The sequence below is a fragment of the Pithys albifrons genome, chromosome 7 (genome assembly GCF_047495875.1).
Source record: "Pithys albifrons albifrons isolate INPA30051 chromosome 7, PitAlb_v1, whole genome shotgun sequence".
Taxonomy (NCBI): Eukaryota; Metazoa; Chordata; class Aves; order Passeriformes; family Thamnophilidae; genus Pithys; species Pithys albifrons.
The window spans coordinates 23,212,508-23,789,223 of record NC_092464.1 but is presented as its reverse complement, the minus strand read 5'-3'; the positions used below and the strand labels follow the sequence as shown (position 1 = coordinate 23,789,223).

At 38.6% G+C, this 576,716-nt stretch overlaps 9 protein-coding genes across 35 annotated transcripts; 1 reads left to right on the top strand and 8 right to left on the bottom strand.

Annotated features, from left to right (window-relative positions):
* Positions 1-62,353: 62,353 nt before the first annotated feature.
* Positions 62,354-66,339, bottom strand: FZD1 (frizzled class receptor 1). 4 transcript variants are annotated; one of them, XM_071560667.1, is made up of 2 exons: positions 64,494-66,339; positions 62,354-63,765 (listed from the first exon to the last, which is right to left on the bottom strand). In XM_071560667.1, exons 1-2 carry the CDS (start codon positions 65,892-65,894, stop codon positions 63,691-63,693), a joined length of 1,476 nt encoding a protein of 491 aa, XP_071416768.1. In that variant the 5' UTR covers positions 65,895-66,339; the 3' UTR covers positions 62,354-63,690. The 4 variants fall into 4 exon arrangements, with proteins under 4 accessions (XP_071416768.1, XP_071416769.1, XP_071416765.1 ...); XM_071560668.1 differs by having other exon boundaries at positions 62,354-63,699; XM_071560664.1 differs by having other exon boundaries at positions 62,354-63,699; positions 63,915-66,330.
* A 33,234-nt stretch (positions 66,340-99,573) lies between these two features.
* CDK14 (cyclin dependent kinase 14) lies at positions 99,574-398,293 on the bottom strand. 6 transcript variants are annotated; one of them, XM_071560658.1, is made up of 15 exons: positions 397,843-398,293; positions 392,166-392,197; positions 326,474-326,719; positions 315,231-315,325; positions 304,356-304,435; positions 279,080-279,174; positions 263,580-263,642; positions 251,291-251,414; positions 229,233-229,353; positions 218,247-218,340; positions 200,519-200,582; positions 187,795-187,843; positions 167,109-167,248; positions 162,911-163,057; positions 99,574-103,769 (listed from the first exon to the last, which is right to left on the bottom strand). In XM_071560658.1, exons 1-14 carry the CDS (start codon positions 397,922-397,924, stop codon positions 162,942-162,944), a joined length of 1,401 nt encoding a protein of 466 aa, XP_071416759.1. In that variant the 5' UTR covers positions 397,925-398,293; the 3' UTR covers positions 99,574-103,769; positions 162,911-162,941. The 6 variants fall into 6 exon arrangements, with proteins under 6 accessions (XP_071416759.1, XP_071416763.1, XP_071416762.1 ...); XM_071560659.1 differs by lacking the exon at positions 99,574-103,769 and adding an exon at positions 139,710-139,729; XM_071560660.1 differs by lacking the exon at positions 99,574-103,769 and adding an exon at positions 161,582-161,600.
* A 17,710-nt stretch (positions 398,294-416,003) lies between these two features.
* On the bottom strand, positions 416,004-441,919 carry PTTG1IP2 (PTTG1IP family member 2). Of its 3 annotated transcripts, none has more exons than XM_071559934.1 (7): positions 441,733-441,919; positions 437,818-437,870; positions 434,936-435,044; positions 431,885-431,993; positions 428,323-428,391; positions 423,446-423,492; positions 416,004-417,534 (listed from the first exon to the last, which is right to left on the bottom strand). In XM_071559934.1, the coding sequence occupies exons 1-7, from the start codon at positions 441,836-441,838 to the stop codon at positions 417,485-417,487; spliced, it is 543 nt and encodes a 180-aa protein (XP_071416035.1). In that variant the 5' UTR covers positions 441,839-441,919; the 3' UTR covers positions 416,004-417,484. The 3 variants fall into 3 exon arrangements, with proteins under 3 accessions (XP_071416035.1, XP_071416036.1, XP_071416037.1); XM_071559935.1 differs by having other exon boundaries at positions 428,323-428,388; XM_071559936.1 differs by lacking the exon at positions 431,885-431,993 and having other exon boundaries at positions 434,932-435,044.
* Positions 441,920-453,818: 11,899 nt separating this feature from the next.
* CLDN12 (claudin 12) lies at positions 453,819-462,551 on the bottom strand. Of its 3 annotated transcripts, none has more exons than XM_071560632.1 (3): positions 462,244-462,551; positions 459,868-459,935; positions 453,819-457,749 (listed from the first exon to the last, which is right to left on the bottom strand). In XM_071560632.1, exon 3 carries the CDS (start codon positions 457,725-457,727, stop codon positions 456,990-456,992), a length of 738 nt encoding a protein of 245 aa, XP_071416733.1. In that variant the 5' UTR covers positions 457,728-457,749; positions 459,868-459,935; positions 462,244-462,551; the 3' UTR covers positions 453,819-456,989. The 3 variants fall into 3 exon arrangements, with proteins under 3 accessions (XP_071416733.1, XP_071416732.1, XP_071416734.1); XM_071560631.1 differs by having other exon boundaries at positions 462,252-462,551; XM_071560633.1 differs by having other exon boundaries at positions 462,274-462,551.
* Positions 462,552-463,309: 758 nt separating this feature from the next.
* GTPBP10 (GTP binding protein 10) lies at positions 463,310-475,359 on the bottom strand. 2 transcript variants are annotated; one of them, XM_071560629.1, is made up of 10 exons: positions 475,204-475,359; positions 474,593-474,786; positions 474,408-474,499; positions 473,223-473,367; positions 470,745-470,818; positions 469,772-469,824; positions 466,910-467,017; positions 466,311-466,388; positions 465,229-465,352; positions 463,310-464,495 (listed from the first exon to the last, which is right to left on the bottom strand). In XM_071560629.1, exons 1-10 carry the CDS (start codon positions 475,234-475,236, stop codon positions 464,278-464,280), a joined length of 1,119 nt encoding a protein of 372 aa, XP_071416730.1. In that variant the 5' UTR covers positions 475,237-475,359; the 3' UTR covers positions 463,310-464,277. The 2 variants fall into 2 exon arrangements, with proteins under 2 accessions (XP_071416730.1, XP_071416729.1); XM_071560628.1 differs by lacking the exon at positions 466,910-467,017 and having other exon boundaries at positions 475,204-475,318.
* An 8,109-nt stretch (positions 475,360-483,468) lies between these two features.
* On the top strand, positions 483,469-483,831 carry FAM237B (family with sequence similarity 237 member B). Its single transcript, XM_071560808.1, has one exon. The coding sequence runs from the start codon at positions 483,469-483,471 to the stop codon at positions 483,829-483,831; it is 363 nt and encodes a 120-aa protein (XP_071416909.1).
* A 3,844-nt stretch (positions 483,832-487,675) lies between these two features.
* CFAP69 (cilia and flagella associated protein 69) lies at positions 487,676-516,376 on the bottom strand. Of its 7 annotated transcripts, none has more exons than XM_071560620.1 (23): positions 516,098-516,376; positions 515,776-515,838; positions 514,337-514,402; positions 513,203-513,312; positions 511,238-511,314; positions 509,775-509,873; positions 507,821-507,970; positions 507,520-507,697; positions 506,655-506,775; positions 504,828-504,876; positions 504,623-504,744; positions 503,968-504,184; positions 502,980-503,126; positions 501,611-501,723; positions 501,060-501,178; positions 499,899-499,980; positions 498,492-498,684; positions 497,817-497,954; positions 494,880-494,956; positions 493,745-493,939; positions 492,700-492,786; positions 490,982-491,086; positions 487,676-488,911 (listed from the first exon to the last, which is right to left on the bottom strand). In XM_071560620.1, the coding sequence occupies exons 1-23, from the start codon at positions 516,197-516,199 to the stop codon at positions 488,777-488,779; spliced, it is 2,745 nt and encodes a 914-aa protein (XP_071416721.1). In that variant the 5' UTR covers positions 516,200-516,376; the 3' UTR covers positions 487,676-488,776. The 7 variants fall into 7 exon arrangements, with proteins under 7 accessions (XP_071416721.1, XP_071416725.1, XP_071416724.1 ...); XM_071560624.1 differs by having other exon boundaries at positions 498,492-498,552; XM_071560623.1 differs by having other exon boundaries at positions 502,980-503,122; positions 504,042-504,184.
* Positions 516,377-519,364: 2,988 nt separating this feature from the next.
* Positions 519,365-540,092, bottom strand: STEAP2 (STEAP2 metalloreductase). Of its 6 annotated transcripts, none has more exons than XM_071560592.1 (6): positions 539,697-540,090; positions 535,190-535,714; positions 533,051-533,578; positions 531,140-531,304; positions 525,492-525,639; positions 519,365-519,572 (listed from the first exon to the last, which is right to left on the bottom strand). In XM_071560592.1, exons 2-6 carry the CDS (start codon positions 535,679-535,681, stop codon positions 519,535-519,537), a joined length of 1,371 nt encoding a protein of 456 aa, XP_071416693.1. In that variant the 5' UTR covers positions 535,682-535,714; positions 539,697-540,090; the 3' UTR covers positions 519,365-519,534. The 6 variants fall into 6 exon arrangements, with proteins under 6 accessions (XP_071416693.1, XP_071416690.1, XP_071416689.1 ...); XM_071560589.1 differs by lacking the exon at positions 519,365-519,572 and adding an exon at positions 519,800-524,523 and having other exon boundaries at positions 540,041-540,092; XM_071560588.1 differs by lacking the exon at positions 519,365-519,572 and adding an exon at positions 519,800-524,523.
* An 8,261-nt stretch (positions 540,093-548,353) lies between these two features.
* Positions 548,354-560,447, bottom strand: STEAP1 (STEAP family member 1). 3 transcript variants are annotated; one of them, XM_071560821.1, is made up of 5 exons: positions 560,354-560,447; positions 556,869-556,973; positions 554,425-554,937; positions 553,019-553,183; positions 548,354-551,429 (listed from the first exon to the last, which is right to left on the bottom strand). In XM_071560821.1, exons 1-5 carry the CDS (start codon positions 560,411-560,413, stop codon positions 551,172-551,174), a joined length of 1,101 nt encoding a protein of 366 aa, XP_071416922.1. In that variant the 5' UTR covers positions 560,414-560,447; the 3' UTR covers positions 548,354-551,171. The 3 variants fall into 3 exon arrangements, with proteins under 3 accessions (XP_071416922.1, XP_071416923.1, XP_071416921.1); XM_071560822.1 differs by lacking the exon at positions 560,354-560,447 and adding an exon at positions 559,882-560,156; XM_071560820.1 differs by lacking the exon at positions 560,354-560,447 and adding an exon at positions 559,206-559,504.
* Between the last annotated feature and the right edge of the window lie 16,269 nt (positions 560,448-576,716).

Sequence of the window (576,716 nt, the reverse complement as noted above, 5' to 3'; positions counted from 1 at the left end):
CTTAACTAATTGTTTTCTATGTGACATACTGTCAACTGCATTTTGAAAAGCAGTTAAATGAGCTCTACTACTATTCTTTTGTTAAAAACTTTTCTTTGCTTAAAACAAACCTATTACCTTGTCAAGGAAGGATATCGTGTTATTTCAGAGTGATTCATCTTCAGTAAACCTGTTTTGCACTTTATGTTGCTATTAGATCTCTACTATTTGCTAGCATTATTCTCATTATTTACTGCATTTATCATATTTGCTCCCATATTTCATAACTGAAAAGTTTTAATTCAGTCATTGAGCTAGTTACACTCCTTCACACTTTGTGCTGACCTGTTATTCCAGGAAAATGGATTAAAAGGAAGTACAATGAGACAGGATGCAAACATGAGAGCTTAACTCTCAAAGCTTCCAAATCTTGATTTGTAACATCAAAAACAGTTAAAGATCAATGACAACTCTGTTTTCAACCTGCTTGCATTTGCATTGCCACAATGAGTTATGTGGGGAAGGAAAGACTATAGCAGTCAAGCAGCATTGTTTTAACTGTCACAGTAATTTTACAATGTCTGTTGGACCGCTAAGGTAGTTTCCACCCTGCCCAAGCTCACACACCCTCTGCACCAGACCCTTCTTCCTAGGTGAAGACAACACAAGAAACTTCCACAGGACTTGCAGGCAGTGGTAGCCTATGATTAGGAGAGCTTGCTTTGTCCAAGTAGGATTCTTTCAGCCCTTGGTCTCTCCTACCTCACTAGCATGAGCAGGAGGCACAGGCTGCCATGACCCAGACTTGCAGCACCACCAGATTCCTAAGTTTTGTTCCCCATGGTGAAATAATGACATTTTCAAATGAGAAGAGAGGTAATTTGTGATGTGTGATCTGAAATGAACTAACATTTCAGATCGACCCTTCCAGAAAGATTTCTCTCTCTGTGCCACTATCTGGAGGATTAATGTGGTGAGTATGTGTGACTGCTAACTGCCAGTGCATGCCAGTGCAAGAATTAATAAATGTTTTGCAGTTTTTCAGTCACAATGAGGAAATTACAATCAATTGGGATTTTAATACAGAAATTAATTGTATGCTTCAGTGAGATGACACTGATAAGATAAGTGACTGCTTCAGTCACTTAACTGCTCATCTTTATTTATAGCTATATAACTGAGGACAGAAAGAAGGGAAGTGGATAGGAGAGAAAATAAATCCCGAACGCATCCCTATTAATTGCTTCTCAGTGTACTGACTCACCATACTCTTTACCAGAAGCTTTCAATTATTTCATTTTTTTAGGAAACATCTCTTTTAACTGAGTTCATCTACATTGCACTCCTGAGTTAGGCAGCCTGCCTTGCCTGGTGGCCAGCACAGAGAAGGGGGCACTACTGGGACCTGATGACCTGGCTAGTTTCTGACACCTGCTTTGGGCTGAGGTGGATTTGCTCCTTAGTCTAGCAAGGGAGCCCACAGTGATTAGCAAAGCCTTAGCCCTGACCTATTTTAGATGTTTGTATCTAAGCAAGTGAGTCACACATGGTACTTTCTGTTGCCTTAAATTCCCATAAAAAAGTTACCATCTCACATGATCAAAGACAATTTTCTATCAGACCTTCCAGTGTCAGAGGTGTGCCATAATGACTGACAAGATATAAGAAGTCATGAGTGCAAAAGAGCTAAAATTGTCTTTGTAAAGACAGGTGTTGCAGTGAACGTCAGACAGCTCAGGTTGACAAATTCAGTTCAGCTCACTCAAGAATCTATAAACACTGATATTGGCCCAAACTTCATCTGACTTTTACCGGCAGTAAAGTCTTGTAAAGGCATCAATGTGTTATTGGAAAACTCTTGGGAAGCATTTCAGTATTCTAATTCAATACCTAACCAGGAAATATAGGAGGAACAGGGAGAAAAAGAAAATAAATTAAAAAAAAATATGTTTTGAAACACATTAAAACATCAGCAACACCAGCATTGATGCTGCAGAACAGAAATAAACTGTGTCTGGAGGGAGTAAGCAGTCTTGGCTTGCCTGACACACTGGCACATGCAAGAGAGGCAAGAGGGATGGAGTGGATGCAGGGAATGAGGTGGTATTGCTGCCCCATTTGTAAATGCAGAAATGTTTCCACAAAGGTAGTGGGCTAATACTAGAGCTAATATAGAATTTTCTCCTGTTCCTTTTCTTCCCTTTGGCCTGTTGAACCTCAAAATCAGAAATCCTTGTAATATTCCATGATCCATGAGATGACAACTCAAGCTGGTGCAGAACATGACCAGAGCTATGTCATGGAAATCTGCAGCCACTGGAGCAGCAAGGGAAAGCAGGAGGAACACAGCAACAGGCTGCTTATGGGGGATTTCTTGTGGGTCATCTTGCTCGGGGCATCACCATTTTGGAGCTCACAGAATAACTGCCAGGTGGAGCCTAAGGACTGTGCTGCTGAACACAAGTCAATGAAGCTGCATAATAAAGCCTCTTTCTGACAATCAGCACAGAGATCACTGCTAGTAATAGGAAGGATTTCATAATAAAAATGAAACACTAAATTTGCAAAGTCTCCAGCAACAGGAATTTGACACATGCACTTAACATGTTTTGGGGGATGGCAAGGATGAAAGGTGGCTGAAGTGTTTCTTGAATTCACTTCTCACCCTGTGTAGCCACAATTTTAACAAAACCAATCTTTTTTTTTTTCTCCCTACATTTACGTAAATACTATCTGCACAAGAATACAAACAACAGTAAAAAAGTGGAATCTGGATGCAGGGTAGCTCTTTGAGGACTGCCTGAAGACATGCACGCAAACACAGTCCTGCAGCTTACAGCCTGTAGCTGTAAGATCACATCAGGCATGAGGAGTATAACCTCCTATGCCAGAGCAAAAAGCAAGCCAGTTTTATCTCCTGGTGATAGAAGTATAATACAATGCTTCACATGCCTTAAACTGCAATTTCTAGGTGTATCTATAATGCTTTCAATAAAATTCATTGTGTTTTTCTGCTATTGCTGGGAATTGTGGGTGTTGATAGTGTCCCATTCCTCTTGCCTTGTTGGTAATTTTCTTGCTCTAGCTTTTTCATTCATGTCAGGTTTGTACTAGGAGATGTTCCCCAGAGAAAGTTCACTGTTGAGCATCTGTGTTGTGCCTAATAAAATGTTGAGGTGTAAAATGTTTGTCACAGAACAACACTATGATGAAATACATGGAATATACCCTCCGAGCCCTCTTGTACAGCAGTAGGAAATGTATCTCCTAATGTCCTCTGAAACCTGTAAGCTCAGGTAAGGTACTGATTGCACAGGAAGGCAAATGAATGAGGATCACACCCAGGTTTCATCAAGCTCTGAAACAGCTTTTATTTTTATTTTATTTTTATTTTATTTTTATTTTATTTTTATTTTATTTTTATTTTATTTTTATTTTTAAGAGATTCTATAGTGCTCTGAAGTTGTAATTTTGAAAAATTAGGCCTATGAGGTAGGGCACTGTAGAATGGATCTGACTGGAAATCAAAACAAGATAAAAAAGAAAAAAAAACAGGGAACGATGGCATTAGTTTTCATTCAGGAGCCTTGATGACAAATGTAGGTTGGTGGCCACAAACCTGTGTTCAGCTCCTCATACAGTGCAACATCACCTTTCTCAGCAGTTACTTTAGCAATGGCTTTGTGTACCTTCTTATTCCTTTGTGAGGCACCTTGAGCTCTCCTATTTTCTCACAGTTGGAGGACCCAACTAGCTGCTTACAAAAATGATTTAATGCAAACAACGCTGCTCTTTAGAAGACAGCATATGTTCTTTCTAATCTCTGTTCCACCTGGAGTTCAGTTCCCTATACAGTGAAGGACAAAAAAAATCAACTATTTTTCAGAATATTTACAATGACCTGACATCAGATGTATTTATTCCAGATGCACTGCTAAGGGAAATCAGCCATGCTCCAGAGAGCTCATGAAGCTACACCTCTTTGTGATGGCAGAGGGTCCAGCTCACACTGCAAAACACTATTATGTGCAGACAGAATAGTAACTTCTCACCAGAAACACCATGAAAACTTAGAAACCCATATTCATCAACAGGTGGGAAAAGCATTTTTGACAGAACACGGTCAGACAGAATTTTTGGTACCATTTCAACCTCCACGAAGCTCTACAAGAGTGTGGAATGCATTCTTTGCTGCTGGCCTGTAGGAATCTGACATTTATTGTAAACAACAGAAAACATGTGGGAAAGAAGAAAGTGAAATCTTTCAATATTAACGACAGTTAAGACTTAGGAAAGTCCCATTGGTTATTATTTGTAGCAATGGTACTGGTCAAAGCTAGGACCTATTTTTCACTTTTTGAGGACAGTTGTTTTTAGTAACACAGATGTATGCAGTAATAAATAACTACTTAAAATCATTTAATGTAAAATCAGCCCTCGAAGAAACATACCTTGAAGTTTGCAAAGTCTACAAATAGGGAGTAGCCCACTGCATTTTTAAAATTAATTCATTTTTTCTTCATTAAGCTAACAGGCTGCCATGCAAGAACAAAATACAGTGCATGGTTTTGATTACAAAGTAGTCCTTTCCCTCGTGAACATATATAAACACTTAAATGACCTCTAAGTATTTAAACTTGTTGTATTCTGAATATACTTTTCTTAATATTACATATCTCACTCAGAGTTTAATTCTAGAAAAAATACTTTCTGTAAAAATATTTGTTTCATAGCCTGTTTGGCAGTAGGTAAAGTGCTGTCAGCATCAGCTGGAACAAAGGCAGAGGACTTGCAGCTCAGCATCCAGCACATCTGATGACAGCCTGGCAGGGAGAAAGGGCACATGCTCATAGTTCAGAATTTCCACTCCATGTCAAGCTCTTAATAATAAAATCCTTGGAATCCACCTGCTAAAGCCTTTGGTCTAAGAAGCATGCTTATAAAAGCCTCTGACTTTGAGGTCTCCTTTCTGGGACTAAATCACACTATTTCATCCTCTGAAGGAAAGCTGACATTAGTGGGACTTGGTGGGTACTTTAAAGAACAGAGTTTGACCCACTGGCTTAAGAAAAAAATAAAAGAAATAGGACTTGAAGGTTCACATCCATATCACTCATTGACAAACTGAAAGGAGTGAAATCATTGCCCTATGAAGAAAAATTAAAATTAGAACATTTTGGCTACAAGACCTATAAATCCACACCCACAAGTGTATGCTTTATATTGAGGACTTAAGTTTGTAGCAGTCTGGTAGTCAATCAATCCCTCAGTACCTGGTAGCTTGGACAGGTCAGGAGAGATGCACACTCATTCTCTCTAACTTTTTGTTAGAGATGGCAGAAGATCTTATATTCAACCACTTAGAATTTTTACTTTTAAACCATCTTTAAGCACTGAAGAAAATCATGCTGAGTGTCTGGCTCTAGATAATTTTCTAGGAGAAACTTTCAGCAGAAGTAATTCTCCTGGCTCCAAAAATGAGGTTAAGGGAGGCAAAAGCATTGTTTTGTCCATGTGGGCGCAGGAGGGACTAGTTCAGACTGAGGTCTGGGAGGCTCAGCAATGCAAACTGCTCCAACTGCCAGCTCTACAGCTTTAAAGCCCCAGCATGTGTGAGCATATCAATAAAAAAGTCCTCCCCACGACTCCAGCTGCTGGCTGTATCACTTCTGACTAATGAGTGGCAGAAGCAGAAGAGGAAGAAGACAAGTGGCAGGAGAAGGCAGCAGAAGTGCCATAGAAAAATGGGGGAAGGATGAAAGGGGAGTACTAGTCTGTAAGAGACTTCCACCAGCACAGGATCTGAGACCTGATCAACAGTCTGCTATCAGCAAATATCTGCAAAACCACTGATGGAAACAGCATGGCAGTCCTTTCAGGAGATGGCTCAAATGGCATGCTATTGCAATTGGATGCTTCAAGTCACCCACTACCAGAAACCTGGAGCTTTTACCCATCCTTAGATGGTCATGACAATGCCTTAGACATTTTCAGTTTTCCATTTTTAAAAACAGAGAAAATTAAATTAGACTACTATTAAAAGAACACCACGATTGCAAAGGCAGGTAATGAAGACATAAGAAATACCAGAGGCAGGTTGTGTGATGGACCTCCCTTTTGTCTCCTGCTACTTATGTGAGAAGATAGTGCTCCAAATGAATTCATTCTGATTCTATCAGAGCAGAGGATGGGCATTGTTCAGAATGTGAAAGCTGGTGGGTGGATGAGGGATTGCGAAGGACTGAAGGATGGAAAATGTGTCCTGGGTCACACAAGGCACTACAGGATGGTTTTCTATGGTTCTCATTTTGTTGTCATGAATTCAAAATGTTGCCCATTGCAAATGTAGTTACAAAGAGCTGGGTTTTGTCATATACAAAATTCTATTGTAATGTTAATGATCATATAAAATGCTTCCCAAGTTTTTAAAGGAGAGGTGATATTTTCATGAGATCAATGAAGAGAAGAGGAAAAAATCTCCCAAATTTTATGAATGCAAACACATGGGGCCTGGAACAGCAGCAGCAGTAAGTACAGTTCTAGACATAATAGGAAGAAAATAAACATAAAAATCATATTGTTAAAGACTGTCAGGAGAAATACTTTCAAAGAGGCCAGAGAATAAAGCCAAACCAAGCCAACTCTGGCATTATTTTGTAGTGTTGAATGTTTGACCCCAAAGGCTTGTAACTTAGAGATTGGCATGTAAAAGTCAGGTATGTGGAATACCATTCAATCACTTTTTTTTAATTCATGTCAGATTTTAATGATGAAAGCCCCAGAAATATTGATGATCTCCATCCAGTTTTGGTAGTCATACAGAAATCAGCTTCAGCTGAAATTATGTTTTATGGCTAAGAGACAAAAAGCAGTTGGAAACTGCAGATGCTTTTACCTAGCACTTGAAAGACAACTCTTTCTGTTGAAAATCAAAAAGTTTTGTTGAGGAAAGGAAAAAACAGCATAGCTATTTGTTCTACTGTTTGGTAAAATAAACAACATTTTCCAATGTTTTTCTTCCAGCATTGTGCTGAAGTTAATTTAGTATTTTGTTCTTGCAAAGGGAGTTCAAGAATCAGAATGAAAACATCAGTGAAGAGGAAACATACAGGAATGAGAATACCTTTCTTGTAAGTATCTCCAAAGTCTAGACCTACACAAAAGAAGGAGCTTACCAAATTGGTAAACCATATTGCTAAATTTGGAGAATCTGAACATTTTGCTGGTTCCTTATTATATAGTTATCAAAGGAGAGAGCTTAAACTGTTTCCCAAAGGCATGGATGTAACATGGAAACTACTGAATCATCTTCTAGAACTTCTTCACATCTTTCATATCTGGATCTAGAAAAACAAAGCATAGACTAAAAGAGGGGGAAATAAAATAAAACAAAATAAACATAACAACATTAGCAATAATAATGATAATAACAATGATCAGAACACCACCACAACCAATAATAATAATATTACCATGAGAAAACCTTCGCACAACACATGCTATATTTTTTTTATTCTTTATACTTTGCTTCTCTGATACAAATACTGTCAATATGCAGTAGGTATATGTAAGGTTTTCATTTAAATAAAAGAACACTTCAAGAAAAGCAGCCCTGGGTATTGTAGGTGCTCTCCTTGCTAGTGTTATCCCCATAACTGTAGAAGTTATCATTTTAGCATTAAAATTTTCTAGGCTTAGGATAATTTCATAAGCTCTCTACAGCATGACAAAGGAAACGTGACTTAAAATCAGAAAGCTATCAATCACTCTTTTCTAACACTTACATTAGAAAATTGTAATAAGGTGTGGTATTACATTTTTAATTGGAATTTTTCTGGAGGAAAATAAAACTAAAAAGAACACTCCCCTACATCCTCCCTACTATACCACTTAATATGCTTTGCCAGAAAACATGTTCATTTGTATGGCTTGGATTCTATCTGCAGCTGATATTCTCTTTAATCAAAAATGCTGAACAGAATCAAAGAAAAAAATGTTGATTTATATTTTATTGCTCATGCTTTATCTTTCTCACTTGCTTGAAAAACCTATTTTCTGCACTTTTAACAGATCTTAAGATGTTGACACAAACATTTGTATGCCTATTCTACATACAAATACCTTGTATAAGTAAATAACAATGCATGCACACATATGCAGGTATATAAGTATACAGATATACAAATTTCAATTATTTTTAAAAATACATCAAAGAAAGTTACTATTGTTATCCACCAGCTGTGACCAGAACTGTCTCTTCAACATGATGCATTTAATGAGACATTATGTTAGCATTTCTCGCTCTCTGTTTTGCTCTGAAAAAAAAAATCTAGTAAGCTGAAATCAGTAAGGGAATTATGTAAATAAAGTACCAACCCTGATGAAACAGCAATTAGATATCTCAGCAGCTGCGTACGTCCGTTTATGATAGATGATTAACTAGCAAATTGTTTGCATATTTGTTTTATGGAGCATTTGGCAATTTAACTATTAGCTATGAAGGTTTAACCAAAAGTAATTAAAATGCTTAGACTAGTATGGATCACAGCTGGTACTGTTTTAGAAGACTTATAAAGTGCCAGTATATAAGAACTACCTTAAAGCAAAGGGCTATATCCACAGACTGGTGTCCATGTGATGTGAGCAAGTACCATGCTGGGCACCTAATCTGCCCACTTGATGGTTAGTGGGCACTCAAAACACCCAAGTTCTTGGTTCTTCTCCAGTCTGAGGGTGATTTGAACCCTAACACCTATGCCAGTAAAGTCACCTTAACCTTTTGTCTTTTTAATAACCTATGAGGAAAGATAGATTTGCATGAGGCCAAATTTGAGAAAGCCTCTAGAGCTTCACAGGCAGTTCTTGGCTGTTTGAAACTTGGATTCCAGCTCCAGTTTAATGGATATCTAACATAAATAGCACAGTTACAATGCTGCACTGACACGGATCATTACAATACAGAATTCTCTCTCTTTTACCTAGTGAATGTGGAAATTTTAGAAGGAAGGAAGGCTCCCACTAAAAGAGTGGGAAATCTTTTGCAGTATGGTTTAAAATCTGCTCAAAAAGGAACTTGTGTCTTGTTTTCCTGCAGTTTGGGTAAATGCACTGACACCTGAGCTGTTGGAAAAAACAGGCAGGCTCTTCAAAGCATGACTGGGGTGGTTGAAGATGTCATCACCCAAAGATTACTTCTGATGTCATTGAGCCAGTAGAATATAATTGTTAGTTGCCCCTTTTTGTGTTCAGTGTAAAATGAATAGATTCAAGCTCTAAAATCACACTTAACACTAAAATAGATGAGGGTTTTTGTGTATTTTTATTCACCAGATGCTGTAGCACGGAGCATCTACCAGTGACAGCTACCTAAAAAGCACATGGATTGCTCTGAAGGTAGGTACCTTCAGGATCTGACTGAAGTGAGCATGGGGACTCATTCTGGGCTTTAAGACTTGTGAAGTAAGGTAGCATGCAAGCACCCTCAAAATGCCAGGCAGTGGAAGAATTTAATGAAAATTTATTCTAAAGTTGAGAACGCTAGACTTGAGGAAGAAAATCTTAACACTTTGAACACCAGGCCTGAGAAAGACACATCCCTCTGTTCTTCCTTGGCCTTTATCATCATTGCCTCTGTCTGGCCCTTCCCCAAACACTGAGGCCCTTAATGTCTATGAGGGTTTATCTCTCCTCATACCAGAGAGAGAGACTGAAAGCCTCTTCTGGAATGCAGGAGGAGAAGACATCCAACTATCTTTGAGAAAGGTGTTTCTTCTTAGGCAGGAAAGCTTTCTGAAGTGAAACAAGCTCTAATCTCCTCACTATAAATCTTCTGAAAAGGGTGTCTACACTTACAAGACTTCTCTGAAAGCCTTTTATTTTTTTATTGTTCAGAGGGTCAATATATATTTCAGTTCTGCTATTACTGTACTTCATTATTTAAATGAGAACAGGTACAGTGTGAAAGGAGGCAGTTTGTCCCTTTCTATTGTGACAGGCAGCACACAGCAAGGGAAAAGCTGCTCTGCATAAGACAATTTGCATCAGTGAGTCCCAGCATATACACCCTGTGTCCCTGTATTTTGCTGTAAGAGATGGGCTGATGATTCTCCATCCACCACGCAAGCCCGTCTTCTCTTTATCCCTGACTTCTTTCCACAGGCCCACTTTCACAATCACTTTCTCCAAGCACTACACTGCAGAGACAGCCCTTTTTTTCCAGACACAGCTCTGAGGCATGAGCAGATGCCAGGATGGAAGGGTTGCCCCATGTACCTCCCCTGCGTGACCACCCTGTATGCAGACAAACCCAGAGCAAACATTGATCTGCTGGTGCAGATATCCAAAGAGTTTACACAGCTCTAGCTGTTAATTACAGACACAAGGCTTATGTGCTCTTTAGTGGAGAACAAAAAACACAAGCATAAGCTCACGTGTAGCTGCAGCTGCACTGCTGTGGATATAGATGTGTATACTTTACAGATGCACCCTGCCTGCTTCTCCCTGCCTTCTGCCTTGCTCTCCCAGACCCTCCCTCACCTCTTCCCATCTGAAAGGAGCCATCTGAGCTCAGACTGCAAATGTTAAATTTATAAACATTATTTTTGAGGTTTGAGGCAAAACAGAAATGAGCTCATGTTCCCAAAACCATACTGATTCACCAAGCTGACATAAGTATATGAGCCCATACAAGCCTAATTTTGCTGTGAAAGTAAGCAGTGGAGTTTAAATAGCAAGTTGCACCTGGCCAAAACCCCACTGCTTTTACTTCCTTGAATTTCCAACCACAAAACACATTTTTCCAGTTAACTTGTTTCAGCAGCAATCTCACTAGCCTCAGAGTTAACCTGGAAGAGTCATGAGAAAATAGAGAAATATATTGTTTGCTCTGTTTGTGAAAAAATACTTTCCAGGAACAGTATTTCCTCCTCTTCCCTCCTCTCAAATTTTTCCAGCCTGTTGCTATGCTGGCGCTGTGTGTATTCACTTAGTTTACACCATAAGCTGCCTGTGGCAAGGAGCTATTATTTGTACTCCTCTATAATGCAGTCTTGTCACTATGGACATAGCAGCCCATGCAAATAATCATTGTTACAGAAAGCTAACAGGGTAGATGAGTAATTCATCAAGACAATCATTGACTCCCCAGTGAGGTGGGGGCAATGCTTTTAAACCAGCTATAATTTATTCCAGCAAACTTCATGATATCTGGCTATTGTTGAGGAAAAATGGAGAAAACTTGAGCACATCATACAGCCTGTGACAGAACTTTAAATTTTTTTCCATAGGTGAAAAGAATAATTTCCCCCTTTAACCTGTTGTGGGTCTTTCTGTGACAATCATCAGGTGAGATATCTGTCTTGCAACAGTGCTGGGGGACTGGAATGCACTGTGGGATACTCTGTTATGACAGATTCCTATAAAATATCAGATTAATCAAGTTTTGCCTTTCCCTCTTTCTCATTTTTCCTGGCTCAGTGCACAAGATGATGATGATTCCAGCAGGAAAAACAGAGGAGAAAAATATGCTTGAAGAGTTGCCTTCCTAAATTAAGCAAGATAAAGAGGTCACCTGAATTTGTTTGCTTATCTTTAAATAAAGAACTCATGAAATCTTAAAGAGCAGCTTTTGACTGTAAACAGTGACTTTGCCTATTTAATGCATCTTAAACATCTTACCCTGCCTCCCTCCACCTCTGGATGATGGGGTGGCTACCCAGGGAATATGTGCAGGGCCATTGCCTTCCTCAGGCTCTGAGCTTGCAGTGGCTGTGATAAACCAGCTTCTAGCCAGACTGGCTGGAAAAAACCCCCAAACAAACAAAAAAATGAAACCAAAAGAACCACAAATAAGCAAACAAAAAATCCAAACCAACAAACCCACCCCCCCCAAACCAAACCAACAAACACATCCTCCCCCCGCAAAAGCCCCCAATAAACCAAAAAAAACAAAAATAAAACATAAAAGTCTTCCTGATGCATGGAAGCAGTGTTGGGTGTCTCAGGGTTCTTTTGCTGGCTCCTCACCATGCACTGCTGGCCCCACTGCTCTCTCCCTCTAATCCATGCCTATGGTGCAGCTTTGACAAATGCTCAATCACTAGCACTAAAGATCCTGTGAAATGATTGTCTAAATTCAGGAGAGAGCCTTAAAGTCTTGTTGTTTCAAAATGGTTTATTTTGATGCTTTTTATTTGCCATCTGGGTATGAATTTCCAGTCATGCCAGCAATTGCAATCATGAAGCCTATATTTTTTTTTCCTAAAATGGGACCTCAGGCTGCCATTAACAGCTTCTTTACACAGATGAGACATTAAGAAAAATATCAAATATTTTAAGACATGTAATAAAATCTCAACAATTGCCAGCATTTTATGTCACTTGTTCCCTTGCTGTCCTCATCTCTTCCTGCCTCAAGAAACCAGTTCCTCCATGTTAGATAAGAAAGCCAGGACACATGATATCCATCCAAAATGAGAGTGCATAAACACATTCTGCAGCACAGGCCAATCTCATTTCATGATCTTTAATAACAGCTCCAATTTAGAACATTTGAAGTGTAGAAAATGAAGAGTAAACAGTAATATTATCTTCTGATTAAAAAATGCTCCAAATGTACTTTTATTTTGAAAGGTCCTTCTTTAATGTTCTAATGTTTAAGCTTTAGAAAATACTACATGGCAGTGTACAGTAGTCCTACTGAGTGAAGTGTAAGATATCAAATAAATAATTTTGGTTTGACTAGGAATAATGGTCCAGGTCTTTAACTATTGCCATAATAGACATAACAAATAATCTTGATGGTTTAGACAAATTTATTTGTTTGTTTTAACGAAAGATTACTTTTTCAATAACATATCAGCTTTAACCTGAAGTTGCCAAAAAAATTCATTTGAAAGAAAGTATCTGAATTTTCTTTGAAAGATCAAAATTCTGGAAACCAAAAATAATTCTTTGATTGAGTACATTTTTTTATGTGAAGAAGTCTTTTAAGCATTTCTGTTTGTATGTGTACCTGTACACAAATTGTTACTGTTTGCCAGTTTATTCATAAAATAAGAAAAATAAAGTAACTGTTTATGTATTGCTGTGATGGGAATACCACAGAGCTGCAATTAAAAATGGGAGTCCGACTGTAGTGAACGTCACAGTACAAGAAAAGTCTGTCTTCACTCCAGGACACACAAAAATGTAGATACCAGTTAGAGAGAGAGAAATAAGTTAGGGTGATGAGGTCACACTAAAACCCCCAGAGTTAAGCAGAAAAACAGGAGTCTCAGCTTGCCACAAATGTGTTTTTCAGGATGTATTTTCTAATAAATGGCTTGAATTTACATTTTTATCCAGTACTGCACATACCCCAAAACATGTATGATGTTATGCAATTTTCCCAATGAGAAGAAATATTTTAAAATAATTACGTTACCTCAAGATACTGTGACCTGCAACAGTGGATGCAAATGGTACAGTTTCCAAGATTTCAAACATTTGAAAGAACATTTGCAAACCTTTTGTGAAATGGCTGTCCTTGAGAACAGAAGGTAGCCCCCTGTTCTTACAATTAGCTGAATATTGTATGTACATCACCATAAAACTTTGAAAGGATTGGGATCAACTTATTGTTTGACAAAGCTAAAGCAAGAATAGTAATCAATCCCCTGGCAATGAAAATTTTAAATTTAAAATAAGCTTTACAAAGCCTTTGAACCTTCAAACACTTTATCCTTAAGAAATTAATGGGTCCCTGAAGAAGTCTTATTTCCCTTTCTGTTTCAGTTATATATACTTCAATTACATTAATCAACAATGCCGCAAAATAACTGATAGAGACCAACCTCCTAGAAAAAAATTCTTCCCAATGCATCTTTGCCACTTCTCCACTTCCCCCTCCTCCCCTCCTTCCCCCCCCCCCCCCCCCCCCGTTGATTTTAAAATGCTTGGGGTTCTACTGAAAAATTGTACTTTTTGGTTTTTAAGCTCTATTTATTCTGGCTTAGTTTTGCTGTTGCAGTAACACCTCCCTCCACTCCTGACCTATTCCTTCTCCACAATTTCTGTTGACTGTGGCAACACCTGCGGATAAAAGCTGCCCTATGTGAGAGGTTTTCTTCTGCTGAACCTGGAACAGCACCGAAGAGTCTTTCAAATATTTCTCTCTTTTAAAGGCAATTGGAACTTTATGGAACATTTTCTTTTTCCTCTTAGGAACAATTACTGTTGTGGTCCCCAAGCTGCCATGCCAACCTCTGCCTTTGGGCAAAAATGAATATAATTTTCAAGTTTCACTACATCAAAAACTCCTAGAAGTGACCTTCCTTGTTACAGGTATAGATAGCGAATGCCTTTATTGTGTCTACTCCTAAATCCCATCATAGTTATAGTTTCAGTCTAGCTCAGCTTCTCCCAAACATAAAAAAGCCAGTCTGTGTGAACTGTTGACACTGTTTTCCCCTCTCAGTTCCTTTGCTCTCCTTAAAAACCAAGAGTCTAAAAATAAATGTCTCCTAGCTTCAGTCCTCAGTGTGCTACTCCTCGCAGGGCTTTGTAAGGGGCTCATATTCACCATCTAGCATAATTTTGTCATTCTTGTGATACTTCTGCTACCATTACCTGGAAGCATCACTGCATAGAACCTGGATGCCTGTTTGTTAGTATTTGTATTATAAACGGCCTACTTAGGGGGTTTATATAACTCAGAGGTAAGAATTTGCTTTTGGCTGAAAGCTATTAACTCTCAGCCAAAAAGCAGAGTTTCGTTTAATTTGACGTAAATAAAACTGATCTGCTGTGACAGTTCTATTTATATCAAGGGACAGGCTTTTGTATTTAGATCAGCTTATCCAGATACCATGTATTATGGTGCTGGCAGACAGCCCTCCGTTCTAGGTCAAAATTCTTGCACTTTCTAGCACAGAAGAGTGAAGGGGTAACTCTAATGTACAGTGAGACAGACAGACACCAAACTGATTCTCTATGCTTCTCCATGGGATGCAAGAGGTTCCAAAAGTGTCATGATGTGCCCAAGGCAGTAAAGAAAAATTTGGCCTTTTCCTTGCCTTTCATGCAGAAATATGTCTTATTGACTTGGAAAAGCAGATAACTGCCTGATAAGGAGAACTGACCACTGCATAGCCACTGCAATTTAAATAGCAGCTTCAGTCCTGAGTTTCCTGGGTACTACTGCCTTGAAGCCGCAGTGGGGTGCAAAGGAGAGAAAGAAAGAGACATTCTTCTTGTACATTTGTGTCCCATACAGTCTTGACCATGTTGAAATGGCCTGATTTATCTGAATTTGATGACTTCATATTCAAATTTTGTATGCTGTTACCTTTTTGCTTTTTGCTTTCTTTTGCACTAATCTTGCATAATTTGCTTTGTACATACATTCAGATGTCACTGTGTCTTTACTGTATTTGCCTTATATAACGCATCATGCACATACATTTATCTTCTAAACCATGATGAAGAGAACTATTGATAAATGCCTTTAAGCTAATTCATTAACATCATCAAAAAGTAACATTAACAGACTGCTAGTGGAAAGAAACATTTGTTTGGGGTTTTTTTCCCCAGAAAGCAGCAAAAGCAGTTTTGTGGCTGGACATAATTATGGATATGGGTTTTATACAAGATGGATATTTAATTGCTGTATTAAAGGCAGTGAGTCTTTTTTTAAAGAGCTATTATTTAGAATAAACTTCTGCATGTCCAAAACTGGCTGCAGCCATCTTAAAAAACTGTAGATAAGAAGTGTAAGTCAAAGCCCTGAAATTCACACCACTTACAAAGTGTAGCCATCCTAAGATGACTGCTGATGACAGGTTATTTTAAATTTCTGTATCATTATAAAAGTTAAAGTCCTTCACCTCATTTTTCTGTTATGGTGTAGAATTTCTGACATTTTAGTGAGGAACCCTGTTTGATTTATAAGTGGAATTCAGTGGTTATCTGCTATGATGAACACATTTCTGGTTTCTGTACCGATTTCTGTCTGTAGAAAATAAGTTATCAAGTAAACAAATAAGAGAGAACTGCACAAGCAGCATAAACCCTAATGGCTGGAAGGTCAAGTGCTCAGAAGACCTAGACTTGCCTGGTGACAGTAAATTACTCCCTGATGTTTTCCAGAAGTCTACAGATAGAGGTATTCAAAGCAGGAAAAAAAGCATTTGGAGCAGGACTTGTGGCACTTATGGCACAGAGATGTTCTGAAACAATAACTTCACCACAGACTGTACAAACAGCAAGAAACAAGATCTGTTTATATCTCTGAACATAAGAATAAGCAGAGACCTGAAGGTGATGGCATAAAGGCTTGCAAGGTATTCACCAGTAATAAATCTGCCCAGTGCAGGACATACAAGGACAGATGCACAGCACCTGCATGAGACAGGCTTCTTGATCCAGTGAAGTCAGACTGCCTAGGGAAAGCTTTGGAGCAGTAGATAAGCCAAAATGTTCAATAAAAAATAGATATCTTTGATAGCAAGATCATGAGTGAGACAATGGGGCCCAAAAACCCTTTGGGAAGACCCACCAGAAGGCAGAGCAGTGCAGGCTGTTCCCGTGCCTTGCAACAAAGAGAAGACAACACAAGGTAAAGGAGAAATCTTTGTGCCTCTGGCCCTACCTGGGTTTAAAAAAGAAATAGTATTAACCTGTCCAGGAGCTGAAATATAGTCAATTCAAAAGCCCATAAAGCATTCATTTATCCTGGGCTTTACAGGGTGATTTGTAAGACCTTGCCACAGCCTTGAGACTAGATGCTGACCACTGCAACTTCCTGGGACTTTGATGCAATAATTTACAGGACAGATTTACAGGGCAGCCACAAGGACAATTTAACATCTTTTCTTTTCCCTCTGCTGCCTGACTGGCATTTCATGCAGCTCCCCCACTTCTCCAGTTCAATTGAGGCTCAATCCACCACTGATTTATGTGTGTATAAATCAAGAATGAGATCAGAGGCAGACCTTTTGTATAAAAGGAAAATCCATTTTTATAGCTTGAGCAATAACAGTAATTATTAATAGGCTTAACTCAAAACCTGATGTGCAGACCACAATAATACTGTGAAATACAGATTTTGGATCTAAATTTTGTGGGGGAAATGATCAAACCTAGCAGATAACTAATAGTCTTAAAAGAAAGGACAATGGTGGTTTAAGATACTCTGACAGTTCCTCTATCCCTGTAAAAGCACTGGAATTGGTCAAAGAATGGAATTCGACCTTCTGCTTTCATCTCTGTAAAAAATTTCTTTTAAAAAAGAACAAACTTTTCTTCCTTCTGCACCAAATCACCTGATTTTTCTGACACCGACAGTTATACTAGCATGTGCTTCCACTTTCTCCCATTTTTATTCCTAGACTACCTCCCACTCAGCAACTTTTCAACATGGACTCAGGTATGTGGCAGAGAGAAAAAGTAAGAACTCTAACTGCTTTGCAAAAATTGTGTTTGCTTTTTTGTTTTGTGTTTGGGTTTTGTTTTTTTTTAATGTTAAACCTGCATCAACCAATCAATCAGCTCTGAATTATATGGTCTTGGAAATAAGAAAGTATGTGAGAAAAAACCATGGAGGGGAAAAAAACACAGGATTGCCCAGAGAAGGCAGGCCTTATGATGTTTGGCTACATAATGTACAACACAGAGTTTACTCCTCTATAGCTTACCCTGCCATTCTTTTGGTGTTTCTCACCTCACCTGCTGCCCTTTGGAGCTCTTGCCCCACCTGTGCCCTTCGAGGGAACAGAGTGTTCAGCTTGTGATCAAGCATTTCATGTTAACTGCTGTGGAGATGGACAGTGCAACAATACATTTTCTCCCAGGATTTCACCAAAGAAGTGTGTTTAAGCAGCCTGCTGCTATAACCCATGGAAATTCAGTCAGTCCCTCTGCCTTTGGAGTACAAAGGTACTGTTTGCCTACAGCAGCTAGGGCCTGAAAGCAAATCCACTTACCTAGGAATAGGGCAGTTGAAGCCTAGTCAGAAGTTCATAATTTCCTTGAAACATTGTCCCACAGCAGAGAAGATGTTGCAAATGTTAAGGAATACATGGATGTTGAATGCATGCCAGTGGCCATTAGAGCCCTGTCATGCCATCCTCTATACTTGGTAATTACTAGCACCTTTCTTGCCAAATATCCCTCTCCAGAGGGATGTGCCTAATGCTTGGGCACATTAGGTTAGGGCTGTAAGAGAGGCCAAGGACTATTCCTAGCAGGTATAACAGAAAAGACCCTCCTGTTGAAATGAAAACAAGAGTTCAAGCATGTGGACCAAGCAGCACTAAGTCACCAGGTCTTGGACTCAGGTGCTTGATCCTCTTCCATTTCATTTACTAGTACAGATATAATCAAAATATTAGTAAGAGACGACTATCAAATGAACAAAAATAACCATCTTTTTTATCAATAGGATTACTATAGGAAACTTCTAGGTCATATCACACCATCATTGATAGTGCAACATTTATCTCCTCTTTGCATTTGCTTTTTTTCTTTTAAACATAGATGCAAGTTTAAAGTTTAGTAAAGAGATCCTGCTTAACAGATGATATCCTGTCATTTTTGTGCTCATGCTGCAGCCCAGTAAGAAAGTGATACAAAACACTAAGGGCACACGTGTGGTGATCTGCCAGCCTTCAGGTCACCAGCACTTGTTCATGGACCTCAATGGATTTTGACAGCTTTCAACTCTCTCCTATTCCAAATTTTACCCTACAGAAAGTTTGTAGGTCAGCTGTCTGCAATATATCTGGTATAGTAAAACAAGTGAAAAAACCTGGGGCTTGTGGCTTTCAGACTCTCAGCTGGTTCTGAGACAGCTGTGAAGAGGTTCACAGCGAACATGACACTTGCTCTGAACTGAAAGGATTTTATCCCAGGTTAGGACTGACACTGCTGACCGACAAAACAAATAATTAATTAATCTAAATAAAATATAGCCACTATTGAGTGAGCGAATAGCTATGAAGGTGACTAAAGGAAACCACAACCTTACTTGATCAGCACATGGATTTTGGGGGGAGAAAAAGCACAGCTCACATAGTCTACTTTCTGAGCAGAAAATCCAAACTATTGCAAAAAAACTTCTCCCACTAGTTTAAAATGTTACAGGACTGTTCTGGAAGGGCACATGTTATATAATTTGCACAGCAGAAGTAGAGCTAAGTCATCTTTAAATAGTAACCATTTTAAATAGTGTCTTCATGGACTGTTTTCGGTGTTATTTTCACAGCAATAATGTCTGCATTCATAATTACAGTAGCAAGTTCAAGGCTTCTGGAAAATGAGGGTGAAAAGATAGAATAAAAGATTGCATGTGGGGAAATGAGATTGAGGGAGTTACTCAAGCACTGAAGCAATAATATATTCTTATATTAATCTGAATAATTTCCTAGTTCCTATCTTAATATGTAGAATAGGGAATTCTGTGTCCCTAATGTACTGATTTGGTCAGAAAAATCACCCACACTGTCTTATACAAAACACTGAAACAGACAGAACTAATTTCCATTAGTACTAGCATTTTTCCCCCAAAGCATCTACTTACTATGCTCTACATTGTCCTCTTATTGTCCTGGATATGAATAAATCATTAGCCTTATTTTATTAATGAGGCCTAGCTAACAATATTCCCAAACTGGCTGTGCTCTCATATCTTGCAGTATTATAGAAAGGTGCATTCCATGCTTTTATTCCCATACAAGGAAAATCTGGAAGCTGCAGTGAGATGATTATGTAGTGTTCCTTGTCAAACGAGACCTGTTCCAGGCAAAGCTGGAAGGAAGAAGTCAAGTCTGGTTTCTCATTTATTTTTCTTAAGCCCTGCAAATTTTGCTGATTTCACAGTTTAGACTTCGCATTTACAGTAGGTAGCACTCTTTATCTTAAATATTATAACGAAAGCCTTAAGCATCCTTGAGCACTGATAGGTATTCCTGGTCCCTGTTACAGACCTGGTATTAGAAGCTGTTGTAACTTGACACATGGGGATCAGCAGCAGTATAAAAAGTTCTGTGCCAGTGTTGGGAGTGCTTATGTTTTCACATGAATGAAGGGAGAATGGCAGGGTCTTCCCATGCCCTCATTACCCCTTCTCCCATGCCAGTCATTTAAACACCTTTTGGTTGCACAGGACCAGGCAGATGTACATAACCGCCTCCTGTTTGCAGAGCTGGGCAAAGGTGAACTTGCTCTGGATCAGAAACTGCACAAATATACATTTGTATAACTAGGGCACAGTGCTGGACTTCTTTTACTTTATGAATCTGGAGCCACTGCTTTTTTCGGGCCACAGGCAGAGAACTTGCATCTGCCCATACTTGCCCACAGAGACAGAACAAGTGTGCCTAATAAAAGGGTCAACTTTATTCTCTTTCAGATCAGTCATAAGATGTAAGCAAAGGAACGTCAGGCACCAGTACTACAGCATCTGGATTTTCTTCTAAAACAATATTATTTCCTTCTTATGTTAACCACCATCCATGACTGATCAAGCTATGGACCAGTCCTACCAAGCAAGACATCAGTGTGTGTGGCTCCTCAGCTAGCCCAGTGCCAACTCAGTCCCAGTACCTGTGCACACAACTAGAGTACAAAAACTGAGTCAGCTGGCAACACACAAAAGATGTTAAAATGCCTCCCTTGGCCATGCTGCTTTGCAGGGCTAACAGGAGCAAAGAGCTCCAAAGAGCTAAGTCACCAATATGGCAATGAATACACCAATGAAGCAAATGTGCTGAGCAGAACTGCAGGTTTTGTACACTCTTTTTGCACCCCAACCTGCGCTTCATGGCATTTTCCTTCATTTTTGTTACCTGTTTGTTTAAGGAATCTCTTATAGTACAGGCTGTGAGGAAAGACTAATGAAACAATTAGAAGAGATTGAATGTGTGACAAAACAATTAGAAGAAGCTAATGTAAGGGAAGTGAGGGACGGAGAGAGATGGAAAAGTAGAGTAAAACATAAGAACTGTGTTGGGTAGAAGATAGAAACTGATGCAAAGAATACATTACTCAGGAAGCTGCTGCACAGACCACAAAACCCACATAGGTAGTATAAAACTAGAATTTGAGTTACACTTTAAGATGAAATGGAAAGCCAAAAGTCTTGTATCAACAGCTGACCTGCTGTCCTTGTCTCTGATGTTTCTCTACTTTAACTCAGCAACAGGCATACCCTGAGATATTTCATTCTGGCTTCTGACCTCCAAATTGATTTACCACAATATCTGCCCCACCTGAGTGGGTCACAGTTGCATGAATGAATTTCTCTCCAGCTATTACTCTCAGCTCTTTGCATATTTTTGTGTCAGTTTTTGACCTGAGAACAAAGGGTTTTCAGTATATGTATTTCTGCCTCTTCACTATGTTTTAGAAAATTATCATTGCTGCTATTTACTTGAGCTATGGTTACACACACTCACAGGGGATCTAAATTACATACCTTATTCCCACAACAAGCAAATGGTCCCTCTTGCCTTACTCACTCCTCAAATCCAGATACTGTTGAGAATGGTGCTATATAAATACCTAGATGGATAAATAAGAAAGATATTTCTTTTCTCCATATTCTGATAGGAAGGCATCTGGGGAGTGTGCATTCCTTAGTAGTTTCTCTTTGTTTTTATAATAAAGTATCTTTACCACTTCAACAAGAGAAGATGAGAGATATCTGGTGCCAATGAACTCTTGTACTTCCTTAGAATGCTGCAGCGCTATTGTTTTTAATATTTAAAGCTGCAACGTTGCCATGTAACTAAGGAAATAGCTTTTTGTGTTTAAATAGTTCATATCTTGTTGGAGTCCAAGTACAAGAAGAATTTCTTTAGTATGTTAGAGGCCTACCCTGACTTGAAAAGTTTTTTGTTAACCTTTGAATGTGTTTAAATTGCAGGATTTGATTCATTCAGGAATCATGAAGAACTGAAAAGTAATGTTTTTTTTTGTTTTACTTTTCTATAAACCTATGTTAATCTTTTTAATATATTTTTCTATGTTGGAGAAAACCTTCAATTTGATATTGGAACTCTAGTTTAGTATTTCATAATGATGGCTTCTAAAAATATGTGTTTCCTTATAAACCATTTCCTTCTGCAGTCCTGCAGACTTTCAAAACTAGTCAGTATCAGAAATAAAAGCTTTGTTTGTGGGTATCGGCTACTTGCTGCTACTTTAGAGTTGCTCATCTTGCTCTGAAGGGTGCTAGCAGTCTTGGAGATGACCTACAGCCTCTTTGCCTTCTGTGAGGTATTTTCAGGGTGCCTTTAGCTCCAGACACAAAAAATTAATTGACTGTTTCATTTCCATTCCTTTTTATTGTGCTTGAATGTATGTTTTGTTCACTTTCTAGAACAGGATTGTTCATATGATTTCCTAGGCAAAATTAACTCTGTTAGCCCAGTGTCTTGTCTTCAGAAAAAAATAACATACAAAAGTTTCTTCTGATTTCACCTGATAATACCTGAAACCTGTTATCTCCTGGAATTGTGTGATTGTACATTGATGGTTCTGATAGTGAGATCAAAATAAGACAGAGGTTGAAAAAATACATTTTTGGTGTCAATTATGAAATAAACTGATTTGAGTCAGTCACTGAATTACTGCAATTTTCTGCATGTCCTGGCCTCTCAATGATTTTTATTCCAAACACAATAAATACTGCTCTTATCTTGGAGAGGGATATTGCTATCTCCTTTGCACAGAGATCCCGAATGGTAGGCTTATTTTGAAATGGAGGAAGACAGTGGTATAGCGCAACATCTTGGGAACATTTGGGAATGGTGACAGCGCAGCAGGGTGCACATAAATATTTAGGTCTAACAAACACAAAATGTTCAGAAGTTTGGAAAATGATCACATGGTCCTTATGTTCTTTTCCAAGTTACAGAAATATTTGCTTAGAATGCTAACATTACTGAGTATTTTAGGGGAAGCCATAATTAACTTGTTCAGAGATGGAAAAATGTATGGAGGATAATCACCCTGCTGACAAACACATTTGTTTGCTCTTTACATTGAAAGTTAATGATGTGTGCTGGCAAGCAGAATGAAGTACAGATGATGGTTTGAAAGCTCCCATGCCAGATGTTCACTCAACATTTGGCCTAGTTTTATTTACATGCTCCATTATTCACATATCACTCCCAAATGCTGTCTGCAAGGTTGGCCTCAGGGCTACTGTTGCAGGACTTATGCTTCTTTGGTGCTCATGTCCTGCCTCACTGCTGCTGCTGGCAGAGGCACCCACCCTCCACTGGTTGCCCATTTCAAGGTGGAGCTTTGGCTATCTCAGCCCACTGTTCTAGGTAGACCTCAAAATTTGCAAGTGAAAATTAGGTTCTGTACTTGCTCACCCAACCCAAGTCATGAAGAACTAGTCACAAAGGGGATGTGGATATGACAAAACTTCTGAATTTAATGTTAGCACCTCCCTGGCACTGTGACTTTCAGCCCTGAACTGAGTACATTCACTGTCTCAGTGGCATGGGGACACTGACAGGCATCTCACAATGCAATTAATGTAAGACAATATAACAAGGAAACAGCCATGGTCCAAAAAACAGAGAGGCAAAACCTGTGTACTTTCAGCTTTGTAATCTACAATTTCTAGGCATATAATTTTTTCTTTCCTTAAATGTGCTGAGGATACCTGCTTTCAGTTCACAGCCACATGCTGACCTAGAATGTGGGAAATCATGTTCAATTTCCTTTTCTGCCCTAGGGGATGCGAATCAAGATCCGGACAAGCAACTTAGCCATTAGGTTCGTCTGGGATAAATGTATTGAAAATTGCTCTGGCTGCTTCACTGTGCATGGATAAATTAAAAAATGTTTTGATCTAGAAAGGAAGTGACTCTCACAATGACTTTATATTCCCATGCTTACAATGGAGAGGAAAGTCTGGAGTCAGCCATGTTCTACAAATATTTGTGGTAAGTTAAAATAAATTTAAATATGCATTGGAAGATGGAAAACTGAAATTTCTGTCTTTTTTTAATCCCAGATGAATGCCCCAGATCATAGACTTCAAAATCAGGCTTTGCTCTCTAACAATTAGGCATCACTGGGCTAGTACAGCAACAATGCAGATAGATTTAAAAATGGCAGTTGTGTCCGTGCAACTCACAGAGCAAACACAGGGACTCATGGACTAACTGGCGTCACCTGGTTGGAAAAGTGGTGTCTAGCCCTGCAAACAGAATTCCATGCAACCTCTGCAGGATGGGGATGCCCAGTATGGAAAGGTCAGTGGGATATTGGTCCTGCAAGCATTTGTCATGACACAGGTCCCCTGTGGTGCATGGCAGGACCGGGCAGACTTGCTCACTGCCCCAACAGAGGTTGATGGGGTAGGACACCCAAGGGCCTGATATCACCAGAATTGAACTATGGGATTTGATTACTAAAAGTGAAGCTTTCAGATAAAAAGATGAAAGGTGAGAGGGTGCGGAAAGTGCATAAATGAGAGTGAGCTGCTTTGGCAGAAGCTGAGACCTGTAAGCATGAGGCATTGTGGACTTGGGGCAGCAACTAAATACCCAAAAAAGATGGGTATTTAAGATCCATTCCTTTCTTCTGTTGGCCTCCTGCCTCTCTGGGAGGTGCATGTGAGCCCAGTGGTACCACTGGCACAGGGTTCTGCACATAGAGAGCACCCTCAAGGATATCGCAGCCCAGTGGAGAAGCAGCTCCTTGCTTTCACCAATTACAAAGTTCCTATGGAAGAGGCTGTGCCTCAAATTTCAGATGATCCTAGAAAAAGTGAGCCAAACATATACATCTGAGAGTAATATTTAGCCTGTTGTGCTTTGATCCTTCAGTGAATATTGAATTTTAACTATTAAAAATACATGAAAAGTACTCAACAGCAATCAAACATCACCTTCACCACGAAAAATAAACCTTCCTCAGTTTTGTTGCTTTCTTGAAGTCATAAATATATCAGACTACATGCAGTATTCCTCCCTGTAAAAAAGCTGAAATTCTGCTTCCTGCTAATAATCCTCTTCACTGCAGTCTCTACAGAAATTGATATATTTTAGCAACAGTTATCTGGAAGTCCAAGTCCAAAGGCATTAGTTATACTACATAAATGACAAGCATTATTAGCCTTTAGTTTTATTTATCAAGTAAAATGACAGTCTACAAAACAAGGAAGTAATGGCCTGTGGTTAAAAATGGTATGGACTGACAAGTTATGTAGAAGAAAAAACTTTATAAAGCAACAGTGACTGAGTAAAGAGTGACAGTGTACACAGCCAATTTTCGTTCCTAATTGAACTGCTTTAGTGGGGGTACCTGTCTGCACCTGACAACACTATTTTTGAGTAGTCCATTTGCCACATGTGGAGTTTTCCCTGTGGAAACCCCAAAATAAGTCACTTATGCAGGATGCAGAGAGTGCTGGATGTCCTAGTTCAGCAGGAGGGACCAGCTAACCCTGTGTGGGGGTGATCAAAGCTGTGTATTCTATCCCCTCTATTCATTCCCCAAGGTCAATGGGTCATTAGCAGCAGCTGCCCAGGGAGCCATTATCACATTCACACCCAGCCTGAGGGGGGCGGAGCTGCTAAGGGGCCATCAACAGCTCAATACCCCCTGGCTTCCAGAGTTAATCACCCATTGTGTGAGTCCCCGCCCAGGGGGAGAGACTGAGTGCTCCCTGAGGGTACATAAGTGGTGGGTAAGAAGACCTCGGGAACCTCTTGTCGGATCCAGAGCAGCAGCAGGACCTTGACAGGAGGAGATCACTGCTCTCACCCAGACCACAGCCCTCGCCTGCACCAACAGGTTTTTCTTTTCCTTTTGCTCTGGACTTGAGGGAACCACAGGGGTCTCAGCACAAGGGCAAACAAACCCCCTTGGGTTTGCGCCCCAGGACACTGGGTTATACTGCTGGGGTTTGGTGAGTTGAAAGCAATTTCCCTTGTGTGTCAGTGTTGTTATTGTAATATTATTATTAAATTTTAGTTCTGACTTATAATCTCTCTCGTGGTGAGTTCATTTCCCCTGCTGGTTCACCTTTAAACCAGCACAGTGGAAAATTTCAGTTTCACACATCTCCTCCTCCTGTTTAACTCATTTTGAAGGACCCAGCTGTTTTGCTCTTGACCATCCAAAAAAATACGTAGTAGGACCACCATGGCTGCTCCATGGGAGAAGTCAAGCTGGAAATTTGAAGAGCTTGGGTGAAAAGGACAAGTAGAATATGTAGGATACATTCATCATTATGCAACTCTAATTATTTGTAGATAATTCATTGGAGGAATAACTTTTCCTGATTTGAAAGTCATTAAGCAGTCTTTGAGTAGCAGAAACTGACTACATTAGAAACAAGAGAAAATAGCCTGTGGCACTTTTCCAGAAAAGACTTTGTCAAAATCCAACAATTTCACAGGAAAATTGAAGTTCGTTTCCAATATATTGATAACCTTCATGCAAAATATTAAACCAATTTGTTCATGTTTTTAAATATTCCTTTCCAAGATGAAACAAATGTTGAAACTGGAATTGTACTGGGGACAGAAGTTTCACTTTCCAAACAGTCATTTTAGAAATAAACTAAAGTGAAATTAGATAGTCCTCTTTTATGAAGACAGCCCCCAAGTAACACAATCCAAACAGACTCAGTGGTAGAGCTGGTCTGGAATGATCTGATGAAACATTTTTGATCTGAAAGTAATAGCTCAAACTAAGCTGAAAGGTTTTATGGAAAGTAGTCAGCTGAGAGGAATTTGCAATAAAACAAAGTCCAAGGTGCATCAGAAAACTACTAGGCTTCATACCAAATTGCCTCATGGTTTTCTTCAAGAACAAGCTTCAGTATGTGGCTTGGCTGCTTCATCATGAGGAATCCCTCATCCTAGGCACTTCAGGACTTTCAGAGATTTAATCCTACTGCAGTCCCACCGTAAGGCTGCTCATGAGGCATGAAATCTCCCAAAACTACATCTCCTGATCAAAACCATTGTGGCTCTGCTTTGTACCAATGAGGAGACTCAGGACAAGCAGGAAGAGTGTGGCCGTTTCTCCTCAGAGCCCTCAGTTCAATGAGGTGATAGTTTGTCCTGGGCTGAGGGTCTTTGTTTGCTGAAACACCAGCTTCATTTCTTGCTCGCCAGCTTACTCCAGCTCCTAAAAGGCTCCATTAGAGAACTCAGCAGTTGCATCTCTCTTTAATCTTAGAAAAACAGAGAAGTATTCACTTTTCCTCAAAACAACACAGTTTACAGAATGACCTTTACCTTAAGATTTTCTACTTTTCCTGCTGTATTGGAGGCTCATTTGACATTTAGGATTTAAAATGACATAGAAGTCCTGAGCTGAAAATAGCTTTACCTCATGATCTCAGGGAAGAAATCAAATCCTACATAAGGCTGCCTCACCCAGAGATGTTGTTACCTATCACACAGTCCTCTAGCCCAGGAGTTTCCATCTTTCCAGAGTCAGAAACTGAGATTTTTCATCTTTGAACTGAGAACCATAAATATCACCTATTGCTAGCAGCCTAATAGAGAAGAATGACAATAGATCACTGTTCCGCTACATATCTATTCAGGTCTGTGTTAATTATCTTATAGATTTATTAAAGCCTCATGGTGTTACAAGCATAGAATCAAAGTTGATTACAAAGACCACCAAACACTGTATGAGTTACATCACCAAGGTGACTCATCTGTATTTCAGGAAGTCAAATTTATGTTTTCTTTGCCATTATAATAGCAAAGATCGCTGGACAGCGATATAAGCAAGCTCAGGGAGTGTAGGACTGGATGCACATGTTTGTGGTGGGGAGTCTGCATGACCTGCAATTCTACCTTAACCAGATTAATCTTGCAATTGGATTTATTTTGATTTTGCATTAGATTTCCTTTCTCAAAATTATTGAGTAAACTAAAATGACTGTTGTCCTAGTTCAGCAGGAGGGACCAGCTAACACTGTGTGGGGGTGATCAAAGCTGTGTATTCTACCCCCTCTATTCATTCCCCAAGGACAATGGGCCATTAGCAGCAGCTGCCCAGGGAGTCATTATCACCTTCACACCCAGCCTGAGGGGGTGTGGCTGCTAATGGGCCATCAACAGTTCAACAATACCCCCTGGCTCTGGAGTTAATCACTCATTGTGTGAGTCCCCACCCTGGAGGAGGGACTGGGTGCTCCCTGAGGGTACATAAGGGGTGGGTAAGAAGACTTTGGTAACTTCTCGTTGGATCCAGAGGAGCAGCAGGACCTCGACAGGAGGAGATCACCGCTCTCACACAGACTACAGCCCACGCCTGCACCAACAGGTTTCTCACTTCTTTTGCTCTGGACTTGGGGGAGCCACAGGGGTCTCAGCACAAGGGCTAACAAACCCCTTTGGGTTTGTGCCCCAGGACACTGGGTTATACTGCTGGGTTTTTGTGAGTTGAAAGCAATTTTCCTTTTTGTGTCAGCGTATTTATTGTAATATTATTATTAAATTTTAGCTCTTATCAGTGGATTGTAAATAGCCCACCGATACGGTGGAGAGGTTTCTGCTTCCAGGAGCAAAGCTAGGAAAGCAGCAAGCAGGGCTCCCCTAGGATCAGGCCCCTTAGAAGCGAGGTCGGCTCCTCCCGCCCCTGGCCTGGCGACCGCCTCGAACGGAACAAGTCCGCACTTGCCAGGAGTCCACGAGGAAAAGCCAAGTTTAATGCCGCGCGCTAGCTTATAAGGGGAGCATGGGAATTCCCCGGATGTAGGCGGGGAAGAGGGGTGGAGATGGGGCGGAGTAATGCACTTCATTGGGTGCATGCAAACAAAGGGAAGGAGGGAGGGGAGGAGTGGCAAAAGGACCAATGGGAGAATGAGATGGGCGGGGAAAGTCTACCGTAGGGCTTCTGGCACTCCGAGGCAGGGTCAGCCCCTGCCCAGGCTCCAGCAGCGCCTTGTGGGCGGCCCCGCCGGCAACCGTCCCCATGGCCGGGTCGGGCCAGGACAGGGGTCTGCAACCCGGAGGGTTTTGTGGGAAGAGGCAACTTGGATAAGGAACGACCAAGGGAAAAATAACCAGGGTATCCACATTAAGGGTATAACATTTAGACTGGGGAAGCATCAATATAGGGTGTGAACTTATTAAAGTCCTTATAAATCTCTCGCAGAGCTTCCATATTCGGGGAGCCGGGTTCCTGGACTTCGGCGTCCTCGTCTATCCATCTCTTGTAGTATTTTTGCCACTGTGTAAACCCCGGGTCTCCTCCAACAAGCTCTGGCTTATAATCTCTCTTGTGGTGAGTTCATTTCCCCTTCTGGTTCGCCTCTAAACCAGCACAACTCTCTATTTGTGCAAAAACCAAGCAGCATTTGTGGGATCAACCATAATAACATAGCACAGGTTTTTGTTCTCCACTAACAACAAAACTTGTCTTTTCACCTTCACCACACACAGACGTCTACAGCTCCATTTGTAATTAACCATTGTTGTCCACGGAAATAAAGTATTTGCTATAGATAACTTTGACTTAACTTAGGGCTGGGCAAAATGAGATTTCCTGATAAATATACATAGATGTGAAAAAAAAACACCAGCAAAGAAAGCTTGTGACAGATGTTCAAGTGAAAGCTCATGAATCGTATTAGATTTACTTACAATTAAACCTGAAATTTGCATGTGGGTGGTAATTTATTTGGGGAGACAAAACCCAGAGCAGGTCTCTTACCACAACACCTGTCGGGAATATCCAGCCTAATATTCACAGTTTTCCATCTGGAGAGAATAAAAAGGGGTGGGAAGCAGGCTCTAGGCCTAGATAGCCCACGCAGACATATTTTAGAGAGACAAATGATACCAATCAAAGAACCTGGAGCTGAGACTCTGTTGAGGTCAAAGTCTTCTGCCGGTGATGTTTGGAAGCAGAGGAGTGTAGGGAGGAGCTGAGGTCTTTCAGCAGATGTATTGGCACACTCACCATAGCACTGCAGAATCACATCAACGGAAAAATATTTATCTCTGGCTCTCTGTCAGAGTTTTCAGTAGCTGAAACTTTCTGCTTGCGAAATATTTCCTTGGTGTGCAAATTGCCCTCTTGTGCTGCTCTTCTGAACTTCCATGCTTTGCCTGGTAGAGTCTGAAAGACTGTACAGAAGTCCCATGAAATGAGATCTGTGGTGCCAAACAATGATTTGCCAAACCTCATTTATATGAAAACTATATCAATATGGTTACTGCTCTGGTGATCCAAAGCAGAAAGTAATCTATTCATGAATACATGTATTCATCCACTCTGCTTGTCTTTGATGGCTATGTACCAATAACTTAGCAAGTGACATGTTCTGACATTCACTCCAGAAGTTCAGCCTGTCTCAATAGCATAGCAGCACCAGTAATATAAAGTACACTGACTTTCTCTCTAGAGCAACATTATTTATGCATGACATGGAATAATGCCTAACAGGAGCAATGAAAGGAAGAAAAGTGCAACGAGCTAGTGTGTATATGATATGACCTTGTTAACATTTCGCTGCAGCATAATCTTTTTGTACTTTCAAGCGTGATAAGTCAATGCATGCCACTGTGAGATGCATTGGAACTGACACACAGACATGCATTTTAAAAACCCAGTTCAGCAACTGTCACGTTATCATTAAGCAAAACGCATAAGGGACTGAAGAATGATGAGGAGAAACCTTATGGTAACAAGAAAAACCCTTCCTTGCATTCCTCAGAATATGTACATATACCCTGCAGCTGCCATCTGAAGGGTTTGATGAGAACAGTTGAAATGAGAAATGTACAGTGTGACAACCAATAGTTGAATTGGAATTATGAATGTTGGCATGAAAGGCTGCCAATTTCTTCTGAATCTGAGGACTTGGTACCCATATAGAAAACATCCAGACAGGGCTGTAGAAGCTGGTCTTGGAAAAGGTTATATAGCTCTATCTCTGTGTATATTTAATACAGGATCTCTCTTAGGAATGAACCTGGAAAGAATGGATGGCACATGAGTAGGACACTCTATCACTGTATAAGCTTGCTTAGATTGGAGCTTCTGAAACTGGCAAAGCATTTTGTTCACCAATTATGTGACAAAGGAACTTGACGAAGTGGGGTAATTGTGTCAAGGGGAGTTGCAGGACACAACACAAATGTCTGGTAATAGTTGCTTGATCCATAATATACCACTGTCAGTTCAAGATAAAAACCTGAGAAAAACAGACAAATCTTTCACATCAAATACTATACTGGCATGGAGCAACCCTGCTGCATACATTTGGAATTATTCTGATGGCTGTGAATCTTTGGCAAAACCACTTGACCTTTATGCAGTAGAAGCAAGATCGAGAGGTTGCTCTTTTTTTGTGAGGAGAAAAATACTGTCCTGTGGAACAAGCAGTGCCATCCTGAATGTATTTTTCCCTTGTAGAAGCACCTTTCACTTTCTCTCTCAACCAAAATGCGCTAATTGAAAAGTGATAAATGATTTTCATAAAATTCAAACTATACCTCAATTGTATAGACTGTATTTGCCAATGAAAACTTCCTCTGTGAAGACCACCCTGCTTGCATGTAAGTTTTAAATAGTTTGAAAATTTGTTCAATGACTTACTTCTATTCAACAGCAACTCTATTGCCAGAAGTCCCAGTTGTTCTGCCTATGTATTTGTATGGTTAGTCCTCTATGGGATGTTTCTTCTAGTCATTTTCTTGAGTTTCTCAGGCACTCTGTAACATAAAAAAATATTCTTCTTCTTCTTTGAATTATTAGAATGGTTATGGCTTGATCACATATGATATATTCGGTCTTGGCTGAAGCACTGAGGTAGAATTGGAATTTTTCCCCCAGATTATAGTATTTGGGTACTGGTGAAGGGAATTAGAAGTGAGATGGTATTTGAAGATAGCTATAAGACTCTTGAAAGATGAACAGCTAACTTTTCAAATAAACTACTGTGGCCCTGAGGGAGACTCAGAGGTTTTATGCATGCTAGGGATATGAAATACTAATTAAAAAAACCCAAACAAATTTTCTTCTTTTTTTTTTTTTTTTGAAAACAGAAGGCTTGAGGAGTAATTGAAATGCATGTAGTAGTAACTTTTTTTGCTTTAATGATGAGAAATGCACCCATTACTCCTACATTTGTGTAGAAAATACAAAAATATACTTTAAAAGGAAAGAGAAATAGGACACTGCTCTAAGAGGGAGGTTTGCCATCCATAAAAGAAAAAATAATTTTCCCTGACAGTTTCTCTATGAAATAGAGTGAGAAGAATAAACTTGAAAGTATTGCCTGTATTGTCTTGTAAACCAAAGGAAATGCTAACCATACAGGTCTGAACCAGTTTGTATCTTGGGCTCTAATTAAAAAAAAATCATATTTCTAGATGGAAAGCTTGAAATGGATGTGATATCCCTATGCATTCATTCATGGTAATGTAATACCTGCAGTGAAGTATTGTATGCTAACAATAAATTTGGCCCACAATATATTTTGGAAATTATAACTATTGGAATTACTGTTATCATAACATTGTAAAGCTTAGTTACAGAAGAAATGCACTGGAAATAACTAATCATTTCACTGGGAATACTGTTCATTATTTGAAAGTGGTTTAAATCACTGAAATGAAACAGCAAATGCAGCAATAAAGTAAATCGGTGATAACATAATTTTAGACATTATTCCATTCTTTTCTCTATTTTCATTCTAAAAGAAACAATTTCCTGTAATTTTTCTTATATTTTTCTCAAGGGTCTAGTTTTTCCATCCCAAGCCTTCCAAAAGGATTGAAGGAAGGACTAAAGAGGATGCCTTTCTGAAAGTCTTCAAATTTCTTTCCATGACCATAAATTATGGAGGAAAATTTGTTAAGAAGTCTGATGACATATACTGTTTCCATGGTAAGAACCAGATCTCTTTCAAGCCAGTCTTGGATTGAAAGAAAATAAGGGGGAAAGGAAAAAGAAAGGAAGAAGGTGTAATAGTGACCCCAGATCATCTATAAACAACACTTTTAACAGTAGTTCCTTTGTCAGGAGACCAGAAATGAGGCAAACATAAACTTCAGATCTGGATCTGAATCTTCCCTGTTGCTTTTGCATTCATGGTAATGTTTTCTCATGGTTTCATTACACAGAGAGGAACCTGCTGTAAAATGTAGATTACAAATGGAAAATTCCCAAACTCCATGGTGATGTCCTTCTGCGTTTGGCTTCCAGGTGCAAACCTGAACCCACATTTGACCTTTAAAAGAATTTGGGATAGTCTTTTCTTTAATTTTTGTTCTGCCTTTGGAGGCTGTGCCACTCCCCATTACAATCTCAGCTGTAACCACAGCACTTCATCTGATAGGTTTTTATACAGCGAGATGCGTCTTTCATGCAACCATGATGGTTATTACTTAGTAATAGCAAGGGGAAGGCTGGCTTCTTTTACAAGTATTCCTCAAGTAATCTCCAATCTTAATACAACCTAAAGATTTTTTCTATTTTATTTATTATATTAATCCCAAGGATATTACTGAAGTAAAAAATCCTATTTTCACAGAAATGGTGGTTCCTAAAAATGGCAGAGATACATTAAAGATTTTAGAATAAAAGAACGAAGTATTTGGCCTACATAAATCTTTTGAAGTTTCTCATCATCATCATTATTATTAATTCAGTGAAGTCAGTATACTAAAGGAGAGATAAATGTTAATAATTTTTTCCCATCAAGTTTTTTGTTTTAAGACTGTATACCATCAGTGATGGATAAAGCTCTAGAGGTTTGGACATGAGATTGTTCATATAAACAACTTGCAGTTCCTATCTCTATCTGGTTTTTTTCTGAGATTGGAACCAGACTAAAGAGGAAATTTATCTCTCTGGGGAGATTGAGAAGTGTCTGTGCTTTCAGAATAGAGCAACTTGGTTAAAAAATGACACTGATATCTGAATGATCCCTAGGACTTGTTTCTGCAAAATTAAAAGCAGAATTCATTTTCCCTATTTTCATCTTAGAGCAGTTCTGTGCCAAACCTGCCTTAATCACTTAAGCTGAGCAACATTTTCATGGCATATGAGATCCATCAGGAAACATAAGTTCCTTCCACTTTATTCATCCCCTCTCAGTTCTCCAAGTTTTTCTCTGCATCCAGTTCCCTTGAAAACAATCCCTGTTTTCAGCAGCTTCTTCTTAACTCCAGCACTATCCCTCTTGCCATCCTGAGTGTCTATTGCCATTTCATTTTTGCCTCTCATTGACTTCCCCACCACATGATGCTCTACCAACTCAAGGGAGTTGCACTTAATTTTAGACAGAGACCAAAGTGGTGAATTTTAAAACCAGATCCAAATCCACAGTTTCCTGTTTCTTTGGACATTTTTGATATAGCTTTCCAGCTTTGGCACTCCCATGCTTTATTTCAAACAAACATTCCCCAGTGTGTGGGAGTGCTGTTGTTTGGGTCAGAGAACTGGAATTCTGGAGTCAGGAACTCATATTCTCCTAAATTACTCCCTTCATGGCCTTTACGACTAGCTGTTAACTTGTTTATTTAAATGACACTGACATAGGGTGTTTCTCCTTTTTTATGCCAACTTGACACATAGTTGACATAATTTTTGGAAGCTCTGTTTATTTAATTTAGAAACCAGTATCACTTTGAAGCTATGAAAATTGGCACAGTTTCTTAGTTTGGCCTCTACAAAACTGAAGCACATTAAGTCAACAGCAACTTTTGAAAATTAGGTGTTAATACGTTCAAATTATCCATCATCTACCTCAATAAAAGGTATGTTTACTAACCTGTCAATGAGGTTAGGCTGCTTTTATTTGCAGACCCAGCTGTCTTCCCAACCTTCTTATCTTCCTGATATCCAGATGCTCTATTCTTTCAGTCACCAGGAGGGTTGTCAAAGGTCACAACCTGTGGATCACTGAATTAGATTAGCTTTGCAAATTACTATAGCCCTAAACCTTCTTGTCTTAGATAACAGCAAAATGCTACTAACTTGCTTAATGATTTTTTACCAGATTATTACTATCATCAAAAGTGCAGTTATCACTCCTTTCAGTGCACTTACCATGTCCTCCAGATTTTGCAAAGCACTGCATGATATTTTACGGTAGCTCAAGATTAAGCCTGCATTAAACACAGCATGTTCTCCACTTTTACTTATTTTATTTAAAGAACTTTGTCACAATGATTTTCCTTGTTTATAGGATGAACTATTGACTCAAACTGTCATGGTAAAGAAAAATTAATATTCTCTCAGAGAGTGCTGGAATTTGGCTCACAAAATGTACTGGAGAGGCAGAGATAAAATTTATATTCAAGGCAATTTCTGTGCTACACATAAGCCAAACATCCAAGTTTTCCTTTCAGAAACTCACAGAGATGTTATTGCCAAGTCTCACCATTAAACCAGGAGACATAATTTGGGGGTTTTAATTTTGTTTCTCTTATGGGTTTGCATTTTTTCCAGATCTAATTTACATTTTATTCTACATCTGCCTTCTTAGGAGATCAAAGTGTTCATACACTGTACAAATGTAGGTTCCCACACCCATTCCTATTTTTTTCAGTTTTAGGAGGCACATTATAACATGTGAAATCAGTTTTTCACAGAGCCAATAGTAACAGAAGCATATATTTCTGTAGATTAATAATTCTCTTTACTGTAGATCTCATAAATTCTTCTCCTCCCTTTTCCTTCTTCCCTCATGATTTTAAAGTCCACCCAGTGATTTCAGTCATCAAGTCACATTTATACAATTATCTGCTTCAAAGACATTTTTAAGGAGAAAATTTTAAAAAAGGGAATTGCAACATGAACAATTTCCTCTTCACTTTAATAATTACCATAACTGTTAAAAAAACAAAAACAAAACAAAACCCAAAATACACACACACAAAAAAAACCCAACAAAAACCCCCAACAAAACCAACAAAAAACCCACACCAAAAACCTGCAGAGCCAAAACCCGCAAAACTAAAAAAAAACCACCAAAACCCAAAACTGAAAACATTTCTGATTTAAAGTAGAAAACATATTTTTTAACTTGGTGGTGTTCACCATTACTATTATCACCACCACAAAAAAAAAAAAAAAGAATAGGAACCAGAAGTGGTGCATGAATCTTGATCAATCAGCTCCACAAAAGAGGATTCTTTTGGGAACACAGCTGGTTTGGGTTTCCTGTCCCTAACTTCAGCATTCTGAAAGTTATGTGTTTGCTCTGAATTAATCGTGTAGGCTTTCTCAGCAGGCAATTCATTTGTAATAGATGAGGATAGATTCCCTCTGGAACTGGCTGTGTCTCTCCACAGATTTCAGAGCGACCTACATGACTGACTTAAAGTAGATGTCAAATTTTTATGGGTAACTACAGGTGAGACTAATCCCAGTCTCCATGTTTTCATAATGATGGAGCTATATTATGACTGTGTATGTAATGCACATCTATTTGTGTGTGATCTTTGCTCTACGCATACCTTAATACACAAATAAGTATCTCTTAATATATTATGAACAAAGTTCACAGTCTAGGTATATCAAAGTTGGGGTAATGAAATATAAACACAGTTTAGAATGTTATCCTGCAACCAAAAATTTAAACTGATCTGAATTGCTGTGTCACTTAAATTGAAAACAAACATGCATGTGTTTGGTCCTTGCCATTCAACCCAATCTGGTCCAGTCAAGATGATTTACTACCAAAGGTCACCATGCCCATGTAACAATACAAACATGCCCAGGTAGCAGTTTTAACTATAGCACAACAAAGCCAAAGCAGGGCTGTGGCCAGAGAGAAGCAGCAAGCAAGCCCAGGAAGCACTAATCACAAATGTTCAAGCCAGTGATGGCATCTGAAAACTTACATAATACAGTTACTGGAGAAGTTCACAGATTTATCAGCATTTTGCTTTACAAATAAAAAAACTTGTGTCAAAGCACTTCTCCCCCTAGTCTTTTAAAGAAATGTAAGCAGAGAAAACCATAAACTGTATCAAGAATGGTGAAAATGCTCAGTTAAATATATTAGTAATTTATTGTAGCAAGAAACAATACCTTTATTATGATGTATTATATAGCACATACAGCAGCTGTGGAGTTGGCAACCATGATCCGATATATACATATTATACCTTAAGGTATGACAACTGACATATTTTGGTGAGATATGGATTATACAAAAGTTTCAGAACTGGTACAGCTAAAGCTTGGAGCCTAAGCAGAGCCGATAGAACAGTGTGGCATGCATTTGTTTTCCAGGCACCTGAACACAGATGGTAGCTCTAATTACAGGCTACTGGCCTCAGGAATTCCTCCTTCATGCTGTTTTTATTTTGGTCTGTTTTCAAAGGATAACTTTCTTCTTTGGTACCATAAGGACAACAAAACAACAGTCTTAGGCTGCTGTTATCATGATTTCTAAACAGCAACCAAAATAATATATAGGTGTGAAAAGAGTATTTTATTTTATTTTTCAGACACTTGGAAATGCAGATAATGACCTTGCTATGCTTACATTAGTGGAACAGCCTTTTCATTGCAGTAAGCAATATAATTGCACAGAGGCTGTCTTCTCTTATGAATGAAACATATTAACATGCAGAGTTGTATATGTATCATATAATCATTTTTATGGAATTCTAGTAGTGCTTGGTAGTAGTAAATGAGTGTACGGTTACCCCTACAGTTTTCTGGTCCTGCTTTTTCAGACCTCTTGCAGGCTCTCCAGTGAAAGGCACAGCGAGCAAGGTGGGCAATAAACACCTTTCCATGGTAATGTCCATCAGTGCTCAGCAGGACCAAAACCGGTCAATACAGTTGCAGAAGCTTTCCAACTCCTTCATTTTAGCAGATTTTCCTTTGAATTATTACACTTTGCCTATTTTCAGATAAAAAATACAGTAGAAAAAAATGGCTGTCTATTTTGCTCATTTGTACTTCAACACTATACCACATGGATGATCAAGGATGAAGGTAATTAAAAAGAATCAGCATGGTCATAATAATTATTTAGAAAAAGAAACAGCAGTGGCCCTCTTACAGGGCTGGTCATGTCAGAAAATGCTGTGTTCCAGGGACAGCATCTTTTCTGAATCACAGAATATTCTGAGTTGGAAGGGACTCACAAAGATCATCGAATCCAGCTCCTGTACAGGGATCAAATCCACATTCCGGATGTTATGAGCACCATGCTGTAACCAAATGAGATAGCACAAGTAAATCATTACTGCTATATACCACTTAGAATTTCTTTTAAAGGTGGGGAGCTGGAATGGGTGAGAAATGCTGGCAAAAGCACAATGATTTCTTAGATGGAGTCCACTCACTGAGATGTTTGTGAAAGCAGCTTTAAGCAGAAAAATTATGCAAGTGGGATCTGAAAACCATCCTCAGAATGAGTGAAACAACAGGAGCACTCAGTTAATTTCCACCTTTGCACTGCAACTAAAAGAAAAAAAGTAATGCTGCACTATTTCCAGCCAGAAAGTGTGTTGAGAAATCCTCAGTATTCCTCACCAATTTATTTTGGAAGACATTTTTAGTGTTAGGAATGCAGAGAAAGTAATTAAAAAAGGCATTTTCTTTTCTCTTTATAGTCATTTACCTGCTACTGTAGACAACCATATCATCACACTTTATAAATACAGTTATCAAAAATTAACTTCAAACTGTGGTTATAGGCCCCAGTAACTTCCCAAAAGTCCAGCTGAGACTCCCTCTCCTTTCACTGCCAGACAGACCTTTTTGTGTCCAAGATGAATGAATTCACATCGTTTTATATCCTTGTGTTGCATTGCCCTTCGGGAGAAAGGTCCTTTTCCTCCTGGACACATGCTTAGAGAAATAAACTGTGTCTTCTTTAAGATTTGCCTTTGCAACATAAAACTGGCAAAGTCCTTTTAAATTCTGTCGTGTGATGGGCTCTCTATTCTCTAGTTGTTGTCCTAGCCTTTGCTTTCACCTATTTCGGTCCAGGTTCACCTTTCAGTGATGGATGTAATTGAGACTGCTCTAACAGTGCCCTGTGCAATCAATAGCTCTTTGAACCACAAAACATAATGTAAATCTGTGTTAATACTTTTTAAAAAATGGCCCAAGAGAAGCACAAAAACATGTAATATTCCTATTTGGTTGAAATTCACATTCACTGGTAACTAAAGATTTAAACCTTATTTGATGGAAAAGTAACTTGCTCATTTTTCAGCCAAAGGACATGACTGATCTCAGCATGCAGCTAAGCATATCAGTTTCCTAATGATATTAAAGAGAAGAAAATTTGATAGGGGTGGGACTTGTGGGAGTGATTGTTTCAGGCTAAGAAATTGGATATTAGCTTTAATAATACTGTGATAAATCCGTAATAAAAGCTCAAATTATTATTTGTAATTTTTGTGCTCCCAAGTCCCTGAAGTCTTCAGACAAAGAAAGAAATCTGTGTCCCTGCCCATCCTGTTCTCCATAGATGTGGGATGGGTCCAGGATTCCTGCCAATCCTGTCCTCCTCTTCCTTTCTGGTTTTATAAAACACTTTATGTACATAAATTTTTGCTTAACCTTCTGTATTGTGCTATGTGTTTTTTTAATGTAAAAAATATCTACCCTGGAGTTGGAAGAGAAAGCTGTGAAACAGTTCAATATTTATCTCCATTCAAAGTGACTGTGACTGTCTGTTCTGGAGGATGCCAGGTGCTTCAAACATTGCCAAACATATGGCAAGGCTGCGGTGCAGCCGCCTTCGACGGGGAGCTGAGCAAATAGCCCCACATGCATTTCATTTAAAAATATGGACAACTATTCAATCAAAATGAATTTTGTCATCTTGGTCAGAACCACATTCAATCTGTGTTCAGAGACTTGAAAGGAGACTATGCTGCTCATATTTTATAACAATGACTCATTCAGCTGCTATAATCCCAGTCAGACACAGTACAGTGCTATTCCTTGACTCTTTATTTTCTTTCAGCTCTAACTTTTCCTCTGCTATGCATGAAACTCAGTGGTTGTCAAGAAGGTCTTGTTAGCACCTGCTTTAGGGGCTAGCTACTTACATCCAAGGCTTTGCACTTCCATACTATTTTTTCGCTCTGACTCTGACCCTTTTTCTCCAAGTATGAAAATATATCTCATCTTTATTGTGCAGCTACAGGACGGCAAAGCAGCTTCAGTTACAGATCTGTATGATACGAACTTTTTGCGTTATTTGTCTGCTGAAAAACATATAAGCAAGTAGAAAACCTTATTGTTCCAAAGAAATTCGTATACAAAAGCATAGCAACCCTACTAACCCCAGCAGACGCGGCAGATAACTGGGACATTGGGTCTGGGACATTGCCATTTTTCAGCCAAGAATTAAAGACAGATGAAGATTCCTTCCAGTGAAAAAGGTTCCAGGACACAAAGAGCTGGCACACATCTTTTAATTCTGACGTATCCCCAACCATTTACTGTCCTGACATTCTGGCTATGGTTAGGGTTAGGGTTAGGTTAGGATCAGGGTTAGGGTTAAGGTGAGGGTGAGGGTTAGGATTACGGTTAGCGTTAGAGTTACGCTCAGGGTGTCTTATACTCTTATTGGCGCTGCACTATTGGCACCTGACAGACCAAGGTTGCCACCTTTTCTCTTGGCACCAAGCTCAGTCCTTGCCTTGCACCAGTGGGTTTGGGAAATTGCCATTTTTCAGCCAAGAATTGAAGACGGACAAAGATTCCTCTTTGAAAAGGAATCGAAGAGGAAAGGTGCCAGCCCACAAGGGACTGCCCTGTTTCTCTGTATTCTGCCAGACCCCCTCCTCTCTCCACTCCTGACTCCCGGGTTAGGGTTACTGTTAGAGTTACGGTTAGGATTAGGGTTAGGGTTAGGGATAGGGTTAGGGTTAGGCTTCTCTTTTGTGTTAGGATTAGGGTTTGGGTGGGTTTTTAATGTTAATGTCGCGGCACCATTTTTTGTTTAAAAGGGATTTATCTTCTCTCATTTTTTCTAGACTGGTTCCACGCTCATTAAAAGAATTGGATCAAAAAAAGCCTCAGCAAAATCCTACTCTGAGTGAATAGTGAACCTCCTCCCCAAAATACTCAGGAAGAATAATTGGGAGAAATAAGCATATAAATTAATCTGTGGGGCTTGTTAGAAAGATATGCTTCATTTCAGGAACTAGACTAACTTAGATTAAAGGCATGAAGTTTAGAGGGAAATAATCTAATTTTAGAAGTAATAATCTAATGAGATGATAATAATTTTTTGTAGAAAGAAAAAAAATCATAATGAAATACTCAGGTTTCAGGCTGCATTCATATGAGGAAATGAAATTTTACCTAATTCAGCAGGAAGGACAAAAAAGAGTGTAAACAACGATTCTGTGTTGCACCCCCCCCCCCCCGCCCCCTTCCTCCCCCCAAACTATATATATAAAAATACCTCCCTCTGTTGCTCCCTCTCCTCCCACGTGCTAGGGTGTTGAGCTCAGACCTTAGATGCTGGGCTCCAAGGGGGATCACTCAGCTGAGCACTGATGAGTACCTCTCCTCACCCAGCGAAAAAACACTTATTTGCCGGTGACATTCCCCCTAACCCTTGGCCCCAGTGGATCTGAACACGCTGTGACAGCCACCCTTGTCACAGTCAGTCTAAACTTGCAGAAAAAAGTGAGGGGGAGGCTCAGGCTGGGTGTGACAGAGGTGCCTAGAGCCGGGTTTGGGTTTCTTTAAATGGCTCCGCATTTGGTTGTTTTTGGAGGGGAGGGAACTGAAGGAGGAGCTATGGGTAGTTTATTCCAGCTAAATAATCAGCAGACTGAAGTAAGAGGCTAGACCACAGGTATTTGGCGACAGTAACTGTAAACTTGGTGTATGCACTGACTAAAATAGCTTCTCAACAGCTGTAAGCTATTATATAGACACTGGGCTCTTACATCCTCTATTAACAGTCACTAAGGAAACTGCTCTAATTTGGTTTTGTCTTATGCACAGTATTATGAAAAAATATTCCTCTACAGATAGTTACAGCATTTCTAAAGACACAACATATTATAAAACCCCAACCTAATCACAGTGGGTTACAGCTCATCAAAAGCACATTTTTTTTTTCAAATCTATGAACTGTATTAGGGAGACCCAAAAGCACAAAATATTTTTATCTACATACATATACACAGCTCTTACCTACAACATTTGAATTAAAATTATTACACTTGTGGCCAACGAATGAGACTATTTCTCAACTTGCTCGTTTGCTGGGAAAATATACTCCTGATTAGGGACCGAAGGTCACTTGTGCTAAGGTCAGCAAACATCTTGTTCTGATTCAAAGGTGGGGAGAGAGAAGGTCCTGAGCATCACATCCAACTGTGTTCATTGTGTGTGTGAATAGTAACAGCGGTCATCCTTATGGGCACAGGCTATGTCTCAGCATCTAAGCAGCCTCTGAGGACTCCAGTGCGAATGTCTACATTTCTAGAAGCAGATGACTAAATAAAACAAGTGGCAATCTATTTCCATGTGATTAAACCAGCCAGGTATGTTCTCCCACTTGGGAACACAACATGTTTTAAAAAAAAAAGGATGAAGAAAGGAAAATTCTGCTAAAGGCATGAAAGTTATACAGTGTCTGTCCTGTAAAACGAATGAAAAAGACTTTCTTCTGCTGAAGATTAACAAATAAAATGAAAACCACACTCATAGGCTATAGGAACATATTTTCAAACTGATAAGCAGAGACTGAATTGACTGGCCAGGAGATGCAAAGAGTCTCATCAGCTGTAAAATGGAGTCTTACATTTTTTTGAATGGGACTGAGTGGTAGGCTAAGGAGAAGATCCTGGTATCAGAAGTTAAAATTTATGATGAGTCCTTTTGTGCTTTGTCTCCCTGTCCTAGTTCAGCAGGTGGGACCAGTTATCACTGTGTGGGGGTGATCAAAGCTGTGCATTCTACCCCCTCTATTCATTTCCTAAGGACAATGGACCATTTGCAGCAGCTGCCCAGGGAGTCATTATCACCTTCACACCCAGCCTGAGGGGGTGTGGCTGCTAATGGGCCATCAACAGTTCAACAATACCCCCTGGTTCCAGAGTTAATCACTCATTGTGTGAGTCCCCGCCCTGGGGGAGGGACTGGGTGCTCCCTGAGGGTACATAAGTGGTGGGTAAGAAGACCTCAGGAACCACTTGTCAGATCCAGAGGAGCAGCAGGACCTCAACAGGAGGAGACCACCACTCTCGACCAGACTACAACCATCACCTGCATCAACAGGTTTCTCACTTCCTTTTGCTTTGGACTTGGGGGGAACCACGCGGGTCTCAGCACAAGGGCTAACAAACTCCTTTGGGTTTGTGCCCCAGGATGCTGGGTTATACTGCTGGGTTTTGTGAATTGAATGCAATTTCTCTTTGTGTCAGTGTATTTATGGTAATATCCTTCATTAAACTGTAACTCTGACTTATAATCTCCCTTTTGGTGGGTCCAACTCTCCTGCTGGTTTACCTTTAAACCAGCACACTTCCCAAGAAGGAGGGGGATTTGTTCATTGCATTCATTTGCACCACAGCTACATAAGCTAATGCCTTGGATTTTTCCTTGGCCTTTATAAAGCCCTTTTATTTCCTTTCTTCCCATGAACTTCACTGCTGTGATTTTTTTGGCTCCCATCTGAAACATCAGAGATGAGTCTCAATTAGAGACAGGACAGGGTACATTGGTGATTCTACTGAAATATAAATATCTCAAATGCCTTTGAGATATACACAGAAGATTATAGCTGCCACCTGACAGATCTAGGGCTGCAAAGGAATTTTGCTCAAAATCAGATTGGTGGGAATGACCAAGTATTATTTATCTTTATAGAACAATGTGTTATAATTGCTAGGCTCATCTGACAATGGAAAAACAGCATAACTCTTAAGGAAAATTGAAATCAGCAGTGAAACCTTCGATCCCTCCATCTGTCTCTGTCATGTGTAATGGTGTGTTTCCACCTTTTGCTGTAGATCTGCAAGCTGGCAAGCTCCTTGTGGCTGAACAACTATTGAATGGTCAAACGCAGCAGCAAGTAGCTGAGCTCAGTGATCTAATCAGTCCTTTTCAGTTCACATTCATGTAATAATTTTAGTTTCTGCATAGGCTAAGCATCTAGGCAAAGAGAGAAAGGTAACTGATGCCCCACAGTAAGGGCATTGTGAAGTAGCAGATTTTTCAGCATCAGTTTCCAGGTGAATGGCCTGGTGGTGTTTCACTAGAATCTGAGGTCATGAGTGTGTGTATAACACCACCAGGAAAGATCTGCTGAATTATCAATAACAATCAGTTCTCTTGCACTAATGCTGTAAAATTCCTATGTATTTGTTTCACAAAAACTTCTATTTCAATATCTTATTGAAAGAATTATTCTGCTATTATCATTTAATCCAGTGTGTTATGCATATGACATTTGACAGACTATGCCTGAGAATTCTAGCTGCCTTTCTGGATTACGAATATGAAGTTTTACAATTGTATGTGGCAAGACAGTAGGGTCAGCAAAAAAGGAGCCTGAATTTTCTATGCAGATCAGTAAAGCTGCTGCTGAATTGTTATTCTTTCCCTTAGTGGGAGTATCAAGAGATCAAATGATCTGAATTATCTTCTAGTGGACTTATCTCTAAGGGGAAAGGTCAAAAATAAGACATCCCAGGGACTACAGGCAAAGAATTGAGTGTGCTTTGAAGTCTTCAGCCCAGTGTGGCAACCTAAAGTGCAGGTATGAGGAGCTGGTAGAAGTGCCATCCTGATTCCCACTCCAGAAAAATCCTCATGTAAATTTTCTCCCCATGGGAAGATGTTTTTTTAAGTTATCAGGCTGAAACAGGATGGTGCTCAGCAGTGGTGATGGCTTCTTTGGAAACTGTTGATGAGAAGGCAGGCAGACAAATATCAAGCAACCACTGGCCACTGCCCAGAGGTTGTCACTCTCCATACAAACAAGGATGTGAAGGGGTACTTCTTCTACAATCGAGGTCATGACACAGCAGGGTGCTCAAACCTTATCTATGATAAGCCAGAAAAAAACAAGAGTGAGAAAGCCAGAGAAGAAGAAGGTTACCCAGTGGGTAGAGAGCAGATTCAAAACACTAACATTTGCTAGTGATAGCTCTGGGCTTCAAAGTCCCCTGGATATGGTGGAGGACTTCATCTCGCTGTGTAAACTCCAAACAAAGAAACCATTGCAATGCCAAAGTTCTACTGAGTAGTAATTTAGTCTGAGTAATTGCATCCAAGCAATTTAAATCTTAATCTCAATAACTCAGACTAGTAAAATGTCAATAATATAGAAGGTACAGAGCTCATTTTATTTATTTATTTATTTTGAAAAGGTGCCAGAGCATCTGTTGAGGAAACAGACATTGGGCATCTTACGGTGTGGGTGAGAGATTTGTCACAAATTGGAAGACAGTTGATTCTGCTCTTTATTCTGCTTTCATGTTATTATACCAGTTGTCCATGGAATATACTAAATACTGTCCAAATAGTTAAAGTCCCTTAGAATTTTGAGTTAGGAAAACCACAGCTTGTGATGAGGAATGAAAAATATCAGATCAGGAAATTTAACTCTTCCTCTCAATATTTCAATAGCATTTTTTCTGAAAAGCCACCAGCAAAGCCACCTAAATGGCTTTCAAATTCTATATAGAAACACAAAAATGGTTGTCACACAAGAAAAATCATTCATCTCCAAAAAGGACAACTTTTGTTCCATTGTGATGAATATTTTAGTTAAAATGCATCAAAAGGCACCGCTCTTTTTCCTCAATTGTTTCCTGGGAACTACTAGGTGACACATGAAAGCTAGGCAAGAAGTAGATGGGGACAGTACAGAAGCAATAGGAAAGGTAGGAAAGAAGGGTTTCTGACTTCTGCACCCAGAAAGCAGCCTGCAGAAATTATTACAAGGTACTGCTGTGACTCATTACATCAATGACCATTTCCCCATGTATCTGAGCTGCCTTCTGGATATATCTATTTTCTCTTGTCTTATGTTTAGTCCATGAGACGTCTGTGAGTGAAACCATCTACTCTGTTTGGACAGGAGACATCAACTTCTGAGAGTGTTAATTGGTACAAAATAATGACTAAATATTGGGAATGGTGGCAGGGCATGCTGTTCCCTCCGGTAGCAACTGATGTTAAAGCAAAACTGGGTGATCATCATCTACTGCTGAATGGAGCAGAAAAGGCTATGTACTGTATTTATTCGTATTTATATTTTATATTTGTACGGTTGGGGTACTCTTCGGTTTATCATGCAGGCTTTTGAAATATAATTTGGGAGATAACTGGATCAGTTCTTCCCAGCGGATGTAAAGCAATGAAGGCTCTGATGAGAGACAAAGGGAGATGGATTTGGTTACTGAAGAACATAGGTTCCAAATTAAAGACAAGAAAATAAAAAGCTCAATGAAGGGTTTGAGGAAGGAAACAAGTAGAAAAGCAGAGATAAAATAAAGGGATATTGTAGAAGAAGCATAGTTGTATGTTGGAGTGCATGCTGTTGGGCATGGAAATGAGATGTCGTCATTCTACTTTCTGTGTACTGAATCTTTAAATGTAGATGAATGTTTTTTCCTGCTGTGGAGGCAGCTACAGGGCAGCTGCTGACTTGTGTTTAAGTGCAGATGTAGAATAGTACCAAAGCAAGATGGTTTCCTCCTCTTTGCTGACCTGCAACTTCTTTTAAAATTATTTGATTTTTAATTTTTTTCTCTTTATGTTCCCTTTCCACAAGAAATGAAAGCAAGCTGATCTGGAAGATAAAAGCAATATATTCTGCCAAATAGGAAAATTCAGCCTTGTGGGAATTGCTGGTAATATGACAGTGCTGGACACCTACTGCCAACTAGTTAAACTATTTTGACTCTCAGATGGTACCAGGGTTGTTTCCCCAGCCAGGGAGACAGGATCACATGATACATGGATACCCATGTTGTAGTACACTACACAGCCCCAATTTTCTTCTGCAGTTATGTGGATTATCTCCATCACTATCCAACCTTAAAATCCTCAAAATTAAAACATACCATTAGTAGTCAGTTCAGCAAATTATGCCCTGAAGTGCAGCCAGGATGACTCATAGTGCAGCTTTTCTTGTCCAGCTCTTGTTTTGAGAGCCATAAATCAGTGGGGTCACAGTCCTAGCTTTTGCCTTGGGGTCCCCATAGTATTTCTACCTGCATTCCCTATGCTTTAATCCACTGTACACATACATGCCCAGTCTCTGTCTGGAAGTCTCTGCCCTTTGTATAATTACATGCAAATGGGATCACCATACCATAGACCTTTAACTAGCATTAAACCCTTCAAATAACACTTGCAGTAGAAGATCCTAAGGGTTTTTCTCATTCCTCTGTGAACTTATTGCACAGTTAAAATTCATGCATTTTTTTCCCTAAATATGCAATAATAGCCAAAGTGCACACTTTCATCTGTTAACCTCATACCAATGAAAACAGGACAAAGCTCAGAGGGGTAAATTCCAGCCTGAGTTCAACATGCTCCATTCAGCGCAGATGAATGCGTAAAGCTGGGCACTAATTTTGACTCATTCATGAGTAATAGAAAGGATGTGTAAAAAATACTTGTGACTATGCAAGAATCACACACATGAAAAATTACAGTAGTGCATGTCTATTCATCAAGAAAATGACAGCCTATAGAAATTGTAACTTGCAATCCCTTATTTCCCCATCAGCGACACAAATTGTTTTGAAAACATTGTCTGACCACTCACTATATTGACTGCTTATAGAGCAGATTCATGCTCCAATTACAAGGCCTAAAAAATTTGTGGAGATAAGGAATGTACTTGACTACTGAATTACTTTGTCATGAAGGATGTCACTGTAACAAGGAATAGTCTTTTGTGCAAGACAGAGAGCTTTCTGGGAAGCAGAGTCCAATGCCGTGCACATAATTTGAGCAGTTTTGTTTGTTTTAATCCACTTACATTAGTAAAAATAAAAAATGCAAAATAAAACAAAGTGTAGAGGATCTACCCTTCTGGAAATGTCCATGTACAGGAAGAGAAGATCTGGGATTAGCTCAGTTGATTAGAGCATGGTGCTAATAGCACCAAGATCACGGGTTGGTCCTCACAGTGGGCCACTCAGTTAAAAGTTGGATGTGATGATCCTTGTGGGTCCCTTGCTACTCAGAATGTTCCATGAGTCTGTGAGAAAGGAAAACTGGAAATGACTGCATTGCAGGGATGGCAATCAGAAACAGCAAAGAAGAGTCAGAAGTCTGGCCCCACGATGAGGTTTCAAGATATGCTGTCTACATTCTGCACTCAACAAAGCGTCAAAGTGCTTTGCAAGAAACTCTGAGTCCTTTCAGCCACCCTGGAGGTGATATTATTAAGCTTCAGTGGGATAAATCCAATGAGAATCTGCTCAACAACATGAGTAAGGGCTCCACAATTCTGCCCTATATTTTTGTTTCTGGAAGCCATTTTATCATCTGTAGATGAGGAAATTAAATGCTATATTTCACCTCCTCCCCAATTCAGATTGCAAGGCTCATCTAATGCATGCTTATGTGAAGTCTGATTCCCCTCCACCCAATTTGGCATAGAGTGAACAGTGCACAGTATAAATTTAATTGATTTGTACACGTATTAAAACAGATTATCATCTACACATATTTCGAAGGCAGACAGTGTAGCCAAATAGATGATGCAAATTACAATGATTTACAAAGGGCTTCAGAGACCTGGGTATTAGCAGACAGTCGTTCATATTAGACAGCAGAAGAATTTCATGTTTATCCATCAAATGACAAAGAAGATCCAAACTTAATTGTGAGATGATTCATATATCCAGGAATGATGATTTAAAACATCATTGTGGATATTAAGAATTTTCACACAAAGGCTCTTGATTTACCTATTTCTGCAAACCATATGCATGATGAAATGCACCCATTTCCAGTGCAGACCAGAACTTTCTATCCAGGCACTAACTGCAAATAAACACCTCATCCAGAGCAGAGAACTGAGCATATATGTGCAGCACCACTAGATAATCTGCTGAAAATCCATGGCTGCTCAACCTCTGGAGGAAAATATTGACATACTGACATATAGCTGACAAATACCCAATGCAAAAATCACCAAATTGCCGCTACCAGCATGTAATTAACAAAGGAGAACTCTAGGAGAGCACATTAATAGTCATCCCCTCTCTTGTAAAGGTTGTTGTCTGGAATATTTGAGAACACCATTACCTCTCTGCTGCCTCTGCCTGTGGTCTAGTGTCACAGGGGGATGTCAGGATGCACATCAACTTGTGCCACCACTCTGACTCAGCCATAGCAATGGTCTGTCGTGGATGCCCAGGGATGACCATAAAACCAGGACACAAATACAACGATCTCTCAGTGCAATATCCACAGTGTCCATACTTTTGTAATAGAGGAAATTGTGGAATGAAAATAAAAAACCTTGCCTGAAGAAAAAGGAAGCAAGCTGTGAAGATGTCATGTAAAAGGCTCCCTTTTGTGCATGTAAGGAGAAGTTGTTTTTCCAAGGGCATGGGACACTTTTACACAATCAAGGCTATAGAAACGGCAAAAGAAATTGTATAGCAGGTTCTTTAATCAAACACCTATGACAGCTGAATTAAAACATTAGTTAATGGAGTTAGCTCTGAGATTTGAAATTTGTTTCTCTTTGTTCCACAACCCAGGAGACCACTCTTTTTTTATGCTTCCCTAATGTAAGAAATCACTGTAGTGTCCTTTACACTGCCTTAGGAATTACAAAGGTTGGAAAAATACTTTTCTTGGTTAATGAACTCATAGCTGACCTGATTTTTTTCTCTTCTACACTGAACACACAGTCAAACAGACTGCCTTATTCAGCAATGACCAGTGCACAGGTCTGACCAAAAACCCTGTTGTTTCAGCTGATTTTGAAAGGTGTTGTTTATGAAAAAGGTAAACTCCAAGGAAACTCTCCTGTGAATCTGATGCAATTCCACAATTACAGATATTGCAGGTCCTAGACTTTGATCCAAAATAATACTTATGTGTCTGACTTCAAGCAGGCTTTTCATACAATTAATGTTAGTTGCTTACACACTTGGTTGCACAGTATTCTGAGCACAATGTGTTAGAAATAATTATTTTTCTCTGAAAACATGCAGAAAGCATTCAGGAAACAGTGTGCTTAGTATTCAAAAGCTGAATGATATAAAAGATTATGACATCATATAATAAAAACAGAAAGCAAAAAAAGCAAACACTTCCTAGCAACACTGAAATATATTAACCAATTCTAGAAAGGTACAAGAATTTATTTCATAATTACAGAATGGATTTTATAGCTACATAGAATTTTCCATCACTGAAAACCTCAAAGGACTTTATTAACCAGGACTGAATTTTATCTCCTTTTTATAGGAAACATACAGCTACCATTTTCAAAACTCTGGCCCAGTTTATTGCAAGCACCTGTTTGGAACAAAAGTCAGTCACTGCTTTTGCAAAGTATCATCTGAAGTACTGTGTTCAGGTCCAGTATGGTCCTCTCCCATCATCTGGCCTAATCCTCTCACCTTCCTCTCTGCATGTTTTCTTCTTAGCTAGTGGAATAAAGGAAACCTGGTCAAATGTCAAAGGGTGAAATATTGAATGTATGAATAAAAAGAATAAAATGAAGATTGACTGTGGTGAGTGAGAACTTATCCAGAGATGTTCTTGGTTGTAGTTTTACTAATCAGTGAAGTAATAATGATTAAAAAATCCTGTCAATTAAATCTTACAAAGAAATGAAAATGAATTTTCCAATTTCCACTGCAACTGGAAGATAGCATATTATTATCTAGTACTTCAATTCTGAAAACAGTGTCATATAACAAATAGTCGCTTCAGTTTTAAAGGTGGCCTTAGCTTACCATAATTTTTTTAGGTAACAGTTACTCCCACAGTAGTGGTGTCTCTGTGGGTAGAGAGGTTTGTACTTTTATTTTGGCTAAAGAGCAAGTATAGCTTTGTTGGGAAAAGTAATTACATCAAATTCAGACCTTATCCAGCTTAATGATGACAAAGCTACATGACTGAAATGCACATTCCTTTCCTCCTGGGAAACCTAAAACCCACTGATGTGTTGCTGCAGGTAAATACGTCTCAGAGGCTTTTCTGTTTCATTGTTCACCCATCTATTTGCCATCATGGAAGAAGGATGTCATGGGAGAGAATTTAAAGTATTTTGGGGGTACTGGGCAATGCAGACTGGTCTAATTTTGTTTTTCTGAAGTTACTTAGCACTGCAGATCTCTAAATAAATATAAAGTCATTCACAATCAAACAGGCAAAAAAGAAATGACAAGTGTTTTGACAGTGCTCAAAATACTTCGAGGTATTTTTAGCATATTTCTGAGTCATATTAGCTTAACCTGTAATAGAATATAAATGAGCCCATATGGCAGAGATGTAATTATATTCCATGTGAGAAATCCCTGTGGTAGATTTGGGGAAAAAAAACCTCACTACATGTGCCTTCTGGAGGGCACGATTTACACATGATTACCTACTTATTTGCATTGAGAAGAATATGAAAGAACACAATGCTAACAACACAGTAATGAAAAGGGCAAGCAAAGACTCCAGATCCCTGGGGGTGTAGATCCCTCTGACTGACATCCAGTTAGGAGCAGGGAATTCGTCCCTTTAGGGAGTACATCTTATGAAGCGATCTTTGATTATGTAGGCACAGAAATCACAAGTCTTAATTATTATTACTGTGAGAGAATGGGCTACAAATCTGCAGGGAATGTCTCTGTCACAGATACATTGCTAGCAAATACTGAAAATTAGTGTTTTCCCAAGGATCATTTTCATTCCACCCTGATATTTAGCTGACGTTTCTTTGACTACTAGTCATGAAACATTAAATATAGATTAGAGGCAGAGAGATGTTGAAAGTTAAAATTCACCGGAGGTGCACACCCATGCACTTGAGAGGCAGCCCCAAATGTTGTCCAGATGTTGTAGCAACAAGGCTGAGGGTTCCCAAGCTGCAGCACAGCCACAACAGAGGAGAAAGTGGATGTTTAGCATTCCACCAGCCTTCTGTTTAGTTTACTTGTAGTGTATTAATTTAGCAGAAAGTCCTAACAGCCTGTTAGCAGTAGATGTTACCAAGTGCACACTATCCTGAAAGAATGAAGAAATTCTTTTATAGCAATAAAGGGAGTGATTCAAAGCATGTAATTGATTTTCCACATTTTCAAACTGTGATAAGACTAAGCTTTAGCAGCAGAAACATGTGTTTGCAGTTTTGTCAATGTTCTTCAATGAATAAAAAAAATAGGAACCCATAGCTTATTGGTTAGATCGTTAACATGCATTGGGCATTTCAGTGGCTATTGAAGCACTTGCCAAGAGCATGTCATCTTCTAAACACACTCAGAGGTGGTAGGGATTGGTTTTTGCCACAGAACATATTTTTGTGATTATCTAAAATCATTCTTCTCCATGAGGAACACAACAGAAAAACATCAAGGCTTTTTTAACCAACTATTGTCATGTTTGTGTGCTATTCTCCCTTACATCCTTTTCACTCTGGAGGTGCAGAGCAGCCGCAGGGTAGGGCTTAAGTCTCTGCTCACCCCTCGAGCATTCCCAACCACCTACTGAGCAGTGCGACTTCTGACCGTCACGCTGCCCCAGTCTTCACACCAGTTGTTAGGGTGCTCTCTGGGCCTCACCACGATCATCACTGATAGTGTCCGCTAGAGGAACTTGAAGCAGAACCATTCAAGCAAGTTTTCAGAAAGATTTTTGGGTTCTCCTGACACTAGAAAGAAGACAGCACAGAGTGCAAGGGCCGACATAAAGAGCACCAGGCACTTGACACCAGGCACTCGTCATGATGCTTTGAAAAGAAGTCACCTACTAATGCTTGGAAAACAGGTCACCTACCTACCTGTTCTCTGAAACTTTACAATTTCAGTCTTCTTCCTGACTTGCATTATGAGAAACCTCAGATACTTAGCAGTTTGTAAAAAAGAGAGAGGGCAAATCCTCAGAACAACCTATTTATCAGGATACACAAAGGAGATAAAAAAAAAAATTTAGTCCTATTCCTACTCTCTTGTCCTGAGAGCAGACATGGGGACTCAAAATTTAAGTTCAGTAGACATGCTAAGCACTGAACTGCAGACTCAGGGCTCAGCATGAATCTAAACATTTCAATGAATGCAGAGAGCAACACAGGCTGAGATGGTGACGCTCACTGGGACTCACTAGAGACCAGAAGAGTTACTGGAGACTGAGGTAGTTTTGGTGGAGAAAACAGCAGAGGTTCATGTCCCCACATGTCATTTGCCTCAATTCTTGTCTTGGAAGACTTGCCCAAGTGAGAAGGAAACAGCTTGGAGGGATGCCTGCCCACAGCTGGGAGGGAAGAGGGTGTTTACAGCACAGGGGTAAGGAAACCATCTTCTGGCACGGCGAAGAATTGGCAATGCTGCCTGCAAACAAACAGGGCAACAGCAGGACACGGGAAAAAATCCTCAAAGACTAGAAGCAAGCTCATTCATGTTTACTCCCTCAACACAGCACAGACCATCCCTCCCCCAGGATGACTTCACAGCTATGAAACTAGATAAGCAAGCTTCAGAGAATAGGAAATGGGGATACAAGACCCTTTAAAGCAAAGTCTAAAGGTCTGAATTTGGGAGAAAACAGGAGAAGCTATCTGAGTTTGTCACCATCTCATTTACCATTAGGGCGTCAGGTAGCAGTGGATGATGATCTTGCATGACTTTTTCATGGACTAACATGCAGCAGAGATCAGTATCTGAACTGTGGTTATGGCCAGGTGATGGAGGAAAAGGGACAATAGAGCCAAGGAGTCTCTCTGGGCCTCCATGGGAGGAAGGGTTCTTCTGGACCAGGAGCAACCAATGATGTACATCATTGTGCGGGATGAATTAGCAGTGCTGTGCAATTTGACTGCAAAGGAGGTTTTTAAAACGCATGAAATCGGTTGAATGGCTGAGCAATGTGTTTGCTGCTCCCTCTGTCAAAGTAACCAGTGTATTTGTAGAGTCACAAGGCTTTTCTTCTACAAAGCAATAAATTAAAAGGGCAAAATATGTGTGAACTCATTGTACAATTTATCTGACAGCCTGGAAAAAAGAGAAAACTGAATAAAATTCCCCATGGTTGCTCTATCCCATCCCTCCTCCTTATTTGTCTCCTTTTCAAAAACTATGCACAGGGAAACAAGGAACATGGTTACCTTTCTGGGGGCTTAGCAGAGCCGTTTGCAGTGATCATCGTAGGCACTGTGTTTACATGGATATGATATTGGTATCTGCACGCACAGGCTCGGCTCCAGTTCTTTGCAAATAGTTGTGTAAGGTGCAAATACCGTGGGCCATACAAGCCTCCCACTAGGGGGATAATGGGAATTGAGGATAGTCAGCTACAAGTATAACCAAACCCATCTCAGCTCTTTCTGGTCTCTTCTCTCAATTTGCACTTAAGAATTCCAAACAAACAGAGCTCTCATGGAACAACATGGCTCAACAGATAGCAGCTTTATTTTGACTGTTTTCTAGCCTTCTTTCTTTTTGCTTTGTTGGAGTTTGGAATTTTTTTTTTTAAAAAAGGAAGAAAAAGGGAAAAGATACAGGAACCACATGTGCTTCACTGCAAATGCTGCTCGTGTAATTCTCTTTGAAGTGCACAGCAGAACTCCTTTGGAGGTTAATTAGAACAGGATTAGGCCCTCCACACTGAACTTGGGCTGAGACCAGATAAGATCTCAAATCATTCAGAGCCAAACATGTTATTTGTGCAACAGGGGCAGGCTGAGTCAATCTCTGAATATTTTCAATGGGTGTCAACATGAAGTGTTAATTCCACAAGTTATGTTGTTTTGCACTTTGTCTGTGCCTGCTTTCCAGGCTGCCTTCTGGGGTGGTATACACATCCCCTCACTGGCTGAGACAGAAAAGCTATTTCCAGAACTAGTGCAAGAAAAAAAAACCACTTCTGAGAAAGTATAAAATGGGATTTTGATAAAGAATTGTAAACCCAAGAGATAGTAGAAATACCTGCTAGACATTCAGATTGTCAGCACACATAGAAGTAGCCCCATTTCAAGTAAGATATTGCTGCCTTTTTTTTAAGGACCCTAAAATCAAAACAAGCATACTGTAACTGATCATTTTCAAGAAACTAATCTTGATTTCTCTTTTTTTAACACAACAGAGAAGTACAGAAGTCTCAGATGCTTAGATAATGTCTACCACTAGATAATACCTATATAACCTTAATAAACAGGATCAGAAAAATAACAAAAACAATTTGAAGTCTGATGAAATGATCTAAGCACTATGAGCAGCTTTTGGATGAGAAATCTTTATTTTGGATTTTCCCTTTTTCTGTTCCCAGGATCTCCACACACTTCCTAATATATCTTGAAGCCAAGATGAAATTACAGCTCTCCTGAGACCAAGGGGAGGCTCACTATTGCCTGTTGCCTTCAGCAGATCTGGGATTTTACTTTTACTGTAAAGATATGTTAAGAAACACTGGGTCCAACTGCCCATTCCTATGGAAATAGTCAGCTGGAAACACAGAAAAGCCTACCACACAATTTTCTTTCCATTCTCCCCTGAGCAGAGATTTTTAATCTTGGAGTGGAAAATTGGATCTAGGGAAACCTGGTGGAAGCCCTGTGGTTGCCATCTAGAGAGAGATGGCTCTGTCTCAGCTCCTTGCCTTGCCCTACTCCCATCCCATTACCACCTCAGCCCCAGCTTTGCAGCCCACGCTGCTTGCCCCTCTTCTGTGACACAACAAAGAGGGTTTGCCTTGTTGGGATTCAGAAATACCCAGACAGAAGCTGTTTCCCTGCCTCCAGCTTCCATGACTCAGGGTCACATACTGGAGGACCCCCCATGGTTTCTGCATGCTCTGGAAAGCCTGCCCCTTCCCACATCTGAGTTATGGTGACCTTCAGCTACCCTTGGCCGGAGAGGCACAAATCCCACACTGCCATAGTTTCCAGTTCATCATATCAAACCTGGCCTGTGCAGGCAACCACCTCCTACTGCCTTCCCCCTTTGCAGTCCCTCCTCCTGCCTCTCTGACCCCTCCTTGCCTGCACACCACAATCCCTATCTTCCCAGGCCCTGATGTATGCTCCAGAACCACAAATCTGTGTCAGAAAGTGGAGACTGTGATCAGACATCATGTTAAGTCATCCCATTTGCAAGTCCCAACTGGAACTGGCCAAAATCCATTTTCTTACAACTGAGCTTTGACCATTTGCTTCTATTAATTTTGTTAACAGTGAAGTGCCCAATCATACAAAATACTACAACTTTGAGCAGGTTGCAAAATTTTGTTTCACTTCCCTCAGAACTAGAATAGTTATTTTCTTAATTAAGAAGTAAATAAATAAACTACTTGCAGTCTTTTGAGAGAGCTCTATGCTAACAAGTGACTAATTACTCTCCTTGTTCACAGAAAATAAAAGCAAAGCTTTCACCCGTATAGACAAAGAAGTACTGAGAAGTTAACAAGAGTCATAGCAAAGTCTGATTTTGTGATGAGCTGGTTTTCCTGCAATTTTTTAATTTATATAAATATTTTGAGAAACCCACCTTGAGGTTTTGTGTTGACTTTTTTATTTCCTCTTTAGATGCATTTGTAGATGAGCAGGCTATAAATGAAACGCTCATTTTCCTGAAGTCAGTCATGAAGGTGTGTTGCAGCCTTTTCTTCTCAATTTCACATAGAGTGAATTTACCACAGTGCACAGTAATATTTTAACTTGAACAAGTGGAAAATCCTTACTTGCCCACACTATATTCTCAGTATTAACTCAAGATCAGCTCCTTTGGGATAGTATTTGGGCATGTATTTTACAGTGAAATGTCATGAATAAAGAAGCTGTCAAATACCTTGAGAGTAAGTCACTTCTCTGTTTGGACAGCAATGATTTTGTGATGGATGCGATGAGCACTGCACAGTCAGTTTCAACAATAAATGGAGATCTGACAAAGTTATATTCTGGCAATGGCTGGAGCAAGGCAACTTTCAGATGAGTTACCTGAGAGTGCACAGGCAAGAGAGCAGTACAACAGGAGCCACAGAAGGTTGGCTGGGAATGTTGTAATGGCACATGCTGCCCATAACTTTCTCCATCAAGTTCAGGGATTAAGAGCAGCCATTATAGTATTTACTAGGCTAGATAGGTGGAGGAAAAACAAAAGAGCCAGCACACTGCTTGGGAAGCCAGGAAAAAGGGTCAATTCAGCACAGTCTCAGTAGCACTGCTGCCAGTAGGACACCCATGGAGTTTGCAGGAAAAGGCCAACATCACCTCTGAGGGGGAGTGACTGGTCAGAGCCCAGTGGAGCTGCAGGCATTGAATCAGGGGTGGGCAAGGTGCTGGGGGGGGGGGGAGGCTGACATGCTCTGGCCTTGCTCAAATGGACTGGACACTCCTGTGTCTGTAAGTCCTACCCTTAATGTCTGTAATGTTCTGAGCCTGGTAGTGGAGCTCACACAAGATACCAGTAACAAAGCAATAGCAGTTAACCTGACCAAGACAACACAAGTCATACAGCATCAGTGAGTCATACTGTTAGTCTCACATAAACACAGCCAATGAGACTACCATTGACAGTTATAAAGGATATGAATTATGCAAACAAATGTACAACAAAACAGCATCGAAATCCCACCCCAGGGATGCAGGCCATTTTAATTTTTCTTGAGATCTTCATCATTGCACTACCCCATGATGAATTACTTCTAAATTTGTGTTGCAGCAAGTAATTAATATTAGCCAAGTTATATCAGAATGAGACAAAATACTCTTCTCCCTCACCCAAAGCAATCCTGATGACACTCTAAGGTGGACAAGTTCCACCTCCTGTGCTGCACTATTGACATATGGTAGTATTATATGTTAGCCTAGGATAACTTCTTATTAACTGTTGCAGACCATTAATAATGCAACTGTTCAAATGACACCTAATTGCAACTACAAGTCCATCACTTCAGTATTTCTGAAGAAATTATTTCTAAGATAATCCATCAAACATACTCTACATGGTGGCTGACAGAATCATAGAAACACAGAATCGGGTTGGAAAAGACCTCCGAGATCATCAAGTCCAACACGTGGTCCAACTCCAGTCCATTTACTAGATCATGGCACTCAGTGCCATGTCCAATCTCAGTTTAAAAACCTCCAGGGATGGTGAATCCACCACCTCTCTGGGCAGGTCATTCCACTGCCTGATTACTCTCTCAACGTAGCATGTTTACATCAGTTTAATGGTTATTGTGAAGTTAGCACTTCAGTGAAGTACATCCAATAGTTTCACGCACTGCAACAAAGCCTTGGAATACAGGCAAAAGGCAAGGTTTTTGGGGTCTCAACCTAGCAGCATTTCACAAGAGGTCAGTGGCTGAATGTGGATCTACATTAAGTGTATGTGTGAGTAGAAAACTAGAGTTTATTTACTCAACCTCATGATAAGCTTAATGCTTAATGATGCCAATTTGAATGCAAACAAGGGCAAGACCTCATGCCTGGAAGACTCTGATGTGGTTACACTGGAAGTTTAGCAGAAACACAAGTTGAGATCTGAAACACAGTTGCCATGGCCTACAAAATCAACGTGTTTTCAAGTATTTAAATTTTTGAAAAGCATTGCCTACAACTGAACTATCAAAGCAGTATTGCTTTATCTGGGAAATGCTGCACTTGCAATTATATATTGCTTTATAAGGCCTATTTTTCTAATTCATTGAAATCTCTTCCTCTCTGACAGGAATTATATTTACTTCTCCTTTTAATGACAAAAGGTGTAGAGTGAATTTCAGTTGCCAAATAAATGAATTTTTTTTTCTCTTATAGGGCTTATCCAGTCTGCTTTAACACCATCACCGGGCTACTCTCAAATGAATATGGGGCTCATAATGCTTGCAACATGTCCAGGACCTAATCCTGGTGTACTTACTTTTTCCTTAAGAAGCTATTTCACATCTTACAATGCTTGTAGACTTCTAAAAACTAAAATGTGAAAAACAGAGCCTCAGCTGTAAGACAAGCCTTGCTTTCTAAACCTGCAAACCCATTTTTAAATTATGGTACTACTATTTCAAAATTGATTAGGAACTTCAGAATAAAGTGTTTGTCTGGTGACACTTGTATGCTTTAAATGTAGAAACAGTAAGGGGGTCAGTCCAAAGCAAGAAAACAAAGTTCTCCTTCTCCAAATGAGCATGAATCATTGCCTAAGCCTTCCAGCTCAACTGATGAAAAACAGAGGCAAGAGATTTACAAATACAAAAAACTCTCACAGCTATGAACACAAGAGCAACCACCTCTTCTATTGGGACCAAACAGATAACGCACTTGGATTTTTGAATCAGTATTTTAATTCAGAATCAGTATGATTAATTCACTCTAAGTTTGCATAATGTGCAGAGCAATGATGCTGTGAGTGCAGTAAGCATAAACAACTAATAAAAACCTAGAATTAAAAGGTGGGGGAGAGGCTGATATTCATAACTGATTTTGCACAGTATTGCCACAGTCTTAGAGTCTTGGAAACATCTATAAAATATAATGCAATTCCAGTGCTTGAACACTAGAGGGTAAATCCATGATGAAAACAGAGCCTTACCTCAGTTTCCTTATTTTTATAGGTAAGCATTTAAACTCTTACTTATCACCTCTTCAGCTGTCCTGAGTTTTGCTTGCTGAAGCTCTTTCTGAGACCATGCAGCACGGGAGTGGAAGAGTCATGCCACACAAATACAAACGTTTTGCAAAAGTACCCTCAGTAATTTAAAACGACACAAGTCCTGCCAAACCCATGATTACTTTGTCTGGTCAGCTGCAGAGTGCACAGCCTTTCAAAAGGATATGTCTGTCTGTAAGCTGTCTCTTATGATTGGGATTGGCAAAAGACTGGTAAGATACCAGTCCACTTCAAAAAATAATCATCCTGTAAAATATTCACCAGCCTCTTCTCATGTCTAATTATCATCCCTTTGAACAACAATTTTAAAAAAGTGCAACTACTGCCTCTTTTAATGGAAAGGATTCTAAGTACCACCCCCAAATATACTTGTGCTCAACAACAAGCAATGGGATGGTAGCAGAAGGGTGAGCACCATCCAGAGGGCCCACTACATTGCAGTCTTGCATCTCTATTTAAAAAAAACCCAACAAAACACAACAAAACCAAAATTAAATACAACACACACAAAAGTATATGCATATACCAGAAATTTGGGGCATTACTATAAGAACAAACCAGAAATTCTTCTCCTTCCCAATAGGATTTGTTATGGAAACAGCATATAATTTCATTTCAATACCACAAATTTGCCACTACATTGAAGAGCATTACTGTTACTGAAGGATGAACAGTAAATCAACATCCCCAGCTCTTTAGGCTACAGCCCTCTTCAGGGGCATGGTGATTCTGAGTGCCCCCTTCATCTCTGGCTATAAATATATCCCATGAGAGAAAGCAAACCTGCTGGCTATGGAATGCCTTAAGAAGAACTTCAGCCCAACAAACTTGGCTATACCAGTTTTGTTCTTACATTAACCTTCTTCTTGGGAACAGAAGTGGGCAAAACTGCTTCTCTGTATACAGCGATACTTTCTCTGGTAAACACAGCACATCAATTACCCAGACTATGTTGCAAAAAATCCTATCTAAACTCCCTGGAGCAATGGATAGATTTGTTTCTATCATTGAGAAAGTGAGGTAAAACATTAGTGATGACTGCTATATACCCATGCAAGACAACTTTGTATTATACTAATAAAGCTTCTGAAATACCATTATGTGTCTAGAAATGAAAAGTATAAAAAGGTAGGTGAGTCATACAGATGGCACCACAGCATTCAGTAACGACTGTGACCTTTGCAAATTACTGCCCTGTGAAGGGTCAGAAAAATTAGCAAATGAAAACCAGGGGTGCTCTTTCAAGTGATTTATGATTATATATTGTGTTCTCTAATATATTTATTAAATTAACCAAGATTGAATATGGAGCTTCAGCTCTGCAATCAATGAAAAAAAATTCCAAAGAACTGAAGGGGATCCATATCTGCTGCAAATAATGACATTTTACTTCTGGCAGAAGCAATTGCATAATTAATTTTTGAGAATTATTTTTTAAAAATTAGTTTTCGCATCCCTGCCATATATACAGGGTCTCTTGTTACAAATAACTATGTTCTCCCATGCATAAATAAATCATATATATTCTGTTGCAAGAAAACAGATCAGTCAAAATGGCTGAAATGTAAGTATACACTGACCAGAAAAAATTCCACTGCAACTGAAAGTGAATGGCTTGTACTTCAGGTCATTAGCAGAGTGATGAATAGCACAATTTTAAATGTTAAAATATCCGCCTGCCCAAAAAAACAGAAGGGAGAAAAATGCTTGAGAAAAATGTCCAAATATCTGAGAAAGCAAGAACTATGTTTAAGTAGAACAAATTTTAAAATAATAAAACCCTGCCCCCTTGCCTCACCTTAGAGAAATTGTTAGGCTTCCCTTACTTCTCTGTTTATGTGACATGATTTGAAAAAAGTAAACAAGCCAAAAATCATTTGCATCTGCCTCCAGATCTACAGAATTAAATGCTTTACTAGTTCATAACACTAAAAATCAAGTCTGGTAATGAACCAGACTTTCAGTCTTTCTTAACAAACCCATACTTACAAAATGGCACTTCAAACAATCAATTACAGAAGAAGAAAAAAACCCAGTGCTGTGTTGAAAGGTTAAAGAAATATGTGTACTTTTCATAAAGCTGAAACATTTCCATGAACATATCGTTTAACTCTGGATTAACCAAACATTCAAAATTCAAGAAAACAAACTATTTGACTCATTACAACATTCTGACAATACTGCAACATAGTCTGAGTGTCATTTTAAGCTGTGAGAATACCTTTGGTTTTGTATTTTGGTTTTGCATTTGTATTTTAATAGGAAAGGAAGGAGAAAGGATAAGTTGAGAATACCCTTTTCTGCAACAACAAAAAAAAAAGCCTTCACCAAAAAAAAGAATTGGTGAGCTTCTTTCTTCTCCTGCTGTATAGCAGATCTCTTCTTGGATTTCACACCACCAACCATAACCTGGTAGAGATCTTGAACAGTTTACATTACTTCCCTTGAAGGATTAATCTAGATCAGCCCAGAGATAAAAAATGAAATGCACAATGAATTCCTACACTGAATTCCAGCTTGTTACTGTGAATGCAATGTAAGAAAATAAAAAAGAAATCCCACACATCTTGTAGTACATACACTGCTTTCACACAGTATTTGAGTAAGTCAGAGGAATATGTAAAGGGACAAGATAGTTTTGTACAAAACCTCAATTTATTTCAGAGAAATTAAAAATATGGTATTTAATATATATAAATTTCTATTCCTCTATAAATATAGATGATCTTGTGATAATAAACAGAAATAAATGCATACCAAATTAAAATAATTTTGTATTTCAGGGTATGGTAGTCATAGATAATGTTTATGAACCTAAATACAGGCATTTGTAATATCAAAAAAAAGTTAAAAACAATACAATCAGGAGAGAGGCATTCTGCTGTTTTTCATACAGACGTCTACATATTCAAATGCATCTGTTTAAAGTTACAATTTAATCTTTAACTTTTTTATGTAGTAGAAGCATACACCCAGGGCATACAAGGTAGTAGATACACTACACACATGGTATCTTATCCTTGCAGTATGCAATGTTACTACTGTATTGAAAAAAGAGGGGAGAAAAGACAGCAGTCTCACATCTCACCAGAGAGCTTAAACATTCTGGTTTTCTGTTTTCCCTTCCATCGTTTTTACTACTGGCAAAAACTATCACACCCTCATAATGTTTAATGAAGTACATCTCAATGAATTACAATTCAGAGGAATGGCAATGGCTCCAATGATTCCCATATGAAGAGCCGGTGTTTCAATATAATTGTGGTGGAGAGGAGGGTGTACTAACAAAAGCCCCAGACTGAAGGCTGTGTTTTATTCCGATGAAGCTCTTTTCACCGAGCCCGCATTTCCTGATCCTGCTGACCCCAGCCAGCAGCCACCCGGCGGGGAGGGACGGGGCAGGCGGGGGCGGGAGCGCCTGCGGGACGCCCCCGCACTGCCAAGTGGGCTTAAAAAATACCAGAGCAGGAGGGCATTTCGGTGTATCTGTCCCCACCACCTCCTGAGCCATCGGACGTGCTACAGGTGCAAGCGGTGCTGAACCCCAACTCCCACAACGAACTGGGGCCAGCTCCTCCTGAGCTGTGCGCGGCCCCCGCAGCCGCCCCAGCCCCGGGCACTGCGAAGGGCTCTCCCCGCACCGAACGGCCGCGCTCCGGGCAGGGCTGGATGCTGTTCGTTCCCCTTCAGAAGAGCCCGCCGGGGTCGGCGGGGCCGGGGCTCGGTGGGGCCGGGGCTCGGTGCAGCGCCGTCCCTGCACCACGGCCGGGCGGCTCTCCGTCCTCCCCTTGCGGGGCCGGGGTTCGTTGCCCCCGCGACGCGGTCGGGCCGGGGTGGGAAGCGGCGCTCCTGTCCATCCCCACGTACCGCGGGCGGGAGGGGGCCGGGGCCGGGACCCAGCCCAGGGCAGGAGGCGATCCTGGCCGCGGCCGCAGCCCCGCTGCTCATGCTGCTGATATTCCAAGCAAAGCCATTACAAAACCTTTGTGGGGAAGAAGAAAGGGGTTTTGTTTTCGTTTCTCTTACCGGCAGCTCTTCCCATCCTGCCCTACAAAAAAAAAACAAAACAAACAAAAAAAGCGCCTTTTTTTAAATAAAAAAGAGGGGAGCAAGGAAGTAAAATCCGCAAACGGTTGAAAGTGTCCTAAATAATTAAAAAAGTGAGGTTTTTTGTAATTTAAATACAAATATACTTACAAAATCTTACAGAAGCTATTTACATCCCTCTCCCCCAACCTGACAGTGCGTTCAGCTCCTACAGGAGACAGCCCGAGCGGCGCGGGGAAGGCAGAGCCAGTCGGTCCCAGGCTCGTCCTCCACTCCCCGCCGCCTGTGGAAACCACTTGCGGTCCCAAAGTTTGCCCAAGCCGCTTAAGGAGCTGCTTCCCGAGGCAGAGCCTCGGTCCTTTGGCCGCCCATATGCCCCGGGTCTGGCAGGCAGGGGTCTCAGACGGTGGTCTCGCCCTGCTTGCTGTTGGTGAGCCTGGTGTAAAACTTCCTCCAGGAGTTCAGGGTTTTCCCAGACCAGATCCAGAAGCCCGAGGTGATGCCCACAATTAAGGTCATGAGATACTTGATCATGAAGACAGTGAAGTCAGGGCTCATGGGTGGGTGGTGGCTGCTGTGGTTGTTGGGGCAGGGAATGGCATAGCTCTTACAGCTTTGTGAGACCCAGCTCCTCTCCCACTGTTCCCTAAAAGCTTGCTCGTAAAAATAGCAGGCAATGACGATGGTGGCTGGCACCGTGTAGAGGACACTGAAGATGCCTATCCTCACCATAAGCTTCTCCAGCTTTTCTGTCTTGGTGCCGTCATGCTTCATGATGGTCCGGATCCTGAAGAGGGACACAAAGCCAGCCAGCAGAAAAGAGGTACCGATGAACAGGTAGACGAACAAGGGGGCCAGCACGAAGCCCCGCAGGGCATCAACATTGTTGATGCCCACAAAGCAGACACCGCTGAGGACGTCCCCATCCACTTGTCCCAGGGCTAGGATGGTGATGGTCTTGATGGCCGGCACGGCCCAAGCAGCCAGGTGAAAGTACTGGGAGTTGGCCTCAATGGCCTCATGGCCCCACTTCATGCCGGCAGCAAGGAACCAGGTGAGCGAGAGGATGACCCACCAGATGGAGCTGGCCATGCCAAAGAAGTAGAGCATCATGAAGAGGATAGTGCAGCCCTCCCGCTTCGTGCCCTGCGCCACGGTGCGGGAGCCATCCTCGGCGAATCGCTCGTTGCAGACCACCCTCTCCTCCAGGAGGAAGCCGGCGATGTAGGCCACGGCCACCGCCGTGTAGCAGCCCGAGAGGAAGATGATGGGCCGCTCGGGATAGCTGAACCGCTTCATGTCCACCAGGTAGGTGAGGACGGTGAAGAGGGTGGAGGCACAGCACAGCACCGACCAGATGCCGATCCAGGTGCGGGAGAAGCGCAGCTCCTCGGGCCCGAAGTACATGAGCCCGTAGAGGCGGCCGGGCTCACAGGGCGCCCCGCAGTCCTTCTCGCCCAGGAAGCGGTAGTTCAGGTAGGAGGGCACCTTCAGCGCCCGCGGACAGGTGAAGCGCCCGCGGGGCTCGCCGGGTCCCGGGCCCCCGGCGCCCCCGCGGTGGGGGTTGCTGGTCCAGCTCTCGGGGGGCAGGGCGGGCGTGGGGGTGCCGCGCTCGGAGGCGTTCTGCCCCACGCAGAGCTCGCCCGCCCCGTGCACCGGGAACTTTTCGCAGCGCAGCGTGTCGGGCCACTGGAAGCCGAACTTGTTCATGAGGGCCTCGCAGCCCTGGCGGGCGCGCTCGCAGAGGGAGCGGCAGGGCGGCAGGGCCTGCTCCAGCACGGTGCACACCGGCGCGTACATGGAGCAGAGGAAGAACTTGAGCTCGGCCGAGCACTGCACCTTCACCAGAGGGTAGAACTGGTGCACCTCCAGCCCCGCGTCCTCCTGGTTGGTGTGGCCAAGCAGGTTGGGCATGATGGTCTGGTTGTAGGCGATGTCAGTGCAGAGCGGGATGGAGATGGGCTGGCAGTAACCGTGGTCCGGGATGGAGATGCCCCGCTCGCCGTTGGACTGCCCGTCGGACGGCAGCACGGCCGCCCACAGCAGCACCAGCAGCAGAGGCAGCCGCGGGCACCGGCCGCCGCGAACTTCCCCGCCGCCGCTCGCCGCCAGCCCGCGCCGCTCAGCCATGCTCAGTCGGTGCCGCCCGCCCTGCCGGGCTCCCGACGCCCCGCCGCCGCCGCTGCTCCTCCCGGCCAGAACTTGCGACTCATGAAGGGAGCGGCGGGCAGGGACGGGCCAGCCCCGGCCTCCACTCGCGCGGCCGCGGCGCGCAGCTCTCCCCGCACCGGCGGCAGCGACCGCCGCGCCTCCAACTACCGCCGCTGCCTCCGCCGCCGCCGCCGCCGCCGCCTGACCATTTGTGCCGGCCCCTCGAGCCCGCGCCCCTCGCCTCGCCGCGCCGCGCTCCCTCCGACCGGTTTCCAGGCGCCCCGCAGTCTGCCTTCACCGGAGGGAGGAGCCTTGAAACCGACGCCGAACTTTCCTGCGTAAGGGACCGTCTCCCAACGCCTCACCCGGGGGCGGGCGCAGGCGGCGCGGGGCTGCCCCGCGCGGCGCACAAAGGCGGCGGGGGCGGCGCGGGGAAGGGGCCCCGCTGAGGGGGGAGGCCGGGCGGCTGCGCCGGGGCGGGCGGTGCCGGCTGTCCCAGGGATGTGCTGGGGTGCCCCGGTGATGACGATTGTTGAGGCTGTTGAGCGGCGCATCCGCCGGGGCCGGGGCCCGGCACCCTCCGGCGGGCAGGCGGCAGGGCTAATCCCGACCGGGAGGATCGATGTTTGGCACACAGCAAAGGGCAGGGCTGCCGAGGGGGGCCGCTCCCCTGTAAGCGCTCTGCTGCGGAGAGCAGGGAGCAGTCGGGGGCGTCTGTGCAGGGCTGAAATGTGGGAGACAGGTTTGTTGCGGTCACTTGGGGCGCGGGCAGCAGCGGCGGCGGCAGCGGGAGGGCACAGACCGCGATGCGCACATCGCACACGCACTACCGGGGATGTGCGAGTGGCCGAAACTAGCCTCCCCCCAGAGACACTGCAAGTGTCTCCCTACCGAGCTATTGCCAGTGTGTTATCTCTGCCTTCCATCGTGTCCACAGCAGCAGCCTGAGATACGAAAATAATCCCAGCAGGACTTTCCCATTCCCCTTCCTCTCTGCCTAGTCGGCAGCTGTATCAATGTAATCCTAGACGAGTGCTGCATGACTTGCAATACCCTCCCGTCAGGTTTTTGAAATTTTTCTATATCCTGGGGAGGGGGTGAATTGGGCATAGGGTGACTGCGAGCAGTGGCCATTTCTGCACCTCTGAAGCCTTTTGCAGAAAGAGAATGAAGGTCCTGCTGGCTCTCCCCAAAAGCTTAGAGAAACGATAGAGGCTGAATGGGGGGATTTACTGTACTTGCTGTAATTGAATAAACTGTGCTCCCTGGAGAAGAACCATTCAGTAACCAAGCCTCTGCATTGTGTACACAAATGTCCTCGTATTTGTCCGAAGGTTAATTCTGCCATTCAGAGCTGAACTAGGCATGGAACTTCTCTGGCCAGCTGTCTTCCTTCTCTGCAGTGTGCTCCCACCCTTTCTCCTTTACACACTAATAAGCTCCAAAAATCCATTAGGAGTAAGACATGGCCAGCAGTTATTTCTAGCTGTCACAGGTGGCAAGGGTTAATAAAAGACATCCATATTTCTTGGATAGCTACAGATAAAATTTGGACCACGCTATTTAGGCCACTGTCTTTCTCCCAGCAGTGCTGTCCCACATTCAAACTAATTAATAGCAAAATCTACGCTGTGTAACGACTACAGGAGTGGGATGGTGCTTAGAAATTGCACATCCTTAAATATGTGGAGTGCTGATGTCCTTGTTTCATTCACTGAGTTCTGTCAAAAACTTCTCAGAGGACAGTAGTTCAAGAATGATACACACAAATATCTTTTTCCATCTTCTGCTGAAAAAAGTTTGATTCCTTAAAAATCGGATTTACAGTTTTAACCTACATATTTTTCTCTTCAGATCTACATCAGTAATTAAAATTACTCTTTTCTAGCACAAATCCTAATTTATATCCAGCCCTAAATGACAGTATTGTTTTCCAATTCATCCTAAAATGATTGAACGTGATCTTTAGATAGGACCAAGTATTATACATGCTCTTTCTCATAGAAAATTAGTGTGAATTTCTCACTAGTCCTGGGAAGCCTCCTTGGCTTTGTGCCTCTCCTCTTCAGACCTGGGGACACATCACACAATCCAGGAAAGGTAATTAAGATGCATAAGTCCATCATCAGTTGGTTGAAATTCTGTCTATGGGGGTCTGCATTTGAAATATTTAGGACTAAAAAAACACTGAAAAGTCACTGCTCTAACTTGCCCTCTGCAACAAGCCAGAAGATTGTTCTAGTAGAAAGACCAGTGTTTGTACAAGTACATAACAGATTTTTTCTGACCACTTGGTATAGAAGGAAAAGCAGACACATTTCTGGATTAACAAGCTTTATTTTGTTGTTGTTGTTGTTGTTGTTGTTGTTCTGAAGCTGTAACTGTCTAAATGCACTAATTATCTAAAAGCTAAATGCAACTTGCAAACAACTGCTTCAAGTGCAGATGTATCAGTAAGAAAAAGTGGAAATGGAGCAGGTGTTGTGGGGGGAAGAATGAGGACTGGGAGCTGGTAAGTTCAGAAAAGTTCCTATAACTTGCTGGTTTTAACTGTTTAATGATTTTGCACATAACAGAAGAAAATCCTCTGTGGAAAAGAATCTTCCCAGAAGCACTTGTCCTACATTTCAAATACCCCAAACCACAAAACTCATCATTAGCGCTTAATCCTCTCTGGTCCAAAACAGCAGATCAGTTTGAACTGTGCCTGAGCAAGAAATCTAAGATGTGTTGATGCCCATCCACTACTACAGCAACAAACACCACCTGCCATCAAATCACCAGCACACTCTGGTCGTATATTTGATGTTCTAGGGCTATAATGTATTTGATCCTGTGCATGGCTGCATTCTTCATAGTTTTGCTGCTGAAAATGACCACTCAGCTCCATCATGAACTCCCAGAGACCATCTTCATAGACCAAATAAACCTCTGGTGGTGAGGGAATGTTTCTTACAAAACAGGACATTCTCCCTCTCCTCTTTCAGACCTGATCCTTAAGGGAAACTACAGAACTTGTCCCATAGAAGTGCACATGGGAACTAGGTTTCCTAACTCTGCCCAACACCCAAAACTGGGGACTCGGCAGAGATGCTGTCTGATAGTACATTATAATTTCCCTCCGCTTTCACACAACACTCCCTCTTCTGCTTCCCTCTCTCCAAATCAACAGACTGAAAGGTAATTGTCTATCCTTTTTACTTAGCTAATAAATGCCAGTCTTTCTCTCATCCTTACCATCATTAATGTTCTTTCTATTCTAAAGCTACCACCTTCTTCCTTTCAGAGCTGGCTTGGCTAAGAAGTATCTTAGTAAGTGGTAAACAATTTAGCTTAATTGAAATATGATTTGAACCCAAAGAAAAGTTTGTGTAACCAAAGTCTGTCTCATTTTTCCATCTGTATGTCTTGGTCTGCTAACATGCACTGCTCCTTCATGCAACCCCAGTACTGCACATCACATTCACAGGAGACTATTGCTGTGTGTCTGCTTTGTTCTTTTAATGATTCTTTAGGTATCCACCATGGGTGATAGCTGGAGAGAGGAGACTGGACTGGATGCCACCTTTGCTTGTGTCAATATGACAGTAATCACGTTCTTACAAACAGTATATTTCTTAGAGCACAGGCACTCTTCCACCTTGCCATGGAAATATAATCTTCCATTATAAAAGAAGCAAAAATTCGGATGTTAAATCATAACTAAAAGGAATTTCATCTTTTACGTCAAAACATTGTGCTGTGACATTACTTGGTACAGAGGCTGTTAAGGGAAATTAGGACTCTGGCAGGTAGGCAGAGTACTGAGATTTGCCCTCTTATATTCTTTATGCATCACTGGTATCCTCAGAGTGCTGGTTTATGCTGATTTTACTTGTTATGGGAGATGGGGTACACAAAGTTTTGTCTGAAAAAAGCATGGGGCTATATAATCTTTATTTTGGAAAGAGACAAAGCAAAAAGTCATTGCAGTATTTTCTTGTTTTCCTCTATGTGACTGGCAGAAATAGTGCTTCCCTTCCACAGCACATATGGGAAAACTTGTTTCCCTAGAGGACATTATTCAGCTTTATCTCACAGACCTATGTTACAAACAGAGAATCTGAATATACGCACAAATGTATATGTAGTAAGGCTAGTAAGCAACCAAAATAACCCCACACAGATGATAACATAAATGTATATTTTCCCATCAATTTAAAGCAAATTTATGCTCAAATAATTAGCTTTTTAGTTGACTCAAAGTTTTATTATTTAGATATCAAATAAGGGATTAAAAGTGGGATAAGTTAAAAGTTGATTTTTGTCTCACATTGAGCATGAATCTTGGAGGATTAGAACAGTTAATTTTGTTGGGTGGAAGGACTTTACTTCTGGATGTAAAGGAAGGATTTTTGAGATCTGGGTAGAGAGAAGAATTAAAATATGTAATGTATTATGGGCAGCAGCAATGTGTATACTAAATTCATGATGTCTCTTGGAGTTTCCAAATGAGACAGTACAGGTGCACAGCTCAGGTGGGTCTCATTTCAACTCAGTAGTGGCAGTACGTATCACATCAAGTCCTCATGATGCACAAACAGGGATACTTGCTGAAGAATCAGTATGAAGATTGTAAATGCAGTGAAATGAAGGAGAGATGATTACAGTGTCATACGTGTCAATTTGTAAGAAATAAGGTACACCCTTGCATTGCCACATTAAAACTACCATATATTTCTGGTGATAAAAATCCTCAATTCAGACAATACACACTCCTTAAACTAAGCAGTTTAACCCTAGAAGTTGAGAGAGAGGTCTGCAAAAGAACTTGAGACACAGAGGTCTACAAAACAAAATTCTAGAGAGAAAGTACCTGGACAGCAAGTAGCTTTTATGTTACATGGTAAGATGTTTTTCAATTTGCAACATGCCAATGAAATAGCCCTCTCTCCCAGGACCACAGGCCATAGCGTCTCACAGATCTAGTCTTGACAGAAAAACAAAATCCTTAAAATTTAAGAGCTTACCTTGGACATTGACTGTTTCTTGGAACATCTAGAAGACTCTTGAAGTATGCCTGTGCTGCCAAAAATAGCAAATACATGCAGTGATTGGCAAAGAAAATCAGTAGGAGCTGAACAAAAACCATAGGTAGGTGATGGTGCAGTCAGCAGCCAGAATACTTTGTGCAGTGAAGGGTCTCACAGAAGGGCCAAGTGTTTAGAAAGTCATCTCAGCACAGAGGCAGTTGTTACTAACAAGCATTTGACAAGGTAACCAAGTAATTCTCATACTATTGGGTGGCCCAGGTCACCTTACCCTCAAATTCATCCCAGATGCCTTTATATATGCCTTTTATTAATCAGTTATATTAGTTTGCAATTGTCAGTTTAGGTTAAAAACAGTCCTTTTATTTGTATTTGGGGGTTGTGGGAATAAGAGAAATAGAATGGAAATGCATCTCTAGCTGCTGAAGTCAGTGGTAATTTATTCCTGCTGAGTGATACCTGTTGTAAGGCAAATGTTCTACCAGGTAGCATGGGCTAGGAATAAAGAGCAATTTTTGACCAGCACTGGTGTAAGTCAGCCCCCCATTACAGTAATTCTATATGTTTTAAAGAGGCATGAGGAGAAGTGGTATGTGCTGTCAAAGCAAACTACAAAGAGTCTCTTCCTCCCAATACCCACAGCATTTTTGTGTTAATGCTGTTTATTCAAGATAGATGGAGTATGTGGAGATTTGATTTGGTTTTCTTTTCTGTTCAGAAGAAATGTAGATGATCCCTTGCAAATTAAAGCCGTATGTTGCCTGCCTTCCCTGACATGTTCTGTGCTATGGTGAGAGGCGCAGGGGCTGCAGCCTGATCGCTGCTGCCAGAAGTTTTCCGAACAAGAAAAAGTCACAACTCTTAAAAGGGCAATTGCAGATCACAGCTCATTTTGTTCAGAGAATGCGAACATTTTTACTCATTTTATTTCCCTTTCTTGAGCAAGTTCTTCTGCAGTTACATACAGTGCCCGAAAACACAGACTCTCTTGTTCTTTAAACACAGAGAGGCTGATTTAAGGGCCTGAGATGGCAATCCTTACTCCCAGGAGTAGACCTGCTGATTTCACAGATGCAAAGGAAGGGAGTAGAGCTTCACAAGGCTGTGATGCAAGGAAAAATTATGTGATGAGCTCTTACTTCTGGCCTCACACTGCTCTTGCTGTGCTTTAAGTACATTCCTTTTAAAGAAATGACTCCCCATTTCCACTGAGGTAAATGAGATTCAGATCATATTTTCTGCATTAGCAGTTCAAGATACACAAATTGAAAAGGTATGTGTATGAGGTGGGGAGATAGAGTGGAGGAAAGTTGTTTTTATGTGTCTTTTACATGTGTGTATTTTCCATTAGTACTATTTAGAGAGTGAGTAGAATGAGATCAGAGCAGGAGTAATTCCAAGCCTGCATCTTGCTTTTTTCAATGAAATGTGGATTGTTAGATGTTACAGGACAATCTCAAGTTTCCCTTTAGAAGAAATCTTTTGAGCTTTTGCTTTTCTTTATCAAGATAGCTTTAAATATTTAACCAGTGTAAACAGAGGCAAACTGCCCAGCAAGACTGAAAGGAATGCACCACAAGGATCTGCTGTAAGCACTTCTTCCCTAAATACATTCTTCTTCTTATAGGAGTGGTTGTGTGAAAGCAATTGTCTTAAGAATAGAAAGGATTAGTGTTCTCAACCTCCCTCTAGTTCTGCAGCTGACTTTTCTAGTTTGTATTTCCCAATTTTTGACCCTAGCTGCACAGCAACTGATCAACACTGTGGCACCTCTAGAAGTATATCAGATATCCCACATGAGCCCCTGATAAACCATCATTAGCCTGATCCCACCATCTTCAAAGAGAAAAAGAAGGACTTCATAAAAATCTCAAGAGTTCACCATTGGAAATGTTACCTTAAAGTCACAGAAATGTTACCTTAAGATTGATGAAATTTCATTCCCTGTTGTCACAGGTAGTCATTCTGTATAGCTCACAGAAGCAATCACAAAATTTAGCCCAACTGCAAATTGTTCAAGTCTCTCCTTCCCTAGTATCCCTGACAGAACATTAACTCGTTGCACATCAGTGTGTACATCTGGATTCTTTGCTTCTGGATCTCGTGACGTCTCTGTTTTTCTTGGTGACTAACAAGATTGCATAATTTTTACTGGATTTGGACTTATCTATGGAAAGCCACACAGTTACCATCTGCGGGAATGGTTGTTGTAATTCTGTGTATTTTTATATGGCATTGCTGACATTAAGAAAACTTTTGCAGAATTCCCAACACTGAAGACCAGGAGGACAAGCCACGTGTGTTCCAGGTCTTATGTCCCCTTCAGCTCTCCACATACTGAATACAGAGTCTGTCAAGGTTTGCTTCCGTATCTCAAAGGGTCATACTGGCCCGATCCCAGTCATGTCAGGGATGGCTGGTTTCAGCAACCACAGGCTGCTACAGCTGCATGCCACACCAGTAACACCCTCAGCCTCAAGCCTAAGCCTCAGAGGGAATGAGCCCATATGCAGGAGACACAACTAGTGCAACAGCTGGCTGACTGAACCTGTAGCATCCAGAAGATTCTGGCATGCTTATGTATTTCTATGTTTTCAGAGAAAAATGCCTCCTTTTCCCACTTTGACTCTCAGTGGTAGTCATACTATTGGAAGCAGGGTCCACTCGTGCCCCTCCTTACACACTTCACCAGGAAAGTGAGAAAGACAAGGGCTTCATGTTTAGTCTTCAATTTTTGGAGCTCTTTAATTCATGAGGAAGGATATACATAAAAATATGAACACTGAATAGAAGGCAATATAAAAGGACAGGAAGGGAAAAGATGGGCTATCTACCTTCTGGCTCTTAAAAGTTATTATCAATTAATGTTGAAATCATTGTTAAAATTCAGGAAGTACTTGGCTGATGGTGATTCTTTTGGATATTGTTGCTCTAACATTTATTATAGCTAAACAGATGGTCAAAGTTAGTATTTCCGCAAAGCCATTGAGATTTTGTATTTCTATTTATATACTTTTTTACAATTGTATGGCTTCTTTTTTTAATACATCATGGCATTTTGAAAAATGCAGACCAATTTAAATATTTCCTTAAAAGTCTGCACTGTGCCTACACTTAAATTCTTCCAAGTATGTATGTGATGGCAATTAAAAGTTGGACATCTGGGTCCTCCTTTTAGCAGAGAAGGGCTAGAGCAGCTTTTCCTAAACTTTTTCCACACCACTGCCACAGCAAGCAAAAGGGTTCACCAAACTGCTTTGGGAGGCACTTTTTCTTCCTTCTTACAAATGATGTATTTGTGACTTCATAGTTGCAGTTGATCTGCAGTAGAAATTAGGCCACCATAAAACCACAGCCTTGAACTCACATCTCTGGGATATGCCAGTCAGCATTGCTTGAGCATTAAGAAAATGTGACAAAACTATTCCCACATATTGTGTTAAACAGCAGCAGGCTTTAAGATGCTTCAAATCATAGCAAGCCTAATTGTGAGCCAATGCAGCACTCAGATTGCCAAGGACAAGCACTAATTGGTTTTGCCATGTCTGCTATGCCACTTCTATTACTTTTTTTTCTCTTTCATAAGGCACAGCACTAGGGATATGAGACTTAAAGGCTTGTCCTTTTTTGGGGGGGAAAATGCCAATATTAAAGTAATCCCTTGTGTAGACACTCATTTTAGTTTAAAAGTGCCTTTCATGGCATTAGCAAGTTGGTTCCTTGCTGACATAAGCTTAATCAATATGAGGCACTCAGCCTGATATAAATTTATCTCCGTGATGGGGTTGCACCAATTTCTCTATGTGTCTTTGAAAAACTATTTAGTTAAGTCAGTTGTTTCTTCAAATTGGCAGGTTCTCACTCATTGAAGATTTGCAGTAGAACTCTGCAGCCAGCTGAAAAATGAATACCTTCACTAAAATGTAAAGAACTCTTTGCCTTTGTATGGTGCTACCCATTTATAGCTCTGAAAGCCGCAAATATCAATAAACTTAGAGCAGCTTTGCATCTGTGTTCTTAATCCCCATTTTCTAAATTCAGGAACTTAAATCTAGAGAAATTAGGTGTGTTTCCAAGGTCAAAAAAAGAGTATGTGGTGAAGCTGGTTTCAGAAACAGACCAAGGACTTTGAATACCCCTGGTCCCAGTATCTTTCAGGAACCTTACATGTAAAAAGTGCTGATGCCTGCGCTTTCTGGTAATCGGCCCTTTAAAATCAGATTGCCAGAGTTGGACAGATGTATCTAAGAATAACTAGTCTTTAATCTCTCATCTGAGTTTTGTAGATACAAGACCTACCCTTGTAATTATATCACCACCTTACTAAATATTTATTTCTAGTTGTATCCTCCTTTAGCTATAAACATAGACATTCTAATCTCAAATTCTGAGGCAGAAAGGATATTCTACCACTTGTTATGGCTACACCAAGTAAAATTTTTTTCTAGGGATAAACATTTCAAAGATTACTCTGTGAACAGAGCTTTTTAGACTAGGAAAAGGACAACAATGACAGTATTGATGCAGTACTATCATCTGTTTCTGGAAAAATGGTTATGGTCCAAGCAACCACTCTGTCTGCTCTGTATTAAAAAAGGTATATTAGTCTGAAGCCCTGTAAATGATGGGTCTCGTCACAAGCAAACCATACATTAGCTCTATTGGAAAAAAAATGACAATGTCAGGTCTGAATTGATCTCCTCAGATGAGACTGAGGTTCAGATGGAGTGAATAATGCTTTGGTATGAATGATTGAAAGGTAACTGCATGTAAAATAGACCACAGCTGGGGTTTTCACCACGGAGTGCTTGCTCACTCTGTTGTTGAGTGATGCTACTAAAAGTTACTGAAACTTGAAACATGGTGAAAATGTTTTTTAAAGCCTGAGAAAACCCACTTCCATCCTTTGTCATATATCTCAGATTTATCCCTTTAATTCTACTATCTGGACTTCAGTTACACCAATGATTTGCCAAAAGCATGGATACTTAAAATATATTAAGCTACAAAGACCTTAGTTGTGCAGTACAGATGCTGTCTACAATTAAGGCAATTAAAAAGGGAAGCTTGAGGCAGAAGCACTTTAAAAATATTTGCAGACCTATCAAAAGTCTGTCTGTGCTCCTATTCCCAGAGTACCTGGGCACCTCAGCACCTCAAAATCTCTAATGTGTTTGTTCTGAAAGATAAAAGTTCTGCTCTGTCTTTGTTTTGGACAGGAAAATCTAACACAGAGAAAGATTAAAATGACCTGTTCAAAGTCAGGTGGGAAGTCTATGATAGAAAAGGGAATATAACCTAAAGCTGGCACTCATGCTTTTTCCTGAGGCCTATTTTTCCTACCTGGAAAGCTTTGGAGGGCTGTGAATCACAGTTGTTTTAAGCCCTGCGAGGGAGTTTGTCCCAGCCTTGTCTCTCGGCATTCCTCCCCCAGCAGCGCCCCCGGAGCAGTGTGGAGCAGTGGAGCAGTGTGCTGCCCCAGCTGAAATATTCCCAGCAAAACCCACTGCACTTCCAATTGCAGCAATTCCTTTCTTTAGCTGTTGGCATGGCTGCAGGGGTGCTCGTGCCAGCAGAGGGGACAGGGAAGGCATGAGCTGAAATACGGGAGAAGAGGGGATAGTTCCTGTCAGCAACAGCCCCAGATTTAATGGGCATCGGCTTGAACTGCAACTTTGAAAAAAAAATTTAATCATCAGTTATTCTGGCTTGAAATAAAAAAAATAGTCATGGCTGGACCAACTGCTGAGATGACAAATATTGGGAGAAATCGCTGTTGTTCTGTTCCTTATGGAAATTGAGGGACCCGGGAGTAGAAAAGACCTTGAGTCACCTTGGTGTTGACTCATTCCCTCAAGAGAGGGGCAGCAGGAGTTGAAGCCATCATTTAACACCTCCTCCCTGCTGTGTATGGCAGAACCCTTGACCACGGATTTGTTTAAAGTCACAGTATTAGTCCATGGCCAAGCTATCTTTCACCTTAAACTCTCTCATAGTAGCATACAAGCTTCTTAATATCTGTTTTTTTACCTGAAAGCAATCAAGATAGCAGATGAATTTTCTGACTAAGCATGTTTATATATATGTATTTACTTCCTCACCTCCCTTTCATGCTCCAGCTAATAGTCTCTCTCAGCATGCCATTGTCAATAGCAATTTAAATTACATATCAGACCATACAAGCAGCTCACACATTATCAGTTAATAGAAAGGGAAACCCCAAGGACAGTGGTCTTAGCAGTCTTGCCATGTCTACCAGTGTGGGTTGCAGAGCACCATTTTTGGAGGAGCTGTACCTCCCTGTTTCTGTGAGAACATCACTGTCTGCCACTGAAAAACTCCGAGCTGGGCATATGGACTTCATTTTATAGCCAGATAAGCTGTGGTACATGTACTGTGAGTGGATCTTACAGCGCCATGGAGCAGGTCTCTTCCTGGGAAAACAACCAACCCTTGAAATGAGGCTAGAGGATACAACTCTTTTATGTTGTGGGTAGGAGGTAGAGATTCCTAACTGCTTCTCAACAAGCCTAACCAATGAAGCTGAGAACATGTCACTGGAGGTGGGTATTTGTCATACTGTGCAGCAAATCCTCAGTGAATATATACATTGAAAAAAGGCCTTAATGAAATAAATTTGACCAGAGATGGATGGTTAGCAGTGATGATCACCAACATGAAAACTTACGTGTAGGCTGAGAATTTGAATTATCAGGATTCAAACCTAAACCACATTGTAAAATATTTGGAGTTACTGTTGGACAAAAACTTAGATATGGAATTGTTCAATTATAAATGATGTTGAAAACCTCCAACTTTTCTGATTAGTGTTGGGTGATTATTTATCTCAAGCCAGTCAGACAAGATTTGGCTGGCATTTGAAGTGGCGGTTTCATAGATATGTTTCATCTCCTCTTCCTTTGGCCTGTGTACAGGCAATGGCACTTTGACTGCCTCTGACCACACATGAAAATGAGATTTCCCTCAGTATATACTTTGCCTTTAAAAGGATTACCTCCCAAATTTTTCCAAGAGAATCAGATGATCATATGATTGTTTAGAAACAAGAGGACAAACCATAGGGAGTGTTATTTACTACAGTGCTTGTGATAACTGCCTTTTGGATGAGGTAATGGACATGATACTCAAAATCAGCAAGAATATTTTGTAGAAGTACCTACCAGCCTAATCCACCAATTCTCTTGACATGCATATAGTCATTATTTCACTAATCTTGTTTTTTCTTTAAAAATTCTCTCTCTTTTCTTAGAACAGTAAGGAGCCAAGGAACTCATAATCTCATACTTATGCTAAGAGCTTTTAACCCAAGGAATGTAATCTGCCTTTATATTTTATCAAGATAAATTCCAGACATAATTAGTTTTCCCAGACCCAACTCTTGGCCCATATTTCTTACAAGCTGATAATCACCCAACAAAAATAAATAAAATGTCACCCTTCCAAATTAATATCTGACGTTGCTCATAGCTGATATTGTTCAGAGACCCCCTTTGCATCCACAGGAGACAGCTGTGTCTTTCTCACTGCTGCTCCCTGACCAGTTCTATGCAGCCCATGTAGTGTCTGCCTCTGAGCTCATCATGCATAGCTTTCTCATGTTGCTGTAGACTAATGACAAAGAAATTGGGTGTGTATTTTGGGACATTTCCATTTTGTAACCAGACATCTACCCTATCATATAACAAGAGTCATTATAATACAGACTGTCAGTGCTACACAATTACAGTTTATTTCCATGCCATGCTGGAGGAGAAGGGAGATCTGAAGGTGAAGGTCAGAGCCTTTAAAGAGTGATGAGAAATGTCTCCTGCAGGTGCTGTGTTTATAATTGCCCAGGATAGAGCTGCTTTGCTAAGGTTTGTTCTCATAGTGAAGTTCCCAAGAAAAACCATTTTTTTTTGACTTTTTTAATGTCCTGGCATCTGTCAGTGTCAGTGGATGCCCACAGCCATAGCCAGGAGTATGCCCTCACTTCTGGCCTCTGATCTGAACAGCTATTGCTCTTGCCCTAGGGAGCTGCTGGGCAGGCAAAGCACTAGGGAGCAAGCAGCACCCCAGGTGATAAAATGCCCTGTTTCCATTCTGCTCTGTGGAAAATTTTTAAAGCTTTGATGTCTGAAGGCATATGCACTCCAGCAGAGAAAACTTCACATCTCATCCTCTCCCTAGCCAAGAGTAGACCTTTTCTATTATCTCACAAGATGCCTAACAACACAACATATATAAAAATTGGAGTTATTACCATATCTGATCATGGACCAGCTTTCCTGAATGTTGTTACTAAGGCAATTTTTAAGTGAGATAAAGATTGGTAGTTTAATAACTCTCCTTAGAAGGATGCTTAGTATACCCAAAATAAGGCTTAATGCAATGAATTTGACTAAACGATTCAGAAGAAAATATATTAATGTGAAAATTATAATGGAGGAATTACTACATGAATGCTCCAGTTGCCTAGATTCTAAAACACATAAGGGTATCAGGGACCTGGTAGACACCAGAATCCATAGTTTCCATTATGATACGTTTTTGCAACAGAAAGTAGAATTAAGTGAACATATTCTTTGCTATTTCATTAAAAGAATATACAGTTTTAAAGATAATAGCATTGATAGTGAACCAGAAAGCACAGCTCTGTTCACACACTCATAGCCAAGAAAGTGCTGCAACCATTTCATCCAGGGATATACTGTGGTAGTAGATCCCTTGGATACTGAGCAGGTAGAATATGCTCTCTCTTAACAGAGCCACTCTTCAGATCTATCCAGCAATGGATGACTTTAATTAAAAAGATTATAATGATGATGATACATCAGACTATGCCAATAACAAAAACAAAAACCAGAAATACATTCAAGGCCTAACAGCTGATATCAAATTCATGGCTAGCTATTGCATTACATTTCCCTGAACTAGAAAGACCAGCAATGGCATAGTTTTCCTCAGATTTGGAAGGACACTCTAGAAAGCCAGAAAAGGACCATTTATCTATTTTAGATGATAATTAAAATGCCTAAGTCTTCTACAGCCCTAAAATTTGGCTGTCTGGCTATAGAAACAGTCAATCATCACCACTAAAACCTTGTAAAAAACTCCCATGAATTCAGAAGTTTTTTCAAATGAAGATGTCACTGTAGATTCACTGACCTACATATTTAGCACACGTGCACATACAACACACACATTTGCATAGCAAGAAGAGAGAACAGACAAATCAAATACACAGAAACTACAGAAATACTATATGCTTGCCAAGACTCAGACACAAGTCTTCACAGGAGTCTGTAAGCCAATTTATATTTGAATAATTGAAATGACATCTAATGGAAATTAACTGTGTACAATAAAATATGTGTGTATATTCACCTTTATGACAAAAGTATTAATACAAAGGTACAATATTGAGATTGTCTAGGAAAACATCTTGTCCTAGAAAATGTAAGAGCTTCTTGTTCAAAGGATTTAGAAAATAAACTCCCTTTCTGTGGAGCCCTGCCCCTTGGGATTTGGCATAAGAAAGAAAAGAAAATTTCTAAGAAATATCAGGTTTTCTTTGCTGGTATTTTTTTACTTTGTTCTGAATGGAAACAACTTGAGCTCAAAAGGTAAATTTCATTGACTGTAGATTTTCCTAAGTGTGAGTTTGGCAGAGAAAGGATGTACTAAATATGACTGCATTTTACAACTCCTTTCTTCTTTGTCTTTTGATAAGCAGTTAACAGAAGTCTATTTAGTGAAAGCTGCCAATTCTTATTTTTACCATATGTACAGATCGAGAATGTCAGAGGAAATGTGTATGGTAAATTAGCATGAACTCTGTGGCCTGAATGTTAAATGAGAGGGCAAATTATGCAGGATTTGTCTACCATTTCAATGCTCTCATTTGTGATTTCTTTGGGCAGGGCACCTTTATAAGACTATCCTGAAGATATTATCATAATGGAATGTTTTGCATAATGGAAAACACAGTCACCTCAGATCTTCTTTTGCATGACAAACCCTTGATTAGAAAAATAATAGGATGGAAATGGAATTTGTATTTTTACAGGCAGGCGTCAGAGCCAAGGAGAATGGAAGCTGACCTCAATACTCTGGAGAATTGACATAGGCAGATACAAAACCAGCCTAGAAATAGACTGAGAAACAAGCAGGAGTCATGTGAAAGTCTTCCCATGGTGAAAAGTTCCTTGTTCATGAGAAAAGTATTGTGATATACAAAGAATATCACGCATTTTCAAATGACTTATAGGTGCCCTTACACTGTAAGGCCCACATTATACCCCTGTGAAAATAAGAATAATTTCATATTGCACAGAACAGTAAATGTTTAAAGTTTTCTATTACACATCTGATTCAACTTTGGCACCTTACAGTCTTTAGGTCCATTGATGTACAGTTAGAAAACAGAATAAATATACTGTCTTAAATCAGCATAGCCAACCATTTACATAATTTGGAGCTCGATTATTATTTTCACAATTGGATACAGCCATGCTCTTGTACTCAGCTGAATCAATGCACATGTCTGCATATGTGTTTAAAGGATTGCTGCTGATGCACACATGTTACTAGACATATAAACCCACTGGATTTAATTAGTAGTATTTAGAAAGTTTATTTTGCAAATGGAAACAAAAAAGTCTCAAAAGTGTAAAATAATTTGTAAGATTCTGTACTTTCAGAGAAATTGTAAAAACAAAAGGTAGATTTTACTAACTCTGTTTTTCTTACTAATGTAAGAACATAATGTGCTCCTACATGATGGACTCAACATTGGTCCAGCTTGGAAGACAGCATTATTTCATTACTGTCAGTGATCTTCAGAGCACAAAACAGTCTTGTTCTCTGCCAAGATCATATTATGCACTGGTCTGACATTGATTTTGGGTGATAAGGATTCCAACGCAGCTGGTTTACTGAAGACCCAAATAAAACTGCTTAAAAAGCCTAGCCTAAAATATGGTACCTGTGTTGAGAAGATAATGTGATAGTGGGAGTTCTACATGCAGGGAGAGTGTAAGTACAAATTACAAATGTGATTATACTTATTTCTACAGTTGTCCTGAACTAAAGAGCACTGGCCAGTCCTGATACTTGACATGGCCTGGGAAAAGAATCAGTATATTTCTCTGAGGCACCTCATCTCAGTTTTAAAAGGATAAAATCTTAACCTGTCTTTGGTTTTCTAATAGTCATTTCCTCTCTGTCTTCCTCACTGTGATTTGTTGAGATGGTTTTGGTCTGATACAAAGGCTCTTGAATGCCCAGAACTGCCATTAAATGTAGCAAGGATGGGTGTATTCAGCATCTTTCAGGATCAAGCTTGTAATTTTTAGCGGTAAATATCTGTATAACTAGAGTTACATGTGTCAGCTTTAAGATAGTGTCATGATTTCATTGTGGGCAAATATCTTGAAAAAGCAAAGCATGGCTGATCTCTGTACAGTGTCTGTTCATGTTTATTATCTTAACAGTAAACTCAGAGCTGATTGCAGTTTGGGCCTTACCAATTTTTCCTTCTAGCAATGGATAAAATAATTTCAGCTTGCTCAGGAACAGATCGATCTTAAGTAAGACACAGCTTTACAGAGATGTGACAGGTAATACTAACCTTTATTTTTTCAGTAAAAGTGCCTTTAAAAATGATACAAAAGTGGTCACAACATTTATTATACATATATGAATAATGGCTAATGAAATCTGGGAATTCAGCTTTTCAATGCCTGAAGAAGCAGATTTAATACCTGGGATTAGTACTGCAGATTGCTTCACCTGGCTTCTAGTGAGCTGTAAATAGACCAGTTGATTAGAAGAATAAAAACATAACCGAATTTAATGATCATGCATGATATGCCTACCAGAATACCCTATCTGAAGTGGTATAATTACTTTCTTTGAGGAATACTTTGCAATGTATCAGAGAATGAATCTCCCCTCTTCTTCCACAGCAAGACAGCCAGTCAGACAACCCCCTACTAGCAGTCTGAACCCAGAAGCACATCCATCCATGTTGCCAAATACTGCTTAATTCACCTTCTTTAAAGTGCTAGCAGTAAATCCCACACTGAAATCCCCCACTCTGCTTTCCATTAATTGATTACTGACTCAAAGTTGCACTTAATCCATTATGACAATAGGTTCATTTGTAAAAAAGAAAAAAAAAAGCATCTGTAAAAAAATGCTCTGAACTAAGAATCTGAGTTGTACTAGAATCTGTTCATTCCATTCTCAGAGGCAGCTAGAACATGCCCCCAGATTATTCCCATAAGCCAAACCAAAGCCAGACTGTAATGACATCACTTGCAAAGGCAGCAGTCTCTACTCTCCCCACTTCCAGTAAGCTCATGTGGAATGCCTTTTAGCCACCCTCAATTTTGGTGTCTCCTCTATCCAACCCAGCGAGAAGCACATAAACAAACAAATCCCATAAGGAAGGGCAGGAAGTTGTGAAAGCTGTTACGTGGTTATTGTTACTAGGGAAACCACTTCCTTAGTATTCATGTGTTCAGGAGATCTCTCTGGCTGGGTCTTGGAGTCCCAGGCAATGTTATCAAATGAATGGCGACTAGGAAAATAAACCTAAACCAGCACAAAATACACTACAAGTGTCTGTGACACTTAAAATGAAAATCTCATCTTAGTAAATCAAACTTAAGCAGAAAAATCTCCCATAATATGCTTTTATAACAGGACTGTGTGTGTTTGGAAGTGTGCTATACTCTATTCCTCTTTTCCTGAACATTAGTAAAATACATGTAAAAGCAATCAGTACTGATAGCCTAGAGTTAAAATGCTAAGCCCAAACAGCTACCTTTTTTGGCTGCTGATCCCAGCTCCAATTTCACAAGCAGTATCTTAATTCAAGTAAAGGATGGGTAGAGCTGGTATTTTGCTTTGAAAACCAGATTGTTGTGTTTGGACTCATCTTCTAACAACAGACCATCCATTTTCCTACTTTATGGGACAGCAGTTTCATTTGTTGATTTTTTTCAGATGCAGCTTGTTTCTGAGTTCAGTCAGAAAAGTGTGCGACTTACAAAACAATCAATAGAAGCATCTCAAGCAATGCCTCTTAATGGTCCCTGTATCCTTTCTTGTATGGTTTAAACAGGCAGCAGCTTTACCAGATTCAGTCACAGAAAACAGGGCTGGAAGGCCTCTCAAGAAATCAGCTGTGCTAATATATAATATGTCATATATCTTAGTTTATACACAGATGCTCACTACCAGTTCCTTAATCTCCTCGGTGTCTGGGATTCAACACATCTCATCCTCAATAGGAATTCCGCAGCTGATCAATTGATTTTGCCCCTTCTCCATCATGCTGAAAATCTCAACTGAGTGATAAAACCCGAAGAGAGTAACACCACACACTTTCTCTGAGCACTTGCAGCCTCAGTTTCAGTGCATTGCAAAGACAGCTCTGTGGTACTGCTCTCCTCAATGAACTCCAGGCACAGAACTGGTTTATTCATTCACCAGAGGTCTAGGTCTGGCATTTAAGGAAGTTATTGTTCCTGAGGATCTCAGTAACACCAAGTCCAGCCAGAAACAACTATCTCAGTAGGTTTGTTCCTGCTTTAGAGTGGATGAATTGCAGTAGGAAGATGCAGTGTGCAGCATAACTGAGTATCACAATGTTCACTTTATGCTAGAGAAGGACTTTGCTAACCAGACATTTCAGAAATCAACATACATGCACAAGGGTACTCCAAAGTTACAGGAAAGATAGTGGGGTCTGGTTTTCTGAAGAAATGGAGGGGGGGGGGGAGGGCAGCAGAGAATGAAGAGAAAATACCTTATTGTAGGGTAATCCTCTAATAGCAATGCTCAGATGATGAACAACTATTTGGGAGTTGCTGAAGTAAGCTCACAAACTGGGTAATGCAAAACTCAACCTATGAATTGAGACAAAAGCTAACACAGCAGATGGATAAAAAGGAAGGTCCTTTTGACTCCACAAAAATCGCTATTATTACAGATACACGTGAATGTTTAAAGGCTTTCTTTTTGTTTTCCAGTTTCATTTATACAGGTTGGGGCTAACTGTAGCAAAAATACTCTTCCTTTACAACAGATAGAGGAAAACAGAGAACCAGGACTGTGGGATTTAGAAATATTCCTTCCAGGAAGACCTACAATACAGGACAATGGGTATATCAAGATATAGAGTTCAAGTTCAAACACATGTAGATGGCAGCTCATTTTTCTCTCAACATGTCTGTGTCTTTGTATGATCTCCAGCCTACAGTCTGCAGTATGATACAGGTTTGTGTGATCTACAGGGTGACCGTATGAAAAAGATAATGAGGGAGCACTAACAAGGGCTTTGGGAATTAGAAATATCCAGCACAAACCAACACAAAGAATCTGCTCATAAATTATATGCACTGATACCACTAAACAAAGAGGCACATGTGTGCTGCAGCATGGAAATACAGGGAACTAGAGTTCATACACACAGATAGAAGCTTTTGAAGGAACACAAAAAACACATAAACTACCACTGATGTCCCAAATTAAAGATGATCTAGTAAATATGAAGTTCAGTTCCAGTTTTCTTTCAAAAGCACAGCACTACATTGCAAAGGATAGGCAGCTTCTGCTGTTCAGACATCTGGCTGTAAAGGACAACGAGGATACAGTGTTCAAGCCAAGCACTGTGTTCAGCAGGCTAGTCATGGCTTTGGCACTGAGGGACAGGCATGCTTTAGTTTGCTTTGGCTCCTCTTGGCATTTTGCCCAGGCTCCTATCTCCTGGGGCAGTAAAAATGCATTCACCATTCCCCACCAGGCTCCCAGCTTCTGCTCAGGACATATATTAGCTAGACACTATTGAAACTACTTAGGGGAGATACTGCTATGGGCTTTCCTCGTTCACATACCCTACCTCAGGCATTGGCAGCCAGGTGTGGGGGTGGAGGACTTGAGGACTTTTCTGCCAAGAATTAAGGCCATTTTGGTAAGCCAGGGCAAAGCCATGGTACACAGTAAGCCCTGGAAGATGTTTAGTGCTCCCAAGTCCCATAGCATAGACATGGGTTCAGTCTCCCAAGAGCCTCATGCAGTGGAAACTGAGTTCTTGGGGTCATTCCTGGGAGCAGATCTGCCCCACTGTGGGTTTCCATGTGGCAAAGCTACCCCACACTGGGAAGCTGCCACTTCGCTTCCAGAGGGACCTACAGTGACAGAGGAAGGACTAACAACAATTGCACAGTGTGGTCCCACAGGTGGTAATTCAGACAAAGAGGCAGCATCAGAAGTAAGGCAGAAAACCTGCTCATTTGTTGGATGAGGAGTGCAGGCAGCAGACCTGGAACACCTTCTGTAGTTCCCTGAAAGTATAGCTGTTGGAAGAGGGCCGGGTCCAAATCACCCATCTCTCTTGTGCTTTGAGATGTGTGGTCAATAGCAAGTTGGAAAAGGAGACAGATCCACTTCACTGCAGCTGAATTCACACTTTTAGCAGGAACTTTAATAAGAAGCCAGGTTTGTGGGAGAGAAGAGGAAGGGGAGCCACAGAGGAACCTAGATTTACACATAAAAATCCTTCAGCAAGGCATGACAGAGTGCCAGAGTGCAGGCAAGCAGTAGTTTCATTCCTTGGTGGCTGAAAATGTCCACAATGTGTGTACCCGTAAGCCATACATTTTAAAGATGAAGATCTGCCTCTGGCCCAGCTCTACTGTCAGTATGCTGAAGAGTAGTGCACACTAGCTAAGAATTCCAGTAATGGGTATTGATAGTTGTGGGCTGCCATTCAATCACTGGGTGGCTTGCCTGTGACAGTCCAGGAGGGAAATCAATGCTGGTGATAGTATTTTCAGCCAGGAGCTGCCCAGAAGTCAAATCTGCCAAAAAGTCATTTACACTCTCCAAGTGAAAACAAAGTGGTTGTGGCTTTTCACAACACTGCTCAGAGATCAATTGTTCCATTTCCCACAGATTATAGAACAAATGAAATGTTTGCCAGAGTAGAATATATATAGATAACAACTGTTTGATGATTTTGGAAGGGGAAGACTGAAGCCATTTTTCTTTAGATCCTCGGGTGTTTATCACAGAAACCAGTGTGCTGGAAAAGTCAATGCAACCGCAAGGCTGGCATATCTGCCCATCCCTACAGAGAAGGCAGCACCAAGGCAATGGAGCAGGTATCTTAAGTACTCCCAAAGCAGAATACAGGGAGGATCAACCAACAGCAAACCTCAAGATAGAGCTGAGCACAGAGTGTGTAAGGAATCACTTAGTCACAGAAAAATGCAAACATTTGTAACATCAAGTCAAATTTAGTCAACAGTTACACCTGAAATAAAATGTGGAAAGGATTATTTTGGTGTTTTTGCAATAGTATTTTGCTTTGACTTTTCAGGCAAGTCTTACAAGTTGTCTTGGAAACAACTCCTGAAACAATAGAAAACAGGCAAAGAGCACCCATGCCATACCAACTAAATTTTGTGAGACTGGAGGCAAATATCCACTCCTTTTTCTACCCTAATTAAAGCTAGGTCTTAGGATCATAGGCATCCTACCTCTTTCACAATGATACTGATTCTGGGTGAGACAACTTCAGTTTTTCCCTTTGAAGAGACTTAGAAGCAGAGACTGGAAAATTCAGATGAGTATCCTAGACACCAGCCCATACCTTAATCATCACCTGTTTTCTTACGGGATGAATGTTTATGAGTTACATGAGGTTGGGGACATACCAGCATTCAAGAGAGAGGCTCCTTTGTATCATAATTTGTATCATAATTTTCTTCACCATAAATACCAATGCCTTCATGTGGTCAGGAACTCCACATCTCTCAGAACAGAGGGAGCAGGGCTGGACTGGTGGCAGAGCAAGGACAGAAAGCAGCGCTCAGCACCACACCTTCTATTTTATTTGTCCTACCTCATTGCCGTGCAAGTTGCCCAGCAGCCTTGAATCCATCAGAGCTACTTTCTCAGGCAACATGCATCTCAAGATTTTCACTTGATCTGCCTATGTGGCATTGTTTGGGCAGCCAGCCCTACGGCCTGGCATTTAGGACATTGTTCTGAGAGGAAAACCTGAGGATTATGGAGCAATTGGAGCCTCCTACCTAAAGAGTCAAAGGTCACAGAGTCACAGCAGAAGGGGATATGCCCTCCTCATTTATTTTTACATTGCTTTCAAACCCTTTAGAAATGTCCCAAATCAATATGAAATACTTGATTTAATCTGAAAAAAAATCTTCCCTATCTGACACACCATCTGAAAAAATCTAGTTTCATGTAAATCCAAAAATATTTTCTCCTTTTACTTTAAAACATTGCCAGCACAGCTTTCCTCCAGATAGAACCAGTGATTAACTGGTGAAAAACAGCTCTACTTAAAGTATTGCTAGCTTTTTGCTGAGAACATTAGCCTGGCTGCTCAGCATTCTAGTTCCAAAGGCTGTTGTCCAGAGTAAATGGCCTGTTCTGAGTCTGGCTGAGATGGAGCTCATTTTCCCCTTAGCAGCCTTCATAGTGCTGTGCTTTGTACCAGTAGCTAGAGAGGTGTGGATAACATGCTGGTGCTTTGGCAACTGTGTTCTCACACAGCATCAGAGCTGTCTCTTCAACATTCTCCCCCTAACCCACAATGGGCTGGGGGTGTGCAAGGAGTCAGGAAGGAACACAACCAGAACAGCTGACCACAACTGACCAAAGGAATATTCCATAGCATTTGGTGTCTGCTAAGCAATAAAAACCAAGAGAAAGGAGGGGGAAGGGAGCATTTGTATTATTACATTTGTCTTTCAGAGCAACCGCTAGGTGTCCTGAAGCTCAGCTTCCTGGGAAGTGGCTGAACATTTCCTGCTGCTGGCAAGTAGAGAATAAATCTTTTGTTTTCCTTTGCTTCTGTGCACAGCCTTTGCTTTTGCTTTATTAAACTGCATATATCTTTACCCATGAGTTTTTTCCATCTTATTTTCTACCCCCCCCCCCCCCCCCCCCCCCCATGTTGCTGAGGAGGGAAGTGATAGAGCAGCTTGGTGGGCAACTGGTGTCCAGCTAAGGTAAACCCACCACAGTCCTTTTTGGCACCCAACATGGGGCACCTTGTCTGTAGTAAATACTGCGCCTTCACTACCTAAGGATCAAATTCTGATCCCACTCAATTAAGCTCCATTTCACTAGGATCAGAATTGGCCCAAACCATTTAATTTTATGTCTCAGGCTCCCATGGTGTCTGGTTTGAAGATGGAGGGAGGCACCCTGCAGACCTGCCTGTTTTTTTTCCCTTAGACCAGATGAAATCAGTCTTATCCATTTGTTACCAAGCTGAATACCATTTAGCCCACTGATGCTTTAAACTTTCCCAAAAGTTTGGAAGTGATGTCAACCTTTGAAAGATCCCACATCCCAGAGGACTGGAGCTGAGCTCAGGTACGGGTGTCTTTATAGAGGATTCTCAAGGACAAACATCACACTGAGGCTGCTGTTGTGACGGTTTCTTAGTAGGAGCAGAAGGCAACTCTGGAGCATCTGAAAAAACCCTCTTTTTCAATATAAAAATATAGGAAAATATATGTGCATAATTGTCTCATTCTCCAGAGTATTATGCACATAATCAGAAGAGAATCACTATGGACTTTGTGGCATGGAGGAATATAGTGCTCTTCCTTTATGAATGAAGTACATAGGGCTGAACAAGTAATATTTCCATGGGTAAAGGAAATAGTATGCTTTTAAGCAGAAAACAAATAGATGACATCTTCTCTCTAGCAAAATGAGGATACAAAGATCTGCCTATTTTCACAGTCATTGTTCAACATCACACTGAAGAGCAGTATTAGACTAAAAAGCACTTAATTTAACTTGAGCTGATTTAAAATTCATCTCGGTGCATCTCAGCTATTGTCTAATCCTTTTGTTTGAGATGTTCTACATTAGTGAGCCACTTCTGATTCATGTGCTAACAATCCCCCTTAAGGCAGGTAATTCATGATGTTCATGATGTGCAAAGTGGTACTTCAGTTCCCACAGACAAAAGTCAGTAAACTTTAAATCCCAGAGCCCCTAAACTTATTTTGCATAAATTGCCCTCACAGGAGGGGAGTGGAGATCTGTTTATATGCAGCTCCTGTATCAACTTAGAATTCAAATCAATTTTTCCAAACAGTGGGAATGCTGATTAGAGACAAATCACAGCAGAAAACAAAGGCTGCAACCAATTTTGAGTACAAATAAAATAAAATGTGAATTACTTCACTTTAACCTCTATGTCTTTTTCTTCAGTGTCTTCAATTAAAGGTTTCTTAGCAGACCAATTAACAGAATGGAGATATATTTTTGTTAAACAATGACCTTCTGCAGATAGCATTTTTTTCCCCTTGGGTACTGAGGTTACAATTGATAGCATTTATTGCTGCAACAAGAATAGGTTTTCAGCCAAGTAACTGTTGATTTTGCCAAGACAGCGAATGGGACCTTTATGTTAATGGAACTTAGGATTTCAATCTTTCCAATAGGATGCAGTTTCTGTCCTCAGAAAATCTTGTACAGTTTCAAAAGATGTAATGCCAGGCATAAGACAATTACATTCCTTTTTCCTAGAAATGCGTATATCTGACAAAAACCCCTGTCATCACCTCAAGGTGAGGATTGTGAAAAAAAGGGACCAGTAATATCTGTAAATATGATAAAACAGGACAAAATGTAAATTTCTCCACTGGTAAACCACACGACTGTTGCAACTTCTTATATAACAAATTGTAAGGCTATCCAGTTTGACTTCCTGCTTGCATAAGCCATTGTGCTGGTTTAAAGGTAAACCAGCAGGAGAAATCAGTGCAACTCAAGAGAGATTACAAGTCAGAGTTACAATTTACTTAAAAAGATTACAAAAATACAATGATACAGAGCAAAATTGGTTTTAACCCACAAAAACAGAGGTATAACCCAGCACCCTGGGGCATGAACAGAATCATGTTCGTTAGCCCCTGTGCTGAGCACCTCCTGGTCCCCCCCAGTACAAAGTAGAAGGAAAGGAAAACCTGTTGAGGATTATGGTTGCAGTCTTGCTGGGAGTGGCAGTCACAGTCCTGTTGAGGTTCTGGTACTCCTCTGGATCCTATGAATGGCACCAGAAATCCCAAAACCCAAAGATTATATATGCTCAGGTTCGGGTGGGAATGCCCAGTACCTCTTCCCAGGGTGGGAAGTTTCACAATGGGTGATTTAACTCTGTGAGTCATGGGGTACTTCTGAAATCTTTTATGGTCTCAGTCATTGCAACTGCCTATTGTGCCAGCCTCTAATGGCCCATTAGCAGAGATGACCCCTCAGGCTGGGTGTGAAGGTGCTAATGCCTCCCCCAGAGGGGAGTTATCACACATTGGTGTGAAAACAAAGAAACATTCCCCTGTCTCCCAGGGTTCACCAACACACAGCTTGTAGTCTCAGGTGTCAGGTGTGCCCTGAGCAGCTGCTGCAAATGATCCATTATTAACAGTTCAGAAGAAATGACAGAGTGTAGAACAGAGTTTTGGTTATACTCACATAGTTATAAACTGGTCCCAGCTGCTGTAACTAGGACAGCCATCGATATTCATCTAGTGGAATCTAGACACAGTTCCAATTTGTTTAAACTGCAGTGTCTATCTTAGCAAGCCATCTCAGACAACGTTTTAATGCTACTGAAATCAATGCAAAAAGACAAAACAAAATTACTTCAAGGTTGCCAGGCTTCCAACTGATTCCAAGCAACATTAAAACTAGACCTCCCCTGCATAAGTGGTAGGATGGTCTATTAAATCATTATTTCTTAGTTGTGTTTCAAATTTGCCCAGTGTCTCCTCCAGCCAGTGAAGCTTGTTATCCTCTCTTAATAAGTTTCATTGCTAAGGATGATCAATAATTCCTTCTTCCATGGGAAACATCTGAACATTGAAATACAGTGTCTTAAGTGAAGTACTGAAATATCTGGGGATAGCAGTTTGGAAAGTTCCATGACATAAGCCCGTGGAGTCTGAAAACAAAATAGTCAGTAATTTCTGGCATGTGCATTGCCCCATAGCTGCACACACTGGAGGATGGCATTGGCACCTGGCTCTATGGCCAAGAGACAAAAATCTGTGAAGTCTCCAGCCTCACAGTCATTCAAATGGAATCCTGTCACTGAGCTGGGAAACATGAGCTCCTGGCAACCCACAGGTGAAGGAAGTTAATTGAAAGATAAGTCCTTCTCTCCTGGTAAATCAGTGGTTTTCAAAGCTGATGAATAACCTTGCTTTGGAAAAATTTCCAATCAGCTCTAATTAAACAGTCCCAGATTAAGTTAAGAAAAGCAATTTAATTGAAAGAAGGTGTAGGGACAGCTTGGGGAGATTTGTGAAAGTGCTGAGAGACACCTCAAAAGAAAAGAAGTGTGTGGGCTGCTACAACCCAAATTTCTCTGTTGGGACAGGGTAGTACTGAGGCATGGAAGAAAAATAACCAGTGTGGATTTCTCCATTTTCTCCTCACATTGCATCCTGCAGCTAGGAACAGTGCAGGCTGATCCTTCATCTGTTAATCATTTGTTTAGGTGATCACTACCAGAGAACAAAAGATATCATATGTGTGGAAAATAAACCAGGTAGAGATGGAGTATCACACAGGAAGAGAGATTAAATAGCACCTTTTCTTCCTCTCTTTGTAGTAAATGTCCATGTTAAAAATAAAAAAATAATTAAAAAAAATATGCGCCTAAGGCCATTTTTCTAACACAGGCTCTGGAGATATCTTTAAAAGAACTTGGTTGCTTCTTTTTCTTCTCTGTATTGAAGAAATTAATAAAAGATCAGCATCTGGGGCAAGTGTGAGTTTGTGCTTTACTGATGGCATGAACTCCAATTCCATCTTCAGGTGTTCACACATCAGTCCAAACCCACTACTGCACCAGTTGCTGCAAGGATGTGACTGAGGGCAGATTAGGGATCTACGGCAATACAGTAAACAGGATTGAAGGTGCTGCACACCAACTGATGGGTCATGGCAAAGTGTGTTCAGATGTGCAAAGATGGTGGAACAGGTTGCCCAGAGAAGTTGTGGATGGACCATCCCTGAAGTGCTCAAGACCAGGTTGGAAAGGGCTTTGAGCTACCTAGTCTAGTGAAAGGTGTGCCTGTGCACAACAGTGGGGTTGGAACTGGATGATCTTTAAAGTGCCTTCCAACCCAGGCCATTCTGTGATTCTGTGAAACCCTGCAGGTGACAGTGTTTGGATGGATATAGGAAAGAGTATTGGGCTGGGGTCCCCAGTAGCCATCAGTGGGACGTTAGGATGTGGACTGGCAGGAGCAGGTGTTGACAGCCAGACTGTGCACAGCAGCTCAGGACACTGTGAAGGGAGTGAGGGGTCAGGCTTGTCCCAGCAACCCACACACAGCACCCACTCTGCCCAACTGCATGGAGCTGTGGCTGAGGGAGGAGAACCCTCCATTTCACAGTGCCATTTCATACAAGCTTCAGAAAAACTCACTGAGAATCCTTACCCTCGCTGATCCCACGTCTCACGGCAGCCCAGCTGCTCTGCCATGCCAAACTCAGTGTTGGGCCACACCTGGGCCAGCTCAGGACCCAAAGCTCCTCTTCCTGCTCTGCAGCAGACACTCTGGAGCTGTTTTTCCCTCACGTTAGTGCCAGAATTCCGTGTTTTGCAGCAGGTGCAGACCCATCCTGGCCCATCCTGGTCCGGTGCCTGGCCCTTCATGCTTTTGCACCTGGCAAGATGGAGCTTCCACCCTCTGTGGAGCTGCCTGTGAATGGCACTCCAGGCTCTTGTCCCTGCTCTCCCATCGGCTTCCTACCCACACCCCAAGAGCTGTCCCGTCCTTGTGGGGAATGAATGTGTTTCTGTGCAAACTGGGCATCTGAGTGGTGTCAGCATGGCCAGTGCACCTGAATGTGCTCCTTGTTCCTTCCTGGCACACTCTCCCACCAGACAGATTCCTGCAGTCTAAACATTTCAGTGCAAAGTCGCTCAGCAGCCGAAGTCATAGGTGTGGGAATCACTGGACCCAGTGCATAGAATGGCACTGCGGTTTCTCACCATGACATTCCCGTATAACTGGCACAGTGCATCAGGTGGATAGATGGGAGAACACCACCGAGTAAACCACAATGGTTTGGTGTTTTGTAGACAACAGCACTAACACAGCAAAGTCTGCCTCCAGTAAGAGCCGGTGTCATTCCCCGGCTACCGCTCCTTTCCTTCCCTTGTCTTTCCCTGTCTCCTCCAGCCCACTGGGCACTGCTGAAAAACCATTCTCTCTCAAAAACTGGGCATTGTTTACTTCAGCAGTGCTATCATAGTGAACTCTACTGGCTAATACAGCAGAAACACACTGGGGTGTTCAAAACTCTGTGTTATTACAGGTGCTGAATGTATAGCATACTTCCTAAAAGCATACTTAGGGGCTTGTAAGGGTTCATCTGAAACCCTGAGACTATTGCTGGCCTTTGATCAATCATTTTTCCTAAATCTAAACTGCAATTGTTTGGAGAAAGGAATATCCAAATGTCCCATTCTCATGTGGGGGTTATAAAAGAAGGGCCCAGCTAGCAGTTGGGTGAATGTGGGGGTGAGTGTGAGTGCATCCCTTAAGGAAAGCTGTTTGGAGTTCTACCTTAAAGAGAACAGAGCTACCTGGAGTATGTGTGGTGGCTGAGACCAATGAGAGGCTGTGGTGTATGCAAGGTGAATTGGTTAACCAATTATGTGATAGCTTGTTAGATGTGAGTGCATAAAAGGTGTGGTTATTACTGCGTGACAGTCAGAACTAGATCTACTAGGATGTGAGGTGATGTAATAGGAACTAATAGGAACTATCTACTTCTACTATGAGCTATGAGAACTGTCTGTTAACCTATCTTGAATAAACTCCCTAAGATGTGAGCCTTCTGATCAAGCCTTCTGATGACTGCTGTGCCTGAGCTCTTCTGACCGTCAGTCCATAACCCAGCTTGGTGTAGGGGGCTCCCCCTATAGGTGAACATTCAGGAGATTTCAAACAAAGGAACTTTCTAAAACAAGGGAACTTGCCTGTGACCATGTCCTAACCACTGCCAGGTTCATGGCCTTGCCCCCAAACTGCACACACGTCTGTCTCATGCCCTCTCTCCTGCTTCCTCCACCTCAAGTCCTGCTGCATCTGCAGGTATGTTTGAGCAGAGCTCAAAAGGCTGGTTGAAGCTACAGAGCAGCAAATCCTCACTCTTCCAAGCAGAGCTCTCACTCACTGCTGCAGCTGGAGTGGCAGAGCAGCCAGGTACCTCTGACCACGAAAGGAGCTGCTTCCAAAATTACAGGTTCCTGCTATTTCAGATTAGTCATTCTTGTGTGCACAAGTGCAAGCTGAACAGCCAGCACTGAAAACACGGATGTTGCCCAGATGCAAACAGGCATTTCTGGAGAGAACCTAGTGGATGTGGGAGACCAGAAGTGCAGCTCTTCCATGATTCACATCCTCACCAAGGAGGCAGTGGTACTTCAAAATACCCTACACTCGGCTGCTTTCAGAGTGACCAGCATTTGTTGCAGCCAGCAATGTACATAAAAAGGGCATGTGAAAGCTATAGTGTACTGGGCTAAAACAGCATGCTGAGAGAGAAGTATCTGTAAAATGTTAACCACCCATATAAAAGGGACTATTTCTTTAGAGCACAACCTTCCATGCAGAAAGTCACTTCTGCTTTGCTGTCTATATTGTGTATTATGAAAAACATTAAGATTACAGAAGGACATCTGAAATAGCCTCTGAAAGTTATATCTGTGTCTCCTGATGCAGCCATGCAGCAGTTCATGTTTACAGTATTTCCCAGTGAAGCTGACATGATGGTACACACAATTTATCCTGCTCCACACTACCATGATACCAGGCATTTGGTCAATGAACAACTCCTCACAGTCCTATTAGATGACAATACTCTGTCATGTAATATATTTATAACTTTCGAGCTGTCTCTACTATGAAACATGACTTGTTTTTAACACAGAAGTATATACTTCATTGTTGTGAGAAAATGTTCTAAAAAATATCTTGAATGCTCACTCTTCACCAAACATCAAGTGAAATACTCTCTTTGGGTGCTTTTACCCGTGCAAAGTTTAAAGAAAAAAAAATGAAGAACTGAACCCGTGCCTTGCATTTTGGGATGGGTTCTTTTTTCTTCTACAAAAATATACATTTCATAAACTTTTATAGAAAAATATGGATCTTTACATCTGTATGGTATATTGCAGAGCTGTGTCTACAGTTCATTTCATTGATGCATGAGTATCTCTGAGCTCTCAGGTGGGAGCTGGGGAAAAACATATAATTAGCTGGCTTGTAAGATGAACAGCTACCCTTCTGAAACCTATGCCATAGTTCTAATTCCAGTTGAAAGTTGAGGTTGAAATGTTTCTATAATATCATATATCTCCTTAGACTTCAAGACTTTCCTGGGGGACACAGTGCAGCGATATCTCATTGTATAGCATTTAGAGCTGTTAATGTGAATCACCATATGGGTCCTTGAAAAATTAATTTTAAAATGTTTGATTTTAATTTAGAAGTTCTTTCAAGGTAGTACAGCTCCAGCAATCACTACTGGGCCCTTTGGGAAATAAAAGGTAAAAAAAAACGAAGAACATATTTGGAATACCTTTCTTTTTCCCAACTTGATATCAGCCGGCAGAGACAATAACAAAGTGGCTGCAGGACTGCTCTCAGCTATTATTGTGCCTGGTTTGCTCTCAGCATGACTCAGTGCAGACAATATATCATACCACTCGCAAGGGAAATAAACAGTAAATACTTGGACCTGGATTATTTTTTTTAATCTCTTCAGTTGTGTTTTTTTTTCTTCTGATTTGTACCCCTTTATCCTTGCTCATGTGCCATATAAGCTTCTCAAATCTAATGTCCACAACACCACCCCCCACTGGTAGCAGCAAGCCCTTCTGCTGCTGTAGGGTTTAGTTTGTAGAGTTTTACAAGGAGAGGCATTATTGAGAAACTGTATGTGTTAAGGTCGAGGCACAGGGTTGCTCCAACACCTTCCCTCTTGTTTTTCTTTTCATGGCGAAGGGGTGGCTGCTATTCTTGTTAAGTGAATCTCTTGCTTTGCTGCAGCAGCCAGGCTAGTTTAGGAAGAAAACCTTGGGGCTAAACAGGCTAGGAGAGCAGCCAAGGGGGTCAGGAGACAGCTTTAAGGATTATACTACATAATTAAAAGCTCACTCTGAATATGCTTCCTGGTACCCAGTGTTCAAACATACAAACCTTTTTAGGTAATAATTCTTGGTCCTCATTTGTATCTGAGGGATTTGTAGGTTAAAGTTGCCATACAGGTAGTGAGTCAGGAATACCAATTATTCATCTAGACTATAAAAAGACAACACCTTCCTAAACCTGCCCTAGCCAGTGAGAACTGGGCGTAAAATATAAATAGATGAACATGCATGTTTTCTTGGCTTGTTTTAGTGCAATGCCCTCTGGGCACAGCTGATGTCATTCTGCAGCAGCTTTGTAGATTAAAAATTGGGGATTCCTCTCCTGAAGTTCTCTGCAATTAGAACTGGGCCAGAACATTATTCTAGCAGGTAAAACCTGGGACACAAGACTCACATTCAAGTTTATATTTTGCTAGCTCCAAGGAAGACCATTTTATCTTCAAATACTTGTAATCAGCTCTCCAGCCATTCCCCATCCCCAGACCAACATGATGTTAAGACCAACAGATTCCTATAGGCTCATGTGTTTGTGAAAAGAGCATATTCTGACATTTTAGTCAAATATTCTAACTAAGTCTGTGCAAGCTGCCTTGATTAAACTTTCATTGTCTAAAATTAGGTCCTAGCAAGATGTTGGTACCAAAAAATCTAGAAGCAAAGGAAAGTAGGCAGAAGTACAGAAGATATGCATTGATTATATTCAGTATGAGGGAGCACTTGCTTATCTAATGTTATAATGCACAAATAAACAGGCTAAGTACCCAGGCAGCACATGCTTATTGATTGAAATAAATAACCAAGTATGAACAGATAAAAATCACTCTTCCACATCAAAGTTGTAAAAAATCCATATAGCATGTTTTGACTGATTTTCCACCAGAATTATAAGTTTTCTATTTCAAGAGAGGCTGCAATAAGCCAGGGTTCATCTTCTGTACAACAATATATTTAAATCAGACCTACTGGCTTTTTTTCCAGAATATGGCCTTTCTACTACTTCAATTAAATGCCAGTGTACTGTAAATAGGTTCCTTGTCACATATATATGTCCTTTGTCACAGCTGGATAAACACATCATGGGCTGGGTGAGCAATTTGCTCATGGGTTGGGCACAGGGGATGAGTGGGGTAACATCAGACTGGCAACCTGTCACTGCTGGAGTTCCACAGGGCTCCATCTTAGGCCCTGTGCTCTTCAACATCTTCATAAATGACTTGGACACAGGACTAGAAGGGATACTAAGTAAGTTCACAGATGACACAAAACTGGGAGGAGCTGTTGAATTCGTCAGAGGCAGTGAGGCCCTCCAGAGAGACCTTGACAAATTAGAGGGCTGGGTAATCATATGAAGTTCAACAAGGGAAAATGTCAGATTCTGCACCTGGAATGGGGCAACCTGGGATGTTTATAGAGACTGGGGAATGAGATGCTGGAAAGCAGTGCCACAGAAAGGGACCTGGGAGTCCTGGTCAATGGGAAGTTGAATATGAGTCAGCAGTGCCCTGGCAGCCAGGAGGGCCAACCATGTCCTGGGGGGCATCGGGCACAGCATTGCCAGCTGTAGAGGGTGGGGATGCTCTGCTCTGCTCTGCACTGGGTTGGCCTTGCCTTGAATATTGTGTGCAATTTTGGGCACCACAATATAAGAAAGATATTAAGCTGTTAGTGTCCAGAGAAGAGCTGCAAAGATAGCTGCAGGGCCTTGAGGGGAAACCATATGAGATGCAGCTGAGGTCCCTTGGTCTGTTCAGCCTGGAGGAGACTGAGGGGAGACCTCATTGAAGTTACAACTTCCTTTTGAAAGGAAGGGGAGGTGCAGACACCAATGTCTTTTCTGTGGTGACCAGTGACAGGACCTGAGGGAGTTGTGTCAGGGAAGGTTTAGGTCGGATATTAGAAAAAGGTTCTTCATCTGAAGGGTGGTTGGGCACTGGAACAGGCTCCCAGGGAAGTGGTCGCAGCACCAAGCCTGCCAGAGTTCAAGAAGTGTTTGGATGACACTCTCAGGCACTTGGTGTGACTCTTGGTGATGGTCCTGTGCAGGGCTAAGGGTGATGATCCTTGTGGGCCCCTTCCAACTCAGCAAATTCCGTGATTCTGTGATATAAAAAAAATGGAAAGAGACACTGAAAAATTAACTTACTATTACAGACAGAAATGTGAAGAACCTTGCCCTATGTAGTCAGCACTGACTTGTAGTTTTGATGAAGCTCATGTTGGACTGAATCAGCGCCTAATCTTTTCAGCTCTTCACTCTCTAGTGCCTGTCTGCTTCCAAGTACTTTTCACTTGTTAAAAATCTCTTGTTTACAATCATTTCCTTGTTCAGTTTTTGGAGAACAAAAAGGAAAAGAAAGGCTTTATTCCCTAGGTTAAGTTTAGATCACATACATGAAGGAAAAGAGAGATTCTGCTACACTTTATTCAATATGATGTTACAAGAAAACAACAGTTACAGCTGACAAACCATTACATCTTTCATAATACAGACAAATTACAAGGTGTAACAAATAATGTGACATTTATTTAACTGTACTGCTTACTATGCTGTTCTTCTGAAGTATATATATATATTTAATTACATAACATTGTTTTCATGTACCAGCCCTCCCCTTTTTTATTTGTTAGAAAAAAGAACACCTCTTAGTGCACCATACAAAAATCCGTGTGGAAGCTGGCAAGCAGGGATTTTGTATGCAGCACCATTAAAATGCATTTTGGGGGATGGGAATTATTAGTGCATCCTTTACTTTTAGATTTTTTGCTTATGTGAAAAATGCAAGGCAGTAACATAGAGTCACTTCACCTAAATGCTGGTAGGGGAGAGTATTGTTATGCTCAGTAATGCAGCCTAATTCTGTTTATATGGGGTGTCTGCATTTTGCTCTCCAGTCTGTACAGTCTAAACTTTTTATATAACAAGGATTACAAATCAAATAATATTCACAGATGAATATTTCGTATAGGACCATATCAGAGCATTGACTACATATTTGGTTGTGTGCACTGATAAAGGGGTGTACTTCACCTACCAGCCCACAGGGTATTTATTACCTTACCGTTTCCCCCCAGGAGTGTGAAGCACAGAACCCCTGTTCATCAAAGATAAAGAAAAACCCTCTGTGCCTCTGTCTACTGCAGATTGGATTTTCACTGGTGATTTGTCCTAAGCCATGGTTCTAATTAAAAACAATAGTGGGAATTAAAAGGACCCAACCGATCCAGGACACCATACAGTAAAGTAATATTGGAACTACTGGAGTGTCCTGTCTGGTGTGGTGCCTGCTGGGTGTGGATTAGAGCTGATCTGAACTGACTAGGACAGATGAGCCATCTCCAGCTGGTTGACTTGTAAAGTTAGGTTCTGTGAACTTGAATGTGTAAGGACTCTGTATTGTGCAGACCATCTCTATCATCATGTTCCCTTCCCTGTTTACTCAGTATGAGATCCTACAGAGAGTTAGAACATGCCCTCCCACTTTTAACTGCCTGCTATACCTGTTGCTGCTCTCCCCCCTTGCAGCAAAGCCACATCCTCTCAAGTATCACCGGGAAGGATCTACTGGGGCTCAGTCAAGTGGTAGAAAAATGCAAGTTATGCTGCTACTGGCTGTTGACTCTGAGTGAATCCCAGAGTTTCTGAAGGACTGTGCCCCATGGAGTACTGGTCACTGAAGCCAAATTCTGCCTGTTGATGGCATGAAACATCATGTTCTGGGCACCCACAGCACATCTGGAAGGCTGGGCTACTTCATATCCCTCTGAAGATTCTGTGGGGAACTGATTTGAGAAGGATGAGAGAAAAGAAGGATAGCACTACTGACCTTTGCTGATCACTGATCTCAAGATCACTGATGGGGTTTAAGCAGTCCATTCTGCAATGCTGAGAAGAACTGTGGTGAAAACAGTTGGAGGGGTGAGCAGCTGTCAGGGGATCCTAACTGATAGGTGTCAGTCAGGCTAATCATGCAGTTAAGGGCTCTACTGAAAAGGGGAAGAGGGAAATAAGGCTATACTGTCAACTGTCAGTTCCCTGGCCAAAGGAGCTTCTACTTTCTCAAAAAACCTTGATATTTCCCAGCAGAGTTGATATTCCAGAAGATTAATTTGCAGTGCTTATATGAATGGCACCAGTGCGCTAAGCCTAGGTCCCTTGGTGCTAGGAGAACATCCTTAGGGCCAGAGCCTCCATGGGAGAGCAGCAAACCCAAGTCACCACAGCCAACCAGGGTGCCTGCAAAGTAGGTGTGTAAGAGATCCTGGTCACTCTTTATTGATCAGTAGCTGAGATAACCTCACTACTGCTAAAGACTAAGTTACTATTTAGAAGCCTAGATATTTATAAGCTTTCCTTCAGGCAATTGAGTTTGAAGATTTTTGGACCAGTTTTATTTCAGTAGTTGCTTAAAAGTGGGAATGGGGCAGAGAAGATAATCTGACACGCAGGTGTGTGTACACACACATACACAGATACATACCTACCTTAAGCAAACACTACGTGAGTCACTATGGATAGTAATATGCTGGACTTGTGGGAACAGTTGGGGAATTACTCTCTATATTAAACCTTCAGATGTTTAATTGAGCAGCACAATTGCTTGCCTCCCAATTTAAGCTGCCAAGTAGAAGCATCTATGAAACTACCCTTATATTCCTAATCGAAATCTTTGTTACATTGTCAAAAATTCTTCAGATTTTTGCAGCAAGTTTTTTTTCTAAAAATAGCTAATTTTAATAATCAAACTGCATACAATTTAAGTAGCAAAGATAATGTATAAAAGACTTTTCTCTTACAAAAAAAAAGAAACATGAAACCCAAACAAACCACATCTAAGGCAGTTTCAGTGTGTGATAAATTCAAAAGTTCAGTGGTCACTTTTCCCCTTATAAACACAGGGGGAAAACTAGTAAATTCTAAATAGGATTGTGACTGAAAGTGGCTTTCAGATGGCTTTTAGCAGATCCTGAAAGAGAGGTGTCATTGGGGAAAATTGTCTTTTAATGGCTGTACAAATATTGAGAATATTTCCATTGTTCAACTCTTTGAAAGTGTAGACTCCTGTCCTAGTTCATTAAGAGACCTTTTGTAGCTACTTGTGCATTCAAGGATTTGCCTTATTGGGTGATTTTTTTCTTATTAAACACTGTTGGAGTTTAATAAGATGGCAGTAGCACAAATCCTTTCCCCCTCCTTTTAAACACTGAAAGCTAACCAAAGCATTACCACACTTCTTAAAAATGTAATTCAATGCATCCAGCAGGCAAAGGATGTCAGATTTATGTGTAGAATAATATTGCCTAGCAAGCATTTCTGTCCAAGCAGGACTATAACTCAACAGTGATTTTTGCACCATACCCTGCCCTCTCTAAATGCAAAGGACTGCATACAGTCAGGGCAGTTTTTTCACACCCCTGAACACAATGTTCTTCCCAACCAAAATGTATCAGGGGCTTCCTTTTCTAAAAGCACACAACTTAAGTTTCTTGCAAAGTTTGCATTTGAATGATTCATTCAGAAAAGCTATCTAAAGACCAAGGATCATGTAGTACCTTCCAATCAGCTCAGCATACCTATGGAAAATAACTCGAAAGGTGCTTTGGTGTGGAACAGCAAACAGTTTGAGATGAGGAAAATTCTCCACCTTGCTTTGTACATGGCAGTAACAGCTTGATTTAATGGCTCGTTCAATGGAAGTTTTTATGTACCTTAGTATGTTCCTTGAATTACACAGAACACTTTCATCATCTCTGTTTTCAAGAAAACATTCCAAAAGGTACCAAGTGTGAGAAGAAACTTAGAGATGTTAGCCAAGACCCATAAAAGAAACGTATATTTTTTAAAGGAATAAAATCATAAAGAATTCACTCTATATCTGTAAGCTGCATACATCTCATCATTTTTGCTTTGTCTTTCTCACAGGCCTATTTTGAAAACTGGCATGCTGCATAGCCTAAGCAGAGTAACCAAATTCAGAGTACTGAAGTAAACATGCAATTATTGCCATGTTTTTTGAATAGATATGAATGGTCTCAGGGGATTATGAAAAAAGAAAAAACCCAACAACACTTCAGGAAGAGTGGCAGGGTGCTGCAATTGCCAGCCGATCAGACAAGTTGGGCTTGCCCTGGAAGAAACAGTTTTTTCCCAGTGGTTGCAAAATATGCACAACTCTCAAAGAAAACATACAGTCCTTTATGCCATCATTGGCTCTTTTAGTACAGTTGTTACTGAAGAAGTGTGAACACCAAATGTGTTGTCTGAAAGTATTTAAGACATTGCTGGTGCTTACAAAGATGCAGCCCTGCAGTGGAAAATCAAACAAAATCAAACACAAGAGTGAAAGAATACATGCCATGTATCAGTAAGCAAAAGCTTAATCTTCACATAGTTCTCTGAAATCACAAGGTATCCAAATGCGTGCAAGGTTTTAAATAAATTGCAGGGAGAAAACAGGGTCTTGCCAGCTTCAATTTTCTTTTGAATGAAATCCACCATAGAGAAAGAAAGGAAACAGGCCGTGGTTCCTTCCTGGTGTCGGCCTCCTCATTAGGTTTTTATTTCCCTCCTTCAACCTGGTAAATTTAATCCTGTAAGGAAACAATATAAATTACAATAAGCCTCATGAATTGCATTTTTTAATGTTTTTTTTTTTTACTTGGTAAAAGATAGGTTAGTCCAAAGTCAGTTATGAAGGCACCAGCTCAGCATGAAGGACGGACTTTCAAAGCATGTTTAGAGCTGGTATGTCAGGAAAATGAACTTAAAACACCAATGTTTTCGGGGTGGTTGCCTAAGTGAGATATATTAATCCATATTCATACATCTCTGCCCCAAGTGCTGATTTTCAGAGGTGCCATTAGCACTCATATTCTTAATGGAAATTATAGACAGCCATAAGCAGACAGTCGGCTCTTCTAAAGGTGCTTACATCCCCTGAATGCAAAAGAAAGTTGCTAAATGCTGGCACAGCTTCAGGAGTTTACAAGCTCTTTTTGGCCTTTTTCTCATGGAGTCCCTAATGATCAACTCCACAGCAATACTTGCAACTAGTTTATCAAAAGGTGTCCTCAGGTTTCCTTCCTAAGGGTTGTTTGAGTGCCCTGAGGCACATCACAAACATTTCTGCAAACACAACCAGGTTAAGGAGCAACTTGGTGTGCTATATTTAAATGTATTCACTTTTAGTTCAGTATATTTCTATTAATAGGCATATAACCAAAACCTTCCCTTTCAAATACAAAAATTAACACTGTATCAATAGCTTCACTTATGTCATCTTTCACTCTGCTGATGTATAAGCTTAAAGGAGGGACAGAACTTGCAAGCAAGTATGATGGTTTTGAGGTTTACATGAAACAGGAGGTAGGCTGAGAATCTGGGATACATTACTGTAACACAAAGCATCCAACAACTGCAAGAAGAGCCAGGTAAAGGCTAAATTAACTGAAGCCACTGAAAGTATTTTATAATTAACATATTTAATTAACAAATGTTCAGGTAGAATTCTATGCCAAGTAATAAAGTGAGACTTTCTGAGAAAGTCTGAAAATATATTTGTTAGGTTCTTCAAGACCAAGGATTGCAACTACAGTCCTGATATATTTTTAAAATGTAGTTGCAGGAAGAAAGTCAGATGGGAAGGAATTTCATCATTTAAGAAAAAGAATGCTGAAATATTCATTGAGCATGGAACTGGTTTGTATTAGCATGTCCTAAAACTATTTAAATTAGACTACGCAGTTGCCAGTGAACCTAGTCTAGCCCTCATCCCAAAAGCAGGAGGAAAACAAGGGATCATTTTTGAACTGCAGTTTCAGGCATAACATTTTATTGCATCTTTCAACAAAACAGTCCAATCTCTACACAATATCTTAACCTTCACAATTTGCAAGGCTTCTGTCATGATTTGAGAGCTTTTCTTCTGTTCTTTATGCACCAGGATACCTGAATTGAATTAACAGAAGCCTGTTCTTAAGCATCTTGGGCCCTCTTGGAGCTTGGTCTACCACCTCTAGCGTCCTGCTTGGGTTGTTTCCCAAATGCTTCTGGAGTTTGTGTCGACTGTCTATTCCACATGAAAATCCTACTTTCCCAAGGGTCTAGAGCTTGGCTGAAATGTCAATAAATCTTGTTTCAAGGAATATATTTGAGCTGATGCATTTAGTTTACCCTTCATAAACTTAAAAACAATATTTGGAACATGCAGAGATTCACAACTGCTCAGTGATGAAACACCAGTGATAATATTCCCCAAATTCCACATTTCCCTTCCTTCAAAAGCACTTCTTAGGGATGTCCTTTTTGGAGCCCCTCCATACAAAGAAGCAATTAAACTTCCAAACCTTCAAAAGCTGAGCTGGCATTTGCCCCCAATCATCACCCACACTACAGCTGAGAAAGGTCGTCTTGCAATTTGGAAGCCACATCTGCCCAGAACCAGAATAGCTGGCCTGATTTCAGGCTAAGGCCAAATTGCTGGAGTTCCAGACTGGCATAAGCAGCAGGGACATCCAAAGACAGGTAACAAAATTACAGGGATAGAAAAGCCTCTGGATGGAGGCTTTCCCCATACTTATCAAGTTGTTCAGATTTGAGAATAACTGCAATTACATTCGTTACACAGAGCTTTTCCTTTCTATCAATGGACCTCAGGACAATTTCTAGAGGAGATAAGCATCACGATTCTCTTAGGGCTATGCTACAATTTCACAGTAACAATACTATATTCTCTGGTTTCAAGTTTGCCTCTGTAGGTGAAGCTGATGACACATTCTCCAGGGCAGGACCTGAGCTTGTGAAATGGGGAATACCTTCATCAGAAGCTTAGCACTTCCAGAATCAAGCCCTCAAACATATAGAGCTTTCTGAGAAATGAAAAAAAAGACCAGAGCTGCTACCATGTAACACAGAGGGGAAAAAAATCTCTGCAGTCTGGCAACCACTGCCAGCACCAATGCAGAACAAGGGCAGAACACTGAAGGCTAAGAATGGGTAGCAAAGGTTACAGGTTGCCTGCTCTGGCTAACTATAAGGTAGCTGACAGTTTTATCATCGTAACTGCACCAGCTTCAGCTTTGCTGGGTCTTGCTGTGCTGGGCTTGCAACTCTGGTAACTGCTTTTGTATGAGGCTGAGAGCCTGTGTGACAGATGTTGGGCAACATCACCTCCCACGTTTGGCACAGGCTTAAGATGAAGATTAGATCAAACAGTACAATCACCAGAAAAGAACAAGATTTGATGCCACATTTCACCAATAGTTCTGGATGGGGAAAGCTAGAAGACATAGTGCAACTGGAACCAGGGAACAGTATGGTGGTCACGGTATCTCTGAAGACATGTTGAAATACACCACCTGCCCGGTTTGAAAAGCTGCTCTGCATGATGAACCCACTGCACACACCAGTGACCTAATGGCCAGGGTGCTCTGAGGCCAAACCCTCAGCTTTGGCTGCTGTAACATTTCCACCATGTATAAAAAAATCCTTACATGACACACCCATGGTGCTTAGGAACAGATAATGTTTCCATCCCTAATTCTCTGAATGTTTATTGTTGATTCAAAGTGGTGTCAACAGGTGGAACCCCTTCACTTTGCCTCCAGAGTGCCCTCATGGAGTGCCAACCTTTTCCTGTCCTGAGGAAGAGGAAGAAACTGAACACAGATGTTAGAAAAGCACTATAAGCACTGTGGTCCTTCTCTTCACATTTTTTTTGTTGAAGATGATACTCACATCAAATAGGCACCTCTCCTAAAGTGGAGAAAGAGGAGAGTGTCTCTTTATCCACAGCAGAACATCCACAATAAAACAAACAGACATTTTTAGACTGGTGTGAACCAATCTTTTTATTAAAATGTCATTGTCTCTTCCATGGGGCTCTTGAATTGAAACATCAGTTGTTCACATGACCAAGACCTGAGGCAGGGCCCCCCAGATGGTGCTGCAGCCCAGTTTCCAGATGGCTGCAGTGGGCTGACCTTGGCTGGATGCCAGGTGCCCACTGAGCCTCTCTATCACTCTCCTTCTCAGCCGGACAGAGGAGAGAGAGTAAGAGGGAAAACAACTCATAGGCTGAAATAAGGCAGTTTACTAAAGCAAAAACAAAAGTTTGTGCATGCACAAGTGAAGAGGAAAATAATGTTTACTCTCCGCTTCCCATCAGCAAGCAATGTCCAGCCACTTCCCTGAAAACAAGGCTTCAGCACATGAAGTGGTTGCCCAGAAGGCAAACATGGTAAACCCCCCTTCCTTTTTCTTTCCTTAGCTTTTATATCTGAGCTGACATCATATGGTATGGAACATCCCTTTAGTTACTTTGGGGAAGCTGGTCTGGTTGTATCCCCTTGCGGGATCTTGCCCTCTATGGGGCAGGGGGAAGGAATGTTGAGTGGCAGTGCTGGTGCTGTGCCAGCACTGCTCAGCAGTAACCAAAACACTGGTGTGTTATCGACACTCTTCTAGCTACCAATGCAATTCACAGCACGGTGAGGGCTGGTGCGGGGAAATGAACTCCATCTCAGCCAGACCCAATACAATGGCTCAGTAAATCCATATGTGCATTTTTAAAGATAAATTTTAGAAATATCCCTGCTTAGAATTTAATATGTTTCCCTGATCATACAAATCAAAGTTTTGCCTGGTGACTTGGCAGATTGTGTTTATGGCCTCTGGTCACAGCTTTGCATATAAAAGTGTAAATTGTTAAATGGAGTATTTACAACTTGTGATTTCCCAAGTGCAAAATAGGGTCCTTTCATATCTCCTTAAAAAGCAAAGCAAAACAAATCAAAACAAAAACAACAAACCCTCCAAACAAACATAACAACAAACTGAAATATAACAGACTGCCTTAAAAATGAACTTGTATTTTTTCACCATAGATCCAGGTACTTCTGGTTTTTGTGACATCTCTACAAAACCTAAATAACCTTCCACAAGCAAGTTAAGGATGTACTTGAAATATTAAGGGACCTGGACCTACAGCAAGTGACTTATTTCTAGGTTTGTTATCTAGAGGAATAATCTGCTGCATATATCCTGTTTGTTCCAAATCCCGAATTAAATAAAGTGTTAATCCACCTGAAAAATGGCAGTTGCCAACTTCAGAATGCAGTAGTTGTTGCTGTAACCGTGGTTCTAGAAAGGGATACCCAAGCTTGTAATTTAAACATTAATCATACTCTCAAGACATGAGGCAGAGGAGGATGATTAAATCCCAAATATTTTTCTTTATGTTAATTAGTGAAAGAATGTCGTTTCCTGTAACAATGCCAGTTCAATGCATGTTCCTTTTGGCAGCATCAGCATCCTTTTCTAGGTACTTTTAATTTCTGTATAAATTATCTCATAGGGTGGAGTTGTGCTCCCGCAGAGTCCTTAGCATGCAAAGCACACTCAGAGTGCAGGTCTATTTACATGACAGCTGATTTAGCATTATTATAAGAGTATTCCAGATTTAAAGTAAAAATATGAGCTGACAGCTGGAGATGCTGTATTCTCTATGAGCTGAAACATAGGGGTATTTAAGTTCCTCAACAATAATACTCTTTCTGCTTCTTTCTCCACCACACATGCCCACACCACAGATACTGTTCATCCTCTCTGAAAAAAAAGTACACTACTAACAGGTGATTTTTCCTGCATCTTTTATTCCTAGCTTTGTTAGAGAAGTAATTTTAAAAAGCCAATCAAACATTATCGATACTGTTTGCACTCAGTGCCTACATGCAACTTGTTGCTATAAATATTAAGTAATTGGATCACCAATACCCATAATGCAACTTTATTTTGACCTACATGCCCTATGAACTAGATATTTTTTGGCTTCAATTTCCTTAAAACCAACTGTCAGCATCATGTGATGGAAGAGATGAAAAATGAAAATGAGTGTTCCCACTGTGCAGGTGAGTGACCTGTGGGAGACAGCTCTGCCTGCTAGGATTTTTACACGTACCATCAGACACAGACCAATTGATTAGATCATCTTATACCTGCCACCAACTAGGCTCAAGAGACTAATTAGAGAGAGTACTGCCTGCGCAGGCACCCCATTGACACCTAATTTGCTCAGCCAAAGCCTTTGGGGAGAATGTATTATCTCTGCAGCTGTGCTTCATGCATTTCTGATTTGAGGCATAAGCAAGGAGTACTTCTTCACTCTTTTGCACAAACTGAGTATATAAGCCCTTAAGTGCTAAATACAAGCAGACAAATTAAATCTGGCCAGCCCCCACAAATTTTTTCCCCCCCTTCAAATATAAATACATACATACGTGTTTTACTTTATGTCTGTAATACATGTGCAAAAATGCAAACACACAAAAAAGGTATATGTAGGAGTCTGAATGTGTATGGAAAAGATGGATACATAAAGACATTTCCACAAATACATGCTTTAAAATATGCAATTGTCACACTGCATGCCTTCCTCTGCTGCAAAGTTTTACTTCTGTGAAATTTAAAAGAAATGTGCATTTGTTCTAATATATGAAAAATAAATACTCTGCAGTGTTGTTAGCTCAGGCTCAGAATTACTCCATGGACAAGCCTCAGTAGATTTCTGCCTATAGTTGCTCTGTGTATCTTCAGAGGTGTTAGTTCAAAGATTGTTTCAGTATATAATCTAGCTTTGTTGGAAGCTTTTCTTTGATGGACTATACCTTGTTTGTGGTTTCCTGAGGACTACTGTTCACTAAGGCTAAATATAAGGTTACTTAAGTTGCTTTCTGCTAGGCTTTGGTTTTACCTAGTTATCCATGCCCCAAAACACACAGAAGAGGCAAGACTTAAGGCTGTCATTAAAAATTTAGTAAAAAAAAAAAAAAAAAAGAGAGAGAAACACTAGAAAAACCATGATTTTTTTTTTTTGAAAACTGAGAAGGGTTTAGAAAAAAATGTTTTCAACTACAGGCAGGTTAGTGATTTCTGAACTCAAATACCTTGCAACACACAGGAACATGGTGGATTTGCATGACTTCTAAAATAGAACTGAAACCAAATATCTTCTTCGTGCTTTTGTGTCTTCAACGCAACTTTCAGGAGTTGAACAAGGCTGAATGATTACAATTGAATTTCAGTTTGTGTCAAAGTCTGTGTTGACATGGTCAGTTTATTGGTTCAACTCAGGATCCTGCACCGCTATAACTAAAGAAGCCTCAGCAAAATATGTGCAACTTCCCTGTGTGGCTAAAACATCAGATGTAACCTGCTTTGCCAAGCACACTAGTATTGTGACTTCCAGTCTTGCTCCTAGGATGGGGCATAACTCAATAAAAACCGAATATCCTCACCCTCCTCCCCTCACATAGGCCACACCTCTGCCAATTCATTTTATATTTCTTTAGCAATATTTAATATCATTTAATGTTTAAATGACCCCTCTAGATTTCTTGACAATTGTTGGCTACTACTTTTTCACAGATGCAGCACTGTATGAGATACTTACACATTGCAATAATAACTGCTATCACTATTTAGCAGTAAACTACATTCGACAAACAAGTAACAAAGGATTTACTGATTAATTTTTTTTCTGCTCTTTTCCCCTGTGTCTTAGTTACTACATTTGTATTCTTACACTGGATTTCCCAGACTCTTATCTACAGTGATGAAAATTTCTGTATGTTCTTGTCCACAGTTTTAACATATAAATCATAATACAGATTCATATGGACATATTTCTGGGTTACAAACTCCTCTTTCCGCAAAGAACTTTTCACTGATTGACTTTACCTTTGAGCAGAGCCCTGCAACTCTAAATAAAGGAATATGTGTGTGGAAGGTGAGTACAGTTTCAGGGTGTGTGAAAGGATGACTCTAAAAGAAGTGAGTGCTAGACAAGGACTGTAAACTAGTAAGAAATAAAGTAGTCGAAATAGTAACATAATTACCAACTAAATGATTTTAAGAGTATACATACTTTAAATAAATGACATAACCTTTGAAAGGTAAGATGTTTATGGCACAGTGGATATGAGGCTGCAAAACAGAAACCAAGATTTTGGCTTTTCTACTGAATGTGACTGTTGGCAAGTTACTTTATCTCACTGTAACCTGTTGTGTAACAAGGGCTCTGGGTTATATCCCAGCCTCTGGGTTTAGAGTGTCTTCCAAAATGAATCTTCAGTTTTATCTGGAGCCACCAATAGTTCAAATCACATAGATAAAGTTAAATTCAACAATATTAGAACAGCTGCAAAGTTTAGGAGTGGTTGAAATCCTTACTTGGACTGTGTGTTTTCCAAATTGCACCTTTCTGCCCAATTCAAAACGAAAGTCCTATTTCACCTAAGACTTTGTGAATGTGAACCCAATAGTCCAATATGGGAGGTTGATTCTGAAGGGCCAAGACTTGCCCTTAAATTATAAACCAGTTGCTAAGCAGCCTATATGCATATCAATAATTGCAAGCCAACCATGCATACTTTGCACACAGGTCTCTGAAAAATATTGTAATGAATTCCTTCATAGTGTGTCTTGTGAGGAAAAAAGGAATACAAGCCTATATACTTTATTCATAGTATATACTTCCAATGTTATTGGATAACATGTTTGGTTTCACAGTTGATTTGTAGGAATACCTTTAACTTTTGAGTGGCTGCACTAACTTCCAAATTAGTTTTCTGCAAGTCTTTCAGCAAAAATTCTTTCCTACCCTAGCTGCCCAAAGCTGAAGTTTTTTCTTTGAGCTGAGAACAAAGTCCACAAAGCCCTTCACAATTACCATTTGAATAAGGCTTCACATGAAAAATGGCCAGGACTGAATCTACTACATGTCTCCTAGTTTTTGAGAGTAAAGCACAACCCTCTGTGAGTGAGTTCTGGGAAAATTAGTACTTCAGCTGAAGGCACTACAAAAATAGCAGTGTTATTGAGCTTAATATAGTTTGCAAGCAAAGCCCTGGAAAACTTATTAAAAACAAAAAGCAAGCTGAGGATTTTGGTACACATCAAGACCAGAAAAATATTAGTGCTACTTGTTTGCAAGAACATACTTCTCAAACCTGAGAAACAGCCAAATCCCTACAACATTTTATAACCCTTTTTTTTAATCTGATTAATGTGACACGTCTAAATTGCTATGCTTCTCACCCTGATAACTTGCAAAAAACCCTGCCAAAGAGGAACTGACTGAATGTAAATTGGAGAAATGCTGTCTGCCTGTATGTGTAATGAGAGAACCTAAACCTACGATTTTTGCCAGTGTTTGACACAATGGGATCCTTAGCTGTAGCACCAGCTCTCTACTCTGAAACAGATAAGTAAATGCTATGCCTGAACACTATTTGTAGACAGCTTAATTAAAATACCTAAAAGTAAAAATAAAGAAAGAACAAACCTATCCATTATAGTTGTATATAACATAACTCGGAAAATGAAATACCTGTTGGAAGAGGATATAAAGTAATTAATGCTCTGGTTAACATGTTTGTTACTGGTCTGAACCCCATTCAGAAGAAAAGGAGCACCAGAAGAGCTGGTGAGAGATCTTCTCATTGTACTCTCTTGCTAAAGTCAAAGGACTACAAAGCACTCACCTGGGTGCAAGTGAGCTGAGCTGTGGTACCCTTCCATAATGTCTCATCTTTGGGGCAGAGCCAACTTAAATAATTCCCACTGCTGCAAACCTCACTCCTTCCTCCTGCCCTGCAACTTATGCCCTTCTCACTTCTTTTGTAAAATTTTCTGTGGGACTTCCTGGACACTGGACCACTAAAAACACCAGAAGTGACATTATTTTTATGTAGATCTTCTCAGTGAAAGCTTGCAAATAGCTGTAACATCACAACTTAGTGGGTTTGGAAACCAGAGGGAGCAGGAAGGAACTGCCTAGGTAGAGCCAAAGAGAAACTTGACTGTTCATGTCTGCAAAGAAAAAATCATGGAATAACATCCTTATTTTTCATCAACAGCAGTTCCCCAGTGCATTACTCATAAAAAAGCTTTCCTTTCTAATGTTCGAAGCCACCTTCCAACTCACAAATGGCTAACTATTTTCAGGTATCCAGAAACAGTGTGAAATCTGCCCTAGCTGGCCACTTAGGGGAGCAGACAAAAGTTGTTGCATAATGACCTACTAATTAAAAAGGAAGAAAATCATATTCGAAAGATCTAGGAATACCCATAAGATTGCCTAATAAGGATAATCTGTACGTTTCAAGGGAGCAGCAAACAGGAGATGGCTGAGAGCCCATGCCTCTGACTGGAAGTTCTTTGAATTTTTTTGGTTGGCTTTAATTTTTTTTAGCAGGAAAAATGTGTTGGCCTGTCAACATATCAAGGAGATGTTTGTGAAGCTTCAAGTCATATTTAACCAGAGTTCAGAGAATTCAGATGGGATAGAAAAGCATCTGATTCTTTATATGTCACTATCTAGCTGTAAATGAAGAATACAACCCTATAGTTCAGGGAGAGCAGATCAACTGTGCCCTAATCTACATACCATGAATAAACCTTACTGTCTTCCAGTGTTTGGAATGACGGCTGTTCTTATTTAGGAGTGCTATTTATCAACTCAAACCTAAGTGTATTTCTTCTATCTGAAACACAACAGCTGACCAACTCAAAACCCAAAAGAGATGATGTGCATGACTGTCTCCCTCCACTCACCCCCATCTAACATAGCAAAAAGCGCGTAACTTCAGAGAACTTAATCAGAAATTTATTCCTGCTTTTCCCCATTGTGGCTTTTATCCCCAAAGTCAAGTCTGTTGGACAAAATGACATATGAAACACTAAATGCCTTTCAGATGACTCATTAGCATTCACCTTCTCCCAAAAACTAAGGACTGCCTCATGCAAAGATTAAAGTATCCACAGGTACTTAAAAATAGGGCATTTTGTATACATGTGATTGTTAATATTAGCCAAGTTACTTGAAAGGTAAGTTCTCTTGGAACAAATTTTATGCCACTAGTGTAATAAGTGCAGAGTAGCTATGGGATAGTGTTGAGATGGGTGTGGACTATTTTGTTCTTACAAAGATTCCTTGGAATTTAAAGATACCTCTTCAAGGGATAACAACACTACCTCACTCCCCACAGATAAATGCTAAGCATTAAGAAAACAAAGTGTGAATGTTTATTATTACCAACATCATTGTAGTAGCCCACAAATACCTACAGGCAGCTTGGAATTAAATTATGTTTGGAGTTTTGGAGGTTTTTTTGTTTTGTAGTTTGTTTTGTTTTGTTTCGTTTTTGAAAAGACAGAATGAGTGTTCAGGTTCAGAAGAAAAAAAGAAAGACAGATGGGTAAACTAATAAAATTTGTAAAACTTTGATTTCTCATCTGTATTTTTATTTTCATTAGTGTTTTTCCTAGAAAGTACTTTTCAAACCAGCAAGGAATTCTTAATTTATCTGGAATGTGGAGTTATGGATGCCTATGTTTTAGCCTGACAGAAGAGACTTCATTGCAGTTGCATTCTGGATAGCAAAGATCCTTCTAGCTAAACACCATGTGGTTATACATTCTATTTGCTGCTGTGGCTTTTCAGAGGCTGAGCATCATGTCAAAGTGGTCATGTCAATTAAAATACATTTTTTAGGACAGCACTGCAGCCCTTATGCACACATAAATTAGACAGAAAGCAGTCCTCACATGCTGAATCAGAAGGATACTTCCCACAATTATAGTATAATACATTAATGGCAAGTGTAAGTAATAGATGTATTTAAATTTTGGAATATATTTCCAAACATCATTCTGTCCAAAGCTCTTAGTCCATGTGTCCACCCATACCATGAATGCCATGCAACGATATTGACTGAGGGGTCACAAAGTCTTTGGAGTTGATCTTTTCAAGCCTGAATTGTTTCCTAACCTGAGAGTTCTTAAGAGTAGAATAGAGTAGAGGAGAAAAAAATTCCCAGGTTAGGAAATGCAGTGGTGTTTTATGAGATATTGCTTGCCTCTCTGCTCATTATTCCCTAGAGGCTCCACTGATACTGAATACTGCTATGCAATCCTTTCACCTATACAGCTTCCACTTGGGATTCTTGCTGAAAATCTGTGACATTAGAAATAATTACTGGCAGCTTCAGGCCAGCTGCATTCTTTCCTGCCAGTTCCATTTTTAATTATAAAAACCTATGGAGCATTGAAACAGAAATATTTCCCCAGTGCGGTCTCTGTGGCATTAAATGGAAAAAATGTTCCCGAATTAGGATCTCTACAGAGCATCACTACAACAATGAGGATATCCTATCTAGTACATAAAGAGATCACAAAGCAGCTCAGTGATTTGATTTCTCAGAGTTCCCACTCTGGCTGAGGTTAAGAACCTTTTCCACATGTATGACTAAGATGTTCAAATATTACACATGGTTTGGGAAATCCAACATGAGGTACTTCTCAATGACACAACTTTTGGAAACCATGCAGGATCTACACCCTTTGAAAATCAGGCCTCCCTCAGTTACAGAGGATTCCCTTCTCCTGTCTGTTTTCTGAAAGATTTAAATGTTTTCAAAAAGTAGTCTCACACACTTCAGAGGCTTGACACATGTGGCAGAAATAGTAAATGTCAAATCAGGTGCAAGATACTGAACATTTCATGGTATGCTAAGACAGGGATCATGGTAAGAAGGGGTACTAAAGGCTTTTCTTTCGAAAGTGCCATAAGCACTGGTTTTCTTGTAACTGCCAGAAATACTTAATCTTTTTTCTTTTGAAGCTCCATTATAAAAGTAAGGTTTTGCATAGCTCGTTTAAATAGTTTAAATGACACAAGGTTAAGAACAGGAAAGCCTTTCACCAAAGGTGGTTAGTCCTTTTCAAAGATTTCATATGCAGCTTACTTTCACTGCATTCTTTTACCTTGGCTGCTTCCCAAGTGAGTAGAAGTTAATTAAATAGGATTTTGACCCTCTAACCTTCCCTATAAACTGCATCTTTACCTAGGTCTATTTAAATAAATCGGATAAAAAACCAATCATGTAGCAGAATATATATTTTTACAGCTGTGGAAAAAACAAACATGTCTATTAAGCTTATTTGTAAGTACTTAGTATTCAAAGCAACAGCCAAGACTCATGGATGATTTTAATTAAAGTAAATCTGGGTGGGCACATAAATTCATTTACGATGGCATTTCTCAAATTGAAATTTCTCTAGCATTACTGAACAGCAGTGCACTACGGTAAGTCCTCATTTATTCAAGGCAACTGAAGTTCAATCCCTGTGATAAGGTTGAATTAATTTTGTGTCATGAAAAGTATAAATTTTATCTATGAAAAATATCAAAGATATGAGGCTGAAAATCATTACAGGAAAGGAGAGAAAGAAAGAGCAGAACAGATGGGTAGATAACAATTATACAGAACGATACCCAGCACCTCTGTAACTGACATGCTCTGGATTTAATTATCAAAAGAAGGTGAAACAGATGCACCAGAAGAACACTGTGTTGCTCTCTACAGACGATAGTGTGACTTTCTGTATCTCGTTAGCCCTTTTCACTTTAAAATACAGGCTTCTCATTATTAAATCATTCCAAAACACAGTAGCACCTTTTAGTTTCATCCAGAAACAAAATATAATTTAGGTGTGAAGAATGATAGCAGTTATGTATGAAGAAACACATAACTAGCTCACACATAAAGAATGAACAAAGAACCAAGCTGCCTCTTTGTGCCTATGTGATGTGCTCAGCATAGGCAGTGACAAAGACGCTGCCACTGGAGCCTGAGCACTGATCACATCTCTCACCCCCAGCAGGGACTTCATAAATTGAGTTCATCACAGAATTAAATTCTTCCAAAATGTAGGCCTTTAGTTTGATACAGTGATAGCAATACCATCTAACCGCCTCACTGGTCCATCATGTTGCAATTTTGCAGCCATTTGGTGATAAATACACGCATAATCAAGAGTGTTAGGGTTTGATCCCTGATTGGGATATATTTGCCAGTTTCCTGACACTTCTCTAAACCCATCACTGCTGAATTAACAGCAGGAAGATGACGACAGTCATATCATGCCTAAGAAGCACCAACCACAGTGTGAGCAGAGGCAAGGGTAGGGAGGCAGACCAAGGTGCAACTCATCTCATTATAAGTGTCTGGGGTGTCTTAATGGCATCATGCATCATGTTTTGCCCATCTTTGTCAAACTACATTAGACCAGGCTTGTTACCACGTGCAGGCTGTGATGACAAGGATTAACAGGAAAAAGTTCTTCCATCTTTCACATTGCACAGAAGAGGATCATATATTCTCAACAACAAGGTTTCTCTGCTCCTCTTCACTGACCCTGAAACAAAGGCTTCTAAAGTAAGGTCTAGCATTACGGAGTGTACAAAGTGGAAAAAAAAATGTGATCAAAAAAGGCACTGGAAATTCTGGAAATTATAATAAATAGTTTAAAGACATGTCAACAGTCTGTAACTCTTCCTCCTCAAATATTTTTATCCCATCAAGTAATAACTGACAATAACAGTACTGTAAACTCAGAGAGATACATTCTTTATGGTTTGAAAGGGCTTTGCATAGAATTATTTTAATTATTTTCCTTATATAGTAAGTAGAGGATAAAAAAGATTTCTGAAATAAGAAATGTTATTGTTAACTCACTAATCACAGCTGAGGGACTTAGGGGCAGTCTGGTTTCTGAAATATCTTTGGGATTATTTTACAGAATTGACTAAGTTGGTGGTATCCCTGTCACATGGATTTCAATGCAAGGCACCAAAACTTCCTTTATGCAGAAGTACAATAGACAAAACTGGATGCTGAAATCATATCCTGGAAAATTCTAGAATGCTAATACTTGAAATGGGGGATTTTTATTAATTTCAAGAAGTTAATTTTTCATTTCTAAATGCCTGTTTATGAGGTGATTGAGTTTTGAGTTGACATATAAATTACACACTATGTTATTTATTTTTCAAACATAAAATACGTATCCTTGCTGTTTTGAGAAACTACTGACCCTTAAAAGTCAAACCAAGTGCTTGATTTCTCTCCTTTGATTCTTGGGGCCCCACAGACAAGGGGGTTATGAGCTTCCCTGTTTTGCTTCTTGACATTCAACACCTTTATGGCTTGGGACCAGTGGAGTAGCTGGGGACAACTCGGGTATCAACATGTAGGAAGAGCTACTAAGGGGACCTCAGAAAAATGCCAAGACAATGGCCAAGGAGCCCCTGTGACAGGGCAGACCAGGAAGACAGTCTGCAGCCAAAGCCAGGCAAGCACACAGCTACAAACTACGAGGTTTCACAGCAGAAGCTGCTCTAATATGGAAATAGATTCTTACCCTCCAGGCCCATATGTCATCACACCAAACTAAGTTGAAGCTGCCAACTAAAATGGGCAATTTCACATGAACTTGGCAGGGTGACTACCAACACAGAGCTTGTTTTCCACTGGTGCCACCCACTCTGCTAATCCAATTCTGTCTCCTGGTTTGCTTTTAAATAATAATGAATACAGCAGATGGGAGGGGAAAATGTTCCCAGCAGTTAAGCCAGAATGTGATCGAGGCTCTTTGCTTTTCACATTTCTTGTGCAAACTAGCTGTAAATGCAATGTCAAGTGATTAACAGTGGTTAAATGAGAAAGCCAGGATTTGCCATGTTCTCAGTCATTTAATCTTTGACCAGGACATGCAAGCAAACAAAACAGTCAGAAGGATAACATGTTGAAAGAACCAACTTTCATAATATTTAACTTTGATAAGGATAGGGATGGACTCTTCTTCCCATCCTTGTAAATATAATTTTGGGGGGATTCTTTGGGGGGTGGCAGAATGGAGGGTTGTTAAGCAACAGAGCAGTATTAAAAATACCTTTCCAGTCAAACACACAGTAATCAGGACAAATACTATTGAGTGAAATCCCGTATCTGACTCCTTTATACAAGGAGAGGGGAACCAGGCTGACGCACCAGGTTAGGGAACAGGAATGTGACTGTCAAGAAAAAGGGCAGAAGGAGACATGGAGAGGCAGTGGGCAGACAGCAAGGAGCATACAACCATGAGGCTACATGTCTTTTCAGCAGCGGCAGGAGGACCTATTATTCCTGGGTCACACAACATTATCTCTTGTCCGACAAACAGCAGGTAAGCTTGTTTGCACGGTGCACTGTGTTTTCTCTTGTGTCAGCCTGACACAGAGGATAATCACCTCCCACTGCTACCTACTGGCCTCACACTGAGGGTTGAAAGGTATGAATCCCACTGGCAACACATCTCGATGAAGGTGAAATAAGGCATCAGGATGATTCTATACAAAAAAACTTCTCACTTCCACTTTCTCAGTTTCTGAAAATTTGGGAAATTACAACTTTTGAAAGGAGTTAAAGATGCTTATGCAGTACATCTAATCCCTTGTAAATCTGTAGTAATCTTTTACATATGATCATTTTCTTGTCTCAGAAGAAACCGTTGCCACATTTGCTGCTCAAATTATATGCTGCTTTTGTAAGACAAAGAGTTTTATTGAAAATAAGACTCCTTTGACTCCTTTATTGTGGAAGCTGGAAGGTCTGAAGTAAGTTGAGCAGCAGACAAGATAATAAAGTTTCAGTAGCTGAATGCCAGGAAAGTTGCATTTGAGTCCTGCTTCTGCCACAGTTCCTACATGATGCTAGAAAACTATCAGAGTTCCTGTATGACACTAGAGAAGTTCTATTAACCTATTTTATTTTTACTTTTTTTCTAACAGAAATTCACTTGGCAGCTCTCATTTTCTTTATAATCCAAGATGGTTCCTGGCTGGGGCTGCTGATATGCTGAGCATTCACTGCTCCAACTGAGGTCAATGCAGAATGAAATCCAATCTGAACATATTAGGCACTAAAAGATGCTAGGAGCTCTGAAAAATCAGGCAAGGAAATTGGATTCATTTTTAACAATTGCCATTTTAATACCTGTGCCTCGGCTCCTAGGGCATAAAATGGACACCTCCACACCATCTCAGCTCACAGAGGTACTGTGAAGGTGACTTCACAATGTGGCAAAGAACTAAGACACAATGCATCACAAAAAGCCTCCATGGAAACCAATGATTCTGTATTTGGTGCAGATTATGGATGCCAAAGCCATAATGCACAGGATGAAACACTGAATGACGAAGATGAAAAGAAACATTAACTATATTGTTCACAATCCATTATCCTGTAAAAAAGTGACTTGAAGTCGCAAAGAAATAACAGTATATGATCCTGGCAAATGAAGACTGTAGATGAATGCGTAAACTATAGGTGGAGGAAATTACATTTGACACTTTAATTTTTATATTTCCTAAGTACTGTTTGAATTTGTCACTGAAATAAATTTTTAAGCGGACTTTAGAAGAAGACAGTATTGCTAAGAACTAATGATATATCTTCCAAGTTAGTCATATAGAGGATGAAGAGATTCCTAATACAAAATATAAGCTTGTCTCAAGTTTACTATCTGTTTCTATGTCTTTCAACTGAAATATTTTGTCTGGCTTAATGTTGCAAGACCACAGTAACATACTTTGAGACAGCAAACTTTGCTAATAGAGGATAATAGATATTTTATTATATAAATTTTACAATCTCTGTTTTTCCATCTAGATATAGGGAGTTTAGCATATGCCTTCTAAAAACTGAAAGAATTTCATACAGACATCTGTACTGGCCTGTTCTTTGTACTAATTAAATTAGTTTCCTGTTGAGTAAGTAAAGTACTGGCAGCCAGGAACAGTTGGGGAGACAGCTCAGAGGCTTAAGCACTGAACCGTGAACCTTTCTGTTTACTACAATATTAAACAAGTAGACACTCTTGCTGACATTATGGGGAATGAAAGAACATTCTGTTAAAGATATTAGTTTCATTACCTTTTGTGAACTACTGATCTTCTTAAAGAGAGATTTTTAAAGATACAAAAGGTATTTCATTTGATACAGTTAACTAAATAAACTCATTATTTGGTTTAAAAATACATGTGTCAAAGTTAAAGCTGAATTTGAACTTCAAATCTAAGGGGTCAAAACTCAGAAGGGATAAGTAAGTCAAATTGCTGCCCAGTAATGGAGCTGCATCTTGGGTTCTGCACCCCCACTCTAATGATCAGAAAACTGAAAACTTTATATGACACAGAGAATTTCGGCTCAAGCACATCATAAGTGGCATTGACACTTTAAAGGAGTAGGGCAAGAGACATCATGTCTCCGATCTTCTATACTAGTGGCTTTAAGCAACTGCTGGGGAGTTTGCTGTATGTTTGAATAAAGCATAACGAGAAAGAAGCGCAAGCAGTATGTGAATGAAAGACCAAAATAGCCATTCTTACTTACTTCGATTTCATTTTTCCTTGTAATGTAAGACCTCTCAAAATATTATAAATTGTTTACATTAAAATATACGTGTTTACCACACTAAATATACACTGAGACTTTGTGTGCATATATTTAGCTCAAAGCTAATCTCTGAATACAAGCCCTTTCTGAATATAGAGATTTATAAAAAGAAACACTGATAAACTTTCAACTATGGGGACTCTAGCAGTCACTGCAAAAACAGCATCACAACACAAAACCTGTGTGATTTTGTGGATCACCCCATAAATCTTCCTTTGTCTCATGAGTTTAAGTTTTCAGCCAAGAAAAACAACATTCTTCATAAAATTAATGAAAACAAGCTGCTCTGTGCCTACAGAAAAAGATTTTTTCTTAATTACTTTTTTGCTTTGAATCATATATCCTGTAGTTTGATTAAATTCCCTTAGAAGTCAACTAAAAATTAGAGCATTGCGGCGTTAACCTCAAACATGGTGTTTACTTGGAGAATATAAACCCACTGTGCCTTTGTGAGCTGACATTTAAAGCAAGAATACGAGCAATATGCAAGACAGTTTTTAGTATTTTCATTATGTCACTGCATAAATTTATTTTCAGGGCTTAAGAGTTTGCAGAGAAATATGATCTGGCCAATGTATTTATTAGAAATAAATGGGCTGTGTAAATGAAAGTAGATAAAGCAAGAATACTGGAATTCTGGTTAATCCCTTGATGCAGTAAATCAGGATTTCTAAAGCTCTTAATGCAAAATATCTGCATCAAGGGGTTAAATATATAAAATACGAAAAGTCAAAGACAAGAATTAGATTAAAAGGTTACGTGGAACTGGTGTTGAAAAAACTGGAGCCTGCTGCTAAATAGATATCCAACGGGCATTTATTTAGGTTCACTGGCTGCAGCAGCCGCTGGCACACTCTAAATGAACTCATACAACAAACAAAATCAAATTCCAGTGACAGTCTTTGATCATATTTTTATTACCAAAGCAGAAAATTTCCTCACAAGAACCGAGCTACATGGACATGATTAAGCTAATGCAAGTAATTGCCCTAACTGAAAAATAAGAAATGCCAGTTCTCTATACCCTTGTTGCATCCTCATGGCCTCAGTACTTTAGATGAGCCCTATATCTTTCCTGGCAGACAGTTGGGGCAGTAGACATTGAAAAGACATTACTCACTAATTTAAACACTAATTGAATCAGTTCCTACTCACCTGAAAATCTCCCTCCACTCCAGAGTGAAACTGGTCAGAAGGACTAAGATTTTGCCAGGCCTAAATCATAATTTAGACTGAAGAACAATTTTCTTTCACTCTGGCTCCCAGTGCTTTCATACAAACAAGATTTTAGAAGACTTTTTGTATATGTGTACTATATAAGATCAACTTAAAAAAAAAAAGCCAAAAATCCAAACCTCCCTAACCAACAAAAATGAATATATTGCTCATACAAACGGCATATTCCACTTAGGTTTTCTGTGCAGCAAATGTATTCCTATCACCACTGCAGCTATCACCCATGACCAATAAGTGTTGGCTCCAAAGTTCAGAGGTGCACTTTGTTGTAAGTTATAAAGCAACAACATATACCTTGAGATACATATCTATATATATTTCTGCTTTTAGGCACACACATGGATAAAACTGAACTTCTTTTTTTTACTACCACATGAAGACAGTAGCCCTGACCCTTTCAGGGACTCCATGCAAAGAGGCCGGTACCCACACAGAGGTTGTTTGAAGTCAATGTGGTTTTCCCAGTGGGAGACAGGAAGGGATGGGAATTACAGAGTTAAATTTGTGTATTGGTATTTTCAACAGAAATTAAATACTTGCAGCTAAAGCAATAAATACAGAAATCCTACTATGCGGTGATACCTTTTAGATCTCTGGGAAGGCAAGTGACCTTGATCCTGCCTTTCTCATTTTAAGCTTGAAAGTTTTAAATTTTAAAGGAAATTTAGTCCAGATTGAGACAAGGATTCCTATTCCCCACACTGGCACCTCCAGAAACTTAATTTGCTTCAGTAGGTCTTAATCACATCCCTAAAGTTAAGTATTTTTCAGCTATGTTCCTAAATTGAGTTTTGTATGAATAGTAGATGAAAAAAATGTTTTCTTTGTATGACAAATTACAGTGCTCATCACTTTTGTTCAGCACGGTCTTATCAAGTACTATTTCAAAATTCAAGCAATACATTCAAATTCCTGTTCAGAGATGTGCAGGATTAGCTTTTTAACAACATCTTTTACTGTTTGGGACAAGGCTGACAGAACCTATTAAAACTCTGGCCATGGGTGATAGTATGTTAGACCTTTTAACCTGTAACTGGTAGTAAAAACTAGGTGTTGTTAAATCTTAGTCCAGCTGAGCAAGCTTTAGGGCATTTTCTCACTTGTTATTTTGCCTCTTGATTATTGCTCATGCGCAGAAAGAAACTGCCAGAAACTGCCCAGGGAATGGCTAATAGTATCAAAGCTCCTATTTTTAAAGAGGATATAGATGTAATTAGCTAACATATAAAAAGTTTGTGCATAGCGAGCAAATTGAGCTCACTATGCACACACTTTATTTGTAGGAATTGGCTATTATGGTTACCATGTCAAAATTGATTGTAAAACGGCATTCTTTTTGCAACTCAGTTTTACAGTGACACAAATACTAAATGAAGACAACATAAAAGTACTTACTGGGAGAAGAAAGTCTTGGGAAAAGAAGGATGTTTTACATAATTATTTTTATTCATTTCACAAAGCTGATACCTTCACTCCAATGGGTCTGAACGAGTGTGTGAATGTACAGGGAACATGCTATCACAGCATTGCTAATTTGTCTGGATTTGACCTCTGAGGAACAGTTTGTGTCATTATGGAGCAAAAGCTCTGGTAAAACATTTGTCTAGATAAAAGACTTCAAGCAGTTAACCTGCTCAGCAGAGGCAATGCAACCGGGCACCAGGAGAGTGACCTCTACCCAAATGGGGAAGGTACATCAATGTAACACTATGACAGCAAGACAAAAGATGACGGTAGCTCAGCATGAAAACATTAGCAATGATATAATTCTTGGTACTGTATGTGATGAAATGCCTTAAGATGTACAATGCCAACCTGGTTTTACTTAATAATAATTTATAGTTTAACAAAAATGAAAAAGTCACACCTAACTTTGTTCTTTACTTTTACTGTAAACTCTTGCAATCCCTTTTATTTTTTCCTAAATAAAAATTCTGATAGAAGAAAATATACTGAATGGGCAAAAGTTACAATTCAGATGAAATAAACTTTTCCCATTTGATACATGAATTATTGATAGATGTTTTTCTGACTGCGGCTAGTTATGGCACTACTAATAACACAAACCAGAAGAACCTGATGAGCCTTGTTTAGCAAGCCAAACCTGTCCTGACAGATTAACCAGTGTCTTATGCAGATTACTTACACTTAGGATACACATTCGTTGTTTATACTGAAGTTTTCTTCTGTCTGTTTTTAAAAAGAGACACTGTGTCACATATCCATTATTTTTACCAGTCAGAATGCCTTGAATATTTAGCTACCACTCTTTTAGCACCACACAAAAAGTTCTGGGTTTTAACTATTTATTTTTAAAGCAGTAGCATGATCAGACCTGCATGCTTATCTAAAGATCTTTGCTTTATGAGGGAGATTTTAGTCTGTGAGGTTTCCTCTACACATGGTAGGCAGCTGTCAGCAGCAGTGAGCAGGGCGAGGGGTCACCGCAGCTGCTCTGTGAAATCACAGGGTTCCATCAACATCGCAAAAATCCTGCAGAGTGGGAGCTGGGAGACCATGGATTAGAGTACATTGGAGTGTGTATATAAGGTCACATCACGTCTATCAAAGTGATATCAAACTGGTATGCTGTACAATACATTTTACTGTGTTCTGTGTTCAAAGAAAATAAAAGGAGAATGGACATGTGTGTAGCAGACCACAGTTTAACACAGAATTTCACACTGTCCTTTCAAATAGATGGATTTACTAAGTTCACAAAGACAGCCTGAATATGTATACACAGTGGAGATGTGTTGACTTGAGAGAGAACTACATTTCACAAATTCTTCAGGTCAGACATGAATGAGATAAAAATAATTCTTATTAATAAAATAGTAGAAAAGACTATTAAGAGAAACCAGATGTACACATTTCCTGAATCCTACACACTAATGTACATAAATGTTTGTCTTTGTATACATATGTCAATAGTTTCCCATAAAACGCTTTTTGTTATCTCCTCATGAAACGTCACACTTGTGAAATCAGTAGCTGTATCATCTTAAGCCTAAAATAAGGATAGATAGGTATCAAATGCATAATTCTGACTTGTGAGTAGACACAAATCACCCCAAATCTGCCTGTTTCAGAGGACAATTACAGGTTACTGAATGCTACATCTGCGAGACTGTATACAATCCACAGAACCCAGATATTTATAATTCTCATTGTTAGGGTTCTTCAGCAGATGAACATTATGCTTCTCAACAACAACAAAAGGGCTGACATCTTGCATGAGGAAGGGAGGAAATGGGTAGAGCAACAGAGAATTTATTTTGGCTGAAATATGCAATTAATTAGATGACTAGACACTAAACAATGTCTTCTATTTCTAAAAATCTTGTGCAAGCTGAAAGCTGGTAGAGGTATTCAGGCAACAAGGTTTTATCAAACCACATCTGTCTACAATGCTAAGAAGCTGATGACACTATAACAATTTTTGCTGTTTCAAAATTGCTTCCACAATTTTACAATTACTAGTAATCACTTTCAGCAATAAAAAATATGAAATGTAGCTGCAAAGAATAGAAAAAGGAGAAAGCATCCTGATTACAAACTGTACTGTTGTGAAGAAGCTGCTGAAACAATCCAATTGTATGATTTAGACTAAAGCATCCCAAATATCTGAACCAACAAGACCCTGTGACCTTCAAGCTTTCTCTGAAAAGTTTTGAAGTTTTACTGTTTAATATGGTTCTATGAAGCATCGACCGTGGGGGCATGGGAATAACTTAAAAAATTGCTGACCCTGGCAAACCTGTCAAAAAAAAAAGTTACTACTTTTAAGCAGAAGTAAATTACAAATCTTCCTTTCTCGTTACCGTAAATACCAACACCCACTTGCACAGTAAGCCCTTTAATCTCTTCATCACAAAACGCTTCATGCCTGGCACTCACTCACACATGCATTTGCAGTTATTTTTCACAGCTGATTACCATCCTGCACTTGCCCAGTCATTACCCAATCTTCCTGGACACACACATTCACTTGAAGGCATCCTCCTCCACTTAGCCTCTTCCCACACTGAAGCCTTGTCTTCTTAACCACTGGCCTAAATACACCTGAGGTGCTGAGAGGTTTTTGAGCCACTGGAGCTCACTGGGAAGGGGTTTTCTGTCTTTGGTTTTCTCCGGTTTTCTTTTATTTTAGGCAGAAAATCTTTGATGCAGGACCGTTTCTTCTTGCTTTCCTGGGAAAGGCTTGCCCTTACACTGGACAGGCAAGCATTTCCATGACTGAACTGAAGAACAAATACAGATGAGTGCCCCTGGCATTTCCAAGGTCTCTCCTCAGCTTCACCACTGCTGATCCAGGCCTGGTCCCCTGCCTCTGGCCCCCTGCCTCTGCAGTTTTCTACAGGGATCATTACTGCCCAAGCACCAGTGGTGCCCTCCCACAAGTGGGAACACTAATGCACCCTCTGCCTTAAGGAATGTACTTAGGATCAGAAAGGATCACACAGGCACTGCCTATCTTAGTCTACCCATCAAATAATACTTCACCTGCTTTACAAATGATTTCTCAATCTTAAGTGAATTATCTTCGTACATCTCTGAATAAATGAAAAGGATTAAAGACAGTTGATGACAGAAATACAAAACAGTGGAAAGTTTCCCATGGCTTTCAGCCCTGTGATTGCTCTAAGCCACAGTCTTGGGGAAAAAAATGAATCTGCAAATTCAATCTTATTTTCCTGTAAGAATAGGAATTCATCTTTTTCCTTTAAAAAAACCCCCAAACTAATCCTAAGAAGTGATCTTTGGAACAGGCAAAGAGTAGTAAGACAAACATATCTGAAAAAAAGTTTTTCACCTGAATTGTAAGAAATTCTGTTACCCATTTCACTTTGAAATCCCACTGCCCAGATCCTCTGTTGCAAAAGCATAGTACGGCACATATTTTTCTCCCTTCAGTTCCTTCTTCTTGTGTTATTCTCAGACTAGAGATCAGCTTCTTACAGCTTGTAGAGCACAGCAGGAGCTGAGAAAAGTGACACACAGAAAACCCTAAGTCTGTGTACCTGAATTCCCAGTTTCCACAATTCCTTCTGCAATGTTACTGGGAACATGATAGATGACTATTTCACTTATTTTCTGTGGGGCATAGCAATTTTTCCACTGGAAGATCAGCCAACTAGATAATCAATACATGTAGACCAGTAAGCCCCAAGAGTCATCCCGTAAGCATCATAATGACATCTGAAACACTGTAATTAACAACAAGCAATACTACAAGCTCCACTGAACAAGTAACCAGAGGGATGAATCAGAGCACAGCCCTGTACAAGGCTCCCATTTTAGGCTACAGAGCTGGATAAAATTGAGAACTCTTCAATAATTCTATGTTTAAAACACCCTGGTTATAATCATTATGTTATGCTGGTAACATAATTTCATATATAATTATTGACCCTTATTAGAGGAGTAGAACAACCAGTAGCTATCTTAAAGTAGTTAGCTTGCAATTAGCTTATAATGATTTCATTACTTGGCACATTGTTTTCTTACACAAAGCTCCCATGATTTCTTTTCTAAAGTTACAGAGAGAATTGCTGAATAAGAATCTCCACGTGAGCCTGGAATTTATGCACTTCTTTCATTTAAAAATAAATAAAACTAAATTATATACTTATGTACATATAGGCCAGACCCACTGAGATCATTAGGACAAACATATTCAGGCTTTCAAAACAGAGATACAGCCATTAACAAAATAATCTCCATCTGCAAAACAGTCTTCCCTTTACAGTATTTACAATGATTTAGGCACGTAGCAGAATATTTTCACAGAAAACTTAATCTTTGTAACACATTTGGAAAGTTCTTTGTGCTCCTTACACGGTTTTAACAAAATGAATAGATACAGATTTGGCAAAAATTCTACATATATTTTTTGCACAAGAAATAAAGCTATACCTTTGATTTTATATTCCTTCTAAAGATGCTGATGATATTTGCACGCATGTACAAGTTTTTGGAAAAATCCTTAAACATTCCTAAACAATAACAAAGAACCACAGTCCTCATGTTTCCCTTCTGTTTTTGTTACCCTTTGCATTCTCATCTTCTGCTTCCCACTGGTTTCCCTGTCTACTCTTCTGCTTTGGTAAAAAGTCCTGCTTCACATCTGGGAAGGTCAGTAAGGAAAAGAAAGTCTTGCAATGACAGAGCTGCTCTGCAGGCTGACAGCTCAAGACATGGCTTCTAAATAATTCAGTCTGAGACCAGACATGGCAATTCCTTCTATGCAGAACATCCCAGAGTTGAGGTAAAACACTTCACAATGTAAAGAACAAGCAATTAGTAAGTGGAAATCCCACAGTTGGAAATGGGCTTATCATTTGTTTTCAACTGTATGGGTGGGGAATAGTAGTAGATGTGGAACTCAAGTCCCCATCCTCAAAAAACCCCCCTACTCTCAACAGTTGCTAATTTAGATTATTTGGGAGTTGTTTTATTTTCTTCTGCATTTGAGTTGATGTTGCCTGATCAGCATAGTGGAAGACTGAGAGCTAGAGGCGTTATCACCATAAACAGGGATGGTACTGTAATTCAGAAATGGCAAGGCAATGAAAAAAGGCATGTTACGCAAAGACAGCACTGAAATACCATGTGATCAAATGTCTCACATTCACGCTTCACTTATATAGTTAGCTTTTTCCTTAAATACACAAGCACAAGCACATTTCCATTTTCACCTACACACTTTAGGCAGACTAAATCATATAAATGCAAAAGATTATGTGAAGGCTGAGTTGTTCCTCTCAGTGCATGCATTCATCTCTGCACACAGGTTTCACACAAAGGTCAGCCCCCAGAGAAGAGGATTTCTTAGCACAGTTCACTGTCCTTTTGCACTGTTACAAAAAAAATGCTGATGACAGCAATAGGAATAGTACTCCCCAAAACAAGGGACTGTTTAATTTAAGTCTATAGAATGCAAATTCATATTTACGAAGACATGCAATTCAACATGCAAGTTCTTTTGAGCTAAAGTTTTTTTGTTATTATTTTCTAATTATTATTTTTGCAAACAAACTGAATGTCTTAGGTCTGCAACAAATCAAACTGGATCCGATTGTGAAGTATAGCTGTGAAAATGATTGCAGCTGCTGGCCTATTGCAGTGTTATTATAGTTCCAGTTTCTGTCAGAGCCATGGCCATGAAGCCATGCAGGAATCATTGAAGAATGATCATAAAATATTCTTTTCACCCACCATCCCTCAAGTAGCATGGATTAAAATAACTGCTGTTCAACTTCTGTCTTTTAATTAAAAATATTTTCTTCATCGAACATGTAGCAGTGGCAGGTTGAAGTAAGTTTTGCCTCGTTTTTGTTTTTCATGCACCTAGTCGTGGATCATCAAGCAGGACAACAGTGAGGAAGGTTCCGGTGTGTTTTACAAATTTTGTTTGTTTTCTTTTAGCACAAGAGAAAGAGTGCCCAGAGGAACTTCTTTTCTCTTGAGTAACACAGATGGAAAGCTTCAGAAAACAGTAATTATACAGATCCTACAGAAAAGCAGTGAAAACATGTCACTATTCCACATGAAAGTTCAGGTGTTTTCAGGGACATGCCCTATAGCTATGATAGCTATGAACACTCAGTACTGCTGGTTTATGCTACTATCCCAAGTATTTTTAGGAGGAAAAAAAATCTGTCATTAGTAATTAAACACTGTCCACTAGCGTTCAACAAATTTTAGATGTCCAGCTATTACCTTTTATTATCACAGATGCAATACAATCCTTTCAAATTCTTTCATTATTTATCTAACTGGCTTTCCAGTGCAGGGAGGTGTCTCAAACTGTTATCCACAGCATCTCCACTGCCAGGAATGCTGAAAGAGTACCACCACACACAGGTGCCTGCATGCTTAGCTATACTCTTAAGATGTGAAATATTGAAAGCTGAAGACAGGTCAAGACTTAGAAGTAATGTGCAAAGCTTAAGTCAATTCCTCTACTTATATGGCAAAGCTGGGAAAGAAGATTTTATACACATTTTTCCCATTATACCTCCTCTCCTCCCACACAAACAAATACTTTCACTTATGAGGACAGTAGGATGAGAGTGGTTGAGGCAAATGTTCCTATATATGGAAGAGTCTGTGTTAAAGATAACTCTGGATGACAGATCATGTTAAATTCTCATCTTGCCCATACTCCTCCCAGTTACTGTAGTAGAGACTAAGTGATGAAGGAAAAAATCCACTGTTTAATTCCAGGGGCTTCCTATCAGGGAAAAAATACTTGAGCAACTGCGAGAGATTCTCATCTATTTCCTCTCATGATAACATCCATAATATTAGTCTACATTTTTTAGTGAACCTGACACCTGAGTAAGCATTTTAGGTTTTCAGTTAACAGCAATGTGAAGTTGCCAGACAGTATTTGTCAAAAAATGCTGTTGTTTTTCATTTGAGAGAACTATCTCCATAGCCAAATGACTCTAAGATCACTGTTGCACTGTATCGTAATTCAAACCACAAGCCTTTAGTACTTGACTTCTACTGCCAACATATAATGTTTGCTGAATATTAAATAAAGTGTTCACAGAATTTAACACTATATATAAGCATTTTCCATAAATGAATAAGGACACAGATAAGTAATGTGATTGCCATTTTTACTGGCAATCCTGAAATATGAGTTTAAATTTTTATCTTTACAATCTGGTTCTACACAAACAGGTTTTATCCATATATTCTGTAACTTTTAAATTATATGTGTTTACTACAATAAATACTTGATTATGTGCCTTCTTCTGTTTTTAGGTTAAAACTTTATTCTCTCCTGAAAATTATATTTTATGAAATCTTTCTTTTTATCTTGAGGTCTTGCACCACTTAAAGATTTAATGAAGTCTTCTTTGCTCAAAATATTTTTTAACAGGAAAACTTCTAATAACAAATGGTAAGCCAAATAAAAAGCAACTGAGCCTACATAACCAGAAAAGATACAAGTCTGCTCTCACTCCCTCTGAGAAACACAGAAACAGGCACAGCTGAGAACGTCACTGTTCTGGAGACAAGTCTCCTCCTGCATTGCACCCTGTGGAAAATGAAGAATTGCTGGTTGGTTCACATAGCTGCAAACCATTGTTTCTCCCCACCTGCCACCTATCACCCAATCTGCCTCCAAGGCTCTGCAAAAGATGATCCCATGGAGCACAGCATCTTGGTATACAGGCAGACAACATTTGGCATAGACTCCTTTACCTTGTGGATTTGACTTCTCCTCTGACTTCAACAGCAGAAGGACAACTCTCTCTACCATACATTCTTTATCTGGCAGTAAAAACTTTCTCTGTAAATATACCTGCCTCTGTGTTCTGCTTAAGACACTGGGTTCAGCAATACTGCCATTCATTCCAGTGCAGAATGACACCTGCTTTCAATCAAGGTTTTCATCTGAAAGAGTAACAGAAGGATAGGTTTTGGCTCCTTCAGGGGCTTCATCGCAGCTCAAGTCCCCAAAATCAATGCCAAATGAGGGCTAAATCAGCATACACAGCCCCATCCCAGCCATCTCCTCTGCATCTAGCTCCTATGTTCATCTTTCTGTACGGGCCTGCAGTGGAGCTGTAAAAACACAGCATGGTAAATTCAGAATGAATATGTAAAGTATGTTTACACAGTCATGCATTCAAGACGTGCACTTCACAGCTGGATTTAAGAACTGGCAAAGACAGAGTGTAAAAGAAATTGAGCATAGTTTTAGACAAGGCAGTTTTAATCTTGATAAAGAAACATTATTTGAAGAGTGAAACAAAATTCAGGGATTCCTTTTGAAATTCCTGCAGTGTCTTGGTTTTAGCTGTTCTATCTGGCTCTCCATGAGAAATTTTAAGTATCCCATAAACACACATGGTAGGAATGAAGGGCAGGATTGAGGCAAAAAGTGGGATCAACTTCATTCTCATCCCACACAAATGAGGAACAAAATAAGCAGTCCAAATATCAAAGCAATTTACTATGTAGTGTAGCAGAAGACTGGCAGAGGCTGATGGCTTCTTAAACATTCTGTAAGCAGATATTAATAATTAATATTTAATAGGAAGCTGAGTATATTTTACCTGATTTGGTTACAAGCTGTACAGATTGCTACAAGCTGCACAGAGTTCTTAGCCTTTTTAGAGCGGATAAAATAAAAAATTACTATGTGCTAGAAGCTTCTTTCTTTGCTGACAGGAACCAACTACACTTTTGCCCTCTCTTAAACAAACCAGTGTACTTTTCACTCCATAAATCTCATATTACTTCCTTCCTTTTCATTTATTTTGAACGAGGAGGAGTTTTTAACAGAAGTGCTCTATGGCAGCAGAAGGAAAACAGCAAATCAAGGTGGAAGCTGCATAAGGAAAGTAAATCAAAAGTAATAAAACCATGGAGATCCAGCAAGCTTTGAGGGGGGAAATGAAGTCGAAGTTGACTGAATCCAGAGCTGGAGAAACATTACACATGAGAAAACATCATTAAAAATAGGCTACACTCTTAACAGATGAGATGGGAAATTAAGTAATAATTTATAACAAAGATAGGAAAAAACCTGCCAGGTTTGCAAATTTCAAATGAGATGCAAGTTGGAATAACAAGTGATAATGAAATGCAAGCACACAATCTTAAGAGTAGAACACCACGGAACAATTTAATTAGAAGGAAAACTGCAACACAGGATCAGAAATAACCTACTGCCTGATGTTTCTGTTCAGCTAACTAGGTAGTTATTTATCTGATAGGGTAAGCAATACATTCTAGTGCTTGAAAACTTTCACATAAAGGTTTGAACTAGACCTAAAAAACATCAGCAATGAGGCAGAACTTTCCAAGAAAGTGTTTTCTAAAAATTCTTTCAGCTGACTTTAATGACATGAGTATAAAACAAATGGAAATGTCTGTGGTTGTAAGAGCTTCCGCTGTGCATTTATACTTTTCAGAAGTAGCTTTGCTTTCAAAAGCAGAATATGGCAAGCATTTACTGTAATAAAATATGGCCATTCTTCCCTAAGAGTGGTCTTCAAAATATTCATAGAGTTTTGCAGGTCTTCAAAAAAGAAAAAAAAATCACACCCTAGAAATCTCATATGTGATATTAAGCAGTGCAATGAAAGAGTAGCTTAGTTTATGTTAAAGGATATTAACTACAGTATGGGATATTGCAGAAGAAAAAGGCCTGAAGATTTGCAAATGAATTTCATGCATTATTTATAAATGCAAACACGAATAGTAGGTGATAATGAAATAGCAGCACGCAAATACACATGATACATCAGATACCCTGGGGAGGTGGGGGAAGTGTGTTGCTCTAAATATACTTTTTCAAATGTCAGAATCGGACCCAAATGGCACAAGAAAGCAGCATCTTGATAGAGTGGAATTATAGGAAAACAGTATCTGGGTAACAACAAATAACATCTGGAAGGTAAAGGTAGAGTAAGTGTTAGCATTTGTGTGAGAAAATACAGTATCAAGGTGTATTAAAAATAAAGGCGTTAATCTTAAGTTCATCTTAGCTTGGCATCATTGCAGTAGCTGTCTGCTATTTTCCTACTGTTTTTTTAAAGCTGCAATGATTTTTTGGTTGGTATGCAGAGCCAGAGTTTGATGGTCTTCCGAATTTGTATTTACAATTTGAGAATTAGTCACACAGGGGTTTATTAAAAAGCAAATTAATAAAACAGAACACTAATAAAATAATAAAAGGATAAAGAGGCCAAGTATGTAAAATTATCTGCAACTTGCAGCTTGATGCCTCATGTAAAGCCTGTGAGTAGATGAAATGAAAGCTTGGAATTGCTAGGCAACTTTGACAACTGACTTTTTAGAACAGTATTCCACCAATTAAAATCAGAGACATGCCTGAAATTGAGCCATGTAAGGGTTACTTTCCTTTCATATATTCCACGATTTCTACCCTGAAGCAGCTGTACAACTCAGAAAATTTAGTATAATATTTCAGGTGACACATTGTAGATATATATTATAAACAATTAAGCATGAAATGTTAAGAACAAGTAAAAACAATCCTTAGAATGGATATATGAAATATTTAAAGTATTTATATAACAGATTGGCAGTAGTGCATGAAGACCTTGAGCACCCAAGATGTTCCCCGGATGTTACAAGGGAGGCATTCAGGAAAGGGTATACATCTTTCAAAAGAGCTAGCTGCAACACTGCCAGACATTCAAAGGGTTAATTACACAGCAGAGTGTCTGCTCCATTTACTGATAAGCAGAAAATGTTGTAATTTTTTGAATTTATAAATTGCTGGGGTCAGTCAGTATCTTGCACGCAACAGTGCCTGTGTAGCTCTATCCCTTACCTGCTTGGCAGAGGCAATCCCTCTCTTGCCTGGAACGTTGGAGCCCTCTAAGCTGCTTGCTCTGTAACCTTGGCAGCTGGGACTAACACAATCCTTCATTTTGTTTTTGCAACTGGGCCTCTCTAAAAACTACAGAGCCTTGTTAGTCAACAACTGAGCGTGAAATCATGACATTGCAATCCCCTACTCTAAGAGTGAATCAATTTTTTTCATTACAGATTTGTACACTAGGGTCAACAAGAAGAAAAATGCACATGGAGCAAAATAGATGAAACAGAGGAGAACTACAAAATCCATTCCAAGCTGGAAGACTGTTTTCAATATAATGATGTAAAAAACATGTTCTTAATATGGTTTTTTAACTGACCCGTCTTGGTAGTACAATCTGTTTGACATTCAAAAGGTTTACCATGCCTTAAAAAAAAAATAGATCATTTTACATTAAGCAGAGAGCAAATGTAAGTGACAGGTTAAAACTCCTAAATTTTCTGGATGACATTTTCATTGCATTAATTAGTAGGAAGGAGGATTAGATAAAGGCATGAGGCTAAGCTGGTATATTTCAGTTTGAGAATAAGGGCCAATTTGCTCCACAACACCGTTGCTACTCTAACCCATTTCCAAAAAGTTTTTAGCTTATGAGTATACACTGGACTACTCATTTTCCTGAACCATGTTGAAAAGTCTGAAGATAGATCCAAACATACCTTATATTATTGGTAATGCAACGGTGGTCACTGCAAACTTAAACCAGTTTTACTAGGCAAGCTTCACCCTCTGTTTTTGATGGCAGGGTGATAATCCCTAACATGAAGCCTGATAACAAATAAAGATAATCATTTAACAGAAATAAAGATCATATCTACCTATAAAAAACCTTATTTTTGCATAATCAAACTTTTGTCTGAAATAATATTTTTCTCCTGTATTGCAAGAGAAGCATCACTGTATACCATCAAATACTCTTGTTACCAGGAATTACAGCTGCAATAAGCCAAATAGCGTTAGATGTGAATCTATTTTAGAGCAGCTACGTTACAGTGTGAATTGAACCTCATACACCTGTACACCATTGTTGAAGAATCACTGTCACTTAGTAATACTAATATGAAACTATGGCCAGATCATCTGGAGGACAGCCATCACAAAGCAATTTAGAGGAATGCTGAATATAATCCTACTGACCATTTTACCCTAATCGAGTTTTGTGCTGAAAGCCCTAAGAAAAATTCTTCTTCTGACAGAAAACCCCTTGAAAAGGGTGACTTTACTATAAGACTATATCATTAAACTATTTATTCTACTGGAAGAGCAGCCACTCAGTTGTCCAAAGAAAGTCACCCATCTCATTGCTGGGCAAGAATCTGACTTTTCATATGTAACTTCAGTTCTCAGTCTAAATCTTTTCTAAATCCCAAGCAAACCCTCTGTCCTTCACCACTGCTCTCCAGAGTTCAGAAAGCCAAAATACTTTACCAAGACTGGAAAAAGTAACTTTTTAATGTACAGAGGACCAAAGTGTTTATATATTTAAAATGGCTTTTACATACTCAACTGTCCTTCATGTCTGCAGCAAACAGCAATTACTATGGAATTGCAGCAGGAACAGCCAAGGCTGGAAAGTCTTTCTTGACATCTAACAGTAAGGATGGAAAAGCGCTGGAACAGGCTACCTGGAGGAGGGGGTGGAATTGCTATTATTGGATGTTTTTAAAAACAGGTTAGTAAAACATCTGTCAGAATGACACAGATAGACCTGATTCTGCCTTGGGGTATGCAGGATAGACTAGATGACCTCTCCAGTCTCTTCCTGCCCTATTTTTTATGATTCAGTGATTCAGCACATAGCTTTGAAACACCCTGTGGCTTGATACTCTTCCCACCTCATGTTATTTTTAAACTGGTGCAACTTCATTGACTTCAGTAGAGCTTCTCCTGCCTGTCCTACAGTAAGTGTGAGAAGAATCAGAACTCACATTTCTTAAACAAAGAGAGACTGGATCTACTCTTCCACTGTGCACAGTTAATTTCCTGAGATGACATTTCTTACCGCTTTAAAGCAGGCAATACCAGTGACTTAATTCAAACTTTGTACAATTTTAGCAAATGTCTGAGTCCCATTTTATGCTCAAAAATGAAAAAAATGTTGAGTAGAAACATTCTTTGCAATTTTCAGTGAATGTCCACTTTTTCTCCCAGTGCATTTCTCTTTATGTACAGAGATGGAGCCTGAGACTGAAAAACAGTCCACCTCATCCACCAAAGGAAGTCACGATAGATAGCAAAGAAGAGGAAAGAAAACACAAAGTACTCAGCAGTACCTCAGAAACATGAACACAATACACTACAGTTGGCTGCAACACCTTGTAGACAGGGTGTTCTAAAAATGTTAAGAGACTGGGGGCAAGTGTGCTAGTAAGTGTGGGAGCTAATCACATTCCTGTCCATCAATCTCCAAATACAAAGAAATAGATAAAATATGTCAGAAGCCCTGGAGCTACACAGCATCTAGAATACTACTTATTTGAAAATGTCAAAGCTATCCACATACCACATGCAGTCAGCAGGTTTACACAGAGCTTCAAAGAACCAGAAAATCTGCAGTCTGTGCCACACCAGCTTCAAACCAAGGAATCACAGAAAATACAGTCCATACTGCTTAATTTTAATTTTGGTCCTCATCATCCATAGATATTACCTATCTAGGGACATCCCCATCTCTCTTGTGGCATTTCCATACAAATATAAAATATCTCAAAAGTATATTCTGCTCATTTTGTTTTCTTTTTATTGGATAAGAAAGTCTCTGCTTAATTTTTTGAGCGTGAATGACATTCAGCACCAAGTAGTAAACAATATTTAAGTAGTAATCATATATTTAATCTAATTCAAACTAAAAAAAATAGAAAAATGGTTCTTACAAATTCACTGTCTTCAAAAAAGATTATGGATATATATACATACTTTCAGGTTGATTTTCACATTCAGAAAATTCATATAAATGAAGATTTAAGAAACTGTCAGAATACATCTGAAACATGCTGCTCAGGACTCCAGCACCTTCTGGGAGATCCTTTCTTCTGATTGAAGTGGTCACTTTCTTTCTGTGCTCCCACATCCCAGGAACAGCTTATGCAGAACTTTATGGAAAAGATGGTGAAAATACAAATGGAAAAATCCTCATAGGCTAGTAATTCCAATGGTAATTGAACCTGGCATATTTCCTCTATTCTGCTCTAACTGGGATTTGAATATTTGTTTCCCTCAAGTAAAGGTTGTGAAATCCCCTGAAACACAAAACTATGATGTAAAGGTCCCTAGTGTGCATAAGAGATTTCATTTACTTGTGCAGTGCTTTGAGATTTGATTCTTCACTTAAGAGTACTAGATTTCCTTGGGATGATGAAAGATTGTATAAAACCCCAAGGAACATGGAAAGGCTTAACTCCCACTTCTGGATTCCTTTCAAAATGCAAATGATATCTGCAGATTTGGTGGGGGATGGCAGGAGGGGTGTGTGACAGTTTGTGGCTTGAGGAGCAGTGAAAAATTAGAGAAAGGCTTCAAGATGTGTTCAAGAACATAGTTTATCTATACTCAGAGAAACAATATTTCAAAGCCCTTTAATGCCAAATCACTCAGGAAAACCTGTACAAAGTTTCATGTAACAGCAAACTATGCAGCCTTGTCTTTTAAGAAGTCCTGTCAAGCACCCTCCATGGTACATCACGTACAAGCATTCTCTGCTTCTGAATTTGAGGGGCTATTTTGCCCTGTTCCTTAGAAAGACCTACCTTGCATCTAAGTTTATCGCAAGGTAATTTTCCTTTATACCCTCTTTACTGTCATTATAGTTGCTTATCTCTATTAGATTCTAACCCTCTGTGATGGGTGATAGCAATCAGAGATAGTTGCATGGTGCCATGTCAGTTACCTCATGCCAGCTCATTTTGAACTACCCAGCTCTTCCATAAATGAATATTAGTCATATAAATACTATCTCTCTTTAACCTTTTTATTTGTTTTAGTTTGGTTGCTTCCTTTCTTTGTTTTTTTGGTTTTGTTTTATTTTCTTTGCCAGCAATCCTCTGTGCATAACAGGCAAGGCTACTCATCAGTCTGAGTACCAGGCATTCTGGATATTTTCTGGGAGAACCCCCCCCCAAACTCATCTGAAGCATCCTGAATTTGAAATATTTTTGGGATTACCTTACTCATCAGCTGCCCATCAGATATATTCACAGGCAAAGACTGGAATATCTGCAATAATGAAGACTCAACACAATGGAGAGGATATCTTTCTAACTGTGAACCTTCATTAGTTAATCAGAAGCATGCTTGTGTATCCTGTTTTCACTCAAGCTTTGTGCACATCCTCCCTTTGGTACTGGTATATGGTTCTTGAACCTTTCTTAAATAGCATCACTGCTTACTGGTTCAGAGGATCAAATCCAATGCAGCTAAAACAATAAATACAGCCTGTTGAACATAGTTAAAACAGACTGGGCTATGCTGTCATTTATAGATACAAGGATATTTCTGACAGCATGCTCAAAAAAATCAGACAGAATTCTTCCCATCTGCCACGTCTCCTGTGCATCACAGCAGTTCTTCTGTGCATCAGTGTAGCATCTTGGACCTTGACTTCCTTCATTGAAACACATGATGAAGTGAGTTAAGTCGTTGCATTGGAAACATAGAAGCAATATTTTCTAGCAAAAAAGATATTTGGTTACATTTTTGTCACACTTGCCATATAATTAGAGTTAAGAAAGTTAATAAATGTAAGTTATTTACTTCTGTCTCAGTTTTAGTTCTGAAGAATAATAATAGGAATTCCAATAATAATATGCATTCCTAGAGTTGTCTGAAACTGTGCATTAACATCTCTCCTAAAGCAAAATCCTTTTTATTTACACGCTATTTTCCTATCTATCTGCATAAGGCCCCTAGAATTTCTTATAAGATAAAGCAATTCAATAATTACTCAAGCCTCCCATCCAGGAATTAGTATGACTGGAGCATTTAAATATTTTTCACCAGGCGGGGATGAATCCTGAATGGAAAGGCCAGTCAGTTATCTCAATAAAAGCAGCTTGTATGCAGAGGCTGCAAAGCTGTGCACATGGCCTGAGATCTCTGCATGAAGGAGTACTATTGAATATATGATTGCATGGTACTTATCACAACTGAACTTGTTCAGTTAGCCTTGTTCCAAACTAGAGGAGCCACATCTTAAGATAAATGTAAAATAATGACATTTCTCCTCCATAATACACAGAATCCTTAAAAAGACCAAAATTTCTAGAGGAAAAATGTAGCAAATTTTTAAACACTGCAATGTCAAAACTTATTCTCCACTTCAGGCAAGCGACTAGCCACATTCTGCAGATAATGAAGAACTTCCAAAAAAGAACAAGTAACGAAGTTGACAGCAAATACATGGACTAATAACCATGACATAGCAACTATAAAGAAAAGAAAACATGAGATTGAATTGGATCGAGTAGTAGTTGATAGGAAAAAGGTGACAACTGATTACCATGTAAGTGATGTGGCTGAAGGCAAGTTAATAATAGTCTTGGTATGTGTAAATCCTTAGGATTTCTTTGTAAATGATACACAAGCCTGCTTTTAGGGAATTCACCTTTTTGCACTCCTGTAGCTTTTATGCCAATAAAAAAAGCGCAAGGAAACCAGCAGAATTATTATTGCTTATGTAGTGATTTTGAGAAACATGAAGGAGTCACATAATTTGAAAAATAAAAGAATCACATTATGTCAAAATGAATTAATGCAGTCAAAAGTCATGATAGTCCAGTCTGTCCTCTTGCGCCTCAGAAGGTGAATTTTATCCAATGGCTACTGCAGGAGGGCTGGGAAGCTCCTTAATAAATACATTAACACACATTTTGGTGTTTGCCTGGAATTATCCATGTGCTTAAGAATCTCATTAAATTAAGACATCTGCAGGGATGATATGCATAGCTGTCAAAGTGCAGTACAGCCCATATTCAAAAATGCTAATGGGTATGAACCCATCTGAATTAATAAATAATTAACATGCAACAATCCCTTCACGTTTAAAGAAGACATTTTCAAATCTTTCAATCCACTCAGATTAGATTAAGATCTCTTGAGCAAGCAATTTTTCCAGCAACGCCAGCTAGATACCCTTTCTTATTTCCAGGATATCCAGTTTTTCCTATCTGATTCAAGATTATTATCATCATCTAAAAATAAACTATCCAGCGAAATTATTTTAATGTAACCAAGTATTAGATGATGACTTTTTTCAGTTAAGAGTTCAGGAAAGTCTGATTGACAAAAGTATGTGTGACAAGGCTACAAATCCAGCTTTAAAGCTCCTATGATTGAGTGAAAATCCTGCTGATCAAGTACAATCTAACTCTATTGTTTCATATCTGATTAAAAAAAAATAACCTGATAGGCTAACTTTGAACCAGCAGACTTTATGGTGTTTCCCTACTAACCAGCATGCTCCACAAATGAGATCAGGTGTCCATTTTCGATCCAGATAAGTTTGTGCTGCTGGGAAAGCAGGAGTGCAAAGACTACATCTCAATGACTGTGGAACCATGGCCTTATTGTAGTAAATGCTGGAAAATCTCTTCATGTAATTGATGCCGAAAGGGTTTTTTAATTTTTCAATTTTCATATTTTGTAGATTTTAGAGACACAGTAGATGTAATGCTGTAGATTTTAGTGAATTAATATTTAGCAGCTTGTAGCACAAAGTCCTTCTATCTCTACCCCTGCTCCAGAACAGGCAGCTGAGATCTGCCAGCTATTTAGTCTCTCTCTCAAGGTACCTGATTAAAGCATATCAGAAGAGAACATAAACATGGAGCAGTGTGACCCAAAGCCCTGGAGAGCGTCCAAGAGACCTTTGTGTGCTGAAGAAGAGGAGGTGGATGAAGACAGAGGGTCCCAACGACCCCAGCCCCAATTCAACAGGGGTGGGAACTGGGAGGGGACAGAGGTGGAACTGGACATGTAGACAGTAGTGATTGGATAGGTTATATTATAAAAACTATAGAACTTATAGCTTGCTTGGGCGCGCGTCGATGTATTCCTGGATGAGCGGGGTTGCTCATTAAAGTGCCTGCCCATTATCTTATCTCCTACAAAACTTGGCTCGGAGTCTTTTTTACAGACTTTTACGGCAACATAATAAATATACCTCTAACAGAGTGTTCATGTAAAATACATTAAAGCCCTTAAAAAATTCAGAATTCTATTGCTTAGAATAATAGAATTCCCATGCTTTGAAGGACAAAATGTAGCACAAAGGAACTTGCAGGAACAGAAAAATCAAGAGTGAGCAGTTCAGATCTATATAAGACCCTCTAAGACTGAAAGCAGCTGAGAATATACAAGGCCACAGCTGCTTGGAGGAGCTCACTCCCTGTGAGTTCTTAGCAACTCCCTAGAGGTTTCTCATGAGAACTCCTCAGGTTTCTCACAGCACACTGGAGATGTTTCTGAAAACATTTAGGATGAGCTCACCAAAACATTGGACTTGTGTGATATGGGTTATAACCAATGGGGATTTGTAGTTAAATGGTGTGAGATTCAATTTAGCCAATTGAACATAGCTTTAACCCTATATTAACCATGTGTAACGTGTAATAAAGGGGCATTCTCTTGGTCACAGTGATCTGTGTGTGGTGTCCGGTTCCTCTGCCGTTTATTTATTGTTTACTTTAGGAACTCAAGACAAATTAACAGTTCTTCCATATCTATGACAAATAAAAATAAATTTCACAAAATAGGAAAGATCTATTCAGAAAAAAAACCTAAAGGGGATGTCTGGTCTCACAGATGACCTAATTTAACATATTTCGGAGAGATTTCTAATGCCTCTCCTATTTTGTCAGCAGGGAAGTAGAATACATGAGAACAGGACTGATCTTATGCAGGCACACAAGGCAAGGCTAACACATAATGTTCCCCTTCTTCCAGACAGGTAGACTCACATACCTCAAGAAACAGAATAGAGCAAATCTTGACTTCAGTGTAAAGCCTAAATAAATGGCTGCACTTACAGAATCTTAAGACAGGTCAGCTGGAACACAAATTCTACTCCTTCATGACAAAGAGCATGAGCAACACATTTCTGTAGGTCTGACTACAGCTTCCCAGCAGACAATTCTCTGTCCAGTGGCTCTAAATAGCTCTGGATTCACTGGACGTGCACCAGCACACTACTGACTATCCCTCAAAAAGGAGGAAGAGCTACTAGTAAGTCCAACTCCACGGTTCAAGAGACTCTCTGCTCAGATTATTTTCTCCTCTGGCACAGATGTAACTCGCAGTCTTAAATTTTTTATTACCCAGTGAAATTCAGTGTAAGAGAAACAACTCACAGAATAATAAAAAAAGGGAAGCAAACACATTTTCCTCCCTTAAATCAAAACCAATATGCCAGCCTGGAATTCCCTCAGGACAATGTGAGCCCAAGACAGAACAACACCACAGTTTGCTTGTAATAAATTAGAGAAAGTGAAATTAATATTTCATAAATGGGAAAGTAGAAGTCTGTAAGGAAACCAAGGTTCTGCCAAGATGTCATTCCAAAACACAACAGAATGTGCAGCCAGAATACAAATAAAACTGTGAAACTCTTTCAATGACCTTTTGGTGGTCCATCTAAGACACCTGCAGTACTGTATGAAAAGGGAGTGGTAAACTTTTTCTTTTAAATGAACACCGATCCCTTTCCTACCTGCTGTGTTATTTCTCAATGAATGCACATGAATTTGCAACAGGAGCTTATACCTAAGAAGTGAAGGCCAAATCTACAGCCTTCCAACTGGAAAGACAAGTCCACAGCAACACAAGTGATATGGGTCTGCATGCATGCATACCTGGTCAGATGCTTCTCATTTGCTTTCAGTTGTACCCCATTGCTCTTACTCAAAATTTCACATGACTTCCAAGGATTTGTTTCTTCTATCGTATCACCAGTGCTGCAGTTTGCACTTCATACACAATTAAGCAGCTTTAGTAAGTTTACAATCTTGAGTATATTAACATTATGAGCCGTCACTGCTTCTTTCAACAATGTTTGCTCAGTGATCAGTTAGCCACTGTACATGGCATGGGGGAGTCACCATACCTGCCCTTCTGTTACTGTCATAAAAAGAAATGACCATTCCTTTATTAATATTCAGCACTTGACAAGGACAGCTTTTGCTTTATGCTTAAATTTTACTTTGTGTATTACTCTAAATGACTGGAATATAGATTTGTTTTGAAAATAATTTTTCCCTTCTAGTTATTAAAAATATTTTATTTAAAAATTTATTTTCAACTGCTCACTCCCAAAACCACTCTACTTAAAGCACATTAAAAGAGTGAATCTAATTTTCTAAATAAAATAAAAAATAAAAGAAAATGTAATAAAATGATAAAGCTTTCACAGAGAATTGCAGCAATTATATCTCCACAGCTACAATATAACCCAAAACTTTGCAAAGGCTTTGATTATTGAACCATGGCTGAAGTGAATAATTTGGCTTTCACTAAGAAAACAAGCACATTCATTCTCACCACAATGGAGAGAGGCAGTTTTAATTAAACCTTATCAAAAGATGAATAAAGAATAAACTCAATACCCATTCCACAGGATTCTATTTTCATCTGTTTAGTTTAAGCTTGCCATGTTCATGCAATAATTAACCACTGTCCAAGGAATGCTGGAGTTGTGTTAATGTTGGTAAAGATTTAATTAGTTCAATTATCTGGAGAGTACTGAAGGCTCAGCACAGTACCAATTTCTGCAGGCTTTATACATACCTCAGATCAAAATATATTAAACTGAAATATAAGCGAACAAAGAAAATGTACTATTTCACTTCAGCTACTGAATGAATGTGTGTTTAATGATTTTACTGCCCTCATTTTAAAATGAGGTTTCAGAAATAGAATATGTAAGCTGTGAGCTACCCAGTCTCCCAGATCAGCTGGTTTTTTTTCCTAAATCAGCTTATAAACATATTTTAAACAAAATTAAGTTTACTTTAGAAAAGGAAACCAAACACTTCTTTAAGCAGGAAAAAGTATAGTTCCTTTTACATTTTATCCCCCCACTGCCTACATATTTTACATCTTTCAAGGAAAGTGAGGCATTTAAAAAGCATTGAAAGCAGTGACACAGACAACTGTTTCAATCTGTCAGACAGCATGGACAGACAGTAGGGATCATTTCAGAAAATAGAGCGGACCCCCGGCGGCCTGACCTTCCTGGTGGGAAAGCGAACACAGCGCGGTGCTTGACAAGCTCACCAACAAAGGAGGATATTTAGTCCCCCCAAATTCTGACACGCTTCTCACAGGAAAAACGCAAATCGGGACGAGGCGTCGTTGACTAACGCGAACAAAGGGTAAGTTCTAATTGGAGATTGCACTGTTACTGTGAAACAAAAAGGAGGAGATGAAAAGTGAAAACATTACTTCACTACACACAGACTGTAAGCGATGGAGTGAGCCTGGTTCCTATTTTTTAAAACTGTTCAACTCCATATTAGACGCTATTCAAGTTCCAAGCCCTCTGGGTCTGTACGTGCAGCTCCTGCTGCCTTCGGTGGGAACAGAGCCCAGGAATGGGAGCAATAGATTTCCCTCTTTGTGTGACTAAAATATTATCATCAGCTATTCTTTAGAAGGCATGTTTGAATAAACCACACTCATTTTGCTGTAAGGTTTAAATGACATGTTTATTACTACCATGGTCTGTCCTTTGTTTTCCCAACAGTGTGTTTTGGAGCATGACTTCTTTATAACCAGTGAAGGCTGCACAAAGATGGCCAGCACGTGAGAAAGTCATAGGAGTTTATTTCCTGGAGGAGGTAAGAACTGTAGGAGTATCTTATAATTTTCCTATGAAGCAATAAAAACTTATGAGTTAATATAAAAGTAACTGTTTTGAAATTGCATACTACATTACCTAGGCTGGATTCAAGCTATTTGTCTCTGTAGGCAGCCAAAAACTACTTTACAGATAGCACTGCTATGCTTCCCAGCAGTAAATAGCATTTGGTAAACAATCCTTGTAAAATACTCTACCTTATTTTCTGCTTCTCATGTCAGCTGGAAAAAGGTAAACACTTTAAGGAATAAATTAAACTAATAAGAGAAGGTGTGAACTCCACACTGAATCCCAACTGATGCTTCAGTTCAGCTCCTGTTTTTACCAAATTTTATCTCCCATTCCAGTTTTCTCTAGGGTAGAAGAGAAAGGGAGATGCTGAAATCCATTCAGGCTTTTCTTGAGTCCAGATGGCAGATAATGCTCAGCAAGTAACAGGATAATAGCATACTTTCCATCAACCACCTCCCCTTTCTGACAGTGTATTTTTAAGTTGCACCAACAGTCTGAGGACTGGAGGTGCCCTATGGCCTATTGCTTGCAGACTCGCTTCTGCCTGGTGTTTCTGTGAGATTTTATGACAATCATGTGGGAGAAAATAAGGCTAATAGACGATTAAGTATTTAATGATACACGTTTTTCATAGCTGAAAAAAACTCAGCTGAAACATTAATGTCTGTCTCTGAATGAGCTTGAAGAAACATTAGAGGTTAAAAATACCCCAAACAAGTCACAGCATGTATAACTGAGAGCCAAATTTCATCATATCTGTACTCAATTATTAATATTAACAGATTGTAATTTTTTGTAACTATTTAGCAACTGCAGAGTACACACAAATACATCCATACAGATATATCCAACCTCATATTCTTTGGTATCTTAGAAATAGCTTCATCTTCTTTCCCAGAATTTGACCAAGCCTTAATGATAGTACTCATTTATATTAGAGAAAATTCAAACTATATTCAAGTGAGGATGTTGCTCACCCTAACACTCACAAAGCATTACAGGGAAACATATGTTGCTTTACAATGACTATTAGCTACAAAGCTAATGAGAAAATAAGCTAAATATGTATAGATACATTTATAGAAAAAATATATTCATAAACTATTTCCACAAGTAATGAGACCTTTATTGTCACCCACATAAATAATTAAACACTAGCTACAATCATTAAGACTATGGCAAGAACATAAAATATTACCACAAGACAAAGACAAAGACAAAGACAAAAGCCATCTATTTCAGGTGCTATGCTGTTAGATGACCTACTTGATCCTAAATATTAATCATATCCCAAGATCATGCACTTTCTCCCACGTGAAAACTTTGGAAGGTGGTAGTATACACTGTACGTGGATGATCATCTTAAGGAGAGTAATTTGCCTGACACCACCTTTAAATAGTTTGGGGTTTGAAAAATAAGTCACTTATTTTATCTGGAAAGGCTTTAAGGCATGGACTGGGTCTGCTACAGATTAAGTACCAAAGAGGTTTAGTTTGGGGCTTCTGACTCATGAATCAGGTGAGAAAAAAAAATCAGAAAGTACAGAAGAGATCCTAGTAGAGACACAATACTTTCCCCCAACTAAATTTCAAAACACTGTTTTTAGTTGGCATGAAACTATTTGTTTAACAAATAACTGTTTTGGAGAAGGCAGAAAGAATTTGTCTGCCTCAAGCCTGAAGAGTATCTGATTTTTGCAAGCTCTGCATTTTGAGAACATAATTCTCCCATTTTTCTTCTAGTCTGAAAATATTTTGTGATATATGAGTTCAGCTGAAAGGTATCAGGGAACTCTTTCTACACCAAAAAAACCAAATTCTAGAGTATTTTTTGAAGATAATGAAAAGAACTTTCGCAGTGTAAGTCATTTTTACCACACAAATTCCCTTCTTTTGTGTTAGCAAAGAGGAATACTTTGAGTATTTCAGTTTAGGAGATCTTCAAACAGACAATAGTGTGTAAACAATTCCAAAGTACAGAACTTTACTAGAACAACCTCCAGTCTGTGTGCAAGGGCTTCAGAAAGGCCCCTTCATCAGATTTCCTTCTGCTCTTCACACTGAACAAAGCCTTGGCTGACAATACTGAAATCTCCTCCTTTATTTGGATTAAACCCCCTTTGCAGAAGAAGTATGCAAATGCTATACGTGTTTCCCTTGCTGAGGCTACTCTAACCCAGCTATCTTTTCACTGTCTATTTTCCTCCAGCAGACCATCCTACCGGCTGACAGGGAGACCAGCCTTTTAATTCAATCTTTCTCAACACTGACAGTTGGATGCTGGAGCCTGCCATGAACTCTAAAAGGAGCTCATTTAGTCATAATTAACTATTCCCTGCATATTTCCTAAGGTATGGTAATTGTGCTAAAAGCCAACAAGTGAAGCATTCATTCTGGTTTTCTTTTAAACTTTTTTTTTTCCCAGTAGTCTCTTTCTCCCCTCCTCTCTCCCCCTCCCCTTCCCTCCCCCCTTTTTTAATCTTTTCTTTCTTTCTTTCTTTTCTTCCTCCTTAGAAACATTTAGAGTAAAGAAAAGGAATGACGGTGAAGATAGGGAGCTGCAGAAAACTCTGATGTGGGCAGTTCAAAAGGCAAAGTCTGCCATACGATACAGGACCCCATGGCAGCACTGAGCTATTCAGCTGGGTAAAACATAAAGAAAAATGAAATGAGTAGAATAGAGCTATGCCATTAATACAGAATGATGGACATCCTATTTGGGTAATAGGGAGTCATGAATATACATTTCTAATTCCTTAGATATGGTGATAAGTGATCTCTGTTTCCATTAGCACCAGAGTATACGTATTTGAACAACCTAAAATCTTCAAGTTATACAGACGTAAAGCACTTTACACACTACTCCTCCGTCCTCCCCACAACATAAACATATACCATGTCCCACTGCACACAGTAAGGTTCTCATAGGGATAAAGTATGCTGGATCCAGCCCTATACACAGCTCCTGTTTATCAGTGCTGAGATGGAAAGTATGGAGAAGCTGACTTGGATTATTTACCTTAAAAGGCAGAATGGGACCTTCAGTCTGCTCTTATCTGTTTTCTGGTTTAGTTTAAAATAAGGAAGGGCTGACAGCACTCTCAGTTTACTCACAGACTTTGTGTCTGCCGAAGTTCTCTGCCTTTCAGAAAGTTTGGGACTTATGGGACACCTACCCATCATAAATGTACATAGTGCATATGCAAGAGTGAGAGAACACAAAACCAAATCTCTTCACATTCCAATCTTGTTCCCATTTGGATGTGCACCAGAAGCAAAGAAATCACTGTCTTTTTATAAAAAAATCCACTACAGGGCCATGTAGCGTGTTTGTGTGTGGTGGGGGTGCGTGTGTGTGGTGGGGGTGCGTGTGTGTGCTAACACTGCAAATTCAGCAACTGTGCCAACAGGGCCAAACACAGCACTAAGGATCCTTATTATTGTACAGTATTTTTCCAGAGCCACAAAATGTGGTAGGACCTTTCAGGAACACTGGGAGTAAAATTCGAAAACTACAAAATTTACATTCCAGGTTTCAGGCATAGTGTAAGAAATAAAGTCAATAAATAAAAAGATAAAAAGAGAACAAAACTTCAGACAACAAGGTCATGCACAACTCATTTTACTGATGTTCACATTAATTATTCTGTTTTCACTTTTTAGTAGCATCCACCTACAAATATATTACATTTGCTTTAAATTTGTAAAATATTTTAGAATTAAAAGACTGCAATTTTTTTTAGTTTGAACACTAGAGTACAAACACTGTTTTGAAAAAAGAATCTCAGTGTTGAAGAGTAAGATGGGTAAAATGTTTCTAAAATCCTTTTCCCTTTCCTTTATTCCCAGACTACAACAAATTTGCGGATCAATGTGATTTGTCACGGCAGGCAAAAAAGCACCAAGAGCCAAGCTGACAAGCTGTTGCTGGAAATCTTAATGAACTATTTTATCATCACAGTCTGGGATTTTGTTTTCTTAGGGGAGGAGGTTTGGGGTTGGGGATTGTTTGTTTAACTTCTGTGCATTATCATGATCACAACACACAGAGGATTAACAACAGAAATATAAAACAGAGCATCTCTCAGTAGACATGAGCTGAAAATGTTGATGCTTGTTAGTGAGAAAGTGTGCTTGTTCTCATACAAATAAAATAGGTGAGAAACACCATATAAATAAGAAGCTTTGCAGATTTCACCTGGTGGAGCTCCTGCTTTTTTGCCCATAGTGTTCCAGCTGCTCTTGAGCAGCATTGCTTCTTTCAGTCCAGCAACTGGAGACCTTTTTTCTACCTCTAATGGTTCTACAGGACCCATGCATTAGACTGCACTGTGTTTACTCTCTTTCACAGTAACTCATAGAAAGAGAATTAGATTGCTGAAGTCACTCTGCTCCACTGAGGTACACTTCAATCATCTTTCTAAATCCCCAGGTGTGCTAAAGTTTCTCTGCCCTGCATTTAGGACTCTGACAGAAGGAGAGATGACCACATCCTGATGTCTGGTGACATAAGCAATGCTGTGACTTACTAGCAATCCTCCCACTTTTGATAACACATGGGCTGGTACAGTAGTCTCCCAGAAAATTGTGAAGTTTAGAGATGATCTGGGGAAGAGAAGAGGACAGTCTACACAAGAGAGCAAGTCCAAAACTTGAAAATTCAGAAAATATCAGCTTTTCTGTCCTCTGAGGAAATATGGTGAGGGTTAATGATCCGAAAGCAATGCTCCATCTGCTAGGAAAATCAAAATCAAGACTTATGCACCAAGTTCCCTGGTCAAGGATTTTGACAGAGTCAGGTTAAGAAATCTTCATTATGCCTCAATCTATCTAAACATAACTCCTTGCAGATTTATTAATATATGTAAATAATATGTGGGATATTTAATGTAGGGCAAGGACTTATTAGGAATAAAAAAGGTGGTGACACAAAGTCTTAAGAAAGGATTTTGAGAGAGAGATATCCTTTTCCTGCAGCCCATAGCTAACAATACAGATGTTATCAAAATCGAGGACTACAGACACACATTTAAAAAATTGTATAGCCCAATCCTATGTTAAACTTATGGACTGCTTTATACTGCCCTATTTAATCTGAAACATAAAGAAAAAGTTGAAGTGTTACTGATTGAACCATATTTAATCAACAGCTGCTCACATTACATAGAGTTATTTCGACAACCTCAGGCCTCATTGGATTTTTCCAACACACTCTACATAGCCACACCCTAAAAAAGACATAGGCAGTTCACACATAAAATTTTTTTATACACAAGTAATGGTAAAGGGAATCACTGATATGGAAAATGGAGCATGTGTTAGAGCTTCTTCCCATCTGAAAAAAGATTCCCAAAGATGGGTAATGTCACAGAACACACTCTACAAGTTCCAGTGATTTCTCAGAAATCTAGGGGAGAAAAGATATTCAGATCAGATGATGAATATGCAATTCTGCCACTCATTGCTGCTGCCTCATCTTCCCTAAAGAGACGAGAAACAAAAGAGGGTTTATTTAGAATAGAGAAGTCAGGATTTGAATGAATGACAAACAACTGCTGGAATAAAAAGCTTTTAAGGACTGTAAAGAATTTACTAATTCCTTCCTGGCAACTTTTCTCCATTTGAATTATTGAGTTCCTAAAAGCTAAGAAAACATTTGAGTCAGTTTCAAAAAACCAGAAGTTGCCTGGTTAGAAAACGAGGAGTAATAGTTAAATTCTTTTATCTGTTTCAGACTGCACTTATTTTTCTTGCCAGTAAATGTATGTATGTAGGAAATATCTGCTGTTTAACTATTTTTTCTAATTCTGATTGATAACTTCTTTGGCTGTGAACCTAGAACATGCACAGATCAATAACCGGTGTCACACACAGTCCTAGGAAAGAGCTCATCTGCACCTGCCCAATTTCCTAGCCAAAATATCCTTCTGCTCACATCCAAGCAGCTGTTGCCAGATATAGACAGACACTAAAACCACCATAGGTCCCTCAAATATATCTCAGGGTTAAAGTCTAGCAGGTCTGCCCAGTGCTTACTGATCCTTGTCTTTACTCCACCGAGCTAACAGACTTTGAGATTTCCCAGTTTACTCTTTTTTCCCAACAGAAGTCAAATTTAAATGCATATCACTTCCCAAAACAAAGTACCAGAGCAGGCATTCAGTAATGAATACCTTCTAAACTTCTGAAATTAATTTCCAATTTTTTACTTGAATAGTAGTTGAGCACTGCAGAACTACCCAAGGTGGGAAAAACTCTCCCAGGGGATCTGCACAGAGGGTATTTTATTTCTACATTTTTTACTCTTTATTGAACTTTGCAAAAGACTGAGCCTGCGCATTCATTAGTGCAGACTACAGCAGCCAGTGTTCACAGTGCCTGTCTGAAAGAACTTCACACTAAAAAGGTATCTGGAAGGTAAAGAATGTCTGTGTTTATGGTGCTTTAGTAACTATTCTTTTTGGCAAACTAGCAGGCTGTTAATGCTGAGCTTTTTACATGAAATACAAAACAGAAAACACTCGTCTATTAGGCTCTGCACAAATATTTTGATTTAGAAACTCCTTTTAAAAAATCTGATTCTGATTCACATTAGGTGGAGAAAAGGAAACCCAACAGCCTGTGGTTACTCAATAAAGCAAATGCAGGCTATTCTGTTACCAATTTTAGAACTTTGAAGGATGGAAGAAAATGAAAGCTGAAAAAAATCAAGAATCTGAACACTAAGCAAACATTCCGCAGCATCCAACCAAGAGACTGCTTAAGCAGACTTCAGCAAACTTCTCAGAGAAACGTGGGTTTAATATATTAAAGACAAAGAAGAGGTACAGTTTGCAAAATAGTTCTTCAGGAACCTCTTGCAGCCTTTAAATCTCATTTACTCAGCCTGAGTTGGTATCGTTGTGTCTATGTTAGTTTTCATAAGGGAGCCCAGCCCTACTGCCATTGACATCTATAGAATTCTCCTATTGTCTTCAGGAGACCAGAGTTGGACTCAAAGCTGCACAAAGATACATGATAAAAGACTCTGGATAGTACCATGATCCCATCTTATTTTCTTAACATTTCTGAAAAAAATTATGGGGGGAAAAATGCCGTCATTCCTACTGATATGCAATATGCCTTATATATGAAAATACAGACCAGTGAAGCAAACAAATGGTTAGCAACATTAATAGCCAGGGGCTTGTTAAACTGCCTGGGATGAACAGTTTGACTGCAATTTTACCACTACAGAATGTATTGGAGAAGACTAAGAATTTTGTAATGCTGATATTTTATATATGCATTCTTTAAGTCCATGACAGGCAGCAGACCTTGTAGTCTTCATTTCATATTAAATTTTATATAGCAAGCCTGAATGCTTTATTTTTGTTTAAATCCATACTTTCTTAGGGTATGTAGATTTCCTGGAAATAAAATTATATCATGTAACTGAAACTGCATTCTGATTTTATGCAGTCCAACTAAGCATTAAAAATGAGCTCTTTTGTAATTCAACTAGCAATAGAAACACATCTTTTTACAACAGCAGCTTGCAGAAAACTACCAACCATGTTGCATCCAGAAGACAAACCACTGCCTTGTGTTAATAATGAATGCAGCTCGTATCTACTGCATTCTGCTAAATTGCTAAAATTGCCCAGATAAACCATTTGAGAGTATGTCAGGTTTAATTAATACAACATGACCTGATCACTTCCACAGCTGGGAAGAAACAAGTTGGCATTCTTTAAATCCAGAGCTCAACCTGGAGATTATGCTAAGTTGCTTCATTCATAGTCCACACTCCTACGCACATGTCAGGAGGACAGCATTTGTCCCCTCTAGTGATAAACAAATCATACATGAAATCAATTCCACTTCACAATAATTTTCCCTATTGGGTATTATCTTTCCTCCTCTGCTCCCTCCAGTTAAGCTTGCATCCTGTAACTTGCTAATGAGCTGGGGGCTTTCTGTTCCAGGTGGCACCCCCTGCCTTGAAGTCATGACATTTCCCATTTCGAATGCTGCTGGCATTTTTCAACAGCTCCTGCTAACCAGCCTTTTTGACCTGCACTAAGACGAACTCATCTGATCGAATGCTCTAACCTGCCAATCATGCCAGCAAATGATCTTCACAGACACTCCCAAGGCAGGAGGGGATAAAAAAAGGGGGAGCAAGAAGAGGGGGAGCGAGAGAGGAAGCGGCAGAGTGATGGACTAGGCAAGCAGGCAGCCTCTGCAGCTACCTAATGAGAGTACTTTAAATCTCTGAGGCAGCTGAAACATTGAAAAACTGGTGGGAAAATTAGGACAGAACTGAATGCCTGGTGCGGTTAGTACTGATTTCTTTACACCCTGAGATCATTTTGAAAGCAATATCTCAGAGATGTGCCATTTTCTAAAGAACAGAAGTTAATTTTACCATATAAATAGAAAACAGACATATTTTTCCCTGCCACCATCAATATGCAAACCTCATAATTCTGCTCTGCCAAATGGTGTTCTTTACAGAATTAATTAGGAGCTGTAAGCTTGTTAAATGAGTGTCTTCACCTAGGGATGATCATGAATTTTTTTTGTTGTTGATGCAAGCCATAAATAGCACTTTTAACCTAATTTAAATGCTGGCAACATTTACACCTCTGTATTTACAAGTGTCTGCACACAAATGCAGTATCTGCAGAATCTAGATTTTACTTTATGGGCTGAAACCAAGCAGAGTCATGATAATGACTCAGTTGTTTTGATTTTGTTCCTTCTATGATGTGGCAGATTATTTAGTGCTGTATCTTTCAAGCATACAAGGAAATATTTAATTGTGTAGATTTTCTTTCCTTTCAGACTGCAAGCTAACTAGATTTTAACACACATGCAACACACATATTGAACAAGGAAGGTATTAAAAGCAATTATAAAATAAAAAATTCAGGGAGCAAACTTAAATAAAAAGGCTTATACCATGATACCACATGCTGTGATTACATTGTTAACCATATACTTGCCAAAAAATATAATGCACAATTATTAACACCAAAAGAGAGTTGAAGAAGTGGCTGTACAGAATTAGTATCTAGGTTACTAATGGCAGAGAATTATCATCCATAAATACTAATTCAAAATACATATTTGGTCCAAAAAATGTTAATAAATTATAACAAGACAACAAAATTATGGAGATACTCAATTCTGTTTCTACTTCTTAAAATATTAGAACATACTGTTTCGGTGCTATTCTTCTATAAGCAACATTTTTATTGGGGAATTTAGTATTTTTTCCTGATTTTTTTGAGTTTGCCACTTGAGAGTCTTCCCAGCAATTAATGCTGAGAGGATGTGGGAAACCCATCCATCCTCATCCCAGTTTATGGGGTAGAATAAATTAATGTAATATATTAACAGAGTTGTAAACCATTGCTACATTTTTAGCCAAGAATCTTCCCACACCTAGAAGCATTAGAGCACATTTACTTTAATGGGTGTTGCCTTCAGACTCAAAGTGGTTTGCAGTCTGTTTATTTCATGGCAAATCAGTCAATGTAAGCTACAGACTCAAAATGGCAACACAAAGCTCGTTCTTCACAGAAACAATTCTGGTGTATGGAATTAGTTAAAATTCATTTTTTGTTTATGATTTGGCTGAAAGTAAAATGTTCCGTTAATTGTGAATGCTACAAATGATGCCCCAGAGGCAATGCCTCTCATTAGCTTTCCTGTCTCTCTGGGTTATGTGCTGTGTGGCAGCCCTGGAAGGCTCTGCTTTGTCTGGAAACCTCAGTTTCTCCCCTCCAGTGGTTCCACTTTCCTCTTAGACAAAGCCTAACTGAGTAGTCACGTGAGAAAGTAATCCTAAAGGAGAGGTGACTGTCCATGGGAGAATAGGGAGAGTTGAGACTCGCTTTTGCTTCCCTCCCAGTCATTGTCATCTATGCATTGTCCTCGCTGCATTCAAATGTCATCGCAGACTATCAGCCCACTAGAACTCAAATGGCCTTTCATGCCTAGACACTTCTTAAAGCATCAACGGACCAAAAAGACCATCTAGTGGAAATAGCTTGCTATCCTAATATTAATAATGCAATATAGTGCACTTACAGCACTGAGAATTCTACCTTTCATCTCCTAAATTTAAGAGCAAATGAAGTGGAAAGACAGATAAACAGCACTGCAACTGAGCACATGCACTCATGCAAATATCACTAATATCTTTCCTACAGCATAAATGACTGTTAAATTACAAACCTCTACACTAAAAATTATTTGAAAATGAATCTTCACAGTGCTGACAGCAAATTATCATGCATTAGAAATGAACCGAAAATAGGCTCCATACTATGCCATAGTGCAAGAAAATATGGTATTGTCCTTCAGCAGAAGTTATCTGTAACAGCAGTAACGCTTCATTTTTCTTCTGCCAGCTCTGAAGTTGATTTGGCCACGACACACAGCAATTTTAAAAAAGGCCAATAAATATGTGGCCATTAATTTCACAAAGAATGACATGGAGTATAAAATTGCAAGGAAAAACAGAGTCTCCTAGCCATGGAGGTTTGAAATACACATCCTACCAAGCAGAGTATGTAACAAAAAATGTGAAGACCTCCCCTCTCCGTCCTGCTTCCCTTCTTCCCTCTTTCTTTCCTTAAGAAACTCCCAAAGTACCTCTCCTCTGAGAATCCTGTCCATGATTTTAGAAATCCTAGTCATGCCTACTTATTACCATATATTTATTTCTGAGCAAAGATGCTGGGAATCCTGAAAACAGGTTTTCAGCACAGTGTTCAGCTATCTTAGTGAAACTACAAGGCACCCTTCACCAATTCGCTCTCCATACCTCTACACATTAGGTTTCCTCCTCTTTTTATCAAAAAATGCAAGAGACTGTATATTCTGCTATCTACATGAAGTGCAATTAAGTGACTATATTTAATCTGACTACAGACAAGGCGAGTTGTTACAGTACCGACACAACAAAACCATTAAACATACTTTCTGAGTCCTATAAATTCCTTGATTGGGTAATGGGTTCCCTTATCTGTGGCACACTGAGGGACCTGATGGACAGTGCCTCCATCCTCAGTCCCCACGTGTAACTTGGGTAAGATGGGTGGTTTATATGAAGACAGCCTTGTACTGACCAATTATTTGCTCAGTCCATTTCACCCTCTGTGCAGAGTCCAGTGAATAAGGGTGGATTTTCTTTATGGCTGAATAGAGGGCAAAAGTCAGTCTATAACCTCCATTTTAGATTAACAGAAATAAGGTAAAAGATATCATGAGGAGAATGTAATTCAATGCCTACAGTTTTCCCTTGTGTGTTTAATTTAGGCTATATTCTATCTGTGCAGTGATCTTATTCTTTGATTTTAAGTAAAGCATAGATGGAACAGTCTCATAAAACCATTATGTTGTCAATATTTGAAAATAATGGCACTAAAAGTATTAGACAGCCAAAAAGAATTTTGGATTCTGTAGTTATCTTTCACAGCTTAATACTAATTCAACATTTTACAAAATTGATGTTACAATTTCAGCTCTTTTTAGTACTGTCATTACTGGACTCAAATTCAAATTGCTTTCAGCTGCCCACCACAACTGCATCTTGTTAGCCTTTTCACTAAAACCAATTTATGCAAATCCAGTATTAGCTAAATAATTTAAATGACCCTCAGCATTCATGTATAGACACTGGCACTAAAAGGCACAAGAAAAATTTAAACCTCCCATCTTCAGTGCTTAGGCCTCCATCTTTTCAACTGCAGCAGCACAATGACTGTATACATCTATCTGAATCCATTTAGTAAAAAAAAAAAAGTGCATTACGGAAATTTAACTGGCAACTCCTGTGCTTTTATAGCCCTGTTTTTCTTGCACAATCTCTTTTTACACCAGATTTTGAGATTTTGCACCTAAAAAGCACTACTGGTTACTTTCAGCTTTTGATTAAATCAATAGTGACAAAATTTGGTTGATGTGTCATCTCTCAGTCCAGATTTTCCCTTTTATGTAGACCTTTCTCCACTGTAGTTACTACAGTTTTATCCCCTGAAGCTGCAGAGATGAAGACTTAGATGCATGGTATATGGTTTTCCACAACATGGTGTTTAAACAACAATGGGACACCCAGACCAGTGTAAAAAAGCAGGTGAGTAGTAAATGAGAATGACTTTTCAATACTGACTGCTGGACACATGCACTGCGGCACTACAGCTTCCTTATGGCTCAACTAGGGCAATGCAGGCAAAAATTATGTTTCCACACAGCAGAGCTGAAGAGACACTCTTCTACAATTTATAAATGTAACACTGAAGATGACAAACAAAAATTAAACTATTTGGATGGGGATGCAATAACAGCCAGCTCTTCAGCTAGCGAAGAGAAAAAGGTAGTTTTACATAATGATTCTGTGCTGCTGAAAATGCCTGGTCAGAGGCAACCAAATAACTAGCACTTTTTGCCATTATAGTGGTAACTGTCACCTCTTCTGCTTTACTCTGTTTTACACAGCTGAGCTGACCTGAATGATGCCATCGTCCCTTTTGCCTGAGCTGGTATCAGTTGCTGACTTAAATGGACACAGAAGAAAGAATCACCATCCTGCAATTGAAATTCACAATTGCTCGTATGCATGTGTGTGTGGTGAAGCAATACAAATAAAGACCACTTTTTGTTTTGCTTCAGTGAATTGTCAAAGAGATTTAGAAAGCCAGGGGATCTCATTATGGTAATACAGGTTAAATACTTTAAAAGCATATGGTGTTACCATCCTGAATGAAGCTGTCCCTGCTGGCTCCAGGAAACAGACAATAGACCAGAAACACGTCTCATGTCTCTGGTCCACCAATGGGAACTGGGGATTGTAAATCACCACAAAAAACATTGCATGCTATCTGGTATCAGGTAATGCCTTGTCTTTTCAATTACTATTTGACTCATCCTTCTCCAGAGAGGAACAAGCTTTAGCCACATGTTCCACTGGGCAAAGGGAGACAGAGCTCTGGAGTTTCTTATGGTCCATTCTTGTCTAGATAAAACAGTATCTGTAAAGATGGGTGACTATAGTATATACAATATAACTCAACAACAGAGATGGGGAATGTTTCCACCAAGATTCTTCCTCCCCATGGGGAAAAAATCAGTGAGAACCATCAGGCACAAAAAAAAAATCTTTTTGCTTTAGTATAAAGCTTTAAAGATGCTTGGATATGGCCATAAGATTTATTTCCTTTCTCTACCAAAAGCTGCATCTAATTCACTACTGACAGATTCCTCTGTGTGCAGTGGAGCTCCTTACCGCATATTTGCTAACTTTCTCCAGTAGGGAGCAGCCTCAGCATTGACCATGGTAACTTCAAATGTTAGGGTTTTCCCCACGGGCACTGGAATAATATGATATCTCTTCTTGGAGCCCAAGACAATGACACAATGTGGTCCACAAAACCCCTTTCAGTAGTCTGAGTCTGAGAGGCAGTATCTACATTTTCAGAAACATGTCCTAGGTTACTGCTTTTTCAAGGAGTTTTTGGGATTTGTGAGCTGCAAACAGGCAGCTGAAGCACTACAGCATTTTAAGAACAGTAGAAATTCTCAGAGTTACACCAATTTCTTCATTTGCTCCTTGCAGCTACTTCAGAGGGCAGCAGATGAGCTCTAAACAATGATGATGAAGCCATTCACAAATGTAATGCCTTTAGCTCCTCTCCTTCAGCAGTCTGCGTGCTAGAAATTGCTGCTTCCAAAGTCAGTAGATGGTCTCATCCACTCCTCCACCAACCTCTTTGCCTTCCAAACCCTACAGTAACATATGGCAAATGTATGAGAGAACAGCAGGAGGGGATAATTTCTTATGACAGGAAGAAGTGGCACAGCATCTTTGTTGGGGCTCTCTATTTTATTTCCTATTTTACACTCTGAAAAAGAAAGGAAGGAAAGGGAGGGAAGGCAGGCAGCAGAAGGCAGCCAGGAGAAGGCAGGCAGGAAGGGAGGCAGGAAGGGAGGAAGGCAGCAAGGAAGGCAGCAAGGAAGGCAGGCAGGCAGGAAGGAAGACTAGAATTTTCTTCAGCACCACACAGTTCTGGAGATGGTTGAAGATGGTTACTTGTTTGTGTTTCTTTGTGGGTTCTCCTAATAATTTCCTTTATAAAAGAAAATTGTATAAAAATATATAAAAAAATAAAACCTTTATTTTACACACGTCAGAAGATTTAGTGAGCAACTATTTACAATTTTTTCTCTTTCACAGCTTTCTGAAGGATACTGGAAAACTTCAAAGTTCTTGCCCCTCCTAACTTCCCTTCCACCTTTATATATGCATAAAATCAACCCAAGAAGGCAGGTAAAACATATATGTACCTGCCTTGTCCAGGGAACAAGTTAGAAGTATTTGTTTGCCTATGCTTTTTTTCATAATCTGATTTATTTCCTTTTAATATTTGTGCCTTTTAACTTTTCTATATCCCACTAGCTGTGATGCTACCTAATCAAGCTCAATAACATTCTAACAGCCTGTACTGTTTGTCTCTGTCCCTCTAGCTCTATTTGCCTTGTTTACCTGTAAACTTCATGGCCTTGGAGAGCGGCTGCCATCTTTCTTTTTACTATTCATGCATCTTTTTGCTTCAGCAAGCCTTGTGAATGGAGACTTTAACAGAATATTTGTAATAAATAACTCTTCCTTAATGCTACTATCCTTCTTATTGCAATTCTACTCTTCTGCTAGAATAATTGACTCATAACTCACCCATTTTACTGCCTGAACATCCTACTTGCCACTCCCCAGTCTACTGCTTAAAATCACAGCCACCTGCAATTCACCAGACCTCCTTTTCACATTACCAAAACTTCAGTCTGTTTTCACAACTCCATTCACTCTCCCCAGTAAGTCATACCTCCATTTGCTTGGCAGTCTCAAGGCTAACAATTCCTCACCCAAATACAGTTTCCATGTCCACATTTTTTCTGCCTCCTCTGCTATTTAAGTTTCGCCTCAAAACTCCCCAGCTCTCCACATGGCACAAGTAAGAGGACTTCTGCTTGGAGCTAATACTTTTCCAGCATTATCTGCTGCTCCCCATCTCATATCACAAGTCAAATACTACAACACAGAGCTGATATGTTATTCCACTGTAAGCAACTAACACAACAAAGTCCCAAGCCACAACAGAAAACTGTAATCAATAATGTATACATGTCAGAACATTTGTTAATTGGCTTCAGACCTTACACAATAAATGTGCTATTCTGTATTAGAATGGTGGCTGAGCAGCTGTAACAGTACAGTGATGTGTGTCAAAGGTACATATGGTTCTCTCTGCATACAAAATTTAAAAAAGTAATCTGTATCTGCTCAAACAGATATTCAGTAAGAATGATCCAGTAGTTCTGTTTTGTGCTATTCTACATGCTATTTTGCAAATACAAACTTTCTACTGCATATTGTATAAATGAAAAATTACATTTGTTGGGAAGCAAGAGATTGGAGATTCTGTACCTGAGAACTGAGATTCTGTACATAAGCATCTACACAAAAGGTCTTTAGCACAGATGGGCACATTCTAAATTTACTTTAGATGGATGATATGTCATGTTAGAACAGATAAGGCTGAAGAGATGTCTGCAGGGACACAGCCTAAGGAAAAAAGTAGGGATTAGCTTGTCAATAAAGATGTAAACAGACTGCTCTGAGGCAGTCTCATTTCTGACATTAGAGAATCTTAAATGGTTTGCTGGCAAAGAGCTTGTGCAAAAATTGGGGCAGACTGTCAACACTGAAATCTATTCAGTAGTTATTGCCTGTCAGGCAAACAGACTCCATAATATTAGAGGGGTAAACAGACAATTGAACATAAACATACAACAGTAATTCAAAATGTAATAAATTACAGAAATATCTGACATTGTAAAAAGCAGACTTAGCTCAAGACAGATATCAACTACATTTTTATAAGACTATCTTCAAATAGGTACATAAGCAGCATGTGCATTTAACTCAGCTCCTAGAATTTCTATAACAAGCTGTTATAATGAACTCAACATGCAAAAGTGTGACTTTAAAAAAAACCAACCAAAAATGCAGGCCTTGTTTTATTTAATGAAAAGAATCTGCACTTTCGATATTTAGTGAAACACTGTAGTATGAAATCATTTAGAGAAGCATAATAAGCAGAGAGCTATATAAGGGGATACTGCTAATCTCGAAGAGTTTGTCAAGTGCTAAATCCCACTGAACAAACACTAGGGTGATGCATATGGGAAAAAGAGAAATTAATGCCATGATTTAACAACCATCATTCCCCATGTAATTTGATAAGTAGCCTCGCTTCTTTCCAGCCCTTCCCAAGTTCTGTTCTACTCTTAGAATACCAGAAGTCATATTACACACTATTTCACTGCTGAGTAACGATGGTTGAAAAGATGGGATACTGAATAAAATACACTGAAGAACAAAAACAGTACTAGTAGATCCAGTGATACAGATCATATTCACTAACATGACAACACCTCTTTCTCTAACAAGAACATCCTTCTGTTATCAAGACTACCAAACCTACTAAATCATAGAATCACAGAATAGTTAGGCATGGAAGGGACCTTAAATCATAGAATGGAATAACAAAATTTCTTGTCCACGCCCCAAAGTTTAACAACAGATCTTCCAAGAGGTATTTTCTCTCTTACCAGGGGAAAAAATATCAGTCCAAATTAAAGGCAATCTGTTGTTTAATATGCTAGCACCATTTCTGGCTATATTTTCAACTTGTCAGTGACACTGATCCTGTCCATACAATCAGGAACTTACACTCCTCATATTGACCGTAAGACTGCAAAAACAGATTATCAGCCTGCACTAGAACACATGCAGTTGATTTTTTGTTTTGTTTCTCTAAGGAAAACTAAAGAATATTTTCAAAGATATACATTCCAATAATCATGTCTTACCTGCATTATCAGTTGTGAACATAGGTATTCTTCAATGTTTGCTGTTTGATACACCTTTGCCATAACTATTGTTTTTTCCAAAGGCTCTCATGCTTTCTCCAGTCTCTGGCTGTAATCTTATATTCGGAACAGTAAAAATAGAAGACACTGCAAAAAAGAGTGTCAGTTCAGAGAGTTTGATTTTTTGCTGCAAAAGCAGTGATTTAAAAATAATTATTTGAAATATATGGCAAACACAACAGAGTAAAAATATACAGCTTTTATGTATACCACCTATTTATGAAGCAAGTATTGTACATATGCTGCATGGAAAAAAGCTGCATGCATTATGATGGAAGTTGTATGATGCAAATGTTCTTAGCTGTATGCATCTTCTAAAAAAACCTGTTCCCAGGTTATGGCTGTTTATTTCTCCTGTACACCACTATATGATTAATATTTTCCACTTTCAAATTTCTGCTGAGAGCAGAAACAAATATGAGTGTAAAGAAACAAGTAAGAATGTTAAAAAAATGCATCAAGGTTTTCCAATAATTTGATATCACATATTACATCTTGAGAATCTTGATGTGAGCAGAACTGAACTATCTTGTTTGACTTTCTTTTTTGAATTGTCAAAGACAACTGGGCCTGCTAAAATTATCCCGACAACTCAGAAAGTATTTTTACATAAATCAGCCCCCACTTCTTCATGAGCTAGAAAACCTTGATGATTTCAATGTAACACCAGGCAACTAATTATTAGTAGAAGTAATGATAACAATGACAGGGATCAAACTGCAAATGGTTAAGGACTAACATATTGGTAATATGAAAACTCATTTTTACTTAGGATGCCTCAAACTGATGGGGAAAAAATCAATGACTTTTAATACCTCCTGAAAAAAAACTTCCATATAACAATAACCTCAAGAGAGCTGCCACTGCATGGTTGCATAAGGAAATGTTAAAGACCTAATCAGGGCCTTAACAGTTTTCTTTGGTTTTGCACTAACAACTGGCATAGCTGTGGGGTTTTGAAGCTATTCTTTCATTTATGTGCCTTTAAAAGACCTGTCTATTGTTTTGTGCACAGACCTTCCCACCACAGTTTGACATCACAACTTGCATTTCATATTCTGGTATCCTCAGTAACATACATTGTGAATAGCACATATTCAATGCAAATCAAGGAATATCAGCGCTCATAAATGGAAGTAGAAAAGTAGAAGGATTGTGGGGTTTTTAATAGAAAATAACAAGTAAAGGACTAATCTATAGATTACTGCTCAGGTCTGAGTTGAATCTTACATGATAAATTGCATTGTATTCCCAGACAAGGTGTTTTTATCAGACCTGCAGTACTCTTATCTTTTTAATGCATTATTTTTATAAACTCAAAGTGGCTATCTGTCAGACAGAGCTTATCTGGAAACTGAACTTCCAACTCAACTGAAAGGATGCCTCAACTTGAAACTGAATCAAGTAAAACATTGTGCTTCTCACATAAACTAATTTTGCACATATTTCTAAAATAAATCACTTTAAAAATTATACTGTAAAATATTCATAGAATATAAATACACAGTACTAAACTCAAAACCAGAATAAAAAGTGAAACACTCCATTTTCACTTGTTTAGTGTAGGCAGAGTTGCCATACTTTTGTGAAATGCTCTGATTCAAAGCAAACAATTTTCTGACGGAAAATCATTTGACTGATTCCTCTCTTTCTCTTTTCTCCCCACATGAGAGCCTTTCCTTGGTTTTTAAATCTAAATGCCCATATTTACAATTCAGCATTAGGCCTAAATTGGACAAAACATATACCATGATGAATAGTATTCACTACAGAGATTTGCAACATCCCAGTGGTGTCTGAACTAGAAAGCAATAGATTTTGTCTGTAAATATACTTCTGTGGTGCATAAAGACCCAATATATTTATACCTATATTAAATAAACTATCAATAGTGTTTCCTAATGTAATGTATTACCACAGAGAACTAGAATCACAAAAACTGGGAATTTTACTACACAGTAAACATTTTCCCAACTCTCCAAAGTATATGACTTCTTTGTTTTGTAAATATGTTTACAAGTATATCCAAGTCATACTAAATAGAAATGACTGTAGTATTTGATACTGGGATTGTCCTTTCTTGCATCTGGATTTATGCTTCATAATGATTATCTACTAGACACAGAAATAGCCTTTCTGTAACTAAAAATTTTACTGGAGGCATTTAGAAGAACCTTGCTTTAAAATATAATGATTTTTCATCTTTATTCTCCCCCCTTCAAAAGGTTTCACTGCTCCTGATGTTTAACGTTATGCAAAGACGTGTTTCTGCCAATGAATATCGCCTTATGGTTATGCTTCTGCAAATAACCTGCTGTGAGCTGATAAAAGGATTAATGCAGCCAAAATTCTTAATCTGTGAAATTACAAATTAAATTCTCATATTAAAAATACCACCCTGAGGTATTTTTTGTGGTTTTAATTCCCCTCTGGTGTTCTGCATACATTGTGCTTGTTAATGACTAGGACAAGACTGTCTCTGTTGGCAGCCTGCTGCAGAGTGATAATGTGTAGGCATTTACTTCACTGATAGAACTGGATTTAACCACTGACTGATAAACTAAGTGGCAAGTGGGTAATAAGTCCATATTAACAGAAAAGTACTACTGCAGAATTCAGAATTTAAAATCCTGGCTAGACTAAATCACACATTCAGAAGGATTGAGATGTCACCACTGCAGAGTGATTTTTGTTTTCCATTTAGTAGAAATAGGATAACTGAACTGGCATTCTTGATGTTTCATTAGTCCTGAAGAAATGAATCTCTTTGTATCAGTTTCAGCAAAGGCAGCCTTTCAACAAGCCTTCATTTTCATAGAATGATTTAAATTTTCTGCTTATCAAGTACCACAGTCAGGAAAACTGAGTGGCAAACTGGGAATCTTTTAGCAGAGCATAGGCACAATCCATGACAATGATGGACAAAAATCAGTGATGCTGGTTTGATTTTAATGTTTGTATTCTTCAAATGGGAGAGCACTCCCCAGAGCAGAGCTGGGAGTAGGGTACTTGGACAGCCAGGCCACAGAACCAGCTCAAAATGTTACTAGTACAGATGTTGAGGATGGAAAAGACAAACTTTTGGAAGATGGAAGTTTTGGTCCTGACACTGATGTAAACAGATTCTATTGTGGATTAATGTTCAGAAAGGGGGCTCAATTTTTACAAGGAAACTTTTAAATCAGCCATAGTTACACACACAGATTCCGTTGTTGCATTTCTGAACCTTCTGCCTCAAAGTACTGGATTTGGATCTTTTGCTAATTGATGTATGTTTGAAAGGAAGAAAGAACATACAGTGTTCTAATGCCAAAATGCATCTCTTCACCATACTGAGTTAAAGCAAAGTGCTGACTGTTATTCCCCTGTGAAACCTATTTTTAATAATAGAACCTTCTCTGAATAAAAAATATCATTCATAGCAGTGTTTTTTTCCCCAGAATAAATAGTAGCGTGCTTTTAATACTCTAAAAGTACATGGACTCATACGATATAAATGATTTACAATTACTAAAGAGATAATTGACAGCACACATGATAAGAACATTTATGCCAAGTTAATTGGATGCATTTTGTTTAATGAAAGAAATAAAAAGATGAATGTAAATAGTGAAAGCATTCTTAGCTCAGAATTTCATCTCTTTATACACAGTCTAATTTATCAAATTAACTGATTGTCTACTTTGTGTTTCCCAGACTTCCGATTGCCGAGTCCTTTCTTAAAGGTTCCTGTTATAACACCCAGATTCTGTGACTCAAACACAGATGGATTTTTATCCTGTGAGCTGCAGCTAGTTAAGAAGTACTGTATATTATAAAGTGAAAAGCACTAAATATGTAAATTGTATTTTCCCTTTCACTTTATAACAATTCACAGAATTCTATTGGTTGCACACATAATCAGATACAAAGATAGCAGGCTGCAGAGCAGAGATAGCAAAAAAAAAAAAAAAAGAATCCATTTTGTCCTGTGTCAAGCTAACTATGTAATTTCAATCTACACAATCGCAGTCACGTATACTGTGTGTGGCTGTGTATGTCCATGAAGCTGTCTGCATGTGAGGGTTAGCATACACACATGCAATCTGCATGAACCAGCATAATTGTTTTTAATCCATTTCAGGGTGGTTATACTCACTATCAGTTAACTCCCATAGCCGTGGGGGCAGATCACTGAAATACTCATGGCTCAGAGCTGCCTGTGCTGACAATCTGTTCTTTGGGAAACACTGGAGGAGTTTGGAGGCTAGGTCTTCTGCGTGGTTCACATAGCTCAGCCTGAAACACAAACAAGGTTTTCCTGAAAAACAGTATCTTTATTCTGTCTACTAATTCCATCTGCAGTCAGCACAGTTGAAACACCGAGTCTTGATAGCAAGAAGCACGACCAGAAAAGCTATTCTTCGGGTTAGGAAGTTATTTCTGTATTGATAGCTCAAAATTCATACAAATTTTACAACTACAGAGCATATAATATACCACATCACATATGCCTGGCCTAGTATGCCAAAACATCATAAGCAATAGCATCTTGAAAGCAACTGTTTTGATTCTTTATTGACCATATTAACAGACTGAAAATTTACAGTGCTGGAAAAAAAAGTTCATTACTATCTAAACACTTGAAATCCAAGCTTATAGTAAAAGCAACATTCATACAACTTTGTGAAGTATCAAATTATAAAATCCAGTGATGCTTAACTTGACACATATGCATCATGTTTCATAAAGACATTTGTCTTTTGGGAAGTACTGGCTTCTTACTTGTTCATATGTATTCACATGTCAGGGGGTTGACTCTTCATTAAGTGTTAATGCAAAGCAAATATTAAATTTTAAGTGAATTATCTTTTCTAAGGCTCCTAGAGAAGTCTGAGAAAACTTACTGTTTCATTGGGAGCTATATTCTTGGGAATATTTTAAGAAAGTACAATCTAAAAGCAATAGACTTAGAGGGAGAAAGTAAAATGGTAATCAGGAAGATGTGGGCTAGGTCTAATAACCTACAGCTGCCTCCTAAATTTCCACCACCAAACTTTTTTAATATGCTGCCAAAAAAGAGATGTTGAATCTTGTCACAATCATGTTTCTATTATTAGTAGGTAACTTCATAAATTCAGCTATGCTCAGTAAAGACCTCATGTTGGGGTAAATGCTGAAATGTATAAAATGTTTCTATTTTTCAATGCACTGACTTCCCAAAACAGATAGGAAACTTCAGTCCAAAATACCATATATTTGAAAAAGACGTTATCCTCTAAAATCAATAATCCTACAGTATGTTTCATGGAAATGTTCATTTTATTCAGCTCAAGCTCACTTTCCAGAAAACAAATTCAAGAAGATGGATTAAACAGCATTACTCTTTTATTGGGCTGACAGGGCATCATTTATATGGATCAGTGTACGCACAGGTGAAAACTGTCCCTTCAACAAAGAACAGACAACACTGAAAACACTAAAAACCCCAGTAATTGTTATTATAGCGAGAACTTTTGAATTACAAATGTCATAGAGACAACTTTTGGTCCATATCCATACTATAGTCAATGTGAAAAATTAAATAAATTAAAAGTCAAAGCATCTCTACTAAATTATGTGCTGGCATATGTATGATAAGCTGATATTTGCAATCATTAAAAAATATGCCACTGGCTGACTTTTTAATTTCTAGCAACTGCATGCTAGATAGAAATTTGAATACTGTGCCTATCTTATCTCTTCTCAAGAACTGACAGGATATTCATCCAGAAATTACCCAGGGATGAATTGCCCAGAAGTACTAACCACTTTCGGACATTATATCTCATCTGTCATAATCTTAAAGAATTCCCAGGATCAGGATTCAGAATTGCTATTTCAGGTTAAACAACTGAACTCCAGTGCTTCTGATGGGTATATTTTTTTCTATTTTCATTTTCAGTTGTGACAAAATAAAAACATTTTGAATGAAACAGTCATTGCCTATAAATTACATAATAAATGAGATTAATTCCAGAGTATTTACTACCAGATTGCTGAAATAGTTCATTAAACTTCAGTGAAAATTACATAATTTCATTACAGAATATAGGAAAATACCAAGAGAAAAGGTTATTAACAAAGAAAAGGAAAGGGAGGAGTAAAAATTCGGGGACAATTGGTATTAATTCTTCTACATATGAAATTTCCATAACAGTGATTATATTGAGCCTGTGAGGCCTGTTTTGAGTACTAATCCCCCTGCAGCAAGTAATTGTTCAGAGGTTCTGGCAATCCATTTCACCAGTGTAATTTTTTTCCTCACAGAGGTAGCTGCATCTGTTTTAGAAACCATAGTAAACTTGACTGAGAACTGTCTTGAATGAGAGCTACTGTTAATTCAGGAAAATAAGGTCACTTAACTAAGTAGTGAAATGTTACCCTCCAGTTTAAGAATCACACCATTCATTAGCTGATCCATAGGTATAGTGAAGATACTAATTAGGTAAGGCAAAGCAAGAGAAAATAACATTCAAACATAAACTAATTTTGAATTGCAAGTGAAATTATGGATCATGACACCCTAACTTGTTAAACAGAGAAATGCTGACGTTTTGACTGTATTAACGGTCACAGTGTGCCTGGCATACTGGCACCTTTTTTTTTTCCAAGAAAATCAGAGTAACCAATATAAACTGAAAGTAATTTGGGTAGATACAATTTAGAAAGGCAAAGTTACCTTCCCAGTTTAGACACAAAATAGATACCTGTTTACTGAAATCATTCGAAAAACCAAAGGTGGTAAGCATCAAATAATCAGCAGATTATACATTAATACAATAAAACCCCGACAAAAATATCTAGGGCTGCAACATAATCACAACAACTAATGAAGTAATTATTAATAAATCAGTCATAATTAGAGCTTGTTTTATAACTGATACATAGAAAAAAGACTATATTAATTGCACAGTCTGCAAAAATAGTTCAATCTGCTATAATTATTAGATCTACCTGCCCTGATCATACTCTAAGTAGTGCTGAAGATACAGGGGTGGGTGTCAGCTGTTTATCAGTGCTTTGAAGATTCCAGCTGCTACGTTATTAGTATTATGTTTCCAAGAACTTATAGATTTTAAACTCAGAAGGGATCATAATGATCTAGTGTCACCTCCTGTGTAATACAGGCCAAAGAAGATCATCCAAGTAACTTGTGGATGAAACCACCACTTTCACCCAGGCTCAGCTGTATCTTTAAAGTTCTACATCAAAGTTCTAATTTTGTTTATGGAGCTTTGCACAGCAATGAAAAGATTCTCCTTCCAAAACTCATTTGTTCTGTGAAGGTAACTTCTGGAAATCAGTGGACACTGCAAAAAGCATATGCTTTGGGTTCATAAGATTGCCAGTCTAAAACTGATGCCTTAGTGGACTACATGACTAATTCTGCTGCTTTGTTTAAAGACAAACTATTCTTTTACTTACGAAAAATGCACTGTATGATCATGTATTTAAATTACATATGCTTCATCAGAATTGTTCAGAAAACCCCATTTAGCACATAACCTCAGTGGTCTGGAACGTTGGGACATTTGCTTTTGTTTCTTTCCTTTTTTTTTAGTTGCCAATAGTCTCTTTAAAATATCCTCCTTAAAACATTAACAATTTGCTTGATTCAAGCTTGAAACCTGATTCCTCAATAGGGACAAAGACTAAATTTTCTGATGGGGTTCAGCAGTTAAATACCTAATACAGAAAAGTTAACGAAAAGAACTAAAGGAGAAAAAAGATTTGCTTTTTAAATACACCTCCTTCAGTACGAGACAGGATGGAATTTCATACAATATGGCTTTGTGTCTAAAACATAATAGCGTGTTTTGTCTCACAGCAGTTGGGCCATACAGGAACTTGGCATGCATGATATGGCAAGTCTCAATATTCACGCTTCACTTGCTGTCACACTAATCACTGAGGAACAGTTACTAGCCATGACAGCATACATACTTTCAGAAAATGTGGGTACAGCAGAATACAGAGAAATCTTTTGCAAAAAGCATTAAATAATGTGTAGATATTGTTTTGAGAAATACTGGGCATATTTTTACACACCTACTCTGATAACATTTGTGAAACACATTGATTTTCAATTTAAGCCTAAATGCTATATACTGCCTTAGCTCAAGAAAAACAAACACCATATGAACCTGTCTCACTTGAACCCTATATGGATCTGACTAGACTTGAGCAGTTGCAAATCTCATTGGATTATAAGAATTTGATTTAATTTCAGAAAACAGGCTTTAATGTGTTTCTACTGCAAAGGAAGGTCAGTATTTGGTCAAGCAGAACTTGACTAAGATCACTGAAGTTTGATTTAAGCTCTTGAGGAAAAAAAGTTTGGGGCATGTGCAGTGAACTTCTGAACTTGGGGTGATTTGCTTTTATATGCAATGAAGAAGGTAGCTCAAAGTCACATAAATAATTAAGACAAATGGGCATGAAAACAAATGCAGATAATACGCTGTCTATATGCTCTTAACAGCATGAGGTAAATACTTCCCAAAGTAAAAATCATTTACTGTGCATATTTTCCATGTGAAGATATGACTCTCACAATGTATCATTAATTAATTACTCAACTGGCACTGACAGCATGGCCTAGAGCAGTGAGGCACCTAATTCCCTTTGGACATCTCATTTCTGCTTCTTTATTCTATGCAATCTCTTGCAACTTGAAATGCTCAAAGACAAAACCACAGTTAACCCGAACAATCACACCATTTAGCAGAGTTTAAAGTTAAATGGTATGAAGACAACAAACAAATTGGTGAAAATCAGGCAGGCCATGCAGTAACCCTTGCAGCTTGTTCTACAGAGGATGCTGTGGTCCCCTCAACAGGGCTCTGGTACGGGCCCTGTGGTACCTCACTACCAACACTCTGCCACAATGGTGGTACTTTCCATTTGTGTTTGAGCACAGCAGTCTTTGCCCCTTGTCCTTGGCTTTACCCTTCCATGAGTACTGATACTATACAGCACCATATATTGTAGTTAATCCTTTCTTTACAAATTCACTGTCTTCTGACCAGCAGATACAGATATGACCTTATGTGCCTTGATAGTTTGGATCTCTGAATATACATGCATAGCAGCAGCTGCTTAGGCACACAATACAGAGCAGGCCTTACCTTAAGTAGCACTTCTTTTTTGCGACATACAACAGCCTTTTCTGTTGTTACAGCCATGCCGAGAACACCTACCGTCTTCAAAGACCTGCCGTGCCAGCTCCAGCATGCAGGAGCTGCTTCCCTAACGTGCCTGGTGTGCCTTCATGGAACTTTTGTAGAGTTTATTTAGCCATCATGAAACCACCATAACAAGTGAACACAACTTTTGATGCGATGCTTTAAGCTTTTGATACAGATAAAGGCATAAAGCAGTACCTCAAGACGAGAATCTAACGGAGTAAAGATGCTACCATTTTTTCAGTGTTTTACACAGAGGGTATCAAGGATTAAAACTTATGAACAAAGAGAGATAAAACTGTCTGAGGGCTCACTGAAGCAGTATTTTGCTTGTTGCTGATCAATCACAAAATACAGAATTTTCTCTACAGCACAGTGTAGAGGTGCCTCAAGTCAAACTATACAGTAAATAATGCAATCAAAGAGAGCCATGGGAATGAAATGTCAGTGTTGGGATTGTCCCCCACACAATTGACAATGGGGTTGTCAACAGCAGTCCTGGGTTGTGCCCATTCCCTAGAAAAGCATGTCCCCTCTTGCTCTTCCCTGATGCCCCTCTTGCTCTTCCCAAATTGAGATACTGGCAACAGGTTAGATTCAGAAACACTGAGCTCTCTAAACATTCGGGATAAGAAAATGCAATCCCCAGACTCCCTAGGTGATCAGTTTAATTGTACTCTTGTAGCTCAGTACCTCAATAGAAGGAAGATTGCCGTATCAGTGCAACATCCTGCTCAAGCTTCTTGGATGAGCTAGACTGGGGCAAAGCCTGCACTAACATGGCTGTACTGCCCCCAGCATCTGTCCTTGCTCTGTGCTCTTGCACAACACTGCACTCCACAGCATTCACATCATCATGTTTTCCACGGGGGTGTATCAAACAGTCTCTTTGGAAATTTAGAAATTATTTTGATTCCTTTTAATTATATTACCATATCACAGCATCAGTAGTCTTAGCCATTGAAGTACTGAAAAGGTGGTCAAAATATTGATTATTAAAATAAAAGCCATGACAAGCAGTATTCACTGATACGGAATAGAGATAAAAGTATCAGTGTTTGATTCCTTGGTATTGCTGTTGATGTCTATGTAGCAGAGAGGTTAGGGTCCCATTTGGAAACCTGTGGAGGTAATTTCATTCAGTGCATTCCAGGAAGGCAAGAAGAACTCTGGCCAATCTGAACTAATTCTCACTTGGCAGTTGCATAGATGCCATAGCTGTAAAGTAGCATTTCATGAAAAAAGTGAATGTAACAAATAAAGGTTCTAACAATATAGATTGTATTTTAATTAATATAGATTTACCTCTAGCTATATAACATTTATACACTTGGTAAATTTTTAAAAGAATCTACTGACTCAGTAGGTAAACCATAATTATAGTTGCTAACCTTAAAGAGAATCAGTCAATATAAAACTGACCTGACAGTATCCTGAGTTTTGTTCTCCTATAGCCTGACAAGCATCCAGACTAGCCCTTGCTCTGATGCCTCAGAATAAATATACTGGGCTATGAAACCTTTCAAAGAAATCCAGCACCAACTATTAAGAGCCTATGGCAGGAAGATAGCTAAGACTGTTCATAGACAATATTGCAGATATTTCCCCTACTTTTTATATACTATTCTGACACAGAGTAAGGTTTACATTTGATGCAAGGCATCTTTTCCCCAGCATAATATATACTGGAGTATCAAATGAAGTAAGACATATGGAGTCTGCAGACCAGACATTAAAGTGAAGAAAAGTTTAGTTAAACAGAAAACATAGAATATATGTCCAGTGATAACATACTCCAAACTACTGAGAATGTAGGTTTCTGTGATATGATCACATAACTTCCTTAATTCCTGGGAATTCGGACGTTGTGATATTCCAGGCAACATGACTGCTGGGTACGGTGTTTTGCAACTGTCTAAAACCACAGCTAACTCACTAAACTGAAAGAAGGCTACCTTGAGTAATTCACATTATTTCACTCAGTTTTCAGCAGTTTCTCTTAGATACAGGTATTTTCCAGAATAAGTATTTCCTAAGAATTTTAATTACAGCATGCCTTACAACTTTGTCCTAGAAAGAATCTAGCAATTACTTCTTTTTGATTTTACATGACACCACCAATCAGCTATTTTAATTCTTTCAGCTTCCCAATTAGCCCAGTATTAAACATACTAATTATGGAACACATAGTGCATTACTTACACCACAAAAAGACCAATACTGAATATGCTAGATTTATAATTTACTGGAAGATCTTTGTTTGCTGTAAGTGCAATTAATGAAGAACAACAAAAAAGTGGTGACTCCTAATTAGAAGCTTTTGAATATTTGGAAAGTCTTTAAAGGGCATGAATCTTCTGATCAAGGTGAGGGGCTTTTTTAAAGGCCAACATTGTGTACCTCAGCAAGCTGAACAGAATATCCTTGGAAAATAAATAGAGGTAAAAATAATTACTAACATCTCAATCATTTTATGAGCTATTATGGAAGAAAATGGAGAAAATATAACTTTAATCCTGAATAAAAACTCTTCAAGGTTTATGTTCTCTATAAACCTTTCACATAGAACTGAAAATATAAGTAGTGCAATAAATGCCCTAACGAATATATCAGATTTTTCACTTAATGCTTTTTACAGGCTTAAACCAAACTGAGTGAAAGAAAATCACCTTTTACAGTCTGACTCTTAAAGGAAAAATGCCTTTCTGTTATGCTTTTTAAAATAAGGCACGGTGAATTTATATCAATTTCACTGAATCTTGGGGCATGATAAAAGGAAGAAAATACAGCAGTGGAGTTAACATTCCATAGCATTCTTTCTTCCCATGTTTATTTCCTCACTGGCTGGACATAAGCCAAAAAAAGAGGAGAGAGAACCTCCCTCCCCCCCCCCCCTCCCCTCCCCCTTCCCAAACACAGACATAGCTAAAATAAACCTTTGGCACACAATGCAGTCAAAGCTCTGGGCTTTTCCTCCTCCCACCCTTGGCAACCTGGATTGCTTGTCTTCAAAAAATCCATGCAAAAGATATTCTGAAGAGAACCAAACTCTGAATTTCAAATTTGTCAAGTGGGTGCACCCATTAGGGCAGCAAACAAAGTTTTCCTTATTTTCCCTTATCCAGCTGTCTTTCTGAACCTATTACCTTTAGAAAACAAAACAAAACAAAAAGACAGAATTAAGGCCTAGTAAATAAACATTAGTACTGCTTTATATATCTCTACCGTCTTGTCTGGTATTTTATCATCTTGGATTTGAGAAGTTTTAATTTCATTCTAATGTAAATAAGAACTGGTCTGTTTGCTCAGTACTTCAACAAGAATTTGCTGCAAGGTTGCAGCATGCAGGCAGTGCCCCGAGAAGGGTGACCTTGCTTTAGTCAGTGAAGCCAAAGATCATTTATCACAGTTAACCTACAAATCTGTCTTTCCTGCGCCTCAGAGCCATCAACCACTTGGAAGCAGCTATTCGTCCTCTCCTCCCTAAAACATTAGATGGGTCTGATCTTTTCTATTACTGCATACTTCTCTGCTAATAAAAAATATTTTTATGGATATGAAACCAACAGGAGTACTTTGTATTTATTTCTACAGCTCATTAAAAGTGGATAGAGATTTGAAGGTAGAGAGAATGCCCCAAGCCTAGAAAGCTCAGGAAGACAGACCCCAGGCATATGCATGTATTTAACTGAATGTAGATGAGTTGCCTGGCTGAACCCAATGAGACTAAGTAATTATGTAAAAGCAGGCATCCTGGTCTTTTTGCAGCTATACTTCTAAGCTAAGACACGACAGGAAAATGATGCAGAACTAGTCAATAGTGAGAGGAGGAGACTGAGATGGTTATGATGAGAGCACATGGACAGTATATTCAAGCTATGCAGTCAAAAATACCTTATTATGTGTTATTATGCCTCTGTATTTAGAGTTACATCATACAGAACCAGTTGCAGTTCCCCGACCCTCAAGTACCTGATTCAGATGATGTTAGAAGAGAACACAGAATGGGACACTACACTCTCACCAACACCGCAGTGTAGAAAGTGCCATTCTTTCTCCTGATTTAGCACACCACTCTCTCTTCTATATTAATGGAGATAGATACTTTCTAAAACAAACATTAGGTCCTCTTCAAGTAGGGAGGAGCTGGCAGACTGAAAATCCAATGCCTGATACCAACAGCAGTAATAAATGTACCAAATGTGCTTGTGTTAATCTAGCAAAGGAAGTGCAAATTTGATTTTGAACTTGAATAGAGAAAAAACCCTAGGTTTCTTAGGCAGAGACCACCACAGAAGGAGAAAACAGTGATCTCTCTAGTATGTAATTTTAAGAAAACATAACATTATTTTGCATTGATTTTTTTAAAATAGTGAAACATCCACACATATCTGTATTGAGGTGTCTTTTTAGAAAGTTGCTTGAATTTAATACAAGAGATTATGTCTTTTTTACCTATAAACAGCTTGGAGGTCAATTAAAAAGTCACAAATGCCATATATTTTATCTACAAATTACTGAAATCCATGGATTTTAAGTGCCTGTACTCACCCATGTGTGAGGATGCTGGGCTATCTGACACTCAGAAATTGGCTTGCAGTAGGGAAGAACTCAATCCTGAATTATTTTTGCAATCCTATCCTGTCAAAGTATCATGAAAGACAGATAGCAAAGCAGGGAGTTACTGCTATTTAGGCATAAATCAGCACAGGTGATTTAAGAACTAAAATCAAAATCGTTATCTATTATAGTGACCGCTAAAGGTCAGATTTCCCAATGAGCCAGCTATCCCTGAAAATTGACTGCCAGCAGAACTCAGGCCACTTCTAATGACCCAAAGTAAGCAGGTGGATTTTCAAAAGATTTTGCACACATGGAATTGTGGAATCCACAGAGCTCTGTGACAAGTCTGGTCATGTGTGCTGTCACTGAATTGGACAGGCAGGTAAATAAACATCTAGGTCTTGTTTCAGGATCCTAAATGGACATTAAGCTTCTGCGAAAGCAGATATTTTAGGCTGACAAGTCCTAGCAGCTTCCAAACTGAGAAGAAGAAGCCTGGAGAAAAGGACCACAAACAACTGATAAATGCAGTATATCTGGGCACAAGCTCATCTGATTCTCAGAGAGGAAGGCAGCAGTTTTGAGTCTGCCTGAAGTATCTAGGGGAAAGGAGAAGGCTTAAATAAGAGAATGCAATAGCTGACATAAGAATAGGAAATAGGAGCAAATACATGGTTTGTGAAGGAAGAGAGGAAGAGGCAAAATTATGGAGGATTTTGAAAGGGTAAGAAGGAGCTCAAAAATGAGGGACTGAAACAGCCAGTATTGGGTTGAGAGCTAAACAATACACACCAAAAAAAAAAGAAACTGAATTTACTGGTTGCTTTTTATATGATCCAAAGAAGGCTGTTGATCAGGAGAGGACATGAGAAGTATATGATAATCAAGATCAGAGTGACAGAGCTTGGTTGGGGAAGACAAAAAGGTATCTTGGAAAAACTGGAAAGAAAAAATATTCTTAAATGTATATAGCATTCTAGATGCATGGGATAGGAGAAGAAAGATACAAAGCCTCTCTAAGGCTTCAGGTCTGCATGACAAAGAATACAAGCATTACAGTGAGAGCAGGAGACTTGACTGGGAATATGCTCAAGTGTGAGCAGGGAATAGCAAGAATCTCTCTGTTGAAGCCTATGTTGCCCAGTTAAGCAGGGCTAGGGACAGTGCTTGACTGCTCAGCTACTGAATGTCCACATGGTCCTGGATTACTTTCACCCATTCCAACTAGTATGCTCCAAACCCATTCCCAGACACAGTTAAGGGAACAACCCACGCCAGGGACCATTTCCAAAAGGCGGCAGGTACTAGCCTCCTACAAGCAAGGCATGCAATGTATTACGCTAGGAAACACAATCCCTCTGGTCTGAAACATGGGTCTTACATTATTCTGGGAATTTCGATTTATAAACCTAATGCTGAACTTCTCCAAAATAATAACTACACCTGCAGCTGCATGGGGACCACATAAAGCCCACAGGAGATACATGCCCAAGTGTTACTTAGCACAGCTGTAGCCAAGGTCTGCCACATGGCCTCAGGGCCAGAAGATAGTCCCTGGCTCTGCTTTAGTTAGCAGTATAGATGTAGGCTGTAGCTGACAGAAAAATGATATTCACCAAACACTATCTGTCAACATCTCAGGAAAATTCACGCCCTCATGGTTGCCGAATAAAGCTTGACTCAAGGGCACTCTAAGGATCAAGCAGGAAAGAAATAAAAGGAATATAACAGCATTCTGCTAAAGTCATAAAGCTGAAGGAAGGCCAGGAATAATCAAGAGCATGATTTTTTTATGCCAGGGTTATGAAATTAGTTTGAAGCATACTAACAGTATACAGTACTAAACAGAGCTTTAAGACTGCCATAAAAATCTAAGCAAAGAAGGCAATGAGAAAATGATGGTCCATTCCTAATGTGCAATGATGTCAGAGAGAAAACCATAAATTTAATCTATTTTTAGAAGACTTCCTTAGGTTTTGTAAGTTTGGATCCAAACAATATAAATATTTTAAAACTATTCTGAATTTGTAAACAATAGGAACAAAAAAGCAAACAACAAGTTTATGAGAATGTGACAGAAGTAAAAATTCAATTTTTTCAATTTAAATTCTTTGCAGTAAGATTTTGAGTTTATTAATCTAACATGAAAAATTAGGTCTTTTATTCATTTGTATTTTCAGCCTCCTATTGCAGTAGTGATTACAAAACAAACACAGCTGGTATCTTTGTTATTTTATTCACTGAAGGATTTATCTGGACAAACATCACAAAGATGATGGCTGTTTTCATTGAATTTATGATCAAATATGCTCCAGCACAAGATCAACTCTGATACATCAATTATGATGAGATGTGAATAATTTAACAGAAAGTTGTCTATTTGCAAATCAGATCTTACAGACAGGAATTCAGCTGAGGAAGCAGCCAGTGAATATACACTGTATTATACATTACAGAATTTAAAAGGACTTTTTATCACATTTACTGATAAATATTGTCATTTACATTTTGCTATTAGTGAGCTGCTAATTCAGGCAAACAAGATTTTGAAATTTTATTCTAAACTTTAATTAAATTCATCTTTATCAGAGAAGAATTTAGTGATGTCTTTCAAAATTACAGACTATACTTCCTATAAAGACTTAATTAAAAACAATAGATAAAACTACCAGCACCACAATATTCTTCATGGGTTTTCCATAGACTTTCACCAGAGGCTGTTGTTCAGCCTAATACCAGGAGAGTTATAATAATTTTAACGCAGAATGTGTGCCTTAGGATAAGGGATTGACTCAATGCCTGAAAGAAAAAGGTCAGTTCCCTTTGGAACCACTTGCCTCTTTGCCCTCCAGCAATGACAGGTGCACCAGCCCTGTGCTGAGGCTCGTTATCCACAGTGTATTGCTGAAGATACATAATCTCACCTCTCTGTTTCAATGCATCAGCAAGGCTTATAGTCTCCTATCTTACTATTTTGACACAGGTCGAGCAGGCACTGAATATATATATATATACGGTGACCTGCTTGCAACCAGCATCTTCCACAAATTCTCAAATAAGAACTTAAAACTTTCTATGCTAGATTATTTAAAGAAATCACAAAATTTAATTAGGAAACTGGCTAGCCAATAACTTCAAAGTATAAAAGAAATCACTGCTTTCACTAGTCTCTTACTATGCTATGTGTTTCCGTATCACTAATTAAAAAAACCCCAAACAATAAAAACAACAAAAAAACCCTTGCATGAAAAAAGGAAAAATTCTTGTTTCTCTGTTCTATATGGCAGGCAAGAAGTAGAAATCTTAAGGCAAATACATGAAGCAACATAACTCAAAATACAGGAAAGGAAGTGATTTTCTCGAACGAATTTTGAGAGACAGTCACAGGAGATGCTGCTCAAGAATGGCAGTACCTGAATTAGCTGTGATCTTACTTCAGAAAAGGTGGTGGTCAAAATCATGCTGAAACCCCCATAACAAAATCACCACAGAAGTCAGTAAAATAAGTATCTGCCTAAGGCAAAGATACTTTATGATGTTTGTGTCACTGTAGAAATCTTTACTGTCTGTAAGTCTCTGGCTTGGCAACTGAGCCAAATGGTATGGGTTTTGAGACTGGTTTAAACCATCTGCAGTGGTGACAAAACCCAGTAGCATATTATTACACTTACTGCCTGTCTGCACTATCTCTCAAAATTATCTACATTTCTGAGATCCTAAGATGATAATCAAAGGAACTGTTCAGTTAAAGAAAAAGTATCTGTAATACAGGACAAACAGCAGGGAATAACATCAAGCCACTTAAGATAACAGTAGCTGCTTAACACTAAGAATTTTTAAATGCCAACCCAGTTCTCAAGCTACCTATCACATTGATTCTCCTTTTGGAAAATCTTGCCTTTAATGACTCCATACAAATAATGACAGATCAGCAGTAAGATCTACTTCATTTATATTACAGCTTTCACAGTAAGTCTTCAATCTCTCAGACAAATATTTTTTAAATACATCTCGGAGATTCAATTTTGTCAGCAGTGTCATTACCTGGAGAAGAGAGATCTCAGCAGAAAAGCCAACAGTGCTGAACTCCAGCAAGAAGGTAGAATTTTGAATGTGAGGCTATGACAATGCCTCATGCCTCTGATAAGAAAGTATTAGACTTCAAACCAAGAAATGAATACAGACACTATGGCAATATATGAGTAACATAATTCTGAGAACCAAAAACATAATTCTGAGAAATTAATAAAGCATTAGCATGTAGAAATGCATAAGGAAAAAAAGAAAAACTGGAAACATCCGAAGAGCTGATCTTAAAGTACTCAAAAACTTTAATGAAGAACATACATTGAAAAAAAGCCCATACTTGGAAACACCAAATAAACATGTCTGTCTGATATACGTCTCAATATCTTAAGGAATTCTTAACGAAGTAGTGAGGATAACAAACAAATGTAAGGCACCTTTCAAAAGTCTTTCCAGGAAATCTACAAAAGAAGTTAGTTCTTTTTCCTTATTCCTCTTCATGGCTTATTACTGTAGATAAGTTAGTGTAACATTATCCAATTATGCTCTGCATTCTACAGTATTGTACTAGACTTAAAAAAATATAAATAATATACACATACTTCCTTTCTGGTTTTCAAATAATGGAATCTTTGCAAATATTTGTTGGACATTTACACACAGTATAGAAGCAAAATACAACAGAAACAAAACAGACAATATGGAAGCAAAATTAGATTTCAGAAAAAATAAGACAAAAATGACAATCAAAAGAAGAGGTGGCTAATTAATTAGATATCAGATAAATTATTTTTAATTGGACAATCATGGGTGGAACAAAGCAACAAGAGATAATGTTTGATGCAATTTCTATTAAAAAATTTTGTGCTGTGCACAAACTCTGAAGAACTGGGATATGATATACTATCTCATAGACTGAAAACTGGCTGACAGACCATAAGCAAAGGGTAATGATGAGTGGCAAGGTAGTGAGTTGGAAGGGAAGTGTCCAGCTGTGTCCCAGAGGGATTAGCATTAGTCACAGTTTTATTTAACATCTTTATTAATGACCTAGACTAAGGGATATACTGCATACTGATTCAATGCTTAGATGACAGATGTGTGGGCAGAAAATCCACAAACAAGATAGAGCACAGAAAGCTACAAATAATTATTTCCAGTGAAAAATAACTCTGAATATGGATAGGTCCAAAGATAATAATGCTAACAAACTCTAGTCCAATACCAGATACTGAATTAAATGTTGCAGAAGACACCCATGTTGCAAAGAACATCCACATACATTTGGGCTGTTATTTTCATTGCTCTCGTGGATGGGAAAGATATAGGACAGTAACAATGTAATTTGACTAATGAAGCAGCATAGAATTATTAGTGTTATGCAAAAAAATTGACAAAGTCTTTTGTGGTCCAGTCTAGGAGGTTTATTAGCATTTTCAACCGGCCAAGAGAGTGTTACACAATACCTAAAAAGCTGAGCAACACAAAAGAGCTGTAATTTAAAATAGAGCAAAAAAAAATTGAATGTCAGGATAAACATTCTATCAGTGAGGTCTGTTAAGAATAATCCCCCCCACCCTTATTTTAAAAGGTATAATATTTTAGCACTTTATGGTTGCTCCAATTCACAAGAAATATTCGAATATAAATCAGAAAGGATTTTTCAGCTTGGTGAGGAAACTCTAGTGATCTTTCTCGGTCTTTGGCTTCCAGCATCTTGAAATTTCTTACCACAGAGCTGACAAACCCCGCAGTGTGCGTGGGCTCAGCCCCGCCTGCAGCTGATCCCTTCGTGGTAACACGCACACAGAAAACAGCGCTAAGTGGGCACAAAAAAAGGCACTTAAGTGCAAACAAGCGGCTTCCACTACCCTGAAGTTAATTTAACAACCCCCAATATGCAATGAAATGAACAAACCCAGCGGCGTTAGGGAAATGCTGGCGCCCAGCCCCGCGGCGCTGCCCCCTTGCGCGGCACAGCAAAGAGCTCGCTCTGCCGAACGGAGTTATCGCAGGGTAGCACAGTTGTTGTCGTGACATGATTCCTAAGGCCCCTCAGGCAATGGGGTATTTATGGGGAATAGGAAAAAAAGCCCGGGAAATACAAAATGGCTTTTTTTTTTTTCAGTTCAGCAGTATCGCTGCAAACCATTAGGAGTCAGAAGTAGGTTTATATGCATCTAACATCACAAATGCTTCTAAAAAAATCTTTTCATTTTGTGTCTAGTTTCCATCCTTCCTCCCTCAGCGTGATCCCTGATCCCCCCTGGCCAGCCCCAGGCACCCTCGCACTGTGCTCACACTGCACAGAGCAGGCAGCCAGCCCACCTCTGCTCCGAACTGCCTGAAACCCTCATTGCTGGAGTTTATCCATCTGAAAGGTTTTGCAATGACAACACTAAAGGTTTTGTTTCTGCTGTGCTGGAAAGCTTGAGTATTCTTTCAGTTACAAAGAGCAATGCTGGTGAAGGGACAGGAGGTGAAGAAATAAAAGTCCAATTAGAAGAGGACTTTTTCTTTAGCCAAAATCCCACTAAGTCAAAGGTTTTCTTAAAAAAGACCCCAACAACAAAACTCCAACCCAAAAACTCCTCCCCAGTCTCAGCTCGAAGCAATTCCATAGTCTATGCCATGTTTGAAATGAAATAACAGACTCTTCAGGAAGTTTTCTTTGAGTAACAGTCCCAAAATAGGCCAATCTATCCTGGAATGCAACTTTTAAACACCCTGGCCTCAGGAAGGGAGGTCTCAAGTACAGAGGCCATCTTGTTAAAAGAAGAAATCGCCAGCAGTAGGACTGGCTGTGAGAATAAAGTGATATTTATATAATAAATACAGCCATGTTGGGGAATTGCAAAGTAGTAGTCCTATTTATGAAGAGCAGAATTTGTTTTCAACTGAACCTTTTCTTTCCAACCTAATTTCTCACAATACAACCCATTATGACAGAAGGATCTGAAAAAGCTTTTTGAATCCTACCAAATATACACCAGGATAATTAGTTCTCTTTTGTTATTCTTCTTTAAGGGTTTATTATTGTGGAGAAGCTTTTGCAAATTGAAAGAGGTTGCATTGCTTTCTGAAGGCAGAGCTGTTCTTGGTTTTTATTGTGTAGAGATAATTGAACAGAAAAGTTCAGGAAAAAAAGGTGAAAATATAATTCATTATGAACTCTATAGGAAGATCAGATTACCACATCTTAGTTCTTTTTAAAGTAGTATTTTATAATTACATTCCACAGTATGTTAGGTCATGCTGTGTAGGTGAAGCTTCTTACTGGATAGAAGCAAACATCAATGCAAGTTTTGTTGCCTGACTTCATAAGCATTTCTACAAGATTTATAGATCCCATAGTAAATATTGTCTACAATCTTTTGGTAGTTTGACAACCATTGAAGGAATTCAGTGGTAAAGTCTCCGAAGAACTTAATTCACTGTGATAGTTACATTATTTCCCTCAAACACTTCCCAAAAGTAGCCTCTAATACTAACCAATTCTATTTTAAGAATTTTAGGGATCTGACTTACATAATGAGCCTATTGGGTTTCACTTCGTCATTGCTGTTAAATTCCACACTTTTAGCTAATTTCCAGTTAAACCGGGAATTAAAGAACTATTGGCTTGTGTCCAATATTGTTCCATTGTCTTGCTCTGCCTTGAAAATTCACATCATGTGGAAGCTGGTGCAGTTGGTCAAGAGCATTTATTTTGCTTCTAAACTACCATGCATGGCTTTTTGGGAGGTTTGAGGTTGGAGTATTTTGGCTCTTTTCCTTCTACCTTATGATGCTGGCTATGTATGTGTTGGAAGAGTAATATTCTTCTCTCTAGTAACCTCCCTGTAAATAAATTGAATTACAATATACATTTTGAGGTAAAAGCCTCTTTGAAAACTTCTAAACCCATATTCTCACCCTTTCATGCCAGGACCTCAAACATATATATAAACAAGATAAAGGGCCTGTGCCTGAAATACAAAACAGTAGACAGTGAAAGCTTCCTTTGGGTTAGAAAATTAAAGGTGTATTCTTCCAGTCTGGGAGCACGAAGTTCAATGTTGTGCTCTGTTGTACAGTTTCTATGGCAGTTTCTCTGTGAAAAATTCCTAAATTTCTTTCTATCCCAATCCCTCCCCTATAAAATGCTGTAACTGGACTTCACCTCCAGAGAAGTTCAAGCGTACACATAAATCCTCCCAAGAAAGGTACATCTTTCAAATATACTAAGATGTTGAGAAGAAGTAACTCTGTAACAAAGCCAATACATATTTAAAAACTAAAGGCTGCATGTTTTTCTCCACATGGGTTTCGTGTCTATTGTCAACTTCCCTTAAAACAATTCTAAATATGACATATTTTGTGTCATCAACCATCTTAAACAAACTAAATCAGGAAGCTGAGAAGGACTGGTTTTTTTAAGATTGGAGATTATTGCTTTTTGAAACATGATAAGAAAGAAAAAAAATTCTAGAATGAATCAGTCTATCCATATGTTAAGTTTTACAGCTGAATTATAAACCCTTGGGAATATGATGTCTAAACCAGAAATGTTTATACATCCTTAACTACAGCTGTGCAACAACAGGGCTCTAATACAGCACACAGATAAAGATTAGAAAAGAGAAAATCCTTTACTTTTCAAATGTAAATGATATATAATTTTGAGGCACTGAATATTTCCTATTGTATGAGGACTATACATATGAAGCCCTGAAGTCTATATATTGTCCTTGTTTTCAGTCTTTCAATCCCTTCATTTATGCTGAAAATATTGGAAATCCTTTATGCACAGAACATTGAAAATGTATAAGTATTTTTCAGAAAGTTTCTTAGAATTTAAAAAACTTATTTGAGTCAGCTTTTGTGATGTGATTGTAACTTGTGTCAGTTATGAAATCTCAGAGACTGAGGCTTTGTTTTAAGCAAACTGTTTTTTTTTCTTTTTTTTCCCCCTTATTTTATGAAAACAGAGATTTCACATAATGTTCTTGAAGGAAATATAAAATAGCAGCTTTTCAAATTCAAACCAATTATTGTACTTACGAATATATAACTCCTATATTTTAACAGTTTAACTGCTGTTAAAATACAGAGAAACACTCAGTCTAGGCCTGAAGGATGGATGGAGTACTGTGCCAGTATCGATACACATTACTTACACAAACCCATGGCCCCAGGCAAACACATTCACACCAATATTAGTTTCCTTGTCCTTTCCCAATCCAGATCTAATTGCCTATGTTGCAATATAATTGCTTCTTCCAAGCTTTAGGATTCCATTAACTACTTTCAACTTAAAAATTAACTTTCAAGTTTGTTGATTGTTAAAGGACAGAATTCAGACAATTACAGTTACTGAGTTTTTAAAAGGGAAGCTGTGACTTTCAGGAAATTGCATCATTCCAAGCAATAAAATTGAGGTAGAATCAAGCACTGTAAGATGCCTGCAAGTATCCCAACAACTGGCAAAACTATTTGAGATATTCACAAAAGCCAAACATAACTGAAGCCGGTCTTCCTGTTGCTCCCTCTAAACAGGAGATGGACTTGTCCACGAAAGCAATCAAATTAGGCACCTAGTCCAAACTGGACAAGCCAGGAACTGTCAACAATTAACACGGGCCAGCAACGCTTAATCTTTGTGAAGGCCTGCACTGGCTTCAGTGCCAGCTTTATGTGTCTCATTGCAGGAATCAGGAAGTTACTGCTAACCATGGGGATGCAGTAGTACTGCAAAGAGAGCTACAAGGTCATTAAAGATGCCTGGCATTGCAGAAATACAAGTTTTGACTCAAGGATGAACACTGATGGTTTAACATCCAACAACTAACACCAAATTTTAACAATGCTGCTAAATTAAGACATTTCTCCTTGCTCAGTCAGCCATAGTTTCAAAAGTCATAGGGGTTTTTTTTAAATGAAAAATGCCTTTGTGTTTCAGTCCAAAACACTGGACCAAATTGTTTTAGGAAGGAGCAGATAGAGAAAAATAATAGAATGGTAAAGTGAGTATAGACACATCTTGGACAAGTGACCATCTTACAGATTTTGCAGGTGTAGACACACTTCACTGCTAGTAAGTTAAGATACGGAAAAAAGGATTTGGATTTCTACTTTATAAATAACATTTTTTCTTTATAGCAAGAAAACTCCTTCAGCAAAATATTTCGTATCTTCAATTTCAGTGGTGAACCTGGACATCTTTCAGGCTCCTGCTGATTTATCTCTTGAACTCCCTGGAAAACTACCAACAAGACAGCCCGTTAGTAGCAAAAAATAAAATTTTGAATTAGTACCAGAAAGAAAACAGCAATGGTGGTGCAGCAATGGCTTAGCCTTGTTGCAAAAATTTTAGTCAAAAGAGAATGTAGAAAAATTCTAACAGATTTTCTGGCCAGGCAAGTTGCTGACATAGCTGCGATCCTGCTCATCCAACTCAAACTCTGTATGCTTTCTTCAAAATATAAAAGATGTTAATTGCTCAAGACAGTGCAGTCCAAATATCCTGTCTACAAAGATTCTACATGTGTTGAGAAATCTTCTAGTAAACTTTACACAGGTGATCGGTTAGGCATCCCTGGCTTATATGGGTTTCGAGCGTAAAACCTTTATATCAAGCTCCATCTGATGCAAATGTGACAAAGATATAGAATAGCATGGTCATCAGTTCACACAAGTAACCAGATGGACCTTGCAACAGGGGATGACTATGTGGAACAAACACTCGAACAGTCATTAGAAACATATTCTTTAAAAGTTTTTTAATTGTTACAAATGAAGAGAGAAAATAGGATTCAAAACTGACACCCCAAAGCAGTATCACAGCATCAGCATCTCTCAGTGAGCTCAATACACCTGTCAACCAACATCCCCAAGAAGAAAATGCGACAGTATGCAGCTTCTCCCTATTTATAGGTAACTGGCTTATTTGAAAAGGATAGAGCCATTTTAAGTTATCTATGGTAACTTCACCTTAGCATGAATCATATCCTTGAAGAGTCAAAAGTGAAATTAAAAAAAAATACTTACTTATTCCATGCTTGTCTAAGGTTTTTAGGGCTGTACTGTGTAAACCGTTCTGTAAGAAAAAGAAGAGGCACATTCAACTACTTATACTAAAACTATGATTTATTTTTTAAAAATATTTATTTACTGTCAATTTTCATCATTTCATCATTCCTATACATCTACTGCAGCTCAAGTCCTAAGACAAGAGAAGGAAACTAACCCACGAGCAATTGCCATACAAACAGGGAGATGAAACCACCCAAACACCAAATCGCCTCAAAGACCCTAACTTGTTAAAACAAACTAAACAAAACCAGCATGATCTAAGGCTCATTGTATCACCAGAAATGGAAATTTTTACAATTATTTCTGAAGTAGTTTTTCACTGCCAGGGTTAAAAAAGAAGCCTGAAATCTAGTATTTTTTTTTCTTCAGGGCAAATACAATTCTCTATGACCTCACTGTCATGTTTTTATTCTTCTCACAAGGCATAAGAGTAAGTGTGAGTCTGTGTGATGCACAGGAACATGCAGAACATGATGGCCACATAATGCTTCATTTTCTAAAGAATACATATAAATAATGAGCAGAAGTAACAAGCACAGTGATAGCTTATTTACTCAAACATTAAGTTCTTAAGTTCAGACAAAATGACTTTCCCTCACATATCCAAGAAGATGCTGGATGTGCAATAGGACTTTACTTGGAAAAAGAAGATGCTATGAAAGCTGCTGCAGAAACGAAGAGCCAGTACTTAATTAGCCTTTTTAACGGGAGATAAATGCCTCTTACAAAGAAACAAATGCAGTTGGATTCATTAAGATTCAGCTGGAGAATATAATAACATTTTCCATGAAGACTCATTGCACTGAAATTCTGTTGTGTAGGCTAGTACTCACCCTGGCCCACTACCCTAGTATAATTGCATTAATTGCTGTGAAAAAGCCCTAAACTTACAAAATGTTCCATGCAATAATAAAAAAAAAATTTTTTTGCTCCCTCTCCACTCATAAGCATGACATTTAATAGACACACTGTACAGTTGCAATATTATTGTTTAGATATATATATATATATATATATATATATATGCACACAGCTATGCATGTATCTTATTGTGGAAAACAGCTGCAAACATAACTTGGAAGGGGGTTGTGTTCAAATTCCTGTATTTCTATACTTTGCTTAAGTCAGTTCTAAAGCTGTCATGTATACTTCAAAAGCAGTCAGTTCTAAAGATGCCAAAACCAAGGCACGTGCAAAATCCTAGCATCAATGTGGATGCTTTGATTTTCTCTCTTATACCTCCCTTTTCTTTTTTTACCCTGTAACTAAAAAGAGAAATACAGAAGCTTCAGTTCTCACTGACATCACAACTGGAAGTTTGGGGTAAGCAGCAGACCTGTAAACTGTGTCTGAGGGCCACTTCATATTTACAAATTTTGTTGCTTTAACCTAATGATGCAGTTAAAGAAATTATATCATTCACTTTTAGATATGTGTGACAAATGTACTAGAAACTTGAAGCCACATGACTACCAATAGTTTCACCACCAATATAAATTATAAATATCACATGTACTGTTGTATCTAAATTTAATCAAGTAACGTCCTTAGCAAAACCCACCAAAAGTTAACTACACAGTCCTACTGTTAAAGGCTTTTAGACATAGGTAAGTGTATAAAACAAATGTTTGAAAGGTTTTATGTGGCGTTTTTGTTTTGTTTTGCTTTTATTACCAACAAAGTTTCTGCATTTGGAAAATATTTAACTGTGGATGACCATTAACGTAGCAGCTAGCTGACTTCTCTGTCAGAATGCAGATGTTTAGCTAAGGAAAGAGATGACTCTCAGCAGCTCTTAGTTGTGCTGTCATTACACAATTCGCAACAAACTAAAATTATTAGGTTGAATCTTTATGAACCATGTTATACAGTGTAATAAACCTTAGTTTGTTGTTAGGATTAGCACATTGGAAGAAATAAATTACAGATAATTTGTTTCATTTTACTAACAGAAAATATATTGCTCCGTAAATGTATATCCCCAAATAAAATATTGTTAATTTTGTGCACATTTCTTAATATATTTGAACTAATTTCTGATATATCTCATTGCTGAAAATGCTACCACATTACTTATTGTAAATTTGAGAAGCATTCAGATTGAATACCACACTACTGACATTATCCTAAATTCTGTAGATTAGAAACTCTACAGTAATGATAAAGTCCATTCCAATCACTTAGGAGCTGGGGGACCATAAAAAGGAAAACCAATGTAAACAATTGGGGTGGGGTGGGGTGTGTGTTTCTGTATTTTCTCTTAAGTCTTGATACCCCAGTGAGTGCAGGGCATAAGGGGAAAACAAGAAGTTGATGCATATGTTCTTACCAAGAGGAGCAAGTGATTTCCTTACAATTTTCTGTGTTCACATATTACAACAAAATAGCATACACACCTGAGGCATCCAGAATAAAACTACATGAAATACCAATTTCTTTTTATCTCTATTACATATGGCATCCAATGCCTCTACTACAGAGGTGCCAATGCCCAGAGACATGACTTTAAATCAAAAGGACAAAGTAATCAGGATCATTATTAGATGTAGCCAGGGCTCAGTACCAGTAACATGCCACACTGGAGTTTCAATGCCTCTGATTATGTCTTAATATCCAAGAGTACAAATAAAAGCTGAGTACTGAAGTGCATGTTCTGTTGTAAGTAGTTCAACTATTGTACTGGCATTGAGAGCATGAGAGAAGAGCATTACAAGGGAGAAGAACGTTACAAATCAAATTCTACCAGTTGTTTAATAACTCTGCTCTCCAAAGGAAAAGCATGAGGTCTGCTAAGATTAACAACCAAGCTGCATAGGCTTGGAGCTGAGCTCACCCTTGAATTTTAGTTTGCAAATTGGAATTTAAAACATATATGCAAACAGATCCTTACCCATAAAAACCGGGGGGGGTGGGGGTGGGAGGGGTGGGGTGAGGGGGTGGAGGGGAGGGGCAGGGGGCAGGGAAGACTTTCTATGTAAGTAAATAACCCAACCATAACACTGTCCACTCATTTATGACAAAGGACTGAAAAATAAGATGCAGCTACCCAGTGCCATGTAACAAGTCTGAGATACACATGGGAGTTCAGCTAATAAATGGAAATTTGCACATTAATCTATTTCAATGTAGAAAAATGCCAGGTGGAAAGAGAATTGAACCGACTTGAAGCATTGCTGAAAATCTAACCTGGACCTCAGGAGCGACAGATTTTGATTTTATCTGTCATGATGCAATATGTTTTGGTCAGATATTGAGCTAGCTCAAACTGACTTTGACGGAGTTGCATCCACTAAAAATATTTAAGATACATCATAAACAATGTATTTTCTTGACCAGACTATCAGAGGTTTACTTTAATAAATTTAAACTATTTTTACTGTGGGAGGAAAACCCCAGAGTCACCCAGCTGGCCACATTGCTTTAAGGCCTTAATGTCCAAAAATCTGTTTCAGTTCTGCAAAAAACCTTAAAAACTATTGCTATACCAGATGAGTTTTTACTGAAAAAGTGATACAATGGAACCAGTTATGAAATACTTCTGTAAGGGACATGCATGAGCAAAAGGAACAAACTTCTCAAAGGGATCTTGCTTCTTTAGTGTCTACAGCTTTAGTAGAAACATCTTAAGTACCTTATACATGGTATGTATCAGGCAGGGAGAGGCAAAACTAGGAGGAAGACATGGAGAGGGAGAAACCCTGTCTATAGAGAGGCACATGTAAATTCATAGTTCTTAATTTCAAACTCAATTGAATATGCTGCGTGACTGCAGACCATGTTTCTTCTGTATCAACTCCTTCCTCTCTACTCTGACCAGATTAGAGGTCCCTTACTTTAAATGCTTTGTATGGAAAGAAACCACACATTGATAAAATACAGCTCACATTTTTCTACATAATTTTGTGGTCATGGCTCCAACCAGAGTGCTGTTAACTTTCACAGACAGTATAATTAGATGGGACTACTGTGCTAACTAAGCCCAGCCTCGTGCACATGCCAGCTCTCAGTACTTGCCTGAATTAATCCTTTAGAGAATAAAAAAACTAGAGTAAACCCAGCTGAAACAGAGTAAACCCAGCTGATTTTGATTTCAGAGTTGCCAGAACAGAGAAGCTACAATAATCTTGTCCTTGAGCTCCTCCACCAAGTCCCCAAACTGTGCAACCACAATATTGCATACCTAAAACCACCAATCTTGCAGTCCCAACATAGGCAAAAAAAGAAGCAACTTAAGCTCCCAACTTCTATCTGAGCATCTCCTACTTGTGTCCAATTAATGACAGAACTGGAATTCAGTCTTGCAATTACATCCCCAAGTTTGCTTCTGAGTTATTTTAAAGAGTGAACAACTCTCACACACCTGTATGAATGTCTCTGTCCTTTACTGCTCAATGGATTTAATAAAAACAAATCTAAAGCTACACATATCTGAATGTGACCAACTGCATGAAATTACATTTTATGATACTTTCAAGCATATGGTATTTGTTTTTCAGATGGTCCCCTTGATTTGATCATAAAGTGCAGTAATATCAGTCAGTAGATCTTGACTGTATGTGAAATCCTAGGAATACTGCACAATTACCATGAATATTACCCCCCAAAAGAATGCTTTCTCTGACATACATTATGAGAGGCAGCAGTACTGGCAGTCTAAATCTTGGTCCAACCTTGTGGAAGAAAACCAGTGAAGCAAAAACTTAATGCCCCTATCCCAGAACGGAAAAGCAAGCAGGCAGATTTGAGAATTTCCTGCAGACACATGATGATCCACCCACACAGCCATCCTACAGTGCATGCGAACCACTGTCAGGAACATGAGTCACACCATCTTGCTGAGACAGCTGCTCATTCTCATGAGGCTGAGAATTAAGAAGTCTGAAAAAACTTAATGTTTACAGATCAGGATTTGACCTCAGATGTATTTTGAATTTCTATAGTTCCAAATTGTGAATATATATACTAGAGTTCCAACATTTTAGATGATGATGATGATGATGATGGTGACGATGATGAATACTATTATATGTGTTTATGACGAATCAAAATAATGCAGTAAGCTCATCTGAAATTCAAAGCAAAAAGTATGATTTTAATTTTCTTTATGCAAGGACTTAAATATTTGTGAATCTTTTGGAACAAATTTGGGAAAAAACTTTTGATCCTCTGCATTTTTATCCCAGTCATACAGTCATCATCCTCACTAGCAACCACATCTTACTGTTACAGAGCTGGCTTTTCACATGGGTGCTGTGTTTCAGTAGTCAAAGGTGATTTCTGCTTATGTGAAACAAAAGAAGGAAGAGATTTTTAGTTTTATTTAAATCTCACAGCACCTAAAAGTGTTTACCATTTGCATCTAAGAAGACTGAGTTAGCCAAATCTTGACTAAGTGGCATGTTCATAATCAAATGCAGTGTAAAGAGATCCCTGTATAGGACTGCATAAATAAGAGCAAACGTAGTATTCCTGTTAGTCACTGGAAAAATGTAGCAACATCTTCCTGTAGTATACCTTTTACTCTGAGGATGTTAGAAGAGTATACAAAAGGACAAGTCTAACATATTACATCCACACCATCAGAACCAAGACTCACTTGTTCTGCTCAGCACTACACTCAACCCACACAGAGATGCTGAGTGGTGCAGTCACACACATATTCTGACAGTACATGGATCTGACCTTCTCTTTGCTTCAGACCGTGTAGCACAGCTTATTCAATGCCTCATGTGCCTAGAAGTTTTTAGGACTGTGCCCATAAACAGTAGCAACAACAAAGGTATTAGAATAACAGCAAAATGGAAGCAGAAATGAGCAACCAGAGGAAACAGGTAATTTTTTGATTGATTCTTGGCTGATTTGACAAACATGATTCACCAAAAAAATTATGTTCTTAAAACAACTGCTCCCAAATTCTAGCCAGTTTGAAGGCTTAGGGGGGAAAAAAAAAGCCTGGCCAGAAAGGTCATCCAGTAGGCTCAGCTATACTAAGTGGTCTTAGAAACAATAGTATTTCTTTCTGTCTATTTCTTATTTTCTTTAGACAACCACTCTACAGCAACACTGTTAAATATGCTTACTCACTTGTGTGCCCACATGTATACCTACATGTTCTTGACTGCAAGCATCATTATCTGCCTGATAAACATGCTCCATCTGACAGCCCTGCATCAAGGGCAGGTTCAAACAGAAGTGAATTTCAGGAGAACTCACTAGTGAGCTTATTAGCAGACCACTGCAGGAATACTGGTCTGCTGTAAGAATTGAAAAAATAGCACTTGCATTTTAAGTAACATAAAACAAGCTGAGGGGTTTTTCTCCTTTATCAGTCAGAAAAACACATGAACTATTATACCTTTGCCACATGTGCTTTGAAAGGACCTAGAATAGGCAAGAAAAGCAACGTAAGGAATTAGAGACAGAATACATTTTGATTATTAGCTTCTTTTTAGCACTATTGATAATCAGCTTCTAGTCTAAACCAAAGACCTTAAAATGCAATTTGACTTCAAGGCATTTTGAGTTGTTAATCAAAACATGATGGCTAATATGCATTCCTTGATTAATGTTCTTCTCTATTTAAAATGAAATGTGATTAGCCTAAGTGCAAATATTTAAACATCAACATAATTAATATTTTGAAAAGTCTAATTCATGACTTCTTTAAAAGGGTTTTCTTTACAATTAAATTAAGTCTAACGTGACTAACACTGTATTGTGGTATGTAAGACTCATATGCTATTTTGTTAAAGACTCAATGCTAAAAATATTTAAATTTTGTTAGTAAAAAATTTAGTAAAAGTTTAGTAAAGATAAAAAGACAAGCATCCATGTTGACAAGCAAATTTTCAAGCACTATAATATTTGCAGCACTAATGTGAAATTAAGAGTTTTCACTGAACTTCATTCACCACTGGAGTTTTATCATATACATGACCTAAACTTTGGGATTTTGTATGCCAGATGTCATGAGAAAAATTACTTCAATTCCCCCCCTCTCCATCCCCTCCCCTCTCCTCCCTTCCAAAAGCATCTGCTTTAGAAGTGCACAAGTTGTATAAAGAGGAAGGCAAGATGCTGTTTTCTAAACTCCCTACTGAGCATGAACAGAAAATGTAATTTTAACAGGTAGCATTGTCTGAAACACTGGACTTCTATATTAAATGGTTATGCCTTTCACCAGTGCTCACCTTGGGTTCCCTTGTGTATATAATTGGTTATTTAACTTTTCAGCTTAATGTAATTTTGTTTAAAGAATGGTGAAAACACTGACAATTCTGCTTCTCTTGGTTCTAGATACCACAGACTTTAGGAAACAACAAATAACACAATTTAGTTTTGGCAAAAGAGGAGAAGAAATTTGAAATTAATTTTCCTTTACAGATCCCTCTCCTTTCTTCAAGTACTCAAATGCTTGAAGACTACATCTATACCAGTAATTTAAATGTGCTCCAGACTGCTGTCTGGCTGAGACACCATCACTATCCTGTAGTGCTACTGCAGTACCCTTCCACTTCCATCCTCCAGTACATGAGATGGGAACTTCCTTCTTTTCACAGGGAACAGTCCCTGACTCACACTAACTTCCTAGCCATGCCAGGGAATTAATTACTGGTAAGTGCTAGTTGTCATGAACTAAAAAGGCATACCAGAGGCTGCTCTAACAGTTTAACAGCAGACTTCCACATCGCCTGGGAACATTCGCTGGCATCAATGTAGATGTAAGTAAACAAGACACTGATTCAGCATGTACCAAATTGTTGACAGGCTTCGGTGAAACTCCATAGGAAAAACTGCTATGAAAGTTTGAAAAGCCATATATTCTCATATACAGTATGTTCATGTGTTTGTGACAAAGGACTTCAGTCTCTCAGCCCAACCCTACTCTAAATGAAGACAATCTTTTGAAAACAACTTGGCTACCAATCAGCTGTTAAGATGCAAGTAGGCATATCATATTTCTAAACCACATCTATATTTATTGATCACCTGGGAAGCAAAGTAGAATTCCGAAGTCAGAACACCAGCTCTGCAGTGGTTTTGTGAGTAATAGACTCGTAATTTTTTAATAAATCCATGAAGTACCTGTCAGTCTCTGCAAATTCTGTCTTATGCTTTATTTCCTCTGAATGCTGTTTTCTCGCCATTTCTTTTTGTATTCTGCTTTCTCCTTAAGGAGAGACCCTTACTTCTTTTCATCCTGACTTTAGGGATTCTCTTTTGAAAATCAGTGCTCAGCAGATGCTTCCATTGTCTTATAAAGGCACCTTTCAGGTATACTACTCTCTATTGTATCTGATCATCTGTTGAACATTGGGAGGTTCAGGCTCCTATACCATCAGCTCAAGATTAAATATTTAACTTTCTTTCACGTAAAACAGTACTGTAAGGAAACTGATGCACCGTGAACATGACATCGCCTTCTCACGTTTTCTCCACCTTCCTAACAAGTAGACTTCTTCTCCTTGATCATCACCATGGTCATGGTCATGGTCACTTCATTAATCTTCTATTGTGACCATATATTACCTTCTCCTACTTTACTCACTGACATTACCTTCTGATAAATCTCTATTTAACTTTCCAGAATGAAGAATCAGTCCTAAATAGCAATTGAGAATGTAGGAAAAGTGAAAACTTAAGTGTAGTTGTTGATCCAAAGACTTATCTTGCTCAATTATTTAGGTAGGACTCTGAATCTAGGACAAATGGCTGGAGAGAAAAAGTTGATAAGAATCCAGACTAAGAAAAATGGGAGATTTAATAACAATTGAGAGAATAATACACAAAAATCAGGAAGATTTGGACACAAGACTGGTAAGAAAGTAGCTTGTTTTGGAATACTGCTGCATCTCTACTCATGCAGATATGACATAGTAAATGCCCACTTTAATTGTGTTCTTGGAGATATGAGTCCAGTGATACGATTGGTGGTTGGATGTGCTTTAGTGCAGCAAATCTACATATTTCTGAAAGTATTGTAGCAAAAGAATAAATAGTGAAAACATTATCTCCAAGTCCTGTGTCAGGTGGTCATGTCCATCATTTAGTGTCTTTGTCCAACAACCTGTAACATGGGGCTTCTAATCCAGATGAAACCTCAAGATTTTTATTGAAATAGCAACTAACACTTCTTCAGAATTTCCACAAACTGTCCTCCTATTTGAGGGCAGATAATTGATTTTCACAGAGATTCCGAATGACTGGGTTTCTTTGGTGATACCTGAAGACCCTCTCAAGATTACAGCATCCTTCACATCAAAGTGAAACACAGAGGTAACACAAAGTTACTGAAACACTTCTGAAGTACTTCAGAACTTTCAGATGCATTATTTAGATTATCCCTAAGTCATTTACTGAGCAGGACACATGTGCACGTGTGTCTGTGTGCACAGGTGCAAACATAAATGGAGAGGACCAAGGCTGAGGCCTGGAGAAAGCTTAAAGACCAGGACAACTTTTAGCTTTAACTATCTTCATAGTACTTGGAGTATTTGTTAGCTAGAAAGTAATCTGAGATCTCAAAGCAGGCAGATAAAATACAAGTTTTTTTCTGACTCTTTAAATGTCAAATAAAATTACGACCATTTTATTTTCACTATTATAATCTGTTAAAATGACCAAGGTTAGGGGTTTAGATGACATAGAGCCACCCCCAGCTAACCTTAGGAACACAGTTCTTATTCAGGCTCAGAAATATTCCCACATATTAAGATGTCAGAGATCATCATTGTTTATGCACTGGCTGCTTTCCATAATAATCAGACCCCTGTCCACCATAGCAGAGATTAATGCCATGTTTTCAAGACATGTTTCTCCCAGTAAACTGTGATTAGCTCTCCACAGCACAAGACTGTGCCCTATCAAATTGCAGCATGAAAATTAGTTATTGAAGTCTGTGTGCAAACAAAAAATACAATGAAATTTTGTTTCTACTCTCAATAGTCTTTCCAACTCCACAGACATTTAATGTGCCCAGCATTTTTAAAGCTACAGTAACTATCACTGATACTTTCTGTACAAATCCTTTTGTTTTATGCTTACACAACTCAGTTTACAGCATCAAAGCTTTATCTGAATGGATGTCAATATCCTCATCAGTGCTCTCTGAACTTCTCAATTTATCACACTTACTGTTAGCAGCTACCAGCCTTAAAACTCACCAATACATGCAAAGCACAGGAGTTACTTAGTCCCATATCACTTATATTTAAACACAGTCATTTCACAAATCCTAAAGAATAATGGAATTGATTCAGACTTGGCAAGACATGTCAGGGTCCTTCCTGTATTCTTCTGCTAAGAAAACGAAAATATTAGGTCATCTTAAGTGTATTATTAAAGCTTTAACATCCATTTTTGCTCCAAAGAAGTCTGTCATGAAAGTTAAACTGTAACAACAATTTCAGATCATCAGGGAGGGGAACATGTCTGGTTGAGTATCTGTGGAAGGGCATAATGCAGCCTGGCCATAGCCAAAAAACTTTTGTGCACAGAATGGTACGAAGGACAGTGTATTTTAAAGAAGCAACAGAGAACCTGGTATCCATGACCAGACATCTCCAACAAGTCTAATGGCCTGAGCAAATAGTTTTAATTCCAGCCTAGCCCACAGGTCAGAGCATTTTGTCCAGAGCGTACCTTGTATGCCAATATGATCCCAGAGGTGATGTATTTTGCTGCTCTAACGATTCCACACCTCACTAGCATAAAATCCAACTACTTGGTTTTGGGGTATGTAAGCCAGTTTTGGTTGTCCAGTTAGATGATGCTTTTGATTGCTGTAACTTTTTTAAAAATCAGCAAATGAGGAACCACAAAACAACCAAAAATCCTTTTACCAAGGTCATCATGGATATAGAGAGGTACAAAGGAGTGCAGAACACAGTGTGTGTACAGAATAGGGATTTTATTTTTTGAGTGCTCTCAGACCTCCACAGTGCAAGGGAATTAAGGAGATCAGCACTTTGCATTAACAGGCCCTAGAAAGATTAAATAATTGCCAGTAGGAATAGTAATTACTCTGACTTAGAAATGTACGTACTTCACAGATGTGGAAAGGATCCGAGAGAACAAAGACCACGCCATTTAGAAATGGTGAAAATACTGAATGACCATTTTCTGTCTTGGAAGCATCTTTCCTGCTGTCCCCACTGTGCATTTGTATAAACATTATGTATTTATACCTGAAAAAAATCCATAGTCTGGGATGGAAAAAATAAGAGCAAGTCTAGCATAATGCCTGTATAAAAATTAGATTTAATGAAGTGCCTACAGTGGATTTATTTCCTGATATTCTTCTGTGGTAATAAACCCACATTCCTTAACATACTTTGAATCCAAACTGAAAAATGAAATCAGGAAATTTCTTGGCCGCCATCTACTGGTCAAAACTTCCTGTATCACGCAAAAGAATAAAAACAAATCAACCCAAGGAGCACTCACTGACACCTCTAGATTTATTCCTTCTCTTCACTATTCTTGCTAAAACCAATGTCTTTGGACTAGTGTTGCAGACCACTATATTTCTGTAAGGATTCTGCATATATGCTCACCTTTTAATCAGTATCAAGAAAGAGAAACACAAAAGCTTTTAAACCCAATGACACACTGTTTTAGGGAAGAACACCATAGTATTTTTAGAATTTCAGTGAAAAAATTTTGTTAAAGTAGTTTCTACTAATTCAGTAGAGATTGCTACAGTGTGATTTCACTGTACAGCAGTAAGTCTAGGTCAGAGTCTGAAAAGCAACATGCAAGAAAGCTGTCTCTATTCCTGTTTCTTGAGGCTTTGTCTCCCTGTAATGGTAAGCCTTACAACAGATTTGTCTCTCCCTCCCTCTCTCTCTTGTCATTCATCCAACAGCATCTGGTAACCTGCTCTTTACCATCTAGTCCAAACCCGCTGTTCAGGTCCCATCCTGCCACAGTTTGGACAGAATGAAGATGGCAAAACTCTCTGGACAACCAGTTCCAGCATTTTATCACCCTCACCAGCCAACACATCACCTACTCATTCACCCGCTTTGCTGTGTTTAAAAACTGTGTTCCTAAGATCCCCACTCAGAAATTCACAAGACTGTGTATGTTACATAGATAAACGTGCATACATATATAGCATAACGAAGCCGACTACATCCTTCTAGTTTCTAGGGAACAAACTGCTCCCTCTCACAAAAAGGTATTAGATGGTTAAATGGCTTTTCAAGGATGGTTGTAGAATATGACAACTTCAAATACAACATGTATTAAAAAATTGAATCATTGCCCAAAGGTACTAACAGATGATCTAGCAATAACTTCAGCTTTCACAACAACTTTTGTCTACTCTCTAGTTTCATCTAGTCAAAGTTTGGTGTGCTTTGTGGAAGAGCAATACTGACTAGCAATCACCCTACTAGCAATCTGAAAGGTACAATACTCAGTGGCCAAAGAATGCAAGCAGGTCAGGGCTCATACTGTAATAAACAGAAGAAAATGAAAAAGAAGGCAAAATAAAAAAACCAACAAAAGAACCCCACACACAGAGTCCTGAGCACAAGAGAAAGCAGCTAGAAGAAGTGCATTATGGTTCATGCACTGCATACCAAGTAATTTTGAAGCCTGTGGGCAGGGATGCAATTATCTCTGTTGTGTACTTCCAGAAGAGAATTTGCGTGAACTCGGTACTTCAGCCTACCTGGTTTAAAATGCGGTAAAGAGTGGACTCCAGGCCACGTATCTTCATTTGGTGTTCCGAGTACCTGTGCATAAAAGAAGAAAAAATGCACATTGCTTTAATGGAAAAGACTTAACAAGTCATAGAACTATAGAAAGCTACTTCTCATTGTAAGCTCAATGTACCTTACAATCTAAACTTTAAATAGACTTCATAGCTGGCAGATGAGGAGGAGAAAGAAGGTACAAAAAGTTAAATTATTATAATGGTTTCAAGGTACCAGTGGAGTAAAGTAAATCAGTAAAGCAGATTAAGAGTGCTGTGCTCCTGTCATGTTGTCTATTTTAATCAGATGTTAAAGCTACTTTCCACTGACAAGTATCAAGCTATCTCAGAGCACTGATGTTACAGAGGATAGATAATTCAGCTCAGAAATAATTTAAATCCCTATAAACTTAAATAAGATGAACAGATAACTAATAGATGCCAGGATAGAAAATTTACAAGATGGTGAAAGGGATGATTACAAGTATGGCATGAACAAGAATGCACTGCAAGGAGTTGTAATTTGTAAGTGCCTGCAATATACATAAAAATAGTAAATTCTTAGAAGATACAGGCTTTACTGACTTGTGCATTACGTGTTGTTTCTATTCACTTCAGCAGTCCTCTTTCTGGTAATGTAAGTCAGAGTAACTCACAGCAGCAAAGTATTTAACACTTCTCACCTGTGTCTTATATCCTCTGTCACATGAAAAGTTCACCCTCCATGTCTTTGGAACAAATAGTAAGTAAATTCAGAGAATTGCTATAATTAGTTCTCTCATACCTGGTTTTGCTTCATAACACATAACTGTCAGCACTTGCTTTAAGTAAAGCAAAGAGGAACACCTAAATTAGCAGCTCTAGAAATACATTTCTGAATGTGTTGTGGAATTTGATTTCACTAATAAGATCTTTCTTTTCAAAATGTACTAACATGAATGAAATGCTAAAGACTCCTTTGAATATTTATTATAAGCTCAGGACCTGGAATAAAAGGCTGATTTTCTAAAGTGAAGGCAGTTCACATCAGTTTGGTGCTTGTTTTGCATTGTCATCAATGTAAAAAAGCCTGTGCACTGAAAGTCTTCTGAAAAAATCTTTTGCACTTGAATAGCTTGAGGCCCTGTGACATTCTGTGGTCACTTACATCAGCATAAAGCAAGCTCAAAGATAACATGAAAATCTTTGGTCCAAAAATGTGAAAAACAACATCTACTCCAAATCATTTGGCACAAAGAGATTTTTCTTTTCATCATGTCTACTCAATATACATATGAATTAAGAGCATTAAAGGAAAGACCACTCTAGAATACTTGTTTCACTTCTTAAGCTATGTAAACATTTGTTCATGTTGACAAATTCAAGCTGAAAAAAAAATCTTAGAGGCAAGATTGGGAAGGTAAAACACAAAAAATTTCTCTTCAACTCTGCCACAAACTTATGTCATAAAATTTAGAAATGGGCTTAAAAACTTAAGGCAAAAGCAAGTGACCCTTACTAAAATAGATACAATTTTTTTCCTACAAGATGTGCTTGATGACTCTAGGGCCTCAAATTTGTTAAGCCATTTACAATACTAACGTGTTTATGATCTAAGAGTATTAATACATTTTTTCTCCACTATCCAATACAATAGGCAAACGGTCCAGCTTAGATGTAGTATGATCAGCAGGAGCTGAGAACCAAGGTGTCACACAGATGACAGTATCAGTGCATCTAGAGTACATGTTCACACAGTTATTTCTATGTGCAAATTCCACTGAATTTTATTTGTAAATATTGTTAGTAGCACATTGCTTTCAGTCCTTGTGATACCTCTTAACTGGCACCTGAATTAATCTTGGCCCTGCAACCCTGATTCATCTCAACACCCATGCTCATTTCATTATTGCTAATAGAGGCAGCACAATTCTGCCATTAAACATAGAAGTTAGGAGACACTGTCAATATTATGCCACTAAATCCATTCGTAGTAACTTCCACTTACCTTCTGCATCAGGCTCCTGGTGCCAAGTACCTCTCAGACCAGGAGAGGGAGCCCGTGGATCAAAAACAGATTCACTCTTGCAGCAATTTGAATTTACAACTAAAGTCCTCAACTTTGCAACCCCTCTTAGTTAATCAAAGGAATATTTTCTCATGAAACATTATGAATGTAAGAAAATAAGCCACACCTTTAAAAAAGTGTATTCTTAATTGCCTCATTTTAGATGAGGCAAATGCATCTAAGGAACTGTACAGATGAGTATTAAAACCAGCTAACAAACCCAGAAACTTCCAATGCAAGGTAACATGGTTATCAGAGCAATATAAGACAGAACTTGGATCTCAGAAATAGATTATTCTGATTTTCAGAGTAACATCAGGTTCAGCACAGAGAATTTGATGGGAGATCACTTTTTAAATTAAACACATGTGACTCACAATATTTTGTTTCACTAGTTTTCCAATCTGTTTCTTCAATAATATTCCAGCACATCAGCTGCTACAGCACTTAAGATCCAGCTAAAAACAAGTTCTGTGCGTTGGAGTACTCAAACCACCTACAATATTTACACCTTCTCTGAAGGGTAGCAGTCAGGCTGAAAAGAACTAGGGGTCTTCTATCACCTAAATGTCAACCATTTGTAAGGTAGGGGCACTTGGTAGTTCAGGCAAGGATCCAAACACTTTATTATAATGCATAGTACAAACACCATAAAGATCATCCTTCTTCCACACAATTTTTAACATACACAGTACAGAAATTCACAATACGTGGGTATCAATCAACAAAAAAGGAGGAAAGGGCAGCAGGTAAACAACTGTGGGTTTGGATAAGATGAAACAGTCACTGCTCATAGGTATGTCAACAAAAAGAAATTTGTAAGCATCACCTTGTAGTGATGCTTTTAAGCAGTAATCAATTCCATTTTGATGAGGTGGGATTAAGTAATCCAAAGCAATGAGTTTTGTCACCTGCTGCAAACAAAGCAAAGTGCACTTCACAGATAACAGCACGGTGGAGAAGGATTTGCGGCTTACAAAAGAGAATTAAGGGACCAACATGAGAAAGGAAAGTGGAGGAGGAAGGGAGAACCCAACAGTCATCTCATTATACTCAAACCCACTGTCACTTAGCAGTAGACTACTCACCCAGACCAGACCACTGGCAACATCTTGGCATTTAACTGATTACTCGTGTTAAAAACCACTCTATGCTGCCAGTGCTGGAGAGCAAGTGTGACCTTAGCAGTGGCAGTGGAAGATACAGGAGGCACAGCAGCCTGGGACAACAAATGAGCAGCAGCAGCTCTTATTTTACAGGTGGCCTCCTAGCCCCTACCGTCCCCTCTTATGATCCACATCTCATCCCAAGCATGCCATCATGAGCTCTGCTTCTTCTACATTTTAAAACTTTTAATTTCCATTTCATGTTCCAAACCCCTAAAAATAACCAGTACTGTCATGGCAATCAAGCCCCAACTTAATATTGGAAAGAAGCTTTTATTTAGCATTAAGAATTATTTGAAAAATTAAGAATAACTTTTTTGCTTTCTATACTAGTAATCTGTTTCTCAGTGAGGTAAACATCAACTTGCCTGGTTTAATATCCTATTTTTAAAAAAATTCAGTTCCTAACAAAAGAATAATCTACAATTCTCAAATTTGAAATGGAATCAATGTGTTCCAGAGATCAGGATGGTTATGGTTTCTGCAAAGAAAACTCCAAAACCTACTAAGATTCTGCTGTTCCACACTGCAGACAACAATCTATGCTCTTTAATTCTCTAATGAATGAGGTAGATCAATCCTCTCATTTGAAACTTGCTATTCAAAATCAGATTCTAATTTCATTTGTAGGGTGAGAAATCTATTTATATATACAAAAAAAACCCCCAAAACAGTAGATCAGGGTACTGAGGGCCAAATATCTATACTGCCAGTTGATATGGTTACAGTTTCACAGAAAGTTATGAAAGCAGAACCTGCTGTTCAAATCTCTATACACAAGTGTGATATGGAAAGACTTCCCAGGAAATGCAACATAAGTGCATTAAGGGCTATTGCACTGCCTTAATTTTTTAATGGAAGAAAAATGTTTGAGTTTTGCATCTGATTTTGCAAAAGACTCATCGTTCCCTGGTGTGCAAAGAAATAATTACTTTATGGTGAGCTTTACTGCACTTTCCCAACACAATTACTCATGTTGTCCTATATCCTGCTTTGAATGCAAAAACATCCTACATTACTGCCATGCATTAGATGAGCAGCAGTGCAAATCTTTCCTACCAGCTCTTTCCCAACTGCTGGCAGAATTAATGAAGAAAAGCATTTCCCTTCACACTACAAGTTTTGAATATACAAAGCTGCATACTACTGAAATAATGCTTTAACCCTTGTTAGATCTGATGATCCTGAAGAAAGGTGATGGTTTGGACTTCAGCAAGACAAAGAACATGCAGCCTGTGGTATTATTGAGAGCAGAATGAAAAACAAGACTAGCATGCAAATAAGCTGCCTTTCATCAGACAAGGTTTATGGAAATCAGGTTAAGCAATACACAGAATTTTAAATTTTTTTAATGTTATGTCAACCTGATGAGTAAACAAAGTTTAGTAAAAAACATGTCAGGAGAATGCATTTTTTTCCATTAAAAAAGAAAAAAAAAAGAGCATGTTGTTGAAAAATGTCCTGGAATTTTAACTAGAAAGACTTACAAGCTGAGTGTAAAAATGTTTCTTGGTGTGTTTCTTTTTTTCCCTTGTTTTGTTTTTTAATTTTTTACTTTTAAGGATGTTCAAGATTTCTGTTCCAGTCTTCCTGTTTGCTGGGTAAAACATATTGCATTTAGTGACTCCTTGGCTGTGATGTACCATGGGAGACAACAGCTGTCTGAGGAACTGAACTTAATCAAAGAGGAAAGGAATAAGCATTGCAGAGCCATTTCCAAATCAGCAATCTTTCTGTTGAGTGAGATTTGGAGGTTTCAGATGTTCAGTTTTTCAAAAAAATCTGATCTATTCTTCTAAAATACATATACTTAATGAAGTTTTCAACTTAGTTAAAAACCTAGGAGTTCTTTTCATTAGAGGAAAGTACATTACTGCTTTAGATTTGGCTCCTGAGAGGCAGTCTAAGTTCCAGCATTTTTCTAAGGCAGCTTCACCACTTCAGAGCCGGCTCTGAACACAGAATTTCCCATTTGTTCTGGAAGAGGAGAAGCTTATGTGATCTCTCTCTCTTGCAGTCTGTCCTGGTGCTAAGTCATTTGTCCAGACGATCCATCTACAGCCACATTTTCCTCCAGAGAAGTCACTGGTAGGTACATCTCAACCACATCTTCCACAATCAGGGTAGGTGCTGTATTATGACCTGATAATGTCCGTGAGCATGAAATACATGCAGTAGTGAAGATCAAAGGATGAACTTCGTCCTTCAAGTTGCATTTGGGTTTAGTATAACAGGTTAAAAAAATTCAGCAACTATTTGTGCATTATGCATCCTGACTCAGAGCCTGCTGAATGACAACTGCAGTAAGGCTTCCTTCAACCCTCTGCTGGCCTTGAGGGGCGACAGCTGAGTGTCAAGTTTAATATCCAAAAGATAGAGTCAGAAATGGAATACCTCAATATCAGTCATTTCTTCACACCAGGAGCTTAGCAGTTCCGTTTTGCAGTTTGCTCCCCATAAGGGCCAGTAAATCTGTTTATTTGTGTAAGGTGCTTACACATTTGTTAGATTGAGGCTGAACACATTTTACCACTGGGAAGGCTGGGGTTGTTCCAGGATTTGCACCTGCAATGAAAAAGTCACCTAATTTTTTGCTAAAGAAACAATGTCTATCAGCTAATATGGCAACAATATGTTTATTTGGATTCATGAAAAATAAAGACTACAAGTCTATTCGTTGTCCTTAAGATTTAAAATATGGAAGCCTTACTTAAATACATTCTTAAAGGTTCACACGGTGGAAGAAACCTCTTTTATTTAGTGATTCTTACTAAAATGTTTATGTGCATGAGAAGAATTCTAAAAAAAAGCTAAGAAAACAGGATTTGGCAAACTTATTTTGAAAACACAAAGGGCCTATGCTGTAGAGACAGAATCCGAAATTACCAGCAAAAGGGAAAAAAGGAAACTCCTGACAGAGATTTCAGATTCCTTCAAACCAGTGCAACCAGGCAGTAATTTTGCCAAATCAAAAGTTAATTAAAAAGTGATGTACACATTAAAAGGAGACATTGTTCAGCTCCAAAGTGAAAAGACAGCTCCACTGTAAGGAATGTCCTATACTGAAGTGGTTAAAGAAGCAGATCAGAGAACCTCTTCCTTCCTCTTTCCCAGCCACCTGTGCTGAGGAGTCTCTTTCCATCAGTAAACAATCCCATAACCAGAATAAAAAATTCTGACATTAAACTAGATTTAATGTCTCTGATACCTGCTTTGGAGCTGCAAAAACTATAAAAGACCTCAACAGGATGAAAGTGATCCTTAGTAAGAAGATAAGAGAATTTGAAAGCTTTTATTGGCCTCAAAGCTGTGGATCATGAAAAGACTGGGAAGAATATTCATACAGAAGACCAAGCTGACCTCAACAGATTTCTCTCCCTCCAAGAAGAAAAGTTTACTTCTCTGGCATTGACAGAGCTTGTGAGCTCTCAAGTAAGATTACATAAAGGGAATAATTTCATGAAGATATTGGTGTGAATAAATATGAAGAAGCAGTTGCTCCTGATATCTGTGCTGGAAGATCCCTTTCTTACCATTTGGGAAGAAACAGAATGGTTTTCTTTACTGCAAAGGAAGACAACAATTTTCTGTCAGAAGGACCCTTTGGCTCACAAGTCATGCTTGTTTACAGTTCTTTTAAAATCTGCTGTGATGTCCTCTGTACAGAAGAGTACATACTTTGCATTTCACACTTCCTATCCTGTTTAGGTTGCAGAGCCCTCTAATTGTTCTAACTTTTTTACTGACTTTTTTCTCTAAACTAGAATGGGGAAAAAAAAAGCCAAAACTCTGTGGGAGGTTTTTATGAAATGTACTTCCAGAAGCCCTGCTGTGCTGGCTCAGCAGCTGGCTCATTTGAATTTCAGGTATGCACTACATAAGATTTTTTTTTTAAATGCTGGCTTATCAGAAAAGCAACGCTGCCTTTGGATCATAAAGCTGGCTTTATGGCCTTTTTGAAGACCATAAAACTGGCTCAGTTTACACACATGAATTCCTACCTAGTGTTGCAGTGTCCAATCTCATTGGCATGGGCAAAGCTACACCATTGCATCAGGATAATTAAAGGCTTAAAGTTGCCATTCAGCTGAAGAGCTTATTTAAATAATTAACAGACCAAATTTGTGCATCTTCCCATGAATCATGATAAATAGCAAGAAAAACATTTTTATTTAAAATAAATTTGTTTTCTCACTATAGTGTTATTTAACTACAAGAGTTTGAACAATCCAGAACATTTGGGATCACATCCCTTCCCCATAATGGATATCATCACACCAGGACTGGACCCAATGGTATTTAGAGAACCAACCAACATTTCCCCAGAACAAATCCCCGCTCCAAAGCAGTGAAGTGCACACTGTACTTCTGTGACACTGGAAACCTTTTGTCTCTGGCCTAGTGCCCAGTCACAACACACTGGAGGAATGTGTGCCTTGTTATGATAACACAAGGGGACTCACCATTCCTTACGCACAAGGAACTGCATATGCATGGCACAACAGAAGCTTGTGACATGAGCTGCTTAAATGGTAGAAATATATCTGCACTGGAGAGGAAAGCTGTTGTGCTAAGGCAGATAGAATATTATAGCTGGGCTGACTAAGCTGCTTGAACTCACTGTCTGGGAAAAAAAAAATAGTAGTATCATAAGAATTTTTTTCTCACCCAGAAAAACCAGGGGAGGTAACACATACCAAGACCTATATATGAAGCCTGGTGCTTAGCATCATAGAACAGCGTGACATTAATATCTGATCAGATCATCCAGACCTTATTTTGCCAGCTAAGGTCTTGATCTTGTAATAATCTCAATTTGGAATAGATTCGTGCAGCCACATGGAGCTCAGTGATGCAGTGAATATTCTGTCAAGTTGTTTTACGTGACAATCTGCAGAAAATAAAGGCAGCCAGTCATACTGCCATTTGAAAAATGTGCAGGTCCAGGTGTTACAGTATTTCTGAAACAGTGAGGGCATTAATAATGAGCTCCAATTCTGATGGGTATATGCAGTGGATATAAGAGTACTCTTCTTGGATGTCTAAATATCCAGCTGACTCCTACATGGAACCTTATCAGAATTCCCAAATCAAATCACTTTTGAAAATGTCTATCACTTAAAATCCATTTCAAGTGATACAGTTTCAAGTGTTCTTCCTACAACAAATCACAGCATGATGCTTGGTGCATTCATTCCAAACAGCAGCATTTTGCTGCTCCAAAAGCAAGAGTTTTATACTGTCTTTCTGAATCACAGGAGCAGAACAGAAGGGGAAATGGATAACTAAATAAAGAGAATATGCAAATAAAAAAGGAAGATTTGCATAGATATATGACAATGAGCTTTGGTACCACTAGTAGTCAATAATGATAAAGAGGAAAGAAAGACTGGAGTTAAAAATTCTTATCCCCCACCCCTAATACATTAAGGTCCTCAGAAATGCATCGTCTGAAATATTGATGACACAAAGGCTGGAAAATTATGGGGCATCAGATACAAGAACAATAAAATGACAAATTCTTTAACATGAGCAACTCTGCAGTACAAGGCATATCAGAACATTTCAGAGGTAAATTTTAAAGATCTGACCACATTAGAAGAAAGGGAGATGTTACACCAATGAAACATGGACAATCAACTACATAAGCTATCAGAGAGAAAAAACAACCTCTCAACACTGTAGGTACAGCTGTTCTCTTGGACTATGTGAGGAATGCAGATGAGCAGCACAATGTTATCATTAAGCTAGTTAAAAGGCCACAAAAGAAAAAGAACACATGAAAACATTTGCAAGAATAAGGTAATGTAAAGCAGAAGTAGTAGGAAGCTACACTGAAAGTACATTTTATTGAAAGTAAATGAAGCCCAGTTTAGTAAGAAACAGGTGTTTCACTATACTTAGTTTTCAGCTACATTTACTGGTCTGATGATATCTTTTTTATGGAATAGCTTATTGCAGTGGTTTCATGAAAAGACCCACTAAACAAACAAAAGAGGATTTTCCCTGGCTACAGTTATTACACTGCTTTGAACTGCTGAGAAGTTGATAAAGCAATATGATATCAGCAGGACATCATCCCTGCCCCTCCCTTTCCAAGAGGAAGAAGTATTAGCACATTTTAACAAGCTGCTTCAGCAGCATAACAATGTCATTACCCAAATATCTCAGTCATCAGACCAGAGCAGATCATACCAAAATGCACAGGATCTCCAACATCCAAATTATTAAGGCCTCTTTCTAAGTAATCAGGGCAACATCATGTATGCACACCAAAATGAGACATGAAGGATACCTCAAGGATTGATAAAATCCCTGGCTGTTTTCCCTCTGTTTTTCCTGAAGGGTCAGTTCAGCGATACAAAATTTATGCAACTTTTGCTTCAGCTCAATTACCACTAAGGATCAGTAACTTGTGTAAATGGCAGTTATAGTTGAAGACAATCTTATGGTAAGTGCTCAGCATCTTGCTAAATTAATACATAGTCTAGGATGCCGATTACTGAAACACTAAAACAGGTATTAAAGTATACCTTTACTCCATGAGCCCTACTGCAAATGATACCTCAAGGCATGTTCATGAGTTGAAGGGGATGTTTCCCCCAGACACCACGACAGAAAAAGCAATTTATTTTTACCAGGTCTTAAGAGGGTAGAAGAAATTAGCTATTATTCTTGAAGTCTTTTAAGAAACATGTGCAGACAGGCAAGACATATCAATCTTAGATTCTCATAACCTGTCCCTAAAATCATCATCTAAAACTGCTTCACATTGATTTTTAGACATTTTCAACCTTAAGGATGTTTCAACTTGAGCTACAGATTATAAACAGCATTTTGGCCATGACAATGCTCTTCAGAAAACCCACTTTTGGCATACAATGTGCAATTCAGACACAAGTAAAAGAAGAAAGGGAAAAGAGAAGATTCAGGTGTATTAAATATTGTCCCTTTATTTACAAAACAGAAAGCAATGCAACTATTTGATGATTAATCCTTTATCATCTTCCCTAAACAGTCAATATTCAGACCAGGTTTATGAATGTGCCTGTGGTTTTTTTTACAGTACAATACTATCTTGCAAGATAAGTTTTTGGATAACAGACCAGCACTGCTGTTCAGAATGGCTTCAGCTGCATTAGTATTATACACAAAGTGCTTGCAACTGCTTTTCTGTTCAGTGTCACCTGCATGCAAAAATGTTTGCAATTACAGCTCCATAACACTTGTGTACACAGCCTTCTTAGAGAAGGATTTTACATGGCAAATAAGTATATTTCTATGATGTATGGGGCCAAGAAGGAAGATGCCTGCAAAGATGTGCATCAGTGTAAGTAAACAGAGCTGCACTGATTTGCACCAGTTACTGATTTACAGCAGCTGAATCTCAGCATATTTTTTTTTCAATATATTGCCCACAACCACCCACTCAAAGGATAGAGGTAAGTCTGGAAAAGAAACAATGCTTCCTTATAATTATAGTGAATTTCTCATGGCAAATAGTAAGGAAACATTCTGATTCCAAAGAAAACCACAATGTCATTGTTTTCCACTGAGCCATGCCTTAATTTGTTTTCTTTTTCTGATAGCCAATTGCTCCTCATGTTTTGCACTAGCAAGCTAATAATAAGGCAAGCACTTGTATTGCCAGCCCAGCAGCCCAGTCACACTCACGGTTTTGCTCAGAATTAGCTGGCTGGACAGGAACACCTTCTTGCAAGCAGATGACACCTCTGTGCATCAGGTTGTGTGACTGACTGGCCCAAAATCTAGCCAGTCCTTGAAAGACAAGGATAAGGTTACACATTCATTAATTATTTTCTCTTCTCCAGCTGGCAAGTGTCCATAATACACTGGTTGGTATTTTTATGACTTTAAACGTGGATGAATGGGAGGTTGTGTCCCCTTTTCTAAAAGAATGTTAACAGAGTGTGAGACACCTATGCCTCCTTTCCTGACACACATAGGCTATATTCCTCTATAAAATGTTCTACATTTTTACGAGATTGCTAGTTTTAAATCCCAGGCCTAGTTTGTTTGCTCAGTACCATATGGGCTTAATGACATAAGGCAAAGAACAGCACAGACAAGGGCAGATGTGGTGAGGGTGGGAGTTCTTCATGAAAAGTAAACACTAATTAGCATCAAATACCTTGTGCCCTGTTATAGGGGAAAAAAGACTACACGTGCAGTGATACAGAAAACAATATAGTGCAGTTTGAGAGGAAAAAATGAGTTGAAACTCCTTAAAAGGAACTCTTAAAAATCCATCAAAATCCTTTACAAAGCATAAACATATAGAAGATTTACTTTGGTTTTTAAAGTTAATTTTAAAGGTTATTTTTGCTCATACTTGCCTAGTTTAGAATTACTTTCATTTGAAGTTTGGTCTAAGACATAAGGCCCAGAAAGGAGCCTTGCAAAAGCAGTATCAGAGCAAAACCTGCAGGCAAATTCAGTAAAATACTGAACAAGTGCTAACAACTTCAAAGAAAGGACTCACAGGTAGAGAGGCCTGCTATTTATTTAAATCATTTCAGAGTTGTTGAAGAGAAGTGAAATATTTTTCATATTGTTATTATAAAGCAAAGGAGAAGTAGATTTATTAGAAGGATTACACTTTTTCTACTTACATGCTGTGTTACAGAAGATAAAACTCAGCATTCAGGTTTCTACTCAATCAGTTTCAAAAAAAACCCCTTGTTTTCCTCATGAAGTCATTGGTGGGAAGAAAATGGAAAGAGATGGGGAGAAAACACAGACTTCCCCCTCTAAGCAAGTACCATCTATATTACAAAGATGAAGACTCTTTCTCCAACCAGATTCATCATCTGCAACATAGACAGCACCACAGATACCATGGCTGCACAAAATAAAATTTCAGCTCAGGTCCAGCCTCACAGATACATCTATTCCATCAGAGATTAATAAGCTGTATTTCACAGCCTAGTATTTACCAAGTGACAGAAAAACTTGTTTCAAATAATGAAACAGAAATAAAAGACCAATAAATTTGACTAAGTACCTGATTACACATGTGATGTTCAAAACCCAATGATTTAAAGTACTCGACCCTTGGGCTTAGCATTGCTAATTTTCCAAAAGATGCTATTAATGCAATGTACCAGAAAGCACATTTTCTTTGGGTCTGTCATAAGCTTAGAAGCTCTTTAAAGGTGCTACAGCAGGCTTTGGACATCAGTGGCATGAAGCAAGCCTTCAGACATAGAACCACAGGGAGAAAGCTCAGCAGCTTCACAAATCTCTGTTAACATCAGAGTTATGGAGGAAACACTACTAGCCTGCATTACATCATACAACACACTTCAGGCTTGTAGTCATATATGCCTCTATGAGCATACATATGTAAAAAAAAATAATACTACTAGCCTTTTAACCTTTCAATAACAGACATAACACTTCCATTTCCAATGAAAAGGAAAATGTCATTTTTCAGAGCTATCTGAAATGTCAAACTCAAGTCTTTGCTGTATATCTTCCTGCAGAAAGTTAGAGTTTCTAGTGTTACGCTTTGGCATATCAGGCTGCTCTACTCAGCAAATGGATATTGTTCCTCTTTAACTACTTTTTAATACTATGTATTATGGTACCCAACAGAGCAATAGCATCCAATACCAGAAAGGAGTCCTCAGCTTGTTTGACAGGCAAGTCAGAAAAGACAGAAGCTTCTGGCTGCAAATTCCCACTCCCACTGTGCCATGTTACCTGCAGGGTGATGTATTCTTCCCGGGATGATGTTTGCAGAATGAATGCCCATTTACAGACAACATAGCATTTAAATGCCATTGTCCCACCTGTGCAGAGATCTACAAAGTATCAGAAGAACTCTTTGTACTCTATTTTTACAGTGAAATCTAAGTTGCGGTGTAGTTGGCACCAAGACTAAAGTTCAGCCAATGCATAGATTATTCCCTTATTGGGAAGGCTTCAGAGCCTGGGAGGAAAATTCACTTTGATCTATAGTGGCTCTTGGAAAGTGCTTGTAAAATAGAAAGACAGAAATACCTTCCCACCCCAAAAAAAATCTCTGCAGAAGAAAAATTGGGTTAACACGAGAAATTCAACTCTGATCTGGTTTGAATCTGTTAAAAACAGCAAGTATAAAAGCACATCCTTATATAAGAATCAGAGCTGTAGCCAAGTTGCTACATCCAGTGTGGCTCAGCGTAAGGCATGCACAGGCACATTGCAGGATGCTCAGTGTAATGAGCTTTAAGATTCAACTAATTCATGCTGACCAACACCAGATCAAAGGAGCTGTCAATTCTCCCTGGCACAAGGCTAGCTTGAAGGCATTGGGTGTAGCTTTTACTTCTAGACATGATTAAATTTTATATTTAAAAGCAGGTTCTCCGTGACCAGAAAACCTCAAAGTTTGCATGTATGCTAACAAATGGCCAACAGGAATAAATTACTGATAAAGATCTTGATCTTAGCTACTCCATATCAGAAGCCAAATGGTATTTCCTGATTTTGTGTAGTTTTAATTTGATTCAACAGATCACCTCACGTGCTTTTCCCGTTCCCATGGTTTAACTGCAAAACGTGTTACTTGATCGAAGCTTCATCCTGTCTTGTGCACATATTACAAGACTAAATAGAACAAGCTGAGCTTACTGCATCCACATTATCAGTTCATCAGACTTAGCACCTTGCAACAGAACCTCAAGCTGCTTGTCTCAGAGAACGGCAAAGCAAACAGTTTGCTGGACTGATGATACATCATTAGTATGATACTTAGAGGCAAAAGACTTGCAGCTCTTACAGGCTGTAATTACTACAAGTAGTCACAGAACAAGAAGAAATAGCCTCAAGCTGTGCCAGAGGAGGTTCAAGTTGGACATCATGCAGAACTTCTTCACTGAAAGGGTTGTCAAGCTTTGGAACTGTCTGCCCAGGGATGTGGTGAAATCACCATCCCAGGAAGCATTCAGGAAATCACTGGAGACGGCATTTAGTGCTATTATTTATGTGACAAGGTGACATTCAGTCAAAGGATGGACTCAGTGAAGGTATTTTCCAACTTTTATAGTTTTATGACTTAATTCTATGATTTTACACTTTTCTCTCTCATTTTCTATAATGTATTTCTATCCAGAAAGTAACCTCAGTTTCAATATGTAGAAAAAAGCAGGAGCAAAGATGTAAAAGAATACTGATTAAATCAATACACCTCCGCGTTAAGGCACTTTATTCACTGTTAAACCTCTTTGAAAAAGCAACCTACTTATATGTGTGATTCCCATTTTATTTGGTGAGTACAGTTTTTTAAAAGATATTATCAACACTTCTAAGTAGAAAAAAGAATTCATATTATCAGATCCCAAGCATGACAATAAAAACTTGCTGCTTGGTTATTCATCAACATATCTAGGTGCAGATCCATTTCTGAGAATAGATTCTGTATATAAACCTTTGCTACTTTATTGAGGCCTATGGTTGTAATGGAACCTGAGAATGCTTATTATAAAGAGCTGCTGTAATAGAAATACACAGTCTGGGTGTATTACCATTTAAAACCCCACAAATTGAAACAATAGAAGTCAGGGGAGACAAGCTTGAAGAGAAAAGTCCTAAATAAAACAGATATCAACCTTTGTTCTTAATCTGTTACATACAGTCACTTAATGAAGCTGTTATGAAACATAAATACACATCAGTCATAATGAGGAAGAAACATATGTAGTATGCGGTGTTGCATCTATTTTTACTATGTAGATATGTGAAGAAGGCCAGCAGTAGAGATACACAAAAGCATTTGAGACTCTGACTTCAACTTTATAATCACTCAAACCGCATATATACAATGTATTTTAATTTCATTTACATAATAATGGCACTACACAATAGGAAATCAAACAGCCATTTAAGATTTTTAAACTGTTATTCCCCTTATATTTTATTCACTTATCCTGGCTACTATTTCTTAGCATTTTGTGACTTTCCTACTACAATGTAACCAATTCCCTAAAAGCCTCAAGCCGCAACCTGGACTCTTACATGCTATGGACATGTAGCTATAACTAATAACAATGGCAATAGATACGACACAGATGAATGTACTTTTTGTTGCAAGTTGTGTATTTTAGAAGAACAAAAGGGTGGGCTGTACCTTGCACCATTTTCAGAAGGCAACTCTCTGTTGTAAGAAAACCATCACTGGAGAATGTTGAAAACATGAACTATGGGAAGACTTGATGGGAAAGTCTTTACTGGCTGATCTGTTTCTTCCACAGTCGTGTAAGTGCTCATTGTGTGGAAGTTAATTGTATTAGTTATCTGGTAAAACAACCAGATTAATTTTGTACTCTAGTGCTATTAACTACCACACTATACATGATTCACTGGGGAATGAATGAATTTAATCCTTCTTTTCAAATACAAAACCAAACAAGAATAATCCTTTGTTTTATAACTTTTAAATAGATAACTTAAATTCTTAATGATGCTTAGACTACATTATGAAGGCACTCACTGAAACTATTTATCTAAGGGTAACTAGATACTTCCATTAGAAAGCCTAAATAAGTGGGATTTAAAAATTAACTCTAATTTGCAATGGACCATAAAATTATCCAGTCCAAAATTTTATCTATTTGTTCAAAGGTTTGCAACAGATCAAATTAAATAAACAGTATCAATAAGTTATCCCTTGTTATTTCAGCACTGTTCTCAATATTTGAAGCTGTAGTTTTAAAATAGAATTTTAAAAAATTGGCAGGCCTCAAAACTTATGCTAGGTTGTATTTATCTTGGCAATTTAACACACAATTGTGAGGTTAGAGAAGAAAATGGAAATGCACAAAAGGCTTACAAAAGGCATACAAAAATAGGTTTACGTGATATATCTATCGATTTTGCACTGTATCATACGATCTCATATGATGCGGTGCAAAATCCTTTCCTCTTAAAGGAAATGATTTCTGCTGTTAGAAGTGTCCTTAATTTCCACAGTAAAAATAGCCACTAAGATTTTACCCCAATAAATGAGATGAAGGCCCAAAGGGGAATTTATTGGTTGCAAAATTTCATGTTCTATAAATAAGGAGAAAATTTCAAATCAATAAATGAGAAGCATAATAAATTAAGAAAGCAAAAGCTGGAATCTGGCTCAGAAGTCACTAGCTTAAAATACACAAGCTGGCAAACAAACAAAGCAATGAGACACGTCACAGGAACTGCTCAGAAGTGCTGCTCCCGGTCTATGGTGCAGCACAGCTATTTTTCCACAGCACAGAATTTTCAGCGTATTAGCCAAGAGAGCACAAGAACAAAATATTTTACAGAAAATGAGTTATTTTTGTGTCACAATCAAATAAGGTCTTGTTTTAGAGAGGTATTTTTATTAGTCATTCATAAAAACAGCTCCTAAATTCCCTGATGTCCCAACAAAAGAGATATATAGTACAACTAACTTTGAGTAAAAAGAAGAATGTAGATTTTTTTAAACATATTATGAAAGCCTTTATTTCTCTCTCCATGGGCCAAAAAGAAATACCAAATAAATCCTCTTCATTTGAAATAAATGACTACTTACAAAATAACCTGTGAAAGCAAGATTATGCTCATTTTTCCCTTCTAAATTCAGAAACAATCCAGAAATTGCCAGGTCGAGGGAAGCCCCTGCTCTTGCAATACTTCCCCTAATAGCCACCCCACAGTACCAAGAGCCACTCTGGTTCATCTGGGTGAGCAGTGGTTTCCCCAAATAAATGCACTTCACAAGAGCAATGCTCACAGGAGGCACTGAAGTAAATACAAACCTTTATCACAGAGTCATGGAAAGTTGTTCCTGAACCTCTGCCAAACCCAGAGCACAATGGGAGAAAAAGCAAATGAAAGTAAAACCCCAGGCAAACAAACAAACCCCCAAAACTACAACCCTGAGAAGAAAAATGTATAAATGATGACTATGCTTGAGACAAATTACCTCTTCCTTCACTCTCAATGTGGATGTGCCATCAGTGCCTCTGAGCAATCCACATACCTTATGAATGGCCCAACCAGGCTGCAGAAGCAGTAGTCAAGGACTCCAGTTGAACTCGAAGCATCATTTCAGATTTCTCATTCCATTTCTCACTTCTTTTCCTACCTCACTTTTCCTTTACATAGCTATCTCACAAAAAATACTTGTCATTGACATTGCAGTATTAGTAGAATATTAATAAAGCACCATCCAAAATCATTGTTTCTGATCACTTGCAAAGTGAGGATGACAAACCAGCTGGATTTCCATTGCCTTACATTTAGAAAGCTTCTTCCACAACTGCATAAGAACCTTTATTTTTAGAAAAATAGGTAGTTGAAAAAACTTAGAAACTGAACTTTTAACACAACATATATCAAGTAAGCTTCTGGGCTAGGCTTCTGATCCTTTGCTTTATCAGTAATTTAATTCCTGACACAAAGAAATATGTGAACATTTATCACTGTTGTCTTAGACACGTTACTTCAGCAATAAAGAACTCACCAGAAATATCCTTTCAAGTTGATCTTGAATGTCTTTCATTCCTGGAAAAGCAGCGACTCCTTGAATCATTTCTACAAAGATACAACCTACTCCCCTACAGAGGAGGAAAAAAAAAGTATGCTGTGTTAGAAAGAATTCTTATAGACCAAGTGGCCAGCAACAACACTTTTATATGCTTTACCAGCATTAAATAATAATTTGTAATATATTTTAAATCAGTGTCAGGCTGAAGGACAAACATGTGTTGCATTTATTAAAACCAATGTGTACAAATGAACATTTCTCAGGTGTTTGAAGGCAAATGTAGAGGTAGCAGGAATATGGTTCATAGATGTTGAGACCAGTAAAAGCACAGCTGATGATCTCCATATGAGTGCTTCTCAAGCAACATAGTCATGCTCCCAAATAAATTCTAGAGAATGTCAGAGTGCACACCCTTCAGAGAAGGTGAATGGGGACAGGATGATGACATGGAAGCACTTCGGAAGGGCTTGGCATAGGAGGAGAATCTGGAGAAAGGTGAGTAAAAAGAAAAAGAGCACATGGCTCCTCAAAGCCACAGAACTAAGCTATTGCCCAAATGCTGATAACTTCAGGCATGGGCTTGTTTGGACTTTCTTCTCCCCTCTGCCAGCATAAATGACAGAAGTTCAAAGCCCATAGCTCAGGGGGCCTGCTGACTCCATTCTCCAGAAGCTCTGTCTGAGAGGTGCTGCAATGGACTGAGAAGCCATGGGCTCCTCCTCTCCCCACCACAACAGTCATTTCCTTACAGCTCTTGTCCATGGTTTCTCACAAAAAGTACTTCACACAAATCCTCCTCATCCCACTGAGTTAAGCCAGTAGCAGAAGTACTGGGAAATCAGAGGGAAAAAATATCTGAGTCAGATTAACTACGGCATGAAGAATAGATTCTCCAAAGTTGAGGAAACCTTCTGTGACACTAACTCAAATTCTAGATAATCTGTGAACTTCCTGCACCCTAAAAGGAAAACAAACCATAAAATCATATTTGCAACTTTTCTGGATGAAAACAGCTCAAGAGAGGGTTGTTCCTTCAACAACAATAATAAGAGAAAACATCCCTCTTAGCTACCAGTAGAATGCAGAATTTGGTTATTTGGTGCAAACACCTACATATGCTGTACAACCATGTCCATGTAAGCAACCACCTAAAACCCCTCTTCACTCAAAACAGTAACAGATTCAATCCCCCCAAAATACACATCAAAATGAACTAAGAATTTTTAAAACTAACTACGCTACCACCTCCTCCTAAAATTGAGAGTTGTGTTTCTGTGTCCGAAAATCACAGCAATAACCTCTAATGTAACTTTGTTTTTAGAAGTAATTTTTTTGGAATGTACTAATTACATACCTTTTCATTACCTGTGCATCCTGCTGATGCATTCAGAAAGCAGCATTTCAGTTTAGGGATATGTGTGTATATGTTGGTGAGGAAGCAGTTGTAGAACAACTTCATGAAAACAAACTGCGTATTTTCATAAAAACTGGGGATGAGCATTTCTACATACCACTGAACTAAGACTATCAGCAGATAACCCATGTTTTACTCATCTCTGAAGGCTTTGGCCATTACCCAATAATGTAGTAGTTTTACATTTCAGGAAAACGAGAGTTGATAGTCAAATTTCTTGAAGAAGAAAATTAAATACCCAGCACTATTTTCTAATTATACATCCCAAAGCAGAGATATATTAATTAAAGTTTCTCTTTAGGCTTTGATGAGTGGAAGAAAACTTTGAAAAAGCACAACTGTGGTCAAATTCTAGAATAAAACAGGTGTTTATAAAAGAGAGGTTAAATTTTATGATCCATATGCTTCTGCCAGTTACCAAATTAACTGAATTGATTAAACTGCCATTCATCATTTAGTCTGGTTAGTGCTTCATTAGGCACAGATAGGCACAATATATCTCAGTCAAATACTTATAAACATGATCAGCATCTCAGGCAAGGAAAAATTCAAGATTTCAGCCAGAAGCCATTTCTTCAAGATGAGCAATAAAACAATTGAATTTAGAGTAAAGAAAAGAGGATTAGAGTTCTATTCTTGCAACCAGAAAACAGGCTTTTGATTAAATCAGTGTTATCAGTTGAGAGCATGTATAAATCTACAGAGAATCTTCATCTAGATGTTTGAACAGAAATTACGTAAAGGCAGCAGGAAGATTTTGCCAAATTTAGTATTGTTTTACATTATTTGTAATTTTTTTCATTTTTAGTGGGTCTGACACAAGTATGAACCAAGAATCAAGTAAGAACTGTAAACAACACTTAAGAAAAATTTCCCACTTGGAAAGAAGAATTCTTTTATGTGTCTTGGACTGTTGTGCAACCTAGTACTCCATTTAGTCACAAGCTGAAATGAAAGAATACTGCAGTTAAATAAACACCTAATACAAAAATCAAAAGGTTATTAAAATCACCAAGGAGAGACTCATAAAGAACATTCAAGATTTGAGATGGAGGACTGCTGTTCAAGGTTATGGTGTTCAGCACATTGATGAATACATCAATGGAAAGAGAAGTTTAAATGAATAGTGAAAGAAGAAGGAAAATAATAATAATACAAAAAAGGTAGGACATTGACCTAGAAAAAGGATGGGAAATACCTAGAAAGCCATAAGAGCAAATAAAGGCTTCACGATGGCAGGATGGCATTTTTGATGTCTTAGTTGTATTGGTGAATTTTAGCAAGTAGAAACTTGAGTCTATTCTAGGAAATAAAGCATCTGCAAGGCCTTAAAATTTAGTCATGTTTTTGTAGACCTCACAGACTTTTAAACAGGTTAGAGATATTTTTGAACAAAGCAAAAACTATTTTCAAACCAGAAGCACTGGTTTTTGAGGAAAAATTAGGAGAATGATATCATTCTTGGCTACAAGAAAACCCAAGGGACAGGCAGAACATGGTGACTCTGTACTTAAAATTATGCAAAATGAAGGATAGGGAGAACTGATTAGGATTTTAATTCCTCCCAGAACTGTAGGTAGATCCAAGATAGTAAAACTAGAAATACCAGAATGCCTTTAGGAAATAAAAATTTTAGGGTGTTAGAGAAATACAATTAACAATTTTGCTATACCCTAGCCTACGAATGGACTTGAAGCACAGTTAGAGTCATGTAAAACTAGACAAGCTGAAATACTTAAGAATATTCTTCAGGAAACAGACTTGCATTAACAGTAGGGTGGATAAGATCTCTAGTTTCAATGATGCAAAGATTACTTCTTGAAATACGAAATACAGACTTTGATGTGTGTGCAGCTCCAAGGTTATGTTATTTCATTGTAATTTGTGCATGCTCAGCATACAATGATATTTTCAGGCAGCACTTGAAAAATATGTTTTGACAAAATAATATTACCCTAACATATTTCAGTGTATTCAGTTCAGATTTTCCTACTCTCTTTATAGGATTTCTGAGTTTGAATAAGTAAGCTAAATGCTGCAACTTTGTTCTGAGTTCTTTACAATACAATGGCACAGGATAACCTTGCAAAGTATAAGTGACAACCATTTAATGTTGAAATGGGTGGTTTACTCTCTGATGACAAAAAGCATAACTAAACCTATTGATATATTGATGAGACCATATGTGGCCACACCATCTAATATTGCTTTTCTATTGTCCTGCTTGATTTCCTCGGACTCTGGCTGTCACTGTACAGTCTTATACAGAGTAAGAGTTACTAGCACAGCTAGTTACTCTTGCATTTAAATTGACATAGTAAATGAGCCTGTAAAAATCGAATGCCTCAAGAACCTGCTTTTTTCTTTCTTTTTTTTCTTTCTTCCCTGCACCGCTTTTATACTTCAGGAGGGTATTCCTTTAAAATTAACTTGCTTACTGGTGGGTTGGTTTTATATTTTGGCTTAAGAATTCACATTCCTGTCTCTATGTAACAAAGATCCTTATTGCTACAAGAATTTGCAGTTTATCTGTAAATGAACACTGTAAAAAATAGCATTAACAGCTTTGGTAAGGCATAATATATAAAAGCTCATAAGAGTTGTTTTGTTCAGTTAACATTATGATTTTTTTGATGGAGCCATAAGAGAGACTACTGATACATGACAAAATGAGGAGCTGTTTCCAAACCAAGTTTTAGTTTATACTTAAACTGAGAACATAGAAAGCCTATATTCTTACTGTATATGTTTTAAACTGTTGAACTTTCTGCCCTGACCAAATCTGCCCTCTAGCAGGCTCAGTGCAGGTGATAATATTCAGCCTTCACAGTGAGGACTTATGCTGCGTCTTCACATACTGTTTCTTATCTGGTCATTAAGCCTGTTTTCCATGTGCAGTGTTTAGATTCAGAGGGGGAGGGCATTTTATGAAAACCAAGTAATTGCTTTCAGCAATCCCCCTGGAGAGATTTCTGAAATTCAAAGGAACAGCTGACTTTTCATTCAAGTTTCCCAAGGTACACACAGTTTGTACTGTTGAATATATCAAAGTTAAAAAAAAAAAACACCCAACAAACCCCACACACATTGTCCCTCAAAAACCAGGTGCTTTACTTTTTTATGGATTTATCACCAAGATGTCATTTGTCACCAAGTCTCTTCCATAAAATCCTAGTAATATACCACACATTGGAAGAGCACAGAGATTTTTATTTTCTCTAGTTTATTCAGAAAAAAAAGTCATGTTCCTATATGATCCTGCTTATAAATACAACTATGAAAACAAATTTAGGGGGAAAGGAATGAAAAGCCAGGGACTTTTGTCTCCTTAGCTGACAAAAATCTGATTTAATTCTACACTGGTATATTGCTAGAATAGCCACAAATGCTGAACCTGGTTGCAATTTGTCTTTCATGAACATTCCTCTTTGATAAGTGAAAAATAACATATGATGGACGATACAATCAGATAAAAATATAGCAGCAATAAGGCAAACAGATTGCAGTTCTTATATGAGAATTAATGAGGGAATCAGAATTTCTCTTCCATGATGACAAAAACCATTAAAATTTCTGCAGGAAGCAGATGCAATGAATGAAAACTAATTTACTTGAAATCATGATAGCTCAAGATATTTCTTTACAGTCAGACTTGAAGTAATTGTAATTACAAGTGAATAGAGTGCTCATGTTCTTGCCTGTGTCTCAGAGCTACCTAGAAATAAATTTGTTGTGCTTTGTAGCAATGCTCAGTTTTTATATTAAGAAATATTATATTCTTGTAGGATTGAAATCTACATGATCCCTTTTTGCAAGAATCTTTCTTTTGGCCTCAATTGTTCAGTAAAAGCACAGTGCAAAATAAACTCAAGAAAATACTCCTCCAACTTGAGCAACTGGAGATATTTCCTGCTGAACGTGCTCTTTCTGGTTTTCTTGTCTGCATCCAGATACCTTTATAAAGAACCTTCCTTACACATAAGAAATGTATTTCTAGTGAAAATGCAACAGTAAGTCTGATGTTCCAAATGGATAAAAGTAGTTTTCAGATAGGAACTGAAATGCTCTTCCCATAACTACAGACACAGTTTCCTCACAAATAGCATTTCCAAGAATTTCACCCTATAGAATTTTCCAATCAAAAGCTAATTCAGCTGATACAACTTTTGGAGAACTTACTGACAGTGAGAGAAGTTTAATTCGTGATACCTTGATAGTTATTGCAATATCATCTTAATACTCTAATCGTTGGAGTGGAAGTGACAATCCTGAAGAACATCAAGGGCCAAAGAGCTAATTTCCCCTATGCTCTTTTCTCTTTCAGGCCCCAGGAAGTATTTTTTCAGGGCATACTGGGACTCCTGCTCTTGGGTTTCTCTCTCTGCAAACTCTTTAGAGGAGAAAAGGGATAAAGATGACTTTTTAAGGTCCCCTGTGTAAAAAACATAATTGGTGCACCTGCGTCTAAGATAAGATCCATTTTTGTGTAATAAACATCTTAATTATTGTCGCAGGTCTTCATTGGTCAAATATTCATGAAAGTGTGTATAAAATTACAGTAAGCATTTAAATCTGCACTCATCACAGCTATGTGTGAAAAGTGGTGTGTTCTTGAAAAATACCATTTTTTTTTAATAATAGGATAGAAAAACTTAGTGTGAAGAGGTTTCCCTAAATGAAGACCAGATTTGAAATCATGTATAACAACTCAGATGTTACAAAGTTAAGTAACAGTAATTTAAGAAGCAGTTTTGTAACATATGACTGCCCTACTTTAATTTATTTCTTCTGCAGCACTAAACATAGCTGATGTTATTTAATAAAAGTGAATTTATCCTGGCCCATAACTGCTTAGGTTACTTGTATTGTGACTGAGACTGTATTTTTTTTAAAGCAAAAGAACAGGATATGCAAAAAAATTGCCAGCTGTTAGCAAACACAGTTTAAAGCCAGATGCACTCCAAAATAAAATATCCCTAGTGACTTCTTGATGTAAGCAACCCAGATGTAGCAGCAGCACATGTATTACCAGAATCAAATGGTTATAATAACCTGTTTAAATTGCTTCATTTACTAATACTATACTCTTCCTGTAAGGAAAAAATAGAACAGGTTCATTTGGGGATTTCCCTGTATTTCTGTGTTATTTATGAATAGGTTTTAGTAATCCCTAAACCCTTTATATGTTGAAGCCTATTTTCCTTGCATTGACTTTCAAAGGACTGTAAAATTCAAAGATTAGAAGTTACACCAGAGGCAATGCAAAGCCATCTTCCTAGCAACTAGTAAGTCCTCATCAAGAGTGGGGAGAAAAAAAAAAAAGAAAGCTGTATTAAAGGTTAGCACAACTCTTTTGATGCAGTTGTGGGTAGTATAATACCTTCACATAATGCCACTGTATCACTGTCAGCAGTAAATCACAAAGCCCACTACTGATTTCCATCACCAGCCTGACACCACTAACGCATGTACGTCTTCATTAATATTATTTTATTGCCAGTGGCTATTTAAAAATGAATGCAGGAGAATGTAACATTGCATGTGGATCATTAGCTTTTAGTTACTATTCTAATTCTCTACACCAGCAAATGAAGTGCAAAAATAGCCCGCAGCCTCTGCCACCTGCTTCCCAGCCACTGCCCAGTGGTTAATATTTAGACTATTTTCATGCAGCTGGTCTTCTACCCAGTGGGAGCCCCACTTTCTGCTCCTGAGGAACAACCATGAAATGTCATTTATCATGGCTATAGCAAAGGCCCTGCACCTTTATTTTTTTTTCCTTTTTCTAAATAGAGGAAACAGCTGTGCTTTCAACCTCAACATTATTTAAATATTTAGTAAAGCGGCTGCCTACTTTTGTCATCATGTAGATTATCAATAACGACACAGGAGCGCACACACAATCTGCCATAAGGACATAATGCTTGTAATTCCATAAAAATGCTAATGCTATGAACACACTTTTGAAAACAAATTATCAAATCATCTTGGAGTCCGATGGTAGGTAGGTTTCTCTGCGTCTCCCTTCCTCCCACTCTGGGAGGAACCACGTCGTTATATTGTAATTATGGCTCAGCAATGTACAACCATTGTGTAAATACAGCCCCAACCTGTCTGTGCTCCAGCAGAGCTCAGTGTTAGATGTGTCAAGTAAGCACAAGTGACCTTAACATGCAACTACACCTCTGACAATCAAACTGGAAGTGCTGTCTCAGATACCCCAGAAAAGCACAGAAGTAAAAACCTAAAGCTCTTCTGTCACACACAATACACATTTGCTCTAATCTGATTTCTGATGTGGCAGTAGCTGAGCCTCTACACGAATTGCTGTCATGTGAAAGAAACTGTATTACTATGACTTTTTCCTAAGCTTTCCATAGTTCTTTAGTTTGTACAGGGCACCAAAATATTGTAAGGGCTACAAACTGAGTACAAGACAAATAGGACGTAATTTTTCATTGGAAACGAAACAAACCACTCTGAGTACCTGGATCTTTATGAGGCCTGTATGAAATGCTCTGTGCAAGAGGACATCATTTATTGATATCACCGAAGATGTAATTATTGTGTTCTTTCCCAATATTTTTGCATCATTTTTGTCAGGAAACAAAATAATAACCTGAATTGCTGAAGTAGCATTTTGAGTCCTTGATCTTCCCTGCTGCCCATGTAATTTGAATATAAATGTATGATTATGAAGGAAATGCTTATTCTGCATTTATAGTAAGTTTTAAAAGCTTCTAATTAGCTGCATGACTTAGTTTGATCTTTATCAGAGGAACACCACGTATTTTGACTACAACTTTTAACAGCCCTTTTACTAGAATCTTTATTGAAAAGAATGTTAAAAGGTCTATTTCTCACAAGCTATTGAACTTTTGAATGAAATTTTTAATTGTGGAAAAAGTTTCAGCATAAACAAAAATATTTTTCAATCCTTTGTTCAGTTTTTGAAATAAAAGCACACCTTAATTTCACAGTGTAACAATTTTTTAAATCAGGAAATGTTAATAAATTTCCAATGTCTCTTGACTATAAAAGCATTTTATAGGGTTTTTTTAACAGTTTGCTCTATTAAAGCATTTAAAAATTTCTTTAGCTGTTTCCATTTGTACTTTACAAATCTGCAAATGTATGTGCAGATATACACAAATACACGTGATTCCAGAACTGAACACAAGTAGAAAAAAATACTATGATATGGGCAGAAAGGACTCCCTGTGTCTCTCAGCTATTTCCATCTCTTGAGTTAATTGTCCTGCCTGACCCCAAGCAAGGTGAGCTTCTGGCTGAGAGCATTTGAGGTATATCCTGGACATCACAAGCAGAAGGGCTACAGAGATTGCATACAATCTGTGAAGACAGCAGGCTGAACCAGATCTTCAGGAAAACAGGACAGTTTTAGGATAGATGAGAAGCTGACATGTAGAAGGAAATTATGTTAGGTCTGTGAGGTGGAGAATGGTTTGAAGAAAACCAGACACCTGACACAGAGGATGCTGCCTTTGCCTCCCTGGTGCACTTGCAAAATCTCAACATTCACATTTGTAGAAGTTTGCTCACCCTCCCTTTCCTGCCTCTTGGTTCACCTTCCTTATAGGTCAACGAACTGCAGCAGGCAGAGGTCCAGTTACATTTAAAACTCACTGCAGTATTAGATATTCCAGTATTTAAACTCTGTAACCCCTTCAAATGAAACAATCCTGTGGCTTTTAACTCCTGCCCCCAGGAGTCAAGATTTAACAGTACTATGGGGATAAAACACATGAGATTTTCAGAAAAATACAAGCTTTCATCCTATATTTTCTGATTTCAGCTATAGAACTAAAACCAACCTAGTCATGCTTAGTTCTCTTCCTCAGCAAATAAACATTCCTGCTAGGTCATTGTTATGGGTTCACCTAGGTGGGCCTAGATTTGGGCTCTGAAGTCTGGACTAGGCCAAAGCTGTCAGCTGACTTGAGCTGGGCTGAGCTAACAGCTGACCTCTTCTAGCCAGTAATTTTGTATTCCATACCACATTATGACATCATCTCCAGGGAAGTAGGAACCAGTGTGGGAGTGGTTAAGGCAGTCACTTCTCAGCCTTCCTCTTGGGAGGACGCATGATGCTGTCCCAGGGAGGATGGAGAGGACCAGGCCCACCACTGGCTCCCAGGGTATCTCAGGAAAGTAAAATGTGTTGTTCTGGGTCTCTCCTTTCTGCTTGAGTTTGTCTCCCTGGGGAATAGGTCTTTTCTTAAGTAATGTGTAGTTAAGACAGTAGAATTTGTGTGTTCGTTATGAAGTTGAGGTGGGGAACTTGTTGTTGCAGACTTGTGTGAGTGAATATTTGCACTCACTTCTAATCGTCTCTTTCTTTCTGTGAAAAATATATGTAGTTTTAGTATAACCGTGGTTTGAAGTGGTTTTTTTCTTTCCCCTCTCTTTTCCTCCCTTTCCCTGGTGTTAGGAGGGAGGCTTTTCTCTCTGTTCTTGGGGGGTTAGGCAGTTGCTTGTCTCAAACCAAGACAGTCATCAGTTTCAATATTACGCTGCAAGATTACTTTGAAATATATTATTATTCATGCACCATATGAAAACATAAGGTCCTTTTAACCTTATCTTACAGTTACCTCTAGATTTTAATAAGGTCATAATTCTAAATTTCAGTTGCCTGTATTAAAGAAAGGTATTTCAGCAAACTGCAAAAAATCACTGTGTTTTTATGAAACTTCCTCAATATATTTTTTTCTCACATAAGTTGTATAGATTTAAAATGTCAAAAACACATTCAAGAAAAACCCCAAACAAAAAAACCTCAGACATATTTCTGAGCACAAGACTTTTTTGTAAGGAACAGAGGTTTTTTCCTCATTTCTGTTTCTTGAATCAACATGTATTGCTTCTAACACAGTTGGTGCTCTTATAATCACGGAATTTCTACTCAAAACCTACAGGATAAACAAGGAACCTCCACCTTGGTTTTTAATAGTTAAAAACCCAAATACCCTCCTTGTTCAACACAGGAATAAATGATGTCATCAAAAATGAGCAAGGTGATATATGTTGTACAAATCAAACTGCTCTTGCAAATCTGCAAGTCTACATAAAACCTGTAGGTTAGAAAGAAAACTATTCAGTGATGTGTCACACTGATTTACTACTAACAAGAACAGCAGATTAAGAACTGAGACTGTATGCTCACATCCAGAGAATTCTGGCCTTCTCCTTGCCTTTCTCCTTGGTGGGCATGGTAGAAGTTTATCTTCTGCAAAGCAATTGTCCTGTCATATGGAAGTACTGCACTAAGACTACAGAAGCCAAGTAATAACTCAGTCTCTTGCAAAGCATCAATGAGTCTTCTAATGCGGTGCCAAAGCAGGTACTGGCTGCCTATCAGTGGGGTGGCAGGAGGGGATTCCTTTAGGGAGACACTGGGTGAACCACATGTATTACTGCACACACATTTTTTTAACCTGTACTGCTAATATCACTACATATTTGCTTTACATGTGTAAAAAACACAAGAGCTAAACCATTTACATAGTCTTGCCATCTATACTTACCACATGTCAAGGCAGGTGGAATATTCTGTTGATCCCAGAAGGACATCTGGAGGCCTGTACCATAGGGTTACCACTTCATTAGAGTATGTGTGACTGGGAACTGATTTAGCTCTTGCAAGACCTGTAAACACAAATAAGTAAAGGTAAACAAAACAAAGAAATAGTTTGCTGTATAGTTACAATCCTAAAAGAATATAGGAGCACACACCATGTAATGTGATGGCGTGTTGCAAGTGTATTTTTCTTCTAATACTGGAGAAAGTTACTGAATAACAGAAGATGGCAACATCTATCATTTGGCACCTGAGTAAATAAAACTGTGAATACTATGAAGGGATAATAAAATACGCTTTTCATAATGACAACAGGCCCAGGAGAGATGCAAAGACACATTGTGGTATACCTAAACAAATAAACAGATATACCTAAACAAATAAACAAAGATTTTAATTGCCATTAACTGCTCACCCTCAGGCATCGATAGCCTTTCATATCAGTGTTATTTAGAAAAAGAAAATCAAAAGGACACTCCAAGACAAATGATGTCAAAGATGAGATTTGGTTTTTCAGGGAATCCTAGAGAAATTTTCCACAGCTCATACTGCAAACCCCAGTCTGCTTATTCAGGTTTATATTTGAAAGCTGTAGACATACTTATACATTACCATTCAAATAAATATTAATATTGTAGTAATACACCAGAAAATGGTATGTGGAAAGTTCTTCTCTCTCAATAAATGTGTATTGGCAGTGCACCGATTTCAGAGAGCATTTCAGTGAAATCTGCAGCCTACTAAAGATCCATTATTTACAATAATTGTCTTTTAAGCTTGTCAGTCATTTAAAACAATTCACATTACTACACAGCCATAATCTACCTCATGTAAAATGGAGATCATCATAGGCTAAAATCAAAGGTAGAGAGCATACTTTTCTAACAAGTATGTTTCTCCTACAGAAGACTCTCTCCTCCAGAAAAGGAAAAAGCATTTTCAGGGCTAAGGTGACTGTTCCCATCACAGGCCTGCAGACACCTCACCAAATTATCTCCTCCAAGCTACTGACTTGAGACCGTCTGCTCCCTTGCTGGGAACACTGGATAGGCACAAGTAATAGAAATCAGAGGAATGCACTACTGGGTGCTTTTTTGTTTATTCCTGGACTCCCGATTTTCTTTTCACAAAACAAATGAAATTACTAAAACAGAAGGTCATGGTTTACACCTTACAGAAACAAAGAAGCAAAGTCATACAGTCAGGAAGAAATAAGCTGCATGAGAATTCCCAGAGGAGTGCAGATGAAAGTCTTTGCCCGTTTGTTCCTAATACACTGGAATGGCTATTTAAGAACAGTTAGTCTCAGTGAATATATCTCCATAGCTATGATGGCAAATCTTGCCATCAGATAGCATTATCAGCTGATTATAGGAGTTAGTCCAGTGTAGGGGAATAATAGTAAGCCATGATTTCTACTATAAAAAATTACATTTGAAACATGAACAAAACTTTTTTTTTTAAGTTTTCAGACCTCCATTTCTTTTACATTTGTGCACCTGGCCACCAGCTTGATAAAGAGGTTGGCTCCCAAAGACAACACAGGATTGGCCAGGTACAACTCCAAAGAGGCCAGAGGAGAGGTCACATCACATGCTCCACAGTGCCTCTGCCTCTAGATCAACGTTTTTGCCAGAAAACATCCAAACCTCTATCTGCTGAACAGCTTTTATTCCTAGCACACAGGGCCATTAACAAGCCTGAGTTTCTGAGCATCTGTATTCCATGGGACTAAACTGAAGCAGTATTCCCTGAATTTGTGGATATGGACATACTATTATTAAGCAATATAGAAAAAGTATGAAAGGATTTGAGAAGTCTGGATGGTGAATGACTCCATCCTTTGCCTGTTTGAGCCCTCTCCATTAGTCTTGTCTGAGGAAGACTGAATTTGGTTTCAAACAACCTCCTCTACAGTCTTCTGCCTAGCTCTGATAGGAGAAGAGGCATAATGTCCTGGGTTGAGCTGGCAAAACGCCAACTGTCCAGGACAGAGTGAAAAGGGTTCCTCCTCCCCCCAGCCAGCTACGGGAAAAAGAAGAGGGAGAGAAAAAAACCCTCAGAACCAAGTTTATGCTGAAACTAACTACATGCATTTATACAGAGAAGAGAAAACTAAGAGAGAACTACAATATAACACACACTTACACAAGTTACATATATATAACAAGGAATAACTCCCCACTCCCCAATTAATACAAAGCCCATTACTCTAAATTCATAAGCACTCCAAAAGACACTCAGCAAGAAAGATAAAGTATAACAACAAAATATTTCTACTTCCCTGAATGCAAACAAAATGCAAGCACAGGCAACAGGAGCAGGGCCTAGCATAGCAGAGGAGCTGCTAGATGTCCTCCTCTTAGTGCAGCCATGATGGAACTAACTAAGCCACTCCCACACACTGGATTTTACACCCTTTGAGATGATGTAGTATGGTATGGAATACAATATTATTGGCTGGAAGAAGTCAGCTGTTAGCTAGCTCAGCCCAGCTCAAATCAGCTGACAATCCTAGGCCTAGCTGAACTTTAAAACCTAAGTTTAGGCCCACCTGGCTAAACCCATAACACATAGCAGCATTTTTAAGAAGTCAGCCACATCATGGGTTTTGGGGGAAACTGTCAAAAAACTTTAGAGCTTAGATTTCTATGACACAAAGCTGTTGACTCACACATTCCAGAAATCTCCCCTGTAGAGAGGAATGAGTAACCAACTTGCCATACCAGAAGTCACGCTGCAAATAATACAATACTCATGTTTGCTGGGCAGTTTCTGCCATTTTACTGGTCAGGAGGGAGCTTTGTGAGTGTTACAGTCAGCCCAAGCACACCTTTCCTCCTCTTCTGTGACTGTTCAGCATGGAACCAGTTCTCCTGTTGTGCTGGGAATGCCATTACTGCTGTTTCTCAGCATACTGCTTGCTTCTACACCTCCTCCACCTCTAATTCATTCCAGGTTAAGTAAAATCCATCTGATTTTCAAAGGACAGCCCTTTTGGACTAATTCCAGTCTGTTGGAAAACTAAATCTTCTTTTTTAATATATTCTTCACTTCCAAAACACGATGAAAGTCTTATTTGAGGATAGATGCTACATCTGGTTTCTCAGTGTAAGAGGATCATCACTGGAATGGAGAAACTTATAAACAAAAAATTTGTAAAAGCATGTTGAGGCCATACACTGGCATCAGGCAGCATCATTGGGTTTAAGAGGTGTCCTGGTTTCAGTTAAACCATGACAAGAGGCTTATGGGTATAGTCCATATGTTTTAAGTGTGGCCAGCTGGTTTCCTTGTTGGGCACATAGGCCGCTTTGGAAAATAAACGGCCCAGTGGAAAGCAGGAGTGAACAATCAAGGGAAATACAAAAGCTAAAATTTGGAAGGAGAAAATTTGGCACAGTCCCACTGTTCAGTCAGTCACTCCCCCTGTGCAGGACTGAAAGACCTGAATTAGGCTAAAGCCTCAGAGGACCTGCTTCTTTCAGGGAGGGAGCAACCTTTGCTTTTTCTGAATAACGCTCTGCATAAAGAAGGCATTTGCAATTATGAACACTTTCAATCAAAACCTCAAAATTAATGCAAATGTCTCTAATCACACTTGAGACATGAAAAAATACTCTCATCTTTCAGATATATTTACAGTACAAAAAATCAAAATATATATGTGAAACAGCAACATGATGCTGCATTTCTTGTTTTGATGCTCCAGATGCACATAGATGACAGTTACCAGGGTTTTTTCAGATATCCTTCTGCAAGAAAATTTGCTACATATTTTATACCCCTTTGCACATCTAAATATGCTTACTCATGCAAAATGTATTTAACCACATCCTTCAACTGAAAGAAAACTGAAGGGTAGGATTAATTAGCACAGCATGTTCGATCACTTTCTTTAAGGTTTCCCAGTCTGTTTCCATGGTTACATTACAGGAAGAGCGACAATCTCATTTTAAAAAGACAGAGCTTATGGGGGATCATCAAAACTTCAAACCTTAATGGCCAGTGTACATAAAAGCAAAAAGGTAAGTGGTGGATCACCAGGTGAGTACCTAATATTTACATATTGCTGCTTGAGCACTGGGGGATTTTTGCCTGGGAAGGTGGAGGAAGGACCTCCTGACAAGCAGTGAACTCCCCTCTGATTCCTGTGCCGTCAGAAAGATAAAAGATCAACACATGTCCTGCTGTTGCAGCCCTATTTTGAGAGAATGAATCCAAGCATAAGGCCCAGTTATTAAAATTAAGGTCGTGCCAGACCCACTGGGGAACTTGTGTGCAATTATGGGAAAGACAGACACTGGCCCATGTTCTCCAGGCACTGACTTCTATGGCCATCGTTTATCCAAAATGAAAGAAAATGTTCTGATGCATTACATAGTGCAAGATTTGCACAACGTTATCTATCTGTGCTGTGACACAAACCATAATTTTATTTTCACTCATTCATTACGCAACAGCTCAGTAGACTCTGAAAAACCCTGTATTTAAAAAAACAGAGTGAATGATCCATGCCTGTGCATGTATACATCTTTAACACAGAAAATTCCCTGCTGTCTCTTCCTCTGAACTTTAAAAGAAAAAATATAAGAAGGTATTTTCTTCCTGGGTAAACACAGTTGTCTCTGCTTCATCTGGCTTTATCTTAGACTCAGAGGACGTACCTGATTTTACCTAGGATCCGTTATTGACAAAACACATTGCACTGATTTATTATCACTGTATCTTTTAAATTGTATTTGGATTTTACAAGAGGCTGTATCTCAAGACCTAGCCAATACACACACCACCCTTGGCTACACCAGTACAAATATTAATATTTGATATCTCTCTGGCTGCTGGATAGCTTTCTAGTCAAATTCATATGACAATCAGGAAGCCTTTGTTCACAGCAAATATGACTGTGCAAATGAGAAAACCAGTCACGTCTGCAAAAACAAGGGCTTACCAACCATGTGCATGGCTGTCCTTTCTGTTATACCTTACATGTGTTGAACAGTTTGCTATTTTGATTTAGGTATATTTAAAAGGGCTCTAGCAAGCATACTAAAAAAAAAAAAAGTGGTTTTGTTGCTGTTTTACCTTGATTCAGATTCTCTGTGTGCTTCATTTTTTAGCTTCTGTTTTGTTTATTTAACAATTACCTAGAGTTTGAGGTTAGGGTTAGGGTTATTATCAAAATCTGTGATTCAGTAACAATATTAAAATTGTGTTAATGTAGTCTATTGTAGACCATGAACTGTCAACTTAACCTATTTACTCAGCTACTTGTTTTCCAACAGAAGCACATTTATTCAGTGAATACCTGAATGACAACAACTGAAGCAAAATGGGTGGAAACACTGACAGACAGTGCTTCAACAAAGCAGTCAGTGCCCTAACCCCTAAGCCAGTTCTTGGCAATCGAAAGCATCCTGCAGCCTTTAGGTCCCTCTGCTGTTTATGTGAACGCGTCTGTCTCCAAGATGCAGCTTTACTAGAGCATCTGAATTAAATTCCTCTCAAATAAGATAAATTAGCTACAATATCCTATGTCCTGATCCTGACACAGCCATTAGCTGATGGTAGTGCTGTTCATTTATAAAAGTTACTCACTTAACAGGGAAGGTTTAATTAGGATCCCAAATGAGAATTCCCATGATGCACTTGAGCAACGATTAGTCTTCCAAAATGGAGTGCAGGAGTCAGTTTCCAAGAGACAGAGAGCAGCAAGTAAGGCAAAAGGCATGTGTGCCTCTTAGCTTCTCTGGTTTGTCCACCTCTTACTGATTGTTCTAACACAAGAACAATCTTATCTCCTGTATGACTTCAGACAATCACAGTAACACAGATGATAAATATTCTAGTCTGTGAAAGGGACTCAACTGTTAATTGACAAACAAAAGCTACGGAACAGGGAGATGCAGAAATATTTTTCCTGCTACCAGAAAGAACACCTCTAGCACTCATGATAAGTGTCTTTCTCTTTCCAACAAATCCAATGTCATCTTTGTCACCATCACCCTTTCCACTGCCTCCGGTGTCATCCAAACAATCGTAGGGGATAAAAAGAGGGATACAGGAAAGAGCTCATCTGTTAGTTGAATATGACCCCTTTGGTAATCTGACTGAAAGTCATCAGCTTTAGAGCTGTCTTATTTCCTTGCTTTAAAATTCTCATAAAGAATTTCTGATACATTTTGAAAAAAGTAAACTGATGTTAAACAGGTACCATGACTCTCAAATTCATTCATTTTCTATAAACAGAAAGAAACACACTAAAAACTGGGAACTAAGTAAAAAGTGGTATGGAAATGGACATGCAAAAGAAATATACATTCTGCTTCTGACACCAGGAAAATATATCTATTCCCATAGCCTTCTAGGTCCGGATGAATATGTTCAGACTGCCTCTGCTAGTCTGGAAGCAGAAAAATAAGAGTGCTACCAGGAAAAAGAGAAAAAAAAAAAGAGGAAAGCGAATCGCACCAACACTGTAAACATTCACACAGATGCAAAAGCAAACAGGACTCGGGAACAGTAGAAATGTTGCATCAAAAAGAACTTCTGCACTACAGAAAAGGTCTGGATTCATTATGGACATGGTATATATGCCCACAACAGCCTTAACAGCTGATTTATTTAAAACTCGCTTTACTTAAAAATTGTTGTTTCACAAAAAATCAGGAGCAAGATGATGCCCTCTACTCCTTAAAAACATCCCAGTAGGAACACTGAATTTTATTAATAACTTTGTAAGTGAAAATGTCAGAATTACTCATTCCACAGTGAAGTTATTAGGTTTGAAGCTGTCCTAGTTGAGCAGGAGGGACCAGCTGACACTGTGTAGGGGTGATCAAAGCTGTGTATTCTACCCCCTCTATTCATTCCCCAAGGACAATGGGCCATTAGCAGCAGCTGCCCAGGGAGTCATTATCACCTTCACACTCAGCCTGAGGGGGCAGAGCTGCTATGGGCCATCAACAGTTCAATACCCCCTGGCTCCCAGAGTTTATCACCCATTGTGTGAGTCCCCGCCCAGGGGGAGGGACTGGGTGCTCCCTGAGGGTACATAAGTGGTGGGTAAGAAGACCTTGGGAACTTCTCGTCGGATCCAGAGCAGCAGCAGGACCTTGACAGGAGGAGATCACCGCTCTCACCCAGACCACAGCCCTCGCCTGCACCAACAGGTTTTTCATTTCCTTTTGCTCTGGACTTGGGGGAGCCACAGGGGTCTCAGCATAAGGGCAAACAAACCCCCTTGGGTTTGTGCCCCAGGACACTGGGTTATACTGCTGGGGTTTTGTGAGTTGAAAGCAATTTCCCTTTTGTGTCAGTGTTTTTATTGTAATATTATTATTAAATTTTAGGTCTGACTTATAATCTCTCTCTCTCGTGGTGAGTTCATTTCCCCTGCTGGTTCGCCTTTAAACGAGCACAGAAGCAAAGAGTTAACAATGCTTGAACAGATGGTTTTAAATTGTGAAGATCAGCAGAGCGCAGTGAGAAGTTCTAGAAAGAGAAAACAGGCAGAATATAATTCTTCACTGAAAATGAGAGCTAATGAAATTCAGGACATTTTAATATTCTTTGAGAAAAGAGAGAAAACTGGGAAGCATCTATGAATGAATAAGCTAAATCAATACGGGACAATTACTTCATATATAATAATAATTTATATGTGGAATTTTAAGACATGAGCCATGAACTTGCTTAAGACAAGAAAGGTAATAGACCACTTTCACACAGTTTTGAGGTATAGATGTTACACTGCCATTAGGATTTCCCTAACAAATCAAGGATCTCAGAAAAGACAAAAAAAAAAAGTGATGCAGAAGAAAAGCATTGTACAAAGACAAATTGAGAGCTGTGGATGTCCAATCTGGTGAAGAATCATCAAGCACCAATCACAGAGTTAACAACTTACTGCAGGCCATTGTGTAGGAAGCTAACAATTTACTGTGATCCCTACCTGTACAACTAAAAGCAGGACTGCAAGAATCATTTCTGGACAGCTCCACCTGGGGTTCAAATAAAAATGAACCAACCCTTACCAAGTGGTACCTTGATAACTTATCATTTGATAAATGTGCAGTAGGTACTTGATGTATTGCTTGAGACAGTCTAAATAAAACTCATTGAGAAAGAAATAAATATGCTTGCTCTGTGCTTTCCAAGACACTGCCTCCTGCTCTACTTGGATGCAAAGAGGACCAAACATATACCAGATTCCTGTCAATAGTATATAGGGCAACAGTACCATTTAAATCCTTCTAATTTCATTATGTATTAAATCTGACAGCTGAAGAACTGTTCCATAAGCACAATTTGATGCTACTGCAGTGATTCACAGGCATCCAAATAGAAATACAAAAGCTAAGTTACACCAGCAGTTTTATATTCAAACATTGTTACTTGAACTTGGATAAACAGTTTTACAAGAACGGAGCTATATGGAGAAGCAACCATTTGAACAACATCAACATCTACAGACAAACAGGACTTTTGGAAAGCCAACCTAACAACTATTTTATTTATAAATCAAACAACACCGCTGTTTGACATCTCCCTCCTCAGGAGTTTGAAAAAAATGTAACCATATGGGTACTTAAACAATCAATTCTTACAGTACAAGGCCTGACTTAGGTTTGAATGGCACAATTCCACAGCCAGCAGCCCCTGGATCCTGGCCCCTGTACTGCACAGCCAATATACGTGGGTTTGACATGTCTCCCTTCCCAGCTAAGGTGTCACCTGAGCACACATTTCTACATTGCAGAATGCAGCTGCATTTGTTCCAGCATCCAGCTTTGGCTTACAAACCATGACTGCCCTGCCTGGCACAAACAGTTCTCTAGTGACCATGGACTTTAATCCAGCCTGCTGCCAGTACCCAAACCACACTATTTATAGAAAAAACAAATATTCAGCTCACTTCTGTCATTGCTACAATGCTATACTCTGCATCTTAAGTACTACCTTAGTTGGTAAAACACTGTCTTGGAGTTCTGCCAAAGAACTCCAGCACGTTTTGCATGTGCTATCATATTAATACATACATTCACATATTAGATAACACCCACAGCATCTAAAACCCCATCTGACTGCACTGGCCTAAGTCACAGAAAAATTATTTGAAGACAGGCATTGGTGCAAATCTAAAAAAAACTAAAAAAAAAATTCTTATTTTGAAACACATTGATGAATAAAATAACTATAGGAAACTTAAGGATTTAATTAATTTTTAAATTATTTTCACTTTGCTTTCAAGACCAAAGCCATTAAGAAAACCTGTATAAGTACTGTTGCTTCTGTAAAGCAATATTATAAAGCAACATCTAACGATGGAAATCTTAAATCTCAGATTCACCTCTTCAGTTGACTCAGTCCTCAAAACTAATTTAATGTATATGTCATCTTAAATTAGCTGAATCACAAATCTTAGAAGAAAAGTTTTATGTGAGAGACATTGCAATATACTTAGGTCTAAATGATTATTTGATTTTGCATCAGTAATCAGGCATCTATATTCCTGCAGAGCCACCTCATCAGTTCTTAATACAATTTTGTCAAGGCAAAAGAAGAAATGAAAACAGACAATTTAATTTTTAAAAAAGTTACATTAGAAGGGCATTAAGGGTATGCCTTAACAGTATGATTTGGAAAATATGTAGTAAAAAGCAAATGCTCCAAATGCAGCATCTTTTTCTGAAGTGATAACGAACACTAAAATACCACTGCCAGAATGCCAAAACTGGAGCTATAAAACCAAATCTAGTCCCTTATATACTGATATAAGCCTACCAAGTCAATAGAGTTGCAAAACCCTCTACTGTAACTACTAAAACAAGCGAAAATTTGTTACTGAAACTACATCATTCTTTTCTTTATTCTTTCATTTAACTTAAAGATGATGCATGTACTTTTGAATGCAATGCTCAATAAAAACTACTTGTAGATTGGAAGCAAAAGATTCCTAATAGTATTTCAAACACCAGCAAAATACTACTGTCATACTATTATTGACACATTTCATGTTTTATTTATTTACAATTTCAAGTTTTTATGTATGAGCAACTTGAACATACAGATAAGCAGTAAGCATGTCTCATTTAGTGTTATATCCTGTAACCTGTGTAGCAAAGCTGGCGGTAACCCTGAGCATTGTTAAGACAGAAAGGGAAAAGAATTGCCAAAATTTCAAGAAGCTACCATTAGGCATTTGTGTGTATAAAGTACACTCCAGTGATTTGCTGCCTTTTTTCTTATTCCTCTCCCTCCCCCTCCTTTTTTTTATTTAGTTTTTTTCTAAGGTCTACAGACAGTTCAGTGCTGAACCAAATTTCAAGCCTGCTTGAAGAGTCCAGAACTAACTTCAAGTCACAGCAATGAAATATCCTTAAAAGCAAATACATTCACAAGACCAAAAAATTTCGATGTCAGAGTGACCAAAAAGTTGCTGCAAGAAGAAGGATATGAATATGTTCATGGCCGTGTGTGCAAATAAGAGAGATTACATCTGAAAATCTTCTTCTACCTTAATTCCCATGACCACGCTAAAACATTGCTCTATGATCTGATATATTATAAGCCATAAAAGCTACAGGTGGTAAAAGCTGAACTGACCATGGAAAAGAGCTTGAGGACAATTCAACAATGTTAACAACTAACCTGCCATTCTCCCTGCCATGTAACTCAAACATCACTCAGCACTACTTTCTTCCCACTAAAAGCAGCTTTTAATGTTTCCAACATCACCCAGACAAAAAGTTGCTGATTCCTGATCTCTCACTTATAAGTTTGTTAAGTTCAGGTCTTTCAACTTATAAGAACAAGAGGTCATGCAGATTTGATTATATGCAACATACATAAGGGTAGCTACCTGGAGTTTTCATTTATTTGTATAGTGTTTGGAAATGGAAATCACTGGAAAAGTGTTAAGTATTGCTGAGACAAGCAATGCCTGATCTCTTCTGGCTATCAAGGCCAATTGATGCAGGGGAAACTTTCCTCTTAATGCAGGTAGACCTGCAAGTGTAGTTTTAATTTACATCAGGACTAATGGTGCATCTATTAATGTATTAATACAACCAGGACTGTGTCTTTCAGAGGAATGAAAAAATTCATGTATAAATTACTAAAAATTACCTAGATAAGAAGTGACTGTGTTACAGAAGGTAAGGTTTTAAACTGTCGGGCAAAACAGATGATGTTATAAATTACAGAGCCATCACTTATTTAAAATACAATCTCAATTATGGTATGATTTCAGACGGTGTTAAATGGCACATCTCTCTTAATGAATGCCAGTTCTGCTCATGTTAATCTTTTTCTCTGCATATCAATATTTTTTTTCTGACTGATGATAAATTCTTTCTTTAATCCACACCTTTTCCAGCTAACCTTTAATATCTACATAGCTGATTATTTCCTGGGTAAAATAAATCTGCACATCTATTAACACATTAATTATATTAAAATTATTTTAAAATTTGGCATAATTTTCTCACTATATAATACATTATGTTCTCTTAAATAAGGAAACATTAAACAAAATCATCATTGGACCAGGAAAGCAAAGATGGAGAGTACTACAGGAAGTACTTGGATGCCCATATTCAATAGCTTTACCATGAGTACTACTTTTTCCCTGTAACTTTTGTTTCAGAAACAAGTAAAGAAGCTTCAGAACAAAAAAAGTTCTAAATAAAGTCTGATATTTTAAATAGAGACACTTGTAGATATGGTAATCAAAAAGGGTACAAAACCAAGGCTATGACAGAAGCAAGAAAATGTTCTCATATAAAACTGATAGAACACCCTTACATGACTGAACAAGGCTTTTTTTCGAACTAAAACAATTTGTTTTAAATACATCTATAGATTCATTTGGATGGATAGAACTCTCTTGTACAGACAGCAGATCACAGTTCTTCATATCTTCTCTGCAATTATCACATGAAAGCCTGGTGAACACTTAAGTGGGAAATACAAGACAACAAAATAAATCATAATTCTGATAATGACACAGTCAGCACTGAGCTAGTTGCATCTAAATCCCATGCTCTTCTTAAGTACAAGACACTGAAACAGATTTTTCATCACAGTTGTTTAAATGGTGTCATAACCAACTTCCTTTATTGCCCTTAATGGATGATTAAGATGCTTTCCTCCTATTTAAAGGCTCGCTATAACTCAAACTTGTAACAATAGAAAACTGGATTGAACCCTATGTAATCTGAGATGTGTTTAACAGGGAACCCATTTAGTGAGTCACACCAATCTCCAGCTCCTTCATGCTTTAAAAAAAAAAAAAAAGTCATTTTCAGTCAATAATCCTACACAGTGCTTCTCAGTGAGAATTTAAGTTACAGCACCTACTTGAGTAATAGCTGAAAAGGCTGGTATGGTTCAAGAATTTTAACTTCAATTGTTAAAAAGTAATCAGTAAAGACTGACATGAACAAAAATTCAGTATGTGGCCCTACTTTGTATTTGCTATTAGCAGAGAAAAGTTAGTCTTAACTAAAAACAGAACCTCACAGTTCTTGCAAATTGCTGTCTCCAGACAGTAAACCAATGTCAAATTTACTCTTTCCCTACAGACTAGGAAACCTGATAGCAGCCAGCTATCCCATTAGAAACAGAAAGAAGGTTTGGGGGTGGAGGGAAAGCCTATCATAATGGGAAAGCAAAATAAATAACAAAGAAGCCTGCCACAGGTCTCTGGGTCCACAGTACTCACAGCTTTCACAGCCTGCAACTTTAATCTTTCCTTCAGGAGGAAAGATTTGAAGGTCCTGTAGCTACCTATCAGCTCTGCTTCTAAGCTCTGGCCTCACTTTCCCAGGATCTCAAAAGCAATGTGGACAGCAAGGGCTTTTCTCCCTGAGTTGGTAACAACCATTCGAGGCTACACCAGGACAAATACACAGTGTGCACTGCTGCTCCAGGCCCCCAGCCCAACTGCCCCTGGGACCAGCATTCTACACTACTTTCCATGGAAAATTATGTATTTACAGTTATTTACAGAACTAGTTGTGCTTTATAAAGACCTACAAGCTGACTCAGGTTTGAGCAGTTTAGTTTTCCCTTTCCAGGTTCCCACTTCCTGTTTTTAAAACTTACAACATTGTCACTGAAGTCATCTTTATTTCTTGGTATTTAATACAAGTAAAGCCTGCAGAGAAGCCCATCACTGTCTTTCCTGGGGGTACAAGAACCAATTTTTCAGATTTCAAACACTGCTATGAGAGGGAACAGGCTGCACCTGGGGTAACAGAAACCTCATGCAGGGAAAAAAAGCCTTTATTTTTAGTCTGTTCAATTCAGACAGGATGTTAGAGGGGTCTGTGGACCTGCCTTGGGGTAGATTGGTTCTCTATACCAGCAGCAGCCTCTGAAAACAAATAACCAGACAGCTTCCACCATTTTCCTGGTCTCTGCAGAATGGGCAGGAGCTGCTGTGGGCCAGCTGCCTCAGGGGTCACCCAGGCTGCTCCTACAGCTCGCCCCAAATGCCAGGTGGCTGCAGCCCCATGGTCCACCTTTCCTCAGGCTCACTTGAAGACAAACAACCAGAGGGAGCCAGCCTACATAACTGGAGACACTCTTGGAGGAGTTTTGAATAATTTCATCAAGGTTCACTGACAATACATAATACAGCTCTTCAGGCAACTCCTTGTATCAGCATCTTCAAGAACTGATACTCTGTGGAACATTTACACAGCAAAAACACAGCAGTTATCCATGCAAGCAATCTCTTATGCTATTCAACCATTCTTATGAATTTTATACAGTACATTACAAAGAAATTCCTTATGGGATTCTTACAGTGGAAAAAAAAAGAACTATTTTTTTTCAAGTTGCCAACAAAGCTTTAATAATTTTAACAGTAAACTATACAGCAATAACCCTGTCCCTTGTGACATACCCCTGACATAATCGCCACAGAAAAATCCATATGGAAATACATGGAAACAATCTCTCTGATACTCAGCTGCAGTTTTAAACTGCAACTCCATTGAGTATAATTCCCTTTATTATAATCCCCAAGTCTCCTTGCTCCTGCTATCTATTATTAATCACCATATGTATCTAGAATGATGCATCGTTGAATCACACTTACTAGATTCTTTCTTCTACTACATCACAGGGCTTTATATTAACAAAACTCCAAAAGCTGAAGGAAGGGCTTTCACCATAATGCAGACCTCCTGCAGCTTCTTACTTATCCAAAGAGATCCCCAAAGACAACAAAAAGTTGTCAGGAAAAGCTTCAGGGTCAGTGTTATTTGAGACACTAAATGAAAGACATTTTCATGAAGGTTGTCCTGCTGGTTTTTCTCTCCAAAGCCCACTCCCACAGATGAGAAAGAGCAACTCTCTCATTGAAGGAACAAGCAAAGCACTACAGTACTCAGTTCCTGATGCACTTTCTCTCTCACCTTGCAACACTAGAATTCGTTGAAGTGTTACCACAATTTGAAGATTATTTTAAAGGCCTAAAACTAACAAAGATTGGGGCAGGAAAGGGGAGGGAGGGGAAACATATATTCAATTTAAAAAAAAAATTACCAATCTTCAAGTTTTACTATTCTTGCAAACTATGTCAAGCTAGCAATTCTAGACCTGTTGTTCCATACTTTGAAATCATACTTTGCACTTTTTTCTTGCAGATGCTTGGATAGTTTATACACTGTGTCTTGGATCCATGGCATAGAGAAAAAGTCAGTATACATATTAAAAAGAATGGCATCCCAATTAAAACGCATGATCACATAGAAGGTCCTTGCTATTACAATAATTGCACAATCTAAAACAGAGACCAAACAGATCTTCAAACTTCTCATTCACGCACTTCATGCAGTTACTTCTACTGCAAGTCTAACATAACAGATGGACGTGAGAGGCAGCTGCAGGGAATATTTACGAACAAACAATCCCCTGAAAAACAAACCCCAGCAGCAGATTGATCAGCTCACAGATAAAACAGGTCAAGGGCCCTACTAGCGACTTGGCCAGTTTCTCTCATAGCCTCAGAAGAGCATTTACTGCCTCACTAGTCAAGTCTAAATATTTTGTTCTTGACACATGCCCTGATGATCTTCTCAGTGCATCGAAAGGTGATGTCACCTCAAAAGCTACGTAAAAATGTTTTATCTGAAAATATCTAGTAACAAGTATAACTATGAATTTTTCAACCCAGAAAGCAAAAAATTATTCTAACTGAAGCATATGTAATATTTACTGTGATATGATCAGATTAAAGGTCCACACTGTCCTTGGAAAAGTCAGAATATTAAGTTGTTAGTGGATGTTATGGAACAGAGAATAAGGAACAAGGCACAAAAAGAGTAAATCTTTCCTGGAAAGTCACAACAGAAGCTGGGATCCACCTCCAACATGATTATCATCAGCTATTTAGGGACTTAGTGCTGGAGTTTAAGTATGATAATCTGCATGCAAACATAACTGATTAGCCAATCTTGATTTATATCAGCATATGCAATAGCTAAATGCCAATACCCAATCATGAAAAACCAAAACAAAAGAAAACAAGCATAGTATTTCCTGAGCCACAGAACCACACAAGGAGAATTTGCCTAGTTCAACCAGCCAGATTGCTCAAGGCTTAGTCCAGTCAGTGAAGCAAACAGATTTCACCACTTCTCTGGGCTATTCCAATGCTGAAGTACTCTCATATTGAACATTTCCATTCTTATACCCAGTTCTCTTTCAGCTTATGAACGATTATCCTCATTCTCCCACTGTGCACCTTAGTAAAGAGCACCTTCATGCTATGCATCACCATCCTCTTGGTAACCAGCTCTTAGTTACTGGGAGACTGCAGACGTAGTAATTTAATTACAGAAGCCAATCCCATTGATCAAATATGATTTACCTTGACTACAACTGGAAAATGCTTTTTTCACATGTACCGAAATTACTTCCAATCTTGCTTCATTATTTTCTCTGAGCTAGTGGTTGGCCAACCTGCAATTCCCCAGGACCTTCTTTCCTGTCCTTCTTGAAAGTGGATAAAACATGAACTTTTCTTCGGTTACTGGAGACCTCCCCTAATCGCTAATCTTTCAAAGATGATAGAGAGCAGCCTGACAATGACATCAGTCGGCTTTCCCAGTACCCTCAGGTTTGTCCTGTGCAGGACCAGGAGTTGGTCTCTATGATCCTTGTAGGTCCCCCCTCTAACTCAGAAGATTCTGTAATTCAATGAACTTGCACAGGTCAAGGTTTCTCAGAAGATCCTCAATTCAGTTATTTTCCACTCACACCCTTCCTCCCTGAACCACATCTCTGAGAACAAAGGCCTGTAAGATCTTAGTCATTCAGGCCAAGACAAGGAACAGACAGAGCACCTCAGCCTTAGCAGTCTGTTGTGATTTACATCACATGTCCTGCTTAGCATGAAGCCTACAGCTTCTGCATTTTCTGAAGTCACTTACTGTTTTACTTCATCATGCTCTTCCAGCATCTTACTTTGCCTCCTCAACACCCTGCCAATCTCCTCTCTTACCTCAGCACATTTTTCTCTCAGATGCTTTAACCTCCTTACAGAGGTCCTGGGGCTACAATCTAAACCCTTCCCACACCTGTGGCCACTCAGAAGCACCCTCATGTACAATCAAAGATAATATCCCTGGCAGAGCTTGTCTGTTTCTCTGGTCTTTTCACTTATATTTGCTCCTATAGTCTTTGGTACTTATTTCTCAGAGGTTCAGAGTTACATTTTGAAAATAAGGATCACTGAAATGACTTATGGCGCTGGTTATAAAATGTTTAATATGAGTATGAATCACATATTTGCTTACATAACTCTGTTGCTTACATTATTAATCACCTGATTGGAACTAACTGTTGAAAAAATATAACCTTAGTGCTTGTTCTTTGAGTTCGTGACTCTATCCACTGCTGTGCAGCCATTTGACACTATTTATAGTTAAGATAAATGCACTTATCTTTGGAAAAATACCTTGGTCTTAAAACTGCTTAATGGCCTTTTAAACAAAGGCTCAAATATTTCTTTAAGTCAATACACATCTAAAGGACAAACAAATGCAACTGTACAGAGTGCAGAAAAACTAGTAACCAAAGGCTAAGGAACAGCTAAGCAGCCCAGTCTGTGTGGTAACTAGCATCAAGCACAAGGCTCCTATTTCATTTAAGTTTGCAGTTGAATCATAGAATCATTAAGGTTGGAAAATACTTCTAAGATCATCAAGTCCAACCTTTAACCAAATACCATCATGGCAACTAAACTCTAGCACTAAGTGTCATGTCCAGTCATTTCTTGAAGACTTCCAGGAATGGCGATTCCACCACTTCCCTGGGCAGCCAGTTCCAATGCTTAACCACACTTTCAGTGAAAAAATTCTTCCTGATGCCCAAATTGAACCTTCCCTGGTGCAGACTGAGACCATTTCCTCTTGCCCTGTTGCTGGTTGCCTGGGAGAAGAGGCCAATCCCCACCTGGTTACAAACTCCTTTCAGGCAGCTGTGGAGAGCGATAAGGTCTCCCTTCAGCCACGTCCTGTCCAGGCTAAACAACCCCAGCTCCCTCAGCTGCTCCTCACAATATTTACTCCCTAGACCCTTCATCAGCGTCATCACCCTTCTCTGCACACACTCCAGCACCTCAATGGCTTTCATGGAGTGAGGAACCAAAAACTGGACACAGAACTTGAGCTGTGCCCTCAGCAGTGCAGAGTACAAAGCGACAATGACTGCCCTAGTCCTGCTGGCCAGGATGCCACTGGCCTTCTTGGCCACCTGGGTACAGTGCTGGCTCATGTTCAGCTGGCTGTTGACCACCACCCCCAGGCCCTTTTCCAGTCACTCATTCCCAAGCCTGTAGTGCTGCATGGAGTTATTGTGATCCAAGGGCAGGACTTGGCACTTCACCTTGTTGAACCTCACACAGTTGGCCTCAGCCCATCAATCCAGCCTGTCCAGATCCCTCTGCAGAGCCTTCCTACTGTCCACCAGATCCAAACTCCCACCCAACATGGTGTTTCCTGCACACTCAGACTGAGGGTGCACTTGATCCCCTTCCCCAGATCATCGAGAAAGGTATTACGCAGGATTGGCCCCAATACTGAGCCTTGGGAAACCCCACTAGTGACTGGCCACCAGCTGGATGCAACTCTCTGGGCCCAGACATCCAGACAGTTTTTAATCCAGTAAAGAGTGCACCTTCCAAGCCATGGGCTGCCAGTTTTTCCAGAAGAATGCTGTGGGAATCAGTTATGAAGGCTTTACTGAAGGCCAGGTACATCTGGTCATAAAAGGAGATTAGATTGGTCAAGCAGGACCTGCCTTTCCTAAACCTATGCTGGCTGTGCCTAATCCCCTGGTTGTCTTGTACATGCCATGTGATGTCACTCAAGATAATCTGTTCCATAACTTTTCCCAAAACTGAGATCAGGACAGGCCTGTAGTTTCCTTGGTTCTCCTTCTGACCCTTCTTGTAGATGGGTGTCACATTGGCCAACCTCCAGTCACCTAGCCATCCCCAGCTAACCAGGACTAATGATAAATGATGGAGAGTGTCCTGACAGCCTCTTCTGCCAGCTCCCTCTGTACCCTTGTGTGAGTACTATCTGGACTCATAGACTTTGAGGGCCTAAGTGGCACGGCAGGTCACAAACTACTTCTTCCCGTATTGTAGGGGATCTATTCTGCTCCCTGTTCTTATCTACCAGCTCAGCAGGATGGTGGCCCAGAGGATAACTGGTCTTTCTGTTGAAGACTGAAGCAAATTGCTTATGGTGTTACTCATTAAAGGTTTAAAATACTTTATTTCTACTTCACAGACATATGTGTCGGGAAAATAAACAAACCTGTAGACAGCCAAATTCACACCATAGAAGCAAAAAGAATTCTTGCACTGCATTTCATAAGGAGAATTCCTAATATACTTTAATTTCCTCTGGAATTTTAACTAGATTGAAAAAGAATGCAGGTATGGTGTTCAAGGACTATTTTTCATAGCAACAATTATTCAATATGTAGTCTCCCCTATTATATCTTCTCAAGAAAGCCATTTTTTTATAGCTCATCCATTTTTAATTTGATAAAGCCTCTATAGTCTCCTCTCCCTTTTCATTTGACCTCTGAGTCTTCTCATAAATGTTCATTTCCTAGCAGCTAGAGCACAATGAACAGAAAAGCAAACTGCTGTTCCTCTGAACAAAGACACTCCCACACAGTGGAGTATCTATGTCTGGGAGCCCTGCTATAGAAAAACACATGCCCACAGTTATTCAAAGATTCCACTTCAGCCGCAGTGCAATGCACTGGCAGACATGAATAGCCTTTCTTTTACCTTGTTTATTCAAGAACTATGATCCACTACAGCCTGCTTTTAAGTATTTGATATCCTACAGTGAAGAGATTAAATAAGCTTAAAAACGTCAGACATGATGTTGATTTTTTTGTAAACTCATGAAACCAAAATCTGAAGGTCTTGTCCTTAGAGACTAAAAGGCCTTTGCTCTAGGATTTTATATTTATTATGCTAGCAAAGTCAATCCTATCTCTGAGAGAAACTGATTCCTTGAAAGGCCGTCTCCTGCCTTGAGTGCATGTGAAACCAAAGCAACCATCTTTCTAATTTCCATACTGCTACTCACGTAATTAATCAAATACACAATGTAAGCCAACTTTCTTTCCAAGCACATTATTGCAAATTAGTCATTTGTGGGAGAAAAACATAAAGAGAAAAAGGACTGTATTTTACATCTTGTTTAAGAAGAGTCTTTCATAATGGGAAGACGGAAGATGAGGTATCATAAAGCATTTAAATAAGTAAATATGCACAGATAGGCACACAGACGGCACATGGGTGTGCTCTCATTTCTCATGTTTCCAGTGAAAGAGGTCGTGACCCTTCAGACTTTAACCTCATCACTTCTAATTTTTCATCTTGGTTCTCAGAAGAGAAATCTAACCCATCTGGTTTTCTATTTTACGAGGTCATGAGCCATGAAAGAACATCTAGCTTTAAGAAAAAAGGAGCATATTCTTCTCACTGTCTGTAAGAGTAGATTATGCAGATGTTTCTTTTAGGTCAAGACAACTTAGAAGGGAAAAAGTATTCTGGGCACAATATTACATATTCATGTGTCTACCATTGTATTTCATTTGGTTGTGCTTACACATTTCTAGTTTATCAAAATAATTTATAATGGTCAACCTTAAACTCCCACCACACGAAGCTGTGAAAATCCTGCCTTTGATGTCATTACTAGGATACTTAGCCTGGTGGCACAATGAGGCAATAATTTCATCAGAACAGAAAGTTACATTTCCTACTACAGAAGGGCACAAACAAGCATTCCGCCTTTTCCTCTGCTCTACATCAGGCAATACAATCAGAGAGAGGTCAACCTATGTCTGAGTTGGGCATTTCATTGATTGGTTCACACCTCCAGCAATGCATTTAACAGTGCTGGTGAAAGGTAGGTTGTTTTCTCTTAAACAGCTTAAAAGTTTGCAGCCTCCCTCTCCCAAACCACATAGGGCACAGGGTTTCAGCAATCCACCCTCACACCATAGGAAACATTTTACATACAAAAGTTTGTGAGATCTTTTACATGGTTTTCAGCATCCACAAAAGCTACATAATCATCATTAAGATCTCCTGAAAGACTTAGAATATGAGGATCCTTGGGATCAGATGAGTTCGTAGTGTTTTATACATATAAATGATACAATAAATCTATTAATGTCAAACAGCACAGCATCTTCAACAGAGGACTAAGTCATATTTCACTATAAGAACACTTAATGATTCACCTGCTTCATGTACTTAAGAGATGAAAGCTCATAGTAATATACAACATGTAGTAATGTGTTTTTAGGCATATGTTTTAAAAAACAAGTTTTGAAAAATGGCAACAGAAAATGGTATGCAAAACCAAGTAATAATTGCTGCTAATACTATTCCTCTAATTGCCTTATAATCCAAAGCCCAATCAAGTTCTTGTGGACTGTGTCCACCTGAAGTCCTGTTCCCTTCTCCAGCATCACAAATACACACTGAGCTGTTAATTGCAGCAATGCTAATTAAAAGACAAAACCCCATGACTACATTTACAGTGAAATTGCCAATTAGCATGTAAGGTTTCCTCATTACTGCTGCTGCATAAAATGTGAAGTGTGATATGGATAGCAGTTATAAAAATAAGACGTTTTTAAAAAGCCAATAGGTCACATTTTCAGCTTACTTCAGAAGCTCTGCTGAAATCAGTAACTGGGAAGCTTGTCTACAGAAAAGGAAGAAATTCCTACAACATTTTGTAAAAACCACTAAAGAAAAATATTGCCATTTTCCACATCTGCATTCACAATGGTTTTCAGATGAAAGATTACTTGCCCCAGAGTAGCCACTAGCAAATAGCTTTAAAGAAAATTAAAAATAGGTAAAAGGCTAACATTTCAGTGGATAATTTATCCTGACTTTAAACTCCACATAAGGCTTCCCCATGAAGGACTAATGAATACTGAAAGTAGACCAGGTGATCCTAGTGTCCTTTATTTTTTCTTAGAAGGAACACTTATTTACTCTTGTGTCCTTCAGTGTCTTTCAATGACCATTTAATAAAAGTTAACACAGATCTCCATAACCCTAAAGCTGCTTCCATAAAGTAATTGTGCCCTTCATATGGCCTGTATTTCCTCAGGTCTCCCTCTGGATTTTCTCTTTTCTTTTTAAAGGCTTTCGATTCTAATTCAGAGGTCTCATGGTAAATAAAATGCAAATACTTTCAGCATTATCTTCCTTGAGAGAACTGGAGTATGTATTTGTTTTTCACTTGCTCCCTTTTAATCAAGCATTTTGTTGACCATAATCAATTTCTTCACTCAGGAGAAAAATGTGCAATTATCTACAATGAAGAAGGTGTGTCTAAGGAATAGGGTGGGGGGAAGAGAAATCAATGGAACCATCTGTCTGACATTCCTATAACATTATAAGAGACTTGTAATTAACTGCTTGCCTACCAAAGTCTGCCAGCTTTAACTCCCCCGTGTCACTGATCAGAAGATTCTGTGGTTTCAGGTCCCTGTGCAAAATGTAACGCTGGTGGATGTAAGACAGTCCTCGCAGCAACTGAAATAAAAATAACTGAAAAAGAGGGGGACAAAAAATGACCTCTGTTAATATTTTGCATATAACCATAGGTGATTTCTTCACAATATGCAGGGTGCTTGCATATTGCGGTAACATTGTGTCAGAATTCCTCCCAAACTGGTGTAATTCCCACCCAAATTTAACACAGTGAAATTTTCATATGAAAAATATTTACTTGGAAAACACTGAACCCAGCCTCTAAGCCCTACTATATCATAGATTCAATTTGCCTAATTAAAAAAGAACAAGAGCAATACAAACATGTGCAGAAAGCTCGGTTTCTACCAAATTATAATTATATTCCATTTACCCATATGGCCTTAGAGATTAGGTGGTAGCCTGAAGACAGATGTGTATCTTCACTAATTATAGGAAACAACAGTACAGGGTGGATAGGGATGGGGAGATAAGGCTGGGGGATGGGACACTGGAGCTAAAACAAAGAAGAAATTAATAGTATAACAATAATGTCTGTGTATCTAAGGAAATCTGCAAGTATGATACGTTTTCTCCTTCAAAGTTTATTTTAATGGGAGGTTCTTATGTATTTTTCATTAGGAAATTATAACTCTCACTGAAACTACAGATGACTTTTGAAATCTACTTGCAATAGTCTTTATGGTAAATTTAGATAAGAACTTATCTCACCCTCCACGTTTCTTTGAATCCTTCTCTGGACTCCGCAAATGCTTACACCTAAAGCTAAGTATTACTATGGAGTATTTTGCAATTTACAATTATGAACAAAGAGCTAGATGATGAAGATCTTTTGCCCTTCCCTTTTCATCTCCTACATGCATCATTGTCCTATATTCTTACTTGCACTTGCTGTAAAAGGCTGTGTTAAACCATCATGGATTCTATCAATACAAAGGGTGAATGAACTCCCAGGAGTTGCAGTTATGAAAAGCCTATCCTAATACACAAACCCTTCCTATTGCCTGAACTATTTTAAGAAATACTTCCGTTTCCAAAGGAAACACAAATAACCTTTGCCAGCCTAAACATGGAGGATTCAAGAGTGGATATGTACGTCATGCCTCACAGCTCCATGAACAGTAAAACGTGCTCTCTTGCAAGATGTGGAAACCACACTAAAGATTTGGGAAAAGTCAACACAGGCACACAAGAATTTCTAATTAACTTGCGACACAAGCATCCTATTTAGTGATTACTGAAGTGAAGAGACGTTATTAAAAGGGTTACAAAATCTGATTATAAAAGAGAATAAAGCCTGACATGAAAGAAACAGAAATGTCATGTTATTGAAGTTGAAATTAATTTAATTGCATTTCATTTTTTCCCTGAGCGCAGACACAATACACTCTATGTTTAGCTATTTAGCCAGGGCACAAAGAGCAATATCAATCACCTTCTTGTCAGGGGTGGGTGTAACAATATGCTGAGGAAACCTAAGAGGAAAATACAAAAATAAAGAATAGCAGGAAAGTCATAAGTAACATGTACATTACTTTTTGAATTGTGGTTAAAATGGAATTCATGGTACATAAAAACTATTTTAATAAGGGCAAGAAGCAGAAACGGCTTTTGTTACACTCTGAAAATATAAATTAAATTCTATTAAATTAGTTCAATATAGTATTTTTTAAATAAAAAGACAGAGAAAATAACCACTTTGCTAGGCTAAATCAATGGTATTTAACTTAAAAATTATTTTTAAATATGCAAGGAAATTTCAATTATCATAGTATCTTACAGCACTGTAATCTTTATAATAACTCAAAATATATTTATTAATGTGATCTATCATTTGGCTTTAATGCCAAGAGGCAAGTGATTTGATATGATGCACTATAAAAAAAAGCCCAACAACTTCACAGCTAAATAGAATAAATATATGCTCAAGGACAGTTTTGGAATGTACTTTTATTCCAAACTTGTAGCCATGCTGTACTCATCACAAGTAGTTCCACAAAAGTTAATTAATTCACTCACACCTCCTTGGAGAAAGATCATGAAAGAGAAGGGGGAAAAATTTTCCTGAATTCGTTACAGGTTAACTCACTGTTTTGTTGCTTTCTCTTTTTCTCTTCACCTTTGTTTTTATTTGGCAATATTAAATGTGAAAAGAGTTAAGTGAAAACATGAGCCTTACACCTGGCAGTAAGGCATTCTGCAAACCAGAAGCTCTTCGGGATTGCCTGGGAAGAGAAAACACTAAAAGAGGCTCCCCATTCCCAGTAGTTCCCAACTACACAAAAAGATGAATTGGAAAGAATTGTTTCTGATGCCCCACAAAACACTTCTGTCCTCTCACACTCAAGCTCCCTCCTCTGATCTTGAGGAAAGCCTTCTCCAAGAAACCCATTCCCCTTCCAGACCATCTGCATTACTTTCATAAGGAGGAAAATGAATGCTAGATGAGGTACCATCCATCAAGTCTTACCCATACACTCAAACTGAAATCAATGCATCATACTCTCAATTCACTCCTGCTTCCTCCACCTCACTCAGTCACGATCACTGTGAAACCTCAGCCCTGAGCTTCTGCAGAGGGCTTTGAACAAGCAACTAAACTGCTATTTCCCCAAGGCCACAGGAGGAGAACCCTGCAGACCAGAGGGCAACTCTAAAATGAGTCAGTCAATGCAAATTAAATGTGCCTTTCAATGGCTTAGTTGTGAGGGTAGAAACAACACAGTTTGTAGCTCTTTAGCTTTTGTGTTAGTAATTTTAATAATCACATGGTCATACATGGGCATAAGTATGAAATAACCTGCAATAAACAAACTAGGACATCATTTTTGTCCAGTTTGTAGCTAATTAGTAAGAACAGAGGTTTGATGATTAATTAGACACATAAAATGACAAAGGTCATTGTGGTGAGAGTTCAGAAAGACAGAAAACAGGATAGAGATTTGTCTCTAGAAGTCAGGTTTTCATCAAAGCTTAACATTAGGAGGCTCAACACTTGACGTTCAAATAAAAAAACCAATCGAACACTTGTGTCTTCAGGTCTTACTTATTTACTATAGTCCTTGAAACCACCTTTTTTTTTCCCCTGTTACGTAGCTCTCACTTTAATGAGCAACATATTTTAATGAAGAATTTTCATTGTCGGCGAGAAAAATGCAAGCCAGTCAAAGCTAATTTGGGGGTTAAGGACTGTGATGTTAAAAGAGTATTAGCAGCTCTTAAAACTTAAAACAGAAAGCCCTCAACTCCACAAACAGGTTACTTAGCACGTCTATAGCCTTTCAAGTGTAAGGGCCAGATAGTCCATTTGACCAAAACCTGTAGTAGTTTTAAACTACTACATTTTCTGAGAGACTTGCAGCTGCCTGAACAAACAGCCCAGTTTTCCTGGTGTTCTCATGAGCCTGGGTGAGTGTATAACCTGGACCATTACATGCACACATCTAACAGCTGCAAGGGGGCTCATATGCCACAGAATGCTTTACTGTCTGTTGGCCTCTGAACGAGCTTGTAAGTTTGACACTGACACAGGCTGTCCAAACCACATCTAAAGGGTGCGACTGTTGGGAGCTAACACTTTCTGACTTAGTTTCAGAAAGATCTTACAAGTCTAATAACAAAGGGGGACACTTATGTACAGGTGGTCCATGTAAAGTGCTCAGATGACTCCATTTGGTTGCCCTCCAATCCCAGAGATGGTAGAGTTTCTGGCAAAGGATACTAGGGTCAGTGAAAAGCAGAAATTTTCAACATGTCTAGGGAGATTCTCCAGAAAATGTACCATTTCCACATAGTCTCTGCTGAGGCATTAAGAACCCCAATGACAGGAAGGATGCTGGCCAAGAGGATAGAATCATGAGGCCTGTGAAGGGCTTTTTAAAATCTTTCCCCGATGGCACAGAGGGATTTCTGAACTATTTCCTGCATTTGAGCTCCATTAATACATGTATTGTGGGAATAAAGGACCTGGCCCTAAATACAAAAGTAGAAAGCAACACAGGACTTTTTAGAAGATGCACAAAACTCTTGGTTCAGCTCTTTCTGCAAGAAACTGCAAATAGGGCTGATCTAACCTGGACCAAGATTAACATCAATTCAGGAGAAGGCTGAAAGCAAGATTCAATTAATGTGTTGTTCCTTTAGCAAGCTTATACCATTCTATTAGCATAGTTACTTTTGAAAAATGATACACAATACCACAGAGGCTTTATTATCACTCACCACTGGTAACAAAAATGCTCTTGCTTGCTCTAAGTACCAAACTACACTTTCTGGGTATCACATAATCATTTGAATTTCCAAATGGGCATTGAGCATCAATCAAATCATATTCAGTCTTTATAGGCCATCAAATCTAAAAATACCAGGAAAAGAAAACCAACTCAGGGCATCCCTACTCAAGCTTGCAACCAGTGTGCTCCCTATCATCCAGAGGATATTACAGGCTTCTTTGAATTATTGGCTACTTACAAAGGCAAAAGGAGGTAATAAAACCCCTGAGCAGGACCTCACAGCCTTGGAAATAAACACAACCAAACACAATGCTCAGTTACATGTGGGTTTACTAGACTGTTTGGGAGTTTTAGATTGACCTGTCTTAACCACTAACATAAGAAAAAACTATCTGGTAATATGCATTATCACAGAAGCAATGAGAAAGCTCCCTGTTGACTTCTGCTAGCAAGTCAAACAGTCATCAAGCACCATCTTTTTTATCACTCTTGGTTTGTTATTCTTTTCCGTCTTCCCAACCAGGATAATACCATGCGATAAAATCCAGCTTTTCACTTCTCATAATGTCCTGGGGAAATACTGAACCTTTAGGTCAAAGCTTTGTAAACTGTGTTGCTTAAATTGTCAAAAGAAGTAATTCCAGGAAGAAAGTGTTGACCTGAGATGAATTTGCATCCCTAAGAATAAAGGATTCTATCTGAATAAAAAATTATTAGCTATTTGAATCAGCATGATTGTCATGATCATAATAAGCTTTATCTCCCTAAAAGGTTCTCCTATCTGACCTCCCTGGAATCAACTGAATTCTCTCCAGAAGAATTTTAAAATAATTCACTCCAAAATGCATTTATAAAGGCTTCTAACTCGCTTCTGTATTCCTTACACGACAGTCTCACCAAAGATGCAGAAATGCATACAGTGCAGCCACTGAGAATGCACATCACATCATTGCCTTAAGAAAATATATAAAGATTTTTCCACTTACTTGCAGCAGAACTGAAAAGGAAAGAGATGGAATGTGTTAATTTGCTAGCTTCTATTCTCTTTGATTATCTTTTAATCATTTTTTATCCCCTCTGGATACTACTAGAGTCATTTGCAACGAGGAAGGTGTGCTTAATTAACCGAGTATAAAGACACTCCCTTATGATCAGTTATAGCTGTCTGCTAATGTTCAATAACTGTAAGACTCAAGTTTTTTTCTTTTGAATGGAAAAAATAAAAATAAGTTCAATTCAATTAAATCTCCTTTTCTACCTTTCACCAATTCACTTCCCTGCTGAACTAGGTCAGAGTGGCAATTGTTGCCTTACGAATTTTAAAGATTTTAAAGTGTTCTCCTTCTCCCTACAATATTTTCATATATTTTGCCACATGAACCATGCAGATCATACAGACAATAAATTACAAGTGCATTTATGCAAGTGACATTCTTCTAGCATGAATTATAACAGGCTGACAAAGATTCTGCATTTACTGTTCACAGTTGTGCATATTATCAAATCATTACTTTAAGTGACAAGACTGACATAGAGTGAAATGCTGATGCCATATTTAATGCCTGATAACTAAAAAGTCTAATTTAAATAATCAATTCTCAATGCCATGTGTAAAATACGACTTTAATTTAGCATAACATTATTCTGTCTACTGCACACCTGCTTGTTCACTGGATGAGGAATGAAAAATAGCAACTTCCCAACTACATTAAATAGCATAGCTTTTTATTTAGCATATCTCTTGAAATATATTTTTAATTCAACTCCACATTAGCAGCATCACTAATTTAAGTAAGAGGGAAATTTCGAAAGAGTTAAATTAGTTAATTTGTTTCAGTAACAACTGATAAAATTTAAAGGACCACCACAGCAGGTATTCACCTTGAGGAAAAGACTGTTTTTGTCAAAGCCCAGTGAGTCAGCAACATGAAAATACCTCAGAGCGGGATCTACTATCATGGTTTAACTGTCCATGTCCTGTGTACCTAAGTCTATGGCAGCTTACCTTTTGGTCAGACACCTTTAGTTATACGCAGGTGCTCACACACCACAGCTTCCCCTACATCATGGACTCAAGTATTTGAAACATATGGATGCAGGACTGGCCTTGTCATCCAACACATGTCTTGCACCAGAAAGGGGAACACAAATGTCCTGTGCATGCCACAGATATTTATACAATCACAAGATGGAAAGTAAACAGAAGCACGGCAGGGAGGCCTACATCACTTACACAACTGTAACCTAAAACCTAAAGCATTTTTATCATACTTTTCAGATACTATGCTTTACTTACAGGTTTTGTATCTTACTAATAATAAATGGAGTTGCCACTTCGCAGGAGCTGGCATACAATGCTCTGTTACTGCCAAAGTTCAAGCAGCAGCACTTCAAGCGCAATAAAGCATCATATGGATGGCACACAGGAGCTGCCTGATCCTTCCATGTTCTGAATGCTTCCCCACCCTTTGTGCTTCAGGTTATTGAAAAGCTGTAATCAGTTCAATGATAAATATTTGTATTTACAGAAGACATCAGATGACAACTACACTATGGCTTTGACTCAGATTATTAATTTTCACATTAGTCATAAAATGCCAAAATTACTCATCTGTCAAAAACAGATGCAGCTTTGAAAACTGCAACCATTAGTTAAGGACAATGCTCACAGGACTGCAGTCTAAAGAAGAATACATGAATACTGTAAGGGATTGAGTGTGAGAGGTTTCTGATAATATCACGTAACATTCACTGTATTTCAACATTTTCAATCCAAAGTACTGGAGATCAGCACTAAATCCTTACTTTAATAAATCCAATGTTTTCCTCATATCTGATTTGAGGGTTTTGTTACTTTTTTTTTAACTATATAATTGGTATAAAGTTGACTGACCTCTTCTTGAGCACTTAGCACAAAAAGTGTTGCAGCATCCCATTATGTTTCACTAATTCTTATCAATTACATCTTTTGAACTATTTTTAAAAGATTTTAAGACAAACCAATTAAAATTTTTTGCTGAAACTTAAGCATATATTACAGAGATTATTGGGCTGCCCTAGTAAACTTAATACCCAAATTCCAGTTCACACTTTGCCATGTACCCTGACTCAGTATTACAGTGATAAAACACATTTTAAAAGGCTATGGTAGGGCTTAGTTGGTTGAGGTTTTGCTTCAAAAATATCCATCCATTATGCATAGAAAACTGCTGTGCCCTGCTTCCTAGGAGAAGGAAGGCTCAAAATTGATATGGGTAAGAGCTGAAGTCTTGAAGGCTCCTGGGAGAAGACTGAATATTCCTGTTCCCTGTATGCAAAGCTCAACAAGAGGCAGCAATATTAGACAGATCAAGAACAAACTGGAAGTTCCTTCTCCTTCTAGTCACAGTGGACTACAGGAGCCTTCCAAGTTGCCTGAAGTAAAAGATTTTGAGAGTGATTAAGAGACAGAGGTATTTTCTTGTCTGGTTGGCAACCTGTTGTCATTCAGGCTGCTGTTGATCAAATTAAGGAACAGTGGGTCAGAGTTAAGTGCCTTTTTATTTTGTCAAAAATGGTTTTTTTCTATCAAATGCTCACACAAATCACTGCAAGTAGAACAAAAAAGGCAGAGAGAAAAAAAATGAGGATGCATTTCTCAAAGGACTACAGCTATTTCAAGGCAGCACCACTAATTAAGAAGCAAATCAGCTTTCATTAATAGATTTATTTTTAAGGCAGGGAAACAAACAAGTAATGCAGACATGACAGATGCAAGGCCTCTGCTCCACTTATTCCACCAGTAATAGGGGTTACAGTAAACCAACTATAAAATAAATGCATCAAAACAGATGAATTTATGTGCACTACTGGCAATGTAATAACATGGAATAAAAGACACAGTTACAATAAAGGTTAGATTTCAAAGGTTAGAAGAATATAAGAACAGTTACTTTTTCACAGAACATGCTGAAATGCACAAAAAAACTTAAGGGACATAAATCAGAATGAAGATCATCATAAAAAGAAAAATAGCACTGGTAGAGTCAGCTACTTGCTAAGACCCATTAGAGTTCTTGCTGTAGGAAGCAATCCAGATGTTTCAACTGAGCATGGACTATCTCTAAAGGCTGCAACAGCTGTAGGAAAGAAAGCCAGGAGTACAGATTTCAGTAGTCCAGGCAAGGAGGAACAGTACAGGGGGAGCTGGGAGCAAATCTTGTACCTCAGTTTGCCAGAGCACATTTTGCAGCTTGGGAAGTGCCAAACGGTACATGTACAAATCAGCTCCTATTTCCAGTCATCTACAAGGCTGCAGCAGTAGCTTTCAAACAAAACATAATTATACATGGGGCCACGTATTTAAGATTTATTGCTTGCCTTCAGTCTGTGAAAACTCAGAAAGACATCTTCAAAACCAGAGGAGGCCATGCCTACTACACATGCACGTATTAACTGATTACCTATTTTCTCATAATTTCTAACTATAATACTGTACATAGTATATTAATATATAGTTATAAATAAATGGTAGACATGCAAGCTTGTCAGTTACCAAAGATGTAAAAACTGTGTATTTGGAGCTAACAGAGCGTACAGAGTATATAGACTGAAACAACTGCTATAGAGCAATTTCCTTTCTAGCTGATGAAGATGCTGCAGGTACCTAAACACATTTACGTCACCAGGATACTTGGTTTAACATTCTCAAGGATAGGGATTTTTAAAACATCTCACCATTACACAAAAATTCCTTGCAGGGTTTAAAGCCTGATGTTATTTGTATGACTTGCACCTCCACATGAACTATAAAATTCTGAAATCATTATACGTCAATACATAAATACCACTAAAAACACTAAATCTAATACTTTGGGACGCAATATTGTTTTATTTGCCTAAAAATACTGTCTCAGGACTTCTACAACTGCCAATTGAGACATTCTTCTTTATACTTCCACATACTTAAAATATTCTGTTTAGTCCTTATTTAAAATAGTTAAGTGACAGCAAATAGCCTATTTGAAACCACAAAGAAAGTCAATGTAAAACACAACACCCGAGGGAAAAGCAATGTGTGTCCGTTGAAGTAATTTGGATTTCTATTCTATTTACAATTCTTCATTTAAAAGTAAGCCTGAGGGAACAAGCATTGTCTTTGGCTTTTAAATACAGAGAAAATTCAGAAATATAATTAGGCTGAAGATGTCCTATAGAAAACAAAACATAAGTAAATAATGATTTTCCTTCTGCCTTCCTATGAAGTACTGTTTTACAAGAACTACTATACATATTCTTCTTCAGAAGAAAGATGTTTGATTATGTAGTTTTGTGTTTATAATAACATGGCAACAAGCCAGAGAGGAATATCCATCAGCAGGCAATACTTTCCTCAAGAACAAAATTAAAAGGCAGGGGGTCTTTTGTCATACTGGGAGAGCACTAATGGGCTTAATCCCACAGGTTAGCCCCAGAGAGCCGAGACTAATTTATTGCTACTGGAATATAATTGCTCTACTGGAAGTTTTTAAAATGGATTTAGGGATCACATAACCACTAATTCTGTACAAACACTGTCCAAAAGTCTGACTAAAAGTGAAACTCCTAAAGGACCTCTAGCAAGAAGGGGCTGTCAGGGAGCAAAGGATAATTAACATGGGCTCAGCTCAACCCTTAAAAATCAGCTCTAGCTCCAAATAGACAACTTTGTCCAGAAGCTAAAACCAAAATAGGCGGCAAAGTCCCAGAACAACAATTGCGTAAGTTGCCAAACTGAGTACACCACAACAAAGCCTTAAGATACTACAAAGCAACAAACTTACTTCCTTTGTAAAATAGAGTAGTGTAAGCTTTTAGTTTGGAGTACTTGAGAAAGTCTGGGAGTTTTAGCATATATGACTGTGTTCCAGTCCTGGCAGCTGAAGAAATTACTCTCTTGGGCTATTTTTCACTCAGTTTTGAGAACAGGTATTTCACTGAATAAGCCAAGCTGGCTGATTCAGTTTTACAATGATAGGAGCTCAAATCATCATGCGAGGTTTTAATAATTGCTGTGTGAATTAAGGCCAGCCTTTGCTCTTGGCCTGGCAAGAGAGTCCCCTAAACACATACAACCAATTTTCATTAATATTATTTAAGAGAAAAAAAGAAATTAATTGCTCAATGGAATTGCTCATGGTAGAAGGGTAGTTTCACCTGCTCCAATTTTCAACTGTTTTTTTTCTCTTTTTTTCCCCCCTTCAAGTTTCCTTTTATTAATAATCCATCTGAACTTTAAAACACTTGAAACAGCAGTACATCAGGACTCCACATGTGGTTACTCAAAGAAATATTTCTCATGTGTTTACAAGCTTCAGAAGTGTTGCTGAGCTCTGTTGCTAGATGGTAGAGAAAGCCACAGCAAAACATTCAGCAGATTCTGAAAGGAAAATGCTGCTGCTGCAGTTCCCTCTGCAGCTACTGTTTTAAAAGAAAGGTATCTCAGGATTTACAGGACTGATACATTAGCAAGCCCAAATCTCTGCCTACTCTCACCCTCCTCAAAGACAAGCTCACTGGGCCCTGATATGATCAAATGAAAGTACAATTATGTGAAATACGATGTCATTTTTAGTGGTGAACAATTACAGCTACAATGATTACTGCGTATCAGACCTTGAACCATATAGCACTGCAGCCTTGGAGTAAGACTTACAAATCTGAAGCATCACAAAGAACCTCCAAAGCCAGTCTTCACTTACACCAAACCTCAGAGGGAAAAGGTAGAAGTGCCACACTCTCAGAGGCACTGTGAAGCTGGCAGTGGGAGGAGACCCATGGGCATTCCCTGTCCACACAAGCAAAACCTCTGAGTGACAGTCAGACATTACAAGAATGATATCTTGCAGCATACACAAAAGGCCTTTTCAAAAATAGGGTGTTTTTTTCAGTTTTGCCAAACATATACAGAAAAAAGAATTTTCCTTATTTTTTTTAGATTGCAGTTGTTCTAATCTAAATTCATATGTTGCAGATACCACTTTTCAGTCAAGCAACACTAAAAAGTCACAAAACTAGTCATAAAACTAGTTGATGTGCAACAATGATCAGCTATTTCTGGAAAAAAAAATCCTTCCTCTTTTTAAAATTTTCTTTTCTTAAATTAAATAGACCTTCAGAGTTTTCCAGAAAAGAGAGAGTTATTTTTTCTTTAAAGTTCTAAATTTCAAGAAGTTAAATACTGGAATAAAGCTTTCAGTATGACAAGCGAAGATTTAAACAATTCCGAAGTAGAGCAACAATGGGACTGATGTCAAAGTGCAAGACAAGTGTAGCAAATAACATCTGAGTGATCTATACACATATGACACATTTGGCACGTCTGGTTGGCTTCCATTTAATGCTAAAATCATTTGGCTGACTTCCCAAAAAGTAACTGGATGAAGTCTCTACCCATCTATATTTCCATTAAATCCTGCTAATAAACCCCCTCCTTCCTGCGTGATGATTCTCAGTATCTACCTTAGAAGGAAAAAAAATTTCCAAAGTGGTATCAGCTATGAAAGAGCTTCAGCAAAGTAAGAGTAGGCAAAAAGATTAGGGAAGATTTCATATGCTCAGCTAATACATTCCATACAATTCCTTACAGTTCCCTCAAACTTCGTGAACCTATGCTGACTTACCTCACTGAAGATCTAGACTGACAGCCTAAAGCAGGTTTACTCTGGGGTTTTAGGACAGTATTGTCTTGTCCTAAGAGCAAATGTTTGAACGGAGGGGAGGAATTACTAACGCTGTTAATCGCATTTACTCATATATTTTTGCTCTGAATCAGTTTTACAAACTTCACAAGTTCTTTTGTGGGAATGTTCAAATACTTGGATTTGTAATTATCTTTAAAGAAAACAAATATTTTCAAATATAGTTCACATGCCAATCATTTTCCCTTTAGCTAGTTACTGTGAAACAACTGACATGACATTTTAGTTACTGCCACTGCATTTGCCTTGAGTGTGTGCTTTTTGACTCTTACCTTCACATTCTCTGGATGAAGCCCTCCAGGGTGTTTGTCCATGTACTGACATAAATCAGTGTGCTAAAAGAAAGTCAGATGAAGAAAAGTGTATTAATATCCATGTGGCTGCAGCAATAAATACCCCTCAGCTTAGGAGTGGACAGAACAAATGGATAATAGGGAGGGTTTTTTTCAGCCACATATGTGCAAACACACACTTGAACCTTTACACTCATTTTATTTAATAGCCTTGATAACTTGACTGATATGAATATTCAGTAAATGCAGATTAATATTTTATCTAACACTCTATATATGGCAAATTAATAACCTGAATCTTAGGAAAAATTTATATCTTGTAAGGACAGTATCACCATCAACACCACAAAGGTAGTATCTAGAGGGAAGAGGAAGAACCTAACGGGAGAATCTCACATGTAACTCTCATAGTTCACATTAAAACACTGCATTTTAAATATAATTTTATAGTAATTCTAGGTTAAGGTGGCTTAAATGTTTAGATAATAAAGCTGAAAGGCATTGCAGATGAGAGTACTGGATGATGCTTTCCAGCTTAAAAAGAAGCACCTATTACGGACATGTACAGCCATTAATTATGGATACTTTAGAAAATAGCTTCACTGAAGATTCAAAACCTAAGCTTTCATTTCACAGTGAATATAGTTACCTATATGCCCCACAAACATAGCATAAAATCTCTTCAGGAAAAAAAAAAGCAGGCTTGTAATGTAAAGATTAATGTTATTTTTAATAAATAAATATATCACTATGGAAACACTACTTTCTCTGAATTCTTCTCCTACATTTTTTCAATTCAGCAGCATGGTTTGAGTCAAGTGGCATGTTGCTTCTCTGATTTGCTTGCACAACTCAGTTTCTGGAATTATGTACAGAATAAACAAAGCAAAAATATGCACTAGATTAACCACTCTTCTACATCTGGTTTCTAAACACATCTGGTAAAAATCATCCAGCATTCCTTGAAAAGCTACTTGGCAATACTAGCCTCACATACAGAACAGCCCAACTAAATATAGTCAGTTTTCAAGGTGAGAGTTTTGGACAAAAGTTGCCTTCCACATAGCAGAATGGTTTCTCTGTGCACCAATTCCCAAAACAGGAGACATTCTTTAGTTCTCTTTTGCAAAGTTATATGGAAACATAGGAAATTTCACACCCAAGACACAAAATTTCTTCTAGCCACAAGCGTTCTGCATAATCCTCTCTTTGAAGACACAAACTACAAAAACCTACCGTGCACGCAGTATGAACATTACAATGACATAAGATGCACTGGGTGATTGGGTTGTGGACTAGAACAACTATTTTCAGAAATTCTTACATGGCTTCAGGAGACTGAGTGCCCTGACTACAGGAAATTGTTTGAATCCCAAAATGAACAATGTGAGTATCAAAAAGACACACTCAAACAGGCAAACCACACCAGGTGCAACACAACAGAGCTTCTTCTAAAACACAGCCTACAGCAAGCAATTCTACTTTATAGTTCACACTTCAGTGAAGGCATTTAGAAAGATTTTAAAATACACCTCTACCAGTGAATAGTTACTGTCAGTGAACTGCATTTTGCATGAAGACTTTGTTCAGTTTAAAGACTTATACATCATTTCTGTAAGATCTTCAGCCACTTGAGGCAGATATACTCCTCTTCTATTCTCCCAGTTAGTTTTCTGGGAATGTATCAATAAACCATGCCAAAAATGGGCCAATGCATCCTCTCATGACCAGCTTTAGTCCTGTTTTACTATCTTAACACCAAAATAAAGTCATCTGCTAACCTTGTCATCTGTTTGAATAAACTAACAGGTTTAGAGTACTAACCTCTGCACAAGAGTCTGTCCCTGGCAAAATAGCAGCTGAAATACCATTACAACATTGACAGCTGATGTCAAATACAAAGTTTGGAAGATTACCCTCATTTTAATGGGTTAACTGTTATTGAAGAGAAATACGAGCCTGTTGGAATAATATGTTCTCTTCTATAACCTAAATACAAATCTTTGAATACTGCTAACACCTGCAATGGTCAAGAAAAGTTTAAATGAAAGTCTGAAATTTTGATTTAGAAAGCCTGTCAGGTGCCCAGGGAAGTGCTGTCCCATCCTCAGACACACCCAGCATGGCCCCTGAGCACTGAACGTTCCCTTGCGTGGGCTGGCTGAAGGAATGATCACTTCCCAGCAATTCAGGCTTTCAGCCTTTGTGAGCAGCAAATAACCTGACGTGTGGGAAGCTTGCTGCCTCCTTCGCCTTCTGCTCATTTCTATGATTTACAACTGGTCAGCCAAGGGAAGCCAGATCAGAGGAAAACAAACCCACTACTATTTCTCAAAGTTCCACCCGCGAAGCCACACCATGCCAGCATCACTAGCTGCACCTTTCTATTCATCAAAGGCTTTTTATCCTATTCAGAGTCACATCACTAGAAACACTAAGTCACCGTTTTGATTTCCAATATGCTTGTAATAAAGGGTGAGGATAATTCCATTTTCTTATACTTCTATTTTAGTTACTATTTAGATGCATTTTCCCCATACAGAAACATCAATGATGATCACGTTTGTGTTATGCATCATTAACCTCTTCTTCCTACCCCAAGGATCAAGGCAACTGGGAGCCTCATATAACCTTTTGTATCAAAACCTTCAAAAATGGACTGCATGCATCTCCTTAAAATTTAGTGTAAGCAGCAATTTCCTCTGAATCCTGGAAACCTTATAGAGTCAATTGTGCTGAAGTCTCTTGGCATTTATTTTTTCCCCTATAGACACACTGCAGACATAGAGAAATCTCTACCCAATCTTCATTCAGGCAGGAAACAAGAATTTAATGTCTTTTCTATTAAAACTTATATAAGAATTTGCTCTCATAAAACTAAGTTAGAGTCCTTCTCATAAAAGTAACTGAACACTGTGAGAGCAATTTACAATGTTAGAGTACATTGTTCCTCACTTTAAGAAAAAAAAAGTAGCAGCAAAACAAAGGCAGCATGAGCTGCTCTTCTTTTCCCAAGGTAGGGACTAAATGCACATTGAATTAAACATTAGTATAGCCAGGAAAACTGACAGTGCTGCAGAGACAGCTCTTTCTAAACCTGTTTTCCCTTTTGGCAGGCAAGTGTCTGCTCCAGTGCTTCTGTGCACAACTGACATTAGAGAAGACAAGATGCATGCAAGTTTCAGAAAAGGATTAGAAAAGAAAACAGAGAGCAAAGTGTATAAAAGCAGTTTTATAATGGTACTCCATGAAACTGGTACCATATAGATGATTGAGTCATTTTCTTCATGCTGTATTTGTAGGTGGAAGACAACATGCCTTCCCAAGTGGAACAGTGGCTGCAAATAAAGCATGCCATACTGTGACGTTGGAGTCTTTGCTGTGGTTACCACCTTGACCTAATAAAATATATATGCTAAAGGAAAATTCAAGATACAATTACATATTGGCAAGAACATAAAACTATGCTGAAACAAGGTACGAAGAGAAGAAACAAACCAACTAATGCACCTTTTGCAGTCCATTCTTCACTGTCTCAGAGAGTGAGGACACCTCACAAGGAAAGGGGATACACTGGGAAGGCAGCACAGAGACTTTCAAATTATGAGTATCTGTCACACACATTCCAGTCCCAGGTAGACCTGGCTAGATCAATTCTGCTTTGAGTTAGCTTTTAACAACTCTATCAGCCATACTGTTCATCCTCAACACACATGAATCACCAAACTAATATGCTGACAGAACATGGTATATTTCAGCTTAAATTCAAAATCCTGTTATTCCTGCTATTTACATTCCACCAGTTTACCCACACATGTACATACAAGTATTTTATTAGTACTCATCTGCTCATAACAGCTACACAACAACAATGAATAGAGATAAATAAAATTTCCATAGCGAAGAACTCAGAGCTAGGAAAGTCCAGAATAAATGGGGTTTATCCAACCTTTTATTTATTTCCTCAATAAACATTGTGATAACTTTGAAAATAGGGTTTGTCCTAAGCTAAAAACAACAGGTTGGTACTGCAGAAGGAACTCTCTGAATGCTTTCATTCCAGAGATGGGGAGCTGAGATGCTTTTATTGACTGGTGCACACTGTCCTGCAAAAGAGGATAAAATGAACCGGCAATATTTAGACACATATTAGCAATAAATCTAACCAGAATCATCCACATAATCATTGTGTCCTCATGTCTGACTGAGAGCCTTCTCTTAACTCTCTGCAACAGTGACTTCAGCTATGGCTATGAATGTGTAGTGCTTTTGCAAAGCAGACTGAGAATCTCATGCTGAATAGCAGAAAGTTGTCATAGCAGAATTGCCATGACAGGAATTTCTGATGGTGATGATGATTCCCAAAACAGCAGGGACTGAACTCAGTTCTCTGTATCAGTTTTTACTGGCCTTATCTTGAAACAAAACATTGAATGAGGCAGGAATCTCAGAAGACACCCTAGTTCCAACATGCACCAAAAAAAAAAAATTCAACAACCACCACATGACTTCACCACACAGTGCGCTGCAGAGCTGCAAAGCAGGCTCCTTCACAAGGATGACCAAAGGAGATTGCACAGGCCATATTTATACTGAAGTCCTCTATCTTTAAAAGCTTGACTTTGCCACCTCACTAACAAAACAATGTTTTGTGCAAAATCTGTTATGCTTTAAAAGAACAATTTGATCTCTTCTCCCATGATTTCATTCCCTCTGGGAAATCAATCTACAATATTTAAAGTGCAAAACTAAAGCCAAATCTTTGAGAGGAGAGGAGGAATCTTCAAAGACACAGTTCTTAAATACAATTTTTCTGAAGCTTATCACTTGACCAAATCTAGGGCAATTTTCAAAGTAATAGCTAAATGCTACCCACAGCACAAAAGCTATCCATTCCCTAAATTCCAAGTCCTTGCTGTAAGGCTTGAAAATTTATAATATGAGTCCTCCAGATAGAGGTTTAAGATATCTTGGCCATTTTGGCTGAAACTAAAAATAAATATAGGCAACCTGAGGCAGACTTTGGCATATTTTTGCTCCAAATAATTCTATTTCACTGAATTGTGCCAGAAGATCACTGCTCCAGGGCTGTGCTTTGACTTCAGGGCTCTGGCACACAGAGCTACACCTCTTGAGAAGGCCCTGTCTAGCACTTTTGTTACCTTCTCTCAGCATGTTAAAACAGAAACCCTTTTCTCAGTGCACATTTCAAGTAACTAGACCTCCATTAAGAAATCCCTGACCCTTCCTGGGGTAGATGGCACAAGTTCTTGTTAGACCAAAGACAGCACAATGTTGCCTATGACAGAGAATAGAAAACTCACGTTCAGCTCTGCTAGTTCACCCATTTTCCGATTTCCAACCTGAATGCAGAAGCAAGTCAGCCAATGCCCATTTTTGACCCAAACTTCAATGAATTGCAAATATTTTCCTCCTTCTGATGGAGACAAGTGTTACAACTCCTACAGGTATGTGAAAATGAGGGAGAGATTAAGTTACTTATCCAACATAAGTGCTCATAGTCTAAATAAAAATCAACAAATGTGTATGAATATTAACCAAAATTAATCTTGGGTGAGAGTAAAATGGAAAAGAAAAAAAAAAGAAACTGCACACTTGCTCAGCATCTCTGTACTTTTTTCACTCACTTCTTCCCTACACCATCAACCATAAGAATACCACAGAAAGTTTCATTTACCTCATGAAATATTGACTCCAGACTCACATGAAAAATGAATTTATGAATTAGGGTTTTGATTTAAACGTGCATAATTATAGAAAGGTCACTTTTATTCAGCAAGATTCTGCTTTATGTTAGTAGACACGTGTGTTTACGCTTGTGAGCATGCTGTGTATAAGCATCTGCTGAAGGGAAAAGTATTCTGGCTGATATTTATACAGCTGAAGCAAGGTATACATACATTGCATTCTACCTCTGGAAAAGAGAGCATGCAAACAGTGGGGAAAAAAAGACAAATGTTGATGGGGCAGGCACTTCTCATCTTGAACAGAATTCTAATCATGAAGAGATGAGTAAACCACAAGCTACAAATGTCCTCAGATATGCTCAGTGCTTCACTTTAACTGTTTTGCCCAACTATTTCTCTCAAGAAATCAAGAGACTCTGGTATCAAACACAAACATGTTCAGACAAAGGGCAGGACATTTCCATTCAAAGGCATGGCCAGTGATATGAAATGAGCTCTACTTTGCCAGCCCTTTTCATTAATAATAATGTGATTGTCATTCTCTTCTAATTAAATTAGTCACTTCTACTTCCCATGCAATACATTCTCTTTCCCTCCTCTTCCTCACTCATGATAAATCTCCATGCTGCCTAATTGGTTTCAGCTGTCATTTTTGAAGTCGAAAAGCACGGAGAGCCTGGGGCTTGTGAACGAACAGGAAGCACTTCCGACCACATTCCCATCATATAAAACCAGCAATGTGAAAGAACCCTTCCATTAAAACAAAAACAGGAGTATCTTGCTGCCGGCAATACCATCATGCAGCAGACAGATTGTGCTGCTCCACTGAGGCAGCGAGGCTGTTGTGAGCCATTCCTCTCTGTTCAAAGAAGAGTGCACATTATTTATGCCCTAGCAGCTTTCCTGACTAAAACACTTCCCCTTTTATCACCAACAAATTCTTAAACTAATAATATAATTTACCGATAAAAGCACAAATATTTGAAGTGACATGAGAACAAAGAAAAATTAATTCCATTTAAATGGCATGTATGCTCTAACCTAAGCACTCTGCAGATTGCTGTGCCACAGTTCAAACTCATTTCATGTCACTGGTATTTTCAAAATTGTCACAGACTCTCACTTTCATGTACTTCTGTGGCTTTCTATAATTCAATCTTTTCCCTCTATGAGATGACACAATGTTACTCATGCTAACACAAAAACCCCTGGAAGCTATCTTTGGGTCATACCTAAGCAACTTCCAGCAAACAGCAGCAGGCAACAGCACCAGCTGAGCTGAGCAGCAGGGAAAGATACAGAGTAAGGATTCAAGAAACAAAAAACTGCCCCACAAGACACCTTTAAATGAAAACAATTTTGCTAACAGATGTTTCTAGCGCCTTGGAATTCTCTCACACTGTCAACCAAGACAAATATACATGAAAATGCATGAACAATACTATATACAAAAAGAAGCTGGGCAGTGGGGGAGTACATAATACAGATAGAAACCTACCTGAAAATCCCAGAGAGAAAAAGGAATGCACGGTTGTCTGATTTTTGGCTGTTATTAAAAAAGATGGATTTATTTATAGATACAAAGCCTCTGTTCATTTCACAAAGGAAAATTTGGTCCCTAACAGACAAGTGAGACACGCACAGCTGAGGAAAGAATTGCTGAATGAACTAAGAGATCTTCAACAAAATACAGTTTTTTAAAGATGCCAGTTTATTCTCCCCCTTATTCTCTGACCACCTTAGTAATTCAATCAGCTTCGTATTCTTAGTAAAATCAGGCTGAGGAGACAAAACCCACTTTATTTAGTGCGATTATTTTTACAAAAGAATGGCATTGCAAAATTCAGTAGGAACTCCTATTTAGTATGGTCAAACCTAGCATTAAATGATCAGCTTGTGCAAACTGTGGTGGACTTGTAAACCCCAAAATCAACAGGGTTAGGAGAATTTTGCAGGCTGTAACACATGTTGCATGTGCACATCTTTAATTTGCTAAGTCATTAATCTTCTGTAGCACTGACCGTTATATCCACCATATCCACATATAACAAACAAACGAACAAGCAAACAAAATCTGAAGATACAAAAAAGAGTTTCTTGTTAGAGCATGGCAGATACAAATAAACTTGCTCCAGGACCACATAAGCAGAACACCTATATGGCAGGAAGGCTCACAATCCACATGCAGCCACACTAAGTCAAGAATCCACACCAATATTGGCATGGTACTGACTGTGGATAGTACAGACACATCTTCACAAGTTCAGCTGGCACAAGAGCCTTTGCTATGATGGTGTGAGGGGCTACAAAACCGAGGCCATCTTCAGCAGAGGAAACAACCAGCGCAAGAACTTCCTTTAAAAGCTTCCACATCCTGCGTAGACTGCTCTTCACACTGGATGAGTGACTTTTTCCTGTCATGCATCCTAGTCTTAACTGTCCATGCATGACTGCAAGATTAATAAAAATTTTATAGGGAAAATCACAGTTCAGACTGCAAGGCACAAAACTGAAAAAATAATGCTTCCATGGATTAAATTCTCTTTACTGAAAGTAGAAAAACAAGAAAAAATTAATACGGCTCCTTAACTTTCAAGAGCTGTCTCTGCTTCTTATTCAAGTTTGTTTCTTGATTCTTTTCACCATTCCTTAATTATTTTTTGTATCACAAAAATATAAACATAAAGATATCTGCAATTGTTGATTTACTAATTCTGATTTCAGGATTTTTACTATTACTATTTCACCAGAATTGCTCAACACAAGTTTCTGTTTTTCAAGATTTCAAATTGTAATTTTTATCAATATGATTAAATTAGTACAAAACTACATACTGCTGGTTCAGGAAAGAAACATCGATTTTAAATATTTAGAATTCTGTCAATCATCACTCTCTAAACAACCAGGTTTTGGGTTGGTATTTGTTTGGTTGTTTTTTTTCAATCTGCGCTGAGTAAATCAGAACTCCACATTTTAAAAGACATTCAACAACAGTTACAACCCATATTATTGAAGAGCCTGATTGGATGGCCACCAGTGCAAGTTCAGAAACTGTCAGGTTCCACTCCAGAGGGCCTTGGACAATGCCAGCTTATTACTGAAATTATAAGAAAAGGAATGTGTGGAATGCCACTAGAACTGCCGATATTAGAGCTATCCAGAAATCCATAACATAAAAATAATCAATTATTTAAAAACCAAACACCTCCAAAACAAAACAAAATCCAAAACAAACAAAAAATCAAAAAAGAAAAAAACAAACCAACCAAAAAAAATACAACCAGAAGGTTTTTGTTTCTTTGTTTGTTTTTATTTTTGTTTAAAGTAGTAAAATAAGCTGATTTATTTTTTCTTCAATTCCTGATACAGGAAAGCAACAGCATATTAACTTCACTGAGAGACCGAAAGTGTTACTATTTAGCTGATGAAAACTATGATGCAGAAAGATACACGTGGGATCTCAAGAAGAAAGTATAATAATCTTACTGATACCTACTATCAATGACATGTAATTCTGTTGATTATTTGCATAAACTGTTCCTAAAATCTGACACTACTAAATTACCACCCCATAGTAGCTTCTGGAATGCTTTGTTACTGTTACCACAAAAGAGGCATTCCCAGAGCTTAATATTTCCCTTCCTTACTGCAATTTCAGATTTTCTTTTTTTATCCTCTTTACCATTCACATAAAAATAGGTCACTGACTTTCTCTATATTTAAAGGTTGTAAACATCTCATCCTGGTTTTTTTTCCCTCGCAACTCTCAAGAGCACTACTTACTTGACTTCTCCTTAGAAGCCTTTATTCTCAATGTTTACTCATTCTTGTCTTTTTTTCCCCCTCAGGTCTCCAGCTGATTCATGTCTTCCTTGTGTGTACAAATTTACCATTTAGGATGGTGGCCTTACCTGTACTGAGTAGAGTGTCATCACTGGCAAATCTACTATGCATACAGATCTTACTACATGTACCTTTTTGATGGACTACAATTATGTTGGATTTTTTTATCTGTAATTTAGGAAAAAAACCTAATTAAGATATGTCAGCAGAGAAAGTATGTCATGTGGTTTCCAGTGTCACATCCATCAGCTCAGCTCTGGATGTTTCTTATATTGCTTTGATTTTGTTGTGTGTGTTGTTTTTGTTTGGTTTGGTTTTTTAAAGACTTACACTGAACTTAATAAAAAGAAGAATAAATAATAGATGCCAATTATTAAATGCTGCACAGCACGCTGCAAATCTATTATTTGGTAAGGTTATATAAAACATTATTAAATTGCACAAAAAATAGACTTTCAGATACACACAGACTCCCAGTCTGCTGGATTGCAAATCTTGATTAACTTATTAACACATCTATTCATCAGCATGCACCCTCTGCATGAAGACTACAAAACTTTTAGGAGGTCCTGCAGAGTCAAGATGATGAGGCAAACTGAGTAACATCTTTCCCCCTCTTGTGAGACCTGTGTAAACTTCTTAGCCTAGCAAGAGTATTTCTGTTTAAATTTAAATATAATTTTTCATTCCTTCTTTCCTGCTGATTCCCATGTCTGTCACAGTCTTCACCTCTCACTAAAGCACTAAGCAATTTCCTTCTGAAATCCCTACCTCCCAAAGCTGATTTTGTTTACATTTCCAACATATACCTGGACATCAGAGGCTCTTGTCTCTGACCTGCTCATTAAAACTTGAAAAACAAGGCTTTCCCAAGGGCAGTATTCCCTTACTGCTTCTTCTCAATAGCAGGGATTTCCTTTCAGTTTACTCTCAGCCTTGTTCTGTCATCTTTTTGATTGCAATTTAAGCAGCACAACTTGAGGCAAACCTGGAGCACAAGGCAGGGGTTAAACCAACAGGGGAACAGCTCCATCTCCAGGCAAGGTAAAAGGAAACTACTAAATTCAGCTGCCCTGTTACTGGGAGTCCTCAATGACTCTGCCCCTTCTCGGGGAGGGCAAGCAAAGGTGTCTGCCAAGAGGCAGCAGGAGGCATCTGACTTGTTGCAGAGCTTCGCTACCTTTCAGTCCTTGTTTACAACAGCTGGATAAGCACCCTGATCTCAGATGGGAAGAAAACTGCCTCTCATTTCACTTTCACACCAGAATAATGTAATGCTTGCTCCAAATAAGTTCCACTCTCAGTCACGAATTAGAAGACTCCTCTTTCCCTCTTGTGCCCAGTTTCCCTAATTTCCTCTAGGTATTAAGCACCAAGGAAAGATCCCAGTGATCAGCGTTCAAAAGCAGCTCTGACATACTACTGAATTTCTTAGGAAGAATTGTTTTACAGAGAGAGTAATCAAATACTGCAATGGGCTGCCCAGGGAGGTGATGGATTCACTATCCCTGGAGGTATTTAAGAAGAGAGTGGATGTGGCACTTAGTGCCATGGTCTAGTAGGCAAGATGGTGTTAGGTCAAAGGTTGGACTTGATATCTCAGAGGTCTTTTCCAACCTCATTGATTCTGTGATTCTGTGATTTTCCCTGCTCTCTCATCCACTAAAATAATGTGGCTTTTGGTTTTGTTTTTTTTTCCACAGGCAATGCCATCTTACCTTTAGTTTCATCACTTGTTCCCTAATAAAATAAATAAAAATGGAAAACCAATAACAGTGTTTAATCCCAATCATCAAAAGTTTTAAGAAATTCAAATTTTTCACTGGAAAAATTTTTGATCCTTGCAGATAATGGACTTTGACCATTTCCTTACATAGTACTTTTCTACAATGCCCCAAGTCAAATGCAAAATCTCAGCTCTGTAATTCTTAATTGTGATAAACAGTATATATGTCAATTTCCAATGAGCATTAAAATGAGAGACTCACACCTATTTTTTTCTTACAGAGAAGCGTAACTAGTGAACTTCATTAAATATATTCATTGTATAATGACCCATTTTAGCTGCTGTAATGAAATAATGAGAATTAAACCTTTTTCTTTAACGGAAAGTAAATTTTAAGAAGCAAAAACATACACAACAATGAAAATAAGCACTGCAATTGAAAAATCTCATGTTTAAATTGCATTATTAGATTAGTCTGGGGCTTTTTCACTGTAGAGGCAGATATAATATTACTCATTACTCTCACTTCCAATTGTATCTCTTCTTGTTTCAAACCTAGTTCATACATATTGAAAACAGAGGTAAAATACTGCTATGCAGGCTCACTTTTACATGCCAGGAAGAGGACAAACTGCCGGTTCATTTAATGATAATAACATACATACATAATTATACACAATACTATAAACTTCATTATCTCCCTACCAAGCCTGTAGCCTGTAGCCAGTATATTGCTTAGGATTGCCTTTCAGCAATTCAGTGTTTCTAAATACAGTCATCTTCTTTTTAAGTAAACAAGTGAAGTAACTAATGGTAGGAACTAATGATCATTTTAGAACAACAGATGTGAAACCATCTTCAGAGATCTCCCAATATGCCTGAGATCTCACCTGTAAAATTCATCATCTCCTTGAACAAAGCTGGCTGTATCAGTGACACTTGCACTAAAGTCAGCGTACCAATGACGTCCTCTCTACTAACATCTAAATGGAGCCTGGCAAGGAAGGGAACAAAACCTATGTGAACAGTCATACCCCGCCATTGAACTGTAAAGTGAACTGACCTTTTTCTTTGGAAGTCATTGCAGTCTCCAATAGCATATGCAAAGTACGGCAAAACTTCACATTGTTTAGCACATCCCAGTTAACTACACAGAAACCATTTTCTGTACCACTAATACATGAAAGACTACTAGTCCTTCAGTTTTGTAGTGGAAATTCCAAGCAGCTCATTCTCAAAACTCCCCAGGTAACAAGCAAGGGATGTCAGTCATCCAGTGATAAAATTGTGCTCTAAGCTCCCTTTGCAATATGCTGATGTAAGAGTTAAAGAACACAAAGAAATTATGCTTACTAACAAGCTACTGTATATACTAAATTATTTTCAACTATGTTCTTCCATTCAAAAGGAGTAAGTTCCCTTTCTCTTCTTCCACAGAAATGTACAACTCTACATTCACCACCAAAACGTTTATATGGACAATGAACTTCTGATCTTCAATTGTCAGACAGATTTTTTAAAGATTGACTTTTCTTGGTTCTGCAGACCATCGAGGTTAAAGATAAAAAACTGTCATATTTTCTTCTGACAGACTTTCGTATTAAAAAACAATCTAATTTGAGGTACCTAGAGAATTTAATCACGGCCATGCTTCCTTTCAGAGGCTATTCTGCTTTCAGCTTTTAACTTATTACTGCAATGTATTTTGCAATGAAAGGTGCTACGTGAAATTAGATTTCATTCTACTCTTTCAGGGTCAACGCTGAAACCAAACACCTCTGATAACCTCAGACATTTCACCAGTATTATCTTCCCAATGGAATCATCACACACCTAGCACACACTCTCAAATCACTAACTGTTCATCCCTAATTTAATCATGGTACCTCATGCAAATGTTTTTTTATTATGTTTGAAACAGTTAACAGTGATCAATGGCAATACTGTAACACTTCCATGATATCATTTTATGAAATAAATCAAATTCAACTCCTTTTAGGTTTGTTAGGGTTCAATAATTCAAAAACGTATACCATCATGTAATTTTAATCACATAAATATTTTTATTTATTTCAGAGCAAATTCTGATTGTGCTAAGCCACGTACTGGTGTTAAAATAAGAAACCAGACCTTACAGATACAGAGCTCAGTAAGATCAATTATGTGGCTAGATCGCATAGTCAACCAGCCGATATTTGTACATTTAAATGGGCAACTGTAATTTTTGCCTCTGCACATTCCTATTATGCACTGAATTGAGGCTTTTTAACAAAAGGAACAAAGGAGGTCATTGCAATCATGCAATTAAAACCTGTATCGTGCACACTCACAGGAGTTCAGTTCAGGTTACGTTATCACACAGCATTAGCTATTTGATCAGACTATAACTTTATATTACCTAACAATGCAAACAGACTTTTCTTAGCAATTCTGTCATCTCAAGGCACAGGAGCACATTACACTGTCATTATCATACAGTCCTTAGGCTGTTTGCTTTGGAGAGAACAAAGTATCCTTCCCTTTCTTCCTGAGCACCACCTTGAGAGAATTCCCACCACCCAAATTACTAAGATATTACTTGGATCAGTTGCAACAAACCATTACTAAATGAGATCCTGAAACAGTCTCAACACCTACCAAGCACCACAGGAATAAAAAGGTGTAACCACCAGGAGGGTTGATCCCAACAGCACCTTGCTGAAAAATAAACAGCTAGGTAAATCCAAAGGAATGTGCCACTGCACAAAGCTTAGTTTGTGCCTGTACTTAATCACAAACAGTACCATGTTATAACACACATGGCTGGGAGCCAGGGTCTGTAAACAACCCTACTGGAAGTAAAATCCAGAAATTTGACATTAGTAAGACAGGCAAAACCATCTATTCTATTGGGAAACATACTCTACACATCTCATTCCTCAACCTTTTCTGATGTATGCAGCTAAATACAGCTGCTGATAAAAAGACTGCAAAATGTATTGATGTAAAGATATGCAAATAAGTCTACAGTGACTATTACATAAAATTAAATAGCAAGGCTTTACCTATGTTAATTCAGTATGTAAGAAGAATCACCGAATTTAAAAAAGGAATTAAATTTTTACTATTGTTCCAATACCTAAAGTAAAAAAATATCTACTGTATGCAAACGCCCTGCAGGCTGCTGTAGCTGAATGCCCACAGCATCACACTGGAGCACTCTTATGTAAACAGACAAGGTGAACAGCTTCTCCAGACAAGATATTGTGATGCTGTGTGCATTATCACATAAAAATTAAAGTCTGCTCCCAAGAAACACAGAAAACAATTCCACTTGTCTTAAGGAGTTACATACTAAGAGTAAAGATAGTAATCACTGTACTTTATAAACGCAGTGTCTTACAGATTACAAGACAATAATAGATATTATACTGGAAGCCTAGCCATTTCTAAACTCATTTGTTTCTTTTAAATTACATGTTCTTGGACCCATCTGTGAAAACTGGGAGGTTAATTATGATAGTACATTGCATAATACCACAGCTAAATGCTGAAGTAGTTCTACATAAATGCCATATGTTTGTCTTAGAAAAACTAAAAAGATTAATTAGGAGGCCAAGGCCAATACTTTAGAAAATAATACTCTGAACACAATTAGATCCTTACACTGCATACTATGGAAATTGAAGTTTTAATTAGTAGGTAAAGCATTAACCATGGCAAAATTTAAAAAAAAAATTCTAAATTGCATGCACCAGAGTCTTTTACTGACATTGCTTATAAAAAAACATTTTGCAAAAGCCAGTCACAATAAAAGCCATTTAAACTTGATATATGCTTTTGATGAAGCAACTACCTCTAAGCACTTCAGTCCTGTTCTTCTTTTCCCCTACATTATCCTCATCTACTTTTAAGCTACCCAATCACATCAACAAAGAAAAAGCTTCAATAAACAAATTGTAACTAGGAAGAAGAGTAAGGTACCAGTTTTAAAAGTTAACTCAAGAATATAAAGTCCTTCAAAAGCCCTAGTAGCCAGTAGCCCAGCTTTCCACATTTAGCCTACTGCACTACAAAGCATCATCCCTTATAGCCACCACTTTCCTGAAGAAAATACAGGGTTATTTTGACCTGATTCATAAATCACTGTTAGTAACGACTGCATTTCCATCAAATTCAATATACTCTGGACCATACCCAGAACATACAGCTACTTTACTCACCACATATTCAAACACAAGTGTCAAGGTCTCCTTGGTGTGAATGATGTCATGAAGCAGCACAATATTTGCATGTTTCAATCCTTTCAAAAGAGAAGCTGAAAAGCAAAACATACATGTTACCTTAAAAAGGATCCAAATATCTTGCATTGATAGGCTTTCTATTTTTAGTGACTTAGATGAGCTTCAGAACCTGACAACCAATAGTTGTACTTTAGTACCTTCTATGTTCATGAGTTCCACATATTCAGTATGTTTGAAGGTCAAGCCTTCCCCTTTAATGCTGTTTTCTCCACCTTGCTGGTCATATGCAACCTCACTCTGAGGTCAAAAAGAGCTGCGGTTAGAGATGCTTTCCTTACACAACCTCCTCTAAGGGAATCACTCACATCTGTGCAACCAGACACAAGGACTGCTTCTATACTCAAAGATAACATTTTTTGTCTCAGATGAAAGTCAAACATGTCTTTTCAAAATCTCATCTTTCCTACCCAACACAACAGAGCTGGTGTCTAAAAAAGAATAGTGTTTTAAGCAGTAATTCTCCTTTTTCTCAAATGCATCATAGATTTGATGGAATCACTTGTATTAACTTATGAGAATAAACACATTACATTTTCTCATTATATTTTTTTAATGGCACTAGCTTGCATTTTCACAAAAGACAAATAAAGACTCATCTAGTGAACTTTCATGTAATCTCCTTCACTAAATCTTTTTCACACCATAATACATATTTAATGTTCATACCCTATTACATATTTAATGTTCCACAAGACATGGTATATTTTAGCAATATATGCTGACAAGCCATGTGTTGTTATTAATGTCATTCTGTCATCTGTGCCTTGTCATCTCACACAAACATCTGAGCCGGACTATCACTCACCCCAGGAAGTAAATAATAGATACAAAGACATGCAAATGAGCGGCACATTTCTAAACTGAAATATATGCAACTTTCTTTTGACACCGTCATTTTGTCAAAGAAAATAATGAAAGACTAAATGTGTCTCAATTCTTTACTGTGCAAAATGGAAACCAGGGAGCTTGCACCTCACTATTACCCCTTGCTCTCCTATTGAGGGTGTGTTCCATCAGGCTGAGTTAACTCCAGGGGTCACCTAGTTTCGAATTAGGCTAACTATGTATCATCTCTCATACTAGTCTTAAAAAGATTGATCTGACAAGTTAATCACTCTTGCAAATGACACAAAACCAACATGGCATCTGGCTGCATCAGCGTTCATCCACAAGCATCCTCAGCAGCAAAACTTTGGAGTCCACCAGGAAGAAGGCAGACAGCAAAAGGGAAAATACCATAAAGTTGCTTCAAAATGAGTATTATCACAGATATCACGATGACAGAACTGCAAACCTGCGAGCAAGCTCCATGACCAGGAATGAGGCAACCCTTCAGCCTGGCTGAATAGGTGAAAAGAAATGTTTCAAAAGAGCTTGCTTTGGCTTGCACTCCACAGCTCATGCTATTTAGAAAGTCAGCACAGTCTTTCCTGTGCTCTGAGTATGTTGCCACTGAACTGTAAATCAGCTACTGTAATTACCATTAATTTTTTTTAAACATTTGATTAATGTGTGTCTAGCAACTTTTAACACTTCAAAAATCAGGTAGAAGCCTTTTTCTTAAAGGAAGAGTCATGGACAATTTTCACAGGATCCTCATCTTAGAATCTGGAGAATTTCTTGAAGCAAAAACTCAGAGAGATTTAGATATGCTAGGCTTTTTTAAAAGAGAACAATGAAAAACTGCTACTGGGAAAAGGTATGGATATAAACAACAGATAACAGAACAACTGTTTTGAAAGGTATCTTCTACTAGAAACAAAAACTTTTAACCTGGGGAAATCTTGAGAAGAGTTCATTTGAAGTAACTAAAATTTTACCAGTTCTTTCCTCAAACCTTGTCAAATGATCACACACACACAGACAGTGGGAACACAAAAACTACCTCCTAGCAAAGCCTGCGGAACTTTAATAGTATTTGTGATCTCTGTCAGCTTTTGCTGTTCAGATCATCACCTGAAGCCTTTAATTCCTCTAGTTGGCCATTATTTTGTTGCTAGAATCTGTATATGGGTCATTAAAGCTTAAACAGTACATTGAAAGCAGCTTGCCCTGAGGTCTTCTCAAATACTGTCTTTGGTCTTCAGTCCCCTCCCCCACTCTTATTTATGTTCTCTACTATCCAATTCTCCCCTTTTACATCCTCAATATTCAACATCTGCCATATATTACAAGAACTACAAAATATCACCTGCAGGGTGAAATGTCTCCATTAGTCCAAGTGAAATACAGTAGATAATATAGCACAGAGAGCAAAATCATCTTAATAGCACTAATTTACACTGCAGAAATAAGCAATTACCATATCAATTTATATTGTGAGAAATCAAACATAACTGATGAAAGTGAAAGAATTACCCCATGTGCTCTTCTATCAGGACTCTTAGCAGTAAGATTGCCTGTCTTTGTGAAAACACTGCTTTGCTTTTAAAAAAAGAGCGTGGGGGGAATTAGGCAATTAAAAAGAGACAAAAAAAAAGTTGCCTGAAATAGGAAAGATGTTTCTTCCTCCACAGAGTACTTTAAAAACAAAATGAAATATGAACTAATGGCTCATATGGTTGGGGTTTTTTCCCCAGGAAAACAGTCTTTCAGACCAGACAACCAATACATCTCCTCTTTTGGACAAGTTTTCACTCAAAGAGGATAGAACTTTGGATGAACTCCTCTAATTCAAAGACAAAACCCAGAAATTCACATCCAAAAGAATAAAAAAGAATCCAGGGAATCTATCAGCATCAGCCTGAGACAAGACCGACTTTACCTTTGAAGCTGCCCATGCAGCTGCTACTGGAACTCAGTGAAAAGTCAGGTGCTGCTGTGCCTGGTGCTAGTTCTAGAACAAAATAATTCTCCCTGAGAATGCCATCTACATCCAGCGATTATTACCCACAGATTTCACACAGACTTGTGATAAAAAGACTAAAATGCTGTTGCAAAACCATTGCAAAACTCACAAAAAGTGGAACCAATGTACTAGTACTCACTGTATCTTTAACATGTCCTTTTAATAACAAAATTATACAAGGCTGTTTCAAAACCACTGGCATTCTTTTTTTACCCTCAGTATTAAATGTAAGATAAGCAGATGGCAGCATTTTTAATTAATTTCCCCAAAGAGATCTGAGGAAGCACAGCAGCAAATAATGTTAAAATGCTTTTTAAAAACATTGGAAAAAATGTTATATGGGTTTGAATTGCCAGGTGCTTGTTCTGTCACCTGTGTTTGCAAGACCCTCAGCAAATTCTAACAGTAAAAAACAGGGAGGATGAATTGTTGACATACTTCAACAATTAGCAACATCCAAGACGATAATTTCTGTCACTTGTACGCAAGTTCATGACCTGAGCCTGTAAATGTACCAACACAGCACTTTCCGTCAAGGGCTAATAGCTGTATTTGCATACTTAAACGAAACACATTGCATTTGCTTGAATAACCATTCACGGAGTTCTCCAACAAGGGGATGCTCTCATCTATTATGAGCTCCTGGCAAGCTGTCATATCGCCTTGTGTTGGTCAAGGAGGTTTTTGCTGTTCCCAGATGAGCTGAATTCTAAAATACACTCACTCTAAGAGCAAGGCAAGCCAAATGGACTACAGCCAACTCTAACCCAAAACCTGAGTATCATCAGTAAATCAGTGCTTCGCTCCCTGCAGGGTTTACAGCATCAGCTTGAGTTTGACACTCCATTAACAAAGCCTTGTGACTTTTAGATCAGCCTCGGCTTGGAAGTGTTTTGAAAAAGGCTGTTCCTGTATCTCTGTAAAGTAACACTTCACACCTGTATGCCAAATCAAAAAAAGTAACTATTACTGTTGACTCCCAGGCCACATGGAAGAACTTTTCACTAGCAACGATAGCACTTTTGAACATTTTAAGTACATTAAGCTTCAACATTAATGATGGTCCTTTGCTCATCCATTCAGTCTTTTAATTCTTGACTATCACTTTATTCTCGCTTTGTGGTAGTGAGAACTGTGGCCCTAGATAACAGAATCACCTATGACTTCTAAAATGGCTGATATTTCAGTGACATGGAAAGTTTTCTCAGCAGTGCAAGAAGAACTCAGTCTCATGTTGCTTACATTCATCATAATGTGGAACTGCTGCTGATGGTCTCTCATATTTCCTAATAAATGCAAAGGCTGTGATACTCCCAACATTTTTCTAAAATGTGTAACTATACAAAGCCTGCTTTGCACAGTATACAGTAGTTGCAGTGTCCTCTGTGGTTACCATGCATCAGTGACAGCCATTGGCCATGCTGCTAGTCACATGCAGTGCTCACCCGTTCTCATTGACACTCTAGAAGGACTCTCATTGCGAAACTTTTACTCCTGAAGAGCGCACACCATGGCAGCTTGCACTTCTCTCATACCGTTAGTGCAACTGTGCATCTTTGCTGCCCTGTTGGATTTCTCAGACGCCAAAGTCCACACATTCTATTCAGTAACACAAATTTGTGAAAGCAAGTAAGCTGCTGTGCTTCAGAGCCAAACAACTTTAAAATTCTGTCACACTCTGTAGACACAATGGCGCTCACGGTCAGAGTGCCACCTTTCTCACATAAACAATTGGGTTCACTGGGTTCAGTCTCTGAGCTCTCCTGGAAAGGCATATTTAGTGAGAAAACATCCATAGGGTTTTTCCCTATCGTCATGTCTTCTGAACAAACATACTCAAATGTGTTTTACTGCCTGCACAAACTAAAGAAGTTCTGCTTCTCTCCCAGTAATTTATGTTTCAATCTACACATCTTTTATAGCAATTTTTAAAATTTGGCCTGAAAGTACAATGTCCCTTATGCTTTTCATCCACTTCCCACACAGCAGAGTTTTCTGTGTGCAAAACATTACTTTGAATTCTACCAGAGAGATGGGAATCCAGTACGCTGTTGGTTTTGCAGTAATAAATGTGCAGAAATTTCCTCCTCAGAAATGCAGACCCCAATCAGCATTTTGCTGTTTTCCAGTTCATCAATCTGAAATGATTTACCACAAGCAAGTAGCCTTGCTTTCCTACAACCCTAATGCAACAAAATTCAATTCAGTGAAAACTGCACATTCTTGGTAAGACCACATTGACCAGAGACTTCCTACAGGATATATTCTACAGAATGATCATTATTTATAGCACATATATCATCCCAAGTAACAGATTTTTGAGCTGCACACCTATAAACGCACAGAATTCATCAGCTTCTCTTCTGATACTAGTGAACACAATGAAATAAAGATATACAGGTCACTCTTCAGCTTTGAAAATTTTCTAGAAGGAAGTTTTGTAAAAGATTTCAAGAGAATTTGTGAGCTACAAGAAGAAAAATCAGAACAGAAAACTTTAGATGGGTTAGCTCAATTACCTTCTTTACAGATAATTCTAACCTCATCACAGTCTTTTCTAAATTTAACAGTTTTCATTAAGTCAAAAAAAATGACAGTCTGGCACTAAGAAAGCACACAGTTCTTTGCATGCTTGCAAGAAAGCATTTGGTAGTCCTTCAACTGTAGGCTGCTTTGCTGGAGGGACTAGATGGATCAAATTAGCTGCACCTACCTCCTCAGCCTCAATTCAGGCTTACATGAGTGGCTTGAACTTTTAACCATGTACTTTTTTTATTTGTTAAATTTCTACTTGCTGCTCTTTCTTGAAAGTGTAACATGCTATTAGAGAAGAAATACAGAAAAAGCGTGTGCAACAACACATAGGCACCTTCCAAGTTTCTTCTTGTTACAGTAGGACCCTAAGCAAAAGGCAAGTCATGAACCTGCTGCAACCTCTTTGCTGCAACCGGAACAAAACACTGGAAGGACTGATCAAATAAGCTCTGAAAAGCACCACAATATATTATTCTAACAGTTATAGAGAAGACTGCTGCCATATGAAATGAGTATCACTTTCAGTACATTCCAGATATAAATTTATGCATTGTGTATTGTTCCCAATGCTCTTCAGACACAAGTACAGATGGAGGTTAAAAATAATGAGACATCATCCTATTAAAGCCAGACTCTTGTGGAAACCAACTGCATATGCTACTTCTATCTTGTAGCAGCCAGTCATATCTTGCCTTCACTGCTCATTTCAGTACTCAACAGGAGGAAACTGTGTAAACCAAAAATATGCACTGTGTACAGAAAACAACTCTATAATAATGCAGGTAGCATGTGAAAGCAGGAATCTTTCTATTACTTTTTTATGAACACATAGCACGACTGGGACTAGCTGTACAATTTATAAAATGATCACTGGCTGTTATTAGCCTTGTTATCATGATGAATTTCAGACACTGTCGTCACGTAAAACCTATCTACCTTAGAATGAGTTTTCAGTTTAAACAGCTCCTCCCATCTCCCAGAAAATAGGCTTTAGTAACAACTATTGTAAACCCACTGAGTAACTTTCCCTTTGAAAAACTCCAAACTTCACAATCCTGTGTTTTGGAGTAGAGACTCAAAGTCTGGGAATACAGAGGCCTTTAGAATAGAAATACACACTTTGCCATCTCCATGAAAATTCTCTAAACCTGATTAAGTTAAAGCTTTTGAAATTGCCTCTTTTGGGTCAGCCTATCAGCAGTGTGAAAGGACAAAGGAATACAGAAAAAGGGAGATGGCGCAAGGGGCTGTGATTCACAGTGGAAGCTAGGACTGCTGGGTAAAGAGAAAGAAAAGCCAGAGGACATGTGAACATCCTTACAGATGGAAAAACACAGGAAGTGGAAAGTAAGAGCATGTAGACAAGACAGAAAAGGGATGGGACACAGAATGTCAGGTGGGCAAACACTAACATGTAGGGGGAAGCACACAAGAGCCTGCACATACTAGCACATCTTCTCCACTGATCTCCATATCAGAACCAAAGATTCCCACATATTACCAACCCACTGCTTTCAGCAGGAATTAATGAAAATGTCTGGCAGAATCCCACATTCTCCTCCAATTTCCATCTACAGACAGGCAACCGTCAACAGCTACCACCTATCATTTCAGGTCAAGCAGGATGTGTCCATGTGAGAGCTAGCAAACACAATGAAACACTGGAATGCAGATGCAACATCAGAAAATGGAATATGGAATTCCACTTGCTTTTTCAAATGCTTAGAAAAGTACATAAACAAAAATATGAATTAAAATAAAGAATGATGGGCCAAGTGTTCAAAACAAAGATGGACTACAATTACAGGGGCTGCTGCAATGCAAACCTGGCTTCCTCAAGATACACATTCCTGATGTCACTACCATGAGATAAGCCAGAGTACGTGCTTTCAGCTCACAGCTGCTTCACATCTATCCTGCATTTATCTCACACTTCAACAATCTGGAAATTCACAGCCTAACTTATCCTGCAGTGGCCAACCTGTGTGCTTGTACCCAATAACTGTTCCCAGGTCTTAAATTTTTTTCACAGATGGAATAAGTAGTTGCTTAGATTTTATTTTTATAGAGGCCCAGGTATGAACTTGATCTAGCTTTATTTTTAAGTTTCAGTGAAAGGGTGTTGTCCATCCATCCAAGAAGCTGAAACCTCCACCAAGTCCAAGTCAGAAAAAAATCAACCTGATCTTTAACCTTACCTCACCATTGACTGAGCATCACATTAAGTCACTAAAGCTGATTTCATCACCATGTTCTCATTTTAGGAACATTTCTACTTCTGATCTTCATTCACTTACCAGAACCACAGAGTGCACCCAATTATTACAAAACCCCAAGCAACCCTGTACCCTGGTATTCCCCAGTGCCATGCACGTACTTCGAAAGTCATCTCAAAATTGTAATTTAAAAGGACTCTCAGCAAGTGGGGTACTGACAAGATGAACAAATGTTTAAGTAGTCAGAGTAGTGTGATGAGTGTTCTGAAAAATTTTGAAATCATCTGTGTATTAATAACGCACAATAGGTACCCTATAGCTAGAGCCACCCATCAAGAACATAGAATTAAATTAATTGATCATCATCCAACACAGGCAGAGATCACACAGCAGGAGCAAACATGGTGCTGTTGTGTAATTAAGGAAGAAACAGTAGAAGTAGAGGTATCAAATTAACTTTGCACAGTTAAACTTAATTCTGACAACTTCTGAATGATTAATTTTGCAACCACAATAAAGCTCCTCTGCTGTTAATGACATACCTGCAATATTAGTATTACAATGTCTAAATGAGAGAGTAAATAATCAAGTACAAGCACTGAAACTCATGCTCTGCTGAAGGCAGTGGGCATACTGTTACTCCCTTTTTTCGATGCATCAATATGACAAAAAATCACTTAACCTTATGTACCTGCAATGAATATTTTTTTGTACATAGAAGACCGAAAGGCACCCTAGGAAATAATTTAATTGCATTAACATGAAACCCAGTTGGCTACCAACATAATTTAACTACTACTTAAAAGTGAGGAATTCTACAGAAAAGCTGTTTTAGAAAAAATTACTTTCGCTCTATTTCTCAGTGGACCATTTCCTTCAGAAATAAAAACAAAACAAAAAAAACAAAAACAAAAAAAAAAAAAAACAAAAAAAACAAACAAACAAAAAAAACCCCAAAAACAAAACACCAAAAAGCAAAAAAAACCTGTACAAAAAGCAGACTCATTTGTCACCACACATTTCAGGAGGCAGAGAAAAAAGGATTGTGGCACATGTCTTGCTATTTTTCAAAGAGGGAGCAAGACAGAGCCTTTAAAAGATCATGTCAATTTTCTTCTTCTGGGTGGGTGAGCCTCAACATGCCTCTTTGCCCATAAGTTGAAAATAAAGCTGGAATGCTCATGGCATTGCTTTGTCTCTTGTGGAATGGTTTAGATGTTAAAGAAAGGCAGAGTCAGTATAAAGCTAGCAAATAAGTATTTTTACAACTATTTTAGTGACCAAAATCAATCACAGTGAAAATAAGGCATACAGTTCTGTAACTGAAAAGGGAACAATATGGAATGTGTATAGGAAAAGAACGAAGATTTCATAATAAAGCAAATTAAATTCTGTTACAGCATAACAATACTAAAAAGTAACTCAAAACAATGAGCTATGTATTAGGCTCCTAAGCATAATTAAAATACAAACAATATCTATAATATTTTTTAAACATTTTAATGGACAGTAAATAAACTTAATTTTGGCATCTCTTTGATGCCTTCTGTAAGATTTGTAGTAATTTTTTCTTCCCTATCCAAAAACATGCTAGGTACACAGACTACAAAATGCCAAGATTCTATCAGGTAACTTGCAAGGTCATTTCTAACACAAAACAAGCAATAAAGGAATGAAACAAGCTTGCAGACTACAGCAGCAAAAGCCAGTGAAGTTCCATTTTTTTTCCAGACTAAATGAGTTGAAAAGAGCTTATACTGGAAAGGGATATCCATGCTTTACCACCAACAGCAAAGCCCTTTGGTGTCAACACTGCTGGACATCCACTTTGCAAGCATATAATCTGAAAATATGTTCTAAGTGTTCTTTTCACATGTAAAAGCCCTATCAGCTCAAAAGGAACAGATATGTCATCCTCCTTCTGCCTTGGCCTTGTGGTCTCTGGGTATTGTCTGATTCTCACTCTGTCATTTAACTGTCATTTACTCTTGCAGGTCATAGCACCTATCACCAATGTTGGTTGAAGTTAAAATACAAGCAATGGGGAGGGAACAGAAAACTCAAGAGTCCCAGGATTTTTGCTTTTTTCACCCCAGATTGTAAATTAATCTAAATCCATATGACTGCAAACTTCACAAATTTACATCTAAACGACAGCGAAGACCTGTTATTACCATGTCGCTTATTGAAATCTTGTGGACATTGTTCAAACTGGAAATTTGCATTTCAAAGGACAAAAATTTTCCTTTAAGCAAAAGGTAGTAAACCCTGTATCTTTTTTTAAAAAGCAGCTGGCCCTCAAGAGAGCACAGAAGAGGTGCTAGAACAGAAAAGATGGGCCAAAGGAACATCTCAGCTTCATGGAGTTGACAGCCATAGCTGACAGTGACAGAGTGATGGGAAAGTTAACTGATGCTTAGAGGAGACCTAGTTGAGTAAGTTAGTAATTTCTATCCTCCGACTAAAAGCATATCCATAATTTTCAACTTCAAAATTCAGAATTACCTGTGTAGATGCATGGCACCAATCACACTGGATCTAAATCATACTGCAAGGCATTCTGAGCAATGACATAATTGAAGCACACTCAAGAAATGTGAGAAAATACATTAAAAGCATCTGCAAGCATAACCCATTAACACCACAGGTGGTAAGAATTTTATTTTTTAAAGGCCAACTCAACAGTCAACAGCTTGTCTGTCTACTACATACAGATATAAAACATCCAGCTCCCTTGAAAATATACTGTTCTTCCATCCTGTTGTGGCATTCATCAATTATAATTACAGCAATTTACTGTTTACTTTTCCAGAATCATAGTAATTAACAATGACAGTAGCAAAATTGATAGTGCTGCTTCTTAAAGCACACGTTCCTCTAAGATGACACTATTGCCTTGACAAACTTTACACAAATGGTCTTATCTTTCACAGTTTGTGTCTAACAGTGTTTGTTACAGTCAAAACAGGTCAGCCTTTTCCAAGACAGGACTAGAGAAAAAATATGCTCTTTAATGTTGCTGACCTTTCCTTCAAACAATTCTCAGAACTCATTCATTGAAAGGTGGCCTTCCAAAATTGCCCTTCAGGTCAAGGAAATACTTTTCCTAGTTTCTGTGAAAATTTGTCCAATTTGTCAAAGTTTACAGCTAGTCAATGGAAAACTGTACTGTAAAGCTGCACTTAAGCAGCTAAAATCTCGCAGAGAATCCATTCTCCCTGAGTATGCTTAAATAGTCAGATATTTGGCAGAAGCAGAGAAGTTTGAGCCAAGTCTGGAATCCAACTTCAGTTATAGACAGGACAGTGTCATCAGCAGAACTATTCTGACAGTTTCACCAAAATCACAATTACAAACCTATTTTAGGCTGAACTTATCTCTGAGTTCTGTGCTCCATTTCTGCTTCTGCCTCTCTTCATGCCTGCTAATGACAAAGAGTGTGGGAAACACTAGACCTGTCCAAGTAGAGTCCTCATTCTCCATGCCACAGGCTCCTGGCTGAGGCCAGTCAAAGTCACCCACTCTTCCCATCTTCCCATTACTGCTTTCTACACCTGGTACTGCTTTGAAAGGCCTTTGTAATTTGCACTCTTCCTAACTCACGTGATAGTTATAATTCTCTCCCTGAGATACTCACATCAACAACTATTCTTAACCTCCATTTCTTCTAGTTCTCCTTCCTCTACTGCTGTGCCCAGGTATGAACAGTGCCAACCATTTCAGTGGGGCAGTCTTCTTCCAGGCTGCCAGAGTGCAGTAGAAAGGGAAGCAAGAAGACTAGAGAAAATAACAGGTGAAAAGGGGACAAAAATGCATGGACAATGCATGTAGAGCTTTTAACTCTGCCAATATCAGAAAAAAATCCGACCAAAACTAAATTCAAAGGGGGAGTGTATAATCCAAATATGCATGCAGGTAACCAGAGAAATAAGCTATGCGCTTTCAAGTATTCAAAAAAGCTTATTTCACAAATACTATACAACTGCAAAAACTCACAGTTGGATGGCAAGAAGCAACACACCCAGCAGGGCTTCTTGTCCATACATATCAAAGGGCTCAGGCATGCGCATGCTGCTTTCTGGGTTGTTTTTTGAAGTTGTTCCCTTTCTCTTCTTCTTTTCACTACCCCATATGTTGGAAAGAATGCTTCTATATAGCTTGCCAACACCTTTTTTGATAAGGGTTTGCCTGTTTTGGCTGTCCTGGCAAAAAACCAGCTCAGAGGTAAAGACAGAATGTGGTTATTCTCACATATTCTCTCAAACTTACATTTTTTAACTACAAAAGGTCTCTTGAGCAATCAGAATTTCCAAACCAATTCACCTCCTTGCCTATTTCTTGTGCAGCATCTCCCTCAGTCCCCACAGGGAGGTTTACACTTGTGCAATGAAAATTATACCTAAAAAGGCAGTTTCACAAGTGGACTTTCACTTCAAGGCTCAGGACAAACCAACGCCCAGAAGTTTAAATGTTGGTTCATCATCCCACATCGTACATGAGCCTAAAGACAATTCTTTAGTGAGTCTCTTTAAATCCTTCTTGTTTTTTATTATAGCTAATCACAAAACTGACCTGCTAACCAAACATATGTAGCATGAAGGTCCTTATTCTTGAGGAGAAATGGAACAGGAAAGAAGTACAGCACTTTAGCAATCAGCAGGATCTAGAAGGAGAACTACAACATGCCTAAACTGTATTTCTCTACAACTATCATGTTCAACTAGGACAAAGCAAATGAAATGCTAACAGGTTGAATGGCTGAATCAACAAGTGCATCAGAAACTCCACCTGATGAGCACTTTTCTACTTGCAAAAACCAAGCAAGTAGAAAAAACAAACTTTAGCTGTTAATTTGACTTGACCAAGCACAAACTGGACTAAACTACTCAGTGTATTGGTATATTGCCAATACGCGATCTGAACATCACAGAGCTACTGGATATAATCTCCTTATAAATGCAGCACAATCCCATGGTCAAAGATGGGACTCTACCAGCTCACCAATTAAAACCAAACAAACTTGCCCAACACAAACAAAAGACTCCTCAGTTTGGTGCAACTTTACAGAAGTTTAAGCAACCATGTCATGCACATAAGACCACGGTTCAGGAATACGGCAAAACCACTACTGCTTTGAAGCAGTTTCTGAACCTCTGAAAGTCTTTGGAATGCATGTTGCTCTAAATAATCCTTTTCCCAGCAACTCTTGAAGACAGCTCATCTGCAACAGTATTTTGAGATACTGCAAAAGGGCAAAACCATTTTTAGTTTCTACGACTAAAGTGAGAACATCTCAGTGTGCCAGAAAACACAGCTCAAACACTCTGAAGTCCTTGGAGCTCTTTACTAGTGATTTGCTGCCTCATCACCTCATCTCAAGTAAATCAAAGAATGGCTTCAACAAAGCCACCAAATTTTTATGGGCCAAGTTTTTTCTGCCAAAGGAATATAGTCTGACCTAAGAAAGGTCACGGGAATTAGGACAGAAGCAAGTACCCATAGGCACTAATAAATTTCTTTCCTCCTTCAGCATGTCTAGTTAGTGTATACGTTAAATCAGACATTCTGCAACAGTAAACTGCACCTCTAAGGGAAATTGATAAATGAGGAATACTAAATCTCCATCCCAACATATGCCAGAAAGCTTTGGCTAAAAATCAAGAACTGATTACATCAAAAACATTAAGAGCACATTCCAGTTCAGATATTGATATTAAAATAGCAGCAACCAAAGTGCTGTCACAAGGCTAAACATTAAATTCACAACACAGTTGAATATTTCAAACAGCACCAGCCTTATGAAAGCAGAGCAAAAACACTCACAAATAAAAAAAGATCAGTCTATGAAATAGGCGCAGGAACACTACTCATTTATTTCTAATTAGGGCTCAGCAACCCAGTAATGACAGATCACAGACTCCAAGAGGTCCATCAAAATGGCCCTCCCCCAGCTGGTTAAGATGCTTACATATGACAACCTGATGACATTTGAAATGTACGTATGTATGTATGGCCAGACTTTGTGAATGAAGATTTGGGAAGGGTTCTGCCCTTGTGGCTGTGCCCTTCCAGCCTGGGCAGTGGATTTTTGTTGTTGTTATTGGGCTTTTTTGTTAGGTGAGGCACAGCATGTGCAGAACTGGCCCCACCGTTTAAGTCCTAAGGTCCATCTGCCATGGCCAAGCAAGATTGGACAGTAACAGTGAAGTCCTCAGGACTGTCTACAGCATCCAGTACTAACTGGGGCTGATTCTCCTGAGTATCCAAGATCTGACAGGATCAGATGTCAGGGAGGCATTGAACTGCCAAGAGATGGTCCCTACTAAGACTCGAGACCTTGGGATTCGGAGTCCAGAGTGCTCTCCATTACACCATGGGACCACCCCACATTTGAAATAAACTGACAAGATCTCTACAGATAAACAAACCTGGTCTAAGGCAGTAAAATACACTCCTCTCACAAAGTTCTCTGACCACAATAAGCTACATGTAAAATATTAAGAACCATTTACCTGAGAAGAAACTAGAGCTGGGCATCTGTATGCAAAAGCTATCTTTAACATTAACTATACGACGAGTGTTACACATCATAGGAAATGGAGTGGTGTCACTGTGTTAAGGAGTGTATGATTATCCACAGGTATATTTCCAACATTTTGTTGGGTTTTAACAAGGGCTGTTAAGAAAACCTTGCCCTTGTATACAGTTTGGCTTTCATTTCACTTGAGGAGTTTTTATAAACTTGTTTACATAATTCCTAAAGATGTAGATTTATAATTGTCAATGATTTTACAAGGTTAATGGCCTCTGTAATTAAAACAAATGAATGAGAAGCTAAACTACTTTAAATTTATGCACTTCGGTCAACCATAAAAATAGCAAATTTTGCAGAGAATGTGCTGTATGAACCAGAGTAAAACCCACCTTTTGCTGGCAGCTCCAAAGCAATGCACAGGAAGGGACATGCTTCTCCTAGTGGAGTACTTGGACTCTGGACCATTTTGAAACATAAAATCTTATAGAATAGAGATTAATGGAATTTCTAGTCTAGTCTCAGGATCTACATGCACTCTGAGAAATGATTTTACTCCAGAGGTATAATTTGAATTTAACAGACAAGCACACACAACCCCCAAGAATAATTCATACTGTGATACTGAAGGCTCAGAAACACAGCTTATCTTTTCAGGAGCATATCTATTATCAAAGATGGCTTTAATTTACTTTAAATCTCACTTTTTTACATTTTTATTTCAACCTCAAATTTTTAATTCACGTATCTTTCAATAACTGGATTTAATTTACAAGCCTCCTGGACTGCTGGCAGAAATCCGACAGAAAGGTGTTAATGTCCCGAACACATTATCCACAGATATACACTCGTACTAATTTGACCTCCTCAACATAAGGAGCAATTTTCAAGCTCATACATTTTTACTGAGCATATTTTTAAAAAGACATCCGTTGCCTTGCAACAATCCAGCTGCACAAGTCCCTTCAAAACTCATCCACATTTGGTAGAGTGGGAAGTCCATCTAATCCTTACATTGGGAACTTAAGCAAAGGCTGTTTAATCAGGCTTTTAATGAAGACTGTACACTGCTCCAAAACCTTTTCTTTTGCCTTTATATAGATTTGTACTAATTTGTGCAAGCAAGACTGAGAGACAGCAGCATACAGACACACATCAATGTGATCACTTGAATTTCGTTTGTGAGCCGTAGCTACAACCCTTAGCTTCTCCACAGGCATGCAAAATAAAGCATTTTTGATTATGCAAATAGTCCTCTGCTTTGTGAATAGGGCCTCAAGTGATTCAAATGCTAATTCTGTTAGAAACCTTGATGCAAAGCCAGTATTTCAACCATGTCAGCTTCATAACCAAGACTTTCTGAGAAACACATAATTGCAAATTGAAAAATATCTTTTAGAACTACAAACACATAAAGTAACCTGGAAAAGTGTGAAAGTTCTTTACAGCTTTCTGTCAATGGGACTTCAACCTGCCAGGTTTTGCTTCGAGTTAAATGCTCCTGTAGGAAGTGGCAGTTTCCCAAGTGGCAATGTAGGCACTGTCACTCTGAGAAAACAAGAAAATGAACAAAAACCCCCAATTTTTTATCTAGTCCAGAGATTAATGTGCTAAATGGTTGGGGTTCATGTCTTCTCATTTTCTTAATAAAACCTTCACACAATCCAGTGAATGCTTGTATGAAAATCTTCTCACCACTATTAAATACATTTTTTTGAGCCCTCAGAGCACACAAAAGAGCAAACATGAGTCTTGGATTTCAAAGAAAGAGGGGGAAAGAGAAATGAGTGAGAGTGTATGTGTGAAACGTGTAAAGAGTATTTTTTCTTTTTCTAGTTACAAAATTTCGGAAATACGTGAATCGCATAAAGGTAGGTCGATTTTGACTTGTTCCAAACTAAAACTTGGAAATATGGTAACAGCTTTGCTTTTTTTTTTTATATAGTTTGCAAGCAGTTTTGGTTTAAAGCTTCCCCACTCCTCTCCCCTCTCCCCCTCTCCCCCCCGCCCCTTCCCCAATTAGTTGGTTTTAGCCTATCACAGGAACTTGGGTTACTTTGTCCTCTCAAGTTTTAGGAGATATGAAGGAAGGGAGAATGTTTTCAAATGGAAAGCAGCCACACTGGCATTGCCATCACCCTGCCTGCAAAGCTAGCCTGCTGCTACACCAAGATTCCTACCACCTTCTTGACTTTCTTGATTGCTTCTGCTCAGGGAAAATCAGCTGATAATTACAGCTACATAAAGCCCGCGGATCTAATTACTTGAGCTGTATAACTATGATGAGCTTCGAATTAAATCTCCTCTTACCTACAGACAAAAGAGGATGTTAGGAAGCTTCCACTTGAGCTGCAGAGCAAAGAGTTAAATAATATAAATGTCATTGGCAGTGCAAGTTTTGAGCATCTCCTGAAGATAAAATCCACAGAATCCTTACTTGCATTAACCCCTTTTCTAACACCCCAAAGTAAAGGTCAAAGAAACCTGGCAAATAGTACTTCTGCACTGATTAAGAGAACTCAGAACCAAGCAGGTTGGATTGAAGTCACAAAACACAGAACACAAACAATATCAGATGAGCCCAGATACAAATCACTGAGTTTAGCACACTTAAAATATCCTTATTTACAAGGCTTCCTTCATTCATTTTGTTGTAAGTTCACTTTTTAATTGGCTTCAGTGAAATCTGCTGCCAGCTGAGAGGCTGTGGAAGTTTGGGACAAGTGGCTCAGAGCTTAAAAATTCAGAAATACACAGTTCCAGATTCTACAGCTGTACATCCCATAGTGATGACTTTTAGAGACTCCACTGTCATGGCTTGTATTTCAATAAACGGGTCAGAGGTGGAAGTCACAATATCCTATTACCAGTCCCTGAACCATCCAGTTTCCCTTCATCTCAGTAGAAAAACACAATGTATTATCAACTTCTTTTCTAATATTGCTTACTCAGAAAGAACATTCTATAATAAAATAATGTGGATATTCATTTTCATTGCTTTGAAGAAGACAGTAAAGGTCAAATTCTAATTTTGAAATGCTACTCTCTTTATATTGATTATAAAGCCTGAAAGCAGTAACTCCATCCATGCTGCAAGAAAAAAACTCCATGATGAAGCATTTACTTCAGTTCCAAATAATTTATGAATGATACATCTCCCACCTCTCCCAGCAAAACCTACATCTGGCAGCAGACAGACCAAAGGAAAAAAGCAACCTGTGAAGAAACCAAAACAAAAACAAAAAAGATGAAAAGAAAGAATGTATTTTTTCTCACATATATGATTTTAATATAAGATGCATTTCCTACCATTTTTCCCACTGTTTTGATTATAATTAATCTTTTCTTTTCTATGAGTGCATCTTTTTTTCCTACAGTGGCTTCTGCCATATTTCATGTCAGTACAAAGATGTAGGCTGCTGAAAATATTTCTCAACTATTTCCAAGTTTAGAAACAATTCCTGCTTAAAATTTTCAGCAAAATACCGTGATCTAAACACAGCATTTTACCATATTGGGATTTTAAACTTCCCTGTATACACAACATATTTAAGGAAAAACTGAACCATTACCACAAAAGATGGGAATAAAAGGCAGTAAAGCACAGTACTGCAGTTGTCTAGTCCTTTCAGGCTGCCTGTCTTCTCAAATAGCAAACCTCTACTGAAGGCACTGCCCCACCATTTGCAAATAAGTATCATTCTCCCTTTGATATAGGAGTGATTTCTACAGATATTAGAACAGAATAGTGTCTTGTGTCTGAAGGTGCTTAATTTTAGGACTTGTTCATAAATAAGATACAAATTTGAAATAAACTAGGGGATTTTTTTCATAGGAAAAAAAAGTACTTATTGTGCTGTGGACAAAAACATTGGCAGTGTTGTATATTCAGCAGTAGCACATGCACATCTTCTCTGTAGTACTCATGTCTGAAGAAGCAAGACTGGTTTCATATCATATTTTTAAATAAATTACACCCACATCAGGAGAATCAGAATAATTCATTCATGAACATTCTGTGTTAAAAACACACATAGTTGAAAATCTGAGCTATCAAAAAAATGTTCAGAAAAAACCTCCAGAAACTAAAGGCAACTTTTACATTATTAATGTTCAAGAGGGGGTATACGTTGGAAATTTTAAAAGTTGACTTCATTTCACAAAAAGTGTCCCAGGAAGATCCTTTTCCAAATGTACTTTAGTTTTTTTAAGCCCAATCTGTCTTAATTTGGAAATCTTGTATTTCTCTTTTATCTTGAGGAAGCACACAGTTCGGGTAAGGTGACAGGATGACCGTAACAGAAACACGCCAGAGAGAAATAAAAATTGCTGGAGTCTCTTTACTTTTGAATACTTCTTGACCTTAAATATCCAACACCACAGTGTCCTAGAGGTTCTTGGCTTGTGTGTTTTATTTTTAACAACACTGGAAAACAAAACTGTTACAACTACAAGCTGAACTGGCTTTGCAAGGACTTTACAGTTAATTGAGCCGTAGCTATTTAGCCTGCAGTAGGTACCAGCTCTGCCAACTCTGTAGGCAATGAAAGAGTTATCCAAGCTACAGTCAAGCTACAGTGCCTTCATTTACTTAAATGTTTCAAAGCAATGTGGCTTTTGGGGAGAGTGAACTTATCCTCAGACTCTAGAAAGATAATGACACAAACTCTCCATAGTAACTCATGTGACATGTACGCTCAGAATAGTTACATCTCCATAATCTTAAATGTAATCTCTTGAAGTTCCCTGAGGCTTGATGAGCCAAACACATACAAAGCTTTTAGGCATTTCAGTTATGGAAATTTAAATTTCTTGACTGGACTTTGTGAACGAAATATGAATGTCCTCCAAACTCCTATCACTCAAAAGAAAGCAGTTGTCAAGCTTCCTTAATTAAAAAAAAAACAAACAAACAAACGACAACAAAAAAAAACAAAAACAAACAAAAACCCCAAAAAACAAACCAAACAAAAAACCCCAACAATAACCCCAAAACAATGCTGCAGAAAATGAATAGGCTTGCTTTTTGTAAGTGGATGGTAACTTCCGAGAAAAAGAATAATTTATTCTTCACTGGAAGATGAAGACAGGATTTTCCTGGCAGTTTTCATGTTTACCTTCTACCAGTAGATCACCCAAGGACTCTTAAACCAAAAATGAGCAGATATTGTTTCATTGTGCCCTTAACCTACAGCGTACAACCTTCCAGTCCTATGCTAATACAATGAGTAGGAAGCTTATCACCATGAATCATCTAACTAGTGCCATGAGGTCATTTGTTGACTTAAGTGTTGTAAAGATCATTAGGCCATATATCAGTCAAAAATCACTGAGCTGGGAAGTGCATGTAGTAACTCAGATAATAATTCAGTATGAAGTCACAAGAATTATATCTAATGAGTAAAAATAAAATTTTCTGGAGCTCTTCCTTAGATGGTACAGGCACAGACTGTGCTGTTTGTCTGGGATAATACAGAAGCTCAGCTGCTTTATATCACTTGCAGTATTGTTACTATAAAGCAGTGTTTTCCATTGTGCACCAGTTAGGAACACTGTGGAATAAATTACACATTCACTTTGGTAAGAGCTTTCTCTTGGCAAACTGTTGATCTTCCCTGTATTCTTTTCTTAGCAGTTACTCCATTTCAATTTTCCTCAGACAACAGTTTTGTGAAGACTTATCCCCTCTAGTCTCAGAAAGGGAGGCCTCAGATAACTTACCAACCTCAGAAATTCTGTCTGGTATAAATTTATATCCCAGGGAACAATACATTATATATTACAATTATATAATATGTAATATTATAATATATGTCTGAGGGAATAAAGGCAAACTCATCTCTGTCTCAGAGATTCTTTCAGGTTTTTATTTTTTGTTTCTATTAGAATCATAGAATAGCCTGGGTTGGAAGAGACCTTAAAGATTATCCTGTTCAAATCCCCTTGCCACAGGCAGGGACATCTTTCACTAGACCAGGTTGCTCAGGACACGATCCAACCTAGCCTTGAACACTTCCATGGACAGAGCAACCCCATCTTCTCTGGGCAACCTGTTCCAGGGCCTCATTCAGTAAAGAAATTCTTCCTAACATCTGATCTAAATCCCTTGCTGTGTCACTACATGGTCCTGTAAACAGTCTCTTCATCTTTCTTGTAAGGCTCCTTCGGGTACAAGAAAGCTGCAATTAGGTCACCCTGAAGCCTTCTCTTTTCCAATCTGATCAACCTCAATTCTCTCAGGCTTTCCTCATAGGACAGCTGCTCCATCCCTTTAATCATCTTGGTGGCCTCCTCTAGATTTGCTCCTATCATACAGTGAGATAAGGATGGAAGAGGCCTGAATCTTTGAAGACTTCTGAGGATGTTCTGTGGCCAAGAGTTAGCATCTCTCCTCCATGCTCTGTACTGGCACTCAAATGCACTAAGTTTTCTCCTTGAATTCACAAAATAAACTTACTCAGTATGCCTGATGAACTGCTCTTTAAAAATTAAAGAAATTCATTAAGCAAATCCTGTATTCTTTGTAATTTTATAATGCAAGACAGCAGATTGCTTCCAAAGCACTTATGTGCTATTTTTGCATACTGCTATCTATACGTGCCAATAAGACCACGGCCTTTGACAGAGAAGTAGATGAAAACTTATTATCTGGACAACTGCCAAAACAAAGATGTAGAGACCATCTATGACCTGAGCACTTTTAAATGTGAAACAAAAATTTACAAATATATAAATTACAAGATGTGAATACAAAAATTAATATAAAAAGAAATAAACTGAAACTTGCCCAATCATGGCATTTAAATACCAAAGTACAAACATACCTACAAAACATGCCTGGCTTGGATGATTCTTTGAAACTTCATCTGGTCTTAGGGGAAATAAAACATTACCATATACTAAAACACTGGAATAGATCTTTATTACTATAGTAAATAGCAATAAATGTAAGGGTGGAAAATTAAAATCAAATGCAAAACATTTTCACAACTAGGGTGGGGAAGAAAAAAATTTATTGCCTAAGAAGAGACCGCAGTAAGCAAGTTAACCTCAAAAGCAAGGTGCCAATAAAGCCAAGGGATGTTTGTCTACACACATACCCAAAAAGCAGTATCTTTTTCATGCTGGATATAAGCAATATCATTGCTCAGAAGTAAAACAAGGTAACTGCAGAACTGTAAATCAAGCTATTCCCAAAATTACAGTCTATCGCACAGTTCAGCATTAAGCCTAGATGAACACATGACACTACAGGAAATTAAGGGAATGACACATCTGAGACAAAAGTTAAGGTCAGTGAACTTTTCTGCTGGCTGCAGTGCGTTTAATAATACTTCAAGTCTGATGCTGGAACATCTCTGAACAGTTGATAATGGGAGTTACAGAAAAGAATAAACCACAACTACACTAAACAGAAAACAAATAATTTGCTAATCTGAGTTTTACTGAATTTATTTTAAATGAGGAAATAGCATATGAATGAGTTTCAGACTCCACAGTGTCTCAGATATCACAGTTGTAGGCACACTTAGCCCACAATAGTAATATCGTGGACTGCACCACTCAAATATATGTGATCAGAAAATCAAATAAGAACATTTAACCCACTCAGGTGTACACACTGGGTCAGTTGTGCTTTTTCTCTTTTTTCCCTTTTTTTTTTTCCTTAGGCTCTTCAGAGATAAATTAGATTATCCCGAAGTAAGGTAAATTCAGAGGGAAACGTCCTGTAAATTGCATGCACTAAGTTGGTACATCTGACTCAGGCCATGTTGAAAGAACATTTAGCACAGGCTACTTCTAAATTTTGTTCTAGAAATTCAATGGAGAGCTGAACAGTACCAACAAATACATTACATTTAGCTGCTTTCATTCAAACCTACGTAAGTCTGATAAATGGTAGAAAACACAAATGTGTATCTGTTGTAAACGTAGAATTACTTTATGAGCTTTAACTGAAGTTTCAGCTAAACCTCCTCCAGGCATTAACTATGATTTTTCTTATGCAGCTTGACTGCATGTTTTGTTTGGTCGTTTGGTTTTTTTGTTGTTTTGGGGTTTTTTTCACTTTTCCTTCCACTTTTTGTTTCAATCACGTTAGTGTTTGTCTCTATAGTCACACATTCCATATTTATATCCTGAATTTTCCTACTTCTCTTAGTCTTTTTCCTTTGCAGCTTTGTTTTTCTTTGAGCTTCATTCTGCTGCTGTCACAACAGTGACAATATGCTTCCCTATACACAGACAGCTACAAAATTCCCCCAGCATGACCACTTTAGGATTTCTTCCCCCTAATTAACATCACACAGCATCCTCCTTAGGAGCACCAGGCAGGAATGCTATTTTCTTTCACTGCTTTACTCAAGGAATCATGAGAAATGTTAATTAATTTACTTACAGTAGTTTTAATTTACAACTAGACTTCTGCCTGAATTTGCCTTGCATTGATGGAAAATCAGAGAATAAGGAATAATTCAAGGTCAAAACCTGCCTGGTTCATCCATTATGAAAGGGTTGAGAAAGAAATGCCCTCCAACAGACCTCTGGCTCATACCACCATACATGCATTTTTCCATTAGGGGAACACTACTCCTCAGATAACTGAAATTAGAAGTTGATCTCATCTTCAACAGTATTTGTCCTTGTTCTAGTTGTCCCAGTGTAAATTACATGGCTGGAGCCCTAGTCAGCCAATGAAGATTAAGAAAAACTTGCTTAACACAGTGGCCCATTCTTACTGTTTTTCCATATCAAAGTTATCTGATAATTTCAAGAGCTCATAGAGGCATTTTATTTTGTTTGGTTGGTTTTTACCCCAACTAGATGCTGCTGAGAGGAAAGTAATATCTTCCTCAGGTCCTGCTAGGGAAGTTCACAGCTGTAGTGTTACTGTCTAATAATACAGGCAATATTCGTTACTAAGAAAATTTAAGCCAACCTAACTAAATACAGATTTCCCCCTTCCCATCTTACACACCATATATGTGTGACTTCTGCATGATATAAAACATACAAGACTGTATTTCTAATTATGGCATCTAGGATCTGAATGAAATTCTACAGAGACAGGATTACATTTACAAAAAAAAACCTTCCCACAAATAACCTATGACTCAAATTTGGCCCCACCTAACCAAGACTCTACAAGACAGAAAAAAACCCCTCTCTCGTGAGCCTAGAACTTTCTGGATCTAGTCTCAGCCTTGATGACTACTTAAAATATAGGGATGCATGCAGTCCCACCAAAATTGCACACCTAAATATGAATCAATTATTAACCTGATAAGCTTTTCTAGACAAGAGCTTTGTTCTACTAGAATTAAAGCACCAGAATTTTAACTGGCTTCAAACACAGTATTGTAGTCACAGCTAAAAGGAAAACTTCTCCAATGACATTGTGAGAAGTATTTTCATGCAAGTGTGACTTTGTAATTTAAAAAAAAAATCAAGTAGAAAAAAAATGTTTGTTCTTGCTCCTAAACAATACTTATCTATACTGAGTTCACACAACAAACTATTATACTGCATTTGACAGTTATAGTGCTATAAACTTTCATCTAGACCAAGCTCACATTAAAAAATCTTTTAAGTGTCACTAAAAAGGCACTAGGAAAGGCGTATCTACTATTTTCTTATTAAGTCAGGACAATATCAACTATAAACCTAAAAAACAATAAACATATTTGAAACACAGGCTGTTACTATTCAAACTCAGCATTGCAAATACTGAAAGCTGCACCCGTAACCCTCTGCACACCTTGTTATCACTGCACAGCTGCTGGGACAGACAGCTAACAGATAAAATGGATATCATTATGAATAAATGTGTCAGATCATTCAATAATTATTACTCAAAAAAGCAGTACAGAAGAACTGTAGAAATTCCTTCATAAATTGGCCACCCATTGTTTTCCTTCCTTTGTGAAAGAGTCCACTTTAAAATGCACTACCTTAGGATGGAAATCCACAGTACTTTAAAGGCTTCTAACTCCAGGGTGTCAATCACATGAAATGTGGAATTTTTTTTGCCCAGTCCGTCCCTGAATAGGCTCATTATATAGACAGACATACAGCACATGTATGGCTGCAAGAACACAGGCAGGAGCACGGGACAGCTGCTGTGGCTGAGGCTGTGATGATCACGAAGCTGCACACCTCACACGCAGGGTGAACTGCAGCCCCTGGGAGGGCTGATGCTCTAGTACCTCCCAAGCTCATCCTACTTTGTAAATTATGCCAAGACAGTAGAATTTTGAAAGGTCCCTTAAAGCCATAACAGTTTCATCTCTTTAGTTCACTACCAATTTCAGATGAGTCTGAATCAGTGGTGTGATGGTAAATTGTTTATTATTTCTCTACCAAGGCTCATTTTTAGTACCTTCTAATAGAGAAGGCCCACGCAGAGAAGGCATATCCAGCAATTTCTGCAAAGGAGCTCGACACGAACTTGGATAAAGGAGCCATCACTAGGGACCATGACAGGCTGACAAGGAAGAATAAAGGACCAGAGCAGAAAGCTTAACAGGCATCTCCAAGCGTGCTAGATAAGATTCATTCCCAAGCCACATAAGTTAGAGTCCACTGGGAAGGAAAAAACCAAAAGCTAGTCTCAAAATATGCACAGCTTCTAAGGCGCCTGTAGTTTTGCTCCCTGATCCTTGGACTGCCTTTATCAAGAAACACTTGTCTCTGCTTCATGCTGTGAATATATGAAAAATTGCATCTACCTTCATCTCAGGTGCTGCCTGCAGGCAAGAAACGTATCTTACACAGTTCCCTTATCTTCCAGGGTGATTTCTCACACCCACCCTAGACATGCTCTTAAGTACTCGTTTGTATAGTAAATCTAACAGGAACCAAAGCGGAGGCAGCGCTGCCTTCTCCAACAAGAACTCCCACATCAGAGGCTTTGTTTTTGAAGCACCAAAGTTTCTTCCTACTGAGAACATAACCATATAATTTGAATTTTCAAGCTATTCTCTATAGCATAGCACAGAAATAAGAAGTGCAATGCAATTACAAAAAAAACCCCAACATATATAATCACTATAAGTGAGTGCATACCTTCCCTGATTGCAGTAAATGGGGTTCCCTCCTCTTCTTGTAATCTTATCACCTTCAATGCCACCAGCTTTCCATTTACCCTGAAAGGGAAAAAGAGGAGGGGAAGAAGAAATTAAAAAAAAAATTATCATAAAACCAGTATTTCTCATACTAGAACTTGTTTCCCATCATATACTTATCCAATTTCTTTCTGTTAATGCCAGTGAGTCATTTATAGCACTTTAAGAAACACTTCAAAGCTTCCATAATGTCAACTTTGTATTTTCACACTCAGATGCAATCCAAGAAATTATCTCAGTTTTCTGTGAATCAGTCTGTTTCCTTTCTATCACAGCACTAAATGGAAGCTTTGTAAAGAAGTACCACATGGTAAAATTTAGTTATAAAGTATTTGTCCATTATTTAAACAAATTGTTCAAAGAAAAAGGATATTATTTTCATTAATCACTCCACTTGCAGAATATCCAGATTTATACTGATTGCCTTTTTTCTACTGCATGACACATAATTATAGCCCTCAAAAAGCTAAAAAGTTTGAGATGTGAAATAATTTTTAGATCATTCTGGCTGTTTCCCATTAGGGTAGGATTGTTCGTGAGGCACATTCTTGACCACGTGGCCTGAACTATTGTTAGTTTATAAAGACTCTCATTTATAAGTTTAAAATTATTTTGTGCTCCAAGAGATAAAACTTCACAACAGGTCATTTTAGTGTAAAACTACTTGGTTGGTTTCACTTCGAGCATTCAAAATTTCAGTACACATGAAGCATGTTCCAAGCCCTGCAAAAAAAATCCAGTTGGTTCAATTTATCCAAATAAAATCTCACAAAAACTGAACGAAGCTGATATTCAGTACCCTCTTCAAGAACAAACTAGCAAACAGACTCCTCATGTATGTTGGATAAACTGCCAAAAAGGCATAATACAGTTGAAAAAAAATAACATTATTATTGCAATTTCTTTCTGTAAAAGCAATGTTAGTCTTCACAGCCACAAAGCTCATTCAGGGAAGCAATGGAGCCTTTACACTCCTGTAGTCATGGAGTGAATTCCCTACTGTACTAGACTCTAGAACATGTGGGTTTTTTCAAAGCAAGATGATACGGACACCCACCAACTCTGAATTCATCTTCTCCCTCAGGCTTTCAATTTTTGCAGTTATATGAGCTCAGTTGACGGATGGCTACTGTCTCATTTTTCTGATTATTATTCTTTTACAATTTCCAAAAACTGATTAGCCCTATACCGAACATTGCATAATGACTCTGAACAACTTAAAAAACCCTGGTTACCAAAAGATGGTTTACTCATCACCTTCCAATTATTCATAGTACTTCAGACTGGCACCAGTTCAAGTCTCAGGCCACTCATCACTGTTCAAAGACAATTATCAGCTTAACCCTACTGGATTATCTGGATTTCTCCTTATAATTACCTTATGTGGTTTTGTTGGGTTTTGGTTTTTGGGGTTTGTTGTTTGTTTTTTTTTTCATTTAAACAGGACTTCTGGCATCAGAAGAAGATAAGCCTTGCCTCAAGTAACTTCATGAGTCATGCTCAGACAGCAGAATAAACCATAATAAAAGCAGAAGTAGAAAGACTGATGACACATTTACATGACACATATATATGACACATATACATAGGTAGTTTTCAACTGCTCCATCAATACACCACCCTGCCTATCACATACATATCACTTAGATACCTGGACAACTTGACTATTTTACAACAGATGAAATAACTGTGCAGGAGGCATTTAAGTAAGAAATGCAAGATCATTTTGCAGATCAGGAACAGGACAAATGCTGTGTTCAGAGACGGCAATGCAGAATACAATGGAAAAAAGCACATCAAGAAGGTATTAAGGAAACGGGTATGGAGTCTCTTGCCAGAGAGACAGGTAAACATCACGCAGCATTATGTAGATTATACCCTTTTTAATTCAAAATTCTACATTCCATTGATTAATGAAGAGCAATAAATAACACAAATAAGCAATAGTATGCAACTCATTTCAAAGAATTCACAATTAAACATAGTATGTGAGCTGTGCTATTTAGTTATCATTGCCACTTTGACATTGGTACCTGTCATCATCTTGATAGACATCATGGCAAGTCTTAATACCATCAAAGTGATTGAACTAATCTCACATAGTGTTCCTCTGGGATTTCATTCTCCTCTTTACTATTATTTATCTCCAATATACCAATCTATCATTTCCAAAATACAACAGCCTTCTTGTTCTCATTTACTACCCAATCATTAAAATCTTATTTTTCCCAGTTCATTTTCTATAAACAGGAGCATATAAAACTGCAGATGTGAGAAATTATAAAGTATCAGTTAAGGAGACAGGGTGTATACTCACATCCTTTAACTATCCTCTCACTGATGTAATTTCAGGATGAAGTTAGATGATGCTGAAGAGATGAGCTAAGGGCTACCTCAGGGTATAGCCTTCCTCCTGTTAAATCTCTGCCACTGTCTTGTATTTCTCTTGTTCCTGCTAGACTACAGTGAGACTGCTTGGAGAACTTAAATAAGAGAAGTCTGGCCCTTCCAAAAAGAACTAAATCATATTTAAAAAAACAAAAACAAAACAATAAAGGCATGACAAAAATTCAAAACCACTACAAAATACATGAGAATAACTGGGTCCACCTTTTGAGAAGTAAAGTGCCATGGGATCAAGCCATCTCGGTCATAAAATTATGCCCCGAAACTTGTGGTGCCATGCCAAAATAATATGGCAATTTCCGTAGAATCAACATGGAAAAAGGGAGACCAAGGTAAAATTACCTCTGCAACTTATTGACACTTGTCTTTGCAGACTTCAGGAGGATAAGGTCAGCAGAATTACTTCCAGATATTACTCCACATTCGTCTTCCACAATTTTCAAAGCATGCTCAGTATGTTCATTATTTTCAAATGCAAGTAGAAAAAACAACAAGCAGATTGCCTTTTAGATAGTGAAAAGGCTAGGATTCATTAAACCACCTCTATTACTCACTGTCCAAAGCAAACAATTTCACACCTTCTCAAAACAATACACTTAACTGGGTCAAGGATTACACATAATCACATGTCAATCCCATCAACTGCCTCATTAGTTTCTATTAAGGACAATATTGACTAAAAAATTCCTATTTTCTAACTTACAAGCCATCCTCTCTCCTAAACTAATGCACCTTCTCTCATCCAAAAACCTTCAGAGAAAGTATAGAAGTACTAAAACCTCTCTAATTACCACACAAAACCACTTTATTGTAGGCTAAACACATGCAGCTGACGAACAGCTTTCCCATTTATGGAAATTCAGCATTTTAACATTACACAATCTCTTATAATAAATATATATGCAACATAGGCAAAAAAAAAAAGAGTCCAAGCTAATTTATGTGGCATAAAGTCTGCATATTATAAAAAATAAATATGCCAGATATTACAAAAATGCTAATATAATGTCATTCTGCATTTTCTAAAAGAGTGTTTTTCAGCATTACCAAAATAAATACATTTATAAAAAATGACCATTTAGGAGAAAGTAGAGAAGATTAGAAATTATTTAATCCTTTAATGCATCATTAAGAACATGTAACACTGATGAATATAAAGTAACTGATGACTTAATTGGCTTCACTGGGGATAATGCTGATGTTGCCACACAGAGAACAAAAGACTACAATAACACTATTTTGTCAAGTTCTTCAGATATATTTAGATGAAATAAGTGTTCTAAATATACACATTTAAAAGAATCAATTAACATAAAATCTGCCATTCTGATTTCAATCTGTTTATTTAATACCAAGTTTTACCACCGGCTGGAGTTGAGGCTGAGCTCATAACTTGTGAAAGTATTAAGCTTGGGAACATTTTTGTAAAGAAAAGTCAGTAGTTAGTATTGGGATAATGCTCTAGTTTGTGATACCCGATACAAGAAACTAATCCTTATGAAGAAAGTAACTCTCACTTGTTAAAAATTCATTTACATGAAAAGCTCAAAGTTTGATGATCAAACCTTAAAAAAATCTAATTAGATCTACTCCATAGTGATATTAACGTCATAAACAGATGTCTAAAATCCCAAACAGGTCATGGGGGCCTAATGAAACCAGGCTCTGCCAGAAAGTTCCTTTGAAGATACATGACAGAGGCACATTCACTGTAGGTTTAGTCACCTCTGATTATTCTACCAATGAATAACTAATTCCATAATGAGGGAAACACTTCTTTTAATCATTGTCATAAAAGGCAGTTCAGTGTAAACATGGTTTGTATTATATTTTTCTTACTAGAAAGGACTTAATGTTTCTAGGTTACAAAAGTCACTCACAGTCCTGCTAAAGCCCCATGGGGTAAATACTGGAAGGACTAACACAACCCCTATGTTTCTCTTTTTGAATCCCACCATCTTTTAACCTCACCCTAGACAAAAGTTACCTGTTTTTTAAAAAAAGCCAGTGGATTAAAGATATTTCATAATGCTGATGCTTGTTAGGGTTGAAAAATAGAAGATCAAAGAGTTCCAAGAGAGAAGAAGGACTTTAATTATTAATTAGGGTTGTCACTGGAACTCAAGAATCTTGTTCTTCACAGGACTCAAAGGAGTCTCAAACAATGTGGCAGGTCTCACTTGAATAGCAGCAGGTGAGCATTTACCTCCAGGTCCCTCATCCTTACCTCCCAGTCCACATCAGTTCAAACTAATCAGCAGCCCATCTAAGCATAGAGGCTGTACTTGACCTACACCTGCTGGAAGCAAATAACCTGGGCCTGGCAGCAGGAAGAGCAATACCAAGAACCAGTCCTCCTCCATATGCCTCATATCTCTCCAGGCCCCACTGATGTTCATATAAAGAGAATTTGGAGACAATTAGTGGTATCACTTATAAGTAAAGGGACCTCGTAGAACCATGCACACTGATAGTCACAGGAGATCTTCTGAGAGATGCTGTTCCTCAGCTAACTGGGAAACATATTGGTGCACAAGGGCATTCACTTGGCAAATTACTTCAGTGTTTGCTCTACCATTCCACTCATGCATACATGCATGAGGGCCAAAAATTGACTATCCCATAACTCTACTACATGTATCTAATATAACTATCCTCTATCCTAGTTTTTCTACCAAGTTTTCTTGGGCAATCCTGGGTAAGTAATATAATATGCCTTCTTCCTTCAATTTTATCCCCTTTTGTGCAAGGTAAAAATACTTAGTCACCTCTGTAAACTGCTTTGCAGGTTGAGGCACAGCATATATAGTCTAATGTTCTTTTTATACACTCAACTATGGAGGAAAGTTTTGCCCATCTTACTTTTAAATGCTGACAAATTCAATCAATAGCGATCAATATAGTCAATGAGTACAAGATTCTATTTAGAAACTTAGCTTATTTCAAAACTTACATATTTTAATATTAATTTTTCCCTCCATTTGGCATTTTATTTGAACATCTACTTATCATTAGTTTTGTATCTAGTTCAATTTGAACTTATTGTTTATACTAAAGATTTACAATGCTTGAGATTTTTTTAAAAGCATTTATGTACACACTTTATAAACCCATGTCATGACTTGTCTACAAAAATCAGTGATGGAAATCAGTTTAAAAATGAGGGAAAACAAAAGTGAAGCTCTAGTTAGTAACCATAAAGTGCCTTTTCATAATCCATGAATATGTATCCCTTTTCCAGCCATCTGCTACCATCAGATGAAAAGAGTTTCATTTATAGAACACTGATTTCACACAAATTGTAAGAAATAAAGAAAAGGTTAAGAAAGCTGAGGTCACTAAGGCAACAAGAATCAGAGCAATTTTGAAATAATTGGTCGAAATAAATTGGCCATAACATGAAGAAAAATCTTCCTATGAAAGGAAACTGTACTGTTGCACATGAAACATATGAGGGAGCCTGTGAACACACCTCACATGGGCATAGAGTGAAGATGGGAATGACTAAAAAGTAGCAGCATGGCCATCTGAAGCTTATGGCGTTTGCAATAGAATGAAGATAAAACAAAGACAATCACAGAGTCAAGGAGGTTTCATGACAAGTAAAAGAAATTCTGCAACTTCAAAACAAAAAGAACAGCAATTAGTCCTGTCAGTCATCCTCAGTGAAGGATTCAGCATCATAAATTTAAAAAACAGAATACACACACCACCCTTTTCTTCTTGTGAGCAGCCATCCACACACATAGATATACGATGGTAGCTATATATTCATAACCCACACTACAATATATCATGCCAACAACAGATACAGGTAGTTCTCAGTAATTATTGAAATATTCCCTGCTGCCCAAGAATAACACAGCCAGTGCAGCACATCATGCCTCCTTGAGCACAATTTCTCTCCACTTTTAACCATGAACTCCCTATTGATTTTCAAGTAAATAGTAAAAGGTACTGTCTTTGATGAAAATAAATGCCAAATGCCCTAGCTACCCAAAAAATGTCTTTTATCTTTAGACACATCTTGGAATCACCTTGAACACAAACAATTCAGATTTCAAACTGAAATAGTAGAGGTACCTCAACTGAAGGACTGCCCTATGTCCTCAGCCTTTGAGTTCTTGCTGACAGCATCAGCCCCTAATGGGTCTGCTCTGTGCTCTACTGATTTCTCATATTAATAGTCAAAAAGGATAAGGGCCACAATTCATTAGAACAAGTATTTTACTAGAGATAAATTGAAATTATGTATTTTCATGGTAGGGAAAATAGGCAAAAATGTGTTGATTGAGCTATTAGGAATTCTACACATTTTTGCAATACTATGAGCACATGCAACTAAGTAAAGATGCTTAAAAAAAAAGTAAAGGTAGAGTAAAAAATATTATATGGACTTGCAAGAAACAGATCAAGACCAAAGTGGAGACACTACTGGCTTGCCTCTCAAAACACAGAACAAATGCTGTGCAAGCAGCAGTCACAGATCATATCGCTTTAGCCAAGGTAATCTTTTTTAATTCTTTGACCTAAAGGGCAACTGAACACAGTGGGAGGAGAGGACAAAGCATGCCAACTCATAACACTGCCAAAAGCACAGGTTTTTCCCTTAAGTGCAATATGCAGAGTTCCCAGTGTGGGAACCAAGGCCTCCACGCTGCTTTGTAAGGGGCTTTGGTTGGCAGCAGCCCCCTTATGCTGTCATCAGCTTCATCTCCAGAATCACAACTTACATCAACATTTATGTGCCACCAAGCCAGATCCACCAGTGTATGCTCAGGTAAATTTATAATCCAGCTCAAGAGGGAAGAAGGTCAAGGGCAGCAGAAAGACATACATGTCAATACAAACAGCACTTCTTCAGCTTGACCACACAATGAAATGATACATGAATTCAAAAAGCAACTCTTGTTTTACACCTACTGTATGGCAAATGTCTCAGGTGTTAGTCAAATAAACAGTCAATGGAACTTGCATCACTTTTTACAGTGTTATCAGTGCACTTCTCCAAAATTTTACATTTAAAAAAACCACTTCCAAGTCATCTGAATTTCATGCAGTATGAAGCCTCCTGGGATATTATACAACAAAGTAAAATATGAGAATCTAACCTGAATGAAAGTAGAAATGAATATGCCAAGATAAGTTTCATTACGTATGTCTGATGTGAAACTCATGAAATCAAATGTATTTGCCTATTGATGCAACTGTCAGCCAGAAAAAAAAAATGACTGCTTGGCTGTTCTTATTAACAAAAAAGCCCAGCCTAAGAGAATCCTGTTTCACTTTCCTCAATAACACAGTCCTGTTCACTCTGCTGTTTCTTCACCCCAGGGATTTTTTTTTATCTGACTAGAAAAAGAGAAATCCATCATCCCACAAGAGGAATTAGCCCACTTCATTTCACTTTCCTGTGATACCACCACAAATGCTCATAGAGACAGAAAAGCAATGGATTTGATAGGAAGACAAGGGGTTGGTACCACTGATTCTGCTCCAAGCTGTAAAAGGCCAGGATTTTCCTGAAAACAAGTTACTGCATCTATTACTTTAAATTTTAGGAAAGAATGGCTGATTCTGTGTCTTTGAAGGCAGGTATGTATCTTTTAGACTTTCAAAATAGTATACCAAGATCAAGAACGTTTTATTCCATCATTATGATGAGCAGAGGAAATAATTTTAAAAGCTGAAATATATCTCAGGAAATGCATAGAAAAAACAAACCCCACTACTTGCCACATGTAGCTGGTGACAAATACGGAGCACAATTCTGAGTACAAAGCATCATTCAAAACAGCTCAATCTGATCTTAAATTTTCCATGTTCAATTACTGTTAAAGACACATCTTGGACACATTTTAGCAAAATGAGATAGCCAAGTTGGGAACTAAGGATTCTCAAACATTTTGACCAAAATCCACTTGTGTGCAAATATTACCAGGTCCAGCTTTTTCGTCATATGCAGACACATCTGCATTCTACAGTGTGCCATAAGAGCTTAATCCTTCAGCAGTCAAACTGGGCATATACCAAAATAAACAAGCCTCTTTTGAGCTATTTTTTTAAAATTCTCTTTGATGCATATCACAGTCTCACCCTATATACCCACATCAGGGGCTAGAAAAAAAACTCTGTATCTATTGCTGTATCATTATAAGATAAAGCTAGAAACAGGCAGAGTCAATCTGGCTCAAAAGGAGCAGCCAAGTTTGGTTCTCAACCATAGAATCATTGAATTGTTTAGGCTAGAAAAGACCGCTATGATCATTGAGTCTAACCATTAACACAGCACTGCCAAGCACACCGCTAAAACATTGTCCTGAAGTGCCACATATACACCTTTTAAATATGATGCTGGCCCACGCACTGGCCCAACCCCTGTCCATCTATGTTCCCCAAGAGTACATGACAGCAGTAATGTTCATTCTTCTTTAGGGATATCACCTAAGCCAGAGATTCCTCAGTTTCTCACAGTGGCAAAAGAGGTAACAGGGCTACATTACCTCAAAAACAACTCCTTTTGAAATAGTAGATAGCAACTGTAGTGGTTCCCAAGTTCTTAAGTACAGCATCTTCCTGCTGTGAAGTAATTCAACTGTTTCTCTAGTTCAAGAAACAAAAGTCTGGACTGGAGGTGCTGAATCTGGATAGTGGTGAGTAATATGGAAATCATTCAATTCTCAATAGGGAAGAATTCAAACAGGTGAAGGAATAGTACTATAACATTAGAAATACTCTCTGCATATGAATTCTCATCCACATTCTAAGTACACATACTTTTTTCAAAATATATTTTAAAGACCTTGCAGAAGGTGCTACAAAGCAGCAGGATAAAGTTATATGTTGTAACTCTCACTACTTATCTAGAGTTTGCTATTTATAACGGAGAACGCACTACACCCAGTTATTTCCATTTATTATTCAACTACCATTAAAATCATTGAAGTAATTCTTACAGATCTGCAGGCAGCTCTACTAAAATGGTATTTCTCACAAATCTATGTTTTCTAACATGTTCATGAATCACCACTGAATGTAATAGCTTCAGGGAAGCACTTTGCTTAGTTTTTAACTTTCAGGCTGTTCCACTGACTGATGGGACATCTAGAGAGCCTGCTGCCTGAGTTCAATCTTCCTGAAAGCCAAAGCACATGGGATAACTATCACCAGACTCTCACTGTGATTTTACTGAAAGGGTTTAGCCATAAGGCACAAACTGAAATCTACACTGTTTTCTCATATTACATAGACTCCAATAAAAAGTTTATACGTGTATAATGTCTGGAACTTACAGAGATGCCTAATGAATCATTAACAACAAAAAGTACTCGCATTTTCTTGAAGAAAGCTGCCAGAGAAAGACAATACTACCTGTAGTGGCATGGCAGAAGTGTAAATATTTCTACATTTAGAACATGTTTTTACTCCTATCAACAGTCATTATGCTCATCAGTATCAAAGCTATGATATGAGGGAACTCATCATTCTGATTTCTTGCAAATATTCAGTGAAAAAAAGATAATTTTCTGTACCTAATCAAGTTAATGACCCTGAAAAATGTTAGCATATATTTCCTTTTTTCTGTCCCATGAATGTCATGGTATTTTCTCTGCTGGAATGGTAAAGCTCATCTATCATTGACTAACCAAAGTTTTTAAATAAAGATATCACATATACCAACCCCCTCTTTCAGAACTGGTATATTATTATTGGAAATCTGATTATTGAAACTTGATTAAATATGTGAAATTGCACAAGACACACTGCTTTACAAAAGATAACTCTCAGTGAAAGCACTGACTCAAGGAGTATAATTTAAGTCGGTTTACCGAATTATTTTATGCAATATAGAAGTACTTAGGGCATTTGGGGATAAAAAAGATGCAACAAGTAACACAGAGCAGCTAAAAAAATATTTGACCTGTATACAGTAGATTATTTTGAGGTGGAGTGGTTGTAACAATTGTAAATAAACTCCTGTAAACAAATTAAATCCACAGTAGTCCAAAATTCAATTAATTCCCTTCATGTTATTTTATTCAAGCTTTTTTAATAATGATAAACAAAACGTAAACCACTTATCGCATATATTCAGCACTGTTCTCAAAGCATCAAAAAAACTTTTGTTTTTACCCCTAAAAATTTATTTGATCTGAATATAGAAAAATAATACAACATTAAAGTACAAACAAACACCAGATTAAAAGGGATCTCATCTTGTTCTGATTTGAAGTTAGTATGTTGCCTGCACAAAATGGTCTCAGCCTCTTTCACTCGAGCACATGGCAGTCAGTAGCACTTTGATTCATAGGGATCTATGTACATGTTCAGCATATCAGTGGATACTTTCTGCTTATCTTCATTTACACATGTTAAATGAAAGAACAAAAACAAAAACAACACCACTTACTTGCTTTTTCCTTTGTATACCGTAGCATAGGACCCTTCCCCTAGTTTTTCCAGTTTTTCATATGAGTCTGCTTTTCCAAACTTAGGGCTTGTAGGCTAAACAAAACAAAAAAGATTACCTTTCAGCATGTATTGCACCCGTAACATTAACTCCTTTGATTCAGCCTTTAGAGACCAAATATCATCATTAAAACTCATAGACCTGCATGTTCTCATCAGCGAACAACCAAACAAAAATTAACCGAAGAGCTAATGAAACATTATAATTGATCACTCAAAGAAAACATCATATTCAACACCCCAGATGGTGGTTGCTGATATAAACCACGCATTTACATTACTGGAAGTATCAAAAGGATTTTGTTCTTAATCAAAGAGATGTTTCTGTTTTATTTTTCATATATATCACTTCATAGAGGGGAAAAATATCACTAACAACTAAACTATCTTATTTATGTTTAGAGATCTAAACAGCATCCTTAATCTGTCCTATAAAATCAGGCTAAAAGAGCTGTTTAATTTTTTTATCTTTTTTACTTTTTATTTTAGACTAAATCCCATCCAAAGACATTGCTCTAAGTAGTCAAGGTCCCAGTACATCAACAGAAAAACGTCTTTAATGATAGTATCTTGATTTCGATTACAGTCTTCAGCTTGTGTGTATAATCACACCATATTTCAATGTATATGCAACATAGTTAAATAAAGTCCTGTATTCTTAGTATCTGCAGCCTAAGTGAGGGGTCTAAAACTAAATGATTCTTCTTCAAAGGGCCAGATAGCTCAGCTGGCATTTTCCACGGACTGGTTCTTGCCCACTTTTACACAGTCCTAACAGACAATGCTTCAAAACCAGAAATTCACCTGACATGAGAACTTTTCAGTGAAATTCTTGGAAAATGTTTAACTTTTTTTAAGTGCATCTCATTTGCCCAATTTTCCCCATTTTCCAGTTTTCTGGAAGGTAGGGGCTTTTTATTTGCCCCCCAAGACCAGATGGACCCTGCAAAAAACTCATCTGTAGCTGCTCTCAGCATTACTCACATATATTTTAGACTGCAATGCTCAGATCTTCTATACCTAAATCAACCAAAAATCATAGAGCAGAAATTTTGGAGGGTTAGCACTAATACTCAAATCACATACAGAGACGGATTGGATGGTACTCTGGTTAAACACTATAAAGAAAAGCAAACAAGCAAACCCAGCATGTTCAGGGTTGAATTCAACTGAGACACTCTAAGCCACGTGAAGCTGCACACACAGTACACTCACATGTAGGATTCTATGCCTCATTTAAAAAAAAAGCATTCATGTTTCAGTTTTTTAAAAGGAAACAAATATTACAGTCCAGGATACAGCTGTGTGTAAATTCCTGTTAAACCATGGTTGAAAGTTTTAAATCAACTGAGCCTAAAAATTGCTTCTATTTAAACAGACAAAGGCATCCCAGGTAAGCTGACTTGGTACCTCATACCTGTCCAGCACATCCAATTAACAATTAGCCAGAAATGCAAGCATTTTCTTTACTCAACTACCCTTCATTTGTCCTATGCAAAAACTCTGGCACTTTGCCATACATACACGTTTTTTGGGGATTAACATTCCAGCTTTCTGTTGAATGGTACAAGGACATACATGTGTATGCTTGCAAAATTGAGCCCTTTCGTCTCTATCCGATACAAAGAACAACCTATTATTTTGCTATCCAATTCTTAAGTATTAATAAACCTATGAAAATTTGTTATATGGGAATTCTCAGATTTTTTCCTGCTACCCTATTTCGAACGCTTTATTACAGATAAGGTAATAATATTCTTGGTTTCCAATCTGTGTTTAAAAAAGCATCTTGCCTGGTTAAAAAACAACTTTGGTGGGTTTTTTTAATTACCATTTTAATATAGATGTTACTAATAGAGGTGACTACAATATTTATTCAAGTAGCCTCATTTAAGTATCCAATTATGGACTACTGCAACACTAAAAAAGCTTCAGAAACAGAATGATTAGGTGTTTAAATGGCCTGCATGTAACGAAGAAGGACAGCAAAGTATTTCCTAAATTGCAGGCTGCAATGAACACACAGTGAGGAGCTTTGTTTAGAGTGTAAATGCTGCCCTAGTTAGCAGTGAATAGCTCACTGTTGGCTTCCTCATAGCAAGACAGAAAAAGGACAGGGTTTATACATGTGTTTCACATCCATTCTTATTTTCACACTGAGATTTACTTTTATTCTGTACTGCTGGAAACCATAATATAAAGGTCACAACAACTTGTAATGCCTTAAGATCTTGATAGGAAACAGGATGCCTTTAATCCATTACCACACAGTGTATCATCAGCAATAACTATTCCTACAACCTCAAGCTTCTTTCTCCGTACCCAGCTGTCAGAAGCCCAGATTTAAGGTCACGCCTTTTGACTCATTCTCCTCCTGGAAGTTGCTGCATCCTCACCAAGAACGGCAAAACTCTAAATGCTGGCATTGGCTGGACCAGGAGAAGAGCTCATTCCTCATTATTGAAGAAAGGTTCTTGCTGTTGGGGGCAACCCCACACAGTGCCCCAGGGCTCAGCTCTGCAGCAGCAAGGCTGACCCAACACCCTCCCCAAACAGCCCCCCAACACTTGTCCAGTGCCTGCTCCCTTTGGGTAAGAGCAGACCAGAAACAATCCAAAACCCAACACATAGCCACCTCCTGCCAGTGTGCAGTAAAACCACCCAGCTGATATCCTACTCTTCCCAGGTTACAGCACCTCCACAGAGAAGTTCAGCTCTACTCCAACTGCATCACTAGACTGGATTGCCCATGTTCGCACACTATGAAATCTCCTTCCATTAAAATGGACATTATTTTTCCTTGCATTTGTAATCTTAACAGGCTTACAATTTTGAAGGTATCTGGTGTAGAAAAGCATTTCAGAGAATTTCATCAAAAAAGTTTAAATAAATTCTCAGTCAAAAAAATACTCATTTGCATGATACTTCTTAATGAAACACAAAAATACTCAGAAAATGAAATTATTTTAAAAAATAATTAATAGTTTTACCATTTCTCCAATATTTTCTCAATTTTTTTAAAAAAATGAAGTCTCATACATTAATTCAAACTTCCAATAAAAAATTGCTTATAAAGGGAAAAAGTGCAGACACTTCTTGCATATCCTTTTATTTTTGGATTATAAAGGAGGTGAAGACTGAGTAAGATAATGCAAAAACAAAATTTTCCAAAACTCAAGTTTGAAGCTTAAAGAGTTCTAAATAAAGGGTTAAGGAAGGAATCAAAATACTCGGAAGTTCCACATGACTCTGAAATTACAATCCCTCATTCATAAGGGTATTTTTTCAGCTCCATGGACATGAATTTCATTATTCACATTTCTCCACATTAGTTTATCCTTTTCAACCATTTCTGTTAAAAAAATACACCTTGCCAGAGTGAGGTTGGGGGCTTTTTTAGTAAATGTAAATATTAAAATCAAATACAGAAAATTCATTTTTAAGTACAATTTCTTCTTCTAAAGTATTTTATTCCTTTTGATAAAATATGTGGGAACACATATGCACAGAGATTTCTGTTTGTTGAAACACAAGAGTCCCATGCTCTGCCTGGGATGTGGTTGACTGAAATACACAGAGTGAGTGAGACACATCAAGAGCACATCAGACGTACAGTGCTCGCATCAGCCATCGACAGATCACACAAGCAGCACACTCACAAGTTTTCCTATAGTTCACACAGCTGGTGCAGCCCTCCAGTTTGACCCAAACAATATTTCTCAATGGAAAAGAGTACTAATTTTAGCTGAACACATGTATTTTGGTAAAAATTTTTCACAGGTACATTTTGAAGATCTGACCTTGTAATACTTCTGTCACTGTTAATTGTCCATTCCTCTTACTCCTTTTTACTGCTTTTTAACACTCTGAAACACCAACAGTGAATCTTAGACCCATTTACGTTTGAAAAGACCTGAAAAATCAAGTTCAACTTTAACCATAACACTGCCAAGACCACTACAAACCATGTCGCCAAGCACCACATCTACTCATCTTTTAAATACCTCCAGGGAGAGTGACACATTTTTCTGAGCAGACTGTTCCTATGATTGACAACCCTTTCCATGAAGAAATTTTTCCTAATATCCAATCTGAATGTCCCTGGCATAACTTGAGGTCATTTCCTCTCATCCTATCTCTTGTTACTAATGAGAAGAGACTTACTCCCACCTCACTGCAACCACCTTTTGGGTAGTTGGTAGTGAAAAAGGTCACCTCTGAGCCTCCTTCAGGCTAAACAACTCAAGTTGTCTCAACTGCTCCTCATGAGACTCTCTAGACCCTTCCACTGTTCTGTTGCCCTTTTCTGGACATGCTTCAGCACCTCTATGTCTTTCTTGGAGTGAGGGGCCCAAAACTGAACAAACTATTCAAGGTGAAGTCTCACCAGTGCTGAGTACAGGACTATCTGGTCCTGCTGGCCACACCTGGGCACACTGCTGGCTCATGTTCAGACAGCTGTCAAACAAAATTTGTCATGACATAGCATGACTGTGATAAAAGGACAATCTCGGCCATGTCTGAAAATTGGTTATTTACAAGATCTGTAAATTTTTGGTTAATTAAAGCCTTCAAATCAAGTCTTTAAAATTCTTATCACAGTTTGTTGGACTTAAGCCTAAGGGAGATCTCCTTCCTGTGGCCCCATAGATTTCTGTATACTGAACATCAGTGAGACTACCTAGACAAAAAGAAGGATGTGTTGCTCCATGCTAGAACTTTGCATTTGTTACAAAAAAAGAACTTACAAAGCTAAGGAAAAAAACCCTCACATAGGTCCATATGTGACCAAGACTGAACTATACAATATGCAAAAAGGCAGTAAACAACTGGTCAGCAGAAAATTGGTACCACTGGAAAACTAACTACAAAGTGAATTTTCATGCTACTGAGAAATTTTCCAAAGAACTCTAGTGAGAAAGCTAGATAAGTTACTAAGACAGAAGTGAGTAAAGGTCCTCATGCCTCTGAAGAACATAGTCCCAAGTCACTGTGAAAGTCAGCACAGATTGTGGCAGATCATGTTATCCCCAAGAGGATTGTCAACTGGAGCGTAGAATACTGCACGTCTTTCCCTTCAGGAAACCCACTGGCAATTTTACTTGTTTGCCATTATGTTTCACTTTCCTTGAAAATAGTTTTCACTAGGTAGCTTTCTTATTATAAGTCTACATTTTCCCAGTGGAAGACTAGTCTAAGAGCACCACTAAGCACAGGGAGTGAGCATTTTTAGCAGCATGGCTTACAGTAACCAAGATTAGATATTTTTTCCCCTCTGGTTAAGGAAATGAAGAATATAGTAACAAGGATAGAAAGAGTATGCCAGAATGTTGAGTACAGAAATAGTAGAGGCTAGTACTTCAAACTGACATGAGAGTATTAAAAATAACAGAGATGAAAAGAAATTAGTAGAAACTGTCTTTTCTGACCACGTTATTTCCAATGGCCATTTCATTGATACAGACTGTAGAAAGGATAACAGGCAGACTTAATCTAAGATCTTGCAGTATGAATCCTTGCACTATACTGTGACATGAATACCTCTCTTTATCAGAAATTTTCAAAATCTATGTAGTAAGGAAACCTTTAATGGAAAATTACACTGAGAATCACCTGTCTATTCCTATCTAAGCTGTGTGGGTTATGTTTCCATGCATTTTTCATAACTGCAAAACAGCTTGTGAATGTCACACTTAACTGTCACATTCATGATTCTAAGTTTTCAATAGACCCTTATTTCTTTTTAAAACTGCAGGATATTAAACTTCAATATAAAACTATCATTAAGGGAAAAATATTATGTTCACAGCGCCTCTGTGAATTACTGAAAATTAAAACTGAGTATCTGTTTTGTTTTATTCCTCAAAAGAAATTAATTCATTGCTAGAATAACTTGAACATAAAAGGCAGGCCAAGAGGCTTAATTGAGATTAAATCACAGGAAAGAAAAAATAATAATTATTTTTTGTCTTTTTATATTTTGTGTCCTTTGACACACTGGTAAATCTTCTTTCACAAAACCATATGCAATTTTCACACTGATTTCAGGTTGTATCCAATCTATAATAATAGGTCAGTTTGATCACACCTTGGACTGTTTTCTAGGGCAATATTCAGGGGATAGAAAGATGTTCAAGAACAGAAACTCTGCCTTAATCTCATCTCTCCCGCTATCTGGCCCCATTCTGTTGCTTGCATCTTCCTAACCTTTAACATACAGACATAAATTAAGACCAACCTGAGCAGGAGTAACCATACAGCTCTCTGTGAAAGGGCTGGATGCAGTTTTTAAAGCTGGTCACTTATTCTCCAGGCTATTAGAGCACAGGAGCTGGCTCAACTGCCACATTTTATCTGCCTTCTCATCTAGAGACTATCCCTCAGGTTAACAATTATTAACACTTCCTTTGTGTCAGTAAAGAAAAATCCACACTCTACACTGAATTCTGAAATTATCTTACCTCAATAAAGCATATCAACCAGAAAGGATGAAGTTACCCTAGTAATTAACAGGTTCCTAAAACTGGAGAAGGTTACATGTACCTGAAGAGGATGACAGGCAAGAATGGCACAGAACGTCTTCAGGTAGACAGAAATGATGCTTAACTTTTGGATAAAATTCTGACATTAGTGTCTGGTTTAGATTTCTTTCACGAGTGATTTACAACATGCTAATAGGGTCAGTAAGATATTAACAGGATTTATGCATTTTTGCTTGTCCTTTTTGGAGGAAAATTGCATGTATCAGGACTAAAAATATATACAAGTTACAGAAACAGTAGAGAGACTGCTCTCCCAAAAAGAGCACAGAGTCAATGCAGTAAAGCATTACTTATCCAATAATTTTTATTTGAATGGGTTTTTTACATTTACGTGAGTTAGCAGAAGGTTAGTGTTTTGCTTCATTTAATTTTTAAAAAGTAACTGGAAGGTAGGACATATATCTTAGCATGACATTTGAATTCATTGCCAGTGAGCTTAAGCCACTCAAAGAGAACAAACTGATGAGTTATCGCTACACATCTAAATCTTATGCAGATGGCTAGCTTATAAAACTTGCAATATTCTATTTACATACTGTATAAAAGTACCATTCTAGTGTATAAAATATGTACTCTGAACACAATAATACTCCACCTTGCACTGGAGAGAAATAAATAAGGTCATGTGCCTAAAGAGCATGGATCTCAAATAAAACTTTCAGATAAATACAGTCAAACCATCTTTCAAAACCAGTGTGATTTGGGAAAGAGTGCTATGTACTTGTTTTTCAGTTATGCTTTTACATTTTGTCCAGTTTATTTTGTAGTTTTACCTTTTCTTCAGTCAAGGAGAAAAGAAAAGCAAGTTTCCTCCTTTTGTAGGCAAAAAACTCAGAAAGAGGTTTTTAGTAAGACAGATATAGATAGACAGAAGTACACTCAAGTATAGCTACATGTATATAAAATATATATATGTTTATACACACACAAATACTGTGTGGGGATGGATCAGAGAAAAGGAGCCAAATTCCCTTCTAACAATGGCTGACAAGTGATACATAGGTAGGCAAAAACCTTCTTCACTACCTCCAAATTATCCACTATTCTGATGTGATAAAGGAGTATGTCTGTTCTGCTGGAAAATTCATCCCATAATAACATCCAATTTCAATCAGCTTAAGCAGTGCTAATTTCTATCTGAACACTACTGCACTAATTAACAACGCAAGATTTCTACCAGGTTGTAACGAGCTGTGACATTATCTGCAGGAAATAACTTCATGTTCAAAAGCAAGAGATTTCTTTTCCAAGAGGCAATCTGTGAGCAGAAACACAGAGTTCCAGCTTCCCCAAACTTCTGTGTGTGTTTCATCCTTCTCATCACAAGGTGCAGATCATTTTAAAGTTGTGGAAAACACAAAATAGGAAACATGCCACCTGTGGAGTATTTGGTGATCTCCACCAAACACTGAAGCTGATACCTGCCAGAGAGGTGATAAAACCTCTGAACTTAATCACAGCAGAAGCTAACACCCCAGGGCCTTATAAAGAATGTCTTTCAGGTCACACCTTGAGAAATGTTATTTCTGAGACAAGTAAAGGACTTTTACCTAAACAGAAGCAGTGATATGGAGACTGCAAGCCTGAGACATGTACCTTCCATAAGACATCACTTCCCTACCTAACGGCTCTAAAGAACTTTAAAGGATGAAAGGGGAGAGACTAAGCAGAAGTCTAACTCAGTTCCTCTACTAATCAAGCATAAAAAGAGCAAAATGAAGGTAGTGATGCCAAAGGGGTTTTTGTTCTGATTTTCACATTTTGTAGATTTTAGGAACACAGTAGTTGTAGATTTTTAGAGGGTTAATATTTCTAATAGTTTAAGTTTAATGCCTTTCTATCACTACCCCTGTCCCAGAACAGGGAGCTCAAATTCCTTTAGTTAATTATTCTTGTTTAGACTCCTTTCCAAGGTAGAGCTGAAGGATATCAGAAGGCCTACAGAATGAAACATAAACATAAGTCAGAATGACCCAAAAGCCAGAACAGGATGAACTCCAAGAGATCTTTGTGTGCCCGAGGAAGAGGAGCTGATGAAGACAGAGGGTCTTGACGACCCCAGACCCAATTCCAGGGGTTGGTCCAGGGGTGGGACCGGGGCTGGATTGAGAAATGTGTAAGGTAATGATTGGAGGGATCTTATTATAAAAGCCATAGAAACAAGAACTGGGGTACATGCATGTCATCCTGTATTCCTGTGGGCTGTAGGCCCTGTGTTATTAAAGGACTTTTACTTTTTATCTTACCCTACACTAACGTGGCTCGAAGTCCTGTTTTTGGGGGGAAGGGTCATTCACGGCATCAGTAGGATACATTCATCAGAGTATCTTAAAATAAAGCTTAGAGAAAGCAGAGCCAAAACAGAACACACTCTACAACTGCAGCCAGTATGGCCCAGAGGGCATAGCATGCTCAAGAACATTTACAGAAACTGAAATGCCCATTCAGACTGGTCTAAGCTATACAAGAGAAGAACTTGCAGAGAATGCACTCCGTAAGGAAGGATATGTAGCAGTCTTCTGACATGGAAGAAAAAGAAGTAATGACCAGAAGAGGAAGTAGCAAGGGCCTCTGCTAGACAACACTGTGGCTGGGAAAAAAAAATAAACCTTTTGTCAATTCAAGTACAATTCAAAACCACAGAATGTTAAACTTCTGCAACTAACCCACAGATATCACTCAATCAAACATACATCAGAATATCTACTGCCTGAGGCAATGTATTCAGGCTCTGGGAGAATGAAGCAAATTGCTCATATCTCTGCCTTGGATGGCTGAACTCAGGTCTGCTGAGTAGGACCAGGTGTAACCTAATCAGCAGAGGGCTAACCTGTGATCAGCAGAGGGTTAACATCACCTTCTTCTGTGAACTTCTGCTCCTTCTTCTTCATTGGCATGAACACTCTCATTATTGCACAAGTTACTCCTTGACAGGTACTCTTTGGATCACTCCTTGTGAGGAAGCGTCAAACATTACTAGCAATGTCTCCAAGCAGAAGGAAGAATTGAGTTCACAGAACAGAGCTTTAAAAATCAGGGAGAATTACAGGAAGCTGAGAAATTAAGAAATTCCTATGTGACTCCCATATCCAGTAAGTCTGTGTGAGTCAGCATAGACAAAGATTAGCAAAAGCTTTTGTTTAGCTAGGGCTCTAACCAGCACCATGCCAGTAGAGCAAGCACTAATATCATTTACATAAGAAAATACTAGGATCATAGGAGATTGTATGGACACAGTGGATTACCAGTCTCTTGGAAAAGAACTAAAGATGCTAAAAACACAGTTTCAGAAACATCTGCTTCAAAATTCTGCGGGCAAAGCAACCAAAGCCCATCAGTTTTAACAGAAAAAGAAATTCAGAAAGGATTAACAGAAATCACTAACAGTTTTCAAGAGGAACAGCAGAGATGGGGGGTGAGTTAATAAAAAAAAAAAAAAACAGAAGACTTTAAAGAATAATTTAAATTGACAGTTGTTGTGCTAAACAATAACCAGGCATCACAAAAAAGTAAACATAGTGCAAACCACTTCATCCATCCTTAATGACTCTAAAAGTTCTATGGTAAGAACTCCTTGTGTGAACTCAGGTGGAATACACTAGAGGTATCTTTGGCAGAAACTATACAATGCCAGGCAATGATGAAGAAGCAAATTTGTTTTTGCTACAGATGGTTACATTTTAAAATGTAACCTTTTCTAAAAAGGACAGGCCCCTCGAGGCATGACATCTTACCCGCTAAATTCACATGGGTTAAACAGAGCTCATCTACAGAAAATGAACCTCTGTCATTTCTCGTTAGAACTCTGGCAGAATTCAGTCAAACTTCTGTGGGGACGACAGAAGATGTCCAGAAGATAGAGCAAAACAAAGAAAAGAAAAAAGAAGAGGCAATCAGCCTTTTAAATCATTTCACACCAAATAGGATTTGAAGTGTTCCATCCGTTCTTCTTAGATCTGTAGTCTTCAGCTCAAAGGTCACATTATTATGGATTTTTCTTGCCAAAGTATAACAGAAATAGTTTTTCAATAATTTTGAAGGTCTTTTGGGGGAAATCTGTCCTGGGTATTATTCATGAAAGATATGACATTTTATTTATCTAGTTTCTTTCAAAATAACTTGAGAATAAAACAATTATGATGTGTTGCCAAACCCTTTTCAGTTGTTTTTCTCTCTCCTCTCTGTCTCAGAGTTTCTGACATGTTAAAAAAATGTTATTTTTACTACTTGATTTTAAAAAGAGAAGTTTAAAATGTAAAAAAAATCTGTCAAATCTGATCTGTTTCTCTAAAACTCAAAAACGCAATTCATGTGGTTTCCTAAACTTCATGGGAAAGAAGTCCTCTTCACAAATAAGCAATCCTCTGCAAAATATACAGCATAAACATCATAGCAGCTGTAATTTACCCTACCAGGATAAGGAGAGGAAAACACTTAGAAATCTCATAAGACATCCTAACAAATATCTGACAGGATAACATCTTCTTTTTCAAGTTCTATTTTCTGATTCTGTTATACAAATATATACAGAAAACATCTTTAATAGTAGCCATGAACTTTTTGGGGTTTTTGCAAATAATGAGTTCCTTCTTAACCACGAAAACATTTGGTACATGCAGAGGTATCAGGACTGTGCACTTACAGAACTGGGGCTGGAGTGCCGCCTGACTTTGGGTGATTCCTTCCCTGCAGATGAGGTTTTGAAGTTAATGCAAGCGTTGTTCTCTGAATGAACCCTCTTCACTTGATTAGTTGGTTTCTCAAATGGATCAAAACTACTCTGTGTCCTCTGAACCCGAACTTTTTTATCCTCAGGAATTGTATCCAGAGGTTTGATCACTGAATCCATTCCCTGGCAGTTCCGTGTAGACATCTTTGTGACACATATCTGAAAGGAAAAAACAGCATTTGTTGACTGTAACAGGTTTAAGGCCCAAATCATTCCATGCACCAACCATCAAAAAAGGTACTGAACTTCTTAAGCATTCATTTTCTATTTCTACATTAAAATTGCAAACAACACATACATTTTACACAGGGGACACACACCACAGTCATAACTATAAAAATCCTATCTTTGTTCAATGCACTAAAAGATCCTGGAAAAGAAAGGTAAAAGAGGAACCTGTGTAAAATTCATCCATTTGTGTTTTCTTGTACAATGTGCTCTTGGCAACAACACCACTTCACTTCTCTCTCCAATCTAGCCACAGATATCCACAAGCAGTATTGATTTCCATTTGTTTAAAATTGGATGAGACTAAACTAAAATAAATGATGGTAGTTTGTGTGTGCGCTTCGGTGCTGGCTTGCCAAAGATTCAATACCAGTATATTATTGTATTTTTAAATAATGCTTATACAGTGTTATTATTATTATCACCATATGTCTCAGAAAATCAAATCAGTAAATCAATTCCCAGGCACTGTAACGTGAGACTGCAGCTTAATGGTACACTAAAGCACGGAAGTTTAGATTTTTGTTACTGCGAATTATGACTCTGCCAAGCCCTAAAGACTGCCACTTGCTGCTTGAGCTATCAAAATACACTATGGCTAGTTCAAAAGAACTAAAGGAGCAGAACAGCAGGTTTAGATACTCCAGTCATGTACACTTCTGGTTTTAATTTTCATAGAGTCCAATATATATGACATTTTTTAAAATCACGCGGTGAGGAGTTGTATTTGAGGCCTCAGATTCTGTTTTCACCCATAAGGGACCAGTGTTACTTGGAAAGAAAATAAATAGTTTTAACTTTCAGACTACAGGGAAAAGTTATGAAGTGTGATGAAAGCAGACACAAAAGGTTCCTTAAATCACAAGCAAATCAAAGTAATTGAAAGTGCACTTTTTCTATTATATTTGCACATATTTTTGCACGTATTTAAGGACAGTGTTAATCTGCTGTAAGCTGTACATATTCCATACATATTTGAAGAAGCGTCATATTCCACTCCAGCACCTATAATCTAGAGCATTTTTGAAAACTTGCTGTCATAAAACAGTTAACACAAAAAGCCCAAACTACAATTAAATCTTCCCCCATAATCCAAAGTGTCTCCAATACAAACTTCTCCAATCAGTTATTCTTGGCCATCACAGCAGTAGAATTTTGTGCCTTGAAATCCAACTTACTTTAATTTTTTATAGAAATACTGGGTGACTATGCCTTGTGGGGGATTTTTGTTTTGGTTTAGTTTTGAAGATCAACTATAGCAGTAGATCAAAGATTTCCGTATTAAAAATTTTAAGTATGTTTCCTGCACAGTGCCATCTGGCTAAGTGATCATGCACCAGGTCAATTCCAATGAAGGATATCACTACTATGCAATACAAGGGTTCACATTTCTTCTCATTAAAGTGACTACTCCAAGACTAAAACTTCACCAAGTTATAATTGAGCAAAGAACAGCTCCCCCTTCATTCTGAATGATAATTCCTTCTCAGGCCAAAATTAAGACAATTATGTAATTTTTGACTATTATTTCAGAGAGAAGTGATATATTACTTCAGAGAGAAAGGATGAAGAACCGCTATACAAAGAATTTTTAATTAGCCTTCTTTTAAAACTAATTGGCTTCTTTTCCCTAGTACAACTTACATGCACAGACATGCATCCACATCCTTTTCCACTGTCCTCTCTAGATCCATGTTCTTGCAGTGCTTGCTACCAACAAAGATGTTTTTGCATAATGTAAATTGAAATTACTATAAATATAGCAGCATTTCTATGTTGCTTAATCGACATGGATGCAAATAAATCAGCAAGTATTTCTCAGCCTAGGATATCCTATGATGTAGAAAGTAGGAGATATGGAGAAAAAGTTCAAAACCTGTACTTGTCATCCCTTCAAGTTAACAAGGCCACCTGTAGGAGGTTAAAATTTTTGAAGTACACAGCTATAAACATACTATAGATAATAATGTCATGAATGCTGCTTCTAGTTTCTTTTTCCACTGGAAAATATCCGTGTCTAGCTCTAATGTGAGCCATGTAAGCATTGCATTCAAAACCAAAGAAAAAGAAAGGACATCTGTTACTATTGATTGTCTACTGGAAACAGTATTACTTTGGAATTAGATATTGAAGGGAGACAACCTTCAGGTCACTTGATCGAATTTGAAGTAGAATAAAAATCCCCACTATCATTGTATAATAGTCAACTTCCAACTTGTAAATGACCAAAACCAAGATGTACACCAATCACTTCCGTGGAGAAGTCTAACACCTCAGTGGATGCACAGGCAGTTACCTGTGGAAAAGACTAAGCATCACAGAGAAATGCAAAAGCAGGAGCTGTTCACCATGCTCTTCTGCCTGTTCTGCAACTGCAGCACTTCTCCTGCCTGAGTTAGCAAAGAGTTTCATTCATCACTTCTCTCTCACCAATATCAATAGTTCTTCAGCAGAAATAAAACATTCCTTCCAAGTGACTGCTGATCACAGAGCACTGTTTAAGCCAATAAAACTAAGCTTATGCTTGGTTGTTGTTAGCATTGTTGAAGGGTGGTTGTTGTAGGATACACATTTCCAAATTGTCTACCCTGCCTACAAAACACTGAAGAGAAACAATATTAAAGCAATTGTTTTACATTCTGCCACTGATATGCCAAGTCCAACTTTGTGCTGAAACTCTCTTCTGTGAAATCTGAAAGAAGCAGGTGTAAAAGGTCAGCACTGAGGACTGCATATAACCTCGAAATTGCACAGCTTAAGGACACAGTAAACTCATTGGTAATTTCAGGTTTCCCTCCATCAGCAAGAGCTAAGCTCCCACAATAAAACTGGTTTTGCCCCTAGGCAGTGGGCACGCTGACAGGCTGCTCCTGTGCTCCAGCTAACAGTACAACTAATTCTGTAGTCACTTATCATACAAAAAAGCAACAGTGTGCTGTGCAAAACTGAAGCTTAACGTATTCTGGAGAGCTTCCTGTGCATACAAATGATTGTAGATTTCACCAGCTTGACCACACCACTTTTAGAAACAGTATGGGGTTGGGGTGTTTTTACACTCATTCAGCCTTTCAATTACAATTTTTCCCTTGTACTGCATAGCAAAAGTGATTCTTATAAATTCAGCCTCCTAATCTTAGAATCACAAAAAAGCACAACATAGTTTATACTTTGCAGCTTTTTAGCTGCTGATCAGAAGACAATGTATGACAGACAACAACACAGCTTGGACAGTCTTTCTTCCCTGCTCCTCCTGCCCAGTCTCACAATTAATTTGAGAAGATCCCAAGGCTGCTCTAGGATAAACAGGCTTAGTCAACATTACATCAGTATGGAACACCGAGCTACAGTTTCTTACAGCCTCCACCCTAATATCATGGTATTTATCATTTCTCAACACACAATGTCTGCATTTAGCAAATTATTTCCCATAATGACTACTGCTGAAGTTAAGAGAATGGAATCACAAGAAGTGTATTTTTGCCCCCTGCATGAAGTCTGTCATAAGCCCCACTAATAAAAATCAGTATAACCATTCATGGAGCCATTTCTAAATAGAGATGCCTCTTTGAATCACCTTATATCTCATTTCAAGCAATACTCCTTAATCTGCATTGGGGATTAATGTGAAAATAATAAATGGTGTATCAGATTTAGTTATTGTGATACAGTTTCAAACCATGATTTTTTCACTTCATCACTCTCAGCAAAATTAAAAGGTCCCAAATAAACAGGATTCATAGAATTAAAGGTTGCTGGATTACTTAATTTATTGTTTAAAGTCATATAGCATTGAAAAAGTGAGACTAATCATTTAAAAGAGGTAAGTAATTTATAGTCTTCACGGTTCATGAATTGTAAAACAGTCGTGAATAACCCCTGAATTAATCACCTGTTCAGGTACTTAGTAAAAGACAAGCTGTCCCATATTAGTGGAATTTATTCATATGAATAAAGATATCCTCAGTAACAGAGAACAATCAGTTCTGGCAGAACAGACAAGGCATCCTACCTGCCTTGAGAAAGAAAGTTTAAAATGCTTATATAGTGAAAGACATACTAGTCTGAACCTCATCACATCTTTCAGGAAGATGCATTATATCCAGGTTTTAATTGCTAGATTTAACATACTCCAAATGTTTATCTCGGTCATCCAACACCTATAGACTTCAGTAAAATATCAAAAAAGTGACAACCATCTACTACTCTCTACTGGTGATTGCCACTGCGCATATCCTGAGAAAAAGTGACTGGCTGGTTAAATACCAGAGTGAACATTCAAAATTTCTACTGAAAAATCAGAAGAAAATATCTGAATTCCTCTCATTTGCAACATTCCAGGAGATGTAGTATGAATGGGCCTGATATAGGGAAATGCAAGATCTAGTATGCACAAAAAAAAAAATTAAAATATTACTGAGGGACTTGAGGCAAAGAAGCCACTTAACCTTTCCACAACTCTGTTCTTCTGTTCGCAATAAGGATCCTGCCCCTATCACAGCAGAAACTGGGAGAACTAATTAAGTCTGTAAGGCACTTGGATTTTTTTAAGTGAAATGCTAAGAAGATATAGATTATAATTTGTAGAGCTAAGGCTGACTGGAAGGCAGTCCAACAATCTTGTTATTACAGAGAATAATACTTAGCACTTGCATTTAGCTCAGAGGTGTATAAAGAAAAAAACATACACGGTCAAGTGACTACTGATTCAACATCTAAATTGCTGAGAGTACAAGTCCATCATTAATTTTCACTGGAAAAATCCTATCTTGATATGAGTTTTTATTACCATTTATAAGCATGTTATTTTCTATCATGCTTTGGTACCATGGCAATTGAGAACCACACTGGTCATCTGCGGATTCTGGCATCCCTGGAATTTGACATTTGCTACTCATAAAACACATTTGGGAATGTTCTGGAATAAAGCAGCTTGGTTCAAAATAAAAATGCAGCTATCTGGAGATTCATTCTCTTTGAAGAACAAAGCAGGAGGGAGGCTCTTTCTTCTTATAAACACAGGTCTTGCCTGCTTCTTCTTGGCCCAGCTGGTGGCACTCTCCATCATCCCCAAGACAGGGGCAGCAAATCACTGCTGTACCCACAGCTTGAGGAGAGAGTTCAGTTTGTGAGAAAGCTACAATACAGGGAAAGATCCATGAAGAACAAGAGACAAGGGAGCGAATAAAATTGCGACAGGAGAAGTAGAGCATGTAATGCTACATGACATCACCAGCCAGTTCATACCAGAGCTACCAGTGCAATCAGGCCCAGACCTGGAAGTCGTCCTTGAACACACTCACCTCTCCCTGTAATCATCTACACTAGCCTGTTGGTTGAATATTTGACAGGCACAGCTAAAAGAAGCACAAAGAGAACCTGAGTAAGATAGATTAAAAAAAAATTAGGGGAGGGAAAGGAAAGAAGGAAGGAATATGCAAGGAAAAACATGGAGGTACAATAAGACATTTCTTTTCCTGTCCTGTTGTTTCTCTCTGGTAATCTCCAGGGGAAACAAGCTCAGCTGTGTCCCAGAACTATAATTCATATTCTTGGGTAATATTTGTTTAACTTTATTTGGATGCAGAGACTGTTAGCAATGCCAGCTATGAACTATCAAATGCAACCAAAAACAGAGCTCAGAGACTAAAAATGGTATCCAGGGATATGGTATGCTCCTTGCTGTACCTAGCACAAACTTACTCATACACATCCCACAGACCATCTCAAAGGCACTCTCCCAAAATGGCCATTTTATTTCTGAAGTCAAAGCTGATGTTAAACCAACTGTCTTTGTCATATGAAAGAAGGCAAATATAAAAAGGTCACTGAAGTGCCAGATGGAAGAATTTTTGAACTAGAAGCTCTGACATTAATTCTCTGTGTTTGTCTGGAACACTGAACTCAATGAGCAGATTAAATGCCTGTGCTGAGCTGTCAAATAAGAAACTCACTCTCACAGAATGGTCAACTGATCAAGCCCAAGATCACACAAATCAGAAAAGAAATTCAAATACTTGCATCAAGGAAAATAATGTTTTATACTGTAAGTTATTAAGGGCAGTGATTACACAACTCTCCTCTCACTGCCATTAACACATCAAGAGCTGCAACACAGCACATATTTATTCTGCTAACTTGATACCTAAATATTAGCATCATTACTGAATCAAGCACAATCCTGAACTCAGGAATTATTATACATTTTATGTCCCTTCAACATGGCAAGGCAGAGCTGAGCATTTCTAAAATTTATTTTTCTGTTCATAGCACAGCCTAACTTGAGAAAAGTGAGTTTTCAGTCCATTAAAATTGATGTCCCTCTCCTCACAGGGAAAAATGTTCTAATTTTGAAGAGAACCTGGATTAGATTTTAGGTCTATAAAAGCCTACAGATGTCCTCAAAGCAAAACCCTATTCTGTGACAACAGACGTCAGGAGGAGTCACCTAAGGACAGGGTCTCAGATAAAGGTCACACTGAAGTCCTGACAGCCTATAATGTTCACGAAAAGAGACAGAAATTCAACAGAGCTGATCTAAAGGGGCCTTTTGCTCTATTTCTGTACTGATGCCCCAAAAGGCAATAACTGTTTTAGTAATAAAGCCTGGCAAATAAATTCTTCCTTTTACTTGAGCGATGCTCGCATTTGCCACAGTGGTATGTAATGTAATATGCCACGCGAGATTTTTCTGAAACTGCAACCGGGCTGCTGCTTCCATTAAACTGGTTCCAGGTTTACTGTGTTCAAAAGCAGGAGGGTCATTCCCCAATAAAGCAAAGAGGAGGGCACAGTAGGGGATCAGCAGAGGTGTCAGCGGGGGAGAGGCAGCTTCCAGTGCCGGGCACGAGCCTAGGATGCCTTGGCAACCAGCAGTGGTGGAGAAAGTGTCTGAACATAAACATTCTCGCATGAAATTGTGACAGGTGGTTTCTATACTCTTTACTTAGTTACCCACTAGTAGCTGTTGTCTACCCTCCTCTGTAACCATATGAACAGGATTTAAATATAAAGATTAAAAAAATATTTAAATCCCTTTCCATATCAGCCTCCTGCTCCAACAGATGGCTACATATGCCACTGCAAGTTTATACAGTTTTCTTCTCATAAGTGATTAGTGGTTTTGTGTCAACAGTATATTAAGTCTGTCTGAGCTTACAGGGTTATAATTTTATTCTATCACTCCTCCTGATCATGAAGTTATCAAAGTTGTATCCATAAATGCAGTAAGTCTTCCCACTGCCACATTCAAGTGTGAGAAATCTTGAGAGACTTGACAACAAAAAGCCTATTCTTGCTAGATTCTGAGGCTGTCAGTAAGGTTTTTAAGAAAATAAATTGTAAACAACTACATGCCTTGAAAAGAGGTTCTATCTAGTTCCTTCAGGCTCCTTTGTCTATCCCTAGCAGGCCTCTTGGTTCTTTCACAGTTAGCACCAAGTATTTCTGCTTCAAATTAAAACAAAAGTTGTCCTCTTACAAGCAGGGAACAAAAATACTGCTGTTGGTCAGATCTGGTCATGGAACTAACAGAGTAAGACTTAATCCCAGCTACTCAAGACCTTTCATATATATGCTGAAGAGCACTTTTATAATAAAAAACTAGGAGGAAGGGGACAGGTCATGTAATCATCTTTGTGAAATATATGCATTTGCTGGTGGAAAGGTCTTACAACTATCATCTGTCTGGTATAAAGACAACCTTCATTGCATTGAAGCCGCATGCTGTATGGTCCTTTACAAATCAATGGCAGTCACATTATCTTCAGCAGATGCTTTGAAAGTGCATTGCAAGAAATAATTCAAGACTAGAATGGCAAATTAGTTTGGGTATTCTTCCTTCAGACCATTTCCTTCACTTAAAAAATACAAAAAAATCTACTTACTTCATTCTCTTCCCTGTTTTGTGCATTTTATTCTTTCCTTGCATTTTTGCTTTTACTATCTTTAGAAAAAGCCACAGGAAAAAATACTTAATGAGATTTGTTTGTTTCATTCTGCTAATGCATTTCATAGTCTCATTCTAGCACGAAGAAAAAAAATCTCATGCTCTTAGGTGCTTCATCCCCGAGGTCAACAACCCTACAGCTTGAGAAACACAGTTTCCGAGGCAGATCAATGGCACAACAAGCACTCTAAGTGTTCCTAGATCTGCTCCCCTACATATTATCTTCCAAACCACTATTTGACAAGGTATCCTCTATCAAACCAGCACAGTATAAAGGAATAGGCAGAAAAAGACCTTCAAGTTTTCATTATTCTTTTGTGGAAGTAATCTTCAGAGATTTCAATAACTCATATTCCAATTCAGTCTCCCAGAAATCTTTATAACAGCCATCCATGACCTTTATTCCATTGCTTTCTTTCATGGAAGTTTGAGAGTTGAGGATGACAAGCCCAGTTTCACAAACAATTAAAGAAAAGTCCTCCTCTGTGTTTGGATCTAATGCACATATGACTTTTTTTTTTTAACTTGTTCTTTCTGTTTTTTTTCCCTTCAGATAAATGACCTGGTTACAGAATTCTATAAAACTTGAATGAAAAGTCTCAAAGGAATTTTCTAGCAGCTACTGCAGGTTTGTCAGACTTGCAGCAGCACCGTAACTTTCGAAGCAAAAAGGTGAAAGGAAGCAAAATGAAACTTGTTTCTCAGTGCATAATGTGCTACGCTCACAAACATACCATGTCCCATAATTCAGAATTTAGTCAGCTGGCATAATGAAAATTATAGCATCTAAAGTTATTCTGAATATGAAGAACACTCCAGTATATCTTTTCTTGGAGATGTATAAAACTTAAAAGAGAGGTTTCAAACTGATAGTGAGAAGAGCTCATCATAAGAAGGACTGCCATTCTATAAGAAGAATTCTATGAATAGCAAGGAGATAACACATTTAAAAAAAAAAACAACTACGTATTTCAACAGAGAAGTGAAAATCACCACTGTTGCTTTGATGTGTTCAAGCCAAAACATGTGCTGTAATAGACTTATGACTAAGCTCAAATCAATTCTAAAGAAAAAGTTGTAACAGTACAAAACAACCAAGTCTTCTGCAGTTGGTGGCAATTTGCACCTCCAAACTGTGAGTTCATCATGAATCCCTTTCAACAAGCATCTAATCCCGAGAATCAAATTGGTCAAAAATCACAGCTATCATTAGAACAATCAGTGAGATGTCCTCCATCCTTACAGTACATTAAGCTTCTCATGAAAAAAATTCCACAAAACTGAGACTGATTGCAGACATTTTGCCAGGCTTTCCCTGCACAGCTGCCTACAAGCAGTACAATCACATTTTATAATTATATAATTTTATGTATCTGGACTACTTTGCCAAACACAGGGAATTCCTTGCCAACTTGAAAGTTAGGGGGGTGGTCCCACCACTTTACCAGGCAGAAGCAAACACAACCACTCCATCATTAAACTGTAGAACTTTTTGAGAAAACTCTGCTGTACAACATTAAAATAACCAGTATTTCTATAGCACATATTTATGTACAGAACCCTTTTGTTCATTAAAATACCCACTATTTACAGGGAAGTCTGGACAAACATATTTTACACATATACTCTAATGGTTTAAATACATTTTCCTTGCACTTACACAAAGATTTAATAAGCTGGAAGAGAACATATTCAAACGCACTAAACCTGTAGACTGAAAAGCATCAGAAATTATTTAAGTGAAGCTGAGCTTTCACAATACATAAAGACATTCTGCCTTTTTCTAGTGGTTTCATTTCCCTACTGCTCACTTGGGAACATTTGGTATTTTCCTCTTCAGGTAAGTTGTACACAATTTAATATTAAATTAGAAACATCTGACACAAAAGAGCTGAAATATAACTGATAAAAATTCTAGTCAATTTCCAGGACAGAATGATACAGACCGGATCAAAAGCTTGCTGATACAATGTTTGTTACAAGCTTAGATTATTTGATATTTATATATCTTCTAGCTGAAGCTCATTAAGTTATGTTTCAATAAGAAGCTGCAACTGATCTAATCAACAGGATGAGATAGCAAGTTCTATGCTAGCATTAACTGAAACAAATTCCAACAATGAAATCTAAATTTTTTTGCAAAATAAAACAAGAATCTCCACCCACTTTTTTCACACAATTTCTGATTAGCACATTGCACAGAATAAGACAATTAACAGATAAAACTCCATGACTCCATGTCCTCTGCAGGCCAGTCCAGAGCTGATACAGGAACTTCGGGGAAGCCCATCCACCCAGAAACATGATACACAACAGAGCAAGATCAGTTCACCACCAACAGAAAGAAAGTCTGAAAGTTACTTTTATAGAGACAACATGAGTTTACTATGAGGTTTATTCAAAAATATTATAATGCAAAATCTCGCCCCCACCCCCAAATTCAACATTCAGTACTACATTAAATTACTATTTCACTACTTGCTTTTTGCCAAACTGCTAAATCCAGAAATATATGTAGGCTTATACTAGAGAGTGGAACAGAGGATGAAAAATATGCCACACGTGAAAGAGATGTATACAATCAATAATTCTGAGAATAAACAATATACTCAAAAGAAAAAGTAGTCACAGAAAGTTATTTACAAAACTATGCTAAAATGGAGAAGTCACCATGTAAGTGGTACAAAGATTTAATGACTGATGGAGCTGCTGTTGGGAGAGGTTGTCCTGACATTAATATTATGATAGTATTGTTAAGAAAAATAAAGTCCTTAAAGTTCTGTTTCTTAACTAGATCTCAGTACGTTCATATACCTTCATGCCCCGGTACCAAAAGAAAAACATAATTAAGTATTCCAGAAACCAGTATGGACCTACCTAAGGGAACTCAAGTTGAGAAAACAGTAATTAACCTGTTGTTCTCAAACTAAGAACACCAGTAGCATTTTTCTCTAGTTCAGAAACAGGCTTTGGAGAACTGGTATTGTACAGTATCTGCTGTTTCAGTTAATATTTGCTAGGATACTCCTCTTCATTTCAATAGGGTTTGTAAGCTCTAATTATCATTGTATCAATACCTGAAAGACTTGAGAACATTTTAACACTAATATTATCCAGAAACCAATTTACAAAATGTTTACAGCACTGCTTGACAGCTGACTATTTTTGCCTTGCTGGGTCTTCAAAGGGAAATAGCTCCAATAGAATTGTCTGGATCTGCCCCGCTGCTGCTTTGACCCTTAGAGGGCACATCTACACTCACATTTATACAGAATTTACTGAACACAACAGCCCAAAGCCTCATCTGTCCCACTCTGAGCACCCGCCCACACTCTCACCTTAGCAAACTCCTGCTGACCCCAAAGACCTGCCCAGGGCACATGTGGAAACCTGCAGGAGCAAGTGCCCAGTTGGCAGCTGGCACTCTGCAGGGATTTCCCTTAAAGAACAAAATTATCCCTTATCACTTCTCTCTGCAGCATGAGCCCAGCAGGCCTGCCCATGCCAACTGCCTTGTGGGACTGGCCAGGCACACTTGCTCTGCAGCTTGACCACAGGTCCTTCATTGCCTTTCTCCATGTTTTCATCTGTGGGGCCTCTGGGAGAAAGAAGAACCACCTGTCCAAGACAGACAAAGCATGTGTTGGAGGTCAACTCTTTACCAGCCCAGCCAGGCTTCCAGTGTGAGGGGAAAAATGTCAAAAACTGCAGGGGCTGGCTCGGTTTTAGAGATTTTTAGGGATTGGGGGTTTTAAAATTTACACAACAACATAGCTTAAAAAAAAAGATGAGCATTTTTGATATAAGACTTCAATGGCTGACCAACCTCCTTTCACTATGATGCAATGCTAATGATTTTCATCCTGCTTAGCTTCAGCTTCTTGAAGTTCTTTCTGTCTGAAGAGATTATGGCAAACGCTCCCTCCTCAGGTAAGCCCTTCCCTCCTGTGGTGACAGACACCAGCTTCACTACAAAACTGATCCTCATAGAGAACATCTTCATCTTCATAGAGCACTTGGCACTAATAGCCTATTAAACTGTATTTTTTTCTCTTTCCCATCTCTATTCTTAACTTTTGGCCACATCCTCTCTGTAAGTTAATTTCCCTCCCCTAGTTAACCTGGGATCTGTGTTTAACTAAATATTACCCTATATATTATTGATCAATAAAATATGTCCAAAACATTATTCATTACTTAAGCATAGAAAACTAAAATGGGAGAACTCTACAGACAGTAACAACACAGCAGAGATGATGGCTTTAGATTTGGGGAGAAAAAAACACTTGGAGGAAGAAAGTTGATGGAAGCAACAAACTTGACATGTAAAGTAAATAAAAAGATAACACCAAGAAAAAAACATAATTTAAAATTTGCTTTAAAAAAATCCCACATGCCCGGACTTTCATTCCTTGAACAACATGTGAGTAAACATAAGTGGTTGAATTCTTCTATGCCTTAAACAATGGTTTGCAATTTATTAATAGCCATGACAGTATAAGCAAAGGAAAACTTCCATTAAAATAATTTTAAAAATACAACTGAAATATTATAATAGAAACATTCCAGGTAATTCTTGACCAAAAAAAAAATAGCCATCTCTACTTTGAGGCAAAACTATGTAAATTACGTTTGTATCTAGTGTGGAGATCACCACACATCACTTATGCTGCATTACATAGTGTTTTTTGAAGAAGGAATTCCAACATAATAATAATGAAACTTTCAGAAAATAATTGATATAAGACTGACTCTTCACCCTTTAATCATATTCAGTGACAGAGAAGAAAACCCCCTTAATTAAGTACAGAAAAAGCAAACATGAATCGCTGTCAAACTAGTTATTTGATCCCACATTGATATAACTGATCTCTTCTTGGAGTATAATTCACATGCTGCATAATAATAAGCATGCTCCTCTAGAAAAGAGCCCCTCTGCTTTTACCCTTAACTAGTAATAGCAAAAACCATATTTCATCACTCTACCATTACTTCCACAGTTCATTTGCTTCAAATGCCAGAACACATGGTGAAATATTTTTTTTGTTCAGTTCCACTGGATTTCTGTTGAGAGCAATCTAGGACTTGATCTACAACTGAAACACACTAGCTGTCAGTTAAGTCATCAGAAATAATTCAAATAATTCCATAGTGTGGTCACATTTTAATCTGTCTTGTTCTAATGGTAACTACTGCTCTTTTTCTCCTCTCCCTAAATATGCTGCTGTTCTAAGCTTTTCTATGTTGAAATATTCCACTAAGATCCAAATCTCTGTCAACACACTCCTATATAAACATACAAGAATGACTACTTAAAAAGACCTCACTTTGTTTTATATTAAATAAAGACAGTGTACAAGAGAAATAAAACCATCACAGAGGTGAACAAGGCAAAAAGATATTCTGACATCCATGATACAGCATGTATTATAAAGGATCATTTTGATTTTATCTTCCACCACCAAGCAAATCTGGAACTGTTAAAGATATTTATTCACATCTAGCAAGATACACAGACTTGTTAGCAGAGATGAAAAAGTGGCTGATCACGTCCTTCACTCACTCATCCCAGAGGGCGTTCAGCCAAGCATATATCGGAAAAAATTGCCCATACTATCCTAATACAATCACAAATAAGGCTGCTGAAGAGAGAAATACAAAGCTGTACCGAGAAAAGAATCACTTTTAAGGCTTCCCTTACCTTTTCCCTGGTATTTACAAACCGCAGGCAGCACTGCCGGGGAATCTCACCAGGGTGGCTGCCGAGAGGTCTCATGTGGCGTTCCCAGCTTCCCACCACCTCCCTCTGCCGAGATGTTAAGCATTCACGAGAAAACCCACCCCGACATGCACAGAATGAATCCTGCTCAAGTTGGAAGCATGTGATAACTAGGCTTCTGCTTGAAACGGGAAACCCCAGCAACCCAATTAGTCCCAGAGATTTAAACAAGCCCCATCTTACCGTTTTGCTGTTGCCCAGATCAGGTCAGATTCACCTGCAACTCTTTGGCATCTCTCTAGCAATGTTAGTGTTTGCAGTCAGGCTGGGCTCATTCAGCAACTGAATTCACAACATCTTTCTGCACTAGCAAGCTGAAATGGTACGGCTGTACTACAGCTAAGAAAGGGGGAAATCTAAAGCAGCAAACAAAGAAATCCCTCAAGACAGGGCAATCCCAGTGGAGTAAAATATAAAAGGTACAGATGAGCACTGAGGGTACAATATTTCTCTGTCTAAAATTCATCAGCAATACTATGCTCTTTCTAAAAAGATTTTTTTTTTTTACTATATGATGGACTTGCCTGTGGAGTTCCCAGAAAGGCAGAGTATCCAGGCTCTGCAGCAGCATTGCAGCCAAAGTAACCATGCATATGCTATCTAGGCAATTTACAGCAGTCTTTTTCAAAAGATATTGATTACAATGTAACACTGCCTCAACCCAACACAGAACTGCAGCCAAATAGTTAATGGTGATTTCACAGAAATTAAGGGAAAAAACTCAACATTCAATCAAAAGGATGCAACTAATCATTCCAAATTAATTCCACCTAAGTCCTGAAAGAAATCAGCAAGTTCTTGAGTGATAAATGATACTATAGCAATAATCTGTGGGCATCTGGAAACTATCACTGTCCACTTCTACAGAAAGAATACGTATTAAAACTAATTTAAAATTTATTGAGTCAAAATATCAACTCTGAAGTTAGTTTCAGTATCATAAGGATGAAAGCTAGTATTTAATTTATGAACGCACAAAATACACAAAGCTGTGAGTAAGCAACTGACACATACTCCATGCTGGGAATCCACTACTGAGCCCAAGAGAGCTTGGGTGTGGTAGGACGGAAAAGAAGGCAGCAGGAAAAAACCTTCAGGGAGGGCTTCTACAAAAGGGAGGCAGTGAATCTTCTTCATATCCTACTCCTACAGCAACCCCTACTGGCCTGTGCTTCAGATGGCTCCGGGCTCCCCAGAAACCTCCCAGGGTTGGGGAGCACTAGGTGACTACACCAGTACAGGGAACAGTAATGTATGGATGAACAAAACCTTCAGACTGGAAAACCTAGCTGGAAGGCAAAGGCCATCTAGAATTACAAGTGAAACTGATGCACCACACAAAGCCTCCTATAGCAGGAGACTGGTTTGTTTTCCAAGGAGATGAAAGAATAAGTGGCCTGAAAAAACAAGTTTTGATACAATATTAAAAAAAATCAAGTACCTATGGGTTTTTATTTTAAAAATGTGCATGGAAGCCAGCTCCAAATACAAGTTTCACATGATCAGTACTTTAAGTTCTGCTTTCATCTGAGGTCAGGCTCCAAAATGCTCTGTGGCACTTGAGAACAGTTCCTCACATATAAGGAAGCACTTTTGGAGCTTTTCAAGACAGTAGTTATACAGTCATCTGCAAATTGCTATACTTCAGAGAGATTAAATAATGTCACAGCTTGGGTGACCAATTAAATAGACATGCAAACCATCATTTATTAATATGCCATGGTGAAAAAAAGCCAGTAATTACCTTCTATTCTGTGTGGTCATACTACATACTGTTTAAATGGAATTTTAAAGTAATGTCTTATTTTCATTACTCTACATTGAATCATCCAACAGAGAGGAGAGGAGATAGGGAGCAAGAAAGAAAGGCAGCTAACAGTTGCCTCCTTTCCAAGAAATAATAACCAAATGCAGTCATCAGTACAATTTTCAAACATCTATATCAGCCCATTTTCTCCTCATAGAAGAAACTGCATGACTAAGGAGAGCCATTGCTCCTCAACATACATCTTTCCATTTTGACAACTGCAGATGGAATACACAAGGAAAAAGTAAATGCATTTTACACTTTTGACAATTTACTCACTTGTGCAAGTCATTTAGACATCTAGCCAGCCACTTCATAAGTCCCTGATAGTATTTCATAAAAAATGTATTTAATAGGATGCTTAACAAGTTGTGGTCAGAAACAGAGGGTTGGATCAGACAACACCTGTTCAAATCCAGTTCAGGTCCTTGCTACCACAGGTGACCATAAATTACTAAATTTGGGTTTATTTTGAAGTTCTGTACAAAAATCATGACCTTCATAAAACAATCCAGCAGAGACACAAATGTGTTGAATGCAAAGAAAATCATTTTACTCTTTAGATGGCAAGTGAAGCAGTGGATAATATCGCACAATGGAATGCACGACTAATCATTCCAAGTATAACATGCTGTTAAACTTGCTTCGTAATATCATATTTGAAATATACATCTGCATTATCTGGTATGGTGGAACTTCACTTTAAAAGTCACTGTGTGAAATAAATAAAATGCAATACAACATAGTGCCAATTATTTTTGCAACTTCTAAGACCAAAAAAGAGATTTTTGTGGGTTTAGGGATTGGTTTCATATAGAGTTTGCTTTACAAAGAATTTTTAAACTGCAGATTCAAATGGAAAAACAGCAACATAGAGAACACTGTGTAATGATTTTATATACCCAAAAATACTTCAGATCAGTCCAGATACATATTCAGCTCAGTCTTTGCATGTAAAGGGTTAACCAAATGACTTTAGACAATTATACCCTTTCTATGCAATATGAAAACCTAACTCTAACATTCCCAGCAGAGCCACATCTTACTGTGGAGCACTAATACAGTTGCACAGTAATTGTTTTATTTGTTATTGATATTTCTGCATTCCTTGCTATGGTGGCAAAGATCTCATACAAATAAAATAATTGGTGCAGTGTATCTATGATAAGAACTTAAATTTGGTCTTTTACCTTGATTTAGGATTTTCTTTTAGGGAAGTCAAATACTATTTTTCATGCCTTACTTTTTACTTGTTTTCTTTTAAGCTCTTAGTTAACGGCATTATACAACTACTGTTCTAAAGAATTGTATCAGCCTCTAGTTATTAGCCAAAGCACTTAAAGACAAGACATGCAAAGGCCAGAGCATTCAGATCCACAGTGTGATCAGCAGTTGATATACACAGATACCAAGTGTAGAGCTTGGTCAAAGCATGGAATTCTGTGATTATTCTCTTAAGAAAACAGACCTGTGGGCTTTCCCACTGGTAGTGGGAGGTATCTAGCTGGATGCAAAATCAGACTCCAACAACAATAAAGCATACCCTGTTATATAAAAACAAATAAATAGTCTTCTCCCAGTCCTCTCTCCCTTGTGCTTGCAAAAACAATCACAGCTTTTACACACAGACAGATTTCTAACTCAGCTAGTACTGTGTTCATGCCTTTGTAATACATTAATATTACACTGCAAAAAATGCCTATTTGGAAAGAATATGAAATCTATACCAACTGTCAGGTAAAATAACCTGCATCTTGTTTGCCTAAATTCCTCATCCCCAGTTTGCAGAAGAGTAAGTGATAGCAGAGTCATTAATCTTCAGCATCATACAGTTACATGTGCTATCAACAGGAGCAACATTGCACTACAGAAATTAAGGTATCTTCATAATGCATTAATAAAATTCTAGACAAAGTGTGCATCATCATTCCCATGCCTTATGATGTACCTGTACATGTACATAACCTAAGTCTTAATATTACTAATACATTGTGTAAAAACCACTGCAACCTACAATTCTCAGAAAAGGAAAAAAAAACACAAAAAAACCCAGAAGACATTTAAATCAACATCTCAGTCAATCATTGTTCAAAATCACCACAAAAAATCAAGTAGTACAAAATTCAAATGTATGCTCTGTGACTGAAGATGATAACTATCAGCAAGATGACTTGGTGGAGTAGCTTTAATTAACCTAACCTATTTACTATGGCACAGAATTCCTAAAATCACATAGTTGACAAGTCTCATCTTTGCAATGAAAATGACACAAATTTTAACAAGGAATTCTAGAGACAGAGCTTATAGTTTTCTTTAGGTACAGTTATAAAGAATCAACAATAGCTTCTTAATATCTACCACTATAAACCCCATGGAAGAAGCCCTGAAAATGTTTCATTTTCAAGTTACATATATTGCACAGCTAATCTTGTACTGAGACAAAACTCGGTGATGTCCCATCCCAGAATTATACACAGCATTACAGTTAGGAGAAGAAAGCTTTCTACAATTTAATTAAAGCAATGCAAAATGGTAAGTTCATCTTCACCTTTTCTCAAGTTTAAATATGTCATGCACTGAAATTCTTGTCTTCTTTGAAAGCACAGGATTTTAGCCTCCTTTCATTTTCACTTTGAGATACTCACATAAAAGACTTTGTTGTTGAGTCTGTATTGGGACCAGTGTTATTTAGTATCTTCATTAATGACACGGATAAAGGGATCAAGGGCACTCTCAGGAAATTTGCTGGTGACACCAAGCTGAGTAATGTGGCTGACACACCTAAAGGACAGGATGCCTTCCAGAGGGACCTGGACAAGGTTGAGAAACAGGCCCATGGGAATCTCAGGTTTAACAAGACCAAGTGCAAGGTGGTGTCCCTGGGTCGGGGCAACCCTCAGTATCAATATGGGCTGGAGGATGAACAGATCGAGAGCAGCCCTGCTGAGAAGGACTTACGGGTGTTGGTGGATGAGAGGCTGGACATGACCCACCAATGTGCACTTGCAGTCCAGAAAGCCAAACATGTCCTGGGCTGCATCCCCAGCAGTATGGGCAGCAGGTCAAGGGAGGTGATTCTGCCTCTGTGCTCTCATGAGATCCCTCCTGGAGTGCTGCATCCAGCTCTGGGGTCCCCAGCACAGGAAGGACGTGGGCTCTGTCATTTCTTTTTTATCATGGTTTATAAAAACAGGATTTCTTCAACAACATGATGTCAGGTCTGGTTTTGTTCTCCTTTCTTTTCCTATTTGTTTCTTAAGGTTTACTTATATTTTAGACTACTGTTAATCACCAAGTCACTGTCTTCATACTATTATCCAATGACCATACTGTCCTTATCCAGAATAATGTAATTTGTTTAGAGTCACCATTACACATGCATGGCTGCAGTTAAGTTCTTCATATACATCAGTTTGTACATATCAGCATGGAATAACTATCATTTTATCATCCAAATAGTCTATACTGCAAAATCCTAGGGCAGCTTTTAGCAGCTCAACTAAATAGCTTCTCTAAATGCATCGATTCTTCATCCCTCTTCCATGTCTTTCTCTCCTACCTGGAGGGTTAGTTGGCATTCCCATTTAAGACTCAAAAACGGGTATATTGCTGGTTCTGTATGGCATACATGATGCATGTGACAAATGTATAAGCATCACACAAATCACAATGACTGGAAAAGCTGATGATAGCAAAACACTAGGTTAGATGGTGGCATAGTATGAGATTAAAGAAGTGTCTGAAAAACTGAATAGAAACACTCAAGACCGAAACACTGATTTAGGAATATGATAAAATATGATAAAATACTTGTCATTTTTGCTCTGGGCTCTCAGCTATAACACTTCTTTTCTTTCTGTAAAACTTAGTTTGCAATCTGAACAATGTATTTGTTGTAACTTCAAATTATTGTTTCTCTCATGCTATCTATTCTGATGTTCAAATAAAGCATTTCATTTTCAGCCAGGTTGTGCTTGCCTCACATAATACCAGTGGGCAGCAATATGCCTCCCACATTAACATTAGGGAAGCTTTACTCAGATTTTAATGTGTGGGCCAAAGAAAAAACAATCCAAACTACAAAAGATACATGACCAGTGATAGGACACAAGGAAACTGCACAAAACTTCAATGATGTAAGTTCAAACTGGACATTAGGAAAGGGGTGTTCAGTGAGAGGGTGGTTGGTCACTAGAACAGGCTCCTCATGGAAATGGTCATGGGACTAAGCCTGTCAGAGCTCAAAGAGTGTCTGTATGACACTCTTAGTCATACAGTTCAGTTTTAGGTAGTCCTGCAAGAAGCAGGCAGTTGGACTCAATGATCCCTATGTGTCCATTCTACTGTGAGATATTCTATAATTCTATGTGTAGATTTTTTACAGAATCAGAAGCAAAACAGAAGTTTTACCATAAAAAACAATACTGCATTTAATTACAAATTATAAGGGGAAAAAGAAGTCTAGAACAGGAGAAGCAAGAAAACATACAAATTATGATTCCCCTAGAGTGTTTCAAGGACAAACTGCAACTTAAACTGAGCAAAGGTTTGAAGGCCTCAGAAATGTAAATGCTGCAGAACACCTCTTTTGAAGTATGATTCCCAAAAGAACTGGGAAAGCCTTTATGCATGGGGTACATTACAGTTGCTGCCTGACAAAATTTTGACAAAAATTACTGAAAAGTATCCCGCAATGCTTATAATATTGAGGGCCCATATAGAATAGAATATATAATAGAATATCTATCTGCCATCAGAAAAGGTTGTGGAAATAATTTAAAATGTAAAAAGGTTGATCCCTAATAGATACAATTACTCAGGCAATAAAAATTCAGACAAGAATTCCATCACGGATTCCATTGAAGCCACAGAGTCATACAAAAAACCCCAATACATAAGATTTCTTTAAAATGTCTTACGGTTGCCTCTAAATTTCATATGCCAAATACAGATCTGACACTTTCAAAATAAACAGTTTCTATTTGAAAAGTTCCAGTAAAAATACCCATCTCATACTCTACACTTATATTGGAGGTGTTTACATTCCTACAGAGTCTCATTAACCTTGGTGCAACCAATATGTTGAGAGATAAACACACAAAAGGCTGGTTGTTCTTTAACTGTCCATGACAGCTCAAACCACCAATTACAATACATGCACAGATGGCTAATTGGTTTTATCACAGTTTTCACAGCTCTGGGAAGGGGGACACTGATTTTCCCAATTTCTCTGAAGGGTAGCACTAGCAGCAGCAAACTGTGTCGAGGTCCCTCAGGTCCTGTTGTCCTACTCAGTCAAAAAAAAAGAAAAAAAAGAAAAGAGTTGTATACACTTTACATGATACGCTCAACATTCCCAGTGCAATTTTAAGTAGGTCTTCAGTACACTCATTAGTTTTCTCTCTCAGTTATTTTTGAAATGCTAAGAAGATTGTCACATAAATGCCAAATTCTAAACATTCCAGAACAAAAATAAACTTTATGAGTCGCAATTAAGTTATCAGAAATGGCAACACTGCAACTCCAGTACAAAATAAAATTAGTAAGATAAGCACAAGAAGTAGTCTTTACAGCTAAAGATAAATTTTAACTGGGCATTTCGGTTCAAATCCATTGTATGTAACATTGCTACTTCCTCTAAAATACCTGATAATACAGATCTCTTTCAGACAGATTAATCCATAGCTATACTGTTAACAGGAAGACTAGATAACAGGATTCTGTAATTAAGTTTAAATAGTGACAGGAGTAATAGCTTCCATCTCAAAATGGATCAGCTGTGTTGAAGTTTTCCTTATCTGTGAGTTTCACACCTACTTGCTGAAACAGAATGGGAAAACTGAGGACTCCACAGAAAGATCTTAATTCCCCAAAGGACCTCCAAATATTAGAGATCAACTTCCCCATGTTCCCAAACTCTTGCCCATTCTCCCCAAAAATTTCTGATACTGCCTTTGCTCCTAGCACTCCATACCCACTCTTATGCCTCTACCCTCCCACACCAATGTGCTTTTCCAATGTGATGATTGCCAGCAAAGACTCCCAGTTGTATTCACAAAGATCTGAAATAAATTCTTGTCCCATACTTGGTTAATTAGATTACTCTTTTCCTACCCTTATTTTTCCCTTTAGTAGCAAGTGTTTATCATAAAACAGATGAAACAGCCTTTGCAGACACATAATTCCAAGGATCATACCAGACCTAAGCACTGCCATTTCCCAAGCTATTTCAATGCAATTGAAGAAGTTACAGAAGACAGAGAGTAGGAGAGTTTTCTAGGGAGAGCATGTACAAGTCTGTGTGCAACTCTGGGAAAGAGAATACAGGTTTCCAAGTTGATGCATTCATATGATCTCAAAAGTCAAGGGGCTTGAGATTTGCTTGCACTCAGTGAATACTTAATCCTTTATTCTTACTCCACCAACTATATTCCCTTACAGCTCAACTTTGAGAAGGCGGGGGGCAAGCTATCATGGAATAATAAACTGCGTATTACAGCTCTGTTGCATAAACAGTAGAAACAACACAGATCAAGTGCATCCCCAGGGTCCCTTTTCAGAAATATTCATTTACATTTTTTAATTGCTGCTTTTCATTTCAAACCCCGGTAATATAAACAACATTAAGACTGCCCTTATCAAACAGCTGTTCTTTAACCAAAATTTCAAGTCACAGTAATAAAAATGAATAACAACTAAAGTGTGAACCCATTTCCATATGATGCACCATGAAGCCTGCATATCAGTACTAGAACAAAACACCTAGCAGCAGGTTTCTTAACATGCAAGTTAAAAAAGACACAAAATAAACCCCCCACTTTATTAGGTATGCATAAAATTAAAAACCCACAAACCTTGGTCTTCCTTTAGCGAAGGCTAATACATGAAGATACACGTAACAGAACTATTAATACACATGTAATGTGAAAAAACAGACCACCACCAAAACAAGTCAACCCTCAAAAACCAACTATCAAAAAAACCCCAAAACCCACACATAAGAATTTATATCTAAAGTGCTCCCAGCATTTCCTGAATCACATATTGCAGATAACTGGCACACTTTAATTCACACAGATCCTTTCTGAACAAGCCAAGATGTTAATGTAAGCTTGGCATAAGTCCAACTAACATATTAAAATGAAAAAAATTACGACTACACTCCTTGTTCTTATAGTAAACAATTACAATAGCTTCCTCTTATTTATCACATAAATTAGTGAAAAGGTAGAGTGATGCACAGTTACATATTAATTTGCACTGCAAAATGTGGGTTTACCATAATAAAATATCTTTAGAGCAGAATCAAGTTAGCTATTTTCTAGTAGAAAAAAATATTTTCCTTAGACTATTGCAATAAGGCCCTTACACTTAAAGCATCAGAAATAAAGCACTCTTTCACAAGAAGGTGCCAAACTTCAGTCTTGGAAAAAGTTCATTTCATTGTTTGGGTAAAAAAACTACACTATTCCAAAAAACACATTAGACTGGATAAAACTTCTTTGTGTTATGGTGGCAAAGGAAAGCAAGCAATATTGAATAACTCTTGTCTGACTTCATCTTTGTATTTCCAAGGCCATCCTTCCTAATACTGTAACATCTGAATAACTTCAAGATGTGCTAAGAAATCTATCTTCAAAATCCACTGAGAAATATAGCAATTTCTTTCTCCTCAGATGGAAAATTAAGACTCAGATGTTTAATAACTTGCCAAAAGCATCACAGCACTTTCTCTGCCAGAAGAAAAGAAATGGTATTTGACTGCAGCTTGATTCTGAGGTTATAAGTACTGTGAAATCTAATGCATTCATTTAGTCCTGGCCTTTTATACAAATTTTATCCTGCTATCAGGCTAGCAAACTCCAGTGACAGCATTTCCTTCGATGTCTCTTTAATGTCTTCCACTCAATAGAACAACCTTAGGTTTTTAAAGTTTGCCATTAAACTATTACTTTGGCTTAACACCAGCATCAACAATTAGTATTATAGACATAAAATAAAATTAAATTTGAGGTATTATGCACTATACCATAAACATGTCATCTTTACTCCCTCCTTTCACATCTTCCTTTCAAAAACATACATTTCCTTCACTCACTGTAATCTGTTAAGATATGTCTCTATCATAACATGCCCTTTGAAAAAGAAATTATGTTCCTCAGTAAGTGCTGAACTGCAACTGATTGTAAAGCAGCCATGACAACAGAACACTTGCAATACTTTAAAAGTCCCAGAATTCACTCATGCCGCAACTAGAGCACACATTTCAGACAAAACATGCTGTAATACACTCAACTTAATGTGAAAAGTAATCACATTATAGAAATGCTTGGCCATTGTACTGCAGGTAGTGCGGGATCAGCAGTGCTTCATAGCCATCATCTCTTGACTCCTTGTAGGCATGTTTAAAACGCATTTTATATAGCAGATTTTTCTCATTTGCACCAGAAAATTTCATAGTTATTATTTTTAACAAAAATATAGGTAGCAGCTTCTCAAATTTAACTTTGTCTGTGAGCTTACTGGGCTAGTGTGCTTACCCACACTCAGGTTTGCAAACCCAGCCAGCTCAGAGGATGCACTGCTCTGGTTCCACATGACCCTGCACTCCATGTCACCTGTGCTCACTGACCCAACCACAGATTGCTCAAAAACGTTTGAGCAGATTTTGCACTGACAGTGTGTCACCTCTACACTTCTCAAGCAGTTTTAGGGTAGGCCGTTCCAAAGTAAAGCCTGATAACCTTAAACATTATAAACCTACCCTAACCACTCAAATTTAAATCATTCAACCTTAACTCCTAATGCTTATCATACTTCATCTTAAACATACTATGAAAAAACCCTTCTTTCTATCCACTCTCAGAGGAACTAACGCTATCTCCCAAGATTTTCACTAGAATATGAACACTGCCTGACTTTAAGTCACCAAAAAATAGCTGAGCCTCCATGAGTAGCAAGTGCAAATAAAGGCCCCAAAGAACATACTCATAAATCCACATATAAGTAATATCTTCATGGTTACTAATGACAGTAAGAAATCAGCAGAAATATATTGCATTGAGCTCCCAAGAATTAGCATTAGGAGATCAGCAATAATACAGGTAACAGATTTGCAAAGTGTAATGAGGTTTCAGAAGACAAATAGGAGAGTCACTGCACATGACTCCAGGCTTTGTTTCACCTCCCTCACAACTCTAAAAGTCATGACTTTACTTACTAGTGTACATTTTACATAACCTGCATGGTAGACTCAGTTCTTAGGGGGAGGGGATTCAGTTGGGTTTTCCTCCTTTTCTATTGCTTTGATTCATGTAGGATTTCTTGGTTTTACACAAACAAAACATGGATCAGAGACAGTTACTTAAGAAGCAAAAAGGTCATCATGGGAAAACACTTTCCAATAAGTACACGACTTTGTTGAGAAATGGTAGCCTTGAATGAATAGAATTAAAACTGTATTCTTTACTTTGGCCTCTAAAAAGAAAATTATCCACAAATGAAAATTTGGTCACCTGTTCTGACACATCAGCTATTGGCTTCGATGAGCTGTGAGTCATCAGCTACAACCTTATTTACACAACATTGTTAGACTTAAGATTTAACTGCACAATTTCTGTGTCTTCATCTTTTAAGGGCCGCCAATGGACAGGATTATTTGCCTTCAAGAATAAAAGCCACTAACAGATATAGAAGTTTGTCCTACGTATTTCCATTGAAAAGAAACTTTAATATGGTTACATATTATCAATTGGTAATAAAGAGCTGTTTTCAACTAACTGGAACTGCTGTTTTAAGTTTGCAATTTTTTTCAGACAAGAATTACACAATTATGAGCTTCAGCAATTACATATGTATTCACACTATCAATTTACATTTTAGCATTAAGAGATAAGTAACGGATGTCTCATAAATAAAAATTATTTCCATATAATTTGTCTTCAGTAGTATTTAAAAGGCAACTGGAATTAAAATACATTAATACCATGATTTAAAATGTTTGAGTAAACAAAACAATTTTAAATTGTAGACAAGAAAAAAACACAAAAATAATCTTTTAGCAAGTACATTATTGTCTGCAGTTACTAGAAATCAGAAAGGTTTCTCATTGCTAAATTTTTGTGACTGAAGAACTGGCACATATCATTGCTCCAGCCTCATTTTTGCAAATACGCTGAAGATGAGAACAAAGCATCCTAATTTCCAGCCTCCAAGCAGCTTCCAATCTCTGAATAAACTAGTTACTGAATTAGAAAATACTTGTTGAAAATTTCAGTTCTGCAGAAGTAACTATTACTATCAGCACGCAAGACGTTGGCAGTCTGGCTTGAAACTTCAGCAGAAGGATATTTCTTCTCCCACTCAAACTTTGCAACTTTTTTTTTTCCAGTTAAAACTATTTTAAATCATAGTGCTTTAAAGGCTGCCACAACATAATAAAAACTATAAATTTTTTCCATTCATTTGTCTTTAAAATGCTTTTCTACCATTCTTTTTCTTTTGCATAATATTTAAATTAGTTGTCTAATAACATACACAAATTACTTTGCAATGGCATGTTTCCATGATATTCCCACCTCCCTCCACCAAAAATACAGAGAAAATCTTGTTGTGCTCCACTGATTTCCCTGCAGTCCCAAATGAACTGCATTTTGCATGAGTCTCTTTGTCATATCAGAGCTTACAGTTAAAACATTAGCTTCATTTTTCACAATCAGTTAATAATGGAAGTATAGAAATACTTCCTCTCGTCATTTCAGCTAAACAGGTGTTTATATTCCTATCTGACTCTGTAGCCCCTCTGTCCCTGCTCAGTGTTGCCAACTGCTCTCCGGCAGCACTCCAGCTGCTTCTCCATCACACAGCTGGTGCAGTCAAAACCCTCTGCTTACATTTTACCCACCCAAATGTTTGGCATCCCTGTGGATTGAGCTGTTCCTGTGCACAGAGCCAATACGAATTTTCTAAGACCTGACACTCACCTTCCAAATCAGTGATTCAAGTCACTAATCCAGTTTCCTGCTCAGAAACACATTACCAAGATGTGCCATAGGAAAGTCATAACAAACTGGGAACATTTATTTATTTAAACAGACTAACATGTGACAAGGGCCAGTCTGCATTACTCTGTAACATGGGGAAAGTGATGGCAGTAAAACCAGAAAAAAAGCAGGATAGACCATAAAGGGTTGAAGCAATTTTAGCAGATGTTTACTAGGGGAAAGCTCAAGGGATATGAGCAGTGAAGGTAAAAATGGCAAAATAAAAAAAAAAAAGACAACACTTTTGGCAAGGAGAGCACTGATAGATGGATGCAATCAGATTCTATAGACCTCTGAAACTAAGACTGTGGGGTTTAAAGTAAAGAAGGAATAAAAAAGGCTTTATCCTGAAATATACCCAACACTAATTTTTTGTCTCACTTGGAGAAAGATGCTCCAGTATTGTATCAGAGAAATCAAAGCTCATCACCACATATAGGAAACCTCTATCTGCAAGATTTAAAAGACTTCAAAATGGCCTAACTCATGTACAGGTGATATTAACAGCAATTAGATGAAAGTCTGGGCTTAAGGCATGCAAACTGCTAGAAAAAAAAAAACATCAGCTGCCACAGAAAACGACCTTGTAAGGAAATTTCACCTTCAGGCTAGAAAATTGTGGACACCAGGTTCTCTGTTATTTTTCTGAAAAAAAGAGAATGGAAAAACCAGGAACATTAGTCTTCCTTCTTCCATGTATGTACTTAAAAGTCATTCTTCAATGAACAATTTGATATACTACATTCTGTAGCTTTACAGAATTTAAGTGGACTCAGCAAGCACAAGAGCCTTGCTGTGGATGCCAAGGAGATTTTAACTCCAAGAACTACATGAAAAGAAGACAAAAAGTGATTATGGCCACAAAATACAATCAGAAAAGAAACTGCTCATACAAAAGACCAGAGATTTTCCAAATTCATACATCAATATTAACACATTAAACCATTTTCTGTTAGTTAAAAGGTGAGTATGACAAACCACAACCACTTCAGCAAATGGCATTCTAAACACTTTCATAGTTTCCATCATATAAGTGAGAATTGAAGAAGAAAAATATGGTTTTTCATGACATGTAGCCTTTCAGGAAATCAGCCTTTTGCTAAATAAATTTTCACAAATTAAATACTGCCCACAAGGCAAAATATTTTATTATTAGGATTTATACAACATATATATATATATATATATATATTTGCGATAGGAAAAAGATACCTTTCTTCTAATTTTTTTCAATTTTCTCCATAGACCTTTCTTGAAATAGTTTTTGTAAGATACATTATTATAAAACAACTTTCATTTTTGTATTAACTACACTGCAGGCAGTATTTTAAGACTGTCCAATATAAAACGTACATAATCACCTAAATTCCAATTGCATTCTTATAATACATCATTTATCCTAGTGTAAATCAGTATCACTGAATACTCTATAATAATTTACTTATTTTCTAAGTAAGCACAGGAAAACAAATTATGAAACTAATGGATTAGTAGCTTAATATCTGCATATAAGGCCCTAAATAAACACCCTAGAGTGTCGGTGTTTCTATCTATATTGCACATAAAGTACATAATTTCTTTGGTTGCAATACAATACTAGTTGGTAGACAGAAGGACGCAGTATGTGTGCACACCACAAAACAGGGCTACATAAAGATAAGACTCCATATCTAACAGCCTGCACACACAGCTGTCATTTATGGTTACATGTCTGCTTCTCAGAATGGTGACAACATTATTGTTGGAGTTCCACCACATCATTTTACGAGCTAATAAATGTGAAATAGCACGGTGTAGTCTCACTTGTAACAAACACAACATTATGGATTTCATACTTTTTATTCCGTACATACGTAACTATTAATGCTACATATCAGAGGCACAGAAAGGTGGTTCTGAGCATGAAGCATTCAAGGGTGGGCTGGGGAGAGCAAGCATGCATGGAGGCAGCCCAGATCTCCTTGAGTCGCTCTGTTTCTCCATGCCACCACAACCATGGTGACAGAGATGCCCCTCCCAGGCAAACTAGATACGTGAATTATGTCTGTAATGACAAATCCATGTGTCTTGCATGCTCCTTACCTAAAATGCGAGCGATTCAGTTTTTGTACAATACTCTAAGAGCCTTCTGTGGAATTCCTGAAGGCTACTGTTCGTATTAGTCAAAAGAGAGATTAAGATCTTCAAAATATTTGCTCGGGCATTCCAGAATCCTGACCAGAGTCTACTAAAAACCAAAGGTCAGTGAAGTAAGTGTTCAGCCAAATCAGTAATGCTTGGAGTCAAGAAAATAGCTGGGTAGACACAGATGATATCTAGGTTGCTCTTTTAGACAAATAAAACATTAAGGGTTCTGATTCATACTTTGCAATAAGCTCTGTCAGAACACAGGCTATTGGTGTTGAAGATCGAGGTGATCCTAGAGACAGATCAGATAGTGATGAAAAAATCCACCACACACAACTATTTTCAAAGGTACATGCACCTTTGATATTAAGTACTTACATAACAGCTTCTCTCTACCAAAAAACACAGACAGCACCATTTTTCCCAGAACCTTAGCCAACCTCCCCTCCAAGGATGAAAACAGGGAGTGCTCTCAAACATCAAACCCCACAATTTTCCTTGGCACCATGATCCTGCATTAGCACTTGGCATTCTCATCTAAATAGGTCATGGCAACCACAGCACTTCTGACAAGCTCTGGCTATAGAAAAAAGACTGAGGTGTGCCGTGGAACAGTTTCTGAAGTTTCTAGGTAATAAAGTGGTTAGACGTGTAAGCAGGCTATCAACTGTGTTACAAATGTGGAAATGCCTTCACTGTATTTGAAACCACCATAATGGCCGTAAACTTCAATTTCTATAGACAACTGAGTATCGGGGGGGAGAGGGGGAAACACCTGAAAGAATCTAAAAATGTTTTAATTTCTAGAAGAAACAGTGAAAGCATAATTTTTTTCTCTTTCAAGTATTTTCAGACACCCTGAAGCAAGAATTCAAGGTTGCAAAGTAGACAGCTAAGTATCAGCATCTGCCTGAAGTAGACTTCAGGTGACATGACAATCCCTTAGGAATGGCGATTGGACCAAAAGGACAATCAGGGAGCTACAAACTAGTCACCCTCACTTAGGTCCTTGGAAAAATCGTGGAGCAAATCCTCCTGGCATGATTCCAGACACATAAAAGTAGTGGTGACTAGGAACAACTGGCATGGATTTAGCAGGGGTAAATCTTACCTGACCAACTGAATTGGCTTCTCTGATACAATGACTGGATTTCTGGACAACATGAGAGTGATGAACATTAGACTTCCTCAGGTCCCTTCTGACCTGAATTATCATACAGTTCCACAGAGTTCTTAACTAGTGCTGAAAAAAAAAATCTCTGCAGTAAAGTAATGCTAACTGGACTATTCGGTCCAGCTTGTCTACTCATATTTGCAAGACTTCTAAACAAGATTTGGATTCTAGCAGGAAAAAAAAATCACACATTATTTCTTAGTCACTTGAATAAATACATTTGTCTTGTTTAGAAAATCACAAAGGAAGCAACTCAAGCAATCCTTGTTTAGTTAAAATATGATGCAAAATTTATTTTTTACTTTGTAAACAGAAAGTAATTGTGAGTCTGGTATCTTTCCTTCATAATGAACAGAAACTGGCCAGTTTCCAAACTGCCTCACTGCAGAGGCCAATCAGGGGAAATAAATGCAAGAGAAAGGGAAGGTTCCTTCTCATATGTGGAAGTACTGACTCAGAGATGTTCAACATTCAGCATTTCAAAAGAAGAAATGTAGTGTTTGCCTGTTCAAGTTGGAAAAGTATCTTCTAGAAGAAGTACTTTTAATTTTGTAAGAAAACTTCCCAGCCTATTCAACTCACCATGATGAAATGCATGTTAGACAACTGGCAGGCTTATGAGAAAGTTTTCATTTAATAGCAAAGAAATAAGGCAGCTACTACACTTCCTAGAAGAGAAAGAAACATATAGGTTTTGGCCTATGCTCCTAATGCTAGGCAATTTTTATTCCCTGAATAGGGTGATGTTTTATTAAACTTTTCCCCAAGGAAAAATCAAGGTGATGTTGTGTCAGCTTTTTATGCAGCAATTCAGCAGCTGAACATTTGCATTAATTGAGTGTGATACTGGTGATGATTCTCTTCTACAATCATTGGATATGCTCCGTTTCTCCTCCAGATGCTCTTCTCACAAGTCCACAAAATTGTCTGGGAAGCTGATAGCCTTTTATAAATTAACAGCTATCCTAACAGTAACCATGATTTCCTGACATTTTCAGAGTATGTAACAAAATACTGCAGTCCAGTTGTTTTCAGTCTGTATTTTGGCATTCTGTTTTGGATTACTCTTTTATTTTTTCTTTGTGATTTGAAGAAAAAGAAAGAATGGGAAAAAAAAACAACAGAGGAATCATGTCCCAGGTCTCTATCTGGGTCCACCATGTGAATGCTTCACCTTTTGGAGAGTGAGGAATGAAATTTCACATTACCTAAACATGCTGAGCATCATTCTACTCCAGAAGGAGGGAATCATATCCCAGTACTGAAGCAGAAGCAAACATCCATACGCTGGAGTAAACCTCCCACTGCGACATGGGAGGTCAACAGCCTGTTAAGAGTTAACACTAACCAGAGAATTACCATTGAGAAATCTGAACAGAAATAAAGACAAGGTTACAGAAATTTCAAAAGCTCATCTTCACTTAGGTGCATTTCACTCCTGTGAAATCTGAATATTTTACCAGTTCATTGTTTTTATCCCTCATCTGTGTAACGTAGGAAACAACAGCTGACTTAAAAGCAATAGCTGGTCCCACTGAGGGTTATATTTTCACTGTTGGTCAAAATCTAGAATTAGCTTTATAAACACTGTGTAATTGACCTCTGAGGTTCAATAGCTCAGAACATATTGAACAAAGAGCTTAGCAATAGTCAAGAAGGGACTGAACATAATGATTAATAGCCTCTGTAACAAGACCAAAAATTGCAAGAACCTCAGTCTTCATGCTCCAGGGCACAGACTTATAACCAGCTGAGATCAGGCATAAATTTCTGCCCACTACATTACTGTGTAGTTACATGCACTGGGAAGAGTTTACAGCTTTGGAGACTTGAAAGACCTTCAGTTTCTCCACTGGTAGGAAAGTACCCACACTGGTCCTTAAAATTCTTGGAAAGCAACACATCCCCAGGGAAGAACTGCTTAAATTGAAACACTTTCTGACAAGTGTTCATCTCAACTGGTTTTTAAACTTTTTTTTTTATGATGAATGTTCCACAATATCATTAGAAAACTGACTCTGAAATTTCAGTACTCTTCCTTGATCATTGGGAAAAGAAGCCACACCACAACCTCAGTCAACATTGCTCCACCTCCCAATACACACACACACACACACACACACACACACACACACACACACACAGAGAAAATAAAACTGTTTCAGTCAAATCTTCTTTTAATGAAAAATAGTTGCAGAGATTTTTCTTCCTTGTTCTCTTCTTATGAATAAGAGGCTGGTTTTAGCAGAAAGTAGTCAAGAACATTATAGCCCTTCTATTCTTCACTCAAAAAACATTTCCATTTACATAGGAAAATTTTGTGTTCCACCCACTTTTTTTTCCTCCCAACTCATACGTCCATGGGCTGTATTTCTTACATGAATTATACTTTCTGCCACAACTGTGTATGGCACACATATTCCCACAATGTATTTTCCTATTGCAAGGCATCATGTTGGGAGTTAGAGGCAGACGTGGCAGTCCAGAAAAGAGATGCACAGGGCACCCAAGTTCTAATCCCCATGCAGCAACTACCCGTTAATTTGGGACTAATGCTGCACTGGCACTTCCAAACCCAATAATTTGGGAAAACTATTTTTCATTCAGATTGTCTTAATAGGTAAGACTTCTCCCAGTTGCAGCATTTACATTGACTTTATGATTCTTTTTATTTTTAACTTCAAACAAATATTTATTACTCTTTTGAACAGTTATCCTTCCATATTCATCCCAATGCAATACAATTTGCCATGGTTTGCCATAGTTCTTTGCAATCCCAGTAATATTTAATTCCTTACTACTGGTCTCCAAAATTCTTCTTGCTTACCAAATTCTTCTATGCACTAAAGAATGACCATAGAATGACTTAATTTTAGAAATTTTGCTACTAGCATAAACAATTGGCACATGGGTTTCATGATTTTATTATTTATGTTCTCGAACAAGAAATACACTCCTACTGTGCAATAAATCAAAACATTTAAACAAAACACACTAAATATATTAACATCATGAGGTAAAAAATACAATTAAACTAATCATAAAAGGGAAGTGGGCAGAAAGAGCTTTAGTTGTCATTAACATCTGAAATACTGAAGTGCCACCATATAACAAATGAATATGGCAATAAGGATATAACAAAAGCAGAGTAAGAATGTGGTTCTTTCATGCAGTCAGGGACAAGGGCAAACTATCCATCACTCTCAACTGGGAAATCTGGACAATAACATTCTTGATCAAAACCAAGATCATATCAGAATGACAAGATATTTTAATGCTCCACTATAAAGCAGAAGCTGCAAAGCCTGAAGCCTGGAATACAGCACTTAAAAACGTAATGGGAAAATAAAGGAGAATTTTTTTATTCTTACACAAATTCAGAACAGGTGAGCATAAACATGAGAAAACATGACAGAATTCAAACAGCATTTGTTACCATGCAGCAGAACACTAGAAGGAAAGGCGGACATAAGAACAAGAGCCACTAGAAGTTGAAGGACAAACATCTAACAACTGAATTTTCAGTTCTTACAGTCATGCAGCCTCCTAAGACATCTGCAATGCTCCTTTATACAGGTGAGGATAATACCATAGCCTCACTTAATACTGGTGAAAAACAAAGTACTAAGGGGAAAACTGTAACTACTATGACCGAAAAAAACCAAAACCCCAAAACACAAGAGCTGCAGCAAGAACTTCTCAAGGTTTAAGTACACCCAGCTGGAAGATGGATTGTTACACAGGGCTCTGCAACTTTATTGTGCGTCAGAAATCACCAAGTTAGCTAAATGCATCTTGTTCCCACTCTACTTCTATGAAAATTTCAGTCAGAAGCTGAAATATCCATTCCCTTGGTGGTGCTGTGGGCATAGTTAAATCTCAGGGGGGAAAAAAAAAGTGGTTTTGCTTTTTTTTTTAATTACTCTGATTCAGAAAAGTCTAGCTCAATTTGGATGCAAATGTGAAAGTGTGACACTTCATAAAGCAGCAGTGACAGAATCTAGACAGCATAAATACCAAAACTGAAGTAGAAAATGTTTTTTTCTTTTCCCCTTTTTAACTACATTTCAACTACTTCAGAATAGGATACAAGAAATACTTTAAGTTCTTGTAGGATCACTCAATAATTTTTCATTATTTATTAATTTATCTTTATGAGAGAATTTCTCCCAAGAGACCAAGACAACCCTTTCAAAGCTGCTCTAGTATAATACAGGATGAATAAATTAACAAAATCACTTCAACAGTTTTCAAAGCAAATCCATGTTCTGTCCCCGTATATTCATGTTGAGTTCTCAGTACTTCAGCAGGCACTGACTACAGATGCCAATCACTAGACTCTACAAATTCGAAATGTGAATGAAGCCCAGCTCATGAGGAACAAAAGCAAGTAAATCAAGAGCAAGTACACACACCTTAGAGCACACAAGGTGAAGCCACCAGACATTGGTATTGCCCTCCCTCCAAGAGAGAAGCAACCAAAAAGAAAAAAAAATCACTATAATGTAGAGAATTCTGGAAGATAAAAATCACTATGTGAAGCAAAGTGTGTGCATATGGAGTTAACAGAAATAGGTTTGGTTTAAATACAAAATTAGAACAAAGCTGCTTTTTCCAGTGGCCAGGAAAAAAAGGCATGAAAGCATAGTGGGTTCCAGCTCCTATTCTGGCCCAGGATAATTACTAAGAAGAAGATGGAATGTTTTATCTGGAATTTCTTCCTAACAGCACAACTGGCCACAAGAATTTTGGTCCTACTCTTGATTTTGATGCTTCAGTATCATAACTCATTTTTAAAAAATCCTCACATTAAAAACTACTTTCTCAAATGAAAGAGCCATTCAGCATTAAAACTAGTGGCCAGAGCTTTGTCGATCATACACAAATACGTTAAATTCATATATGATGCAAAGTCATATATATATAGACATGCTGCACAGCATCCTTGTAATCTAACTACATTCAGTGCTGCACATTTGCCTGTCAATTCATTTATAAATGGAAAGAAAACAGTCAAGATTACCTAAATATTTTCATGTCTTACGTCAGACTTATAAATGTACAGAAGAAGATGAAGCAATTTTTCATGCCATGTATCAGTGATTTCTGGAATAACTTCTCTGTATTTCCACTCAGGACCAATGCTTGGGTATTTGTTTCTTTGGAATCCTTCAACCAGCACATGGACAGATGTTGCAGTTACTTTGACTAAGTACAGAATTATATTATTATCACCTACTTCTCTGCAGAAAAATGTCACTTGCACTGCAACAGCTCTTCCTTCTAAAGGAACCATCTATCTCTGTGAAGCAGTTAACAGGTTTTTCGCTGCAGAGCCCCTCTGGACATGACAGGCCAGCAGCAGAGATCAGTGCAGTCTAACTCCAGCAGTCATGCTGCCACAAGTGCAAAAAAAGCTTCTGCCTGAGAAGCATCCATTTGGTGCATGGGCTTGGCCATCACTTTCCAATGAAAATTCCACCCCACACATGAGCTTTCTTCTAAATGAATTGCAAATTATATACCCATGGAGTGCCAGCTGGTATTGTTTCTCTGTAGTTTTCCTTTCGTTTCCCTCTCTCCTCCCCTCAATTAATACAACAATATTCATGCCCTGTCATGTCTTGCTGCTTAATTATGTAGTTTGCAGAACAAACCTTTAATAATGAGACTATCAAGCTGGAGGGGGAAGGAGAAGAGCAGGACATCCAGATGTGCAGGGAGAGAGAAGGAAACAAAGGGTATTTTAAAAAGGGAGTGAGAGAATTAGGATTTGTGTGGGGATGGATGGATGGATGGGGAAACAGAACAAGAAGATGCACATAAGACATGTTGGTTCAGTCACTTTAAGTTATAAGTAAAAAAGTATATGTTGTATTAAATAAGGCATCTGCAGTTATCTAAAATGATTTAATAAAAAGTTGGAGCTGTTTATTATGAGATCTCAACCTGCTTCCATTTCATGAAGTAACAGATACACACTTCCTGCAGGCAGAAAAAAAATGCTTCTTTTTTTAAAAAAAATAGGCAAAACCCAAAGTAGGTGTAAATATACTGGCAAGTCTTGTGTTTGAAGGTATATTTTACTTGAGGGAAACAATTTACACTAAAAGATATTACAAAGATCTGCTGCATCAATATTTAACTCAGTTACAGTAAGCAAATCAGTTTTTCACACATTCATTTTATCTAAACTTACTTTCTTTATCAAGTGCACTGCTAAAATACATTTTGCACAGGCAGTCAAGAGAAAGTACTTAATTAATGAAACAGTAGCTGTTGTAGCTTCTCTTACACCTTGAATGTTGTGCACGTTGTGGTACAACATGGACTAGGGACTCCCAGAGCATAGTTGTGGAACCAGTTTTGGGGCAGGACACAGCTGATGAAAACTAAGTATTTCCAAAAGCATTCAGGCTCCCTCTACTCCTAAAATATTCTTGAAAAAGTCATTGCCAACAGTAGCAAGTATATTATATTTTATCATGGCAAAAATGTTTTGTACCAAAATAAAAAAGAAAAAAAATCTGAGAGGAGAAAGACTTTTTCCACTAGAGAAGGAAAGGAACAATAGTGCCCCTCTGATCCTCACTAATCACACTTTTAATGCAGCACTACCCTTGTGCTCAGAGCAACCATTAGGGGAAAACAAGATTTTCTAGTTTTCCAGTTGGTACAAAAACAGATAGAACCCATCTGTTACTTCCTACCAGTGCCAAGGGAGTCTGGGGGCAAGGGGATATTTCTTGATCATGAGTTACTGTGTCACTTGCTCACGCTTAGATGGTCACATAACAGTTTGGAGTTAGGACACCTTTACACTTCCCAATATATCATGGAGAAAAAACTAATTTGAGGGTCCCAGTAGCCGTTAAAATTTTGAAAATCCTTAATCCTGCTGTGCTAACCTTAAGTTTTTAAGAGTAATCTCATAGATAAGCTAGCTATATCTATACACATATTTACATATAGATATACAAAACTAATGTGATGCTGATGATCATCAGACAATTGGTTATCTGAATAACTGTGTAGGACACATGTTTTTCCTGTTCCTGTATGGAAATTAAGTTATTCCACATCCACTTCAATTCTATTTGTGAAAATATTTTGCAGGAAACCACTTGTTCAGTATTGATCTATCTCTTCTGGTTTCACGCATCCATATACAATGGTTCTCAAATATTTGCTGAACCTGAGTCTCCTGAATTGAATGCAGATAGGGAGAAGTTTATTTTCCTTTAGCCTCTTGCTGGTACTAAACACAGAAGGAACAACTTTATAAATGAAACTGAAGACTTCAAGGCAATCTGTAAAACAGAAGCTGATGTTCTCTTTGGACAACAGAGTTAACAGAAGCATTGACTTTTAAGCAGTGATCTGCTTTGAAGTAAAGCAATAAAGGCCTCTGTATTTCATAGCGGGAGCCTTAATATAAAAGACAAAACTCAGAGAGAACTCACATTTTAATGCAATATCACCCAACTCGTTGCTTAACTTCTCCCACAACAGATTATTCCACTGTCCTAAAGAGGTACCGTACAAGTCCCTCATAAGAACTGTTACACCTTGTTTTAAATCAGATTAAGATTTACAGAGCCTTTTAAATTTTCATCTGGCTTATTTGTTTTATTTTTACTACCTAGCTGTCTTTGCGAATTTTAATGCATTAAAACATCTAACGGAACACAACATGAATAGAGATTGTGAGAATCAAAGGAGGCCTTTCAAAAAAGGGGATACTCAACAATTAAGTTCCCGTTGTAGAAAACTGAGTAAGCTTGGCTAAATTTTCACTGCAGATATCAGGATATAGAATCATCAACTCATAGAATCATTTGGTTGGAAAAGATCGTCGACTGCAACCACGAACCTAAGACGGCCAAGTCCACCACTAAACCATATCCCCAAGTACCACATCTACACTTTTAAGTCTACTTTTGTGCTTTTTTACATCCTTTAAGTACCTCCAGGAATGGTGACTCAACCATGTCCCTGGGCAGCCTGTTCCAATGCTTGTTTACCCTTTCACAGGACATTTTTCCTAATGTCCCATCTAAACCTCTCCTGGTGCAACTTGAGGTCATTTCCTCTCATCCTGTCATTTGTTACCTGGGAGAAGAGACCGACTCCCACCTCACTAGGGTCTCCCTTCAACCTTCTTTTCACCTTGTTAACCAAACTCAGTTCCCACAGCTGCTCCTGCTCAAACTTGTGCTCCAGACCCGTCACCAGCTTTGTTGCCTTTCTCTGGACTCACTCTGGCATCTCAATGTATTTCTTGTAGTGAGGAGCACAAAACTTAATCCAGCATTTGAGATCCGGTCTCACCAGTGCTGAGTACAGAGGGACAATCACTGTCCTGGTCCTGCTGGCTACACTATTCCCTGCACAGTCCAGGATGCCATTGGCCTCCTTGGACACCTGGGCACACACTGGCTCATGTTCAGTCATCTGCCAACAAGCACCACCAGGCCCTTTTCCACCAGGCACATTTTCAGCCACTCTGCCCCCAGCCTGTTGTGCTGCATGGGGTTGTTGTGATCCAGGGGCAGGAGCCCACACTTCACCTTGTTGAACCTCATACAGTTGGCCTCAGCCCATCGATCCAGCCTTTCCAGATCCCTCTAGAGAGCCTTCCTACCCTCCACCAGATCCAAACTCCCACCCAGCTTGGTGTTGTCTGCAAACTGACCAAGGGTGTATTTGATTCCCTGTTCCACATATCTGATACAGATATTAACCAGGACTATCCCAATAATGAGCCTTGGAGAACACCACTAGTGACTGGCCACTGATTGGAGGTAGCACTCTTCACCACCACGCTCTGAGCCTGGCTATCCAACCAGTTTTTTATGCACCAAAGAGTATGCCACTCGAGCCATATGCAATCAGTTTCTCTAGGATAATGCTTTGGGAAATGATGCATAAATCCAGAGATCCTGACAGCTAGGAAGTTTGAAGAGTCCAATGCTTGGATCTGGCTGAGAAGGAGCTAATTTTCCCTACAGCAGGCATGACAGTGCTGTGCTTTTTCACAGTAGCTAAAGAGGTGTTGATAACACCCTGGTATTTTGGCAACCGCCGCGCAGTGCTCGCAGAACATCAGAGCGGTTTCTTCAACATTCTCATCCCCTCTGCCAGGAGGCTGGACCTGGGCAAGACCTTGGGAATGGACAAAGCAGGGACAGCTGACACCAACTGACCAAAGGAATATTCCAGGATCTGCTCAGCAATGAAAGCCAAGAGAAAGGAGAAGGAAGGGAGGACACTTATCATGATGACATTTGTGTTTCAGAGCAGCCACTAGGTGTACTGAAACCCTGCTTCCTAGGAAGTGGCCTGCTGATAGGAAGTAGAAAACAAACTCTTTTGTTTTCCTTTGCTTCCATGTGTATAACCTTTGCTCTATTAAACTGCCTTTATCTTGATCCAGAAGTTTTTTCCATCTTATTTTCTCTCTCATCCATCCTGCTGAGGAGGCAAGTGATAGAGCGGATGGTGAGCAACTGGAATCCAGCCAAGGTCAACCCACCACACTGTATTATGTTGATATCCTTCTCAAACAGGCTTTGCTGAAACACCATGACTAATCAAAAGTCTGGTCATCAAATGCCACATGACTAATTCTGCCAAAGCCAGCTTAATCAAGTAGGTTGTCAAATGCTGTAACTCATGCTGTACCTCATATTCTTCAAGGATTAGTCGTCTTACTTTTTGTTTCCTTGAAGAGACTTGTACAATCAAGAACAGAACATACAAAAAAAAATACCCTACAGAAACAAAATGGCCCTTTTGCCTACAAGTTACTGCCATGAAAACACTTTAAATCCAAAGGGGATATAAGCACAAAGAAAAGAACTGCTCCAGAGACTATAACTGTTTTATAAAGCAGAAACTAAAGCATTCATTTCCAACACAAGATTTCTGTGGCTAATTCTTCTGTTTTTAAAGGCAATTCCCACAGTAAAATATACTCCAGTGCATGTCAGACTTTCAAATATCAAAAGGCCATACTTAAGTAATTAAATCACTGGATACTGGACAAAAATAACAATTTTCCAGCATTCTCAATCAGAGTGTAAGTTGTAATTCACACTGAACGCGCACCCCATCAGTCAAATACATGCATTATGCCTATTTTCAGAGCTCTACTATGTCAGTAAGAAAAATAATGCTATAGTAAAGACAGTGTCACACTAATGCAAAATCTGTCTTACCACCCTATAGTCCTGCATTGAATGACAAATAATTGACTCCTGGAAATAGCTGGTATACAACAAATACCATACCAGTTCATTTGAATAGCCTTTACTTAAAACAAATACAGAAAACTTTTTCCACACTAAAGATTTTTAAATATATTAATAAGTTAAGCTCTGGGCTTGATACATTTTTAAAATTCATTCACTGTTCCCAAAAAAGTAATTGCCAGAAAAATTTTAAAGGTATTTATATAGTAAAAAAGTTGCTGCAGTAGACCAGAAAGCAAATCAAACATTCTTGCTCACACAAGGAAGAAAATATTAAGTTATGGAAGTTAAATGCAACAGTTCAAAACCTGACTTCCAGAACTAGAAATCTGTCATTTGTTGGGCTAAAAAATTTCCTCAAAGAATATGTGACACACAAGAACAATTAGACATAGCGTTCAGTTTCACAATTCAGGCCCCAGGCTCCACCAGCTACACACTTTGGCATGAGCTTTGCACCTCTGGGGTGGTGGCAGCATTAGCCTGTGGTGGTATAGTTATTTTCAAGTCTGATTTCACAACAAGTATTAGAGGGCATAAAATTATACAAAATTAAGCTTATTAATTCCATAAATTGCTCTTATGTCAAAAACTTCCCATGCTTCTTCATTACTTTGCTTTTTATTCTTTTCCTGATGATGAGGCAGTTTCCCCTACTTACAAACATAAAGCAAATTAAAGTGTCCTCATTTTCAGATCAACTTCCACTTCTTTTATTTGCACTCTCACATACCCTTTAACCCTATTTTTTTAAAAAACAAAGTGTTTCATTATGAAAACAAAAATGCAATGCATTTTTATGTCTCAGGCACTGCTTATTAAATGTAAATTTTTTCAAAGTAGATTTAAAAGCTTTCTCCTCAGAAGCTGTGTAGCCTGCTCTCCAAAATTAAAACACTCATTTGTATAGAACAAAAGTAGCTACACATTTCTGTAACTGGGACTTAAACCAGAAGAATGTGATATCAACACTAATGTATGCTAATTTTTTTAAAAAACCAGTTCTCTGTGCCAGTGGTGGTAGCCTAGGTATTTATAACTATTGTTTGTCTATACCATAATAAGCTTTACTATATGTGGGTATACGTTTGTCTATTTATTTATTCTCATCTAGATCTCCCACCTAAACAGTCAAAAGACACATATGAAAGATATGCACACCAGCTGTAAACACATTTTGAACTTCCACACCATTACAGGACAGACTTTGCAGTAAGAAATACTGTACACTGAGCTACTGCTCGGAGAGATCCTCTAAGGTAATCAAATTATTTTATCAAAAAATATATAGAATTTAAGAGTCAGCTTAAAAATGTTTAGGTGTTGAAACAGGCAGGTAGCGTTAGTTTCTTTGATTCCTCCTTCTCAATCATAAGAACAGCTGTAATGAAACTCTATCAATTTCTTCAAACTAACACTACATCAAAAGTATTTTAATGTGTATAAAAGCATCAAAAAGTTCAAATAAATACTGCCAAAATCAAGCACCATATTTTGAAGAATTCTCTGAATGGATGACACCTGGCACTAAACAGAAATTCTGACATTGTACATAAAAAATGTTTTTTTCTGATTTCTGTGAGACTTAACAAACACAACTGGCTTCCTGGACCTCCTGCCCCAGCTGCAGAAGAGGCACTCAGCAGTGCTGCTCTGCTCCCAGCAGCGGGCCAAAGGCACTCAGTCATCCTAAGGGCTACATTTTATCCTAAGTGCCAGTGCAAACAAACCAACCAAATAAATCTAACTAAATACACAGCAGACAAGCATGGAGGGAAACTAACTGCAGAAATGGAAGACCCTTTCTAACACTGCTGCACCATCACCCCAGGTTATAATGCAGTAATCAACAAAAAATAACAGCTTTTGCAATCACAGTTTTGTGCTTCCCAGTGCCACTTTTTGCTTACAGTATTAGAATGAGAGGAGGGATCTCAGCCAGTTTGGTTGGGTTTTTTTTATCATCCAGATCTTAATGAAGTTTATGTCCCTACTTGCTGTTAAATTACACAGATTAGTAACACATGAGTAAAATAAATATAATCCCTCACATGATTAAATTTTAAATTACCACATCTGAGAGGGAAAGCACAAACAACACACACTTGGCATGTACAGAACATTTGTTGCCCAGGTTTGAAGGCAGGACTTCTGTCCAAAAGCCTTTACCTCTTCAGCCAAAGAAATAATTTATTCAGCTGGCTGCTATTCTCAGTGCTGCCTTTCAATGGCAGAAAGTACCTTCTAACACTGTACAAATACTCTGGCACTGAAATACAAGAACAAAGAATTACCTGGACTTACTGCTAGTCAAATGCTTCTGAACCTGTGGCAACAGCCAACACTGCATAGATGCACATGAACTAAGGATGCAAAGTATGCACATGCACCGACTGTAACCCTCCACGTTTCCACACTGACATTTAGACTCTGCCAAACAGGTATCTTAAAGGATCTTACATCTTACAGCTCCAACCACAAGCTTATCCAATGCCTATGAATGTGACTTATCTGTGCAGTTATGAGAAAAGGGATGCTTCACTTAATCTAATCTGGAGTATATGCCGTTCATCTCATCCCTGCTTAGATCAGCCACCAGTTTGCAGCTGCGTACATTTGTAATGTATTCCTATCAGGTGCTTAATATATATCCAATCCTACTGTTAACACCATTTTAGTAGTTAATCAATCAAGTCTAAATATTCCCAAGTTCAAAACCAGCAGCTGCTGTGGGTTGACACAGATCCAGCAATGAGCAGTTTGTTTAGGATTATGCACTCAATTCACCTTCACATCGAAGGATGCTCACGGTGCTATGCGGCAAACCATTTTTCTCCACCAATTAATTAGCTTATCAACTGAAGACAGCTCAAGGGGCATGGGATTGGAACTCTACCATCAACATAAACTACTTTCCTGCAATCATTCGTAGAGACAATAAATGGCCTTGCCAAAACACACTCTATATCTCAATGCTACTTGAATACCTAACACTCCAAATAGGAAAGAGAAGTAGATCATTTGATTAGCGTGACCTAAAGGGGGGGAACACTGTACACAACCCTGCAATCTGCAACCCACACCACAGACTTGGACAGCCATCCAAAATTGTTTTTTTAGGAAAGATAGCTGTTTTGATTCTACTTTGCTGAGTAACACAGTATCAGTATTTCATTGATCTTCAAAAGAAGGCGCTGATCTGCTTGAAAGACAACAGAATCACAAGAACACCTTTTTCAGAGCAACTTCTTTTCATAAAGCAATACCAGCTCCGTTTTACTCAGTCCTTCCAAGCATTTCAGAGGCAATTGCTTTGGACAGCAGAACGGCAACCTCTGGCATGGCTCCCACCAGCTGCCTCCATTCACATGTAAACCACAAAAGGTTGGAGGGTATTTTTCCTCACAGACTTCTCCATGAATTACATTACACGATTCAGAAAAGAAAAACCCAAAGAGCTGCTACTAAAAGCCTTTCTACACATTCCCAAGTAGTAACTCAGCTTCCAAGTTTTCCCCTTTCTCTGGTAATACTGCCAGGCTAGACAGCTTTTTTTTTTATTATTTCCTCTCACTCTACTTTCTGCCTTCTGTGCTGGAAAGGAGGCTTTGTCCTATTTGCTTTCTAACATGCTGAGCACAGCTATAGGAGAATCTGCTTATTGCCTCAAAGTATTGCTCACTGATGGGCAAAATAAATGATAGTGTCTTGCTCTTTCTCCTTCCCCCACGTTATTCCTTAGCAACGCAAAACAGACTCTTTACATTGAAAAATAAAGCCTTCCTTCATCTTGGAGGTGTTTTGGTAATGCTACAAAACTCAAGGAAGTGACAGCAAATATCCTCACTCCTGTTCTCTGGTATCCTGCCAACATAGTTTATCTGTACGGTCTGCAGAACTACTTTGGCAAATATGTTACATTTTGAGCATGCAGAGTTCACTCTAAATGGGCTGACATTCCCCAGAAGAGCCAGGGAAGAAAGAAAAAGAAACATCTTGGGACTCCAACTTCCTCTCAGCAAGGCTCTGTCCCAACCCTTCTGCCCTCAAAAATATGTAACCACTATATTCTGTGTACTTTCCAGTGATAGAAAAGTGCTCCAATCTGCTTGCCCAGAGAAAAAGAACAGGAAGAAGGAGAGCCAGTAGAAATATCTCAAAAATAAAGTATTACTCTTAAAATCTCCATTTTGTGACTATTTTGTTCCTTTCCTTCCCACTACTTGCTTTCTACATACAAATGCTATTGGTGGAAGTCAAATAGAAAATTATATCCCTCTGATGAACCACTTTAAGCTAAGACTTTAGAAACCCAAACTGACTGTCTTCCCTCATCAGATCTACCAGAGAAAAGCTCTCAGGACCACAACTAGTAGGAGATTACCCCGGCGAAGCGACATATCCTCACTCTCTTTTGACTGAATCTCACTCCCCAAAATACAATGAAAGCACCTTCAAATTACATTGCCAAAATGATCGGCTAAAAAAACACAGCGTTGATGATCAAACTGCTGATGTAATTTATAGCTTATGTTTATATACTAATTTACTCACAATAAGTTACTAAACTACTTCCTTATATCACATTTTGAAAACTAATAAACTTTTCCAGCTTTTTGCCTATGGAGACCTTTTTCTCTAATATTGGACACTGAAACTGACTGGAAGCCACTAACACATGTGCCCTTCTCAACTTTTGTTTTGATCTTGAAAGGGATGCACTTTTCCTGCCCTATTAGAAAGATCCATATGGGTTCAGATTCAATTTCTAAGAGTCTTTTTTCCCCCTCAGTATCCTTATGCACCCTAACTTTAATTCATTTAGATACCCACTCCCACCTCTACTATCTGTATGCTAATGAATAAAAATGCCAGTGAACCTACAGAAACATCCCTGCTACAATGGCTTATGTGCAGCTTTAACACATGGATTTCTGATTATCCATGCACATTTTAAACTTTGTTTAAATTCCCTTCTGGCAGAGGTCCTTCAAATACAGTCAACATTTCCTTCTCATTAATTAATGGGAACTATTATTTATTTCAATATTATTTGCATAGTAAATGTAGAAATGCATGTGAAATGAGACACTATAAAAAAACACAGGAATTCCTGCTCTTCTTCCTAGTGCACTGAATAGAAATTTGCCTCTTGCCAACTGCAGGTCCCAAATGAGAAGGCTCCCAAAGTAAAAATTACTGAAGGAGTAAATCACCCTAGCAGATGGAGTGTTGATATTGTTATGCCACATTCAGAGCTTCATGTGAGAAACCCAATTCCTAGATCAAATTACATTTTTTAAGTACTTAATCACCTTTCAATATAATTTTTCCTATGCGCACTCACAAAACCCTTCCTAAGTTCCTCTCCTTTTCCCACTTTTTACCTTGGGGATGATAAAATTTGGGTTCACTTGATCTGAAAGCCTTATTTTCAAGAAATGAGATGGTATTTCAGTGGATTACATCGAATCTAGGTTCTGTTTTAATTACTTCATTTCCCTTTATTTCAGATAATTGTCTGAGGAGGTAGTCCATCTTTCTGTATGACCCTCCAAGTTTCCATTTGCCAGTCTGACCACCTAGTTGTCCCCTCTAACCCAACCTGTAAATATCCCAATCCTTCAACAGGTATCTGAAGCCATTTGTGGCCTTCTCCATCTCTCCCCAACACTGACACTGATAGAAGATGGAGTGTGCTTTCTTTCTTTCCATTCTTTCTTTCTTCCTTTCTTTTCTTTCTTTCATTTCTTTCATTTCTTTCTTCCTGTCAGATGTTTCTAAACAATATGCTTTCATTTCCCTTTTATGACAGTCTCCATATCAATGGCTGTGTGCAAGCCTCCATGTTTTCTAACGAGTCTCTCTTGAATGCAAGTCATTCAGCACACTCGAATCTACTGGGAAAACAGGATGATCTTAGAGTGCAGACATGAGATGCCATTATGCCAGAAGGCATGAATGGGTCAACTGTTTCTCTTCATCTGTAAACAACTAGAGAGGTCCTGGACAATGTGACTTTGCTAGACAATGAAAGAGAACTAGGATGCTGTTCCTGATGATTTAAGTATCCTGGGGCTTTCTATGACTGCCCTCTCCCAGCAAGGAAATCCACAAAGACTAAGATACCACATACCACTCATGTCAACAAAGAAAGGTACACAAAGATAATGTCCAATAAACTTCCAAGTCACATCATGAAACTGCCTATAGAAGTGTGATCAGGATATAAAAATTCATACACACAGCTGTCATAACATTACTGAAGTTATACTCCTTTAATATAAAATGTATTAAGAAACAGCAGGGATTAGCAGAAGTTTTCAGGTGCCACCAGACAGTTAACACCATTTGGTATCATTATTTACTTGACAGTAACAGCAGAAAACATTTCTTTCATAAAACCCAGCTGTTCTGGGAAACACGGTGCCCTTAGAGCTGCCAGAGCAGGAACTACAGCCTCCAGAGTATGCGTGGTCAAGGTTAATGTCCTTCCAAAGCATTTAAGCACTCCTGTTTGTAGCAATGTAAACTGAAAAACAAGGTAAAGAGGGCTGCCCCTCGCTGGCTAGAGTTAATTTTCTTCACAGCAGCCCATCTGGTGCTGTTTTCATTTATGACCAAAACAGTGTAGGTAACACAGCAGTGGTGCTTGTGCAGACTCAAGACATTCTCTGCTTCTCACACTGCCCCCACAATGATCAGGCTGAGGTGGTCAAGAGCATTGGAGCAGACAGCCACGACAGCTGCACACGACTGACCAAAGTGATATTCTGGAACACATAACATGATGATCAGTAATAAAAACTGGGTAGTTGAACTTTCCAAGGCAGCTGCTGCTCAGAGACTGGCTGGGCATCACTCTAAACTGTGAGAGGTGGTGAGTGATTTGCCTCTACATCACTTAGGGTTTTTTTTCTTTCCTTCACTTATTAAACTGTCTTTATCTCAATCCACAAGTTTTACTTGCTTTTGCTCTTCCAATTCTCTCTCCCATCACACTGCAAAGGGGAGGGAGGCAAGGAGCAAGTGGATGGTAGGTGCTTGATTGCCGGCTGGGGTAAATCCACCACATAAGGCATTCACTAAAACACTCTCATGTAAATACATGTGCAATGTGAAGTTACCACGCTGCTTAAAATATATGTCTGTTACAGACTTTAACACTCCTAATTTGCTGAAATGAAATAGCAGAAGCACTATATTCTCAAACTTCATATATGAAAATATTTAACACAACTGCCAAGATAATATGGGCATTCTTAAGAAAAAAAAGAGATTCTGTATTGTAAAGCACTTTGAGAATCTTGTGGGGTTCAGAACCCTGGATTACCAAGAGACATATCTCTGTGAATGGAAGCAATTGTGCAGAACACCTTTCGCAAGCAAGTAATTAAATTAATTTTAGTAATTAAACAACCAGAGACAAACCAGATCAAGTCTAGTATTTCTTCACAGTAATACTGCAACTACAGTTTCTGTTCCAGTGTTATGTAAATATGGGCTACCACTCTAAATTATAACATTTTTCTGGAAAGAGGTTGCATGTCAACAGAAATGTACATCCTATTCATTTTTATTTTTATCTTTATTTTTAGGAAGAATAAAAATGTGCTTATAAAGTGAATATTTGCCAGTATTTTGAATTTCTATATTACTTTAAATTCAAAGCAGAACTAAACTCCCTCCAGCCTCCCTTGTTTTCTAAGTATTTTCTGTAGATTTTTTTTCTAAAATATTTAAATGGGAGACTAGACAAAATTACCTACTAAAGTTTCTTCCAACCTTATTATTTACTTTCAGAGGGAATTTTTGTATGCCACTTTTCTACACAGAAGTATTTTATTGCATACTTATGAACCTATGGAAGTGTTGAAATTAATGGCAGGGTTATTGGACCCCAAACAATGGAAGCACAAACTGCACCAACACTGCAAAAACTCTACATAGTGAAGATAAAAACTAATACTCCCACTTGAAAAAAAAATGCTAATTTGAGACAAGCAGTATTCTGAAGGATAAGAGCTAAATGTAAAGGGAAGATTCTAAAAACTTAGACATAGAAAGCACAAAAAGTAAGTTGATATATACGATAGCCTGTGGTATATGAGAGCTACAAGCAAGATAACTCTTTCACTCAAAAGATTTTGAAATACAGATGATAAGCACAACTTTAAAAAATATGTCAGAAGTTATATATAATCTTTATTAAATATAAAGCATTATCATATATTAAGAAAAATAAAAATACAGAAAATCAGACTGGGCAAAAAATTTCAGTTTTCTGCAGGAGCATAATCATTTCAGGAAAGCTGCCATTAAGAAAAGATTTTTCAGAACCAAAACTGGACCTACATCTGCCTCCTCATTTCTGTAAAACAGAATGCTATCCCGTGATCCCAAAACAGCTGGGCTGTAAGACATGCATGCTGGAACACCATCAGCTTTGCCATAGCAGGCTGGATCTTCTATACGAAGAGGATAACCTAGGTTTCTCATCCTGTTACAGACAAAAAAGGGATCTGAAATCTCAATACTTTGAAGAATAGATAAAATGTTTACTTTCCAGCTCAAAGAGCAAGGCATACTACACTTCTACAGCAAAGGAGCCTTTACTCACAACTCCTCCCTGGTGTTAAACAAAAGAGCACATGCACATAGACACAAGCAAAATGCCCACAGACATATCCAGGCTTGAAGGAAACAGAATACAAACAAATTAAAGCAACAAGTCCCTGTGGTCCCATTTAGAAATACTGCACAGGAAATCCAAGTTTTAAGGTGAAACTATTCTGACTAGGAATGCAAAGAGAAACTAGATATTAACAGGAGCCAGAGGAAAATAGCTTAGTTGCAAGCTATTTTAAAATATTTAAGAATTTTCAAGAAGGCAGAAAAAACACAACTTACTACTAAAACACTTGCTTTACATTAGCAGTTTTGTGAAGTTTGTACATTCTCTAGAGAATGAAGTCACATTTTGAATACTATGTAAGTAATAAGACATCTTCCCCTCCCAGATGCTTTCACTATGGGCCAGTTATTCTTCCTGTTCTTCTCTTCATTCTCCCCAGGCTATTCTATGATGGATTAGTGAGCAGCTCTAGTGATCAGCTGGACCTTTAAGAGACAACTCATTTCAGAATTTTTTTCTTCTCTTTATTTATGCCAGGCATCTGAGTAAAATAAATAAGGAACTGCAAAAGACAAAGCCAAGACTACACCTAGAGTTTTGCCAACAAAAGCAGTATTGTTTAACAAAATTATCCCTAAGAACCACTACCACGTCACTGTGATTTTATTGTGCCTCTAGCTCCAAAGATAAAAATGCCAATATTGGATGAAACCACTCAGCCAGTACGCTTTCTCTGTCACTCAATAGATAATCTCTGTGGTTTCTGTTGAGGGAGTGCACATACCCTTCCAGTGAGAGTAACCTCCAGATGTTTTTCATTTGTTCCCTGCTCCAACATCTGATTTGTTGCCCAGACATACTTCACTGTTCCAAATCTTGGGGAAAAAAAATCACCCCAACTCCAAGACCTGAGAAGGCTTTTACCTTCAGAACCAGTCCTGGAGTACCTTTACTGCAGGAATGCAGGGACAGCAACACATGGCAATAAGAACAGTTCAGTTGAGCTCTCCCACAGAAAACTTCCCACCATCTGCTTCATTTTTTTTTACTCACCTCATCTGCATCATTCATAGTTTTGCCTATCTGTCATATTTCCTCTCAGTGGTCCTTTCCAGGCTTAACAATCCTACTCTATTTGCTTTCTCTTTACAACACAGTTGCTCCATATCCCCATAACTGCCCTACTTGGGTTCTCCAGTTCTAGCAAAGCCTTTCTGAGGACTCCAGAGGGCACCTTGACAGATTACCAAAGAGAGAACAAAGAAAAAGGTGACTGCTTCTATAACAGCATGCAAAAGAGGAAACATCCCTGACTCCCTCTGCTGTCACCTCCCCAATCCTTTTGAAGCATCAAGTTAAAATCAGAGGAGCAGAGCAGCACGTCTATCATCCAGAAAAGCTGAGAGCACCTTACCAACATAGGTGACAGCTTCCCCTCCCAAATCCCTTTGGTTAACATGAGGGAACAATTTCTAAAAAGCAAAGATGGTAAAGATGGTAAAGTTTACATACAATAGATATAACAACATGAAATAAGAAAGCAAAGACTCGACCCGCCTAACGTGCATATCTGTAGTTTGAATATACTGTGTTTAGATACAACTGCTTTCAACAGCCTTAGAATAAATATCAAATTTTTCATTATATTTGAAACCATATTTCTGTGAGTGTTATTATCTTAGAAGATTGAAAGTCATTATATTTCTAATGGCCTTTGCTACTTCTTAAAGATCCACTTCCTTAAAACCAGCTAATTTTTAATGTTTAGTCAAACACAAATACAGTGTGAATTTGAAAACTCATTTTCTGAGAAGCCTAAAGAAGAGTTCATTTTTTCATATTAAAGCATAACAGAACAGGATTTAGGAGTGGGAAAGGAAAATGATGTGGAAGGTACCTACACATGCATGAAAGCTACACTTAAACAGTATAAAAGAAAGTTATCAGTTAGGCTGAAGCAGCATTACACAGAAACTTCATAGGGAAAACTGGAGTACATAAGAATTTTAATTTTCACTCCCAAGTTTTCTGCAACACAATTTTTTCTTCCAAAAAAACCCCTAGAAACCTGGAACCCCTAGGAACCTGCTGAGGCTGCAAGGGGAAAAAAACCTATGACATAATCACTTCTACACCTCTTATCAGCAATCAATCAATGCTGTTAACATTAACCTGAGCAATAACCATTGTTTTCAACAAGAAAAATTACTACCTTGTGCCAGTTTTTCTTATTAGGTATCATTTTACAGATTAAGGCTTTGATTCTACGAGTATGCACATTTTTGGCATGTTTATCTATTTCCCTGGAAGCCAGTGAGACTCTCAGCACACAAAGCACAGGGCACCTCATGCTTTGCAAAAACTTGACTAAGAATTTAGGAAACAAATACTAAAATCTACTTCAGTAGCAACACTAAATCTAATTCAGTACCAATAATATCAATCCAAAGGAGAAATACATGGCAACCTGTTTATTAAAAGGTACTTAACCTGCTGACCCCATCTAGGTTACTGGACAGTAGGTTTTTGAAATGTATTTTTCTGATCAAATTCAAGAGTTCTATCAGTCTATATGAAAAGAGGAGAAAAATAACAGACACAGCAGAATATTAAAGGGTGATAACAGAAAACATAGGGAATGATCAATTTAAAGACTCTAATGTTTAGGTCCTGCCCAGATCTTCCTAAGTAATAAAAAACAAAATATTAATTGATACTCATTTTCAAATCAGTCTAGAGTAAACAAGTTTTATAGCTTACATTAATTCCAGTGAGCTTTATGATATTTTTAGTGGCAGAGCACATTAATTAAAAATGTCAAATTGCACCTCAGTACTGGGTTTTTTTGCATTTCTCTTGGTTGTTAACTTTAGTCATTAAAAAAAAAGTCTATTTTAATGACCACAATTCACTAACCCATAGCTGATTTTTCATGATGTGTTTTGGGATTAATTTTTTAGTATTTTACACACTAATTAGCTAGTTTGGGAGCATACCCTCTCCAGGGGACCATTAATTAATTACAGACATGTTGTTTATTAATGCATATTTTGCTCTTCCAAAACTGTGCAGCAAGAGTGAACATAATTTAGTCCCTTCTCTTAAAACCAAAAATTTGTAATAATTCTGTTTTACTGCACAATTAAGTACAGCCCAGTTTTAATGCATCCCCTACCTTGATCAAGCAGGAGCCTAAGGGTACCATTTATTAGCATAATGAGCACAGTCTTTCGAACTATTCTACTGAAGAAGTTTGGTGCTCAGTACAAAGCTTCATGAATGAGTCTGCAAAATGCACATCATCCTCCTATTACAAAATGGCAGCAATTTTTCCACAGGATATTTCTTAATGCCAATTCCAGAACTGGAAACATTTCAGGAACAAGTCCATAAGCAGAGTAATTCACCATAAGAAGCACTTAAGGGCTACACTTCAGATTAAGATCAATTAACCTGGATTTGCTCCACATAACTACACATAATATGTATTTAAGAAGAGTTTTAAACATATCTGAAGAGTAAGTAAATGTGAAAACCAAGGGAAAAAATTACACACAGCTGTAGGAAGTGTGAAGGGATATGCCCCTTGCCCCTAGGTTCGTGGAAGAGGAACCACATGTTAAAAAAAGTATCTGCCCTCCCATTCTACTGCTTAAAACCACTACTAATTAGACATAAAAAAGAAGAAAGTTCTTCATTTTTCTCTAATGCTATCCCTCCCCAGCTTTACTCATGTCCTTTACAAAGGGAAAACTCAAGACATGGTGCAGAATTCCCTTTCTTTGACAAAGCTTATTTTTGCTCTCATACCTCTGGCAGCAAGTGCTTCCTCTTTCCAGATAAATCAACCTGGAGCCCCAAAATGACTGCGCATTTGCTATGAAGGAATCATTCCAGGCAAAAGGTGCTTTATTTGTGTTGGAAGCATGTGGATCTTCTAAAGGTTCGTAAATACAGGTGGTTTCCATCTATAGGTTACTCCCTCAGAGCCTCCTGCTTTTGAAACTAACCTCATGGAAGAGCAGGGAAAGAAGAAGCTTAAATACACATATTATGCATATTAATAAAAACAAACAGCACCAAGAGCCCCTTTTTTTAACTCCTCATGGAAACAGAAGGTAAGAGTTATGTATTCCTGTAAGAAGAAAAAATTCAAATGGCATTAAAAAGCTTTGGGTTTCTTGCTCTGAAATACAAAGCACTGGAATTTGGGGAGGGAAAGAAATGGAAGGATTTTTCCAGAGGTGTCTGCAGGAGATGAGCAGTGGATAGGAATGAGCTCCTAAGGCTAAACTTTTTATTACAGATGTATCTAGAGAACCTTCACATTGAGACTTCTTCTAAACTTTTATAAACAAGTGATTTGAAACAGTACCTCTTATAGTCTTCATAGAACCTGGACCACAATTATTTGCAATGTATCATATGGAATCACATATGCAGCAAATGACTACTCCTTACAGGAACACTTAGAATATTATAGGTGTTGACATATGGCATACCAGTTAGTCAATTGTTTGTGACATGAGTGATGCAAAAAGCTTCAAACAATTGCAGAAAGAACACAGACTGTAATAAATTCATGAATCACAGAATGGTGGAGGTTGGAAGGCTTCCCTGTAGGTAATCTGGTCCAACCTATCTGTGCAAGCAGCGCCACCTGAATCACACTGCACAGGATGGGCAGGTTGTCCAGATGGTGTCTCCACAGATCGTGACTGTACAATCTTAATGTGCAACTTCTGTTAGTGCTTGGTCACCCTCACAGTAAAAGCACTTTTCCTGATGTTCAGAGGTTTTCAGTTCCCTGTGCTTCAGTTTGTGCCCATGCCTCTGGTCCACTAAGAAGAGCCTGACTTTTTCTTATGTACAACCTCCCTTCAGGCATTTATAGACATTGGTAAGATCACCTGCTGAGCCTTCTCTTCCCCAGGCTCAACAGTCCCAGTTCTCTGTCTTTCCTCACAGCAGAGATTCTCCAGACCCCTAACGACCTCAGTGGATCTTCTCCATGTCTCTCTTGTACTGAGGAATCCAGAACTGAACTGTACTGCAGGTGTGGCCTCATCAATGCTGAGTGGAAGGGAGGGATCACCTCTCTTCACATGTTGGCAACACTCCTCCTAATGCACCCCAGGATACTATTATCTGCTTTTGCAGCATGGGCACATTGCTGGCTCCATGCAACTTCATGTCCACCAGGACCCTCATGATCTTTTCTGCAAAGCTGGTAAGTCCCCAGCATAAGTTTTAGGAACTTGGAAATTGAGTTTGTTTTTTTATTCCAGGCAAAATTTCATCTTGTACCCAGTAAAAGGCTGTGGGAGATGACACTGCCTTTATTCTGGATGTTGTTGTCTCCCAGAGTTGCTCAGACTGTTACATACCATGAGTGCAAGTTACATGGTCCTCTGGTAAAACAGTGAGGTTGTGAATCATGACAATTCAGTCTAACTTCTTCCTGATTTAATATCTACATTTGAAATTTTGCAGAAGGCTAAGAAAAAAACTCAGAGTATAGTCCCACTAAATATCTCCCGTTCATCTATGTTTTCCACTTTTTGCCTTCCTCTCCAAGAGGCCTTCTCTCTACAATTTTCACAAGAGATAGAAACTGAGCAAGGAAGATAGTCATGGCATTCTTCCAAATTGTAACAATAAAGTAAATCCAATTCACATAGATCAAGATCCACTCACAGTACAACATCTGCTCCAAAGTCTTGCATCACCACTGAACCCCAGCAGCCTCTTGGACTCAGCTCCTCACCTGTGAGTATTAAATATACCCATGAGCTCTGCTAGGTCCTATAGTATGGATTCACACAAGTGTCCTCTCTGAAGCTTAAATTCCAAAACGGAACACCACTCGGACTGTAAAAGTCTACATCATTCTGCTCTGCTTGTGGATGAATGAAATAATTACTGCTAAGAATTCAGCATTTCAGTTAAAAAGTCACTGGAATTAATCCATAAGACAAAACTTAAAGAGTCTCATGTTTCCTTACAGTTTTATAACAGTAACTTCTTTTTTACTTTTGAAAGAGAATTTTGTTGAATGTCATAACTTCTTTGTTGCTGAATATCATCACAAATCTCATAGTTTGAGCCCATTGTCTATATGTCCATATAAAATGTATGACTAAGCATTCTGTCCACACCACTGAAAAGACCTGTTGTAAAGATAAAAAACTATACGTAGTTCAACTTATACTGCTTATTTTCTGCAAACTCACTTTCAAAGACAAAACCACCATTTTCTTGATTATTTGAACAGAAAAAGTCTACAAGTGCTACAGCATGGCTTTTTGAAGGGCAAGCAAATTAGGCATACCTCCCTTCATCTTCTCTGAGCTTCTGTCCTGATTTGATGATGGCCCAGACAAATCACATTTAATGGAGCCATAAGACAGTAATAACTAACTAACTAAATTAAAAAAAAAAAAACATGCTCAAATATTTTTCCAGATGCTGTCCTCTAGTTTCTGGAATTCTGTGCATCTCCAAGGTCAGCAGGAGATGCCTCTAACAAACATCCTGTTTGTATTTCGTTCCTTTCTGTGTATGAAGAGCCAAAATAAATCATCACTGCTTTTTTCTTTCCTTTTTTAAACAAAAAACTTTTTCCTCTCTAAATGAGCAAACCTGCAGTCGTGAGAAACTTCCCACATCTAAACAAGCCATGACATAGCAAGAATGACAATGAATCTGACAAATGGAACAGGCGTTGTTCTTCCCACAAATAAGCTAAAAAACTTTTTTCTGAGCAAGTGCAGATTGCTGTTCTAACAGTAAAACTTCATCAGTACTTGGCATCGACAAAGGAGAGCAGGTTGGAGATCATTTAATGCGTCTGGCTGCTGAGAAGGCCAATAAATAAATGAAAGCCACCAAACCACACTTTGTATCCCTTCTGCCAGTGTCTGACAGTGCCAGCAGCCTCCGGCCGCCTGCAGGTGTCCACTCTGTCACTGCCCACTCCACTCAGGGCATGGGCTCCCACCCTGGCTTTGCACCCATGCCCGCAGCAGCTGCCTCAACAACTGGCAGTAGCATCCTTGTCACCATGGCCAAAGTAACATCAGCTTAAGAACACAACAAATAGAATAAAGACATAGAGTGAATATAGTCAATTACACTGAGACTAAGCTACAAATGAAAACAGGCACAAACTGGAAAGAAAGAGAAGAAATTAAAGAACTACACCTGTGTGTAAGAGCTAACTGACAGGTATGGGCACTGTATTTGAACCGTGATACAGCTTGTGTCACCATTTTAGATAAAAGGATGTAACTACAATGAAACCAGAAGTTGTTATAATAAAAGGATAACTAATTACAAAAAATAAAGAAGAAGCTGGACATACCAGTTTCATGGGAGAATGGGACAGATGTGTGTGTAGCTAATTTTTAAAAAAGAAATAAACAAGAAAACAGACAAATGTAATAGAAGGATTTCCAAAAAAATAACATGTTAAGATCTTGTTTCTCTGTGAGACAGCAACAACTGTTAATGCAGAGGTGGAGATAAAAATAAGGGGACACTGACTAAGCTCTATATGGATTTCAACACATTCTCCTTCTAAATAACAATACAGTGTTGAAAAATACTTCAACTGAGAGAGTACTAAGTTTAGAAAAATAACACAAGCCAAAATATGCATCCTAGCCTCTGCACTACTTCTTACAACATACTTGGGTACCAAGAAGTCTTCCAGATCTCAAAGCTGAAGGGCATATCTGACCTAACTAATTACAGCTAGTGACGTCAAGCAAATTCCTTCAGTGTTGAATTTTCAAGACAGAAGACAGAAAACAAGTCCAAAACAGCATGAAGCCAGTCTCAGGTAGTTTCAGGATCACCATGCCCAAGCCTCAGTGTGCAGTCTCAGTGGCGGAAAAGGAAGGTAAAGATCCCTTAAAACAAAATGGTGCCGAGTGCAATTGCATACAACAATAATCCACTGGCAACAAGAAGTTCCGCTTAATCTCACTAAAAGAAACAGGAAGACTCCTCAAATACACATGTATGGAAGAACATCTTTTTGTACACGTGAGCTATCAAAGAAGGTCACATACAAAGAAAAGCTCCACTGAGCACATGGCAGCAGGAAAAATACTGCAAGACACTGCATTTCCTGGGTTGGCACAGCAATGAATAGCATCCAAAGCTAGTAATGTGCTTTTTCTCAACACTGAAAAAGGTGAACACCTGGATTCTATTGAGAAACTTAATTCAATTTATGTAACTATCTCAGGAGACCCCAAATACAATCAATTCCGGTAGTTACTTAGAATTGGTGATAATGCATTTTTTGCTCTCTCAGCAGTCCTGCCTCCATCATTTATCATTAAGTTTTCTGCAGCATTCACACTTATTTTCAGTTATTAAATCACTGCCAATATTTCATATCTAAATAACCTATAATGCTTAAATCTGAATTTCAGATTTGAGGAGAATTTCTGTAGCTGTTAAGAACACAAGAAATATTACCAGGAATCTGACTAAACAGGCTTCGAAATAGAAAGATTTGCTGGAAGAGAAAATGGATAAATTTCAGAAAATACAGAAAAAGAGTTGCAAGGCAATGACAACTTCTTTAAGCCTTAATATCATCAAAATTCCATTGTTTTGTGCACATAAAATCCATTTTGTTTAAATAAGCTAGTCAGAGCCTGTAATCTCCCTTTTCTTATTCCTTCCAAATAAATAACAAGATATGCCCATTGAATCAAAACCTTGATTATTGTGGATGGGATCCTGCAAATATATGGTTGTCAGTGATATTGTGACACACAGAAAAGGCATCATGCATGCAGAATTTCTCAGGAAAGCTAAAAAGTAGACAGAGATAATTTTCATTTAGATCCCTTCATGAGAAGAAGATTTGGATAGAGTTATATGCCTGTTGGTAGTGTGGCTTAGAAGAAAGAAAAGGAGAAAAAAGTAATAAGGTACAAAGGAGATGGAAGAGACATGATTATCTTGCCTTGCAACCAGGAGATTTTCCAGTAATGCCAAGAAAGAGAAGCTACAGATCCCATACATAATGTACTGCGCTACTCTATTTAATGTATCAATTAATTACTATATCCCATATAGCACAATAAAATAAAACAGCAGGATTTACATGTAAGCATATTTCATCAAAATAATAATAGCCTACATTCAGACTCCACATTTCTGGAATGCATATATCCTCTCATCTGATCAGCAGAAACTCTCCCAAACATATATGCACAAGTGAGAGAACTAAGCCTGGAAATTTATCTTCATTTTGCAATGTTTCTTTGATAGCTAAAACACTTGCCTACAGATCAGAACAGAGTGTTATGTGTCAGCATTTTGGCCAGATCCTCACAAGACACTGCTGTGGGCATGGATTCAGACCAAATTCTGCTCCTTTGCTCTATCCATTTTCAAAAAAAAAAAACAAACCTTAAGCAAAGAACACATGCATATTAAGTACTAACATGAACCTTTTTTCCTCCAGTGTCTACAGAAGAAGAGAAGGCAGAAAAGGGGGAGAGGAGTCAGGCTCACACTTGATTTAAACACTTTTCTTTCTCCATGAAAATAATACACATTTTTTGAAAGGAAAATGGATGCACTGTGTCCTAGTTACAGGGGCTGGGACCAGTTTATCACTATGTGAGTGTAACCAAAACTGTGTATTCTACACTCTCTATATCATTTCTGATGAACGGTTAATAATGGATCATTTACAGCAGCTGCCCAGGGCACACCTGACACTTAAGGCTACAAGCTGGGTGTTTATAGAACCTTGTGAGACGGGAGCTTCTGTCCTTCACACCAATGACTCAGCCATGATAACTCCCCTCTGGGGAGGCATTAGCACCTTCATACCCAGCCTGAGGGGTCATGTCTGCTAACGGGCCTTCAAAGATTTCAGAAATATCCCATGACTCACAGAGTTAAATCACCCATTGTGAAACTCTCCACCCTGGGGAGAGGTACTGGCACAATCAATCAGTTATTTCATACTCAGTTTTTCTTGTTAGCTTTCCTGTCAATTCTCAATTACTTACCAGCTGCATTGTGGTCACCTGAACCTGGTTCTGAGGTGTCTCATGTCTTCCAGAACCCCTTTCTTTGTCATACAACACAGCCCAGGAAAGTGACAGGAATCCCTGGTCACCATATAAAGATTAGTAATTCTCCGAGAAATTATGCAAGGCTGATCAAGGGTTGGGCTTTTTTAAGGCACCGGAAGTTTCACAAACCAGCATTTTTACAGAACAATGGCCCATCTGTCCAACAGAAGGCACATCTGTCCCACAGCTGATAAAACACCGAGCTCTAGAAGAATAGCAGTATTTGCTCTCTTCCATTCCTGCTACTAATCCTCAGACTTACCCAAAGCACAATTGCTAACAATATTATTCTTCACCTAGAGGAAACAAATATTCCCTTAAGCAGGTGAGAATGGTTCTATAAGACCTACCAGCACCATTCCCCTGCAAATGCACACACACGAGCATCACGCACCAGCCCTAAGAACCAGCAACACAATTAGGATTCCTATATTGCTGGAATGGCCTCAAAAGATACATGGCAGCAGAGACCAGTAAATCTGCTGGGCAAGCTGGTATCTAAGCCATCTGCTGCCAGGGAACCAATGGACCAACACCAGATCCTAGTGTAAGTGAACAGTACTTGCAGAAAGACGAAGGGGAACTAGGAGAGGTAGCAACACAAGCCATTTCCTGGGAAATCTCCTGTGTAATGGGCAGGTGCATGAGATAACACCTTCCCTCCCAAAGATGCCGGTCTGGAAGTCTCTAGTGGACACACAAAGACCTAATGAACATAAGAACAGCATAAATGAGGATGGCCCTCCTGCAGGAGACATCAGAGTACATTATTGAGCTTTTACCTCCCTCTTTCACAGACACACCCCTCCCCCCCCCAAATTTTCTGGTCTCATATCTCAAGTAACGCTTTAAAAACAGCAACTTCCAATACTGAGATGTGATCTTCTGCCTGGAATTATGTTTCCTCTCATTTGCTTTGTGACAATATACGAAAATATTTTTTCAAACACTTTAACACATTTGTACATATTTGGCAAAATAACTTAAACCACCAGATGAAGTTTTTCTGGTCCAGTTCCCTGGTATTATTTAGAAACTGCTTTGACACCTGTACTTCTGGGGTTTTTTTCCAGATTCAGTTTTAGGATTTTTTTATCTTTCTGTCATTCCCTCCTACATCTGTTCCCCATCAGCCTTCAGTCACAAGTCACAACTGCTAACTAGCTGCCTGCCCCAGCATTAGGCAGATGAGAACTGCATCAAAGTTATCATACACCCTAAGTCAAACACAAGCTCTCAGCACTGGTAACACTCCTGCCATTTATAAACATTACCCATACCCACACTCTGGAAATTCTCCACCAGACCATACCACGTATCACAACACAAAGCAGTTCAGTAGCCACCAGAGTCCTGCTTCCTAAATATAAACCAAGTCATTGGGAAGCTGACAGCTCAGCCATAACTTGGAATGACTGTACTGTATTTAGACCAATAAAGAATTACTGCACCCAAGAACAGGGGACAACAAGAAGTTTTTCAAAATCCCTTGTACCACAGGCTGTTCTCTGTATCTGTCACACACCAACCCCATCGTTCAAGTCTCCTGGGAGTGAAATAATCAATATTTACTTCAAGATCCTACAAAAAGTAACACTGAGTCTCAAGAGGGCAAGATTTTTTCTCTCCTTCATCACCCATCATTCCCACAGGAGCAAAAGGTATAGTTCTGTATCTATACTTCCTACATATACTTCTCTCTCAAGCTACTTACAATAAATAAACTTTAAAAAATGCAGAAAAATTAATTAGTGTATTATGTGCATCCTGCCTCATGGCATTCAAATGCCTCTTGTTCATGCTTTACAAAGCTCTACTATTTTCCAACTACACTCTTTTCTTTAACCCTTCAAATTCAAAATTATCTCCACACAAAAGTTCTGTTTCAGACATGAGTGTCCTTTAAGACAAGACAATTTTGTGGCAACATCCCACAGAGGGAGTAGCCTTTTTGGTTTGGGGTGAGAGACACTGTAAGAGCAAGCACATTACAGAATCAAAAATTAACTTGGCAAAACTCCCTCCCCTTTCAAACACTTCCACTTCAAACACACAGAATTTGTTCCATCAGTGAAATCAATGAATTTTGGCCTGCTCAGAGTTGATGTTAAATGCAGTAAGGAGCAGATGAGTATCAAGGATTTTGCTGAGGTCAGAGCATTCATAATACTTACAAACAAATTCTCATATACTCACTCACAAGAACTTGCATTCCAGCTTTTCCATCAGAGGAGATTTTTATCCCTGTCCCTCAGCCAGCTCACATGCTTTTCCACCAAGCATGTAAGAGCCTAGTGTCAGCCAAAGTTACTGCGTGAAGTCAGACAGTATTACACATGTTGCAGGCACAATCACAGTACCCTAACTCCCTAAGAAAGGTGGCCTTAAAAAAAGAGGCGCTCTTGATATTGGACAAAATTAACACTAAAATACAGCTGAACAACAGCAATACAACTCACTTTGTAAGAAGCAATAATCAAAATAATTTGTGTTTGAGTCTGAAGATTATTTTCTTTTGATTTCATTGTGACATTGATAATAATGTATCTAGTGTGCACACATATAACTGAAGGTCTTACACCATAAGTGCTTAGAGAAATCAACAATAGAAGGACAAGAACTAACAGTTAGAGACTGACTGACAATAATTTAGAAATGAATCATAACAGCAAGTAGCTAACCAAAGGAACAGGTTACCAGCCTTGTGTTTAGTCTCAACATCAACAATGGCTGTCATTCCAACAAATATGCTACAATTCAGCCACATGTTATTGGCCTTGATCACATTCAAGTGAAAAAGAAAACGGTTCCATCATTGTAAGACAGAGTGGAAACTTGTTACAGCAGTAGTCCACAGACTCCAAAGCAAGTCTGGGTAGCTGGAAGTTATTCATCTCAACTTTGACAAACTATTGGAGCACAAAAAAAAGTTCACTCAAGGGATATATGTTTGTTTATAGACTGCTCTTTTTATGCAGTGCTGCTCCTCAGAGGTGTTCATTTTGTCATGGTATCCAGAGTAGATAATAGGTGCTTTGCCTAAAACAGCAAAACAGAAGTTAACCGTGTAAAAACCTACACTCAGAGTGAAACCCAGGTTGCTTCAGAGAATAGGCAAGGTATATTTCAGGACACAAGAAGACAGATGCCTTACTCACTCACACTCAAATAAAGAAACTTTGAAAACAGGCAAGAACAGCTTGCCCCTCTCCTACTGCCCCAGTCAGAATTCAGACAGAAGAAACCAATCCACAAACCAGTGAAAACACTAAGAATCTTCCCACCAATTTCAGTACATACCAGCACAGGCCCATGTTTCAGTTCCCACAATGTGACCACTATGACAAAAAGGAACAAGCTAAAGGTTAAAAAAAGTAAAAACAAAACCACACGATTACTTTGCTGCTTTGAATGAAAGACTATAGAGAGAGTGGTCTGTACCCACTCCTTTATTCACAGGAGTCTCTGGAAGATGTCATAACATCTTAGGAAGGTAAGCAGGCTACTGTTAAATTCATTAAATGGATTCATTCAAGTGATCTCACGGACTGCAGTAAAGCCCAGCAGCATCTACAGAAATCAGGTTTTTTCATTCAAAATTTAATCAAAGCAACACAACAGCAAGGAGAAAAAAGTGTGAAATTCTACACCACTCCTTCACCCTATTGTTGTGCTCTGACCTTACAGGAGGGACTAAATACACCACTAAGACCCCTCAAAAAATCTACAAATAAAGGTGTTTTCCAAAACACAACTCATTCACAGGATTCAGTGCTCATGATTCTTTTGGTCCTAATTTACTGGAGAGATTAATTTCATAACCCACAGAAAGCAATTATGTGGTACACTTGCCTGTCATGTTTGACATCTTAATTGTCAGTAGTTTCTCTTGAAAAGAAAGACGACTTCCTGCCGTGTTGTACATTTCTCAGCTACTGTATGCAATTAATGCAGGTAAAATAACAGCCACTGAACAGCTCAATTTTTTCCCCCTCACTTCCTGAGAGACAAGTAAGCGCTGTATGTAGTTTCTACAATGCACAGAATAAGCTGACAACTGACTCAGCTGCAAATCCAAACCTTGCAGCTGTAGAAGGGTCATCTTCCTCTTTATCCCACTTTCCCTTACCCATCCGAGATTTCAAGTCCCTGCTGGCCAGCTTCTGCTGCTGGTGTTCTGGTCACACCTGGAAAGGCTAAAACACGAGTCTGAGTCTGAGTTCTCTACCTGTCAAGAGCATAAAGTCCCTCTGCAAGTTCATTGCTACTTGTTCAAGCCCTGATTCACAGGCGAACCTCCCTGCAGGAAAGGGGAAACACAGGCTGAGAAGAGATACACAGCATCTTTCATCAGCATGAAAGGAAAAAGAGTATCTTTGCATTAACCATACTGGCAGCACATGCTGCTTGTTAAATGCAATTTCACCTTCAACAGTTGACTCTGCCATTTTTTTTGTAGTAGGAGACCTACAAAGCTGATATACAGCTTTGGACAGCTTGGACAACTACCTCCTCTTTCTTCTTCTCATCTGATTTTCCCACTTATTGTCTTCATAACTGCATCCCTGGTACATCAATGCTACATATAATAGCCAAAAGACTAGACTGCTTTCCTTTTATATCAGTACGGTCTTAGTAGTGTTTTTCAGGATGACCTTCTGAGATCAAGGTGCCCACTCCTCTGCTCGCAGATACTACCTCCCTTAGGTGTCATTACAATCAGGTATACTATAGTTAACAAAATCTGTTTCATCTTCTGATTTGAAGAATGCTTAAAAGGTAAGGAATCAAGTAATACGTGGTACAGACCATTCTCTGATTCACACTTTAGGCTAGAAAACAGCCAAGAACTGTCATGCTGAATTTGAAGAGGACAACATATAAAATCTCAGCATGCTTTACTTTTTTCTAAGAAATGACACCTAAAACTATGGAACCGATTGATGCTTATGTCACATCAAGCCCTTGCCTACTTACAGGAGAAGGAAGAAAATTCTTTTGTGTACCCTTCCCATTAGCTGTCTCTTACTGCCTCTGCAGTGGCTCACATCAACAATTTGTCAGATTCCATGGAAAACATATTTGAAAGATTGCTTCTTTTCCCCAACCCCCAAAATTTAAATAAAATTTTGCTCCAGTTGTCTCCTGTTCAAACAGAAAATCAGGTTTAAAGAAAATAAATGCAACCTGCAGATAAACAATCATGGGAAAGGGGAGAGGACTGAAAAAATGACATCTTCAGAAGACAGTTTTTTAATACACCTTCTCAAATTCTGTATCAAATTTAATACAAGGTACTCACTGGTAAGTTATATCACAAATAGACCATTGTAGCCTTCAGAAGAAAGCACTGGACAAAAACAGATCAAGAGTTGTAAAACAAGGATTCAGAGTTTACCAACTACATAGCCACACAGGTTTAACTTTTAGGAGGAATCAACTTCTATTGGTCTTACAAGAGAAATAAAATACTTGGAACTGCTGCATGATGCAACAAGAGTTCCTGAAAACAGAGCCTGACCCTGTGCCCTTCACTCCAGACCTGGGAGGGGTTGAGCTGAGTTATATCTTTCTGGCATGCCAGAAAAGCACAAAACATTTATATTTCTATTGCTGTCTATGAGCATCAGTACTGTTTAGAAAGAGATGAAGTCTGATTTGATCCACAATCAAGGACATTGCATCATCATTTATTTATTCTAGAATCCGGCATTACACAACAGCTATCTCACTGTAATCAGCCAAGAATTTAAGCTTACAGCATGCAATGAAGAAGAAAACACAGAAATGCCAGAAGTGTAACATCAACACATGAAAATACTTCCACTTGCTTCCAACTATGGCGGCAGAGGCAAGTACAAGGCAAGCATTGACTACAATATGACAAGTCATTACAGCAAGACCTTCACCTTTTCCTGCATAAACTTGTTCTGCAGGACAACTTGCAGTGAGCTGGACCTCTCAAGGATAAATCATGAGCAGCATATTTTACAAATTCACATGCATATCATTTCACAGATAGGTCAAGAGTCCAAACTGATTCCATTGAATAATCAACTATCAGTTTTACCAAAACTGCTGGGTTTGTGCTGTTGGGTTGGAGGAGCTTTTTTAATTGCCGAAGAAGCATCTGCCAGTTGACATAATCAGCAAGAAGCCAATGCAGCAGCACTTTACATAAGGTGTTCTTTCGAGAGTGATGGTTTTTTCCCCCTCTGCTACAGTACAGGCTTAAAATTATAAGAATTACCTTGGGCAAAGTTTTATAAAGTATTTTCTCTGAGTGCAACATTTCCCTGTATTCCAAAAAAATCCAAGTATTCCGTTCAGAGCTTTTGACTAACAAATTCTTCTGGCAGTTATTTGGAAAGTACATTTGAGCATTATGCATCTATTGACAAACATGCACATTATAACATTACTACCTATGGGTTTCTTTCTGAGCTATTGAGAAATACTAAGACACAGGCAGACTACGTAAAGTACAAAGATATTTAACCTACCTCATCAAAGCTGCTATCTTCTTTCTTCAAGGCTTAAAAAGAAAAAGAAAAAAGAAATTGTTATCTGTACTGCATTTCAATGAGCACAAAGGAACTAACACCAGAAAGAGAAAAACAGAGCATCATTTTCCTGTTGTAATAGGAAAGAACAGGCTGGCATGAATAACAATTTTATACTCAAAATGTGATTTTGCAACTGGAATGTAGGACTGCACAGAGTGTTTCCAAGAAAGTAAATTTGCATATTTATGAAAAATATTATCCTCTCAGGTTAAAGAAAATAAGAGTTCATAAAGGTGTTTTTTGGTTTTTTATTTTAATTCCTAGTGAGTGTGAAAACCCTTTATGGACAGCTTGACTGAACTTCAAATAGGAAAAGTATAATAAACGCCTAACTGTGAATTCAATTTCTCAAGTACTGAATCTTTATGAAATAGTGTGCAATGTAGCATGCTTTTCTTCCTTTTATATTTTTTAATATGGCTTACACTAAAGAAGTAGAGATTTCTTACATTGTTAACAAGCAATTAATCAACAAACAAGGAAGGGGAAAATAGTGCAGAAAATAAAGGAACTGGTAAAGTACGAAATGAAAACATGATTAATTCTGAACTTGTAGCAAAGATAAAGATGATGAAAAGTTTTACTTTAGCATAGTGGACACCTTTATTGAAATGTAAAGAAAATTAATTTCTCCAAATCTCCACTGGACTGTGTCAGTCTGCAGGTACGAGACTGGTTCCTTTTTTCCATGCACCATAACCTGACCCACCAGGGACTGTGTACTGCACGTCATGACCTGAAAGTGCTCTTTGTTTCTTTTTCTTGAAGACCTAAAGTTGGATAAACCATTGCATGGATAATTGTACTGTTTCTTTTCAGTTGAAATCACTAAGATTTACAATTTGAGGGAGGTCATCTGTAAGATGGTACAGTTTGTGCAGTGCTGCCCCAGAAGGGTTTCTCTTCATCATAAGCAGCGTAATGTTTCTTATACTTCAAATATTCCTGCAGGAGATAAATATTTAAACACCTAGCATGGCTGAGGATCTAGCCTCCAGTAGTTTCTTTGCCCTTTCAGATGTTTCTTCTGCCTCCAAATCACGAGTAGTTTCAAAACCAATGTCTCTTCCAAACCATCTTCAGGTGCAATTGTGTTAGCAGCTTAAAAAACAAAACACTGTAGAAGCTGTATCAGAGGTGCAACAGAGGCAGGACACTTGTGCAAGCATCTTTATGGTTTTGAAGGGCAAACAAAACATTTTCAGAATGCCAGTCCCAAGAACTCAGAACTATGAGTCAGAACAGTAAAAGAAAAAAAAAACAGAAAAGAAAGAAAGGAAGGAAAACCCCAACTTGTGGAACACTTTTTAAGAACACACTTTTAATCTTCTCAATTACCTTTCAGGTCACAACGACTTACAAGCTATAAGTTAGTATATGACACACCTAGGTCACGCTTTTCTTCCTTACCAAAACGTAAGGTTTTCACATGACCTAAACATTCCAGCAATAGCCAAACAACTGATAGCTAAATAAAACTGACCACATAACAAAGCCAGATGAAATGAGAATCTGTGATCACTGCATATACTTCACTTGTGTTTACTTTAACTTCTACCTTTGACTAAAAGAGGGCTTTTAAGAATCACCAAAAGAATATGAAAGTTCTGGCCACCCATTTAATCAGATTCTTTTTAATAATAATATTGGTCTCAACCAATTCACTATATAGCAACTCCAAAAAAAAGGAAAGCAACATATTCTGTACAACAAACTATATTAGAAATACTCTTCTCCTCAATGCAATCCTTTCCTTTTTAAACTGTTAAAAAAAACCAACCAAACAAACAAAATAAAACTCTGCTGAACTTAAAAAAATAAACAGTTTACAAATGAACCTCTCATTATCTCAGGTATGTGAGCTATGTGGATGTACATCAGAGAAGATTAGAGGAGATAACCTTTGTATTAGTGAGGAGTTAGTAACAAAGCCCAGGGATGCTCAGAAGGGACACAGACAGCTTTCAGCACACCGTGATTAATCCTAGCAATGTTTTCTCTTTCTTTCTTCCCTCCTTTCCTTGCAACTGGGTGTTAGTTTTGACTAAAGAAATTAAATGGTGTAAGCTGAAGAGATCTCAGATTTGATTTTGGTCCTATACGAACTTCAACAAATGCATAGCTAAGAACTCTTTACATAAATAAAAGACTACTATTAATTTTATAAAATTGTTATTCATTTTAATTACATAATTATCAAAGTGAAAAACTAAGAACCAAATGTAATAAAGGTTTAAATGCTAAATTAAACAGTGAGTCAACTTAATATCTGAAAGCTGGTTAACATACTGTTATGATGCATTCATTTATATGGGTAACACAGTATGTATGGAAACCAGATTTTTCAACTAATATGGATATTTATATAAAAATAGATACACTGGCAGAAACCTAACAATAAAAATAATTACATAAATTTTTCATATGTTCAGCAATGTAAGTTCTTTATGATCAGATAAATTTTAAGAGGGACTCTCCTTGAAACAACAGAAAATTTCTGCCAGGAAAAGAGGGTACCTTAGCTTTAAAGAGAGTTCATTTCTCTAGAAATGGGAGCATGTAATTTCTGCAGCAAAAAGTCATCCTGTCTGTGTTACAATATAAACTTCAGTTTAGCACCACAGGCCACACACATTTCCTCCAACACACCACCGATTTGCACATGATGGCACAATGTGAATGCTCAGGAAAAGGCTTGGTGATGGGCAATTTAATGTATCACATTTTTCAGCTCAGCAAAATAAACATTTTCAGTACTATGTACTTTAACAGTTTGGGCACTGATCAGAGTTTTGCATGATAAACCAGATCTTTATCACCCTCTGCCATCCACTGGAAAGCCAGAGGCCCCAAAGTATCAGTTCACAATCAAGAAAATGGGCCAAGTCTACTTGAGGCTGTCATTGGTACTTTTTGGGCTCTGCTGTGCCCCAGGAATAACTACACTGGCTTTATCTAGAGATGTTGGGGAAATAGCTTCAAATATTACATAACATATGTTAGCACACTATTAAAAAAATCTTATAAATTAATTGTGGATATAACCTTTCAAATAGAAAGGATTACTTGGTAGGAGAAGGTGATCTGAAAGGCAGTTTATTGAGTATTAACCACTGCCAATGACAATTAGGATAAATTTCCACCACTCTTATCCAAGAAGCTAATATAAACCTTGGTATTAAAATCTGGTATTAAAGTTCGGGGTCTTGCAGTATTGACAGAACTGTATTTGGCAGATAGAAGACTGCCAACACAGGGGGGAAGCCTAGCAGTGCCTTACCATTCCAAGAATGATCATTAGATCTTCCCTACTGTAGCATATGAAGGTTTGACTCACTAATTATTTGGTTCAAACAGTAAAAGTTAATAGATCACAGCTATTTTGTAGAATCACAGAATGGTTAGGTTGGAAGGGACCTTAAAGGTCATTCCAACCCTCCTGCCTGGGGCAGGTACAAAGCCCCATCCAACCTGGCCTTGTACACTGTCAGGAATTCATTATTTATCATAAAGCACAACTGAACAGATGACTGATAAAATTACAGATTAGATACATATAAAATTTGCAGCTTGCTAATGTCACCAAGCAACCAGCTCTTACAAAAAAATGTTTAAACCCCACAAATACCTAGAACTTTTTCCAATGCGGTTTTGGTTTTCTCTACTTCAATATATGAGTTAAGTACAGCACGTTTTAACCAAGGATTTCCTGGTATGCAAGTTTAGTTTCTTTACATGGTCTTATCAGTGGCTCTGGTATCAGGGAGTGGACTACATTCAAACCTCATACTGACAAAATACAAGTTTTTTTGCTCTAAGTGCAGTTACAAGAATGATAGGCAAAATATTAGAGCATCTGAAGTTTAAACAATCTTGCTGGTAGCAGCTGAATTTTAAATACAAAACAACCACCAGGAAACAAACAAACAAATCTCTCACCCAACCACATATGCACAGAGAACTGGAGGAGATGTGAGACATAAAAATCTGTGTACCTAAAATCAGGCCAGAGTTCCCAAGGAAACTAAAAGGTCGTTTAATTTGTGCAAAATGATAAAAAGAGATGATCACCCAACCGAGCCAACTAAAACATGCAGAAATTACCAGCCAGAGGGGCCTTGCTCCCTAAAAGGCATTAACAGGACTGTCACTGTTACAACAAAGCAGCATCCTCATTCAAAACATTTTCTTTGTTAATGACTTCCACCATTAGTAAAACCCTTCTACAGTTCTGTGGAAGAGTATCTGTCTGTGTCTATACACACACAGAGAAACGTAACAGACCAAACACCTGACCGCTTCATTTTTTTCTTATATCAAAGAAAGTTAAACATATTTTACAAGTCTAAGACTGGTGATAGGTGAAAGTTATTTTCATATAGGGACAGAGAGATTAATAACAGTAACTCGACATTCATTTCACAATTGTAAATTTGTGTTTACCCTTGAAACTGTTTTACAAACTGAATGAGCTTTTCTGTCTTTTTCGTCTTGCAGTAGGACAAACAAAAATACTTGATTTTGAATCCAATCATACACTTAAAAGCTTGCAGTCCTTAAAAGGTGAAGGTGGTACACTGAATGCATACACAACATGTGAAAAATCATAATGCCAAGTACTCTGGCGCACCTCCTTGGTAGGGTTATGAGAGAGAACCAAGTGCCACAGCTCATGGCTGCGGCACAGGCACTTCACATCCTCTCATTGGGACAAAGCAGCCCTTCAAGTTAACCCACGTCTGCCAGCCAGACTGACTGTAAGGAGAAACATCCCAGTGGGACGAACAGTGGGTGAGCACTGTGGAAGGGCACTTACAGAGGGTCTGCAAGGGAAAGGGGCTGCTGCATCTGCCCCCAGCTGTTATAGCACTACCACCAGCTCAGGGGTACTTCACAGCTCCTCTGAGGTACCTTCTCTCCCTGCTCAGGTAGGTGCATGTTGACGCTGTCAGGAGAAATTAACACTCTGAACAGTGAATTAAGCAACATAGTGTGCCAAAGACTAAGAGAAACACTAGTCCGAGCAGACCATAACTCTGGCATTGTTCTCGGTAATAAAGTCAGCAGCAAAATAAACTCGTGTTAGAACCAAGCACGATGTGGTGACACCAGAAGGTAACATGCTCGGCAGAGGCGTTCAGATGACGTTACCTCAGGATGGTTTATGTCAGTGACAGAACGACAACTCTTCGCAGCAGATGACAGACAGACTTCTTTTGTCTGGCCTCCTAATCACTGGGCCGCCGTTACCTGTTTTAGCATCTCACGCCTCAACTAAAAACAACCTGCAGCCCGCACAAAAAATAAATTACCAGACCTACAATAAAACGAAAATAATCGATTGCTTTTGGTCGAGGTCTCTCTTTGGCAATGGGGGCACGTGAGCCAACTCTCACTTAGTTTGTTCTTCCCAGCCGATTTTGAGCCAACTCCATCGCAGACTCATGCTGCACCGCTGGGGCTGTAAGTTATTTTCCCGAGCTTTCTTCCTAAGAAACGTCTTTCGGCGCCGGCGCCCGTGTTCCCAGCCTGGCAGCGCCGAGCCCACCTCCCCCTCCCCGCCGGGACCCCCGAGTGCCGGGCAGCGCCGGCGGGGTCCGGCCGCGGGACTTACCTATTCGGCCGAAGCTCTCCGATAAAGTTCTCCGCAACTTTTTCATTCTGCTGATCTTTTCGGCAGACTGCGAGTCGATCATGTCACACAGCGGGGGACGACCCCCCCCCGCTCGCCAGCCGCCACCGCCGCTGCCCTGACTCCGGGGGACACAACTCCCCTCCGGCTCGGGGGCTCCCCCGCGCCCCGCGAAGCCGCCGAGCGCCCCGGGACAGCCAGGAACGGAGCCCTACGCTGTGGCCGCGGCGGCTGCTGCCGTTGCTGTTGCTGCTGCTGCTGCTCGCCTCGGCGCCGCCACCGCCCGGCGCATCGCCCCGTCCCGCCCCCTTCCCCGGGCTGCCCCGGCACAGCCAGACGCGACGGGGAGGTCGAGGGGGGACGGGCAGCGCCCAGGAGAGATGGATGAGCGAAAGCAAAGTCCGACAAGGGGCTGCGGGCGCCGGCCGCGGGAGGGAAGGAGAGACGGCGTAAGGGAGGGAGGGTGCGCTGAGAGAAAGGAGGAGGAGGAGCCTGGGCGGGCCGGGGAGCCCCGGGGAGGAAGGGCGGTGGCGGCGGGGGCGTGAGGGGGCCGTCGGGGAGCGCTGGGGCCGGGACGAGGGATGCGCGCTGTCTGCGGCGCGTCCCGAGAGCAGGGTAGCGCTCGGGGCAGAGGCAGCGCGCAAAGGCGTTTGCGGTGGCGTTTAGCGGGGCAGAAGATGCTCCGTGTCCGCCCGGGGGTGTCCGCGCCCCCCGCCGCTGCATCGCCGTCCCTGGGGATGCGCGGCAGTGCCCCCGGGCCGGCGGGAGCCGGGGCTGCCCGAGGGAGCGCTGCTCGCCCCCGGGCCGCGGCTGCCCGCAGCTGGTGCGAGTCGTGGGGGTTTGGAGGTGGAAGAAGGAGCCCGCCCGGCCTGACCCCCGGGCGGGCGGTGGCTGGGACGCTGCTGCGGTGGGAAATCATTTTTGGGTGGGAAATGGGCACCTCGCTCACCGTAAGCACCCGGTCCGTCAAGCTGAAACTTGGGTTTCTCTCCAGGTGCCTCTCCAAGCACATCCAGATAATGTGCCTTCCTTCTAAGTGGGTTAGCCTGCAACTTAATGAGTGTTGGGAGCTTTTGGTCTTATTAACTCACTTGAACCAACATTATTGAATAATAAATCGGTTTAAACCGTCAAGACGGATGGTCGTGTCCAGTCTAAAATATAAAGCAGGTACTTGGTGAGAACAATACATGCTAGGTAACACATTTTAAAGCCCAGGTTTGTTTGGTTCAAATTGTATTTTAATACATGTTATCTAGTTATAATGAACTTGGGTTTTAATGAGGCTAGCTTACACAATTTACTGGGATTAGAGCGTGTCTAAGCTCAGTTTTAGAAGCACATTTGACTGGACAGGTGTTTAGGTGAGTTGGATTCAAGCCATCTGCAACTCTACATTACAGGATTGGACCTTTTACTACAATGCAGCAGGGATGGACAGTATGCAGCATCTCAAGGTGCAAATCTATAATTGTCTACTTTAATCTACTATATGTAGGTTATACATCTGTCTCTTGTGGCATACAAGATAATGGAATTTGTCCTGCTGTATAAGTAACACTGGTAAAATGTCTTATACACAACCTCTGAATCTCCAGACAGTTTGATAAAAAGATTTTTGGAAGCATGAATCCTGTTGACCCTCATAACATCATTGAAACAGGAGATAAAATGGCATTTCAGTGTTGGCTATGTCATATTGTGGAAGGAAATTGAGAAAGGGTGGAAACTCAAATGCTGCAGAGAGCACTTCAGGGAAAAGAAGAAATAAAAAGAAGAAACAAGCAAGAGGGTAGAAGGACAAAGGGAGGGAGGACATAAGTATTTAACAATATTTAATTCAATCACTGCAAAAAATTACATTTAAGTCCTTAACAATAGCTGATAGTTTGATCTTTGTTTAAATCTGATGTTACTACCCCTGCTCTGAGTGGAGAGGAAAATGCCATCATCATAAATAAAATATTCTGGTCCAGGAGCTGAAACTGAGATTAGCATTTGAGCCCTTTGCATTTTCTGTGCATGCCATTCACTCTATGCAGCCCTGCTGCTCAGCTGAGACTTGTACCAACACTGCTGTAATTCAGTCTGCAGCCTGCCTTCAGCAATTAGAGATATCATTTCTGAGAGCTTCTCAGGAACCTGTAATTAACTATGCTTAATTGATAGATGCTGTTTTACCTAGTGAATTAGCCTAGATTCTACTACCTAGTGAATTTGGAAAAATACCGCCATTTTTCTCCCTAATTCTAGGTAAACTATCACTTTATCACTTGTGAAGGACAAAGTCGCTGCCAGGCTACTGCAGTGGGTTCAGCTTTCTTAGACAGAAGAACAGTCAACCCAACATTTCTGACAAGCATCTGGCTTTGCAGCTGCTTGGGAATGATTTACAAGCATGTGTAAGGATCTTTTAAATCAATGAAAATTTTGCCTAAATTAGACACCAATGTGGTGCTAGTGAGAGAAACCCAGGTCTTGTCTTCTGAAAATTGTACCACATTAGGACATAGATATTACACAGACTTTCTCCACCAGAAGAAGGATGATCTTCCAGCTGTGCACAGATTCTCAAACTGCACACTGCAATTCATGTCATTCTTCCCTCCATGGTCTTTACCTGGCAAAAGTACTTCAAATAAAGTTCTTCCTTCTTTGTCCTCTCCCTGACCCAAGCCTCTTCTGTTTCCAAGGGCACTAATGTTGAAAATGCATTGAATTCAGGAATGTGCAATCACTTTTGTAGCTTTGATCACGCTCATAAGCTGGTGCTTCCTGTTTCTCATCTCTGTATTTCCATGACCCATCTCAGGAAACCAGTAAAGCAGAAACATGCAATTAGTAAACCACAGAGATAGCAGCTACTCTGATGATGACGTTTTGCTTCCTTGTAGGGACAGACTTTCAACTCTTGTTTTTCATTCAGATCTTGCAATTTGTGGCATAAAAAAAATTAACATGAAAAACATGCAAAATTATATTGGTCTTTGCTGCCTTCTTCCACAAGCCTCTACCAAGTTAAAGCATGTTTGCATTAATGAGGCATCTGGATTATGAAAAAACAGACATGTTATTTACAGCATCCTTTCTCACATCACCTCCCCAAAGATATCCACTAAACAAAAACTGCTTACAGTTACTTCATGACCCAAACGTCTCCTTGTCTGGTTTTGGTAAGAGTTCCCTATAAATTCTGGCCTCTGCTGCTGACACTGAGTCATGCTGAATCACTCTACAAATGTAAGTATTATCCAGTGCAAGAAAAATAGTTGCCAAGCTATCACTTGTATGTTGGACAACAGGAAACATTTACCTCCCTATATCATGTGGGTCAGTGAGCTTCATCATTTCAGTGTTTCACACTGAGGCATGGGTTATTTCTGAAGAAGGGGAGAGACCAGGGCTGGCAGTTTGTTTGTTATTGTGTAAAAGAACATATTGTTTGGCGCTCTGAGCAGTGTGGTCATAGGCCTGGAGCACAGGGTGTGCCAGCAGTCTCCCTGCTGCAGATGGAGCAGCCACAGTTGTGCTTTTCATTACTTGCAGGGTAAGATGAAACGACAAAAAGTAAATCCATGATGCGTGGTGCAGATGGTGGCTCAGGGTGTAATGCAGATCTGTGCACTTCCAGATCTCAGGGCATTTGCTGTTGATTTTATGGTGTAATTTTATGTGGTCTGAGCATTCTCTAAACCCCAGTGGTTGTCATGTCCCCACCACCACCCTGGCCCCATAACATTTCTCCTTATGGACTCTTGAAAGGCAGTGTACTTAAGTTACATTCCTAGGCCAAGTGTTTGAATTTCAGAAACCTTAGGAGCAAATAAACAAGCCGTGTATGTTTGTGGAAGAGATAGTTAATGCTGTTGATTTGGAGTGTTATGTGGGCAGAGTAAGACCTTGCACCAATTGGCCTGCCCAAGGAAAGCAGTAAGGCTCTTTGGGGGGATGAAATAGTGTAACTCCCCCAGGGAGTGCACAGTCTTGTCAGGCCTTCTGCTGCCAGTATAAAGTAGATTTTCATAAATATCATTGTCTGGAGATATTCTCCATTATGCCAATCTACTCACCTTGAAAAGATCTCTCTGCTGCAGCATCTGGGACCTGAGTGCTGAGAGCTGTGTTGCTTGTTAACACAGCAATCTTTATGAGACCCTCCAGTGATGAAGATGGATGTAAAGTCACATATCACAGCCCCTCCTCATCCTCCCCTCACAATCTCACTTTCACTTGTCCTCTAATAATACTCAATCCAAGATGACTGGTATCCAAAGAGAAAGCCAGGCTCTGCTAACAAGTAGTTCTGTATCCTTAGGGACACAACCTTTAAGCTCTGCTAGCAAAATGCATTAGTGACAAAAAGTAAACTTTGGCAATTACAGAATGGTACCTTTGTAATCTACGTCCCCATCATAACTTGTTCCCATAAAAAGGTCTCGGAGCTGACTTATCATGTGTTGCCTTATTGGTGATTGTCATGAAATCCAAGTTTTTATTAACCTGGGGAAATTTCTCCTTTTTGATATTCCATGAATCCCTGCTGATAAGTGGAGGGAAAAAAGGTCCTGCAGCCTGGCTGCTGTCCCCAGACCCTGTTTTGTGGGGTAGGAAAGGATGAGTTGAGGTTCATACATGTGGTTCCAAAGGCATAATGGGAAAAAAGTGGTTTTCCTGGTGCCTTATGTTTGGCTGCTACTTAGAAGTGTCCTGCTAAGCCACCCGTGGTTTTATATCTCTAGTACCCTCTCGTGGTCACTTTATTTCACGTCCTAATGTGTGGGGTCACTTGTTTTCTGTTTCATTCTTACTTTACACCATCACATCGGAAGTAAAATGGCTACAGGTGGAACACAGCATCTTTAACTTTGAAGCTTGTAATTCTTGTTCCTGAGAGGCAGCTTCCTTGTGGTGTACATGAATAGTTCATTTCTAGGGAAGTATGAATTATTTTTGGTTTGGGCACGACACTGAATTGTGGATTAACCATGATAGACAGCTGAGCAGTGCACAGCTGCTTACTCACATCCACAGAATAGAAAAGTACAAGCAAATACAAGAAAACTTGTCGGTTGATAATTTTATAAGCAAAGAAGAGGTGGAATACAAAAGAAACCAAAAAATAAGTGATGCAAGAGCAATCAGTTGTTACCTCCCCCAGGCAGAGTAATGTCCAGCCTGTTCCTGAGGCAAAAGATAGGGTGAGGGTTAGGGTTAGGGTTAGAACTCCGCTTCTGTCTGGTCTAATGCTGCTCATATCATTATTTGCCATGGAATATCGCTTTGGACAATTTGGGTCATCTGTCTGGTTGTATCCCCTCTTCACTTCTTCTACACCCCTAATCTATTCACTGGCTGGGCAGCATGGGAATCAGAGACATCCTTAAGGCTGTACAAATGCTGCCCAGCAGTAGCTAAAACAGTAGGCTATTATCAACATTGTTTGGTTACAAATCTAAAACACAGCATCCTACAAACTGCCATGAAGAAAATTAACTCTATCCCAGCCAGACCTAGTACACACAGATGGAGGGAAGTCACACTGAGGATGGTGAATACAGAGAAAAAAAATCATCACTGTGTCAAAAACCTACGTACTTCAAAGTAACATGATTATTGATTATAAACATAAAGCTTTTACAGTATATGCTTCTATAGAAATTATGCCATCTCAGATATCCTGTATGTGCATGTTAGATTTGCAGGAATGAACTGAGTTTAACATCACCTGGCTACCTAGCAACATAGCATTGATGCTGAATATTGTTCCTGTGAAATAAGTGGAAACACCTTTTAACGAGTTCTTTTTCTTTTATCATCTTGATAAAAGTCTAGTAAAAGGGAAAATGGGATTTAATATGTAATGGTCTCAACCACTGCGGTATCAGAGCCCAACGTTTTGAAGTCACCGAAATGTTCAAGAAATACTGTCATGATGAAAACATTGCAAAACAAATCAGCAGGAGGGCTGAAGTTGATCCACTTATATGCACTGAAAAAGCATGTGTGAATCACGCCGTTTTATCACAAACATTGAATAAAGGGTGTTTACCATAACATCATGACTTTTCTTTGCAGCAAAATCTCATCAGCACTGCTATTTGAACAACTCGAAGGTCTGTGCCTCTATACGTACAAAGCCCAACTGAATCAGGCTGGGAGAATATGGTAACTGGCATATGCAGCCAGGAGAAGGTCCTCTTGGGCAGGGCTCCTCTTGTAGATAACCCATGATTTTGAAAACACATAGGCACAAAAAGCCAGTTGATTCTGGGTCAGAAAGCACTACATGTAAAAATAAAAACCCATATATTGATATCTCATGGAAATAAGCCTTAAATATTAACCCTACTTTATTTCTTATAGATCTCTCAACTTTTTCTCAGGTTTTTCTTTGGATTTTTTTCCCCCATTTCTTATGTAGTTAAGTAATTTTCAATGACTATAATTTACAGCAGACATATTAGAGAAGCATGATGGAGAAGCAGTGTTATTGGATCAATTCCGTTTATTCATATCTCTCTGTTCCTTTTTGGACTGCTTGAATCTGTAGGACAGAGTATAATGTGGAGAAACTCCCTCCCTGTGGAGAAACTCTCCCTCAAAAAATAATACAAAACACTTGCAAGTCTTATACATGAAAGGCTGGTTTGTCAAAATGGAGACCTGCCCTCTTAACATGAAAATCTAGATGGACTTCAGGCATGTATGCAACCACTGCTTCTTCTTTCCGCTCAGTTCTACCCCAAAATCAGCACCCAAACCAGTTAAAAACAGTTCAGCCCAGCCCACATGCCACTCTGCTGATGGAGGGTTTCAGAAACTGTATCTTAACAGTTTAATTTAGTTCCTATTGCTGTGGTAACAAAGTACTGCACAAATTAAGTACCACAAAATCACAACTGAGTACTGTCCTTCACTACCAGATTGCAATACAGTTGGTTTTCATAGAGTCAGCCTAAATGAGTGCTCCAGGTCTCTCAGTTCAGGTCGTTCTTAAAATGCAGTAGCAATATAGGCTCTGGTTGCTGTTTAGGGGTCCTATGTAGTGATCAGGAGCCATACAGAAGTGATCTGTGTGCAGGGACTGCGGGTACAGTCTCTGTCGCTAAAGTGTTGCAGTCAATGGAGAACTGTACTACCCATCATCTGCAAAATGAGTCAGAAGTGCAAGGCAGAGCGAATTGGCCACTATGGGGTATAACTCCCAGGAAATACGAGATTTCAAGGAAGATGAAAGAGAGGCTTTGTGCTTGTTTAAAATCCTGCTTCCAGGAGTTAGGAAAAAAGTATAAAGATATTTTAAGGAAAATTCAACTGAAAAAGAGTTGAAAACACTAATTAGAGGCAGGGGTTGGTGCCATCACAGAACTTAAGATGTGCAGGGACTTATGTAATTAGGAGTTTTAAAAGGAAAGAAAAGATGGGGGTGTTTAATGCAGCAGAAGGTGGAGAGGCAGCAGAAAGAAGCATAGTGGGAAAGAAATACTCAGGATGATATGTGGGTATATGACCTATAAAACAGACTTTGGAAGCAGGATAAAGAACCTTTGTCAAAACTGAAGGTTAGGAGCCTCTGGCAGCCAGCCTGTGAGATGAAGAAAGTTTTAGTTGCATGGAGGAAGAAGAAAAGCCACACTGGACAAGAAGGAGCTGCCAGATTTAAAGACTCTGGACATTTGTGAAAATTAGATGTTACAATTTACTTGGTATTTGTTTAAATACTGTATGGAGTAAATGCTATAAGGTGAGACCTCCTGCAAAATTAGGAGGAGAAAAGCCCAGGTTATTTTATTAAATTTGTGATGAATTCCAGGCACACCAACTAATTATGGCACTTGTGACAGTCTTGTCAGGACAGTGCTGTGAAAACTCAAGGTGGCTGACCTATAAGCCAGGTGACAACACAACTTATTTTAATGAAGAGTTGTTCATATAAACTAGCAAGAAACAAGGCAGAGCAGGGAGCATCTGCAATAGATTTACTGAAATCTTTGTTCAGTTCACTTCTGCAGCCTGTGCTATCCAGAGTCAAATTCATCCATTGCATGAGCATTGTATGGCCAGTGCTGCACAGCAACAGTCCCCGCTGGGATCCCACTGCCTTTTGGAGGAATTTTATGTAAAAAATACAGCTTTCCAAATGTGATGAAAAGATGGGACCATCAACAAATATAGCACCAAGGATCATGGTGCTAATAACACTGAGGTCTTGAGTTTGACCCCCATACAAGCCATTTACTTAAAAGTTGGACACAATGATCCTTGTGGGTCCCTTCCAGTTCAGAATATTCTGTGACTGTGGTTCTGTCAGTCAGATGTGCTGTGTGGTGGGAGTTCTCTCCAAGGGCCAAGGAGTCTCTTGGAAATACGAATTTTTGAGGTACCAGAGCTGAAGACAAGGAGGCACATCAGAGAGGGGTGGGTGAGAAGATGACAAGAAGAGGAAGGCAGTGGACTGGGATGATTCAGCTGGACATGCAAGAGGAGCTAACAGAGAAGCAGGTTCAAATCTGAGCAGAAGTCAGTTTGACACAGAGAAGAGGAAGACTTACAAGTCATCCCTGCAAAACTGTTAGCCAGAACTGCAAAGTGGCTTCAGAATTTAATGAAAGATCCTAGCATCCCACTGACCTCTTAGATTCATTATTGTTGTTGGCCTATATGTAATGAATTGATAACAAAACACATGCAATATTGCAACTAACTTTATTCAACGTTTGTATCTTTTAATTATTTATCTCACTGAGGATTCAAAGATTTAAAAATGACAAATTTCAAGTCTGGGATACATTCACATCCACTAACCTCAAATTGGAAGTGAAGTACCTAAATTCTTTGAATGAAAATTTTTATGAAAATAAGTAGGTGATTCAGAACAAATTCCCATTTTTATCTCTAAGTTTATATATGAAAAATTCACCAGTCACAAGGTACTCTAGCAGGAATTCATTTACTTAGACAAGAATTTCCAGAATATGTATTTTATGTTTCTCCTTTAGAAGGAGATGCATATAAAATGTGGTAAAATGGACAGGGCTTTCAGTGTGATTCAGTTTATTACAGTAAGAGTTTAGAATTTAAGTAATCCCATATTACTTGCTAAATATTTACAGTGTTTCTGAAATTCCTCTTGCAGTTACAGTCATCCAGAATGGATGTGTCTGTAAGTTTTACAAAAAGTGATACACAATACAAATAAGTGCATATACCCAGGGGAAAAAATCCCTGAGGAGTGATTCGAAAGACAAATTCACTGCAAAGTCATTTTTTTCTGGCAAACACTTCACTTGACAGAGTCCTCACTAAGAAAAATGTCTTTCAGAAAAAAAGTTTGTGAGTGATACAGTCTTAAGGAAAGCCCCTGGTAATTCCAGCTTCCTGAGTTCACAAAACTCATCTCTCATAATTGCATGTGGTGCTCCAAGCATCCCAAAGGAGGTGACACTAAGCCCTCATTCCTCCACACAAATTAAACAAAATCTCTATTGCTTAGACCCATCTTTTCACCTAGTTCCTCCAGTTCATAGATAGCTACTTTTACAGAGAAGAACCTTACATTGTATGAAAATGTATCAGTCTATTTTTCAATTGCTATTGAGAACAGGATCAGGAAAGATGGAAAGCCAGTAAATAACTCATGTCCTCACAAAAAGCTCCTTGTTACGAGAGCAGGAACAGAGAAAAAAGAGGAGGGAGTATATTCTGGACATTCTTCAGGATAGAACAGACTAGGTGGTGAAGGATATGGTCTTTCAGGGCACAGGCAGATACCATCAGCTGTAGTGAGCTGCATCAGAGTGAAGAAAGGAACTTCTCAGCAGTGATATGTACTGCTTGGGTAACTTCTTGCTATTTATTTACTGCATGAGAGAGATACTCCTGGTGCTGTCTGTCTCAAGATTGTTGATCATTTTGGACCTTCAAATCAGCAATGTTGTAGTGCCCAACCATCACTACAAGCCAGACCCTTCTCCAAAGTGCTTCAAGACACAGTAACCACACAGACCTCCTGTTCTGAGGGTTCATTGGATTCTGCAGCTCCAGATACTGTACAGCAATTGACATTTTCTCTCATTTAACCAAGTGCATTTGCTTTTTTTATTGTTTCCTAGAAACAGGATGATTCCACAGCATAACTCTAAGTTTTTCACCTTTTACACTGAGGATTAGAGGTTGGCCTTGGGAAGTGATAGCCAGTGACCTAGCAGGGCTTTCTGTGGTGCAGTGTTGTCGAAAGATTATCTATCTTTTCAAATAAACAATTCAGCGGCTATGATTCATGGCCTGTGTTTGATGTCAACAAGAACATTGGTCCCAGTAATGACAAACAGCTCAGGCTGCATCTAACCTTCTGTCCAGCCGAGTAGCTTTCATGCTGAGTAAATGAGCACAGTTTTGAATCATAGATCTGCAGAGAATAACTTAAAAGAGAAGACTTGCTTTACTGTGTTCAAAATTAATTAAAAAGATACCTGATATTTTGTTTCTTACTGCAAGTTCAAGTTACCAAATTATGCTTGGTGCTTCAGTATTCTCTTTCATTAAGTGTTTTTTTATCTGTCTCAATCTGGCTGTAGTCATGTATTTGTATTTTAGAAGGTCATATATCTGAATTTTAGAACAGAAGTTCATCAGGAATGCATCTAGGGGATAAAAGGAAAAATGTATTTTTAATCTATTTGGTGCACTGCAAAGAATGTCAAGAAGGAAATTTGTAAAAAAAGACAGGTTTGTGGCTCCTTTTCCTTCACAACATCATCTAATTATGTACTTGTTCAAATGACAACTCCCTTGTGATTCTCATTTAAGAAAAATGCTAACCAATGCAATGATCAAAACCAACATTGTAGAACAATTCCATCATATTCAGGATCCAAGTCCATCACAGGACCGTCTGATCACCAGATTTGCTAGTGTCTAGCCTGAGGGCTTTAAATACCTTCTCTGGCTGACACATTCATGTCTATTTGCAGAGTCTATCTATTCATGTTTTCCAAAGTTTAAAAGTCGTTTGAAAGAAAAATCTTTCCTCGTGAATGAAAATCAAGCTAGCACTGTGCTTTTCTTCCAATGGCCAGGTGCCCCTGGGAGTGAAGCCAGGCCATGGGCAGGCAGCTGGAGCTCCCCCTGCACCATCCAGTGCAGGAGCTTGCGTGCCTGCACAGGGAGCTGGGCCTGGGAATGGATTCTGCTGGAAAATAACATACACACACACACACACACACACACGCACACACACACAGAGGCACTGAATGATCTGCAGTAACCATCACATGGCTTTCCCCGCCACTGCTGCTGCTGCTGCTGCCACAGGGAGGAGAAAGGCCCAGCCAGGTTGTGTTTGTTACCAAAAGGCATGCTAATAAATCTGAAGTGGTTTAAGGCAAAACAACATAGAAAGTGGCAAGTGGAGAACACTGTCTCAAGGTTAATAGATGGTAAACCTTACCCTGAACTGTAGGCAAGCAACAGCAGTCAAAGCGTTTCATTTATTTACAGCAGTTTCTAAACTCTTGATTTATTCTCTGACATAGAGGAATCTAGCAATTAATTTGCCAAATTCAGCAATATATGTCTGAAAAAATCATGTATTCTTCCAAATGAAAGCAAAGACATTTCTATCTTTCTCTACTTAAATCTGATTTATAATAGAGTTCAACAAAGGAGAAATATTTTAAATACCATGTGAATGTGAAAATAAGCAAGAGCTTAAGTTCTTGCAATTCTTTGTGTTCTCTTTAATTCCAGTCTAAGAACTAGACTGATATCATACTGTATAGATAACGTTTTTAATTTATTCATTATATCCTGATAATTTTTCATATAAGTAATTACGTTAATAAACTGGGCATAGTCCTTTGAAGTTCAATTTAGAAAGTACCATGTTGTCTGCATGTAATAAACCTCACGTATCTATCCTCCCTCTTCTACTATCATGTGTAGTGACTACTATTACAAGCTTTTTTAAATATTCCTTTGCTCAGTTTAATAGGGACTTTTACAGTATCATTACACATTCTAATTGGGCGATTAGGGGTTTCATGCCACTAATAGAAATGCAGGGTGAGTAACTGGAACTATTGCAAGTTATGTAAAAAGAAATGAGCTATGAGGTTGGTAACAGTTTCACATACACACACAGAGTGATGAAACCCAGAGTCAAGCATTAGGCACAGCTGGCACAGTGCACTGCAGCCCAGAGCAAAGCCCCCGAACAAAATGCATTTAGTCAAAAATCAACCTACCAAAAAAGGGTTTCTCCAAATTTCTCTAGAAGAGAGGTTTTTACCACTGTCATGAAATGAGTCTTTTAAGGTCACTCAAAAAATTTCTCAGATCAGTGTGACCTGTGGCAGGGAGAGTAGGGATGCTCAGTCTTATTTCGAGGCCCCAAACCCCCTTGTGCTAGAGGATTTCCCATATGCAATCATTTTATTGCCTATTTTGGAATATCATCAGCCTTGGCAGCTTTGGCTCACCATAATATTCTACATTTGATGAGGGGACTCACTCAGCATTGGGATAGCCTTGTATACTCTACTTTTCCAGTTTCATGGCCCATGTTAAAGCCTTAAATACCCTCTTAATATGACATAGATGCCCATATGTATGCATGATAAGCTCTAGGGGAGAATTTATTAACCTATTTTGGTAATGTCAAGCACGTTGCAGTATGATGAAGCTGGTGCTTCTGGTATTCCTAGAACATGGACGTGTAATAAAGACAAGAATGATTATGGCTAAAGAGATTCTGTCCTATGCATATATTCCTGTGTTGATCTGTTTGTTATTACAAACATGACTTTTTTTTTCATGTTTTCCTCACATATGGAAATGGCAATTCTGATAACAGGGAAATTGGAAATGGGCTTGGATCCTGACTGCCACAACCTAATTTGAATATACAGGATGTATTTTCTCCTTAGAAGTCATAGTCCAGCTGATCCCACTGACTCAAATTCACCATGTGTCAACCTACATCCAGTTCTGGTCTCCTGTAAATCAATTTCATTTTGAGGACAGAGCTGAGCACTACAATTAAGTATGTGTTTCAGCAGGATCTAATCAGAACATTAACTAGTCATGACTTTAGCACACCAGGACAGATGTTTAGTCTCTTTAAATTCCCAAAATGTTTTTATTCTTTGTTATTCAGGTATGAAGTTCCCTTGCAGCATCAGGGAACATTCAGGAGGCTGACAGAGCTGTGCTGACTTTTGGATTTTACACAAACTTCATCAGATGGACAATTACCCTTGAGGGAAACCTCAGTGACATAACTGAGACCATGAAGTCTAAAACCCAGACAGGAGTTGTCCCTTCTCATCTCTGCTGGTGAATATTGAACAATAGAAATGTTTTGCCAGAACACAAACTGTCAGGAACCCACTTTGCACATGGTATTGCATCTGTGTGGAGGACTGAATGAGCTGTGTCCACCAGCTTGCCCAGAAATGCAGCCATGACAAAGTGGTGCCATGCAGATGTCCACATGCTTCCTTCTGCTTTGCAACTGCAATGAAAGCAGCAAAGCTGTACCAGTAGCCTGCAACCCAAAGATGAGCTGAGGCAGAGGGAAGCCTTTGTCCTGCTGGTTCTGACCATGTGCTGTTCAAATAAAGCATCAAAGCACTTCACTGGTCTGTTGCAACAGTGTCAGCTCTGCCACAAACCATCCTCTTTATAAGCTGCTCAGTGCTTGCAAAGAAAAAAGTCAGATGGATTTTTCCTGTGTGCTCACTATCCCCTTCCTACAACCCAGGAGGTCAGGGAGGCAGGATTTACCTTTGCAGATGCCATGCTGACCTTTTTGCACACCAATCTCATTTGTCCAGTCTGTAACTGATCTGAATTCACTCCGTGGTGATCCTGATTATTGGAATTTCAAGAATATACATGAAAAAGACTGCAGCATTAATGAAAACTATGGCACTTCTGCATTAAAGTAAGCAAAATTGTCACCTTGCAGATTACCATCCTGATACATTGCAAACCCTGTTTTGCCAGGGCTAAGAACTTAAGAAGTCATTGGTTATAAGAAGTGCCAAGTTAATGCAAAGGAAAAAGAAATAATGAAAAGAAGTAATGGAAACTCGGAAGGACTCTCCTTGAGGGCAAGAGTGGTATGTGTGTGATTCCTGAATTGATGCATGGGAAATAAGTAACTAGGGTTGGTCTGACAACACCAAGGGCCTGATACTATTTCAAGCCAGATGACAAGTAAGGGCACAGGAAAGGTTGCCCTTGAGATACAGGTCAGTGAAATAGTGAGCTTAGAACTGTGACAGAAACACTGCTATGAAAATCCACCTCAACTTGGGGTAATTAAACATTTCCTGATTTTTTCTGCTGTGCTGCAACTTGACAGCTCCTTGCACAGATTGGACTGAAGGTCAAATGAAAAACAAAAAACAACAACCAAAACCAAATCTCTGGACAGACTGCAAATAACTTTATCTTCATCGTGCATCTAACTTCATCATGTTAATACACAGATTCAAGCTTACAGGGTTCTCAAAGTGACTTTGCTTAGTCTATCACCCATTTATCTGCCACACAAGCCCTTGACTCAAAGTGACAGCTCAGAAACTCTGCCCTCTATTATTTTTTCTTGTTTAGAAGCAATTGCTATATCAGCAAGAGAAAAGTCACTCCCATTTGATTAATAATACATACTGATGGTCAAGACATTCAGTCAGAAGACTGATAAATTGTTAAGCTGCTGAAATTCACTGATGGGTTTCTTTAGGTCTAGACTTACCTTCTGTCCTTCCTGCTTGGTGAAAGCTCACATAACACACTACTAAGTATTTTCTTTGTAAACTGTGAAAACAGGGAGAAGATAAGAAAGTCAGTGATTTTCAGCCAGTCTTCCTATAAACAGCAAGCCTGGTTATTGATGCAGCAAGTGAATCAACCTGGGAATGTCTGACAGAGCAATATAGTGTAGCTGTGTATTTTGATTTCTATTTAAGATGACAGGACATAACAAAATATAAAATCAAATCTCTGATCAAAGATGTGCAAGAGAGAACAACTTTTTTGACCACTGCTCCTCACTCTCTCTTCCCCTTTTGCCTCCTTTCACAAGTTGCAACTCTTCCTATTCATGGATGGTTTGGTTCAGTCACTGCCTGCACACATCCCAGCACTCACCACTCCATCATGGTTTAGAACAGCAAGAAAGAGCGAGAGCGGAACAAAGAATTTTGTTCTCATCTCTAACATTTGATATCTGCTGCAGGAACTCAGAAGCAGAAAATAAAGCAGAGATTATTTTTCTTGATAACTAAACATACTTACACATACCCAGAGAGACATGACAAGAAGACCTAGCCAGGAAGCTGACATGGAGTTGACAAAATAGACTTCTGGGCTTGAGAACCAATGCAAAATTCTGAACATTTAAACATTTGATCCTCTCATGCCAAGTCCAAAGTCTTAATGATGCCACAACAAAGACTAAATGTGTTTGTTCAGTCAGATATTGAGTCTAAACCATGTGAAACCATTAGAATAAACGCATGTTTTGAATGTTGCTTGAAGGTACCAGAATCATGACCCTTTCTTCTAAGGTTTGGGTGAAAGAGCATGTGGGGGATGACTCACAGGATTCTGTCAAGTGTCACCAAGCAGAAACATGACTTTAGGAATATTCTGGAGATATTAATACTTCGGTCATGACATGCTGCTTTCTACCTACTTCGACAAGCATGCCTCCTCTTTGCCCTTCAAGTAGCTGTTCCAGGACCCATCGGAAAGATACACCAGTCAATCAACAGTAAGCTTGTTCCTGCTGCCTTAGGAAAGATGAGACCACATGTGAGCCTTAAAAAGCTTCCACCCACAAAATCTCCCCAATTCACACTTTGAAGCACAAGGGCAGTCAGAGATGCTGGCTGGTGAAGGTGATCAAGCCCAGATATGGGCAGAAACTGGGGGCACAACCACATGCAACTGCTGCCAGTTTCATCATCTCCCCAGGCTGTTGACCTCCCCAGTCCTGCCCTCATAATCTCCCCATCATTTCCTCTCAAAGTGTCTCTTTTGCTCTTCACTCTGGTCCTGTTTGCCCCTGACACTCAGGACAGGAAAAAAAGCATGGTGATTCCCTCCCACTTCTTTCTGGACCAGCTAAAATCTAGAGAACTGCATATTCAGCAGTTTGGTTGGGGGCATCCTACTGTTGCAAAGACACTGGCATGAAGCCCAGAGCCCCTCCTCACGCATGCACTTGGGGTAACAAGAAACTTTTGAAAGGAAAGATGATAAAAACTATGTATGGAGTCTGAAACAAAGATACTCTAAGAAAATACAAAAACGTTCATTTTCCAAAATTGCTTCCATGTCTATTTAATAATCAAATAACAATCAAGCAAGACACGGTGCTGATAACTTAATGGAGTCATCATCTAATCCAAAATTTCAGAAGTGGCAAAAAGTATGTTCCTACATTAAGATAAAATAACATGCTTCAATCTACTAAAATTTTCTTTACTTAAAAAAATTACACCCACCACCATCACTCCTAAACCTGACCCACTTGATTTTTCAGTAGTGGATGCTCTATCCTGCAGAAAGATAAACACAAACTTTACCCTTTTCACTTCTGAGACTGCTTTTCTTTTCTAAAAGTAACAGGAAAAACCCACTGAAAATGTAAATAGAGGAAAGAGAATAGATTGTGAATGAATGGTAAGTCAGAAATCAAACAGGATTAGCAGAGATACATCTCTCAGGCTTAGGTTATGCCATTTCCCTACTTCCATTCTGTTATTATATTGCATCCCTTCTATTTCTTTTGTTGAAAAAGTGTGGAGGGGAAAATTCACACTGAAATTGATAAATGCCTTTGTTCACACACCAGAGAAACAAAGATACAATGATACCTCTTTCTACAGCTGTTTTCCCAATTACTTGTGTCTACACTGAAATACAAAGGCGAGCAACCCTTCTATCGACAAGCCAAAGCCACAGAGGAAAGCAGAGAAGGCAATTAATATATCGAAATATGGACATTCTCCACCCAATTAATTGCTCCAATGAACACAAAAATAAAAGGTTAAATAATCTGTAAAGTTTAGGGATTGCTTGGGGATTTTCACCTTTTCTAATAAGCTCCAAGGCTGCTGTCCACAATAGTTTCATTAAATTAATAGTCTTTAAGTGTGTAAGCAAAATTATACTGTATTAGTTGTTCAACTTAATATTTTGTATAAACTATAGCCTAAAGTTAGGGCTTAGTATATGGTAAGTCTAGTTACGATAAATTTGACCACAGTCATTACCTTTTGATGCTCACAACTGCACTTAGGAATGTTAATTCTCCCATTCCCCATTCTCAAAATATTTTGGTTCCTCAAGTACTTTACCATCTTTGAAATGTTAAGAAAGGTTGTCTGCCCTCCCCCTTTTGTTAGAATACATGACAGCCCTTTGTATGCTGTACCAGGTGCTGAAGAAAAATGGTTTTCTATTAAGTCAGGAATGTCACTACTTGGGTCGTGAGACAGCAGGCAAACCTTCATCATTTTTGCAAAAGTTATCTCCAGGGAAAACCATCAGCATGTTTTATTTCCACGCTATCAACTCACTCTTATCACAGACCATCATTCTTCAAAGACAGACAGCCATTTGAATAATATTTCAGACTTGACAATGGCTGACAGATAAAGAAACATGAAATTAGACACAGTGCCTACTAACAAAGTGCTAAGTATGAGTAAAGGAAAAAAAAAAACTGCCCCAGTATTCCATTAACACTAACTACAATACAGATTCAAGAAGTGGAAGACATATTTTTATATAAATTCCTGGCAAACTCTATACAGAGAAACTGTTTGCAGAGGTAAAACCAGTGAAAGAATGGAAGAGAACACTGTACCAAAAACGTTGATAAGTGATAGTTCCTAAAGCCTCACTAGAGGCAGGTTCTTTAGCACTGGAAGGAATGGCAATTCACCTCCTTACCCACAGGCAAGATCTAATTTCTGCCACAGAAAACCAGCAAAAACATTTTTTCTTCTCCCAAACTCATATTTGACAACTTCTTTTAAACCAAGTTGATTTAAAATTGTATGGAACAACAGAACTAAACAGAACCAAATTCAAGATGTGTTAATTTTCTGACTGTAGATAAAAATAAGACAAAACCATCTTCCATATTGTACATTTGTTTAATAGATAATACACAGCCAGGGAGGTTATTTAAAGTGTACAGAATAAATGGGAATGTACATTAGACTGGGGGGGGCAGAAGAGGTCTTTGCTTGTCACATCGTACTGGCAAGCTACCAAAAATACTCAAGAAAGCACCTCTATGAAAAGAAAGACAGGAAATAAATCACATTATGGAAATATCAACAGAAAAATAAAATGTTAAAAAATACTGCTTTCTTGCTGTACTGGGTGTGGCTGGGATTGAGGTAACTTTCTTCACAGCAGCCCGTATCGTGCTGCTTTGCTTTGGATTTGTAGCAGGAACAGTGCTGGTAACACACCAGTGCTTTGGGTTTTGCTGAGCATTGCTTGCATGACATCAAGTTTTCATTTTTTCCCCACTCTGCCACTCCAGCAAGTAGGTGAGGGGTGAGAAAGAAGCTGGGAAGGGACACAGTTGGGGCAGCAGGCCAGAACTGACCCAAATGATATTCCAGGTTCACTAAGAAAAACTGAGGGAACGCTGGGCAGAGGTTTGCTTTTGGGAGGTGGCAATTGCCTTTGCATGACTTCTTCCCACTACCCTCCTCTTCTTCAGTTAGTGCTTTATCTCAACCCTTTGCTGTTCCCACTCCCTCTCTCATCCCCTTGAGGGAGGAAGCAGCTGGGCAGTGCTTAGCTGCTGGCCAGAGTCAGCCCTGGTAAACTGCAGAATCTGGGCAACTTTTTACTTTCTTTTTCATTATACATTAAGCTTACACAGAAGAAAGCGTTCACACAGATTGATGTTTTAGGCCCACATAACTATGTATATTTCAAGAATGACCTTCTTCCAATTTTGCTAACTGAAGTAGTTTCCTTTTCACATCAGTGCTGTATCCAGAGGACATATTAACATTTCCACAACTGAATTGAATTATTCAAAGACAAATATGCTCCTCTCTCTCAACTCTTACACATTACACTCCTGGAAGATCTTTTTTCCAGATGAAAAAAAAGTCTACCCACAAGGATGTGTGTGATGCATTTTCTCATCAACTATTTCTGCTATATGAAGCTGTGCTTCCATGTTGCTTTTTATTTTACATATATATAGATATGTAAAATATCTTTATTTAGGAACAGAGAACAACTGTTTAAAGTGGCACTTAAGACTGAACTCAAGCAATATTGTGACTATTAATCATCTACATCAAGTAATAAAATACAGTTTTAAGAAGAGGAAAGATAGTCACCATAAAATTCAGCAAATATTTCAACAACGACCATTTATAAAAAATTATTACTATATAGATAGGAGATAGAAACATGTTACTTCATAAAGTCTTTAGCCACTTCTAGTTTTACAACCAGGAAAAAACACTTTGGGGGGCATGGCGGGGGGAAAAGTAAAAGGGGACAAAGGGCAAATGAAAACAGTCTTCCCGTATTCTGAAGTCACAGCTCTAGTGGAAGGTGCTCAGCTTTATTCATTCTCAAATCTGCTGTATGGGTTATCAGAATCCTGAAGAAGACCTGTAAAACAAAACAGGACTAGATTTATCATTTTCTTACCAGTATTACAGAAAAACCTTAACTTACTGACTTGAATAGGTATTTCTTATAACAAATCCAAAAGGCAGTTCTTCTAATTGCTCTAGTACCTAAACACTCAAGTATTGTAATAAATTGAAAGTGTTCTTAAGCACTCTTATTTCTCACACTATAATAATGAATTAAATATTTTATGATTTAGCAGGGAGAGAACATTTCTGTATGAAAAATTGCCATGGATAAAAAATTTCTCATTTTTGAGAGATACCCTAAAAAATGCACTTGTGAGAGTCAAGTTGACAAAAAACTAAGCATAAAGATGTCTCAGGAAGAACAGATTCAGGCTGGTCAGTTTTTAAATGCAACTAATTAGAAGACCATCATCATTTTAAAATATAAGATGCTGCTACTTTGACTTAATTCTATTTTGATTATACCCACACTTTTATGTGCACTAAAACCTTCAGGGACCAGAACACGAGCATCATTTAATCCAGGCTGCAGTATGTTTCCATCACAAAGATTCTTAATGACTTTACCAGAATACTGTGACAGAAAGCACTGTAAAGCCATCCAATTATTCTGTCTGGGTATGTAGACCATCCTATGTAAGGGTTACCTGAGCAATTGTTGTTCCACACAGTAATTACTTCAAAGAGACTTTAAACTCACCAGATTTGAGGTAGGCAGAAGCACATACTAAAAAAAAGGAGTCCCGTAGGAGTCCAGAGGCTCACCTTTTGTTGTGCAAGAACAGGAATGCTACAGATATCTTTTTTACTGAGACTTTTATACTCATGTCTGGCAAACCTGGACTCTTCTCTAGCTCATTTGTTTAGGCATGGAGACTGATGACAGTGCAGCCAAGCAAATCACAGATGTTCAGATTCGCGATAGTGAAAACAAAATTACACTGGTCACTGCCAAATCTTGTAAAAACTCCCTCAGACCTTTTCACATCATACCCCTTTTCCACATGCACCTGCACAGATATTGAACATTCTCTGTTCCAAGATGCTGAAGGCAGACTAGACTTTTGCCTACCTTGGTGCAGTTGGTGAGCTTCATTTGAACTGCCAGGTTATTTTAAGATGCCAATGAAGAAGCACAACTGCTTAGTGCTGATTATTGTCTCAGTTACTGCAACTAACTACCTAATAGAGAACAGGAAATATTACGGAGAAAGAATGAAAAGTCCTGTTATCACTGAAATAGACAAAATTATGAGCAGTCAGCTTGTAAAAGGCTGGATACAATGGCCCTTACTTGTCAAAGAAGGGGTAAGCCAATCACATTTATAAAGCTTCTGCCAGGTAACCTGAAATACAGCCTATTTACCTGGTTTAGGACTTTGCATCAGATCTACCATCCCTTTCTATAACTGTGGGGTTTTTTTAAATTTAAAAATTAATCATTTGTGTAATAAAAATATGCTCAGGTTGAAAATTATCTACAGTATTTTTAGATTTTGAAATTTTTATATTTTTAAACTTTTAAAAACTTGTTACTTGTCAAATTTTAATCTTACCTTTCATGCATTTAAACAAAGAGTTGTGATGTCTGTTAAGTCTGCTCTACCTGACAAGTACGTTAACACACAATAAGAAAAACTCTCTTATCCTTGGCCTATTATTCAACCTTTAGTGACTTCTGGTAACATTATTGAATTAATATAACCCTAACCCAAAAAGAGAGACAAAACATTTTTTTGACCACCACCCCTTCCTTCCTGCAGTCATGTTAATAGTTTGGCAGTTAGGATATATGGTCTTAATGTATTTAGTTACCTGAAACACAACTGAGTAGCTCAATTATAAGAAAAATGTGCAGTACTTCTGTGTTTCACTCATTCCAAATATGAAACACATCTACACATTTACAGAAAATCAGCATCAATACAAGAAATTACCATTATTATTACACTCGTCATTGAATAAACTCCCTGCATTCAGTAAGTTCCACTTAGAAATAAACACACCAAACTTTAAAAATTTTCCACAAAGTGGCAAGAGGTTGTGTGGGGTGATAGCCCCGATAAGCTCTTGGTGGGTTATGGGAAACACTTCAGCTCCTGGAGGGGTGCTCCCAGAAAGCATTTTCAAATGTCAATGAGCTACACCAAACAGGACAGAGAATTCTTACTGAAGAAGTTGTATCAGGCACCAGTAAATGGGCAAAAACAATCTGGAGATACATACAAAAAGGAGCATGACAAAAAGCTCCTGTCAGCTGCCACAGCTGCTCTTATCCGTGCCTCTCTGAGGAGCTGCCAGCCAATGCTAATGGGATAGCACGTCTGGTTCAGCTAAAGCTCACGTGCTGCACCAAACCAGACACGAGTTGTCCCTTGACTGTTCCCCGTTTGACATGAGAACAACTGCCCAACTTGTCATTTACACTCAGGGATTCAGAGAAGCCAGATGTTTGTAGCTCCAGGAGTCTTGTTTGCAATCAAGTCCATTACATGTTAGTGGTGAACTTGAATATTGACACACAGGTCACTTACAAGAACTTTTAACATCTTACTTCTATTTACACTCATTTTGAGGTTAGTATTTTACCTACTTAGCAGTATCTAAGAAACACTCAACAATTTGAAAGGCACAGTAGTCAAGTATCTTTTGTTAGCTTGTATGAAATAATAAGTCCTCCTAATATGTATGAAATGACAAAAATGGTAAGAAAATAATATTTCTTTCCAGTATATTCATTTATATCATTTATACTATCTAACTATGCAGGTTCTTAGTCATTAAGAACTGACTCATCACATATCAGCACTCCCCAAATTCAGAATTAACAAGTAAAATACTTATAAGAGTATATGCTTGGAAAAAACCCAGCTTAGTTTGTTGCATATCTTCACTCCTTATTAAACTTTTCCTCTATTTTTAAATCCCAGATTGACAAATTTATTTTTAAGAAACTAAACAGTTTTCAGTGTACAGCAATGCAAGGTTTTCCTGCCTTGCATTCAGAACACTAAAGAAGGTCAAGGCAAAGTATCTACCTTGAACAGAAGGAACATTTACTGTGACAAACTACTGAATATAAAAATCTATGTCTCACATAAAACAAAGGAGATAGGACTGTGTATCATTAAAATAGCTGATCAAAACCTTTGCAGAACTGAAGCAAAGAAATGGTAATAATTTTGTAAAAATTAAGAGAAAGAATCCTTCTACTAATACCAGGCAAAATGCTGAAAAAATAAATAATAAAGCATCTTCTCACTAATGTTATACTTGAACACACAATAGCAGCAAATGCAATAGGAATTAAATTGTAGTTTCTTTGTACACTATGCAAGCTGCAACATATTCTGAATTCTACTTTAAATTTTTCCTAAGAGTCAACATACAATTTGTGTAATCATACTGCATTCACACATGTGAGCAAATGAAAAATACTATCAAATTGTGCAACAAAGAAACAATTCAAAGTGTGTACTCCTGGTTGCTAAAGCTCTCTATTGCTTCCAATGCTCCCAAAGGACTGTGGCTAGAGTGACACCTGCAATGCATTATAAATGTGTAATTACCATTTAAATGGGGTATGGAAAGCTGGTGGATGAAATGGGAAAAGGCATTCTCTTAAAGCCAACCAAATACTGAAATTTCGGGCATGATCATCTTAATCTACAGAGTCAGGTTAACAAAGTCATTGTCGTTCTGCCACTCATCCATGCCTACTTAACTGAGAATCCATTCTGCAATGTGTAGGAGTGTAAAATAACCTAGTGCCTCCATAATTATTTGCATTTTTTATTAGATTATGTTTAATATGCTAACATCTGTATTTCCTAGACAGCAAAAAATGAGGGCAAAAGATTCGAGTCTACTCTATATCTCAATTATTCTGACAATCAGTCTGCATATTATCAGAATACAAGCAATATATACAACAGCAATTATATTTAAGGATCTTTCAAAATTTATATATATTTTGTATTTTCATTTTTACTCAATTACATACATCCTTTCAGGATGTGCCAGTTATTTATCTAAGAGTTAGGTTTTCCTTTAAAACTAAAATCAATTATGAGAATCCAGGCTTCAAATTGATATACCAAATAAGAGAAATTAATTTTTGCTCAGCCAATAAAACAAACCTGTCAATAAATAAACTTTATATAGATGTTTGCTATTAAAATTGAAGTTTTATAGTCCAGTTGCAATCTTGCCCAGGTAAACTGCATAGCAAAGCATAACTGCAGTAACTGCAGGAAGAAGTCGGTATGTCTGGCTTCCTGTAAGAAGGAACACCTTCCATTAACACAATAAATGTATGAACTTGTTTCTGACTAAGTCATTGATAGATTAACATGCTTCAAGTGGAGGCAAAATGACACTGGCTCTCATGACTGTGTAGTTGTAAGCAAGATTTATTGAATTTGGTGTATTTATTCCAGAAGCATTGCATTATGCAATTATATACTTCAGGAAGCTCAAGTGCTTCAACAAGATCCAGCAAAGCATCCCACAAAAGTCTGAAGACATAACCATCTTCACTGAGAGCCATCCACTGTTTTCACAGGCAGAACAGAACTGAATACAGTCTTCAAACATCACTTAACCCCATGCAGCACTTTGACACTGGAACTGGGACACCAAACTGGGGATCTGTCCACTCTCAGCTGCATCATGGAGATGCAAAGGTATGTGCATGTCTGCAGAGAGTGTTGCAAGTTACTGTGAGGACATTGCTATTGTCCTAAGTTCTTCACTAGACCTACCCCAATGATTCAAGCTTTTTGACTCTGAAGTCTCTTCTACGGGAAAACAAACACAAAAACCATGTGTTGTTTTACTTGCTGTTTGGATTTTGTTTGCTTTTTTAACATCTCAACTATTGTTGTCAACTACTCAAACACCTCTTGAAACTGAACTGTGGTTGGGATAAAGGGTCAATTACCCTATAGAGTACCACAGGACTGAACATCAGTGATATGTTTAAACAAAAAAATTACTTCCAGTTTCTACAACTTCCTCTTGTAGCTCAAGCTACACAGTGTAGTTTTCCTCCATTCCAGCAAAGGAACATTCTTTTGCAAACATTCTCCAGGCAGAGAATTCCCTGTAGAGATTGTCAGTATCACTTCTGCATCAGCCAAAGGGCAGGCTGCAGATTCATGAAGACATTCCCACACTGTGCCAATCAGTTCCACAAGAGGATGAAAATTAACAGCTTTGAGTGACTGTTCAGACCCCCAGAATCACCTCCTCTGACATTAGTGCCATTTGCATAATAAAAAATACAGCAGAGTTTTAGCATATCTGTCTCTGAATACACAGTACTATTAACCCTATGAACAAATCAAATGAAAAGTGCAAGCACTGACAAGTCTACATAATAAGAGCCTCCTAGACAGCACAGCAGGCCCTACAATCTTGTGATATTCTACTACTTGACCATAACTCCACTTAAAAACAAAGAAAAAAATAAGCCCTACATTAGGCTTTCAAGCTTGATCTAAAAAACTTCTGCTTGTCAGTGTATCCTCCTTCAAAAGCCATGAGTCGTCTAGCAGCAAAATTCAAGCAGCTTGATTTATCATGTTCAAGAACAAACAAACAAAAGAGCCCCTAAAATCAGTACTCTTACTTAGGAACAAAAGAAAGAACCACTTATTTTTATCAATATATTTAAGTGCCCATCTCAAGCAAACACCCCATCCAGCACAGTTGCCCAGTGGGAGAGTCAGTGCAGGAAGAGAATAGGAGCATGATAGTGCTGAGATCAGGTGCTCAGGTGTCAGAAGAAAAGCATCAGGTCAAAACTGGGCTTGATTACTTTTGCTGCACATAAAGCAGCTTGTTTCTGTGAATTTTAACAATAATTAGGAAAAAGAAATCAATTTAGATACACAGTATCAAAACAAGAAAACACATACCATACTTCTTACGAATTTCATCATGCTTCAGTTTTCTTTCATGTTTTCTGCAAGAAATAAAGGCATCACAAATATATTCAGACTGTTTTGAGCTGTAAGCAAAATACAGTTACATCCAAAACAGACAACATAATTTTTTTAATTAGTATACAATTACAAATTTTTTTTAAAATCACATTTAGCAGTTACAGATCTTATCTTCTTATATACACTTTATGTATCTGTAAGACTCCCCATAATTTCTCAATAACCAATAATGTCAAAATAAGATGTAGGAAAATAATAAGAAATACTGGTTTTTCTGTGTAAAAGTAATGCATCTACATATATGTACACATATATACACTGAGGTATTCATCTATACATAATAAGCAAGACGCTACAGTATGCTGGAAGACCCCCAATGCTTTCCAGCAATGAGCATAATGGTAAAATTTAGCTGTGAATACAGTATGCTTCAGAATCCTAATTCAGTGTAGTAATTCTAGAAAGATAAAATGTGTATTATTGTTTTGTTTAAGGTGTACAGCAAGTGTAAGTAAAAACTACTAAAATCCAGCATGGCATCCATGCAGAGAGTAAATATTTTAATTGTGCTATACGGAAATTGTGTTTTGTTTATGATTATAGTACATATAGACTGGATCTAATATTGACAAATTTTATTTATTCACATAAACCAAGAGTCTGATGAGCTAATTTCTTCCTCTTTGCAAAGCTGAAGGGGAAAAATTACAGAAATTTAAATGGAAATCATTCCATAGTTCCTCAGATAGTTTTCCTGTATTTCAAAGGAAGCATGTATTTTGCTTAGTTTAAAAAACAAAAACAAAAGCTCCTACACAACAGTTTCATAAGTATGATCCAGAACCTATATATTTTGCTGAAGGGACATAGAATTTGGCAAAACAATGTTCCTCTAACAAAAATTTAGAAGTACAGCATTTGTTGGCCCTGTCAAAATTCAACCCAGTTAGACAAGTTGTGACTTTTGCTGAATTCCAATTTGTACATAATCAGCAGAAAGCTTTTGAACACTGACAGCTTAATTCACCAAATATCTCACCTGCCCCATGCATATTCCACCTCCAAACAATTTCCACTGCTAATCAGATACTGTGTGTCCTCAGAAGCAATTATCCTGCTTCCTAGAGAGCTGAGGGGCTGAACTGGCCTTTCCCAGCAACTGCACTTAACACATGATGAGAAAAACCAAGAAAGACAGACAGACTCAAACCCTTCCACTTCTATTTCCCTGAGATACCCAATCTCCCTTACATCCCTTTCCACTCTTAAGCCCAGGCAGCATAGTAAACAACCTGATCCAATGCAGGAGGAGGAACTGATGGTCAGAGTTATGAAATTCATGCAGAAGAAGAAAGACAAGACCAAGATGTTGAAGAAAACAGAAAAAGGAGGAGGCAAATTGACCTACTGAGGGTAACTTGACAACAGGATTTCTGCCTCCGGTGTTACATAAGAGGAACATTTTATATGAGGCAAGGGATCTCAGGAAGAGAATAGAAAAATTCTGCTGAAAGCAACCTTCTCCTGTATAAAGCCAAAGCTTTCTTCTGCATAGTTTCCATGTGACAGCATGTGACCTCAAACTGGGTTTGCTACTGGTGGCACTAATGGCATTTTTCTTCACTGTTTGCATACCCTGTCTGAAGTAACAGTAAACTGCTGCAGTTTCAACTGAACTCTCAGGACTTCAGCAGTCAGTCTGAATCAGTTCTGAACTCAGAAAGCAGTAAGAATCTGCCTAAGAAGAGAGGGTGGAAAATCAGGCTGTGCAGGCTTTAAACCTCAGGAACACTTTAGGATACTTCCCTAGGCTATTCAAAACAAACACCAAACACCTAATGAAATTTGAAGGGTAAAACCATTATTATCAGTGAAATGTTCAAATTTTGACAGGCAGCCACAACTACATCACTTCACCTGTGACTAAGTCCTTGCACAGTAAGTAAGGCTTAGGTAGGAACACATCGAACAAGGGGAATCAGACACAATTCTGAATAGGCAGGCACTGAATCAGCCAGCCAGGTGATTCACTGCACCGTGCACATCTTGACATTATGATCAGCAGAAGTCACCTTAGTCTTCCAAGCTGATTCTGTTTCTTAATACTACTGCTACTACTCCATCTTCTATATGCTAAATTCTTGTCTCCTCATGCAAGTTGTCCCCACTGTTGTAAGCTGATAAAGTATTCTTCCTGTGGCAGAGAGGGTTCTTACGGTTGCTGGAAAAGTGAGGCTGAGTACCATTAAGAATTCAGAAAAACACAGTATCTTTAGTAACAGAGGTGATCAAATAGCAGGAACCCAAAGAGAAGGGAGAGAGAGGAGGAAAAACAGGAGCCCTACTTGTAAATATTCCTCGCTTACCCAAGGATTGCTCATGTAGGTTGTCTTACCAACTCAGAACACTCTCCCAAAGGCAGGGACTACATTTTCTAGGCATTGGCAGACAGCAGGCGTCCCCGCTGTCTTTTTTGAGAAAAAACCTCACACCCAGGGCACAAGTCCTCTCACCTTTATTGAGCCTGCTGGTGACGTCTACCTAGGGAGGCGTGGCCAGCACCACCCAGGTAGAGGCCTCAGGCTCTGCCCTCTTTATTCCTCCTTGCTCCTTCAACTGTCCTCCAAAAGCCATCAACCAATAGGAGATACCCAAATAACTTTAGTTCATGCAAACTCTGTCTTCAAGGATGAAGCCTTCACTTTATCAGCTTTTGCTCCTTAGAACTTAGCAGGAAAAGAATAAATCACAGGTGGCATGAGCAAAAACACAGACCAAAATGTCAACACTATGAATTCCTGATACACTTTCCAACACTAACAATTCACATTATAATTTTCCACACAGAGTTCTCTACAAATGAACTGCAATTCTTTCTTTGTTCCTTGTTCCCTGCCATGATATTTATCTAAGCATCTATTCAGCTATTTTCATAAACTTTGTGTAAACTTTCACAGGGCGTAGAAAGGAAGGACTACTCAGTCCAATACAGTGTTTCTCTCTGCAGTTTGCTTGTCCAAAATGGCTTTTTGAGAATACTAATTTGGTCTTAAGCCTGCTACTAACAATTCAGGCTCCTAAAGTCTTAGAGGATGCAAGCAATAAGAACAGTTTCCGTTTCACAGACACACTCCTAAGGCAAGCTGGGAAAGAGGGATGCTGCTCTAAGTAAGGCTGCAGCAATGATTCTGGCAGAGCAGTCTGCTCCCAGTGATCCTTGTTCCTAGGTTTAAATCAAGAATTCAGTTGGTATTAGGTCTGTGTTGGTAATTGCTTGGTGCAACACCACTTGCTCAGCATGTATTATATAGTTAGTAAAAATGGGAATAGATATATTAAACGGTTAGTATGTAATACTTAAGAAAGACAATAATCACATAACCAAACACTAATCATTTAAAGTTGGCAATTAGTCAAGCTCTGGAAAATTCTTTAGTATACATCCCCATTTTATCCTATTCTAATTCTTTCTATTGCCAGAAAGTTTAGGAATTTTGTACAAGGCTACAGGACACATCAATTTAACCCATTACAACAGGATTTATTCTGCTTTTTAGTATCACAGTGCTACTTCAGAGTCATAATCATTATCAGATTCAGGGCAAACAGTTGCTGTATATTTGCTTATATAAGCTGTCAGTTCAGAACAAAACAGTTGCATGGAGTTAAGATGAGGGATTCTCCCAGCTCCTGCCAATCAGATACACGAGTGACAGCAGGTACAACTGTGAGACCACCTGCCTCCCACTTTTGTGCCCAGTCAGAAAGGTATCTTGTCTCCTTATGCACATCTGTAGTAGAGAAACTTTATATCTTCATGAAAGATCTCCACAAGGGTTCTCATGTGGAAGCATACCTTCCTCCCTGCCTCCCTGCTCATATTAACAATCAGACTGAGTTCAGAAGAAAACGGCAGGCATAAGCAAGGCAGTGAAGGTGCCCACTTGTTATCTGGTAGACAAGTATTCAGAGAACAAAATCAGGAAGTGGCAAACCTAAGATTAATTTCCTTGTCAGTTTGTGGGGATTCAAAGCCACACCTGACAGCTTTAAGACTAGCATTAGTTTGGTTAGGACACTCTTGTCTTGCTGAAGGCTACTCCACTGTGAATCTCAAAATAGAAGACCCTGAAAGGAAATATGATTCAAAAGGGACATCTTGTTTGTACCAGGCATCACCATCCTATCTATAAAAATCGTTTATCTAAAGAAAAATGTAAACTCCTTCAAAAGTCATTGTAGAACGAAGCTATAAAAACGTGCATCTGACAGAATGCAGTTCGCACTGAGAAACACTGTATCAGGGCTGACTCTTGCACTGGTTTTAACACTGTGATACAACTTTAACAGATAGGATGGAAATATGGAAACAAGGCTAAAGAGAAATCTGAGCCGAAGTTTCAATTCATGAACCAAATTTCTAACAGGTACCTCACTATCAACTTCTCTACCTTTCCCAGACATATTTTAAAAGAAAAAGAACCAATTACCAAATGAATCCAACATGTGGGTCCCAGCTCTTCAAGCCTCACTTGGGCATTAACTCATACCAAAGGCAGGCATCAGTGCAGGAGAGGCTAGACAAGACTTCAGACACATTCCTCCTGTTTGCCTTTGGCTGGGAAAGAGTACTCATGGTACCCACTTGCTCTCTGTTCACTTACAAGAATAACAAGCTCCTCATCAGGTCCACCAATCTCACAAGAAGCCCTATTTTGTAAAAACCTGACACCATCATGCCTAACTCCACAATGCCCCTTTGTTTAGAACCCCATGTATTCCTTAGAAAGGCAGAATACTCCTATATCACCAAGAAGCATACAGTCATACACCAAGCTGTCAAGACTTACCTCTGAAGAGACTGTAGTCTTCGTTCCTCTCTCTTCCTAGCTAGCTGCTCTTCTTCTTCATCTGGTCTACTAGAAAAATAAGGAAGGAAGGAAAGCATAAGAGGAGGAAAAAGCAACTTTACCGCTAAGCAATCACTATTTAGTCACTTGACTTATTTTCAAAAAGAATTTACCGTCTGACCAGAGATAGCTCTTCACAGCCATGTAAAATTTCATTGCTGAATAAGTATAATTCACAAGTTTGTATAATTATCCTTTCACATTTTGTAATATCCAAATGCTTCATTCATTGTAGTGATGTGCCCTTCAGCCCCACAGGACAACTTACAGCTTCTTAAGAATAGGCTGCAGACTGTTCCAGAATCACACCCTATTTTAGAGTAAGTGTACTGCATGTGCACAGTTAAGTCCACTGCTGCCCCCTGGAAGAAGATTGATGGTTCATAAGCCTTCAATGCCAGAACAATTTATCTTTTCAACAACCATCACTATCCAATCTCAAGCTGCCCCCAGGAAATCAGTCTGTTCTGGAATGAGCAAGGATTTACCTGAGTGCACCAGCTGTGTGATTCTGGGAAATGCTGAGCCTACACAGCACATCTGAGCTGTGCATGTGCTGATACGCTCTACTGAATGCAGGCACTTAGGCTTTGTGACCTGCTATGGAGAAAGTTTAGTTTCAATTAACCATGAGACAGACTATAAGAATTGTAGAATGCTAAAACAAATGCCTAACAATGTTTCTGCTTTAGTTCTTTTCTGACAGAATTAATGACAAGTCTTCAAAATAAGTAAATGGACAACTGCCATGCTTCCCCAGGTGCCAATCATATTCCAGGATTGAATGCACTTCTGAAGATGTTTGCAATTAGTATTACAATATTAATACATCTGAGCAGTTGCACACCACACATCTGCAGCAGGCAGCCTACAAGTTAAGCAAGAGTGACATCCAGTGGTTAATTACAGCACATCCAATACTTTAATATACAAAATTCAGATACCAGAACTGGAAATCTGAACTCAATTATTTAAATGGGCTCAATCAGTCCCATGTATATCTGGACATTTTAGTCATTTCAATACAACCCAGTAATTGTGAATCCATGCAATGTTTCACCTAAAAATTTTCCAGTTCCCCTTTTTCCTACATAAAGAATCAGCAAAATCTTGGGGGAGTTTAGCAGCAGGAAACATCAGCAAAAGGTCACCTTTACTGGAAAACTACATAAGACCTTTTTGTAAAACTTATCAATTCCCCACATTAGTAAGACTAGAAGCTTCCATTCTTGGGCACTTTACTTGAAACCCCTGCATCTTATAACTATGCAATAATCTCACTTCACATTAGTGTTTCAAAATATGAGAACATCAAATAAGTAAAATGCTTGTATATGATTAAGAAAATAAATTTCTTCCCTATAATTAAAGAGCATTAAATGTCTTCTGATTTGTAGATAGTTTCAGGGAATTGAATATTTCTTCAAAATTCAGAAAGTATGAGGTTATACAATTAAAAAACTGGTTGGTAACTAAAGTTCAAGAACATCTATTTAGCATAGCATGAATAATTCCTATTCATGAAACTATCTCAAGTGCATGGAGGCAGGCTATTAGAAGTCCCAAAACACAGGGTAAAAATAATGAACCTACACAATGCAACAATATTCCTAGAACTCCTGTACCAACAATGGAGATGGGTGAGCCAACTACATTACTGATGTGGAGGTTAATGCATCTGTGTTCAAGGAAAAGGTATGTGCTGGATTCTCAAACACTGAAACACCACAGCTTAAGAACTTCCAGAGGGAATACTAATGCTTCTGCAAAACAAGTATACACCCAAGATTTCAGACGACATCTCAAGAGTCAGTAAAACAGACCTAACACTACGTTTCTATAAACTTTCCTTCCTCCGATTCATTAAAAAAAAACCAAAACAACTGTGTGGAAAATGATTCCACTTAAATGAGGAAGAAGAGAGCAAAAGAAATCTTGCTAGGAATCAGTGGCTTTAAAGCCAGTAATAGATCAGGTTGTAGTGTAAAAACACATTCTGAATCCTCCTGAAATAATCTGGACCCCACTTTGAAAAGACCTTTAAATCCTCTAAGGGTCAGAAGATTAAGCTGGACACCTTTGGAGTCCTGGCATAAGAGGACTCTCAACTAACCCTCTATTTGTAGAATTAGATGTTACAGTACTGATTGACAACTTAGTTACTAAAACTGGAGTCTGCCCCAAATATCTTCTCACAGGATTCAAGCTTTATTTGTTGGCATGTCAGCCACAGGGGCCTACTCATTTGTTCTGCAGAGGATGTTGGCAGATTTTACATAAGATCTAAACCTGTTCTATATATCTTTAGAGCTTATCAGAACAAGGCTAAGGAGTTATCCAATTCTGCATTAGGGTAGATTTGGTAGACCAACCAAGGCTGAAGAGGTGCATGCATCTTCCTCAAGGAAGAGAGAAAGGAATGAGATGTTGTTTACAATTATTTTCCCATGTCTTTAAATGCACAGATGTGCCGTATTTCTCTGGCTTGAAGGTAAGCATGAAAACACCATACATTTACATAAGTTCTTTAAAAAAAAATCCAAATACAACCCTCAAACAAGAACAATGAATCAGATGTACTTCAAAAAGCATAGAAATTATTTCAGACCAAGAAATAAGGTCCACATTTTATTCACATCAGATGTACTGAAGAACATAAGGAACAGAGATGGATGAAACTACACTGCCCAGAAAGCTGAGCTTTAACACTTCAATGAGAGAGGGAAGCATATTGTGCTGTCCCAATAAACATGGCCTTCCAGGTGTTTCATTAGGGAATAACCACTGATAACTTCATACAGCAGCAATGACTTACCTATTTTAGCTACCCATCACCTACTTCCCTCCATTTGAAGGATATTAGCTAATTAGAGAAACCAGTTTTAAAAAAAAAGTCCTCCAAGATCTCAAGAACATTTAATTTTTGCAGTATTACTTTACTCAGTCATTCTTAGTATCTTAGAGCAAAAGAAGTATTATCTTGCATTTAGAATATTTTGTTGAATTGGCAAGGACAGCTAATCATTTACATCCTGACTGCTGACAGATCCCAGAGCAATGCTGAAGCCTGGATACCAAGTGCTGTAGGACACTGTTGCTCAGTTACTTGTCCCTTTTTGCTGTACCATGATCTTGCCTTGGAAGAAATTATTCGTTCCATTATCACAAGAAGCAAGGATTTATTTGGTCATGGAAATATTTCATGTCAAATCTTAATACAAAACTGTAAAATGTAGAAGTTTAAAGCAATAGGTTTCCCACAGTTGAATGTATCAGTGCTGTTACCACTAGAAACACCATGTCAGTGCCATTCCAGCATAATTTCCAGTGTCATAGTGCCTGTCACTAAACATGTCTTTTTGGTTGTCTTTTTCAAACAAATAAAGTCAAGTGACCAAAACTGGTTTCAAATGAAAATAGTATACTGGAGAGTAAAAATTGTAGGTAGGTAGGAAAGATCAGCACCCAATGTTAGCAAAGGAAACAGATATAATAGATTTACCTCCTGGAACGCCTTCTACAGTAACAGCAGTAACAGCAACAGACTGCTACGGACACCAGAATGAGTCCAGCTACTACAGCTATGGCAATAATTAAAGCCTCAAAGTTTACTGAAAAATACAAATATATTCAACTTGTTAGACTTCAGCATGAACATTTATCTTTCTGATAAATCTTCACCTCCTTCCTAGGCATTTTTTAATCTCTAGATGCAAAAAAACCCCATAATTCTGTGCAACTACCCCAGTTAAACTGAAGAATACCACATTCAAATTTTGCTATTATACTTAATCCACACTGAACAGACACTAAGTAGAATTTCCCTTTACATTAAGTCATCTGTAATACTTTATATGTTACAATATCTACTGGTGTGATTTCACAGTTCTGTCCTGTAATAAAATGGTTCACATTTAGCAAGTGAAGTTGAGACAGTCAGTGCTCTCCGATTACATGCACAAGCCAAAGACTGTTACTTCTCTGCACATCACATCATCTCATGCCTGTCCAAGGCAGACCCTTTACATATCCTGCCAAAGATTACATTCCAGCAGGTATTTCTGCTTTTGTGTTATCATTTACTGGGTACAGTTTATGATAAAGATTAATACATAGTTTCTAGTTACAATATATAGGTAAATTCAAACATGCAAATCATGAACCACATTTCTCATTCTGTTACTTCCCTTCAAGTTACAAACAATTAAATATACTTCATTCAGCAAAAAGACATTTTTTTAAACAAAATTTAATTTTTTTAAAAAGTATATACTACTTAATTGAAGGAAAAAAATGTTTAAATCTCGTAACAAAGTGCAGGAAAAGACTCAGTTTTCAGTCTGCACTCCTGTCTCCACTATTTATTTCATTTGCTTATTATTCAGGAAAAAAATGTAATTAGGCAACTTAGTATTACACTGCTTCTATACTGTTCTTCTTCTTCACTTCACACTGTTTAATAATCTGTCAATACATCTTATCTCATATAAAATTGTATCTGGAAGCCAGTCATTTTTTCTTGAGAGCAGCAAAATCCACCTTCATTTTCAGCAACAGTGAACAACATTGATCTCTTAATTTTATTTGCTCAAAGAAAAAGTAGCAACACCACACTCACAAGTTAATTAATTTTTTGCTGTGTTCAAAGGGCATGGTCTCAGTATGACTGTAAGACCCCATGGCATGCTGCTGCCTCCAATTTGTAAAAAAAACTATTAAGGAAGTGCATTATTTGAGGATTTTGTTGTTTGGTTTGCTGAGAATGTGCTCCATTATGAAGTATTCATTCTGTGTTTAAGCTACAGTCAATCTAGAAACACAAACAGTACCCAAGCTATAAGCCATTTCTATAGCAGGAGTAAACTGTCAAGAACACCCTTAGCCTCAGTACACTGGGAATCTTTGCAAAAGGATGTGTTTGTCCACTGGGTCTGAGTGTTAGCTTCCTTCATAGCAGGTGGTTTGATGCTGTGCTTTGGATTTCTGGCTAAAAAGTGCTGGTAACACATCAATGTTTTGGCTGTTGCTGAACAGGCTAGAAAAGCATGAAAATATTATCATTTTTCCCCCTTCCTTCTCCTCCCCTCAAGTGAGCAGGGCTGGACATAGGCAGGAGACCGGGGAAGTCAGGAGAGGATGCCAACAGAACAGTTGACCCAAACCAGCCAAAGGGGTGTTCCAAACCATGTAATGCTGTGGTCAGCAATGAAACCCGAGGTAAAGGAAATGTAAGTCCAGGGCTTCCAAAGTGACTACTGCTTGGGGGTATCAGTCTGCCTGTGGGAGGTGGTTGCCTTTTCTTTCTCTCCCTCTTTATCTCAATTCATTATTTTTCTTGCTTTTTTCCTATTTTCTTCCTCCATCCTACTGGGTCCAAGGGGGGTAGGGAAAGAGAAAGCAACTGTGTGAGTACTTAGATATTAGCCGGAGTCAACCCTCCACACTTTCAGGAAAAGTCTGCTAAACATTTCATAACAGCATTTACTATGACATTCAGAGCCCAGTTTTTTAAAAGTGTGCCTTATTACAGAAATTACGTACCTACTGTACCCTAAAAAACTCCAAAAGTCTAAGCATAAATGCTGTTTCTCAGAAAATAAAGCACAAAGCCCTTCTATAAGAATAAAGAATTGATAAAGTTCTGCTGTACTGTTTAATTTAGTCACTGGTTTGCAGGGATTAAGTGGTAGTGTTCAGAAACCTGAATGTTCCACTTTTAACAGCAATCTTCTACTTCTGCTGCTCTAATTTAGACTACTGCATCATCTCTCTGTGCTAAGCATGGTAACTTTGTTCTAATTTACAGTTAACAGAGTCACTGATAGTTCACTCTAAATTGGTTTTGTTCTTTAGCCTCCTGGTAATCCATGAACAAACACACAGAAAGCAGCAAGCCTTTGCTTTGGTAGACTGGTACTCGTTTTGCATGAAAAGCTTTCCAATGGCTTATTTGTCCTTTCTTCCAGTCTAGTCTGAATTTAGATCTGTACACACAGTATTGGAAAAATAGCCCCCAAGATTTCACTCTGATGGCAGCATACTGGATTTTGTAATGAAACATGAAAAGCAAATGGAAATCTAGGAACAATTAAACGATGCAGTAGTACAACCTACAGTGGCCCACTGCAGCTTCCTTTTTACCCTTATCTACACTGCTTTCAGTACCTACAGACTACATTGTTATTTCAGCTGTTTAAGCAAAAATAGCATTCGAGAATTTCTGTGTGACTTTATCCCTGTGGTATTGGTTCCACGGGAATATAATAAAAGAACTGTGGATCTATGTTAATAATCCAACACTTCAAGAAATTTTTATAACGTTTAGGTTTCAAAGCCACTGGATCAGCATAACTACATGGGCAGTTTACAAAGAACCGTTCCTTAACAATGACAGTTTGTAAGTCCAGAAAATTAGAGATCATGATTCCAAATAACCACTGGCTTCTCCCTCCACCCCATCCAAATTATCAGGGAACAGCTCTAGTAAATGACAGGCTTACTTTAATCATACTTCTAAGTAATTCTATAGAGCAAACATAAAATTAGTACCTACTCCAGCAAACTCCCCATCGAGCATTTGAGAGGGAACACAAAGAAGATGGTGGAAGAATGCTTCTTACAGGGTAATCAATACAGGTGTTGTTAGTGTAACACCAAAGGCACTGCAGAAGAAACAAAAAAACCCCAATTATTCATCTTCAAAAACAGTTAAGAATTTAGTGCACCTCTCCAAAGACAGAATTCTTACAGGAGTACAATACTGTAGAAATGAAAGTGCTTTATATTATAAAGCCTACAGAAGTCCTGGTACAATTTCTTGCTAAAACCTAAACTGAACTATGAATAAGAACATTTTGTACTTACAGGTAACAAATACTTACACTAGCCTGAAAATATATGGGGACATATTGAGGTATTCTGTATACTTGAGGATCAAATGGCTTTGGGTTCAAAATTACTGAAATTAACAAGAAGTGTAAAATCAGAAAGCCAATTGTTCAGGATTTTAAAACACCTGGGAACTTTAAGGAACAAAAAACCACATATAATCTTACTTCAGCCCTGTATTTGATTATCAACACAATGAAAACCGTAAAGAACCCTTAAAATTCTACTGGTTTTGCTGTAAATATCTTCTTCCTGTATATTCAGATAAATGTATGCAAGTGACTGTTATCCCCACCTTTCTCTCCAAAACTTGGCTATATTTCTTTACCACAATTCCTGTCAAAAGCTGTTTTGAGTTTGGTGTTTGTTTTTTCATAATGTGCAGCATGCCTAAAGTCCACTTTCTGCAAGAATTTTGATTCCATACATTTATTGTAAGGACAAAGATGAGAATAACAAAAATAAATACCTGAGGAGAAAAGCATATTAGTAGACCACTCAAAAGCTGAAAATGAGACTGGAAAATTCTCCAGAATGCTGAGACTCTACACATGCACTCAGATTTTAAAATGCAGTCCTATCTCTAACTACAACTTGCATTACACACTGACATATGGAGTTAGAAATATGAAAACTCTCACAAGGTGTTAATTAATAAATATTTACACATTATCTGGTAACGTATTAAGTTAACAAATTCCAATATACCTGGTAATCTGCTAGTCATAGCAGCAAATATTTCTTTGACATAAATAAACTGAGTTTCAGAATTCAACAGCTCTAATCAAAACCCTTATGTGCTACTTTTTAATGTACCATATTGTAAGGAATAAGATGAAATTCAACAGTCTATCTGTAAAACAACTACTCAGAACTTACTGATAAAAAATACACAAAAACCAGGTATTCATTAACCCAATTAAAATGACGATGAACAGAATTTGAGCATTTTGAATTATAACTTTATTTAACTGAACTAAATTTACCTATTCAGCAAACACTGAATTTTCATTTTTATCTGTTGTTGCTATCTACATTATCACCAATATGAAAACCGGATTTTTTTTTCAACTAAAACAATAAAAGTAATTTCAGCAATCTGTTGGTTTACTATTGCTCACAGAAGTGCTCATCACTTTTTTTCTGTAGCCTTTCTTTTTTTTTTTTAACATATGTGCAAATTATCTGAATCAAGTCTAAACTCCTTTCCTCAAGGTTAACACTGGTGCTATTGAAGCAGTTGCCCTGAATCATCCATCGTTGTCACCAATACAAACCTGGACACTGTCTCTGGTTTGACAGATTCTGAAAATAATGTGTTTGTAACTCTGTTAGTGTCTTCAGTACACAAACACAGCTAAAGGATTTATTTCTCTCACAAGGTGAACACATAGTTCTCAAGTTAGTAATAGTTGTGCTCATATATCTGCAGCAGCACTTATTTAAAGTCACACTAATGCCAACACTGAACATTCAATTGGTAATTTTTCATTCCTATTTTATACTTTTGAAGATGAAGAGTTTACACAATGCCATTCCTCAGACAACAAATATACAGGTCTGACAATACACAATAACACATCAATACAAGTCAACTAATATTTTTTCCCTTAAAAACCCAAAATATGCGTAAGACAAGCAGGTAAGTTCAGATATTTCTCAGTCTTCCCTAGCGAAAAAGTTTTGCAGTAACTATGTAACTGAAAGACTCCTGAAATACTTCTTTTCAGTGACACCTGAGTTTGAATTTGAAATAATCTCTCACTTTGCAGGGACTGATACCTTTTGTATGCTTATCACAATCCTTATGTGGAGCTAAAAAAGTTTTCAGCAAAGGACAGAGAACAAATTCTAATGTTTAAATGTTTGCCTTATTCTCATTGGAAATCTAACCATTTTGCTACCAGAACAGCAACTCAGCTGGGCAGGCTTAAGCACAGAGAGTCTGATCAGTGGAGAGCCCAACACGTCTGGACACATACAAAGTGCCAATCCAGTCTGCCTCAGTTAAATGCATTTCTTGGGGCATCTTCAGAGAAAGGCACTTCTAATTTATTTACATTAATTTCCTAATTCTTCTATTCAAAATATAAAAAGTACGAGGCACTTTAGCCGCATAAAATTGAGTTTATCTAATCCTTTTGTGATGAACATTTAACTAAGTGCTGCTCACAAAATTAGCCGGACCAGCAGAAACATCCACCTGCTCAGCTGAGCTCTGAAAGCCCCGAGCACGCACTGACAGTGGGAGCCTGGACTCGGTCTGTCTTCTCCGGACAAAGCAGAGAACACCTCGAGTGACCAAATCAGGGGGCACCCCTGGCAAAATTAAAGCACAGTGGCATCACCTGTGACAGAGGGGAAGCAGCACATCAGTTGATTCTATCATTTAAATAAGAACTGACTGATCTTGACTTCCTCTTGTTCTGGGTAGTTTGAGTAGCTTCACCATTAAAAAGAAAACAAGAACCCATCAAACAGCCAAACAATTTGATTTCATATGAAGTGGAAATTCTCATCAATCCAAAAAGATGTTAAAAATCTTACCGAAACATTTTTTAGACATTCGTCACAGGACTTCTGGGAAAATGCTGAACATGCTAGAAAAGCAAACAAACAAAAACAAAAAAACAGAGATGATATATTTGGTTTTACTCCACAAGGTCAAGCATTTATCATAATATTTAGCCTCTTCTTTTTCCTCCTTCTACATATAAGCAACAATTTTGAATGAAGCAATGAAATCTCACTAATTTCATTCCAGGAGAACTGCAGCAAACAGAGATATAAAACATTTAAATTCGACTTCTGACATAGGGAAACAACTCAAGGTTACCTTTAACTTCACTTTGCTTTCTCTAAGAACAACACAGGAGATTTAACTCAAGAGCCTTCCTGTATCTCTGCTGATGTTTCAGGACATTCACCCTTCAATTTAGGGCATTCTGAATTGTGCAGCTTTGGAACTTCTGCCAAAGCTGACCCTTGCCTAGGGGTGATCCTCTTTCATAGATATTAACCTTTCTTCTGAGGGGAAAGTTTTTCAAAGATAAAGCTCTCCAAATAACATGATTTTAGACAACAATATAAAACACTTCCTAACAGGACACAAAGTTAATTTGCAGGAGTTCAACGAGAACTTTAACAGAAGTTTGAAAAGCCAAGTGACTCAGAAGCACTTAAGGCACATTTTTTCTTTGGATTAAAAAAAAAAAAAATAAATAGTTAGTGGTGTTCACATTTATGTCATTTAAAAGTACTGCCTGTTTATCATCTTAAGACCAGTCTTTTTTTATCCATAATTCAGACATAACTTGTTGCCCACAGGGTCTCATACATGCCATAGTCTTGACTTAAATGAACTTGAAACATGAGGGTGAGTCTCTTCTCCTGGTCTGAAAGTGGAATTTTCTACCAAAAACTTGAGTCCCTATGATAATTTTTTATACTATTTAGTGAAACACACTTTTTATTATTTCTGTATCTATCACAACTACAAGGGGAAGATATCTCCAAATCAGGAATCCAATTCTAGCTTTAATGAGTAACTGCATTAGTCACAAGCTGTTACCAATTTGAGCTGAGTAAGTTACTTGTGAGACAATTATATATTTCAGTATTTTCATAATTCAATATTATATTTTTCTAGTACTAATTTCTAACATTAAATGTATTTTATGTAACAGTATATTTAGTTTTAATTCATATATTCAGATGAAAAGAAAAACTCTTACTAGTTTATCTGGTCCCAATTAACTTGTTACCAGTACCAACTAACACCTTCAGTGTAAGGCCCATATACCAATTCATAGAAAAACATGAAAAGCAGCATCAGTTTAAACCAAAAAATTTTCAAATGGGATTACTACACACAAAGACAGAGGCCTCAATTATATTAAAAAAAACCCCACAAATATTGGAAGACTAAAGAACAGCATAGGAGTTTTAGCAAATATACTTCAAAATAAATCACAATATATATTTCAAAAATAAAAACTTTATATACTACTGTTGAAAAATTTAACACTATGAGCAACTGAGAAGAATTTTTCATTCTGCTTTATATATTTTTCTCATAACATCCAAAAATATATAAATTTCCCAACAGCGTTCTTCACAAGAGAAGAAAAAAGTCTCTCAAACTGAAAAAGAAAAACACAGACATTCCCTCTGATCTACGTTGCTAAAAGCATTATGTGTACCAGCACATTACACAAAAATAACTTTGAATATTTTTTAATGTTCAAACAGATATCAAGTTGACAGTCTCCCTCTAGTATTTCAAGAGGCTACTGTATTATCAGTATTGGGGAAAAAATAAAGGTAAACCATAGCACCACTATCAGCAATAATTTACATTGTATTTAAAACTGTATTTTTCAAACATAGTAATTCCTTCTATGTTGTCATATAACATCAGCATTTATAGACTAACATACAATAAAATGAGAAATCATCTTTATATACCAAGCCTGGTTTATCAAGTAGTGGAAGCATTACTTTGACAAATCCAATTTTTACCAAAAATAGCTGTATGAAGATTATATTCACATAAGAAAGGGCTATTACTGTCTGTGCACTTTTCTTTTTAAGTACAACTAAAATGCTGCCCAGATATGCAGGAATTGTACTAAGTTAACTACACATTAACTATCTGTATGATCTCACTTTTTAAGAGACATATTCATGGACCAGGGTAACTGCACTTACACAGAACAAAGGCTGTTCCTCCACCAAACACAGGTAAAATAGAACAGCACTGACAGTAAAACTCTGTTTTATTTAAAACCAGCTTTCCCCCCGTCCCAATATGTATTTATGAAGGAAGGTAGTATATGCAGCATTGAGGTTTTCGGGTCTATTTCTTTCTTCCCTTCATGAAGACGAGGGTCTATGTAGCACATACAAGGCCTGATGATTGTTGTACAGCTCTCACTATCCCACTAAAACTAAACACAAACCTCCCAATACTTAAACTTATTCATAGCTGGTTTAATTTCATCTCGGCCTCCTTTCTTAGGACACCACTATTATTCAGCATAAAACAGTTTCCTCTTCCTGGTACACAAGTGCTTTCTCCCTCAAGCTTCCTCCTGCTCAGCAATTAAAGCCGTGCTCTTCCTGCTATCTTCAGAGACAGGGAACAACACCCCTTGTAGTCCTGCTTTATGCCAGTCCAGCCCCGTTGAAAACAGGTGCTGAACTGCTGGAATATTTAGCAGGAGGGCATACAAGGTCCTAGAGTCTTGCAAAAGTACCACAGAACTGACTACTCTGACTTCAGAGAGCATCATTTCAGTAACTGATATGCATCTGATATTCAACAGGTCTACCTCCCTACTTTTTTTTTTTTCCCCAGCAGTTACTCAATTTAAGACTAAAATAATACTGGTCATATGGCACAACAATCTATCTTTTCTTTCACTTCAAACTTATTTCTAATATTTAATCCATAAAGGTCATTCACATCTTTCTGTGTAATACCATGACCCTTCTCCATAACAACCAACTTATTGTCAAGATCAAAATCCTATATTCCTGTAAGAATAATAATACATTAAAGCTTCTTCCTAGGGAAACCATAAGCAACCTCACTAGGAATACAAGTTTTTTTACTACAAACTCTCTCTTTGGTTTTGTTTCTATTTCCCAGAACTACTATAAAGAAACTGACTAACTTGCAGTTACTGGCAGGACGACCTTTTGCTCCTTCCTCTCTAATCGCTGGGGAACACTGACGGCTCCCTTTCCGCGCTGCTTCAAGTTAGTTGTCTCACACAGTTGGAGACTCCCTTTTCGAATATAAACCCTTCCCACGAAGCAATTATTATACACCTCAAACTGAATTCTAGATGCACGTGACAAAGTCCACTTGAGATACCCTAACTTAATACCAACTAAGCCGACATGCACCTTTATGGTCACATCTGTGAGTAGCACCTAAATCTAAGGCCGAGCTTCACCAACTGCCTGCCAAAAGCAGCTCTGAGATAAACGATTCCAAGAGAACAGAGCGGGAAAACCATTTCCAAGCCACACTTCTCATCATCCAGGACAGACAAATCTAGGCCACTGTGTGCAGGGAGGTTGGACCAGACGACCCACTGCGGTCCTTTCCAACCTGCCCCATTCTGTGTTTCTGTGACCGCTGTCTCGGAGCAGCGCAGCTCCCGACACGGCCCGGGCCGGTACCGCAGTGCCGTGGCGCTGTCCTGGGGCCGGCCGGGAGCGGCCAGTCCCGCGGAGCCAGCCCGGGCTGCGGCCAGCGAAGCCCCGGCCCCGCTGGAGGCTCCGGGCGGCGCTGCGGTTGCTGCAAGCCCAGGCCCGGCCCCACCGTACCCCTGCCCCGGAAGGCCCCACGGCCGCGCCCGCGGGGCGCAAGAGATGGAAGGGAAAGGAGGGGAGGGGGCGGAAGGCAAGGGAAGGAAAGCTACGCTCCCCACGCTGCCCGCCCCTCCTTACCCTGCGCCGGCGGAGCCCCGGTGGGGTTTTGCGCCAACCCCAGCGAGGAGCAGCCCCACAACAGCGCCAGGCCCTGCAGCCACAGCGCGCACCTCCGCGCAGCCATCGCCGGCTCGGCAAGTGAACAGCACAGGGCCACACTCGCGCCGGGACCCGGCCCCGCGCAGGCGCCAGCAGGCCCGCAGGGCGGAGGGGACGGGGCGGCCCCAGCGCCGCGTTCCGCCTTCCCCGCGGGCCCGGGGCGGTCGCTGAGCGGGCAGGGCCGTGACTGCCCTCATCCATAATCGCTGTAGGCCAGTTCTGTGACACACCGGGCCTTTTCCCCTCCCCCGAGGGCTATTTTGATGTGACACTCCTCTTTCTCTTCCTTTGCAGTGTGAGCTCTCCGGTGCTTGCGAGAGGTGGCGAGGATCCCGTGCCGGATCCCGTGCCCCCCTCCTGCCGGCCGGTGCCTCGGCCAGGGCGGCCCGCGGGCTGCCATCGCCAGCACAGCCAAGGCATCCCCAAGCCAGGGCTGGCCAGAGAAGGCAATAAAGAGATGAAGACAAAATGAAAGTTTGCCATGACCTTTCCATTTTAAAAGACTTACGAGTTGTTGGTTTTGCACCAATTAGGTCCTTACAGAAGTGTTTAATGCTCTCTGAATTGGCCAGGGGTACACAGAACACCCAGATCAGGCTGCAAGACACAACATAGGAATGGAAAAAAACACGCCCCAAACCCTCTAAGGTGGCAGGGTAAGGACACATAGGACGTTTTGTGCATCTCAGTGGCCCTAGACAGCTGTGGTTACGCACTGAATCGAATCCTTAATGGCCAACAGAGATACCTTGCCATGCTGTGGCAGCACCCCTTGCTTTAATGAAATGATCCTATAGCTGAACTTCAAACACTGCGGCTGTTCAGGAATGAGAGTGATATCGGGCAGTCAATAACTGAAGTACTGGTGTAGGTTTTGTTAATGCTCAAAGATTCTGCTTCAAGTAGGAAGCAAACACTCCCTCCAAGTACGGCACTGTTCAGTCAGTGGTGACTCCAGCTGCTTCTGACCTCACTTCTCAAACACTCCCCCTCTTCTTTTTGGACCATTTTCATTAGTTGTGTAATGAGACCATTGTTGCTACTCAAAGTATTGCAGTTGGTTTGTGGGTATAGGGATAGCAGATCTGAGCTTTATGAGATGCTTTTGCAAATACACTTGAGCTTTAACAAGGAATTAGAGGAATGTTTTTCACAATGGTTGACCTTGCCATCCCATCTATCTGTTGTCACCTGATTTGCCTTACTGCAGAGATTAATCTCCCTAAAATCTCACACAGTAAGAGATGAATAGCTCCAGGAAAAAGTTCAGAGGGAATTAGGATATCTGCTAAATTACTTTGGTGGTTTAGGCCAGTGCATAAAATTGAAGACATCAAACTTGAGTAAAGTGCCCTTACCTTAAATTAAGTTTCACACTGTGCATTATAAAGTTATTTACATTTCGTCTATATCATCTTTGGATTTTTGCCAGCAGCATTGGAGTCCCTGCTTCTTGGTCTTCAGGGATGATAGAAAAATAGCCAGGCCATACAGAAACAAAGATGTTTTTTACCTGAGGCTAATGTAGGACAATACTGCCCTGTGACTTCAGCCTGCTTCAGCTGGTAGAATCATTAATGGTTTGGGTTGGAAGGGACCTTTAAAGGTCATCTAGCCCCACTTCCTGCTATGAGAAGGGACATCCAAAGACCAAGTTTTACCACACGTTCAGGTCTACAAATCTTTATGCTCTGAAGCACTTCTTTTTTCTTCTTTCTTGAAGTCACTTTGAACATGCTCGTGGAATAGCAGAGACACGCAGGTGACAGACAAAGACTACCAAAGATAAGGAACTGTTCACAAATAATAATTCAATAGATTTTATCTAGGGAGGCATATGACAGAGATTTATAAAGTCATGAGTGGCACAGAAAAAATTAACACAGAAGGACTTATTTCTAATACAAGACCTGGAGGGCATTGAACACAATTACCAAGTGGAAGACGGAAAAAAAAAAGGTGCTTAGAAGAAAATAAAGAGCTTAAAGTTGTGAAACTCTGTATTTGGATAGTAAAGACACTACAAATTTAGCTAAGGCCAGAAGTCTGGATTTTTTTTTTCCATGAATATGTCTGGTAACAGTTGTTAAATACCAAGATATTACCTCTGGTTCAGAAAGTCCCCGAACCACCCTGCCAGAAGCTGTGTGCGATTGCTGAGGAAAATGCATTATATGACATTCTTCCTTAGGCATCTGTTGTTGACTGCCATTTTAGGCAAGACACTGAGCTAAAAGTGCCCTTGAAATGACTATATAACTGTTGTTTTTAAGTTTCTTTTTCTTCAAAGCAAATGTTATATTTCAAATTATTTTACTGAGTTGTGTTTGAGGCAAAGGGGAAGTCCTCTAGCTAATTTTTTATATCTTAGTTTTGGATGATTTTATGTATTCACTGAAAGACAGCTTCTCATAAAACAGCTCAAATTCCAAGCCACAGTTTGTGATTTTTCCTGGAGTTGCTTCTGGCATGGTTATGATAGAAGTATCTTTTAGCTGGAGCCAAGTGTTATGGGAGAGGGGGAGAAAAAATAGAATTTGCTGAGAGCTCTTTGGAAGTATGGTTACATCCATCTTCTCTGATTTAGCTTTGTTAGTCCTTTGAGGGAAGAAAACATTAATATAATTTATGAACAGCTATGGTAATTCTCTCACAATAACTATTTCTAGAGTAATGAAGCACGTTTTTTCTTGGTTAGGTAGCCACTCCCTCAACAGACATAAATTCCCAGGAAATGGAGTGTAGAAGACAAGAGAAAGTGATCTACCAAGAAACTGGATTTGGAACAAGCTGTATGTATTATGATTGCAAATGAAAATAAAATCTCAGAACTTAAAACAGTTTGCTTTTTTCTATCATAGTTCCATATGCATTTGAAATTATAAGGATTTTTTGTCAGCTCTGTACATTTTCCCTCAGTTTTTGAACAGTTTGTTTTCTACTCATGCATTTTCAGCATCACCTTTGGCCCCTTTTCCTCATCTCTGCTCCAGCTCTTCTGTAGTGATAAAACAGTTGAATGAGCCATTCACTGGGTAACTGAACAGAGAAGAGATTGGACTGACAGAATCTTGTCTTCTTTTTTAAGCTCATTTATTTTTCGTTATTATCGGCACTAAACAGTCTCAAAGGTGATATATAGGTTACAAAGTCTCTGTGTGTTCAGTTGATTCCCTTAATGACAGTATTGCTTCATCACTGTGCCTGAGTTTACCCACCTTGTCTGATTGCAATATGCGTAAATAATTTGGCTGCTAAGTCATGAAAGTGATTAAAATGTCACTTTTTTTGTCTTTGCTGTGTTGGACTTATGAATGTGCCTCCTGGTAAAAGGCATTTTACTGCAGCAATACTTTGTTCAAAAAGTTTGTCTTACTTTGTGGCTGCCTGGAGCATGAATGTGTCTTCAGTTTATAATTTAATGTGTAATTAGATTAGATCAGTGTTGCCAGAAAAAGCAGTCTATACTTCTCTATCTCTGAATACCTGTTCTTGTATCTAAAAGCCAGTGTGGTATATGAATAAAAACATATCTGCAGGCCTATAGTGAACTAGTGCAACTGGAAGTTAATTTTTCAGCAAGATCAGTGATACCCTGTGGTTCACTGAGCAGGGTACCAAATTTTTGTGCTGGCAGAGGAGGACTGGTAGCCCAGGGGGTTTTGTTTGTTTGTTTTCTCAGTTGTAGGACAAGCTTAAAATGTATGTTGGCTTCATATTAAGGCTTCATGATTTCCTTGAAGTCATGCAAGAGGGTACATGGGAGGTCTAGTACTTCGTTAAAGTACTAACTGATTAAAATCCAACAGGGAGCAGATCTACTGAATAAGAATATGAACCTCCATCTAGTCTTCCTAAGGGTGTATTCAGACTTCATTAAAATGGCTTCTACAACGATCTTCCTAAAATTAAAAATATTAAGAATACAATTTTATAGAAGAAAATGTGCAGCCGTGACTTCAGGCTACTTCTCAAGGTCAGATAAAGAAAATTAGGTCTCCCAGGTAAACATCCACCTTCTGTCTCAGGATAATCACTCTTCCATAAATGATCTTCACTGAAACAGAACTCCTAGAGATCTGAATAATTAGAAGTGTTAAGTATCATAAACAAATCAGATTCAGTCCTGCAAATACACAGGTAGCAGATATTTGCAGGGATCAGAACACAGCAGTTTATTCAAAGTTTTTGTGGTTTTACTAAAATGCCATGGCCCAAATTCATCTTTCAGGCAAACCCTGAGAGTAAAGCGGAGATGAAATTGGCTGCTAAACGGTCTTAATAAATTCAGACATGATCAGCTAAATACTACTGGGACAGTTAAAGTAAGTCAGTCTTCTCAATTGATGTGGGCCTTTGCTGTCATGGAAATAAGATTTGCACCCTCCATGAGTTTTCACTTGAGGTAGCCTAGGTGAATATATACAGGATCAGATCAATGTCTCTGCTAAGGGTGGTGGTAGCAGCTGTTTTTCTTTGGTTTTCATTGCACTGTACTCAGGTGACCACATGCTTAATATCTAGGGAATAAACATAGTTTTCAAAAGAGTATCTGCATAATTACTGAATTATCTTGTGGTTATACTGAGAGATAAAAATATTAGTCTCATCAAAAAAGGCATGTAATGAAATTTTTTTACTTTCACAGCTCCTGTTACATGTGAAGTTTTTTTTGAAAAGGAATAGTTATGAATAGCTCTATGTGTGCTGTTCTGCAGAATGGTTAATACTGCTGAATTGCAGTCAAATTGAATTATAGTTTATTGTTAAATTTATTGTTATACTACTGTGACCAAAATGAGAAGCCAAGTGCTTCAAAACTTGTATTTCAGTCAAATCTGGCAGTGCATAAACAGCTGTTAACATTTATCCCTCCCGAATATTTCAAACAAGAGAAAGTAATGAATTTTCTAATGTATCATGTACTGAACTGATCACTCCTAGGAGGGCTAACTAATTTATTTTGAAAAGCAATATACTTATTTAGACAAAGACTAATTGTTAAATGGAAACATTTCTTCAATGGCGGGGTTGATTTGTTTTTTGGCTGAGCAGTGTTGCACAAAAAATGGATACTGTGTTTAAGAAAAATAATGTCTGGGGCATTGGCACAGGGGTATTGCTCAGATCTCCTGAACAGGCCAGTTGGTTCCAGCCTGGGTAGTGACAGGAATTGCTGGATCAGAGAATACTCCCCTAAGTATTTCTCTGCTCAATTATCACATGCCAGATGGCTCCTGATCCTGCGTGACTACTTCAGCGTGTGCATTATCCATTGTTGTAAATTATTTTAAACTAAAACATCTTACTGCAGAAACTGTGTGCAAAAAGATTGTCCTGTGTGACCATTTCTGCATCTACAGGAACAGCTTCTACAATTTACAAGCATCCTGTCTGCATGCCATCCAGTCAGTTCTGCAGCAGGAACCACCAATATCCTTCACCCAGGATGTTATGTGACAATTTCAGGTGTAGAAATTTGTCTTGGGACAGCAAAAGCTGCTTGGGAGGAACTCTCAGGACTGTGTGAAATCCTCACCTGAAGATCTCTTGCAATAGTTAGTCAGATCTTTTGTTGTGGAGGTGATGAGGAGCGGAGCAGAGTCTGTCACCTTGCCTTTGCTCAGTTGATTGTCCCTTCTGTGCAGGGATTAACTGAAGACTTCCTGGATCACCCAGGGAGCTAATGAGTTTAGGGCACTGAGCATGCACACAGGGACAGCCCTAAGACCCAACTACACCACAATTGTAACTAAAGGACAACTTGACTTTCATCCATATATCTCACACAAAACTTAAATACCACAGCTCTTGCCACAGCACCTCTGTAATTGAAAACCACGCAGAACAGCATTGATCCAGCTGTGAAATAAGATAGGCAACACATGATTTCCTGTGGTTCTGTCGTGGGGTTTAACCAGGCCTGGGAACATGGATATAATGCCACACAGATCATGCTGCTTTGCTTTGTGCTGTTTAAAATTGCTGTTGCTCTCTAGAGAAATCTGTTTCCAAGACTGTGCTCTTTTTCCCCAGAATGAATTAATGTTATGAGATTTAATTGCATGTTTTATATTTGTCATTGGCTTTGCCTTATTAAGTCTTGCCTCAGTCATAGCTGGGGGAAGAGAGGCATTGCAGACCTACAGACAGTTGGGGTAGGGGAAATGGGAGAGCCACAAAATGAATCAACACAATAAAAGAAGGTTTCTGTTGATTCCAGAAATAAGTAATTCCACTTGAATTAGGCTATTGGCTTGACAAAGTGACAGAAAATATCCCTTGCCTCTTATGCCTCAGGCTGTGAAAACAAAAAGACTTCTGTTATCAAAACCTGGTAAAAATCAGCTAACAATTTAATGCCAAAGTATGGGATAATTATTTACCCACACAGCTGCTCTTATTTAGCCCATTTTCTAAACTGAGGGTAACAGATTTTCTTTTGGTTTTTCACAATCTGTATCATAGGAGTTAACAGACTATTTCAGTTGGACATTGGATCTTTTTCTTAATCCTGTGTATTTCCTGGCTTGTCAGCACTTCAACTTTTCTTCCCCCTGTTGCAGACTTGGATTTGGTTCAAAATGCCATATAGCTATGCAAAGACTGTAGTACTGAGATCTCATATATCTCTGTTCTGATTATTTTCAATATAAAGTCTAATATAATTTGCTCCTTGAATCAACTTAAGTAATTCAAGAAACCTAATACCAAAACATTCTGCTGTAGCTTTGATCTAAGGCCAATTTATGGCTAATTAAGAAATTGTATATGTCTAGTTCTTGTCTAGGAATTTTGTGCGATACCAGTTCTACACCACCACAGAAAAGGAATCCCTTCCATTCTTCTTTCATATGCAATATAAAATTTCCATATTTAAAAATAGGAATTTATCATTCCAGCACACATCCCAGGATTACTTCACCTGGAATCTTAACTGTAGCAAGTACCAATATCTTTCTCCTTTAAAGAAGTTAAGATACAGAGTAGTGCTGATTACCCTGCTTAGTTTCACAGTATAGACTCATCTGTATTACTCAAAGCAGAGAACGTCTATTGCAAAAGCAGTGGCATTACAAATGTTCCAGTGATCACAGCATCCTGTCCGAATCTCCTTGCTTGTGACACAACTGTGATGTTGGGAAGTCTACAAATGCTGGGAGTTTATAAATGCCTGCCTTTACACCCCAGACACTTTCAAAACAACTCTGATCAAAGACTTGTTTGCATTTGCACATAATGACTTTCTAGACAGTGGATGACAGATTTGTTTATGGGTGGACCATACACTGAATGGGGATTTTCACTTTAAACTTAATGTCCAAATTTCTGATGTTTTTTTAGCTTCACGTCTGTGCCAGTGGAAAAGGAAGTCCTGCCTTCTGATATATTTTCCCTTATGTTCAGTCACAGTTATGAACTTTGGATAAGTGACAAGAGACACAACAGACATAGTGTTTGGACACAGACGGTATTTTCAGGAATATAATAGTAATTTCAAGGGACAGAGGAAACTTTAAGAGCTCAAGAAAACAAAGTAATAGCTTTCTGCCATTAGGAACTTGTGTTTATGCCTGTTAGGAGACAGATGTGACAGCAGGGTCAGAAATAAATCCAAGAAAATACATTGAATTACTACAGTAGATTATTAATAACAAAATGAAATAAAAAATATTGTAAAAAAAAGCTGTGAGAAAAAATAATTTCCAGAATCAACCCAGGCAGCATGATCCATTTTAGTTTGCTAATTTAAAATAATATTCAAGCAAATCCAGTTGTAGGCTGTGTTATCTATGGCAGACCATGCAGAAGCTCCTACAGCCCCTCCTGCCATCTCTAGTGCCATGCAAAAATAATGAAGTGTCATTTGAGATATTGTCTAGTAAAAGATGCTTCCTGGAGGGCTGCTGTGGATGTATGGACTCAGAGATCTCACTTGCCCATGCAATTCCAGGGAAAGGACCCTGGAATCTTTTGGAAATGAGGCTGTCCATGAAACAAAGAGAGGTACAATGTACAGAATGGTTCTTAGAAGGACAATTTTCTAGGGACAGAAACTGTCAAATGCAACCTTTCATCTCAAGAAACAGTAATTTACTTGGCTGACTTGAGAGTCAAACAAAAGCTGCAGGGTTCTAGTACTTCAGTATGCATACACACGCAGCTCAGAGGCATATTTCATCAAATAGCGTTGTTTTCATGTTATCTATCTAATAAGAACTTTTTGAGTTCTTTTCCTGTGTTTTAAACCAAAAAGTCTTTGTGATTTGTTTCAATCTTACAGTGAGTAGTGAAATCTGCTCCACGTAAATTCTGTTCTGCCCAGTGTTCAAGATCTTCTATAGCAGCTGTAAGTAGATTAGTGCTGAGACCCAGAGAGAATTACAGCTCTCAGAGGACTTCCTCAAGTGAGGCATCAGCCACCAAGATTAGTGGTTCCCAAGGTTCTCATAACTCCTTGGCTAATTAAGGTACAGGCACACAGCCTTTAAAAGTGTACATGCAAACTAACAGGAATTGTACCTTATGGAGTGACGAACTCTATAAGCCAGCAGCAGCTGACACCAGAACTGCTGAAAGTCCCAACAGCACCTCAGCAAGCTGCATTGCCAGAAACCTCATGTGTTGTGGCTGCCAGTGTGGCAATAAGCTTGCAGAGCCAGCTATTTCCCAGCTGTTAGGCTGACTCACCCAATTATTTGGAAGGGAAATGTCCTCGCCTCTGCAGCTGTGAAGGTCAACAGCATTTGGTCAGAATTACAGACAGCAAGTTAGATGTGAAGGTGCCTGTACCACAAGCCTAACAAAGAGCAGAAAGGTGAAGATGTTTTTCTGATGACTGGGCTTGTATACTCAAAGCCTTCCCTGGGAGATACATAACTGAATTAAGCAGAATAGGCAGCAACAGAAGGCAGCTAAATTTGTGCATTCTGATGGATCTGAAGCTGTACTGCAAAAACATGCCATCCACTGAGCCCATTTTGTGAGAATGCAATTCCTTTTCATTCCTTCCCAAGATGACACTTTAGCCAGGAAAGTCAACCTGTCTACAGAACACCTTAGCACAACAGTAGAAAGAACCTGAGCATTTTCTTGTTGCTGACTTAAAAGTCAAAACAGTGAAATCATAGTAACCCATGGTCCTGAGTCTCTACAGATTCACATCCAACCTATAAGCTAATGCAAATATCTTAATATCTGGCACTATTAATCAATTAAAAAAATTAGCTCTTTTCCTTACTAGTATCACTATCAGTTGAGATTTCTTCATACATACATAGTCTAAAGCAGTGTAATCTTCAAATTCAGTAAAGTCAACTCTTTTTTGTGCTTCATTACCTTTTTTCCTTGCCGTTCTATCTTTTTCTAAGTGAATTAGAATGAAATGAGAGGGAACAAACCTTGTAATGTTTTGAAACATGATTTTTTTGCCTTGCTAATAAATGTTCAATGTTTTTCTCCAAAGCAGTGTTTTCAACAACTTCTACAATTAATAAAAACACCTTAATTTTTTCAAATTAAGTCTTTCTTATGCAAATTGCTTATTGAGAAAACAAAGGTATCAAAGTAAGGCTTCATGAAGAATTAACCCAAGGTTGTCATCCTGCCCTTCCACTCCCATATTCCCACTGCCTCCATTTGTGTAGGCAGTTGAGCTCATGACTAGGAGGCAGACCAGATTTAGCCACCTGGAGGGTTAAAAACTAAATAAGCACAGAAGATAAATAGCAAAAGAAGCAATAAGATTTGATTTTTATCTCCTGGTAGCAGAATATATTTACATCTGTTTAAGCCCATTTAAAAAAAGTCATGCTGAAGCCTTTTGAACAGGAGGTCAGAAAGCGTCCACAGCAAGTAAAGATGGAACCAGGATCACTTATTTTTGACATAACTGTTAGTATTTATTTAAACTCCAATGTGAATTTTTCAGTGATCTTATACATTTATTTAAAAATATGTTGTGACTCTGTGAAGAAAACTAGTGCAGTATCAATGGTTACAGACCCCTCTGACTGGTGGAAGGTCTGTAATATGGGGTGGTGAGATGGCAGAGAGACTGAAGAGCACCAGGCTTTGGTGCTAAAATGCCAGCCTTGGCAGTGGTGGCTACACAGCAGCTTCTGGCATGGCATATAGCTTGGAAATAAAGTGGTACTGAGCACTTGGTCAACATCTGTGGTCCCTAAGAACACATACTGCTTGGGCAGTACTTGTACACTGTGTTTTCAAAGCTTGCTTATAATCTTCTGGGAATCTGATGCTGAGTAAAACTTATTCAAATACTTAGAGCTTTAATTACATATTTTTCTCTTTGTTAGAACAGAAACTAGGACAAGAACCCTGCTCTTGAAGTCCAGCTGTCTCGTCTCTCTCCTCAAAACAGTCAATCCCTCCTACCCTCCAGCTCACCACAATTTCTACTGCCCTGTGCTCAGCCTTTACACTTCCTTGCAGCTGCCACACCCAAAAGACAAAGCTCCCATACCTATCAGTCCCATACCTGAATAAGCAAACTGACTGCTTGGAACAAAGATAAAAAACCAGTTCTGATATCAGAAACCATGTTCTTACACTCTGATGATTTCCTCTCAATAAATACTGATGCAGCAGTGGAGCAAAAGATGCACATAAAAGCTTATGCTGCTTCTCAGGTGTGTCACCTGCCTGCTAAGTAGATGCATGCATAAGTAACATTACATATCTGATGAACCACATATGTGAACCCAAGTCCTGTGAAATAAAACAAGGGGAAAAAACGGCCAAGAGATTTGCTTTCAATGAGCACAAGTAGGTGGGGTAGCTTTTTAGGAATTTTAATATGAACAAAATGAGGCACTCCTACATTTTGGGAGAAACTGAGTTCTCTGCATCCCAGTATTTATGTCAACATCCAACTAGCCTGTAAGTTTATACCAGCTTGTAGAAATAAGAGGCCTGTCTGAAGTGACAGCAAAGGAGGAAAGAAAGACTGTAAATTGTTCTTCCACCCCCTCAAGTGAGTTGTACTGACAGCTGCTTTATACAGTGCCTACTTCATGAGAACTCATATAAACATTACTTCCCCAAGCAGATAAAAACCTAGATTGTCCATTTAGTAGACTAGAAATCCAGAGGAAATACCAGCAAGCCTCACTCCATTTTGCATAAGTGATTCAGGTTTTGTGAACTTGCACTATGGCATCAGCATTCCTAACACTCAAAGAATTTGCATGTCACCCTCTAACAATGGGGAAAGGCTCGGTACTGAGTGGCTGTAACGCCTCTGAGCTGCAGTTGCCAGGAGCAGCACACAAGTGAAGCATCACATACCATCACCAAGGACTGCTGCAAGTCCCTTTCATACCCAAATGCCATTCTCCAGCTGACAACAGAGCTGGCACAGCAAAAGGAAGGGCAGGAGGATGGCTTATACCACCAACTCCTTCTTGTGTGACACTAACACAACACAAATCTCGCCAGTTTGTGGAAATGCTATCCCAGCATGCCAGTCCTCAGCTGGATTAGCAGCTGCACTGGTCAACTGACAGCTGAGCAAGTAGCAGAACTGACACAGGGGGCTGGGGCTTTGGGCACAGAGTGAGGACTGTGCTCTGCCACACTGAAACTCTGGCTCTCTGGTGTGGCTGGGCCAGATCCTGGCCCCTGGACCACCCTGGCCACGGGCAGAGAAAGGGAATCCTCTAGAATAAGGGAAATCAATCTCATCTTTTTAAAGGGGAAAGGAATGCTAAACTTCTTAGGACTAGCTTAAAATAAACAGGACGTGTCATTAAAAATATCTAGTCAAGCTTTCAGAAAGGTTGGTTTGGTTTTTTTGGCACTTTAAAAAATTACTTTGTTTAAAGCAGGAGTCCTATAAAATTAGGGAGTTAAAATGCAGTATACGCAGCATTTTAAACCTGTTAAGGCATCTGAAATGGTCTGGTGATCATTACCAAAACAGGTGAAGACTTTCATATTCTAGCAGTTAGTTTTCCACAAAATTAATGAACATAAACTGCATCTGTATGAGACTGTTTTATTAAAAATACATATCTTCTGTTTCACATAAAAATAACCAACACTGTAACTAAACACAATTTAAGAAGTTGGCCAGGAATTACTTGAAAAAATATAGGTTTCTGTAATCCCAGAGCACCCAACCTTTGACCGCATGAGCCACAAATGAAAATTTTTCTGTGTTCAAGACCTGTAGTGCTTGTCCTGCACAGAGCAGAGTGCCCAGGAAGGTGCAGCTGGTCAGAGGCAGAGGAGCTTACTGCTCACCAGAGGCTGTTTGCTCCCTGGCAGACACATGCAGGATACATGCGCTGTTGTCCAACACAAGGAGGCCTGTCACTCCCTGGCCTTGGAGCTGGGCACAGTGGCAACCTTAGTAAGATAAATACTGGCTCATGTATCACAGGCTGGCCACCTCTTCCTGTAACAAAGGAAATACACCACAGCACTTCCAGATAATTTCACTTAGGATCCAGCAGAAACTCACATTAACAGCACTGTTGAAAATGTGCTTTAGTGATACAGCATGATGTGACAGTCATTTTGCTGAGACCTGTACTGGAATCCAGTAACTTCTGGATCTCCACTTCTCGTAACTCATTCTTCTCAGACTTTTGGAAAGACACAATTTTCAAAGCAACAAGTTATCAGCTTAGGCAGCAGCAAATACTCATTGAAAATTTTGTACATAAAAATCAAAGTCGGAATACAAAAGAGCTGTCAGAGACATCTGCTATTAAAGTGCACAGAAAACAACACTGGTTGCGCTTACTTACATCCTTGTAGCAAACGGTTTGCTAGGCTGCCATTCTTGTTCTAGATATGCTGAAGATTCAGCTCCTTGTAAAATCACAAAGAAACATATCAATCATCTCTCCAAAAACATCAAAATTCTTTGTTAATTCAGGCTCAAAAAGCATATCAGATGCTGACTGTAAACCAACATTTACTGACCAACTCGTAACTTAAACAAGGCACACAGAACAAAAGACACTGAAGTGATGGAGAAGCATGCTGATGTGACATCACAAACCAGTGCCCCCCTTGCTTTGACCTTACAAAGTATCCAATATATGGGCAGCTAAAACAGCAACAGTATCTACAGTTGGACAACCAGGGTAACAGTAAAGCAAAGCTCAGTTTTGAAGAAAAAAAGAGCTGGATTGCATGTTATTATACAAAGAAAAAAAATACTTCATACTCTCATACCTTGTAAACTAAGTGGATATTAAATGCACATAACTTTAGAGGTCTGTCTCTTTAACTATTCATTATCATCTACAGTGCAGTCCTTAGACTGCAATTTAATCAAGCACTCTGCATGAATGGGCTGTCATTTCAATAACTATGCTGAGAATTTGATAGAGATCAGCTTCCTCCCTCAGTCCACTGAAGTCTGAGGTGTATCAGCTAAAACAATAATGATTCCTCTTATCATACTGTTCTTTAACAGATTTTAACAGAACAAGATTTTCTTGCCATACTATTTGTTCCTGTTTCTAATACTTAGAAAAGGAAACTAACTGATTTTCAGGATCTTGGATGAGTTTTCAGAACTGTAATTAAAGAACTCAATTTGATTTTTTTAGAAAAGCAAATTTATTCCAGGATTAAGGAAATGCAAATATCCACTAAGCTCCAGAATGCCACCAATCAAAACAACTTTCCTTACTGGGATGACATCTTAAACTTAAGATCTCAATTTGCCTAAATCTGAGGGAATCAAATACTTGCCTTAATTATAGCATTCTTCAACTCACTGTCATCAAATTTTCAAGTACTTTCAAAGCCCACACTGAAGAGCTTTGATCCATAGGGCTCACCTGCCACTCTCCATTTTTGAAGGAAAAAAGGGATTTAAAAACATCCCAGGCTGGGAATTTACAATCCTTCCTCATTCTTATAGAGATACAAGGTGAAGCCCACAAGTTATTCAAAACCTCATCATACAGAAAATAGGAATGGGAAACTTGCTGCAGTTGTAAGGTGGCAACAGAGGAAATAACTGGATTTTAAAATAGCTGAATTTGAAAGATGTTGAAGAAAAAGGGTGAAAAGGTTGTCTTAATCAGTAATAAAATAAGCTCCAGCATGAAAAGTCCAACAACCATAAAGATCAACTCTGCAAAACACACAAGCTCATTGTTACTTGCATATACATTTAAAAAAAATCTAGATTAAAAAATATCTCCCCAGGGATATAATCCCCTTCCTAGACAGATGTTGTTATAGCTTGTGTACAGTCTTCCAAAAGAATCTTTCATAGCCTTCAGAACTCTTCATGGCTTTCCCAATCCATTTTGCAGTGTGACTTACTCTCCAGAACTGAACACTTTATATCCTACTTAAAAATCCATTTTTAAGAAGGCTTTCAAATAAAACATTCAAGCTTCTAAACAGAATTTTTAAATACTAGTTTTTTTGTTTTAATCACAAAATAGATCTAATGAATTTGCTTTGTAAAAAACAGACTAGAAATAAAATTCACAAAAAATTTCTAGCCTCCAGTAATTCACAAAATGCTATTACAGCACAAACCAACATTCTTAGTTAATCAGTTTTATTCCTTCCGATAGCTACTTTGAAAATAAAGGGTAATTTGGCACTAATTCTGTTACAGAAGTTCCCAAGCGGGCAACTTTTTGTCTGTTCAGTGGAAAACAAACAACAGTGCATAGAACTGAATTAGTCTGCCAAATACCCTTTTCAGACACCATGTCTTAAAATACGTGTGTCTAGATGAACGGGAAACGGTGAATCTCCTGCACTCAGTTCCACTGCCTGCCTCTGGATAACACATGGGTGGAAGGGTCTCACAACAGGATCAGAATCTGGTAATAGCTTATCAGATATCAAAGGGGTTCAAACCTACTTTGATGTCAGTAACCAAAACAATGGACGGATACTGTTGTTAGTGCACTGTCCCAGCATTAGCAGCGATTTTGTCTGTAGTGAGTTCAGAGTTTAAAAAGAAAAAAACAAAAAATAAGAATGTTCAGGAAGTAACAAACAGACCAGAACAGCAACAGACTTGCTGAATTTGGATTTCCGTTGCTTTGCGCCCTGGGCAACATGACCTTAGAAAGGATTATGTTCAGTGCAGGGCAGCAGAATCAAGCCTGCAATTTTCACAGTCTGAATGAGCATAAGAACTTGTCTTCCAAGACTTTGTCTCCTTAAGATGAATGTGTCACAACAGGAATGTCAAGTTCCACGGCAGAGAGGCGAGAGCGTGTGGAGTATGGCTGCGAGGCGTAGCTGTGCATGCTGGGGGCGTGGGAATAGAGGGGCTGCCAGAATGGGGAAGGGAGGCTTTTGCACGCACAGTACCACAGGAACAGCATAACAGAGGTGAAAAACAGGCCGCCAGCGCTGGCAATGGCAATAAACACAGAGATGTCAAAGCTAAAGACCGGCTCATATTTTCTGTTCAGATAATTGTTATAAAAAATGACCCAGATGGATGGAGTGAGACAAATGGCACAGGCAAGCAGGAACAAGAGACCAGCCACGAGATGGCAGCCTGCGCTGTTTACAAGGCATTTGGCCAATTTGACGTTTGGCACAGTGGATACAAAGGCTGTATTACACATGCCAATCATGCAGAGAAACAGAGCTGAGACAGCAGTAAACATACTCAGGGGAAGGGCAAACTGAAGAACACGCAAATCCAGTTGATCGACAGCAGTGTACCACTGTGGGTCATAGATCACACAGTCTCGGCTTCCATCAAAGCGAGCGCACTTAATCCAGAGTCCAGTGTAAACAGTCACATTCCTCTCATTCTTGTTGTACGTGTACAGTCTCATTTGCCTCCAGTTGGGAAGCAGAACTGCTGCAAGGAGTCCAGCTACGGAGGCTGTTCCACTGAGGAAGGCCAGTACAGTCGCTGCATGAACATCCCGGCAGCCCATGTTTGCCCACAAAAGTTGTCTCCTGCAATTAAAAAGAAAAATATAAAAGAAAGTCAGTAGGTGAAAGTTTATGGACACAGGACTAACTACAGTTGATTTGTGCCAGGTTAATAAACTTACATGGCAGCTGGTAGGCACTAACTCTGAGGCATCTTCTTTGTCTGACACACTCAGACAGCAGCAGTAACACTACCATGCTCATGCTTTAATGAAACGTCAGATTATTTCACACTGTTGTGACTGCTCAGCTGACAGACTGCTAAGTTCGCTGTGTTCAAGATGAAAAAGGAGCACATTTGAATGTGCGAGTCTACAGAGGCTTTCACCCTCTGTCAGTGAATGGTCTTTGTTAAAGAGTCCAGGTGAAGGTGTATCACTGAGTGAGCCTGCCTTAAGTTCACCCGTCCTCAGCTGGCAGCTCTCTCTCTGCAGCCCAGATGTAATATCAGTGTTCAGTCCTACCACACTGCCATGTGAGTAAAAGGGAGTTGCCTGAAACCTAGATCATTAGACTGGCAGGGAATGCATATGTAGGCAGCTATACACATTTTATACAGGACAAACTGTTGATGAGAGCTGCAAGCTCATGGAGGAGGCTCTGCTGAGTAACTTACTATGAATTTTTGAAAAGCAAGTAACGGTTCTTCCACATTAGTTCTGTGTTTCAAAACTATCTGTCCAAGCACACAGACAATTACAGAAAGCAGATGACTTTTCTGCTTTCACATTTTCCTCTTCAGAGCAAGCACTGAAGAACAGTGTCTCTTTTTCAATATAGCCACTGTCTTAGTATCGCCTCTTGCCTACAGAGATCCTGGGAAACAGTCTCAATGGTAGTCCTTAGAAACAAACAATAACAAAAAAACTAAAGAAAAAAAGACTAGAGTTATGCCTTCTCTGCATGCTCAAGATACTTTAAAGAAGCCCAATACATAATAGGCACTGAGTATTCACCCCAGAGTGTACTTGAAGGTGGACACTAAGAATTACAGCACCTAAAAAGGAGCAGATACTTTACAAATTGTCACTGAGCACCATTCAGTTATAAACTCCTCCTGAAATATCTTCCAAATCATTACACCACAATGTGCATATTTGTCTCAAGTCATAAAACACTTTAGGTACCAGAAGTTCTACTTAATGCATGTACAAGTAACAGAGCACCTGTGTCACAGAAAGGGTACAGACACAGTTGCAACCAAAGAGGAAACTGGGTCTGATCCCCTGCTCTCCTACACCTGCAAACATCAAATGGCTAGGGAGTTCCAGTTTTCAGATAAGAAGTACCATGTAAACTGCAAACAGACTAAAATCACTGTCAAGCCATACAGTTAGTTAGCATTCTATTGAATATTTATAGAAAAAATAAAGTCTAATTTGGTTTGTAAGAAAAGTATTGGCCCATTACTTATTTTATGCCATCTAACCCTGAAGGATTGCAACAGAGTGTGGGCACCACTTAAGTGCTGATCATACTCTTCTAAAGAAGCATTGGTGAAAAGAAATAATAACCACCACATTTATGCTAAAAACGTACCTTATTCATCAAAAAGATGGCATTTTGTTGTCGCTAAGAATAGCTGACTGTGGCAAGCTACTGTTCTCATTGCAGTAACCTTTTCAGATGGTGGGTCATTAACAGCATCACCCCTGGGCAGGGGGACCTGAGACTGACTGCCATGACCATTTATTTAATATTATGCTTAACCTCAGCTTCAGTAAGGTCAAAACAATCAACTTGCAAGACAGTGGAACTATAACAAATGAGCCTGAAGGATAAATCCAATATAGTATCACATTTTGTTCCCCTCAAGCTTCATACTTCTGCTTTTCCATAAAGAGCTTGCCTGTACCTGGATAAAACTTCCATGCAGACAGGGCACACTCCAAGACAGAGCTCCATGAGAAGAAACTAGAATAAACATAAGACTGACCATTTTCAGAAACCCACTGTTTCTGAAAATTCATTTACAATAGTAAATTACTGCAAATAGCTAAGCTATCTATGGACCACCCCATCAGGGCAGACTTGTCCCATCTTGTCACTACTGCTAAGCTGTAATTATGCCTGTATTTACAGATCACCAGTTATGCCACTAACAAAACAGACACTGTCTTAAGATGGATCCAGAGTACTTACCAGTAGTGTGTCCAAACCAAGAGAAACCTTAGCAACTTCTAGAAATAAGAAAAAAGGTCTTACTGGATCTAAGAAAAAGACCAAAGAAAGAGTCAGCATCACATTTGTTTCATGCAATTTCAGCAACAGTGTTTATACTGCAATTAAGAAATTAGGAATATCTGATTTGTTTGCATGAGGTCAACTCTTGTCACTTTTCTACAATTTCCTCCTACTTAAAAACTAAAACTCTACTTTATTTTTCTTCCCGTTTTTTTCCCCAGAGCTCATTTTTTATCTACTCATCTCAACAGATAAGAAGGAATCAAAAAGCTGCCTTTCTTTTGAGTGTTCCCAGGAAGAGATGGGCACACCCTAAATTTTATGTTTCTAGCAAAAAATCCATATGAAGTCACACAGAATGATTATTTCAGATGTTAGGTTCAACACTTTGCTTAAACAGCAGGGAGGAAGAGGTGCAATGATTATTTAACACAACACAGGCTCTAAATTGTTTATATACTCGTGGTTCTCTATTCTTTCCTGCCTTTTACACAAAAGTTTCAAGGAAACATGAGAAAGACAGGAAATACAATGATGCCTTTTCAATGGCTGTCCAGCTTTCCCAGAGAAAGAGAAAGGTTCTTCTTGAGGATTCTCTTTACTGCCACACCTGAGTCCCAAGAGCAACTCTGCAGTTCATAAGAGTAAAATCACTTTTCCACTGAACAGTGTTCAGACCTACAAACATATTATTATGTGACTGTTAAATGCTACAACCTAAAGGTAAATTTGCTGGACTAAAATGAACAAGGACAGAGTTTATTACAAACTGCCTATATCACAACACAAAATATTATACAATTAAAATACACAGAGGCTCCTGGGGTGCAGCATCAAAGACATTCTATCAAACTATCTAGGCAAGAACAAGAACTTACAGCACACACTCATGTATCCCGATTTCTTAATTGAGAAAGCAAATCTCCGAATCTGAAGCCCTCCAATATAAATTGTTGTGGCATATAATACACAGAAAATGCAGACACAGTCAAATCAAGCATCCCTTGGGATTCCCACTCCCAGGTTCAACAAAGTAGCAGTTTGGGCAAACTAACTGCAGGGCTATGGCAGAGGTCAGCATCAACATGTTCCACTGCATTTGGAGACACAGGAGGGTCTTTTTTTTTTTTTTGAGTTTGGATCTCAAAAAAAGAAGAGTATTACTGCACAGCTTGGAGCAGCAGTTTGTTCACTAACATTACTGACTAATTGTCAAGCTTTTTTGCACTTTGCAGCAGCTGAAGCCAAGATAAACACGCAGACCTCCCTCTGCAGGTTCACACCCATAAACAACCATAACAACCGTAATTAAATAGAAAATTAGTACAGGCAAACAAAGCTGTCAAAGAGAGCTGAGCCCAGCCCAGTAGTCCCTCCTACTGAATGATGAAACCTGTGGCCACCAGCTGCTACAACAGATACAGAGCAGCTATGGAATATGCTACAGTACCCAACTGAGAAAGCCATCCATTTCTGCAGACACGGAGTTTCTTTTCTCTTCCTCTGTCTGCTTAGTCCATCTGATTTTATTTCTATCACTGGCAGTGCTGAACAACCAGGGACCTCAGCCACTTCTGAACCAGCTGTCCAAGGGAAGGAAGAACACTTCGGCCAGGACAGATGAAACCCTGCCTTGCCTTAGATTCTAGGCTCGAGCTTCTTCCAAACCTAAGGTTTTCACAGCTGTACTTTGCAAGGCCCTTATAGCTGAACCACAGAAGTTACCAGTCCTAATACCACTTCAGGGACAGATTTTACCATGGCTCCTATTCTAAAAATCTATGTTGCTGTAACAAGAGATGCTGGCTGAAGCTGGTTAAAAACTGATAGATCAGTAATGGCCCACAAGATAAAAAGAAAAAGGAACCAAGAACAAAAAGAACATTTACTAGAGACATAATTCAGAGATCAGTAAAACCAGCTCTGTTCCCTTGCATGGCCTTGAGAAGACCAGTGTCTGGGAACCATTCGCTGTTCTGCAAAGCTCTGTAGGAGAGGTCACAGCGTAATTTACAAACACGATTTATAAACAAACGGATTCTCCAGCTATACAAAACAGCACTAACAGTTTAAGATTTATGATGACTTTTGGTTAACCAGCCACCAGAAATCAGACACCAACAGCTTATTTGTTTCAAGGTAACTGGAAGTATTTGCTTCAGAATCAGTGCCACCCCTCATTTAGATTTTTTTCTTCTGGAAATCCACCAGGCAGTTCCAAGTCTACAAAACTCCCTCTAAAATTAAATCCAGATGTACTGGGGTAGAACTAACGCTCCCAGCTAACAGATTAGAACTTCCAAGAAAAACCTGGAGCACAGGTAATCATTTTACCGACTGACTTGGAGAGAGAAGCTGACGCACAGATGAACACACGGAGTCCGCCCGAGGAGCGTCGGCGACCCCCGCCCGCGGCAGCGCTCGGAACGCGCCGCACTGCGATGCCGGATTCGCCCGGGGGAGCCGGGAAGGGCTGCGGGGACCGGGCTGAGCCGGCCGGGGGATCCGGGAAGGGCTGCGGGTCCGGGCTGAGCCGGCCAGGAGAGCCGGGAAGGGCCGCGGGGTCCGGGAAGGGCTGCGGGTCCGGGCTCAGCCGCTGCCGCCGCCCCGGGCCCGCGCCATGGCCCGCCCCGCCCGCGCGCGGGGCCTTGTGGGGCGGAGCGGCCGCGCAGCCGCAGTGCGGACCCGGCCCGAGCGCCGCCACTGCCCCCGGAACGGCGAAGGGACGCGACTTTCTGGCCGCTGGCTGGAAAGGCCGATGCTTTACAACACATTCCTCCAGTACGCCAGTTGACCGCAGTCAGAGGAACCTGGATACGGCACTCAGCTACTGCCCAAAGCGGCCAGCTGCGTTAAGGCCAAGCTGGCGCTTTTTCCAAAGACACTCCCCCTCCCTCGTTTATATGTGACATAAAGTCCAGTGTTGATGAAGCCTGACCAAAGTAAGTTACTTTTGACTACTAAATAGCCTGGAAGAACCTTAGGGGTGACATGAAAGGAGAGTGTAGGCACGGGGGCAGTCAGACTCTTCTCCTGACAACCAGCAATAGGACAAGAAGATTTAGTCTTAACCTGCACCAGGGAAGGTTGAGGTTGGAATGAGTTCTTGACAGGAAGGGTTATTAGACACTGGAATGGACTGCCCAGGGAGGTGGTTGAGTCACTGTCCCAGGAGGTGTTTAAAGGACTGGATGTGGCACTCGGTGCCATGGTGTAGTGGACATTGTGATGTTGGGTCACAGGTTGGACTCGATGACCTCAAAGGTCTTCTCCAACCTGATTGATTCTGTGACTCTGAAATGAAGTATCAAATACTGACAGCCCATACTTAGCTTTGGTGAAAACATAATAGCTCCAAACACAGTAAAATTAGAGGAAAATCAGAATATGAACCCACACAAATGATTAAAATAAATGTATGAGAAACCACACCTTTCTTCACAATGACTGCTTTAAAAATTTAGAAAAGCAGCATTTGATACACTTACATAGTAAACAAAACCAGACCAAACTAAGAAGCCTTTCATGTATTCAGTCTTGCTTTGTTTTGCTATCCATTTGATAGCTTTGAAGTAGAAAATACATTGACATTAAAGGAGTTCTAATATTTTTAAAGTCAAATATGTGTGCCTTCTTGTAATACAAAATCTAGAACATTAACTGTTCCCCAAAATGTACAGCTCTTTTGAAAAGCAATCATTTTCTTCACCAGAAAGTAACATATACCCAACAACTGCATAAAAGGAGAGAATCACAAATTAAGCCTCGGAATTTGGAATCAGGATTTATGCAATTAAGAGGACTACAGTAGGCACAAGCAGGTGTCAAAAAACCCTGCAATATTACATACCAGCATTGCTTGTGCTTCTACAAGTCACTTCCTTGCTGCCATTTATTTGTGTTTTCCTTTAAAACAACCCTACAATCCAATGCCTGTCACTGCAGCAGTATTGGTTCACCTCAGAAACACCAGACTCTGGAAACCTTCTCCATCAGAAATTTCCTTCTGTGTTTCTGATGCCCATGGCCAAAAACGCAGAGGTTGAACTTGCTCCATTGCTACCTGTGCAAGTTACATTTCCTCCATTCATCTCATTTGGCAAAAAATATTCCAGGGATAGTCCCTTTTTAAGCTGTGCCTTTGAGTTGCACAAACTTTGGTCTTTACTCTGTTGAGTTGGCAGCCAATGTAAATCAAAAAAACCTTGCCCTTTTCCCCACTGTGATCTACCCAAGTGCCTAAGGAATGAATGGGAGGGAACAGGGAACTCTGTAGTGATGGCAGAGGGAACAAATAAATAGAAGGTCTGCATAGCAACAGCTTCATGTACATACTAAAAATAGGCAAACAGGTTGGATCCAGGAATGCTATCTTCTACTCATTTGTTCTTTGGAAGTTTGTAAAAGTAGTAGTTGCTTTTTCCGATATTCTTCATTCTCCTGCTCTGCTTCCTCATCTATGGATTTTCTTATACATGCTTTTAGTTCCTCAATTCCTTCTCCAGTATATGTAGATACAGGAATTACTTCTTTGAATTCCAGTGTATTTGCAGGAATCATTTCTTCATCTAGTAAGTGTGAGAAGTCTGAAAAATCATAGTGTAAGAGTTAGTACAATCCCCAAATAGTGTATCACTACAAAGCCCATAAAAAACCCATTAAATGTAGTAAATAAACTTCAGTAAATTACAGTTATAAATATAACTGCAATTAACATACACATTAAAAATACACTTTTAAAAGCTAAAGTTCCAGAAGACAAGCAGTATCATAGCAGTTATACCATCCTTAGCCTGTCATGACAACACACCACACACTTCCAAAGAAATCCCAAGCCATGGAATATGGGAGATCATTGGTCTTCAGCCTTTGTGGTTCTTATACACTCCAGAAAATAGAAGGTAATTCACCCCAGTGTAACTACAAAATTGAAGTAAAACCTACATACATCAATCCAGAATTTTCATGTGTTTCAGCCCAAGTCACGTGACAAACTGTATATACAGCAGTAGGGGCACCTTCAATGCAGGTTACTCTTACTCAGGACACCCAGACTGGAAACTTCCTCTCCCATATCACAGCTGGGAAAGACTGTCTAGGGTATCTCTATCTTATTAAAATGCTTCCGCAACAGTGAGGCCAGTGCCAGTAGAAATGAGTATAAAGAGAGCTCTAAATGAAGGAAGTGATTTCAAAACACACATTCAAATAATAAATTTACGAAGTGATTTCAGCTTCAAACAACTCCTTGCCAATGCAGTTACCTGATGAAATCTTAATACTACTTTTGTCGAAGGTTATTGTTGGAATTTTACTTACCATGAGGATTCTGTAGTTGTGACATAAGTTCATTCAAGTTATCCTTTGCACAAGGCAAATCCATTTTATTAATAGCAAGAAGTGCAGGCTTTGTTACAAGTTCCTCTTTGTACAGCTCCAGTTCCTTAAAAGAAAAGTAAATTTACCTCAAGTTTCTGTAGTTTAACAAGTGCTACTTCAATTTTACATCTCCTCTCTCATTTTTTTAATTGCCTAAATAGCCTTTCATGCCTAGGCAGCTGTGAGATGGACTCAGGTGCTCAAGATTGATACATAAAAGCAGTCTGACAGAAGGAAAATAATGTTCAGTGATTCATTTTTTGCTCAAAGACCAATTTCAAGTAAACAGGCTAACTCCTTGTGAAACAGCCTCTTATGAAAAGGACAATTTTGGCATTTGTTTTTTCTGATATCCACAAACACAAAATCAATTTCAGAAAAACTTCAGACCTATGAAACGTATAAGAAAATTATTTGGAAAGTTTTCTGATTCTTAACCATTTTAACGGACTTCAGTTAATATCAGAAAATCACAACCATTAATAAACTAAAAATAAACAGCAATAACAGAAATTCAGAAGATTTCTCAACTTAAATAACACAGGGATAAATTTGAAATCACATAATATATATTATCTTAATCAGAAGCATAGTTAAGAGATGGAAAGTGAATGTCTGCAGAACTGGAGCCTGATGTCTCACCTCTGTTACACTGTGTAGTAAGGCCATCGAGGCAGGTGTTCAGCTACACACATGTATTTCTGCTTCCTAAAATGCTACCAGACTGGGGAACTGAAAATGATGTGTCTTATTACCTTTATTTGACTGTAAGAAATATCCCATATGCTGCACAGATTAATGAATGTTATGATTAATTATGTTGTGCTCAACATAAACTGGAGCAGTTTCACCTGAACAGGCAAAAATAAAGACTTCATCATTTTGGAAAATCCTAAGTTTGTTTAACTGGTCTTATAAATCCAGAAGACACACTAACATTCAAAAACTTCTTGATCAGAACGGAGCCATTTTCTGAGCTCAGCACTGAACTACAACTGTCAAAGTGGAAAATGAGAACTTACCTTTGTTAGAAGTAATATAGTTTCAAAGGCTGTTCTGAACTGAGTCTTAAGGGACAGCTGAAACCCAGAAATATCAACCTGAAAAAGTTACACAAAAATAAGCTTTGTGGTATAAATTATGTTACAGTACCAAGGTACTCTTCATTAACTACTTTGCAGTGGAATTTCCATGTACATGCCTTCATTCCTGGGCAAGTAACAGAGGGCAATTATACACCAAACTAACATCACAGGCACTGGAAGCACAAACTGGTTAGTTCTGATACAGTGTTTCTCAAAGGTCTGTTTTTCAAACCTCTTAAAGAGATCTTACAGAAAAATAAAAAAAAAGAAACCAAATAATCACTTCATGCTTTAATTATGCTTGAAACACTTCCCTGATCTAAATGAACTGGCAACTTTCAATGATAAATTGTATTTAAGGATTTATCATCCATTATTTGATTGTTCCATTCTGTAAGCAGCATCACACCTATATTTATCATCAAACATGCAAATTACAAATGATTTTCAAAATTCTGACTATATTTCAATTAAGATGTATTTTATTTACTGCAATGCTTTTGTTTTCAATAAACTGTAGATTTTATTTAACTTACAACTAAGAGCAGCTGTTTGGTTCTTTCTACATGTTTGAGAAATTTGTGGCCCATCCCTTTGTTTGCATGAGCACCTTCAATCAGTCCTGGGAGATCAGCTACTGAAATCTAAGAAAATGAAAGTTTCAAACAAAGTATTTCCAACAAGCAAAACCAGGGATTTTAAACTATCAACAGTGATTATAATTTTACATAAACAAAGAACAAGACAAAGCAATATGCATTTGCTGCTTCAACTATGATCAGAAGCAGATTAAACAAAATGCTGCTATTACACAGACCTCCTGGTGCTCCTCATGTTCCCCCTGTCTATTTATTTATAGCTGTCTGCAAAGTAGAAAATAAAGGGTAATAACACCTCTGCAGAGATCTTGCAAAATGTACCTATTACCTGAGAATAAAACAGACTCCAAAAGGCAAGATTAGGCTATCACATTTGTAGACTTCAAACTGTCAATGGAAAAGAAAATAAACTCTGTTCCTTGTGGCTACAGAGGATCATTACTCCAAATACAAACCCAATTAACACTGTTCCCCCAAGTGTGAGAAGCTACAAGAATTTGACTTCTGACCTTCAGCTCAAATGAAATTTTGATTAGTCAATCAGCTTCCTACCAGAGCCCAGCAAAGACTACCACAAAGGACAGGGACCTGGTAATTTTCCCTTCTGGTGGAGAGGGTTGTACACAGTTGTAAAGAAATGCTGAGCCAGACCTAAAAAGAGGAGAATAATAAACCCCACCAAACAGCTACTCAGTAATTCACAGAAAGCAAAGACAAATAGTGAAGTAAAGAAGAGCAAAAGTAGGGTATTCAAATCTATCTAATACCTATTTAGACAGCAACTGGATTCAATGAAACAATGCCAAAACCCAGCAATAAAATTTCCAGTGTGCTACCTATTGCAGAATGGGGCTCAGATATTCTGGTAGAAGATAAAAATGTTTCTGCTAGTTTTCATGATCTAGTACTAAGACCTGAAACCACACTCATACTCAGATCCTCTAGTTTTGTGTCTTCTTTTCCAAGTAGTATGACAGACAGCGCTGAGTACCTTGCATGTATTTTCTTTTTTATAATGTACTAAGATAAATTAAGCAAATTGCTCCACATTTCTTTAAAAATATCAATGTTCTGTAGGAAAAAAAAATGAATCATTGTCCCTTGAGTGATACAGGAAAGACACCTCAATTATTGCTCTTAATTACATTGCTTACGTTCTTTTTATTTCAGCAGTTGCAATACTGAGAGTACTTCCTCTTACTCACAGATGTTCCCTGTGAGCACAACCACTTGTTCCCTTGACTTTACAAAAGAGGTATTTTGTCCATATAGTTCCCATATGGCACCCAACACTGTGGTATAAAAACCATGAACTGTAGAATTGGCCAACAATCAGGGTCATTGTCTATGACAAGAAAAAGACTTCAGACAAGAAAGTTAGGAGTACAAGATACACCAGTAAGAACAAGAGGTCCTCATTCAGAGCAGAGAGTTTTTTAAAAAGGGTATGAAAAATCCTGTTTATTTGCAGCACAGCTTTCTAGGATAAGCTACTCTGAACTAGTAGATAAAATTAATATTAAAAAAATTGCCTGTAGAGATGCAACATGTCTAAGTGAAAATCTGACAAACTAAACTTACTTCCTTTAATACACAGTTTTGTTGAAGTTTGTTAAATTCAGGTTTCAAGCATCAGCTCCTGAATCCCCCTAAGATTACTGCTTCACATCTGAGGGGTTTGTTTTTCTGGTTAACTCATCTGAAACCCTTTTATGCATCTGCCTTTTATCTTGGAAGTGATCAGTCCAGTGCTGTATTTATCATACACTTCAAAAACAAAATAAAAGCACATCAAAGAGGATTCAAGCTTGAGGAATGAAAATGGTTGCTGCAACCTTATATGAAGTTGGGGTCCAGAATTTATTAGCAAGAGTCTAATTTTTTAGTATTGGTTTCCCCTGCCTGCACAAAGGATTACAGGTACCACACAATTATCTGACAACTTTATCTGAAGAGCTGGGTGAAAGAAAGTTCACAGAAATTAACGTGAGCAGTAGCTCCACCAGTCCTTTTCTAGCCTACCAGAAGACAAACTGGATCCAGGTACCTCACGTCTCAAGTCGTGGACTATCCTGGCTGTTCAGGCAATCACTCTCCTATCATACTATTTTGGTTTTTTATGAAAAAGAAACAAACAAATCCCCAAACAAAAAACCTACAAACACAAAAACCAAACTACAAAAGAAAGTTAGATCAGTCAGCCTAGAAGGCCATAACAGGAAGTTATGATAACCAGGTTATATTCATCATTTACTACTGTAGATCTGCAGCTATTTGACAAATCTGTCATTATTTACAATCCATTCTGAAAATGACTCATTCAGTCCAGAGCTCTCTGGATAGGCAACTTGCAGAAAATTTGCTTATTCTAAATAAAAATAACAGGCTAGTCTCTGAAACAGTGATTTTTCACAAGGTCTTAAACTTAGTAAGAGTATACTAGGACAGAGCAATCTCAATTCCATAAACAATTTCAGGCATCTAAGACTATAAGGCAGGATTAGAACCACAGAAAGGAGGCAAGGGAAAATGAGAAGCCATTTATTAAAGTGACCTGAAATCAACTCTATGTCATATTACTGTATTTGGCTATAAAGCTCTCTTCTTATTCCTTCATAAAATAGCACTTTTTCCACAACCCTTGTAAGTCCACATAATTCCATTTGATGTGTACACATTATAGATACACATATGAAAATGCCCACAAGTTTTCATTCTCTTTCTGAAATTATGTTAAGTGACATTACTAGTCATTATACATAACTTTAACAACCAAGCAGAGTGAACTTTCATACCAACCTGCTTATAATCTGCATACATGATTTTTCCTATTTTAGGCTGTATTGTTGTAACTGTGACAAGGGAAAAAAGAGGAAGGGAAGAAAACAAAAGTGTTTTTAACATTTAAGAAAATGTTCATGTTAAAACACATTTAAACTTTGTAGGAGTTTATCACTATATTTAAACTAAGCAAATGTTCACTAGAAAAAAAAAAGGAAAAGGAATAAGGAAAAAGCAAAATGAGAGAGAACAAAATCAGACCACTCAAAAAGCCACTGGTTCATCACATCTTGTCTGTCTGCAGTTCTGTTCCATCATCCCCAAACGGGAACAATGAAGCCAGAGAAGTCTCAGACAAAAAAAATGATTATCCAGAGTACACAATAGCTTTCAAACAGGGAAAAATAATGAAAGGCAAAGTGATACAGGACTCTTCAAATGGAGAAAAATGCTGCAGAGAATCAGGAATGGTTCAAGAAGGTCAGTAAGAATTATCAGTACTTGCACTCTTTAATTAATGAAGATCAGACAACTAATCCTAATTAACTGGTAGAAAAATAATAACAAATTTTTGTCCCTTTTTCAGTGGATAGATTCAAAATCAAAATCTCTGTTGCAAGAACATGTGGTAGCTAATTCCAAAGCATACAAGATGTATACACAAGGGAACTCGACAGTACATATTCAAGAGGCTGAGGATATTACATACCAGAAGGGTCTCAGATGCAATAAAATGGGATGAGACTAAAATAAATAGACCCTGCATTCACAGGCTGAAACACCATGAAAATGTACACATGAAGTTCCAAGGGGAGTAAAGGAACTGAGACACTGAAACAGCAAGTATCTCTTTTAAGTATTTAATATAATTAAACATCAGGCAACATGGTTATCCCCCTATTTTTTATAATAAACCTGCAGACCAAGTCAGAGAAAAGACTTCCTGCTCTTGCGAAATATCACTGCTCTGAAAATAAGAGTATGAACTTACATGGATAGCTTGCAATCTCAGGTTTGGCAAGAGAAATCTTGCTTAACAAGGATGATTTTCCTGCATTAGGAAACCTAGAAAGAAAGTCAGTATTTATACACTGAATAAACACCTATGTGATTCCTGTATACTTTATTTCCAAATGCACTGTATTATCTTATTTGAATTCAATGCTATCAGCTCATTTTTGCACTCATTTTACTTGGACTTTTCAAAAACAAAACCAAAGAACAAACGCCAGGTCATTATGATTTATTTTTTTGAAATCAAATCAAATCCAACAATACTTCCCAGGGATGCAGGCAGGTGAGTTATGCAAATATGCATGTAATAGATTTAAGGGAAATCTTTTAAAGTCACTTGGACAGAAATACAGCACGACCATCCAGGTCTACCTGAATTCAGTCTTCATGTGCTATAGCTAATCTTGTAGATTACACTTAAATTCTAAAAGCTGTCATGCAAATACATCACATCAGTTAGATCTACAGTATTTTGTAATACAAATTATGATTCACGAAATCCTACAACAGAAGTACCAATGATATCTATGCTACAGTTCAGCTAACACAGCAAAGGAAAACAGCTCTGTGAGACAGAGACTTTGTGTATATAGATACATAGCTGCGCAGTTTGTGTATGTTTTTAGGGCAACAAAGTTGTATAGTGGATCCTCAAATTAGCACTAACTTGCTTTGTTACCAGGTAAACCAAAAAGAACACCAGTGAAGACCTTGGAGCTGGTCTGTGAACACCTGACTGTTGTTTACAAGGCAGAGCTATACTTGCATGCTACAACAGAAATGTTCCTGAAGGGATACACTAGCCTTTACAGAAGCTTCTTCACAGAATACATCTACCCACTGAAATGGAAACAAGTAAAAAGTGAAATTGTAAAACCTGCTTGTTTTAAAGACTAACCTGAGTTGTAAAAGTTACAATAGTTTTGATCTATGTCAGACTTGAAGTTAATGCTGACATCAATGGCTAGACTACAGTATTTCAGTACAACAGTGATCAAAGAAAACTGTGTCTACAGGCAAGTGAGCACTGGTCACAAGATAGACAGGCATGAGTCCCACTGAAAACAATACACACTCCACTTGAACATGCAGAACTGTGGCTGGGTAACAAGACTAATGGTTTACATTAAGGGCCTTTATAAAGGGGTTGTACATAAATCTTTCTTAAAAAAGAAAGCAATCTGATGACTCTTGTTATAAAAGGGAAACTATTGAGGGTAGTTTTAATGCACTCTGGTGTTGGAAGGTGCCTTAAAGGCATTCAGGAAGGTTACTCTGTTCATCTCCTCAAAAGAGCATTTTGTTTCCACTAAGGTACAATTTATTCTTTGAAGTTTAAACTGCAACCCAGACTAACACATCACAACCTGTACCCAAACCTGAAGGGCCTCTCTCCAGTCTACATATTTTTTTTCACATGATCTAATAGCAAACCACTTGCCAAAAAGTAAAACACAAAAAGATCAAAGTATAATCACAAACTACCAGAGGCTGATTCATATTCTTAACAAGAAAATTATAAGTCAGTTAGAGGAGCATATAATGATTTTTCAAAATTCATTTTGATGGGAAACTGTTAGCTAAAATACAAGCCAAAATGCAAGATTAAAGAAGCATCAGTGTCACAGAACTCCTGTACTTTCACACACTGTAAAACAAGAAAAAAATTCTGTATCATGTAATTACTGAAGACTACTCAAAAATTATATACCTTTAGGTACATTTTATATTAACAGAATTATTTCTAGTAAGAAAAAAAAAGACATAGCTAGAAAACCGGGCTGTCTTCAGGTTTCCATTCTTTACTACTATATACCAATCAGACTATTTCCACCCTAACTCCTCATTATTCATGTTTCCTATGGTTTTTATTAATTAGGACCATGGGGCTGATCTATGTGTGGAGGATGCTGAGTAGACCAATACTTTAACAACTGTAGTTGGCTGAAAGCTTTCTCCAAATAAAAATATATTTAACTGCAACACTGAAATGCAAATCCTACTGTTCTAGTTTGTAATTACTACCTTCCAGTGTTCCAAGCTGCTTATTTGAGAGAGTAGGCAACATAGCCTTTGGAACTCTAAAGGATCCACTTGTGCCAATTCCACGAAGTCAAGCATGGAATACAGATAGTGCTCTTGGTCTGTTTAGCACCTCCTATTTACTTCATAAATATTAATAGTATTTTGGTAATCACTGCAATGGCTAAATGCAATTATATTACTCATTATATATTACCCTGATTAATTAAGCTCTTCACCTACAAAAGCATAACCAAATCTTTCCAGAATTTAAAATTAGTTTTATTAGGTTTAAATTCAATCTGATTTTTGCAACCTGCACATAATTTGTGACAATTCAAAAGTACAATAATGCTCACACTCCAAACTCTCAAATTTATTTGAAATTTACTACTTTGTTTTCTAATATCAGTTTTCAAACTACTGTACTTACCCAACTAAGCCCACATCTGCTATAAGTTTCAAATCAAGATGAATCATTCGCTTCTGACCTTTGCATGGCAAAAAGTTTGTGGCCAAAGAGCCTCCAAGACCTCCACGAGCTGCTAAGAATCTCTCTCCTGCTGCATTAAGCTCTCCTGAAAATAAATTTAGTAGTGAAAAAGGACAATCCCCTGCAGTAGTTCAGTTGTGATTTTCCACTTAGATGTCTCTGGTTAGAAGAAAATTTTCTGTACGCTTTTTTGCTAGAATTTTGCCCTCAAGGTCATGGTGTTTTTCCTTCTTTGGAAACAAATGAAAGCAATCACACCCCAGCACTCCCCTCTGTCATACAGTTCATCACCTCAAGAAAGATGCTAAGTACGGGCAGGAAAAGTATGGCCAAGATGGTGGTTCTGAAGCCTCTGATACCTGAATTCAAGAATTCCAGGAAAAATCTGCATTGACAGAGATGTGGCTACAGCAAACTTCAGATGTTGCATATTTTTTCACTGAGATGCAGGCTATGATATTTCTCTTAGGATCAGAATAATTAAAAGAAAAAAAGGCAACATTTGGACACCTTTAGACACTGACATGCGTATATCATAAACAATTCTTGCCACACACTTTTAGTTAAACATCCAAAATAGTATAATTTATGAATTTAGTTTGAGTTCTGAACAGTATGAGAAGAAAGGAACCACTGAGAGCTATTTCAAGAGCACGGAAATGAAAGAGTACTACCAAGCCCCACAAAACCCCAAAAAGAATAAAAAACAGTTATGTATTTTAATTAACCTGAAACGTTGACATTCAGCAAGGATCTTTGCCTGTTAAGCACTGTTTAATTCAGTAAAGTTACAGGGACACTTACCTGGGTTTACAGACATGTAATTTATTTGAGGTCCTGTGGAGGATCAGTGAGGCTCCAAGCCTTTAACGCTTCTTTGAAAGGCAAGGTTTTTTAATGTTGCGTTTAGTGATACAAACTAACTACTGCCAATTTCTGGAAGGGGTCCTTGCTTTTCCAACAATTTTTACAGTATATTTGTTTGTCAACTCTTTGCCCAAAGGAAAACACACACATATTTTGAGAAGTGTGTAACCTTAAAACATCCTAGTGTTAAAAATCTGCTAATGTTATCAATAAATGTGACGAATACTAGACACATTAAAATAAAGCAAATGCTCTTACCAATCTGTTTGCCATCATCAGTAAGAAGTGAAATGCCAGGAGGCACATGAACTTCACAATCTTTTCCCTTTTGACCTTTTAGAGCTCTAACACTGGGAAAAATTAAACCAGGGTTAGTAACTTAAGCTGACATTTTGCTTTCTAGAAAAGTTGTGTATCACATCTTTCATCAACCTGACTCTTACCTGCTGTTGGCTCCTGTTCCAGCTACAAATCGCTTCTGGGGATATTTCTCCTTAATACCCTTCAAGGTAATTCTTTCTCGGGCAACGAACCAGACATCACCACCTCTTCCTCCTTCCCCTCCCAGACGAGGATACCCCATTCCACCAGTGCCTCCTCTCACATAGACCCGCAAGTCGTCTATGAAGTTGCCATACTAACAAAACAACGATTTCAGTGTCAGTAATTATGTCCTGTTTGTATTTCGCTTTACATACACGTGTAAACCCGCTTGGATAGAACTTGGATGGCAATAAATGAAAGTTCAGAAAGCAGGCGCACAGCATTCTGAAATATTTTTTAACAACTGTGTGACAGACCTTCCCCGGCGGCGACACCCGGGCCAGACCGGGCAGGGCCCGGAGAGCCCCGAGCTGGGAACACGCGTGTGCCGCCACCGCCGCCGCCGCTGCCAGGGGCCCGGGCAGTGTGGGACGGACCTGCCGGGCCCAAGTGTCGGCCTGGGGCACGGGAATGCCCGAAGAGGCCCCGGGGGCGGGAGAGGCCCTGGGAGCGGGACAGTGGCTCCCCGCCAGCCCTCCCCGCCACCCGGGACAGGGCCGGCCGCACTGACCTTCCGGAGCAGCGCCGCACCGCAGCGCACCATGGCGCGAGGAGCCGCTGCCCGAGCTCGGGCCCCGGAGCAGGAGCGGGACAGGAGGGAACTGGACAGGAGAATTCGCAGCTCCCGCGGCCGCTCGGGAGCAGCGCAGAGCCGGCCCCGTCCGGCCCCGCCTGCGCGCATGCGCGGCACCGCCCCCCTCCGCCCCGCCCCGCCGGGGATGCCCCCGCGGCGCTGCCGCTGCTGCGCACCCGCCCGGGAGCCGCGGTCTGCTACTGACCTACCCCTTCTGGTACCCGTGTTACTTTTAACAAGCAGCTACAGACTCTGTTCGAGCTAAAAATGCTGCTAATTTCTGCCAATTGGACATGCTTGCATCGTACTGTTACAGAATATTTAGAGCAGAAAATCTTTCAGTGATACAAACAGAGAGAGGAGTAGGAGGAGATGGGTCTGTTGTCCAGACTAAGTCAAATCCCCCAAACCCAATGTGAGTCTTTCCTCAGTGCCGAAGTGGTTTCACTACACGACGCAAGGCAAGATGCATCACGTGAATGGCAAAAAAGAATTTATTAGAAAAAAAAAAGGCACGCCAATGTCAGGCTTTCAGATCATGGGGAATTCATTAGCAGTCCTGAAACAGCTGATACCTAAAATCTAGCAACAAGTGCTTGGAACTGATCTGTTAAGAATGTTATGAGTGAAAAATTGCAAACATGGATCTGACCTTGCCCGGGAGGCATTTCCCTGAGCGGTCCCAGCTGAGGGCTTGTTGGCTGCGCTCCTTTTCCCGCTGGTGGCAGTGGCTGCCTGTGGATCCCCATCTCTCTGTTATGTAGAGACTCAACCCCAGCCTCCATCTCATTGCAAAGCTTTGGAAAACCTCAAATTTGCTATTTTGATACCCTAATACTTTTGATATTCCTGGGGAGGAATGAGAATATGGGGGTTAGGAGAGAAGTTCTCAAGGGAGATGCCACAAATAAAGTTGAAAAGGAAGATGTCAGGCTTGTTTTGGTCTTATTTGATACTTTTTGTAGTAGTCCTGATAAAATCAGTAAGAGCATACTCATGAATCTCGAAATGAGATATACTTAGGAATCATAAGTACAGAAATGTGCTGGTTTGGCTGGAATAGAGATAATTGTCTTCACAGTGGGTAGAATGGGACTGTGTTTTGGATTCATGCTGAAAACAGTGTTGATAGTTCAGAGATGTTTCAGCTATTGCTGAGCAGTTCTTACACAGAGCCAAGGCCTTTTCTGCAACTCACCCCACCAGCAAGTGGGCTGGGAATACACAGCTGACCCCAACTGACCAAAGGGATATCCCATAACATGTGGCATCATGATCAGTAATAAAAGCTGTGGGAATAAGAAGGAAGGGGGTGGAACATTCAGAGTGATTGTGTTTGTCTGCACAAGTCACTGTTTTGAGTGACAGCGTCCTGCTTTCCTGCAGATGGCTGAACATTTGCCTGCCTGTAGGAAGTGATGAACAAATTCCTTGGTTTGCTTTGCTTGGGTGCATGGCTTTTGCTTTATCTCAACCCAAATGTTTTCTCACTTTTATCCTTCGGATTGTCTCCTCCATCCTGCTGGTGGGGAGTGAGGGAGCAGCTGCATGGTGCTTAGTTCCTGGCTGGGATTAAACCATGACAAGGGAGTATTTCAGATGTAGTTCATTTCAAGTAAGGAGGTATTAATGTAATTGTTGAAGGCCCTGGTGAAATCTCATTTGGGGTACAGTGAAAAAGTCTAATCAGTTGTTCTATAGCTGAGCTAAGGTTGAACTGAAAGAGGGATAGAGGGAAGTTAGGTGCATCACCAGAGAGTCTGAAAGCCTTTCATAAGAACAGATTTTAGGATGGCTCAGCTTGTTTACTTCAATAAAACAGAACCAGAAAGAAGTTTCAAGAGCTGTCTATAAATATATCAGGAAAGCAAACATGAAGGATGAAAACCATTTAATTTGCAGGGGAAAAATCCACAAGAACAAACAGATATGTTTGTATTTGATGTATTCATTAATTAATACATCAGGAAATTAGAATAGTGTTTCCAGTCATTACTGCAATCAAATTATGAAACAGCTTTTCCATGGAATATGTGGGACCAAAAATATACCTGTTTTTCATATGGCACTTCATAAATGTACAAGGTGACTGTACAAGAGAGCTTTCTGTAGCGGCAGGGAACCAGGCCTGTCATTTAGGAGGACCTTCCTGTTCTGTGTTACCATGCCAATTCATAGTACAAACAGCAGAACATTTTGTCCAGATGTATGATTCATAATATGGGAAGGACTTGTTAATCATCTGCATAGTAGGCAAGGTTCAGAAATCCTTACATGGGCAAAATTTAATTTGTACTACTGTGACTTTGGTAAAGTGTATGATGTCAGCACTCTATAGAAAAGAACAGGAAAAAAGCAAAAGAACTTTTAAGTGAGATGAAGAAAGCACAAGGAAGTTATCAGCAAAGTTTTCAAGGATCAGGTCATAGGCTCAGAGTTCTACTTGAATAGCAATAGAAGTATTTGTCAAAATACCCCTTGTGCTTTGTTCTGCTTTTGTGGTACATACTACTTGAATTTAGTCCTGGGGAATCATTATGACTTTTGAGAGCAGCCAGATCTGTAGCTGGTCCACTTAGCAGAGCCTTAAAATCAGTGTGCTGAACTTCCCTAACACACAGCAGGATGTTAACTGGTTAACTGGCCCAGAGATGCCAGCAAAGCTACTCACCAATGTTAATTCAACTCATGTAATCAATGCACAACTCAACCTCAAAAAAGAGAAGTAAAGAGAGGCTGGTCTTCTATATGCTCTGAGTTGAAGGTGTTAAATTTATTGATATAACACTAGATTTGTTTCAACTCAGAGCAAGCTTGTGCCAACAAGCTCATACAAGCAGGGAATTAAGTAACATTTAAATGGAAATGTACCATTGTGCATTTTCTGGAACCTTTTATACCATTAAGTGCCTTATCACACACATGATGCTAAGAATGACTGAAACGTAATTATTTAAAACTCTGAAGTTTGAGGATATTTAGATGTTTCATTATCTAAATACTTTGCTTCAAAAATGTATCTGGTGCCCTGAAGAGACTCTGTTTTGCCAGTGCAGCACTGATTCTACCACCTTTCTCTCCTGGTTCAGTCACTAGAGGGTGTCATACTTGATCTTCAGTAACAGGGCTGTGAACACTTCATTGTGGAGCCTGATGGCAGAACATAGCCCTGTTATTTTTTTTTCTTCAGAAGCTGCTAATCAGTGATGTTGAGAGTGACTCAATTCTTTCTCTTCAGTGAATCAATCCTGTTTACGTACGAGTGTGCCTGTGTCACAGAGATGTCTGTAATTCAGTCATACAAAAGGCTGATAGCATTTTAAAGGTCCCCAAACTGATTTATACATAGTTAGTGCTTATTCTGAGTTTCACGACAAATAATGTTTCAGTTCCTGCTCTTTCTGTTCTTACTGTGTACTTCACATACCTGTGTATGATTGTTTGAAAATCACAAGGGTACAGCTACATCAATTCACAATTTTACCACTGTTTCTTTTCTCTCATGATATAAGTCAGTAGGTAGTATGCTGTCATCAACTCTAACAAGAGGAAGCCATAAAATCTCTTTTCCCAACAATTAAAAACTTCCACCAGCAGTTTTTTGAAATTTGTGATCTATATGCCCTTTCTCTCAGTCTAGAAAAGAACAAATTTTGATGGAAATATGTACAACTTTAGCTGAAATATTTTAGCAACGCAGCTTTACTTAGAGTTGAAATAATTAAAAAATAAAAGCTAGGTTCTTCATTTCCTTACCTTTCTGAACATGCACACAATGATTCATTGCAATGTTGGGAAGATGGCATAAAGGTGTTTGTAACTGAAGGAAATAACTACACCAATGTAACCAAGGTTCAAATGTTCTAAAATATCGATGTATTAATTTTAAAGTTTTATGTAAAAAGGTAGAGATTTAATCAATTGTGAGAATAGACTTTTCAGTACAATGAAGTCCCATTAGATGGAGGCACCTCAGTTGCAAAAACAAAAGGAATAAACAGAAGTACTACAGTTTAAAACATATAGTATACAAAAGCTATTGATTTTGCAAGAATTCTGAGGGAAACATTTTATTTTACCCAAGTCTGGCTATTTGAAAAAATCAAATATCAGATAAATAGTCACTTTTACTATGAGTCATGAGCCATATGAGCCATCTCATAAAACTTAGTGTCAAACAGCTGTGCTGGAGTCTGTAGGTTTACATGTGGCATATGCTGCATCTGTGGAATTCTTCCTGAACCCCTGCACAATGAAGAACACAACACAATTTTCCTCTAAATCCCATTTATATTTAGTCATTAGCTTAGTTTCTAAGTCCTTGCACCAGGTCCCTGGTTATAAGGGCTTTTCCCTTCAGCCCAAGCTTTTATGTAGTTTTCAGATACATTAGATTTTATGAAGGTGGTCATAATTGACTTTTCTTGACTTTCCTTGACCTTACTTGTTCTGAAACGGAAATTGTAATAACAATATTTACTTACTAAACATGATCAGTGTCTGTATTTGTGGTACTTCCATCCTACAAACTTCACATAACATTCCACAGGATTATTAGCTGTCCATAATTTTGATCTCTGTCTATTTAAATTCATGGATTCATCCTTGTTCCAGGTGGCATTCTCACACAGGTAATGATCCCTCAGTGCTTGGCTCACAAGATGCATAACACCAGAAAGGAAAATGAAATATGCAAGTCATCCTTCAGAACGATTCTCACTTGGGGAGGTGATTTTTTAGATATTATCAAAGAATTTTCACATAAATAGATTCTTAAGAGTACATTGTTTATGAGGTGGCATTTTAAAAACAGATAATTTTATTCAAAACGATTGTCCTGAGAAAAACCTGTTCCTTTACATTTTGATTACTATAGTTGTGTTCTGTGAATACCTTGTTTTAAGATTAAAAATGGTGTATTTATTAACTAGATTAGAAAAAGCAAGAAGGTGATAAAAATAAATCTCTAAGATGAAGAAATGCAATTGAAGGCTGCCATCATTGGCTATTGGAGTAGAATGAAATCACTGTGTTTTCACCAGTATCCTGTGCTAGATTTTTTAAGTGGGGATGAAATGAGAAGAATTGATGCCATGGCCAAGCACTGTGTGACTGCCTGCTTCTATACATGCCTTTAAATGCCTTTGAAATTTTGGCTGTTACACTGTGAGATCACACTAATAAATTTAACAGTGTGTAAAGCAAACTAAAAGTGAAAAGCTTTTCTTAACTTGAAAACTTACTGGATGCTATTTTTCATTACTGATATTAAGGAGCTTTCTTAAAGGTGGGGTCTTCGTATAGCCTTCCTAATGCTCTAATCTCTTTGGTTATGGAAGCTGCCTTAGAATTTCAAGGAGTCATGCATCTAATAGCGCTTTGGCCCCTTTCAATGATGCAAAGAATTCAGAGGTGGCCTAACTATATTTCAGTCTTCCAGATATTTTCTTCTATATAGCTGTGTAGGTTCAAACATGGCTTACTTTTTGAAGCAAGATTTTGAAACAGTCTTGACATTGCTTGGCTGGAAAGGCTTCCAGAAGATACCTAATTATTCTGAACACTATAATTTCCAAGCAGATTTGTATTTGTGTTTAAGTACTGTATATATTGGGTTTTAGACAGAAATTATTACATTTCCACTTGAAAGAACAGACTGTTCCTGTCATGTTCAACTCCACCAAAGCATATTGTGAACCCTTCCAGACCCAATTTTACTACATATTTGTCCTTTTCCCTTATTTTGAACATTGTCCCTTCATGTTCTGGTGTGCAAACAGGAACATGGACAAAAACTAGGTTTATGAAATAGGTGTTTATTAAATAGGAGTGTTATTGTTACTGATTTGAAGAAAGATTTGCTATCCATTCTATTTTCCTCCCTCTGCCAACCCTCTGCCTCTCCCGTTCCCTCACACCCACCCCCACAAAGGCAGTCTCTCCAGGTGAGGCCCCAGCCCAGCCTAGGCTGACACTGGTGCCTGCTGCAGAAAGAGGTGGGGCTGCCACAGCTACAGCTCCCTCCACCCTTCCACCGACCTGAGTTCAGCTGTTGCTGCTGCTGCTTTGCCAGTGGCAGTAATCCCTGTGCAGTCTGATCCTGGCATCCTTGGAGCACCCAGCAGCTGCCGGGCACTTGTGGCCCTCTCATGAATTTCTTTGTTTTTCTCCAAGTGGCTGACCTCTGTTCCTTCAAGCCTACTGTTTTCCATCTCCTCACAGAAACACAGTAAGTACAACTTCTGCTGTGTCTCTTCAGTTACTGCCTTTGTGAAATTCACCTGTCTTGTACCAAACAGTAGGAGTTACTAGTTAAAAGAGGTTTGTTGTGGTCTCTGCTCCTGTTTGAGGTGTTGAAATGGACCTTTAGCATTTTAGTTTTTAGCTGGATTAAAATGTGAAATGAAATCAAAACAACTCAAAATGTTGGTGGTTTCCTGGCTGCCTTTTTCCTGCATTGTAGCTAAATTGCCAGTGTATCCTTCCACCTCATGTTGGTGTCTAGTGGAAGTGGAAGTGAGAAGAAAAGCATTTCCATCTCTACTTATTTGTTGGAACTAGTCTTCTAACAGCCAAGGCAGAGAAACTTTAATGCATATTGATAAGCTCTCAGGATGCTGAGGCAGGTAATCCTGCTGCCTGCTGAAATGTAGATGGGCAGGAAGTTTTAGAAAGGAGCTAGGCTGGGGGAATATCTGTTTCAGTTCCTTGGGTTCTGAAGCTGAGGTAAAGGAATACATGACTTTAGGGACCTCAGATGGCTGCAGCAGTGTGATTACACATTCAAACTAAAATCATCCCAGCACCCTGAAGCCACAGCAAAAAAGCCTATGTCAAGCTCTTCTGTTTCCTGACCCAGTTTCATATGACTCTGAACTCCATGGTGTCATCTCAACTCTGTATTCTTATAGACATTTTACATAAATCTCAATAATACAATGAATTATCTGTGAGTTAACCTCTAATTGCATCACTAGGAGTTGCAGAAAGGACATCAGTGTTTTAACACTTTGAAGACATCATAGACTAACTTTTCATATTGCCAGTGCCCAGGATATTCAGAGTGGGAGAGCACACTTGCAGTTTTGGCCAAGCTCCCACTAAAATTTGCACAGTTGCCCAAAATGCTGCCTTTTCTCTGTACAAAACCTCACATAATTTTGTAATTGTATTTTACATTCTGAATTGGAAACTGTGGGAATGAGCATGGCACCAACTACCTGACAGAGAATTAATTTAAGACACCAAAATAAGGTGCACTATCTGAGAGTCACGACTGTCTTTTCAGAGTCCTTATGCTCATTTGTGGGTTTTTGGGGTATTGTTTTTTGTTTGGATTTTTTTTTACTCTCCCATTCCACTGTACTTTATCTTGGTAGGAAGGACTGATTAAAAAAAAATAAAACTTATCAGGTGCTTTCATGGTGTTCTGTCTATGCTTCCTTCAATTATATGGAATGCACATCATAGGAAAACTGCATTTTCCCAGAGGGAATCCTTGTACAATAATGAATACATATTCTGTATCATTTGAAATTCTCATTATGCCTCCTGTGTTATTGTTCTTTCCATCTTCATTTCTCTAGACAGTTTCTATGTTTTCAATATAAGCTAGAAATAATTGTGCCAAAAGTTTACTTAATTTTATAACATAAGCCAAAAAGAAATTTGCCTTTTTCCAGTCTTGCAACAGCTACTGAATGAGTTCTTAACATGCCTATGCTCACCCAATACAGAGTATGGTCTGGTTTACCATGCCTTCATTACCATCTTTCAGAGTTGAACTGTTCCATGAAAGATTGGCTATCTATAACTCTGTTACTTGCTTGCAATCATTTGAAATAGTATACCATTAGAATTCTTTAAACATCTGCTATTAACCTGATTTTACTGATGATTTAAGTGCAGATGTTTAAGGGAGGAAGTCTTTGTCTCAAGGAGCCTTTCTGACATAGGCTATGGTCACCTCAAGCTTTCTGCTTCAGGTTCTTGTGTTCTAAACAGAATTAACAATTTCCAACCTAGCTCCAGCATTAGGCTTCATTGACTGGTATTTATTCCATGGTTTGAAAGAAAAGTATTTTTCTATATATATGCATAAATCATCTCTTGAGGTGCCCTTGAAAGTTATGTGAGAATGAACTACATAATGACAGAATCACTGTGATTTTATATGCTTCATTTCAGGTATCTTCTTGAAGTATGGAATTTGTATGGAAACAAAGGTGGTATCTTCAGCTGAGCTGTATATTGATACTGAACTTGGTTTATGCCAATCTAGACTATCAAAAAGAAACTCCTCCAAGCCTGGGTGAGATTGATCATCAGTGCTGGGAGGAATCATCCCATGGACTGGTGGAAATGAAGAAACTCAAGGTAGCAGATACAGTCATTGCTCTCTGGGACTTCATGATGTTCCTAAAGGAATCCCCTAAGCCCAAGCACAATGAACTCTTCAATGATTTAGCCCAGACCTTCTGGGATATGTATGTAGACTGTGTGCTTTCAAGATCCCATGGAATGGGCAAAAGGCAATTAACATCTCCCAAATATTCTGCCACATAGTCACACAGAGCTTTGGAAGGTAAGTATAGGATATTGTGTTAGTCTATTATGTACTAACATTAAACTGAACCACTGCTCCAACCTTGCCCTTGATTGTTTAGACAACTCAATATAGTAATTTCCAATTTTCTGTCTCTACTTGTCAAAACAGTTTGCATCTTTCCATAGTAGCTACTTACATATGACTCATGAGAATACATGAGTCACTAATAGTTAGGGTACAACATTTCAGTATTTAACAAAGTGTAAAAAATGTTGGGTATGCATGTTGGGACTGTGTGGAAATGGATGCTGAATTCTTTGTTTATCACTGTGTGCATATCAATGACAATACATTAATAATTACAATACTAGAAGTTTCCCAGTATTCAGACTTCAGTTTCAGCTTTGGGGAATCATCCCTCTATGAGAAGGGAAACTCAAATCCCTTATAGCTTGAACCATATTCTTCCCATTAAAACATTATATTAACACATAATGTCATCTCATGGTTACTGTGAATCACTAAACAGTGACAGATTTTGGTCATCATTGTCTGGGATGAGTCTGAACTGACACCATATAGGTGACTGGCTTTACATCTTACTAACCAGTCCTATATCTGTTGTCTCCCTTCTCCTCAGCAACAGACTTTTCTGTACACGGTCAGATCATTTAGGTTTTCACACTGAACATGGGGATCATTCAGTCCTAGCATTCCTAACATATTGTTTGGACAATAACTACCTTTATTTCATAATCTTGCAGGGTCTGCTTTCACCAACTGATTTTAGGCCAAAAGGGGAGAAAATGAAGATAGCTCAGCAAGGCAACATCAAAATGAAGAAGCACAAAGGCGCAGCATATATCGTAGATGCTTAGACAAGTCCTTTGGCATGGTTCATTCTTTTTTTCCTTTTCTTTGTATAAAGTTCTTAATCACTGCTAAATTGATAAGTACATGAGCCCCCACATTGTCACTTTTGCTTTCCTGTCTTGCAATCTACCAATCTTGCCTCTTCCCTACTGCATATGTGAATGCTTTTGTTTTGACCTTTGTTTTACCTTAGTTATTTCAGGTAAGCTTGCAAGTCTGGATGTGTCATATTTTTGTAGTCTTGTCTTTTTCAATAATTCTCTTTTTTAAAAGTTAATTTTGATGGAAACCCAATATATTTTTATACATTAAGCAATGGAGAAAATGTCAACAAACATATTTTATACAGTGTCTCACATACTATTTACTTTTAAGAATTGCAAAAAAGAGGTGTGACATCAAGGTAAAGGGGAGGATTATGGTCATTGTAATGTCCTGTATAGTTTAAACTTTGCATTTTATCACTGCTTATTCTAAGGTATGGATTAATTAAAATATTTTTTTAAGTAGCAAGGCCTGAATAGCAGTAATTTTCTTGTCTATTAACATGTTACTTGAAAAACCACTACTACATTATATTAAGAACAGTGCTTTACACAAGACTGCAAATAAGGTGATGCCGTTCATCCCTGTCATAGCAGGCAACATTACAGCTGGGAAGAGACCTGTGCATCAAGTGCTTTGAAAGACTGATACTGACTTGACTACTGCTGCCAGTATAAACCCTCAAGCGTGGATAAAATAATTCAGTAACCAACTAACTAATCGAGTTCTTCTGAGCACAAAAAGCCTAAGAAATGCTGACTGCTCTCTGCTTTACTCCTTGAGCAATCACCTTGTTCAGTCCTCAGCCTTTTATGAGAGTCCAGCTGGTTTTAATTATTGTAGGCAACAGTACTTTGCAGTAATGGCATGCAAACCTTCATAAGTAACAAGAACTCCATCTCACATAATGCTTAGCTCATAGGTAGTTTGTAAAATATCCAGCCAGTCTCATAGATTTGTAAATGTTTAACTAAGTAGACACAATATTGAACTGCATCTTCTAATAGACGTCCCCTGTGGTATTCTGGAGAGGGTACAAAAGTAGTGAGAGATTTCTGTTTACCCATCAGTAGCACTGTAAGTTCCTGATATAAATTATATTTTAAATACACCTTTACTTTTGAGCAAAAAGAGGGAATCATGATCCACCCAAATCCAGCAGTTTTAGGAATCTGTTCCAGCAATATCCAGTTTATAAAGCTAGATATAAATTGGATTGTAAATAATACAGTAAATAACACTATGCTAAAATACTACATATACTATACTATAGCAAAAAATACTATATTGCATTGGCAATAAATGTTTTAACTGTCATAAATCAAATAAATAAATTCCCCTTGATGAAATGTTTATTCATTACCTACAGAAGTGTCAAATTGTAGTAACATTTTGAAGGTAATGTTTCTTATTTTATTTATATATATATAGTGGTCTTTTAATTGAATGCAAGAGCAAGGTATCCTATGCAATTTTAAAGGCTTCTCATTGTTCAGACTCTTTCTTTTCATCAGCTTTCTGTAGGAGGTGAAGGTGCTTAGCCTCTACCATACTTGGCTGCAGAATGTCTGAACAATCAATTGCTATGGCCACCCTGCAGTGTCTGCCAAAGGGGCAGGTGACTGTGAACCACAAGAACAGAGTTCCATAAGCAGCAATAGCAAAACAAATTCCAAGCAGAGGTACAGTGGTGGACATGTCTATGACAGAACCGTAGCTGGCTACTGCAGGGATGTCTGCATGAGGGATTAACAGGGAATGGGATGATCTTTTCTTCCATCAGTACTCCCTCTCTTTCCATTCCTCCCTCTTCCTGTAGGGTTACAGCAGGGACAGCAAGCCCAGTTTTTTTGGGTGTCATGTGTCCCCTGCCCTCCCTGACAGCCAGATCACAGTCCATGCTGGCTGGCAAAATCAAATGTTGTCTGTGCTGCAGTGGGCCTTGTGTTAGTATTAATTTATTAAATATAAATATAAGCATTTGGGGAAATTCTGTCCCCTTCCTTCTCCAGTCATTATTAACATGAGGATGTGTAGCTGCTTGCTTGCAGTCAGGGTGTCTATAGCAGCAGCACAAAGCAGCTGGGGGAGATAGATTGTGTGGGGCTCACTTTGTGCCCGATTTAAAGGTTTTGCATAAGCAAAAGTGATTTCCGGTTAAAAGTTCGTCTTTATCCATACCTTGGCAACACTGTACTGCTGTAGCCTTTGCTCAGAAATTGGATAGACTCACATAAGTCCCTATATTTTTTTTTCAAGTGGGCCTTTGCCTTGTTGCCAGGAGTAATGAGTCATCCACACATTCACATATGTGCAAGCATGTAAAAAACCCTCTAAATGTCACAGTTTTTGGTCTCCTAGTAAAATATTTAGTGTTTGGTTTTAGTTATGAAGAGACAATGGAACATACATTCTCTTAACCAGTAATAAAGCAGCAGAGCTTCTGCAGAGCTGCCAGAGAAATAGAAGTAACTGAGCAAGACTCTACTTGACACAGAGGACTTCAGTTAGAGAGTATCTGTTTATCTTAGCTAACCTTTCTTGCAGGCAGGCAAGAAATACACATACAGGCTTGTTTAATAAAACATACTTAAACTTTATATAGATAATTTTGGAAAAAATGTCATGATGAAACTAGATTATAGTTAAAAATTATGAGTCAGCAAAGGGCCAGCATAAAAAGTTAAATTAAACTAGCATAGCTCAATTTAATTTCTCTAGCTTTAAGTACTAGATGACTTTCCTACTTTACAATGTGATGTTTAACAGACCTGTCCATAAGAAAATGCTTCTGCTCTTTGGAATCTACAGAAGTAGAAATTTTTCTAAACTGCAAGTACTATCTTTTGTATGGCTGTTTTATTTCATTATTTTCTTAGGGTTCTTCTTTTTGTAGAATTTAAGTAGACAATTCTGAAACAAAACTTTATTTTTAATGCCACCACTGCTATGTCTTGTTACAGGGACAAACATTTTTACCACATTCTTATACCACCTCCCATTCCACCCGTCTTTCATGAAGTAAAAACAGGGAATTGGAACATGTTTAGCTCAAATTTATTTCCTGTTTTCAAGTTGGCAATTAACCAAGTGAAAGCTTGTGCTTTTCTCAAGGTGTTGTTTACAGGCAAAAATGACAGACTAGGTCTCAGAGTTTGTATGTCACAGCATCCAAGCTTGCAATGTCACAGAAATTTTTGCCATAGCACTGTATTATTAACTGGTTTTAAAACGGAGTAACAGCCTCAGGGAATTCTGCTTTGTTGTAATATAGAAAAATCTGGAATTGCCCAAAGTAATAAAGAAAATAGCATAGAAACTGAGTTATCTACTTAAAGGTCTGCTGCTCACGAGTTTGTGTTGGTATTCTAGATGTGCTGGGGTAGAAGGGGATGAGTCCTTTTTGGACACAGCATGAGTAATAACCCAACGAATAATTAGATTAGTAAGATCAATCACAGAGCTGTGAGCAATTTATAAGGAGCAAGAGATTCCAGCATGTGCCTGCAACAGGCTCAGAGAAACTTGTCATAAGCAAACTTTTTAATGAGTGTTTAGAGTAAGACTGAGAAAAATAGGTGTCAGAAGTTCTGATGCTAAAGGTGGCAATTCAAGAAACAAAATGGACTTGGATAAAACCGTGTGGGTATGGTATCCAGGAAAATGAAGACTTGAATCTGTTTATGTGAAGGTTTATCACCCAGCTCAATGAGATACTTGAACTGCAATGTGTGAAATGTGTCAGCAAGAGATGGAAATATAAATAGTGGACCTACTGATGGTGGATAATGCTCACAAAGTTATGAGACTCAACATACCTTTGTACCATACTGTATGGGCTATTTTATTAATAAAACATCTCCATATTTATATTAATCAAGCAAAAATAAAGTTTTGCTCTCTAGATGTTCTAAACAATTTATCAAAGCATTAAGAACAGATTTTATCTTGTATTTACATACAGGTAATTATATAGTAACATTAAAGCAGTTTGAAACTGTCTATTCTACAGGTACCAATTTTTTCTTGACTGAGTCCAATGTTTTATCTCTTTTGATCTCTTTTTAAGGCTCCTTTACAAACCGAGGGCTTTCTAGGAGCAAGGTCTGTAACAGCAAGTGGCCCTCCCATGAACTGACAAGGTGTACTTTCGACAGTTACTAAGCGACCAGGTCCAATCTGAAATACAAAATAAATACATTGCTTGACTTTCATGTTAGCACTTTAAATGAGATGAGAGTTAAATCATGAACTATCTTTTGAAAATATTATTCAGCTGGTGGAGATGCCTGCTGAGGTTCCCGAGGCGCACTAAATCTATCCTTTATACTGAATTCACAATTTGTTCCTATCAATACAAAAGAAAGGACAGTGTTTTTCAGCAGGTACTATTATGTGCTCTGCTCTTCTGCCTTCATGTCTGATCTTATGAATTGAAAAAAAGAAAATCAAGCCTTTATTACAAGAGAAGTTTGTTATGCAATGTTATTTGGATTTGTATAGAATGTCAGCCACAGTTTATGTCTTCAGAATTTCATTATATATTTATATGTCAAAGGAAAAAAAAAGTAACAGACCCTCTTCCTCTCAGAATGCAATTGCCTACAAGTACTGCTCCAGAAAAACCTCCAAGACCAGAAGAGACATACTCTTTGCAGTCTCATTACTACTTTTTTTACTGAATAGGTTCAGGTCTTTGAATAAAAGCCCCTAAGTGACAGTTCTGTCTTCTAACTGTGACCTACTAAAACAAAAAATGCAATGCTCTGAGTGCATGTGTCTCACTTGTTTGATTACTTGACCTTGATTGGTTTGCAACAACCATCCTAGCTTAATCTTCATCTCTCCCTACTAAGGCTGTTTGGTAGAGAGGAGGGAAGAAGACTGTTGCATAAAAAAAAAATTTCCATCCAGATCTGTCATTTGAAATTCTTCTAAGCAATGTACCCACGTAGTTTTTTATTATGCTGCTGATGTATTTGTTTTCTCAATACACTTATTCTGCAAAATGGACTAACCTTTTCCTTGTTTTTAACTACAGTTACCGAAATATTGCTTATAGAACCATGAAGATATTTTCTTGTTAAATCCTCTCCCTCCAAGAAATGAACAATCTTGGCTTGAGGTTCATGTCTCTAAAGTAAAATCTAACGATATATCTCTCTACTAACAATTGCCAGATCACTATGTTTACATCTAAATTTTTCAGATACTTTCTGCAAAATATTGCTGTTTGACAGTCTCACTGATGTATATGCAAGCAAGTAAATATTTTTCCAGCCCACTTCATTCTCCATCCACAGATGTTTCCCTTCATATCTTTCTTTTTAGGAAAATTTGATCAAAATCCTAGTCTAGCAGTTTGAGACAATCCCCTTGCTTCCTACTAAGCTCCTCTCGTCTTCATCCCATCAAACATGAACTGCCTCTTTTACAAATCGCAGCCATGTTGGTTGTCATTATTCTTTCATGCTAGAGAGATCCTGATAATAGTCTCTTGCCTATGTACAAGTTTGAAAATAGCACCTCATGGTTATGCTTCTTTGTTTCTCCTTATATGTAAGAGTAACTTACAAGCAGCCGAGAAACTATCCCTCCCCCTAAAATCCTCCTTAGCTGTGATGCTTACACAGAAATAATCTAGCTAGCTCAAAACCAGTTATTGACTAGATGGGGATTCTCTCATGTCTTACCACATCTTGTCAAAACACAACATCTAAATATGCTCTTAAATTTGAATAAGATCTTAACAATGGCTTTTATTTTCTCACATGTCAATTAACTGATAGAAATGAGGAAAGAAAAAGTTTTCTGCAGATACAGTAAGTGGCTTATCTGCAGACAGTCAGGAACACTACTGACAAAGGACTCTTCTATGGATGTATGAGACATCACACATATCTACCCAACAACAAATAAAAGAGATCTTGACCTCAGCAAGGTTTTCATGAATGGCTGTCTCACAAGAGGTACGTATCAAGCAGCATACGGATCACTTTGTTCACACTTTTTCAAGAAATTTGCAGATCTGAATCTCAAGTAGTCTGTGTGATTCTGACCAGCTGCTTGTCTGAGGATATGTCAGAATGGGAAGTGGTGGGTTTCAGGAGATACAGATTCTTTCTTATACACTTGAACTTGACAACATTCTTAAAGAAAGCATAAGCAGCAGCACATATACAGCCAGAATAAGCCCCAAACCACTTTCACATTAATGAAAATAAAACAGTGTCACTGAAAATTACTTACTGTTGTATGCAGGCCTTTAATATCAGTAGAATGGACTGCTCCATTTTGAGTCTGTGATTTAGGTCTGGAAGCCTCTATTGCTTCTTCCTGAAGCTTTTTTGCTTTCTGAAGGTAGTTGGAAAGAAGGCAGAATTGCTTTAATCTGAATTACTTGTGTCATTTGTATTTGTTCAAAAATATACCAAAAAAATGACAAGATAAATGAGGTGACAATTCTATTTCCTTTAATTGTAAGTCCCCTCCCTCTGGCGTGTGACTCTATCTTGTAGCGAGGACCTGCAAACAGAGTAAAGGGTCATGGCATTGCAAGGGTGGGAAGGGAATCCTGGCTTGCTGTGGTTGAGGGCTGTAGCTAATGCAGCCATGGATGCTGGGAGCCTTCATCGCCACAAGAGTGCGCTGTTGCATCAGAGGCAGGTTGTCATCCCATCCAGAGCACACACCTACATGGCCTGTCAGTCCCCAGCTGATCTGAGGCATTACAACAAAACCTCAATATACCCCAGATGAACGACTTCATGTTTTCTTTTCCTGAACTTCATAAGCTTTTGGTCAGCCCATCCCTCCATCCTTTTGAATAGCAACCCTACCTCCCAGCATATGGATTTCTTCCTCCAGCTCAGTGTCATAGAATTACAGAAACACAGAATCCTTTGAGAGTTGGAAGGGACCTGAAAAATCACCTATTTCCAACCCCCCTGCCGTGGACGGGGACACCTTTCACTAGACCAGGTTTCTCAGAGCTCCATCCAACCTGGTCTTGAATACTTTCAGGGATGGGGCAACCATACCTGGAATGAGGATGTGATGTGCATATATAGTGATCCAATATTAACAAAAATGCTAAATCACCCCTGTATTATCAACCCTATAATAATCTCTGAGGAATATCACTCAAAACTGGCTGCTAGTTAAGCTTTAATCACTGATCACTGTCCTTTGAGCCCATTAGTCCAGACGGTTTTTCATCCAACTTGTAGTCAGTCCACCTGTGTGTAGTCCAGTCCTATCTTCCCATTTTGGCTATGAAAAGGCTACCCAAGATGGTGCCAAAAAACCTTGTTAAAGCCAAGGGAATAGACATCCATCTTCCTCTTTCTCTAGAACAGATAATTTTATCACAAAAGCAACCATGATGGCAAGGCATGATTTGTCCTTGGTAAATCCGTGACTGCCACTACCAATCTATCTCCTTGTCCCTCATGTGCCTAAGACAGCTTCCCAGGGACTTAAAACTAACAAGTCTGTAGTTCTCAGAATCCTTTTCTGGTCCCTTTTCATTTCTAATTCTAGCACAGATCTTTACCACAGGCCAGGGAGGCGCTTGGATGGGGAGAAAATTGTTTTAATCTTCTTTGGGAAATGAGGAAAAATTAAGTTAACTGCCAAAGCTTCGTTTAAGTCTGATTTCATTTGTTTTACAAATTAGTCTGATTGCCAAACCAGGACTCCAATATTTTTAATGTTTTTTTCAAAAAGCACAAATAATGCTAGAAGAAAATCAATTTGTGATTGTAATCAGAAGAGTAGAAGAATCAAAGATTGTGTAACTTTGCAAATACATCTTATGGTTACTTCTTCTATGTCTGTCTGAATATAAAATTTAATCTAACTTCTACTTGAATAACCGAATAAGTCATTAAGAAATGTCTTTGAAACTTGGTAATTAATATAACTACACCATGAATATAATTTTTCTGCTCCATCAGACTTCTTACCTTCAATGCCTCATAGTTTGATGTCCGAATCAAGAAATTTTCCCAGGATTTATTTATCATTTCTCTCTGCTTACGCGTAGCTTGGATCTGTAATACAAATGAGATTTACAAGATGCAACACAATCCTATTCTCATGAGTTTTTCAGAATTCTTTGCTTGTGCTGTTTGAGAAGTATGTTCACCTCTGCCCCTCTGGCTACATTAGCTCATCCCTTCTCACCCAAGAGTGGATGATAACATGGAGTAAAATACTTGTCCTTCGAAACTTCATTTATGCACTGCCTTTAAAAACAAAAAGAGGCTCACTTTCTCTGCACAAACTCATTTTCCTCTCTTCCAACACAAGTGTTGGACAATTATGTTGGAAGACGCCCAGGTCTTTCAGGAATACTTTCTGTGTATTCTTAATCTCAAAGCTGTAACAGACATAGAATCAGTTCAGGTAACAAAAGTGCAATCGCCACAATGCCTCAAAAGCACTAGCATGAAATTTTAGACAACTGGACCAACTGGTCTTACTTTCCAGAAAGCAGGAGAGGATGAGACAACAGATGAGCAAAAATGCCAAATGCTTGCCTTATGGAAAATATCTCAGTCTGCTCATCCTCAGCATCCTGGGAAGCACAAAGCCCTGTTTTCTGAAGTAATGAAGCTCTGTGAATATTCACCCAAGGGAGGTTATAATGGGGGCTTATATTTCATTTTCAGAAGCAGACGTAGTTGTAATAGGTACAGATGAACACAGGTGCAACTCTATAGTCACATAATGGTAATTTCTCCTTACATCATTGCTAATGAATCACTGATGATACAGCTTAATTTTTTTCACATTACTCCCTAAATATTGAGAAAATTATACACTTTGGGAGGACTGAGGTTAACCTAGTTTAATTTAAAGCTAAAATTTTGCTTCTGAGACAGATTACACCATTTCCAAGCCATGTAGACATTTAAAATTCTCAACATCATATAACAGGAAAATCTGCATATAAATGCACAAAAACCCTTTTACAGGCTTTACTTATTTAAATATTCCTTGTCTTACTTTTTTATATATTTTTTTCTCTTCTTGGATTTCTTGGTGGAGTTGAGTTTCAAGGAGTTCAGTCTGTAGAACATTAACTGCTCTTGCAGTATCTTCGGATACCTTTGAAAGAGCTTTCAAGGCTTCCTCATCTGGGGTAACAGGTCTGAATTCTTCTTCTAGTTCTGCACATATTTCACTCCAAACTTCTCCAACCTGTGTGTGAAACATACACCACACTATTTGATATTATTCTCATTTCTCAGTTTCAATTATTCAGGTTTGACTTGACTAATGCTATGCCAAATTCATTCATGAATGAATTTGCTCCCTAAGCCATCCCATACCCAAGCTTGATTCCACAGAGGAGTAATGTTGATAAGTACAGAAATTCAGAAGACATACAGATAACTCTAAGATACTAAATTACAAGAATGAAGTGTTGCATCCAACTGCCTGCTTCTTAAAATCTTCAATTTCAGACATTATCAGAGCAAACTGCAACATAAGACAGTAACATAAGTTGGAATTATCAACCAAAGATCAAGTCTTGCTAGTTCCTGAACACTCCAAGCTTTCACAGACTTCAGTCCTAAGCAAAACATTGGCATAAAGGGCTTTTTGAGCAGGATGACTCCTACAATGCTTGTTATCCTGTTCTAGTTTCCTATAGGCTCATCCTTCTTAACTTTTCACAAGAAGGATTGATGCATGGGTGGATGGTTACTGTACGTGAGAATAAAGATGGGAAAAACACACAAAAACTTATCAGAGTGTGTATTTAATGTAATTTTTAATAGTGACCCCCTGAACTGACCTTACTGCACAAAGAGGCAGCCCTACTTTCCTACTCTCCAGTCCTGCCCCAATTTCTTACTCCTAGTGCTTTTAACTAGCATTACCTTCTAGTCTTATTTTCTGTGCAGTCACAAAGATTTAAAGCAGTAAAGGAAGAGTCTCGGGATTGTTGCAGTGCTGGAGGTGGGATTGTTTCCTTTGATGGTTAAATACTGGTTTATACTCTGTGAAACTGTGGGTGAGTTGTGACATAGGGGACATCTTTTGAAGGATTATTTGTTTGTCGTATCCTGACATATACCTGTTTTATTTTTGGAAATTCAGATACAGTAGTAATATTTTCTTGAAAAATACTCACTTTAAAGTCCATATAACGTCGTATGACAGCAAGTGTAACAAAATCCTCAGCAGACAAGCCAGGTAAATTTTCAAAGCCTAAAAGAATGATGTAATTTCTGCATTAACAGTATGATGAATTTATCTTAAAATATAACATTTTAACAAAAGACATCTTATCATATAATCACATGCAAAATCTTCATCATACATATACCAGTCAGTGATTCTTGATCCTGAGCAGCCTTTTGCTGATAGAAAACCCTTGTTTTCTCCATAATAAATTCTCTCTACACTAAAATCTTTACTTATGAGTTGCTCTGTTGACCTTCCAATCACGTGGAAGGCTGGGATAGTACTCATTTGCTACACTTTTGTGGCAAGGGTTGGATCTTCTGTTAACAACCAAACATCTGAGTCTACAGGTCATGGTTTCTAAAGCAGCAGCTCAGCACAAACAGAGTCTGCTTTAACTATGAAGCAGACAACAGGAAAAATATAATAGTGCTTTGTTTCACAGCTGTGCAATGAGGGTATCTTGTGTCTTCAGCATAATGCCTTGAGCATCATAACTCCGTCTTTTTAAAATATGTTTCCAGTACGTGTAAAAGAATAAGATAGAGAAGTATGGTTACTGAGACTATGCCTAATTTTTTTTCCTTTTTTTTTCATACTGAATGTTAATTGTACTTTGATAAGAAAAAAAAAATCTCTATATTCTATCAAATCTTTTTCTAGACTGCATCATACCATCTGTGTTCTAACTGGGAATGTAGCATCTGTATAGGGTATAATTACATCATGTTTTGAAGCTAAGAAATACTGTAAGTAAAGACCATTTACCACTGCTTTTCTGGATCACCATGTTACAGGATGTTACAGAGCCTAACAGTAAGAGCAACATGCTGAGAAAAGACTACAAAGGTATTTCCATATTATATTTTATTATCTGTTTTCATGTCATTTCAGTACTTCACAGGAGACATTACAATGTATATAACTAACATAAAAGGTACGTGTGAATATAGGAGAAAGCAGAAAGAAAATCTCGTGCTTTTTGTCTCAGCAAAGAATTCAGCTGAGATCCAACATTTAACATAATTAATGCTAATAAAAATTAGTAAGAACCTGGGTTACAAAACAGGAGACACTAGCTATAGATTATCAGTGAAACTAAGGACGTTTTCAAACCAGTTCATTCTCTGGATTACCCAGGGAACTGGTTGAAGCAATCTCAGAACAATTACTGATCATCTTTTAACCTGTGGAGGACGAATGTGAAAAAAAAAAACAAAAATAAGGCTTATTTTTAAAAGGGAGTAAGTACAAGCCAGAGAATATTGATTCAGTTCAGTTCCTGAAAAACACCTGAAACAAACAGACAAATCATGTTTATGCAGCTAAATAGGAACAGTGAAACAAATTAATATCCAAATGAATTAGCAAAAACTAAGACCAAACTTTTGCCTACATGCAGATAAAAAAAATTTACAGATGTGGAAGAATTTATCACTTATCTTGATTTTAATATAGGTTTAAGACAAGGATAGAATGAGTATTCCTATTCAGTGTGCAAAAAAACAAAGAATTAGGAAGGACTGCAGCACTTTGGAGAAAAAGATTAAAATTCAACTTAATCTTGCCAATCTGAAAAATTATCTAAACACACAGAATTTAATTCTGTAAGGACAAAATAAAAATTTTAACTGTAGGAACAGCCATCTGTACAAATCCAGGATGGCAAATGACTATACAAGATTCTAAGTCAATAAAGCAAACAATATCATTCTACTATCAATACAGCAATTGTTACATTAATGTCAGAACGTTTATTTACAAGATGAGTAACTCTGGCTGTGAGGCTTCTGCTGGAGTTCTGGGTTCAGTTTTGGGACAATACAGATCAAGAAAAATTTGAATCAATTGGAAAGACTCCAGAAAAAAAAAGAATAATTAGAAGTTATGTTAGAAAATTAGATGTCCTAGTTCAGCAGGAGGGACCAGCTAACACTGTGTGGGGGTGATCAAAGCTGTGTATTCTACCTCCTCTATTCATTCCCCAAGGACAATGGGCCATTAGCAGCAGCTGCAGAGGAGTCATTATCACCTTCCACCCAGCCCGAGGGGGCGTGGCTGCTAAGGGGCCATCAACAGTTCAATACCCCCTGGCTCCAGAGTTAATCACCTATTGTGTGAGTCCCCGCCCAGGGGGAGGGACTGAGTGCTCCCTGAGGGTACATAAGGGGTGGGTAAGAAGACCTTGGGAACTTCTCGTTGGATCCAGAGGAGCAGCAGGACCTTGACAGGAGGAGATCCCCGCTCTTGCCCAGACCACAGCCCTCACCTGCACCAACAGGTTTTTCATTTCCTTTTGCTCTGGACTTGGGGGAGCCACAGGGGTCTCAGGACAAGGGCAAACAAACCCCCTTGGGTTTGTGCCCCAGGACACTGGGTTATACTGCTGGGTTTTTGTGAGTTGAAAGCAATTTCCCTTTTGTGTCAGTGTTTTTATTGTAATATTATTATTAAATTTTAGCTCTGACTTATAATCTCTCTCGTGGTGAGTTCATTTCCCCTGCTGGTTCGCCTTTAAACCAGCACATTAGATCACTGCATAATGTCTTTCTAAATCTAGGAAAATAAACTTAAAAGTGCTAAAATATGTGAAAGAGATATCGTGTGTGGGGAAAAAAATTATAGAGAGTTTCAAGAAAATTTCAGATTTAGTTCAACAAAACCTCTTCCTAATGGTAGGGGCAGCAAAGTAGTGGTGAAACACTGAAATCTCCATCAATAGGAACCTTTAAGAACAGAAGGAGCAAGTAGGTATTAATAACAGTGTTGATGATGTATCACAAAGTTTCCTTTGACCATTTTCATAATGACTTTACTGATCACCACTGAACAAGTTCAGTTTAACGACAATTAAGACACCACCAAGGCAATTCATGAGTCTTACCTAGCTTGCAAAACAATGAATAAAGTTTTGCCCGCATGTTCTCGGAAATTTCCAGGATGGCAAAGCTGGGACAGTTGGCAGGCATGGGAAGGACCTTTTGCTCTCTCTGGAAGCGGCCAGCAATAGGTCTCTTCATGTCTAATATTTTCAAAACACAAAACCAGAGCAGAAGAATGAAGAGGTAGTATGTTCCCAAGCTTAGAGGAAATCCATCTTACTTTGTGTACATCATGAATCATTTTGATAGTTTGGTCAGAAATTTGAACATTATTTGGGCCATGAAATTTTAACTGGCATTGAATAAAAATTTGGGAGAACAGCACTCTCTTCTTTTTACAACATACAACAAAACATAATGCCTCTTGTTGAAGAAATTAAGTAGTTTAACTGTCCAGCATTAGAAGAGCTGGTCATAGTTCTGTTCAGTATCTTATTCATTCCCAGTTGATGTAGAAAATGCCATATAGTGGCTAGAATGAAAGGAAAATAAATGAATAAATGAAATGAAATACAAAATAAAATTAAATAGAAGATATTTTGGGTTTAGTAAGAATTACAGTGTAAAATTATAAATGCTATAATTTCCTTTCATTAAGATTCAGACTAAAAAAACAAATACTATCATTGTTTTACTTAATCAGTGGAACTACAGTTTCACATACATCTAAAACTTACCAACAATTCTTCCGTATTTATCACGTCTGACTCCCAGCTCCAGCTCCTCCTGTCTCCATAACTGTATGAGAAGGTTAGCTGCTGTTTGATCTTTCTCTCCTCGCCAGGTATTGATGTCCAAAGTAGTTTTAGCGTTATCACAAAAGTCAACCAAGATTCCAAGAATTATATTGCATAGGTTTCTTTCCTTTAACTTGGTCAAGGGACAAGGAAACAAAAGTTTCAAACTGTCCAAACCACAGTGATATCTACCTTCAGGTAAATTGTGTAATCATGTAACTGCAAGCTTTTCATCACTACTATTTGCATAAAGCTCGTGTATAAACTTGTAAATCTTTCAAGTTTCTAGAATCCTGCTATGTAAAGCTCCATAAATCAGGGAACACGAGGGGAATGAGTGTAGATCATGTAAGATGCACATTCCTGTGTGCAGAATTACATAGCAGGGTTTATGCATGTGCCTCCAGGCTCATGTGCTGGAGAATGTACTGCTACCAAGATTTATTGTTTTAAGAAATAGACTCTGAAGGCAGTGGCAGAGCTGTACCACTCAGCATCTCTTCTGGTTTGTGGTCAGATCTTTTAGCAGCAGCTGAGAGGAGGGAAAGGCTTTAAAATGAAAGAGGGGAGATTTAGATTAGGTACTAGGAAGAAGTTCTTCACTGTGAGGCTGGTGAGACACTGCAACAGGTTGCCCAGAGGAGTTTGGGATGCTCCATCACTGGAAATGTTCAAGGCCAGGCTGGATGGGGCTTTGAGCAACCTGATCTAAGGGAAGGTGCCCCTGGCCATGGCAGGGAGGTTGGAACAGGATGATATTTAACGTCCCTTCCAACCCAGGCCATTCTGACTCTGTGAGTCTAAGGCTCTGCAGCCTTGCACTTTAAGGACATCAAGGGCTGACAGTACAACCAGTGAGAATAAGGGAATAAACCAAGAAAGGTGCCTTTTTATTTTGTAAAAGGTGAAATGTCTGTGCCAGCTCTATGTCCAATACCACAGAAGTAGCTACACATACAAAATATATACACAAAGTAACTTTAAACATAAAAACTTTTAAAGCCATGAGGTGTATACTAATCCTGCTCTTACCAACTTCAACATGAAGCACAGAACTGAGGTGCTTTTCTAAACAGTGATTCATCCAAAGTAAGAGCATAGCTAGAGTTTTCAAAAATAGTATAATTTTGTTAAATTGAAAACTCCCTCTGTAAAACACACCAAAACCCATGGAAAATTATACAATTGTTTTTGTGCAGGTCTCTGGGTCTGTCTTTAGGAATTAAATACACCAATTTATTTTGTGAGTATTATAATAGTCTTAGGAGATTCTGTAACAAAAGTAATGCAGGTTTCCATGTTGTTTTCCTACTTTCATTCTATAAAAACAATAATAAAAATACCTACTGCCAACAAATCCAGAAGGAGAAAAATGCCTTGTTTTTCAAGAAAATGATCCTCTGCAATGTAACATCCAACGACACAGGACCTAAACAGAAGTAATTTCACTGTGTAGAAACACTTATATGCTTTAGAACATTCTACAAGAATCTCGTTTATTCTATTGAATGCCATAAATATATTTGGTATGAAGTATGCTTCATACCTTCAGGGAGTAGAAAAATCATGTTTCACATGCCTTTTCATTTACAATGTGTAACTAAACATATCCTGCTTGACTGCCCTTTCTTCTCCTGCAGGTGGCACACCTTCGTTGTATCCAAGAAACTTGGCAGGTTGACAGTGAATTAGACTAGAATATATACTGGAACTAAAATTACCTCAGTATGAGATGCTAAAATTAGCTAGATCTAGTTTATTGCAGGGCTATGTGAATATTTCTGTCAGCAAAATCTAGGGGGTAAAACAAGCAAGACTGGTATTTTTTGGCAACAGTTTGCTTCTCCCAGTTTAAAATTATTATAAAGGCAGCATTCTTGTTATTGCTTCTTTAAAGTCATCATAAAGTCACTATTCATGTTGTTATTGCTTCCTTCTCTTATTTCCTCAGTTATGGTCATTTAAAGAGAAACGAAAGGGATCTCCTGTATCAGTCTTTTCTCCCAGCAAACATTTGGTTTTCAATCTATTTACCAACCTGTGCTTGGAAACAAATCAACTTTTTATTATCCTCCTATATCCTGGCATTTTCTAATAGCAATCTTCAAAATATTTCTAGCCCAACGTAGCCAGTTTACAAACACTTCTTATGCTTACATAGGTTTTTTGCTAATATTGGTCTTTCCTTGCCTTTGTTTTACTTCTCTGAAGTTATTTACAGATCTAACCATATATCTATCTTAGAAGGTCTTGAGTAACTGCACATCAGGAGGCCACTCTGTGTGGAGAGTTAGGCTGTCATACTGAATCCTTACTTAGAAAACCTTACATGCAGAATATTCCATTTCGTTCGTATAATTTTTGTTAGTCAAATTTTATGAAGGATTTTTGTAAATTATAAATAGAAGAAAGGTCTATATGTGCAGAGAAAGGATATAGTATTGCAGGCCTAAAAATTACAAGACTTGACATTTTTCAGAGTTACTGCTGCTAAAATACTTTACTAACCACAAGCAGTCGAGTGCACTGAAGAGGAGACAATTGTAGCCTAATCCACTATATAACTTCTTTGGATCCATCTGAAGGAATGGGATAAGCATATCAATGCCTTCATAGCTGAAGAGTTCCTGTTGAAACGTTAATTAAAGCAACATGGGTTTTAAACAATAATTACTAAATAGGAAATATGTAAGGAAATACAATGGAAACTGGGAAATGTAAATATTTATATTTTAAGAAATTTGGCCAACTTGTTAGAGCAGGATATGCATAAGAAACAGATTTTCAGTTTTTCCAAAGTGCTAAACTCATTTGTTAACACACTTCCATATATATATTTCAAAATCATGTAAATTAGCAATCAGATAGGTTCAACACTTCTTAGGGGATTTCTGAGCACTTTTGCCCTTTAGCTGTCAGAGAAACCAGTTACCAGACCTGACATGTTATCAGTGAACTACAGCTGACATCCGCTTTAGAATTAAAAAACCAATCAGTATAACTTGAATGAAAATATGTTTTCACGTTTTCTGCACAGTATACAGTAAAAAGATACATACCTTTCTGTGGAGATCATTTTCACAGAGAACAGACAAAATAAATACTGTATCAGTTTGGATTTCCAGTAGAATGACATCTTCTTTAGATTTGTTTGTTGCATACTTTAGGATGTCTGTAAAATAATGTATTTTATTTATGCAAATGTCCTATAGACAAATCAGAATTCTATTACAGCTGCTGCTTTTTAAAAACCTCAAATTTACACTAAGATATTTTTAAAGTAACCCACTTGTCCTGTTCAGTTTTATCTCCTGTGTTTTATGGTAAGTTACAGAAGTGCTGCACTCTGATGCTGTAGTTTCATGGCCTTTACTCTTGGTGACAGTTTTAAATGCAGCTCGCACTAACTTCTCTCTTATTCCGTCTCTGTGCTGCCCCTTGTATTGTGCTTGTGCAAGGGATTCAGAGAACTGATGTGAATTCAGGGATCACAAAAAGGCAACAAACATATTGTTTTGCTCTACTGTACAGCTCACAAACATTTGCGCTGACAGTGGAAATGTAGGAGAGACATAAAATACCACCATTGCTGAGAAAATCAGCCTTGGAACCACTATAAGAAAGAGGACATTCAAACAAAAAAATCCCCTAAAGTAAGAAAAGTTACTTGAATCTGATATGTAAGGTATAGTGTTAATTTTGCTTTCACTAAACTTCCACAGAGATTTCACTAGCGTTCAACTGAGGCTATAAAACACTTTATTTCTAGGCTTTCTATAAGAACATACCCTTTGAACTCCAAAGAATCTTTCCTGTTTTGTTTCTTTCAGTAATGACTCTTTTGGTGTACTGGAAACTTTTTATTATTGTAAGAAAATAACTTAAACCAGTTTGTATTGAACTTAAGCCCAAACTTAACAGCAGGTATGTGTTACTGAACAAGAAAATGCTCTAAAATTTCAGGAGCAGGGGTTGAACACTTATTCTTGTCTTGTTCTTCATGTTGTTCATATAGAGGTACATTGTTATTAATTTTTTTATACTCTGAAGATGAGTTGTGGAAAGTGCACCATAATGGACTTAGATAGGAAAATATTCATGGCTGGAGTTCCCAGGGATGACCACAATTAAAACACAAGATAAGACAAATGCAGTATCATAAAGGTAGAAGGGGCAGCTTTCTGTCTGAAATTAAACACCTGGACTCTTAAAGCTGTCTGTTTTGCTTAATTCATTCAATGTGTGTTGCAATGTAAAACAATTACAAATAAAATCAGTTACATCTTGGATTAATTGTTAGAGGTTTTTCAGTTTTTCCGCAGTCAAAGGAGTAACACAGTAAAAGCATAGCATATAAAAAAGCACAAACATTCCTAGTTTCAACAGAAATGCACTAAGTGAAGTACAGCAATACAAACTGTGCTTTACCCAGTAGCTGGATAATTGCTCCCTGGTCACACAAATTAAGCTTCACAGCATCATCATAAAGGGACACAACAGATCTCAGCACTCTCAGGCTGTAGCGCATTTGTGCAAGTTGGTTGCCACGACCACCTGTTCCATGGAAACTGCTACCTTGACCAAAGAAAGGATCCGTGGAGGAATCACAATGAATATTGGATTTGGCACAGTGTATGTTCAGAATAATAATGTGTTCAGGAAAAAAACAAACAAAAATCGTAACAATTATCAGTGTAAGCTACAAACATGCAAAAAACCCCTTAAAGTTACAAAAATTTCTTGTTTAAAACCACCTAGTAATAAGCCTTTCTGTGTAGGGCTATAAAGTTATGATTTTGGTGAATATTTAAAATTATTACACATCTTTTAACCTTCCTAGGTTAATGAGCAGTCTGCAAAAACTCCAAGCATTTTCTTTAGTATGACATTTAAAATTAACCTTTTAATCTACATTTGACTCAAATAAAAATTTCTTCCTAGGAAAACATCAATTTTATGATGAAAAATATGTATCCTCAGCAATCCAGTCACTAAACTTGAGTGAAGTTAGTTATCTTCTTGCTTAGCCCATACTCTTATCTGACGGTCACAAGCCAGCTTTAGTCTGAAAGTCTGGAAATCTTACTACGTACAGTTCTGAGTTAACATGTCCTGCCTCATGGCAGGAATTACTGGTTGGACTTGTTGCCACAACAGAAGTATCTGACTGGGTTAAAACACAGGCAGCAGAGGTGTTTGGCTACCCATATAGCTGAAGGAATATCAATATAGTGGTACACAGGAGAAGGGGCACCAGCTTATCCTTCAGTAAAATAAAGAAAAAAAGGTGACCTGTTGAAAAAGAATCATTCTGTCTTTGTGAGTTTTATATTTTTCCTTTCTGTCAAAGAAATTAAGTTCAGTTGAACTGTGTTTTGAGGCTACCTATGTGTGAAAGCCATGAGCACCTACTGACCTTGGCCTATACACCATTCTAGAAACACAAGGAGAAGAGTATTTGCTTGGCAGGACAAATATTTGCCTACTAACACAGGAGCCACTGAAGCTAAAACAGCAATTGCATGAAGCTGTAATTCTTCATACTGGGCAGCAGACCAGTCATGAAATCCAGGCTTTTGATTTGGTTTTACATAATAAAGCAAAGCTGGCATCACATCATTTTCACTGAGGAGCTGCAGAATCAAGACAAATAGAAAGAGAGATAGCTTACAGGTTTCACATCCTACACTATGAAAATTATCTTTTTATTGAGAAAGTATGTCATGAACACTAGAAGTACAGGCAAACTGTCTTTATATTCTGTAGTTTTCCCACAGACTAAGGTTTGTTAAACTTTATTATGTTCTTCAGGTGTATTTCAATAACAGTTTGCAGTCACTTGTCAGTATTTTCCTAGCATGGTCTGGATTTGTAACTTCTCTAAAACAGAAATTGTATGCTGCTTTCAAACAATAGGACTTGGTCTAAGCTATGTATGAATTCTTGATTTAGAGAACACCTGATTTCAGTGTACTGGACTATGCCAGATGGACAGCTAAGTAATATTCAGGTGATTCCCTTGTCCATTTTTCTCCCCCACTTTCTCTATCTTCTGTTCTGTTACATCTTACCTGTACAGCAGATGGATGTTTAGATAAGACTCTTATTACATTAAATAGTAACTTCTTCATCTCAAAGTCCTCGTAAGAGTAGGTAAGTTTAAGACCTTTCACCAAGGCATTGGGAATTTTAACTATGAAGGAAATTGTAGATGAGTTACAAAAAATCATAATCAAAAGCAAAAATAGTGTAATTATGTAGTATGAAATCTCTTACCTTCAGTAAATGTTGCAAGTACTATTAAGAGCTTTGCAAATCCACTTTCCTAATAGGCATTCAAAAAACATACATTAATTAAATTAAATTGCAAGAAAATTAAGACTTATGATTTCAGTTTTGCTTTTGTTCTGCAGAACATGGAGTTTAATGTATCCTATGGCAGAATAAACAGAATTTTATCAAAGAAAAGATCAACTATTTGGACATTGTACAATAATAACTACAGCCCTAAGAGTGCAATTAGTTAAACCTATGTTCTATGCAGTACAAGTCTGAACTTCCATGGGGAAGTCCCAAACACATGTATTCACTGTTATAATCTACCACAACAGAAAACTATTCTCAGTACTGTGAGAACTGTGGTTTTCAAAATGCATTTTTGCATGTTTTTACATCAGGGTCATCAGTACATATAATTTTGTGGCTTCAGCTGTGCATACTAATGCACTTCAACTTCAGTGCACTTACAAGTAAACATATGAAAACCGCATATATGGGCAACATGCATTTACAAATATCATATATTCAATGTTCAGAAAATAAAATCTTGTCATTCATAGCTCTTAGAGAAAGCTAACAGAAGGACAGCAATGTTTGATATAACTATGGACAGGACCAAGGCCAGAACGCATTTATGCAGTACCCTAGAGGCAAAAGAGCTTTCTTTCTGAGGTGATTAGAAACCATGGTTACCAGGACATTGCTCTTCCTGAGCAACAAAATACATTAGCTTGGCCTCAGTACTACGGCAAAGCCACCACTGAACTTTCCACCTGTTCCCAACAGGAGCAAAGCAGAGCTCACAGAAGACTATGGAGACATCCCAACAGAATCAAGCGGTTCTAGTTTCACAGCAGCATCCACAAAAAGCTGGGCTCAGGTTTGTTAGGCCTAGCTCTGGAAGTTAGCACCCATCCAAATGATTTTAACTGTCAGAATAATATGTTGCTGCAATAGCATAATAGACATTTGTTAAATGGAAAGCTTGAATGAAAAATCTGTAATCTTCCTTACAGATTATAAAATCTGTTTAGTAATACAGCCAACTGGAAAACTTCCACTCAGGTAAAAAGTAACACATTCCTTAACACCCAACAAATCTACAGGAATTTGCTTGCTTAATTATTCAGTATGTATGTCACAACTTCATTTAAAGTTCTGAACCTCAACTGTAAAACAAAAGAGGAAGGGAATAGTAACATCTATAAAAAGTTAACTTCTCTGCAGGTGTCTCCAAAATTCTGGAATATTACAGAAGAATGAGTCATCTACATTTCAGGCAAGTCATGATAGGGCATTATGTGATCTAGTCTTAAAAAGAATTTATGTGCCTCCTATTAACTGGACCTAAGTAATTATTTTCTCAGCGTCTGAAATTTCTGAGCTGATTTTTGGATGACCCTTCTTGTTCCTGACTATGAAGAACACACTGAATTTGGGTCATATGAATATAGACTGTACTCTTAAATCTTCAAACAACCAATGAGATTTAGCGCAAAACTCATTGTAACAAAATGGCACATCTGAGAATCTGTACAAGAATACAAGAATTAACATTAACTTTTGCACATAAAAAGCATTAGTGTAATTTTCTAAGTATCAAATAAGGTTGATGTCAGTACTATGGGCTAATGACCTACAGATTTGAAGTCTCTTTGAAATAAAGGTAATTGCAGAAAGAAAAACATTTTCTTGCTTAGCAAATCCAAGAAAGAGGAAAGCACTGGAGACACAACAGAACAAATACTAGAACCCTAACAGGGAAAAACACTGAGCAATATACTAACATAGGACAGTCTCTGGAATATAACTATAAATACTTACAATCATAGGTACTGCCACGTTTTCAGACAGTAACACAGCAATCACCAAGAGGTCATTCCGTAGCTGATGATCACAGTGCCGGAAACCATGCAGGACATCTACAAATACTTCTTTCAAAGCACTTAAAAGAAAATAAGATGCATTTTACCTTTTTCTTTCATACTCTGATGTTAGATAGCTCTATGTATATCAATCCTCATTCAGCATCCTACTTTTCAAAGCCTTAAGGTGTAACTGGAAGAGAAATAACTTAAAGCTTTATTATGAAACTGATTCTTATGTGTACCACTAGACACCCAATTTAAGTATATATGCAAGGTGTATTACAAATTGCACCTTTCACTATTTGTGTCATAATTAATGGAAGGACATAATATTTACTCAAGCATGGAACTGGACGTTGTTCAATGATTATTCAGAAGAAATGGTCTAACTTGAATAGTTAAAACAGTGGAACGCAGTAAGGGAGACTTGTTATTTCCTCCATCAGAAGATCTACAAATAACCTTTGTATATCATAGCATAGAATTGCCTGCTAATTTTATAACATAAGCATTTCAACAGTGAAGGAATACTGGCCTGTTGAGCCTAACATGTGAGCTTGAAAATGCTGCAATGAACTTTTTCATCATACAAAGCAATGACAGAACTATTTCTCCTGCAATATGCAGCAGAGCACCTTGTTCTTGCCCTATAACAGCAACAACTGTGTTCATACTGAAAACTTAATGAGGATATAATGAGACCTCCATTTTCCATTTGCATTTTCTCTCAATTAATTTCAAACAAAATGCTACCAAATAGCAATGCTTTAGATGTCTCCAAAATTACACTACTAATTCATAAAATTCTTCCCTGTACTTACTGTATACATTCCAAGCTACTGAGCTGCTTAATAACTTCTTCTTTTGAGGCGTTTTCTAGTAGGTTCCATAGGATATCTGAGGAGCGGAACACCAGCTGTCCTGAGGGATCAGCACCATTTAGATACAAACAGAGCCTGCTGGCTGCTTGTGCCTTCATCATTAGTCTGCAATTTACTCCTGAAATTATAAAAATCCAAATAATTAATTCTCCGTAGGTCAGTAATTGTTTTAGCATGTTCAGTGAACAACTCGTCTAAGATCAGTGGTAATGAGATTGTTCAAAGAGCAGTTTGTACTAACCAGAGATGGAGAGATACTGCAGAGCTTTAAGTACCCACAACTTCTCAGTAAGTTGATTTTCAACTGATGCCAGGGAAGAAACAAGAATTTGTGCTAATCCTGCGAATTCAGCCATCTGGATTTTATAATTTGCACTTGTTGGCTGGTAACCTGCACATAAAATAACTTTAGCTATAATGCAGTAAATACTCAAAATTTCACAAAATTACTTCATAAAATATTCATCTTTTCTCAAGAAAGGACTGAGAACCATGTATCGTATTTCCTTAGTTCTAAAGCACTTAAAAAAATAATCCAATACACAATAGAAACTGCTTTTCTTACATCTGAGTAGTGCCTAAAGCATATCCAACAGACTCACCCTCAGACTTAAATGCTATACAAACAAATGAATTACTTCTTAGAATTTACAGAATGAAAGCAAAAGCAGGCTTATAGAGAGGCAAAAAACTTTCCTCAGTCATGCAATAAGTTGTTGGTGCACGACCTAGTTCTCTTCTGTACCCTGTTCACTAAAGAATTAATGCCTTCTATCATCATCTCACTTAAAACACATGAATCAAATCTTTGATTTGTAAGCTTGACTTTCTAATGTATTCCTGTTTTTACTTTTGGCTGAATTATGGGGGAAGGGGAAGCATTGAGAAAATAAGTTTATATTTATCCATGGTATCCCGTGAAAGTAAAGTTTATCTTAAACAGCTTAAATATACGTATGTCAAATGTCATGAAATACAGGATTGATACAGATAATGCACATGGTGCAATGAGTTGTAACTAAGCATAAACTCTGATAGGCTCCAAGTCGATATTACTCTATAGATAAGAGAACCCTGCAAGATTAAACTTGGCAAGATTTACATATATACTTAGATATAAAAAATTTGACTTAAAAAAACAAGATTGAAACACATTCTTCATTTCGTGATAACTTTTTTTTTCTAAATCTGAAGAAGAATAAAATCTCTCAATATTTAACGATCACTTATCCTGATGGAATTATTTACAGATACAAAACTAAACATATACATAGCTGCTTGCACAATTTGAGCCTTGTTTAAAAGGTAAAACCAGATTTGGACAATTTCGTATTTCTAGAATCTTGTTAGGGCTTTACCAGCTGAAGTTTGTTTAGGCCTCCTAAAATAAATGAAAACTAGCAAGAGCACAGGAATCAGTGCAATGCTGTAGGAACACAGCAGGGGAGCACACTCACATCAAGCTTGCCCCTGACTTGTGCTCGGGATCCACTACTCAGTGACAATGTTCACCTGAGGCTTGGCTGCCTATAAATCTAGTGCTCTCTCAGAACACACAATCCTGTGCCCCTCTGGGAGGGGATCCACGACTGACTTTGCCTGATAACAGACTCTGGCACCATCCTAAGGGTCAAAGGAATAACGATTCTGCTGACAATTTGCATGCCTACCTAAAATACCAAAGGATCATGCCTAAGATCATATGTACCTTCTTTCTGCAGAGACAAGACACAAAATTTATTCAAAGCCTACGCTCGAATGTGTCCATATGATTTGAACTCAATCAAATTTAGATGGGCTCAGATCTATCCCTCGCAAACAACACAAGTGAAATCAGAGCTGCTGCTCTCCAGGCTACATATACAAAGTTGAAAACTACATTTCACTTCTTATAATGCTGATCCTAACTATTCTTTTTACCCTCATTACCCACATTTCAGAGAACTTGTAAGCACTTCACATTTTTTGGATGCTATTTAATTCCGAAAGTGTAATAAATAGTTCCTTGTACACTGATGAACTGTTTTCAGATTTTGAGTATGTATTTGTATAAAAACATGTTAATAACAGATTTGCCAATGCTATATATTTGAGATACAGTAACCAGTTATATAGAAACATTAATCCATAGCTAACTAAAATAGGCATTTCAAAGTATCTGGCGTCATTAGAAAAATAAAAATACTGTGCTTTACCTGAAAGTAGTTTTCCTGGTGTGTTCATTTTATAAAAGCTAATAACACACTTACAGATTTGTATTCTAACTTGAGAGCTTGGTACTGCCATCAAATAACCTGTCAGAAACAGAAAAAAAAATGTAATTTACAAACTTCATAATTTTTTTAGAAAATATTCTTAACACTTCTCTTTCCAGCACTTAGTATTTCCTTTGGTCATACCCTTACAAATCTGTAACTTAATGCAAATTTTGATTATAAAATATTGAAGGGACAGAGACTCACACACTGAAGTGGAAAAGGGCATCTTGAAGGAGTAGCGTAAGTTTAATCAAAAAGTTACCTTCTCTGCTTTATGGCTATAGACACTTAATAAGACACTGTAAGTTATTCCAGAAGTCGTGGAATCTAAAGAAAGCTACTAAACTATTGTCATCATTACCATGTCAAAAACTTTTCTGCTAGCAGTTATGAAATAAAGGGAGAACAGAAAGAGATCTTTTTTTCACAAGATAAAGAGAATTCTATTAACAGCTATCAGTGCCTAGTGTGGATAATATAAGAAACCTTTCAGATTTTAGTGTCTTTTTGGACAAGTAACTCTAAGGAGAACCTGTATCTACCTGAAACAAGGTGGTCATTCTGCTGCCTACTCGAATCTATGAAAATAAGGACTTCTAAAAATACTTTTTACCCGTTTCAAGGATAATATTTTTTTCATGTGTAACAGCCTGCTAGCTTTGTACCATTTAAATATTACTAGTAAGTGAGATGATATATCACTCCTGCTCTATTCTGAATCCTTTTTGACCTACAGTGCTTACAGTGTTGGTTTTTTTTAAATCACAAACGTAACGTGCAAAAAGATGTAAAAAGGTTGTAAAAGATATTTTGGTATTTACAGGTCCAGTGATATTAATACATGACTTTGACACCTTTACTTCAACAGCACTCTTAAAACATATTTCTGAAGCCAGAAATTAGTACTCATAGTAAGGCATGGCACTAAACTGCCTTGTATTTTGCCTTTCTACATGACAGGTCTCAGGATTTTGGGTTTTGAAGGTTTGACCTGAGAGTCAGGAATTACTGTTTCTCACTTGTATCTTCCATTTGGTTTTAAAGAAGCAGGAAGGATACATGTTCCTCTTATCCCAGGTTTCAGTGTTTACAGTAATACTCCAATTTCTCAGATCTATATACAGGTTTAGTTCTTCAGCTGTACTGATAGTTATCTCAAGTAGCTTTTGACACTGGTAAATAGGTAATTCTGCTATCTAATTTCAGGTTAGCTGTACAGCAAAGTGAGAATGGTTTCTAATACTAAAAAGCACAGAGGACTGAAGGAATAATTAAAGAAATTACCTACATTTACTAAGGAGATAACAAGAAATTAAAATCATGCTAATCATACAGTTGATTTTGCTGTGGAATAATAATAATAATAATAATTTTATTGTGGCATATCAGGTTACACTCACCCAGCTTTGCAATGTATTGTGCAACTCCAGTGGAATAGTTTACTTCATCAGATGATTTTTTTTTTTGAAATGGTAACCTGCAAAATGAAAGTTAAAAATATTACGACTGTGCTTTAATCAAGTCACAAGAAAAGATCAACAGCTTTTCTCTTCTTCCTTGATAATTTTTGCAAATAAGGACAATGAATACATTGCAATGCTGATTCTACACTGAGAGTTTCGGTTTCATAACCTGGCAATTACATATTGGCAATTAGTGGTACATGTCCATAGATAACATTTTCATAATTCATATATAATGCAACAAGAAATGCTGAACAAACAAATGTAAACAAATTTAAATGTGGAAGACTAAATCCTGTAACCTAGGCATTCTCAGACTATTGCAGAGCAAGGTTATGCACAGATGCGTAGAGAGGTGGAAAAAAACAGATCATACCTCTGGGCAAGACTTCTTGAAATGGATAAAAGTAAAACCAATAAACTGTCTCCAAATAGCCCAACAACAAATTTATTTTTGAAAACAGAGTGTTAAGAAATATCCAGTAATATTTTCGAAATACTAACAGTAAACATTACAATATTGTGCTGAGGTCCCTGCAGTGCACACTGTAGAAGCAGCTTTCCAGTAGGTTTACCTCTGTAAACACTGCCAGAGAAAAATAAAGCAGAGAGCAAATAATGGAAGAAATGTAGGGAGAGGTGGGGGAGGGAGAAACGGACATTGAAAAAAATATTGGAAAGAAGGCTGGTAAACAGAAGCAGTTAGGAAAGAGTGGAATATTTTACTACAGGAGCTTAAACAAGACTGTAAAAAACAGTCTCTGCCTCCAGTTATAGACTTCTCTGTCATATGAAATAGCAGTGAATTGTGGTGGAATTTCCATAGTACAGAAATTAAAGCAAAACCCAAGGGTGCAATTTTCCAAAATATATTCACTGCAGAAACCACAATTATTGCTGAATTGCTCTAACAGATGAAAAGTCTCACAGCTACATTTTACTGACTTTTTACACTCATTCTCAATTTTGTCATGCTTCCACTAAACGCTGAAGAAAATGGAACTCCGTGATATACCTTCTCATTCTCCACTGTGTGGCAGCAAAGAACAGCAGTACAACTGATGATCCTCTAGGGAACTAAAGATTCAGTTGAGAAGTTCTATGTTTATTAAACCTAACAGCCCACAGGAAGCTACATAAAAATGTATCTGAGTATCTGTTTTACCATGCCACTAATTTTCTATCCAACATTATTTTTTTCTTACTTGTTCTCTTTACTTGTCATTAAATACTGGAGTAACTGTATAAGCATACCATAAGTAATTTTACTGAATTATTGAACAGGAGAAAGCTACTGATAAGTGTGCATAACACCTAAATTCTATTCTAAAGATTATTTAAAATACAATATGAACATGAAGATCCCTAAAAGTTCATGCAATACATTTTTAAAGTAAATATAAATTCTGCAGTTTATGTGGTTTGTTCTCTTCTGCAGTAGGGCTTGTCATTTTGTAAAGCTTACTTTCAGGTATGAAGTGTCTTTGTGTCACCCCAGGTTTTTAAACTCACTTAGGGAGCTTGTTTGAAACAGAACATACCTCAGCACAACTTGGCTGTTGAATCTTTTGAGGCCAACAGTCCCAGAATGACTTAGGCAATTAGACCCCTTGGGGAACTTTGCTTTCAAGCAAGTTGAGGCCAAGCACAAGACAGTTTTGGATGATGTAACAGGTAGCTCTGCAGACACTGAAGTGCTAAATTGAGTCCCTCGTTCAAGTCAACAGAAACTGGACACAAGGAAAACACAGTTCCTAACAAGGAAAGGTGATATAATGGATACCTTGCAGATACTGGTGCTTTGTAGATAGATGCTGTATGGATATGTCAGTTGCCTTAAAAATGTATAAACAGGTTAATAAGCAGTGTTTAAATCTCTAAAATTGGGGCTGAAGTACTTACCCAGATAATTTAATGAGTTCACATAAAGGCTCAGTGAAAACTTCTTGTTCCTTCACTTTTCCTGCACACAGGTCAAGAATTCTCATGATCTGTTCTAAATCCTTAAGGGGCTTTCAATGTAAAATTAAGGAAATCAGATTGTCTGTACTGCTATGAATCAGAAGAGAAAGCCGAAAATTGTATTCAACATACTTCAATGACATGACCAAGAAAAAACAAGACCAATGCTTTCAAAGTTAGATGTCTAAAAGAGGCATGTGAGTCACTACTGAGGCCTTTCAAAGCAGTCTTACTTTTACACAAGTACAACTTTTGCAAATCTGATTTAGGTGTCTTCTCAGCTGAACTCACTGGAACTCCAGCACTAAATTTCTAAAACTATAGGATGAAAGGTAAATCAGAGACTGTGATGTAAAAAGGTACCTAAATTCTGAGACAGCTTTGCAGCATTTGAATTGTTTTCTGCTCTAGTCCCAAGCAACCAAGTGACATTTGAAAATCTGGACCCAAATAAATACTATCTAATCTAGTGAAGATGCACAAAATCAAAACTGAAGAGAGACTGAGAAGCTACTACCAATCCACTGACTTTTAGAAAACTGCCTGTAAGTACTTTGTCACACTCAGTTGTGAGGTAATGTGATAGTTTAAACCACTGTGCAGGTAGCTGAACTATATGAGATTAACCACATTTTTCCATATGCCCACACTCTCCATAGTACTTCTGACTGTTGGAAGTCTTTTGATTTGTACTGTAAATTTGCTTCAGAGAAATTAGGCTGACTTCAATTTTTTTTTAAATGTCTCCTTACTGGAAGCCATTGCTATTTTACCTGCTGCTTCTTAAGTAGTGACAATTACTACGCTTGTGTGCTCTGAGTAGAAAGTACGACAATTACATTTTGAACACTTTCAACCACTGTACAGGTGAGATCCCTCTGTTAAACCTGTGGCATATGAATCCAGTATCCAACAATCTTGCCAACCTAACAACTTTGGCTGTGTGTGCACAAGGAGGCCAGTGATGAGAATGCATGTGAACCATCCCTGTTCTCCAAGCTCTGCTGAAAAGTCAGAGTATTAACATACATAAAACACCATGATTTCAGAATTCTACAGTGGTCAAAAGGATACAAACCCATTTTCAAAATGCTTGGCTACTTTCTTGAGAGTTTTCAGCTGCTCTTTTTCCAAATCTTTCTTAAATAGAAGAATGAAAGGGAGGTTTTAATTGCAGTTTGCCTTAGAATATTAAATGATTATGTTTATCCCCTTTTAAGTTTAAATGAAAGTGGAAACCAAATTTAAAAAAAATCACAAGACAATGAAATTCTGGAAGGGCTTTGCAGCAGAATTAACTCCTTGATCAAGCCTCATTTCTAAGTATGAAGTCTGTTCTCTTGTAACTGAAGAAGCTTTTAAAAATTCTTGTTCAAATATGTGGGCTCTTTTGCTTAAATTCTTTGGGATTCTGTGTAAAGCAACTCAGAAACCCAAACCTATGTCACACAAGACAGAAATGTGTATACATGGAAATCTAAGCAGCTTAGAGCGCTCTGCACCACCAGGAAACAGCCTTCAAATGCAAAGCTGAAACAACTGAGGTGAGGATATGTCAGGGTGTGTCAGTGACATGCAGCGTTCATTGAAGCGCTTCTGAGCACCTGCCACTTGAGGCAGGCAACGAAGCTGTTCCAGAAATCTACAAGGACAGAATCCTATGGGCATTTTATCACATATCTTATGCTTTCTATAGAAGCAGCAAACAGTCTCACCCAGCACATTTTAATTTGGTCAATAAGTTTATTCTAACAGCTCTGTATCAAAACAAGGAAGGGGGAAGGAAAAAGACATGAACTACTTCTTTATGGGACATTAACTTAAAATGTGATAGGTTTAATCAAGTTCTTGTTTTAAGAACAAAAATTATCTGTTTTTTTTGATCAAAATTAACTGATGGCTTAGTGAATTTAATCTGCCAAATTATCTTGTGGAGACCAAAAATAGTCTGTGGAAGCCCATAAGAAGCTGCTCTCCTGTGTACACAGGTAGTCACATTTATTTCTCAACACTGAATTTTGTATATTTCTCCTTAATTTAAAATCACCTCCCTGGAGAATGGTTTGCAGTTTAACTTCGGCAGCTACATAAATTCTTGACACACTTTCAATAAGGTTGTATGTATTTTCTGTTTCTCATCTATGGGCTTCAGTAATCTAAAACTCTCAGATAAGCTAAAAATTTTGCATGTCTAGTTTTTAAATGCAGACACTTGTCTTTGTTGGTTTTTTTTAAAGTGCCTGAGGGAAGTTTTATCTCTCCCTATAAATATGTGCATGTTTTAATATAAAACCAGAATTGATACCATTTTCTATTACAATGCCCATCTTTATAAGTATTCAAATACCTGAACAAATACTCAGCTTTGTGCTCTGCAGCTTCAGCCATCTGTGCTGGACATAATAATCCCCCTGGATTTATTCAGGGCAGGCACTAAAGCAACTGCTAAAAAACATTTGTCTGTGCCCATTACCACGTGTGTACCTGAGACAAGGAGGTACCGGGTTACTTACTGAGTTCGAACTTTCGAGTAGTTTGATGACGTGATCCAAATTCACTGATCGTAACTGTGTATCCTGAAAAAGTCACACTTTAAAATCTTTCCCCTCCCCCCTCCCCGATTTTGCTTCCAGGGTGCTTAAACCTTAGAATGTGAAAAAGCCGCGTTGAACCAACATGAATCTACTCAGGGACGGGTAACCCAGGCTGTGTGCGCAGCACAGACCGAGGCTTGTTCTCAGCCCGACGAAGCGGCCAAGCCAAGCCACGCCAAGGGAAGCCGGGGCAGGGCAGGGCTCCTGGCCGGGGGTGACCCCTGCCCAAGGGACAGCTCACCTGGGCGGTGTCCGAGGCGTTCCCGCGCCGCTCCCCGACGCTGCGCGGGGTGCGGGAGGCCGCCCGCTGGGCGAGGGGACCGGCAGCTGCCCGGGAGCTCATGGCGCGGCCCGAGAGCTCACGGTGCGACCCGGGAGTTCATGGTGCGGGTCGGGAGGGAGTTCTTGGTGCGACCCGGGAGCTCATTCACGGCGCGGCCCGTTGCCATGGCAGCGCGGCACCGCCCCCTCTCTCCCGGCCCTGCCCCGGGCGCCGCTCGGGAGCGGGGCTGGAGTTGGGCGCTCCCTCCGCCTTGCCTGGAAAGCCATTTCGTGGGCTGTGACCTGTGTTGTTACCTGTGAGCGCCACCTCGGCAACAAAATCATTTCTCCGTGCCCGCGCAGGGCAGAGGCTCGGCGGCTCCACGTGCTGGGGAGCTGGGAGGGAGAGCCTGGTCGATCGTAAGGTCTAACCATGAAAAACCCACCACAGGAGACCACCATGACAAACCCCCGACAGGACAGTCCTGCCCGGGGCAGGCTGGCAGCAGGGAAGAGGGGAAAAGGAACCTTTTCTCTGCACAAACTAATGCAAAAAAGTAATAAAGGCAGGGACAGAAGAGTAAGGGTATATGGGTATGGTCTCGTTGCAAACAGCGAGGTGTGGGAAGCTTAGTTGAGAGCTGGGATTCGTGTATGACACACACACCTCTTGGGCTGCTCGCTTTTCCCTCCCTTAATAGGATGTGGATACACTTTGGACAAGTTGCACATACCTAACTTTGGATATGCACATATCCCAAGTCTTTGCAGGCACTGTTGACACCAACCTCACTTTTCATTAACAAACAATTTACCACTGTGATTCAAACATTTGAATATTTGAATATGTGAATAAATTTATTAAATGCTAAGATGGTTGTTTGAAGCTCCAGACGGCTTTTATAGGAAAAGTAATGATTGGTAACAGAAACAATACAGAAGGCTTTATGTCTCTGTAAGCAACACAGTTCTTATTTTCATTCTCTCCAGCTTGCATTCTACATCACTCCCATTCATACCTGCCTTCTTCAGAAATAAGATGCATGTTATGTTTAACATGCACATACATTATAGAGTTCTCTTTCCATCAAAGGGAAAATACACAATACCACATATTTTGTATTTGTGTATACACACAAATACCCACCCACACTCTGCATTTAGTAGAAATTCATCCTGAATGCAACTCAAAAATTATGGCAAAAACATTGCCTAGCATAGCAAGGGACTCTAATTTAGAAAAAGGTATGACTCCTTTGATGTCCATAACATCTCGAGCTGTGATTACAGGAACACAGGGCATACAAAGGCAGGACCTGTAGGACATTTATAGTGCCTTCCCCTGAGTGACAATGCAGCTGCCAGCCTTGGACCTGGTGTTTGACACTTGCCATCCATCCATGTACACACACCTTTTCACACACCTTGAACCATTTTACTGGCCTTTCCATATTCTAATTAAACATTCGTTTCTGTGAACATTTTGTTTTGTACCTGGGCTTACACTGGATGGAACAAGATTTGCTATTAAGCATCTGAGATTAATTGTACTGACAATGCTTATATGCCTGCATGAAGTTAATACTGAGGAAACCGGATTATGGGGTTTTTTTTGGCTTGGTGCCCATATAGTAACTGAAGTTGTATGTATTCAAAGTTTTTAAGCTTATTTAAAAAACCAACAACACCCCTTTCCCATTTATTTTTATTGTAGCTTAAGTGATATTTAAGTTTTTTTGCTTGTGGTTTGAATGACTAATGTACAGAGAACACACTTAAATTGGGCAACTTAGTCTGTAAATTATAAGCTTAGGTCACATGCCATTTGTTGGATCACTGTTCTAAAGATTGTATCACAACACTCCTTTTGCTCACTGTGCAACTCCTTCAAAATGAAGTTTTTAAAACTTGGGATGAAAGCTACATTGTGCAAATTTGAGTACAGGGATTCTGCTGCTCTTGCCAAAAGGCAAATGTCCATCCTCAAAAGCCTGCAATCAACTGTGAAAATATTTACCTAACAGTTTTCTGCCCCAAACGGCCTTATATTTTTATCACCTCTACATCTTCCATTGGTAACAGATAATATTTGAGACACCAAGGCCTTACTTCTGAGATTATTGAATTTTAAGTTTTACAAATGCTAAGAAATATGTTTAAAAAGTAGACAATATAGAGAGGATTTATCTTTTGATTGAGGACAAATTATTTTGCTGTGAAGACACAGTTCAACAAACTCTGTTCTTGAGGTAAACTTAAATTCCATAAAACCACAGGACTATGTGTGTAGGACACAGCTGTGTTACAGGATCAAAGTTCCAAAACTAGGTCTGCTATTAATCTCCTGTTGAATTTGCCAAGTGAATTATTTCCTCTACCACTCTGAATTTGCTGTCTTACAAATGAGGTTGCAAGCTTTTGAAGGACTGTTATTCAGTAGAGGATACACCTTTCATGTGCTGCAGTGGGGGTCTTCAGCTCTAGTCAAGTGATACCCTTTCCTTGGCTGTATTAAACCTGTAAGTCTGTCCAAAGTCACCTGCACTATTTATCAAATATCACACTGAGGTTTTTGTAGTGCAGAAATTGGAGTCTTTCTAAGAATCAATCTGTTGACTCCTTGACTTCCTTTTCATTTTTTTTTCTTTCCTTCTTTTCTTTCTTTTTGGTCGGTCCTGCCAGACCTCCTGTGTTTGATATTCACAGAAAAAAAGAAAAGACCTGTGATGTGGCTGGCAGTAGAGTCACACTTAAACCCCTAAAGTCAACATCTGTATTTGTCTGCCTACACAATTAAAATACAGCGCTTAGGTCATTGGGTGGTACGGATTTCAGGGGGACTTTCACACTGATCTTCATTATTGTAAGGAAACGCAGTAAGTCACCGGAGACAGAATTTATGCTCTTGTACAAGGTGTGGCTGGGCAAAGGTGTAAGTTAGGGGCTGTCTGTGAGAAATAGTGAAATTAAAAAAAGAAAAGCCAAGACAGACTTCAAGGTCCAGAATGTCACTGTTAAGCGAGGCATGACACAAACAAATATTAAATATTCTGAATTTTAAAAATACCTAAATTCCATTTGGGAATTTGGGAAGGCTATGTAACCTAACACCAAAGCAACACAGATTCTGCCACCTCACCTAACTAATGCATCTTTACTTCTCTGAACTAAGAACAGTTTATGCTGCTGGATTATGAGCAGGATTTTACCTCTCATGTATTGTTTTCCTCTTATGGTGGCATAAGTCTCTTAGAAAAAAAAGTTATGTATTTCCAAATGAAGGCCTGCAAAGTGCTTCACCTGTTTGTCTCATTTAAAGAGTACTGCTTTCTCACACACACAACCAGACACCTGGCAAACTTACTTGTGCTTAGCAGGCTTATCATGGGCAAATATGTTGAATGCAAAGTGGACTGATTATATGCTGATAGGACTGTAGTGTTCACTCTTGTGTTCTGAAAGCATGGAGAATAACTTACAGTAGGATATGAGATATAGCTACCCAGAGTGAAAAGTCTGTTATTCAGACATTGAAAAAGAAACAAATTGCCCTTCAGAATATTTCTATGGACTCACATTCAAGTTTTATCTCTCAGAGAAAATGTTGATCAGAGCACCCATGTATTAAAAAGAAACACAAGCTAAAATTTATTCTGCCTAAGCACAGAAGAAAAAAGCAAAATACCTTACATTGATTTTTATTGATTTTTGTGTAAAATACAGTCTATGGAAAAATAGATAAGAGCATTACTAATAATTTATAATAGCCCTGTTCAGAGAGACAGCACAAACAGTCTGACAAACACAACTACAAAGACAGCATTACACATGGGAGACATACTATGCTCACTGAAAGACAATGCCAGCAAGGCATCAGAAACAATATATAATGAGAGATCATTGTTCAAGTCAGTTCAAGGTGTCACTTATTTTAAAGGCTGTAATTAATTAATTCAAGCAGTATCATATAATGATACAATATCAGTACTGCAACATTACTCATATTTATAGAAAATACTACAGGATGAACGGCCAAGAAATCAAACCCTCGTGTATGAGGAGATGCACTGTCTGAAAGGAGTTACACATAGGCATTCGCTACCACTGCACATATCAACATATATTGAAAAAATCTATCTAATTGTTATGCACCTGGTATATCTAACTTTCAGAGGAAAGCTGTTTCCTAACTATAGTCATACCTGTGAAATTTATAGTTACTTGGGAACTCATTGCCTTATATTAATTAATAATTTCCTTTAGTGCTAGTTGGGCAACTAATACGACATAGACAGAAACATACAGACACACTATTTTATAGGCAATTAATGCCAAATAAAAATACGAATATACTTTCTCATATTGGCACATCATATAATTCACAATGTTAGAACAAAAAGTTAAATGTGGCACCAATTCACAGTAACCATTACCGCAAGTGAGAGAACTTGCAAAACAATTGCAAAATAATTAATCTCTAAATAATTCAAGAACACGGGTACTGAATTAACTTGTACATAGTTGCCACAGTTAATAGAATTGTAAGATAAAATTAAAGACACATGGAACTTATAATAGAACTCTATTTTAGACAATGTTAAGAAAGAATACCTTAATATCCATAGAAAACAAATAGCCTGTTGCTGAATACAGAGGTCTCCATTTTATAATATGACGTGTACAGTTTTGTATCATATGAAGCACTATTTTTTTAACTGTACAGTAATGAAGAGAAATTAAACTTATTTCATTACTTATTTTCATTAGACAGTTAAGCAATTTATATAAATCTATGCAAAAATATTTTCACAGCTGGCTATTCCTCAAAATATGTATTTACTCTGCCAAGTAACTAAGATGTCTACATGAATTTAGTTGTTTATACTTAGGCAATCGAAACTAAACTATTAGTCTCAGGTCTTTTTCCAATGAGAAGTCCTAAAGTGAGTCCTTCAACAGAAATCAATGTTTGGTTACATGAATAAAGATCCCTTATGTGACTAAACATATGCATGACACAATGTGTGGTAAAAGGAAGAGCATCATTTTACCTTCAGACTTAACAGTGTCTTGGTAAAGTGAATTGGTCCTTAAAGAACACCACAAAATATTAAACCACAAGTCAACATGTTATTCCAGTTAGAAGTAAATACACAGCCTAACAGGAAACCATATATCATTTTTGTAGCACAAATATTTCACAAAATGTCTTTCTATAGTTGATCTAAAAATATTATCTATTTATTAATACTTCAATATTTCAACCTTTCAAGTAACATATAAAATTAAAACACATTTTTAATTTTCTATACACACTTTGGAAAAGGAATCATTATTCTCTCCAGACACCTTTGGCAGTTTAAAATTCAACAGTTTAAACATTCTTGAAGAAATTTAATGATGAAATAACTTTTTGCATAGGAAAGAGGGCCAATACATTTCTGTATATACTGTCAGTGGTTGCATTACAGTACAATATATATGGACTTTGACAGTAATTTTCAATTAGAACAATATCTTAGTTCTGCAATACAGTCACTATTGCATCAAAATAATTAGATAACTGTAGGGAATGTTAATCACATATTCTACAGAAGTGTAAAATTACCATCAAATGATAGCAGCATATTTAATTTTGAAATGTAGTTAAACTGTGAAGAGTAATAATTTCTGCCCTAAATCTGTCCAGAAGTAAGAAATTCTGCTCCCAGTTATACCATTCCATTCTAGTGATTTTAATCAGGTTTCATGCACAGGACTGTGGTATAATGAAACACAGTATTTATCCTACTAAAATTCTCCAAGACTTTTGAGTATTCGAATTTTATTTAAAGGATTGAAGCACAATGCCCCAACTTTGCATGGTTTCACTCTGGAATAATGGAGTCGGAAACAGTCCACAAAATTCAATCCTGCAAGTCTTTCAAGAAATACAGTGGGTTTGGTACTGGAATGCTTTACAGGCACAGTAAGTTAGAAATTATAATTGTCACTTGCTCTTCATTTGTATGTGACAAATCTCATTTTTACCAGTTTAGGCTCTTGTCTGTCTCCAGCAGGAACAGGTTTTTCACTTAATGTCTAGAATGTTTGATAAAATAGTATTGTACCTGTGTATCACCACAAGTATCACTAAAACAGCTGCAGATTGCGGGAGGAACAATAAAATAAGTACCTGGAAACAAACTAATTTGGTTTGGGGAAAAATAAAGAATACAAATATTTTTTAATTATTTGATAGTTTAATTAAACTTTTTTTCTGTCTTTTTCTTTCTTTTTTCTGTAAAAAATGGGAAACTTTCAAATTTCTGTAAGGTTTGATAAATTTCTGGAAGACCTAGCTATGAAATACAGTAATCCAGAGCCAGCACCTGTTTCAAATAGCTCCTAAATTATTGATTTCCAAGAGGCTGAAAGGTTATGCCAGGAAAAAATCACTGTACACATGCTCTCTTTTGGGAAGTGTCTGCCATGTATCAGCTATTGGAGAGAAGTCTCAAAGACCTTACCCTAACCAATTATAGATATCATTATAATTTTCTTTTCTAAAAAAGAATTGAAATAATTTTTTCCTTTCAATTGATTCCATCCCCAAAGTTTATACAGGAGGATAAATCTGAGCTTTCCAACTATCTGAAGTTGAAAATCTGTGAACTGAAAAAGGTATTAAATTTCTGTTGACACATATATGGTGAATTTTTTTCAAAAAAATTGTTTTCACAAACCTTCATTTTCAAAAAGAATTCACTGACCTCTCATTTGACACAAAACATGTTTAAAGACATACAAAAATGCTTTAATTCTAAAAAAAATAGTGCAAATATTTTATTTTTCATCACTAGATTTGAACATGTTTAAAATGAAAAAATATTCAACTGTCTCTTGATTGGTAACAAATCCAGAGTATACATAGGCTTGATGTCTAAGTTTGGGTAATTTGGACAGTAGAATGAAAATAAAATTATTGTAGATATTTTGAATTTCAAATGAAAGAACAACTAACATTAACTCTTTAGATTTAGGTTGGTGTACCTGGGGGCAGAATTCAATTCTAGAATATTTTTTTCTGTGGAGCTGTTGGTCACTACAAGCCGAGATAATGAGATTTACAGGACAAGTGATGTTCAAGGATAAATTCAAGCTTAAGTACTGTATATTTCTGATGTATGATATTGATTATGACAAATTATTCTGAAGTAATAAATAATAAATGAAGGTTCAGCTAAGAAAATCAGAGATCCTAAACAGTGCAAATATGGATAAGAAAAATACACTTTCAGACAAGTAAAGAAAATTACAACTAAATACACATTCTGATTCACTGAAATAGAAGTTTTGCTAATTAAACAGGAGTAGCCTGAAGGTATGAGTTGAGTTTGGCTATTTTGTTAGAGAAGAAAAATTACTACTGACACAGCAGTAGTAATAAATAATTGTAAATTTTATTTAGAATCCATCAGGAAACACAAATGACGTTTTAGAGATAAATTAATTTTTAAGTATAAGAATAATAATTTTGTTTCTTAAAACTTCAGGCATATTCCAGAGACTCTCATTGTAAAAGTTACACCGTTATATAAAAATAGAATATTGGATTTGCACAAAAAGATACTAAGAATTTAAGACACACTTTGCAAAATTCATATGTAGTAACAGAAACTCCAGTGTAGACATATACAGAACATGAGTACTGTGATGCTTCCAACATACTGGAAGTTTCACAGTGAAAATAGACTTTTTTTGTTGCTGAATTCTAAGCTTTTCCTTTTATTTTTGTTTTAAAATATTTTCTGGTATTTTAAAATAATTAAAAGATGAAAAACTAGCTGCTTGCACACATATCTTTCTGTAATTGTATAGCACTGTTTTGAGTCTTCATTATGTGACGTATGTAAAAAAAGAGATGCCAAAGGTCTAAAAATGACCTACTAGTACAATACCATTTGCTTACAAGATGTACAATCACACTGCAATTGAAACTAGATTTGCATGTTCAAATAATGGAATGGTGTAAAACCACACTCAAATAAATATACTGTACATGTGCAACACACTTCACCAAGTGCAAGGTGCTGCACCTGGGTTGGAAAAATCCCTAGTATCCATAACAGACTGGGGGGTGATGGGATTGAGAGCAGCCCTACCAAGAAAGACTTGGGGGTGCTGGTGGATGAGAGGCTGGATATGAGCCAGCAAGGTACACTTGCAGACCAGAAAGCCAGTTGTATCTTGGGCTGCATCAAAAGCAGCATGGCCAGCAGGTCCAGGGAGGTGATTCTGCCTTTGGGAGAGCCCACCTGCAGTGCTGCATCCAGCTCTCATTCAAGACCTGGACCTGTTGGAGTGAGTCCAAAGGAGAGCCACAAAGTTGCTTAGAAGGATGGGCATCTCTCCTATGAGGAAAGGCTGAGAAAATTGGGTTTGTTCAGCCAGGGAAAGAGAGGGCTTAGGGGTGGCCTTATAGCAGCCTTCCAGTCCGTGAAGGGAGCCTATAAGGAAGCCGGAGAGGGCAAAGGCATGTAGTGACAGGGCAAGGGGGAGTGGATTCCAACTGAAGGATTGTAGGTTTAAACTGGTTATTAGGAGGAAATTCCTCACTGTTAGGGTGGTGAGACACTGGAACAGGTTGTCCAAGGAGACTGTTGTGGATGCCCCATCCCTGGAAGCATTCAAGACCAGGCTGGATGGGGTTTTAGGAAACCTGGTCTAGTGGAAGTTGTCTCTGTCCATGGCAGGGGGGTTGGAACTAGACAATCTTTAAGGTCCCTTGCAACTCAAACCATTCTTTGATTCTATGATTCTGTGATCATTACAAATTAATTTGTTTCAGAATATGATTATTTCCTCAATTATTTACTCTGTTAGTCTTTATTCTGAACTTACCAACAAAGAAGTGTGGTTTTAATAAACACTACCCAGAAAATGTGGAATTAATAAACAGCACTCTGACACATATGCTCTAAGTCAAAGAAATATCTGAAAAGCATAGTTATAAAATACTTTTGTGATGTAACTGTGCAAAGGAACATTAAAAACTTTTTTATACCATAATCATCTGCTGTCTACAATTAAAAAAAAATTGTAGTTATCCGAAGTAGCAGTCGTCTAGTTATAAGCTTCTCGTAGTTTGGCTGAGATCTTGTTGCATGTGCCAAGCAAGTGACTTTACTCCTACTTAATCAAACTCCTAAAAATACAAGTTTATGACAAAAAACCCCAAACAGTGCTAACAAATGATCACATTACAGTTATCCTCTCTGGGGAGAGATGTGGAACAGACCCACTTACTTCTTCTATAACATGGCTTTTCTCCCATCCTCTTCGAATTCTCCTCAGTTTCCTACTTACACATGGCAAAAGTAAGATGATCTTACCTAGAATTACAATGGAAGGCAGAACAAGGGCGAGAACAAAATTGGGTGGTGTATAAAATCTGTAATACTCTTCTTCAAAAGCTCTTTTCCATCCATAAATCAGTACATGGAAAGTACTTATAAGCAGAGCAATGTATCCAAGTGTTGACTTTGATCAAAGAGAAAACAGGAAAAAAAAAAGAGGTAATGGCACTTGGTCCTTCATCTGACATTTTAACATTTCTATTAGACATCATGATAAAATCTCTTAGCTAGTCACTGTATTAAATTAGCAATATATGGTTTTCACATATTCTGAAAATCCAACTGAACTGAGCACTGATTTACAGCATTATCTCTGCTAACATTTGTAGGGTAAAAGATCAAAGCTGAAATGATGCCTGCCCAAATTCTAAGTAATGGAAGTCAACTTCAGGATATGTATGCAAATAAGGAACAATTCCAGTGTAGTTACTGGAACAACATCTGTTGTGATTGGAAATTAGGCTTCCTGTTTCTTAACTATGAGGATAGATCACTTCCAAGATTACGGAACAATGCAATTCTGCTGGAAGGGATTTGGGCCTAACTGCAGATTTTTATCACTCTAAGATGTGCAGCTTACTTCTTCCTCACAGAAGCCTTCGTCCACTTGTCTGACATTAGCATAAACCATTGCTTACCTTTCTCCATCACCTGTTGCCAACTGACTAATGGGAATATCTGAACTGCAGGGCTTGGGCATAATAGCACAAAGCAGTGATGCAGTTTACCCAGAGGAAGGGTAAAGTAGAAGGTTCCCACAGCACCCTGCAGAGGACCTCTTATCATGTAATCTAGTGCATGCCACAGAATGGGGTTATGATAGGGGTCATTCACCATTTCTGTGCATCTGCCTTTTTAAGGACCCTGTGGTTGGAATGGTCTGCAGACTTGACAATTACTAAATTGTCAAATATCAATTAAATACTTATTAGAGTATTAACCTTAACTTTCCCAAACCATGACCAAATACTACACTATGACTTCTGGTGGTGATCAAATGAAGAAAAATTCTTTTTGACCAAAACTGATGTAATGACTAACTAGGCTGGGAAACATTTGTAGGAAATCATTGAAACAGAAATGGAGTATTAAGAAAGATAATTGGCCACTAAGGTATGGTATAACTCCAGTAAACAGAGGCGCAAAGAAAAATGCAGCCTAAGGGACTGTAATAGCTAGTGAAAGAAATAATTCCATCTACTTCAAGATTAAGCACTTTCTAGGGAATGAAGAATGTCTGAGCTAATACTATTTGCAGGGGTTCACAGATATAATGGTATAAAAGGAAAATACTTTTGTTAGTTTCTTGGGATTGACAGCATGTTTGACTTGCCAATATTTATGCATCTTTATAGCCAATGGTTTCAGGGCCTTGTTGTTAAGCTTTAGATATGCTGCATGCTTTTTTTTTTAAAGAACAATTTGCTCCCAAAATATTCCACAGGAAACAGAACACTCAGAGAAACACATGTAGATATGAAAATGGCATATGCAGTATCTGAACAGAAGTTCTGGTAAGACGTTTGGACAGCAAACAATACTATCAAAAGTTGATGCTTTAGTATGTTATTGCAGATTTTTGGTGTTATGACTGTCCTGAATTCATAGTTGTATCACTGCCAGCAGGGAGAAAGGCAGAAGTGAATCATATCCCTCATTTCTTCATCAGGATTACTGATGAGAACTACAACAATTCTTGAAAAAGAAACAAAAGGGAAATATTATGCAGTCATTTCCCATTATTTTTATTTTAGTGCCTATTTAAATTCCCTTTGCAAAAGACAAAATGGAAGCTAAGAAGTATGTCAGTACATTTTGTACTAACAACACCAGGACAAGAAAAACATAAGAGGTACCTTCATTAAGTTCTTTTTTTGCCCTGTGGTAAATTGATAAATACTTCTTTGAAATGCTGGCAGACCATGTGTTAGTGTGTACTAGTCAACTGCAACCAAACATCTAAAAATCTAACAAAGACATTCCTATGGGAGCTTCTGTCAGCTACTGATGTTCTTCTACCAGGCCTGTAATTACTGCCCAAGGCATTGGATGCCAACTTCTTTAGGAGCAGAGGACTTCTGAAAGGAGCAAGAAGCAATACTTTTTCTTCACCAGTAAATTCACATTGGACAGTGAGCAGCAAGTAAGAGTTGTAAATCTTGGGAAGCCTCTGCCTACACTCTAGGATGGCTGCTGGGAAAAGGGGAAGAATATCTTCGGTTGCTTTGATTCCTTACCTTCCATAATACTGTGTTTCCTGAAAGCTAAGTAATATATTAGCACACTTCCTATGGACTCCCCAATCTTTTACCTTTTCTAAGTCTTCCCAGGTTTGCTTCTTTTCCTTCCTGATCAGTCTTTTAGCCAATATGGGTGATTCCCAGCCAAGACTACTGATAAACTGGACCAACTGGCGTTGTTTGGGGAAAGAACCAACAAAAGACAGAGGAGTGGAAAAGATGAAAGAAAGAAATGCCTAAAATATTACCAGAAAAGTGTACACATATAGAGACAAAAATCTGCTGTGAGGCAAATCTTTTTCAGGAATTTCTATCTTCACAATGGTTGAACACTTCCAAACAATTTATATATATGAAAGGTATTTTCTGAAGTCTGCATTTCTGGATACTTTGGATTCCTCCAGTAACAGGATATTGCTAAACTTATAAACCATCTGTAGCAATTCTGATTGACATCTTACCCATAAACTTGCTAAATACTCAGGCCTCAATCCTCTTTACTCTGGGGAAGAAGTATCCTATGCTTGTGGGAGAACCAAGGCAGGGCAACCCTTCCTTAAAATGTATGCACAGAAAAGTTTTAGTAAGACTGTCTCCAAAATGCTTTAGGATCGTGCTGGCAGGGAAAAGGACTATCTACAAAAAGGTCAGATTCCTGCTACAGAAATGGTAAATTTGTGCTCATTTTTGTGAAAAACCATATAGCTCAGATTTCAAAGCCAGCATGCTCTGTCCATTGCCACTTTGAGTGATGGGTTTTGGACTTGAACTCTTAGTCTGGAAAATAAAAGCAGCCATCATTTATGCTTACATATTTACAGTTTAACTTCCCTCAGAAGACTGAAGGACCCAGCACAGCACTGCTTGCAAACCACATCATGCTTTTATGTGAACGCTCAAGGACTGGTTTCAATAAATATCTTTTTCTGTTTGCAATGTGTTGATTTAGGCTGTTTATTCTGCCTGCTCAGGCAAAATATGAATTCTTCTGTATTTCTTAGCCATGCCTACCTTTGTTCCTTATCCAAATACGTTTAGAAGAAAAAGAGTACTGAAGTAGCATTTAAGAAAACCAATGCATTAGTTTATCAGCCCCAGCTTTCTTCCCTGCTGCTTCCCCTCAGTAAGCTTCAACTCTGAGTCACGTTAAGATGCCTGCAAAGTTTCATGCTAAGTTTCCATTATCTAGAATCTCCTACTGAGCAAACTCTTCATCACTACCTTGTTCTGTGGCTCCCCTATCTGGATGTTATGGGTGTTTCTCTCTGAATCATGATGAAGTAATCAGAAAAATAGGAACAGTGGTCAGCTCTGTACTGCAGCAATTTCAAGTTTTCTGTTGATCCCTTAGCTCCTTCTAGGACTGGCATATCTCACTTTATTCATATTTATACTCCAAGGGAATGAGTAGAGCCTGCACTGCTTGTCCGCTCAGAGTCGTATTCCCCTGAGGATGCAGACTGGAATTTTTGGGGCTCCTGACAGCTGTGTTGTGAAGCCAGGCTAGATAAGTTGAAGGCATCTCCAAAATAATTTGGGATATCAAAGGAAGCAATTATTTATGGACAAAAACATTCATAACTGGGATTTCTTTGCAGTATTAGGAAGACTCTGATAGAAATCTATTTGAACCGCTGTAAGTAGGGGAGATGCTGCTTAGGCCTTGTACTACTTGGAACAAGAAATCAGTCTGTGCTATATATGTTAATAAACTCAGATGTTCCTAGTAGGACTCAAGATAGAGTATGTTCTAGTGGTAAAACTCTTTAGCACATAATGCAGTTTCAACTGTAACATACCTCCAGAGCAAAATACTCACAGATGGTTCATTAGAGTTCATAATCATTTCAATTTGGAACTATTTTGATTTTTTTTACAGTGGAAATAACTCCAGTAAATATGATACAATAAAAAATGCCCTTGTAGATACATCATTGTGATTATTGTGTTGGTTTTCATTGTCACACAGGCCTGAAATTTGCAGATTTGAGTAAGGAAAAATAAGACACAAATGCTGTGCTTGTGTCTGGAAGTCATTACTGGATAAAGACATCGTGTCACTCAAGAGCTAATTTTTCCCTTTTGCACCAATGTTTTAAATCACCCAATAGCTGTACTATTGTCCCCACACAGAGAACTCCAGATGGCAGGAATGTTGTAACAATACAATTGAATATTTACTCCCTCTGAAGGCTCAAAGCCATAAGTGCGCACAGACAGTTCTGCCAGGGTAACTCTACTTCGAAAAACTTTTCAGCAAACTTTTTGTAGGCCTACCTGCAGTGTTCCAGCAATGGAAATCCTAGGGGAAGGGAGGACATTACTTTATAGATAGAGGACTTCAGACAACTACAGCCACTAAAGAGTTCTCCACCAGTCCCTCTAAAATGTCTGTAAAGTGCAACCCAAGCCCTGAACAACAATTCAGTGCCTGTGTTCTGAAGTGAACAGGACTAAGAATTAGGCAATATTATTACCATGGCTATGCCAAAAAAACCTGTTAATCAGAAAAGACTGAGTTAAGACTACTGAAGCCAAAATCAGAAAACTAAACAAAACATAACAAACCCCAAAACTGTGCACACTTAGGAAATTTTTACCAATATTGAATCCTAATAAAATTTGTTATACCTGACTGCTACCTAAAACTAATAGCAACTTTGTGTAGAAGCAAACACTAAGCTGTTTATTAAAGCCCATATTTCTCAGTATTTTATGCTGGTTAGGCCTGTCTGCTGTAAATATTTATCTGAGGAAGGAAGGCAGCAGAAGGTGTACCAGGGCTTGAAAAAGCCTCTGATTCTAATAAACAAATCTTCATGTTCTACTGATGGGTATTTTCAGCTAATTGGAATAATGCAGTTGAGAGTTGTGTCAAGTCCCACACAGTGGAAGGAAAGCAAAATTGAATCAATGACACCATGGCTGTCAGAGGGCTGTGAAATAAAAATCCTGCAGGACAAATTAAGGCTTCAATTTTAACAGTTGTGTGCATCTACTTATAGTAGTATCTCATCAGTATCACTACCTTTAGCAAGTTTGTCCAAATTTATCTAATTTGAATTTAGCAAAAAATTCTAATAATGGAAAAGGAATAGATTAGTAATCATTTGGTCTTAGCTATGTTTGTTATTTAAGACCAAAAAGTGTAAAATGAAAATTCCTATTCTGCCATTCATGAAACATTTCATGTGCCTTCATGGTAATATAATTGCTATGGAAGGATAGGTTGTTTTTATTAAATAACCAGAGAGGGAGGAAGAACAAAGCCCTTGTGACGTTGCAACATGCTTTTGTTTGTGATCGTGATGATGATCAGCATCAAAATTATCATCAAGGAATTTTTGTAAACAACAAAACCCCATTATTCAAAAAGTAACACACCTGAATAAAACTGAACTCCCTCCAGTTTAAGGCACTGTTTACTGAAGGGATGGAAGTTACTGCCAGCAAAGAAAGCAATCCAAGACTCATTATTCCAAAGGAGATATACATTTCAATTCGCCACACTTCTTCCTCATTCCAAGAATTTTCAACATTTGCATGAACCTGACGAAAAAGCAGAAAGGAAGTTTTTCATTCTAAAGAATATCAAAAATATCAACAGAATTTATTTTGCTGACAAAGTCCACAGTCATAGGAGAACTATAAAATGGGGTCAAATACTTCAGAGGTTTCCTCATGTCTTGAAGAAAAACAACTATTTCCTTACAGCTGATGCTGGCACTTGCTAGATTAAAAATATGATAAACATGGAAATTTAGATGAAATGTTAAAAGAAATTGTAACATTATAAAACATTTATAACAATTCTGTTATAAAATCAGGTAATTCTGCATTCTTATGCACTATAGAAAAGGAGATGTATTCTTCAGACCCTGCAACCTTAAATTCTGTAATACAAATAGGATAAACCTGCAATTTGTTTTTAGTTTGTTACATTTAGAAATATTCTAGCATCATTTCCTAATTTTGTTTCAGCTTCATAGTACAAGCTAGTTTGCTTCTCTCACTGTTGACATCAGATACACAGAATATTCTGAGTTGCAAGGGATCAACAAGGATCATCAAGTCAAGCTCCTAAGTGAATGGCTCATAGAGGCATTGAACCCATGACCTTGGTGTTATTAGCTCCAGGCTCCAATAAACTAAACTAGTCTCAAGGTTCTCATCAGAGAGCTGTACCAGAAAAAAGAAAAAACTCAGGACCTTAAAAACTAAGAAGCTTCGATATTCAATTATTTTTCCACTTTCAGGTGAACTTGCAATACAACACGTCTTGAAAGAGGTTCACTAGGAATACTAGCATGTGAGAGTTTTAAAATATCATTAAAATAATTTATTAATAAAAGTATCAGTGAATCCTTTAGTATTACTAATTCCAGGTGTGAACAATTATGGTTTCTTGTTGCCTTCCATAGTTTTGCCCTTCCTGTCTTTCCCTTAAGCTCAATTTTTCATGCTAGCCCTTTCAGAGTATGTGGACCCAATCTCTGTTAATTTGTTCCATTTGATTTTATTTCCTTAGTGTGCTTTCCTTTCTGTTCTATCACATTCGTCTTTCCCACAGATTTTATGTGCTGAATGGCAATGCTGTTTCTCTGGCAATGCTGCTTTTCTGTCACATTCAAGGTGACAATAAGCTGCCTCACTGACAAACAGGGGCATCAGACCCCCTTCTAAAGGATGACAGATTTGTCTGAGAATGTTTCAGGGTTATGCAAGACCAATTGTTCCTGGGAACTGTAAGTCAATCTATATTGTCTGCAATAGATGATGCTCACAGAATTTTAAACGAATAAAGTATTTTTACCACTAGTCCAAAATGTTACAAAGTATCAGCATTTCCTTTTTTTTTTAAACACGGATGTTTCTGTAATAATATTACAATATCAACCCTCATACTTTTCATACTTGTAAATGCACTTATGATATACATACTTCCCCCATATGTTAAGTACACATAGAGAGGAACATACCTCAGACCTTTCCTGCTGTTGCTCTTATCCTATCTATTCTACATTCTCCTCGTGTATATTACTGCCAGGAATTTCAGTAGGACACACCCTTGACTCCCCCTAGCACACAAACTTTACCCCAGTTTGACCCACAAGCTGAGCAACACGCACAGTTGTTTCTTTTAGTGTCCGTATTTGGCTTCAGCTACGCATAAAATAACCCATAACATTCTGTGCTGAAAACAGTAGAACAGATTAAGGTAACTTATATATTGTATTCAGAAGCCATACACACAGCCAAGGCATTTTTGGCTTATTGACCTAAAGGCTGCCTTACCTGTTGATATGCCATGTTGAGGAACAAGTATCGCTCCGACCTCCTCATGGGTAAGCAGAGACTGTACACCACATGCACTGTTGCAAAGAAAAAACTGAGCAGTCCAAGCTGCTTCCGACACTGGAGCCAGTTGTCCAGCCAAGGTGGAAATCGCCGATACTTGGTGCCAAAATAAAGCTGGTAAGCAGCTGCAATAAGTCCTGATAAATACACTAGAGAAAGTAAAGTGATTGCAACAATTGGCAGAGTCTTGTTCACGATCTCAATGGGAATCTTGTAAAAGTCACTCTGCTGATTTCTCATGTACGGATGGATCACATCTCTGATGAAGGAATAGATGAAGAAAAATGTTGCCAGGCTAATGGCAATCAGTACAGGCCCCTTCCACAGGGTGAACAGTCGCAGAGGCAAGTTTTCAATTTCTCTTGAAGATGACAATGTCCCCAAATCAATAGGAATAAAACTGAGCTGACGGGCAAGCTCAATAACTTGATGGCGAGCCTGAACACTGTTACTGCACACATAGACCTGTTGGGAAAGTCAAGGCAATTGTCTGTAGTCCAAGAAAGAGATTCAAAGGTAACAAAATTCAACAAAACTCCTCAAAAACCTTAAGGTCCACCAGATCAAAACCATGACACTACTACTAAAACTGTACACTGTTATTGCAGCTTATATCACCAAGATGAGAACAAAATCATTAAAAAAAGCAAATATGCACACTAATTTAGCAACACAGTAACCAAAACAAACTGGCTTTTTCTAGGTGTTACTAATGAGCTGTGGGACGTCCTGCAATCTGCACACTGAAACCCCCCATACTGAAATATCTACAGGACTGGATTGAACTTGAAACAACAGCTAAATTTCAGAAAAATCACAAGATTCTCAAAAATGCAGGAATCCTGACTAATGACCCTAAAACATCTGTAGCATAAACAGAATTCAAAGCAGACAACTATGTAATCTCTCCATATGTACAATTTTAGCTTAATTTCACAATCCAGACTTCCATGGATCCCAGATTTGAATATTTAACAGAAAGACCAAAACTAGAAGCCAAGTAAGAACTTGTTCCAAAGACCAGCTTATTACACAATGAAAGAAATGCACTGCTACAAAGTACTTTAAGGTTCCTTTAAAATTTACAATGGGGTATAGTTTGCCCAACACTGTTTGCTGATCATCTGCATTAGAGCAAACATGATCTGTTTTGACAGAAGTGAATTACTTACAGTGCAGTGCTATTCTAAAAGGTGAGGTTATTTTTTAAATTATGCTAATTCTGTATCAATTACATTCCATTTAACTCTACCTAAAGTGCCTGAAAACTCAAATTCAGTCTTCAGTAGTCACATTACACCAGTCATTTCTCATGTATTTCTCAGAGTTCCTCAAACTGTGAAGGACTGCATTCCTACAGAGGCTTAAAGCCTTTGTATCACTTCAGCAAAGCACAAAAACCATAAAGATGCCTTTCCTATATGCAGGATGGATTAGGGGAACATACTGGGAAGAAATTTGAACATGATGTTCCCGAGTGGTCCTGGATCCAATGAATCTTAGAAACACATGTGCCTCCTTCTGTTTCTTCATATTCATGTTTTTGGGGCATTCTAAGAGCTAGATAATTTCTTTCAATCACTTTGCTGTTATTTGAAGCAAGCATTTTTAGAACAGCTGACTCCTGAGCACCGGGATCAGGACTTCAGATTTCTGTGCATCTCTTTCAATAGTTCACACCAACACTGAAATTAAAATATATTGGGAAAGACTGTCTCTATCCTTGTATCAAGTATAAGGACAGACATGAAATATTCCTAGGGAAAACCTCAAGAACCAACTCCACTCCTCTGTCTGTAGTCATTTAAAGGTCATCTATCTACTCTAAGCTGGTTATCCACATTTCCTCTGCAACCTTTAAACAGGCAATCCATGAAAAACATTGAACCAGGTATTCTATGTCTTACAATGGGATGACCTCAACTCTGAAAGTTTTACTGGCTACTAAAATGTAGGCTAAAGGACAGGCATTTTAGATATGTTAAGTCAGAGTGAATCCCATGAGTTCTGGCTGCTTACATTCAGTTCCTGTCATTTTCATCTTAAAAACAAATTTATACAAATAGTAACACTTACCTGTCTGCTGGCATCCTTTGGTCCTAACTGCAGTGACCAAGCTGAAACGACATTGAATCCTTTGACAATCAGGGAATCAGGAAAAAGTGATGCTAAATATTCTGCATTGGAGTCCGGATATTGATCTACTCTTGTATTATTGCTGACATCAATCAGAATTTTACCAGCAAGTAAATGTTTGAGGTCCCACAAAGAGGTGTAATGTTCTCTGTGTATGGCTACAAAAATGATGTTTGTTTTTGCTACTGCATCTTCATGATGAGTGACATCAACCACATGGGGAAAGAACTCAGCAGCATGTTTAGGGTTCCTGCTTCCTACGACCACATGGTATCCACATCTGATGAGTCTAATGGTCAGTGACTTAGCGAAGTCTCCACTTCCAATGATGCCTATTGTGACCTTACTGGCATCCTTGATGCCATTAGCAACATTTGGTAGAAAAGTCTCATTATGGTTCTTGGGACTCCCCATCATAGAGATTGATTCCATACTTCCAAGACACCAAACCTACAATGATTTGTTCTGGGGGGGAAAAAAACAGAAAGAGAAGAGAGAAAACAACAGAAGGAAAAAATGCAGCATCATACAATTATGAGACATCAGAATTCATAAACACCTCTGGAAAGAAAATCTCTGGTTCTAAGTTTCATATTATATTTTCTTCTTAATAAAGTATGTGCTCATCAATTTTGTCTTGCAATGTGTCACTAATAGAAGAAATAAAAAACATAAAACATTTCAAGCACTTCAATAATACAGTTCTATTAGTAAATAATATTTTTCCTCTCTTCTATTCCCTGCCTTCCACTAGCCTGGAATACTGGACCACAAGAACTTTGTGCTCCTGAAACTAACAGTCAACAGAAAAATTAAAAGAAACATGTAAGGAAAACTGGATAATTATGGAAAATACTAGAAGGTAGAGAGCACTGGCCTGTGATTGGCATGAGATCAGAATTCAATGAAGTGTAATTCCATTAAAAGCTTATCAAGTTATTACAGTGATATCGTCTATTGATATTATTGCGATACTCTCTATTGGTCATGAAGGAAGGGATGCAAAAGTCTCAAAACTGCAAATGTCACAGCTACCACCATGACAGACATCCAGCTGTCAGGCTGGGAAATGGGCAATGCCAAAGACAACAAGAAGGGAAATTTATCAAGGCCTGCTGGTGAGATTGCTAATGACATTTCTAGGTCAGACTGCTAGGTCTGCCCATGGATGTATAAGGCTTAACTGTGGAAGCAAAGGTAAAGGATTCAAGGCCAGGGATCACAAATATGCTTAACAGAATTTTCTGAATAGGCAAGTAAGATAAGTCCTGGACACAAACACATGGGGAAGCATTCCACAAAATACCGATGGCAGAAGAAACAGATTTTATGCAATAATAAAAGGGAAGGGAGTCTTAGGACTCAAATTCAATGCAGTAAGGGATACTTTGAAGAAGGACAGAAGCTAAGGCTCATTGAAAAATGCAAGAACTACTACTATATCTTTGGAGAGAAGTAGTCACAGAATGGCAATAAAGCTGTAACGAACACATTAAAAAACAACCTCCAGTAGGGAAGTCTTCACATGAAACCACAGTTATGACATCAGTGGTTCTGCTCTCTTGTGATGGGTTGACCTTGGCTGGAAGCCTGGTGCCCAAAGTGCCCCTCTATCACTTCCCTCCTCTGCTGGGCAAGGGAGAGAAAATGTAACAAAAGGCTTATGGTTGACACAAAGGCAGGGAGAGGTAACTCACCAGTTACTGTCACAGGGGAAACCATCTCGACTTGGGGAAATTAACTGAATTTATTACCAATTAAAATTGGAGCAAGATAGTGAGAAGGAAAACAAATCTCAAAACCCCACCTTTCCCCCACCCCTCCCTCCTTCCTGTGTTTAACTTTACTCCTGATTCTCTACCTCCTCCGTCACAGCAGTACAGGGAGACAGGGCATGGAGGTTATGGTCAGCTCATCATATGCTGTTTCTACTGCTGCTTCCTCCTCAAGGAGAGGAGTCCTTCCCCTGCTCCAGCATGGGGTCCCTCCCACAAGAGAGTTCTCAACCCACTTCTCCAATCTGAGTCCTTCTCACAGGCTGTGCCAGTGTGGGTCCCTTCCACAGAGAGCAGACCTTCAGGAACAGGCTGCTCCAGCATGGGTCCCCCACAGGGTCACAAATTCCACCAGAAAACCTGCTCCACTGTGGGCTCCTCTCTTCACAGGTCCTACCAGGAGCATGCTCCAGAGTGAGCTTCCCACAGGGTCACAGCCTTCCCTCAGGAACACACCTGCACTTGTGTGGGGTTCCTCCCCAGGCTGCAGGTGGACCTCTGCTCTACCATGAACCTCCATGGGCTGCAGGGGGAGAGCCTGCCTCACCACAGGCTGCTCCATGGCCTGCAGGGGAATGTCTGATCCAGTGCTTAGAGCATCTCCTCCTCCTCCTCCTCCTTCACTGGCCTTAGTGTCTACATAGTTGTTTCACATGCTCTCTCTTCTGGGGCCACAGTTACTTCTTTCCTTCTTACCTATATTACCCCAGAGCTGCCACCACCATCACTGAAGGGCTCAGCTCTGGCCAGCTGTGGGTCCCTCCCAGACCCAGCTGGCACTGGCCCCATCAGACATAGGGTAACATTCTAGCAGCTGCTCAAAGAAGCCACCCCTATAGCACCCCAGCCCTTCCCACCCCAAACCCTTGCCAGGCAAACCTAATAAAGTTGCAGGACAGGAATGAATTCTGAAAATGAAGGAAGCAATGAGAAAAGGAAGGCTAGAAGCAGCAAAGAGAATCCACAAGGTTGCTGTCTTGGGAGACAACAGACCATACAGAAAGGAAGAACCAAATGAACCTCTTCCTGAGGCACCATGCAAGAGCTGACAGGATGGTACCTAATTATCAGTGGAGTACTTTACCCAGCCATTGGCTAGGAATACAGCATGTGTGAATAACCTCCCACAATTAAAAGGAACTCTCCTTTGGAAATTGGAAGAAGCTATGAGAAGAAAGGGCACTTTTCATTTCAGCTTTGACTAGAAAGGGAAGAACTCACTGAAACTGGACTCAGATGCTAAAGATGGAAATTATGTGACACTGACCACATTGTTCCAAGAAAAGATTCTAACAGTGAATCTTTCTGGCAGGGGCAGACCACATAGATTTCTATGCATGCACTGAAAAAAGCCTCATCAAGTGACCTGGAATGTATCTGACACATGACCAAATTACCAGTATTTCCTGTACCATGATGGGTTCACAGCCAGGATAATAATGAGAATAGCTGTATTTTGGTAAGATAAAAGATATAACTGGATGTGACAGAACATGCATGCTTTCACCATGTGACTACAGAGGCCCACTTCAGTTCATGCCACCTGACATGAAGGTGCTGAATTTGGCCCACTGGCCAAGGTTTCTCACTGCCTATTCTAAGGAAAATACAATGTGAGTAACAGAATAAAACTAACAGACTTTATGAAAAAAAACCTCAGAGAAGAGGCTGACATGTCCGCTCTAAGGCAAGTAATCGAAGAGATGGTAGAGAGCACAGAGCTGGCGGTTATGAAAGGGACTATATTAAATGCACAATAGCAATTCAGAGGAAAGAATATATAAGACTGCGACGGGAAAACCTTAATGATCTGAAAAATCATTAAATCATCTGAAAAAAGTTAAAAAAAAGGTTTGTGTGCCTGGCTAATGAACAGTATAAAGAGTTAATGAGACAGTACTATCATGTAGGGATACAATCAGTACAAAGGTACAGAAGTGAGCTGTAAGTAGTGAAGAACATAAATGGTAACAAATAAAGTCCCAAAAACACAATAAAAACAGAAGATAGAAAGCAAAGTTTATAATTTCAGAGGAAAAGGAACAAATGATAAGTGATACAAAGTAGGCCAAAGTGTTAAATGTCTTCTTTATTTCAGCCTTCAGCAGAAAAGTTAACTGAGAATAGGTATTTAATGAAATTCCTTTTACAGGGAGACAGAAGGTGAGGTTAAAGTCGAAAAAGGTAAGTTAAGCGTAAAGGACAAAGATAAACATTTTAAAGTCAGCAGACACTTACGAAAAAACCAACTCTTGATGCTCAAGAGAGGACAGAATAGGCAGACTAGCACATTCCAATACAAGAATGAAGGAGAAGGAAAGCAAAGACTTGTTAGCCTAACTTCAGCCCCTGGACAGATTTTACATCAAGTAATGAAGCAATCAATTTGTAAATAGATGGGAAGTAGATGACAAGAAGTAGCTAAAGTGGGTTGTTCAGGAACAGACTGCAACAAAACCAACCTTCTTTTACAAAATACATGACTCGAGACTTCTAAAAATAACAGAAATTGCACAAATTTGACACTCGCTCTTAAGATAAGCTAAAGGGAACACCACAGAGCTGTGTCAGCCAGATGGTGACACTCGTGAAATACTGCTCTTGAAAAATAACTACCGGAGAAGAAACCCGACCCAGCGCAGCCGCTGTGACCCGACTCGGGCGGCACTTACGGGGCGCGGGCAGGCGGGCGGGGGCGCAGCGCGGGGCTCCAGCCCGGGGCAACTCGGCGGGGCCCAGGTCCGGGCCAGCATCTCCAGTTGCAACGACAACAGCGCCCGTGACCGCCCGTCGGGCACCGCCGGGGCAGCGCTGCCAGGCTCCCGGGGGCCGGGCCGCTCTGCTCTGCTCCGCGGGGCCCCGGCACCGCAAGAGCCTGCCCGGGCCGGGGGCGGCCGTGGCGCAGCTGCCGCCACCACGATGGGCGGCGGGGAAAGCCCCGCGGGCGGCGGCGGGCACAGCTGGGCCGCGGAGCGCCCAACGGGGATGGGGCCCGGCCCGCCCTGGTGCCGCTCACCTCCACCCGCCCGCCGGGAGCTCCACGCCACCGCCGCCGCTGCCGCTCCTTCGCGCACCCCGCCCCGCAGTGCCGCCCGGGCGGGCGGGGAGCGCCGCCTCCCCCGCCGCTCCGACCCGCCCTCTGCGGCCGCGCCGCTCACGGCGGAGGGAGGCGGGGAGGGACCCGGAGCGTGTGGGTGGAAGGTGCACCGGGAGCCGGCAGGGTGCCCCTACCGCCAGGAGCGCCAGTGGTATCCTGGAGCGCATCGGGAAGAGTGTGGTCAACACGTTGAGGAGGAGGGTCCTCCCCCTCCACTCGGCTTTAGTGAGGCCACGTCTGGAGTGCTGTACCAGTTCTGGGCTCCTCAGTTCAAGAGAAGGAGCTACTGGAGAGGGCCCCGCGGATAGGCACAAAGATGATAAGGCATCTGGAGCATCTCTGTTACGAGGAGAGATTGTGGGAGCTGGGCCTATTTAGTCTGGAGAAGAATCCTAAGAGGGGATCTCATTAATACATATAAATATCTCAAAGGTGCGTGCCAGAGGATGGGGTCAGGCTCTCTTAGATGGTGCCCAGTGATAGGACAAGGCGCAGTGGCCGTAAATTAAAACACAGGAAGTTTGCCCACGACACAAGGAAGTGGCAGAGCACTGGAAAATGCTGCCCAGCGTAGTCATGGAGTCTCCCTCTCTGGGGACATTCAAAACCCACCTGGATGTGTTCCTGTGTCACCTGCCCAAGGGACTCTGCCTTGGCAGGGGGCTTGGGCTGGATGATCTCCAGAGGTCCCTTGCAACCCTAACAATTCTGTATTTCTGTAAGTCAGTGACATGTGGGGAGAGGGGCATGTTTGTCCCCGCAGTGCCCCCAGCCCCAGCCATTGTCACTGCTTCGGCCCCAACCTCTCGGGCCTGTGCGACACCCCCAGCATGGGCAGAGCCAGTCCCGGTCCTGCTGACACAGCAGAGCCAGTCCCGGTCCTGCTGACACACCAGTCCCCTGGTGAGGACTTGGCCTGAAGGGCAAAAGGAGCCTCCCAGGCCCTGACGTGCCTCGACTGCCCTGGCCCAGGTGGTTCTTCAGCAGGAACCCACTACCAGCCTCCATGCCTTACCCTCTCCTGGCAGAAGGTGCTGCTGCAAGCCGGTGCCCCCTGCAGTGCTGCGGGTGAGGAATCACACTGTCCTCTGCCACAGAATGGCTGGGTTGGAGCAGGAACATCTTCCACTAGGTCTGGTGGTTCAGAGCTCGGTCCAACCTGACTGAATGTTTCCAACGATGGGGTATCCATCACCTCTCTGGGCAACCTGTTCTGCATTTCACCACCCTTGTGATTTCTGAAGGCATGCTTTGTGGCCCAGAGCACCTTCCTGGGTGTGGGGAGGTCACTCCTCATGTTTGCTGTGTGACTGTGTACTCTGTGCAGGTGGGAGTCGTGCTCTAATTTCAGTGTTACATGGGAAAGCATCACAGGTTTTGTTTTCCAGCCTGCACTGTGTGCCAGCTCTGACTCCAGTCCTTCATTACTAATCCACTTGGGTTCCCATGGGTGTCATTCATTGTCATTTCTCACCTATATTGTTCCTTTCTTCTTCAGTGGTTTCTCCTTTTCTATGTGCAAACCTACCTGGCTTTAGCCTTTGGCACAGCGATAAATGAGGGAACTTTTGAGTCATGGTCATTTATTTACTGTCCTCTTGAAGAGACACCACTAAGTTGGTATTTAGTACATTCAAAAATTAAAATCAAGGCAGTTTGATAGATTTAACTCATTCCTGTGTTTTCCTTGCACCTTTTTGAGGTTTTGCATTTTGAAAATTCTCGTTTGAAATTTGGACTAAAACAACAGCCTCCCTTGCATTGCTGTGTAACTGATCTATTCAATCAGGAAAAGCACAGATGTCTCTGTTTTGCATAGCGATTAGCCTGAGAGCAAGGGTATTTAAATACCTTTTATATACTTAAACTCTCAGCAAAATTGGACTGTGTCTCTTTAGTGAGAGGATGAAAATGGATACTTACAGTTCTCTCAAATGATACACAAAGATCTATAGTCAGCATAATTCTCAGATGGCCTTTTAAGTGAGTATCTTAATTTGTTAGGAGATTATTTTCTCTTAGCAGGTGTTTTTCTTTTTTTAGCAAATTCCAGGGCGGCATTATTATTTCTTTCTTCAAGGGATGGAACATAACAAAGGACTTTCCAACTGGCAAATGGAACAGATATTCTGATTCTTCCTCTTGGCAATGGGAAAACAAAGCTCTGGGGATTTCCCTATGGCAAGTGAGTAAAAACAAACAAAAAAAATTTTTGCTTCCTATCAGGGCAACAAACCCAAATACAATAGTTTTTGGCATACTATCCTCAACACAGCTAATTTCGTAACTTAGCAGAAAAATACAGTGTTTCCCAGCCAGGAACATTCAGAACAGGCAATTTTTCCATATGGCTGCCTGAAATTACTCTAAAACCAAAACTTATACCTCTTACCCCCTCTTTATAAGGACAAAATGGATCTGAGAGATCTGATGTCATTGTTTATTTCAAACTTTTTATTTAAATCAAGATTAGTAACTATTAAAGATTAGTAACTATTAAAAAAAACCCCACCACCTTAATTAAACAAAGAACCAAAAAGAAATGGTAAATACCTCAATTAAAATCTCTTCTTTCACTCTTTGGATTTGATCAATTTGTGATGTCCCCTTTTCACTAGCTCTTGGGGTATCACTACCTCTTTCAGACATTGTAGAATCTGAATTTCAGTAGCCAGAAGCATGGAAAGAAGTGCAAACTGAAGTAGATAAGTAAAACCACTTAGATATCCTTCTGAGAAGAGAGGAGTGAGAAGACTGGAGAGAAGAAAATGTAGCAAGGAAAAAGGAAAGGAAAACAACAGGAAAAAAAAAAGAAAGAATGAAGAAAAGAAAAGCCTTTACGGTGCACATTTAATAAGCTATAGTTTACGAATACTGGCAAGTTATGGGAAAGAAGACAAAGTATCTCCTTCTTCATAAGAGATAGTACAAATTAGGGGTGATTAATCCAAAGTAGAGGATTGCTCCACACTCCATTCTCCACCACCCTGACAAAAAAACCCAAAAAAACAACAGAGAGGATTGTTTCTCATTTTATGATTTATCAGATTAATTTTATTCACCAGAAAGAAGCTGAAGGAAGGAAACCTTTCCCATTTTTCTCTGACTATGGTTTTCCATAGCTATTGTTGATGCTTAGTTGAGAGCTTTCAGGACCTTTGTTCTTGGCTTCATGTGAAGCACAAAGTCACATATGACCTTTCCACTTCTCCCTTAAACGTTTGCTTTGTGATGTAAGTAATAGAAAGTCAGAAATTTTCTTCTCGATTTGTGGGTGCTCATCTTAGAAGGCATCTACAAAGTGAGGCAGTAGGTTCTAAAAATGTGATCTTGTGCTGGCAATAATTGTTGGACCCCAAGTCAGGGGAAAAAAGCTTTCAGTCAGTTGGCTTCTTAACCAGGAACAGACATACCTCCTTCATAGTGGAGCATAGATATTGCAAAACTGAAAAACTCATTCTAAACATTGAAGTAGCTGAGGGAAGCATAGGCTGGATTGTGGTTTGACCATTTCACAGCCTAAGACTAGTGCATTTTGCTAATGGGATTTTAGCTCTTTGTATTCAATTTTCCTTCACAAAGCAGCAGACAATAGTTTTTTTCTTGAGAGCAGAAGTGAAAGGAAAATTAATCAAGATCACAGAATCACAAAATGGATAAGTTTGGAAGGGATCACAGTGGGTAATCTGGTCCAACCTCCCTGCTCAAGCAGTGTTATTCTGGAGCACATTGCACAGAATTGCATTCAGACGGTTCTCAAATATCTGCAGTGAGGGAGATTCTACAACCTGGACAACCTCATCCACTGCTCCATCACCTGCACGGTACAGTTCTTCCTCATATTCAGATGCAAATTCCTGTGCATCAGTTTCTGCCTATTGCCTCTTGTCCTATTGCTGGCACCACTGAGAAGAGCCTGGCCCCATCCTTTTGTCACTCTCCCTTCAGATACTTACAGGCATTGGTTAGGTCCCATCTCAGTCATCAATTTTTGAGGCTAAGCAGGCCCAGCTCCCTCAGCCTTTCTTCATAAGTGGGATGCTCCTGTTCCTTAGTCATCTTTGTTCTCCTCCCCTGGACCTGCTCCAGGAGCATCATGTCTCGTGTTGAGGAGCCCAGCACTGGACATAGTACGCCAAGTGCAGCCTCACTAGGGCTGAGCAGCACAATCACCTCCCTCAAGATGCTGGCAATGTTTTTCCTAATGGACCCCAGGACACCATTGGCCTCCTTGGCCACAAGGGCACACTCTGGCTCATGGACAGCTTTTCCACCAGGACCCCTAGGTCCTTTCCTGCAGAGCTGCTTTCCAACAGGTGGGCTGCCAGCCTGTCCTGGTGCAGGTACTACACTGCGTAGTGTGTATCATCATGGTGGTGAATTAGGAGAAATATGTAATTTAATATGTCAAACATTTGTAATCTTCTTATTACATGTCCCTTGTCATAGATTAGGTCTTCAGTTAGTTAGTTCTCAACATTTTGTTTCACTGAATGGGATCATGCCAGCTGGGTAAAATATTCCAACAAACAAAAATGAAAACATAATTCAACAGCAACTTAGTATCTGTATCTTTATAGACCAATTAAATATTAATTCTGTTTGCAGTCCTGTGAAGATTTATGTAGTTAATTCCACAGCTGTATACTGAGACAAATGAGTTGCTGCAGACTCTTGAGAGTTAAGCAGTTTTTCAATATCAAAGCAATAGTCTTTTCTTTAAAATTTGTCATTCTCAACATATTTGTTTTCTAGCCATAAAACTTGGAGGAGTGTATTAGCCTGAGAGATTTCCTCTTGATGGAAGGGAACATAAGAAACACCATACTTGGTCAGGCCTGTCTAACCCACTAATACATGTTCAAGAGCAGCAAAGAAATGCTGTTTAAGGAGAGTGTGCAAGCCTGGCCACTGTATTTTGTACTCTCCTCCCAAATCCATATTTACCCTGGTGACATCATAGGGTACATGCCTGCAAAGCCCTTTTGGTGTTGCTTTAGGGGCTGTTGTTTCTGGGATTGCCTAACCTCCTTTTGAGCCTGCTGATGCTGTTTTCCTCCATAGCCCTCTGTGGCAGCAAGCTCCAGAATCTGTGTGTCCACTGCAAAATAAAGTTTATTGCTCTTCCCTTGATAAGACTGTTTTGATGGCAGGTTCATGGCAGAATAGAGTCCCTTCCAAACACTGGAGAAGGTGAACAATTTTTTGGCAATTGTGTCAAGGATAAAGCAGATCCGAAGTATTTATGTGACTGCAGGGACAAATCTGGCTCTGAATAGCTAAGTGAAAGTACCATTGGTTTCACTGGGAATTTTGCCTCTGGAAGAACTAAATGGTGAGGATTAAATATCTGCAATAGAATAGTGATATCAGAACAAAGATAAAACTGAAGTTCTTAGGAATTAGTCTTCTGAATATAGTGTAATGCACCATCTAATTCTGGTTTCAGTTGGTTGCTTCTTTTGCATAAGTAACATTAAAGATTGGGTTAGCTCCATTATATCTTACATAAACATTTTTCATTTAGCATGATGTAGACTTAACTAGGATGTAAAACAGCAATGTCTACTGTTATTTGAAAATAACATTTATATATAGATCATTATGAAAAGTGGAGCAGTATCTATATGTTTTTCATCCGTAATAAAATTGTGGAGCTGCAACTCAAAGAGTAATTCCTTCAAGTCAATGAAGCACTTATAACCTTGCTAGTGTTCATACCTATCAGAGGATTTTGAAGAGATTTCCCCAGGAATGCCTCAAATGGTATTTCAGGGTTGGAGAAGAGGTTGCAGCTTAATAGACTCTGCAGGTCAAACTCAGCGCACACCTGAGCTCAGTGTGTTTGTTCATTCCATTCCCCAACTCCATGTGGAAAACCAACCCTCCCATCCCCTTTGTTTCAAGGATTCACTTCATTTTTTTCAGACTCTTCCACCTGTCATTCAGTTGTCCTCCATTTTATACCTATCTCCCCGACCACTAATTTCAGTTTCCTACTAACTTGATGATGTTCATTAATCTCACTCAGTATCCTCCATCTACTTATTTTTACCCTTTAACATCCATTGGGCTCCTTTACTTTTTTCTTTCATAGAAAATCTGAGTGCTTGCAGTGTCTCCTCTCCTCTTCATTCCAGGTCCTTCCAATTCCATGTCGATGCCTCTTTGCATAACTTCATAGTCCCAGCCTGCCTTTGCCCCAGAATATCCTATTGTCTGTCATTAATTATCTGGAAGTAAATAATTTAGGGTGTTCATATCCTTGTGAATGTACTAAGTTGATTGCAAATTAGAAGGCATAAGGGAAAGCCGTCATTATTTTAATTATGGGTGACATCAAACAATTGTTAGACTGCTAAACTGTTGCAGAGATGCTTGAGAAGACTTGCAAGTGGCTTGTTTTTTTCCGATTCCAGCTTCTTGTTTATTTTCTTTTTAAGGATTTCCTGTTAGAACACTTCGAATATTTTTGAACAAATGAGATGCACTGTTCAAAAGTTATTCTGGTAGATGCACAGGTACAGACAAGACAGAAATGCCATTTCGCACAAGTGGAAAAAAGGCAGAGAAATATTTAGAAATGGGTTATGTCACCATTCCTTAAGTCCAGCAATAAGATACTTCTTAGCATTCCAAGTAATGGAGATATTCACATGGAGAATTCTTTCTCAGTACAGTACTTTCAAAAAAACAGTGTAAGCACGTATATAAAAACTGCACTTGACTGTGAACTATGACTTTGACTGTCCAGTTTAAACACCCCACATTTGTCTCACTTCTTTTTTAATAGTGAGCCCGAAAGATGAAATTTAAGGATCAAATACTTCTGTCAGGACCAGTGGTAGTATTCTGCCCATCCCACAGAGACTACACAACTAGGTCAATGACATAGCATATTTATCTCAGCAATACACTTTCATGCTATGAAGATGAAATACGCATAAAAAGAAACAAAACAATTGTATCTTCTGCTGCATCATCTTTATTGGAAGTAGCTATGGTCTTGTTTTATATGTTTGTACAGTTTGGTCCAGTGATTGGTTTTATATATTTTCAGTTGAAAATATCTGAAAATTTGTTAGGCCTACTTAATAAATTAGCCTCACTTACACCCATTCAAATGTTACATTCAATCTACAGAAAAGGTCAAACAAATTAAACCCTGATGCAACTGAATTCAATGAGATGGGTTTTAAGGAGTTCAAGGTCTCATGGAAAGAAATAATTTTTCCATCAACAACAGAACATGCTAATGGAATCAAGAAATCCTGTCACTACTGAAAAAAATCAGTGGCAATGATTAGCCATTGCTAGGCACTTAGTAACCACAGCAGATTACATTCTCCAGGGGTGGATTCAGCATGTTTTTGAAAAACTGCTCTTTTTGTTTTGTTTTTTTTTCTTTTAAATTATTCATTTAATGCCATTTAAAGAAAATCAGCTTAAAATAAAGTGGTTTGAATTTCAAAAATGGTTCACATAACATTTTATGTTGTCAAGGGACAGTACTAGAAACCATGGATGTAGATAAAAAGATGGGGAGATGCGAGATAATCTCTACAAAGGAAACCACACAGCGCCGGTCATGTATAGGTTTGTCAGGTTTGTATGGTTTTTGATGACAATTTCTACAATATATTTTTGCCCACTGATTCATGGAAAACTAAGAATATGACGAATAACTGAAGCAATGAAATATTCTTGCTACTGAAATAGGATGAAGTAACTTAAGTTAGAGTGGCCAAAGCGAGGGACTGCTTACAGTAAATGCTGCTGTCAACAGGAATTCGCATTAAATCATAGCCAGCACAGCTCTGGCTGGAGCTTTCTGAGCACTGATTGTTGGTATCATTTCTTGGGAGTAGTATTCTGGATGTGACTAAACCAGGTGAACTTGGCATAAAATTCTTCTAGTCCGTTCAACAATTTTATCTCCAGTTTCAGTTCTGTGTCTCTCACTTATATATACTGGAGACACGTAACAACTGAAAGGAGTACTTTGCAGGCCTTGTATAGGCATTGTAAAACCACTTCCACTAGAGTGGTAGATTCTTACCCCAAAATACGCCCGTATACACCTTTCCTCAAAGCCCTTGAGCCTTTCCTGGTTTTTGATCAGTGTTTCCAGGGATCATAGGTCTCCCTCCAAAGTACTCTACAACTAACCCAGCTTTCTCTTCCTTCTCACAAAATCTCCTCTTAATGCTAAAATATATAGTCAGTCAGTTAAAGGGTTTGTCTGGAAAAAATGTACTTTAATTACATTATGAAGTTGTCCATTTTCCTTTTCACATATTTGTCTTCTTTCCTTTGGAGGCTCCAGGCTCTTCACCAGCATGAAGAGAATGGTTCCCCTTGACTGAAGCCATTTTTATTGTTCATATCAGCAGCTTTTTTAGAGTCTACTGTGCTTTTTTACCCTTATACCTGTGATGTATATGACACAATGGCAGATACAGCATACATTGAAGCATTTATTGATACACAGTTTTATAAAAGTAATTAGTGTTATACAAGTAAGTGCCTAAAACATGCACACATGTTGATTTAATGTATTATTGTAGAATATATGCATATGAATACACTGAATTTTGAAATAGGTACATAAATTAAAAGGTAGATATGCATTTAGTTTAGTTAGTGTTGAACTAAGTTATGTCTATTACAAAGGGAGAAATTAAATACTGTCAATAGCATTTTCTTCTGTAGCCCTTTATAGACCCTATATCACCCTCTTTCCTTACTGTTGTATGTGAATGCCTTAAAAGCTTGAAAATCATTTAGGTTGGGAAAGACCTTGAAGATCATTAAGCCAACCATAAACCTCACACTGCAAAGCCCACCACCAAACCATGTCCCTCAGTGCCACATCTACATGTCTTTTAAATACCTCCAGGGATGGTGACTCAACCACTTCCCTGGGCAGCCTGCAGACTGGGAAGTGAGTTACTCATAAGTACTTAATTAAGGACTTACAAAGCGGGGAAGAGACTTGATAAGAGGTCTCAAATTCTGGCTATAAGCATTCAATGGTAGTTTCTCGAGAAACAGCTCGATGTGACACAAAAAACCTGGCTTCTACTTGAAACAATGAGTAGGGAAAAACATGCTCAAATGTTTGGATGGTCATGTGTGATTTTCAGAACAGCTTTTGTAGACTGTATGCAAACTTCAGCTGATGGAAGACACTTCTGGGTTTGCCCCTGGACAATGCTAGAAAGAAAAGTCTGAAGTGTGCTTAATGTTCCCAGCTGAATGATGAGCATAAAAGGTCAGCTTGGATAGTATGTGATGACTTTGAAACTGGTTTTCACCCGTAATTTATGTTACGAATTCAACCCATATGAGCTGATTGAAATGAAGTTATGCTAGCTTGCACTGTAACAAGTGCATAGAACTTACGACTTATAAATTAATTCATTTGAGTCATTTATAGAAATGTAAATGCAAATGCATAGAGAACCACACATTTCCAGTTCTGTTAGAAATTTCTTAGATTAACATTGCAGACTAGCTTCCAGTATTTTAGAGTTTTTGCCTCTGTCATGTATTACTGGTTTGATACACAATGCCACTCATTTCAGTCTGTATTACACAGGCCATGATGTCCCCAGTTATTTTCACAGTGCTGCATTATGTGCAAATAACAAGGCCAACTTTTAACTTGCAATAATCAAATTGTAATAACCAGGGAAATGCAAAATGTACTATCCCTGTAGCTATTAAATTTGTCTGTTATTTATGCTCAGTGTAAAAGTCCACAAAGATACAACAGAATCATTAGCACCATGTATTAGGCATACATTGTTTTCTTGTTTGTTCTAATACCAGAGCCATTACCAATTACAATTCTCATTCAGATGATTCCAGCAATAGGTGGCAGCAACAGTCCACGTCCTAGTCAGCTCCTGCAGGGAAGACTGGCAGAAATGTTCCTGATGCTGGCTGAAAATATTAACTACTGAATAACATATTTTAAAATAGGTACTAACAAATGATTTATTAATTTAAAATACTCAGCCAGATCTATGTACCATAAGGAAAGTTTGTTTTAACTTATTACAGTTACTGTGAAAATTTCTGCAAAACAAATGCATTTGGAAGCCATTTTGCATGAAAATCTCACCAAATCAATGGCAAGATTCAAATATCTATTTTTAATGTTTTTTCTTCCAGTCACACAATTGTACTGACTCTAGAATAAAGACTAAAACACATTTACCTGACGTGAGTTATCCCACTGGAATAATTTGTGCAAATAAAGTTTAGCACATGACAAGGGCTGCAAGCTTAAGTCAAAAGCATGGAAAATTTCCAGCATCAAAAACAAAAGAACATGTTCATGGAATAAAAAATGGGAAATGTTTTATGGTTTCAAGTAAACAGAGACACACCTAGTCCTGTATAAGATGGAGATCTGAGCTTAAAACCATTTTTTGATTGTGCCCAAGCCTCAGGATATATTTACCTTGTAAAGTTCCCTGCAATTCTGCTTGCCCAATTGTCTAAGTTCGAGACCTGGCCAGAATACAGTTTCTCTCTGGCTCATGTGCAAAGATCCCCATTCTGCAGACTGTAACATGGGATGGATGTGATAAGGGTGCATGGGATGATAACTACCCTAGGGTTTGGCCCTCTGTAATATTGAGATTTAACAAAGGAATACATATGGCAGTACAAAGCAGAAAGGACTCCTGGGTTCTGTGGTGGAATATTTTTTTTTTACTTTGTGTGGTCATCTGGAGCAATGATTTATGTTTGGTTTTGCCTACAAAAGAGTTAGGATTAAGACAATGAAACCATTGGATTTTAAAAGCAGTGAGTCAGAAGAAAGAAATGATCGAATACCAAAACTCTGAATAAAGTTTAAAATAAATATTTCCATCTTCTGTCTTAGAAAAAGTCAAAATTGCATAAGTATACCATACTCCTGAAGTCAAAATGAAAAGTGAAAAAGAAACATCTATAGAAAATGCGAAAACAGGAGTGAACATTTCATGGCCTTGAGCATAATTACATGCATAGGCAGGAAATGTCCATGTTTGAGCTACAGTCTGGAAGTCATGCTGGTTTGATTGGTTTGTGTGTTAGCTTCCCAACCACACCTGATCTTTCTTATCCTCTTCCTAAAACATGGGAGGAGCAGTACACACTTACAAAGCAGAACTACAATAGGAAGAAAAACTGCTATCATAAATGAAGGTGGTGTATACCAGATAAATTGGTTGACATCGACCCACTTATTCCAAGCAAAGACCAGGGCATGAACAGTGCACAGCAGCAGAGCTAAATACCCCATCTTGCTCTGAAAAAAAAGAAAGACAATAGTAAGCTATTTATTTTTCCCCAAATAGTAAGCTATTTATTTTGGCAAAAATAATACTCTCTTAAGCAAATATGGAAATCGGAAAGGGCCTCAACCAACAACACTCAACTCAAAGAAAAGAGACTATTGGCTTTGAACTGAAATGTAAGAACTACCATTCAAGAATCCAACTGTACCTCTCTACGCCACTGTAAAAGAAAATAGATGAGCCCCATTTTTCAAGTATTGCTATGATACTTAGCTAAAACACAGAAGAGATTACAGGCTATTCTGAGAAAGGGTCGATTCTCAGTATCTCAGTTTATAGATGTCGTCTGTAACCTAAATCACTTTATTTCTGTGAAAAATTATTATGAGTTCAAAAGCAGATGTATAAAGGGCTTAACTGATTACTTGAAAAGAAAAATTTTAAGTTCAATTAAAATCAGAATCTAGTAAGTTTAGTACTATGACAAAAGCAATTGCACAACTACAGGAAACTCAAGTTTTTCATTTCCCTTAGAGTGATGTATTTGGCTTAGGTTGTCTACAAAATTCAGAAGTAAAGAAAATTTTATGCTAGTTACTAGTAATTTTGAGTTTCTTGTCACTTAACAGTCTTGTACTTATCAGTGATGTCAAAAACTAGTGAATGTACAGAATCTGATTTTCGAGTATAAAGGTTATTTGTTTATAAAACGAGTCCAACACAGTAGTTTTGCTCTTCCGGGTTACTCCACCACAGTCTTTCAACACTGAAGGCAGCCATGCATTTGGAAACTCCCTCCTGACCTATCCATGTTCTCTGTGCACCAGAAAACTTCTCTTACAAAAGATGGACTTCACAGAGTGTGTAGAATGTCAAATTTACTAATTGTAGACACTTCAGATCTACTTTTAAAATTCAAATCAAATTTTCAAATGCCAGCTACTTAGTAGGTTTTTGAATTTTCAGATTTTTGTACTCAGGGGCCTGATTGAACACTTGCTTAACTCTAGTATGATCATACTGATGCCAGCAGAAACACCCCTCTGATTACTATTGCATATGATATAGGAGAATTAAGACCAGAACAGATACTTGGGTGATGGAAACAAGCACAGCTGTAGCAAACTCAAGACTGGCTGGATTTGATTATGCATCTGTTCTAAGATGTCTCCTCTTCTGAATACATTGTGTTGTATGGGAACCGTGTTGACTGGTTCAGTATCACCTACTCCCAGTTCAGCAGGACATAGGGCGTTTATGAAAGATAAGGTGCCTAGAAGATTGTGGAAACGTCTTCAGCGCCTAAAGAAAAGGTCCTGAAGGGAAAATGCTGCTGGTCAAGGTCAAGAAGATTAAAAAAAAGTGGTTTGGAGTTCTTTTTCTTCCCACTTCATACCCTGAACACCACAGCATGTTCTGACAATACAGCAAATGAAAACAACATTTCTCACAAAGCAATTAACAAAGAGTACAGAACAAACTTTTAGATTGCTTTCACTAACTCCTCTGTGTTTGGTATTTTTAACTCCTAATGGTCTTAAAGCTGGTAACACCCAGTTCTACAAATGGAGCTAATGATGGGCAGTAATGACATGCTCACCTGAATGTAGTGGAACTCTCTCCAGGTCAAAGAGTGACTGACAGATGGAATTGATGTTATTGCCAACAAGGCCAACAAAGCAAGTCCCAGAATTCCTAGAGACACATAAATCTCCATTCTCCAAACATCATGTTCAATCCAGGCATTTTCTTTTTTTTGTTTGACCTGACAAAGGAACCACCATATTTAAAATTACAGACTGGCACACTTGGCCATTTGTGTGAAATACAACTTCACTATTTTAACCATGATATTCAGGAAATAAGCCATGAAACACAGTATTTTGGTTTGTTTGAATGTCTCTGAATGTAATTGCTATTTACTACTGATGATAAAGTCTCCAATAGTATCTGCAGAGCAAAGGTGAGTTTTAAGGGAGAAGAATTTAGACTTCATCAGTGTCCTGGCCCAGGAGAGACTAGTTCTGAGGCCTGTTTACCTGCCTTCACAGCAGGACCAATCTTGTCTTTGACAAAAAAAAAATCTGTCTATAGCTAAATACCATATCAGGGAGATTGTAACACCAGGAAATATATTAACAGCACTATTTCAGGGAGCTAATTCAGCAGGCAGTCTTAGTGATGGTATCCTACCAGGGCAGTTGTTTGGCTCTATTTTATTCTTCAAATATGGTAATTTCTGCATCATGGAGACTAGAATCTCAAGGAAATTTCTGATAATCTACTCAAGTCAGATTACCAGTAAGGCTGATTGCAAAGTTTTCAACAGGTAGTTTGACTGTTTACAGAATTCTTAAGAAACTTCTAACATCATGTTGTGCTTTTAATGAAACTCTGTATCAGATTTTGGGGTAATAAAAATGTATGTTTGGAGTCTATTACACCTTATATTGGAATATTCCTTACATTGCAATACTTATGGCACTCAAAGTGATATGAGAGTATTAGGAACTCTTCAGCTCCAGAGAATGTTATATTTAGTTTGTGGCAAATACAGATTATTGTGATTTAGCTCAGCCCTCCCTCAGTGCTGGCTGATCCACTTTGCAAAGATGTCTAGAAATGGTGTGTTCAGTGCTCAGCTTTTGTTGGTGGAGTCCACTGGTCCAGAAGAGATTAATCCACACTAAACTAATAGTGTGTCAAAGAACTAAATGTTCCTGCAAGGCAGATATAATTTTGTGCATTTTACAGAGAGATAAAGAGTCCCAAAGGAAGAAAATGGCTTATTTAATAAACACTGGCACAGCTGTGATGACTCTACACTCTCTATTCCATGCTTTAACAACTAGGTCCTACTCCATCCCTTAACAGTGCTCTCTGGGGATGTACTTCAGATTCAAATAAGGCAATGAAAATGGCTGACCCCCATCCAGATTTTCTTGAATGACCTAAACCAAGGATTTTCTCAATACAGAATGGTTGGTGTTTGTGTGCCCATCATACCTGTTGGAATGCCCAGTTCAGCAACTTGTATCTGTATGATCTTCTCATTGGATAGCACAGGCTATAGCAGGCGTGCATTGTAGCGAAGAAGAAACTCAGAAGTCCAAATTGTTTCCTTGATAACATCCATCTATCCAGCCACTGGGGAAACCTTTTATACTTGGTGCCAAAGTACAGCTGGAAACCAGCAGCTAATATTCCTGGTAAGTATACTAGTGCTAAAAGGGTAATTGAAACCACTGGTAAAACTTTGTTTATGACAAGGATTGGAATTTTATAGAAAACATTTTCCTTTCTGATTGTAAAAGGATATATGACATCTCTCACAGAAGTGTAAATAAATACTAATAATGAGATCACAGATGCAATCTTCATTGGCAAGTGCCACTTAGGGAACAGATCCTGCTTGCAGTGCTGTTCTGAAGAGTGTTCAAACTCACCAAAATGGTGTGCTTGATGTAAATCAAAAAGTGCAGCTGCTTCTGGTGGATTCGCAACTTGCATATCCACATTCTACAAATGACAGAAAGCAAATACAAAGTGAGTTCAAGAGAAGGTTAAAAGTGCCAGTAAAGACTGTTTTTGCCATCATGGCTTTTACACTGCACTGCACTGAAACCATATACAAAACATATGCACTATTAAAGACAAGGTAGCTTAGAAATGTAACATTTCAAAGAGCATTGTCAGTACTTGAGCAAGGCACTTTTAGCATAGATTTCCCATTCTTCATTATCTGCAGTAATTTCAAAATAGATTTTAATTCCAGGAAGTGAACTACACTGCAAGGGAAGAAGGATTACATTATGTGAAGCATTATTTCAGCTTCTTATGAGTTAAGGATTTCAAATGTCAAATGATGTAGCCCAAATAATATGCACAGTAACAGAATTCAGAGTCAAAAGATAATAAAATATTTCATTCTGTCATAGCTAATTTAATTACATTTAAATGCGGGAATAAGAATGCAATTAGAAATGTTTGGGATTCAGGATTTTAGACCAGCTGCATATCTGTCAACTCTAGAATCAAATCCTGTGGTCTTCTTCCTCTCCTTCACAAATCTAATAGTGTCCTCTTAACTTTGGTGAAACTTTTGAAACCGAGGCACTTCAGTTTAAACAGCTGGATTTTCTGCTGGCAAGTTGGCATGGCTTACAGATCTTGGCAGAATTATCACTGATTTTAGAAGAAGCTAAGCTGATATAAAAATTCTAGTGTAGTATTATAAACTTGTTTAAACCAAGATAACATATTTAAAAATATTCCTTAGTTTTGGTTCATGGAAAAGGTACATGATCAGTAAACACACAAAATGAAACTTGCGTACCAACAGCAGGACACTGCACTTGATGCAGCAGGGCCAACAACAGGCGGAGAACTCATAATGTTATGAAATAAACATGTAGGTCCTTTAATATTCCCATGAAATATAAAGTCAAACTGAACTAATGTAATGAAATGTAATGTCCAGAAAGCATATTGGCATTGTCTTTTTAAAAGAAATATTATCTGTGGGTACTGCTTGTAAATAATGCAAGTAGGTGAAAGCCTCATTTTCATCTTCAATGATACAGAAGGGTTTTGTTTGAACATAAAGATAAAAAATGTACACTTGCTCTCTTGCTGTAAAATCCTAATTAGAAACAAGATGGCACCCCCCACAAGTCTGACTGTTTTGCCTACCATACCTCAAATTAAAAGGCATGGTCTTCTCGAGGACTTTTTATCTGAATAGCCACTACATGTTTATCTAATGATAAAAGCATGTATTTGTAACAATGAATGTGTAGCCTAAGTAACTTTTATTCTCTAGTCTGTGAAGAACAGTGTAGACTATGCATTGCAGAACTGGAAGTTGGTATAAATTACACAAAATGAGATTCACACCTGAACCAAATTTTACCCAGAGGTATCTATTTCTTGATAAGATAGTTTGCAAAGCCTAATTCATTGTTTCACAGCATGTGAGGTAGTTCATGTTAGAACAGAAAGTTGTAGCTTGAACTAGTTGTGTGCATCTGCAGTTGTAGAGACAAAGGATGTTGGAGTGGATTTTTTTTCTTGAGTTTTTCATGTGGTGTGGAAAACTTGCCGAATGCAATGTGGCAATCATGAAGGTTCCTCCAAAACTAAATTTTTTATTCCTGTATAAAAACCCCAAATTATTTCTATGGAATTTTGCTCATCTGGTAAAATGCAATTAGCAACTACCCTCATGGAGCTTTAGCTGTCCCAAACTTTGTTTATTTTTTATCACGGACTGTGATTAAATTGAATGGGATGTTCTTTATCATTTTATCTCTTCATGTCAATATTGCGACAAGTCTTAAAAGCTACTGATGATATGCCAGTGTGATGGTAACGCTGTCTCTGGACAAAACTGAATCAAAGACTGCAATGTGCTATGTGACATATGAGCTGCTTTTTTACAGAAACATTACCAAGTAGTTAAGGTTTCCTGTATTTCTTCTTGGCATGATGTTCTGACCTGCATTCTGATCAATAGCACGATTACCATCTTCCCTCTTCTCCATTGTGGAAACTCCCTACAAAACAAACACAGGATGTAAAACAGGTTTTGAAATGCCTTACTGGAATTTTGAGGCTTATTTTCCCTCAAAATGTTTCCTTAAACCCTCTTCTCCACACATTTGCTGGAGAAGGTACAATAAACTAGGGAAAGGAAAGTATGTCCTCTGATAAAAGAACAGAAAAGTTCAGTTGGTTTTCTGAGTAAAGCAGAGCCTGAGAGAGAACATGAATCAACAAAACAAAACCACTGATGAAAAATAATACTTAAGCCTAATGTCCATGTCTCCAATGGAATGAATTAATGAATTCAGGATGAATATTTTTGAATTACAATAAATAATTTTGAAATAGCTTACAGAAATAACATGTAAAATGTTATGTAGATAGATTTTGGGAAGTTCTTGAGACTTGCTGATGCAAGAAACCCATGCAAATGTGTTGCTACCAGTATTTTTTAGGTTTTAGTATTAGTCTACCTGACAGTCACTCTGCAGCTTTAGAGGCATATTCCCCCTTCAGGATTGTCAAAAAACTCAGCTGGGGTTCACTCATGCTGTTCCAAGGTATCCTGGCAGTACTCATCATCCACAAGTACTAGCAGAAATGGTTCTAAGCTATTAAGGACCACAAGAAATCAGATGCCAGGAAAAAAAAATGGAAGAGAATGGATAAACCGAAAGAGATGTTTCTGAAAATCCTAGGATAGCAGGAAAGAGAGTATCTTGAATAGCTACAAGGACTGCACGGGCCCTGCCACAAGAACTTCCCAGGCATGCACCATGCTCTTGCACACTGCGAGAGGCACTGGCTCCACACCACTGGAAGTTCAGGGTGCCACACCTTCTGTTCCTACTTTTAAGACAATGACTAGGTAGCTCTTCCATTATCTCCCTACTGAACAGCTGAATTACTAGATATTAAACTGTTTTTCTAACTACTGATTCTTTTATAGCCATAAACCTTTTGGGAAATTATATGGACAAATCAGACATTGACAATTGTCCTTTTTACCATATCTAGTTCCTTCACTGGATGAGCCTTACAGTCTGCTATGAGGGTTTGCTCTTTGCCAGGTCACCAGGCACCTGAAGCTGAAGTATTTTTCAAAGTAATCTTTACTCAAGTATTTCTCGTTGGATTTTCCCCTCCTGCTAGCAAGCTCTGCTTTTGGGCATAACCTTTTAGACAAGTGTTGCAGAGTAGGATCAACAAGAGCTTCTGTCTGAAGGTCAGGCTGTTAACCCTTTCCTACACCAGCTAATGGAGGGATTGTATATCCTGCACACAAGAAAGCATGGACTGATGAAGGCACGTTTCTGCTTTTTCCTGCTGCTCCTAGGGCTAGCTGCAGTGATTTTATCATAAGTTTCAGGGTATCAGACATCTTTATAAAACCTCAGCTTCTCCAGACCCATCATTAATTAAGAATTTCTACGTCTATATGTTTCAATATACAGAATTTCTAGCTATTACAATAGCAAAGAACAGTTTGCCAATAGAACTCATTACGATGCACTTACCTGGAAAAAACCCAACTAGAAATACAGCAAACTCCAGATCAATTTTTAAAGAACTCATAATATGAAGGGCAGTCACACTGTTTTTGAGGCCTACCTTCTGGCTACCACCCTCTCTTAGCAGTCCAAAAGCATAATTTAGATTGAGAAGCTCTGTATGGGATAGACTTATTCACCTGATTCTCATGCTACTATTACTCTTCATCAAGAAAATATAGAAGAGTCCAGTAATAGCTTCTAGCTACAGGTCTGTATTGACGAGGATGGAGTAAAAGATAATATGATCTGAAAAAACAATCCATGAGGTAGAAGGCCAGCTGCTGATCTTAAGAGCTGATTTATTGGTTCTCTTGGGATACAATGTCTAAAACAATGTTAAATAGAGCGTTAATAGTTTACACAGCAGAAGACAGAAAGAAACAAGAAAGTGTGTCAATGAATGCATGTGCTCATCCATCGAAATACAGGTTACAGACCTGCAATTGCATGTGAAGAAACACTAATAGTCCTGGAAAACCCTAAAAAAGTACTTATAATTAAATAAAGCACTTATAATTCCACTATTCAGTGCCTTATAAATTGCCAAAAGGAAATCACCTAGAGCATGTGTCTTTTTGGAAAAACCTGAAGAAAAAAAATTAGGAGTCCTGCGAGAGACAGAGGCTGATTGGTTGCAGCTGCATCTAAATCTCAGCTGTTATGAAAGAAAACTGTTGCATTTATACCCACTGTCAGTGCAGACCTCTTCTGCTCTGGGGGACGGCTGTCAATGAGGATGGAGGACGTCCTGCTGCGGAAAGCCAAGTTTTCAAGGCTGCGCGCACACCGCTCCATTTTGCACTAATAGAACAGGCTCATTGTAACGCAAAACCAACAGGGATCCACACTGTGCAGACGTTACTCCGAGAAAACATCATACGGAGTCAGTGAGTTTTCCTAAGTAAGGGTTTTTTGAGGGCTGGCTCCACGGAAAAAAAGAAAAGCGGGCAAAATAAACAGGCTATGGTAATACTGATAAGGCGATGGAAGAGGCACGGGATAGTGACTGCATCTCTCTCCGTTGGCACTATCGGCAAATGACACCGTGGAAGTGCCTGGCATATCTGCCTGGCTTTCCAAGTGCGCGCTGCCTCGTGCAGACGCTGAGAGAGCCCGGCACGCGAGGGAATAACTTTCCCCGCTCTTCAGAAATTCTGCTGAGCTCGGTGGAAAGCTGAGTAACAGCCAGGGGAGAGATGGGAGCCAGAGAGCGTCGCTCGGCGCCTCTGCTCGGCCAGAGCGCGCCAGGGGCACTGCCCGCGGGGCGCCCGAGCCCGCCCGGGGTGCCCGGCCCGGCCCGAACCCGCCCGGCGCGGCCACGCGGGCGCGCACGGCCGCCCCCGCCCCGCCGTCCGGGCTCACCCACCTCGGCCACTAGCAGCTCGGCCTCTGCTTCCCGCCGCAGCTCCCCGTGCGGGCGGCGGTGCGGCTCGGCCGGGGAGGCGCACCCGGGTCAGCGCCGCTCTCTGAGCAGGGGAGCGGCGGGGGGGGCCCGGCCGCCGCCTCCCCCTCCACCTCCCCTGCCGGCCCCGCCTTCCGCGCCCATCCCGCTCCGCTCCGCGCCGCCGGGGTACCGCCGCTGTGCCGGGTCCGCCCCGCGCTGGGCACCGAAGGGCGGCGGAACGGCGTGGCCGCCCCAAGGAGCGCTCGGCCGTGGATCTGCCGGCCCCTGGGCTGGACAAAGGGCGCGTTCACCTGCGCCCTGCCCGCCCCGCCGCGGGGAGGGAGAGGAGGAGGAAGAGGCGCAGGGGTGCGGTGCCTCGGCGTGTACCCCTGGCCCCTTCCAACGCGGCTTCTGCCCGCGGCCCCGCTGCCCTGCCGGGCTCGCCTGCGCTCACCGGGCACTCCGGGCATGCCGCGCTGCCCCGGCCACGCCGGCGGCCCGCAGCCCTTCGCATCCCGGGAAACCTCTCCCTTCAGTCCGTCCTCTCTTCCCTGCCTGTTCTTCCAAACGTGTCACTCTCCTAGCCTGGCAAAATGCTCTATTAATTCCCGCTTCTCATACGACCAGCAGTCTTCACTTTAATCCCCTCTCCCCCCCCCCAAATACTGTGATCTTTTACCTTTTGTTTTTTTCTTCTTTCACCCCCCCCCCCCCCCCCGCCGTTCTGGAGATTCTGAAAAGGCAGCTGTCTCGTGAAAGTTTAGTCATACAATAGCATGAACTATCATTATCTTGTGAAATCTGTTTTAGTGCATATTTTGACGTGTAGTGGCTTACTGACATCGCAGAACACATGGGCAGTCTGTTTAAGGAATGTTTTCATGCAGAGCTCATTGTATGCTTCTCAAAATTTCTTCACAGAAATGATGCCAAGTTCCATGTCTTTGCATCTTGGGAATAGATTTTTGTCTCCTTTTCAGTAGATGTTAAATGGACATAGACTCCAGCTGAATGCTACATCTGGCAGAAAAGAGGATGTTGCTTTAGAAGGAATGGAAGACTGAATAATTGTATCTCCTATGTTACAACAAAGCCTTTTTTTTTTTTAGTTACCTTTATTAGCATGCTTTTCTGTGCCTTTCATAAAGGCTATTTTCCATTGTTTCCATTAGTTACCTGTTTCTGCAATTTGTGTATGCTCTGACCTTGTGAAAGTGCCGTTTGATTTACTTTCCTACTCCTGTTTTTGCAGCGTCGGTTTGGGATTTCTCTCAGTTCCCAGCGCGTCATCAGGGTGACGCCTGGCGGTGGGAGCGCAGGGGAGGAGGCTGCAGCGGCGAGGTGTGCCCGGCCGTGCTTACATCCCGGCTAAAGGAGAATTTGTAGTTCAAAGGGCTGAAGTTCCTAATGAACCCCATACTAAAGGTCTCAGAAGTCCTAGAGTTAAGTTAGTGTTATGGGGACTACATTTACAGACCAGAAGATAGCTCAAGATGCTGAAGGATTTCAGCACCTGGATATCCAATCTTAAGGATGGAATATACTATCTTAAGGATTCCTTAGCCTTTTCATAAAACACACCAGAGCTGAGCTCCTGCATGAGTATTCGCAGATGAGACAAAAAGCCTGGCAAAGTGTGAACCTGGCTATAAGTAGCTAGTAAGCTGCTCTGCACAGATACTCCCAGGTATCTGTGGACAAGCAATCCCTCTCTAGTCTCTATATCCTGAGTACTATTAGGTTCCTATCTGTGAATAAAAATGGAAAGCTGGTTCTATGTGGCTGCTGATGAAGTGGAAATAGATTCAAATGCTAGGGAAATCTTTCCTTTAGCGGCTTCCAGGTCATTCAAAGTACCACTTGTATTAGAGTGGTTACTGAAAAGGAAACTGTGTGGCAGTCCTGCAGATCATTACACATAGATGATACCACTGCATGCTCACAGCTTTACACTGATATTTATGCAAAATGCTTAGCAAGAAGTGTGAGACAGAAGGTAGGAAACACCACAGGAATCAGGAGTTGATTCAAAGGGAGGTAATTTCTCTTAGCACATGCAGAACGGGGATGATCTCACTGACAAGAATTTAAAGCTGTGCAGGTTTGGCTAGCTCCTGATATTTAGGAGAGTGTCAGTATTATTTAAATATTGCAGGTGTTGGGGGAGAAAGAGTATTATTTCTGTGGTTGCTGAAGGGTGGCATTTTCCAGAGAAGAAAAGTACTCTGGTGACTTGGTCTTAGCCCGTTTGTGTTTTATTCCTTCTACATTCTGGACAGAGTTTGTGACGTTGACAAAGGATGCGAGGGAATGGTAGATTGCATTTTTTGGAAGAAAGAAATATTGCATCATTGACAAGATTTCCTGACAGTGGTTTAATCTTGCTAACATTTTCACCACAGTTTATACAGGGAGATGTCTGTGGTCAGGACGATTCATCTTTTTCTGCAACTAGGAACTCTGAAAATAACTTGCCAAATGACTGGAAAAGTGGTGCAGTCTTCCAGTAGCATACAAACTTACATATAATCATACTAACTCTCTCACTCAGAACTTGTTGAGTAAGCTAAGTGTAACTATTACTGTCAGCAAGATGACTCTAGCATGCCTTTGGGTGACTCAGAAATTATGCTACTTAGAGGGAACTGGTGTGGAAGGGTGGAAACCATTCCTTGTAATTTAACTAAGTAAAAATGGACTTGGTTCAGCTGGATTGAAATGTTTGAACAATGACTGGATTCCCAGGATGGCACTTGAAGGGGTTCAGTAGAGTGTTACCAAAGGGATAAAGGGCTTACAGCACATTGTCCCGGAGGAGAGACATCGAGGAACTGGGCTTGTTTAGTCTGGTGAAGAGCAGACTCAAGGATGACATGGCAGCAACCTTCAAACACCTAAAGGGAAGGTAAAAAATGATGAAGCCCAACTCTTGTTGGTAGTGCCAGGGAGTGTAAAAACAGTCAGGGATCACAAATTGCAGTTCGAAGGTTCATACTGGATATTAAGGGAAAATTGTTCCAGGAAAAGACAGTGAAAATCCTGATTGTGTCCATTGCTTGTCTTTTCTTTGGACTCCACTGAGAAGAGTCTGGCTCCATCTTCTTTATTTCTCTCCTCCCTCAGATAATTGTATGCAATGTTAAGAGTTTCCATAAGCCTTCTGATCTCCAGGCTGAATAGTTCCAGCTCTCTCAACCTCTCCTTGTAGGAGAAATGCTTCAGTCCCTCAATTATCTTCATGGTGACCTGCTCAGGATCAGTTTCAGTACATTGGTTTCTTGCTTGTACTGGGGAGCCCATAACTGAGCACAGCACTACAGATGGGTCTCAGAGGGGCTAAAGAAAGGGGAAGAACCACGTGCCTCAACCAGCTGGTAATGTTCTTCCTAATGCAACTTAGGCCTTCATCTGCTATTGTCAGGGATCATCCTTTGGGTGGGACAATGAACATAAAATTTAATTGCACTAAATTTAATTTTTGTCTATGAAAATATGTGAGATGACAACAAGACCTTGCTCAAAGTCCCCAAACTCAACAGGCTTTGAAAAGGAATATTAAAAAGTATGTGCTACAAAGAACCATGCATGAACTTGGAAAATTATGAAAGAATTTGAAAATTCATTGTGAAATGCTATCAAATCTAACCTGATTTTGAAAATAACAGCATAAGAAACTGCAGTGTTGACTTCTAAATAGAATGGAGCTGAGTTGAGAATGGAAGTGGGAAGTGCCCCCTGTTCATATTGTGAGTGGGAGTTGCAGATGCACCTCACAGGGAATGCTTGTCCCTGGTGGACTAAGGCCATTTGCGAACAGAGGCATCACACAACATATTTGGTTTATTGTCATTTAATAAGCTCCTTTATCCAATGGAATATGTCAGAAAGAGATCAGATAAGCAAAGTGCTGTATTCCCTATTGAATGAATGTGAAGAACCAGCTGTTCTTAGTGAGTAACATTGTTAAAGTCAAACAAATTTCTTACGTGGCCTGGATTTATCACACAAATTCTGATTCAAAGAAGTGGCACTCAAGCTACTTGAAATAGTTGAATTCCTCTGGAGGATTTAAGTAATTGCTGCCAAGTAACGGGAAGCTGAGGAAAATAAATACAGTGAAAAAACCCTGAGGCTCAAGACTGTTTGAGAGGGCTGTTCAATCTAGTCCAACATGCATAAGGAGCAAAATTATGTACTACTTCTCTAGAATTATGAGAAATCAATAAAGCCATATGACAGTCAAATAATTTTTTAACAGTGATACTTTTAGACATTGTTGAAAGTACAAGTACAGACCACATGACCACTTCAGTCAAAGTTCAATTAAATGAGTTGAAAAACAACTCCAAGTAGAGGAGAATAGCAGTATCTCATTTGCTGTAAAAAATACATTCTGGATTTTAAGTTTATAATTTATAGACAAATACAGAAAGCACTTTCATTCCTAATTTGTCAAACTAAAACCTTTCTCAGCATTCATTTCTGATAATGGATATTGTTTCTTGGAATCAACACAAAAGAACATGTTTTATATTTAAGAAAAAAATTTGATTGAATCAGATATAGCAATATTCTTTGTGTATAGTTGCATACTCTGAAAGTAATTCTTGCCCGTTCCATTGTGTTTGTCAGTTTTGCTTACATAACATCTAAAATTGTACTGTTATCCCTTCAAGAAGCTGTGGTACTTCTCTCTGGTGTTTTGGAGATGTCAGGATTTTACCACACACGTCACTGCACTATAGAGCTGACTGCCTTAAAATACTCATAATAATGAAACAACTGATAATAAAAATACAAGTATAGATTTTTTTACATGCAGATTAACAGCAACAACCCCAACCCCCCCAACAACCCTGTAGCACTACAAGGCTGTAAAGTGTAAAGGACACAGGGGAAGGAATGGACTCACAGGGTAAGGGTTACGGAGCAAAGACAAAACATTGGGCATGGAGGTTTTTTTATAGGAAACCATTTTGCCTAGCAGTGGTATGTTTTCTGCTGTGGTGTATATAGGCGTTCATTACCTCTAATTGTTAAAAAAGATAATATATTTTACAGTATTTCTACAAGAATAATTTGAAGTTGAGATGCTTTGGAACATACGTTGTGAAGAAATATTGTGTGGCTTATTGTTTGTAGCTATGGCTCTTTGATAAGATTTTGTGGTTGTCGTGGTTTAACCCCAGCCAGCAGCCAAGCTCCAGGCAGCAGCTTGCTCACTCACCCCCACTGGAATGGGAGAGAGAGTTGGAAAGATAGGAGTAAGAAAACTCATGGGCCAAGTTTAATAGGTAAAACAAAAGCTACGCTTATAAGCAAAGCAAAACCACTTCCCATGGGCAGGCAGGTGCTCAGCTATCTCCAGAAAAGCACAGCTCTATCAAATGTAGCAGTGGCTTTGCCAGAAGTTATAAGTGATTTTTTGGTTACTAAGATGTCTTTGTGAAGTGGGAAAATGGGACAAATTCTTAAAATGCTATGTTAAGGGTAGTGAAGTACTTAAAAAAGTTTGTCAGACAGTTGTTATAAATTTGATACACTTTAAACAAATGTGGAACAGTGCCTGCCAATACGTTTGAAATTAGTTAAATACTTCAGTCAAATAATACCATAGTTAATTTAAATAAAGCAACATATGCTTCAAAGTCGTCTGCTATCAGATTTTTGGAAAATACTTTTTATGTGGAGCTACAGCATTAATACATTTATTATGGTTGACTGGTAAGGGAATTGTTGCTCATATGCAAAGACTGACAACACATTACATATATGTCTTTAATATGGAAATAATTGTGCCAATTAGAGCTTGTTAAGTTGGATATTTTGCCATGTTTGGAATTAATTTTTCCACACTTTAAGTGCTAATTTTGATATTTTATACCAATTATAAGTTCTTAGAGCAAGAGTATTTTTAAACCCGAACACTTTTCTCCTTTACAGAAGAGAAGAACTTTTGTTGAAAACTAAATACTGGAATTCTAGTTTAAAATCCTGACTGATCAAGAATACTATTCATGGTCAAAATTAAAATGTTCCTGTTATCCAAAAGAACTGGTTATTCTGTGTAACTAACTTCAGACTACAAACCACATTAGATAGCAGAAGTTAATTGTCAGAAATGGTCTAAGAGTTTATACCTAAAATGAGATCTTTTTTTGGACTTAATCTGCTGCCTGGGGCACTGGTCTACTCTAGAAGCAGAGGAGGGACTCAAAAAACAACTGGAGCAGGAAATGAGGCAGGACTGGAACAGAGACAGGGAACTCAAGCAGAGCAAGAGCAGCAGGCTCTAGCATGCTGCAGGCTCCAGAGAAGAGCCATAAACTTCCATCTAACAGCCATCCTGTCAGAAATGAGCTTTGCAGGAGACACACAGGCTGGAGAAAAGGCGGTTGTGCTACCACTCAGAGTCACTTCAGCAGGCTGGAGAAATGGGCCAACATGAAGTTCAGCTAAGTCCTGCACCTGGGAAGAAATAAACCCGTACACCAGAAGAGACTGGTGGCCAACCAGCTGGAAGGAAGCTTGGCAGAAAAGTCGTTGAAGGTTGTGGTGGACACCAAATGAATATGAGCACCCTTGGAACAAAGGCGGCCATCAGCAAGCAGAGAATTGCCAGTGGACTGAGGGAATAAGTTACCCTTTTCCTCTGCTCATCGATCCACTTCTAGAGTGCTGAATATAGTTCTGGGCTCTCCAGTATGAGTGAGACATGGACATATGAATCAGTCCAGCAAAGGGTAACAAATATGATTGAAAGATTGGAATGTCTGGCATAAGAGAAAATAGACTGCTTAGCTTGGAGAAGAAAGGGCATTAGGACATTTTATCTGTGTATATAAATGCCAGGGAATAAAGAAGAGTCAGAGATTTCTCAGTGGCAAAACAAAAGTCAATGGGCACAAATTGAAATACAAGAAATTCCATTTAAACTTAAGGGAAATATTCCTGATTGGCTGTGGTTGAGATTGCATTGATTGTGAAAAGTTTGAAATCCAGTTCCACTCTAACAACTATGGATGGTTTCAGGAACTGGACTCAAGAGTGCACTACCTTGAATACAGAGGTTGAATGACAGCACAAGAGGCTGATGAGAACTTTAAATCCATATCAGAGGAAGTGTATTCAGAAATCTCCTTTCAGGTAATTTTTTGTTTGGTTATTGCCCTTACTTGAAGTCTACAGTAGAAGTCTGGTTTTCTGCTATTTTGCTACTCACTTTGGCCCATTTGTTTTACTAGAATTGTGGACCTAAGATGATTTAGCATTAATGGTCCTCTAAGAATTCTGCCTCTGCCAGTTCTACTTGAGATCTCAGTTAAAATAGAGGCAGGGTGAGTGTAGTGAAAACAAAACAGACACTGACATGGAATTAAAGCTTGGCAATACCTTCACAAAGATATGAGTCAAGCCAGAAGGTCTCTAAACTACTTAGCAGAAAAATTGCATATGTCTTGTCTACTATCTAGTTTCAGAAACAATATCAGAAGATGAAACAGTGTTGAGAAACTCATTCTCAGCATTCGTGAAGAGCAGCAAAGCTAAGGAAACAAGGTTTTCTTACAGGGAATTATTATTATAGTTCTCTGATTGTCAATATGGACCTGTAAAAATCCTGGTTTAGGCATAAACTGCAACATGATTTTTTTTTGCCTTTCCTAATCCGTGTCAGCTGACAACATTTTGCTGACTCCTTAGTCAGCAGTTCATGAAAAAAAATAGAGACTTCAAAGACAGGAGCTGTGCTTCTGAATATTATCAGGTGATCTAGAATGGGTTGAGTGTTATTATTCATCCTTTACTCTCACTTAAGAGATCCCCCTATGATTAAAACTGCCTAAAACAACTGTTTAGAGCTTTGTGAATTCCATTCTGCAATGCATCTATCTAACTTTTAGATGTTGTGGTGTTTTGCACACCTAAGAAACTAAGTGGGCTCTTAAGAATGCCTTAGTGTCTTTGAGTGACTGCTGTAGCAGTATTTAATGAATGTTCTTTAATAAACTGGTGTGGTAAACTATAAATCTTTTATCTTTGTCTGTAAGATTATACTCCTTTTGATTGACTCATGACTAAATAATTTCCAGTTCTACCAACTGCCACTTCTTGTAAATTTAGGGCTTTCAGCAAAACAAAAATCATCCTAATACACAGTCCCAAAATACAACTAAAAAGGGAAAGTTAAATAAAGTACTCTGAATAAATGTAATTTAGTATTCTTTGTGCTTTATCGTCTTTGAGTGTTACTTAACTTTTTGGACTCACAAGGACTATTTTGTGCTGACAGAAAGCGGAAATCTTGATTTTCATTACTTATTGTGACTGTCTTGTTTAAAAGTAACTCAAAATATGTGTTTCTATATTATCTAAAAGTCACTGGTATAACAATAATTGAAGGGATTTATGACATTTCAATAAAGGTACTGGTAAAGTTATAGAAATAAATTACATAATTTTGTCCAATTTTTGTTATATTCATACTGAGTTTTACCCTGTTATTACTGCTTTGGTGCTGAAGAAAAAACATACATGCTGCCTTTGTATGCTTTTGCACAGTTAATTTGTGTAAAACACATGTAGCAATTTATAACTCTAGAAAAAATGACAGATCAGTCTTTTTTATAATCCCTTTGAAAGGAAGAGGTGTGTAACATTTAACAGATCAGTAGAGCAAAGTAAAATTGTGATGAAGTAAATTCTCTTGTTAATGCATTAATTTCAGATATAAGTTCACACAGACCATAAATCAGTCAAATACTGGTTCAGTGATAACTGTATATACATACAATTGTAATTCAGAAAAAGGCTAGGAATTATATAGGAGAAAAAGAAATACTCTTTTCCCGCACAAGTCTTTCTTCCTGCTCTCAAATGTAGTTGTATCGTAGAGTTAGAAGTATTAAATGAAACTCTAAAGCTGTTCAGTATAGAGTAGTGAATGCAGTGTAGAATAAATGGGACTGCATTGGAGCAGAGAAAGAAGCTGGTTTGTATTTAAAATTAAATCAGTAATTTGGAAATTATTGGTAGTGATGCCTAATTCTACTGTTGTGGACTTGATTCAGCATCACATCTGTTTGATACTAGTGTTATTGTTGCTGGAATTGTTCCTTATTTAGCATCACAACAGAATATGGCTTACCCCTATAGTTTCCTCTGTGGATATTCTGCAGTAAATTATGGGACAATCTAATTAATGTGTAAGACAATAGAGTATTCAATATTGAAAGAGGTTGCTGCTCTCGTACTTTAAATTTTGTATAAAAATACACTTAGTTTAACTTTCACTCTTGAATAGCAACACTTTATAGCGTAGCACACAGGAGGAATATTAATCCATGTGCTACCAGGTCCTTTTTCTGCTAGAAAGGCTTTCGAGGTTTCATGGTATGGGCAAATGACAAAACTCTCTCATGAAATAGCTTCTCCCCTTTTTGCCATGCTGGCCATCTCTACTTTCTTTCTTAAATCCTGAAAATGTTACTGACTATGGCTGCCACAACAATGTTGATCCCATGTATGAGTGCTTGGCTGTGTGTTTACATATGCAGGCACACACCTGCCCTCCCCTCCTTCATCTATCTAGCTATGTCTCTGAAATTCATAGTCATATTTTGGCTCAAGGAAAAAAACAGTAACCACTGCTTCCTGTATATTTTCTCTCCTCATCCCATCTGTTGGCTTTCCATGTGTGGCCAGCTGTTTCTCTGTGACAGCCTTCCCTCTTCAGAAGAACATACTTTGGAAACCGTGAATTACTCTATTTCGGGGAAACAGCTTCTACTCTCCCCCTTCTATTCTTGGCCACCTTCTGTGGCCTGATGAGTAAACCGTCAGTGTGTTAGGTTTTTTTGTTGTAATTTTTTTGCTTTTGTTTTTTTTTTTTTTTTGCTTTTGTTTTGTTGTTATTATGTTAGGCTAAAAATAAACTGAAGAAGTAATTTTCATTGTCCTAATTCATATGTTGTGTTTTATCTGTGAGAAACTGAAACTTGGGTGTGGGTGACTGTATTTAAAAAAAAAAACTGCAGAAAATCCAACTCTTACAACATAAAGAAATGCTCTGTGTGAGAAGAAACAAATACCCAGTCTTAGGTCTATCTAGTTTGGGTTCTCTGAAAAGTTCTTTTTTCTGCACCCCATTACTATTACCAAATTAGCTACAATGCCAGAACATGTCCACATCCTGATATACCCTAAAAACTTCCAGCTTGCAGCTGCCAAGCTTTCAGTTAAAGTGGTTTAAAAAGTCAGTAGTCCTTGCTTTCCAGGGGCTGGTTGTGATAGTGCAGGCTGCTTTGCTTTAGAGGGACACCCTCTAATGGATTGAAGGAGTTGTGTCACTTTCCCAATTCATTTCACACTGAAATAGCATATAGTTTTTGTAGGGCTGAAAGCCTGATCAAAAGATTGTTGAAGTCAAGGGCAAATATTTTTCCACTGACTTTTGTATCTGGTCCTTTGTAAGAAACTCTTACACGAAAAGCTCCAAAATAGAGGTGGGTGTCAGACTCAATACTTGCTTTCCTCTGAAGCTGAATACCAGACAAGAAAGTAGCTGTGATTTCCATGGCAAACATGCATAGTGCCTTGCTGGCACTCAACAGAGGCACCTTATAGCTGGAATTTTTTTGACTCTCTGTGTTTGCAGTTTACGTTATGCTGCAGTCTCTCACAGCTGCTGGGCTCTGAGAACAGACTCATATAAGGTTGCCGTAACTGAGTTGAAGTTTGATAACTTCTTAAGCTGCTGTCAAATTGTAACAAGGGTGTAAGTCTGAGCATGAACACAACCACCAGTCCCAGTAACAAATGCAAATAATGGTTTTTATAGCAGTAATAAATCTGTTTTAATTACTGAAATGGGTAAAGTCATGTCCAACAAAAATAAAAGAACAGTGAAAACATCTATTTCCTTAAAAACTTATGAAAAAGGATGACATGAAACAGGCTTCCTGAAGTAATAAACACTTAGAATTAAGCAATGAAATCTCTGTAATTAAATACTTCATAAGAAAGGCCTAAACTTAATGTGAAGGAGGCAGCAAGGTGAAATAAGAAGTAAAGCAAACTAGTCTTTTCAGAAAGTATTTTATTTCATTTTTTATTCATTGATTGTTCCTACAATAGCTCTTTACTTCATAAACGCACTACAAACAGAAGTTCACCAAGCTCTCAGGTTCTGAAAAGAAAGGTGTCAGCATGTGAGCCAGCATACGCTGCTCATCAAAACTTTTGACAAATCCCAGAGCATTGAAGTGATTATTAACATTACAGAGATTTCAGAATGATGTCTTCCACGATTCTCACTTTGTTTATCCAGACAAAATGTATAGAAGTATAAACCCCAACAGAACAATGCTTCTCACTTACTTCAGTGTATTCCTTTCCTCAGCTGAATGTCTGTCCCCTAAGCCAGCAGGCGGTGGTGGGTGGTGTCCTGAGAGAGCATTCCCAGGGGGGCTGTTGTGTGGTTGGTGGGAGAGGCAAGTTGGACTGGACGAAAGCATCCTGGAGCAGGACTATGATGACATCTTTCTTGGACCAACAGCTTGTTGAGCATCTTTGGAAGTTTAATCACTGCCTTGTGTCTCTGTTTCCCTTCTTTAACGGAAGGACATTCATCTTGACGTCTATGAAAATATTTTGAGATCATTAAGGACAAATAGAACAGCACAGAAGAATAATAGCAATTGCTATATTTAGCAGGCTTGGGATGTGCTAAATTGTAAGCCTGTGTCTTTATTAAGTCTGTAGCACTGAAGTACAAATGCCTCTGTTAGTTGTATATACTCTTTTTACAGGTTTATACATTTCTCTCCCACATGTTCCTTATTCTTACCTAGATGTATCCCTGCTCAAGATGTTCTGGTTTCTTATTTATTTCAATTAATTCATACACTTTGTGGCAGCCAGGCAGTGACTATGCTGCTTCCTGAGTGTGCAACGTTTTACTAATGAATGAAATGTTAAGCCCTTAATAAATGAGAAGGCACATTCTGTGTCCTGAAGCCAGTAGGGCTCAACATATGAGAGATACTTGACTGTCTTTTCTGGAGGTACAAATTAAAATAATGTTTAGCTGTCTTGCACAAACTTTTTTTTGTGATTTATTAGAATGCAAAATAGCTTCACTTGGAAGCATATTTTATGTCCCTTGAGAATAGTGGATGACTTGGGTGGTGGCTTCGAGAAAAGGCTGTTAGGGATTAGGAGTTCCTGATGTTCTGCCACTTTGCAGCACATGTTTGAACAGCCTTATAATTGTTTTAAGTATTGCCAGTCAGAGTTGTTCTCTTAAGAACTATTCACTGCATGGAAACAATAGTGTGGATGGTGATAGTAATTCCTCCTCTTGGCCTTTCCTTGTCTCTTTCTGCAGAGACACAGGAAGTAAGGGGAGAGAGCTGAGTGCCAGTTCTGTGTTTTTTGAGGCTTCACAGCACTGAAGACCATTACAGATTTCCTGAGGAATCAACAAATGTAATAATATTGTGCATTTTTAGTGGAATAGTAAATATTTGGTCACGAACAAACATTTTACTATATCTGTCTATATAATGAAGTCTTCTCCAGTTTTATTTTAAGTACGGTTGCTGTTTAAACTTGACATTAATATATTGGTGGTAATATTTTAATAAAATATTATGTGTGCATTTCTGTGACACCCACCAGCCTTCATCGTGAAATAGGATTCCGCTGCACATTAGGAGAGAATAAATGTGAATTCTAATAATGCTGAAAGAGTAGCTAAATATCAGAAGAAAACAAATATGTAGTGGGAGCCACTGATCTATGAAGAGAAAACAAGTAGACACTAACTCTTGAGTCAGCATACCCAGGGGCAGCTTGATAAATATGTATTCAATACAATACCTCAGGAGGGCTGTGAATCAACTACTATGAACCTTTCTGTGACTGATTTTAGCATAAAATAAGTTTGGGGCGTTTTTTCTTGTCTGTCATTTTTCTTGGGTTTTATTTTTTAGGTTAGGTCCCCCCCCCCCTTTCTTTTCTTTTTGTTTCGTTTAGACCTTGACAATGTTGAGACTGAAAAGCTGTATTTGTGTCATCTTGCACATTTGCCTGCTCTGGACATACTTTCAGATATTCTAGATACACTTTTTTTGTGTTTTGGGGGTTAGTTTGTTTGTTTTACTACATCGTTTTTTGTGTGTAGCTTTTAAAAAGAAATGATGCAAAAATAATTAATTAAAAAAAGAAAAACCTTACGAAAAATGTTTGACCACAAGATGGCAGTGAAGACCCGTAAAATACACAAGCCTGCATTTGACTAGTAAACAGTTTAAAAGAAAAATCTAATTAACCTAAGCTTTAAGACCATTATTGTTAAAAAAAGTTACTGGTTAGGCTGCATGTTAATGTAGCCTGAAACTCCAAAAGAAGTTTGACTTACTGAAGCAACTTACTGCTTGATAAAAGCCTTCTATGGACTTGTGTGAACTGTGTGTAAGACAGGAAAAGAATCGCTTTGCCTTCGAATAGTCTCCTGATGCTCAGAAAATAGATGACAGAGGGCTTGGATGGCTCTTCCAATTGAAACAGGAACACCCAAGGCACTGCTCATCCATCATTCCCAGTGCAGAGTCTACATGTCTAAAAGGCCTTTCTTTTGCTCTTCCAATCCTACCTCTGTTTGAGAGCAAAGGGGTAAGTCAACATCTGATCTCTTCAGACCATGGTGAAATCTCTGCATGCTGTGCTGTCAGCTGTAGCCCGTGAGGAAGTTTTTGGGTTCACTGGTGTGTATGTGGGCACATCATCTATGGCCTTTCCTCTGCTGTGCCTACAAAGTGTTTATCCAGTTAAGTGACATATGACTTTGCACTCTTTTGCCCCAGAAACTAATTTTGTCTTAAAAATATCTTTCTTTTGTTATCCTTATTAGTTGTGACCGTAGCTAAATAATCCAGTTGTGCTCTATAGAAAATAATAACTAACCAGATAGCTTTTCCTCAAGTAGTAATACCCCAGGGCTTAATTTCCTTTTCTGTTCTTAAATTGTTCCTCACTTGCACAGAAACACAAAATTTGAAGCACACACACATTTATATTAATGTCATTGTTGAAACACTAAACACTCCAGTTTTGTTGCTTGACTTAGCCCATTGGCAAGGTCAAATTCCTCTAAATGTCATTTGTTCTCTCTCTGTATTTTCCAGTGCATTTTCGACTGAACATTAGTAAAATATATCATGGGGACTAGGGGCAGTGTATATCATGAAACTTAGATTCATTTATCTCTGACTGCTTTTTACAACTTTTAATCCACTTGATCTGTAAGACATCAAAAAGTAGTCTTGGAAAAAAGGTAGTTTAAAACAATGTCTTTGTAAATAAAGAGGGAAGTAAGCAAATAAAATACTGAGAAATATGAATTAATGCCTGCATATTCTAGATTTAACCTGATTTTTGTTCGTTTGGAAATTAGAAGGCATTGTGAGAATCCTTTTTTAACAAATCTGTGAGTGGTCCTCCATGTGAAAAGCGGTTAAATAATGCTGTTAGTCAGTATCCTACTGAATGTGTGACCCAGACAGTTTAAAAAACTGGCAGCCTGTGCTTTGGGAAGTTGCATCACTGTGTGACAAATTTCTTTGCAATGGAAGTTTCATGCCATGCAGTCCAGATTTCCATGGCATCACATAATGTTCTTCAGGTCCTACTGTTTTTTAAGCCTGTAATAAGCTGGAAGGTAAATTTACAAATGCTGCAGTGTTCTAAGATGCTATATTCTTAGAAACCAATAGATAATTTGTGTAGGTTAATCCTATTAAAATTAGAGACAAATTACTTTGACACTGAGAATGGGAAAATCAATTCTTACTCTTCTGAGAACAATCCTTTAATTTCACTCCAGGAATGAAAAATGCTTTTCCTGTCTTCCCAGCTTTTGGTATATTTATTTAAGAATTTTTTTCCCTTCTCACTATGATTCAAGACAACAAGCAGAAGCCACTTACATGAGTTACATTAAATGTGTTTACTGGAACCACATGTCTTTCTGAAAAATAAATTTTCTGAATTTATTAAATGAAGATATTGGAGAGCTTCTGTGGTGTGGGTTTCTTGTTCATCCACGGACTCACAGCTGTAGTAGTTTTCAGTTTAGAATGTCTATACAGTTTTAATAGCAATTGCAAATACTTAGTTAACTTGTCTAATTAAATTCTTTGCAAACTGTTGATGAACCTGAACAGATGAAATGAAATCAAGGAGATGATGACATCAGAAACATATAGTTAAATACTTGCAGAGACTGACACATGGAAATGCTGTTTTTATTAAATTCGTGCTGAGTGAGGCACCTTTTGAGTTAAAGTTTTTAAGTAGGGGACTACTTTGTTTGTTGGGGTGCCTAAACTCAGAGCTGGTTCATAGGGGAGCTGCTTCCCCACTGGAATACCTTGGAGATACTTTGAGGTGGACTTCTGTGTGAGATGGCTGTAGCCTCTTTCCTTAGCTCTGCTTTTATCAATGCCATTTTCCCTCTGTGCTACGTGGCAGGGAAAAAATCTCAGCACTGCTGATTTGGCTTCCTGAGATGGGACTTTTTCTTGTGAATCTCCTGCAGCTGCAGAGTTCTTTAGCCAGATGTGCCTCTAAGGAAATCTGCCTATCTCAATGGCATTAATTTCACTCTCTCCCATACTGTTGGATGTATAAAACTTTTGAGGTGGAGGAAGGATGTGAAGTGAGCATGTCCAGTTGAGGCTGAAAAGAGACAAGGTCTTGGTTCTCCCTATCATGAGGAAACCAAGTGCTGAAATGAGATCAGATTCCTTTGTGGAATTAAGGAAATGCCGCCATGTTCTTGACAGCATCATTACAGCAAATGGGACTCATGCCTAGAGGAAGAAAAGTCCCTTTCTGTTTGCTTTCTGATTGGATATTGTCCTCCTGTGCTATCTGGTCAAGACAGCTGTGACCTACTTTGACTTTTGATCCTTTTGCTGCCTTCTAAAAATGCAATCTACATAAACCACATATAGAAGGCTTTGATAAGAATTTGAAAATTGCTCAGAACTAACAAAAAAGAAAGAACAACCTATGTTTTGGATGACACAAAATGTCATATTCTGAAATTTATTCTAAGGGTAAGAAGTATCTTTTAAAAAAGTTATTCCTCTAGAGTGTGTTACAATTAATGGTGCAGGTGATAAACAGTATTTCTAAAAAATATCCTTTCTAGTTGTAACAGTAAAATAATTATTTGTAAATAACAAAGCAACCATTTTATTTCCCATCTGCCAAAAAATAATCTGGATAATGATATTAAGCAGTCTTTCAATTAAAATGTGGAGGTGTTTGATTTTATTGCTATTTTTCCATATAAACTTGAACTAACTCCTAAATTTAGAGATTTTGGTGGAGGTCACTGGCAATCCGAAATTCTTCTCTGTTTAAAGAAATCCAGGCATTTGGAAAGAGATTTATGTGAATGAAAACAGACAGATTTTTCACATTTGAATGGAGAGGGAAGGACTTTCTGTAGTAAAAAAAAATAATGAATTAAACCTGGAACATTCATATAGACCATTTCAGAAAAGGAAAGCAATCTGTGATATTTTTAGAGCTGCTTCAAGGATAATTTGAATATGTAAACTGAAATGTCAAAAAATCACTGGCACTTGAATTTTAGTGAATTTCTTTGCAAACTGTGTATCCAGCTACATATTGCCCTTGATTAATCATTAGGCACAACCCTTTTAGCTCCAAACATGAAAATTACAAATCTAAATCATGTTTCTTTAGCTCCTATGCCACTGTCCCGATTTTCAGTATGTTATGGA

What these genes read in the sequence shown, in the direction of transcription:
- FZD1 (XM_071560664.1), bottom strand. Translation starts at nt 65,894, where the DNA reads ATGGCTGAGCGGCGCGGGCTGGCGGCGAGCGGCGGCGGGGAAGTTCGC.
- CDK14 (XM_071560658.1), bottom strand. Translation starts at nt 397,924, where the DNA reads ATGATCGACTCGCAGTCTGCCGAAAAGATCAGCAGAATGAAAAAGTTG. An exon ending in TTCATCCAGAGAATGTGAAG is followed by an intron (nt 251,415 to 263,579) that starts GTAAGAGTCAAA and finishes CCTCTTTTTCAG; the next exon opens with TTATTTTTATTTCAGTTGCT. An exon ending in GTTAAAGCTGGCAGACTTTG is followed by an intron (nt 229,354 to 251,290) that starts GTAGGCAAGCAG and finishes TTGTGTTTACAG; the next exon opens with GTCTTGCAAGAGCTAAATCA.
- PTTG1IP2 (XM_071559934.1), bottom strand. Translation starts at nt 441,838, where the DNA reads ATGGCTGCGCGGAGGTGCGCGCTGTGGCTGCAGGGCCTGGCGCTGTTG. An exon ending in AGACTACAGTCTCTTCAGAG is followed by an intron (nt 423,493 to 428,322) that starts GTAAGTCTTGAC and finishes TATTTCTTGCAG; the next exon opens with AAAACATGAAAGAAAACTGA. An exon ending in TGAAATTCGTAAGAAGTATG is followed by an intron (nt 417,535 to 423,445) that starts GTATGTGTTTTC and finishes TTTGTTTTACAG; the next exon opens with GTCTTCTTCAGGATTCTGAT.
- CLDN12 (XM_071560632.1), bottom strand. Translation starts at nt 457,727, where the DNA reads ATGGGCTGCCGGGATGTTCATGCAGCGACTGTACTGGCCTTCCTCAGT.
- GTPBP10 (XM_071560629.1), bottom strand. Translation starts at nt 475,236, where the DNA reads ATGGTGCGCTGCGGTGCGGCGCTGCTCCGGAAG. An exon ending in GGAACAGGAGCCAACAGCAG is followed by an intron (nt 474,500 to 474,592) that starts GTAAGAGTCAGG and finishes AATTTTTCCCAG; the next exon opens with TGTTAGAGCTCTAAAAGGTC. An exon ending in CTATATTACTTCTAACAAAG is followed by an intron (nt 465,353 to 466,310) that starts GTAAGTTCTCAT and finishes TTTTCTTTTAAG; the next exon opens with GAACTGGAGCTGTACAAAGA.
- FAM237B (XM_071560808.1), top strand. Translation starts at nt 483,469, where the DNA reads ATGGAATTTGTATGGAAACAAAGGTGGTATCTTCAGCTGAGCTGTATA.
- CFAP69 (XM_071560620.1), bottom strand. Translation starts at nt 516,199, where the DNA reads ATGAGCTCCCGGGCAGCTGCCGGTCCCCTCGCCCAGCGGGCGGCCTCC. An exon ending in ACAATACATTGCAAAGCTGG is followed by an intron (nt 509,874 to 511,237) that starts GTGAGTGTAACC and finishes TGTTTCTGACAG; the next exon opens with GTTATTTGATGGCAGTACCA. An exon ending in TCCTTCTGGATTTGTTGGCA is followed by an intron (nt 498,685 to 499,898) that starts GTAGGTATTTTT and finishes CCCTTGACCAAG; the next exon opens with TTAAAGGAAAGAAACCTATG.
- STEAP2 (XM_071560589.1), bottom strand. Translation starts at nt 535,681, where the DNA reads ATGGAATCAATCTCTATGATGGGGAGTCCCAAGAACCATAATGAGACT. An exon ending in GGGAGTTCAGTTTTATTCAG is followed by an intron (nt 525,640 to 531,139) that starts GTGTGTTACTTT and finishes CTTTGATCAAAG; the next exon opens with TCAACACTTGGATACATTGC. An exon ending in GCCTTCCATTGTAATTCTAG is followed by an intron (nt 524,524 to 525,491) that starts GTAAGATCATCT and finishes CAATTTTCTCAG; the next exon opens with CCTTTCCTCATAGGAGAGAT.
- STEAP1 (XM_071560820.1), bottom strand. Translation starts at nt 559,310, where the DNA reads ATGGAGCGGTGTGCGCGCAGCCTTGAAAACTTGGCTTTCCGCAGCAGG. An exon ending in CAGGAAACCTTAACTACTTG is followed by an intron (nt 554,938 to 556,868) that starts GTAATGTTTCTG and finishes TGTCATTTGTAG; the next exon opens with AATGTGGATATGCAAGTTGC. An exon ending in GAGAGTTCCACTACATTCAG is followed by an intron (nt 551,430 to 553,018) that starts GTGAGCATGTCA and finishes CTTTTTTTTCAG; the next exon opens with AGCAAGATGGGGTATTTAGC.